This window comes from Lepidochelys olivacea, assembly GCF_965140295.1.
Source record: "Lepidochelys olivacea isolate rLepOli2 genome assembly, chromosome: 8".
NCBI lineage: Eukaryota > Metazoa > Chordata > Testudines > Cheloniidae > Lepidochelys > Lepidochelys olivacea.
In genome coordinates this window covers 2,637,216-3,134,498 of record NC_140418.1, presented here as the reverse complement: position 1 = coordinate 3,134,498, position 497,283 = coordinate 2,637,216, and the positions used below count along the sequence as shown (strand labels likewise).

The following is a 497,283-nucleotide window of genomic DNA, read 5'->3' as shown; positions in this document are numbered from 1 at the left end:
GTGCTACGTAATTATTACTGAGTCATTCCGAGGTCAGATCAGGTGTGTCCAATTAATTCCAGTGTGGAAGCATGTGGGTCTGGAGTGCCACACTTGAAGGCAGAGGGAAGCAGGGACAGAGGCCCTACAGGGAAATCTTCGAACTGCCAAACTCAAGGAAACTCACTTAAAGTGAGGTTCATGTTTCTTTTCGTTACCAAAAATGTCAAATCCCAGAGTGGGGTAAGTGTGGGCTTTGCGGGAGGGGGTGTGTGTTTGTGCTCTGTTCAGAATGGTTCGTTACAATGCTGTAATGAAAATGGTACTCAGACTGCTTCAGCCACTCTTTGTCTTGCCATCAAAGTAACATTACATCAGTGTGACATTCTGTCCATGAAGCCAGTGCTGCGTGTTGCATTCCTACAAAGTGGTCCTAAGATTAGACCCATCCTTGAAGTAAACACTTCTTCATAGGTCACAAGGTTGCATTTGTTCCCTTCTGTTGTAACTCTGTACCTCAAGAGGAAAATAGCATCAGCTGGCTGCAAGGAAAACTCTAGAAACTTACTTGGAATGAACAGGTGTCTTCAGAAAGTCTACGGCTGCCTGTGCCATATAGTGCTCATGGGAAAAGAGGCCTTTAAGTCATCAGTTGTCTTGTTGCTGAAATTGTGGAGTGAAGAATTTTTTTCAATCTAAGCACCCATTCTTTCTATAATCGATTATTGTCCATCAGACCAGATCCCCAACAGCATTCTGAGCAGGAAAATCTCAGGCCAACTATGAAAAGATTGGCAAGGGAGCCAACTGGTCCTCTATCCATATGGCTACTGCACAATTAATGCACACACTTTGATGACTGCTGCTGCTTTTGTTGGACAGGTGCTGCATGCAGTAATACGCTCTCCACCCACACCCCAAATTCTGCCGCTTCCCTTAACCTATCCTTTGGATTTTACCACTATTTAAAATCTCATACTAAGAAATGGTAAAGCCTGCTATGAGTACGGCGGAGAGACGTTTCCTTACCTGACAACAGGTTTTCTTCTCTTAACCTCCTCAGATTTTAATGTAATTTGGCCAACATTGGGTGGTTTATGCTCTGCAGACAACAGGGGAAGTGTTAAGGGAATGCGTTCTCAACTACAAGACATCCATGACATTAGTTCGCTGCGTATTTCACAGCACGTGAAACACACACTCTGGCAGTGATTCTAGGGGACACAGCCAAGCCCTATCTCTGCTAAACGACATGTTTGGTCCTACCTCCAAAATTTGCAGGGGAAACCCATTGGGAAAAGAAAAATCAAGTAAGCAAATTTGTCTTTTTTGCACTAGAGAGGCATCTTGGTGATTCTTGTTTGTTTCCTAGGGACAGAGGAGAAAGGACTAATTCAGTGGGGGAATATCAGAGATGGTTTGTCTCATGGTGTTTACAAGCCCTTTTAGATGTCATTATAAGTGCTCTTGCTCTCAGCTGACAGACCTGAAAGCCTGTCAAGGAAGGAGAAATAGCTATTTTATTAGCTTCTAGCTTCATAGCATACAGTAGGATGACTTAGCTGAAGAAAATTAGTACACGTGAGACTTTGTCAGCCTTGTATTCGTTGAGAATGAAAAGTAGTTTGATCAGTTTGTGTAAAAACATATCCATCCTCCTTTCCTCTCAGAAAATCGGAGCTCTCCCTCAGGAAAGAAATGAAAGCTGCTTCTGCTCCTTTAGCACTTGTTTCTGATTTTCACTGCTTCAGAGCAAAGTGCAGCTGTATCATTGTACCTTCCACTTGATAGATCACTTGAAGTTTAGAAACTGAGAGAAATGTTCCACTTATTTAAAACCTAAAATGGGCATTATTAGGGGAGGTGACAGGCTGACCTTGGTTCTGGTAGTGCTTGTATCCACTGTAGCTGCATGGGTTGGGACTTGCTTTATATATTAGTAACTGATTAGCTATATATGTGAAAAACAGAAGAACAGCATGATCTAATAGATTGAACTCAGGACTGAGAGTAAAGAGCTGCCTAGTTCTAATCCTGCTTCTGCTAACCTGCTGCATGGCAAGTTTACTTTCACTCTCTCACTTTCCACATCTGCTTATCTCAAGGGTGTGCACCGTATAAATGCCAAGTATTCTCAAAGCCATAATACATCAGGTGAAGCAGATATACAGGTCATCTGCCCTCTTCAGCCACTTGAAGGCACCTGACTTTTTAGCCTTGTGTCATGGCACAGTACAGATGTTCAGCTATCAACTGTAACACTTCAGTCTTGAAATGACTTGTCTACAAGGCTACACCTGGAGTGACTGCAAATTTCTATTTCACAACTGGAATACCAAGATCTGGTAAAATGGTTATAAACAAGTGTGTAACTTGCTCATAATTATCTTCCTCTGCCTTTTTAAACATTTAGTTTCTAGGAAGGAATTTGCTCTCCAGATACAAATATTTGTATAAAAGTACTGAAACTGCAAAGCAATAAATATCTGTGTAACACTGGTCGTTTCAAGGAGATTTTTTTTTGATGCTCTGTTTAATTTGTGTATCAATTAGCTCCTACTCTAGTGGTTAGAACAGAAGACTCCTAGTAGAGACCCCTGGCAGTTTGGGTTGTGTGTGTGTTTAAAAAATAAATAAATAAATAAATAGGGATTGCATCAATAAATAAAGACTCTTCCAAACTAGTTTCTATCATTTTATTAAAAGTGGAGCAATTTAGCTGTGGTACAGGGTACTCACCAAAGTGATATTCAACAGCTATTTTATTATTTAATTCCAGCTCATGCCCCTCAAAATAAAAAAGCTGTTTAGGCCCTGGCCACTGGATTCTATTCCCAGCGGTGTACGTGATCTGTCTAACCTGGGGCAAGACATTTAAGCTGGCTGTTGCAGTTACCCCCCTGTGCCATAGGGATAATGCCTGCACACCTCTGAGAGATGTTGAGACTTAAAGTTTGTAAAGCATTTGGAGACCCTTAGATGGGAGCTGCTCGTTACCTGAGGTAGCAGTATTATTAGGGTGGCACCTAAGCAGCCCAGTAGTGGACCAGGACCCTATGGAGCTAGGCACAGTGCAGACGCAACAAAAAGAGGGGCCCTGCCCCCAAAGAGCCTCTTAAAGGGAAAGTTCATGTGTCCAAGTTCCACCTGGCTAGCCACTGAAAATGAGGATTCCCATCCTTTGTGGAAGAGATTAGGCAAGAATCCCTCATCTGTGCCAGTTTTCCCTGCCAGTCACCTTGCTTATAAGGCTCAAGATAGTAGGCAAGAGCTATTGTTTAGCATGATCATGGTGTGCCATTTACCTAGCTAGGTCCTAATTTAGCAAAGTACTTAAGTACGTGGCCGACTTTAAGGATGTTAGTACCTTGCTGAATGGGGGCCATAGGCCACCATTAGCCTACTTTGCGAAGAGCTGTGGCAGTTCTATTTGCCATATAAATCCTGTGTGGATGGAATAGCTTGGTGTGTTTGTTTGGGTATCTGTGCTCTTAGGCTCTTTAATCCAGGCATATGTATAATTATTAAAAGACTTAATCTATTGTTGTAATCCAGGTCTGTTTAAAAAAAAAAAGCAGAAAACCTAATAAAAAGGCAATGAGTGACAGCGCTAAGATGTATATAGGAAGGGGGAAGAGGGGTCCTGCCTGGGCTTCACAAGGAAGGGTTATTACTCATTGACTTTCATTGGGAAACTAAAGCATTACCTAACTCCAAGAAACTCATTTTTTTGCTAGGAGTCAGCTCTTTCTTCCCTGTCCCTCTAACTTTTTCCTTCACTATAGATAATTTTATGAGATTTCAACAACTGATTTTTGCCCTGTGGAGACAGGGCTAGGCTTAGACTCCATCCAGATCTGCACAACACTTAAATCAGGTGCTTAACTTAAAGTACATGGGTAGTCTGCATTAACTTCAAATGAACTTCAAGTGCTTGAAATGAAGCATGTGCTTAAATACCTTCCTGATTTGGGGCTCCAAGGTGCTATACTGCTGCAAATACCTGCCACGAGCATCTCCTTGTTTTATTGCTCCCAAGTGCAGTTGAATTAAACTCACTGAATTCCTGTACTATTTTTAATGGAGAGGTGATGTGTATCTAATGCTAGTTAAGCAGATCCTAGCCAAAGCTCTTTAATTGCTTCAGATTAATCAAATGGGACGAGTGATGGTTCGGATGGTAAAACTACAGTTTTTGAGACAGGATTACAGGTTCATGCCCTAATGAGATTCTGCACAATGTCCCCAGAGCCCTACAAGCAGTGCCCTCTTGGTTGTGGTGTTGCTCTGTCCCTGTTTTGGGGAAGTAGTTGATATTGTAAAAACGAGGGGAAAAATATTGGTGTGGTTTGTTTTTTTACCGCTTTATAAGAAACAAAACCTCCTTGTTTTGGAATTTCTGGAAAAATAAGTCTCTGGGCTTTGTGGAAACACTTCTTTGGTGCTTCAAACATGCACTGAGTTTTCTCAGCCCTTGAAGGAGCAACTGACTCCCAAACAGACACGATTTCTTTTAAGAATCTGAGTTAAGCAGATGTCGAAGTTTTGACCAGTCTGAATAAGTCACTTCCCCTCTCCGTTCAGGTTTTGCTTCCAGGATCTCTGAGATGACATAAGAATAAAAACCTTTCAGGCCTTCTTTGCAACTCATGTGGGGGAAAAAAAAGAGCAGAACCCCAATTTTAGTTTCTTTGAAGGGCCTCTCTCAGGGCTTTTGGGAACTCCCTCAGAGAGACTTTCCCTCCAGAGAAGAAAAATCACATTGCTTTAGGGCAGCTGAAGCCTGAAAGGCAATAACTCTCCAGTCTTCAGCAAACTGTTGTGAGCATGCTGCCACTTGGAGGTGTCTATGGAGGGCTAAAACCTAATCTTACAAATGTGGAAAGCATGCCTTGCTGGAAGAAGGGTTATTTTCTGCCAAGACTGGGACCTGGTAAATCTGGGCTCTGTAGCTTTACAACAGATTTTGTGCATTACCTTGAGCATGTTATATGCACATTTGGGGCCTGGTTTTCAATGCTGAAGACCCTCTACTCCCAGTTAAAATCATTGAGAGTTGTGGGTGCATGCTCAGCGGCTCTGAAAACCAGCCAAGTGGCTCAAGTTGGCAAGACCAAAATTGAGGCCTAGCAGCTACTCTTGAAAACATTGGGCTGTGATCTCTGCATATCCATTTCTTATCTATAAAATTGGGACAATAATACTTCTGAATCTCTCAGGTGGCATGCTCAGAAGACTGATGGCTGTGAAGAGTCAGATACTATGCTGATGAGCATCTGCAAATAAATAGATGTCCCAGCCTCTAGCTGGTGTTCTGTGTTTTTCTCTCTTTGCCTAGCCTTGCCCCATCATTAATTTGTGGTGGTTGCTTCCAGTGGGGAGCGAGGCACTTTTCATGTCCAAACACTGCTTGAAAAACTTGTTCTGAATTCTGGGTGCTTCTCCTCAACTTCTGATATACTTTGTGTTTGTATATTATTTATTATCCCAAACACCTTATCCATTCCATTCTATTCAGCTTTTTACATGCCTCAGATCTCTCACCCTCTCTGGAATTTATTACTCAGAAGAGGAGGATGCTCGGTCTAGCTAAGTCTCCCTTCGTAACACAAGTGTAATGAATTACTAGTGAGTATTTGTTCTTCATGCCTTTTCAGTCCCTGAAATTTCTTTCCCCTGCTCAGAGATACACAGACTATGCCAGATGAGGTCTTTGAGGGGCATACACACCGCAGGCTGTCACTTAGGGCATGGCTACACTTGCAGATGTCGAGCACTTTGAGTTAAACCCACCTTCAGAGAGCGCAGTAGGGAAAGCGCTGCAATCTGTCCACACTGACAGCTGCAAGCGCACTGGCGTGGCCACATTTGCAGCGGCATTGGGAGCGGTGCATTATGGGCAGCTATCCCACAGAGCACCTCTTCCCATTCTGCCGCTGTGGCTTGTGGGAAGGGGGCAGGAGGTGCGGGCCATTCTGGGTCCTGTCCCAACACCCCGTGATGCATCGGTTCACATCCCAGCAATCCCTGTGCTTCCATCCACATTTGGCGCCATCTTTAAATGTTTTTGTACTGCGCGCTCTGTCTTCCCTTTCAGTCTGCGGGAATGGAGCCCGAACTGCTGGGGAGTATCTGACGAGCCTCACCAGCATGTCATGTTTGGCAGTTGAGTTATTCCTTAGGATCCAAAGTGACAGTGAGGGCTCTGACGATATCAACTTGAGTAACACATATGACACAAGTTTGCTTGTGGCATTCAGGGACATGCTCACCACCGTGGAATGCCGCTTCTGGGCTCGGGAAACAAGCACCGAGTGGTGGGATCACATCGTCATGCAAGTCTGGGATGACGAGCAGTGCCTGCAGAACTTTCGGATGAGAAAAGCCACTTTCATGGGACTGTGTGAGGAGCTCGCCCCCACCCTGCGGCGCAAGGACACGAGATTGAGAGCTGCCCTGACGGTGGAGAAATGGGTGACTATTGCAATCTGGAAGTTGGCAACTCCAGACAGCTACCGATGGGTCGCTAACCAGTTTGGAGTGGGAAAGTCGACTATTGGAATCATGTTGATGCAAGTTTGTAGGGCCATTAATCGCATCCTGCTCAGAAGAACCGTGACTCTGGGTAGCGTGCATGACATCGTGGATGGCTTTGCACAAACTGTTTGACACTAAACTGGGAGGAGAGGTAGATACGCTGGAGGGTAGGGATAGGATACAGAGGGCCCTAGACAAATTAGAGGATTGGGCCAAAAGAAATCTGATGAGGTTCAACAAGGACAAGTGTACTTAGGACAGAAGAATCCCATGCACCGCTACAGACTAGGGACCGAATGGCTCGGCAGCAGTTCTGCAGAAAAGGACCTAGGGGTTACAGTGGACGAGAAGCTGGATATGAGTCAACAGTGTGCCCTAGTTGCCAAGAAGGCCAATGGCATTTTGGGATGTATATGTAGGGGCATTGCCATCAGATCAAGGAACGTGATCGTTCCCCTCTATTCCACATTGGTGAGGCCTCATCTGGAGAACTGTGTCCAGTTTTGGGCCTCACACTACAAGAAGGATGTAGAAAAATTGGAAAGAGTCCAGCTGAGGGCAACAAAAATGATTAGGGGTCTGGAACACATGAGTTATGAGGAGAGGCTGAGGGAACTGGGATTGTTTAGTCTGTGGAAGAGAAGAATGAGGGGGGATTTGATAGCTGCTTTCAACTACCTGAAAGGGGGTTCCAAAGAGGATGGATCTAGACTGTTCGCAGTGGTAGCAGATGACAGAACGAGGAGTAATGGTCTCAAGTTGCAGTGGGGGATGTTTAGGTTGGATATTAGGAAAAACTTTTTCACTAGGAGGGTGGTGAAACACTGGAATGCGTTACCTAGGGAGGTGGTAGAATCTCCTTCCTGAGAAGTTTTTAAGGTCAGGCTTGACAAAGCCCTGGCTGGGATGATTTAGTTGGGGATTGGTCCTGCTTTGAGCAGGGGGTTGGACTAGATGACCTCCTGAGGTCCCTTCAAACCCTGATATTCTATGAAATGGGTTTCCCTGATTGCAGAGGGGTGATAGATGGCACTCATATTCCAATTCTGGCGCCAGCGCACCTAGCCTCCGAGTACATTAATCCGAAGGGGTATTTCTTTATGGTTCTCCAGGCACTTCTGGATCACTGTGGGTGTTTCATTGGCATTAACGCAGGCTGGCCCAGAAAGGTGCATGACGCACGCATCGTTCAGAACACTGGCCTGTTCAGGAAGCTGCAAGCCGGGACTTTTTTCCCGGATCAGAAGATCACCGAAGGGAAAGTCAAAATGCCCATTGTGACCCTTGGAGACCCCGCTTACCCTTTAATGCCGTGGCTCATGAAACCCTTGACAGCAGCAAGGAGCCTTGACAGCAGCAAGGAGCGGTTCAACAACAGGATGAGCCCGTACAGAATGACTGTGGAGTGTGCTTTTGGCCATTTAAAGGACCACTGACGCTCTCTGTTTGGGAAGCTGGACCTGGCCGATGACAGCATCCCCGCGGTTATATCCGTGTGCTGTACCCTCCATAACATTTGTGAAGGGAAGGGTGAAGCATTCACTCAGGCATGGAACTCGGAGGTTCAACACCTGGAGGCTGAATTTGAACAGCCAGAGAGCAGGGATATTAGAGGGGCCCAGCGCGGGGCTGCAAGGATTAGGGATGCCTTGAGGGAGCAATTTGAGGCTGAAAGCCACCAGTAATGTCTGGTGCCCTGCACGGGAGTGAAGTGCAGTGGTTCCAATGTTAGTAGGAATCTGTGTTTGCTACACTGACTTGCAGTGCCTGTTTCTTTCCAGGGCTAAGATATCTTTTACTTTATGTAATAATAAAGAATGTTTTCAAAGCCAAAAAATCCATTTATTGGAAAAAAACACAACTGCTTGGGAAACAGAAAGGGCAAGGGGGTGGGGTGGGGAACGGTACAATCACAGATTTGCTGTTCTCATACTCAGCCTTCCTGTCTGGAGTGCCGTACTTCAGGATGGCTCTACTGCATGGTGATGGGGGTTGAGCGCAGTGGGTCAGGGTCGTAATTTTCAGGGCTGGGGGGTGAAGCTACAGATGTTGAGGCAGCTGGTGGCGGTAAGAACCCAGATGTTGGGGAAAGTGGGTTGGAGGTGACATGGGGGCACAAAGGAAAGTTTTGAGACAAGGGCTGCAGGGGGGGGTCGGGCATGGTAGTGTTCTGCCTGCATGGCTACGAGCGCCTGGATCGAGTCCGCTTGGCGCTCCATGATGCTCATCAGCCGATCCGGGCTTTGCTGCCGCAGCACCGCACTTTTGGGCCGGCGCTCCTCATTCTGCCGGTGGATCTTCCTTTCACTCTCCCGCCACTCCTGCACTTTTCGATTTTCATTACTTGAATGCTGCATGACTTCATGCAACGTCTTCCTTCCTTCTACGTGGCCTCTTTCTGATTCTTTGAAGCCTTTTGGCCGGTAATAACACGGATGGCTGAAATCTCAACGTTGCATCCGTAAAGGCAAAATGCAACACTTACCAGAGGCAGCATTGTTCACACCAGACAGAGCAATGATTCCCCCGTACGTAAGGGCAAGCACAGTCACAATAGAATAATTGGCCCGTCCCAAAGCGAGCGCACGTAAACCATGGGATCCCAAAAATGGTGAGTAAGCACAGGGTCAAGCGTGACTGATTGTTTCACGGCTGTACTGTCCTCTGGGGTTCTGTGCCTTGGGGAGAGCCAACAATAGCAGGGGACCCCAATACTGAACACTGTCCCCACATTTCCACAGGAGTTCGTCCTGGAAGATACATCGCTGCTGAGGGTGACCTGGGAAGCAAGGGAGGATCTCCTACCGCAATGCGGATTCTCCCCTGGCCCATATGCAGCTTGCCCGTGAGCAGCAATGGTCCCCCCCGCCCCTCCCAGCACAGTGGCGTGGACAAATTAGCCTGACTGGGACAAGGAACACAGTGGCTCTCCCGAGAAACCTGCGCATTGCCCACGTTCTAGCTGAGACCTTTGAAGAGATCACTGAAGCCAATTACCGCGATGTGAGAGAGCACATCAGCGCCCTATTCCGCATCTAGGCAGGCATGCAGCCCTAATCCTCCTCATCCCAACAGCCTGCAACGAATAACTTTCTTCCCAAAATAAAAGCCACTTACCGGGAACCTCCTCTGGTGTTTGTCCTTCCCCAAGCACCGGCCGCCGCGACTGGCTATCTTCCTCCTGGCTTGAGAACAGCTCCTGGCTGTATGCATCTAGGGAGTCCGGGGTGTCTTCCTCCGCCTCAGCACCCTCGCTCCCGCTTTGCTCCTCCTCCTCCTCTTCCTCCTGCCTTGTTGCACTGGATCTCAAGTGTCCATGGTGGTCCTCGGAGTGGAGGCGGGGTCGACCCCAAGTATCACTTCCAGTTCTTTGTAGAAACGGCAGGTCTTGGGGGCAGCACCGGAGCAGCTGTTTGCCTCGCATGCTTTGTGATAAGCATTCCGCAGCTCCTTCACTTTAACCCTGCACTGCAGTGCATCCCAGTCATGGACCCCTTCCCTCATGCCCCTTGATATCTGCCCGAAGGTATCGTAATTCCTGCGGCTGGAGCGCAGCTGGGACTGGACAGCTTCCTCCCCACAAACACTGATGAGGTCCAGCACCTCGCCATTGCTCCATACCGGGGATCACCTGGCACGTGGAGGCATGGTCACCTGGAAAGATTCGCTGAGAGCACTCCACACCTGGTTGAGCAAACAGGAAGGGGATTTTCAAAATTCCCAGAGAATTTAAAGGGCAGGTCTGACGGTTGGTCACCTGAGGGCAGGGCAGTAGAGTTCAAAGCGATGACCAGAGTGGCTAGAACAGGCATCGTGGGACACGTCTGGAGGCCGATTAGGGCGCACTAACAGACCAGGGCATCCACACTGGCGCCGGGGCGCTCCAGTGGGGGCGCATGAAATGTTATTCCACCCACCGAGGTGCATCGCCAGGAGCGCTCTAGCCGCGGAGTCAGAGCGCTCTACGTGCCTTGCCCGTGTGGACGGGGAATGAGCTGGGGCGCCCGGGGCTCCTTTATTGCATTATAACTTGCAAGTGTAACCAAGCCCTTAGGGAGAGAAGGCTGGCTGGACCCAGGGTGCTGTGTTGGGCTGCTAGCAGACAGAGCCTCCCTCAAAGAAGGTAGACCTACAAGAGAGAGCCAAATGAAAGCTGGGGGAAAAGAGTCCACCCAGGGTTCTCTGTGCTGGCAGAGAGGCCTGCAGGGAGTAGGAAGATTCCTGCTGGATCAGAGACTGCCCTGCCAGGGGTGTAGAGAGAACTCTCCTGCAGGAGCACCAGCTGGATGGCAGGCAGTGCTAAGAAGCTCAGCAGTGAGCCTAGAGAAGAGGTCTAGAGAGAGATGCTGATACACAATGAGCCCGAGAAGAGGCTGGGGGAAAGGCCTAAAATAGGGAAAGGTAAGAACTGGGCCAGGTAGACAATCCTTGGCTACTTATTAAAGGGACCCTGGACTGGATCCCAGAAGAGAGTGAAGGCTAAAGTTCCCCAACCAGCCCACCGAGGAAGGTGGAGCACAAATCCCCCTGATATTAGGGGTAAGGACTAGTGAGTCTGGAGTTGGGCTGAAGCCCCAACTTGAGGTTGGCAGACAATTGTTTGTTGGACTACTAATTTACCCCAGAGGTGGTGGGATTATAGATTTCCCAGCTGGAGGGCCGGGTCAGAGTGGACGTCAGCAGGGGCTGCCAAAGCAGGAGACCCTGACATGCCATGCCTAGCCACAAGGGAGCATCCTAGCTGGTGAGTCACACTGCTAACAGATTTCAGAGTAACAGCCGTGTTAGTCTGTATTCACAAAAAGAAAAGGAGGACTTGTGGCACCTTAGAGACTAACCAATTTATTTGAGCATAAGCTTTCGTGAGCTACAGCTCACTTCATCAGATGCATATCGTGGAAACTGCAGCAGACTTTATATATACACAGAGAATATGAACCAATACCTCCTCCCACCCCACTGTCCTGCTGGTAATAGGAGAGTGAGTTTGTGTGTGTATGGGGGTGGGGGGGATGTGAGAAAACCTGGATTTGTGCAGGAAATAGCCCAACTTGATTGTCATGCACATTGTGTAAAGAGTTGTCACTTTGGATGGGCTATCACCAGCAGGAGAGTGAATTTGTGGGGGGGGGGGGGGGGGTGGAGGGTGAGAAAACCTGGATTTGTGCTGGAAATGGCCCACCTGATGATCACTTTAGATAAGCTATTACCAGCAGGACAGTGGGGTGGGAGGAGGTATTGGTTCATATTCTCTGTGTATATATAAAGTCTGCTGCAGTTTCCACGATATGCATCTGATGAAGTGAGCTGTAGCTCACGAAAGCTTATGCTCTAATAAATTGGTTAGTCTCTAAGGTGCCACAAGTACTCCTTTTCTTACTGCTAACAGAGTTACCAGAAAAGTACACTGTCAATTTTCAGCCCATGCTCATGAGTCAAACTGGGAAAAAGAGGTGATAGACAGAAACCGTTCTTAATCTCAGAATCTGCTAAAAGCAATCAGCGGCAAAATATTTAACAACATTGATATTTGAATGTGCTATCATTAGGTTTCAGAGTTAATACCCAGTGGATATGAACTGGATAGTTAATTAAAGCACTTGGGTGGGAACCTCTGTCAGTGACAATAGGTATAGATCCATTCTAGTGGGTGGAGGCCTTGTTTTTCTGGCTGTAGACTCAGTAAGACAACAGCGTATCAGGTCATGTTCAGAAGGTTTTCTTCATAACAAAGGCTGGAAACTTAAGCATTCATTAAAAAAAATAAAGCAATAAGTCTTTCGAAGCTGATGGGCACCCCTGGGAGGGGCTGCTTTGAGGAACTGGCTCTATCTGACCCTGTCCAGGCCTCAGGACCTTTATCGCCTTCCCTTTTGCTTTGTACAATATTTGGCAGATTTTATAACATATGGTTTTAATATAACTGCCCCAATCGCCCCTAAATCTCTTCCTCGGGCTAGTCCTCTCTGCTCGGCTCTGCTCTCTAGCTCCCAAGCTGAACGGATTGAGATCACATTTCATTTGCTTGCCTCTGTTTCACTCTAGCTGGTGCCCCAGCCGCAACTCTTCCCTTGTTTTATTGCGTCGTTAGAAGTGGCAGCTGTTTCGGGACACTTAATGCAGGTCAGCAGCAGAGCTGCTTCTCACAGATAAAGCTCGAGTCTGGGGCAGGGCTGGGCCTGCGTGTATCATCACAGTCCCATAGCTCACAGCACAGCTGACTCACAGGGCTCGCTGGAAAACAACTGCCCCTGCACATGGCTAGTGAGTCCCTTTGAAGGCAGACTGAGACCGGATGGCTCAGACGCAGGTTGTAGGTCAAACCCAGCCCTGGTTGATAGCAAGCAAACTCTGCGAGCTGTTCTGCCTGGCATCTTCTGTAGGTGCTGAATACCCAAAAGACAGGGTTTGAACCAAAGCCCCCTTGGAAATACAGACCCTTAGACTGCTCCTTCTTCACTTAAGAGTTCCTGGAGCACATTGCTCCTTCAGAGTTCAGCTAGCATGGGGATGAGAGTTTCGGAGACAGTGTCGGAGAGAATAGCATGGACTTTACGGGCACTGCAAACGTGGGCTGCTGGAGGAATAAATCCCTGACCAGGCCAGTCTCTGAAAGGGGGAGTTAACTGCACTCAAGGTGGTTGTAATATGGAGGGGAAAGGTTTGAGGAGGCTTTGCTTTCTCGCCTTTTCACACCAGTACAAGTCCTGACTTCAGCTGAACCTTAAATCGCCTTCTGCACTTAGCTTCAACTGCAAAATCCCAGTCCGCTTGTCTCCCTTCCCACCCACTCCTGGAGGAGAAAATCCTGAAATTTTGCTATAGTCTTATTACAAGAAATCCTTTTTTCAGCTTTTTCGTTCCACCACGAGGTGGCACTAGGTTAAAGAGAAACCCCTACACAAGGCTGGCTGGGGAGTTCTCCAGTCGCAATAACCGGTTAGTGCTGAATACTTACAAGTCCAGACTGAGGCCATGAAAGTTACACACGATGCAGCCGGCCCAAGTGGCAACACTGACCTTTCTTATCAACACTGAGTTTATTTAGTCCAAGGCACGGGGAAGCCAGCTGTGTAGAAGAGGCAGTACCGAGGACAGCGTGGGCTGGCAGCAGAAGGGGGTTACCTTGACAAACTGCACATACGTGAGTCTTGAACTGGAAAGAGCCGGGCTGGGCATTGTGCCCCATTCAGGGTGATTCTCAGTCTGCAGTTAAGTTAATCTAGCTGCTGACCTTTACTGTGTCCCCTACGAGCTCGGCACTCGTGCTAGTGGGAGTTGGAACTGGTCACAACCTGGGCCAGATCAAACCAGAGATCATTAATGAAGATGTTCATTTAGACTGCTCTGATGGCCAACCCGCAGTGGACACCACCCTTCAACTCGGCTGGGCAGAGCATCACATTCTCCACTGGGTACAATCTGCTTGGGAGCGTCAGGCTCTGCAATTCTATGACCACACCCTGGATGGCTCAGGAGCTTGGTAATGGGAATATAGAGCCTTTCACCTTCAGGTCACGGGGTCACATTCAATCCAGGTTGGTACTGACCAAAAATTGCTACTCAGCTGTTGAGTGGCCTGTGCAAATTGGGTGGGGGCTCAATTCCAGAGCTCAGTGCAAGGTGTCAATGCGAAGAAAATGTCACTGCAAGTGGCACTGGAAATCCCAAGACTGAATGGAGCTGAGGCTGAACCACCCCTCCCTCCTTGGAGGCAATTCCTGCACAGCAGAAAGCACACTGGCTGGAAGGGCAGGGGGGGAAGCCAGAAGTGCTACTGCCCTGTGCTGTACCTGTTCTGTAGATGAGGATCAGCCTTCAGCCTCCCAGCCCGTCAAGCTGGTTCCTTCCATGACACTGAATTGCACACAGATGTTTCTCTCCTGCACAGTCATAGCACGGAAAGCTGAGACTCATGGTCATACAACAATGACAAAAACAGCCAGGGAAAGTAAAATAGGTGGCCAAACAGCAGAAGGCAAAGGGTTTCAGATGCGATGTTATCGGAGAACATCGTGACAAGCAGTAGCTGTTCGGGAATGTCTTTCAACCTGGAAAGTAATTAGGAATTGGTTTACCTTAAGTGTCAGCTTCAGGGTCACTGGGTGTAGCATCTCATAACTGGGATAGGGTATGATCAACCTGTGTGTGTGTCCAGGTACTACGATGGCTGGAGGTAGAGCAAATAATGAGGAGCAATGCAATCGGGTACCAGAAAATTCACATCACTTTGATGGCTGGACAAGTAGACCTGCCTGTAAATAGAATAATTTAAGTAGGAACAAGCACACGATCTAACATGTCCTCTATTGGGAGACTGTTCTGCTTCTTCCAGGGAGGTAGCCTTTTCCCGTCATGGACTGTCAAGATCTGATCTGTTAAGTGGAACAATCCTCTGGCAGGCGGAGCAGGAAAAGTGTGTGGGGCTTTCTGTGGAAGAACTGAGAGCACCAGCCTAACAGCATAAAGCAACAGGAAAAATGGCAAAGCTGATACAAGGCAGCGTCAGCAAAGGGAGAATACCAAACCACAGGCCCCGCTGCTAGCTAAGGTGGCTGCTAGGCTGTCTGTGCAGCATTAGTCCTGGTGCCACAGGCTGGAAGACCATGGGACTGTACTCACTCCATAGCAGACCAGGTCCCCTTCCTGAAAGCATTCAAACCCACCCAGATCACCTCCTCCATCCTGGTGTGTCGTTAAGCCTAAAGGGGTTGGCTAAGAAGCACTCTTCCTTCCTCAGTCCAGACAGCATGGTGCACGACCCACCTCTCCCTAGAGCTCGGACAGGGTGCCCTCATGTATCAGTGAAGCCTGAAACAACCTTTGCAGAGACTCTCCAGACACTGGCTGAAGGTAGGAATAAGAGAAGATCATTTGGCCCAAGCAGTGTCTCCATTTTAATTAATCCCAAAGTGTTTATCCAGTCGCACCCTCCTCTGGCTCCAGACACACAACACAGTGTCCCCGAGACCCACCCATACTGCATTTTTTGAAGACTTTAGTCATTACCCAGCACGAACTTTCCATACAACTGTATTTATTCCCTTGAAAAGACCCATTTGTGTTTGAACAAAATAGTCAGACTGCTAAAAGGCCGAACAAATTCCAAAAACGGGCACCATGCGTTACAAAATCCACTTGATCCTGACCCTCCGGCTAACTGTTGTTTTATGCACTGGCAGGATTTCCCAGGCTTTAGTTCTCCAGGCTGCTAATGCTGGGGCGAGCTGTCCTTTCCCCAAAACCACCTACCTCACCAGGGGTTGCTCCTAGCAACTGTGCTATCAGTAGGTCCTTCTCTGAGTGACTAACCCCCCTTTGGATTATGATCTAATGGCATCACCCTGAGTTCGGTAGGCAGCCTTTCTTCAGTTCCGTTGAAAAGTCCACCCATCCGCACTAGTTGCCTGATTGGTACCCTCTACCGTACATGTACTGATTTTTGTTATCTTAGGTCCTTGATGGGATTTTAAAAAAGACTAGATGAGTATCAACTAATCGCTTCTCCTTCACTGCTTCCGGCACCTGTGCCTGCCACTGCATGACTATAGCCACACGACTACCCCACGCTCACCCAATGGACCAGCTCCCACAGTGTCAAAGGGAGCAGGCATGTGCACCTTCCTGGCCTGCTAAACAGACCTAGCATTTCCTGATGCTCTGCTGACTTGCAACATCAGGAGCACAGAAGGGCCAAGCTGCTTATTAGCTTTGAAATGCCCCATTTCTTTTAACCACAACCTAAACTTTCATTGCCTGGAAGATTAGGAAATGTATAGCAATCCCTCCAGGGCTCTCTTTGGGGTGAGTTTGTAATTAAACCCACCAGAACAACATGTTTGGATCAATGAATGCGTTTAGAAGCACATTCTCTCTGATCTCTTTTTTTGTGCCCACAATTGTCTGGACGTTCACTTTTTCCACTAATGTTATTACCTTTACACACACATTTGGATGGAAGGAGGCACACTGGCTCAGTGAACAGATTCTGGGCACCCGAGACAGCATTGCAATCTACTGCGTAAATCTCAGGTTCAGTATTTTAACAATGGATTTTTGACTATCAAACTGCAGGGGTGCCTTAGAAGTTGTCCTGGTCAGTTTGCTGTTGCAATGTTCTAGTGACTTTCCCTGGTGTTTAACGCATAGCTCACATGAAATACGTATATAGATATATTCTGCAGAGAAGGTAGTGTGGTGAGCGTTGTAGAAGCCGGTGTCCTGGTTCTATCCTTGATTCTGCATCACATGGTACAATGGTTGGCCCTGTGGAAGCACAGCGCGTGGGGCCTGGTACACTAGAAATAGATGTGTGTGTGTGTGTGTGTGTACACGTGCGCACATGTGCTACACAAAGACACACCCCTCCCTGGCAAAGATATTATACCTTCTTTAGTTTCATCTGTGTGTCAGGACTTGGAATATGCTTCCAAAAGGCAGTTCTAATGTTTGTGGTCTCACAGTGACTCCAGAGCAAAAATGCTGGACTTGCAAGTAAAATTATGTTTATTCTAAGTGCCAAACAACCTCAACCTGGGATCTGAACATTAAGCTGGGTTTATTCCACTGCCTGCATCCCCAGCTGTACTAGAGGCTCTGCAGGACAGGGGTACCCTCACCGCCCTTTGTAGAAGGAAGGGAGTGGCCCTCCCATTGAAAACTGGTAGAGAATTTTGTTGAAGATACACAAAAATGCAGTCCAACACACCCTCTCCTAGCTGGGTTGGCTCCTGCAACGCTAATAGCAGTAAAAGAATACTGAATGTACTGGATTATAAATTACTTTGAACACAGCAGGGCCTAGTCAATAGAGCTAAAGCTAGCAGAGGATCTGGCCCTAGATCCGTTGGGCCCACACCTAAACGTGCATTAGGAGGAGCTCCATTGCAGTCAGTGGAACTGCAGCAGTGTAAAAAGGTGTTTGGATGGTAACCCATTGTCAGCCAAAAATGCTGTTTGTGATGCAGTGAAATTCATACACACAGACAATGCTACTAGGAAACCACATCCTGACTGGCTTCAGAAATTCAAAGCAGAAACAGAAATTTCCTCTTTAAAATCTCTCGCCTTATTCCTAGCTGTGATTTCAAAGGGCAAGGTCCTCCTCTGTGGAAGGGGCTCAGAACAAAGGAGAGACTGTATACAGGCATGTGAAGGAACTGAAGTCTAGTTTCCTGGCCTCGTGGAGTTTAACCCCTTACGCTCTCACCATGAGTTGTGTGTGCAAATCAAAAATTAGTGAACGATTCTGGTAACCCCCTGGCATCACCAACATTTTGTAAAAAGACTAATTGCCAAGAAGCGTATGCATGTGGGACCATTAGTAATTCTGTAGCTATGCAAATTAAAACAGTGATGTATGATTTATAGCTTTAATAATGTTCTGAAGGCTCTTAAATTTTAATCACTTGCAACATCCTTTTTAATATTCAATTACTTTATTAACTAATTAGGTCACTTGCTGAAAAAGCACATGAGGCTGGTGCTATTTTAATAGCAGCTGTGCATCACAAAATCTTTGAAATGGTGTAAAGGGTTTATTTATTTTAAGCAGATCATTAAGATTCTGTCATTACTAAACCAATTATGAAAAAAGGCAAGAAACTGATAGGTGCCAAAAACGACACCAGCAACGTCCATAGGCTTATTCAGTTTCTGAACAGTCAGCGAGGTGCTGAAGTCAGATGGACCATGGCCACTGAAGTACTTTCCTCGGTGATTCATATTCCGCTGAGGAATTAGCTCCAAGGTACATCTGGTTCACTATAGTACACCTACACTAGTACTTTTTGTACTAATTTAGATTCAACTGCTGAAAGCACCACAGGTTACTGATTCTGCTGCATCTGAAACCTTGAAAAGTAAACCCTTTAGAAGGACCCCCTCACTGCGTTACAGCCCTTTTGTATCCTTTGGAAATAGCGAACACAGGGCATCTTACTTGCATGGTGCATCTTAGTTCTGTTGGTCTAAGGCTTTAAAATTCAAGTAAAAACATTCCAAAGGAACAAAGGGGACTTAAGCAGCACTTTTGAAACTAGGGCTTGGTCAAGATCGAAGCACCTAGGATCCTGTGTCATTAAAAGTCAACAGGATTTTGACTCCTTTAATGCCTAAGTCGCTTTTGAAAATTGGACTTGGGCTCCAGAGCCACATAGGTGCTTTTGAAAAGGTTACCTACAGCCTTTCATCAACGCTTGGCACACCCAACCCCAGGTCAGTCATGACCCCAAGTTGTCACCGTCTTAAGAGTTGTTTGGTGCTCTCAGTACAATCCTCAGTAGCAAAGTGTCTATTCAGCTCAAAGTTCTCCATTTGGCGTCTTTGCTGACGGTCTCAGCCGAAGAGAGACGGGCTCAATGGATGTGGTCCATAAACCACCTTCACCTTTAGAAGTGGTCCCTCGAGGTCAATTAAGACACACTCAGGTAAGGCAATGCACAATAGCTTACTCTGCCACGGGGGATGCTAAAACTATTCTGTAGCTAGAGAGGGGGCTTCAGGCTCCCAGGGGTTATCAGTCTGACCAGCAGGATTCACTCTTTGCAAAGTGTACATTTGCACATCTATGTGCCTTTTCCGGGGAAGTTTGGACTGGGCTTTCCCACAAAACACAATTAAATTCCCTGGGCTCCAGGGCTAAGATAAAATCAGTGTGTTCTTTACCTGCGGCATATTGCATTGACCCAATTTTCACTACAATCACAAATATTTGCTGCCAATGGAATTTACGCTCTGACTTCCTTTGACTCACGTGACCTCTGGCCCTAGCTGGTAAATCAATCCTCTTCAGTTGCTGATGAGCAAATAGCAAAATTTGCTTTCAGTCTGCATCACACCACTCACTACCGTCTAGCAATAGAATTGTGGGCCTGTCTCTAGCTGGCATGGCTCCTTGTACCCTGCCAGTGGAAAGTGACCTAATAAAAGGCAGTGATCCAATATTGGTTTTCAGAATGAGAGATAAATAAAAGTGGTGGGGAAAAATTGGAGTCATTCTAGCAGTAACTGTGGTTTAAATAATCTGTCAGTAATAACAGGGTTCCTTTCACCTATGGGCAGACTAGTGGAGTCTTTCAGGACTTATGTAGTCTGGGAAGCAGTCCCCATTGCCAAAGAAGCTTGAGGTGTATAATGAACACAGGATGCTATGGGATGGGAAAGGTGTATCAGCATTCATTGGGGATGACCTGCAACACTCACTTGTGACTTCCCAGCTGCTAAATATTGTGCCTCTTAATCAGGCCAGACCTCTACACCCCACAATTGTGTATGACATATGCGTGGACACAGTCCCAGAAAAAAAAAAATCTTAAGGATTAGGAAATTGTCATGACCCACAAGAAAACAAGAGACTGAATTGATAGCGAACAGCCCCCGAGCTCAAGTATTCACACTCCACCTAGTGGCAGAATTTAACTCTGCAAACAAGCTGACCATCAGTGTGGCCACTGTCGTCAGTCATTTGTTTCAAATCTTAGGACCAGTGAGAAAAAAAAATACTCTACTCCATTCCTGAAGTAATGTCTCTCTCCAACTAGCAGAGTTTCGCTTTAATTGTATGAGTGTCATGGTATGTGGGGAAAAGTAAAGTTATCAGAAGCAATATGCAGCAGATCTGTAGCAAATACATACTGCTTTGCTTCGGATTGAAACTTTTTCTTTTTTGTTTCTTGCTCACTAAATGCTACTGCTTATGAGGAAAGAGAGCAGCGCTGAGCTCAATGCCACTGCAATCATACTGACTTTAGTCACAGCAAAAATCCAGATTTTTCTATTTCACCCCAATCAGACAAGTTTCCCTACAATCTACTTTGTGAGCCAGAACTGGGAGTGACTTGGGGGCTAGAGATGTCTGTGTTCTAATCCCAGCCCCAGTGCAGACTCAGGCAAGCCACACACTGCCTCAGTTTCCCTCACCAGCAAAATATGAAAAATACACACCAATCTCACAGGGGGTACGTGAAGATTAGTTAGCACTTGAAGGAAACTGCTGATCAGTATCAACCATCTATCACTAATGGGAACCGGACTGTATCGCAGTGTTCCCCAGTACAGAACTGCACCTGTTTATCACTTTGCATCCAAAATCCCGAACAATCATCAGTACTTCTCGTATGGCTTATAGACTCATCTAGTCATGCACAGGAATTGGGCACTGGGTCACTCCGAGAGGATCTCTACAAGACAGAGCACTGGGTGTCTGAAACAATGCTAATCCTGTTTAGAATCCCACCAAGGCATGTTAGGATGCAAAGGTCAGGGACGACATCATAGGAGGACAGCCACCATTCACCTTCTCCTGCCATGGATTGGTACGACACATGCTGCTACATATGCTGGATTCAGCTCTTGAGGTCAGGGATTTTAGGAATATAGCCATTGACACCTCCCAGTTCCTGCAGCCTTCTTTTCACAGGAAAAGAGGTTTAGTCTCTGAAATCTGCTATGTTGATTTCACTCTATGAACACACTGGTGTGTCAGAACAGCTCCCGGAGTGTTATCATTCCACTTAGAAACCTGCAGTTCTCTGTCAAATAGATAGGTAGGTTTTATTGCAGTTCCTGTAATTCCTGCCCCGTCATTTATTCATATGCTGGATTCCTAGGTCTCCTAACTCATTTGTGCTGAAGAACAACTCCCAGCTTTGTAGAACACAGTCAGACAAAGCAGAGCGTGGCGTTTGAACTAAAAGGTCACCAGCGCCCAGCACACAACTGGCACCAGGAGAAATAAGGAAAACAACGTGCAATAGAAACCACCACCACCGCTTTGTGACTTCAACCACCATCCCCTGCCGTCTCATGAATGGCAGAAGCCCTGTTCTCCGGCACAAAGACACTGGTACCAAGGAGTTGATTCTTAGCCTCACCAATTCGATTCAATGTGACAGTGACACTTCACAGCACAGTGCACCCAATCTCATTTGACGCTGACAAAGATTGTTTCTGCTTTATATCTATTGGTTTATTAATGGACTACAGCCTCTTAAGCAGATGCATATTCATTAGATAGCCAGCTGTTAGGAGGTTCCCAGATGTCGAATGTAGCTCTGTCTTGGAATGTAATTTTCCCCCCCCTTATCATGAAGCAAAGCAATTGAAGCCCTATTAAAGAACCAGTTAATTACTAAACCAGTACCTTATGGCACAAGGTTTTTTTTAAAAAAATATAATTTAAAGCTGCAAACTCTTGGGGACTGCTAAAAATTGTTTTAAAAGAGCCAATAAATAGTCCTATACCTGTTTATGTATAGCATATACACAGAATAGGTAAAGAGTCCTACCAGCTGTAAGTATTTATTGCTACTATGAGTGTAAAAAATTCAGATTTACATTTATCAAGGAAGGCTCTCGAAACCTAGTTAAAGACTCCTTTCTAATAAACATTTCCATTCAGTATAGTTTCCTGTATGGTTTTCCTCCTATTATTGTGTACAGGAACAACATAAAAATGGAGACTTTTTTCCTTCTGCTTCCTTGAAGCTTTTAGATGTCTGAAGAGAAGAAAATCCCTTGCATCACATATGGGTAGCCACATCCCTGGTGAGCCAACAGGCTGTCTGTCCAAAATAACCTACAAACTCCTTAGGACAGGAAGTCTTATGTACATTAGCTGCACTCAATAAATGATTATCTCCATTACAGCCTTATTCTTCCCAATCCCTTTCAAGGCTTTTCACTTTAATATTTTTTTTTTAATGTTTGTAAAGCTCTATGAATGTCTGAAAACATCAGCTCCAAAATACAAGCTTTCAATTTGTTTTTGAAACGTTACAGGAAAACACACACACACCCCCATATTAATATGTTTGCTCAAAACATTAGGTGAGCTCTGACTCTAACAATGTTAAGGGAAAACTGTTCAGACTGATTCTGAATAATCTGGTGGAAACAGAATTGAAGTTTATAGACAGCTGGGCATCATACCATTCCGCAGCAGAAAAAGGAACCAGAGACTCCAATGAACATCTAGTACAGTGGTTCTCACCCTCTTGAATACAGGGACTGCTCTCCCATTTAGCAATAGGGAAAGCGTATGGTGGTCACATTCCCCTTATGACTGTTTGCAACCTCCAGGTGTAATAGATAGTTTCTAGCAATCTATACACATTGGACTTCCATTTCTTTATCTTGTGCTTTCATTTCTTATTCTTTTATAGTCAAAACACCAGAGCATTGGGAGACTTCTTCTCCTTCTTACTATTCCATCTGAAGTCAACCCTCAGACAAAGGAAACTAATTCATTGCTCAGCAATACAATACAAATATATCAGTAGTCCAAAAATATTCACATCTGGCCATCTCTCCCCATCAGTGCAAACTGACATTACTAGGTCTGTGATATCTAAAAGAGAAAAGCATTAACTTGATCATATTGTAAAGCAACTTTCTTTTCCTGTGGTCGTAACTCCTTAGTTTATTAGATTGGAGAAAATTTTTACTTTTATTTTTCACTGTTTTTGCAACAAAGTCCTGTTTGACTTTGGTTTATAGTTAGTTTCACTTCCAGATTCTCAGAATTGCAATGCTGAAGTTGCCAAAACTTTTAAGTAAGTGCTATTTAACAATTTTCCACTGGAACATTAAAAAAATGGAAACTAATATTGGCCTTTTGGTTTCACAGAGGTTTATTTTTGGACCAATTTTGAGAGAAGTGTCCCTTTAAAACATTTCAGCCTCCTCCACAAATACATTAAAACTATTAATCAACACCAGGTATGCAACTAGTGTAGGAGTTATTATAAATACTTATATCATATACACACACTCATAGAGGAAGGCAGAGCCTGCAGAAACAAGTTCTTGGAGTAAGTGCCTCCAGGAGCAAAGACCTAGGAGAATAAAAAAGTCTTCAGATGTTTGTTACGCTGTTATTGTTGGTATCACCTTGTGTATAGGATGCCTGCCTGCATTATGTAAACGCTTCATTGATAAATCCCTCCTCTACCTCCCTCAGCAAGCTGCCTCAGACAGTTCCTAGCTGAAACAGATGCTGCTATAAATACCCTTGTTTAGCAGTTTTGAATGTAATTTTTCTTTTGTAGAACATACTGAATGCTCTGGTTATCCCTGAACCTGCATCTGTGCTGCAGTTTTACTTTGCAAGACTCTGGGTGCACACAACAGGAAGACGCATGTGTTTTTAAACAATCTCCTACACACAGAGCCAGATGTACGGGGATAGAGTCTACTGCCCACCATCCTTTAAAATCGCAATGGAACTACCTGTAGATTGAGCAGCTATTCATTGTGAGGGTGGCAGAAGCTGGAGGTCACTGCGTGGTCAACAAAGCAGCAGGAAGAAGTTTGCTCAATTTGAAAACTCCATGCAGGGACACTTCTTTCCTACAAGATTGAAATTAAAATAATTATGCAGATGTATTGGCAGTGGTTGGGGCAGCCTAGGGAATGCTCCAGGGCTGTATTTATTTACTTGATTTTATTTTTTAGCACCCAACCTGCGAGCACTTTCATCATGATTAATAGGTCATACAAAAGTTGGGACTGAATGTAAGCAGGAAAAAAAGCCAGTCCCTCCCTTACCAGTAATAATTCATCAACAGACCCACCATCTCATCAGCATATATAACTGACTAGTTAGCCACATATATGGTTTGGTGATAAAATCCAAATCCAATTGCAAAGTTAATAAAAAGCTTTTGTAGAGGTTCTATAATGTGTCATGGTCATTTGGTTGCGTACTCAAAATCTTAGGTGACTGTACTAAGGAATAGGTGAATCAGATTTCATTTTTACAAGTTTCAGCTGTATTTATTTTAGATAGATTTAATCAGGATAGTTTCCTAGAATGTTTTCCTTATCTTTACTTGTGTGAGCAATATAAAGAGTATTAAATAATGGTCTTTTCATATCCTGAAAATTGGCTGGTGGGACTTCTTAAATATGTGGTCAATACCTTTTCTAAAAACTTACCAAGATGTGTTTGTGGATCTGAGATTTCAGTTTTTCATAATACAGATCCCTTTAAAGAGAAGTGGAAACACTAATTTCCCTGCCTAATACTTCTACATTCATCCTCCGTAGTCTCTCCAACACCAAGACAGTCTTTGTTGTGCATCCTTTATATTGACAAGGAAGTAAACCTCATTTTGTCAAGTTGTGTCAAAGCAGTACCTTTGACCACTGTCTGCATGTATTCCCTTAACCTTTGTCTCTACACTTTGCATGCCCCTTGGGCTGGGACCAAGTTGCCTTTGGAAAATCCTGGATTATTTTGGACGTTACCCAAACCAAGTAATCCCCTCCATCCACAGCTTTGGGTTAAATATGGGTCGCCTATGGATTATGCTCATTCTTAAAAGCAGTCAGATTTATATTTTTGCAGGATGGCAGGTGCTGCAACTCTGGGCCTGATCCCACTGAATGAAATGGAAAGATTCCCATCAACTTCAAAGAGCTTTGAACTAGGCCCTCATTTGGCAATTTATGGCAAATATATTGATTTGTTACACTTTTTTCTGTTAAAATGGCTTCGAAAGACTTTGGCTGGCATGAGGACTGCAGATGCGTGCGTAGGCCAGCTGCATTGGCTATCATGCTGCAAAGCACTGAGAAACAGCTCAGGAAAAAACGTTCAACAGAGCATATCAATAAGATTGAAAGATTCCCTCCTCTCCCAGCACTAGTGGGTATAACAACTGAGTAGCTTGAATGAAACTAAAAGCAGGCTGCAGAATTCTGCCCAGATTCCTCCATTTGCACATGTTCACTAGAGCTTCTTAGGCATGCTGTGCTGGGGTCATAAACCAACTCATGAAATGGAAAGAATTGCAGATTCCACGTAAACACGTGTATGGGAAAAAAAGGTTGAACTTTGGGCCTCCAGTCTTCAACCATGTCTCGAAGGTAAACATTTAGGCCCTTCATATTTTGTCAGTACTTCTGAGGTGGAGGAAGAGGAAAACCCAGGTACAAGCTACAACAAACCTATTTCAAGGGATTGATACAGTTCTTGAGTTTTGTTCCTATATTCTTGTAGGCTGTTGCCAGAACAGGAAGATCCTGGCCAGCAAAGCTGCTCCACACAGGACGATAGCTAACACAGTGGTCCTTCACAAGTTGTTTGCTCAGCCAGTCACAATGAAGGCTGAAGAACCAACTTCATTTTACCCCAGTGATCCTCAGACGGAGGCTTGGGAGCCACAAGTGGCTCTTTAATGCATCGCCTGCCATTCTTTGCAGCACATATTAAAACCACTGATTTAATTATTAACCAATCCAAAATATTAACCAATCAGGATGCTTTTACTATATTATCAACCAATTGTAGAATACTTGGTTAGTCATTTTAATACTGTGGCTCTTTTGGGTAATGTTGATTGCTAATTTGGCTCCTGAACCACTGAGGTCTGAGTATCATGGCTGTACAGTAACATTTTTATTGCTCTCCCTAGGTGAATATCACCAGCGGCGGTGCTAGACTATATTGGTCACAAGCATTTTTACTTGTTGACTAACCCTGCAGATCTAGAGGACATGGTGGCTAAATTGCTGGTGGTCAGCCCACATCAGTGCTCCCAACAGGGGACATGCACTGAGGAGAGATTGAGACAGACTAGTGTAGGACCTGAACAGGAAGTTTCTCCTATCCTTTCACATGTGCATGTGTCATTACAACATATTGCAAATGTTAAGGTAAGAAAAATTAGTCAACTTGGTCATGTAACTGTCCGCAAACCAGTCTTGCTATTTTTAAAAGAAATGAGCAGAGTGGAATTAGACTTATGGCAAAGTTGGGAAACTATTAAAAACACACACACACACACACCCCCCAAAAAACTCAACAACTAAGTAGTACTAAATACATCAACCCACTAGCTACTAGGCTGCAGGCTGGGCAAACTGCTGGATTATTCTTGTGTTTATTAATCCTGGGAGTGCAGTGTCCCTAGAATTGCTTTTTATTAAGGGGAAGCACCCCGGGTCACACCTCCCAGTATCTTCCTATATTTGCTCAGCATCTGCTTTGCACTATGAGCAGAACACTTTGTATGGTCCTATATGCATATATTGGGCTGAAGTTTGCAGAGAAGTGCCCAGCCATTAAAAATGGATTCACTTGCTCCTTGGGCAGAGCCTTTAAGGATGGAAGAACCTCTTTGAGGTGTTCCAATTAATGTCAGGGAGCCAGGATATTAGCCCATGCCTCACCTTTTTCATAATTCTTTATGGACCAATAGCCTACTGTTGTGTTGGTCTATGCAAAGACTCAGTTCAGTATTAAGATTATGGTGTAAGGACAGAGGTATTAGATCTATGAAATGAGTAGGGTGGCTTCATTTGGAGCCATTCCAATCCATTGGCTACAAAAAATATCTTAGAAAAAAGAGGATTTATAATAGGGACCAGAGTAACCCCAATGAGTTAACTTCTAAAAGTAACTGAGAAACCAAGGCAAGGCCATAGATTCTATGTTCAGTTAAAAGGCTGTCAGGCCCCATCCATAACAACCAGCCAAACTGAGTTTAAAGCATATCACTCTAAACAGCTGACTGTAGCTTCCAAATGTTTATACAGAGGACATTCATGTTGACTGTGTTTGACATTCTTAAGTTGTGCAACAATCTAACAGTTTGGCCTGTACGTTTGGCTTTCTGTGCTTCTCCACCATACTCTCCAAAAATAATCTGTTCCCTCCGCCTGGCAATTCTGTTTTCCAAACCAGCTTGAATCGTACCATCTGTCACAAGTTCTGAAGAGGATTATTCCAACAAAGTTTAAAGGTTTCAAAATGGCAACTGGAGAGAAGATCTCTCTTGCTCATCCACTAAAGTCTGCCTTGATTACTTTGATGTAACAACACTTGAAAGCTCCTATTCTTTGAAACTAATTTAAACACATTGAATTGTTGAAAGATTAAAAACCACAGTCAGCTAATTACACTCACTCTCATCTCTTATTCAGCAAATGAATCACTTTTCATTACCACTTAGCTGAAGTACATGAATTTCTGCCTAATTAGAAATGTTGTAGATGGAGCATTAGCAAGGCTGGAGTGGGTCAGGATATCTTGCCTGCTTCATTTTTAATTCCTAACAGTAGAGCCAGATAGGAAAGGCTGGAGATAAGAAGTCATTAAACAAATTTAAATTATTTATAAAAATTACTTTGCCCAAATTATAATTATTTTTTTTCCCAAACGCTCTTATAAACGTCAAATGGAATGAAAGGAAAAGCGGCCCAACACTGAGTTTAATGACCATTTTAATGTTATGTACAACAGAACATTGTGCATACAATGGAAACAAAGTTTTATCAATTTAATAATAAAAAAGAAATCCAACATAAGAAAGGGGAGGTAATAAATTTCATACCTATAATATAGTGCTTATTCTCAATAATACTCCCAGCTTGTGAGTATAACCATGTCTTTGTATTCCAGACTCTAGAATCATGATTCATGTGTGAACTTAAAATGCAGAATTACAGCAGGAAAACAAAACCTTAATTAATTTCCTTTATTTTCATTAAATCAATAAAATCTTTGACTGCTACAGGTTTCCTTTAATATATATGTATTATATATATTTAACTCCTTTCTATTGGATTCCACCACTGCTAATGCCATATTTACACCAAAAAGTCACCAAATGTTGTATAAAATCTAAAATGCAATGCTGTTGGATTGACAAGGTTTAGAGATTTATATTAACTTAAAAGTATGTAGTTACCTTGTTACTTTTCTTTTTGTAAAGAATTTTTTTTTTTGCCTTTTGACTGCTGCTGACACTGTAAACCAGTGGCTCCTAGGGTGTATGTGGCATGAAGTTGCCACTGAAATAGAACTGCAAAAAGTGTATATATGCTGGGAGTTTTCTGAAAGGAAACCATAAAGCAGCTCTGGATGAAATCTCTCCCAATTCAGCACTGGGTATTAATTATATCAGTAAAGGTGTGAAAAGCCCCTAAACCTATTAATGACCAAATTGCTTAAAGAGGTTTTTACAATAAAAATTTGAATATTATAGCAGTGTTGCTGGAACATCAGCAAAAGTGTGTGTGTGTGTCTATCTATATATATAGATAGACAGACACACACACACACACACACATTCCAGGTCCCTTTGAATTAGCCATAAGCACATATGTAAGCCTTTTTTTGGACAAAAATATATATTCTTATAAAAAACTGATCATTGTACTTGAGTGACTTCAAATATGGACTCAGAGTGGTAGTAAAAGGAATGGCTTCAATTATGACAAAGCGATTCAGGGAGAGAAAAATCAAGCTCCTCAAGAAAAAAAAGAAAAGTATAAAATTAGATTCAAACAGATTTACCCAACACCCATTCCAGTCTCCCCACAAGTTTCAATGTTAAAATTGGTTCTTCCATCTAGAAAGGCTTTTGATGGTCTTGCTACAAAACAATGGCCTCTTAATTGCAAAGTCATCCAATTGATTCATCAGAAGAACCTTTCGTCTCCCCAGAGCTTGAATGCTAGGTGTTTCAAGCTTTTACAAAATAGCCTTTTGGTTCTTTATGTAGGTTCATTTTAATTAACTGATAAAAGGAAAAAGGTATTGATCAGTGTTCTCCATCCCTCCCCCAGCTCTATTTGTGCAGCTAAAAATCCTTCATTCACTCTGACCAATTCTTTACAATCTTTATTTGCTAAAATTGGCAAAATTTGCAAAGGCATCTTGCTTGGGTTGCACAGTTCCAGGAGTCATAGCAGAGGTCATAGCTATATTGGGTACCCCCATGCCCATTGTGCCTGTCAAACCCATTCCAGCAGCTGGCATCCCCATGTTCACATTCATTCCCATTATTCCCTGGTTCATCATAGGTGTGTTTCCCAAGGAGGTCATACCCATTGTACCCGTCATAACACTGGGCATCCCCATTCCCACTGGAATGGGCCCTCCCATCAATGAACTTGTTGGGGGTCGAACAGGCATCACGTTGGACTGGGAGTTGAGGCTCACAGCTGCAAAATTTTGAGTCATCACATTCACAGGTTGTTGCATATCTGCAGAAAAATAAAATACAACAGCCTTTAATTTAATCAATATCCTAGGGTTGAACATGGTGAGTTACAATCTACTTTTAGAACTATATTGTGACTTCACAGTGAACAAAGACAAGGACAAAAGTTATATTTATGTTCTCTAGCCAGTTAGCCTACAAAAAATAATTAATTTCCACATCTCTTCCTTCTTCAGTTAAAGTTCAGAAAAGTCTAACAGTTTTACAATATGTCTTACACCCAGGTTAACTATTGCTAACAAATTGAGCTCTGAGGTCAGATAGTTGATACCATCCATAGGAAGAGCTTAAGAGATGAGGGAGACCTAATGTGAAGATTTGGGAATGAAGCAAGCCTCTGCAGTTAGAGGCTTGGCTTCACAGCCCTGAAACATTCCCAGGCTCATTCTTCTGGATCATGTTACGGTAACAGAGCTGCCAATGGTTAGAGGCAGTGTAACAGATGAAAAATGGGATTATGAATAAAATTAAGAGGAAAAGGTGATCTAGTAAAGGGGTCTTTTTTTTTTTTTAAAGACACATTGGGAACATCTGCATAGCAGGTCATGCCAGTGAAGTATTATTAAATCAATGGGATCACTTACTCTGTTGCTGAATCATTGTATTAAGCGATGGCTGCTGAGGTTTAGAAGGCTGCATACCAGGTACTAAATTGTCCAAACTGATATTTACACTGGGATCTGACCAAGTGGATGGTAGAGTTTTGCTGACATTTTTTTGGACCATCTCTGTACTCTGATTATAAAGAGGACTGGGCTTCTGCAGCATAGTGTTAACGTTCTGCAAAGGCTAGAAACAAAAGAAACATTTTTTTTAAAATGATACCATTCATTCCCTAACATTTACTACTGCTGTGTCTAAGAAATAAACAGTTCCATCACATCATCATAAAGTACAACAAATGGTTGTTTATGTTTGCATATGAGAAGTTAAAAAGCCGAAGAGAAATGTCATCAGTTTTTATGAGACAAAGAGTTCATCTCTTTCAAAGTAGTTTCCCCATCAGTTGGTATCTTGTTGGAAATGATCAGGATGGTATTTCATATGTTAGCACTAAGCATTTTGCATCAGTGCATTGTGTCACAAAATCAGAGTTGCCTGGTGTCTCCCAGACCAGGAGCCCATTCTATTCTGGGCTTTTTGAAATGCATTTGTAGGTTTTTTGCACAAGAGTCAATGTGCTTTGGTTTCAACAGCCAATTACTTTCCACTAGAGTAACCCCTCTGTGCGTCAGGGCAACACACAGAAGAGGGTGAGGACTGGTCCACCAGTTACCTGACAATGTAGGCTGTGCACATATGCTATTGGGTTTTTTCATGTTCGAACTTTAAAACCTTCCCTCCCCCAAAAAGGATAACAGAGCATCTCAGATAGAGTGACCGAGTGATAAAGAAAGCATCTGAGAGCTACAGGTAACAAGAAGGTTTAAGCTAAAATAAGACAAAAATATTCTAGAACCTTTTCTTCACAGAGGAACCAGTCATTAAGGGATTGAGTAACAACAGCATACCTGTGACCTTGACATGGGTAGACCGATGCCCACCGCACTAGAGCTCATCATAGCAAAATTCATGCTTTGCGAAGAAGCCATGGTTGCTTGAGAGGAACCCATCAAATCAAAGAGGTCAGTAGAATTTGAGGCAGCTGGAGGATGGCCAAGAGCTGGCTGTGAGCTACCAAAGAGCTCTACAGTTGGCTGGGCAGTGCCTCCGAAGAGCTCTCCTGCTGAAGCACTGGGACATGGAGAGGCTTGGTTGAAGGCACTCCAGTCTCCGAAGTCTCCGTTCCCACTTGCTGCTGTACCTGGGGGTGAGGGAAGGAAGGTAAAAGATTTTGAAAGGCACAGAAAAACATCACATTCTCTGAACTGAAACAAATGAGACCTGATTTGTGTCCGTCCAGATTAACATCTGCAGGTAGAATCTCCATCTGGACATCATTCCTTCTCATGAATATTCCAACAGTTTTAACAAGGTAGCAAAGGAAATATGAAACACCCATGCACAGACAAAAAATCACATCTGATAACGTGTCACCTATGGACCTGGGTGAGTGGGACACAGGTTTCCTTCAACTAAGTTTGCAGCATCCAAATACTTCTAAACAGACGCTGGAAAAGTAGATTTGAGGTTCTGTCAAAAGCAGAGCTAGAAGTTTAAGAATCAAAACTTGCCAGTACTTTAATCCAATGCTCTGATCTTCTCAATAGAGCCATGATCCCATCTAATGGGTATCATCCAGTCATTGCACATGAGAGGCACAATTCCACTGTCATAGTAAAGCATACAAGAAAACAGCCATTTGTTCAAAACTTTTTAATTACATATAATTAATAGTTTTTGCACAACATAGGAACATAGTGACACTAAGTGGGATACCAATAAAACCAAGAGCTTTCGAAACAGATTACCAGAGGGTCCTTATCTTACTCTGTTGCCTGCTAACATCGTAAGTAATATTTCCCCCGGGCTATGAGAATACATGATGCTTTCATATGTACCGGTTTCAGATCACATGCCCCAATGCCTACATACAGACCAGTGAGGCCAGGATATGACAGGATCATTACTTCCATTTCCTTACCTTTCTAAGGATCAGTCAAACCACTGACATCAAAATAAGTTTTCTTCACTTACAGGAAAAAAGTTACAAGAAACATCACGGGTAACATTTTATAGTGAAAGTTATTTAAAATATCCCAAAAGCTGTGGTGTTTTTTGTGGTTTTGTTTTTAAATGGCCACAATCTTCTAGAGGTTTTTTTTTTTTTTTTGGGGGGGGGGGGAGAAGCATTGCATAGGTCAGATTTTTGGTTATGTGGCTAATGTTTTACAGGTCTGGATGTAGTAGATGAATATCATTCTTCTGGCACATGAAATGCACAGGACTGCTTTATTTGCTACATGGATGCACAGCTTAGAGGGAACATTTCCACCATGCATAAGAATTATGATATTCCCCCGTAGGATTGTACCTCATGATGAAGTTCTCACTCCCAGCTAGGCCACAAGCAATATCCCTGCAGTAGGAAAAGAGCTCTGAACTCTAATGAATGATTAAATCAACTCCACTTCCCCTTGCAAGAGCAAAGGAAGAGGCTCTGATTGAGATTTCACGGATTTCAAAGTTACTAGACCTATGCACCTGGCTAGGTGTCCCACCCACACACCTGGCTATTTCCTAGAGCTGTATTTTGTCTAGTCAAAACCAAGGGCAATAATATTTTACACTCCATGTAAATGCTTCAACACCTGTGTGTTCAAACCTGGTTTTAATTACCTTTACCTTCACTCGTGTGTTAAATTTTAAGTAATGGAAAAGGGGGCAGGGGGAAAGAAGCGAGTTAGTTTACAAAATCCAAGCACTACCAGCAGCTTTAATGCAAGAAATGGACTAATTGTCATTAGCTCAGGGCCTTACTAGAACGTTTTGCTTTCATTTCCCTTACAAAAGGGACCATATTAGAGTATTTCAATTAGAACTGCATATTAAAGATTTAAACCCACTTTAAAGTACCCCTGATGGACAAGTAAACGCTGAATGTGCTGATTCTATGCGTACTGCATGCCCAGCTCTGAACACAAAATAAGAAAAAGTGGGGTAAGAGGAGAAGGTTTTGCCCCCCTTTTGGGGAACTTGATCAAAGATGATTAATCCGGGAAGAAAGGATTACTAGAGGGGCTTATATGGTTAGAGAATGATTAATTATTTCACAAGACTCCTGGCCCCTTGCATAATGGTGATCGGAATAGATTAATCATGTTAATGCAGATAAAGGATTGTGTCATTTAGGCTGTATTCATACACAAATTATTTGCATAGTAGGCAGCTTTATACTTGTAAAAAAGAACTTTATTTTGAATAAGTATCACAAGTAAGGAAGCCTGTACAATTAGGACAGTGCTTTTTTTTCCTGCCGGTTGAAATATTAAAGGTGTGTTAACCCACAGATGCCCAATACAGCTTTCCTAAATGTAGCAAATAATGCAAAAAGATTCCCAGGTGCTGATCTGCAGCCAATTTGCCAAGAGATTTACTAATCTGACACAGAAATGTCTTCATTCCTTCTGAATTTACTCCTATACCCGTAGCTGATGCACAACTCCCAACTGCATAAAAGTTGGGAGTTCATAATTCAATAAAAGAATTAAACCCTTTTTTATTGTAGCTCCATACTTTTTGGTCAACCGCAAATACATGTATTTAGCAACATTGTTAAGTTGGCTCCTGCAAGTGGCCGAGCACCCTCAACTCCTACTGGAAGGCTGAGCTCAGAAAAACAGAAGTTAAGAAAAAAGAGATTTTAAGTGGTCAGCTCCAACACACTTTGCTAGCATAAGACTGTTCACTCTGGTTTGCTTACTGCTACTTTGTTCAGAATAGTTTTAAGCACCACAAGCGACGTGGGCTCTATTTCCCTTGAGAAACCACTCCCCAGTGTGATATTTCATTATGGATACATTCTCCTTGTTAGAAGGAAGAGCTATTCTCTCTTACTCCTAGATATATTTCTTGTGCCCCTATAAACAGTTCCTTCCCCTCCTTGGTGTTCATATCTTTCCAATACTTGTTTACAAGTTGTCATTTAGCTAAGCTATGAAAGACCATCGATCGGTTTTAGCCCACGAATATGCATAAGCATCTTCCACTGAAGACAATGAAGTTATGCCAGAGTACTGAGGGCATAACTTGGCCTCATGTCAGTCCTTCCAGGTGTAACTCCTATTCCACCTGGAGATTTTGAAATCTTGATAGTATCCTCCTTGACATCCATCAAAGCCAATATACCTTTGTCTCTCCATTTATATTATACAAATGTTTTGTTAATCTTGGAAGACAAGTGGGATTTTGAGTATCTTTAGGGATTATCATTTGTCCTGCACAGGTGGACTATTATTCCTCATTGCATATGAGCTTAAATTTTTGGTTTTATTTGTTAGACTTTTATAGGTGAATTGTTTATGGGAGTGTCTGGGGAGGTGGGGTTATCCTGAGGTTAAATTCCAATTTGCCAATGTAGTACTCAGTCTGAGCTTTGGGCTATGTCAAATATTCTATTGTTATTTTCCCCCAGAATTTCCAACATACTAAAATCCCTTTGTATGTGTCCTCATGGACATTCACAAGCCTCCCAACTAAGTATTCTCTCATATTCCAGATTAATACAGTTGCTATGATACGCCAGTCCTAGAAAGGATCCCTGAAGCCAGTGTTCCCTCTAATTTTTCCCACACAGGTGTGGAATGAATTTTGTTATGTGCACCAATATGGAGGTGATGTGTGACACATTACCTCCACATTGGTGCACATAACAAAATTCATGTGGTGGGGGTGGGGCCAAGGGGTTTGGAGTGTGGGAGGGTGAGGGCTCTGGCTGGGATTACAGGCTCCTGGGAGGGGCCAGGGATGAGGGGCTCAGGGCTGGAGCAGAGGGTCAAGATGCAAGGGCAGGGGAGGGAGGGCTCCGGCATTCAGGGTGCAGGCTGCCCTGGAGCTATGGCAGGGAGAGAAGACTCCTCCTAGCTCTCTATCCCTGCAGCAGGTCTGGGGCCACAGGGGAGGTGCCTATGCCCCGGCAGGTCTGGCTGTGGGTGTGTGCGCGCCTCTCCCCCGGTCTGGGGCTGGAGGAGAGGCATCTCTCCCTGCCGTGGCCCAGAGCGGCTGCGTGGCCACGCAGCTTAGAGGGAACTTAGCCTGCAACACCGCTGAACAGTTTGATACATTGTTGTTTGTCATTACCATGTGTTTAGGGCCCTTCAATCACTTTTCAGTCCGTGGCTGTGCTCACAGTCAAGCAATAGAAATTTGTTTTTGAAGACAGACTATCAAATACTTTTCTGAAATACTGCTGTCCCACTCAAGCAATTTTTTTTAGAGTCCTTGCTTGTATCTGAAAAAAGTTTGTGAACTTTTGACTGGAAAGATCAGGAGAAAGTCTGCCTTTTCTCAGAGAAAAAAGTTTGTCAGATGATCTTACATAAGGCATTAAAACATTTTGATGAACAGTGATTAGCTGTATCAGTTAGCGATTCGTTCTATCAATAACAGCCAAGAAAGCATGAAGAGTTCTCCAATGATTTTGGAAACACAAATACGGTCAGTGGGAGCACTCAGTATACCACTAAGACTCCTATTAAAAAAGCTCCCCCCTCCCCATTTCCAATTATAATAAAAACCATGTTTTTACTGTGGATTTTTTTCTGATGTTTAATATGTGTTTTTCACTTGGCACGCTACACCCACAAAACTTGGAAGTGTTGAATACCTTAAGTTTTATTGTCTTGATTTTCCACCCTAAAAGCCACATCTTATTTTGTTATGGTTCTAGCGAGACCATAATTCCAAATGTCAATTTGTAAGGAATTCTACTTTCACTAAAACAAAGTTATGCCTGAAGTTCCCACTGGTACAGTGTTTTATGAAATAAGGCCCTCACAAATTTCAGAATCAACTATATCTGCTATTGCCAAGAAGTGGGGTTCTCGCTTTCTGTCTGCAACATACCACAGCTGTGTTTTCATGGACTATTTAAGTACTTAAACCTTATGCCAATACAAAGATGAAATTTAAATACTGATTTGTGACATCCACAAACTCTCCTCTAAGCCACCTGACATCCAGGATGGACAATGATATTAAAAGCAACTTGGGAATCTGAATCACTTTGAAATGAATGAAGAGGGAGGGTAAAGACTCATCTAAATTTCCGTTATTAGCCTCCATTTTTTCTGACTATTTATGTACTATTTCTCCTCACTCCCTGTCTCCTTCTGATGGAAGTGACTATGAAGTCTGCCAATTTCCTCTAAGATATCTTCTGAATTTATAGCAACATTGCTAAGGGATGCTTCTCAGCAATGCAGCGTGCATCAAATAAGGCAAAATAGTGTTCTAAACCATACCCATTAAAGGAGTACAGAAGAATCATTTATCAAAACCAGAAAGCTGTCCTTTATTTATCCTCAACTGTGTGAAAATACCCATAAGAGACCCTAAAAGCTATCAAGCACCACTGAGGTGAGGCATGTGGCTTTCTTGGTCAAACTATACAAACACAAACCAGCCCCAGTAAAGGGAACTGACTGCCAATAATGCCACAAAAAGGAAAATGGCTTCATTCCCTTCTCCTCATCCCTAATGGCAGCTTTTCAGTCAGTAAATTATCCTACCTTGTGGTGAGGGGAAACTTGCTGAGGCAGCAGCAGAGCCAAAGTCAGCGAATCCTCCAAACGGGTCAGTCGATCCACCTAGATATGAGAGGAATCACAGTGTTCTTACAGGATTGTGGAGAGAGACCCTGCTCAATGAACTTGACAAGGGCTTTCTGTAAGCTGCTTTCAGACGTTTCATTTTATTTTTAAACCTCTTGCATTTGGCAGTCAGAGCTTGTTGATTCTGTCGTATGTCTGTACCATTTTTTGTGGCTTTATTACCACCACCACTCTGTATTTATATGAACCTAGACAAATTGGATTCTTCTTGCCTATGCTGCAGATCTAGCTGATTGTGCTTTGCCATATAGGTGGTGGGGAAAACAAAGATGCAAGTTCTGTTTCACAATTCATTCTAAAATAGTAATTTATACACCGCAATGAAGCTTGAGAGATCAAACTGGCAGGAGATGGTGCTGGTATGGTATAAACAACTAAGTAATGGGAGGATTACAAAATTAAAACTTGAGAAGCAAAAAATATCAAAATAAATACTTTTTGTTACTGGAGGAATCCTTAATTTATTATGCTGCTTACCATGAAAAATTAAGTCGTCTTATATTTAGTTTTTATGTTTCTTAAAGCATGAATGATTCTGCAATGATCTTGGTATCAAGATTTCAAGGACAAAGCTTGCATTGGTGTTCATTTTTTATAAGTTTGCTTTCTCTCTAGAGCAACAACATGGAAGTCCCAGCCATGCATTTGTAAGCTACCAGATAAATTATTAACTTTTGAATACAGTATTGTAACTATTTTTCATTAAAGCATATTCAACCCAAACTAGAAAGAAAAGGAAAAAAGCTCTAATAATTATATTTGGGACAATAGAATAGGCAGAAGGCTAACTGCTTAGTCCAAAACACACTTTGCTTTACAGTGTAGTTTTGATCACTTCTTTCCCCTACAGCTTTTAAGTGGCTATTCTAATGGCCTAAAAGTACCAAAAAGTTGACCTTATTTTTGTTTGTCCTTAAAGATTTCACCTCTGAACAGTCACACCCTGAGAAGTAGCAGCAGCAGTTCAATTATTGTGCTTTTAGTGTTATGCGTACATTATATAGGTTACATCACAGCTGCTTAGCCTGCAGTGTTTAGAAACTAGCCAGGTGGGACTGGAACATCTGTGCTGCACTCAAACACCACCAGGGACAGCTTCCAACATCTGGTGCCACTTCTGAATTGTCTTATCGCTGCAAGACATTCTGCCCCATCTGCTACTCTCAACTGGGTTAATTAAACTAGAACTATCTCCTTTATAATAAACGGCTAGCAGTAATAAAAGGAACAATTCACTTTCTAATACATGTGTACTTGTATTTTTTTTTCAATTTTTTTTATTGTAGTCAATATCAGGAAGGCATGACTGTTTTTCAAAGGGGATATGGTCTCTACCTGCAGAATGTGTATGATTTGATATAAGGCAGCAAATAAAGAGAAAGGGAAGACCATGCGTCTCTGAATTCCCACAGAAGGTTAATTCCATTGTAATTCCTGTACCACTCTTTTTAGAAAAGAGACAGGAAATTTCAGTCGGATGATGATGCTGTCCGAACAAATGCAGTAGGATTTCTATTGAACGAATTTATATAAAACTATTTGTTTAGTCTGTTGTATTTTGATATAAAAACCTTGCATTGGATATAGTGTAAACGTGGGAGGGAGGCGGCATGAGCCAGTCAAATATCAGAGTCAGAAACTAAGTTAGAAGATCAAACTTAGTGGGTCTTCTGCAAAGGAAACACTTTAATAATACCACCTCATTTGCTTCCTGTTAAGGAAAGTGAAGATTTGACCTTTTTGTATACAGAACATACAATGCAAGTTCTGTATTCTCCCATGTCAAACCACCTCAAGATCAGCTGCTTTCCTGACAAGCGTAAAGACGTAACCCAGAGCCACAGCACTGACTAACCCCCTCACTTTGAACCCAAAAGATGTAAGGGATTTCTGAATATTCTTCAGGTCTTTTGTCTCAATGCTCACTCCTGCCAAGTTTCTCTCTCTCATGTGCCTGTTTCATTTTCAGATTGAACACGAAGCTCAAGAGGAAAGCAGCAGAACCTAGACAGATAGCAACAAAAGCTGCTCTCAATGGAGGAAGCCATTGGCCTAGAATTAAACCGAGTCTCCAATAATCCGGGCACTGTCTTGTTGGTGTGACTTCTCTATGCAAGTCTGTCTTTACACCGTCTGTAAACAGGATGTAACTTACTTGGGCAACTTTAGTAATTTGTAAATCTCAAATTTCACCATCCCTTTCCTGTACTGTAAAACTTGCTCAGTGTTCCCGCATCTCAGGAGAAACAATTACAGCACCTACTACACTGAAAAATACATATAGATGAAGAGTTGTTTAGCAAATGCCTCCACAGATCCTTGAACTCATAGTATTTCCCTGCCAATTTCTTTACAGGGGAGATCAAAGGCTGCTTTTGACCCCTCCACTATGTCTTGTGACCCAGGAAATGTTCCCACACCCTGTGCTGCAAGGAACATATTGGTCATCACAAGCGACCTGCATGTGAAGGACAGTGCTAATCTTCACAACATGAGCTATCCTCAAAGATTCCCACAGGAGATGTGTCGCTATAAATGAACTCTTTCCATCTGCCTTCACAGGGCAGCAAGGAGATTATTTACAATGACCAGCTGGTAATATGCCTCTTCTCAATACCACTCCTCAATGCTGCTGAAGAAGGGAAAAATTGGTGTATCACTGTAGAGCAACAAAAAGAATCAGAAGGTCAGATGTGCTCAAATGTGGAGAGCTCCATTTGTTTGAAAAGCAAGGAGTCAGTTTAAAAGTGAAAAATTCCTCAGTTCAGAATTTTTTAAAAACAACTCTCTCTATATATAAATAAATGTGAGATTATACATATACAGTGTGTGCTTGTGTATTTTTTATATATCTCCCATTAAAACTGGATTTAAAAGGGAAAGAATAAAGTGTTACAAAATAGGCTTTTTACAAAAAACCTGACAGAGGGTATTTCCAAGGATAAAGGGGCAAGGTGGAAGACAATGTGGATTCTGCATCTGGAACGTATCAGAATGGCCACAGATCTTAGCATTTCCAAAATGCATGCCTCACCTCATTTACCTTTCCCTCAATAAAGGCAAATAAAAGTTAATGTATGAAAACTTTAAAGATCTCTGGGAAGCGGCAAGGAAAGAAACTTAAGACAGATACTAATTTATTATTTATTTTAAACTAGGTTGTCTGGTGAGAACTATGGGTGCTGTTTCTACCCAGCATCACTGCTTTGTCACCCATACTATTTTCAAGATCACACCATTACTGCACAAGTAGTATCTCAGATATTTATCACATTTGACAGTTATTTCATGAATGCGTAACATGTCTAAACTAAACAAGTTTGCACTCTTTTGATAAGTGACATTGTGCAGTGCAGCAGCATTGAGGTTGTGCCACATTGTTCCTGGCTGCTAAAAGTGTAATCCTTTACTGAATTTTCATGGACTTATGGATTCATAAATAACCCACAAAGTTAGGAATTAAATACATTTTAAGTTTTATGTAAATCTTATACTATTGTATCTAGTTAATGATTATGCATCATCCACAAAGCTATTAGCCTTTGGTTTGGGGCAAAACTAGGAAGCATGGCCTTAAAAAAAAAAACCAAAACGTATCATATAAAAGAGTAACAAGTTATTTGAAAAATTGCAAATTTGTTTTGATCAATACAGCTGGAAAAGCTGCAATCAATTCACAGAATTTAAATATTATAACCCAACCTGCTATGGGGAGGACGAGGCTCATTCAGCACCACTATAAGCTACTACAAATACTACAAGGAAAGAAGCACTACCAAGGTGCCCCATGTTCCACAGAAACAGTAGCTTGTGTTAATTAGTAAAATTTCTGTTTGCAACTGAGAGAGAAACCTTCCCTCAAAGGTTTCTTGCCAACTAAAAGGGTCACACTGGTGCTTAATTCTCTGTTAAAATTGATCTTGATACAGAGGAAAAAATTACATCCAGCCATTTGACCACCTGAATCCTCCTCCAGTTAACTCTTCTTTGATTGTCCCATTAAAACACCCTAGATACATGACAAACTCCCTTTAATAGTTTATGATCCACTGTTTAAACTGTGGCTGGCATGAAGGCTGTAGCATAACATTTTTTTAAAAAAAATTATATTTGCTCTCTCACACCCAACCCAGTCTTGTACTTTTGTAGGCAAGTCACTGAAATCTAAAGCTTGTCTAAAAGAGTTACTGTGATTTCATAGTTTAGTGCTAGTGTGGACATCAGTGAACTTAAATTTCAATTTAGTATTTAGAGAATAATTCACCATAAATTAATTGAACAGAAATGCAACTTCAGAGTGAGTTTTTTGGCATTAGGGTTGGGGTTATCCAGGAGTCATGAGAAGATAAAAGAAATGAGTTTGCTTTTGCTGTATACATTAGATGTGGCTAGTGAATGGAGGTCATCCATTTCTATAGCTGCCTATCCCTTAACTTGTAACATGAGAAACTTAAAGCTGACTGGATTGTGCTTGCTTTTAGAATTAATTATAAATAACTCTGCATTATAATCCATGCAGTTTCTGACAGACTGATTTAGTGGCTAATCTTTATGATTTGCTAAGGTTATTAATCAATCCTATGTACAGTAAAAGCAGTGTTATCTAGCACTTTACCAACCGGACAGTTTTATAAACCAGCATTTCTGATCTTCATTGAAAGTCCGGTTTATAGTCCGGTTGGCACTGGGTCATCAGGCTCCCTACGTGGCTCAGCATGGCTCCCCAGAAGCGGCGACATGTCCCTGCTGCTCCCAGGCAGAGGCGCAGCTAAGCATCTCTGCACACTGCTCTGGCCCTGCCCCAAGCGCTGGCTCCGCAGCTCCTGTTGGCAGGGAACGGTGGCCAATGGGAGCTGAGGGGGTGGTGCTTGCGGGGGAGGCAGTCTGCAGAGCCATCTAGCTGTGTCTCTGCCTAGGAGCAGCAGGGACATGTTGCCACTTGAGGGGAGCTGCCCAAGGTGAGTGCCACCTGGATCCGGCACGCCAACTGCTGCCCCGAGCCCTCTCCCTCACCCAAAGTCCCTCCCAGAGCACATGCCCCATACCCCTTCCTGTGCCCCATACCTCCTCCTGTGCCCCAACACCCAGCCCCATGCCCCCTCCCACACCCAAACTCCCTCCCTCTTAGTTAACTGGATTTTTTCATTTACTGGCACCCCCCATTCTCCCAACATGCCAGATAAAGCTTTTACTGTAATATGGTAATTTGTGTGCAGTTATAAACTTATACACAGTAGTCCATTTTTTGAGTACTTGAAACATTTTGCTTTGCTTTTCACCATTTTTCCGTTTCCCTTTATCCTTACAATATTAAAACCCACAAGCTTGTGCACAGACAGTCACAATTAAACAGATCATAGATTAAGGATAAAGATATATACCTGTTGAGATTGGCTGGCCAGCACCATCAAACAGATCAAACAGATCATTAGACGACTTGCTGCCAGGGGGTACCGAAGCCTAAAGATGACAGAATTTACCAGCTTTTTAAAAAACATGATTGAAGCACTATTTACAGTTCAACTAGTCTGGCTTTTTAACGGTCTTATCACAAACTTCACGCATGAATTGAGCATTGTTCTCCTGATGAATTGGCCCCCCAAAATGGCCAGAATGTCTGCAGAGATGCAGATGGGTAGAGGGGAGCTTGTTTGAGTAACCTAATTAAGCAAAGACAGACTTCACTAGAATATATTTCAGAGAACCTGAAGTTAAAAAGTGCTGAAGGAACTAATTACCTAGTTATTTTTACTATCTGTAGCCATTTATGTCCATGGAAGATTTAAACCGGAGAAGCAAACATCAAAAGGAATGCATGTTTAAATTACTCTGGTTTTGGTTGAATGATGTAAACCTTAAGTAAAATACTAGTAAAGAAGGTCACCGTTAACAGGTGGTGAGTATGTTCCATTAGTACTCCAAGTAATGGATCTTAGGACTTGTCTACATAGGGAGATTTTCTTCTCACATACTTATAGAAGAATTATTAATTCATTAATACATAATTATTCCATACAGTTATACTGGTATAAGTCTCCATGCGGACACTATTCCAGAATTACATTGAGTTTATTCCAGAATAATGACTGTGCTTTGGAAAATTATAAAATCACTTATTTTGGAATTGTGTGTCCACAGGGGAATTTACACTAGTACAACTATTCTGGTATAGCTACGCAAGAAAATTTTGCCATGGAGACAAGCCCTTAGTTAATGGACAGAGCTATCTGGGAGAAAAAAAGTGTTTTGCAAGACATTATCTAAAATCTCAGATTAACTGATTTGTATTATCAAATATAATTCTAAAGTTACTGGGGGACCCTGACTTAGCTTGCAAGGTCACAAAGGAGACAGATGGAAAGCTGTATTGAAGCCTTCCTTTTATCAGTCATGTCACAAAGAAGAGAATGCATTTCCTGACAGTACCATGACCCATCAGAAGTCACTTCATTGGCATAGTCACTAATACTAGTATTGGTCATGAATTTCCAAGAGAATGTTTTTCATCAGAAAATGCTGATTTGGCCAAAGTATTTTCAGGAAAGGGTCAATTCTGACAAATTTTGAAAAAAAAATTGGAAGAGCGTTTTGAAATTTTCTAAACATCTCATTTTGGCACTACTGAAACAAAAATATTTTGTTTTTTGGTTTGAAACTAGTTAATTTATACTAAAAATACAAATTTTAAAAGGTCAGAATTGAAGGGAAACATTTCATTTAACCTGATCTGAAATTTTTGGATTATTGGTTTGTGAACGTTTTTGAAATTTCAACTACTTGTCTGATTCAGGATGAGAAGTTTTTTAAAAAGTCTTCATATTTGATGAGAAAACTGCTTCCCACCCAGCTCTAATACATGAGATCACCATCTGTTTGGTTAATCTGTCATACTCTGAATCCTATATTCTTGCAGGAAACATCACAAAGAATACAATGGCATTCTTAATGTTCTATGAACCTTGGCACTGCGGTCAAGTGCATCTATGGCAGACTGATGGATGGCCTGCTGAAAAGTGTTAAGTACAATTTTACTAAACGTCTGCCTGACTACTTGCCTGTGAGGAAATGTTTCTTCCTCAAACGCACTGGCACAGTTTGTGGATTCTCTTACTTTAGGTGGAAGTGGGAGACAGTCCAGACAATCAATCCTGGTCAACAACAAAAAGGAAGGTCTGCTGACCTCCAGAACTCTCCTAGTAGGCTTCCACATTTTAAGATGGTTTCTACCTACTAGAGGAACAATCATGGACTCAGACATTAGTCTGGGGGGTGGGGTGTGTGTGGGGGAGGGAGGAAGAGATCCCGAATGGCTGACATTAGCTTTATTCCTCCAATGAGAGTTTTGTACCCCTCTAACGCACTCATTAAATTAGTACTTGTGGGCTACAACCAGCAGTAAGAAAGAATCAGACACATAAGAGCATGATCATCTGGAGGGGAAAGCTTTACAATCCCACTCTCAAAAGAGTTTTAAAGAACTGCTTCAGAACCCTCTTCCCACAGGCAGCACTAAGGCTGTAGTCTAGTTTGTAGATCCTGGTGAAGATACGCATCAATGGCCAGTCAACTCTGAACATCTCTTCAGGTGAGGGCCTGTGTCAATAGAGAGCATTGCCCCTGTAGACTTTTGGGAACCGGTCTATCAATGTTGGGGTAGACTTTTCTAATATCACATCTTAGCCATTTGGAAATGGTTATTTTGAAGACTTTTTATTCCTGCATTTGGGGTGGAATCTCAGATTCACAGATCTCTAGTCAAGCTGATAACTCATCTGAGATCCAGTTTGTGCCTGAATTCCTCCTTATGCTTCAGATTCAGACAGAGGGAAAGATGATTTTCTTAACATCACAGAGGATTCACAACAGCAATTATTGAAAGCAAAGTTGACAGGATCACCTTGTCCTTGTGAAGTATACAGAATGCTTCTTTGTCTGGGTACTCTGAATACCTACAGAGGTAATGGAAACCAAGAAAGCTACTTCACTGGACCACAAGTACATGGATATGATAACATGGAGTTTGAGAGCTTAAGACCCAGATCAAGTTCCATATAGGTTGTTTGTATAAAGGCAGCTTTATTTGGACTCTGATAAAATCATGCTATGTGAGAAAGATAGTGGAGTCTTACTGCCTGCTCCTAGAATGCTGGGTATGTTAAAGATCTAAGTGATGGCTTGTCTATTGGATCAGATTATTTAGTAAGAATGGAGGAAGGTCTTTAGTTCTTCTTGGTGTCACACAGTCCATTAGCTCCAACCACCGAGTCTGAACCAGAAATAAGCAGAGGCCTTCTAAGACTGTGTTCCTTTTGAGACGATGGTATAACATAATAATTAGATAAAATCTCTTTAGTTATGCTACATTCAAGAGCCATACTTCAAAATTCAGAAAAGCAGGTTCCAGATGGAAGATCAGGGTAACCAATAGATGAAACGGACATATGGTTGTTATCTCCATTTGTTCAAAGTATCAGGGACTCATTAACCAACTGGTTATGAGCAGGACGACAAGTAATTTTTCTCTTTTTACCCTGTTCTGTTCAATAAAAGCATGGGGAGAGCAGAAGTAACTTGGAAGAGAGCTTCCATGCCTAGAACTATAGAACTATTGAGTGTGTCCTTCAAGACATTTGTTTTACTAGTGATTTGGCTGTGAAGCAAATAGGAACACTTAAGGCTGGCTGAATCTCAGATATGATATGGAAGTACTGGTTGCTCATTCTCCACTCTGATGACTGGACAACTTGACAATTCAGTCAGACTGGATTTTCAGGTATGTAGGGCTAAATGAAGGCTCTCTTCTCTCTTCCCATTCCATACTGTGAAATGTCTCAGCAGTCAAGAGCTTCTGATCCCTCCCGGCCAGCTGATGCAGACAAAGGTGGTCACTTATCTTAAAGTACTGACCCTTGGGGAGGTCTGAGAAGCTAGGAATGTGAACTTCACTGATCTCAGCCTGAAGAGACTTTTTTCATAGCTTTTTCCACACTGTGGATGACCAAATGCCCTGAGGGTTGTGTGGGAGCCCAAGGTGAACCCCCACGCCTGAAAACAACAAGAAGTCTATATTATTTTCTGACTTCTTGCAGATAGGACAGCAGCGAAGTGCCTGTCAGAGAGCGCTTGATGAAAGACCTCCACAGGAAACATTTGGAAGTCCAATGGGAAACATGCTCTTCCTTTTTATGGCAGAGAAGCGAGTAGCCTCAGCTTTGCAGCAGAAATCTCCGCAACAACCTCTTGTGGAGTCTAACCAAAGACACATCTTTGCTTGAGAACATTGTGTCTAGCAGCCTGAGGCAGTCTCAGTGACACTAATTTTTAGAACAAGAAAGTTTAATTTCAGAGGATTTACAATTTCAAATAAGGAACAAAGAGCAGGACAGGAATAAAGATTCACTTTGCATGTCAGTGTCAGATTAAAAATAGACACTATAAAAGATATACATATAGGCAAGATGTGCTCCTAAAAGTTTCTGCCATTTTCCAAGAGATGTCAATAGGCTCTTGAATTTTTCAATATTTTCCGATGTGTGTAAGCCAACCTTACAAAAAGGTTCATAAACTGTGGATTGACCATACATAATCGTTTGACAGAGTCTGGCATGCCCACAATTACAGGGAGACAAAAAACAGAAAGAAAACAGATGGGGTAGGAAAGGAAATACATTAGTAGAAACCCAAGGGAAGCTAGGAAGACTAGACACTTCACCTATACTACATAAGTAGATATGTTTAAACACTATTGTGAAACAGGCTTTCAACCCAGCCATGTTATAAAAGACTTTTCCTCTCTTTCCCTTTGCGTACAGAAAAAAAAAGGTGAGTTGTGTCTGGGCCACAAACTTGTTCCAACAATTATTTTGTAGCTTAGATTGGACTGTAATTAAAACACTGCCCCAGACACTGAGTTTTCTAGTCTAATAGCGATAGAGATTGATGACCCAGACCAATATTTGTGAACATACTATGGCTTCCCATGCAGGGGCAAGGGAAAAAAACTTGCCACAAGTATTTTTTCCCCCTTAGATATGTCCAAACAATTTAGGAGCTAATTCAGCCTAGTGATAAATCAAAATCATATTTCTGTATTTTAATTTGGGGCTTTTATTTTGAGAGCTTTGCTAATTATATATGGCTGAATGTTTCAAAGTAACAGCCGTGTTAGTCTGTATTCGCAAAAAGAAAAGGAGTACTTGTGGCACCTTAGAGACTAACCAATTTATTTGAGCATGAGCTTTCGTGAGCTACAGTTCACTTCATCGGATGCGTACCGTGGAAACTGCAGCAGACTTTATATACACACAGAGAATATGAAACAATACCTCCTCCCACCCCACTGTCCTGCTGGTAATAGCTTATCTAAAGTGATCATCAGGTTGGGCCATTTCCAGCACAAATCCAGGTTCTCACCCTCCACCCCCCCCACACAAATTCACTCTCCTGCTGGTGATAGCCCATCCAAAGTGACAACTCTTTACACAATGTGCATGATAATCAAGTTGGGCCATTTCCTGCACAAATCCAGGTTCTCTCACCCCCTCACCCCCCTCCCAAAAACCACACACACAAACTCACTATCCTGCTGGTAATAGCTCATCCAAAGTGACCACTCTCCCTACAATGTGCATGATAATCAAGGTGGGCCATTTCCAGCACAAATCCAGGTTTTCTCACACACCCCCCACCCCCATACACACACAAACTCACTCTCCTGCTGGCAATAGCTCATCCAAACTGATATATGCCATCATGTGCCAGCAATGCCCCTCTGCCATGTACATTGGTCAAACTGGACAGTCTCTACGTAAAAGAATAAATGGACACAAATCAGATGTCAAGAATTATAACATTCATAAACCAGTCGGAGAACACTTCAATCTCTCTGGGCACGCAATCACAGACATGAAGGTTGCTATCTTAAAACAAAAAAACTTCAAATCCAGACTCCAGCGAGAAACTGCTGAATTGGAACTCATTTGCAAATTGGATACTATTAATTTAGGCTTAAATAGAGACTGGGAGTGGCTAAGTCATTATGCAAGGTAACCTATTTCCCCTTGTTTTTTCCTACCCCCCCGATGTTCTGGTTTAACTTGGATTTAAACTTGGTGAGTGGTCAGTTTGGATGAGCTTTGGAAGAATGGAAGTTTACATCTTACCTTTACTGTAGATTGTGGGGTCTGAGCTGCATTCTGATCCGGACTGGTTTTGTCTCCCGTGTAATGTGCTGCTGCTCCCAGATCAATGGTTTTGGAAGGGTTTGCTGTGCGTTTGTGTCTGGTGGTGGTGGTGGTCTCTGTGGCCTGCGTTATATGAATGTGTTTGGTCGTCACAGTCTCTTCTTCATCTTTGAATTCACCTTTGGGGGATTTACCTCTTCTTGCTTTCTTTTCCTCATCACTGTCACTAGGAGAGCAATGAAGAATGAAACAAAAATGATGCTAGTAAGTACAAATATGATTGAGTTCCTCCTCACCAAGATCCAAAGCCCACTGACATCAATGGAGTCTTTTCATCTACTTCAATGGACACTGGATTCAGGCCTAAGAATTTTGCCTATCCCCCCCTTCACAGTGTTGACTGGTATTAACAAGAGACTATAGACAGCGACTTAGGGAAAGGAGTACAGCGCTTTAATATTTGAGAAATTAATACTTTGCACTTATGTGGCACTTTACAAAAGTGGGGGTAACATTATCCCAATTTTTCCAGAGACTTTTCTGTGTACGTGTGGGGTATAAAGGTATTTGGTAGATACAGCTGTCTAGCCTGTTATAATCAGGGATATTTAGAAAAAGAGTAAAAAGAAAAGGAGTACTTGTGGCACCTTAGAGACTAACCAATTTATAGGAGCATAAGCTTTCGTGAGCTACAGCTCACTTCATCACTCTCTAAGGTGCCACAAGTACTCCTTTTCTTTTTGCGAATACAGACTAACACGGCTGCTACTCTGAAACCTAGAAAAAGAGTGAAGTTGGTATGCCTGTTCAACACTTGCCCCAAGAGGTATTCACTGGTCCAAATGAAGCAGCGCACCAAGCAAGGATGCTGGCCTTAAGATGCCAAGCATACCAACTCCACTTCCAGCCCATTTCCCATTTGAGATATATGGGCTTTTATGTCTTTGAGGTATTTGTGAAAAAAAGGTTACCCAGCTTTAATAAGACTGGGTCACAGTATTATACAGAACTGTTCTAAATTTCCCAGCTCAGAAAACACATTTATTCTTACGCCTCAAAGCATGTGTCTGTTTTAGTTGAAATCTTTTTATGCACCACAGTAATGTATGTTTAATCTGATTATTAAATTCTCCATTCTTACTTTGCTTGTGACCAAAGGTGGTGTACAAGCTCATTCATTTTTGCAACAGGCATACTGCATGTTATCATTAGGGCAACAGAATTGTACACAACAATGAAAAATGCTAGAGAGAAAGCTTAAATATATTGAAAACTATTTTGAAATAGCAATTTCCTTCTGGGTACACAGTTAAAAGTGAAAGGTTTTTATATTTTAATAATGCAGAAGAGTACTAACATATGTAATTGAACAAAGATTGTCCTTTTGTCAGTGGAGATATGACAACCACAATATACTCTAGAGCAGTGCTTCCCAAACTTGTTCCGCCGCTTGTGCAGGGAAATCCCCTGCCGGGCCGGGCCGTTTACTTACCGCGTCTGCAGGTTTGGCTGATCGCGGCTCCCACTGGCTGCGGTTTGCTGCTCCAGGCCAATGGTAGCTGCTGGAAGTGGCGCGGGCCGACAGATGTACTGGCCACCGCTTCCAGCGGTTCCCAGTGGCCAGGAGCAGTGCCGCTTCCAGCAGCTCCCAGTGGCCAGGAGTGGCAAACTGCGGCCAGTGGGAGCCACGATTGGCCGAACCTGCGGACGCAGCAGGTAAACAAACCGGCCCAGCCGGGGCTTTACCTGCACAAGCGGCGGAACAAGTTTGGGAACCACTGATCTAGAGGGTAGCCTTTGTTCTCTGCTGAGAATAGGGGGGTGGATTGTCATACTTCATATACATAGAGGAAACAGGAGACATACAGTCTAGTTGCCACTGGAAGTGCTTTAATTCATGATCACTCAAAATAAACGTCCAGCATTCCACTTTGTATTCCAAAGACTAACAGCATTAGCTTTAGCCAGACATACAAGCAAGTATGGTGCAAGACTCTCACACAGCTCTGCCAGCGCACCTAACCCCTGACTTGTAGCAACTGTTCCAGCTCTTGGCCCTCTGAGCCTACAGTACTATTAGCACCATGCACAAATGAGGGAATAGAATGAGACCTCTACATTCATTTTCAGTTGTGATATCAGGATTTTAATCCAAGTCTCCAAAGATGACTGGCAAGCTCACTAATGCAATGCATCATTTAGCCACCACACCCCTGGCTTAGACTGTAAGCTCTTTTGGGGGCAGGGTCTTTCCATTGTGTGTTCATGCAGCGCTTAGCGCAATAGGTCTCCAACCCTGATTGGGACCTTTAGGTACTACTGAAATACAATTACTACTGTTAATTGTTAATCACATCAGTGCAGTCCCCGGTACCTAATGTGTGCATGTGTTGTGGGGAATTTGAGGGAGAGGAGATGTTAACAACTGCAGGTGCTGCCACATCCATGGATGAAATGTACGCTTCAGATGTACGCCCATATTACACTATAGCACAAGTTTCATCTTACTCGCTCAGGAGTAAGACAGAGATGACCCTTTAGTGATCTACACCATCTTAACTGCTGCACTACCAGAAATTCTAGCTCTACAAAAAATAAAAAGGGTTTGAGTGGTGAACTGATCTCCAAATCTACAGCATTAGAGAAGCGACGTTTAGGTGGATACATGTGTTATATTTGAAAGTTTTCCAGAGAGGTTAAATATATATTCTGAAATGTAGGACATAAAATATTACAGTGCCCAATTTTCTATAATAAACTGTACTGCTTCAAACTGAATGGCTCAGGAGATTTGTTTTGATTTTTCTTTGATGGTCACATTAACAGCAATGAAACATTATAGATTAATGTTCGCTTTAAGTGTGTTTACCATGTACAGAATAAATCCCTATAAAATCGCACCGCTTCATGTGAGAACTGCATAGTGAATGTTAAGAAGTTTCATCTAGTATTGTATTGAGTCTTAAATTCAATGTCCTATGAGCAGTACATGTTCACATAACAGCCAGGAGCTGAACTCTAGCCTGTGGTCTCTTTCTTTAGAGTTTCTCCCCTCCCCCTCCCCTGGGACTGAAAATGGTTTACTGTCCCTTAGATTCTGGGGGAGATGGTTTGAGGCAGAATGCCTAAACCTAGTCAGCCCACAAAGAAGGATTACCACTCTTTAAACCAAGGTCACCTTTAGCGAAGATGACACTTACGGTTTTATGGGAGACCAACACCACATTTTGTTTTCCTTTGCCATCTGCTGCCTACACTAGCTTCTTAAAATGTTCGAGAGAAAAATTTGGACAGAGTTCAAGAATTCCTGTTTGGTATTAAGAAATTGTTTTACAGATGCATGAAGGTACCTGGTGGAAAATACTGCTTCTGTACATAAGGATGGGATCAGCATTAATGGAGTGCAAAGCAATGAGGACACTGGGGTCAGGCTTGGATCATTAGTGTAAGATTAGGGGAAATCCCAACGAACAGAAAACCAGGGGCTTTTTTAGTGACTGCTTTCTGAATTGCCTTCTCTTCTACCATTTCAGTTCCAACGAGCCATCAATACTGGTAAGTTGGGAAAGGAACAATTCTGTGAGACAGGAATGTTTTCCTTCTAAGGTTCAAAAATAGCCATATCTCAAATTGTAGGCCCAGTTTCTCTGCAGACAAACAGCTGCACATACCTTAAGTGTAGCTCTGCTCTGAAAAATGGCATGATGGGGTTACATATTTCTCTCTCAATGACTTAGATCAAGTGTTCAGCATATAAGTAAAAAAGAACCTTTTTTCTAACTGGACCAGGAATCTGAAAGTCAAGCTGGGTTCTTCTAGTTCATGCATCAATAAAAATAAAGATTGTAATTGGAATTTTAAGCATTCTAATGACGAGATGAAAGGCAGACGGAGTCTGTTCTCATCCTTCCAGAGCAGTACTGACTGCAGTGCAAACAGGAGTTAAAAAAAAAATTTTAATCAGCAACGTCAACAGTTGAGACTGAACACAGAGAAGATCTGTGGATTGAGGCAGTACCCTTTACGTAGTCACTTTTCAGAGTAGAACAGCACATTAATTCTACAGTACTGCACCCTCACAGACTGCGAATAAACTGGGGAGGATGTTTGTTTTTAAGTGAATTCATTTAGGTGGTAGTACTGCTGAAAAGGATCTGGGGCTTACAGTGGCTCACAAACTGAATGAATCAACAACGTGATGCAGCTGCAACAAAGGGTGCTATTCTGGGATGTATTATGAGGAGTGGCATATGTAAAGACATGGGAGATAAAAGGCAGCTACCTTTTCAGTAACTGGTGTTCTTCGAGATGTGTTGCTCATGTCTATTCCACAATAGGTATGTGTGCTCGCCACGTGCACTGGTGCTAGAAGCTTTTCCCCTAGCAGTACCTGTAGGGGGGGAGTGCCCCCCCCCCCGGCCCCTGGAGTGGTGCCTGCCTGGCACGATATAAGGGGAGCTGTGCGCCCCCCCCCCCACCCTCAGTTCCTTCTCGCCAGACAACTCCAACAGAGAGGAAGGAGGGCAGGGTGTGGAATAGACATGAGCAACACATCTTGAAGAACACCAGTTACAGAAAAGGTAACTGTCTTTTTGTCTTCGAGTGATTGCTCATGTGTATTCCACAATAGGTGATTCCAATCTATATCTGTTGGAGGTGGGTAGGAGTTCACAAGTTCCCAGGATGGAGGACAGCCCTGCCGAACCTGGTGTCATCCCTGGTTTGGGGAACGATCGCATAGTGCAAGGTGAACGTGTGAACTGAAGACCACGTGGCGGCCCTACAAATGTCCTGGATGCGGACGTGGGCCATGAAGGCAGTCAATGAGGCCTGCGCCCAAGTCGAGTGTGCCCTCACAATGGGTGGCGGGGGGACATCCACCAACTCCTAACAGGAGTGGATGCGCGAAGTGATCCAATTGGAAAGCCGCAGAGTGGAAATCGGCTGGCCCCTCGCACGGTCAGCTGAGTCGATGAACAGTTGCAAGGACTTTCTGAACCGCTTGGTCCGCTCGAGGTAGAAAGCCAGAGCCCACCGCACATCAAGCGTGTGGAGACGGCGCTCTTCACTGGATGCATGAGGCTTGGGGCAGAGGACCAGTAGAAAAACGTCCTGACCCATGTGGTAGGCAGAGTCCGCCTTCGGGAGGAACGCGGGGTGTGGGCAGAGCTGGACCGTGTCCTTATGAAACGCAGCGTACGGTGGCTCGGAGCTGAGGGCCCTGAGCTCCGAGACTCGCCTGGCCGACGTGATTGCAACCAGGAAGACCACCTTCCACGAGAGGTGAGACCAGGAGTATGTGGCCAGTGGTTCAAATGGGGGCCCTGTGAGAGGAGCCAACACCAGGTTTAGATCCCACTGTGGGACCGGGACTCTAGAATATGGAAAAAGACCGTCCAAACCCTTAAGGAACTAGCCAATCATAGCATGGGAAAATACCGTGCCCCCTTGCACCGGCGGATGGAAGGCCAATATGGCTGCCAGGTGCACCTTGACTGACGAGGGCGCCAGGCCCTGGGCCCTCAGGTGGAGGAGGTAATCAAGGATGAGCTGGATCGGGGCAGCCACCAGGGAGACACCGTGGTCTGCCACCCACCTAGAGAAAAGGGACCACTTCACCAAATAAGCGCAGCGAGTGGAGGGCAGTCTACTTTTGAGGAGGACGCACTGAACCTGTTCTGAGCACGTCCTTTCCTCTCCACCTAGCCACTGAGCAGCTACACCGTGAGGTAAAGAGCTGCTAGGTTGGGATGGAGGTGGCAGCCCTGGTCCTGAGAGAGCAGGTCCAGGCAGAGCGGCAACGGCCACTGCGGAGCTACTGCCAGGCCCCGAGGGTCCTGTACCAACGCTGCCTGGGCCACGCCGGGGCAATCAGGACGACCCAGGCCTTGTCCATCTTCATCTTCTCCAGGACCCTGCTTATTAGAGGGAAAGGCATAGAGAAGTCGGCCTGACCAGGACAGGAGAAAGGCAGAGACAGCGCCCCTCCTCGGGTCCCTCCGGAGCAGAACCGGGGCATCGCTAGTTCTGCCAAATCGCGAATAGGTCCACCTGGGGAGTTCCCCACCTTCGGAAGAGCCGGTGGGCCACTTAACCTAAATCTCTCTTGCTTCAGATGAAACCCCATTGCTGGGGGTCCTGTCTTCAGTGGACATGGAAAACGTAATGTCCCTGGACATTGTCCAGAGCGCCACAGATGTCGGCCCCATGCTCCAGAGGCAAGCCGCCACTGGGATCTCTGCAGTCGCCTCCAGCCCGGTACCGGTACCAGTCGAGGGAACATTCCCGATGCTGTTCACCGCCGAGCGACCACTTGGGGCAGAGTCCATGTGGATCTCCCTCAGCGCCGACTAGATTGTCTGGGTTCCATCCGACTGGGACTCTCGGCACCGCTTGTCCTCAAGAAGCGAATATCGACGGGACCAATTAGCTATTATGAAAAACTTTTAACTATAAAGGTTATAAAGCTCTGGAATATGCTTCCAGGGTAGGTTGTAGAATTCCCATAGTTGGAGGTTTTAAAAAACAGGTTGGACAATCAGTCAAGTTTACTTGATCCTGCCACAGTGTAGGGGACTGGACTTGACAACTTCGACATACATTTGTATGATTTAGGACAGAGGATCTCAGCATTTCCAGACTACTGTACCCCTTTCAGGAGTCTGACTGGTGTTACGTATCCCTAAGTTTCACCTCACTTAAAACTACTTGCTTACAAAAATCATACACAAAAATACAAAAAAGTGTCACAGCCACACTATTACTGAAAAATTACTTGCTTTTTCATTTTTACCATGCAATTATAAAATTATTGGAATAGAACTATTGTACTTACATATCAGTGTATAGTGTATACAGCAGTATAAACAAATCATTGTATGAAATTTTAGTTTGTTCTGACTTTGCTAGTGCTTTTTATGCAGCCTGTTGTAAAACTATGCAAAATCTAGATGAGTTAATGCACCCCTGGAAGAGCTCTGCATACCCATGAGTATGTGTACGCCGGGTTGAGAACCACTGATTTAGGTTATTTCCATGAACCCAGAAGGACTGAAGGATACAAACTCCATATCTATTGCACACATTCTTCAAAGTACCATTCTGTGCAGTGTTGGATTTTTAATTTTTAAGCCACACACAATTACTAAAATCCAATTTCTTCCAATCACTGATGCTTAGACATTAAATATTTATGTAGAACTTGCACCTGCAGTATTCAATTAGTGGGTTATGGAACAGGAAACGATAAAAATAGGTACCACAGTTCTAAGAGCATAAATAGCTATCAATATGATTTTTATTGGGTTTTAATTACACATTACATCATGAGATTCCTATGACAATATGGACCCACCCTGAAGACTTTGCTCCTCCTGCGGACAAAACTTTCATTTGTTTCAATTCCCACTGCACAAGTAATGGCTTCCAGATTAGGCTCCACATGTATGCTGTTCAGGCAAAAAGATGCTTTTGGATTGCTTTTTGTGCAGTACTAGAGACACGGCATATTGGCATAAGTCTGGATTATTTTGCATTTTGGGACTTAGATGGCACCACCTCACCTTAACTACCACTTGGAAGAGCATTTTTGCTTGTGTATGCTGCATAATTTCCCATTTTTACTCCTTGTTTAAAAGCTGATTTAATAATACCAAATGCTTTTATGGCACTTTACAGAATCAAAGACATTGTCCCTGGGCTGACATTTCTGGTAAAAGATGAAAGGAAAGAGAAAGGATAACAACAAAGTATACAAGATGTAATAACTATGAGGTGTGAAAGAGCAAATGATTAAGTTAGAGAACTGGTTAGTGCAGAAGATTAAAAACACTGGAGTAGAGCAGAGATTAGCAGTTGAAAGCTAGCTGAAAGATGACTGTTTTGGGGTGGGATTAGAAGGTGGAGAGAGGCTTGCTTGGCACACTCGGAGATGGAGATACACCCAGGTGATGAGCAGTAGTGGGAGGAAGAACACAGTGGCACAAGACAACACGAGGGGAATATCAAGGTAAATATTTGTTCATTTTCTATTTGAAATATAGCTAAGGATCTTTAAGGATATTCTTGTGTGCAAAATTGCTTCTGAAGGATAAGGACATAAAGCTCAAATCAATGTACCATTATTGTTAAATCTGAAGTTGTTTAGGTTTCTTCTGATCCTTTCTCTTTGTAGTCTATTGATGATAAATTCTAAGAGGGAACGCTGATGTGTGCATAGAGTACTAGGTTTTGGTTTATTAATGTCCTAGGGGGAAGGCCATATTGCCCTGTTCTGAAAAGTGCAGCCATTAGTATTACTTTCACTTCCCTGATGGACCACTTGGTATTAAAAAAAATACTTATACATAGTGTTTTGAAAAACTACCAATACACATAAATGCACGATGTATTAGAATTCCTACAATTTTAGAATGTTTACCCAACAGGAAATTATTTAAATGAGCATTTTCTCTGTAGCAATTTCAGATTGTTAAGAATGATTTTGATCTCTCAATAATAAAATTTAACACACCTGTTAAACTGTGCTGCATTTAGAGTTCGTGCTGTAGGCAAACACACCTCAGTTTTATTTTCTTACTGCAGAGGATTTAGTGGCTAGGTGAACAAACATCTGTCATATTTTACAAAAAGGTTAGCTGAAAATGAAACTATTTGTTTCAAGTACAAGAGTAAGTGGGCCAAATCTGTTCTTCCTGAGATCTGCTCAATACAGAAACCCAGTGAAAAACAATGAAAATAGGAGATGGAGGGTGGGGCTAAAGTGGCTATGAGCAATTTCTGTGTCTCCTCCTATTCTTGGGTCATTTAGGAGTTTGCCTGGACTCTGCCATAAAATAGAGCAGCTTCAAGGCTGCTGCAGTGGGCCCAGGAGGCCAATAGCTGAGAATTACTAGAGCTCAGTGCACTTTGGCCAGACTCCCCCTGAACAAGCAGTTGCAGGGCCAGGGAAGTTATGCTGACTCTACACCACCCAAAGAGCCTTCTTATTCTCTGGGGTTAGGGAGGACAGCTACATAGCGCCCCCCCCCCCCCCCGGACCAACAGAGCAGGGTAAAGGGGGTGGGAGAGGGTCATACAACAAACTGGCCCCAAATTGTATTTTTATTAGGAGGGGAAAGCGTGGCAAAAAACTGCAGACACCTAATAAGCCTTACAATAACAGTGACTATTCAGAATAGATACAGCTATTTTAACACAGTAAAAGTACCTGCATCTTTCAGGAGAGTCCTCTCTATCTTTCCTCCGGAACTTGCTGATGGTATCATCAATTGTGCTTCCAATTTTGTCACTCAGTTCACCTAGTTTATCGCTGAATGGAAAAGCACCCTTGTTTTTATCCCACTCTTCATCCCATTTTGACTTGGGCTCAGAATCATACCTTTCACCTATATAATTTGTGAAGACATAATACTGATGGTAAACACACAAAAAAGCCTGTAGTCTTTTTGGAGTCGTCCCCCCTTACCCCACAAAAACTGTAATCTTATGAGTTTTCAAAGCAAACTGAAAGCTCCCACAGTGCTGAATCAACACTGCTACAGCAAGGCACGCCATGTAAGGCCAATGATTAAGTGGCAGGAATACAGATTCAAAAGCTTTTGTTTATGATAACTACACAACCTTAATGCACTGCACAGCATAGCACATCAGGATAGTGTTAAACCTTGCTGGAGGAGCAGCATAAGAGAATCAACTCAGGCTGTATAAGCAACTTATCAGAATTGGAACATGCCATTTTTATAATGGTCACTTAACGTGCAATACTGCATTCCAGGCCAAGCTGCTATGCTAAGTGGTAAATCTTTCAAAGATTTTATACATTTTAAAAGCTCATGAATACAGAGGCAGAGTACCAAACACCAAAACAGACTAGTGTGAAAACATATGGTAATATTTCTAGCATCTATTCCTGTTAAAAAACCCTCAAAAACAACAAGATTTAAAAACCATTAAGGAAAGTATAGCAACTTACTTTCTCAGCAGCCAGTCAGTGCTTTCACTTCTCAACACTACAGAGCCATCAAGAATTAGCAGCAAAATAAATCTGCTTCTGAATGTTGAGAAGCAAGAACTCCAACTAGCTGCTGGTTAGTTTAGAAAAAAGATTATAGCTGTGCTTGAATTACGTGCAAATAGTCCATGTACACATCTAAATGGAGATTTATTAAAGTAGATATTTTCACTAAAACTTCCCCTTGAATTGTTGGAATCTGAAACAATGACGATGACTGCACTACGGTTGAAAATTTTAGCCACCCAATCAGTGGCTTGGTTTTCATAGGGCAGGTATTTGGATTCTGGAAATATTAAGCCACTTATGGGGTACCTAAATTTGTATTCAAGTACTTACATTTAAGCACCAAACATTTGAACATGTTGGTTATAGGGCATAAAAATTAGAAAGGAAACATTGACCAGCCTGCTTTTAGTGCCTTACCTGAGTGAAAGGGAACTAGCAAGCACACAGCAAAAACAGTAAATTATTTGGGAACTCATAAGAAACTTGTAAGATACTCAAAAAAAAAAATACAAGGATCATGCTCAATTAAAGTTTTAAATCCACACACAATGAATAAGTGATAGGAATATGAAAAAGGTTCAACTGAATCCAAATTATGCCTCTCTCCAACCTGAATTACACATGCAAAAATAAAAATCTCAATCTCCGGAAAAGAAAATGTGAAGATCAAAGTGACTCACTTTGTTAGTTTTTTTTGGTATAACACAGAATCTGGACACGTACAGATATGCTTTCTGATCAAATGGCTCAATGTTAGTATCCAGCTGCCTATATCCTTTTCTCCATTTTATATGTACCAAGACTATATTAAAAGTGTCTACCAAACCAGATAATCAATAGTGCTCTCCATCACAAGAAGCAGAGAAAGTGCTAGACAGCACATCAATGTGCACTGAATGTGTTTTTTTGTTGTTGTTGTTGTTTCTGTATTTTAACTTCTATTGTGTTTCCTTGTGTGTTATAAACATTTAGAACGCTGACAAACAGCTTAAAAACCTGGCCTGATGTACTGAAATGTAGATTGAGACAACAAAAAGAAATATTGGTTGGGTGGGGTTGTGAAAAAAAAAACAAGTTTCCCTATGTAAAGTTTATTCACATGTTCCAGAACTTTGTTACACATTAGCCTGACACAGCATTGTTAAAAATCGTGGGCTAAAAATAGCCTGTTCACATTTTTTAAAACTCACAAAATAACCCAAATGGATATGTTTTTGGATACTTCAGAAAAAGCAAAAAGAATCTTAAAACTATTTCCCCCCATAAATCCTACTGGATCCCTCTGCAAAAAATCCATTTTCTGTATAAGAGACTATTCCTTTCCAGCTGAAAGAACTGACCTTGTATGTAAAATTTCAGCCTGAAGGGGGTTTTTTTGTGCTGGCATTTTAAGATGATGCAAATGGCTTGCAAACACTTCAATATAGTGATAAATGAAGCGATGCTAATTATAGATCCTTTAGTATAAAAACAAATAACATTTGAATGAGATGACAGGTTCAGATTCGGAAGTGTGGTGAAAAGAGCCGAAGAGAATACGGAAAAGGAATGAAGTTTTCCACTGATCAACATGGGGTGGGTAAGTTATCTTTGGACAGAGTAAAACAAGAGCCAACCCAGACAGAAAGATAGGAGACAACAATGAAGAAGGTACAGAGGCAGTGGCCCATGAGTGTTCTACAAGACAAGAGGATTACCAGAGCCCCCAGCAGGTAGCAAAAACCCAAAGAAATATATTGCAAGGAGGCACTTATCCTACAGCATAGTGGAACTGCCTGTCTATCTTATTTAGTGGGGGGGGGGGGGAGAGGGGGAAGGAAGGGAATCCTTCCCTATACCATGGAGACGGTTCAGCCCACTGGCACTTCCACCACAGAGAGGAGGAAGGGTACGTGTAAGGGTCCATAGTGCCACACAGTGGCTTGTTCAGAGTAAATCTCCAGATCACATAGAGGATGCATACTCCTGGCACACCTCCCTCACATACAGTCCATTCTCGCACAGAGAAGTCACACTGGTTTCACTGCACAGGAGCACTCAGAAGTTGTGAGCATGAGGGTTGGACTTTCCTCTTAGTGGAAAATATCCCGATCTCTAATAGTACCAGGGAGAATATGGACAGACTGATGGTTTAGATGCAACATGTTGGGCTACACTGAAGAGATGCAAATTTAGATGCACCGCTCAGAGCTTTGTTCCTCACTGTGGCAGGGCTGGGAGCATGCAGGAGGCCAAGGATGGAGTGGTGCACAAAGATGTGCCTTGCATTGCTCATGAGTGATCATTTAAGCAAAGCAGAGAGAGGTGGGGAAGCTTCAAAGCACGGCAAAAAAAGGCCTGATGTGAGATATCAATGCTTAAGTCATAGGAAAAAACCTATCAGTTCTATGAAGCTAGATTTTAGGCAATCACTCCTGCAGATGAAGGGCAACTTCCCCTGGACACATTAGGCTCTGGAGCACCTATTGTCAAGGAGAGATGCAGAGTTATGAATGGTCAAGTGACCTTAATGGCATTTACAGACTTATACATTTTTGCATTTTAACCCTAGAATATCCCTTTAAACTGATTTTTAAGACAAAGCTACTGCTTAGTTTTCCTCCCTTAAATTCAGTTCCCTAAGCTTCAATACCAGCTGTTGCTCAAATAAGGTTCCTTTAAGTTTCCCAAGCACCCACTGAAACACTGAATGGGTGACCTGCCTTCAGTTTTGCAAGGCAGAGTGGGCCTGGTGGGTGCAATAAAGCAGCACAGTACATATTCAGCTGCAAGTTTCCTAGCGTATCAAGGCAAAGTGGGTGTGGTGCTCGTGCTGGCACTGGGAAGCACGCTCCTTGAGGCGCGCATGGGAACTGCAGATTCAACGCATACAATAAAAAAAAAAAAAAAAATCACATAGACCAGATGCAGACCCCTGAATTCCATTAGAGATTGTAGATCAGCAAGCAGCACCACACGCACATTACCACCACCACACAGACCTGATGTGAATATCAAAATACATACATATGATGGCTTATATGCCAAGGGTCCATATAATGCTACCCGGGGAGTTTAAGATCTGCTTGCATATCTTAAGGTACACATTGTTTTACTTTAACACCATACACCCACCACCAAAACAAAATCAGAGGCACGCAGCGAGGTCAGTTCGCTAAGACAAGGGTAGAAAGTCTACATCAAGCCATTTTTCAGCTATGAAGCGGTGACAAGGTATTAGCAATTTAAAAAAAACAGAACAAAAAAACCCACAGAATTCTTCTGGAAGCCCTGTATTTTTAAAATGCCTTGTTTGATTTGCTTCAAACTTTCCATTCGAATTCTATTGTGGCAAAAGACCCTACATGCCAATTTTTAGGTAGATCAGTTAAGTTTTGGAAGTGTCAGTGCATCACCATCAGCCATATTAAAAAAAAAAAATCTCCATTTTAGTTCATTTAAGTGACTCTCTCCCCCTCCCGCCCAGGGACATTTGAAAATATTTAATTTCTATTCAGAGGTACCAGAAGGATGTGAAAAGTTATTAGCTTGATAAGAGTATTAAAATTGCCAGGTATATTTTAAAGAGTCCTTTAGAAAGGGACAATTTATCCAGGAAGGATTTGCTCAGTAAGTAGCTACTCTTTTAGTATTAATTAGCTTGGTTTCATGGATGTGCTGCACGGAGCAAAGTCACTGGGTGCAAATTGCTCTCCTCAACTAGTTGACCAACACAGCACTGAACTCACCATATCTGAACCCTCCGACACTGTCAGAAGAAACCCCAATGTATTTGTCTTTGTTCTTCTTTGCCTTTTTCCTCTCTTCACGAAGTCGATCATCATCCTGGGCAAACTCTACCATTTCTTTTACCTTTTGGCGTATGTTTATACCTTGGTCTTTGCCATTCTCATCTGTATATATTGGCAAAGGGGAAAACATTCAGAAATAGCAGTTAGAACTGAGCATTAGACAAGCTAACAAATTTAAAAAGTTACAAAATGAACAGTTATGAGAAAAATCCTAAAATGCACTGAACCTGTCTAAAATATGAGGTCAAACGTAACATTTTATTTCAATTGAAATTTCATCCTCAGCTAAATCATGTATTTTCATTAAGCACAATTTTTATTTAGAAAGGTCTAGCATTAATCTTTAACAGACCAACAACAGTAAGTTTTGGAGTAAAACAACCAAACTCAGATTTAAACTATTTTCTTCACTCATTTTATTCCGATTTTAACCCATTTTAAGAATCAGCACCAGTTTTTAGCTTTTTTAGTGCAGTTTTAGAAACACTAATTGCTAGAATTCTGTCACACTGCAAAACTGAATTTTTAAAGTGCTTTCAGCTAAAAACTAAAATTTGCTTTTCTCGCCAGCCTCTTTCACATTCAAAACACACATTGGCCTTGCTGCCTTTGCACTGTAAATATTATTTGGTGGGAGGAAAAAAACCCCCAGCTTCAAACAGATGTGTGTGTTTTGGAGCTCTAACCTTTTCTTCCCATATGATTAAAGCTATTCCTTTACGGACACCACAGGGGACCAGTCTCTAGTGCATATTTTAATATAAACCCGAACACTCATGTTGTGTTGGTTCTGTTGTTATTAGCCAGTCTTTTCTGCAAGTTCTTGTCTTCACTAATTAATACTCTAGGGTCCCACGTCTTGGATTCTGCACTCTTCACACAACCGGCAACAGTCACATTCTAATTAGAGCAGGGAAGCTTCTAAGCTGGTTCAGGTGACTGACAACTCCAACTCCTGTTTTAATTTGCTTATAAGATTTTTCTATTGCTCACCTACAAAGTGGTAATTTTCCAGGGAGCGCAAATCATAAATGTGTTCTCTGGCACTCGTAACAACACGCTCTGATCCATTCCTTATGAGGTAAGCTAGGAGCAGCAAAGACTATAAAAATACAAAGCACATTAAATGACTGCATGACCAAAAGCTCTATCAGAATTTGTTTTAAGTGCAATAAAAAACTAAATCCTAAAATCCAAAAAAGTCAATGTCAAGGTTTGTTCCCCTTTTAAATAAGTAACTATTACACTGATTTGCCTTATCAGGTTCTCTTTTTTCCTTCCCCTTTTTCATTTATAAGCATCGCAAGCAAATTTAGATTGCATTTGTTCAGTAAAAACAAAGTAGATTGTTATTAGATCATCACTAATTCTTGAAGCAAAATAACTTATCAGAAAAAGATGGTGATGGAAATTTAAAAAGCAAACCTAAACCTGTAAAACAAAACAGTTTTCCTGTATCCCCCCTGCCCCTTCAATTCCCCAAAGTTTTTCATTTAAAAGCAATTTTTATGGTGACTTATTTCTGTTGCTCTCTACAGGAATGTGTTCATGTATAAAACACAGTATTCTGGAGTAAGTTTAAAGGAAACGTCAAGAGAAAAATTTTAAGAAGTTGAAAAAGTATTTTTTAAAATTGTGAACTTCCTTGAACTTCAATAAGTTCCATCTAAAAAAAAGTCACATGAAACAGAGTATCAGCTACAATACGTACTCAAAATGCAATATATTCAAACCTGGTAGATAATTCCAACTTAATTTAGAAAATTAAGTAGTACGTATGATAGCATTAAATATTCATTTACATTATACTTCAGGGAAAACAATTACGAGTACAAAGCATTGGGCACCCCAAGAAAACAGAGTGTGCCTTACAATTATTTTTGTCTTGTTATATATAATCTAAGCCTCAAACAAGACACAGTAGGATCTAAACCTTAAATTTTAAAAATGATATGTGCTATACCAATCCCACCCCATCCCCGAAAAAAAAACAATATAATCGTACATATGTTGTTACATTGGAAGTACAGCATTACAATATTAAGGAAAAAGATCTACTTTACACAAATTATTCAAAGCCACGAAAACTTCAACTGGTGTTCAGTGCTTTCTCTACCACTAATAAGACAAAAGGCAAATGAAATACAATCTTCAAAATTAGTGGGAAAATTTGGATTCTTTTCAGGCAGAATACTTAATGTAAATTAAGTTTTAAGCTGTTTAATTTGGAAACAATTTTAATTTTTCTAGTTAGAAACAATATCCTTTAGAATGCTTAAAAAGAATTTGAAAATAATTTGAAAAAGAATTGTTTACCAACAGGGATAAACAAAAGAAATATAATTTGTATGTAAGTACAAAATGTAGATGTTATTCTGTTTGACACTCCTGCAACAGTAAAATAAGATTACTATGTTAATTAAAAAGCATTTTACACAAAACACTTGTTTTCAGAAAGCTCTATACTGCAGAACAAAAAACAAAACAGAAATTTGACTTTTATAACAGAGTTAATAGTAACAACTGACAGGAGAAAACTAAAGTTTATTCTAACTACAGTTTCTTGGTAATACAAACGTAACATAGTTGAATACGTACATGCACAACAGTGCATCAAGATATGAAACTGAAATTAATACCTTGTTTGTTCTTCAGTACACAGAGTAAGAGTAATCACACCCTAAAAATGTCTTATATGCACACACCTTATAAACTCTCCTCCAGTTCTTTTTATTATCTTTCAACATTCGAGTCCAAAGCATGTTCATAAGTTCTGGAAACTGCTCATACATAAATGTAGCTCTAGGAGAATTAAACAAAAGGAGCAAAGAAATTATTTTCATAAGTTTTCCCTAGTAGTTTGCTACAATTAAATGTTGACAGTAGATGGCAGACTTGGTCTAAAACTATTGTAATTCCATCACACTCCAAGTGAAGAGCTACCAAAATTTCTTATTTATACAGATGAATTTCACACACCACCATTCAAACAAAGCTGAGTATCTATCAATTTGAGGGACGCGGGGGGGGGAGGGGGAGGAGAGAAGAGGAATCTATTCTCTTCAAAGCAATGGTTTAATGTCTACAACATGACTGTGGTGGTGCCCCTCATAACTAGCTCATCACACACTATCCAAGCCCTTCTCTGAAAGATAAACTGATACATATGTTCAGGAGCAAAAATTTGGCTAAACTTACTGTTTAAACCCTTAAAAAGTATTGGAGCAACTGGCCCCAAATAGGATCTTTTTTATTCTGAAAACCCCACAAAATTATACATATTGTAAGACCAAGAATTAAAAAAAAAAAAAAAATACACTGCAAGTACACTGTGACATGTCTCTGATTTGGTGATTCTGATTTTTTTTTTTCCAGCATATAATCCTAAAATTTAATTTACAATTATTTGTCAGCTCCTCTCTATCAACCTGGCATCCTTGCTGGTTTGGCAGCAAATTTTACATTTCTGTATAAAGATGCATCTTTTTCATCACCGCTGAGTCAAATCATCACTTACTTGGCAATCTCTCCCATGAGCTGCCCTGAAGGTCCCCATGGATCATCATTGGTTGCTTCTCGAACCTTAGACTCGATGTCTGAATAATTCATAACCACGTTGGTGCTGCAAAGGAACAAAAAATTAACACACACATGAAGATTAGCATCAAACTGAGAAACACATGAAAACTTAATAATGACACTAGTGGGTACCTTAATGAGATTCCCACCCTGTAGAGGTAAGAAAACATCTTTAGTGAAGAAGCTACCCTGAGGACATTATACAACACATTTAAGTTATCTTTAAGAAGATTTTTACTTTCCATTAGTCTTCAAGAATACAGATGAGAGACTAGGGATTACACGAGAGTTGGAATCAGTCCAGTAAAAATGGCTTTTGGTCAACTTAAAACTGAAACAACCACTAGAGTCTAAATTGGTAGTTTCCCCAGCTAGATCTGGCTTGCTTGCAGGCTTACATGTTGCACAATTATTTGCCAGTACTTCTATAATTCAATGAACAGAAGTGGATGTGTATTTTTTCAAACCATGTGCATTATAATGAAATCCAAACAATGTCAGTATCCCAGCAGGTGCTAGCAAAATTACACAGATAGGAGAAGCTGGAAAGAAGGGAGATGAGAAATTCACAGGGAAGTATGTTTTTTAGCTTGAACAGTTTTAATTAAGGGAAAATGGGAAGGAGAAAGGGAGAGAAGCTACAGGGCTCCCTGTATGCCGATTATAGGAATGAAAACAATATCAAGAGTTCAAGGACCCTCTACGGGAGTTCTTGCAAAAATGCAATATAGAAAGAGGAAAAAAGATGTTGCAGTACTATCTTTAAGAGAGTCAAAGAATCTGCCTTCTTAATGAATAGCTGCTGTAGAAAATGTTTAATCACAACGTTTAATCACAAGTCTAATTTTTAATGCTTTCTTACGAAAAAGAAGTCCTAATATACTCTGGAAGCAAGATGATCTGCCTTAACCCGAACAAAAGAGGGGCTCAATGGATTTATTCCTTAACTGTATTCACATGAAAAGAGCTCTCGTATGGCAATATTTAAAGATGTATTTTTTTCAGATGATGTGTTAGTGGGAAAATGGAATAATTGTGCATATTCACATGTACATCAGAGAAACACTGCACAACTAAAACACACACCATTACATATACTCTGCCTACTTGTAGAATGTTCTCACACGCTCTAGTGTATTTAAAATAGATATGCAATGGCTATGTTTATACCCCTTATACGACAAAGTTTAGAAAAAAACCTGTTAAATACATTATACAACTGGTTTCAGAACCTGAAAGAAGTTGCTGCAACATGATTGTTTTCAACTTGGAGTCCATAGAACGTCTTGTAAACCAACTGGAATGAAATGCGGAACTGGTCCAGTGGCCTAGTAGTAATGCTATGGCGGGGCGGAGACTGGGTTCACCTTCCTTTGTTTTCTGAATCCAGAATGGCAACAAAAACACTGCTTTACAGTCACCCGTCTGGGTGTTTAGGGAGAAGCATGAATAGGTTTTAAAGTGACACCCATCTAACCCTCCGTGCAGAAGAATGATGGAACTGGGAGTGTAAAGCAAAAGAGAAAGGAGAAACAAAAAGTTTTTAAGAGCCAGAAAAGGACACAGAGGGTAATAAATCCAGAGGTAGAACTCCTAGACTTAATCAGGGATTCTCAGCATTAGAATTCTTGCGATCAGATTCTGAAAAATAATTTTATTTGACTGTGTCTGAAGAAAGCATACCCTACATGGCTGAGTAAGTAATCAGCAAGCCAATAGACTATGATCTGTTTAAGAAAGCATGTCCAAACTCAGCAATAGGTTTGAACAATAGCAATTAGGGTTGTATAAAGTCACCGTTAAAAACTATTTAAAAAAAAACCCTACAAACTTTTGTTTCTGCTGTTTTGTTTGCTGTAGACATCCAGATGTAAGCTAGTACCATTTTCAATTCTCATGCATATGGAACATTTTCATTTATTTGTTTAACTACAGGCTTCAGAAGCTTTGCAGCTTTCAGCACACTAGTTTTCTTGTCCTATGTAAGGAAAACTTGTGGGTCAAAAGGGAAAGGTTCTGTTTGTTTTTATAAAACCTCCCCAAGCTCTTGTTTGAGGGGATGGATGGGGAATATAAAAAAGAGTTTCCTATATTTCAAGTAACGTTTGAGATTGGGGGGAAAAAAATCACATAAAAAAGAAACTTGCAGGAAAAATACCAGCATCAACTAAATAGTTTCTCAAAGTACAGGGCTAACACAGTACTGGGAAGAAGTAAGCAATGGGGGGGGGGGGGGGAGAGTCCAGTTAAACCCCACTAAAATAGGAAGACATGCTCCATTTCTAAAACCATCCTACAGTAAAGTTATTGTTCTCAGCAAATTGTAGAAAGCTCTCAAATACCAAGATGAGATCTAATGGCACAAAACGTTCCAAAACAAAATATCTTTAAGCCACAGTTAATTCAGAAACAAATGTAAACTTAAAAACGTTGTATAGTTTGGCTTTGTTCCAGGTCTTTTAAAAATAGCTATTTTTAAAAAGGTGGAAATAGAGTTTTATTCTTCCTTTCCCATGTTTTCTATGGCCCTCATTCCATGCCCTACCCATGATTCCTGTGACCTTTGCAGCAAAAAATAATTTATGTCCAGATGTGAAGGGAAAAAGTGACTGGTTTGATTGCCAAGACTTCCTGTGATTGATATAAATTTAATATCCGAGGACACTTTCAGACGCCAGGGGGGGCTCTCTGATTAGTTTATACTGGGCAGCTTCCAGGGAATCGTGCTGGACTTCATGGACAGATTGCTTTGCAAACAAATGGTTATGCAATAGTTAAGACTAACAGAAGGAATCCTAGTACTGAACGCTTAAAGCACACTATAATCTCAAAGATTCCCTTTGGATTTACACCAACTCATTAATTTAAAGCCCTCACAATTGAAATCTTATAACAAGCCAGTTTTGACATGGATAGAGATGTTAAGTAAACGGAAGAAGTGGATTTAGCCATTAGGTTAAAAGTACGGCATATGGAAAAAGATAAATTAATGATTACAAAACCTTTGCCAAATTCCTTTCTGCTTACATGGTACAGGTTAGCTTTCTTATAATTGTCTTTTTAATCTTATAGATCAGTGTCAACTCCCACTGATACATTTTAATTTTCTTTTTCATTCACTGTTCCAGCACCTTTTTTCAAAGTCAGTGATGTCAGTATAGGTTTGGTTCTTATATTTCTAGCCAGAAAGAGGCACTAGCAACAAATAAATAAATAAATGGGTTCAGTAAAAAAAGCCGTGGTCCGTGGGGTGTTCTTTATTTTAAAATCTCAGCAACAGATGGGTTAAGTTTATAAATACAAAAAGCTACACATCTACAACAATTTTAAAAAGGTAGCTTAAGTGATGCTCTCAAATTCTTTGGCAGTGGGAATGCCAGTACATCTCATTATTTAAAAATATTTGGCTTGTCTCAGTGTGGATCAATTAACAAAGATTAAATATTCTTCACGTTTTTGAAAAAATGAATATTTATATTTAACACCTAATTCTACAATCAGATAAACTAAAAAAAAGAGATGCCTTTATTGTGATTAAACATACCCAGTTTACTTAAAGTGTTTTATGTGCTTCTGAAAAGGAAAGGATCTTTGAAAGAACTATACAGTAACCTCATAAATATTCCAAATTTCTTTTTGAGTTATGGTTTCCTGAGATCTAGAATATTTGCAATGCGGCTCTCATCAAGACCCAAGTGTCATGCCTTAAAATGAGTTAAAAACAGAAAATAGGGAAAACGGGTTGGAGAGAAATATTGTACATGCTTCATTATATTTCCTGCTGCTTGTCTTTTTTGTGGGGAAGAAGGGAGAAAGGAGGTGTGGGAGAAAAAAGTCAGTTCTGTAACCATTCCTACAAAGATAACAGAAAGCCAAAAAACAATAAGCTCCATCCAAAATTTGGTGTGCAGAATATTTACAAATTAGCTATCCGTTCCCACTCATATTATAGAACACTCAAATCACATCAGCTTTCAGGAATAAAATGAGGGAAGAAACCTGAAATGCTCTTCCGAAGACAAACAAACATATATGGATTTCTTAAAGCATACAAATGAAATAGTTCATTTGCAAGTAAAGATTTACATGTGTTACAATTTTCTGAAGGAGCGTACTTCACAAGACTAAATACAGAAAGCATGAAGATAATTTTTCACCATACAGATGGTACACACAACTCAGGAACAAAGTAGGCACAAGAAACACTGTGTACATAAGTAAGCGATAACTATGTTGTGCAGAGTTTTCTAAGTACTTGATTTCAATACATTCCGTGGCTGTGATAACAGTAATATTTTAGGCTACTATACTAGGGCTCTTCACAACACTGAACCCCATAATGAATCATCAGATCTCAATAATGCTCCTCAGCTCTGAAGAACAGCGTATTAAAGAGGGTGAAGTGTATTATGCTCTCCAGAAAGTATCAACGTCTCTTCAAAGTGTTTTACCATAAAACACCCATAAAATAAACACTGAAAAGGAAAGTACCCTTAGGCTAAAAAATCACTTTAGTGCCAGGAAAAATCTGTTCTATTTTGTGTTTTCAGCCAAAACATTAGGGATAACAGTTTTAAATAATACTTGCAATGTTGTGAGGTGAAACCTTGATCATCAATCATGTGGTTTTCATTATTCTGGATCACAGGACACCCTCCACAGATTCTTATGCTGTACTTGTACCCAAATTGGAACTCCTAAGGGAGGTTTACCATCCAACTCTATAGAATTTGGGAAGCAATGCTCTTTTGAAGTATTACAAATACCTGGCTCACTAGAAAATGACATTTCAGCCCTTCAATGTGCACAAGAATCCTCTAATGACAAGAAGTTTCTGGATTCAGAAATGTCCAAGTGATTCCCCCAACACCCAGATCCAGACCCAAACTGAAATATCCCGGAAGTATCAAGGAATATAGTACTGCTTTACAAGTATCAGTATACAAAATTTGAAGTGGATAAAAACTAACTATTGCAGCACACTTTAATCAGTATTTACTGGAGTTTGCAAATACAGTTCTTGCCACGGGGAGAATCACTGTGCTGAATAAAACTACGCTCCCATGTAAGCAACACTAGTAAAGTATTCCCTTAATTCAATCCCCACTGTAGCACTGGCTATTACTTCAAAGTAGCTAGAAGAGCTGATATTAGGTAAGGAAAGCAAATATGAGCCAATCAAAAGGGGTTGAGAAAAAAATTCACACACTAAGAAGTGTAATGGGAAAGTGTAAAACGTATCCACACACAGAACCCACTTAATGCTGGTTAAGGGACCAAGCAGCATAACAAAAGTTGTTTAAATTAGTATTTTGCACAACTAAAAAACCTCAAGTGCAGCCCGAGGTAAGAGTCAGGGCACTCCATTTAAAGAGCTATGAGCATTAGGACTCCTATTGATGTAGGTGGCATCAGCAAGTGCACAGGCTCTATTCTGGACAGGAGATCTGCACTAGCTTTGTTCAATGCTAAGCCAAAACTAGTGAGAACTAAAATTATCATACACATTGTAAGGAGAGTGGTCACTTTAGATAAGCTATTACCAGCAGGAGAGTGGGGTGGGGGGAGGTATTTTTTCATGCTTTGTGTGTATAAAAAGATCTTCTACACTTTCCACAGTATTCATCCGATGAAGTGAGCTGTAGCTCACGAAAGCTTATGCTCAAAAAAATTGGTTAGTCTCTAAGGTGCCACAAGTACTCCTTTTCTTTTTGCGAATACAGACTAACATGGCTGTTACTCTGAAACCTAAAATAAATTGAAATCATAGTGAAAGGGAATATTATAATAGTTTCTTTATAGTGATGGAAAAAGGTATTGGATTGGACAGGGCAAGACTAATTAGAAACATTTCTCAAACCTTTGGGAAGCTACCCACTGTGCTGAGGGAGCAAGCAGCGTGAAAAGGGAACCTGGCTACCCAGTTAAATTTTTTAAATGCATATTTCAAACCAATTATGATATCATATATACATGAACTCCTATGTGCATAATATTATACCTTTAACTATTACTCCAAGGACCTTACTGGATTATGCACCTTCTGTTTTTCCTTTTTAATTTTACAACTGGGAACACTAAAATACTAAAAGCTGAAACGAGAAACTCTTTTTTACCACCATTAACAATTTGCAATGAAAGATCATTCCTTAAATATCTCCATTTGAAGAGTAAAGCGGAGTAAAAAAAATGTTATATATTATAGAAAGCTTTAATACCAACACTACTGAATAAACACCAAATTTAAAAAGAAAAAGAAAAAAAAGAAAAACAGCAACCCACATTTGAAATCATTTTTTCCCAAGAATTACTCCTTTGATAAAGACTATTAGGTTAGGTACCGGGCAACAAAAGCTCTATTACTGTAAAACATTGCTTAGTATAGGGAGAAAATTTTGCAAGAGATAAGAAATCTTTTTTTTTTAAATAATTGAAGTTATTTCTATAAGAGCTATCACAGTATATGCCTAATAGTCCTATCCTCAATCTATAATTACCATCTGCTGAACAGTCGTACCTTTTAACAATTTTGAGATGTGAACACTTCAGTTTTCATCAAGTCTAATTTTGTTAGTTGCTTATTCCCTTTTTATGAAGCAGTTCCCACAATACCTTCTACCTGACCACTTCAAACAGTTTTCTTATTAAGCGGAGAATAAAATAAAATCTTATATTGGGGCCATGAAAATATGGTTATGTATTCAGAGTTGGTAACAATCTAGTGCTCTCCTCTTCTACATCAACAAATGGTGGTTTTCTGCAACCTCAAGCCCTGCACCCATGAAACCAAATAAAAATATGTTAACAAAGATCTGTTGTATTTTCAGACTGGCCATATCAATCTAGTTACTTGTCAACCATAAGAGGTCAATGGCTGACATCATCTGAAAATGGATATGCAAATAAATAAATAAATAAATCCATTTTACAACAGGAGTAAAGATCACATTGTATCTGGCTCAATAAGCAAGTAGTTCCTTGCACTCTCTCCCTCCTGCACAGCTCTCTCAACCAGAGTATCAAGACTCTTGAGGTGGGGTTCACACAAACACATAGGAATGTTTATCCATGTAATATCATGCTAGTAATTAACTCCTGAGGTAAACCTCTGAGCATGTCCAGTGTGGACTTGGGAGTTTCCAGGAACGTAAGTAGACTCAGACTGAGCTCTGTGTTCATTCTAGTAATACGAGTGCTGGAGACCATCTCTCCAACCAATTTAACTACTAACCACTTCAGTGCATGTTATTGGGATCTGCTCTAAACACCCAAACTGGAAGAGATAGGACTTTGCTTGTGGTAAGAGACAGAAACCCAGTTTAATAGTTCAGTCAGCTCATTGGTGCCTCTCTTATGAGCTTTGTTCAGACCTGTCCCCTGACTTCACACAAGCAGCACAGCTAGGGGCTAAAAATGGCATAATAGGTAAAATGAGGGGGTTTATTTCAACATGAGGTTATACTACACAACCTTTAGAAGTCAAAGATAGTAACATCCACACTTATAGAGTAAAATAACCTTTTACACATCATATCACCAGGGTGAACATTTATCACATCACCTTAACAGCAGAAAAAGCAGCTCATATTAATACTATATTTGCAATGAAGTGGCACTTATCCAGTAGAGCTTGTGTTTAGAAAGAAGTCAGAAATTTTCCTCTACCATTTAACAGGGTCGTCATCATCAAGAGATAGAACAAAAGTGCTATGTCCAAACGTCTGAGTGCATAAAGTATCTTTAGTACCTAGATTGCTAATTAAAGGATCCTCAGTCATGTACTGTAGGAGGAAAACAGATGCATTTTAAAAAGTTAAAGATTTTCCTTCAATATAAACAACGCAGTCTTAATATTGGGCTCAGAAGTTGGCCTCTACTGTTGATGTGTCATAACATACAAAATTTCCAACTGGCTCATATAGAAGACATTTCCCCACATTCCTACCTAAGCTGCTCTTAACCTGTTTAGTCCATCTATATACAGTTTACAATTAGTTTTCCAGAAGCATTACTTTGTTATTAAAATAATTTACCTAATACTTAGCCAGCTGTGCCTGAAATATTTCAATAGGGCATTTAAACTGTAACATGAGAAACCTGAGCTCCTGAACCCCAGCACTGCTCATCAGCCACTAGGGGCCAGCACAACATGTGAGGAACATTAGCATCCCAGAAGAGGAAAAGTTTGATCATACAGCTCTATTCATCTCCTTCTGTTAGGAGATTATCATGGCATCACTTGTTCCAGACTCTGAGGAAACAGAGTTGATCGCCCATCCAAAACAAGCTCCTGTTTCAGAAATATATTCTTTTTTCTTTAAGTCCTGTTCCTTGTATATCAGAGCTCAGAAGAAAAGGTATATTACAGTCTTAGGATTTCATTGGCTTAACCTGTTACAGTATGTGTCACTGCCTTAGAAAGCTTAATGCACCAAGTAGCTTGGTTTACAGTTGGGAGTGGGAGGTCACATGCTTATTTGCCCGTCTGCTCTCCCAACCACCCCCCCAGAAATTCAAGTATCAAAGTTCCTCAAGCTTATTGACTAGGTTTGCAGAGGAAGGGAAGTCAATTGTACCTGGAATAAATCTTAATAGTGCATTTAAAAAAAAACAAAGTCTTCATCAATCCAACACAGGTTAGTTACCATCTTACCAGCCAGCAATCCCCCACTTATTCTCAACTAGCCAGCTCGTGTCATTTTCATTTAGTTTGTGTCAGTTATGTCAGTATTGTTATGAAATGTGCAGTCTGGATTTAAGATCTTACAGATGGAACGTATGGATGCCAACTATGACTCCGGCAGTTCAAATTCAGCTGAGAAATAGATGGGCACCCTTATTCTAAAATGCCTTCGGTCAAGTGCTACCTGACCATTTGAAATTACCTACTTTTGAACAGCAGTTTAAAACACCACAAGAATGAAGACCAGTGGCACAATTACAAGGAGTTGGAGCAGGAGAGGGCACGAAGGGCTCCCTCTCCCACAAGGGTTTTGCACTTGCTCAAAGTTCCACAGGTGGAACTGGGGAGGGATATGGCCCGAACAGTTTTAAGCAGTGGTCCCGTACTAAATCAGTACAGCTGCTGTCAGAGTTGTCTGGAGCATTGCTCAGACTACATGGTTGCAGTGCACTGAAATCTGACCTACCTGCCCCTCCATAGAGAGGGGCTGCTGAGCCCAATTTTAGCAATGGTGTTGTGAGTTGGCACACAGGAAGTCTGTTAGCACATGGGGCAGCGTGGGGGAGTCCGGCAAATACTCAACTCCTTGTGACACCTGCTCATGCGCTGTGTGGGTAAGAGGGGAGACTTGCCAGCCAAGGGAGATCCCAGGTCCCTGCAGGAGGAGGGTGGATGAGTGGGGACCAGAACAGGTTCCAGGCTGAGGGGCGGAGGGAGAACCAGAATTTGCTCCCCCCCCCCCAAAGAAATATCTGAATTGGTGCCACTGATGACAACAGCAGGCAATGTTGTATATAAATACCGGATATGATAAGAATTCTCTCTCTGGAACTCTCAATCATTTGCGTTTCTTGACCAATGATACCATCTTCACTATAGCACAGTAAGAGTCTGAATATCGTCTTCGTTTTTTCAAGTTAGCAATTTCATTATTTATGTGGCAGATGTGCAAGGCAAATTGTACAGAAAGAGATAAGCCAAGAAAAACATCCTGGTGTCCACAACTGAATTATGACTTGGGGGAGGAAGGAACTATAAAGCTATTTCCTGTGCCTTACAACTTCTGTGGTTAAAACAGTACCAAGTAAATAAGATAACCCACTATGCAGCAACCCCTTTTTCAAACCTTTAAAAAGCATGCCAAATTAAAGAAATGAGGATTGCATGCTGCTATGAACACCTTAATACGCTGTACAGAATATACCCTCCTTTCCCTTCATGAACTACTTTTACTTCTCACTTAAAACAAACAGAATCATTCCATTTCCAGAGCTGCTACAACTTATACCAATGCTGTATTATAGCTAAAGTACATTTTTTTCCCTTTTCAAAATGTTTTAGAAAACATGAGACTATTGTTTTTAAGTAGTTATACAATGAAATCTGCATTAAAAGGTCAGTGTCCCGTGTCATAAGAGAGGCAGTCGCCCTCTTCTGGTGAAATTTTAAAAGTGCTTTGGGAGAAAAAAACCCCCACACTATCAACAGTTCAGTCTTTCCTGTCCACTGAAGTTTGTGTGTAATCAATTAGTACTTGTTCAAAAACAGAATGATAAATATATTTAAGTATTTTCCATAAGACATATAGGGTGGGAATTTCAAAAGCAAATCAAGTGACTCAGGAGCAAAAGCTCTATTGAAAACTCAATCTGACTTGTGCGCCTAGATCACATAGGTACTTTTGAAAAATCCCACCCATAATCTTCAAACCCATGGGCTCTCTTTCCCAGGTTACAGATCACTGTGGAAATATTTCACCAATATGCGCTAAGCTCATATTTTGTGAACTGCTTGTATTACAAACAGACCCACCCTCAGGACTTTTACAAACAGCAGTTTAAGCTAGCCAAGAAGCACAACAGCACAGGACAATGGGACACCTGGATTGGAAGATAACCTTAGAACTATCTAAACTTGTAGTGATCCAGTACCATACACTGAACAAAAAATATCTAGTCTGTGATGCTGTACCTAGGAATAAGAGAAAGTTTTCACGGAAGTACTTCAGATAGTTATATTCTTTGAAAGAATTCTTGATGCATCTGACGCTACAAACCTCTAGCCATTGGGGCCACAGGTAAGCTCTCTCACAGTGGTGAGCACTCAGGTCTGATAGTATTTAAGGGTTCAGGGCCCCAGTGACTGTTTTTTCCCCCTAGCATCTCGAAGTCCATTATCCTTTTCCAGTGACGAGTGTAATTTAGGGAAGAAGGCTGGCAAACTGAGAATCTGATTTAAGTTGAAGTCAGAGTCTACCGCAGGTAAGAATTTTGGTTGTGGACATAGGGTGAAATTCTCAGTTCCACTCAAGTCAAGGCAGAACTCCCACTGATTTCAGTGGACCTGGGATTCTACACGGTCTCCTAATCAAATAAAATAGCATAAGGAAGATCAGCCACCAGGGCCAATAGTTCACTAACTCTCCTTGATGTTGTTATTGGCAATAAGGAAGGCAATCTAAAGTGGTTAAAGGCTCAAAGGCTGCTTCCATCAGCTTTGTGAGCACTAGATTTACAATCACATTAAGGCATCTATTGGGATAAGAACAAGTTAGAGGATTGAAAAGGTGTGTCGGGAAGCTGATACAATGGCCACATTAAGACTTACCAAGTTCGGCAAGAAACCATTTCTTAATAAATTAAATTTTTATATTGTGGTTGCTCCTAATTCCAAGGATGGGCCCTACTGTGCTAGCTGCAATATAGACGACACCCCTTCTGCAAAGAACTTACAGTTTAAGAGCCATATGTAACATGGATGAGAGAAGCAAGTGGCATAATAGATAACAGAAATGTCACTCAAGTGTCTTCAAGTGTCAAACATTTGCTAATTCTTCAAGTAATTCCTTATATATAAAATCAGTAGACTTGAATTATATTACACACACAGTTACAGTGCGTATTTCCAGTTCTTCACCCATCAGAATGTTACAGAAAGTATTCATGTGAGAGTTTATGCAGACAGTCACAACAGTTTTAATACTAAGCAAAAGTGTCAACAATTGTAACATTCCTGGGTAACGTAATTAGTTACTTCAATCAAATGATACACTAATGGCTTACCATAAGTGATATTAGCACATTTAGTGTTGTCAACAGATAATCAGTACCACATCTAAAAGCATGCCTCTTCTCTTATCCAAGTCCTTCAACCCTGGTCTATTCCTTGGTTACCTCTTGCCTTCCTTCTCCAGCCCCAATCTTTCCCATTTTCAGTCTACCCAAAGTCCTGCAACTTATTTAAAAAAATAAATAAATAAATAAATAAATAATTGGATATGCTGTCAGTGGCTTCCTCTAATCATTACCATCTTCTCTCCAAATTCAAGCTGTTTGGCCCCATCTATGGCCATGTCTACGGTAGGATTAAAGTTATTAACATATGATCTCTCTCTTATACAAACTTCCTTCTTTAAAAAGGTTGTTTAACACACAAAGTACTTAGAAAGTTCTAAATTCAAGTACTTAAGAACCGCACTTCCTTTTAATGGGAGGGCTCGACAGCTACATGGTAAATATAGAGTAAGAATTTCATTTCATTATATTAGGTTTCTCAGTGGATTTACAATGTTTAGATTGCACAGTATTCACTGCTATAATGTTACAGTCACTGCACCTTTTTACAATGAAACATAGCCTAAGAATGGAATTAGTAAAAATGTAAACAAATTTCACAAAGATTTAATAGTTCCTTTTCAATTCACCCTCTTAGCTGAAGACAAGACTCAATACTTACATTGCTGAACACTGGAAAAGTAAGCTTGTGTTCAAACGAATAGAACAGAGAAAGTAGTCATGGAACTGCAAATTGGGCAAATTTCCCCATCTCTTCCTACACCAATATACACACACAAATCTGGCTTATTACAGCTGAAGTCACTGTTTAGCAGGATTAGTTCCTTTTGATTTGTATGCTCCCAAGGTTATGCAAATTACATTTAGACTATAATAAATATACAACCAAAAGATTTAAAAACATGTAGTTTGGGGATCCTAGTAATTTTTGACATATAGATTTCTGGTTCTTACAGTTTAGATACATTTCGTAGCCAGAATGATTACACTTACTTCTCTTTTTAACCAGTTCTCAGACTTTTAGATAATGAACAGGACAAGTGAATAAAACATTTTCTTTCGGGTAATGGGCAAACTAGCAATGAGATTAGTACTTTTAAAATTAACTGTGTTCGTGTACAGGATTTAGACATCTCGTTCCCTCCCTCAGGACAGAGTTAGCCACTACTTAAAAGAGGTAACACTAGGGATTGAGAGTGATTGCTTCCCTGGCCTGCCATCTGACTGCTGGTGGAGCTGCTCACCAACCACATCCAGGAGGGAAAAAAAGAGTGCTCTGGCCACAGCTACTGCTGACAGCTCCTTCTGCCCACACAGCCACCTCTTGGGGGATAGAGGGCTTCTAGGGAAGAGAGATGAAATGTTTAATTAAGAAGGAAGAAAGGATGGCAGCCAGAAGTTTGCCATAATGACGCTGATTTGCCAGAAGACCTACATAAGCTTTTTTGCTGGGCGCTTTGGCTCTTTCCCCTTTTGAAGAAGAGTCCTTACTTGATTTCTATAGTGGGGTTTGCTTGTTCTATCAATGACAAGTCCATGATGTACTAAAGGAAAAACAGACATCAAAGTCCTTTTGAGGTCTAGTATTTGCACCCCCAAGGGACAGGGCTACAGGTGAATGTTCTCCTTCTGCAGTTCCTCAATCCCCAGCACTAATCAGAAAGGGATGCTTTAGTAGTTCTTTTCTCTCAATGTACTAGTGTTTAAATTACTCAGAGAACGAAAGCTCATGCTCAGATAAATTGGTTAGTCTCTAAGGTGCCACAAGTCCTCCTTTTCTTTTTGCGAATACAGACTAACACGGCTGTTACTCTGAAACATGTATCTACAGTTGCACATAAAGTTTCAACGTCTAAAGCAGAACTGTAAACCAAGTAAAACATCTGTTTTAAATGAAGTTGAGGATATTAAACATGTTTTAAGAAATTAAATGCTGTTATTAATGGCACAAAAAAGGAAAACCATAGAGCAAGAATTTGAGGATACTTGAGATTAAAGTAGTTGAGAGCTACTTGAACTTTTAATCAAACTAAATTCAACCCACTCAGGAGGCTGCAGAATTTCTACCATATCCCTGGTGAAATTCTTGTAATCCGGAACGGAATGATTTGGGGGGCAGGGAGGGGGAAGAGGAGAAGGAAATAGTCCTGATGATCTCTTCAGTTCTTGTCTAAGTTGTGATTGTGTAAGAGCACCTGTTTTACTTTTACAGAAGGTAAAACAGGTGCTCTTATTTACCCTCTCATAATACAATAATAGGGCAAATTACACAGCAAAATTTCAAACTGATAAAAATATACTTTTACATAACAATTAACCTGTGAAACACACTGCCATAATTTATTGATAGCAAGAGCGTAGACATTTATCTAGATAATGAGAATATCCATAATTGTATTAGATAAGAAATTAAAAACAGTATGGATATATGCCTTTATTCTTCAGAGCATAGGTTTAATAATAACTACGCATATCCCATAAAATATTTATAGTCAGTAAAATATATATAGTCAGTATGATAATTCCTAGGCTTCTTAGAAGGAAGAACAGGAGACATGTGGGAGACGCAAGAGGTTTTAACCAGAAGTTAAAGCTAAAGTGGAAAGGAAAGAGTTACACTTAAAACATTTAACAGCATTGTTGCGTCAGTTAGCTGACAGAATACTAAACTGTTAATGGAAGATAATTTCCACAATTACATTTTACAATAAAATTACAAACATCTATTTTGATTTTTTAAAGAGCTTGTTACATGGGTGTAATTGAAAACAGCCACTGTTAGTGTCTTATATTCAGTTATGAAAGCCTGAGTCTCTTGCTTTAGATGCAAAGAAAAACATGAACTCAGTTGTTTGATACATAAGATGTCCTTTAACAGAACCAGCATATTATTTGAACATCTAAAACCCTGTATAGGGAGGCAGGGCTCCTATGTTAAGCCATGCTCGGTTTGTTTGAACCCTGCACTGGAGCACAGTACAGTTACTGCTAAGTTATACAAGCAGGTGGATTTTGTTGAAACTCTCTTGGCATGAGGAAACAAGGATATGGGTCAAAGAGCTCAAGCAGCAATAAACCTTGGAGAAAGCTTTGGCGTTGTTTGAGCGTTGTGTTACACAAAGTCAAATCTCAGAAAAGGGCTAATCTGGATTATACAAAATGTGCATGTGATTTATTCAGAGGAGGTTGGAAACCACACCTGTTTACAGAAGGGTCAGAGGCAGCAACAGTTAATTGATTGTGAGTAATACACAAACATTAATTTAGAAAATATTGATTGAATATTAGTATTTATCTACAGTTACAGATGGAATCACTAATTAAATTGGATTATTTATTCTGCAATCAGTTGCTGGAGACAACCGTTTTTAAAAAAGGAAAAAGCACTCAGTCTGTAAATTAGATGCTTAATGCAAAATCACCTCCCATCAAGTGAATGCACATCATAACTATTTTCTTTTAATAGTCAGACCCATCCTTATTTAAAAGGCAACACATTTTGCTCCTGAACATTGAGCCTAGTTCATCCCTAGTGCAGTTCAAATGAATATGATGGTGTTATACCAGAGATTAATTTGGGCCCATTACATGTAACAATACATGTGTATTACACGTAATGTTATAGACTTTCAGATATTTTGAGTGCAAAGGATACTAAATATGCAGAGCATTGCACCAATGCCGCCTTTTGTCTTTTGGGATGAATTTGGCAAATCTCTCAGTTATGTGTGTGACACACTGGCAGTGTCGGCTACACTAAAATGAGTGCAAGCTTCCCACCCAGAACTTCCACTGTCTTTCTTGACCAGCAAAACTCCTGCTACAAGACCTCTCAAGTGAAGGCTCCCGTTGTACCAAGGTTTGCTTTCCAGATGCTACCCATAGCAAACTTTTAATATTTTTATGACAGTAACTCTTAAAGGACTATACAAACACATAGGAGTATCAGTCTTGATGACCTTTCCAACTAAAAAGACATAACAGGTCACGATCCTTACATCATCCCCATTTTACAGATGGGGAATTAAAGCAGCGAGATTAAGTGATTTACCCAAAATTCAAACAGTAAGTCTGTGGCAGAGGCAGGAATGGAACCAGATCACTTGAGACCCAGTCCAAGGCCTCAGCCTGAAGGCCATCCTTCCACCTTAGCCAGTTCGGTTTACAATATAAAGTGTTGAACATACTTGCTTGTCTACACTAGAGAATTCTGTAGAAGTTATACTTCCCCTTGTTCCAACACAAGTTCAGATGAACCCGTGGGAACCATAGAGTAGATGATGTTCTTGAAGCTGTACTAGTTTACACCGGTATATTCACAAGGGTCACTGAAGCCTTGCCTAGACTATGAGCCCCACCAATTCAACTGAACCAATGCGAGAACTGATGAAGTTTTATTGTAAAATTCCATGATGTGAATACAGCTGTTGATTTGGTGTTTGAACTCTATGTGTAAACTAACTTATGTACATTTTTTTTATTTGGACAGGTTAAAGCACTTATTTTCTTTATAAGAATGGTCTGAACAAACTTCTAACATTTCCTTTATTCCTCTGACAAGTGTCTCAAAATGGGACACAGATAAGAACAAGTGAAATCTGATTATATTCTGTAAGAGTCAAAGTACTTTTGATATGAAAGGCCCAAGTCTCCAGTATCACATCTTTCACCCCTGAAGTTAATCAGCTAAAGAGTTATTTGAGCAAGGATGGATTTTGGAGGAGAAAAGGGAACACATCATTTCACTTCCATTGTTAGCCTATACCTTAGCCTACAAAACATTCAACAATGACTAGGCCAGCTGATGTGGTACGTCTGCTGCTTATTATACTAATCATAATAGTATTATTGAGCTCCTGTGCTCCCCCATCCATTTATTGCCTCTGTCATGTTCCTTACTTGGGGCAGAAACTCTTCCTTATGCTGCATGCAATGGCTCACACAAAACCACCTCAATCTTGATTGAGGTATCTAGGTACTACTGCAATACAAACGAAGAATCATCCCAAATTTTACTAATATAGTAACTATATTCAGTTTTTTCCTTTTACAAGATACCTAAGCATAGCATATCTTGCAACACTTCACTGTTTTTTACTCCCCTACTCAGCTCTTCACCCCTTGCTGTGTTTATATAATTTACGCAGTAATGTCCTTGTAGAAAAAAACTAGATGTGAAGTGCATTTATAAAATGCTGAATAGATGTAAGTCACTGTCTGAGAAACATTTCTGATGTCATTTTCCTCCAGCATAATTACATTTGATTAAATTATCACTTTAAGGCCCCAATCCCCCCACCCCCACAAGAGCCCTTGAAGCTTGCACAGAGCCCCACTGAAGACAAAGGGCCTTCCATGTACATCAGCTTGCAGGATCAGGCCCCAAAAGTCTTCAACTTCCTAAAAATCTCCACACAGCGAAGAGAATCAGGCTTTTGCCTCTAAAAAGACCATGAGGCACAAATGATAAAAATAATGGTTTCAAATGGACAATCAGGGTTCAACTCTTCAAATCAGGGTTCAACTTTTCTTTTGGTATAAAGGAGAGACAACAGCACTAGGGATTATAAGAAGCTGCATAAAAACAAGAAAGAATTAACTGAATGCCTTGAACCTTATGCTTCATATTACTAACAATACTAAGGAGAAAGGATTTGTGGAAATCAGTGCAGGATTATTCCATAATAACTAGCTGTGGGGCAACTTTTCTTTTTAAGTTTGTAAAATTAGGTGCAGAAACAGTCAACTACTCTTTGCATTGCAAACAATGATTTATCAACATGCTAATGCAGAGAATTTCTCTGTTAAAAAAATTACATTAAGATAATTCTTCTAGAAAACAAAAGCAGTTGTACCCCACGCAAGAATTCGATTGATTTAAAAAATAAAACTAACACTGAGGATATTGGTCTATTGATGACTGTTCATTTACTGGTCTCTTTTGATTGTGTTCCAGTAAGGCATAACACAGATCACACCATGGCTTTCTAAAGAGATCAAGAGCATGTGACAGGGTTATGCTGCCAACATACAAGTAACACAGCTTGCCAAAGAATGGTCTTGACACGATAAATGCTTGAAAAGTATTAGCTGAACCATTAGAAATTGAGTGCTTAGGCCACAAAATAGAAAGGAATTCTTAGAGAAAGACTTCAGCCACTGGTCCTAGCAAATACACTGTGTAGTGCAGTGATTCAAACTGGAATTCTAGATACATCCAAAACTATCCTTACATCGAGGAATCAAGATGGGATTTGAATACCCAGGAATTGGTGGTTGGAGGGGCTATGGTACACAAAGAGGAATGTACACACTTCACAATAAAGCACAGTTCTTACTTTGCAAAATAGCCACTGTAATGGACCAGGGTTATCAAACAAGACCCCATTCATTGGCTTTCCATCCCTGCATTGTTCGCTCAAGGTATACCTCTGCCATTGTCCCTAAATCAACTCCCGATTACACACAACACACACTCTGTCTGGAGGTAAGTGGTGCTTTAGCTAGCTGGCCTGTCAGGGAGCAAGGGTTAAAGCTCAAGTGCTAACGATGCTTGAACTAATAATACAGTGGGGTCTCCTCTACCCTGTGCAGCTAATACAATAGTCACTTTGGTGCTGATAATCCACATACAGTCATAAGAACATAGGAACGGCCAGACGGGGTCAGACCAGTGGTCCATCGAGCCCAGTGTCCCGTCTTCCGACAGTGGCCAATGCCAGGTGCCCCAGAGGGAATGAACAGGACAGGGAATCATCAAGTGATCCACTCCCTGTCGCCCATTCCCAGCTTCTGGCAAATAGAGGCTAGGGACACCATCCCTGTCCATCCTGGCTAATAGCCACTGATTAACCTATCCTCTATGAACTTATCTAGTTCTTTTTTGAACCCTGGTATAGTCTTGGCCTTTACAACATCCATTGCATTGGCAAGGAGTTCCACAAGTTGACTGTGCATTGTGTGAAAAAATACTTCCTTTTGTTTGTTTTAAACCTGCTGCCTATTCATTTCATTTGGTGATCCCTAGTTCTTGTGTTATGAGAAGTAGTAAACACTTCCTTATCTGCTTTCTCTACACCAGTCATGATTTTATAGACCTCTATCATATCCTCCCCTTAGTTATCTCTTTTCCAAGCTGAAAAGTCCCAGTCTTATTAATCTCTCCTCATACGGAAACCAATTCCATACTCCTAATCATTTTTGTTGCCCTTTTCTGAACCTTTTCCAATTCCAATATATCTTTTTTGAGATGGGGCAACCACATCTGCACACAGTATTCAAGATGAGGGCATACCATGGATTTATACAGAGGCAACATGGTATTTTCTGTCTTATTATCTATCCCTTTCTTAATGATTCCCAACCTTCTGTTCGCTTTGACTGCCGCTGCACATTGAGTGGATGTTTTCAGAGAACTATCCACAATGACTCCAAGATCTTTCTTGAGTGGTAACAGCCAATTTAGACCCATCATTTTATTTGCATAGTTGGGATTATGTTTTCCAATGTGCATTACTTTGCATTTATCAACACTGAATTTCATCTGCCATGCTGTTGCCCAGTTACCCCGTTTTGATAGATCCTTTTGTAGCTCTTCGCAGTCTGCCTGGGTCTTAACTATCTTGAGCAATTTTGTATCTGCAAATTTTGCCACATCACTGTTTACCCCTTTTACTAGATCATTTATGAATATGACTGGGTCAAGTACAGGCCCCTGGAGGACACCACTATTTACTTCTCTCCATTCTGAAAACTGACCATTTATTCCTACCCTTTGTTTCCTATCTTTTAATCAGTTACCAGTCCATGAGAGGACCTTTCCTCCTATCCTGTGGCAGCTTACTTTGCTTAAGAGCCTTTAGTGAGGGACCTTGTCAAAGGCTTTCTGAAAATTTAAGTACACTATAGCCACTGGATCCTACTTGTCCACATGCTTGTTGACCCCCTCAAAGAATTCTAGTAGATTGATGAGGCATTATTTCCCCTTAGAAATACCATGTGGACTCTTCCCCAGCAAATTATGTTTATCTATTTGTCTGACAATTTTGTTCTTTACTATAGTTTCAACCTGTCTGTCTCGTACTAAAGTCAGGCTTACCGGCCCAAACTCTGGAGCCCATTTTAAAAGCAGCTTCAGTGTTATTTTGCAGTGTGACTACTCTCACTCAAACTAGGCTAACTCAGGAGAAGTGAAGTCAAGCCAACACTGCAACTAAGACAAACCCTTAGTCATTTTTTTAAAACAAGTTTATAAAACCTGAATATTTTCACTATCCTGCAAGCACCATCTACAATTAGAGTGTGTGTTTATTTAGTGGGGTTTTTGTTTTTTTAAAAAAAACCACTGTTGAAAAAAAGCCACCCTCCATCCAAGTCCTCATCTTCTGAATTATTAATACTGCTTTTCAACCCACCCAAGCACATTAATTTCCTGGGAAACATTCTCAATCTACAGACTTCTACCGCTTCTACCACTGCAGCATCTGAGTACCTAACAAACATTGATAGTCTTACAATGCACCTTCTCAATACATTGCTCTTTAGTATTGTGTTTGCTTACAGGCTTTCAGTTCATGGGACCCTGATTATACCCAAACCACATATTATATCAAGGGCTTTACTCACATGTAGCTGTGATACATCTACTGCATTCCTTTCACAAGCAATACTGAAATCTGATAAAAAAGTTATCAAATTTATCTTGCAAATCATGCCAGATAAATACAGTGACCAAGTGACACTATTTTTGCCCTATATTGTGCTAAAGCAAGAATGCATTGGCTGTGACTAGATCAATGGAGCTCATTCCCAGACTCCATTGCATATAGCAAGAAGAGCACATTGCAAATGATAAACACAAATTTAAGACAGTTTCCAAAGTGGCTTCCCTTTTTCTGGAGATGCAAGAATTGCCAAAACTAAGGCTATCCCCCTCCATTCAACACTGATAATAAATGGGCGGGGGGAAACTCCTGAGCTCAAGTAATCTAGAGTTTTGAAGAAGCTGAAATACTAGTTCAGATAAAGCAATAGTCCGTGGTCTCACTTCGTGATCTAGTTAATTTTAGCCTGATTACACCCAATTTGCTGACATAAAGAGGTTTTTCAGCATAAATCTATTAAATGGGAGCTGAACAACTCAACAACTTGAAATTTTTCATTTCATACATCTTTTAATAACCCCTTATTACATTCAGGTCAATATGCTGGCTAGTTACGTGATGGAGATATCAACAGGTACTCTTCCAGTCTCAAACATCACTACTCATTTTTTAGAGTAACAGCCGTGTTAGTCTGTATCCGCAAAAAGAAAAGGAGTACTTGTGGCACCTTAGAGACTAACCAATTTATTTGAGCATAAGCTTCCGTGAGCTACAGCTCACTTCATCGGATGCATACTGTGGAAAGTGTAGAAGATCTTTTTATATACACACAAAGCATGAAAAAATACCTCCTCCCACCCCACTCTCCTCCTGGTAATAGCTTATCTAAAGTGATCACTCTCCTTACAATGTGTATGATAATCAAGGTGGGCCATTTCCAGCACAAATCCAGGGTTTAACAAGAACGTCTGGGGGGGGGGGGGGGGAGAGTAGGAAAAAACAAGGGGAAATAGGTTACCTTGCATAATGACTTAGCCACTCCCAGTCTCTATTCAAGCCTAAGGTAATTGTATCCAATTTGCAAATGAATTCCAATTCAACATTTTCTCGCTGGAGTCTGGATTTGAAGTTTTTTTGTTGTAATATAGCAACTTTCATGTCTGTAATCACGTGACCAGAAAGATTGAAGTGTTTTCCGACTGGTTTATGAATGTTATAATTCTTGACATCTGATTTGTGTCCATTTATTCTTTTACGTAGAGACTGTCCAGTTTGACCAATGTACATGGCAGAGGGGCATTGCTGGCACATGATGGCATATATCACATTGGTGGATGTGCAGGTGAACGAGCCTCTGATAGTGTGGCTGATGTTATTAGGCCCTGTGATGGTGTCCCCTGAATAGATATGTGGGCACAGTTGGCAACGGGCTTTGTTGCAAGGATAGGTTCCTGGGTTAGTGGTTCTGTTGTGTGGTATGTGGTTGCTGGTGAGTATTTGCTTCAGGCTGGGGGGCTGTCTGTAGGCAAGGACTGGCCTGTCTCCCAAGATTTGAAGGATGACCCAACACTCTCACAAATGGAAAACCTGGATCTGTGCTGGAAGTGGCCCAACTTGATCATCATACACATTGTAAGGAGAGTGATCACTTTAGATAAGCTATTACCAGCAGGAGAGTGGGGTGGGAGGAGGTATTTTTTCATGGTGTGTGTGTGTATATAAAAAGATCTTCTACACTTTCCACAGTATGCATCCGATGAAGTGAGCTATAGCTCACGGAAGCTTATGCTCAAATAAATTGGTTAGTCTCTAAGGTGCCACAAGTACTCCTTTTCTTTTTACTCATTTTTTAGTGCCCCGGCACTGGCTCAGACATTCTGCAGAGAGGCTATGCTGCAAAATACTAAGGTCTTGTCTACACTGCATGTTGATGTGCACCAGCTGGGATGTAAACTATAGTGCACACCAGTGTGCTGTGCACTAACTGGGCCCGTTGATGCACGCTGAAAGTTCCCTAGCATGCACTGATGTAGTTCTATTTCAAACAGTACTATGTCAACATACACTAGAAGACTTTTAGTATGCACCAATCATGTTCACACCACACTCGTGTATATTAGAATTTACACCCAAGCTGGTCTGCACTAACACTTAGGGCTTATGAACACAAAAACTCTGCCACCTTAGCTATGCCTGTATAGTTAAAAACAGTACAAACCCTGAGTGTTGACACAGTTAGGAGAATAACTTACACCTGCATAACTTACACCTTCCTACTGGTATAATCTAGTCCAATGTTGGGGGTATACTGCTTTAACTATTTAGGTCTGCAAACCCCAAACTTTTGAGGGTTGTCCCCCCCCCCACCGCTGTCCTTGCCTCACCTCCCCTCCTCCCCCGCCCCCCTGGAGTGGGACTGCAGCTGTGTGTGGGGGTGTAATATGAACTGGGGTAAGGGGGCCACAGCTAGGGATGGGTCTGGGAGCGGGGCCACGGCTTAGGGTGGGATCAGGGCTGCAGCCAGACCTGTGGCCAGCTGCAGGTCTGCTCCTGGCCTTGCCCCCAGGCCAGGAAAGGAGCTGCAGCACACTTTGGGGACCTCTGATTTAGGTTTAAAAAGTCACCCCCCCACAACCAAAATAGTTAAATCTGTACAAAAACTGTAGATCAAGCCAAGACAGCTGAAACTAAAATGAAACAAGTTTTCCGGAGAATGGAATATATTCCTTCTTCTCTAGAAGAGATATTATGTAATGAGTTATACTACAAACCTTTTCTTAAGTTAAAAAGAACTCCAGATATTTTATAAGGAGGCAGTATATTTTCTTGTCCTCTTCCCTCTGGATATTCTAGGAACACTCTACTCTAGTTTACTTTAAGTGTTGTATCTAGGCAGCCCCTAAGATTCCAGACGTTGTTTTCACTATAACCTTACTTTCAGAATCTATTCCTTGGCCATAACATTTTAATCCAGTCTGCCATAAATGGGTCTGTCTGAATCCAAGTTCTCCCTTAGAAAAATATAACAGAATTTTCACATTAAAAAAAAACCCTAAGCCTGAGTAATCTCTGCATGCAAAATTTTAGCTTCCTAAGTAAACATTATTGTTTCAAATGCATACTGGGAACAATATTCAGATACATCTTAAATATATTTGAACCCAATGGTCTGGAACATCCCAATGTACAATAGCACAATTTTTTTTAAATCTTCATCCTTTTATCAAAAGGAGCACCTTTAAAGAACAGCAGCAAAAAAACACTGCTGCCCAATCTTCTCCTGTTTCAGATTTTTCCTCTGTTCTCTGATGAATTTGGATTACTATAATTTTGCTTTCCCACTCCCTGAATAGCCAATTAAGGATAACAAAAGATGCAGTTACCAACTCTCAATATACTCAATTAGCTCAATACTTCTGTTTACCTTTAAGATTTCAGTAAAGCAGAGTCACAACCTACAAATCCTTTTATTTTATAGAGTTGGAGAAAGTTATTTCATAAGATGTAACAAACCAGAGGATCTTATATGAATGGCTACAGTCCACCTCCATTGGTTCACACTCAAATATGCCAGACAAATTGCATACAAATAAAATTGTGACAATGGAACATCCAGGATAAGAGATATCTATATACATCAGTTGCTCTTGAAACTTTTTTTTTTTTGGGGTGGGGGGAGGCAGTGGGGGAGAGAGAACTTAACTGAGACAGAGCTAAAAATACATTACAAATACCTTATGGTGATCACTGAAGATAAATATTCTTTTGTATTGCAAAGCTTGGCTGTCAATATTATATACACAAAATAGTTTTTTAAAATGCTCATATAGAAGGACAATGTGAAGTTTCCTCTCCTTTCAGAGGTATCATTTATTAAAATGGTTCCACTAGGAGAGCAAACAATTAAATCCTCAAAAGACAACATAAGGTGGTTTCATTTCCGTCATAGCCCCAGTTTCTAGTTTCTGCCTGCAAGTACAATGAAAAGAGGAAAATCTGAGATGAAGCAACAGACTTGAAAAATTATTTAAATGTTTTAACTATGATCAGATATAAAAACTTACAAATTAATGGGAAGATTTGCACATACAGTAAACCTCAGAGGAACGAATAACTTGGGAATGGAAGTGGTTTGTAACTCTGAAACGTTCGTAACACTAAACAAAACGTTATGGCTGTTCTTTCAAAAGTTTACAACTGAACATTAACTTAATGCAGCTTTGAAACTTTACTATGCTGAAGAAAAATATTGCTATTAACTATCTTAATTTAAATGAAAAGCATAGAAACCATCTCCTTATCTTGTCAAAAAAAATTTAAACTTTTCCTTTTTTTTTTTTTTTTAGTAGTTTATGTTTATAAACCCCCAGTATTACTGTTCAGTATTTGGTAGGTTTTTGTGTGTGTTTTTTGTTTGGTTTCTGCTGCTGCGCTGTCCAGTTTCAAATGAGGTGTGATTGACTGGTTTAACTCTGGTGTTCTACTGTTCTAAAATCTGATCATTGCAATTGTGCTAGGTAAATTGCTATAATATATTTATATTATTTTGCATAATTAACCAAACGAATTGTCATTTTGATGGAATATAATGATGGAAGTATAATGATGGAAAATAGGAATGAGAACCCAGTTTCCAATTAGAAAGTTTTGGATTTCTAAGTTTCCAAGTTACTGCAAGTAAAACTATATTATGATGTCACCAAAAAGATTATTAATTTACCATGCAACAGCCTGAATGTTTAGTATTTTAAAGGCTTAATTGAAAAGCAGATTCTTTCAGCCTTACTTCACATCATATGGTGACTAGAAAGCATCATGAAAAATTACAGCTTTCTTTCATGCTTCAGAGATGCACACGCAGCTACCGACTTCAGTGAGATCCCCATCTAAGGGGAGATTCTGACCGTATCAAATTCATTCCAAAATGAATTTGAATATTTTAAGAAGTTTTAGAACCTCAATAGAACACAACCCCCAAAATCACTTCCTGTCCCTTTCCAGTCTTCCACAGTGCTCCCCCCCCACCAAGTCCCACTTAAAAGACAAGTTTCAGACTAGCAGCTGTGTTAGTCTGTATCCGCAAAAAGAAAAGGAGGTCTTTAGAGACTAAAGTGCCACAAGTCCTCCTTTTCTTTTTAAAGACAAGAAATCCTACCTTGTGTGTGTGACGCTGCATGTCAGGTGGCACTCAAGTGATAAATGAGTTGAATATCAGTTGCTGTTTTGGGGGCAGGGATAGGGCAAACAAGGAGAGGAGCATGCTCCCTAATCCATATTAGGTCTTCTTATCATTGCTGCAGATTAATGAGGCTGGGCTGTGTATTTTAAGAAGTTTGAGAAATTCTAACTAATCCTGTCATTTTAACATTTCTAATTGTATCCTAGATGGGCCAGCTATTTTCTGCTACACAATAAATATGCAGTCTATATCAAACTGGTGAGGATGATAGGGAGGCAACCTAGTGACAGAGGATGTGGAAAAAGCTAATGTACTCAATGCTTTTTTTGCCTCTGTTTTCACTAACAAGGTCAGCTCCCAGACTGCTGCGCTGGGCATCACAAAATGGGGAAGAGATGGCCAGCCCTCTGTGGAGATAGAGGTGGTTAGGGACTATTTAGAAAAGCTGGACGTGCACAAATCCATGGGGCCGGACGAGTTGCATCCGAGAGTGCTGAAGGAATTGGCGGCTGTGATTGCAGAGCCATTGGCCATTATCTTTGAAAACTCGTGGCGAACCGGGGAAGTCCCGGATGACTGGAAAAAGGCTAATGCAGTGCCAATCTTTAAAAAAGGGAAGAAGGAGGATCCTGGGAACTACAGGCCAGTCAGCCTCACCTCAGTCCCTGGAAAAATCATGGAGCAGGTCCTCAAAGAATCAATCCTGAAGCACTTGCATGACAGGAAAGTGATCAGGAACAGCCAGCATGGATTCACCAAGGGAAGGTCATGCCTGACTAATCTAATCGCCTTTTATGATGAGATTACTGGTTCTGTGGATGAAGGGAAAGCAGTGGATGTATTGTTTCTTGACTTTAGCAAAGCTTTTGACATGGTCTCCCACAGTATTCTTGTCAGCAAGTTAAAGAAGTATGGGCTGGATGAATGCACTATAAGGTGGGTAGAAAGCTGGCTAGATTGTCGGGCTCAATGGGTAGTGATCAATGGCTCCATGTCTAGTTGGCAGCCGGTATCAAGTGGAGCGCCCCAAGGGTCGGTCCTGGGGCCGGTTTTGTTCAATATCTTCATAAATGATCTGGAGGATGGTGTGGATTGCACTCTCAGCAAATTTGCGGATGATACTAAACTGGGAGGAGTGGTAGATACGCTGGAGGGGAGGGATACAATACAGAAGGACCTAGACAAATTGGAGGATTGGGCCAAAAGAAATCTGATGAGGTTCAATAAGGATAAGTGCAGGGTCCTGCACTTAGGACGGAAGAACCCAATGCACAGCTACAGACTAGGGACCGAATGGCTAGGCAGCAGTTCTGCGGAAAAGGACCTAGGGGTGACAGTGGACGAGAAGCTGGATATGAGTCAGCAGTGTGCCCTTGTTGCCAAGAAGGCCAATGGCATTTTGGGATGTATAAGTAGGGGCATAGCGAGCAGATCGAGGGACGTGATTGTTCCCCTCTATTCAACATTGGTGAGGCCTCATCTGGAGTACTGTGTCCAGTTTTGGGCCCCACACTTCAAGAAGGATGTGGATAAGTTGGAGAGAGTCCAGCGAAGAGCAATAAAAATGATTAGGGGACTGGAACACATGAGTTATGAGGAGAGGCTGAGGGAGCTGGGATTGTTTAGCCTGCAGAAGAGAAGAATGAGGGGGGGATTTGATAGCTGCTTTCAACTACCTGAAAGGGGGTTCCAAAGAGGATGGCTCTAGACTGTTCTCAATGGTAGCAGATGACAGAACGAGGAGTAATGGTCTCAAGTTGCAGTGGGGGAGGTTTAGATTGGATATTAGGAAAAACTTTTTCACTAAGAGGGTGGTGAAACACTGGAATGCGTTACCTAGGGAGGTGGTAGAATCTCCTTCCTTAGAGGTTTTTAAGGTCAGGCTTGACAAAGCCCTGGCTGGGATGATTTAACTGGGAATTGGTCCTGCTTTGAGCAGGGGGTTGGACTAGATGACCTTCTGGGGTCCCTTCCAACCCTGATATTCTATGATTCTATGATATGGAATACACTTTAAGAGTATCATAGAAAGCTTCCTTAAAACACAGACACTCTACAGTGGCTTGGTATCACACTAGCTGGAACCTAATGACAATCTGATCCATGTCCAAAAAGATTTACTTATCTATTCAAAAATACTATTCTACACAAAGTACTGGTTTGTTAATGATTCATCAACCCTAAAACAAGAAAAATTAAAGTACATCCCTCCAGTGCTTCGAACACTATTTACGTTAGCTTAGAACTCGAGTTGAAAGTGTCTCATATGTGGCTATCTGCACAGCTGCTAAATCAAATTTTAGTCGCCAAATGTGTGATCATCTACTTCAGTTTGCTGCTGTTTTCACAAATTAGCAGAAGTGCCCAAGATAAACCAGAAATAATGGCGTGTTCAACCCAAAAGAGTGGCTGGGATGAGAATGCAACAAACATTGGGTAAACAAAGTCAGAAGTCTGAAGCAGTGATGTGTGATAAGGAGGATGCAGCCCTAAGAAAGTGTGGCCAAGTCTAAAGTTGTAATCATTGTGACATGCACAACTGTCCTAAAACATTACTAAGAGCAACTCTTCTAGAGACCAAAAACCACCTCGTCACAACCTAGACATTAAATATTTCTGCACTACCCCATCTTTATAATCCTTGCCCTTCGGGGACAGAGTAGGGGAGTCCCTTTTGAGGTTGCAAAATTCCTTAAAACTCTTAGGGCTTGTCTATACTTACATTTTATAGCGCTCTAACTTGCTGGCTCAGGAGTGTGAAAAATCACCCCCGAGTGCAGCAAGTCTGAGCTGCTAGTATAGACAAGCCATGCTCCCAGCGCTCAGAGCTAATCCCCTTGTGGAGGTGGAGTACCAGGAGCGTTCCCATGGGAGTGCTTTGAAGTTTCCAGTGTAGCCATGCCCTTAGTATGTGTTTTTACACTGGCTTCACTTAGGCCTATTGATGGAATTATTCAGTCATGAAAGTCTCCATTGTACTTACAGATCTCAAAGGTTATGTCTACACTGGGAAGCGATTCCTAGCTGACACTGATGGCCGTTTGGGCTAGCCACCTGAGTCCAAGCTTCCCCAACCCCTTGGTCTGAGTTCAGGTGGCTAGCCTATGGTGCAACATCCACAAGGTGATTTTTTGCATGTTAGCTCAAGCTGAGCTAATGAGAGTATCTGGACTGGGAATCACACCTCCCAGTTGCAGCACAGTCATACCCAAAGTGATTACCCAGTCTGGGAAATATCAAAATATGTTACTTAATCAGTTGAAACTAGATTAATTGAAACCTAGTTATTTGGATTGCTTTCTTTAAGCTTAGTACGGTCCCAACTGAGGACACTGAGGCAAAATTCCAAACTGACATTCTCTCTAAAAAGATACTCAATAGTTTGGCTCTACTCTTCAGAAACAGGGTATGAACAGGGAGAAATAAAATTAGTCTTTAAAGAAACTGTTGGACTTCTTTATGTGAGTGACCTTTGTAATCCCAGATGCACTACCATCTCTGTCTAAGGAGCACATTCTCAAGTGTGAAGGACTTTAGCTAAACAATATCCATTTATTCCAAGTCGAGCTGGGAAGTTAAAGCCCTCACACAACTCAAAATATACATCTCCTCCGTCTACCTTTATCGGTTTCCTGTGAATACAGACGACTGCGATGTCAGTAAGATGAGAGACATGCTGCAAGAAAGATAGAGGTAGACCAATGAGAGAGCTGAACACATTAGTATGCACATTGCGGAATAATGGCAGGCATTTGCCATACCATCTTAGTCAGGTCTAGGAGTGCCTCATTAACAGGTAGATTCACTCTGGAGGGTGTTGCCAACTGCAAGGTATCCAGCTGCTTGTTTTGAAGATCCTTGACCTCCTCCAGCAGGATCTGCAGAGTATCTGCTACCCTTCTAATGAGGTCCTGAAACTGCCTGAAGTCATCAGCCATGGAAGGTGGTGGAGGCATAACAGTCTCATCCGGTGATGATGAAATAGGAGTGTCAAGGGTGACAACTTCTTCTGCCCTAGCTTCCTGTTCTTTGAAAGTTTCCACCTGTTGTGGGGGGATGGGTGGGGAGGAGGATGTGAAACCTTGGTCTCCCTGGGGGATGACACATGTCTCTTAAATTGGTGCCGACAGGTAGCCCACAGGTCCCAATACAGCCATTATGGGTCTGCAAAGATGCGGAGCTGCATGCAAAGCTGGTTCTACCATCCTTGGTCACCTGCAAGCTCCTCCCTGTGGCTGGCTAAAAGCAAATTCCTAAAGCGTTACATAGGAGAACCCTCCCTGGAACCAAGGAGACCTACTGGGAATCATCTTCTTACACATCTTCCAATGGGGGAGGTCAGGAAGCAATTGAGGATGGAGGAGAACCCTGGGCCATGGGATGGCTGCTCAGTGACAGAGGCCTCTGTAACGAGAGACATTCAGTACCTGTCAACAGGACTCTGGTTCTTCCAACACTGAGAGGTACCTCAAGTATAGGAATTCCCAACAGCATTGAGGACGATGGGCATAGTACAGGCATTGTAGATATTAGATGCCATTGCTTGCTCAGTACCGATGGTACCACTTGCACAGGAACTCGCAGCTGAGCTGCCTGCATCAATATTGATGGCTGGATTGAGGCGTGTGTCAGCACCAATGGCTGATGCTTCAGGCCGAACTCAACGGTTCTCTGTGTTTGTTCTCCTTACTGGTGGAGAGCATTGGTGCCCTATTGGAGCCATGCATCCTCTCCTTGGAGCTGCAGGGCTCCACAGGCCTGCTGTACTAGAGGAAGAGTCCTCAGACTCAATGCTACCTTCAGAGACAGAGGACCTTACCAGTGATGTGGTCTTTTTTGGAGCAGGCTCCTTAGAGTGAGAGTCCACAGTCCTCTTTCTGGGAGTCTTCCCAGTGGGTTTCATAGACTTTCCTTTCTCAGAGGAACCATGCCCTGAGATTGATGGGGCACTGGATCTATCCGGGGACAGATGTATGGGGGGGGAGAGGGGCGGCAGGCTCCTGACCTGGCTTGGGGTGTATTCCATGGCTTGAAAGGTGTATTCCATGGCTAGCAGTTTGAGCTTTATCTCACTGTTCTTCCTTGCTCTGGACATAAGAGCCAAACAGAATTACTTCTGGGAGACATGGGAAGCCCCCAGGCAATGGACACACTTGGCGTACCTGTTGCTTACCCATAGAGCCTCCCGAGAAGAGAGGCAGTGTTTGAACTCTGGCAAGCCAGGCATGTCCTGCCAGGAGAAGACAATTCTCTTGGAGGGATTAGAGGGGGGGAAATCCTAAAAAACAAAAAACCAAAAAACCCACTATACTGAACACTAAGGACTTGTCTTCATTACCAGGGTAAGTCAACCTAAGTTATGCTACTCCAGCTACATCAATAACTTACCCCAGTATATTTGCTGCACTGCATTGACGGGAGACGCTCACTGGTCGACTTACCTTACTCTTCTCAGGGAGGTGGAGTACTGGAGTCGACCGGAGAGCACTCTGCTGTTGATTGAGCGAGTCTTCACTAGACCAACTAAATTGACACCACCTAAATTGACACCACCTACATCAACTGCAGCAGCATCGATCTTCACAGTAGTGAAGACGAGCCCTTCCTTACAACTACCTAACTGCAAGAAAAAACAGAAGGCCGAGTATGCTCTAGGTGGGTGTGGTAGGGTTCCCTCTCAGACCAACGCGGTAGAGAAGAAACTGAGGGCAGCTTTGTCACACACCTCTATATAGCCTCAGGGTCTGCCATGAGGAAGTACAGGGCACATGTGAAGGTCATCATATGGACGCTGCTAGCTCGAACTCTCCAATCAAGGGCTCAAGAGGTGCAATGTGCACCTGAAGTAGAGCACCCATAGGGACACTACTCGAAAAAGTAGTTTGAGTTCAAGACGCTCGCTATATACTACTGGTTTCTCTAGCAGTCCATAGTTGAAGTGCAGGTTCTTTTCTCCCACTGATACATGTACATAACTGTCACGAACAATTAGAGTTATGTATGTGCATCGAGGGAAAAATGGTGATCTGCTATTTATGTCTTCATTATTTGTAACTGGATTTTATATTACTTTGTTCAACAAGTTATGAGGTTTTGGAGGAAAGGGGTTGTTTGTTTTTTAGTAAAAGTGATTGATCAGATGCCTTTAACACGGTTGCTCAGAAAAAAGTAGAAGCTCTCTCTCTCTCGAAAACATCTCTATTTTCAAATTGTCACTTTACACACTGGAAGTTAGAGCTAATCAAGTATTTTTATTCTGTTTTTCTATTTTGTAAACCATTTTCCAATTTTGAAACAGGAGAACAATCAAAACTAATTAAAGTAAGTAGAAAGATTTAAATCTCAAGCATACAAAGGCTGCGTTTTAAAGTGGCACGTGAAAACAGAAATGCACATTGATATTTTTTGGCATGGAAAAGGGACAGCACTATCATTATGCTTTCAGTCACCACTAATTTACAGCTGAGCACTCCTCTCTTAATGGTCTTTCAGCCATTCAAGTATTCTTTTTATTTAAAGACGGACTGAGAAAACAAAAGCAGGCTCACACTCCCGATTTGTGGGGGTGGGAAAGCACCATTCCCTACAATCAAGGAAATCTCTTGTTTTTATTACTGAGTTCTGACATGGATCCATCACTAAATCCGATATCCCACTCACCTATCAGGGTACACACAATTTACTCACCTCAGAGGCCAAGAGGATCTCTTCTCTTTCCTAACGTTGCCATAAAGCCAATCTTACAACGAAGCAAAGCTATTCCAGTTAGGAGCAATTCAGAGGGATTCATAATTTTTTGCATCTGCCTCATTATTATGTTGCTTCCAGAAAATGAGGAAGAGAAATGGCCATCAGCCAGCTCTACCTCTAAACTCTGTAAATGTGCTCACTGTTCACCCAAGGGGAAGAGAAAGCCAGGCACCAATGGATCCTCACTTTAAGGTTTCCACTGAAACAGATCATGGCAGTCTATGCTGTCACACATGGGAAAAAAAATAAAGACAAAAAGCAGGTGCTGCATAGTTTAGTTAGAAGCTGAAATTAGAGGGTGCATACACAGCATCTGAGTGCAGGATTCTTCCTTTGGAATTCAAATGATTTAGTTACAGCTGCGATGTTTATGTATAGATTACTTGGAAAGGAGCAATCCTGATTAGAAATGTATACAATGGAAAGAAATTAGGCTTTTGGGAAGAAAGCATGTGTACAACACACTATTTATAACGCACTGTGGTAGGCAGCATATCTGGAGGAAATAGCACAGCACTGGGAGCAAAGCACATCTGAGTTTTAATCCTGGTTCTACTGCTCTCACACTGTGTAGTGCTGGGCAAGGCACTTCACCTCCGCCTGACTTCCCTTTGCCATAAAATGAAAGCAAGGCTTAGCTACTTGAGCGATGTCAAAGTTAGCTCATGTCTGAAGAGCACTCTAAAGATGCTTAGATCAGGCACTCGAACTAAGATTAGCATACAGTACATACAGTGCTTCTATTGGTTCTAAGTGTTGTATTTTTACACTCCATACAAGGGTAAGAGTTTCAACCAAATTGGGTCCTGTTCTATAACTAGGCTCTGAGGAACGATAGAAATACAAATAAATAATAATTAAGGAGCTCTAAGATCAAGCCATCACAGGAATAAAGCTTGAGTGGATGAGTTATGACACACAAGCTTCCTAAAGTCTTCCTGATCACAACTGCCTTTTTAAATTTAAAATTATGTGCCCAATTAGATCACTCCACTGGCTGAACATTCTAACACCACAGAATGCCGTTACCCATTAAATGCAATTACGTATGGCAGGTCTTAGTACAAGAGGTTACAAATCATCAGTGGTACAATGCCTACGAATGCACACAAGGTAGTATGTTAAGGGACAAAGGGGCACATTTTGGAAAGTAATTTCTTCAAGCCATCCTAACCATCCTTATAAATACCAGGCAATTAGAGCTACCTTCACTTGTCTGCATGAACCATAAGATTTCATTAATATTGAAGGTCAGGTATTTCAAGATCTTAAACCATAGAAATTGCCATACTGGATCCAATTGCGGTCCATCCAAGTCCAATACCCCATATGACAGGCAGAGGCTTCAAATAGAAGGTTTAAGAAACCCTGTAATAGGCAATTATGGAATAACTTGCCAGCAGACATGATTCTTCCTTACCCCAGCAGAGGTTGTAGGCCTTTGCCCAGAAGCATATGGTTTTATTTCCTTTCCAAGTTGGCAGAGGAAAGATTTCACTGATCCCTGGAAACTGAGGAATCAGAGTAATTTAGCAACACAGAACCACACCAAAAGGGTGAAATACAGCTTCATTGTAGAGGGGAAAAAATAATTAATGTTTTAATGATTACCACGATTTACTCAGTTTTTTGGGTATTCATGTAAACCAAGTGTTCTGCACTCAAACCTATTTTGTATAATACATGTATATATTTGTGTGTATATGACTACACCCACTTATCTTGCATTAAAAATATTGCTTCACTTTCTTTCATCTACCTCTTATTTTCTGGGCGATAATTTACTGGTACATTTTGGATAGAGAAAAAAAGCTTTGCCACAAAAACAGCGCATGGGCACAGAGGTGCAGAATGTGTGTTCTTTCAAAAATGAGTAATTTATAGTACAATATTAAATGACATGCACTAGTAACTAGAGGGATTCATTTAGAAAGGTAGACGAGTAGGTAGAGTGACTACTTGAAATTAAGCTGGAACTGTTCTCTTTGTTATTAAGCTGTTCATTCAGCCCTACAAGAAACAAAGGCTCTGGGAAAGATGCTGCCTGTGACAGCCGTGCTCAGCAAACACAGTTACACTCTGTGCTTGTATGTATCATATAGCTTCAGAATGATCTTTCTTCTCAATCCCAACACTACATTCCTTCTCTCTCTCAGAAGGACTGAAGAGCAGAGAAGAAAAGTACATTTAAGGATGGAGACAGTAACAATCACCTTGCTTGTAATAAGGATACAAAACGCTCACTGTTAAAGCAGTTATCACCAGGAGGTTTCATAAAGCAGCAATGGGAGGATAACTCATGCAGTGAGGGTTAACTATCCCTTACATACAGTGATCAATATGCTCCTTGCTCTAGAGATCATACTTATGCAGAACAAAATAAATCTTAAATATAAGGTAAAATGAAATGACCCTGGAGCTAGAGGGGAGTTTACAGGAAGGTCAGACAGCTGTAGATAAGTATTAGACAGTTATTTACCCTTCAGTTGGATATATCATGTGACAGACCATTTACCATAATACCTGCTATTACTAAGCCAATGAGCAATAACTCAGTCATGGAAGGGCTGAATACTCTGGGTGGACAAATCCATAAACCAAAAAGAAAACTGCCTGTTAACAAGCTCAACAATTACAGGCATAAGGAAAAACCTGCTGAAAGTAGTTAAATGAGGTGACTTAAATCACACAGTGGGGTAATGGTAAGGCCCTACTTACATCTTGGTCACACATCAGCAAAAAAATATAAGCAACAGGGAGTTGAAAGTGAAATATAAGCCATATAACTGTAGGGTAAACTACTGATAAGCAATACTATTTAATCACTAAACATGGTGCAGACTTAACACGGGCAGATATACAAGCACATGCGACTAGGTGCCAGGAACTCCAGAGTACTAGCGTTCATTACCATTGTCTCACTCTACAGAGCTGAGCACTTAATACTAGTGCAGACGTTACTACCCATTCTAAACAGGGACATACACACTTGCTCTGCATATCAAAACACAGAAGTTACCTAAATGCATATATTTGGCAGGACAGTAATAGAGAAATATGTTTCCATAAATATCCCACTTGAAGTAGGGCCTACAGTGATATGGAACTATACACTGTCACGTGGGAGTAGAGCTATATATATGCATTTACCTCTATAGCCAACAGCGAGGAGGCATGTTGAAGTGTTGTGTAGGTGACACTTTCACCCTGGGGAGGGGTATGGTCAAGTTTCAACTATCAAAGCTCCAAAGCAATTCTATGATGTCCTCCAAGACTGATTATGTAACTATGGGATCAGAACCCATCTACCGGGGGGGGGGGGGGGGGAGGGGAACTATATAAGGGCAGGGAATTTAGAATTCAAGATCTCCCTCACCCTTTTAATTAACCCCTATATCCAAGTATCTCCAAAACATGAGCAGAGTAGTGACCAATCTTCTAGCTACCAATCCTCTGTACCACTAACTCATACATCTAAACTGTAATCCAAATGAAAACAGTCTGAAAACATTTGGATCATCCTGTGCTCATTACATTCATATTTTTCAGTGTGACACCTACTTTGTCTAGGCCATTCCTGGTTTTAGATCTTCCAAACCTCTTATTTCACGATTACTTTCTCCTTATAGGAGAATGTTAATTTTTAAATTGATAAAATCAGATTGTCTAACATTTTGTACTATTATCAATTCATTTCTCACTCCAAAAGCCATGGGCATTCAGGAGATAACAGAAGCTCAGAGCAGTAAAATAATGAAATGCTGCAGAAAGTGAAACCCCTGGCTATAAAGTCAACAGATTGAGATCTGATTGTTGCTTGTCACAGTAGGTCCAAGGTTAAGTAGGATGGAGGGAACAAGTTATCAATGTGCTCTAAAAGCCTGTGATGGGAGCTTCTTAGACAACACACAAAGTTACAATGACATGTTATATTTATGCATCAGCTTTTATTCCCCCCACAGGATCCCAAACTGTTTTGCAAACTATAGAAACACAAACACATAGGAATCGTATCCAAACTACTTTAAATGCAGCCACTTCAGGGGAAGAACACATTTGTTGTTTAAACAGGGCAAAGCAACAATATGCAAACAGTTCATTCAGGACAGTAAATTAAGAATACTGTATCCAACTGAAAGCAGAAGAGGGATTTGGGAAGTCGAAACATATGTACAACTACCTAAATTAGAATTTGGCAAGGATACTAGAGCTAACATTTCCATTCCTTTGAAAAGTACACCAAGGGATCTTAAGAACATAACCATACTGGGTCAGACCAAAGGTCCATCTAGCCCAGTATCCTGTCTACCGACAGTGGCCAATGCCAGGTGCCCCAGAGTGAATGAACAGAACAGGGAATCAAGTGATCCATCCCATGTTGCCCATTCCCAGCTTCTCGCAAACAGAGGCTAGGGACACCATCCCTGCCCATCCTGGCTAATGGCCATTGATGGATTTATCCTCCATGAATTTATCTAGTTCTTTTTTGAACTCTGTTATAGTCTTGGTTTCACAACATCCTCTGGCAAAGAGTTCCACAGGTTGACTCTGCGTTGCATGAAGAAATACTTTCTGTTTGTTTTAAATCTGCTGCCTATTAATTTCACTTGGTGACCTCTAGTTTGTGTTTTACAGTAGCAGCTGTGTTAGTCTGTATCCGCAAAAAGAAAAGGAGGACTTGTGGCACCTTAGAGACTAAAACATTTATTTGAGCATGAGCTTTCGTGAGCTACAGTTAGTTGAATGACAGGGGTTTTTTTTGGACTGTGTCTTGTTTTAAACTTTCCTTTACAAGCTTCTCTGGAAAAACCTTTTATAGAATATGAAGCATTGCACACAACAAAACTGAAAAAAGGAAATTTCAAGATACATAATATTTACAAAATATTCAGTCCCCATAGTTAAAATTGGCTAACATCAAGGCCTAAAATGTATGTTTCACCCAAGAGACTAAGGCCAGGTTCCCACTACAAACTCTTGTCATGTGATGAGGTGTGACTTGACTGAAATAGCTATGCTGGCAAAAAAACCTACTGTAGACAATTATGCCAACAAAATTGTGCTTTTGATGGCATAGGTGATTTTAGTTGTAGGGGCTGGGCTTAAATAAACAAGACCAACAAAAGCACAGATTTGCTGGTATCAGCTGCCTCTACACTAGGATTGGCCAGTATAACAGCACAGCTATACTGGCAAAGCACTACTGAAGTAGACCTTAACCTAAGTTTCTGACGGCACAGCACTTCATAACATTCTGCCAGGGCACTGGTTCAGCAATGACTCAGAGGGGAGGGTGCCACCTGAATCACCAAGATCACATCATGCAATACCCTAGATTTTTCTTCGGCAGGAAGAAGAGAGCTCTGCAGACCAGAATCAACCCTGTTTGGTGGTAGGACAGTGAACAAGATGACAGCTCAATGCAGTAGGGCTGCAGTCAAAGAGTTTATTGTTTTGTTTCAAATATTAGTTTTTTAAAAAATAAAACTAACTTCCAAATGACACAAGCTCACAGAATCAAAAGGTTTCATCTTTTCCAATGTTAATTTACTTACAAGTTAACAACGACTCAAAAATAGCAATTTATTCCAAAAAAGATGAGAAAATTCAAGTCAGAAGCCTGCAAGCAGTAATAAGCTATGCAGACAGGTAGTTCCTCATACTAATATGACACATTTGAGGAATACTTGTACAGACTGTGATATTTAGTAGCCTATGTTTTAAAATACTTCTGAACATCTCTGTGAAAAATGTGGTAATTAGAGACAGCCGGGATAAAATTAAAGGTGCAAAATCCCCTCCATATATAGCAACAGAACTACATTAACCACTTGGTTTAGGCCCCAAACTATTTTCAACCGGCCAGTAAAGACATGGCATGAAATTATTGTTCATTTACCACTACTCAGTAAACCTATAAATTTAACAAGAAAAAAGTGTGAAGACTATTAAAAGGTTATATTGATAGCTAAAAATACTCAGGTCACACAGTGGAAACTGGAATAGTGTCTTCCCAAAACTTAAAGGGATACGATCAGGTAGTTAAAATAAAAAATCACAACTTTATTAAACAAAAATCTCACAAAACTTCAGTTAAAATAGAAATACTTTCATGAAATTGAAGTAATCAAGATAACTTCTTTTTTGGGGGATTTAAATATTCCTCTTTAGTGTTTGGTTTGCAACCACCACTGCCTGGGTCCCAACCTGCAATTTGCTATGCATGGGTCCCTGGACCAACATGGAGCCAAGTGAATGGGGTTCTGTGTGGGCACAAGGGTCTACCCACATTAAAATATTGCAGGATCAGTGCCTTGGAATGGGAGCTCTTTGAGGACAGGACCACATTTTTGTTATATGTATGAACAGTGCCTCACACAATGGGAAGTTAACCCCGTTTTGGACATCCAGGTACTACTGCAAAGTGATGCTAGTGCAGGTAAATCAAAAAGTAAAACTAGACAACTCAGTTTCTATCTAAACTGAGGGAAGCATACAAAGTAAATACCTTAAAAACGTTAATTATAAACTTGGATCTTTATTTGCACTTTTCATAATCTAAAGAACTATTCTGTCATCTCTTGTCATGCCCAGTCTATTTTCAGATTATAAACTCTCCAGGGCAGGGAATGTGTTTTATACCTCTTCTGGAATTTCATCTAGCACACGCAGATGTTAATAACAAAATAATAAAAAAATAAGTAGTAATAGTAGTAACTTAACAACAAATGATTACTGACTCCACAATGTCTTTTTTAGAGAACGAGAGCCTAGAAAGTCTAGAAGTGGTTCTCCAATTTGACATCTGAGATGACTGATCAAACAGAGCTCTAAGCCAGCAAAAGACAAAGTGAAGGACATAGGTCATTGTGGTGTGGATCACAAACAAAGAATAGAAATAAATGATTGAATGGAAGTCTTCTTTTGTTATCAAGATATTTCTAACAAACTTTTTGTATGAATTTATATAACAGATCAGTAAGTTACAATAGTAAGAAGGCCAAAATCAGCTTTATGTGGAACCAAGGTCTAGGAGATAAAATAAGCAAAAGACTTCATATTAAAGTTTTCAGAACTGTGTTTTCAAGTTACTTGCACACATTTCAAGCCACTTCCTTATTTAAATCCCATTCTCCCTCTTCAAAGGGAGAAAGTGTTACTCTTGTTAAAATTCGACACTGCAGAAATAGAGGATTTTTTGAATGACTGATTTTTAATAATAAACAGAGTGAAGAAGCTACTATAATGGTCAAAGCCAGTGGATATGGCATTAGACATGAATAAGGAGACTGAGTTCTATTCCTAGCTCTTTCACTGAATATCTCAGCTTCCTTCTATATTAATGTTTAGGAAAGTAAAATAAGTGTGTATGTATATTTGTTTATAACAAAACCTATGCAACAAAAACTAATCCCTGACAATGTCTTTTTAAAATCTGGAATTCAAGATCAGCACAGGAATACTAGAAACTGAAGGCCAACAAAACCTGACATACCACTTTTTCTATCTATTAAAACTAGTGTCCGCCATTGACAAGAATCAATTGCTGTCATAAAAAGGAGACTCAGCAGAGAAAAGGTAAACAACTTCCTGAGAAAAAGTCTTACACTCTGCATATTTTAAATGTCAACTTTGTTTCCTGTCCTAGAAAAGACTCAGTTGTGTACTGGGTCAGGGTGCACCAGGAAGCAAAATGAATACTTAACCAGTGTCAATAAGAAACCGCTGTTCCTCTTCAGCTGGTTGTTTCTAAAGCAGGCTGGTTAAAAACTGTTCAGACAAACTAGAGTAACTGAAGATTAAACAAATAGTGTCATGTTTTGAAAGACAGATTCTTAAATTTTAAGGTCAGAAGTGACTATTAGATCATGTAGTCTAACCACCTGAATAGTGCAGGCTATAGCATTTCATCCAGTTACTCCTGTACTGAAGCTGATAGCTCATGCAAAGTTGCAAAAAGTTTACCATTAAATAAAAACTGCATTCTCTGATACAGACAAATTTTGGGTGAAATTCTCAGTCTTTTCTCCACCACAACAAATAAGGAATGGCAGAGAAACACACTAAGTGATAACTCATGTCCTGCTACATTCTTCAAAATGAGACAAAGGTGATGGTCATGATGATAGTAACCAAGGCAGCCAGGCTAGTGATAGAATTTCTCATGTGCAGTACGTAACTATGCAAATAGCTGAGTCTACATATTAGGTTGCCCTAAGGCACCTTACATCAACCTAATTCTGTAAGCATCTACATGAAAATGTAGCTCCCACCAATGTAACTCGCCCACTACATTGACTTAATAATTCCACCTCCAGAAGAGAAGTAGCACTTAGGTCGATGTAATCAGGTCGACACAGCATCAGTGTAGACACTGCATTGCTTACATTGACTGTTGCTGCCTTTCAGAAGCCATCCCACAATGCCCCATACTGACAGTTAAATCACTGCAAGCACTCCTTGTGAGGACATGATACAAGGAGCATAGTGTGGATGTGCAAAACCAATTTAACTACTGTGGTGGCTGTCTGTTGATGTAACTTAAACCAGCTTCATTTTGTAGTGTAGACTTGCCCTAAACTATCTGGGGTTTTTTAAGGTCCTCACAAAAGGAGTGTTATTTCCTGGATTGCCTTTTCCCCACCCACTCCAGCTCTGGCCTAAAGGCTGTGAGTCAGTTATAGCCACAGTAGCAATAAGGTGCAGTATGTGAATTCGGGGGGGAGGGAGGGAGTGGCAGAAAACTTGAGAGAAGAGGAAATGAACCTTTGCAAGTATTCTGGGGATTTCTTCCAGTACAGGTCATTTTTAAGTGTATCACTTCCTCTCCCACCTGAGAGGCCTGGAGCCCATGACAGGGGCCAAATAAGCAAGGGTCAGCTGCAAAGACAGTGAACTTGGGAGCGGGGAAGACTAGCAGTTAGCCATGACAGAGGGCAGATCATCTAGAAGAGAGGTGGATAAGAGGGGCAGCAGCCATGATGTGGGGGCAAATCAGCATTCATAATGGGAGGGAGGGAGACAGATCAGCTAAAGGAGAGAGAGGCATTGAGGTTGTCAGAGGGGCATCAGCCATGATGGGATGGGGTGGAAGGGAAGGCTGAGAGAGGAGCAGCAGCCATGACGGGACACACACGGGGGGGAGGGGCAGATGAGGCTGTGAGGGGGCAGCAGCCATGACGGGACACACACGGGGGGGTGGGGGCAGACGAGGCTGTGAGGGGGCAGCAGCCATGACGGGACACACACGGGGGGGGGGGCGGGGGCAGATGAGGCTGTGAGGGGGCAGCAGCCATGACGGGACACACACGGGGGGGGGGGGGGCGGGGGCAGATGAGGCTGTGAGGGGACAGCAGCCATGACGGGACACACACGGGGGGGGGGGGGCGGGGGCAGATGAGGCTGTGAGGGGACAGCAGCCATGACGGGACACACGGGGGGGTGGGGGGGCGGGGGCAGATGAGGCTGTGAGGGGGCAGCAGCCATGACGGGACACACGGGGGGGTGGGGGGGCAGGGGCAGATGAGGCTGTGAGGGGGCAGCAGCCATGACGGGACACACACGGGGGGGGCAGATGAGGCTGTGAGGGGGCAGCAGCCATGACGGGACACACGGGGGGGGGGCAGACGAGGCTGTGAGGGGGCAGCAGCCATGACGGGACACACGGGGGGGGGGCAGGGGCAGACGAGGCTGTGAGGGGGCAGCAGCCATGACGGGACACACACGGGGGGGGCAGATGAGGCTGTGAGGGGGCAGCAGCCATGATGGGACACACGGGGGGGTGGGGGCAGATGAGGCTGTGAGGGGGCAGCAGCCATGACGGGACACACACGGGGGGGGGGGCGGGGGCAGATGAGGCTGTGAGGGGGCAGCAGCCATGACGGGACACACACGGGGGGGGGGGGCAGATGAGGCTGTGAGGGGGCAGCAGCCATGACGGGACACACGGGGGGGGGGGGCAGGGGCAGATGAGGCTGTGAGGGGGCAGCAGCCATGACGGGACACACGGGGGGGGGCAGGGGCAGACGAGGCTGTGAGGGGGCAGCAGCCATGACGGGACACACGGGGGGGGGCAGGGGCAGACGAGGCTGTGAGGGGGCAGCAGCCATGACGGGACACACACGGGGGGGGCAGATGAGGCTGTGAGGGGGCAGCAGCCATGACGGGACACACGGGGGGGTGGGGGCAGATGAGGCTGTGAGGGGGCAGCAGCCATGACGGGACACACGGGGGGGGGCAGGGGCAGACGAGGCTGTGAGGGGGCAGCAGCCATGACGGGACACACAGGGGGGGGGGGGCAGGGGCAGACGAGGCTGTGAGGGGGCAGCAGCCATGACGGGACACACGGGGGGGGGGGCAGGGGCAGACGAGGCTGTGAGGGGGCAGCAGCCATGACGGGACACACACGGGGGGGGGCAGATGAGGCTGTGAGGGGGCAGCAGCCATGACGGGACACACGGGGGGGGGGGCAGGGGCAGATGAGGCTGTGAGGGGGCAGCAGCCATGACGGGACACACACGGGGGGGCGGGGGCAGATGAGGCTGTGAGGGGGCAGCAGCCATGACGGGGCACACGGGGGATAGGGAGGTAGAAGGGGTAGTCACAGGGTATGGGGTCAGAAACCATAACGGGGAAGTCAGCTGAAGGGGCCGTGAGGGCAGCACGAGGAGACAGCTTGGCACGGGGGGGAGGCGCCCGCCAGCTCCACAGGGGGCGGGGCAGCGGCCACGTCGGAGGGCAAGAAGGGGGGGGGGGAGTAAGCGCGAGGCCGCAGGCCCAGACCCCGACACCCCATAATACTCACGCCTTGTCCACCAGCTCCCGGACTTTCCACATATTGAGCATGGCGGCGCAGAGCGCTCCCCGGCCTACGTCCCCTGCTCCGCCGCCCGGAGCCCCGCTCGCCGCTCCCTGGGCCCCCGCCGCCGAGGCACCGCCAGGCCAGACCCGCCTCGGCTCGCCGCCTCCTCACCCCACAGCTCAACGGCACCCACGGACGCGGCGCGGCGCGGCCCAGCCTCCGGAAGCCGCTACCGCATGCCCGCAAGGCCTGCTGGGACTTGTAGTCCGCTCCCAGGCGGGGAGCGGCGGTAGCCGCTCTCGGCCTTATCCCTCGCAAGGCATGCTGGGGGAGGGATTGCTCTTTTGCCCCGCTAAGCTTGCTGGGAGTTGTAGTCCTCGTGGGGTAATCGGAAGGACTGTGGGAGTTCCTCGCAAGGTGGTCTGGGAAGGGTAGCCTGTCTTCTTCGGGGGTATCGCTTCCTTCCACGGGCTGCCGTTGGGATTTATGGCACGTCTGCAGACGGACTGCAGCGTCGGGGCACCCCTTCCTCGGAGCACAGCCTCTCTCCCCAGTGCCCCGGAGTCCTCAGGCTGGGGTGTCCCGCCTCCCTCCCCGCTGGGCGAGACAGCCGCCCGCTCCTCTTTCGTCAGCCTTGGCGCAGTTCGGTTTTTTCATTTGTTTTAAAAAACGATTCTCACAGATAATATCGAAGTATTTTTCAACTTTTTTTTTAATCTATTTAATTTTTCACAGTTGTGGGAAATTGGGGGAGGGAGGGGTGTCCGACAATAACTATTTAATGCAAGCTTCACAAAGCCAAAAAACTTTTAGGAGCCAAATCAGCTGGGAGGAAGAATTGAATCAGAAAAATGTGAAGGATACGTGGAAATCATGTAAGAGCGGCTTTGCGAGATGCTCAAAAAAAAAAAAACCCCTCAATCAAAGAAGACCATGCAGGTAAACAACAACGACAACCTGGTTTAGAGGGGAAAGCAGCTATACAATTTATATATATATATATATACACAGTTGGAAGGGTGGGTAAAGATGACAAGAGTCAAGCCCCATTATCCTGGGGGCTCAACACACATAAATGAACATTGTCCCTGCCCCCAAAGTGCCTGCAATCTAATTTAAGTCAAGTTGTAACAAGTGATTGTAAAGCTGGGGTAGAGATGACAAGATCATGAGGTTCCATAGGCTGTCTACCTGCACTATTTGATGGCTCGTTTAACTGCACAAGAAGTTTTAAGGGCAGGAAGGAAAACAAAGTACCCTATTTTACTGAATATCCACCAACATTTGGAAGTGAATAAATGGGGACAAAATAAAATGGAGACACAGTTTTGAATAACAAGGAAATACACTGACGCAAGAGAGCATTTTTGGAGGAATGTCATGAGAAAATAAATATTTTGCTTCAATATTATGGTCTGAGTGTTTGCAGTAGGGACAATTGGTTAGTGTACAGTTGTTCTGATTAATTACCACAGCAGTCAAACTTAAAATGTTTATAACAGTTTATTACCACTCATTAACTTTCATTTGGCATTGCGGGTGCTCAGTATCTTTGAAAATCAAGTTGTAGGTGTATTAAGATAGGAACTGAAATATACTGAGGAACTCCAAATTAGTAGGCCCTTTTGAAAATGTTTGCTTACGGTCACACCACAAACCATTGTTATACATCAGATGAGTAACCAGGTAGTCTGCCGCCCCCTCTCATGCTCTAGTTACAACATGGCCTTTGCCTTTCATCCTACTTATGTGTATTTAATAGATTCTCTTGAAACACCAACACAGATTAATTTCTGGTTTTAGGGCCATGCAAGAAATGACAAGGACACAGGTCTATGCAGATAACTATTTAAACCACAAAACAATTATATAAGAATAACTTCTGATTAAAATATGTTTTTAGCCTCCAGGCTTATGCATTATATATATATATATAATGGTCCAATAAGAGGTATCACATTACCTCCTTTGGCCATTTTTTCCTTACAGAATACATGTGGAACTAGGTAGAAACATTTTCTTTAATAATGATTATTTTACTTAGATTAAAAGAAAATAGGAATCCAGAGTTAAGAATAAAATTCTGTCATCGTGATTTCTTTTTTGTTTATGATTTATACATCACCATGACTATGCCTTCCACTTTACAAATTATTTAATAGCATCCCTGCCCTCAAGGCATTGCTTAGGTATTGAGACATGTGTGCAAAATAGTCCACCGAATACTTGACCAGCATTCGGAAATAGGGACCACTACACAGTTAAGACTAGTTTGTGACATGTATATTGGAGAAGATGCAGTGCTTCGTCATCCTAGAGGCAATATCAGGAAGCACGAGAAAGGCAGGCTACTTCCCAGAGCTCTCTAATTGCACCGGGGTGGGGAAAGCCATCTGTCACGCACCTTTAGGGGATGCACTATACATGTCCTGTGTGGAACTGGGTGGGAGCCATGGTTCTGTCTACTTGCTATGGCTTTTCTAGTCAGTTGTTCCCATTGGTAACAACTAAACATCAACCCCTCAACTGTCCTGAGCCCAGGGGCTGCTTGTCTGACTGGCCTTTACTCTCTCCCCTGACAAAAAGAACAGGTGGCTGGGTAGGGGAATCATAATATAATTTCCAAAGGACTTGTGAATTTTTAAACGGCTGCATTAAAAGGTCAATGACATGTCATGGCACATTTTTAGAAAGATTCCATTTAGATACAAATCTGCTTATACAGCAGGTTTTCTATAATTCTCTTCTCTCTTCATTATTAAACATAATGTATTCCTGAGACACATTAGCAACTTCTCCCAGGTGGTTGAGATCATCTGGGTTGACCTAGCTCTCTGTTCCTAGGTTCCATCTTTTATCTGGATGAGTAAGGTGAGAACAAAGGATGTGCAAAGCAGACGGAGGCAGTCATCGTAGTGGGCAGGGAAGAGGATTTTCCTGGCTGCATTTTATATTAGATGAGTGAGGCAAGAAGCACGGAGATTGAAAAGGAGGAGGTTGCAGTAATCAAGGTGAGAAATGATCAGAGCTTGCACCAGTAGCTTAGCTTGAGAATGGGCAGATGCTGGCTATGTAGAGGAATAATTGGCAAGATTCAGCAATAGCAGCAAAGTGAGGAGGAGGAAAGAGAAGATGAAAATGATACATAGATTGTGGAACAGGAAAGGGAGTGGAATCACTGACAATGGAGAAGGAGTAAAGGAGAGGGGTTTGGGAGTTAAAATGGGGCATTGGTGGTTACCACGTTGAGTTTGTAGCAGGACAGATTGACATTTCAGAAAGGGGTCAGAAGAGCAAGACCGAAAGGAAAGGGAATGGCAAGGCGAAGCACGTGCACATTTGGAGCTAGTACAAGTTCATCTGCGTCTGGTACATGCAGAAGCCTTGTATCTGTTACTCACAAAAGAGCAAATCAATTAAAGGAAACTAAAGAAGGAGGAATCATACATTAAAGCTGCCCCAAGAGAATATTAACTTGCTGAAATTACTTGTCAACAAAGTGTTGCAAGATTTATCTTCAGATATTACTTGTCTGTGCAAGGGTATTGAGCAGTTATCATAACAACTCCCTTGCGATACAATGACAACTATGGGGCCAGGGCAGTGATTCCATAGATAAGATTATCAGGAAGTTCCCATTCTAAACTCAGTTTTGATATCTATCTATCTATCTATCTATCTATCTATCTATCTATCTATCTATCTATCTATCTATCTATCTATCTATCTATCCCCTTACACCCCTTCTATCTATCTATCTATCCATCCATCCATCCCCTTACACCCCTTCTATCTATCTATCTATCCATCCCCTTACACCCCTTCTATCTATCTATCTATCTATCTATCTATCTATCTATCTATCTATCTATCCCCTTACACCCCTTCTATCTATCTATCTATCCATCCATCCATCCCCTTACACCCCTTCTATCTATCTATCTATCCATCCCCTTACACCCCTTCTATCTATCTATCTATCTATCCATCCCCTTACACCCCTTCTATCTATCTATCTATCTATCTGTCCCCTTACACCCTATCTATCTATCTATCTATCTATCTATCTATCTATCTATCTATCTATCTATCTATCTATCTATCTATCTATCTATCCCCTTACACCCCTTCTATCTATCTATCTATCCATCCATCCATCCCCTTACACCCCTTCTATCTATCTATCTATCCATCCCCTTACACCCCTTCTATCTATCTATCTATCTATCCATCCCCTTACACCCCTTCTATCTATCTATCTGTCTATCTGTCCCCTTACACCCTATCTATCTATCTAATCTATCTATCTATCTGTCTATCTATCCCCTTACACCCTATCTATCTATCTAATCTATCTATCTATCCATCCCCTTACACCCCTTCTATCTATCTATCTATCTATCTATCTATCTATCTATCTATCTATCTATCCCCTTACACCACTTCTATCTATCTATCCATCCCCTTACACCCTATGTATCTATCTATCTATCTATCTATCCATCCACCCCCTTACACCCCTTCTATCTATCTATCTATCTATCTATCTATCTATCTATCTATCTATCTATCTATCTATCCCCTTATACCCCTTCTATCTATCTATCTATCTATCTATCTATCTATCTATCTATCTATCTATCTATCTATCTATCCCCTTATACCCCGTCTATCTATCTATCTATCTATCTATCTATCTATCTATCTATCTATCTATCTATCTATCTATCCATCCCCTTATACCCCTTCTATCTATCTATCTATCTATCTATCTATCTATCTATCTATCTATCTATCCATCCCCTTATACCCCTTCTATCTATCTATCTATCTATCTATCTATCTATCTATCTATCTATCTATCTATCCCCTTATACCCCTTCTATCTATCTATCTATCTATCTATCTATCTATCTATCTATCTATCTATCTATCTATCCCCTTATACCCCTTCTATCTATCTATCTATCTATCTATCTATCTATCTATCTATCTATCTATCTATCTATCTATCTATCCCCTTATACCCCTTCTATCTATCTATCTATCTATCTATCTATCTATCTATCTATCTATCTATCTATCCCCTTATACCCCTTCTATCTATCTATCTATCTATCTATCTATCTATCTATCTATCTATCTATCCCCTTACACCACTTCTATCTATCTATCCATCCCCTTACACCCTATGTATCTATCTATCTATCTATCTATCCATCCACCCCCTTACACCCCTTCTATCTATCTATCTATCTATCTATCTATCTATCTATCTATCTATCTATCCCCTTATACCCCGTCTATCTATCTATCTATCTATCTATCTATCCCCTTATACCCCGTCTATCTATCTATCTATCTATCTATCTATCTATCTATCTATCTATCTATCTATCCATCCCCTTATACCCCTTCTATCTATCTATCTATCTATCTATCTATCCATCCCCTTATACCCCTTCTATCTATCTATCTATCTATCTATCTATCTATCTATCTATCTATCTATCTATCTATCTATCTATCCCCTTATACCCCTTCTATCTATCTATCTATCTATCTATCTATCCCCTTATACCCCTTCTATCTATCTATCTATCTATCTATCTATCTATCTATCTATCTATCTATCTATCTATCTATCTATCCCCTTACACCCCTTCCATCTATCTATCCATCCCCTTACGCCTCTTCCATCTATCTATCCACCCCCTTACGCCCCTTCTATCTATCTATCTATCTATCTACCCATCTACCCCATACACCCTTATCATCCTTGATTGCTCCTTTAGCACCTCGATCATCCAGTGGCCCCACTGGTTGTTTAACAGGCTTCCTTCTTCTGATGTACTTAAAAAAAAATTGCTATTACTTTTTGAGTCTTTGGCTAACTGTTCCTCAAATTCTTTTTTGGCCTTCCTAATTGTATTTTTACACTTCATTTGTCGGTGTTTGTGCTCCTTTCTATTTTCCTCACTAGGATTTAACATCTACTTTTTAAAGGATGCCTTTTTGCCTCTCACTGCTTCTTTTGCTTTGTTGTTTTGCCATGGCGGCTCTTTTTTTCGTTCTCTTACTATGTTTTTTAATTTGGGGTATACATTCAAGTTGAGCCTCTATTATGGTGTCTTTAAAAAGTTTCCACGCAGCTTGCAGAGATTTCACTTTTGGCACTGTACCCTTTAATTTCTGTTTAATTAACCTCCTCATTTTTGTGTCATTCCCCTTTCTGAAATTAAATGCTACAGTGTTGGGCTGCTGTGGTGTTTTTCCTGCCACAGGGATATTAAATTTAGTTATATTATGGTCACTATTACCAAGCAGTCTAGCTATATTCACCTCTTGGACCAGATCCTGTGCTCCACATAGGACTAGATCAAGAATTGATCAAGATCTATCGAGTTATCTAATCATATGATATTTTGGCATGCTTAGTCTTATGCCAGAGGAGAATTTTTCTTTAGAAAGCTTGAGGTCAATTGGATGTTCCTTTTTCAAGCTATGGTACTGTATTTCATTCAAGAAAATTGCAGAAAATGTAAATGAACATTTGCCTCAACTATGCCCCACATACATCTCTGTACATCAGCCTTTTATTTTAATTGTCCCCACAAAGCAGACCAGACAGCACGTGAAAAATCTGTTGCAACCTAATGCTCAAGTAATGACTTGAAGAATGAAACTCTTAAAGCATAGTTGTTCTTGAATGGATCTATGAACAGAAACAGGTGTGGTAGCAAAAATGTGATGATATAGTTATACCTGTATTCAGCGTTTCCACTTTCTGAAGTCTTTCTGTGTATCTGTCTGTCTGTCCATCTGTCTAGGTGCTTATATGGCCCCCATCATCATAGCATCTAAGTGAATATGGCAATACAATTTTATGCAACATCCATTTCAATATCCCAAATGGGACCTGATAGCTTAAGATTGGTGATAGGATGCAGACTATCTTGACTGCTGGTTCAAATCTAGGCTGATTTAGAAATGACCAGAAGGTTTTAACTCCTAAAGTAGGACCAGGATCTGTGCATTTGTAGCCACAATTTCTGGAATGGTCCTTAACACAGCTTGTTTTTGGCAACGCTTGCAGTTAAGCTGTACTCAGCACCAATTCAGCTGCACCCATTGAAGATACCCATTGTCAGGTACTTACCTTTATCATTGTCAATGACATCTTGTAACAGTGAGTTCCACAGGTTAAGTATGTGCTGTAATGCCCAAGTGGCAAGCTGGGTGTGGAAGCTTGCTGTGTGATACCTGTGCTTGCTCTGTGCTACCATGTTCTGTGGATAAACAGAGGACTTTGGTCTCCAAGAGGATGAGTACAACAGTTTTCATTAGCACTACATAAAGAAGAAATAATGTAAACTATCACAACACACTTCAGAGAGAGATGGTGAATAGAGAGGGGAAGTTTCAGACACAGGCAGAGCGGGATAACAATGAATACCAGAGCTCGGGCAATCTAGCTTCTCCAGGACGTAGGGAGATTAACACTCTTGCTAATCTCACCTGTATTAGCACATACCACAGGCGTGTTCAAGTTAGTGGAGGATTTAAAAGTAAGAAAATGTTAGGAGGAATGTCAAGAAAAACGTAGTATGACTAGGCAATAGCGACTGCACAACTAATGTTGAGACAAGCTTTTCATTTAAAGTAGGAATGAAATCGTTGTTTTTAACCCACTGGTGATTTAATCTAGCCTCCAGATTTTACACATGAACTCTTCTGAGCCCCACTGAATTTTCTAAAAGACATTTGTTTTAAGAATTAGTTACTTTGGAATTTGATATGTCTCACTTTTTTTCTAGATCCCTCTAAACAACCACAGACCCTATAAACCCTGAACTTCTCTCTCTCACACACACACAAGTTGATCATATGTGCACTGCATCACAAGCTGCAGATTTTCTAGGTAACATTTTATCCGCCATAATATTTTCTGTCTCCGCCAAATGTGGGTGACAGCTCTCCAGCTACTGCCTGTTTCCAGCACTACCTGTCAGCCTCCTTGACTCACTAGCTGGGCTCAGTGTAGAGCCCTGTGGAGCTAGAGACAGAGAGGTGAGTTTCACAGCGGTCTGCAGGATAGTGGAACAGGCAGTTATGGGGGATATAGGGAGTGAATGCTCCATTTGGAAAGAGTGGAGAGGGGAGAATGGGTCGAGGAGAGATCTGGGAGAGATCAATGCCACCCTATCCATATCCCCCTTCAATATTGTCCTTTCTCCTGTAGTACCCTTGGAACAGGGGAAAATGCTTTCCTTTACCTCTAGCACTTCCAGTTTGAGGAACTGTCTGTGGTTCATCTTCATAGGACGTTCCTGTTGGCAAGCCCCAGTGCCTCGAAGTGTTCTGAGAAGTAGAAATGGTAGCTCTTACCCTTAGATCGCTGTAGGGCCTAAGCCCTACCTGCCCCCTTATTGTGTTGGCAGGAGACAGGAAACGTGTGAGTGCTGGATGAAAGTATCGGGTGGGCAGGATAACATCTCAGAAGTGGGGCTAGCAGCCCTGCCGCTCAGACAACTTCCCCTGCTGCCAAAACACCTGTAGTTTGTTCATGAAAGTCCCCCACAGGGAGGAACTATTGGCCATTAACCTTATTCTGCATGCAGTCTTAGCTCTGTTTTCTTTCCCCATGTCGGCAATCACCAGTGTGCTCAGTGTTTTCAGTTAAGAAGAAAAAGTGGAAGTGCTGGGGTTGCCAGCTAATGGCAGATGCTGAATGTTTTGAGCTTTTCCTACAAGCCAGTAAAAAGAAACTTTGTGCACTACTCTGCTACTTTCCTTGAGGCTTTCAGGCCAGATTTTCAAAGATAAGTGCCTATGTTGCACCGGTAAAACATGTACACGGGGGAAAACAGCTATTGGTATGTGTCACCGCTACCTATTTTGTGCCCACAAATACCTGTTTGTCCCTGGCTGTGCATACTGCATGGAATACATGTAGGTGCCTGTCTCTGAAAATGTGGTCTTTAATATATAATGTTGAGCCTTCAGAACAGCCATATGTGAGTATATTCCTTCTTTACTTCTGCAGCTCACCTACAGATTCTTTACTCTCTCACATACATCCTCGGCTCTGATATATTCTGGTTATCCAGAAGCTGGATGCTTGTTGGGCCTGTTGCTGCAATACAGCACTTGCTGAAAGTTCTTACATGCATTGCTGTCTCTCCACAGCAGCTCTTCCTGGTGTTTAGCTATTCAGTCCACGAAGGAGGTGAAACAAGGAAGAGGCTGCTGCCTGCTTTTTGTAACCTTCAGCCATCAGACAGGTTTTTCCTGGTTATCAGTCAACTCTTTGAGTTCTTCTACTCCAGTGACACTGGCCAGAGATGAAGAACTAGTAGCAACAACATGTTACAACACAGGGTTGAACCAGAAGCACGTACCAGACTTGAGGCTGGGATTCTTAGGATCGGCTGTGGGCGTAAATGTTCCCATTCGCTATTATGTCTTTATGTGTTTAGTCTGCATCACTGAACTTTGTTCCCGACTCCAAACCAGAAAAGTCTTTCCCCTCACTGCTTTCAAGTATATCGCAAAACAAACCATGACCCAGATTCTCTGCTATGTCCAGCCACAGCATGAGGGGAGAGAAGGCTGCAAGGTAGCTTGCTGTGTTTCTGTGATTCTCAAGCCAGCTCTGCTTTGACTCTTGCACTGCTTAGAGCAATTGAGGAGTTGCTGTAAATGCAGCAATTGGCCAGGCCATGATGAAGCATTCCACCAGCTGAGGATACTGGGAATACAGAGGGCTCCAGCCACACTCCCTCCTTGTCCCCAGCATGCTGCTTACACCAAAGGCTAAAGGGGGTGGTGTAGCGATGGGAACCAGCTATGATGGGTATACAACCTCACAATTTGGGAATCCCCAGCCAGAGAGGTACAGCCAATTTGCAACCAGAGAATCTGTCCCTCTCCAAGGTGGAGGCTCTGGGGGAAGAAATACCTAAAAGATCTGTTCAGATTTAGTTTTGATCTTCCCTCAATGGGCTTCAGTTAGATCATAGTTAAAATAAATCTCCAAAAAGGAAAAGAACAGGGAAAAGTACTGCTGTTTATGTAACTCTTAAAAATAAAATAAAATAATGTTTTGCTGAGTTTCTCTTCTATCCCTGACAAGTCTCTGTCAGGTCATCGAATATCTCCAAGAAAGCCACGCAGACCCACGTACTCCTTGGGGGAGGATCTCTCAGTGTATTGGATATCTTTGGAGGGGAAATGGTGTTTTGAGCAGCTTTCAATTCCATGTTCCTCTCACCCATCTTCTCTTCTGTTTCAATTGCTTGGAAGTGGTGGGGGTTTTTTGTTTGTTTTTTTTAAAGCAGCACTTTAAAGGCTGCTGTTGACTTTTAGTGCTTAGAAACGGGCTTTTACAAAAAAGCTCATGTGGAAAACAAAACAGTTTTCATGGATGAAAATAAAAATGTAAAGTCAAATTAAAATGAGGTGAAAGTGATGAGACTGTTTTCATTGTCATTTGAGGGGACTGTAAAATGGGAGCATACAGTATCAATTATTAGGGTTTAAACCCTCAAGCTTCACAGTATAAGACAACAGCTAGCTATTGGGGGCTACGAGTAGATTTTCCTGGAGTGCGATTTATCCCTTGTCAGGGTTTCTTCCTTTGAAACCTCTGGTACTGGCCACTGTCGAGTAAAGGATACTGGATGGGATGAACCAGAGGTTTGATCCAGTCTGCTAATTCCTGTGTTCTTGTATCAGATGCTTGACAGTCCTTCAATTTGAACGAATACTGAGTATATGCTGACAGCACCCCCCAAAATGCTTTTTCTGGCACTTAAATCACCTTCTATTCCTCTTTCTCTCATCCTCTACCATGATTTTTGGAGCAAAATGCTGCTCACATCATGTTCCCCTTCTCCTCCCTCTGATAGAATTCCCAGATTAACCTAAAGTTTTGCCTTGTGCGAAACACCCCATAAAACTCGTGTGCTGCACAGGATCTTAATGTGGTGACCTCATTACTTTTGTGCCAGCTGCTGACTTCTGTGCTTGCAATAGTTGTAGTTCCCCTGCTACCCTCAGTGGTGTGTTTTTATTCACTTGTTCACCCTTCAGCATGAGCTTAATGCAAACCTTCAAACTCACAGTGAAGAGGGAGTCCTACAGGGAAAATGTTAGTAACTCTTGCAGCTTAAACTGCGGAGCTTCATGGTGCTTGCTCACTAGTGTTCTTCAGCTGGAGACCTGTTTGTTGCAGATATACTTTGGAAGATTGGGGCGAAGAAAGGTATAAATGCTGCCATGCTGAATAACAGGGTCTGTTATTGGGAAGGGGAAAAAATGAAAGAGGAGCATCAAGGTAAGAGATCTGGAGAGGCAGGGGTTGTCAAAAAGCCTTTCCCATCAAGCAGGCTTCAGAGAACCATAACAGACGGATTTTCAGTAACAGTCAACTCTAAGAGTGTAGGAAGTTGACATGCTGCCCCTAGGAGAGCCGAGGTATTGACAAAAGACATGCAAACTTGAAAAACATACATTTGTGGAAATATCCATCATGACAAGTGACTGCACTTAAGTCACCAAATGGACCTCACCCCTGGGACAGAACTCACTTATAGTTGCACATCCAATGAAACCATCCATGGATAAAGCAAATGGCCAATAAAAGGGAAGCAATGGGTAATCAGATCTTTCAAAAACTATTTAGCTTTTTGGCAGTGAGTACTTGCTATAATTGACGTGTACTTCCCTGCAAAACTGCTGGGCTCCTCAACCCCACAGGCAGAAGTGCTGAGCCATTGTGAGCTGTTCTGAAGCACAAGCACATCTCTCCATAATCACTTAATGAAACATCTCAAACTATTCTAGATAGAAGTCTGACGTAGCTTTTCAGTCATTGTATTCATTGCACATGAAGGATGTCCCTATATTTTGGAATATTTTTATGGTACTATCAGCAGGAACTATTTAATGCTAAAGTGTGTTAAATGGTTTAGCACAGAGATTGCCACTTGAGGCCCCATAAAGTAGAAAGTTCTCAAGGTTGGAGTAGTTAGGACAGATTTTCATTTTTAGTCAGAAAGAATCTGATTGGCCACCGCTTCTCTGAGCTTACCTTTCCATTTCAGTGTTTCCTAAGGGCCATCACCCTCCACTGAAGATTACATTATCTTTTACACAACCTGTGAACATTTTTGTCACCCTTTTTATTTCAGTCCAAACAGAGTTAAGATCTTGGATATATCCCTCTTAGATGGTGAACACCTCTCTTGGGTAATTTTTATTTTCTGCCCGGTAAATGAAAGCCAGACCCACTAACAACACTCAGCTATTTACTTTAGGATGCACCTGCACATGTACTTGTTTTGCAACAAAAATATCTCTGAAACTGAAATGCTTTGTAGGAGAACTACAACTATAGATGCTAAAAGTGGTCAACAAGAGCTGGTAGATACTTTCTGTAGTGTGGAAACTAGGGGGAAGTGTAATCAGAAATAATCACAATGGGCTAAATGTGAGGTCCTTACTCATTTTTATCTATCTATCTATCTATCTATCTATCTATCTATCTATCTATCTATCTATCTATCTATCTATCATCTTCTACTTACATAACCATCAAATCTTAGGCAAACTTCCAAGACTTTTTCTCTCTCTCAAGGCTTTTGCTTGAATAAGTGATAGAGAAAACCTGAGTCAAGACTTCAAGATTTAGCCCAACCTGCTTTACTTCTCCATATGGAGTCCATTCTCTCTCCTACCATGTTAATATTTACTGTGTGATCACAGGAAGCAGAAGTGGCATGCCATTGTGGGTGTCTGTTGCTTTACATGCTTACTATGAGAGAAAGGATGGGGGAATCTCTGTGCCACTCCCTGTCCACAACTGTGGGCAGCCTTCGCGTATCTGATTTTTTGTTGCGATTTGGAATGAAAATATTTTCTGAAATGTGGATTTTTCTCCAAAACAGAAATTACAGTTTCCATGCCACTGTAAAATGTATAGAATTATGGATGTCTGTCTTAGGTAGATTATTACTGAAAGGTTTAAACTGGTTGGTTGACAGTCAAGAAATGCAGAGCATTCCACACACAAATGGGCAGTGTGGGAGGAGGTTCAAAGATGAGAAGCATGAAGGAAATGGTTAGGAGAGAGCCTCAGGTGGAACAAAGGGAGTGAGAGGGGAAGCGGAAGGAAGGGGGAGCAAAGTGCTGGGTTCACTGAAAAACCAAGGACATTTTCCTTTCGTGGTGGTGGGTTGATTAGCACCACACTATTCAGGAGAAGGCTTAGCCAGCTCACAGACAGGCTGCACTGTCATGGCTATGGAAATACCAAACACAAAACATGTTGAGAATCGTTGATTGCTTCTTCTGATAATGCAGACAGGAAGTTCCACACGCAATGAGAGGTGGATTGTTCTGATGCAGATTTATCCCCATTTCAATCTGCTTGGTTGCAAGATAGCTTTTGGACTTTGTAACTCTCCTTGGACAGGTAAGCACTCATCTGTATCTGTTTTTAAAAATATATATATTACTGCTTCTATAACAGCCTTGAAAGCCTTCCCACCCTTCCTTGCAATGCAAATTTTACATAATCTCGGATGACCACAATAATGGGATAATGACAAATTTAGCTTTATGAAAGCAAATAGCGGTGATGGGATGGTATTCACAAAAGTCCCCTTTTGTGTGGATACATTTGGCCAGTGCCAAGGAGTTAAGCTGTGAGTTAGTGTTGAGATGTTGTGCTCAGATTTTTTAAATGTAGACTTGGTCAAATAAATATTGCCGTCAACAGAGCTATGCCAATTTACATCAATTGAGGATCCTGCCTTAAAAATAGAAGAAAAATGAAACTGAGGGAATATGATATTTAATTCTCTACTTTTATTCAGTTTGGTGTTTTGTGTCATTTAAAATCTTTTCAATATTTAATAGATCTGTATCTCAATCAGGGCAGCTGCTTGTTCTGGGAGAAATTCTGTGGTCTGTAAGTGGGTGGGGGTGTGCGCAGGGGCGGTGTCAGATTGGATGGTTGTAGTGGTCTCTTCTGCACTTGGAATCTGTGTACCTGAGTCCTGTTTATCCCCTTCCTTCGTGGGCTGGGGGAGGACAGGCTTGCCTGCATAGCCCTCAACATACTCATAATGCTTGCAGCTCTGCATTAAGATAATGGCTATAATCAAATCTCATGCTTCAGAGCTTCAGCCGGTCACCTGCAGGGGTCAGAAAATCATTTTTCCCCTGCTGCACTACTGGCTAGATGTATTCTGAGGTGGCCTTTTTCCACATCTCCCTCTGAAGCATCGGATATTGGTCCCAGCTGGAGACAGGACAGTGGACGGGGTGTACCGGTGCTCTGAGGTGATGCAGAGAATCTTTCTTCTAGATGTTTGGTGGGTGTGTCTTGTTCAAATGCTCAGGGTCATACTGATTGCAAGGTTTGGGGCAGGAAAGAATTTATCCCCCAGGTTACATTAGCAGGGATCTTAGGGGTTTTTTTTTGCCTTCCTCTGCAGCTTGGGTCATGGTATGCCAGCTGGAATCATATGGGCATATCTCACCCAATCAGTTGCCTGCTATTGCAGGATTCGCAAGCATTGAGGGCACCTCGGTCTCTCACATTCTCTGCCCGTGGCACACAGTTTAGTTCCCTGAGGACTGAAATCCTTTAGTTTAACTAAAGTCTTTGGGATAATATGCGGTATCTGAGTGAAAATTAATGGCCTGTGAAATACAGGAGGTCTGACTGGATGATCTAAGGGGCCCTAGTCTGGCTCAAAACAAACTCTAAGAATCTATGAATTTTAATTGGGGAACTAGGTGGAAAACATCTCAGTTTAGAGGATTCTACTGCATTTTTTAAAATGCTAGACAGTAACATTATAAAATGGATCTTACTGTATAACATTAGACTTCCCTTCTGAGCACTGTAGAAATATTAATACAGCAGAAAAAAGTCAAAGCTAGCTGAAGGGTCTCCTTGGGGAGCTGAAGAATTATCCCACAGCTTCCTGTGTCCCACCAATGAGGTGTTTCACTTGCTATATTCCTGCTATCTTTCAGCCCACTCAAAGTGTAGCAATGTAGTAGAATCATAGAATATCAGGGTTGGAAGGGACCTCAGGAGGTCATCTAGTCCAACCCCCTGCTCAAAGCAGCACCAGTCCCCAATTAAATCATCCCAGCCAGGGCTTTGTCAAGCCTGACCTGAAAAACTTCAAAGGAAGGAGATTCTACCACCTCCCTAGGTAACGCATTCCAGTGTTTCACCACCCTCCTAGTGAAAAAGTTTTTCCTAATATCCAACCTAAACCTCCACCACTGCAACTTGAGACCATTACTCCTTTTCCTGTCCTCTTCTACCACTGAGAATAGTCTAGAACCATCCTCTCTGGAACCACCTCTCAGGTAATTGAAAGCAGCTATCAAATCCCCCCTCATTCTTCTCTTCTGCAGACTAAACAATCCCAGTTCCCTCAGCCTCTCCTCATAAGTCATGTGTTCCAGACCCCTAATCATTTTTGTTGCCCTTTGCTGGACTCTCTCCAATTTATCCACATCCTTCTTGTAGTGTGGGGCCCAAAACTGGACACAGTATTCCAGATGAGGCCTTACCAATGTCAAATAGAGGGGAATGATCACATCCCTCGATCTGCTCACTATGCCCCTACTTATACATCCCAAAATGCCATTGGCCTTCTTGGCAACAAGGGCACACTGCTGACTCATATCCAGCTTCTCGTCCACTGTCACCCCTAGGTCCTTTTCTGCAGAACTGCTGCCTAGCCATTCGGTCCCTAGTCTGTAGCGGTGCATTGGGTTCTTCTATCCGAAGTGCAGGACCCTGCACTTATCCTTATCTAGATCTTATCCTTATCTAGTATCTAGATCTAAGATCCCTTGTACATATTCCCTTCATAAATACAATGACTCAGCACACTATAGGCATACTGAGCCACCCCACCATTAAACAAATACTCTCCATAGTTTGCAAAATTCCCAGAATACCCATGGAGTAGCATGGCATTTGAGATCTGAAGCATCTGAATGTCATGTAAAGTTCAATTAATTATTTTCTAAATGGTCACCAGAGCTGCTCTAGCTTTGATTAGAGTTCAGCCAGTATTATTGTGATCACAGTGAAGCCTTTCAGAGGAGGGAATGTTTACATTTTTTTTGTTTACAGTACAACTTATGCTTAGAAAAATGTTCATTTTTAAAAAATGAAAACCATTTTTTGTGGGACAAAAACTGAAATTTGTTGTGAAAATTCCTGCGTAGTCAAAAAGCCATTTTCCATTAATCCTCCATCCTCCCCGCAACTTTTTAATGGAAAATTTCCAACGAGCTCCTGATAGAAATCCCTTCCAAATAGTTTGCTTTCTACATTCATTTTTCTCTTTTAGTGATGTGGAGCTCCACCCAGTCTCTGAAACCTGCACGTAGATGACATTATTTACCCTCTATAAATCTGATCCAAAGCCCCAGTCTTTCCTCTGGCCCCAGAATGTGGTTGATTGGTCCCTATGTACTTATGCTGGAATGCATCATTATATCTATATTAAACACTGATGATCATTTTGAGCAGAGGTGTGTGTGTCCCAGCTTAGATCTGTTTTCATTGTGATGTGCTTCTCTGATAAGGTATAGGAAAGAGGCCACTAGTTTGGCCTTGTCTGTCTATATAGGAGGACCCCCTCATTGAATAACCCTCACAGACGCATCCATGGTTTAACTGGCTTTTGCCTGAGTTGGTTGGCAGGGTAGAGCACTAAGCACCAGAGCCTCTTAAGGGGTTTATAACATTCCATCTGAAAATACCTCTTAAATACCCAATTTTGAATGTTTTGTAAATTCCTTTTCTTTCTCACCCCACACCCCCAGGCTTCTCAATTAATGATGGAATAAATTGACCAACAGGACAAACAATTAACAGCTGGGAAAATGTACCCAGGTAGATTTAGTTCTGCTTTTTCTGTCCTTAATTCAAGTTAATATTTTTTATCATTTTGTTTGGAAAATGTCCTTGAAAAGGAGCTTATTTTCCAGTCCAGTCACATCCTGGAATCCTTGTGTGTGTGTGTGTGTGTGTATAGAAGAAGTGTTTGGCATCTCAGTGAAATGAATCTCTCTCTCTCTCTCTTTCTCTCACTCTGAGCCCACCTGTTTGAACTGCACATCACAGCACACTGACTTACAACCATAAAGATGTTAGTTACTGAACATGGAGGGGGAAAATCCCATATTGATTTTACATGATCAATATTTTAAAAAGTTGTTTATGGGCAGCTGTAAAGAATAGCTTGCTTAGCCAGCTGTCTTAAAGGAGCCGTTGCTGGAAATGCTGAGAAAGGGTTTACTGACCTTTACTTGTTTATGCCATTAGAGTTTCCTTCTATCCTTAGGGGTCTGGTTTCCCCCAATCTGTGTGTGGGTGTCTCCTGTTATCAGCTGTACTCAACGCTTCTATAGCTCTTCATATATATAAAGCATGGCACAAATGTTAACTAGTTGTACTCACAATCTCCTCTCAAAGGTGTGGGAGTGTTAGCTCCATTTTACAGATGGTTTAAAGGGCCAGATTCTGCTACATGTACCTGCATCCAGCAGTACTTTACTTTTTGAGTTCTTCCATGGATTTGAGAGGTAATGTGGCTTAGTGGAGAGGGCACTGGACTGGAACTCGAGTCCTAGGATCTATTCCTGGCTCTGAGCTGCTGAGTAACCTTTGTAAGTCTCTTGACCTCTGTGTTTTCCCTTCCACCCTGCATCTGTCTTTTCTATTTAGTGTGTGAGATGTTCAGGGCAGGACTTGCCTCTCACTGTATGTATATATAGTGCCGAGCACAATGGAACTTTGATCTCAGTTGGGGCCTCGAGGTTCTACTGAAATATAAATGGTAAATAAATAATAACTCAGAGTGAATGAGGGTTCCAGAATCTGGATTTAACTAAGATCAAAGAGTGACAGGCAGGCCCAGGGTTAGAATTTGGGAGTTGTAGCTCTCAGCCTTATACTCAGTCCATTCTACACCCAGGGCATGGCTACACTTGCAGATGTAGAGCGCTGTGAGTTAAACCCGCCTTCGGAGAGCGCAGTAGGGAAAGCGCTGCAGTCTGTCCACACTGACAGCTGCAAGCGCACTGGTGTGACCACATTTGCAGCACTTGCAGCGGCATTGGGAGTGGTGCATTATGGGCAGCTATCCCACAGAGCACCTCTTCCCATTCTGCCGCTGTGGCTTGTGGGAAGGGGGCAGGGGCTGCGGGGCATTCTGGGTCCTGTCCCAACACACCATGATGCATCGGTTCGCATCCCGGCATTCCCTTTGCTTCCATCCACATTTGGCACCATCTTTCAATGTTTTTTGTACTGCGCGCTCTGTCTTCCCTTTTTGACTGCGGGAATGGAGCCCGAACTGCTGAGGAGTATGCTGACAAGTCTCGCCAGTACGTCACGTTTGGCAGTCGAGTTATTCCTTAGGATCCAAAGTGACAGTGGGGGCTCCGACGATGATATCGACTCGAGTAATGCATAGAACACGAGTTTGCTTATGGCATTCAGGGACATGCTCACCACCGTGGAATGCCGCTTTTGGGCTCGGGAAACAAGCACTGAGTGGTGGGATCACATTGTCATGCAAGTCTGGGATGACGAGCAGTGCCTGCAGAACTTTCGGATGAGAGAAGCCACTTTCATGGAACTGTGTGAGGAGCTCGCCCCCACCCTGCGGCGCAAGGACATGAGATTGAGAGCTGCCCTGACGGTGGAGAAGTGGGTGGCTATTGCAATCTGGAAGCTGGCAACTCCAGACAGCTACCGATGGGTCGCTAACCAGTTTGGAGTGGGAAAGTCGACTGTTGGAATCGGGTTGATGCAAGTTTGCAGGGCCATTAATCGCATCCTGCTCAGAAGAACCATGACTCTGGGTAACGTGCAGGACATTGTGGATTGCTTTGCACAAATGGGTTTCCCTAACTGTGGAGGGATGATAGATGGCATGCATATTCCAATTCTGGCACCAGCCCACCTAGCCTCCGAGTACGTTAATCGGAAGGGCTATTTCTCTATGGTTCTCCAGGCACTTCTGGATCACTGTGGGCATTTCACAGACATTAATGCAGGCTAACCTGGAAAGGTGCATGACGCACGCATCTTTTGGAACACTGGCCTGTTCAGGAAGCTGCAAGCCGGGACTTTTTTTCTCAGACCAGAAGATCATGGTAGGGGAAGTCAAAATGCCCATTTTGATCCTTGGAGACCCTGCTTACCTTTTAATGCCATGGCTAATGTAACCCTACACAGGGAGCCTTGACACCAGCAAGGGGCTGTTCAACAACAGGCTGAGCCAGTGCAGAATGACTGTGGAGTGTGCTTTTGGCCGTTTAAAGGGCCGGTGGCGCTCTCTGTATGGGAAGCTGAACCTGGCCGATGACAGCATCCCCACGGTTATATCTGTGTGCTGTACCCTCCATAACATTTGTGAAGGGAAGGGTGAAGGATTCACTCAGGCATGGAACTTGGAGGTTCAACACCTGGAGGCTGAATTTGAACAGCCAGAGAGCAGGGATATTAGAGAGGCCCAGCGCGGGGCTGCAAGAATTTAGGGATGCCTTGAGGGAACAATTTGAGGCTGAAAGCCACCAGTAATGTCTGGTGCCCTGCACGGGAGTGAAGTGCAGTGCTTCCAATGTTAGTAGGAATCTGTGTTTGCTACACTGACTTGCTGCGGTGGGTGGGCGCAGTAGGGTTCCACCTGCATGGCTACAAGCACCAGGATCGAGTCCGCTTGGCGCTCCATTATGCTTATCAGCCGATCCGGGCTTTGCTGCTGTAGCACCGCGCTTTTGGGCCAGCGCTCCTCGTTCTGCTGGCAAATCCTCATTTCACTCTCCCGCCACTCCTGCACTTTTCGATTTTCATTACTTGAATGCTGCATTACTTCATGCAACATGTCTGCCTTGCTTCTACGTGGCCTCTTTCTGATTCTTTGGAGTCTTTTGGCCGGTGATAACATGGACGGCTGAGATCTCAAGGTTGTATCTGTAAAGGCAAAATGCAACACTTACCAGAGGCAGCATTGTTCACACCAGACAGAGCAATGATTCCCCCGTACGTAAGGGCAAGCACAGTCTACACAATAGAATAATTGGCCCGTCCCAAAGCGAGCGCACGTAAACCATGGGAGCCCAAAAATGGTGAGTAAGCACAGGGTCAAGCGTAACTGATTGTTTCACAGCTGTACTGTCCTCTGGGGTTCTGTGCATTGGGGAGAGCCAACAGTGGCAGGGGGCACCTATACTGAACTGGATGAGACCTTTGAAGAGATCACTGAGGCCGATTACCGCAATGTGAGAGAGCACATCAGCGCCCTATTCCACATCTTGGCATGCATGCAGCCCTAATCCTCCTCGCCCCAAAAGCCCACACTGAATAACTTCCTTCCCAAAATAAAAGCTGCTTACTGGGAACCTCCTCTGGTGTTTGTCCATCCCCAAGCACCAGCCGCCGCGACTGACTATCTTCCTCCTGGCTTGAGAACAGCTCCTGGCTGCATGCATCTAGGGATTCCAGGGTGTCTTCCTCCGCCTCAGCACCCTCGCTCCTGCTTTGCTCCTCCTCCTCCTGCCTTGTTGCACTGGATCTCAAGTGTCCATGGTGGTTCTTGGAGTGGAGGTGGGGTCGACCCCAAGTTTCACTTCCAGTTCTTTGTAGAAACGGCAGGTCGTGGGGGCAGCACCGGAGCGGTTGTTTGCCTCGCGTGCTTTGTGATAAGCATTCCGCAGCTCCTTCACTTTAACCCTGCACTGCAGTGCATCCCAGTCATGGCCCCTTTCCCTCATGCCCCTTGATATCTGCCCGAAGGTATCGTAATTCCTGCGGCTGGAGCGCAGCTGGGACTGGACAGCTTCCTCCCCACAAACACTGATGAGGTCCAGCACCTCGCCATTGCTCCATACCGGGGATCACCTGGCACGTGGAGGCATGGTCACCTGGAAAGATTCTCTGAGAGAACTCCATGCCTGGCTGAGCAAACAGGAAGGGGATTTTCAAAATTCCCAGAGAATTTAAAGAGCGGGTCTGATGGTTGGTCACCTGAGGGCAGGGCAGTAGAGTTCAAAGTGATGACCAGAGTGGCTAGAACAGGCATTGTGGGACACTTCTGGAGGCCAATCAGAACACATTAACAGGACAGGTTGTCCATACTGGCGCTGCGGTGCTCCAGCGGGGGCGCCCGAAACATTATTCCACTCACCGAGGTGGATCGCCAGGAGCGCTCTAGCTGCAGAGTCAGAGCGCTGTACGTGCCTTGCCAGTGTGGACGGGGAGTGAGCTAGTGCCCGTGGGGCTCCTTTATTGTGCACTAATTTGCAAGTGTAGTTAAGCCCCCAGTCTCTCACCTCTTAAGCCATGTACCTCTTTTACCAAATGGTAAAAGTACATGTTGCTCTTCGCAGAGTGGGGTGTGTTAGAGGGATAATTAATGCTCATAGCAGTTGCATGATTGGAGAAGATTAAAAAGACAGGTCAGGGTTCAAATCGGCTAAAAACTTACAACAATGAAAAAGCCTCAGACAAATGTGTAAATGTGAAAAGCTGTGGTAGGAAGGGACAAGTCAATTGAAAACTCTGTGCAAGACTGGACCTTTGCCTAATCATTGTGGTATTTCCAACTCTGGAAGTTCTGGGAATCTGGTGAGGACCAAACTCATGACACGTACAGCCAGATTTGCAGAGCAAAGACATTGGAATCGCACCTTAACTTTGAATGCTTACCCAAAGTGAAGCTTTTTAGGCTCAGTCATTAACAGACACCTCTGGACTTTTGTGTCATAACTGTTGAGGCCCTGTCAGAGCTGTGCAAAGCCAAGAGGCTGCATGGCAGAGGTTAATGCCAGCCTTTCCCTCAGTCCCAATTAGTGCGAGTCTGAGTCACTGTCCTTGAGTTACTTGTATGTCAACCTGTCACAGAAACACACAGTGAAACTCAGTGGGAACCACCAATTTGAGTGCGGTTCGGAAACAAGACCAAAACCAGGCCCAACGTTGCTTGGAATGGAGTCAAGTGTCACTCAAAAGGATCACACCCATCAGTAAATTTTTTTCAGTAAGCTTGAGCAGAGTTTTGCATTTCTCACAAAAATCTCCAGGCCTGGGGAATTTCATGTTTCCTGGTGCTCTAGTTCTGTGCCAGCATTACTCTGAAGGAAGGGATACTAGGCTGATGGACCAAGGTTGCATATCCCAAGAACCATTACTGCTAATTAATATTCCTCATATATTTAAACATATTTGCTGAAAATTACCAGGTTCCCCCTTGCCATCACCTAGAGATCTTCAGGAATAAAAACCTCTGTCCTGCAAAACTCAGGGGCTTACTGTTATTATTATTATTATAGTAGCATCTAGAATAGAGCTGGATGGAAAATGACCCATCCTGTGAGAATTTTCAAGATTTTGAAATTTTTCCCATCCCAAATTGAGATGAAAAGTCAAAATCTTGAAATTTTTCAGTGAACTGAAGGTCTGAAAAAAAAATCCGATCAAGTCAATTGAAACATTTTGTTTTGATGATTTCAAAATGCTGTTTCCATTTGGACCTTGGACTTTTTCTTTTTACATAGTCTGTATTTAAATTTTGAAACACAGTCATTTCAACCCAAAATATGCAACTGTTGTGTTTCAGTTCAACGAGATGAGGGCGCAAACTACCTACCGCCCTCACCACAGACCCTGTTTGTCTGGTGGTGACTATTTATTTTTTATTTACTTACATTTCAAGTAGGATCAGTCTTCTGGCTGGTGATCTGACGAATGATTACACAAGAGTTGTCTCAGCTACCTTGATAAAATGTGAAGTAACTCCATTTATTCCCGTGGAGCTAGTCTCTGGATTTACATGGGTGTAAGTGAGAGCAGGGTCTGGCATTCTGAGTACACAGCACCTTCAGTAACTATGACCTTTATGAACTATACCATCACGATGAGGATCCTGAATCTTCAAACCCTCGATTAAACTTTGTAGATGAAGGTCTACCTTCCATTATAGCTGGGCATTTCCATTGCAGACGATAGGAAGCAAGCAAAAGCTGACCCTTGACTGTACTTTAAGACTAACCTGAAAGAGGGTTATTAATGCTGTGAGCCAAATTCTCTGATTTTATGCAGTTCTGCTGGATACTAGTGTGATCTTGGTTACATCAGTTTAAGTTCAGAGTGACACTGTTGACGTCAGTGGGATCACTTTGGATTTATACTGCTGCAACAGATCAGAATCTGGTTTACAGATTTCACTTGGGCTGTATGTAACTCAGTGGAGAATCTGTACATTGCCATGTCTGTCTGGTTTTAAAGGTGGAATCTAGTCTCTTTATATACCCAGCTTTCTGAATTTGTGGCTATTGCAAGCAGAGGCATGATAAATTCCTTTTTAAGAAAAAAGGACTTTAATTTCAGTCCCGTTGCATCATTTCCTCGGTTCTTTAAAGTGTTATTCTTCTCCGTGGAGAAGATAATTTAAAGTGATACTTGACTATATTCAAACACCTTTTCCCACCCGAGGAGAGCTGTAGCTGAATTGATTTGCATATGTATTGAATATGTATTCCTAGGATGGCCACACCGAGATGCCATATCTCATTTACAGCATGTTCCTGCTGGCTCCGAGGCTTGTTAAACGAAAGAGACTGTAAAAAAGAAAAAACGCATTACGTGTGGACTGCAAACATAAAAGTGACTGAAGTAGGAAGAGAGAGAAATAGACTGGCAGCCTGGAGACATAATAAGCCATTAAACCATTTAAGGGAGGCCTACCATGGCTTGCTGAGTTTGTTGTTCAATTACTATTACTGATGAAGTATGTCAATAATTATGATTTTCAGCCCGGCTTGATGTTTACATTTGTAAAAGTTTGAAAGTCCAACTGTACTAAAAATCAATGGAACAACAGTTGTATCTTCTCACAAAGAGGGCAGATTATGCCTCCTCCACATACTAAGAACTTTCAAACTGCAGGCTCATTAATGGACTGTGGCTACAACAGGCCATGCTGTGGAATATACCAGTGGATGGTAGGCACAGCTAGGCCCCCAGTGCAGTGGTGGATTAACACATGGGCCTGGCCAATTTGGGGGCCCCCAAGCGCCGGAACCTGGGTAGAAATGGGTGAACCACCAGCATGGGAACTGTGGCCATGCCCCCTGCTCCTCCTCTTCCCCTAGGGCCCTACCCCTGGTCAGGCCAGAAACCAGAGCCAGGCAATGATCAGAGCTGCCCAGGGAGCCTGGGCCACTATGGGAAGCCCCAGACCCTCCATCTGGCCTGGACGGGGGCTGAGGTACCTGAGAACAGCCCCCAGCCCATGTCCCCACCCCCCAGGTCATGCCGCTGCCCCCAGGATGTGCTCTGTGGGGAGAGGAGGCCCTACGCCGGCCTGGGAGGTGGCGGGGAGCCCCGGGAAGGTCACAGGAAGTGAGGAGTTGGGCAGGGACTCCCGCTGCTACTGGCCTGGACTCAGCAGCCACTGCACTCTGCCTGGGTTCGCTCAGTGCCTGCACCTGGCTCCCACTGCCAGGCTGCCCCTGCCAGGTCCCTTCTGCTCCCGGTAACAGGATGCCTCCACTGCTGCCTGTGCTTTGCACCTGAGGCAGCAACCACATGCGGCATCGCTCCTCCTTTTGCCTCTAGGCCTGAGGCTTGCAGTGTGCAGGGGCAGTGCCCCCCTGCCAGCCCAAGGAACGCCCACGCTGCCGCTGCACCACACCTACTTGAGGCTCCTACGCCCATGTTAAAAAGTGGATGGGCATTACCCTCCCATTTTTAAAAGTGTGCATGTGCGCATGGCCCCCCTGATCCCCAGGGCATGGGGGGCCCAAATGTTCTTTGTGCCCAGAGCCCCAATAAATCTTAATCCACCTCTGCCCCAGTGACTGAGATGAATAGATGAAGTGGGAGTCTTTGCATGATCTGGGTGGCTGTCAAGTTTGACCCAGGATGTAGAATTTAGTACAGTACAACAATGAAGCTTTTGCCCTGCAGTGGAACAATTAAAGTTGACTTCATATGTCATCATCACTATCACCACCATTTGCATTCTTTAAAGGGGACTTTATGTGTCCTTTGTATTTTAGGAAGGCACCAGAGTCCAAATCTCTAAACTAGTAAGTGCCGAAAATACCACAACCAAGCTCCTGTGGATGTCAGCAGAACACAGATTATAGACTGTCCTTTCTCAGCCTCTCCATTTCCAGTTCTGGCGGTGGTATGGTGCTTTCCAAGAATGATTGCCTTTGGCCTTTTTGACATTCATGTTTAATTTTCATTTCACAGCAATGTAGCCATGCCACAAAACCACTCACTTTACCATGTCCTACCCTGAAGCAATTTCATTGAGAAGACTGGTATCAACTGTATAACACAGACTGCAGTGTGTGTCTCCAGCACCATACAGAGTAACTCTCATTGGTAACTCATTGTAAATCTAGAATAGATGCTGTGAAATGACACCCCCCCAACAGGGTCCTCTTTTGGTTCTGTGCCTTCCACTTTGCTGGCTCTCAGGAAGGCTGCCCAGTAAACTGATGAAAACCCAAGTGTAGCTGAGTGGCCCAGAGATTTATGCAAGACTAAAAGCTCTCTAATGTAGTCAGTTAAGCACATTCGTTATTGAAAATGGTGTCAATGTATGAATAATATCTTTGCACTAGATCTTCAAGTCACTTGTAGGTACATCTTAGCTTTTCCCCGTAAAGCATGGTTAAATGGTGCACAGGATTCTGTGCAGGGCCACTGTACTGGGATACATTTCACCCTGATTATTCAGAGACCTTGGAGGAAGACAAAGAACAATTCAAAAGTCTGATGTCTTTAAAACTGTCCTTTGCCTTGATTCCTACAAAAAAGAACATTAATAAGGTTAAAAGAACATTATGTTAAAAGAACATTGTTAAGGTTGCAAAGCTAAATATTTAGCCAGTGCAACCTTAATTCAGCTCCCTTGTGTGTATACATTATGATACTGTCTTTAATTACATGATCACATACTATTTTTTCCACTTTTTTTTCCTGCTTCTGGTTTTAGAAGACTCATAGGTCAGAATACAGGGCAAAATTTTCATCTGACCCTCAAAATGCTGGTCATTTGGGAGTTTTGCTCACCCCTGAGCTATATCACGTCCACCCTTCATTGCAAGCATTTCCTCTTTAGTATAGTAGTAAAGTGGCCTGAATGTTTGTGCAAAGGGAGAATATGTGATAAGAAAAGGTAAAAGGATTAAGAAGAAGTTCTGAGTTATCAGAGGCTTCCCAGGATGGCATCATCAAATCCCTTAGATCAGCTTCTCTTCATCGCTCTTTAGTAGATGAAGATGACAAAACAATTTAAGATGACCCAAAAAAGAGAAATGAAGATAATCTAAAAATATAATATGATCACAATTTATCCGAAGTGCCTCATCATTCTGGATTCATTTAATATGAACAGTAATAGCACTGGTCCTTATAAGAGCGTTTGGTATTCAGATGGATATCACAGACGCCTTCTGTAAGTATTGTGTTATAATTTAACAAAAGTTATTGGAAACTATAAATAAGATCTCACTCTGACTGTCTATAATCTGCCTTTGATGCATAAAAAAGGCATTTGGAAAAAAAATCACAGGTTCAGACAAACTGTAACTTAGAAGCAAAAGAATTTTCTGTTCATTAAAATATTAATCTCACTTTCAGCAGTAGGAAAACCTTTACTGGTTTGCTTCACTTTCAGACACCCTTCCTGTAGTCTGTGAAGGAACAATGAACCTGATTCTTCTTTCACATCCACCGGTATAACTCTGCCAAATTAATGTTTCTCTTCCTGATTTACACTGCTGTAACTTGAGAGTACAATCTGGCCCCCATCTCTGAAAAGCCTTTCTTCAATAATCATCATCATTATTATTGTTGTGGTTTTGCTATAGTTGGTCAAAAACAAAAACCTGTTTTCATGAATTTCAATAAAAGGAAGTTGTCATTTCAGAATGTTGGAAACAGACCCATTTTTGTATTTTAAACCTCACTCCACAAAATTTTTCTTTTTCAAATTTTTATCAAGAACATTCACTTTTTTTGTTATTTTTGTTTACCATGCCACGTGGGTTTTGGTAAACAAAACACTTCTATTAGCTTTTTCATAAAAAATTTGAAAAAAATATTTTAAAAAGGCACAAGGTTTTTGGTGAAAAATAGCTGACATTTTTCATTTTTCACCTCAGAATTTGTTTTTGAATACAGCCATTTTTTGATTTAAAAAATTGTTTAAAAATTTCCAAGCTCTGATTAGTATCAATAATAATTCATGTGTCAGGTCAACTTCAGCATGCTGGTTCTGGGTTATGGAGTCTGTATTTGAATTGACAGAGATAAGACTTTCCTGTGGAGAGCCTTGGGCTTTGACTTTCATTATGACCCACCATCAAGCTGAGTCTTGCTTGCTTAATGGTTTAATGCAAGATCCATGTCTTCCAGCAAGTCTGCATCTTAGAACTGAGTTGTGACATGGCTCCCACTGTCCCCTCTGAGAAATGAACCATCTCAAGTAATTGGCTTTACATTTCCAGGACAGGGAAGGGACATTTGTTCTTCTTCCTGAGGGAGTGGAGTACTCCGAAACGACTTTCATTATATGCAATTCATGGCACAGTCCAAAGCCTGCAACAAGCTCCTTGTGGGTTCAGGGGTCTGCCTGTGCAGCGCTCACGGCAGGTTCAGAGCCTGTGCTTGTACAGCTCCTAGCACAATAGGGCCCATATCCTGACTGAGGCCTCTGGATACCACGATAATATAAATGATTCATACAGGTGCACTCAGACACTCCACAGATGAGTACTTCAGCAAAAGAGACAGGAACAGATTTTTTGAAGTGCTCAGGGCAGATTTCTAAGCACCCACAATGGGAGCCAGCTCTGTTCCCAACACGCTGGGCTCTTTTGAAAAGCTGGCCCATTATACCTAAAGCTGGCCTATTATACCTATAGCATCACAAACTAGCACAGTTCTTTATACATCCTTGAGTAGGAGTCGTCCCTGGCCCTGCAGGACTCCCATCTCTCCGTTTGTGCTGGAGCACAAACATTTTTTTTTTAAAAATCCTTCCTTTAGCTGGGATTCTCCTGCACCCTGGCCTCTAGCCGCCGACAGCACATTTCCTTCTGCTAAGAGCATGATCAGTGGCTCCAGTACCCAGGGCTGCTAATGGGATGTGGCATGGGGTGTTGGAGACACATTCACACCTGCTAAGGGATGATTTATCAAAGCAGGTCCTTGTGGGGATTGATTCCCCCTTGGAAATTTAAAGAGTTAATAAGTGTTTCCTTACATAGATTATAGCCTGGTGGAAGGGAGGTGGAAGAAGTTTCTTTTAGAAATACGTTCATTTTAGCAGCTCTTCCCTCTAAGAAATGTGTCTCTGCTGGCTTCTCTCTTTACAAGAATGTATACCCTACCAGCAGGTCTCTCTTGCAAGAATTACAGCTTGGTGAATAGGGGAGCTCCAGGACAAAATAACATCTCAAAGGCTTTCCCCACACAAGGGGGTGAGGCGGCTTCTCTATTGTAAGAATAATACCCCTGCAGGAAAGGCGGCTCCCCCGACTAGGAATTACAGCCGGGCCTTGAGCAAAGGGCTAATACAGATCAGCATGTTTTCCATGTCACTATGCTGTTCCCCTCTGTTTGAGCTGACAGCTAATGCTGGAAATCTGCTGCATGTCCCCCGTGTCTGGAGGAGTTTGGATGTCAGCTGCAGGGAAGATGGGGCAGACGTGGGCAGCCAGGCGTGAGCTGAGGGGAATGGTAAAGAGCAGCCAGAGAACAGGTCCCAAAGTGTCATTCTGGACCTGACCTTTAGAATGCAAAGCATTTGTCAGAAACCCAGAGGAAAGCCAGTCTCACCAGCCAAGTGACACTGAGAGGAAAGAAAGCGTCTCTGTCTTTCACACACCCATCCTCCCCCACATGCCACACGGCGCTGGTGTACGTTACAGAATTACTTCGGTATAACTACATTGCTCAGGGGTGTGAAAGTGCCTAGAGCAGGTCTACACTGTCAGTGCAGCTGTGCCAGTGCAGCGTTTTAAGTGTAAACCTGCCCTAGGCCTGATTCTCCTGCCTCTGGATACGAGTGCCTGTGCTGAAGCCAATGTGAGTCACACCAACCCATTGGCAAGAGAACGGGGCCCGATGACTGTAGTCTTGCTCAGTCCTAGATTCCAGGGGCTCTGTCCTCCCAACCCACCCCAAAGGTACAAGTAGCTTATCTAGTGAAATTATCTAGTTCTTTTTGAACCCTGTTATAGTCTTGGTCTTCACAACATCCTCTGGCAAGGAGTTCCAAAGGTTGACTGTGCGTTATGTGAAAAAATACTTCTTTTTGTTTGTTTTAAATGTGCTGCCTATTAATTTCATTTGGTGACCCCTAGTTCTTGTGTTATGAGAAGGAGTAAATAGCAATTCCTCATTTACTTTCTCCACACAAGTCATGGAGGATAGGTCCATCAATGGCTATTAGTCAGCATGGACAGGGATGGTGTCTCTAGCCTCTGTTTGCCAGAAGCTGGGAATGTGTGACAGGGGATGGATCACTTGATGTTTACCTGTTCTGTTCATTCCCTCTGGGGCACCTGGCATTGGCCACTGTCAGAAGACAGGACACTGGGCTAGATGGACCTTTGGTTTGACCCAGTATGGCCATTCTTATGTCCTTATGTTCTAAAATGCAAGTAGTGTGTATACTGTACTTTGTACCTGTCTAGTAAAACCAACCCCTATGTGTGAAACAACCGATATCAGTAAAAGCGCAGTTTTGCCCCTACAAATTGCATCTACACTTGGAGCTTCTGCAGGCACAGCTCTGTTGGTCAGGGATCACATCTCTTCACTCCCCTGAGTGACAGAGCTATGCTGTAGTGTAAACCTGGCTTCAGAGGAATACCAGAGGGCAGAGACTTGCTCAGGTGCCAGAGACCCAAGCTACGAAAGGGTTTGTGGGCTATCAGCAAGATATTGAACTAAACCCTTTGCTTCACCAGCAGCCAACGCAGATTGCAGAAATTAAAGATCATTTAACCTCTCTTCCCTCAGCGAAGCCAATCAAACATGCAAATCTCTTGTCTGGAGTAAGAAAGGCAGAGCACCCAATCAGAACGAGTCCCCTTTCATTCCCCAGGACACCTTTCTCCAGTGCCATGCAGCCGAAGTGTCATATAAGCTGAGGTTCAGTACTAAGTGTTGCAGATTCTAGGTGCTGTGAGTAGTTGAGAACAGCAGCTGCCTCACCGAAGTGCTGAGCATGTAGAGTTCCAGCCCTGCCTGGTCACTCTGTGCTCTGCTCTGACATCTAGTGGAACAATTGTACTAAAGCATCGGATAAGCGAAGCCTCTGAGACAATGGTTGGCTTCACTGGCTACAGCAGAACCATAGATTCCACCATGTACTCATTTGTTTTATTGCAGTTAATACAGCCAAAGCAATTGTGGCAGGAGAAAAGAAAAGCCCTCAGCCTGAACAAAGAGCAATCCTTAACTGATAGCACTTCAGTCCTCTTCCCTTGAAGAATGTACTTCCTTGTTGCCAGCTGAATGGTCTTCTAGCTGCAGTAGTTTTCGGCCGCAATTTCACAGTTACCTTGTGATTAACACCGTGAAATAAAATATAACTAGCCCACCATCCCAAGAGGTTTCAGGGTAAAATCTTGTGAGGCCTTGTGATAAGCCTTGTGATAAATGTGAAATCATGATGGGCTACATTTTCAAAGAGGTCTCTCAGAATGCATCCGCACAGTCCGGGAGCACAGCTCTTTGCATTAGAGCGAGATGAATAACTGATTTGTCAGTTTGGTGGCAGTTCCAGAAAAAAATGGTTTCAGATTGAAATGAATCTGAACATTTTGGGGAATTTTTGGGGAATTGCCCATTTCAGGTCTATTCCTGAGCCGGCATTTGAACCTGAGTCTTTCACATTCTAGGTGAATGCCCTAAGCATGTAGCTGAAGGTTATAACAGGGATGGAGGTGGCCGTGGTGACAGCTGCAGCACATCCACCTCCACCTTCTCCTCTTTTGGCCATTTTGTGAATGACCAAAGCTATTTATGTCGAATATGCCAATAGTAAACTTTCGGGTCAACTGAAACTTCATTTTTTGTCAAATAAACAATTTGTTGGAAAAATTTGACCCAACTCTAGTTTGCATACGCGAAGCCATCTCTTTTCATGCATGAGACAGGAGTTGTGCGTGCAAAGGAGCATTTTGTCTACACGGGGGAGATTTTCAAAGCTCCAAATGGGAGCAGGGCATCTGACTGCCCTTCGTGCCTTTGCAAATCTCACCCATAATGGGGCTGTGATGGGTTCCCCCTGGGGTGCCACTTGGAACTGGGGTACCACTGAGCCCACTTGACTCATCAGCCTGGACTGCCTTTCATGCTGTGGTGCTGTGATAAATTGTCAAGCTCTCCAAGCTTGCTCTTTCACCAGCTTACACACAGATGGGGACATACCCAGCTGCAGCTTCACACATAGATGCTGAGGTCAGCTCTGGATGGGAAGGCTCAGCTAAGGCACCTCCCAGTTGCTAAGGCATGCACCCCCCTCTGGAGTGTAAACCCAAAATTATACTGTCTTGCGTTGCACAGGGAACTGTACAGTGTAAGTTCATAAAAGTCGCCCCCTCCCTCAATGTGCCCCAAGTTATAATTTCTACACACTGGTTTTAGACAAAACAAAAACAAGTTTAGTAACTGCAAAAGATAGATTTTAAGGGATAGCAAACAGATCAAAGCAGATTTCCTTAGTAAATAAACAGAACCACAAACTGAGCTTAACACACTACATAGGTAGGATATGAGTTAGAAAATTCTCACCCTGAGTGATAAACAAGCTGGCAGAGTCTTAAGGCACAAGTTGCCTTGGCTTTCCCAGGTTTTCATACACAGGCTAAAAATTCCTCTAGCCTGGGACCATCACTTCCCACAGTTCAGTCCTTGCCCCTCAGGTGTTTCCAGGTGTGTTGTTGTAGGGAGAGTGAGGTCCCATCATGATATAATTATCCCCCTTTTATATCTTCTTCTCACTTGCTGGAAAGCTCTTTTGCTGTGACCTGGGTCAAACAGTCCCCATTGTGTAGTGCTATCTCTGAGAGTTTTCTGTTGTACACAGTTCCTGGATAATCCTTGTGCTTTTGTGCTTTTCCTCAATGAGCCATTCACATGTTTGGCCTTTTTACTGTTGTACCTGAAAGGCTGCTTGTGGGTGTTTTCAACCTCACAACAGGTTTCAGTAACACACACAGAGCCAAACTTCATAACTTCACACACGACGATAACACACACAATCCAACGAGATATTAATGTCTAGCAGATCGAGACTTTTAGAATGATACCTCACAAGGCATACTTTGTACAAAACATATCCTAATTACATGACAGTGGTGAATATTGGAGTGCCAGGGTGTCAAAGGGGCAATGCATGGATCTCTCACCTCTGCTGAGTAGACAAACGTGGGATTTGTTGCTCATGGAAGGGTATACTGGCAAATTTTATGGTTGTAGTTTTAGAGGTCCTGTTGCATATTTGGCTCTATCTGTGTGTTGCTGTGATATGAGCTAGTATGCTTAGATAATGCTGATAATGGTAGTGATCTTCCCGATTATATGTGGTCCCTTTAGACTACGCTAGTGATATTTATGGCAGACGAGTAAACCCTTCCAAGTTCTATTTGCAAAGGGATTTGCAAATTTGTGCATGTGATTGGTATAGTTGGCATGGACTGGCAGATCCTGAGCACTGAAGAGGACAAACCCAGTTTTCTTGTGGTCAGATTGGCACTGCCATGGTTTGGATCTGACAAGTTCATGTTTGTTCACACAAAGGTTAGCCCTGTTTGGTCGCTTCACCACAAGCAGGATCTCGTTGCTGTTCTGATGCAATTCTAGCTCTCTATTCCCAGGGAAACAGTCTGCAGAAATTGGATCAGGACTGTTATGTAAACCAAAATATAAAAGAGTAATAGTGAGCCAGTTCCCACTCCCTTGGTGGGGAATGACAGGAGTGAGTACAGGCTTCTGGCAGGGAGACATAGAGATGAGATCTCACTTCTGCTGCAAAAAAGAGAACTCTGATCTCAGGGAAGTTTCAGAAGCTGGGATACAGTTATGAAAGCCAGATGTAAAGCAGCCCATGAGTGGGGGACTTATAGAAGCTAATAATGTGCTAGGCCACAGTCTAAATAAGACAAGCCACTACAGGGGCATGTAGTCTCTCTTTGTGACTTTTCTAGTTGCATCAGAGAACTCAGCTAACACACAGCCTCTCGCACTGAGAAGGCAAGTGGCAGTGGATCCTGCTGAGCTGGGCTGGCCCTCCCAGGCACAAGGGACAAGCTCAACCAGTCAGAGGCCCCGGAGATAGACCACGTGATTCACCCCACCTGACCTCTTGTGACAAACAAGGTCCAGGCTCGAAATAATGGTGAAATGACAGCTTGAGGCCTTCCAGATGGAGGAAAAAAGCCCTATGGACACCAGGGAGAACGGAGCAAGCCATTGCTGTCCCAGAGATGCGCTGCTCACCCCAAGAAGGCTGATTTGGGGTGCTGCATTGTAGTCGGAGTCAAAGCGTTTGCACTGCTCGCCTCTCCCCTTCTTGGTTCTCTAACTAATAATAGTGGCAGTTTCACAGAGTAGCTGCTGTGCCATAAGCCAGACGCAGGCAGGCTGCCTGGTGCTTGGAGGAAGGAGCAGCGACAGTGAGCTCACATGGAACTAACACTATTGTAACGTCAGAGCGGAGGGCAAACGCAGACCCTCCACATCTTCTGGTGGGTTTTCTTGCGCCGTTTGGTGACAATACACATGGCTTAGACAAGGATTTAATTAAGATTTTAATAAGCCAGTCTCTGCATACTAATTAAGAACCTACTTGATTATTTCCACATATTTTGTGAAGTTCAAGAAATTGGTTACATTGCTATTAAATTAGCATATAATGTGTGCTGCAATTATCATCTGATGTAATGGCGCTGTTACTGTGTGTGAATAAAATAGCGATTGATGAATGAAATTTGCTCTCTGAGCCACAGCAATTATTTAAGCAGGGCAGGTATATTTTTTGACCAACCGAGCAGGTCACAGTGAAAGATCAGCCCAGATTGTGAAGTTTGGACTTTGGAATTAGTACTGGCTCCCAACCACCCCAGGACTCAGCTGTCTTTGCTTTTTGTGTCCCTCTTTGGCCCATCAAAGAGATCAGCGTGAGCTGAGATCTGGTTTGGGCCTGTCTCTATTTTTAATATTAACTTTATATTTGTTTAACACACAGGGCCAGATCCCAGCTGACCTGAAAAGATTACAGCTCTTAACATTCCCCTGTGTATTACTCTGATCCCGCTGCTGCTCTGGGCTGGCCGGCCCCTCTGTGCTGTGTTAGAGCAGCCTGAGGTGTTGTCTAACTTACACTGGCTGCGATAGTCATACAGACAAGTATCAGCATAATGCAGGGACATCCCAGCTATACCTCTTTCCTGTGGCCATAACTTCTATCCCCTATATTGGCAGTGGGAAGGGGGATATGAGCTCTGCATGGCCATCCGGAGGATCAGCTTTCCATTGCAGTCTGCTCTGAGACTACTAAATTGGTTTTGGGGCCAGATTGCCCTGCTGAAATAGAGCAAAACAGATTCACATGCATCACAGCCAACTCGGGCAGGGTGGCTGGGGTGAAGGGGGTGAGGGCAGGGATGTTGTTCTGCCCCAGCTAATTCTGGTCTCCAGAAGAGTCTCTTGGGTTCATAGGCAGCTGGTATAAAGTAGCACAGCCTGTGGCTGGGTACTGGTCTGGAACCAGGATGGTCCCAGGATTGGGGGAATACAAAGATAGCTTGAAGCCACTTTTGCACCATCCTTCCTGAGCTGTGTCGATTGCAGCTTAGCCACAGTGCAAGGAATGGGCCACTGAATCTTGCAGTCCAACTATACTGTAGCTATGAAGAAAGGTGTGGGTGGTCCAGGTTTCCGTTATGTAGTAGGAAAAGCCTTATGAACTACACTGATCAGGTGTTCTGGAGATGGCCAGTTGTCCTTTTGCTCACCTTCTGTTGACGATGCCTCATAATTTTTAACAGTACCTGCTTTGGAATAGTGTTGGCATGGGGCTGCCCCTCTGCGTCTCTGTTTCTGGTCCAGTTTTTAAGCAGCAAGAGCAGTCGCTAAATCCAAGAGAGCTAAGACAGTATCACATTGAGAAGAGTTGTCTTATCTTCCATCTACTGAAGATATCTAGTCCAGTGAGCAGTGCGCTCTCTCTGAATTAGGAACATATCATACTGAAGATGTGTGTCTGAGCATGTGACACATGTGAATGTCATGTGTTTTGTGTGTGGAGGGCCAGGGAGGAGAGACTTATGCATATGTCACGTGTGGCAAAAATGCATGTGCTCGCATAGGCGTCTTGTGGTCATGTTCAGCGGGGGTGGGAAAAAGGAAACTTAAAGAGACTGGGCAAGTTTGTTTTTTATGCAGTTCAGCTTCCATCCGATATTCCTCCGTTCTGTGTTCTGCAGTAGAATATGCAGGCTCCCGATGTCCCTGGGTGGGCAGATCTCCCAAGGCCCACAGCTGGCTTGGCAGTGTGTCTTGTGGACTGACTTTGAGAACTGTGGAGATAGAGGCGGTTAGGGACTATTTAGAAAAGCTGGACGTGCACAAGTCCATGGGGCCGGACGAGTTGCATCCGAGAGTGCTGAAGGAATTGGCGGCTGTGATTGCAGAGCCACTGGCCATTATCTTTGAAAACTCGTGGCGAACCGGGGAAGTCCCGGATGACTGGAAAAAGGCTAATGTAGTGCCAATCTTTAAAAAAGGGAAGAAGGAAGATCCTGGGAACTACAGGCCAGTCAGCCTCACCTCAGTCCCTGGAAAAATCATGGAGCAGGTCCTCAAAGAATCAATCCTGAAGCACTTGCATGAGAGGAAAGTGATCAGGAACAGCCAGCATGGATTCACCAAGGGAAGGTCATGCCTGACTAATCTAATCACCTTTTATGATGAGATTACTGGTTCTGTGGATGAAGGGAAAGCAGTGGATGTATTGTTTCTTGACTTTAGCAAAGCTTTTGACACGGTCTCCCATAGTATTCTTGTCAGCAAGTTAAGGAAGTATGGGCTGGATGAATGCACTATAAGGTGGGTAGAAAGCTGGCTAAATTGTCGGGCTCAACGGGTAGTGATCAATGGCTCCATGTCTAGTTGGCAGCCGGTATCAAGTGGAGTGCCCCAAGGGTCGGTCCTGGGGCCGGTTTTATTCAATATCTTCATAAATGATCTGGAGGATGGTGTGGATTGCACTCTCAGCAAATTTGCGGATGATACTAAACTGGGAGGAGTGGTAGATACGCTGGAGGGGAGGGATAGGATACAGAAGGACCTAGACCAATTGGAAGATTGGGCCAAAAGGAATCTGATGAGGTTCAATAAGGATAAGTGCAGGGTCCTGCACTTAGGACGGAAGAACCCAATGCACAGCTACAGACTAGGGACCGAATGGCTAGGCAGCAGTTCTGCGGAAAAGGACCTAGGGGTGACAGTGGACGAGAAGCTGGATATGAGTCAGCAGTGTGCCCTTGTTGCCAAGAAGGCCAATGGCATTTTGGGATGTATAAGTAGGGGCATAGCGAGCAGATCGAGGGACGTGATCGTTCCCCTCTATTCGACATTGGTGAGGCCTCATCTGGAGTACTGTGTCCAGTTTTGGGCCCCACACTTCAAGAAGGATGTGGATAAATTGGAGAGAGTCCAGCGAAGGGCAACAAAAATGATTAGGGGACTGGAACACATGAGTTATGAGGAGAGGCTGAGGGAGCTGGGATTGTTTAGCCTGCAGAAGAGAAGAATGAGGGGGGATTTGATAGCTGCTTTCAACTACCTGAAAGGGGGTTCCAAAGAGGATGGCTCTAGACTGTTCTCAATGGTAGCAGATGACAGAACGAGGAGTAATGGTCTCAAGTTGCAGTGGGGGAGGTTTAGATTGGATATTAGGAAAAACTTTTTCACTAAGAGGGTGGTGAAACACTGGAATGCGTTACCTAGGGAGGTGGTAGAATCTCCTTCCTTAGAGGTTTTTAAGGTCAGGCTTGACAAAGCCCTGGCTGGGATGATTTAACTGGGAATTGGTCCTGCTTTGAGCAGGGGGTTGGACTAGATGACCTTCTGGGGTCCCTTCCAACCCTGATATTCTATGATTCTATGATTCTATGAACTCTGATTTGTACCATCCCTCTAGAGGTTTGAGTTCTTGACAACTGACTAGGCTTTGCATGTTTACACTATGCCTATTTTTCTACCCCATGAAATCCCATTGTCTGAGCCAGGTGTCCTTACATGAGTGAGTGCTGGCCTACACAAAGCTTCCCAAACAGCTCTAGTTTGAAAATGCTTATTGAAATGATCAGTGACTGTCAGCGTCATTATTTATTTGTATGACATTAGACCCTCAAGGCCCCACGGTGCAAGCCACTGTTTAAATACATTGTAAGAGACAGTCCTTGCCCCAAAAAGCTACAATCTGTCTAGAAAAAACAGAGATGGGGAACGGAAGCAGAAGCACAGAGAGATGAAGTGACTTGCCTGAAGTCACAAAGCATGAGATTAGACTCCAAATCGCCTGCTCCTAATCCAGTGTTCTATCCACTGGTCATACTGCCCTTGCTCTGCTTTGATTGCTACAACCTATAATCAGTTATGACTATTACTGTTTATACCTCTGTTGAAAAGTGGGTTTCTGGCTTTCGCCCATGCTGCTCTATCCTCCTGGGAAGGAAAATGGAACTGCTATCATTTATAAAGATCTCATTCCCCTGATAAGGCACTGGACACATAGGCATCTAAGTTAGCTAACTATAGCAAAGCAGTTGATCAGCATGTCACCCATTGGTGCTGTAGGTGGAACTGTACTTGATAGGAATTACATTAAATGGATATAGGAGACCTGGGGATAATTGATCAAGCTAGTCTTAAATGTGTTTGTGGAAAGAAAAAGCCACATAACAGGCACCTTCCTCATTAGCCTCTCTGCAGAACTAAGCAGCAGGAAGGGGTGCTGTGGGTCAGATCCTCAGGTGGTGTGAATGGGCAGCGCCCTTTCTTCTTCAATGGAGCTATGCTGATCTACCCAAAATGGCATTCTGTATAATACAGGCAGGATCTGGCACGTGCTGTGGTGTTTGCACACGGAACTGTGCTTCTCTAGTTATATAAACAGACTCTTAGGGTGATTTTTAAAAAATGAAAAGCCCGACGCTTACAGAGAGGGGAGGAAAGACTCAGAATGTTGGGATAAACAGGTTTATTGTCATTAGCCTTTTTTCTGGGGTCTGCTGGCATTACGGACAATAATAAAACCTGGCTCCAATATAGTGCTTTCCATCTTTAGATCTCAATGCATGTTACAAAGGAAACCAGTATTGTTATCCCCATTTTACTGATGGGGAAACCGAGGCACAGGACAGTGAAGTGACTTGCCCAAGGTCACCCAGCAGGCCAGTGGCAGGGATGCAAACTGAATCCAAGTCTCCTGAGTCCCAGCCCAGAGCCTCTGCTAACATAAGTGGCTGCATCTCCATGAAATAAGCAAAGGGCTGCTATGCCATAGAGTTGTGTCAGTGATTAAATTAGCCCATATATTATCCACTCAGTGCAAAGTCGGGGGATTGTTTTCCAGAAAGAAATTTCTTTAGTGCTAGTGTGGCTGCAAAATAGACTTGTCTTTTGAGTCTTTTCTCTCCTTACACAAGTACGAGGCCTTTCACAATCAAAGGGAGCCTTAATGCACCATTTATAGCTCTGCATTTTGCTCTGTTATTTGCATTCAACATTGATTCCCTTTATTTCAAAGCGAATAGTGACAAGATTTGTGAATTATTCCCAGCCGCTATCTTCACGAGTCCAAACAGGAGAGTTCTTTCCCGGTCACCACTGGGGATTGTAACCTCCATGTAATGTGTCTGGTCTCTGACCCTACCTCCGCTGAAGTCCATTACAAACATTTCTTTATACCATAGCATTCATCTTCCTCTGACGGGTATATTTCACAAGTCTTGCAAAGAGCGTTGTTAAAGGAGAGATTGTATTGCAATAAACTGATGCAATGATTTAAGGTCTCAGTTCAGGAAAGCACATTTATTCAGGACAGCATTTAAGCATGTGTGTAAAGTTAAGCATGTACTTAAGAGCCATTGAAGTTAAGTTTTCATGTATAAAACAACTAAGTTTCTAGCCCTTATGATTGCAGAGAAAAAACAAGACAGAACCCAAAATGTGTGGGTTTTTTTTAATCCAATGATTTTTAAGCCAAGCTCATGGTTTTTGAATGTTTCACTGAAATCACTGGGATTTAAGCACATGGTTAAAATTAAGCATGTGTTTAAATGCTGTCTTGAGCATGGAATAGACTTAAGCATGTACTTAAATACTTTCCTAAACTGGGGCCTAATTAAGTTAACGATGATTGTTTTGTTTGTAGTGGCAATCCCTTCTTACAGTTATTGACAGCTAGCTCCTGCTACTGCATGGAATCCCTAGGAAAGAAAACAAACATTGCGACACAGGCACAGATAAAAATCAAGCCGTTTATTTTAAAGAGAAGTCGGATTTTCATCCTTTTCAATAAAAGAGGAAACTTGATTAAATTCTCTACACTTGTAAGCGCCATGCTTTCAAATCGGACCTGACACTAAGTAGGTTAGTGGGAGGGGAGCTTTAACAAATTTCCTTTAACAGAACTTGATGTGATCCTCTGACCTGAATTTTCAGTCTTAATCTGCTTTATAGAACATGCCCGATCCTCAAACAAATGTAAAAAGCTTAGCTGTTAATTTAGAACAACAACTCAACAACAAAACAAAGCAATTCTCTAAGAAACATAAATCCACAACCTAAGTATACAGGGAGTCAGCCAGTTACAGTAATATATTGTTTTTCAAAGGAAGAAAAGTTGTTATTGAAAGTGTTAAAGAAGCAAACCTGGGACTAAGCCCAAAGCTACTGAAAGGGGCTTTTCATGATACATCCCCCTGAAAAACTACAACCCTCCCATAAGTCATCAGATATGGTATTGCAAAGGCATTTAGATGTGAGGTCCTGTCAAGCAATGCAAAAGCCCAATGATGTATGGCCCAAAGGAGTTTATCTTGCTCTGGGAAAAAAAGAGCTTGGAACTGACACTTTATATTTCAAAGCCAATAAAAACATCTTAAAATAACGCCCCCTCCCTCCAAGAGCAGCTGACAGTGAGAGAGAGAGAGAGAGAGAGCAGGGGTGGGAGAGCAGCGATCACAAATGATTCAGTTTCTGGGTCTGAGAACTTTGTTGTGGGCAGTGCAATGTGAGTGATTTATAATTAACTCTAACATGAGGAATAAAATGCAATGCTTTCATAACTTTGTTACAAAAATAACCACATTCACAGTGTTTGCAAAATTGGAAACAAATGTCCCAAGGAAAACAAGAGCTCTTTGCAGCCTACCCATGCTTTAGAGAAAAGAATATACTGGAATTCAATCATTACCACAAATGATGAGCCAATATCATTTGTCATGGGAAAATCATCTGGGTAAAACAGGAATGCTCCATTACTCCTCCATGACTCTAACAAATAATTGTACTTAAATATCTTAAATTAAAAGCAGTTCAGTCTGTTTTTTTGTCTTTGGCAGCTAAGTTTTGTCTTCTTCTGTTTCTGGTCCTCAAGGACCTGAAAGCGAAAAGCAGTACATTTAAATACGTACTTTTGGCATAATCCAGCCAGTGTTTGAGAAAAGACTCTCGTGTCCTGGGTGGTCATCTGAGTGTTCTTGGACAATGGGCATGTAAAAACATCTGATGGTGCTAGTGACAGCAAAACTGAGCCCAATGAATTTTTGTTTAAGTGAGATATGATTTGCCAATTTGGTGGGTACTAATTGTAAGCACATGATTAGACCCTCTAAAATCAACCGGACTACTCAAAGTATATGCTTAAGCTAAGTATATGCTTAAGCACCTTGCAGAGTCAGGGCCTGAATTAGATAGATTAAAAGTTGAGAGGTTAGTTGGCCCATAACGCTGTGCTGTATAATGCCTTGGAAAATAACAGTGAGGATTCTATATTGGCTCATGAGAAAGTAAAAGTGAAAAGTTTCTCTAGGAAAGTATTGAACAAATCAAAACAGTGCTGCCACCCTGCATGATCTTATTATGAGTCTCATGGTATTGGACATTTTTCTTAAAGCCCCAGCTCTTGGAGTCATGGGATTATATGAAAATTTCAGTTTTTACTAAAAAAAAAATAAGCTTCTAGGTCTAAGGATTGCACATGAAAAGGAATCCCCATTTTTTTTTAAAGTCTCATCATTTTTAAACCAATCTTATGATGTTTTGGGGGCCTGATCCCTGAATTTTTTTGAATGCTGGAAGTTGGCAATGCTGTAGAAATGAAATGGAAGGGCATGACTCAGGAGAACAGCATATTGCAGCTTAAAATTCTTGTCTATTATTCATGGTTCCTTATCTCCTGGCTCCTGACTTGGTTAGCTATGTAAAAGCTATGATAAAGCCTTCCAGGGACAGACTGAGTTCTCCACAGTGGTATCCTCTCCAGGCTTCACCATAATTATTAATATGTCCTGTTACAAGGCAACCATAAATGTGCTAAGTGTTGTACAGAATGTAACTGTGCAAAGCAATTATTGGTGTCCCGACCCACATGTGTTTACAATATAAAAGGCACAAGTTGATACAAACCATAGCTACTTCACAGTAGAGCAAACACAATGCTACACAGAAAAGGGAAGACTGAAAGCAGATACTCAAGATAACGAATGCATCCTTGTGATCTATATTTATATATACAGGCCATTGGATGATGTAAGAATGCAGATCATAAAAATGCTTTTCAGATATAATATCAGGGATTGATCGATTGATCTATCTATCTAATTAATTTAATCTTTAAATGAAAGGTGCTAGGTAATGTTGTCAGTCATTATTTTGGTTCATTTTGTACATCTTCCTTCCTTCCTTTCCTTTCCTTCCTTCCCAGTTGCACAATAAGAACTCCAGTCAAATGCACCCCTTAGAAACAATAAGATAAACCACCTCTGTCATTTACTTCCATTGTAGGAAGTCTTAACAGTGCTGTCTATTCATTAACACCTCCGGCTTTGTGATCATTCATCCGCAGAACCACTGCAAGATTTGGTGATTTGAAGCCTGTGAAACCTAATTTTGATTCATGAGCTGGAATTTCCATAGCACAACCCTTGAAGAGCTTGAAATCTGGCTTCTGTTTTACCCAGCCTCATGGACATGCAATCAACCTGTCTGGAAGATTTTGATGACGCCATACAGAGCAAGCACAGAGATCTCTCCTTGATGGACAAACTCTTCAAAGTGGATTGACAACAAGTGAGCTTTACAAGATGGTCCTAAGCACACAGATACTGTTTAAAGGTCTCTGCTACATTTCTGCAAAATTCACTATTTTTGTTACATAGATTTTCACTTTACAGTTTTTTCTCTTTAATTCAATATGGTTTTGCAACTCTCAAATTTTGCTTTATTTGGAATATTAACAAAATGGCTGTTTCCCCCCCCAGATAAAAAACATACAAAGCTGCACTATTCCACCTATTTTTGATACAAAAGACATATTTGCATGGAAAATGGACTCAATTTTGATTGAAAAATGAATTACTTTTGTCAAAAGTCCATGAAAATTGCCCTATTTCTCAATTCATAACAGGTGAAAAATCTTGTTTTTCCATAATTTTGTACTTCATTACAAATATTTACACACACCTCATCGTTCTTTGGTTAAGAACATAAGAATGGCCATGCTAGGTCAGACCAGTGGTTCATCTAGCCCAGTATCCTGTCTTCCAACAGTGACTGATGCTAAATGCTTCAGAGGAAATGAACCGAACAGGGCCATTATTGAATGATCTGGTCCCCAGTCATTCAGTCCCAGCTTGTGGCAGTCAGAGGTTTAGAATAATAAAATCATAGAAGATTAGGGTTGGAAGAGACCTCAGGAGGTCATCTAGTCCAACCCCCTGCTCAAAGCAGGACCGACCCCTACTAAATCATCCCAACCAGGGCTTTGTCAAGCCAGCCTTAAAAACCTCTAAGGTTGGAGATTCCACCACCTCCCTAGGTAACCCATTCCAGTGCTCCACCATCCTCCGAGTGAAATAGTTTTTCCTAATACCCAACCTAGACATCCCCCACTGGAACTTGAGACCATTGCTTCTTGTTCTGTCATCTGCCACCACTGAGAACAGCCTCAGCCTCTCCTCATAAGCCATGTGGCCCAGCCCCCTAATCATTTTCATTGCCCTCCGCTGGTCTCTCTCCAATTTGTCCACATCCTTTCTGTAGTGGGGGGCCCAAAACTGGACGCAGTACTCCAGATGTGGCCTCACCAGTGCCAAATAGAGGGGAATAATCACTTCCCTCGATCTGCTGGCAGTGCTCCTACTAATGCAGCCCAATATGCCGTTAGCCTTCTTGGCAACGAGGGCACACTGTTGACTCATATCCAGCTTCTCATCCAGTGTAATCCCCAGGCCCTTTTCTGCAGAACTGCCGCTTAGCCAGTTGGTCTCCAGCCTGTCCTAAAGCTGCACTTGTCCTTGTTGAACCTCATCAGATTTCTTATGGCCTAATTCTCCAATTTGTCTAGTTCACTCTGGACCCTATCCCTACCATGCAACGTATCTACCTCTTGCCCCAGCTTAGTGTCATCCACAAACTTGCTGAGGGTGCGATCCATCCCATCGTCCAGATCATTAATGAGGTTGGCTGTGTGTTGTGTGAAGTACTACTTCCTTATGTTTGTTTTAAACCTGCTGCCTATTAACTTCATTGGGTGACCCCTGGTTCTTGTATTATGTGAAGGGGTAAATAACTCTCCCCTAGTCACTTCCTGTACACCATTCATGGTTTTACAGACCTGTATCATATCCCCCATTAGTCATCTCTTTTCCAAGCTGAAAAGTCCCAGTCTTTTTAATCTCGTCTCATCTGGAAGCTGTTCCAGACCCTTAATAATTTTTGTTGCCCTTCTCTATACTTTTTCCAATTCTAATAAATATATTTTTTGAGATGGGGCAACCAGAACTTCAGGCAATATTCAAACTGTGGGTGTACCATGGATTTCTATGTTGACATTGTGATATTTACTGTCTTACTATCTATCCCTTTCCTAATGGTTCCTAACATTCTGTTAGCTTTTTTGACTGCCGCTGTACATTGAGTGGATGTTTTCAGAGAACTCTCCACTATGACTCTAAGGTCTCTTTCTTGAGTGGTAACAACTAATTTAGACCCCATCATTTGGGAATATGTTTTCCAATGTGCATTACTTTGCATTTATCAACATTGAATTTCATCTGCTAGTTTGTTCATCTGCTAGTTTTGTGAGATCACGTTGTAACTCTTCACAGTCACCCGTGGCCTTAACTATCTTTAGTAATGTTGTAACATCTACAAATTTTGCCACCTCACTGTTCACCCCTTTTTTCCAGGTCATTTATGAATATGTTGAACAGCACCGGTCCCAGTATTCTTGGAGGACCCTGCTGTTTACCTCTGTCCATTGTGAAAACTGACCATTAATTCCTCTCCTTTGTTTTCTGTCTTTTAATGAATTGCTGATCCATGAGGGGACTTTCCCTCTTGTGCCATGATGGCTTATTTCCTTAAGAGCCTTTTGGTGAGGGACGATGTCAAAGGCTCTCTGAAAGTCCAAGGACATTATATCCACTGGTTCATCCTTGACCATATGCTTGTTTACACCCTCAAAGAATTCTAATAGATTGGTGAAGCATGATTTCTCTTTACACAAGCCATATTGACTCTTTCCCAACATATCATGTTTATCTAGGTGTCTGATAATTGTATTCTTTACTGTAGTTTCAATCAATTTGCCTGGTACTGATATTAGGCTTATAGGCCTGTAATTGCCAGGATCGCCTCTGAAGACTTTTTTAAAAATTGGCATTTACATTAGCTATCCACCAGCCATCTGGTAGAGAGGCTGATTTAAGTGATAGGTTACATACTTCAGTTAGTAGCTCTGCAATTTCATATGTGAGTTCTTTCAGAACTCTTGGGTGAATACCATTGGTCCTGGTGACCTATTACTGTTTAATTTATCAGTTAATTCAAAAACCTCCTCTATTGACCCCTAAGTCTGGGACAGTTCCTCAGATTTGTCACCTAAAAAGAATAGATCAGGTGTGGGATTCTCCCTCACATCCTGTACAGTGAAGACTAATGCAAAGAATTCATTTAGATTCTCTGCAATGGCCTTGTCTTCCTTGAGTGCTCCTTTAGCACCTCGATCATCCAGTGGCCCCACTGATTATTTGGCAGGCTTCCTGCATCTGATGTACTTAAATTTTTTTTTGCTTTTAGTTTTTGTGTCTTTTGCTAGTTGATCTTCAAGTTCTCTCTTGTCCTGCCTAATTATATTTTGACTTGACTTGCCAGTGTTTATATTCCTTTCTATTTTCTTCAGTAGGATTTGCCTTCAATTTTTAAAAGATGCCTTTTTGCCTCTAACCACCTCATTTATTCTGTTAGTTAACCATGATGGTATTTTGTTTGTCTTTTTACCATTTTTTTAAAATTTGGGGTATACATTTAGTTTGAGCTTCTATTATGGTGTTTTTATAAAGTTTCCATGCAGTTTCCATGCATTTCACTCTTGCGACTTTTCCTTTTGAAGTTCTGTTTAATAGCTGTCTCATTTTTTGCATTGTTCTTCTTTTAAAGTTAAATATTACTGGAGTGGGTTCCTTTGGTATTTCATTTCTACTAGGATGTTAAATTTAATTACATTAAGGTCACCGTTACTATATTCATCTGTTGGGCCAGATCCTGTAGTCCATTTAGGACTAAATCAAGAGTTGTCTCTGCTCTTGTGGGTTCCAGGACTTGCTGCTCCAAGAAGCAGTAATTAATGGTGTCTAGAATTTTATCTATGCATCCCATCCTGAGGTGACATGTACCCAATCAATATGAGGTTAGTTGAAATATCCCATTATTACTGGGTTTTCTCTTTTTGTGGCCTCTCCGATCTTCGTGAGCATTTCAGTTACCATCACCATCCTAATGAGGTGGTTGGTATTGTATTCCTACTGCTATTCTCTTATTAGTCAAGCATGGAATTTCTAGCCATAGAGAATTTGTGGTACAGTTTGATTCATTTAAGATTTTTACTCCATTTGACTCTATGCTTTCTTTCACAGATAGTGCCACTTCCCCATCAGCATGACCTACTCTGTCATTCCTAAATATTTTGTACCCTAGTATTACCATGTCCAATGATTATCAGCTTTCCACCAAGTTTCTGTGATACCTATTATATCAATAGTCTTGTTTAATACAAGGCACTTCTAGCATTTGTATACAGACACCTATAAAATTTGTCAGTTTTAATTCAGTTCCAGTTGTGATTAAACAAAAGGAGTACTTGTGGCACCTTAGAGACTAACCAATTTATTTGAGCATGAGCTCAAAGTTGTGATTAACTTTCTTTAAGTGATACCAAAACAGTTTTTAATTTGAAGAACCCATTCAAGTAATAAAGGTCCCTTCTTTGCCTTAAAATCTATGAGTCTGTGACTAAGCATTTTTATGGGTACAATGTTGCTGATTGCCAGCGGTTTGAAGTAGTTTTACATATGGCAAGCATACAGTATAGAACTCTAATAAAAGCCAACACAAGCATTAAAATTACTAAGATTATTTCTTAGCCTTCTTAGAAGGTGTGAGCTGGAGAATATACAGTTCTTTGTTTTTATATGATGTAACTTACTGCATATGATCTTTGCATATTATACTATAGTCCTGTTAGTAAAGAATTGATGATTATGTAGGCAATATGCCTTAGTTAAAACAACATAGGGCCAAATCCATCACTAGTGTAACACCACTGATTTCATTGGTGTTTGTTGGTTCATCTCTGTAGGGCGTGTTACTTGTTTGCTATTGTGTGTGCCTCTCACTGCCAGAGGAGTTTAGCTTGCTCTAAACAGTGCATCACACATGTGAGAAATAGTGTTGGTTTGTGCCAGAGAATGAGACATTTGTTCAACGTCTCTGACTTTTTAAGATAATTTCTTTGTTTCAATAATAGTTGAGTATTGTTGAGGAAATCCAAGTGGGTGCTTCATTACTCATCCAAACACAAAACAAATTTTCCTCCACAAATCAGTAAAGACCCTCTGAGTCACAGATGGGAAACCACCCACGGATGGTGGATTCATTTACATGAAGCTAAATGTCAGTTCTTGGAAATAAGTCCACTAATGCTGGTAGAAAATTGCCCAGTGGTACAGTTTTCCACTGGAAAATTCTAATTCAACAAACTTGAAACATTTTGCATATAAAACTGGAAATGATACGTTTGAAACAAATAATTTCTCTAAGGTCAAAGCAATTTTTTTTTAATATATTGTTACATGCACAATTTTGGGATTTTGATTTTTGTCTTGATTCTGGATGAAACCCAGTTTTGTCCTTTGGGACAGAAATGCCAAAGTTTGACCAGCTCTAATGTCCACCAGAAGTTGAAGGTCATGACTAAAATATTGACCCAATTGAAGTAAATGGAAGGTTTTCCATTGATTTCAGAGGGGCCAGGATGTCACTAAATGCATCTTCTCATATGATTCAGGCCAAATCGGTCATTAAAATAACATCTATTTTGCAGTTATTGGACCAGATGCAACACATGGAAGAAATTCCATTTAAACCAATTCTAACATATTTTCTGGGGATATTGAAGCACTTTGGTAAATTAAGAATCATACCATATCTGAGGCTTTATATCATCAATTTCATAGATGGGTAAACTGAGGCATACAGGAGTCAGATCACACATGAGTTCAATGGCTGGGCCAGCAACAGGCATCTAGACTCCCAGTCTCCTAGGAGGAAAAAAAGAGTTGATATTTTCCAATTAAACAATGAATGATTTAATCTATTTGTCTAATCAATCAGGCTCCAATTCACCCATCTCCAGAGGATCTGAACACCAGATAATAACACCTGTAATTTTCCTGATCTTTTTGAGGTTTTAAGTGAACTTAACTCTTGGGGGGAAAACTGACAGCCTTGGAGTCTGAAGTCTTTTATTTAGCCACATAACAAGCGCACGGACATTAGACAGCTGGGAGCGTTCCTCCACACTGCTCCAACAGTTTATGTCAGTGCTCTTTCGGATTCTCCTCTGGATGCTCTGCTGGATGTCTAGGATTGAGAGAATAGTCCTGTCCCTCTGACGTCAATGTCACCAGCCTGTCTGCTGAGACCCAACCAGGATGCTAATGTTGGTGTTGGTTTTTGCAGCAGGGATATATGACCACTAGGAACTGCTGGGTTTTAACTAAACTTGAAACCCTGAACAATCAGTTCTTGGCAAATTCATTCCTATTTGGCCGTCCACTGCTAAAATCAAGACTGGTGTAAGTGATTTCCCTGGAGTTTTGCCAGCTTAGCCCATGGCAAAATTAGTGCATATTGTATTCCCTTATGGAAAATGATTTCTTCTGATTTGGACCCCAAAGATGCGTGTTCTGAAGCCATCAAAGGAGGAGCTTGGCAGCGAAAGACCATCACAAATATGCCAAATAAAAATAACTTTTATTTTCTGTGCCAAAAAACTGCAGTGCCATTTCCAGAATCCACAATATTATAATAACAAACCCTAAAACATATGATGCTAATACCGTGCATCTTTTGATGATAAACATAAGTAATGATCCTTGTCAAAGAGACATAGGGATGAATAACACACAGCAATTGCCTTTCAAAGAAAAAGAAAGAACAAAGGGGGAAAAGAAAGTGAATTTTTCCTAAATTACTGTATACCAGTGGCCATAATACACTAAAATTCTGGGACAGTGTGAGCTTAGGGTAACAGAGGAATAAATGGGAAAAAATGTTTGTGCAGACGATGTGACATTGTCTCATAATTTGCAAAACTCTAATGATTTCCAAAGCTGGTATACAAGATTTACCCTCCTTTTTTGGCATTCAGATCGACACAGGGGCTTTTTCTTGCCAACTAGAACATTCTTGAGGTGTTTTTTTTCCTCACATGAAGTTCATTGTGATCCCATGCTTGCTATTATCCATAAATTAATTTCTGGCGCTATAATAAATTCTAGGAAAACCAATAAAACCACAAACTTAGAGCTAATTCTTCGTCATTTTTCTTTTCTTTTCTTTTTTCCCTTAAAACGTTCTGTGGGAAAGACGGGGTGGGGGGTGGGGGATTAAATGTTTGCCGAGGTGCTAGCTTGGATCCACAGCATGAATTTATGTTTCCAATTGGTCTTCCTTACTTGTCAAAGCACTGTAATTGCAGTCAACATTCTTTATTGGTTCTGTTGGGTAGGGCCAACTTTGGAATGTATCATAGTTTGAGTCTCTGTGTTTCACAGGAACACATTTGTGACGTCTATTAAAGTTGGACCAGACCCTGAAATCCTCACTCAGTTCCTACTTGATCTTTACTATGGTCTTCAATGGGAGTTTTGTATGGGTAAGGACTGACAGTGAAATTTACCCAATGGCTTGTTGTCCGGGTATTCAAGTCACACATTGCGGGCCCTGCATGCCCAACTAGCTGCGCATAGTCCAACTGGTGGCCCGTGAACCAGATCCAGCCCGTGGGATGATTCCATCTGGACCATGGAAGATGCCATTTTGTACTACAAAATGGTGTCCTTCGCACAGCATGACTGTACATGCAAGGTCACGCCGCATGGACGATGCCATTTCAAACTGCCTAAGGCACGCAAATGACTTGTTACATGCCTTACTAAAACTGTCATGGTATGCCATTGAATTTACCCCTCTGCATAGGCCTTGTGGGACTTATGTGGTACATTGGTCTTGTGTTGGTCCCCTGAACATGGGAAAATGACGTGGTTCAGCCTGCTGATCATCTTCTAATTTCAGAAGCAGGAGTCCTCAGTCAAAGAGTGATGTGTGCAAACACATAATGTGTCACACACATGCATGTACTTTGAGAATGGCTTTGGCCAGAGGGAAGCGGCTCCTTTTATAGTAGCCTCACACAGTAGGCGGTTATGGATCAGCCAATGGAAGATAACATCATTAACAAGCAGGGTATGGCCTGTCGCTTACAGCTCATTCCCCAAGTCAAAGGAAAATGTGTCTAGTCCATTAGGTAACTGAGATTTGAAAATAGCTCCATTTTTCTTGGTATGATAATACAGATTTAGAGCCTCATTTCCATTAAAATGACTGGGTTGAAATGTCCACACTGGAGCCTTATTATGATTGATCTATATACAGGCAGGTATGTATATACAGTATCTTTAACTCATCTATCTGTCTCTTTTCGGGGAGCTTGATTCAAGTTCTTCTTTGTGGATTTACTTTAGGAGATGGAAGGCTTTCACCATGGAGACTTTCATCTTATATACTGACATATTCTGAGCTGCAAGTAGTTGGCTGACCTTAGTTTGTGCCTAAATGGCCCAAAGTCTCTACAGCAGGGATTAGTGGGATTTTTGGCAAGGTCTGGAAGTCTGGAATGTGAATTCGTTCTCAGACAGGATTTTTTTCTTACAACAGTGAAGTGAATGGGAGGTTTAGCATGAACTTCAATAGGAGCAGGATCAAGCCCTTATCTCTGAAAAAGAAGGACTTCTTCTGGTCATGTTTGTTGCTGAGGTCAGGCTTGACAAAAAGAAGAGATAATGAAGCCACTTGCGGAGCTGGCTAATGGAGAACCAAAGTCTTTCCTAACTAGAAATAGGTATGTCCAATTAATATTGTGCTTTCCTATAAGAGATGACTTCTCTGAGTTTGTACATAGTGCAATTAAGGAAGCTCACATATCTTTAAAGAGGGAAGGATTAGCAGAAAGTTGAAAAGTCTGGTTTTTTTTGCTGATGACCTTTCTGTATTAGTCGTGTAGAGACAGACAGGCCTTGAGTACTATTGAAACACCAACATGCCATGTTGTGATGCGAATCCAGAGGTAAAACCTTTTGTAACTGGGGTTTTTCTTGGAGCTGCCCCACTTTGCAATCACAGGAGATGGATATTACGGGTCATGAGCACATGGTCCTAATGAATTATCCCCATGCAAATAATTGACATAAAACTTTGGGTTCCTTTGAGATGATAATATAATAAATAATAATAATTAATAATTAAGACTAGTCAGTTTTGGGAGGAAAAAGATGTGTGCACCTTGTTGGATTCCTTCCTTTCCTTTCTTTGGCCTCCTCCTGCTAGGGTAACCAGCTAGCAAGTGTGAAAAATCGGGATGGGGATGGGAGGTAGGGAATAGGCGCCTATATAAGACAAAACCCCAAATATCGGGACAGTCCATATAAACTCGGGACACCTGGTCACCCTACCTACTGCCCTTCTCCCAGAATATCTCTGTCTGAGCGATTCAAAGCTAGATGGCATCCACTTCAGGACTGTGAGTGGTCGACAATCAGCTGCGAAGAAGCAGGGAATGATGAATTTTTCCAGAACACTGCACCTGCTCTTTTATAAAACATATTAGCATTGTTATAAATCAATGAACATGGTTTATAATAGCAGTGATGCCCTTGAAATCTGTTAATACTGCAGTCAGCAACTGGTTTGTTAGAGCATTTACTGTCCTTGGTTTCACCTTGGGCTATTAACTAACAAATCAGTTATTAGCCAGTGGTGGTAATGACCAATTTTCTAGGGATGATTGCTTAAATATTGCCCACCTTGAAAAGAGAATTATTGCTCAACTGAAAACCGAACCCTTATTTTCAAGTCGACAGAGCTAATGATCTTATTTTTTTTTATATCTTCCCTCACCTACTCTAGGGGGCTCTGAGATCATATTACTAGAGAACTGTTTCCCTATCTGCCTTCTGTGACTTGAATCCAGGAAAAGTTCCATATTTAACATTTATTCTCTAAGCATCAGTGGATGAAGACAGATGGTAATGAAACCAGTGTTGCTGAAAGTGACCACAATGATAATAGATTCTTTATGATGTCCAGGAATTCTGGACTCTCAGTCTCAGCTTAAATGTACCACGGCGCCAAGTCTGTCGCCTTAAGCTTAGTATTCCTGCCATCTTCATGACCTGTCTTTAGCCCTGACGAGTACAGGCTGCACTAAAGATATCAATCTGTCTTTTTCCCCCCACATAAATGGTTTAAACACCCAAAGCCGGATGCCAGTAGGGGAATTTTCAGAGAGGGGAAAAAATATCCAGGAAAGAAAGAAAATAGTCACTTCAGAGTCCATTGGCTGTACGTGTTTGTTAAATATGTCATTATCTGCCTGCAGTTGATGCTTTCTGCCTGCTGTGATCTTTTCCCCAGAGCAATATACAGCTCCTAGCCAGAAGCTGAGCATTCTTGGCAGTTTTGCTATTCTATTCTGCTCTCTTCTTTCTTATGAAGGAAGCTGGCTTAGTGGTTAAAGCACTGGCCTTCAGGCAATCTGGGTTCAGGTCCTGGCTCCACTATGGGATCTTTGGTCAAGTTATTTAGTTTCCTGTGCTCCCATTCTCCATCTGTAAAACTTGGATATTGAGCATTCCTTTGTCTGTCTTGTCTGTTTTGATGGTAAGCTCCTGGGGACTAACTTACCATTTGTATGTATAGTGTCTAGCACAGTGGGTACATGCTCTCAACTGGGGCCTCTTGGCACTATCATAATGCCAATAATAAATACCACTGATGGTGGATATCAATGTACGCAACTAAAAAGGGGGAAAGGTGAGGTGGAGCTGGTCAGGAACTCCACTTCTCCTCTAGGCTTAGTGAGTTGGTACAATCAGAGGTGGGCGTGGATTGGCACCAAGAATCCAAGCACATCTTAACTTGTGAGTGTCCATTTGGGGGTGGGGGGATGGAGGGTTTTGGAATCTGGACTCAGATACAGAGTTTGGGCCTACTGTTGGTTTAAATGATTCCATGCAGGGATCATCCCTGAGTGCCCTGGCATGTCTGTGAGGCCACAGGCTGCCTGAAGTTCATATGTGGACAATTAGTGGCTTAGCAGAATGTTTTTGTCTACCTTTCTGTTGATGAGTCACTGTGTTTGCACCATCCTCAATTTTGCGTTTGTTTAATGAAGGGCAGGGCTCATCAGCTGCCTTGCAGCCTGTATGATTTATGTTGGTGTTTTTAAAAGCAGTCTATGAACTCAAATATACTGATCCCATTGAAGTTAATGGTAAAAACTCTTACAAAGTCCAGTGTGACTAAGATATGGCCTACATTTATACTGGGTTAATTTTAGAACAGAGATGACTAGATATCTAAAGGAGAGTAGAGTTTTGTATTTAAAGCAGGTAAGTCCTCTTTGGTATGTATGAAGGATACAGCAGATCCTCCCCCCAAATTACAGCATTTACACCCGTGCAGTGTGGGTGTAGAATGCCACCAGACCAGAATGCACTTTGCACTGGCGTAAAGCACCATCCGTCACGCAGGGGCAGTGGAGAATCAAAGTCTCCTGGTGTAGAGACGAAATTTTCTGAGGCTAATTTAAAATGGGTAAATAAACAGTCGCTTTTTGTTCTGTTGAAACACGAGCGACAAGCAGTGCTCTCCGCCTGGCTGAGCCTGGGTCTGAACAGTCGGCCGGGGGCTTTGGGGAGCATCTTTCCTGTCTCCGTGCGCTCGCCATACCTCCAGCGCAGGGTCAGTGGCACTGGGCCTTGCGGAGATTCCCAGTCCGATAGGAGTAAATAATGAATGTTGCACCAGCTGCCTGGGTAGCCTGTAACCTTCTGTCTCTAAACACAGGATAGAAGAAGGGAGAAATAAAAAAAGTGCTGCTCTGGTCTGTGCTCTTAATCGTTCTGGGCACAGCTTTACAAAACAAGATCTGAATACCCTGCAGGGAAAGTGTGTTCTAAAGGGACACTCAAGTTTTGTTAGCCAAAAATGCACCAGTCTGTATATAAAATCCATACAATTCTCTCTCCATATTGAAAACAAATGGGTCAGTGTTTTTTGAGTTCAGATGCCAAAAGCCTGGCATCCATTAATAACATTCTAATAATAAAAAGATCCTATAATAACAAACCAGCATGCATAGCCCAGTGATCATGGACTGCCCTATGTACAGTCCAACACCCACCAACATCAAACTGGTATGCACACCCCGCTCCCCTAAGTGACCCTATACTAACAAACCAGGGTGCATAGCCCAGAAGTCATCTGCAATAACAATCAATATGCACAGACCTGCAGTAACAAACTGTCAGTACAAGGAAGAAAACAAACTCAGTGAGGAAACAGTTTATAATTTTAAGCTGCCAAGAGGCAAAGTATTTTTTAAAATTTCTGAAAGTCAGGTCCCTTAAAGGTGACTTAATTTGGGATCCCAAACTTGATGCACTCAGAATTACCAGACGCTTTAAAAAAATACTGTATATGACAATGACTCAGTGAAACAAACCTTGGACAGGGAGCTAGATGCAGTTCAGAGCCCAGCAATATATATGCCTTCCTGCCAGGGACAACGCGTAAGGCCTCAGAAGCAGCAGCAGAGCGTGGGCTTATTGTCCTTAGGTAGCTGCTAGGAAACTAACTCCTGGCCATTCAGTCTAAGATTTTTCTATATAGCATTACACGATGCACAACGAAGCAGCAAAAAAAACCCCAAACAAACAAACCCCAAAACCAGCCCAAAAGCTGAAAAATATTTGGACACAAGAAATCCAGCTTCATGCTGCAGCTTTGTCCTTCCTACTTTCAGTGACTTCCCGGGAGTTTAAATGACACTACATGCTGTGCCACGCAACCAGAAAAAGAAAGTAGCTCATGGGAAGTGGCTGTATGGATCTAGCCAGCATGCAAAGGATTAACTCTATCTTTCTGGCTAGATGAAGAGCCACAGCTGACTGCCTAGAGGGCAGTGTAGCTAAGTGGGGCCAGCTGTGGGGAATTAACTCATCTGCCCCAGCTCACTATAAGAGGGAGCCGTGAGGCACTATCCCTTGGAAGCTGTTTGAGAGAGTGGGTGGTTTTTCCTGAGTCTGTGGAATAAGTGCATCATGTTTGATAGTGCTCCACTCAAGGAGGGTAATAGGAGCCTCTGGTGAAAATTTGCCAAGCTGTAGGGAGGATGAGGGTGACTTTCTCTGCCTCTGATTTTGCTTATCCCCTCCTAGGGTGTTGCTAGACCATCTGTTCCAGAGAGAATTTTTAACAGGGAGGGTAATTAACAATTAGAACAACTGATTAAGGGTTGTGGTGGATTGTCCATCACTGGGATTTTTTTAAATCAAGATTAGCTGTCTTTCTAAAAGATCTGCTGTAGCTGAAGCAGGAATTAATTCAGAGAAATCTTGTGGTCTGTGTTATACAGGAGGTCAGGCTAGATGATCATAATGCTCCCTTCCAGCCTTAAAAATCTATGAATCCCTGGAATCATGAAAGATTCTGAAGAGCCATTTTTTTGCTTTTCCAAAGGGTTGGCTTGTACTAAGTATCAGGTATTTTCCAAACCCTTCCCCAGGACCCCCTACAAGGAGCATAGACAACATTTCAAAAGCTACAAACTGGACACTGTGCTATATATGATCCATCTACGCTGTTATGAGTGCAGTATAACTTTCTAGAAAAGTGAATTTTGAAGAAGTCTATTTGCTAAGCTGGCTTCCTCCTTGATTATGATTGTAACAGTTTTTTTCTCTTTTGTTTAAAGAGAACCTTGGAGTAGACTATCCAGTCCTGATCTCTAAGTGCAGCACGCTCATCTCTCTGGTTTTCTCACAGTTTAAAGGAAAAAACTGAGGGATCCTGTTCTTCAAATCTTAGTAGCATGTTAGTGATGTTTTCTTAGACCTTGGCTGGCAGAAGCCACGTTGTATCTGTCTTTGGTGCTTAAAGGAATGGGATAGTCTTTATGTGGACTTGTCTTGCCACAAAGGCATTGACGTTCCATATGAAGGTGCCTTATCCTTTCCTGTTCCAATCAACCTAAATATACTTTATTGTCCAAAATAGCTTGGAACCACAGCTTGCTCTGCAAAGAAATTAGAGTGAAAGAAGCAAAACAGCTGATCCTCAAAACAGGTCTGTTCCGAATGCAATAGCATTACATGCCTGTATGTAGCTTGGAGTGATTCCTTATACAGCCATGCACAAGTTTTGGCCTGGTTACTTTCTTCGCTTAGCCTTGATTATATCCCACAAAAGGCCTGAGTTCCAGAGGGGCATTAACCACAAGCAGAATTGACTTGATAAGTGTACAAAGGTATGACAGCTCCTTGGGCAGAAGACTATTTACATGGGACCCCCCATACATCAGCACTAAACCACCCTCCTTCCAGCACTTACAAAGAATTGATGTTGAGCTGCTGGATGGAGCACACACAGGATCAGAGAAGTTAGAAATAGAACAACCTGTTAGATCTAACTCTCTTTCTTCCAGGGGTCAATGCAGGATTGCTCCCTCTAGTACACATTGCAGTGCTTTGTCCAGCCTAGGTTTAAAAGTCCCGGGAAATGGTCCTTCCACTACTTCCAGTGGGAGACAGTTCAGGTCCAAGTCACTTTGAGGAATGGTTCTCATACTTAGACAAATGTTTAAGAGAGTTAAAAAAGAAAATTGTATCAAATGTAGCTAAGCGCTGCTATGGTCTGCTGAGGAAGAAAACAAGCCTGCCTGTGTGAATGTGAGTTTGAGGGACTGGGCCAGTTCATTGTGCAGTGCATGTTGGTCTAGAAACTAGTCCTGTCATAGCCATTTGTACAACATTTCGCTTGGAGTGTGTGTTATGCCACAATAGTGATGCAGGGCATCTGACCGGAAAGACCAGACCCAGAATGACATAGACATCTGGAAATCGCATTAGAAATGCAAGTTCCCAGATGGCACTGGAAGGTGGGAAAATGGACTGTGGAAACCAGACACTTTAGCCTTGCTTTGCCTGCTTGAAGGAGATGGAGGGGTTGGTATCAATAGATAAACAATAACAAAAAACAGGTTTCAGAGTAACAGCCGTGTTAGTCTTTATTCGCAAAAAGAAAAGGAGTACTTGTGGCACCTTAGAGACTAACCAATTTATTTGAGCATGAGCTTTCGTGAGCTACAGCTCACTTCATCGGATGCATGCCGTGGAAACTGCAGCAGACTTTATTTATACACAGAGAATATGAAAAAATACCTCCTCCCACCCCACTGTCCTGCTGGTAATAGCTTATCTAAAGTGATCATCAGGTGGGCCATTTCCAGCACAAATCCAGGTTTTCTCACCCCCCCCCCACAAATTCACTCTCCTGCTGGTGATAGCCCATCCAAAGTGACAACTCTTTACACACTGTGCATGATAATAAAGTTGGGCCATTTCCTGCACAAATCCAGGTTCTCTCACCCCCTCACCCCCCTCCCAAAAACCACACACACAAACTCACTATCCTGCTGGTAATAGCTCATCCAAAGTGACCATTCTCCCTACAATGTGCATAATTAAGGTGGGCCATTTCCAGCACAAATCCAGGTTTTCTCACATCCCCCCCACCCCCATACACACACAAACTCACTCTCCTGCTGGTAATAGATCATCCAAACTGACCACTCTCCAAGTTTAAATCCAAGTTAAACCAGAACATCTGGGGGGGGGGGAGTAGGAAAAAACAAGAGGAAATAGGCTACCTTGCATAATGACTTAGCCACTCCCAGTCTCTATTTAAGCCTAAATTAATAGTATCCAATTTGCAAATGAATTCCAATTCAGCAGTTTCTCGCTGGAGTCTGGATTTGAAGTTTTTTTGTTTTAAGATAGCGACCTTCATGTCTGTGATTGCGTGACCAGAGAGATTGAAGTGTTCTCCGACTGGTTTATGAATGTTATAATTCTTGACATCTGATTTGTGTCCATTTATTCTTTTACGTAGAGACTGTCCAGTTTGACCAATGTACATGGCAGAGGGGCATTGCTGGCACATGATGGCATATATCACATTGGTGGATGTGCAGGTATACGAGCCTCTGATAGTGTGGCTGATGTTATTAGGCCCTGTGATGGTGTCCCCTGAATAGATATGTGGGCACAATTGGCAACGGGCTTTGTTGCAAGGATAAGTTCCTGGGTTAGTGGTTCTGTTGTGTGGTATGTGGTTGTTGGTGAGTATTTGCCTCAGGTTGCGGGGCTGTCTGTAGGCAAGGACTGGCCTGTCTCCCAAGATTTGTGAGAGTGTTGGGTCATCCTTTAGGATAGGTTGTAGATCCTTAATAATGCGTTGGAGGGGTTTTAGTTGGGGGCTGAAGGTGACGGCTAGTGGCGTTCTGTTATTATCATGCACATTGTGTAAAGAGTTGTCACTTTGGATGGGCTATCACCAGCAGGAGAGTGAATTTGTGTGGGGGGGTGGAGGGTGAGAAAATCTGGATTTGTGCTGGAAATGGCCCACCTGATGATCACTTTAGATAAGCTATTACCAGCAGGACAGTGGGGTGGGAGGAGGTATTTTTTCATATTCTCTGTGTATAAATAAAGTCTGCTGCAGTTTCCACGTCATGCATCCGATGAAGTGAGCTGTAGCTCACGAAAGCTCATGCTCAAATAAATTGGTTAGTCTCTAAGGTGCCACAAGTACTCCTTTTCTTTTCTTTTTTTAATAACAAAAAAAGATCTGCAGAAGCAGAGATCCATTTGTCTCCCCTTCTTGAGTCATTAGCTTTCTGCAGCTGATCCAGCTGCTTAATTCTACTACTCTTAGCTCTATGCTTTCCTCCTTGTAGCCCCACTGTGCTTGGTTCTCCCTCCCTGATGCAGCCTTCCATGGCCCCGAACTTCTCCTCCTTAAAATTCTACTACATCCAAGAGGCCATTCCACCTTAGACATTGTTAATGAACTGGACTAAAATTCTTTACCTTAACAATGAAAATTGTAGAACCAAACTGTGTGCTAAACCATCACTGCTTTCTCTCTTCATGTCCTGCCATCCTGTGTTTGTATGTTGTCCCTTTGTTGTTCATCTAACTGGTGAGAATTCCACGCAGGCTCCTTGGGAGGGATATTAAACCTCATACTTCAGGTCTGACAACAGTCTCTACCTAGGAGAGTTCAGGAAGAGACCTCATGCAGAGGGCAGGTTATCCCACATTTGCCTGGTGCAGGGTTCTTACACCTTCTTCTGAAGCGCCTGGCACGGCCACTGTTGGAGGCAGAATACTGAAGTAGGTGGGCCAGGGGTCTGATCTGAGATGGCATGACCTGTTCTTGTGAGGTTTCCAGCTCAGATGTGCAGACCTGACAGGTCTGATGAAAGTATGGAGAAGCAACCAAACCTTTATGTGAACATCCGAACCCTAGTCTAATGTTCATCAGTCACTACATTTCATTATTATTATTTGTCATCATCTAGCAAATGGTCCCAAAGTGGACAGAGTTGCAGCAGTTACTTTATTTCACCTCAAACAGATAAATCAACAAAACCAATGTGTAATTAAACAAGAATGTTCTGTTCTGCAATCTTTAGCAGTCAGTTAATAACTTCACAGTGCTGTTAAGGGTCCGGGGTAATTTTAAAGGAACTTCATATTGTTTGGTGACCCAGGGATACATTTTCAGAGTGGCTTGTGGTTGGTGTTAGCCACATGACAAAGAAGGCAGACCATTTAGAGGCAGATACTTGATAAAGACTGAAAGATGGGTTCTTAGTGCTATTATAAACCTCATGCTATACCCCCCCCACACACAATCTAAAAGTATGACATTACTTGACATTTCTTTGCAGTCAACTAGAAAGCTCCATTTTCCAGAATGCGATCATACAAATTTAGTCTAATGCAACAGTACAGTAAGTTACCCAGTGCCTTTCATGATTATGTCTCCAGCACTTTCCATCAGGTGACACATCAAACATGTTTAAAATCACTATACCAATGCAGATGCTGCTTTTTTTGTACCTACCAGATGGCCAAATTAAAAGAAATTTTGCAGATTAGGAGGGGAAAAGGAAAGCAAAAGAAAAGACAAAATGGACAGTTCTTTGAGCACCAGTACTTTCCAGTGGCAAAGACTATCAGAGTCAAGTTTTGTGTCTTCAGAAATAAACAGAATTACTAGTATAAAAACTGTCACCATCACTTTCTTTTTGTTGTCATGGTTGTAAGGAAAATGAAATGAGGCTGCACAGATATATTTCATGGCTTTAAGAGAAAGCAACCTCAGTGTGAAAATTAGAAATAGACCTAGATTTTTGTTGTAACTAAACAGCCTGTTAACCTATTTAAATAGAACATATTACATACTCTTGTACTATAATATATCAGAGTAATGCAATCCTGTCTGGTTTGATACTGCTAAATCTTGGTGCTACCTGGATGCTCTTACATGAATGGTACATGGAATTAGTTCCACATTTTTTCTGTTGCAATTAGCATATTAATGCACCAGAGAGATAGCGCTAAAAGCCTGGATGCTTGAGCACTCCCAGTCCCTTCTTCATTGAGCTCTGACATTCAGCCCCTGTTAGTCTGCAGAACTATCTCGTGGCCACATGTTTCGTCTGAAGAACAGCCCTGAACTATGTACTGCTGCTGAGGTGCTATACACACTGAGTTACTTTGGTGGCTTCAGAAATCATTCCATAAGAAAAAGGCATCATGTCAGGCTGCAGACATGTTAGGGTTTTAATTTGTTTTGTTTCAGAGTAGGTTTCAGAGTAGCAGCCGTGTTAGTCTGTATTCGCAAAAAGAAAAGGAGTACTTGTGGAACTTTAGAGACTAACCGTATGCATACAGAGAGGTACACAGACATATCTATGTATATGTACTTCAGCAGGTACACAGATGTATTCACACATTACTAATGGTATTTTCAAAGCTGCTCATTTGAGCGCCCAGCCCACATATAGATGTGCATGTATATATAGGTGTATATAGATGCATGTATGTATGGGTAATGTGTATATAATGATATGAAGGCTGTGTCTCAAATTAGAGATTCAGTGTGACTGGTGAAAGTTCTAATCTTCAGTCTATCTTGATGAAACATTAATGAACTTGTAAAAACAGGAAGCAGTGGAAAACAAATGAATTTCAGCTGGTGTTTGAAGAGCTGTCAGATCCTCTTGCTGAAATGTTTCAGAGGAACATCTTTCTGATAAAACCTCTGAGAAAAGTGGAGGAGTTTCAGAAGAGTGATTGGAAAAACAGGATGCCGACTTGCAGGCTTTGCTAATGCATTGCATCTGCAAAGACTCTGCCAACTGCACACAGCACTGGCTATGTGAGAGCCGCGGAACTAGGAAAAGTTATTACATCGGAGCGTGATGGGTGGAGGGGGAGGAAACAGGCTGTTCCCTTTATGCATCTTCAAGTTTTAAAAAAAAATGCAAGCCTTTTACATTTTTTCATTCCCTGTCTCCTCTGCTGTCAGCACACAGCCTTAATTCTGACAATAATGACCCCCTACTTTGCCACCCTAGACTATCTTTCATCCTGGAATCTCAATGCATTTTACAAACATTACGTAAACTCTCCCCTTCTCGGTGTTGGGAAGATAGGCCTCTTTGGCTTTGGGGAGGATGCTTAAGCTTTTTATGTCTTATTAGCCAACATTTTTCACATTTTTTAGATGGGAAAACCAAGGAATAGAAATGTGGCCATTTATTTTGAGCCCCTGAATTTCTGGGTGTCCATCTTGAGACACCTAGTATTTGGGCCCCTAACAATAATGGGCATGTTGCAAACGTGGGCCCAAGTGACTTGACTAATGTCATGCAGCAAATCAGCTGCAGAATTGGTAATAAGACAGGAGTCCTGCCTCTCGGTCTTCTGCTTCAACCTCTGGTTACATTCCTTTCCACCCTTGGAGTCTTCTGTTCCGCTTCTGGTAGATTTCTGCTCATGCACCATTAAAGTTTTTCCATTGACCTGAATGGGAGCAGGATCAAGTCCATAGCGAGTTCCTGGCCTTGTGAGACTTTGACTAAGAGCATGCATGGACCAAGCTCAGAACCCACTGGGGAGTTTTAATCTTTTTCTTTGGGGCAGTTGCTTCCTGTTACCTGCAAGAAAAACAACAGGAGTGTTTTAATGCAAAACTTGTTTCAGCAAAACACTTAAGTGCATACTTAACTTGAAGCATGAGAGAAATTTCATCCTTATTTATTAATACACTTGCGCACACACCTACGTCCCACTGACTTCAATAGGACTTGGGCACATGGTGCAAGAGGAGAACGTGCATGAATGCTTGGCTGGCTCCATATGGTCGTACTGTATGGGAGGGTAATTTAGAAGGTTGTTGCTTTTGTTTATCCCTGTGTGGATCATCGCGTCCAGGTCAAGACAATTCAAAACATCCTGGTCTAAATGAGAGAATCTAACTGTGGGCCCAGAAGAGCCAAGGACAAAGCAGCCAGTAGAACAATGTAAACAGGAATGCATCTTTAAAAACATTAAAAGGCTAGAAGCAAAGCTGCTGTCCATGAATTAATTTTTTTTATTTGACCGTTTTGCACCTGATTTCAATTGCCTAAAACTTCCCCTTTTGGGGAGGAGATGGGGGTCTAGTGGATAGGGATCCAGGAGATCTGATGCTCTTCCAAGCTTTGCCACTGATGGTGGGCAAGTTATTTTACCTTTTGGTGACAATTTCCCTTCTCCCCGTGGGCCTGTCATGTCAGTCCTTGCAGACCCTAACCTGCAAACACTTATGTACATGCTTAACTCGACATGCATGAGTACACCAACGGACAGCAATGGGACTATTTGCGCACATAAAGGTAGGGATGTGCGTCCATGCTGGCAGGATCAGTGCCTTTTATTGTAAACCCTTTGGGGCAGGGACAGTCTCTTGCTATTTGTGCCTGCAAAGTCTAACACAATGGGACTTTGATCTCAGTTGAGGCCTGTAAGCCTGACTATAAAGTAAATAACACTAACAACTGTTACTAATGAATAATTCTCCGCACCCATCAAGTGCTGGATATGCACAGTGTGCTTTGCAAATATTAACTTAATCTTTGTGCTGTGCAGTGAGAGAGGAGACTGTCAAGTAGTATGAGGCTCAGTGCGCAGATGGGGAAACTGAGGGATGAGATTGGCTCTCCCTGATGATAAATTGCTGAAAATCTGTTAGTATTTTTCTCAGGTCTCAATAAACTTGTCTGTTTTAAGTGCAATAAAAGTTTTTACAAGCTATATTTTTCCTACTGCTATCCTGGAAGCAAATACTAGATATATTTCACTCATTTAGTTATAACCATAATTAGTTTCTTCTTTAATTATAACCCAACACTGTCTCTATATCTCTGCCTGTCGTGTCTTTATTAGACTGTTAGCTCTTTGGTGAAGGGACCGTCTGCCAGCCTACAGCAGCTGGAAAACAGGCCTTAATCTTGGTTGGGGTCTTTAGCTGCCCGTAATGATTTTTATTCCTATTGAAGTGTGAGGAGTTTAATTATTGTAAAATTCATGTTGTCACTGGATTATTTGATTCGATCTGGGGTAATTGATGGGGGGGGTGTTATTTTTTAAAGATTGTCTAAGGGTGTTCACCGCCTTGGGTGGGGACTGTTTTATTACAGAGCAGTAACAATTTGAACAAATCAATGTATAACATTCTATGCTGTGTGTTAGAGCCATGTAAAATATGATGGCTGTGGCTGGCCATTTATACAGACAATAAGAATATCCACAGATGGTGAGCCCCTTGGGGAAGGTAGCATCTCTTTGCTCAGTGTGTGTATATACAGCGTCTAGCACAGTGGACTCTGAGGTGCTACCGTAATATAAATAATATAATAGTTAATGCTTAAAAAAAGTTTTGGAAGGGCCATAAAACCTCATGCTTCAGGGTTTAAACCAGTGTCAAAGTGTCAGAGATTAGGAGGAGACCTCAGGTAGGGAGCAGATTATCCTACATCTGCCCAATGTGAGGTTTCTTGTACCCTTCTCGGAAGCATCAAGCATTGGCCACTGTTGGAGGCAGGATACTGGGCTAGATGAATCATGGGTCTGATCCAGTCTGACCATCTCTATGTGTCTGTAATTCACAGCTGGTTGTGGAGGCATTTCTTTTGGTTTTGCATCCCCAAAATCCCCTTTAAATTCTGAGTTTGAGCAAACACGAATCCTGGTTTAATGGCTGAGTCACACCTGGCTTTGTAGCTGCACGAATCTGTGAGTTTCACACCATTTAGCTGTGAAACTCTCAGTTGTTCTAGGTTTGATCAAAATGAAAAAACATCTGTACAAGAGAAGAGAACCTGCCAGGTCTTTTAATAAACCATGTACATTGATGGGTCTGTATAAATAGGATGGGTTTGTTTTGTTTTTTTTAAAAAAAGGACATTTATTTTCATCCAGTGCTGTATTTTAATGATTTTCCTGCTCCTTACCTCCAAAATAACTGGAAACCCTATCCTCTTCCCATATTTTAAATCAGAGGGGTCTGAACCAAAGACCCCTGGCTGAACCCTGGATCCAGATTCAGATCTGAGTTTGCAGTTCATGCGTATGGATTGGATCCAGTCTGAACCTAACAAACTTTGGAGAAAGTCCCGATCCTGATGTAAAGCACTCAAGGTTCCAGTAATATTTGGGTCTGCTGTTTTGGTTCTGTACATGGCAGAGATATGGAGTTTGGGCTGGACTCATCTCTGAAATAAAATAAAATAAAGTGTGTGTGTGAGAGAGAGGGATGGGGTGGGGTAGGGAGAGGATTAGAACGTTAATGACTTGAGAATTCTCCAATTCTAATAAGGGAACCAGCTTTCTCATAGGTTCCCACATCATCAGTCAGCTCATCACAAGCATTTGGTTGCAAGATATTTTTTCTTGTAATGAATTGAATAATCACATCTGTTCCCTCAAAGCTTGAGAAAAGTTTAAAAAGTCGTTAGCGTTCTCCCATTTCCAGCATTGGCAGAACTTCCGTTTCTTTTTGTCAGCATAGAAGATTTGTGTGTGTGGAAACACAGCTACGTGTTTGTGTGTCTGCAGAGATCCTGCCCCACCCCCATATTCATATACCCATACACACAGGGAGAGAGAGAATTGATACATAGATAGATATAGGTTATACACACACCACACAGCTGTACTCTCTCTGTCTCTCCACACAGAGAGATCTGTAGATCTAGATCTCAATATATATACACACACAGATATGTACATTAGGCACCAGAGGGCAGGCTTTCCCAGTCATGTCTCACTCGGACTGGGATCACTGCTATTGTTATGTTTATGCAAACAGCCTTTGACATAATAGCTTTGAAACAGTTGAAAATTGGATTGTGCCTTGAGGCCAAACATTCAGACCACCACCTTGGCTATATTCATCTGCCACAGTAAATTGGGTTCAGTTTAGGCTCCGTGCGCTGTATTTCAGAGAAAGATTATAGAACGGCAATAACTTTTGTACAGGAAAGACAAATGCAACCACCTGGCAGAAACATTGGAGCTGTTTAGTTTTGCAGCCCTTATTTGGAGGAATATAGACTGTGCCAGGAATTTCTTTAGACGTACGAGGAACAAATAAAACAAATTCTCAGGCTGGAATCTCCATTTCTCTTTTCCAGCTTCTTAGCTCAATCTAATTATGGTTTAACCTTCTGAAATAAATACCTAATAAAGAATGAACCTATTAGAAGGGTAAATTTACTGCCCACTAGTTTGTACAAATCCTCAGCATGCTCGCTTTAAGCAATAATGTCAATGGATTGAACATGGTTTGACTGGTTAATGGTCTCTCTGCCACAAGACGGATTATATAGAAAATAAATGTTGAGGCAAAGCCAGTCAGGGTATTAACTTCCACGGATGTTATTGCTAATTCTATGAAATTACTCATTTAAAATAAATGAGATGGCAGCAGCGCCCCCAATAGCAAGTACCCAGGATGGGGTTTTAGAGGAGACACAATTTACCCTGGAATAATTTTAATCCATATCTGGCGTTGGTTATGTTGCAATTTTATTATGTATTTAACTGAGTTAAGATTTATTTGGGCCCAATCCCACATACAATAGCTGGATTCTGGTCTTCTCTGTTGCAGCCGTGTGTGTGTAACCCACTGGTCCCCCTTTGTGCCTGTGCACAGATGATATGAATTGTTTCAGCCCCCTGCTACAGAGACTTGGCTCTTTAGCTCAAGTTCTGGCTTGTATGCAAGCCGTGGCTTAATTGCTGCGAACAGGACCCCCAAGGCCCCATCCCCTGCCTTGCCTCTTCTCCCAAACCGTGCCCCTACTCCGCCTCTTTGCCCCAATGCCCCACCCCCATAGCTCATTCCTCTTCTCCTCTCCCCTGCCCTGTCTCTGGCTGGATCGACTTCACCTCCCCCCACCACCCGCAGCTGGGCTCCCACTGCTCTGGGGCTGGGACAGGAGCTACTGCAGCCTGACAGGAAGCCTGCCTGCAGTTAGGAGGCGGCCCCAGCTGAGCAGGGGGCTGGCGGGGTTAATGACCCGGTGCCTCCTCCAACCCTGCATTAACTGGACTTTCGGTGTCTGGTCAGTACATCTGACGACACTTTCAGGTCCCCTTTTTGGTCAGATTTTCTGGTGGAAAACCAGGCACCTGGCAACCCATTGGCACCTGGACACAGAAGCCAAAAACCGGACTGTCTGGGTAAAACCTGGACAGGTGGCAACTGATCCTTTTCGCTCTGGAGGTTCCTGGTTCAACCTGGTGTGTTGGACAAGAGGGCAGCTGTTACGCAAAGCGTCTAGATCTCACTTATCCAAGGGACATTGACATCTACTCGTCCGTCAGTCTCCACAGCGAGAGAGCCTGGGCTGCCAGCAGGTCTGAGCAGAGGTGAGGGAGGCGGAGGTGGGTAGTTCTCTGGCTATTGTCAGCTGGGCTCTGAAGATGAGGTGGGGTGGAGGCTTGGGATAGGAAGGGGGATGCTGGGGAATAGCAGCTCCCTCTACCATTGATCCCAAGCAAGTCTGCAGGGCACTGACTGACTTGAGTTAGAACATAAGAGAGCCATACTGGGTCAGAGCAAAGGTCCATCAAGCCCAGTATTGTGTCCAATTGCCAATGGCAGGTGCCCCAGAGGGAATGAACGGACAGGTTATCAAGTGATCCATCCCCTGTTGCTCATTCCCCGCTTCTGGCAAATGAGCTATGGACACCATTCTTGCCCATCCTGGCTAATAGCCATTGATGGACCTATCTTCCATGAATCTATCTAGCTCCCTTTTGAACCCCATTATAGTATTGGCCTTCACAACACCCTCTGGCAAGGAGTTCCAGAGGTTGACAGTGCATTGCGTGAAAAAATACTTTCTTGTGTTTGTTTTAAACCTGCTACCTATAAATTTCATTTGGTGGCCCCTTGTTCTTGTATTATGAGAAGGAGTAAATAACACTTCCTTATTTACTTTCTCTATACCACTCATGATTTTATAGACCTCTATCATATCACCTTAGTTGCCTCTTTTCCAAGTCCCAGTCTTATTAATCACTCCTCATACGGAAGCCGTTCTATACCCCTAATAATTTTTGTTGCCCTTTTCTGAACCTTTTCCAATTCCAATATATCTTTTTAGATATGGGGCGACCACATCTGCACGCAGTATTCAAGATGTGGGTGTACCATGGATTTATATAGAGGCAATATGATATTTTCTGTCTTATTATCAATCCCTTTCTTGATGATTCCCAACATTCTGTTCACTTTTTTGACTGCTGCTGCTACACATAACCCCCTCTGAAGGGGCAGTTTTAAGGAGATAGCCACCAGGCGGCTCCTCGACATCAGAGTGGCTGCAGGCACAGGGCCTCCACACTGATAAACTTATACCTCCATGGATTCCCCTGGGATCTGACCTACTGGCTTAGGGGGAATGAATCAAGAAGCTCAAGGAGCTTCTAGCCTACCATGTGGGATCGGCCCATTAATGAGTGATAAGCACCCTTAACCTCACTGGGGTTGCATTATGTAAATGAGAGCAAAATTTGCCCCATCCCATGCATAACTCTCACTGAACCCAAAGCCGCTGGGATGATAAAAATGTTCTTCATTGAAGGAAAGGCTTTAGCAGAGAGCCTTGGGTAGTAGCTGGGTAGTGGACACCTCCATTGCAACAAACTATTCTGCTGTTGCATTTTTGCAATATGCATATTTGGGCTTTCTGAATTTATGCTGTAATTGTGTATGTGCAGAAACTGATTCACCCACCACGGAAACGCAGCTACCTCCCGTGTGCAAATGAAACAGCCCCACTATTGGTAGAGGAAAATGAGGAATAACACAGCCAATTAACATTAGAGGGAAATTTGTCCAGATCCCACCACACTGCAGCCCTTGAGATCTCCCGTTAAAATATTACCCAGGCTTAACTCTTCTTTACTCATGAGATCTGTTGAGGTCTCATCCCTAGCTAATTGGACAACAGGATATGACAGCAAAGATCCAGAAACCATGAATGTTGCCTTTCTAATAAATTTGTTGTTCATGCATATGAATGATATAGTCCTTTTACTATTGGCCTTGGAAATAGCAGCCAGCATTTAAATAAGAAGGTAAGCAAATTAAAAATGAGAACTTATGCTGGCAATGCTGAATCCACCTTTCATCACCAAGGGGCAAATTTTGATCCAGAAAGTAGGTCAACATTTTTAATGTACAATCCATGACCATCTCTTTAATAATAAATAAGTTGCAATTCCAGGCATAGACAAGTGGCATTTGCCCATGATTTGTGTGGGGAAACTTTTGTCAGACTGAGTGCAGTAGAGAAGTCAGTGATGACTATGCTGCAATAGAAAAGCACCAGACTTAATCCATTTGACATATGCCTTTATTTTTCTAATCCACTCAATCAGACACCATTGTCTTAAGCAAACTGGTTTTGCCAGGGATTAAATATTTGGTGCTAACACTTGAGAGCACACTGAAGTCTCACATTGAAGTTGATAGGAAATAATACTTAATGGGAAAAATATATATTTGCATCATGATATGAGAAACTTTGTCACTTGAAAAATGCTGGTTTTATTACAAATAATTAATCTTTTTTTCACCAACTCCAGCTGTTTCACAAACATTTCTCTAGATGCCTTCAGTGTGATTTTTTTTTCACCTTTCAAACCACTCAGACTGAACTGAAGGCTGTTATTTTTCCAGGTGAGATTGAGTGTGCTAGCTGGATTTTGCTGTAACAGACTCTGATGTGGTGAGATTCTATATCATATATCACAGTCAGGAATCATTTAACCTCCTTGGTTTTGGGAAAGTGGAACTCCTTTGAAGAGGCTGTTAAGAACATAAGAGTAGCCAGACTGGATCAGACCAAAGGCCCATCTAGCCCAGTATCCTGTCTTCCGATAGTGGCCAATGCCAGGTGCCCCAGAGGGAATGAACAGAACCAGGTAATCATCAAGCGATCCATCCCCTGTCGCCCATTCCCAGCTTCTGGCAAACAGAGGCTAGAGACACCATCCCTGTCCATCCTGGGTCATAGCCATTGATTGACCTATCCTCCATGAACTTATCTAGTTCTTTTTTGAACCCTGGTGTAGTCTTGGCCTTCACAACATTCTCTGGCAAGGAATTCCACAGGTTGACTGTGCATTGTGTGAAGAAATACTTCCTTTTGTTTGTTTTAAATGTGCTGCCTCTTAATTTCATTGCGTGAGCCATAGTTCTTGTGTTATGAGAAGGAGTAAATAACATTTCCTTGTTTATTTTTTCCACACCAGTCATGATTTTACAGACCTCTATCATATCCCCTCTTAGTTGTCTTTTTTTCCAAGCTGAAAAGTCCCAGTCTTATTAATCTCTTCTCACATGGAAGCCGATCCATACCCCTAATAATTTTTGTTACCCTTTTCTGAATCTTTTCCAATTCCAATATACCTTTTTAGAGATGGGGTGACCACATCTGCACACAGTATTCAAGATGTGGGCGTACCATGGATTTATATAGAGGCAACATGGTATTTTCTGTCTTATTATCTATCCCTTTTTTAAATGATTCCCAACATTTTGTTCACTTTTTTTGACTGCCTCTGCACATTGAGTGGATGTTTTCAGAGAACTCTCCACAATGACTCCAAGATCTCTTTCTTGAGTGGTAACAGCTAATTTAGACCCCATCATTTTATATGTATATGTATGTTGTGCTGTTACAAAATATCCCGATGCGATCCTTCTCTTTCCTCAAGGGCCTACTGTGGGTTTATTATTATCACTTTATTGCTGGTACTACGGTAGCGCCTTGAAGCTCTTTTATGGTGAACAGTGGCAGAATTCCCATTCATTAGAGTCCAGAGAGATTGTTTTGCCTGGTTCCAAACACACTTGGACTTGGGCTTCAGAGGGCTTCAATCAAAATTTAATGCCAGTGTTGCCAACAATCTTGATTTTATCAAAGTCTCATGTGCTTTTCACAGAGTTGTACCTCCTGCAGTCCTGTCAGTCTGGGAGAACCTCCGCTTTCATCAAAAGAGAGACAGCACATTTTGAGCCCTTGTTGCAGTGAAAAGCTGGAAAATGTAACCCAGGTGCACCCTAAAGATTAAAAAACAGAAAGCAAATAAAACAAGCCCCAAATGTATTATTATTTTTGTAAGAAAACCTCACGATTTTTAAGTCAATTTTGTGTTTTTTGGAGGGTCTGGTACATGACTCCTGAACACTTGGGGTTGGCCGTACTGTGTAACTGGTCTCATATTCTACTTAGGAGAGGTTGAGAAATTAAGAGCAGAGGGTGTGTGGGGGAAGGACACCACTGACTCGTCCCCTTGTGCTCAGTGTCCTTTTGAATACAGCAGAATGTACATGACCCATATTAACTGTCTTTTTTACCTGCTGTTGTTCCTTGCCCTGCCCACTTCCTCGTCTGTTGGCTTTGCATCTTGCCAGCCATGCTCACGTGATCAGAATCCTTTGGTGCCCCCCTCCTGTCCCCACTGGCCACCTGCTTAGAATTTTTATTTCCCAAAAGCACCAATAAGACCCGGGGGAGGAAGAGTATGAACCTCTCCCTTCCTCACTAGCTGAGCCAGGAATCGCCAGTGGGAAATCCCTAGAAGTGCACTCTGGATCCTACTTAGTCACCATGTATCCACCATCCTTCAACACTTTGCACCCAAGCTCACATGCCATAACTGTGTAGCCCTACTCATGGAAGCAAGGCCTAGTTGGCTGAGTGAGGGTTTCAGGATTGGGCCCTTTCCCCTGCCGTTTCTCAAAGGCTGCATTAAGAACTTCTGGTCCTGTCCTTCCTGGGAAGGTATTTTCCTCCCTTCCCCTTACAATTAATTAGCTAATAATTTTGCTACTGATCCATTCCTCATTAAAAAGCTGAATCCCTTTTGTTAGATCTGGTCAGAACAAAGGTGGGAGAATTTATGTCTTAATTTTAGTTCATTATGGTGGAGAGCATCCTCTCCCATCACTCTGCTTCCCTGCACTCCCCCTGCCAACCCCTCCCTCTTCCTTTAGAGGATCAGTTATCACCGTGCCCCGAAACTCCTCACGCTCCGCGGAGGCAATGGAAGAGCCATCACTGCCCTTTATCTTCTGCTGCCTCATTAAGAGAAATGAACCTGAGTCTGAGAGAATGACACCAGGGAAATAAAAATGTAATCCCTTGGTGCCGCCTATAATGAATTGTTATGAAAACCATGAAAATATCTGTCTGCGGATATTGTTCTTTGATTTGAAGTCAATGTTATAAGCAGTAATTTTTGTCATTAAAGCTGTTAATCTGCTCGGTGTTCCCCATAAGCTTTATGAAGAAAAACAGCTCTGCTTGCCAACATGCTCATGCAGGGAGCTTCTGAGCAGGGCTACATGAGCCAAGCACCGTTGAATAATTAGCTTTAATTATGGTGGAGGTTGCTGATGGGGCTATGCCACTGCAGTGTGTTGTCCACCACAGCTACGTGTCAGGCCAGCTGGTCCATCCCAAGCCCGTCGGCCTGCTGTCCCTAACACCAGCCAACAGTGGGCTTCTGGGTGCGACACGAGGCACTGAGCCTCCCAAATGGGAAGAGCCACTGGAACTGTTCAAATCTCAGGGTTCCATATGGGATGAGCTTCCTGCTCGACTGCAGCATCCTGAGGGTAGATGAGCTCAGGCGATCCACAGAGACTGAGAGCAAACTGAGACCTGCTACAGCTGGGAAAATTGCCATTCACTGAACACTTTCTCCATTCTCCACAGCTACTGGCATTCTGTCCAAGGAGGAAAGAACAAGGCTCCCTTCAGAGTCTACCAAAGCCTCTCCTTAATCAGCCCAAAGGCTGTGCATGCTGCCTGCACAGGTTTCCCAAAGCCCTTCTAGCCCAGAGTGCTAGAGACCAGGCCCAGGAACCAATTGTGAGGCTTGCGCATGGCAGTGTAGAATACTAATCGCTAGGCCATCAGATAAGAGGCATTTTTAATTCCTCCTTCTATTCTTTGAACATCAGAGGAATGGAGAGAGCAAGAGAGGAGAAAGTCTCTATTGACTCTAATTAAGTCCTCCCTCACCTGGTGAGCTTCCGTACCAGCCTGCTTTTCCCAGGCTGTCGGGCTCAGCTCTTCGTCAGGGCACTTAGCTTGCTAGGATTACTGGTATTTTTCCCCATGATGTGCTCAGCACGGTCCCCACCCCGAGGAGCACACTCCTCACAATCAGAACAGTAACACTCCACTGCTAGAGGCAGGAGAAAGCACCGAGCAAATGAGCAGCACAGCCAAAGAGTGGCTATGCAGGGGAGCCAGTGGACACAGTGCCAGAGCCTCGTCTCTGTGCTGCTTCCATGGAAGTGGAGCCAAAAAACCTGGATGCAAGTATTTTCCCTTAATAATTTACAGCTTCATAGAAGATGCGTCTTGCACGGTTAGCTGCAATACAGTGGATGTGAGTGAGTCTTTTCCCAGGGAGGGAAATAGGCAGAGAAGGGAATCCACAGTACTTTTCAAACCACCACGTAGACTCACTCTTGGGTTCATAGGACAGTAGGACGTCTTCTGCGTCCACTAGTGATGGGGAGATCGCTTGCAGATTGTGTGGCTTCGCGAGGATGCAGTGCATGAGAAAAGCAAGGCCACTGCATTAGAGAGATGTAAAGCAAACCCTGAACTCGTCTGCATTGGGAGGAAAGCCCAAGCCTAGCGCAGGTGGCTGAGGTTTGCACAGTCGCATGTCCTAGTAGTAAGGTGGAGCAATAGCACCACTGGCCAATTATGAGTGCCCTAACTGCCTTTGGGCCACTGCTGAGAGGTCAGGTAGTGATGGCCCATGAGATCATGACATCACCCACACGGGCTCTGTCTCTAGCACCAGTCTCATCGGTCAGTGCTTGAGTAAACCGATTTAATTGCAGACTGGCAGATTTGCTGTTTCGCCCCGTGCGGTTCACTGGGTTCTGCGGTGGCTAAATGTGGGAAATGCTGGCCAGCTCACTTACACCTGGGAGGAGATGGGGAGATGTCATCCACTTTAGATCACCATCAGCAGGCTGGGTTGGTCCGGTTCCAGGCGAAGAAGAGCCCATCCTGTTAATGGAAGGGCCATGATCATGGTTGTAATGCTGCTGGCAGAAGCAGACGGCTTGGGATCTCTTAGCAGGAATGAGTGAGAGGAAACAGAGCAAATTCCTCTGTAATTCCACCATCTGTCACAACCTAGAGGTCCAATTCTGCTAACTCTCACTCCCAGGAGTAGTCCTTATTCATGCGGGTGATCACACTGAAGTCACTTGCAATACCTGCCTAAGGATCTACAGCAGAGGTGGGCAAAGTATGGCCGGCGGGCCATCCTGCCCGGCCCCTGAGCTCCTGGCCCGGGAGGATAGTCCCCAGCCCCTTCCCCGCTGTCCACCCTCCACCGCAGGCATGCTGCCACGAGCTCCTGCCGCTCTGAGCGGCATGGTAAGGGGGCGGCGGCGTGTGCACGCGTGGTGGTGGGGGAGTTGGGTAGGGAGTCCCGTGGGGCAATCAGGGGACAGGGAGCAGGGGAGGTTGGATGGGGTGGAGGTTCTGGGGCGGTCGGGGAACGGGGGGGTTGGATAGGGCGTGGGAGTCCCGGGGGGGTCTGTCAGGGGGCGGGGGTGTGGAAAGGTCAGGGCAGTCAGGGGACAGGGAGCCGGGGGGTTGGATAGGGGGTGGAGTCCCGGGGGGCGGTTTGGGGCGGGAGGTCCCAGGAGGGGGCAGTCAGGACAAGGAGCAGGTTGGGTGGATGGATTGGGGGTTCTGAGGGGGACAGTCATGGGGCGGGAAGTGGGAGGGGGCAGGGGCCAGGCTGTTTGGGGGGCACAGCATTATCTACCTGGCCCTCCATACAGTTTCGCACCCCAGTGTGGCCCTTGGGCTAAAATGTTTGCCCACCCCTGATCTACAGGATCAGGCCATAGGCCCAATGCTTGAAGGGCACCTGCTGGGTCAAACTCCCTTTGGTCACTAATTTAATCTCTCTTTCTCTACAAATAGAATGAGAATGATGAAGGGGTCTGGATAAACTCTGACATGGAGAGATGTCCTCAATGGTCTGCTTCAGGTAGAGGAGACCAAACTACGAGGCAGATTTCCCTTCTTATTCCTCAGCTTCTATGCAAAGTAGCAGCCAGGTACAGACTTTCCTCCCACTGCTTCTCACATCCCAGAGCCTTGTCAGTATTTTATAGCATTCCTTTGGATGTAGGAACAAGATGATCAGCAAAAGGGACTCTACAGATACCACTGACGCGGTATGCTGAGCCTGCTGACAAGAAGTCAATGATTCTCTCTGACATGACTCTAGGAGTAGCAAAAGGACGCCTGCAGGATGAGTCATGTTAATAGAAGGAAGGAATGTCTGACTTGAGATTTAGGACAGATCTCAGGTTCAGAGAAGTGTGGGGTAAGGAAGATAATTTTTATTGGCATAGTAGCAGGAGACAACGTGTCAGAGTGAGGTTGACTCCTCTCTCTTAATTTTTTGTATTGTTTTGGCAGGTCCCTTGCGGGAAGGAGGGAGGGAAGGGAAGAAAGATCCCATGCAACATGCCCAACCAAACGGAAAAGGCCACTTCCCCACACAGGAGTGACCCATACGAAATGCAGGTGATTCAGCAAATCCTTGCTGGCATAGGAGCAGCCTTTCAGAGCTTACGGGGATGGCTCCATCCGTCCTGCGAGTTCTAAGCATGGGTCCAAGGGGGAGCGGTTCTTTGCTCTTAGACTGGTGCAACCTCTGGGTTCAGACAAGCTCTAACTAAAATCCTTTTAAAAACCAGTTTAGTTCAACCAGCGTAACCGCCTGTGTGGCTATTGGTAAAGATGGTTCTATTGGCTTCCCTTGCCCTTGCACATTTCCTGACATAAGCCAGGTTTTAACCAGCGTTAGAATGTGCCCACAAGGGTTTGCACTGGTGTAAGTCACCCAGGCTCCCAAGGAGGCCGCAATGCAGATCCCTTCTCCTCACAGGTTTTAGCAGCTGCTTGCTTTTGCATTGGAAACGGCCTGAATTTCTCAGCTCAGTTCATTGCACAGGAGAGGGAAAGTGGGGACTCTCAGATGGAAATGTGACCCTCATCTCTACACTGTGCAGGAGGCTGGTGGGTGTTGCATCCCCATTGGTGACTGTAACGTGCTCCATAGTAATAAGTAAGGAGAGCTCGCAACCAGAGGCTGGAGCAGGATTCCCTGCCATCTCTCCACCCAGCTCCTGTTTGCTTATCCTTCCCCACCCCTGGGCCCCCATGCGAAGCAAAGCTACAAGGGAAGTTTTCACAGTTCTGCCACTATTCTGTGGAGTGGGGTTCACACCTCTCCCCGGGGCAGCACACCTCCACACAATCCTTTGCATTTAAAATGGCCCTCTGCTCGGCCTGGCCTCCAGTTTTGTTGGCACAGATTATGGGCACAGTCAGATGTCTGAATGCCAGCATGTCTGCAGCTGCAAAACTGGAGGCTGTTTTTAAAACTCAGAGTCACTTTTTTGTATTTACAGCACCTAGCACAACAGGACCCTGATTCAGGATTGGGCCCCCTACGTGCTACTGCAATATAGGTAAATAGCAACGATAGTCTTCCAAACACACTGCAGACTTTGGCTAGATAATAAACCCCCACCATGCTATGCTGCCGTAGACAGAGCCATATGATCCCTGATTTACAAATGGGAAAACCGAGGCAGAGAAGAGGAGTGAGTTGCTCAGCCTTACAGAGGGAGGGTAGGAACTCAGAAGCTCCTGGATCTCAGGACTATGCTCAGACCATCAGAGCACATCTTCTCTGTGTGTCTGCAAAATGTGTTGATTAGAACCCTGGGGGAAACACTGACTGCTCCACCATGTCATTAGCGATTCAGCAGCCGGTGTCAGCTGAACAAACAGATAACAGAGTATCATGTTTTTGCTTGCCTCATGTTACCACAGCAGAGCAATTCCAATTCCCATGCTTTATGAAATGTGAGCCTTTTCATTGAGTTGTGTCTGGTGGGTCAGGAGGTGGAAAGGAAGGAGAGAGATGATGAGGAGAGAGGAAGGATGTTCCAGTGTTTAGTGCACTAGCCTAGGATTAGGAGAGCTGGCTTCAAGTCCTTGTTCTGCCACAGACTTCCCATGAGACCTTTGGCCAATCACTTAGCCTTTCTGTGCCTCTATTCACCCATCTGTACAATGGGGGCAACAGTCCTGCCTTGCCTTACTGGGTTGTTATGAGGATAAATACATCAAGGACTGTGAGGTGCTCAGATACAAAGACGTACCTAAGATAGATGGGCTAAGTAATCCCCGTCTGACGTTCATGCCATCTCCGGCAGTTCAAATGTCAGAGGTCTGTAAGGTCTGTGGAGGTTCTCCTGAATTGGCCTCCAGCGCCTTCACAGCGAGAGTCAGGCTCAGAGCTGTGGCCAGCAAAGTCTGGCTTGGAAGCGTGGGAAACTGAACAGTGAGAGACAAAATCTCCTCTATCAAGGGCTGTTTTCCTGGGGCTGCATTTTCCGATGCATCCAGCACATTTTTTGGGTAATCTGTGATCCTGGAGCAACATTTGAAAGAGTGGAAAGAGAAGTATTTTATCTATAAAAAAACAATTCATCCAGCAAACTGGGAGGGTCAAGGCGGTCGGTAATAAAAGTAAATGAAACTCTTCTGGGTTCACGCTGCCACTTTCTGCTGAACCCATTAACCATTAGCTGTAAGTGCAGAAGGGCGAAATGAGTTTTCCTCTTGATTCTTTTCAATATAAGGCACATTTTAAAAAGGAAAGTCCATTCATATCAATGAATGGCAGGCACACTGCCAGCGTGTTTTCCATGTATTGTTGCTGTCCTTGGTCCATCCACTAGTAAGGAAAAGGTTAAAAGTGAACCTTAAAGGCCTTGTTGAAGTATGTTTCCTCCTCCTCTCCTCAAGACTGTGGCACCAGAAAGGTGGTTCAGTGGATAGGACCCTGTAGAGGGACACAGCAGATGGCTGTTCTATTCCTGATTCTGTCACTTACCTGCTGTGTGATCAGGGGGATGTCATTTACTGCCATTTCTCTATCTCGTTAAGCCATAAATTCCTTGGGACACAGGGATTTGACTCTCACTATGGGTTTTCACTGTGCTTAGCACACTGGGATCTACTCTTGGTTGTGCGCCATAGGTGCTACTGGAATAACAAAGAATCTCTTCTTTCAATTGTCTGCCCATTGCCTCCTGCTGCAGGTGTCCCAGAAGTGCAATTCTGAGATGTCCTAGCCTGAAGAAACAGGATCAGTACTGAAAAGACAACTGAGGCAGGCAGGATTGAACCTGCTCATTAGGGTCATACATTCATTTAGGATTGAGGCATGTACTGGGTCTCTGAGAAGCTCTCAATTAGGAGGTGGCAGTTTCCATCATGTAAGGCTGAGGGTACTTAGGACACTTCTCTTGGACTGCAAGATTTTTTTCCAAGAGGGAGATGTCTATTTATCTACCACTCTAATCTCTCTGGTACCTGAGGGCCACTAGATCAATGCATTTGTCGCGTAGGAGCAGGAGCATTTGGCATTCTCCAGTTGGAGGGAGATAATTCTTCTTAGATGGAGAGCTCAGCCACTCCCTGACCATAAATGAACAAAATTATTCAGTGTCTCTTTGCCGGTTGGTGATTCCTATTGGACGAGGCTAGCCGTATTCTCTTCCTAGCTGTTAACTAGAGCTGGCTGAAGAATGAGACACAATTTTCACAAACATGTGAAATATCGTCCCTTTTTTCTCTGACATATTTGAAAGGTTTGGACCATCTCTGTAAACTGGCTGAAAAAATGGAACAACATTTGCATGAAATATTGACTCCTTTTTTCATCAACATTTCAAATTTGTACCCAGTTCAAAGGTTAACCATGGAGCAAAGGCTTAATTTACACTTTTGCATGGCACGGCTCTAACTGATGTGGCCTGATGAAAGTAATGTTTGGGAGGAAATCCAGCAGCACTAATCCCAGCCTCCTGATTGGCTAAATGGATTCTACCAGTGAACGAACCAGTAGTGTGTGTGGCATTTCTTGTCCTCCCTTTCACACACAAGCCAGGGCTTTCATCAACATTTTTACTATTGAAACGCTGCTAGCTAACCAAGCCTCCCGTTACTAAGGGATCTGAGTGCCCCACAATCTTTGTAATGTATTTGTCCTCACAGCACCCCTGGAAGCTCATGGAATGCTCTTATCCTTGCCTTACAGATGGGGCCCTGAGTCAGAGAGAGAAAGCTAATGTGACTTGCCCAAGATCACTCAGGAAATGTTTGGCCAACCAGAGAATTGGACTTGGGTCTCCTGAGTCCTAAAATAGCACCCTAACGACCAGACCTTCCTCGGCTTCACCACTCAGGCCAGCAAAACACAATTAAGGGACTTGGGGATAGATACTCTTTATTCTTTGGTTGTGAATAGAGCTTGCAGCTTGTCAGACATTTTTCAAGCGTTCTTTTGCGCTGCTGCGAATATGAGAGCCACTTCTCATATTTATCTTCTGTCAGAAAACCAAGGAACATGGATTATTGGAATCAGTCCTGCTTATGCTTTACAGCAAGCCCTCTCTTGCCTATGATTCTACACTCGTGGGTTTTTTTGTTTTTTTTTAGGCTGTCTCCATTCAGTGACACCATGTCTAGGTCTCATCATAACAACTAATGAAAAAGCAAACCCAACAACCCATCATCAGGTTCACATGTCCTTTAGGATTCGCTAATATCACAGTGAGTCAAGCTGTAGCTCCATCACTTTGGCTGCAGTGTTTTATGGCTGCACTGACCTGCTGATGTCACACGGTCATGTGGAACAAGATGTGGGGTAGCAGCATGCTGTCGCCTAGGAAATGGAAAAGTCACAGGGGAGACGGGAGTGCAGGTCCCAGAAGCCAGCAGCGGGGAGCTGGGCGAAAGGAGCCAGAATTTCAGTGGCCCATAGAGGAAAATGTGGTTTTTAGCTCCGCTTGCCATGTTTTCATCCATTCCCTCAAATCCAATAGATCAACATGCTCCTTAGTAGGCAGGATGCTCCTGCTAATGAGCTATGACATTACAGCGAACCAAATCACATGCAGATATCAATAAATGAGCACAGAAAAAGCCACGGTCTGCACAATGAGCTGTCAACAATAGCACAGTGCAAACTGCATCTCTGAATGAATTACAGTTAAGATATCAACTTTTCCATCTAGGGACTTCTTTCAAAGGGATCCTGCTCCCTGTGGCACATATAATTAAAGACCCTATGTTTGCTGCTGTGGGGTTATCAACCTTAGCAGCATATTAATACCAATGCAGCGGGCTCACACCAACGATCAGCTTCTGAAGCCAAAAATTTTCCTTTCTAACATGACAACCCCTTAATAATCTGTGGAAAGAGTCTCTTTGCCTAGCTTGAAAATCATAATCCAAGTTGTCTCGGGCTCACTAGCTACACTGATGCTCTCTCTTGTTGTAATAATGACACCATTTAAGTATTTAACGTATTTATTTATTTATTAATATATTTCTATTACCACAGCACCTAGGAACCCCAGTCAAAATCAGCACCCCATTGTGCTGGTGCTGTACAGACATATATCAAAGATGACAGTCCCTGCCCCAGAGAGCTCACAATCTACATACCAGACAGGATGCAACAGATGGGAGTGAGCAGGTTGGGAGGATGTAGTTCCAATGAAATTAACAGAGTTTAGCAGAAAAGTCAAAACCCCAGTTCACCACTTGACTAACCGATGGTGATGGGAGTGACTCGTAAGCATCATGGCACAGGGGGTTGTAAGGAATGATTTACTAGAGAATAAGGTGCTGGCTTTGTGAATTTGGACAGGGAAACTTTTGCATGTGGGATGGGATGTAGGTTTGGCTTGAGGGAGAAGCAGACAGACAGCGTTTTCAGGTTTCATGTGCAGCGTTAAGGCAGGAAGTTCATAAGCTTCTCTGTGTATTGAAACACAGCCTTTTTCAAGCACCGAACATTAGAAATGGTCAAAAATAGCAATGATTTTTTTTCAGGAAATTTGGAAAAGTTTTGTTTTCTAAAAAAAAAAATTTCCCACGATTTTTTTCCACTTTTGTAATTTAAAAAAAAAAACCCAAACAAACAAACCAACCAACCCTCGAAATCAGAAAAAAATTTTGGTTCTCAGATTTTTTTGGTAGAAATTTTCAGTTTAGTTACAAAAAATCAGATTTTGAAAACTAAACACTGAAATTTTTAACTGAAAATTTCAACTAACAACTTTTGTTAACAAAATTTCAGTTTCTATTTTTCATTTTTTTAAAAACCCAAAGTTTCAACCAAACTGAACATTTTCTGCAAAAAAATTTGTGGTGGCCAAAAAATTGGCAAAAATTGTTCAACCAGCTGTACTGAAAATAAAGTGAAGATGTTAAAAATACACTTGCCAAAGGCTACTAAAAGGGAACACAGGTCCGTCCATGTGGGAACAATGAGAACTGAGCAGCTCCTGGCTAAAGGCCTTTTTCTCAAATCACCAAACAGTGTTTCCTCTACCTCACTGAGACATTTTTCTCTTGTGTTAGATCATTGATAAGAACATCTTGGAGATGGGAAAAATATTCCACAACCAAAGAGTGAAATAATTAAAGGTCAAAACTGCTTTCTCATCTCCAAATTGTCGCTTCAGGAGAGACTGCATATCAGTGGGCATTCTTCTTACTTATTTATATGACAGTAGTGTGCTATAGGCCTCAGTTCAGATCAGGGCTCTGCTTTGCTAGACACTATACAACATATAGCAAGGAATGATCCCTGCCGTGAAGAGCTTACAGTCTAAAGAGACAAGACAAAGGGTGGGAGGGGAAAGGGATCCAGAGAGACCTTCTCTTGCCCTTACTGGGTGTTCCATATAGAGATTAAATGCAGAATGTATGGTGCTGACTGGGGAGGAAAAGTTTGCCCTAGAAGACAGCACGGTTTCACGACAAGTGGTGATAAATAACTTTTTAAATATAGCTCCAGGGAAGACGTAGTTTACTGAAAAGGAAAAGCTGCAATGGCTAAGGAAGACTTGTGAAGAAAAATGATACTCTTTGTTCAGAGGAATTTTTGGCCTGGTGGAAAGCAACTCACTGAGCAAACTGTTCAGAAGGGCAGCACGAAAAGAGAAAGCTTTGGGGAGATTTCTGCTGGAAATGGTGAAATCTTTTTTCCCCTCCCAAATGCAATTAAACAATAATAGTAGCATGTAGCACAGTTTATGAAGCAATAATTCAGTGCCCAAATGGAGAAACCAGGATGCTGATGGCCAAGTCACTTATCCCGATGAGGGAAACAGATTATTGCTGAGGAAGCCAGCAGGATGGAATTGTTATAATTATTCCACTGTCTGGGTTTATCAGTTAAAGAATCTGCCTCCCTTACTTATGTTGAACAGTGCTTTGGGAGGAGACCTGTTAAAGTGATCAGGTCTACTTGTGGAGTAGAGTACTACTGATAGTGAATAAGGGTGGCAGGATCTGTAATGCAACATGGCAGCTAAGAAAGCCAGTGCAATTTTGGCCAGCGTATACAGAGACGTAACATTATGGAGCAGGAATGTAACAACACTCACGTGACTGCAGCTGGAATATCATACCTAGTTCTGAGCACCTCATTAACAGAAATATACTAACAAATTGGAACGGATCCATAGACGAGGCAGTCAGTCAGAGAAGCTGATTTACAAATCCAGATGGGCCTAAGGTGCCGATGTCCAATCTGAAACCATATTCAAACTCCCACAGGTTTTAGAGGTGGGTGCCTGGTTACCCAACTTCTGCTCACAGGAAAGGGATCGGAGAGTGTAAAATCAGTGCATTGCTCCTTTTTGCATGCAACTAGTCACAGTCTGGGTAGTCAAAACTTCAGGCCTGCTGGGAATTTGGCTTTTGCATCCTAACCCAATTCTCAGCCATTTCCCAGTAGGCTACTACTTCCTTGCATTGTCATACACTTTAACTAGCTGCCAGTGTGCAATTCCTTGTTTTACAGATAATCATTTTAACCCTTCTCAGTGAGCATCTCCACCCCAGTGCAGTTACAATGTAACACAAACCCCGAAGAAGAAACAAAAGGTCTTTATTTCAGTTTTCACTTTCTATTGGCTGGTTGCTTATGTCTCTTCTAATTGCTTCTTCTTGCAGGGATAATATTCATGGTGCTGGAGTATATTTTCAAAAAACAGCTCTTTTGTGGCTGTCTGACCCCTCTGGCTCCTTGCAGCATGGAATTGGCTCCCAGTGCCTGTTTGAACATAATATTCAGTTCTTGTATAGTGATATGCATTTCCAGTGTGCTTTACAGTCACTAACTAAAGAATTAGTCTCCACAACACCCTCTGGGGTATATAAGTGTTACTAGCCCCATTTTGCAGATAGGGAAATTGATACAAAGAGAGATTAAAATGACACACTGAGGCAGACGAGCTGGGATTAGAATTTAAAACAGCCCTGTTCCAATCCGCACTAGACTGTACTAAATGCTCTTTTGTATACACCAACACAACATGCCTTGAACATAATCCCTTGAATAACTGAGACAGCCTCCAGGAGGGCAAAGAGCTATAATTATGAATACACTTAAAGAAACAAGTTTGATTGCTGGATATATGTGCCATGATGTTTATTAAAGCGTTTTTATTATAATTGATTCAGTTTTAGGCCTTTTAACCAGTGAACCCCTCTGCCTGACTGCACAAAACTGATCCATCCTTTGATCATGAACACGTGCACCCCCATTGTATTAGTTAAGACATGATGAAACACCGAGGACAATGTGAAAATATATAACAGTGGAGGACCATGCAGATTATGTTTTGTATGACACTGCAAGAGTTAAGCACTCTAGCCCTTGAAGAAGGAAACCAGTTCTTGTAGAGAATGAACCACAAAAGCAATTAAAGCCCAAACCAATATCAGAATATTGCATAATGCCATTTAAGGGTCCCATTTGGAATTTAGATCCCCATTGTTCCCAAAGCACCAAAAAGTTAGCTGCAGTTTAGATTAACAAGCCTGTTGTTTCACAACCCACATGCATGCTGACTGCTTTGTTCCCTTTGCTTGGCTTTAAAGCAGTAAGATAACATGATGCTGATATCTTGAGTCTTGCTTATACATGCCCGCTAACATCTGTCTGTTTTATATTGCGAATTCTGTCTGCAGCATAAAATTATCCCCCAAACAAAGAATTCTCTCTTCAAATGAAGGAACAATAAATGCTCCAAAGGGCAAAACAAAAAAACATCAAATGATGTTGAACTCTGTGTAACTGATCCTGCCGCAAATGTCCATCGTAAGCCTGCCAGCTCCAAGCAAAGTGTGTTGTGATTGAATTTCTTAGTTCAGTGTAAACAATGGGATCAGAACAGGGGCTTTTCTGATTAGTATTTTTTAAAGTTTAAATGCGATGCTGGAAAGCCTCATCAGATGCTATTCTGCGCTGGTGACATAAGATGGGGCTAAAATCTCTCCAAATTTACTAGTGTAAGTACCTTAACTGATTTACAGAGATTACAGACTGGAATAGCAACATCATATCTGGAACATTATAAAATTGGCAGTGCTGAAAAGGCATTAGTAAACATTATTAAGAATTTCTTGCAGGCAATTAGACTCCAATAATATCTTTGGAGAGGGCATTTTTTGTGTGTGCATCTTTATTTCTATTCTGCTAATGAGAGACTAATGAGCCACAGACTTGTTACCTAGGAAGAATATCTCAGCAAAGCTCTAGTGAACTTAAAACCAGTATTTACAAACTGATTATTGTTTGCATTCATTATACTTTTTAAATGAGGAGGGACTGTGATTAAAAAAGAAAAGCCAGGAAACAAAATTGCTCCTTGCCAAGAGATCTCTGAAACTCTGAATGTTGAAAGGCTAGGTTTCCTAGTCCTGAGGCTAGGGTCTTGCGGGGTTCCTTCTACTTGTTTATTATCGTATAATTCCTGCCTTCTCTGAGCACTATAACACCAGTTTCATAAGGATTGGAGGGTTATCAGTTCTTTTACTTTTTCTAACACAGGACAGAGATGAATTATTTTGCTCACAGACAATGGCAACCCTTCTTGCTCTCAGTGAATGGGAAGAGAGCTCATTCATAAGCTACACTTGCACTTTCAGACTAGAATAGATAGTCCGTTCAAGGAAGGATAGCCTTGTGGTTACAGCATGGGGTTGGGACCGAAGAGATCTGGTCAAGTCTCAACTTTGCTACAGACTCCCTGTGTGACCTTAGATAACTCACTAGGGACAGTTTTTCACAAATGCTTATAATCCATTTAGGCACCCAACTAAGGTAGCCAGGTTTTCAGAAGATCACAGCATCCAATACGCTGATTTCTTTTGAAAATTTGGCCATAAATACCACTGTGGGAACCATTCCTCTGTGCTGAGCACTCAAATCTCTGCTCCCCTGAGCTCTTTTGAAAATTGGCCCTTTAATCTCTCTGTGGCTTTGTTCTCCCCTCTGTGAAATGGGAATAGTCAGTACTTATTTTCTCCAACCGTTGTGACTTGCCTGTTTAGATTGTAAGGCAGAGGTGGGCAAACTATGGCCCATGAGCCACATCCAGCCCGCGGGACTGTCGTGCCCGGCCCCTGAGCTCCTGGCCAGGGAGGCTCGCCCCTGGCCACTCCTCCACTGTCCCTGCTCCCCTGCAGCTATGTCGCTGTGCGGGCAGTGGCTGCGAGCTCCTGCCTCTCTGAGTGGCATGGTAAGGGGGTGGCGGTGGCGGGGTTGGATAGGAGGTCTCAGGGGGCAGTCAGGGAACAGGGGGCAGTTAGGGCCGGGAGGTCCTGGGGGCCAATCAGGGGACAGGGAGCAGGGGAGGTTGGATGGGGTGGAGGTTCTGGGGCAGTCAAGGGTCAGGGAAGGGGGGGTTGGATAGGGCGTGGGAGTCCTGGGGGGCCTGTCAAAGGGGGGGGGTGTGGATAGGTCGGGGCAGTCAGGGGACAGGGAGCTGGGGGTTGGATAGGGGGTGGGGCTCCAGGGGGCAGTTTGGGGCGGGAGGTCCCAGGAGGAGTGCAGCAGGAAGTATTTCTTCACACAGCGCACAGTCAACCTGTGGAACTCCTTGCCAGAGGATGTTGTGAAGGCAAAGACAGTAACAGGGTTCAAAACAGAACTAGATAAATTCATGGAGGATAGGTCCATCAATGGCTATTACCCAGGATGGACAGGGGTGGTGTCCCTAGCCTCTGTTTGCCAGAAGCTGGGAATGAGCAACTGGGGATGGATCACTTGATGATTTCCTGTTCTGTTCATACCCTCTGGGGCACCTGGCATTGGCCACTCTTGGAAGACAGGACACTGGGCTAGATGGACCTTTGGTCTGACCCAGTAGGGCTATTCTAATATTCTTGTTTTATTTTTCTCTAGGGATGTCAGGTTAACTTATTTAAATAGCACCTTCCTATAGTGCCCCACCACATCTTTCTCCTTGACCCCCTTTCCTTGCACTTTCCCCCACAGTCTGTGTTCCGCTCATTTGTTTTATTTTGTTCATGGCAAACATCAGTGTGTTCACGGGAGGCTGCAACCAATTCACATCCAGGACTTGGCATCCATTATAGGGTTAACAATAAACCATCATCCAGGTTTTTGACCGATTCTTCCCCACAACTCTGCATCAGCTGGGCTGGGCTGTAAACTTATGATTAGCAAGCACAGGGCAACCTGTTCCATCATTTCCCTACCTTATGTGCACTCACTATGAGGACTGTCAGCAATTATGCTGGTAGGTATTAAATACAATATACAGCACATGGCAGTGTAAAATTATGGAATTTGAGGTTTTTAATGAGCTCAGGTGCAATACAAAAGCACTTTTTTCTGTCCATAAAATTATATGGCTTGGAATCAGGGCTTTATACAGCCCAGATAAAGCCATTTTATTTAAAAGGAAAAAAAATACAACAACAACGCCTTGGCCCAGCACAATTATATGCAGATTTGTTCATAAATCTGAGGCTGGAGCAGATGTGCAGCACATGTTGAAAATCCAGAGCATGTCGCTGGAACTTGAAACATAAACATGAACCTGTTTCCAAAGAGGAAAATCTGTTCACAGCGAGGAGCTGACCCTGTGCTTTAAACAAAGATCAAGTCCCTTCTGCCTATTGTGCCTTTGCCATGTGTTTACTCTCTATGCGCAGTGCCTAGGGTAATTTAAGGAACAGCCAGCGGAAAAGAAGCAATTTACCGAGGTCACATAGAGCCAGTGGCACTCTGGGCATAAGAAAACATGAGGTAGAATGTGACCCAAACCCCCCAACTATCAAGGGTCCCATTAGACTGGGTCATTGGTATCATGCCAGATCTCTCAGCTATATTTTTAGATGCTCGAAGTCTTTTGCCCTGTAGCTAAATCTCGTAGAAAAACGTAACTGCACTTCCCAGTGGGTAGAGGCTCTAAGAACTAGCCTGCTTTACACACTAATGTGCACTGTGTGAATCGTGGGGAGTGAAATTCCCTTAACTTGCTGCATGATTATATTTCTTTGGAGCGTAGAAGGACAGCCCCTGGAACATTTGCACCCTGACAGAATGCTGCTCTTCTAATGGAGAACAATTGGAATTACAACAGCTGCTGCTCTCCAAGGTCTCAGATTTCCAGGTCTTGGTCTTTTGCACGTGTGCCATCTGTGATTCGGTGCGTGGCCATTCCTTTTCTCTCACTCATTATTTTATTTATCAAAAGAGGGGCGGGACACTCAGGGTGCAACAAGAATGCAAAGTGCTTTCCTCCTGATCCTTGAAAAAGCTTAGCCCTCCAGGTAAGGGCTAAGGTCATTTGCTGGTTAATATGGGGCTTCTTGCACTCCATCTGCTCCCACCAGGTCTACAGATGAATGGAGGAGTTAATTTACCCGTACTAATGATGTCACGACCTACAAGAACACCAATGTTCCAACCTCCTTTCTTCTTTCGGTGGATAGGTGGTGGCAGAGTGTGTGTGAGTGTGTTGTGAGAACTCTTGCTAGGAGCTGGGAGCTTCAGGTCTGATATTCATCCAAGTAGCGCCAGTGACTTCAGATGGGGCTGGTCGCAGCGATGAGGACAGCAGGACGGGGCTCTAACATTTCCCAAATACCTCCTTGTGTCAGTTATCACGTTCACAGCTCAGTAGAGTTATCCTGCCTAGAGTAGGAAGGATGGGCAAGTGGACTGGATGCTACACTGGGGTTCAGGATCAGCCTCAGGTTTAGACAGGCCATTCCTCTGATTTTAAGCCAGACAGGCCTCTTTTTCTATGGTTTGTCCCCTGTCCGGTAATGAGACAAAACTGGACGTGGCTTTGTCCGGTATCATGCACGGAGGATGCCATTTTGAAGCGTGCGCTGCTCCAACCTCCACCCAGGTGATCTCACACACATCTAAGTCCCACCAGTGAGGGCGGGGCAGTGTACTCTTCAAAATGGCACCCTGCCTGCAGCATGATCAGGAGCGCACGGTGCCTGCGAGGGTGTGCCAGCAGGGGCACGGTCACACTGGTTTGATGGGTCCCCGCTGTTCTCAGAAGTACCGTATATACTGTATTCTGGGGGTGGATCAATGGCCACCCTACACAGGCTTGTTGTGTGATCTTTGGCAAGTCACTTAAGCTACCCTGTGTCTCACTTTCCCATCTGGGGATAGTCTTTCCTCAGGGTGTTGTGAGGATAAAGATGCCCAGATCTGAGGTGGATCAGTGTCAAATAAATGCCTAGATAGATAACTGAAATGGGGTTTCATTTGAGAAATGGCCAGATATGCAAATCTGTTTCAGTTTCAGAGGAGATTTTACAACTTGGAAACCCAAACGACCCCGACACTGACCGTGCATAACCCAAACACCGAGCCACTGACACAGTTAAAAGGGCTGTCAGCGCTTACATGGTTGCCTGAAACTGGAAAAATTTAAATGTTCCCAGTGGCCCAGCTATTTGTCCTTCCACATGACTACCGCTCAATCCATCGCCCACAAGAGGCAAAGAGAGAGAGAAAAAGGGATGCATTATTATTAATAAATGAATGGAGCTATTTGTTATTTATTATTTAAGCTCTCAATACCAGCAGGCTTGAGTGATACATGAAATATAGGCAAGTAATTTATTTATTAGGAAAAATAATGATTTCCCCCCCCCACCCTGTACCGTAGCCTTCTATGACCCAGAACACTAGGGGGTTTATCAAATACAAATACGATGACTTATAATTTTAGAGTCTTTCACAGCATTGTAACTGACAACCTTTTTACCATAAGTACATTGAGCAAATAATTTATAGAAGTATTCTGGGAATATTTTAGGGTGTTTTATTACCACTTTTGAAAGCTATGGCATGTTATTGATTTTGGTGTATTAATATAACCTAAAAGTGAGGGTCCCTAAACCAAATCAGCTTTGATGACATTCCATATAGTTCAGAGAAGGGAGCCTTGCACTTAATGGCAGAGGTTCACAATTACACGTTATAGCCAAAAGTTTCAGATAATGAAATTTTGCTCACTAAAGAGCTCTAGTAACAGCAGACTTATTTTTTACAAACCAAATTCCTGTAGTAACTATTTGTCAGAATTTTTGAAGCCTTATTTCTTGCATTTGTATCATGCAATTTACACTGTGTTCATAAAGATTACATCCCCAGGATGAAGAAAAGGAGTACTTGTGGCACCTTAGAGACTAACCAATTTATTAGAGCATAAGCTTTCGTGAGCTACAGAAGTGAGCTGTAGCTCACGAAAGCTTATGCTCTAATAAATTGGTTAGTCTCTAAGGTGCCACAAGTACTCCTTTTCTTTTTGCGAATACAGACTAACACGGCTGTTACTCTGATCCCGAGGATGGGGGCAATCATCATGATCCCTTTGTGGTTGCCATAAAAATAGCATATTTCTCTTAAAAGGGGATTGCTTGTTTACTGGACTCTTAAAAATAGTTATGTGCCCATTTCTGTATTTATTTTCCCTTTCCTTTTATGTGAAATAAAATGTTGATTAGAGGCACCAGGTAGAGCTTCCCCCTTCCACAGCTGCCTTTTAAAATCTATATAAGGAGATCAAATTAGCCTCTGTGCTGAGTGTCAAGAAGAGCAGCAATGACTGGTGTTTTTGTGAACCGGACACCTGTCCACTGAGTACTGCAGTGAAACAGCACATCTGATTTCCTGAGGCCCCTTCCAGCCCTACATTTCTATGATCTTACCTTTGCCATAGACAGCTGTCAGATGGGATCCACAATCTTGCTTGGACTCCAAACAAATCTCCAGATTCTATTACCATTTCCATGTCCCCATTTGTTCTTCATTCCAAAGTCTGTTCAATAGCCCTCCTTTCCTTACCCAAACCTTCTCAACCCAGCTAATTAAATTCTTGAAGTTTGGGAACTTTTTAAAAAAATATACTTACTCCTTGCCTTGGAAATTGTCCACTGTAACTTCCTTTTTTTAAAAAAAAATTAAAAGTGCCCTGTATAATAGTCTTATAAACAGCGGTTTCCTTTTAGCTGCAGCCTCTCAGAAGCTTCCAAACAAATCTTATTGTCTTACCAGTTTTGTTCTTTTCCTTCTGGTGTTTCTGATTTTCCTCTTGTGTTTCTACTTTCTTGTTTGTGCACTTGCTGTATCAATGGTGTCTTCAGTAGGAGATTATTTTAGAGTGAACGTCTGGTAATGAATTAGTTGGTGGGGCAAGCATTGAGCACGTTTTTATAGGTCCTGCAAGATCTGTGACTTTTCAAAGAATTTTTTTAGTGAAACATGATGGATGGCAGGTTTCATGGGGAGCAGAAAAAAATGGGAAGGGAATTCTGGGAAAGAAAATCTCCCTACAGATCCCCCCATATCATCCAGGCTTGTGTCCTGCTATGGAAAATGGTTTGAGACCTGATGCCCAAATCTGACTACTGCAGGGATCCTGAAGTCCAGGATACGGACCCTGGACTTCAGGAAAGCAGACTTCGACTCCCTCAGGGAACGGATGGCCAGGATCCCCTGGGGGACTAACTTGAAGGGGAAAGGAGTCCAGGAGAGCTGGCTGTATTTCAAGGAATCCCTGTTGAGGTTACAGGGACAAACCATCCCAATGAGTCGAAAGAATAGTAAATATGACAGGCGACCAGCTTGGCTTAATGGTGAAATCCTAGCGGATCTTAAACATAAAAAAGAAGCTTACAAGAAGTGGAAGGTTGGACATATGACCAGGGAAGAGTATAAAAATATTGCTCGGGCATGTAGGAATGATATGAGGAGGGCCAAATCGCACCTGGAGCTGCAGCTAGCCAGAGATGTCAAGAGTAACAAGAAGGGTTTCTTCAGGTATGTTGGCAACAAGAAGAAAGCCAAGGAAAGTGTGGGCCCCTTACTGAATGAGGGAGGCAACCTAGTGACAGAGGATGTGGAAAAAGCTAATGTACTCAATGCTTTTTTTGCCTCTGTTTTCACTAACAAGGTCAGCTCCCAGACTGCTGCGCTGGGCATCACAAAATGGGGAAGAGATGGCCAGCCCTCTGTGGAGATAGAGGTGGTTAGGGACTATTTAGAAAAGCTGGACGTGCACAAATCCATGGGGCCGGACGAGTTGCATCCGAGAGTGCTGAAGGAATTGGCGGCTGTGATTGCAGAGCCATTGGCCATTATCTTTGAAAACTCGTGGCGAACCGGGGAAGTCCCGGATGACTGGAAAAAGGCTAATGTAGTGCCAATCTTTAAAAAAGGGAAGAAGGAGGATCCTGGGAACTACAGGCCAGTCAGCCTCACCTCAGTCCCTGGAAAAATCATGGAGCAGGTCCTCAAAGAATCAATCCTGAAGCACTTGCATGAGAGGAAAGTGATCAGGAACAGCCAGCATGGATTCACCAAGGGAAGGTCATGCCTGACTAATCTAATCGCCTTTTATGATGAGATTACTGGTTCTGTGGATGAAGGGAAAGCAGTGGATGTATTGTTTCTTGACTTTAGCAAGGCTTTTGACACGGTCTCCCACAGTATTCTTGTCAGCAAGTTAAGGAAGTATGGGCTGAATGAATGCACTATAAGGTGGGTAGAAAGCTGGCTAGATTGTCGGGCTCAACGGGTAGTGATCAATCGCTCCATGTCTAGTTGGCAGCCGGTATCAAGTGGAGTGCCCCAAGGGTCGGTCCTGGGGCCGGTTTTGTTCAATATCTTCATAAATGATCTGGAGGATGGTGTGGATTGCACTCTCAGCAAATTTGCGGATGATACTAAACTGGGAGGAGTGGTAGATACGCTGGAGGAGAGGGATACGATACAGAAGGACCTAGACAAATTGGAGGATTGGGCCAAAAGAAATCTGATGAGGTTCAATAAGGATAAGTGCAGAGTCCTGCACTTAGGACGGAAGAATCCCATGTACCACTACAGACTAGGGACCGAATGGCTAGGCAGCAGTTCTGCGGAAAAGGACCTAGGGGTGACAGTGGACGAGAAGCTGGATATGAGTCAGCAGTGTGCCCTTGTTGCCAAGAAGGCCAATGGCATTTTGGGATGTATAAGTAGGGGCATAGCGAGCAGATCGAGGGACGTGATCGTTCCCCTCTATTCGACATTGGTGAGGCCTCATCTGGAGTACTGTGTCCAGTTTTGGGCCCCACACTACAAGAAGGATGTGGATAAATTGGAGAGAGTCCAGCGAAGGGCAACAAAAAATGATTAGGGGTCTAGAACACATGAGTTATGAGGAGAGGCTGAGGGAGCTGGGATTGTTTAGCCTGCAGAAGAGAAGAATGAGGGGGGGATTTGATAGCTGCTTTCAACTACCTGAAAGGGGGTTCCAAAGACGATGGCTCTAGACTGTTCTCAATGGTAGCAGATGACAGAACGAGGAGTAATGGTCTCAAGTTGCAGTGGGGGAGGTTTAGATTGGATATTAGGAAAATATTTTTCACTAAGAGGGTGGTGAAACACTGGAATGCGTTACCTAGGGAGGTGGTAGAATCTCCTTCCTTAGAGGTTTTTAAGGTCAGGCTTGACAAAGCCCTGGCTGGGATGATTTAACTGGGAATTGGTCCTGCTTCGAGCAGGGGGTTGGACTAGATGACCTTCTGGGATCCCTTCCAACCCTGATTGATTCTGAGGAGTCCATGGGAGGCCAGGACCCTCCATTTATAATGAAGCCCTGTACCTCTGCACTGGCTCGGGTCCCTAGTATCTGTCAGGGACTAGGACATAAAGAGTCATGCCTCGTGGTTGGAGAAGGAGTCAGTAGCCAGGAACAGGAGCCCAGGGTCAGAGGCCAGATACCAGCGCCAAGGGTCGGAGCTGGGTTACTTGGTGTGAGACAAGGCAAGAGCAGGACTGAAAGAAGGCTGGAGCAAGTCTGAGAACAAGCAGGTGCAGGAGCTGTCGCAGCCGTGGGCAAATACTTTGAGTAGCCACTGAAATGGAGCTGCTGCTGGGCTTAAAAGCTGGTTTGCTGACTGTTCCCACCAGACAGGTGGTGTGACCAGTCAGGCAGCTGACTACAGGGCAGCTGTGCTTGCTAGGTTGCCCAGAGACTGGCTTTGCTGCAGGCCCTGATTCCTGGGCACTATTAATACCACGTTGTTATAAGTTAGCACTGGATAAAAAAAATTTCGGCAAAGAATGCAGATTTGGCAACACTGGAACATTTTGCAAAAGTGTCGGTTTCACCAAATTGTTCATTTTAAAACCAAAAAATAGGAAGAAAATGGAAGAGTTTCATTCTGACAGTTTTGAAATGAAACATTTTGATTTTTTCCATTTGAAACACCTTTTCCTTTAATTATTAAAAAACATTTTAAAATGGTAAAAATGGAAACCAAACAGTTTGTTCAACAGAAAGGGATTTTTTTCCTTTTTCTTTTCAAAATTACCAATGAACCCAAAAATGCTTAGTGACCCAGGTCTGCTATTGGCTCTCACCAACTTGGGAATTCTGGAATGAGTATGAGTGGGGGGGCTCATTGGAAAAGGTAATACAACCTTGGGTAGTGGTCACCACAGTGCTTGGAAGGGAGCCGTGTGATTTGTTCTTCCACTGTTGTACTGAATGGTGTGTATGTGTGTATGAATTGTATATTAAAATGATACTTATTTTTTATTTTTGGGGAAATAATTTAATAAAAATAATGTTTTTAGGGAAAACATACTAAATCTGAGGAGCAGGGAAAAGCCCATCTGGCTCAACCTTTAAAATGTATCTTAATCCGAGCTTCCTGCTCATTTGCCATGTGCTTGGCTGTGTGAAAGGCTAAAAAGCGGCACCCTTAAAAGGGAAGTTGTATTCCTGGTTATCTGAAAAGCAAGTTCTTCATTAAATTTGAAAGAGGCATTTTATATTCATCAGAATAGATTTTACCACATCTTTATTTCCCAGTAAAGCTCTTTTCTTCCTTCTGTAGTTGTGGCATGACTACGCCATATCTGACCCCGGGGTTAGAACTCTGGGAAGCTATTTTTCCACTTCTTTGGAGATTTTAAAATGTGTTTTACTTTATTTCAATAAACATAAATGCAGTGGACATAGGAGACTGTACAATTAACAGGCTCAGAGGTGGGAAGCACACATAGTAGTTGCATTAAAATACAAATTGTATACAGTTTGTTTTATTACACTTATATTTCCCTTGCAATGGACAATCGATGGTTTAGAAATAATAATAATATCCATACAAACTAAAGGAGTCCCTTAAGTGCACTGCTAAGAGGCAATATATGCAAATGTAAAATGATCTTAGGGAACAATCCATCCTGTGGTTGCAACATTAGACTGAGGGTTGTCTGTGGAGGTGGGTTTTTGCGGTCTATTTTGCTACAGATTTTGGAATCTGTTGGCTAAGGGCTTGATATTGCGCAGCCCTTCTGAACTGTACCTCATAGTGGACTTGAATGGGAGTTTGTTCAAGCTTTTAGAAAGCCTTGGTAATGTCAGGTCTTGTTTCTCATGCTGTCCCACAAACAGATGAAAGCAATGTAACTCCAATGGGTCATCTCCAAGAGCTGTTAAGCACCTAACCCCCATTGAAAGTGAATGGAAGTTGAGTGCCTTAGTATTATTTGTGCCCTGGAAAATCTCTTCTGGGAGCCCCACCATCCATATATTGCTTCCCTTATTCAGACCTTCTTTCCACTTTTCATAGCCATCTAGATGGAAGCAGAAGATCCCATGGCATTTCTTGCAAAGCCTCTGGAGATCTGGGGATTCATGATGAAGGCAGCCATGACACAAAATGCACTTTGGATTTTTGGGGGGGTTCAGTGGATTTTATTGGGTTACTTCCCCATATGATGAAGCAGAGGTACCAGCCAGGTGATAGCAACTGCTCCACTTAAAATATATATATATATTTTTTCAACTGCTTGCATTGAAAAGGAAAGGAAATGGTGGGAAGAGAAGAAATGCCAAGTAGTATTGTACATGTGCCATGGAATTCAAAACTTCTATGTATTTTTCTCTTTCAATAAATGTAAGCAAGAATAAAATGTAGTGAAAAAATGTACTGGATCAAAGCTAGCTGCTCTGTACCCCCTGTGACTTCAATGGGAATGTCTGGTGCTCAGCACCTCTGAAAATCTGGTCGTTTATTTAGGTGTCTGTCTTTATGCGTTTAGCTTTAGGCACCCACTCTGAGAATGTTTTGGCTGACACACAACTTACCTGATGTTCCAGCAGGCCGGTGGAAGAGCCAGCAGTAGAACTCAGGTCTTTTCATTTTCAGTTCTCTGCTTTTACTGTCAAATAGTCCTTTGTCTTGAAATCAAGTTCCATTTGGAATTGTGGTCAAGCCAAGTCTCGGATTTTAACCAAGTAAACGACGAGTGCTGATTACCTCTCTTCTGTCCCTGTCTCTTTGCAGAGTTCAGTTTGTGCTGAGTTGCTCTCTTGTGCCAGCCTCTGCCTTACACTGTCTGCAACCTTCACAGACTTCCATGACAACTAAGTGTTAGACTTTGAGCACCCGTCACATCCAGTTTATGCTCTTCAGTTGGTTTCTGCCATTTAGGCTTCATTTAGGTTTGATAATGAATGGAACAGTCAGGTGCAAGATTTTAAGTCTCAGTTTAGATGAATTGTGCACAATACACACCGAGCCGGCAGCATGTTTACAACACCCGGTGACACAATACGTTACTCATTGTTACTTGAGCTTGGAGGCATTGCCATAGAAATATGGTAGATTGCACATTGTTTGTTTTTGCAGCCAGCCTAAGGTAGTGTTCTTAGTGCTTGCTTTTGGATTAAACCCCTGACTTGTAATCCAATCGGATACCAGCGGTGAGTATTTATTATGGTCTGCAGCTTTCAGGCACATTGGAGCCTGTGATAAAATCAAACATTCTATGTATGCAGGCGCTTTGATTGACAGGTGGAGCAGCAAATCAATAGGAGCACTGTGATTCAGTTCCTGGGGTGCAGTACAACACCCGGAGTCCTTGGTAGCGTGCCTTGTGATATGAGGTGCACTGTCCCGTGCCCTGGATTGCAAAATGCCTCCTATGCTGTTATGTCTGTGAAATATTTCTTTAGCCGAATGGCATTTGGGGAGAAAACTTCTCGTCTCAGTTAGACCAACTGAAGATACTGGGGTGACTACGAATAACATTTGGTCTCATGGCCTTTGCTCTTTGCCTTAGGGTGTCTAGTCTTGTCTTGTGAACCCCTATTTCATAACTTTGTGAATAGTCAAATTCTTTGCCTTGCTACAGCCATGGCCAACCATAGTGCCATTTTGGCTCAACTCTGTTAGCGTTTTTAGTTTCCTTGTACTCTCCTTGTCCCATCTGTTGTGTCTTGTCTTCTACTCAGATAATAAGTTCCTTTGGGACCAGAACCATCTTTTTGTTCTGGGTTTGTACAGCTCCTAGCACCCGGGGGGTCCAGGGCCATGACTAGGGCTCCTAGATGCTACAATAATAGAAATAATAACTAATCATCATCACAATAATAGCTCTCCACTGGGAACTGGACTGAGATCACCACCTTATTTCAAATATAGGCCAATGAATTGCCAACAGAGGGCACTGACCTTTGTTCACGACTCACTGACCTTTACCAGTCTCACACCTGTGACCAGGAAGCTAAAAAGCTCGCTCTCTCCTTATCGACTAGAGCGGGTCGGGATTTTTTTACCCCTCTGTAAGCAAGTTAGATAAAAATCAATGTTTTCATTGTTTGACATTTTTTGGCGTTTTAATTGAACATTCTGCCCCCCTCCCCCCTGCAATTAATAAACAATCAACATTTCTTGTGGAAATATCCAGCCCCACAAGAAGCCACTTATAGCTATAAATATCTGACCAGCTATACTGCCAACTGGCTGGGTTAGCCACACCCCCATTACCATTGAACCTGGCAGTAATGACCAAGTTCCAGAGGAAAAGAACTAATGAGTTAATTACCATGTAATAACAGATTCATGACATGCACATGCATGCTCTATAGCTTCCATGTATTTAGAGTGCTATTACATGGTTATTTGTGATCTTTAAAATAAATAAGTGGGGGTAGAGGTGGGGATGGCTGTTGTTTTCCCTAAAGAGCATACATAATTTTGCTCCACTGAAGTGAGTACCATTGCACGTTTGACTAAGAGATGACTTTGGAGCTATATAATACACTTCGGAAGAAAACAGAGGATTACAATGTGTAATGCACAGTGACCCTGGCTAACTCAGATCTCTCCCAATAGGAACAAGAGAATGTTTTTTCAGAATCAGTCAGAGATAACCATGACTAAGGGGTCACAAAGAAAGAAAATGGTGCATTGTATAGCAAATTGCTGTATGTTGTTCTAGGACTTGATCTAGCAAAGAATTTAGGCCCCCATCAGCTCAGTACTTAAGCACATGCTTAACTTTGAACATTGACCTCCTGCAGTCTCTGCCAACCCTAATCTTCTATGATTCTGTGATATGCTTAAGGGCCATCAGAGACAATGGAACTACTCACATGCTTAAAATTAAGTACAAGCTTAATGCCTTTGCTGAATCAGGGCACTAGTATTTTTAAAATACTGCTTTTTCTAATCGAATAGACCATTTGCAGCTTTAATTCAATGAATAGAGGAATCTGCACTCACCTAAAATATACAGATAAGACTCAACCCTAATCTCCATCACTCCTTCCCCTCTAAACATTGTGGGGATCAGTAACTTTCTAATTAAGAGTGATTTTACTATTTTTTTTCAAATATAAGATTATTCTGTTCCTACAAATCTCCTTCTGCCATTACGTGGGCTTCTGAAAACTCCCCTCCCCCCAAATTGGTAATTTATTTTTTTTAAACAGTACACATACAAACATTGCTATTTTAATTAGGAAGAAGCAAACAGAAGGGAAAAGCTGTAAGGCAATGCAAGTATTCCTGCTACTCTTTACGTTTTAATTATTTATTGGAGTAAATAAAATTAAATATTTTCATAGCAATCCAGAACAGGATCTGAAGTAATTACTCTGTCAAATTCATCAAAAATTCTCTCATCAAAATAAAAACCTTGATGTCATTGAATAATTTATAGTACAAATACACAGAAATTGTAAAGTATTATAAATAGAAAACTGCAGGGTAAGTGAACATGAATTAGTTAGGGGTTATGTTTCTGAAAGAGGCTGTCATAAGCTGCATACATTTTTAATAAGCATTTTTGAGGCCTAATTTTAGTGCACCGTATAGATCAACAATTACAGGAAACAACCAAAAAATGGTGATTTAAAAGCACATCTGTGCAAGATACAAGCTGGATTGTGTGAGAAAGAAAAGCTCAGAAAGAGAAGTAAAAATTTGGACTAATGATGTGTGCTACTGAATGTTATGGTTTAATATGAATCATTTGCCTGACAGCAAATATATTAACTAACCCCATCCCTGTTATCAATTAATCCCAAATCCTGGGACAATAATGGGGTACTAAACACCCAACTGCTCTATGACCTCTAATGGCCATAATCCATAATGGGAGTGGGCTAGCTTAGTGGTTTGAGCATTGGCCTGCTAAACCCAAGGTTGTGAACTCAATCCGTGAGGGGGCCATTTAGGGATCTGGGGCAAAAATTGGGAGTTGGTCATGGTTTGAGCAGGGGGTTGGATTAGATGATCTCCTGAGGTCCCTTCTAACCCTGAGATTCTATGCATTCAATCTATGTTCAATTTTGTTCTCTCTGTGCCTCAACCAAATGGGGGTCTTTCTAGTGACTTTAGTGGGAGCTGGATTGGATTCTCTGTCTTTGCAATCCCACAAGCCGCTGAGCTCCCATTGACTTTAAAAGGAGACAGAGGATGCTCAGCACCTTGTGAGACTGTGTCTTTTGGGTTTGATCTTGCACCACTGAAGTAAATGAGAGTTTTGCTGTTGACTCCAATGGAAGCAGGCTCAAGTCCTTATGCTGTAATATGGGTCTTCAGAGGTTTTGGTTGAGCAATATACATTTATGTTGCTATATACTGTAATTTATAAACAAAGACCATGCTGAGTCAGAGGCTCTAATCTGAACAACCCTGACTTTGGTTATTTCTCTCTCTTTTTTTCTTCATCTTCAGAATCTACTTCTGGATCTAAATTCTGTGTCAAAAAGCTCATCTACTTGAGCAGCAATAAAACAATAATCAAGTTGCAAAAAAAATCAAGTTGCAGTGGGGGAGGTTTAGGTTGGATATTAGGAAAAACTTTTTCACTAGGAGGGTGGTGAAACCTGGAATGCGTTACCTAGGGAGGTGGTGGAATCCCCTTCCTTAGAAGTTTTTAAGGTCAGGCTTGACAAAGCCCTGGCTGGGATGATTTAGTTGGGATTTGTCCTGCTCTGGGCAGGGAGTTGGACTAGATGGTCCCTTCCAACCCTGATATTCTATGATTCTATGATTCTATGAATAATAAGGGCTCTGAGCCTTCGGTCACTGAAGTCAATGGCAATATTCCCATTGACATTAGTGGGTGCATGACTGATCCCAGTAACAGTAGCATTCCTTAAAAGAACATGTTACATAACAAAATTGAAGAAAGTCCTGATTCTATGGATCAAATTTTCAATCGGAAAAGAAATGCATATCTGATGTAACTCCATTGAAGACACTGACTTAATTCCAATGTAATTGAGTTCACACCCTAGCTTTGTGTCTCAGGATGTCTGTTCAGTTCCATGCTTTGAAATTTATAAACAATTCTGGTCCTTCCCTTAGAATTAATCCTGGGAGTGAAAACACAAACAGCTTATAAACTTTGTGCCATACAGTGTTTATTATGTTTTAAGCGGGATCGTTCGAGTGGATATTTTTCTTCGCCTTCTTGTAGCACTTCACTATTTTGTTAGACATGTCACTTCAGAACATATCTGGCCAAATCTTTATTTTGCAAGAGCCGGTAAGAGAAGCATGCACTTTTTTGATCAATATATGTTACTGAAATACGTAATGATTTTCAGACAGATAAGTCAAGGAAGCATTATCAGCTGTAGAATATGCTATCTTATTTCATGCAACTGACTTTGGGATGATCAAGGTTCTTTCTGTTTGTGGGACTAAAAGGAACCTATTCTCCTCTGCTTTTTCAGGGAGTTATGCATGTAAATCTCTGGCACATCAGAGAGGTCATTGTACAATGTGCAGAGCAGGTACAGAACCAATGGGAGTAGGAGCAAGGTTGGACCAAGTTAAAATGCCATAGCCCTTCTCTGCATTCATTGTAGATGATAAAACACCTAAATAATTCCTGAGAAGAGTGGGAGGGTACTCAGGAAGCTATGGAAATCTTTACATGGCGTAACTGGTGGGTACATAAATCTTGTGCTGGCCCTCCTCAAAGGGTAAACGACACCCTGCTCGAATGTAGTCCAAGACAAATCTATTGTCTACAGAATAGACACTGGAACTTATTACCATGCTATTTCCATTCCAGTTCAGTGGCCAGGACTTTTTCAAATGGCCGCATTAGCATTGTCACCAGTCATTTTCTACGGGGTTTACTATGACTCAGGGGGTTCCAGCCTCATGTTTAATTACTATCACACTAAGATGCTTCCAATTCACAAGGATGCAGGGAGGAAGCCTTAACTTGCTGCTTTAAATACCACCTTGCTATATGTCAGCCTTGCAGAAAACATGTTTTTAATGATGATTTGATAATGGATGAGCTATTGGATAGTTTTTCAGAGCTGGGTTTAGCTGTAATAATGCCTCTTTGTCTAAATCTTGCACGAGATCATTTGTGTGGCAGAGGCGGAGGCTGCTGTGAATTGTTGTTCACCTCTCAGGTCCTTCCTTTCTCACTGTTCAATATTTGATAGACATTCTTTCTCTTACTTCACTATAGCCAATAGGGTATCAACCTTGGCCATCCTCTGGGGACACCTACCTGGAATGCTCAATTTTAGGGTTTTTCTGCTTAGCTAACTCAGACCTTTGGATAGTAGAAGGAAATTTATACTTTATATGTTGATTGCTAATCATTAGCAACCTACTGTAAAACCAGATAGTAGCTCGTTTAGGGAATTGCTTAATTTCCCTCAGCGTGTCCCAGCCCCACTTGCTTTAAAGGACAGGCGCTTAGCTTGATTTTTCTCTTTGGGTTTGGAGTCTTTAAAATTTCATCTTCTGTTGCTTGTGGTTCCATTGTAACATTATTCTTACCACTTTTCCTCTGCCATCTATTTTGCTTTTTACTCCATGAGGATATTATATTTTTTAGACGTCAGATGGAACAACAAAGGGAAAAAAACCCCACAATTCTTTTTCAAACCATGAATAGTTTTCCCTTTATTTTTTTAAAGTTCTGGTTCATCTGCAGCCAAGTTTATTGGAAATGACAGCTCAAAAGTTCAGTGAGTGAGTGAAGTTCTTAGAGATCAGAGGCCCTCTGCTGTTTCTACTGTCTCCCCTGTTTTAAGCCCTCAATACAAGGGCATCTTTTGGAAATTTCAAGGTCAGCTGTAGGTCTATTATTATGGGAAAGGAATTATTTCGCACTGGTATCCAACTTTTTGTCATCTTTCTCCTTAACCTACTTGGGTTCTTTGTAGTATCTGGAGGCCTTGGCTCTATTTCTTCTGGCCATTGTAAATGGTCTGATTGGTGTTGGTCATGTTATCACTTCTATCTCTCTGGTTATAAAGAGCAGCGATCGTGCCCTGCTGAAGAAACCATCCTTTCCATCAAATAATTCCCCTTAATTTTCACCTTGTCTCAAATTTCCCATTTCTCATCAGTGTTTCAGGAAAAAGATAACTATTGCTTTTCAGTAGCCACCACATCATTTTCACTTTCAGGTTAGAATACCCACAGCACAGAGACTGCTTTGGATAAAAATGTGACAGCCTCTTCCTTTTGCCCCTTCCTTCTTGCGGATTCAGGCTCTGTTTGCAGCTTGCAGCACTAGGTCCAACCACATGTTGCATAGGCAGATGCAAGAATACACACCAAAGCTCTGATAACGGATTGCCGCTTCTCATGTAATATCAGAACATTGATCTCCGATTGGCCATAAGATTTTGTGCTCCACTCCCATATTCTTAGCTCTTTGTTTTCCAATGAACAGCAAACATGCCTGGTTGGACTCAAGTGTTTACACCTTTCCTACCCGTTCTTTTCAGAGCTCCAATTCTCTGCACCTTCTCCACCAAGCTGCCTCTATTCCAGTTCCCACAAGCTGACATATTGCTCCTTCTCCCTGCACAGCTGCTGCTCCCCCACTCCCAGGCCAGCTATAACTGCTAAACCTGTGTCAGACAAGTAAGCTGCTTCTCTGCCTACCTTTCTGCTTCTGCATGACTGGAGCAAATGCCAGCTTTGGATTTTAATGAGCCACTTATAGCTAAAAGTTATTTCCACTTTTAACCTCAGCAGGTTTGAACCCAGGCTCAGCAGGTTTGTACTGAAAAACAAGTACACTGACCCCACAGTGCTACCAAACACCTGGTTTCAGTAGTATGTGCAGAGTAGTTAGCGGCTTTTTCTGGTATCTCCATTAATTGATTTATTTTATATCTGGTTGCTGGGTTTCAGTGTGGGACCATTAATTTGGAATAATTGAGCCTTATTCTGATTTTACACCATGCAGCTCCACTGACTTTGTTGGAATTGCTCCTGATTTACACTCGTGTGAATGAGATAAGAACTGGGTGTACTGTTTCCCGCTGCCACATCTTATGGGTATAATCCCAATGGTGTCCTTTACAGTGAGTTTTCTTCTGTTGTGTTAAAAATGTCCATAGACAAAGATCAAAGCTGTACTTGAAGTCCGCAAGGCTGTTATTACAGATTAAAGGAAACAGTGAAGAAAGAAAGAACAACTAAGCAGAGAGAGCTTGATGTGGGGGACTCATTGGTCATCTTAAATCAACTCATTGGGCCTGTCCTGCAGCAACCTAGAATATCACCTAACACTTACAACTGCAATCTGAAGGAACAACCTTACAGTTACCAGTCCACCTCCTCAGTCCCCACTGTGTCTTTTGCACACTTTATCAGTTCTTTTCATTATCCAAGGAACACAGGCAGCCTTTGGCCATTGGATCACCAAATAATGCAGGGATTGCTATCCAAATAGTTTCTCGACCTTTCACTGGAAGGTGCTGTGATACTTTGCTTTATGACCTTCCTGGGGAAAAAAATGTCTCCCCTGTTCCTGACAGGTGGGCAAGGCTGTGGCTTGAGTCTGACATCCCAAAAGTGGGCTTGGTATGTATGAGGAAGTTCCATTAGTTGCCAATTACATGTCAAATTGATTCTAAAAGGGCATTGATGACTTAGAAAGCAATGTAGGGTTTAGGGCTTGAGTATTTATCTGAGCAGTTCTTTCCCTCTGCATGGGCCTAGTCACTGTTTGCCACCACCTAAAGCTCTTTTATCAGCCATTCCAAAACAAACAAAACCCAAATAGGCTTAACACCTTTGGAACACGAGTTTTTAGTTATTATGCAGAATTCATTTGAATCTGGAGATCTGTAAAGCTGAGTCAATACACTGGTTTCAATCTAAACTGAAATCTTACTTTTTAACCAAAACTTATTCTTCCCTCTGAAAGACTTCTTATCTGCATATGTATTGATTGTGCCTCTATTGCAAAATGCCCGAGAATGCCTTTACATGAAAAGTGCCATGGAGTCTTGTTTTGAATTAACACTATTAGAAACAATTGAAAGCAAAGTAGTGGTAGGGGAGGGGTGAAATGGCCTTTTCTGATGTTTAGGAAATAAGTATATATACGTGAATGGCTTGAACCAAGGCTCCAGATCTCAGTGCCTCCAAACTATGGCAGACTTTGGATCTGGCTCTGAATTTTGCAGCTGACCTTTTTCTCTTGTACCACCCTGCTATGACAAAGCCGGGGGAGGTAGGGATAGGGCATTTTTGAGAATGCTTTTGCTTTAACTGCTCCCTTGGTGCACTAGAACCCAGATTCAGTGAAATTCAGGGACTTGTCCGTTTCTCCAGGTTATCTCCAGCAGGGGTTGGTTGGTGTTAGAGGGGTGATATCAGAGGAAGGGTGATCTGGTGGTGAGGGAACAAGCTTCGGACTTGGGAGACTGGGATTTAATATTCTGTATTATCAAAGCCTGCTTGTATGACCTGGGGTAAGACACTTTGCCTCCCTGTAAGACCAGGATATTAGCACTTCTCTTTGTCACAGGGGTGCTGTGAGGATAAACACCTTAAAGATTGTGAGGCGCTTGGGTATTACTGTAATGGGGGGCCACGTTCCTTAGTGAGAGGAGTTTTTTTGTGTTGAGGTGGGTTTGCTGCTTGTGTTTTGGATTTTGTGTGCATCTGGAAGGCTACTAATACACACAGTGTGTAGAGCTAAATGAATAACAGTTACAACGGGCTGAACTGAAATCCTGGATCAGAACAACAACATTCTGGATCTGGGTCTGCACTCTGAAGTAATGGCTTTGTTTTAAACGTTGCCTCTGCATTGACAAAGTCCTGGGAGACTTATATTCTGAAGCTCTGATTAGATATGATAAATGAATGGTGATAAGGTGCTTTATGGGACTTTTCCATTGCCAGCTCCCATCTTTATTTTATTCTGTCTCTGAGTCAGTAGAAAACAGATTCTCCAGTGCATACACAACTTTGCAGCTCTATCACTCATGGGAAAGGTTTGGGTGGGTAGTGTCCAGATGTGCATTTCCTCTAAAATAGAGTGACTAGTCATTTTGGATGCCAGGCTTGAGACACCTTAAAGGGGCTAATTTTCAGAAAATATTGAGCACCCACCCTCTGAAAATCAGGCCCCTTTAAGGTGCATTCAACTGAGAAACCACAAATCCCTTGTCACTTTTGAAAATATTAGCTTTTTCACATTACGTAAGAACACAAGAATGGCAGTACTGGGTCAGGCCAATGCTCCATCTAGCTAAGTATCATATCTTCCAAGAGTGACCGGTGCCAGAGGTTTCAGAGGGAATGAGCAGAATAAGACAACTATCGAGCCATTCATGTGCTGTCATCCAGTCCCAGCTTCTGGCAGTCAGAGGTTTAAGGACACTCACAGCATGGGGTTGCACCCCTCATCAACTTGGCTAATAGCCATATATGGGCCTGTCCTCTAAGGACTTATCTAATTGTTTTTTGAACCCAAATTATACTTTTGGCCCTCCCAACATCCCCTGGCAATGAGTTCACAGGCTGACTGTATGTTGTGTGAAGAAGTACTCCGTTATGTTTGTTTTAAACCTGCTGCCTATTAACCAGAATGATCCCTGGTTCTTGTGTTATGGGAAGGGGTAAATAACATGTCCTTATTCACTTTCTCCACACCCGTCATGATTTATAGACCCCTATCATATCCCCCCTTAGTCGTCTCCTTTCTAAGATGAACAGTCCCAGTCTTTTTAATCTCTCCTAATTTGGCAGTTGTTTCATACCCCAAATTATTTTTGTTGGTCTTTGTACTTTTTCCAATTCCAATATATGTTTTTTCAGATTGGTTGACCAGAACTGCACACAGTATTCAAGGTGTGGGCATACCATGGATTTCTATAGTGGCATTATGATATTTACTGCTTTCTTATCTATCTCTTTTCTAATGGTTCCTAATATTTTGCTAGCTTTTTTGATTGGCACTGCACATTGAGCAGATGTTTTTAGAGAACTATCCATAATGACTCCAAGATCTCTTTCTTGAGTGGTAACAGCTAATTTAGACCCCACTGTTTTGTATTTATATTTGGGATTTTGTTTTCCAATGTGGATTACTTTGCACTTATCAATATTGAATTCCATCTGCCATTTTGTTGCCCAGTCACCCTGTTTTAGGAGATCCCTTTGTAATTCTCTGCTGTCATCTTTGGACTTAACTATTTTGAGTAATTTTTTATCAACTGCAAACTTTGCCACCTCACTGTTTATTTCCCTTTCCAGGTCATTTATGAATATGTTGAAGAGCACTGTCCCAGTACAGATCCTTGAGGGACCCTGTTATTTATCTTCCTCCGTTGTGTAAAAGGACCATTTATTCCTACGGTTTCTTTCCTTCCTTTTAACCAGTTACTGATCCATGAGAGAACCTTCCCTCTTATCTCATGAGTGCTCACTTTGCTTAGGAGTTTTTGATGTGGGACCTTGTGAAAGGCTTTCAGAAAGTCCAAGTACACTATATTCACCAGATCACCATGGTCCTCAGGCTTATTGACCCCCCTCAAAGAATTGTAAGAGATTGGTCAGGCAAGACTTCCCTTAACTAAAGCCATACTGAATTATGGTTATCTATATATCTGATAATTCTATCCTTTACTATAGTTTCTACCATTTTGCATGATACTGAGGTTAGGCTCACTGGCCTGTAATTGCCAGGATCACAGATTATCTATCTCTTTCTGGCCCGATTGCCACAGTTTCTGAGCGCCTCACGATCTTTAATATGTTTAAAGTGCATATAGCAGATTTACAGGACATAATGTAACTAATGTGACCCAAAAGGACATACTTTATTTCCTGAAAATTATAGGTTCATTTCTCAAAGGCTCCCTCAAAAGCTGCTTTAATTTGGGAGACTACAAAATACAACCAGAATGTCCAAAAAGTGCTACAGAAAAAAAAATCTATGCAGTAGATATCTGACTCCGCGGTGAAGACTTCCATTCCCACATGGCAACACTTAGCATTTCTGCCATTCCACCACACCACCCCACAATTAAGTATTGCTGTTACAAACCAGGTACCTTCTCCTGTTAATAACGACTGCTGTTAACAAACAAATTGCTCATTAACAGAGGATGGTGATGGATTTCACCAGGATTACAGCTCCGTGGGTCTTTTACAAAAGAACTACCCACAAAATGTTGCAGCGTCTTCTTTTAAGGATAAAGTTATTTTCTTTTGTTATTGAGGGTCCTAAAGGTGTCCAGAGGACATACACAGTGGTAAGGTACCATAGCACTATAGACAGTTACTTAAAGAGAATAGCTACCCTGCTATTTTATAACATAAAGAGTCCCTTCTAGATGTTATCTTTCAATAGGTGCACCTATTAAGACATTGCGACATATTAACAATGCACCAGAACTCAGCAATAAACACAACACTGTCATATGATAGACCTTATACTTTACAGTACCTACAGGGAATCACTTTTAAACATCTGTAACATATAGTAGTCTTTTTATATGAGTGTCTGAGTCATATAACAATAAAAATTGATAAAAAATAGTAATAAATCTGGATTTTACATCATGCACTGAGCAAAGTCTAAATTAAACCAATGTATTAAACCTTCAATGGCATAGACCAAATTAATTAAAAACACCAGGGTTAAGCAATTTAGCCATCAATCTTTTAGCTTAAGTGGGGTATGAGGTGCGTATGGTACCCTACTGAGGAAGACAAATGAAAGACCCACTGTACATAGGCTTACGTTGACCTGATGTAGGGGAGGTTAAATATGAGCCACTATTCCCAGGGAGATTTGCTATGGTTCCCTCAGCAAACTGTTTTTTTCAAGAGCCCTCTGCAAGCTGCAGTAAGCCACCTCTATTCTGCTTTTAGAACTCACGGTGGAACAAAGCAGGCCAACCATATGGTTCTGCAGGAGTCAAATGTGGGTTATGATGCTGGTGGTTCCAAGGAAGACGAGGAACTCTCCTAGAGATTTGGCGTGATCATTGCTTTGGTAATATAATGGACTACACCAGTGGTCCCCACAGAAAACGAAGACCCTTTTTTTTTATTCCCAAGGAGGATACAGAGAGAGGTTCTGCATGACAATACACAATGTCATTCTTGCATTTTGGCCATTGGACCTTCAGACTGCAATTCCAAACAGACCTAGAGGAGCAGAATGGTCAAACAATAGCTGGCACCCATTGCTAGTGAAGGGACCTCAACAGAAAGGCAAGGGAGTGATCAGTGGGAATGGTTAAAGTTTCCGAGTATGGTAATAGCTAGCTCTTATTTAGCACTTTTCATATGTTGATCTTAGTGTTCTTTAAAAGAGGTCAGTCTCATTATCCCTAATTTACCAATGGGGAAACAGAGGCACAGCAACTTGCCCAAGGTCACGCAGCAACAAAGCCAGGAATAGAACCCAGTTCAGTGGATTATTCACAATGTCACATGGCCTCCTTGGCTGCGTGGCATATTCTGGGGAAATGGGACCTCAACAACCATCAACATTATGTTCTAGAGCTGGTTGAATACTTTCCATATTTTCAAAAAAAAATTTGTTTTGGAAAAACAGAAAGCTTTGTGAAAAAACTCCTTTTTTGCTGAAAAACTTAAAGTTCAAAGAACTGCCTTTTTTCGTTTTCAGCAATCAAAATTTTTTTAAAAATCACTTTTTCATGAAAATACAAAATATGGTGAAGAAAATTTAGTTGAAAAAGGGAAAAAATCATTTTCATCAAAATTTTTCATGGGGAAAAGTTAATTTCCCAACCAGCTCCATTATTTTCTACAGTAACATTTAGTCCTTTGCTGTAGCAAAGGTGAATGTCCTGAAACAAGGACATTGTCATGAATATCATGAACTCCCCTCCCACATAGCTATAAAGAAAGAGAAGGATGTTGCCAACCCGCCTGCAGTCGTTCTGATCCCCAGGTTGAGAATCCAGGACCTAGAACTTTGCATGGGCTTACTGATAAGTTGACATAATATATACATTTGGCTACCAAAAAAGGTGAAAGATGATACCCAAGAGGTGTGAGTCACATGGCTCAGAACGCTACTGGAAGGCACTCAGATACCACAGTGATGGGCACTCTGTGAGAACAAGACTAGAATAGAACATCCACCATTTCACATCTCCAGAACAAATTAATCCTGGTGTAACTCCGTTGACTTTAGTATCTCTTGATTCCTTTGTGTCTTCCATAAAACCCTTACTTAAGTGTAACTATCTAATATTGGATGCGAGTTCAAGCCACACAAAAAACCCTCTAAGAAGCACTGAAGATTTAACACACCAAGCCACTGATGCTAAGCTTATTCACAAACTGTTGAGCCAACAAATAGATTGGCAGGCAGGGATTGGTGGGCAACACACTTAAAGGGTTCAAGTGGCATTTGAAGCATTCTGCAGAATGTGAAGTACACTTGAAACTAAGCTAGTGCATGCAGGCAGCAGCTGGGATTCATGTGATCCTTCCTCACAGATGAAGGCTCAAATCTTGTTGCTCTTCCTCCTTTTTTATTAATCCTTTATTCAGGCAACTACCCTAAGCACTCATGGGGAGTTTGCCTGTGTTAAAACTGAGTAAAGGACGTTGGAATTTGTTCTCGTATGAAAGAGTAACCACTTGTCACAGCTTTGGTGGATTCCCAGATGGTATTATATATGAAGTCTTCTTGGAGAAATTCTCAACTGATCTCCTCACCACAAGTATATCCTTTTACGTTGGGTTTGCCTTGTTCCTGGTCTCCTAAAATCAACATCTTTAAAGGGAACTTAGTACCGGGGCATAAGGAAGTCAGTTTATGATTGCACATATTAAAAGTAGAAAGATTGTATGATGTGGACCAATGTTAAAGTTAGTATAAATAGCATAAACTTTTAAAGTGAATTCAGCACAAAATACATTTCTTTTCAGTGGCTGGAAAAAGTGCGTGTAGCTTTGCTTTTAGTGGTACGTAACTTCATTGCTGGCAGACACTGGGAAATAAAGAATAAAAGTGTTACTACTGTGGCACTGGGTTTTGCCTTTATAAACAATGCTCTGGGAGCAATCTGCTTACTTGTGCAGGGTGGAAGGGCTGGTTTTAGGATTTAGAATCACTGATCCTCAACTACATGCAGCCTTGTAAATATTGTTATGCCATAGATTTCCCCATCAAATACCTTAAATAAGAATAACACAGTGCCCCTTTTGGTGCTGGCAATAACCCCATACGTCATAAGGGCTTGACATACAGGAGGATTGCTCTTTACGTCTAAGTCACCTGCCATGTTCAAGGGTTACAAAAGATTATACTCCCTGTCATTTGATCCACTGACTCCAGCCATATCTTTCCTTATGCAGAAAATATAAACACTCCAACAGAAGAGCCTAGGATGGAGGTCATGGCAGATGATGCGTAATTGTTGTGCCTCCAAATGTACATCTATCCATAACTTACTATCCCCAAGCCTCATGGCCTTTCTGACTGCATGGCCACTCCCTGTTCTCTGAACAATGTATCCACCCTCTGCAGCCTGAATAAAATGGCCGGCCATGTGCCTAACAGGCCGTTATTGCACATACATATCTTTTTTGCATGTACAACAAATGTGTTATTCGTACGCACAGTCGCATGAACCTATCTTTGTAAATCAGTCCCTAGTATCCCGGGCCCAGATCCTCAAAGATACTTAGGGTCCTAACTTCCATAAGGCGTCTAAATACCTTTTAGGATCTGGGCCCTGGGTTTAAAGTACCTTGAAAAGATGAAGATCTGATTCAGAGGTACTTGGACTCATGGAAGAAGGCCAGGTCCTCAGCTGATGTTAACCGGCACAGCTCCATTGACTTCAATGAATACCCCCTCCAGTCACCAACAAACTGAGCTGAATTTCAGCCCTTGAGATGATGAGCCTGGGTGACAGGGGTGCCTGTTTTTTCAGTTCTACTCTTTCACACACATCCAGTCCACAAAGGTCTGGTCTAGAGAGTTACCTAAGGTCAGATCAGTCCGAGGGAGCAAAATATCCAGCCAAGAAGCAGTGCATCCTGACTGCAACTGGGCAAAGGTTGAAAAAGCTGGGGCGCAGAACTGATCCCACACAGTCATGGTATGGGGGGGAGGCAGAGAAGTTGGTGTAACACTACCTTTGTGACACCCCCTACCCTCCGGGACACCAAGCTGAGCTGTTTTTCACCTGCAGTTTGGTTCCAATGGGCTTGATTTTCTTCCCACTCATACAAGTTTTACATCAGTCTAATTCCATTGGCTTCAGTGAAATTACTCTGGATGTAACAGCAGTGTGACTCCAAGAAGAATCAGTCCCATTGACTGCTAAGCCAGTGAATAGTTACAAAGCATGTGGGATGTAGCTAAATACCCTAACAGTTAATGGCCTGAGACTCCCAAACTCATTGCACTTGTGACTGAAGCAAGATTTGAAAGGATAACTCCAGAGGCTAGTTAACTGCCTAGCCCTGATTTTGACTCTTTTGGAAAAAGCCTTTGTCAATACAAGAAAATGAATGTCCACCAAAAGATGCAATAAACTCCAAAGAGAAAGCCCTAAACAGAAGTGAAGCAGCAATATTCCCTGTTCTTCTATCTTCTTGGTATTATTCTGTTCTTATTATAAGTATTTATTTACAGATTGTGAGAAAAATACATGACCTTGCATGGCCCACAGCAGGTGCCCTAGAAACTATGCTAATTCCTGGAACAACCACAATAATCTCTCCCTCCCTTATTATGGCCATTTCTTTAATGTGGGAACATAAGAGTTCAGACCAACTGAAATATTTGGTGGGGGTGGGGGTTGAAAGATATAAATAAGCTAGCTGGGGCTTCAACCACTGGCTCAGCAAGATTATATGGGGCTAGTCTTTGCTTGCACTGTATCACCTTCTATTTTGGAGGCCAGCGGAATAACTGAGTTGTAAACTGCACGCCTTACAAATCAGTCTATCCTGACCCTGCTGGAGCATTCATTGCAAGCTGTAAAAAAAATAAAACCACTAGCAAGAATAAGGTTTCAGTGCGACAGCCCCATTTTCCATTGCAACAACCCAATTAACTGGTGTGTGTTTGTTTTACAAAGCTCTAAGCTACAATAAACCATGCAGATACACAGGCTGCAGAAAGCTCCGTAATTAGGACAAGGTGTACAAATTAAACCACTCTTTTTAAACTTCAAACTAGCTAACTTCTGACATACTGTACTGCTGGGGCTTCTGGGACTAGACCCAATTAACATCTTAGTATTTTATAAGCATCGTTTTAATTGCATTTGTACGCTATCTTCTCTCCAAGAGCCTTTCAAGGTGCTAGCCCTTGTTCAGGTTTTATTACTTTAGTGATTTAAAGCGACTCTATCTGTTCTTCCCGTTAATAATGTCTGCTGCTACTTCAGCTGCTGGTCTGACATAAAACTGAGCTCTCCGAAGAATTATACTTTAAACCAGTTACATTTAACTTTATTATTACATTTTTAACCCCCCCCCCCCATTTGAACATTACACCTTGAAACGTTTTATCAAACTGTCAGCTTTATAAGTGCAGGAAGAGTGAATGTTTTACTTTTCAGCGTTTCATTATGGCTCAGCCTCTTGGCCTACATGTGACACATTTTGCACCATGTGACACTGTCTTGCAGAGAGGCCTTTAGCATAGCACAGAGTCCCAAGATGCAAAGGGGGGAAGGGTAAAGTTTAACTATTTCAGCGACGGCAAAAAAATCCCCCCACTGAAATTTTGAGTTTGGCCGAGATGAATGGGCAACCGTCCCATTTTGTTTGATCATAGCATAGGCTTGTAAATCATTACTTCTGTGAGTAGGTATATTGATTGCAATGGGATTGCTCATGTGTGGAAGAATTGGGCCTTAACTGGAACATTGGAAAATTCTATGGAAAATCTGATGCATTTGAAGGAATGTGAATTCCCATCACTTTAATTGCTTTCGCTGTAAAATTCTCCCAAGTGCTATAGTCTTCTGTAAGCATCTGTTTTTGGAAACTCATCCTGCATTGCAAAGACCAAGTGAGATTTTAAGAGAGATTTAAAGGTATTAAAAAGTATCATGGGAAACTCCCCCCCATCCAATTAATGAAATGACACATAAAGTGCATTATCAGCTCCCTTTCCCCAGTACAGTATTTATATTCTTTCTTCTGTTTTTTGTGGGAGAAAAAATATATAGGAATGTGTTGGATCTTATTGAAATGATAAAATGACTAAAATGTTTACTTTATAATGCTGTCAGCCAAGCTCAAAATATTTTTCTTCTTTGCAAAATGCAACTTAGGGTGAATATGTACTAATGTTACTCTCATTTAGGGTTTCTGTTTTCTGGATACAAATATTGGGTCTTAAAAATGCAGAAGGTTCCTCCTGGAATATTTTGAACCTTTTCGCTTGATTGAGTGTCTTGTCAAACCAAACTGGCAGCAGCTCTCCTGGAGCTGCCTGAATCTATGCAGATATGATTTCTATCGTGCCTTTATTATGTGTAGCCCATAATAAGGATGAGCATGTATAAATCATCTCTGGCTGGCACTTAGGATGCAATACTCAAAGGAGAAAGACATTTCTGTCTTCAAATGTCTAGCAATTTCAGATATTATACAGTAAGTCTCCCAAGAACCATACAATCCTCAATTCCATGCAGTCCTCCTGTGAAAGAATAGGGCTTTCATATCTTACTTGAAAGACTCACCAGTGAGATAAGAATTGGGCAGTTAAGATGTGTGCTGTGTATTGCCGGGGTAAGTATACTGAAGTTCGTTTGCAAAGCCCCTCTAAGAAATTTGCAAAGAGATGAAGATTTTTGCCTCTGCCAGTCCTCATATAGAATTATGTGAGTGTGTTTGCATAAATGTATACCCTCATGTTTTCCTCCCTTCCCTGCTCCCATGGTATGTTCATCTATGTTCTAAAACATACACAATAGGCACGACACTAGATAATGTATGTGTTTGTGTGTTTTCTGGACAATCGAGCCACATAGTAATATGTAAAATTAAATAACACGTGAGATGGGAGCTGATCTGAGAAATTCTTACAAACTGTGATGCTCCCAACTCTGCACTATCTCTAATGAGCTGGTCAAAAGTAGGTGCAAAATGTTTGGGAAACATTCAAAAGTATTAAAGTTGTTTCTGTTCTGCAGGGACCCATTCTTCATTTTTTTGTATAATTTTATGAATATAGGTTTACAGAAATATTTATAGAAATCACTTCCAAAATCATTTCTGATTTTTTTTTATTACTGAAAATCCCAGTTTTCAGTATTAAAATGTGGGGTTTGGTAAACAAATTTGATAATGATTAAAAAATGACAATGATAAAATGTTTGATTAAAAATTCAGTAAGCAGGGCACAGAAAAGGGAATATTTTGATAAAACCAGCAATTTTTCATGAAAAGCTGTGGTTTTTATTAAATGGCCATTTTTGATGAAAAATAAATTTGTGGAAAAAATTTCTCACCAGCTCTCTCTCTCTCTCTCTCTCACACACACACACACACACATGCCAATCAGAATTTGTCAAAAGATAGTGTTAACCTCTGCCTTTCAAATTCCACACAATCAGATGTCATTATGACAAGAATTTATGAAACTACCATCCTCGATACTCCAAAATGATATGTAAATCAGAGACACCTATAATCATGGAGGTGGTTATAAATGGGATGAATGCTTTTTGGAACTATGATACAGGGATCATGGAGGTAGAAAGCAAAATAATACCTTATACGAAGGAACCTTAAATTGAGGGTGGAGTACAAAATTCTGAGCCCTTTGTAAAATTCAGCAAGCCACAGTGAAGTATATTATTTTCCACTGTGTTAGAAGAAGGCAAACATGATAACAGGTGTCACTGAGAATGATCTCTAACGATGACCGCTAATGCCACTGTTTAGTGTACAATTGCCTGCCACATTGCACAGGCTGGACAATCACATATGTCATTGTTATTGTGACTATGTTTATACAGAATGTTCATCTGCCTTTACCTAGCAGAGGTGGCATGCTTGTAGTAAAAGCGCATTAATTGGGCTGAGGGAGGTTGTTAATAACTGTACTTTCTGCATATTTAAAATGATGGCACCACAAAGTGCAGATTTTGTTTGAAAAGTGACCTTATAACACCTTCTTAACAAATCTGCTCTCCAGGCATAATCAGTCTACTAGGAGCAGGAGAAGAGGTCAAGGCCCATTGAAGGCAGTGGAAAAATTCTCATTGACTTCAATGTGTTTTTCACCAGGTGCTAAGTTTTCATTACTGTCTCCTCCTTTACACTTTCAGCTGGCACTGAACTGCCCAGGAAGATAAACTGGATTTTCTTCTCTTATACACACACAATAATTATAATATAATAAGGATCCCACAGCAAGGCCTGTCTTTACTTGCATAGCTCCAAGTACAGTTTTGGTCCTTAAATCATAGATGAACAAGTAATGAGAAATAAATTAATCTATAAGCAACAGAACAATTAATGAATTTTCAGTTAATGCTGATGACTCATGAGCCAGAAAGAACCCAATCACCAGTTTAATTTGAAATTAGAGGGGCAATCTTTTTGTTTGTAAACAAAGACAATTTGCTCTGAAGTCATTAAGAGACAATAAATATGGAACCTTGAGATACCATCTCTAGAGTCCCTTTTCAGAGTAGAATAGCACTTTCATTATGGCAGGAAAGGCTGATAGGAGTTATTGATCAGGGATTAGAGAGAGGGTTCAGTGTTCTCAGGATAATATGGTCATACCAATAGTCCCTATAATCCAATATCCTGTTCCCATTGGTTGGCATTAAGGGTACGTGTACACTGCAGCTAACAGCATGCTTCCCATCTCGCGTACACAGACACACACTAACTCTGCTCGAGCTAGTGAGCTAAAAATAGCAGAGTAGCCGGGAGAGTATGGGTGCTAGCTGAGGCTAGCTGTCCGAGTGCAGACCCACCCAGACCACCAGGGTGAATACTTGGGTGGCTAGCCTGAGCCACTGTCCATGTTACCCCGGCTACACTGCTATTTGTAGCGCAGCAGTTTGAGCAGACCTAGTGAGTGTCTGTCTACTCACGCTGGGAAATGCCCTCCCAGCTGGCATGTAGACATGGTCTCAGAGGTTTCAGGCAATAGGATAAAATTCCAAAATGCACCTAATGATGCAATTGCAATAGTATCATCTGGGGATCAACTCATTAGACGCACAGATTTTAAGGTCAAATGGGATCATCATGATCCTCTAATCTGACCTCCGGCACATTGCAGGCCACAGAACCTCCTCCCTCCCCCACTCCTGCAGTAGACTCCTAACCACTGGCTGAGTTACTGTAGTCTTCAGATCTTCATCTGAAGACTTCAAGTTACAGAGAATCCACCAATTACACTAGTTTAAACCTTCAAGTTCCCGTGCCCCAGGCTGCAAAGGAAGGTGAAAAATCCCCAGGGTCTCTTACAATCTGACCTGGGGGAAAATTCCTTCCCGACCCCAGATACGGCGATCATTTAAAACCTGAGCATGTGGGCAAGATCATCCAGGCAAACACCTGGGAAAGAATTCTCTGTAGTAACTGAGAACATGCCCCATCGGGTGTCCCAGCACCAGCCATTGGGGATATTTGCTGCTACCAGTCGCAGATGGGCTACATGCCACTGTGGGCAGTCTCCTCATACCATCCCCTCCATAAACTTACCAAGCTCAGTCTTGAAGCCAGTTAGGTTTTTTGCCCCCACTGCTCCCCTTGGGAGGCTGTTCCAGAACGTCACTCCTCTGATGGTTAGAAACCTTTGTCTAACTTCAAGCCTAAACTGTTGATGGTCAGTTATATTAGAAAGGTGGCAGGTCATTGTGTGCATGCACGTGTGAATGCTTGCTGTCCTGGATTCTCTGACACAACTCTGGGGTTAGCCTAGCTGGAGTGCAGTCTGAAAGACATAACCGCCAGTTCCTAAGACCCAATGCTTTACTGACCCCCCCCTTAAAGAATATTCATCAAATGCTATGAACCCCAGGGACACTCTTCTCACTCTGTGTATCTAGCTACCATATTTATAAGACACCTATCACCTTGGCATCTAAGTGCCAGACAAAATTATGGAAAGTGTAAATCCAAAGCAACTGGTGTTTTCTCTTGTCTCCCCTGGAATTACGGCAGATGTCAATTTACAGGCCAGGTTTGTTTGTTTGTTTACTAGATGTAGTTTCTGGGGAAAGGCACTTTGATCTGAACACAGCCAGGCTTGGGATCAGTCTAGTTCTTCCCACCAAGGAGTTCCATGGGTTGGATCCTACTGCTGACAATGTTCTGCCTCCACACTCCATTGCCCTCCAAGGGTCCTCAGAGTCTGAGTCTCTCCAGCTTTCTCATCCCTGTGGACCTCAGCTCTCATGGAGATCACTGTGGACTCTGTAGTCCATGCACATATTATTATAAGTGAGATGAGGGCCACATTGTGCTAGGCGCTGCCCAGACACACAGTTAGAGACAGTTAGAGACAGTCCGTGCCCCAACGTGCTGATACTGTAACCAGAGAAGACAGTCAAAGGGTGGGAGGGCACACAGAGATGCAGAGAGAGGAAATGGCTTGCTCAAGATCACACAAAAGATCATGGAAAAAAACAGGAATTGGTCTTTGGAGTTCCAGTCCAGTGCCCTCTCCACTATCTGCTTTCAAGTAGCCCTGCCTTGTCCATTAAGGGCTTTGTAGCTTAGGACCAGGATTGTAAATTTGAAATGAATGAGGGGAGCCAGTGGAATCTGTGAAGCCCTAACTACAGATTGACAGACTGTGCTTACAGGGATATTGATGTCCTCAATGTGACATCCCTAACAGATTTGCCCACAGGTGCCCCTTTCACTGCAGGACTTTAAGAAGAAGTTTTGAAGTCTAGCTGTGTTCTAGTTTTCATCAAAATTGCAACTATTCCCTGAGAGATCACATCCCTGATACTTCCTGTCACCTCAGCACTAGCACGTGGGGGTTCAGTCTGGACAAACTTTAGCACAATATTAGTATTTTAATTTAGTATTAGTAATTTGGTATTCTTCCTCCCTATCTAGGTATTTTTATGGCCCCTATCGCTATGGTATTTGAGGGCCTAATTCTCATCACTGCCTCAGCAAGATCTGGTATTCCTCGGTCATCTGGTCAGCTGATGTATATGGTTGTTTGGCGCTGTTCAGCAACTGGTGCACTAGAAATGGAATCTGTTATTGCATTGTCCCTTGTATAATCCATACCTTTGTTACTGATATGGGATGAAAGATGCCTTTAGCTGTCAGAATGATAAATCTTTTCCCCAGTACCTGCCACCGCAACAAATCACGGTGACGTTCAAGCTTCAGCCCTGGCTCATTCATTCAGCTACAGGTTACCGAAAAGCTCTGAACAATGGCTATGAAGAGCACAGTGTATTTGTTAGCATAGGAACTTTGTCCTTTGTCCTTCTCGTATGCTCAAATTGGAGAAAATGCCAATGATTCAACCTGTTTTGGGCAGCGGAATCTCTGCTACCTGACGACTTGTCCGCAAAAGCCCCCGCTTCAATGATACCTTTGCGATACACAGGCCAGCTTCATAGGTTCATGATGGTATCTGCTATTTTGTGTTGTCCAGTAGTTACTCCTGAGAAGTGGATGTTTGGTCAGGCCAGGGCTGAGTTGTGGAATGTAAGTTCACACAGGAAAGACTTCATTTTACCCTGTGCTTTGGGACTGGTGAGCAGAATGCATCAAGCAGAACCACAGATGAAGAATGCCCTGCCCTCTAGATAACTGCTAATGGTCTAAACCCCATCCCATCACAAAGGCTGGGGAGAGCACTCCTTTAGGTTATCCTACTCGACAGCAGAGTCAAGTGGAGCAAATGTTCAGTCACAAAGGACCCGATCAGTGGGAATTAGCTGTCTAAATACCTTCAAGAATCGGGGCTAAGCCATCTCTACCAAGTCCCACATACTGTTGGCACCATCCAAAATGGATGATAACTACACCGGCTTTGCCAGAGTACCTGCAGCATTCTCTATCCGTAGAATGAAAAATATCACAAAAATGGCACCGTTGGCGGTAAGTGCCCATATTTTAAATAGCATCCGCTCTAAGGGTTTCTAAAGGAAATAGATACATTGCAATAGAGAGGCTAGAGCAGTTTTAGCTTGCAAATGTACTGCTACCTGAGGATGTTGCTGTCTTTAGCCAGCAAAGGTAGTGGACATAGTTTAGAGAATGTATCTACTATCTAAGGTTCTTATATGGCCTTTTTCAACATATCAGAGCATCTCATAGCCTTTAATGTAAATACATTATCAACTCACACATTTATCCCAGAACACCCCTGGGAGGGAGAGAAGGGCTATTCTTCCCAATTCCCAGATGTAGAACTAAGGCAGACAGAGATTAAACCATTTGCCAAAGGTCACACAGAGAGTCTGTGGTGGATCAGGGAACAGAACCTGCCTCTCCTCAGCACTCTAACCACAAGACTATCTTTCCTTTGTGTAAAGAATGCACGCGGGTTGGTTTCCAAGCGTTGCAAAAATAAAATGTGAAAATGGAATCATTTCGTGCGGAACTGTTCTGTTGTATTTTATTTTTTAAAATGCAGCTGTAATTTACCATAAAAATCTTGGATGCTGTGCAAATATTTATGAAATTGCAAGTTGACAATATTGATATCGGACAATAAGGGCATTCACGGCTCTTTTCTGGGATCACTGAGGCTGTGCAGTTTAGGGAGACCTCTGCTTTGCAGAGCCACAAGAATAATTCACAGTGAATATTTTATTCCATGAATTTTGCTCTCCCCCCACCCGCTTATCCTGCTAGCAAATTGTTTGCAAAAAGACTGTGAAATTCTCCAGTGAATTCATTGTGGCCTTAATCCACCACCCACTGAAGTCAATGGATAAACTCCGATTGACTTCAAAGGGAGATGGATCAGGCCTTATTTGAAATTATTCACAAATGTTTTCTTTTGACCCTTGATGGGTGATAGGAAAAAACTTTACAAAAGGGCAGGTTCTTTCATTCTCCTCCTTCCTCTGAAGCAACTGGTACTGTCCACAGCCAGAGACAGACCTTTGGTCTGAGCCAACCTGGTAATTCCTATGTTCCTAGATCTGCAGACCATTTATACTAGAAATGATGTATATGATAATCAAATATAAAATGCATCATTTGTGCCATCATTTATGTAATTAACATGTGCAACTATTGTAAGTCATGTAGCTAACCTGCTCAGTGCAAATTGCAAATGTTGTACACGAATATACACTCTGAAAACCCATTTTCAGAGTAGCAGCCATGTTAGTCTGTATCCGCAAAAAGAAAAGGAGTACTTGTGGTATTTTAGAGACTAACAAATTTATTTGAGCATAAGCTTTCGTGAGCATCCAATGAAGTGAGTTGTAGCTCACAAAAGCTTATGCTCAAATATATTTGTTAGTCTCTAAGGTGACACAAGTCCTCCTTTGCTTTCTGAAAACCTGCTTTCTGCAAATATTTGAGCACTCACAGTGGAAATGAGTTGTGGACAAGTATTCATATTAGCAAAGTTACATGAGGTTATTTTTATATTGACCCAGAATGCAGTAATTATAAGCAACCCTCCCCTGCAAGGATTCTGCATACAGGATGATTAAAACCTGCTTTTGAATTTGAACAAATGTTCTTAGAAAAAGCACTTTTCACCCATTTCTGGTGTTTTGTTACTCTGGGCAAGTATCTGTTCTTTTACCTGCTAGATGGCGCTGTCATCTAACAAAACCCAGACTTCAGACTACCTGGTGCGTACATGCCATGGTGCATGAGTACTTGCCATCGGAGAAATAGAAACAACTGAAGTTTATAACAGATTGCTAAATAAATAAATAAATAAATAAAACAATCCCCAACTCTTTCTCACACTCTTTTCAGGGTTATTTTCCTTCAATGTGCCCGTGAATTATATATAAATTTTAATAGATCGTGCCACACATTTAAAGTTATAGGGTTTTTTATATAAACCCAGCATGCAGTAATTATGAGTGTAAAATACATTTGGGGAAAAACATTTTGCAGCTTGCCAAGACTAACAGCTTACAAATAAGGACTCATTCCTGCTCTGGTCTAAATCCTTACTCGGGAGAATTTGCACATGCATTTGAAATTAAACAATCACCATGTTTACTGGAGAGGAAAAAAAAGCCCTGAATTCTATAGGTCCTTCTATAAATATTTTTGTGGCTCTTGCTCATTGGCCAGTGTGCAATCAGAGATGCGGTGTGGGGTGTTTAATGCAAAATAATACCTGGATTTTAAACAGAGAATTGGCTGCTGGGATTAATTGGTGCCTTATTTTCTCAGCTGGATCTTCTGTTTGCAAGTGAGGGCCACAAGAACAGTCCCACAGCCTGCATCACGAATTAGGGCTCCGAACTGCAGCTTCCACTGTATTACACCAACAAAGTGGGAAGAAAGCAGAGAGCAGAGAGAGGGATGAGAGTAAAGGGAGACAGAGGGAAGGAAACCAAGAGAGAGGACACCAAGGAGAAGGCTCTAAAATGAAAGAAAGCTAAGTGGAGAGGCGAGAGAGAACATGCAGAGAAGAGGAGATGAGTAAAGAGGGGATAGAGGGAGAGGAAATGGAGGAGAGATGAGAGGAGAAAGAACAGAAGGGGATGAGGGGAAAGAAGAGGGAGAGGAGGAGGTGGAAATCAGAGAACAGTGTGAGGAAGATGAGTGGGAAGAAATGAATCTAAGGGACGGGGTGCAGACAGGAACAGAGGAAGGCCACAGGAGCCAAGGGAGAATGAAGAAACACAGAGAGAAGCACTGAAGGAGAGATGAGTATGAAATGCAGAGCAGGGGAGAAGAGGCTAAGATGCAGTGGGAGGTTGACAAGACAAGGGGATGCTGAGCTAGCACAAAGGAATTCTGACCCTGGGGGTGCATCATTTTCTGGTGGTTGAAAGTACAGCGCACTTCCAGCCTGGGTGGGTGGTGGGTGGTGCTTCCCTGCCATAGCAGTCTGCTCTGAGCCGTGTTTAAATCCGGGCTGATCTATCGCTTGTTGGCGTTCCTGTCTTGGAAAGCTGTTGGCCCTCAGGTTCCGTGGGAGTCACTCTGGGCAGCTGCTGTGTTCAGAAAAAGAGGCCTTAGTTGGTGGGGCCTGACATCTCCCAGGCCAGATGACACAAATGGCTTTATTAAAGGAATCCATTTCTTATGATTTCCAAAGGACCCATTGCACATATAGGAGTACAAGATACATACAACGACACAAGAGGATTTAGGCCATTGCATTTAGACACTAGAAAACAACCATCTGATTAGGGTGCACAGTTCTCTGTGCTCTGACAGCAAGAAATGTGGAGGACTTTTCTTGCTTTTTAGCCTACACATAGTAACTCTAGTGAGAGGCAGCAGGTTCTTCACATGCCCTGCGGATTCCCCCACTGCTTCGCCCATCTTCCTGAAGGCCCTACCCATAGCAATCAATCATGTAGTCATATCTCATGATTCTTCGTAGCCCATCAACCACACTACTGCTGCATTATTATTACTTGGGGGTACAAGCACGCACTTATGGATGCAGAGTGAAATTCACTCCCCGTGCAGAGTGTGAGCCCAAGAACTTTGAACCATTTCAGTCCTACATAAACTTTATGTGCAGGGCTAAAGCAGGACTTAAGTGCTGCACAGAGGGGTGAATTTCACCTCAATGCATTCCTATCCCCATAAGGCATATGTAGCATCCCCACTTCTTAGTCCTGCATGCATCCAAAGGAGGCTGTGGTTACTTTAAAAGTTATCAGAGCTTTGTGGGTGGGTGTATCCCTGTGCCCTTAACAAAATGAACATATGTCCTGAAACATAAGGTTCGTAGCTCTTTGCAATACTAGCCAATCACCAGTTCCTGAGCCATTAATGCTTGGCTTCCAGATTAAATAAAATTGTGTTCCTTCTCAATAGGAAATGAAGGATTTCTAAAAGGATGGAGTGGATCCTAGAATCCCTAATCCTCCCTACCGCAGTTCCATTCCTTCCCACACTTTCTGCTGTTGGAAAAAATAAAAGAATGAGAGCAGAGTCCAAAGGGCTGAGCACAGAGCAGGAGCTGGGATTGTTTTTCCTGGCTGACACACTTAGTGTTGCTGGTGCGCTTGCTGCTTCCTTGAAAGGCTGAGGAGGGGTGGGGGCGGGGGTGGGGGTGGAGGTGGGGAAGAGATTAAGTCCAAGATAATGCAAAGGCTATCAAACTGGAAACAGAGGGGAAATATAGAAGGTCTGTTTTTTCCAATAGTAAGTAATCAGAATACAGGAGGATGTAATTTGCAGATTAGGAAAATGAACAAAGAGGATAAAATTAACTTTATCACAGAGAGGAGAACAGTCAGTTTGAAGGGGAAATTCGCCCCCCCAAACCTCCATAAAACTTTCTGGCTGATACAATCAGAAGATTGATTTAAACTACGTAGGAAATATCAGCAAATATGAAACAGTGAGGGCAGCTTTCTGTTCTTTGTTCTGTTATCTGGATTGTATGCAACACGCAACACAAGGCTTGGCATTCCCAGGGTAGTAAAATCTCAGCTGGTCCTCCATTCGGGCTGTGTGTGTGTGTTTTGGGGAATAGGACGTTGGGAGGGGAATGTCAAACCTTACCCAACACACTGCTGGTGGGTGTCAATCTCTTTGTGATGCTGGTAGACCAGGTGCCAGTTCATGCCAATGCCCCAGGCCTCACTGAACACTGACAATTATATAGCTGGAAACCAGTCTGCCTTAGCCAGGTGTTCATATTGTTAAGATAAATATGAGAATGAAAGAATGCATTTGGTGTCTAGACCTTATGAATAGTGTAGGATACTGAATGTATTGATCTCACTTATAACTTCTCTAGTCCATGGTATAAAGTTATATTGAGTGTTTGCATTGTAAACCTCTGTGACTGTGTAACTCACCAAACAGGAAAGAAGCATTAATTAGTGTAAAGTGCTGGTCCTGCAGACACGAGGGCTATTGAAAAACATCAAATGGACAAACACTTGTGAATTGCCTTCCCCACTCACATGAAGAGGAATCAGGTGCTGATGCTTGTTCTATGAGTTTGGACTCTGGGGAGAGGGGAGAAAAATCAGAGACAAGGAGAAACTGGGTCTTTATGCTGTCTGGACTCGGAGGAGCAAAGATTCCTAAACGTAAGCAAGAGATCCCCATGCTGCTTGGCATGGGTCAGCCCTAAAGGACCTACAGAGCCGCTTATTATAGAAGCTTATATTACCTTTTAAAATCTAAGACTATAACTGAGTTGTGTGTGGATATGTTTCCTGTTTTAACCTTAGCAATAACTCATTTCTTAGTTAATAAATCTTTAGTTAGTTTATTACAGGATTGGCTACAGCACTGTCTTTGGTTTGAGGTCTGAGTACAATTGACCTGGGGTACGTGACTGGTCCTTTGGTACTTGAAGCAACCTGAATATGGTTGTTTTTTGTGTAAAATGACCATCTATCATATAGTCCAGCTTGTTTGGGTGGCAACAGAGACTGGAATCATAGAATCATAGAAGATTAAGGTTGGAAGAGACCTCAGGAGGTCATCTAGTCCAACCCCCTGCTCAAAGCAGGACCAACACCAACTAAATCACCCAGCCAGGGCTTTGTCAAGCCGGGTCTTAAAAATCTCTAAGGATGGAGATTCCACCACCTCCCTAGGTAACCCATTCCAGTGCTTCACCACCCTCCTAGTGAAATAGTGTTTCCTAATATCCAACCTAGACCTCCCCCACTGCAACTTGAGACCATTGCTTCTTGTTCTGTCATCTGCCACCACGGAGAACAGCCGAGCTCCATCCTCTTTGGAACCCCCTTCACGTAGCTGAAGGCTGCTATCAAATCCCCCCCGCCCCCACTCTTCTCTTCTGCAGATTAAACAAGCCCAGTTCCCTCAGCGTCTACTTGGGAATGCCCAAGGAGACTCTGTGACTGAATAATAAGGCTGTTACAGTGCTTCAGGAGTTCACACTTGTTACTGGGCTGGTGAAATCTAATGATAGAACATGCAATCCGTTTGGGGATTCTGTCGGGCTTGTTTGACAGTCTGCCCCGAGGCTGGCACTCACAGTCGTGAACCACCCCAGACAGCAGGACGCATTTTTCCGCTCATCATCTGATGATTTCTCCCATTGAACGTCCGTGAAACAAACTACCAAATTTAAACTAGCCTAGAAAACTTCCTTAATATACAATATAAATAAAATTGTCTCTCACACTAAGCAGCCTTGGGGGAGCAGTTCAGTGGGTGTATTGGAAAGAAACGCTTTTAAAAAGCAAAAGGATTGTAAATTATGTACAGAACCGGTTGCTATAACGGGGGACCCTACTGAGTGGTGGCATGAACTGTCGGAAGGGGTTCTCCTCATGTTGATCATAGTATTACATGGCCAAAGAACAATATATTCTGACATGTTCAGTGTTAAAATACAGCTGCTGTTCTAGATGTAAAGGAAGACTGAGTGTTTCCACCATCCCCTGGCCTAGCACACTCTCCTTATCGAGATTAGGGGCAAGTGAAGTGGATTTGACAACATATAAATAGATTCATCCCCTTTCCCAAACAATATCTAAATCTGAAATACAACTACTTTGACTCACTGGAAAAGATCTCTTAATATCTCTTTTTTTATGTTGCTTTAAGTTTACAAACATTACCCCTAGAGTATTATGGATGTGCACTGGAAGCACAAGATGCTGGAAAATGTGTGTCAACTCCTGTTCTCTTGAAATTTTCATTTTGGGCTTTGCAAAATATTTGACTTCAGTTTTGGAAGCCAAAGAACTAGAGCAAATCAAAAGACAGTGACAATTTTTCAGCTGCAAATTTTCAAATTTTCTCTTGAAAAAATGTCATTGACACTTTGAATTTTGCCAGAAATTTCAACCAGCTCTGTAAGTTGATCAAAGCCCTGAAAACATTTATGGAAAAATTTCAACCTTGACTGTGAAATTGAAAAAAATGAAAAAATTCAACCTGCATTATTTGGGGTGTACCTCTTTTCTGGTGCCAGGATTTCACACAAGGATCTCACCTCTCAATCAGGATGCCCTTTCCAAGGGCTTCACAGAAAGGCTGTGACCCTGCAGGAAAGCAAATTTCCAAAAATGAGGCAGAAAAATCACCCAAAATGAAACAATAAAAATTTCTATTCAAATTTTCATGCAAAAATAATTCATAGCTCTATTTTCAGCCTGACCAAGAGGCTCATATACATTCAAATAAGCACCCTGCAATATCTCTGAGCCCAGAGTGAAGGTGCATTTATATAACACTACTGCTTCCCAAAACAGCTCATAAGAACATCCACGTCTAAGGGCATGACTAACCAATGAGAGTTGGTTCTGAAGATGGAATACTTGTAACCTGATATTCTGCATGAGAGTTTTGGTGGGTGGAGCTTGTATAGAACCGTACAGAACTATGTTACATCCTCTTGAGCTTAGTGATATTAACCATCCGTTACCCGCTGGGTGGGATTCTATGAACTGTGTTATACAGCAGGTCAGACTCGATGATCACAATTATTATTTATCATTTGTGTTACTGTCGCAGCTAGGAGCCCTAGTCATTGACCAGGACTCTCCCTATGGTGCTGGGTGCTGTACAAACACAGAACGAAAAGACAGTACCTGCCCTAAGGAGCTTACAAGCTAAGTTGGTCCCTTCTGGCCTTAAAAACTATAAATCTGTCCTAATTGTTGCTTTTTCTAACCCTACCTCAGATACTTTGTTAGTCTTACTTCAGACATGACATGTGACTTTTTGTGGAAATGTGTACAAACCTAACCCTCACTCCGCTGAAGTTTGCGCCTCAATCAAATGTGCTATGATGCTCATCTATTTTAAATGAATATCTTGACAAACTTCTTTTTCCCACTTGATTTAGTTCAACCTGCCTGTAGCGCAGGGGTGGGCAAACTATGGCCTGCGGGCCAGAGCTGGCCTGCCAGCCATTTTAAACCAGCCCTCGAGCTCCCGCTGGGGAGTGGGGTCTGGGACTTGCCCCCCTCCGGCGCTCCAGCCAGGGAGCAGGGTTGGGGGCCGCTCCACGTGGCTCCTGGAAGCCGTGGCATGGCCTCCCTCCGACTCATACGCTCCAATGGCCCCACTCCAATGGCCCCCTCTGGCATTCCAATGGACGGAACAGTGTGCAGAGCCGCCTGGCCACACCTCCGTGTAGGAGCTGGAGAAGGGATATGCCACCGCTTCCAGGAACTGCTTGAGGTAAGCGTCACTCGAAGCCTGCACCCCTGAGCCTTCCCCATGCCCCAGCCCCCTGTCCCAGCCCTCCAAACCCCTTGATCCCAGCCCAGAGCACCCTCTTACACCCCAAATCCCTCATCCTCATCCCTGAGCCTGCACCCCCAGCCGGAGCTCTCAACCCAGAGCCCTCTCCCACACCCATAACTCTTCATTTCTGACCCCACCCTGGAGCCCACACCCCCCAACCAGAGCCCTCACCCCCTCCCACACCCCAACCCCAATTTTGTGAGCATTCGTGGCCCGCCGTACAATTTCCATTCCCAGTTGCGACCCTCAGGCCCAAAAGTTTGCTCATCCCTGATGTAGTGGGGTGGCTCGACTGCATGAAACACTGGCTTCCATGATCAGTTTCCCTGCTGAAGAATTTTTTAAAAAATGAGTATGGTGAAGTTGCCTTTCCCATCCCTAGGGGCTTGCTCTTGAATACACATGGCAGAGCAGCGCCCCCAGGAGCCGAGTCAGCGTGGCTGGTGGCCTCAAGTCCATCTTCATTTTCTCTACCAGGGGTGACATTTCAGCTCTTTGTACCTTGTGGAGGTGACACCAGTGGTGTGTCCACTCTGAGGCACCTCTTGGCACCACGCTGGCCCAGAGTGCAGGAAAATAAGCAGGTGCTATGGTTTCCTGTGGGGTGCTAAGCGTCTCTCTTTGCTTTGTGGGTTGTTTTACTGTGGTCCGGGGCCAGGCTTCCCCCACTCCTCTGGTTTGCAGTTGCCGAGGGTAACAATGATGGCCTAACCCCTGCCTTTGCGTTTTGCGTTCACTGCGAACCTTACTTGTTCCTTACAGCGATGGGCTTGAGAATTAAGCAGCAGCAGTTGTTTTTGGGGGCTGCAGGAAGAACGCTCACGCGCAGAGGAGGAAAGCTGTGGTGTTTCTCTCTCGCTCTCTCTCCCCGAAGCCCGGCCAATCTCTGCTGACTGCAGCGTGAAATACAGCAATTCATAAAATGTGACATTCAGGGTGGTGGTACACTGCTGTGAGCCTATTTCACTCTGTGATCAAGGCTACATCTGTCAGGGTTCATCTCCGCCTGGTCAGGTCTGTTGGACAATTACCCAGTCCAGATTTGCTAGTCCCCTAGGCTGGAGATGGAATTGACCCTCTACTCCCCCTGCCCTCCAAGCTGATAGTAATGGAATAGTTTCTAGTGTAGTGATGCTCAGGAGTCTTTTTTATACAGTCAAGTTTACTTAGAGTCTTATCGTACAGGGATAAAGAATCACTCCGCACCATGCTGACCTCAGGCCTTGAGGGACAAATCCGTGTCGCCTTTGTGCATTTCCGCGCCAAAACTCTAGGAAGAAAAGTAAACCTTTAATTATATTGTTCACTGCGGAATGTGAAAGAATCGCCATGCGCCACTGAAGTGTTGATAAATAGCAGGCCAGTAAATAAGTTGAAAAGAATATACTTTGCGTACTTTGTTTTTTAAACTTTCACGAGCCCTGCTTTGTTTCAGTTAATCAAAATCTTCTATTGCAGCGCTGGGATTTTAAAGCATTTTCGTAACCTTCTGTCTCAGTCCCAAAGGTTTAAACATTATTTTATAATTAGCCTGCGCAACTATGTTATATGCTCGAAAAGAAAGAAAATGTTCCCACCCCCCATTTTTATATAGGAGGAATTACTGTTTCTATCTGGGGACTGGAAAAGAGAGTGGAGGTGAAGAGAGAGAGAGTGAGAGACTCAATATGTAGAAATTTCATCTCCTGCCACTTACACATGAAATCCTCACTTAGGAGAGAGGGTGGGAAATTACTGAATACACTGGAAAATTCCTACTTTTCTTAATGAAAATGCTCTAAAATAGTGTGGCAGACGGAGGACTCAGGGACAGCTGCATGTTCACCACGAAATGTGGGGAATTAACATTTCCTTTTCACCTGTCACTGTATAACTCGGCATCAATCACCTGCCGATATCAATGGGAACTTATTTGCCTTTTGTACCTACAAAATTCCTGCCATTCGGTAAGGAGCAATCTTACAGAGGCTAGACATCAGAATAGAGTTGCCAGCAAGTTAAACAGTTGTGCACGCATGTGCACACCCACTGAGAAATTAATTATATTTCCCTGTATTTTAGTGTAACAATAATAATAATAATTTATAGTTCTTTGCAGATACTAACTAATTAATCCTCACAAGAGTCCTAAAAAGTAAGTATCATTATCCCAGTTATACAGTTGTGGAAACAGAGCCACTGATGGTCTAACAGAATTGCCCAAGGTCATTCAGAGTTAGTGGCCGGGCTTATGCTAGAACTTGGGAACTCCAAGTTCTCAGCAATGTGCTCAGAGTACATGGACTCTCCCCTGGGCAACATTTATCTCAGAAATCATTGATCAGCAGGATGGATTTTTGAAGGTGCTTTTGCCAGCATTACTATTTTGTGCACGCATTTTTTTGCACCTGCAATTAGTGGCGGATAGTGGCTGCCATTTAATCAGCTGTACAACTAACTTTAGCAGCAAATTAGCTACTTAGGGTTTGATTCTAAACCCATTGAGGCTAATAAGAGGCTTTGCATTCACTGCAACAAGTTTTGGATCAAACCCCGATTGCAGGCATGATTTTTGTAGACAATATTGCCCGCACACAAAGGGAAGCTGCTTTTTGGAAACTCAGAGCGTAACCCAAAGCAAAAGTTTCACAAGGACAAAAATGTTCTGGGGGGGAGAGAGGGGAGGAAAGCAAATGTGGTTGTCTTATGGTCTTTGACATTGGAAATAAGAAAAGACTTGTGAGCAAGGAAAAATATTAGTCTATTGCTTTTGAAAACCTCCAGACAGATCTGTCTGAAGCGTGTATTTAAATGGGAAGCTTACAGGTGTTTTCAGAGCTGCTAGAGCCTGTGAGCAGGCCTAGGGCAAACCTGAGAAGACAGTATAATGTAACAAGAAACATTCCTCCACCACTCTGCATGCTTCAGTAGGAAAATGCAAATCAACTCATTTCCTCTTTTGAGGAGGACTTTAGATAAGGGGGTCCTGAAGCAAAGTAACCCGTTCTACAGTTCTCCTTCCTCAGCCTTTCTGCAGCCTTCCCTATAATGTGTGGGGGTGGGGGAGGGTAGCCACATGCATGGAGATGAGGGAGCAGATGCATAATGAGTCAGGGGTATAGAAAGAGCTGCGTGTGTATGTGTCTGTGTGTGAGAGAGAGAGACACTCTTTTCTTCTTGCCAATTCTCCACGCGTTCGGAGTCAGGTTGTCCAAATGATTTGTTAGGTGCCAATTCTGAGATGCACGCTTGCTCTCGGACAGAGTCCCCATGTGCATCGATTGAATTATTCTCAATTAAAAACTACTGAAACCTGAAAATAAGTTGTTTCAACGAGAAGCATGTCTATAGAGCCCTGTTTTTTTTTTTTTCATTGAATGAAGTAATAGTGCATCTCTCGCTCTCTCTTTTATTCCTTTCAGGGAAAGAGTCTGAGTAGGTTTTGACTTGATTTTGCAAGACTTTCTTCCATCCATTTATTACAAACCTTTCTATCTAGCCTGTTTGGTGAATTTATTTTCTTTACTAGTTTAGGCTTGAGAGAACTTTCCATGGATTATTTTTTTCACTTTGCCCATTAGGAGTCAGAGTTTCAAAAGCACAGTCAGCATCCTGTGGTGTCCGCTTCATTTAGGTCCCTAAATGGAAGCTGAGCTCCTTTGAAAAATCTGGCCCCAATTGTGGGTGATAAGCAATGCAGCCTTTAATTAATGAGTAATTAAAGTACTGAAATTCAGTAGGCATTGGGTGACTTAAATTCCCTTCACCCCTTTGTGAAACCTGGCCTTAAAGGAGAATATTTTAATCACAGTATTTTCCAGAGAGTTTAAAAGTGTCCCCCTCTGTCCTACTCCGTTTAATAGTTTTAACTTCCTTTGGAAATTTGCATTTGGAATTTCTGCCCCTGCAATCATTACTCAAACAAAATTCCCACTGCTCTCAACTCTTCTTCAGTACGTGTTTTGAGGGTCAATTCTTTGAACAAGAGATACATGCTCCTAAACCTCCATGAGGTAAACTGTTCTCAGTGTAACATCTTTCAGCCATTGCTTATTGAAACAAGGTAAAAAAGCAAAACAATCAGAAATGTCCTGATCAAAAGCCCATTGAAGTCAATCAGAGGATTAAAAAGCTCAGGTTTTCAACCGGGGTCTGTCTTTCTCTCTGGAAGTGGCCAGAGACTCTCCAATGCAGCTCCATATACTTTTGGTCTGGCCTCTGTGTTTCCCCCAAAATGTTCCCTTATAATAATTCATTGATATGTGCTCAATATCTGCCTGGATGGTGCAAGACAAAGAGGTGTGGGAAATGGCTAGTGACAATGATTTCTCCCCTCTCTTTCTCCCCCCCCCATAATTTAAATCAAAATATCTAAACCTGAGACCAGAACGCAACTTCAGCCTTACTTTGTATGTAAAAATATTCCATTTAAATCAGCAGTAAAGCTAACATGAAAATGCCAATAAATAATATATGCAAAGAGTTTTTTTATCAATATATAAAGAAATGCCGAGTTGTGAAGCAGTTGAAAACAAGCATTAGGAGATGTAATGAAGCAAGAATTAGAACAGCATAGTTCCTCTGGCCATTATAAATGAGAACGCCAGGTACCTGGAGAACAGGAAAACTGATGAGTACAGTCTGTTCAGGAGAGAAGGAGGAAAATTTCCCACAGGAACACATTTCAAATTACTTATTTATGAACTGATGAACTGGGAGACCACCTATAGAGAGACAGGAGCAAGCAGTCTGCTGCAGACAGCTACAGAACTCCAGCTAATTGTGCTGCTGTTTTCTGTTATAATTCCTGCTATCCAGCTGGGCTTCGGAGGCAGGAAATTTAGGCACTGACTAGAAGTTGCACTTTCCCTCCTTCTTGTCTGCATAAATATATACATGTATATTTTAATCTGCTGGAATCATTCGGCAAGTGCCTGGGAAAACAGCTGCTGCCTTTGTCTAGAGAAGCATTAGGGAGTGATAGCATGGTTTGCAGGATTGGTTCTTCCAGGGATGAGTCCCTTAGCACTAGTTCAGGATTCTGGCACATACTGCTGAAAAAGTCACTGCAGATTTTCACTGAAATGCTGGAGCATCTTGGCTTGAAATTGCAAGTGTTAAACATGTCTTTCAGTTTCCCCTCCCTCTTTTGTGCATGTGTGTATGCATGAGTGTGTGTGTATATATGTATATATATATAGAGAGAGAGTGTGTGTGTGTATATATATGTATATATCTATATATAGAGAGAGAGAGTGTGTGTGTGTGTGTGTGTATGTATTATGTATGCACACATAAAGTATATCTGGCCATATATGTATTCATATATGTATCTCCAAGGCAGATTTGTTTTTTGATCTCTGTGTCCACACATGCACACACAGGGCTGGATTCTGCTCTCATTTACACTCTCATAAATCTGAAGTGACTCCACTGAAATTAGTAACATTACTTGGGATCTACACTGGTGTAATGGAGATCAGAATGTGGCCCATGCTCTAAATATATATATATAACCATGTCAGTGGAGAGAAAACAGCTTTGGGTGCCAGTTAGCATACTATATAAGATATGGAAGAGAGAGTTAATTTACTGTAAATATACGGTAATGTGGAATCAATTTCAGTGGAGTCAAAGGACAGTCCTTTACATCAGATGGAGCTCATTACAATGCATTTATACTGAGAATTTAATTTATACATTTAGAAAATAGAAGTTGGAGTTTAGAATTTAGATAATCTGATACAGGTAGTTTATAATGTATTGCTATGTTGGCTTCAGATTTCAGTTGGTAGAGAGTAAAAACAAGGGAGAAGCACATGGATGGCTTGTGATAAACTCCTGAAGACTGGGAAAGTGATTCAGAGAGCATTGGTTTGAATACAGCCCATGTCTGTAGTAGCTTGGTATGGCCTCTATGGTCTACATCTAATAGCTTTAAGAATCCAATAACCTGTTCAATGACCTTTTGACAGTCCAGTTCCTTTCTGGACACGTGTCTATAACACAAAAAAACAAACACACGCTTCCCCAATTATTCCTTTATTTGCATGTATAAAGCACCGAGGCAGCGCTCCAGGCCCTTTACAGAAATGAAAAAACAAAGTTTTTGACCTCAATGAACAAAACCTGACAATGCCACAGCCTACAACAACCTGCTCCTCTTTCAGCGATCCTCAGACATCAATCAACCCTGGTCCAAGAAAAAGATTGGAAGCACACATGTGATCATTGCCTGTGCCTGGCTTCTGATACATCATGGGGGAAAAGTAAGTTCCAAAGTCTAGGACCTCCCATTGAAAAAGTCCTGCAGATGTCGTCCCTCCACTTCACACTGAAATCAGATTGAGCAGCTCAGTTGTTTGCAACTGTTGTACTGTCACATAAGAAGAACTTTGGTTTCTTAGGTAACCAGGAACCAAACCACTTAGGACTTTAGAAGTCAGCACCAATAACTTAAACTTTTCCTGGAACTCAGCCAGCAGCCAGTGCAGGTCCTGGAGCGTTGATGTAATGTCCTCTCTGCATGAGCCACCTCTTAATAAGCAGCTTGCTGCATTCTGCACAGGCTGGAGTTTCCAAATGCAGCCACATGCAGAGAGCACTGGAGCAATCTAACTGCAATGTCATGAAGGCAAGGATAATATTGGTGAGGTCCAGATCTCAAAGAAAAGGACACCACCTTCTTGCCAAGAACTAATGAATAAGGCAGGCTTGGCAAATGTTGCTACCTGGTATCCCAGGCAGTCTCAGTAGAGAAGTCAAGGACTAAGTGTTTGATCCTGCAGACTCAGTGCCTTGCAAGATTGGTATTGAAAAGAAAATAGTGATTGAACCTCTCTGCCATCCTTCTATGTATATTGGTAGGTCAATATAAAGGAAGCATGCAGTGCTGTTGCTTGCATTGCATCCGTTCCGTGGATGAATAGAGTGTTCAGTTTCCAGTGCTGTCATTTAATACAAAATGCTCATTGCAAGAAGAATATGATGACAATGGTGTGATGGATTAAACCCAACACAAGGAAGTATTTCTTCACACAACGCACAGTCAACCTGTGGAACTCATTGCGAGGTGATGTTGTGAAGGCCAAAATGATAACAGGGTTCAAAAAGAATTAGATAAATATGTGGAGAGTAGGTCCATCAATGGCTATTAGCCAAGATGGTCAGGGATGCAACCACATGCCCCATTTAGTTCATTCCCTCTGAGGCATCTGGTACTGGCCACTGTCAGAGACAGGATATTGGGTTAGATGGACCATTGATCTGACCCAGTATGTCTGTTCTTATCCATCCCTGTTGTTCATTGGTATAGACACGAGGAACATGGCAACTTTCCGCTGCTTAGATTTCCTCCAACTCTGCAGATTTCAATGTTTATGGCAGCTCCCTACCTTTCATTAAAAGTCATTGTCATCTTATGATGGAACAACTCCTCAAGTGCTTGGTATTGTCTCTGCAGAGTTGAACTTTCCCACCTGCAAGAAATGCATCATGGGAAACACTTTGTTAGGTAAGGCTAGGAAAGGAGACTGGAGTTAAATCTTTCACAATAGTCACTCTCCTGGCTACTGAGGTTGGTACAACAAATGCTGATCTACCCATACCTCAGTCAATTTATATCTCCCAGGCAAACTGTGCATAGTGGAGTGAGAGTGTTTGGAGATTTACTCGCTTGTATAACACCTTCTAGGCAACTTCCTCTACTTTTCACATGCCATGTTCTCATGTGACAACTTCTTCTGTTACAGCTGACCTGTCAGCCCAAGCTACTCCTAGTCTTTGTGGGTTGTCCTGTCTGTCACTATATGTATTTGAGACTAGAGGTGAGTATTATACAACAGGCAATAAATGCACAAAATATTTCTACTACCATGTTTAAAAAGAGACAAAGTGGGTGAGGTGTAATATCCTTTATTGGACCAGCTTCTGTTGGTGTGAGAGACAAGCGTTCAAGCTCTGGATAGCTTGAAAGCTTGTTTCTCTCACCAACAGAAGTTGGTCCAGTAAAAGATATTCCCTCCCCCACCTTGTCTCTCTAATACCCTGGGACCACGAGGGCTACAACTCCACTGCAAACAACAAAGTTTAAAAATAAAAAGAGCAGACAGCAGCAAGGTCTTTTTGGGTATCCATACAGGTAAATGTAATATGTGAGCTGGCCTAAGCGACTAAAAATAGTGTGACCAACACATTAATCTGGCTATAAATCATGAGGTCCTTTAAGATGGAGAGGTTCAGAAAGAACAGCTCTGGGTGCCTTCTTCCACTATTTCAACAATTTCCATCTCACCATCAACCTCAGCCTGGACCAGTCCACACAAGAGATCCACTTCCTGGACACTACAGTGCTAATAATCGATGGTCACATAAACACCACCCTATACCGGAAACCTACTGACCGCTATTCCTATCTACATGCCTCCAGCTTTCATCCAGACCACACCACACGATCCGTTGTCTACAGCCAAGCTCTATGATACAACCGCATTTGCTCCAACCCCTCAGACAGAGACAAACACCTACAAGATCTCTATCAAGCATTCTTACAACTACAATACCCACCTGCTGAAGTGAAGAAACAGATTGACAGAGCCAGAAGAGTACCCAGAAGTCACCTACTACAGGACAGGCTCAACAAAGTAAATAACCGAACACCACTATCCGCCACCTTCAGCCCCCAACTAAAACCTCTCCAGCGCATCATTAAGGATCTACAGCCTATCCTGAAGAATGATCCCTCACTCTCAGAGATTTTGGGAGACAGGCCAGTCCTTGCTTACAGACAGCCCTGCAACCTGAAGCAAATACTCACCAGCAACCACACACCACACAACAAAAACACTAACCCAGGAACCTATCCTTGCAACAAAGCCCGTTGCCAGCTGTGTCCACAGATCTATTCAGGGGACATCATCATAGGGCCTGATCACATCAGCCACACTATCAGAGGCTCGTTCCCCTGCACGTCTACCCATGTGATATATGCCATCATGTGCCAGCAATGCCCCTCTCCCATGTACATTGTCCAAACCAGACAGTCTCTACGTAAAAGAATAAATGGACACAAATCAGACGTCAAGAATTATAACATTCAAAAACCAGTTGGAGAACACTTCAATCTCTCTGGACACTCGATTACAGACCTAAAAGTAGCAATATTACAACAAAAAAACTTCAAAAACAGACTCCAACGAGAGACTGCTGAATTGGAATTAATTTGCAAACTGGACACCATTAAATTAGGCTTGAATAAAGACTGGGAGTGGATGGGTCATTACAAAAAGTAAAACTATTTCCCCATGTTTATTCTCCCCACACACACACACTGTTTCACCTTCTTGTCAACTGTTGGAAATGGGCCATCCTGATTATCACTACAAAAGGTTTTTTTCTCCTGCTGATAATAGCTCACCTCAATTGATCACTCTCGTTATAGCGTGTAAGGCAACCCCCATTGTTTCATGTTCTCTGTGTGTATATATGTATCGTCCTACTGTATTTTCCACTCCATGCAGCCGATGAAGTGGGTTTTAGCCCACGAAAGCTTATGCTCAAATAAATTTGTTAGTCTCTAAGGTGCCACAAGTCCTCCTCATTCTTTTGTCTTCATTTGTAAATCAGATGTGAAAGGGCTATTCTCTAGCTCCTCTTTTCCAGAAATCATGGTGACCAGCATAAGATTGTGTATAATGTATAGAGCGCACGTTCCTTTGTTATTGCAGAAGTGTCAATCCCTGGAAACAAAAGAATCGAGACCCATTTAGGAACAAGCTCCCCATTAGTTAGCAATTCAGACTGACTTCAAAAAGCAAGCCCTTAGTCTCCAATGATATCTGTCTGACAACTACTTAATCTTGGCAAGAGCTGCGTTAAACCAGCCTGTCATCTAGGCTGCCTCTCAGTGCTGCAGCTTGAAAATAGAGAGAGAAAGAGATCCATGAGCTTCAATCACTTAGAAGAAATTATAACTTTTTAGAAAACTGTCTGAAGATAGCATTTACCATATTGAACAGAAGATGACAGTTACTACATAGACAGAGTGGTACAATGCAAAACGCCAGCTTCCAGGTGATTCTATCCCATTTCTGAGGCTGTCGCAAGCCATCAAATTAATGTTAAAATAATTGTCACTTGTGAATACCTGCCAGTGCAACCAAGTTGGGTATTTAAAAAAAAGTTTCACTAAGGTGTGATCCCATTACATATTCATTTCAGCAGGGAGAAGTTTTCATAAGAACACAAAGATGTAGACATTTAAACCTACCCATTAAAGCAGTGTTAGCCTCACCACTGGCTCCTCAATTAATTGAAATTTACGAGTTTTTATTACAGAAGAGGCAAATGAATCTGATGCTTGCAACTCCATTGCAATTAGAGGGATTTGGAGTAAAACTCGATGTCCTTCTCTATCCTTTTAATTTCCATAAACATCTCCAATTTGGTGAAATTCCCTTTAGCTATGTATATTTTATTGGGGTTTCACATATAAGCAGATTTGCCAATTCCTGTAGCCCAGAATAAAGACATTTCCCGTAATCCAGAGAAAGCACCTTGAACCCGTGTAACCACCAGCGGGACTACGAATCTGTGTTTGGACAGTCTTGATTTAACAAAACTTTCAGTACTCTGGAAGCACAGTACCCTTACATGCAGATTCCTGATTATTGTTCTGCATTGATATTAATAGGATACCCTCCAAGATATAATTTATTGGTAAATAATGCACTGGAGGATAGGGATATAATAATAACTTAATGAGCCCTGCTGGATATTCTGTTGTGGTACTGAATTATTTAAAATATGTATAAATTTTTATTTTAAATGTACATTGTTGCAGTGTGTATGTATGTATGTGTGTGTTCAGTTACTTTAAATTAAATTTTTTTACCTCTATGAATTGTCTGTGGACACTTTGTTGTAAATATTGGAACTTCAAAAGCTGTACTGGGCTGGTTAGTTGTATAAATGTATGTGGTATTGTTTCTCTTCCCGGTATGGAAGATTTATTTATGTAATTAATTGATATGGTGCAAATTTTGAATGTTACAGTTGAATGTATAATTTTAAATTGCCTTTCAGAGACTTTTGAATATTTTGACTTGTAAACAAATATGAGAAAATATAAAGCATGGTATTGTAATTTAGGAAAGAAAGCTGTTAGGATCAATCCAAAAATCCAGCCAAATACCCTTGCATCCTCTGTATATTCAGCTATCACTAGAAGCTGCTTTTGCTAGTGGAACCCATCCGTTATTTTACCGATGCTATAACATCTCTGAAGTTTATAAGGGCCCTAATCTAACTCCCACTGATGTCAATGGAGATTGTTTCATTTAAATCAATGGGAATTAGACTGGGCCTAAAAGTGTAATAGAATTCACAAGAAACCTAATTTCCCATATAATTTCAAACCCTTTTAAATCTCCACAGTTCTCATCTAAGGGCTATTCTTTGTACAGCATTTAAGTATGTGCTTAATTTTGAGCACACATTAGTTTAAAATTACACCCTTCATTAAGTGCTTGCTGAATAAGGATGGGATATTTACATGCTTAAGTTTAAACACATGAATTGAAAATAAGTATTTACATATATTTTGTTTAGTCATCATCATCATCATCATCATCTTCTACAACAATTCCTTATTTAGAACATTTTATCCCTAATTCTCAAAGCATTTCATAAATGAAGATAAGTATAATACCTATTTTATAGGAGGGAAAACTGAGGTCCAGAGAGGGGATGTGACTTTCCCAATTCCTTTACAAGAAGGAGTTAAGTATCTATGGTTGGGGGGGAAGAAGACTCATTCAAAAAATAAATAATTTATTCTCATTTTTAAAACCAGAATTTGTATCAAATTTTTGAGATTTGAAAAATTTCATGAGCTCTACAGAGCAGGGAAAGTGGTTTGTGAAAAGTTTCTCAAAATGTTTCCCAATTGGAAATGTAGTCAAAATTTCACAATTCAAAAAAAAATTTCATCCAGATTTGGAGTTAAGGTTGAAAGTGTGTTTCGGTGGAGTCTGGCTACCAATGCCGGCACCCCTTCCCTCCCCCTTAAAATTAAATTAAACATTGTCTTGAGGGTAGGGATAGCTCAGTGGTTTGAGTATTGGCCTGCTAAACCCACGGTTGTAAATTCAATCCTTGAGAGGGCCATTTAGGGATCTGGGGCAAAAATTGGGGATTAGTCCTGCTTTGAGTAAGGGCTTGGACTCTAGATGACCTCCTGAGGTCCCTGATATTCTATGATTCTGTACAAAATGTTACAATTTAAAAAAAACCCAAACATTAAGATATCTCAAAATGAACAAGAAAGAAGGTTCAGCCAATCCCCCGCTACCATGAAATCTTCTCTCACCCCAGCGCACTTATATCACCCAACCAATCATAACAAAGTCACTAAGATATTTCAAAAATATCTGTAAAGGTCAAAAATGACAAATTACTCATATACCAAAGAACCCTATTTTCTATTGAAAGGATCTAGTTGCAGTACACTAAACCAATACCATTCTCTACACTACCCCACACTACAAAATAACCTGTCCGTGCCAGATGATACACACTAGAGTATATATAGTAATAAATACAAACAGCATACTCTGATATAAACCTACAATACCATAAAATCAACAAATTTAATAACACAAACATAACACATTCCAGTGATGTTCTTTTACTCCTCCACCATGAGAAAACTAATAGAACTCTGTACTATTAACTTAATCTTTCCTATGCATCTTCTGCATTGGCCTAAATTTTCTACCTACAATGGAGTTATGCTGATGGAGATTTTGCTCCAAAATATATGAAATTAAGAGTATGCACACCCCGGTCCCCCAAACAGCATAATTATATTCTAGAACAGAAGGGAACACATTTAATGTTGGTTGATTTGTTTAAAGTTTAGGGACTCTTTCCAGACAGTGCAAGTTAGAATAACCTTAAAGCCATTCTAACTTGTGCCAAAGATTGCACTGGCCTAAGAATTGGTGCGGGATGAGCATAACGGTGGCCCAAACCCACCTATGTTCCTGAATCAAGTACAGCTCAGCTCAGCCCAAGCCTCTATATTTAAAACCACTCTTCTGCTTCTATTCCAGGTTTCCCATAAAAATTCTAACCTGAGTTAAAATATTTCAAAGAGACTATGGGAGCGGGGGGGAGGGGGGAGATGGGAAGGCAAGATAGAGGGATCAGAACCTTATGTTCACTGATGAAAGAAGCTGAAATTCCCATGGCTTACACAGGTAGTTTTGCTCACCTCCACCAGGGCTGGACTTTTTAAAAGGGGGGTTACTTAGGATACAAAAGCATGTGGAGAGGGGAATGTGAGTTAAAAATAAGTTTGGAACAATAAGAATGTGGCCATTGTTTAGTGCATTACTGATAAAATATGTCTATTGTTCTTTCATTCTGCAAGTGAATAATATCTGGACCAGTTGCCTTAGAGACAATGTAGCAGCTATTAGTAATCAGTAAAAATTAATGTACCACAGGGAATTCCTAGGAGAAATGTGCTTAAGCGTGGAGGGGCACCTTATCCACCCTCCCAATACAAGTATATTATGGCACTCTCCGAGTTATTATTCTCATTGCCTGCCACGTTATATCATAAGGGACAGCGGATGCGTTCTTTAACAAAATTGAGAGAATTCTCTATGGTTAAGTATCAGGGGGTAGACATGTTAATCTGTATCCACAAAAAAAACAAGGAGTCCGGTGGCACCTTAAAGACTAACAGTTTTATTTGAGCATAAGCTTTCGTGGGTAAAAATCCCACTTCTTCAGATGCACCTGAATAAGTGGGTTTTTACCCACGAAAGCTTATGCTCAAATAAATCTGTTAGTCTTTAAGGTGCCACCGGACTCCTCGTTGTTCTCTCTGGATAGTTTTTCACCAACGGGGTCACCTGGCATTTTAAGACAGCTCCCGATTCAGTGGCATAACTATTTTTATGTACAGTGCCGTGATGCTGTACTGTATATTCACAGGGGGAAGGAAATCTGGAAAGGTTAACTGTCAGAAAATAGCAGATGCTCTGTATTTTCTCCGAGCAATCTGGATCTTCTTGTATGTGTCATAGCAGCTCCCGCCATACTAAACATTCACTCAGAATGGTTAGCCGTGTTTTTAAAAGTCCCTGAGTGCCTTTAAAGCTGTCAGCACCATTATTAATCATGATGCAACCCGGGTTTCTAGCCACGCTTCTGCTTTCTAGTGGGCAAGTAAGGTCCCCCTAGATAGTTACCTGGTTATGCAGTAGCCGTGCTGGTTAGCTCAGACCACTGTAGGCTTCTTTTGTGCTCCAGTGTTCAAAGAGGCTGTTAGCAGGACCTCTCTACATAGCACAATCGCAGGGCAGTAACATAGCTCTCCTGGTGTCGTTGATAGGTGTGCACACTCTGGTCCTGGCTTTGCAAACCCAGCCTCACTCCTAGGGTTTGGTCTGGAACTTAGAGACCTGCCACTCTGTAAATAATAAAAGGCAGGCAGCAAGCTAAGACTATTGCTGCTCATGCATTTCACAGTTGCCTCCTCCTCCCACCTACCTTTCCCATCTCTTTTGTCCGTTGCATTGCAGAGCGGGAGCTCCCGGCGGGGAGGGACTCTTGTCTTGATGTGCTTGTACAGCGCTTCTCCCAGCAGGGGCCTGATCCCTGATTGAGGCCTTTTGCCCTAGTGGAATACCAAGACAACTAATAATCACAACGAACACAGCAGCTGCAGGTCAGCAACAAACTCCTTTGCTAAATTGTTTTCAGGTCATGAGTGGGGATAGCTGTTGTACAGGTAGCAGGAGCCCCAATGCCACCTGCCTCCTGCATATCCCACACAAGGTCCATCACACTTGCAGTCCCTGCACTAGGGACCGGCCCACCAACCTGCTGCTGGAGTCGCACATCACCCCAAGAGGACAGGAAGATGCACAGGGGGCAGACAAGAATACGCACCCCTCTTTAAACAGGGTGTGAGTGGGATTTAAATAGTGCAAAAATCCTCCTGCTGGCTCTCTGCACAGGGAAGAAGCTCAACCCATGTGATTAGCCACACAAGATTCTAGCATATAACAAATATGATGTCCGGTTGCCCCATTTTGACACTCATAACAGCACTAAAATGGACACTTCCTCTCCTATGCGATGACTAGAGGGCCGAATTCAACCTTTCCTTACCTGTGTCCTATTCCTGCTGAGGCCAGCGGGAGTGGTGAATGTTTAAGCCAGGTTCACATTTGGCACCTTGGTGTCCGTATAACAAGTAGGATCTCTGAGACAAAGAATTCTCCAAAAGCTCATGGTTTTCCGGTGGAGAGCCCTTAACACAACAACCATTCTGAGATACCAAGAGGAGGTAGAAGTCGAGAAAGACCTCTCTACTGCCTGCTACAGGCAGACCCTGCCAGGTCCCTTGCTCTGAGCAAAGATGTTCTTGACCTCTCAGGAGTTTTACTAGCCTGCATCATGACAAAGTTTACCCGGTAATCATTGCATTGTTGGTGTCAGATGAGCTGGATGGGAGGTTTGAATTGATGATCTAGGGTTGAGGCAGGAATGCAGCATCTGGGGTTGATTAGCGTTTCTCAGAAACTGATCAGTCATTTGGTGGAGCTGATTGCTACCATCTCCCTCTTTTACTTTTGATTCATTTACAAACGGGGATGATGAAATCTTTGTCTTAAAGAGACAAAAGGCACTGAGATGCTCGGCAGCTTTATCAGCAGCGGGGTTATCTGAGTCACAGTGACTGACTCATTACATATGCCTCTTGTGGCGGTATCAAATGGAGCAAGGGTAAGACATATCTGTGCTAGTCAATATAAAATATGCTGGGTCATATGACTCAGCAGCAGTGATTTTGCAGCAGGATCAGTTTCGAGGCAGGACCTTTTCTCTTCAATAAGTCACTGTACGTGAGGCAGTAAGGAAGGACCAGGGTTATTTGAGGCTATGCTATGATCCATCTGCCCACCCAAATACATACACATGCCAGACCACACCATCCTCACTGCAAGCTAAAAAGGAATCACAAAATGCAGTAACAATTTTCCAGGCTGCTAAAATCCCAGTCTCTTCCTGACATTCATCTTTCAGAAAGACACAAAGTGACAAGACCGAGACAGTGTTTAAAATAGGCCCCATGTGTAATCCCCCATTCACATGTGTTTCAAATATCAGCACCCTTGGCAGGTGTTATGCAATCGGTTCTCAGGCTCTGAGATAAAAGATGCTCAGCTAAATTCTGCCCTCGGAACAACCCTACCACCCCCGTGAAGTCAACAGGTGTGTCTGAGGGCAGAATTTAGTTCAGTGTCCTTCGTTTGCCGCTGTATAATATAGCTAAACAAACCTATTGTTTTTCTGGCCTAGGGCTGATGCACATCTGGTTCCCCCGCATCGAATACATTCGTGGGTCAATACATGGCTTTAGAAAGTGAAGGACGCTCAGCACTAGCAAAAGACAGGCCCAATGTCCGCTGGTGGTCTGTAAGTTGATTTTCAGAATTCTGCCAGTGCTTTGGATTTCTCACCTGCGTAGCCCTGCAAGATTTTAGCCACTAAGCATGATTTTGTGGAGGTCCGAACAAGGCGTCTAATAGGAATTAGGATGTAACTAGAACTAGGCCAAATGTTGTCCATGAAAATGGAAAATTGTGTAAGATTCACCTGATTTCAGCTACTTTTGTGGTTTGTGACTCACTTGCTTTCACTTCTTGGTTTTGTTACAAATTTGAAACCCAGGCCAGTTTCACCAAAAAGTTCCCAGACACTGTTGGCCTGAGTCTTCTCTCCTTGTACTGCTGTGTAAACCATGACTAAACCCACTGAAGGCAGTAGAGTTTACTCTGGTGCAAGAGAGGGGAGAATCCCACTATGAGTGAATCTGAGCCAGGGTATGGTTTTGCCCTGAAAGGATGAACATGGGCTTGCCAGGTTTCAAAGCAAAGCACAGAGAAACTTGTGGGTTTCCACTGAGTTTCACTTTGAGATTTTGGGCTTATTCAAAACCCAGCAGACAAAGTGAAACAGGAGAGGTGTAGAAAAAAATAAACACCACCCTTCCCAAATCTGTTGTCTCATGAAACTGAAGACAACGTTCCCACGAACCCATGTGTAGCAAAGCATACAGCATCCTGCAGCTTTAGATAGATGTGGCCACCCAACTTGATAAGTGAGTCAGCATTTGAACACAGAGTTACAAGGATGAAAATAATGCACTGTAGAGCCACTGTTGACAATTTAGTATCATACATTTATTATTTGTGTTATACTAACACTTACAGCTCTCAACCAAGATCAAGGCCCCATTGTGGTAGGTGCTGTCCAGACACACAAATGCTCTACATACACCAAAGAGTTTATTGTCTAAAGGCCAGCTTGTTAGTTACTTGCCCCATCCGTGGGCAGTTACCTGAATGTTAAGTCCCCTTCAAATCAGTGCGATTACTTGTGCAAGTAATTGCTCACTGATGGGAGCAAAGGGTTCACTCAGTGATCCTAAACAAACAACACAGACAGACAAAGTGACTTAACCAAGGTCCCATGGGGAGTCTTCAGCAGAGCAAAGAATAGAACATGGATCTCTGAGTCGCAGTCTAATCACAAGCACATCCTTCCTGTTTTAATGCTAAACTTCTTCCTCATCCATTTTCAGATTTATAGGCATCCTTCTTTTTTTAACCTTTTATTTTAAAAAGCTCAATTTTTTTCAAATCATGTAATTTGATTGGAAAAAAATAGCCACCTTTAACACTATTTTAAACAAATAGTATTTACATACGCATAAGGTGCATGCAATTTCACACCACTGTGATGTGTCTGTGTTCTCCCACAGTCCATTTTAACACTTAGCATCTTACTTCGCTAGCTATTAAAGAGGGAGATAAATTAAAAACTTCAAGCCACAAGGAGGAATTTCCTAGAGAGAAGAAAACTGTTATAAATGATTTTCTCACTCCCAAAATCATTTTTGTTTCCTTATTGTTCTTCTAAAATATTTCACATACTTTTTAAAAAAATGTAGCAAAGTAACAGAATGGGTGCCCTAGTATGTTTGCAGATAACAAATGCTTCTTAACAAAAATGTTGTGTAGACAAAAAGGAGAGAAATTGGCTCAGTGACATCAGGTATTATTGGCAGCCTGCTTTTCAACAGAGCTCTGTGGCACAGTTCAGGGCAGCTGCACCTGTATTCCCCCTATGCAACCCCTCCAGGGCACACACTCTAGGCTCCAGGCTCCTCAGCCGTCACCTCTCTGGGGTAGAGACCTGCGTGTCTCTCCCTCCTGACTGGTGTTTATTGAGGCTGCACAATTCCCTTCTTAACTGTGGATTTCCCAGAAGCCAGACAGCCTAAATAGGGCAGCTTCTGTGCCTTGCTTTCTCTTCAAAGGCTATGAACAGCTGTAATAGCCAGCAGTTATAAGTTGCCACACAGCTCTTTATAAGCAAGCACATTTATTCTTAAGGTAAAAGCCTTACTGAGGAAACATATTTAATCAATAAAAGAACCTACGCACATGGTCAAAGCTTACCAGAGGTCACCCATCAGTCTTATGGGGCCTTACTAGGCCAAGTCCTTCCAATACTTCCTGAAAGGATTTGCCCTCCCCTTGGACAGAAGGTTCTGTCCGTTTTCTGGCGCAGAAAGAAGGCCCTGGGTCAGCTGAAACTCAGGCTACTTATCACAAAGTTGTTTCTTCATATGTTGTTCTCTGGAGAATCCAATCTGAACGAGGATATGCAAGCCTGCCCAGGAGGTGGTATCTCTCTGGGGGATTACAACCTGGCTGATTTGCCTAAATCACTGCCCACTGCTTTTAGTTCCTGGAGGTGCTGCGGTAGCCCTCTCCCCCAGAGTAGAACACAGTCATACATAAACCATTCATTTAAAACAATGGACCCCAAAGATACTGCATGGGGTTGCAATCTTTGTTACATCTCCCCCATAAAGAAGTCGCATACAATCCTAGCCCACAATAATACATAAAGTTAATACTATCGGGTCTTTCATGGATATTGCAGGAAATTGCCATCTTGGTCAGACTCTAATCCTATTTTTACTGGAATCAATGACTCCAGTGGCAGCAGGAGCCGGCCCTAGTTGTGTCAGACACAGGTGTCTGCCTTCATGGCCAATATCCTTGCCCTCCAATGAATTTCTTGGCAATGGACTCTCTTGTAGCATTCAACTGGGACTTCCTGTTTCCATCAGCCTCTGAATAAATATTCAGGACTGACATTTTGCACCTGGGTGCAAAACCACTGCTTCCCTGTTATGGGCCACTTTACAGATTATAGATATTGGAGTAGAAATGTCTTATGCTTGAATTTTGCAGTAGAAAAATGAGATACATGGCGAACGTAATCACTGACCAGCAGAAATGTCTATAGATAGACAGCTTACAAAGCACAACTCATGGGCTTCAAATATTCCTTGTTGTATTTTTTGTACCTGAAAGCACCTTCAGTACTTATTGTATTTGTGATCGTACTGTGTGTAAAAATTCATCTGAATCTTGTTTTGTTGGCCTAGGGAATATTTTCATGTACAAATTAGGCTGGCCAATGTTCCCTTTCTGCTAAAATTCCCCAGGGTGTAACTTAAATGTTATTAAAAAGCCTAATAAAAGAAGAGTGCACATTTAATAACGTGAGAAGAACATAGACTTTTCAGTACTGTGTGCCTGCAGGTCCATGCAGAGTAGGAGGAAGGAGTCACTAATGCACTTGTTTAGAAAAATCCTGTAATTATCAGCATTTAGAAAGGACCATTACTACCATATATATAGTATGCAAAAAGATTTGCAGAGTATTCAGTTCTGCAAACTGTACTCTTTACATCTTCTGTTGTTTTTGGGGAGTGGGTATAGGCTCCTGTACACCTTTAATTTCATTTAACTTTTTATCTACCAAATTGTAATATTTCTCAGCACATTTCCCCTTTACTTTATAACCTTAACTCTACCCTCAGTAACACTGAAATTTTCTACAGACATGCACACACACACACTGGAAAAGCATATAGTGTGTTATTCCTACCCAAAACTCTCTGACACATAAGAGACTTACTTTTCCTGGCTGAAGTGCACCCCGTACCGTGTTCAGTACAAGCGCAAAGTGTCTTTTAAGCCCACTAGTTAGAGAGATTAAGTAGTATTTAATAAATAGTAGCGTATCCCTGCAGTGTTGTGAGAATGTGGAGTTTTGGTGGCTACGGTGGTTTAGCTGGAGGAAGGTTGAGAGAGGGAGAGGAATATTTAATTGACCTCTAAGAGTATGTCTACACGGCAATAAAACACCCTGAGAAGGGGGAGGGTCTCAGAGCCCAGGCTCCAGCCTAAGCCTGAATGTCTACACCACAGTTCTTAGCTCTGCACTCCAAGCACCACAAGCCAAGGCAGCGGACCTGGGCTTTGAGACTCGGTGTTGTGGGGTTTTTATCGCAAGTGCCGATGTACCCCTAACAGACACCACCCCATCCTCCTCCAAGTCCCTCCTCAAAACCCACCTATTCCTGAATGCATAGGGAAACCTGCATCCTGCGAGCAGCTAGGCAGGGGGCGAGTCGTGACCATAGCTCCTGATCGGCTGAGAATCGCACACGCTCTGTTTTTGTTTCCCCATCACCCTTGACCCCGACCTCCCCTGTTTGTCTATTTCCAGCTCGAGCGGACGTACCTGCAGGAGCTTCAGTTGAGTTAGTGCACTAAAAATGGTGTAGCTGCAGCTGTGGGTGGCGGGACAGGTGAGTCACCCCGAGTACAGTCCCCTCTGAAACCCAAGGGACTAGGCTGACCAGATGTCCCGACTGTATAGGGACAGTCCCAATATTTGGGGTTTTGTCTTATCTAGGTGCCTATTACCCCTCACCCCGTCCCGATTTTTCAACGTTTCCGTGCAACGGTGGCTACGCAGCTATTTTTAGCGCTCTATCTCGGTCAACGTTAGCAGGGGTATGTCTGCCCAAGCGGGACATTACCTCTCCAGCTCCAGTGTAGGTAGCCTCTGTGTATATGTCTACACAGGGTGTGGGGGTGTTGATTCCTAGCTCATGTAGGCATGCTCACTCTAGCGCTCAACGAGCTAGTGCTCAGGAGCTGTAGAGGAGAAATTCACTTCACCTGCAGAAAGCTGATTCAGCTGGCTTTATGCCGGTGAAGTCCAGAATGGCAAATTTACCCCCTCAACCAGCAGCCCCGGCCCCTTCCCCATGGCCACTCCTCCAACTTATGCGCTGCCTCTCCTCACCCCATGTACGAGTTAGGGTTACCAGGTTCTGTGTAGCGGGTGGATCTCATGAACTCTTCTCCAATGCTGCTTTCCATGCCGGCTAATGTGAAGGGACAGTCCAAAGGCACCCGTTGGTGCACCAGCGGGCCCCCAAACACCATGCCAGAGATGTAGCTGAGCTGACATGGTGCATGGGGCCTTGTGCTGAAAGTGACAGTCAGATAGATTTATTGTGTATCTTGGAGGAGCATCTAGAGACTAACAGAGATCATGGCCCCACTGTGTGGGACCCTGTATAAAGTAGGGGTAGGCAATAATTTTCATGGGGGACCACTCCATGAATTTTCGTAAGTTGTCACGGGCTGCACATTTCTGCTATATTAATGGAGTGGGTGTGGGGTCTGGGAGGGAGTTTGGGTGCAGGAGGGGGCTCTGGGCTGGGGCAGGGGTTTGGGGTACAGGAGGGGGTGTGGGGTCTGGGAGGGAGCTTTGGTGCATGAGGGAGTTCTGGGCTGTGGCAGGGGATTGGGGTACAGGAGGGGGTGTGGGGTCTGGGAGGGAGCTTGGGTGCAGGAGGGGGTTCTGACCTGGGGCAGGGGGTTGGGGTGTGAGGTGCAGGCTCTGGCCAGGAGATGCCGATCACAGGTGGCTCCCGGAAGCGGCTGCAGCCAGCTGCTGCCGGCACATCTCTGTGCGTCTCTTGGGCGGAAGGGGGCAGCAGGTCTCCATGTGCTGCCCGCGCCCACAAGCACCGCCCCCGCAGCTCCCATTGGCCGGTTTCTGGGCAATGGGAGCTGTGAGGACGGTGCTAGGGGCGGGGGGGCAGCACATGGAGCTGCCTCCCCACTGCCAGGGGCATGCAGAGACATGCCAGCAGCAGCTGGCTGCTTCTGGGAGCGGGATAGGGCCACGGCAGGCAGGCAGCCTGCCTGAGGGCCTCCACTGTGCTGCGAGACTTTTAGTGGCCTGGAGATTGCGAGGGGGCAGCCAAAGACCCTGGCGGGCTGGTCAGAAATGTTAGACAGGCTGGCCCCGGCCCGCAGGCAGTATTTTGCCCACCCTGGTATAGAGAGACAGTCCCTGCCCCAAACAGCTTACACTCTAAACAAAGGGTGGACGGGGCAAAAAGAGGCAGCGAGAGGGAAAGACCTTCCCAGCGGTCACGCATTCCTCGAAACTGACCCTATTATGCGAAGAGTTTCAGTTTTGATGAATGGGTACGTTTCTATGAAAAAACATTCACTGAAAAATTCCCATCCAGCTTTACACAGCAGGTCACTGGCGGAGCCAAGAACACAAGCCAGGTCTTCCTGAGCCAGTCCAGCGCCTCTACCCACTAGACCACAGTGTTTCTCCTCAGCACGAACCATCACGCAGCGCGAGTCAGTGCATTTTGCAAGGTAAAGCGCAGTAAACCGCAAGTTAATACAGTGCAAATAAATACGGCACACAAGAAATAACCCTCAAGAAACTGGAACAGCAGGGCAGGATCTGCCTTTTGAATAGAAATGGATTTAATTTGGCTACAGCACAAGGGCAGCACGAACGTTCAAAGCACCGCAGCAGCGCAAGGGAACTCCAGTGGGGAAGTTTTCTTCCAGGCAGGAATTCTATTGCACGCAATGCTGTTGGTTTTGGTTAAGAAATTTTTTCCTCTTGGGGCGAGGGCTAGGAGAAGTTGTGATGGGTGGGTGTGGAGAGTTTCTCTTCAATGTGCTCGCATCAGCTGTGCTGTATGTTTGCTCAAAAAAACCCAAAACACGCAAACAAACCAACCCCCATGTGCTTCCTTTAGCATCGCTCTGGATTTACTTTCAGGTTAAGCTACTAAGAAAAAAGAAAATTCCAGCTTGGCTTGCTGTGGCTTTCCCTTCGCAAAGCGGCAGATCTTACAGGCCAAAGTTTCAGGCCCTCCGAAGTGTCCTTCGCCTTCAGGAAGTGAAGGGAAACTCAGCAAAACACGGGCACTTCATTCCTGCAAAGGAGAAAAAAAAAGGCGGGGGGGAGGGGGAACCAGAGGAAGGCGCTCACATTTTCTTTTTGATTATTTGTTCAACAAGAAGGAAAATACAGAACAGTCCTAGAGGGGAATGTCCTGGTTTAGTGGATGTTTCTTTCTAACAATTCCACATGGCTTTTTGCCCCAGAGGACAAAGGTCATGGCTCCATCGTTAAGCATGCAACTAGCTTCTTTGGCTTATACATTCTATTTTTCTCCTATGACTTGGTATAACTATTATAAACCTATAACTATAAAGAAATTTGTCTGACCTGAAAATTGCCAGATTTTCTCAAAAAGCCAAGGTAAATTTTTCTGCAAAATTTGAAGAAAGTTGTCTGAGCTATTTTTGAGTTACAGATCATTAAAAAATCACGTTCAGATGAAATTTTAACTAGTATGTAACAGCCAAAATGCCATTAAAATCTAGCCTGTAGGGCAAGTTTCTCTAAGATCCATAGGAAACTCAAGGATAGTAGATGTGTTAACAAGGCCCTAGCAGAGCTCCTAAACTTCATGGTAGCCCCATATTTTTTATTTATTAAAGAAAATTAACACGCAGAAAGCGTTGTTACCTTTAAGGTAACGTGCCTAATGAACACGAGAGCTGGAACATACTAGCTGTAGTTGTTTTAGATGTGCAGTGTGGCACTTGTGTGTATTGCTGTAAGAGATTGTCTGAACACCATCCGGGAGGATATATGAATATTGATCATGTCCATATTTTTGGTGGCTTTAGGGTTTTTTTCTGTAGCTATGTTTCAATTTTAATGTTAACTAAATTAAAGGTTATAACTTGGTTTTTTGATCTGGCTTTAACTAAATTTCGCAGCTAAAGCCCCTTTAATTCTTTGAAAAGGTTGCCCATAGTTTTATGTTAATATTCATTCGGGTTATTCAGAACATCTCAGGATTAGAATTATGTTTTCCTTCCAAGACTTGTTTGTGGAAAGGAAAGGGTTAAGCTTTATGTCTGTGGCTTATAAGTAAGTAAAATGACATTTTAACAGTCTCTGTAGTATAGCCTTGCTGTGCTGGGACCTCAGTGCCTGCTGTCTTACTTCTTGGCCTCTAAATAGAGAGTTATTTTCAATTTCTCCTGTTCCTAATGTTTTAAATGGAACTACTGTTCCCCTTAGAGCACCCAGTGGCTGGCTGGAGACCTTTATTGATATATATAAATTACTTCAATCCCCAGCGCTGGCTACAGATCCAATCATATTGAGCTAATGCGCATATAAATAAAAACCTGGAAGTATGGTTTATGGCAATAAGTAGTGCAGCAGAAGTTTATACCATCCTGCAAAGACACCTTGATACATTGCTGATAATCTCTATAATGTATTTAAAGAGGCAGTCTGTAGATTCAAGGCTGGAAATTTCAGTCATCGGAACTGTAAATCTCACTCAGTTTCTGCTGATTGGCTTGAAAAAGAAATTGTTCCAATCCAGCGAAGAAGCAAAAATACAGAATGTGGAACTTTCCGCTGGGGCCACTTCTCAGAAAACGTTGATGTAGCAGCTAAGCATTTTGTGCATGTTCCAGGGAAGCTGAGACTGGATTAAAGATTCTCGCTCAACATTCTTTAGATGGTCCAGCTGCTCCACATTTCTTCAAGCTGCCATCTCTTGTTGCTGGCAAATTTGTTTCACTTTCTAATGAAGGGACTCATGACCTTCTGAAAAAATAATCTGATGCCCCCCTGATAAAAAAATCAACAGTAACATTATTATCCTGGCAAGGAATCGTTTTTCCAGGTAGCTAAAAATAATTCTGAATGGCTTCCTTGTGCCTTCAGGCTCAGAGCAGAGTAAGGGTGGTGGGTAACTGTTCTGTACCAGGAACAGCCCAGGAAAAGAATTGGGATCCAGATAGTCACAATTCTTCCCTTGCTGGCCTCCTCCTGCATGGAGTAGAAGTAAGTTACTGTAGCCCTTGAAAGGGTGTAATTTACTTCTCCCATCATGCCCAGACAAAGATGCTGGCCTGTGAATAGCAGATGGAGCAAAGACTTCACCTACTCCCTTCTCCTCACTGTCTCTTCCCCACTGCTTGTTTGCAGGGTGGAGAACCTGAAGCAAAGCTGGTCAAAAAAGAAATGTGGGGGAGGGAATTTGCTCCCCCCCCCTTTAAATTTTCAGCTTCTGAAAATTTTCAACCAGCTCTAATCTGGAGAGTAAGGGCTACGTTCTGGGCCAGACCTGAACCCAGCATCTGGGTTGACTGAGCACAGTGGAGGTGGAAAAATCTTACTTCCCTCGTTCCCTTGCTCAGCATGTAAGACAAGGGCATATAATGCTAGCCCTAGCTGATTTATAATACACTCTGAGAGAGCAACATGGTTACCATGTTTACAGAGGGGATATAATATCGGCAGCAAGAGGACGAGAATCTCTCACCCTCTGCAGTTAATGTGCCTCAACACAGATCTTGATGGACCACAGGTTAATTCAGTCCCCAAGTTCATTCATTCCTTTGTCCCTTGGGAGATTGCTGGCAAGGGCACCAATTAACTCGGGTGGTGACTCCATATGGCCACATTTAAAAGAAAACTCATTGAGAGGGCCACCTCATTTCATATGGGTCACCCAATTGCCATTAAAATGGACATACCTTTTGGGCCAGATTCTAACATTTTTTACACTGGCAACACACAATCAAGTTACTCTGGTTTTACACTGGTGTAAAAAGTTCAGAATATGGCCCCTTGGACTCTACTATACATGCTCAAAAAGTGGGGAGTAACGGAAAACGTCTTTCTTTCTTTGCCATTTTTCACTGAAATTTCAGAATTATGTTTGAAAATTTCTATCCAGCTCTATATAATAGTGACCCGATCTGGAATCAAACCTGCGAGACAGCCCCCTCATACAGGGCAATGTAATATTAATTCTAATTGTGACCCACACACCGACCAGTGGGTTATAGAGGCACTAAACTCTGTCCATCAGGGAAACCAACATTGCCTTCTTGTGTGTCCCCGCCCTCACCCCCATGTGTCTGTCTGCCTGCATCCACCTGTTGTCTCTTGTCTTATGCTTAGATGGTCAGCTCCTTGGGCCAGGGTGTGATGGTTCTCAGCATGCCCAAGACTGAGAGTCATTTTGATACCTTTCTGCCTCCAGCAAGAGAGAGACTTGCTTGTGCGGGCTGTCAGTTCCCTGACACCTCCAATCTGTTAGCTATGCAAACAACCTCCTCGGGGCTAGGCCAGACATACTTTGCCACTCAGGTAACCATAGGTGCACCCACATTCCTTTAAAATTTCTCCTCTGTATGTTCTTGTGTTCTCATAAATTATGGAGGGTAGGTGCATCAGTGTCTGTTAGCCAAGATGGTCAGGGATGCAATCACATGCTCAGGGTGACCCCAAACTTCTGATTGCCAGAAACCAGGAATGGATCATTCCATAGTTGCCCTGCTCAGTACACTCCCCCTGAAGTTTTGGTACGGGCCACTGTCCAAGACAGGATATAGGGCAAGATGTATCATGGTCTGACCCAGTACAGCCGCTCTTATGTTCTTATGAGAGAGCACAGGATGTGTTCCTCCTGTGTACCAAGCAGCATCAATTCTGCTTCACTACATGGCCTACATTGCTGCAGTTAAGCAGACTCCTATTCGAAATTTAAAGGTGCACATGCAGAAAAGAAAGCCACTACTAGAGAAGTTCAGGATTTTCCAGCTAAACATTTTTTCACTGAAAAATGCCTATTTGCCAAAACCAAAATGTTAGAAAGCCAAGTGTGGTTGCGATGAATTTCCTGACTCAAAAATATGTTGGAAAAAAGTTTTGACATGGTTGAAATGTTTTGTTTTGACATTTTCAAAATGAAAACTTCTGTTTTTCCAATTTGAAACAACTTTTGATTTAGAAATTTATGGTTAAAGAAAAGAAAAGAAAAACGTTGGAATTGAAACAAAATGTTTTGATTGACTTGAACCAATTTTTCCCCCTATTTTGGTTCATGAATATTTTCAAGATTCTGACATTTCATCCAGTTTTGAGATGGTGAAAAATGTAGAACTCTCAAAAATATTTGAGGTCCCAGAAAAAATGTTCCCCACCCAGCTGTTGTCATAACATTTACATAGCTACCCAGCCCCGTTATACAAGAAATCTTTCTGCTAGTTTTGTTGTTGATTCCATAATGTTTTCTGATTGCCCAACCTTCTGCCCACCCACTGACCTGACCACTTACCTTGCGTCTCCTCACGCAAGTTCCCAAAATGCTGCCCCTGTTTTCAAGAAAAAGGTTTGCAACAAAGAAATAGGCAATCCCTTTTCTTCCCCACCTCCTCTGGAATTTAATAGCTACAGAAAGTACATACTCCAGTTAGCGCAACTGATCAGGCACTGATGGCTTAACCCACCCTGCTCTGTGCCAACCTACCAAGGCTTTTGTAGGCTGTGCCAGAAAAACAGGGGTTCTGGAAAGTTCAGGGGTTTAGCAATAGGTTATGGAGCCTTTTGCCTCTCGCTCATTGATGTTGAATCTGTCTCCGATATGTAGTGACCAAAAGTCGTTATGCTCTGCTGGGCTTTTTTGTGGCCTACTTGGAAGTTGTTGGCATTGGCAGCTCTTTTTCCCTAGCAGATGGGTGCATTACCAAAATGAGCATCCCAGCTGGGGTAGAGTGGATAGCATTGGTGGGAGTCTCCGTGTGGAGGGTAAGGCGTGAATAGGTCTGAACAACTGAGGTACCCTTATGGTCCGTTAGGTGGTCTTCCCAGGTCAGGCTTAAGGTAGGTCAAAGTGCATGGGGGAGAAATGGCAGGGCCAGGGCTCACTGCCCCTACCTGTATGCTTGTTCTGTGACTAGAAGGATCTGTGGGTGAAAACCCGGCCTCACTGAAGTCAAGGGCAAAACTCCCACTGACTTCAATGGTGGTCAGGATTTTACTCTACCTATTTGTCTGTCTAGGTTCCTATATGGCCTCCATTACCCGAGTATCTGAGAGCCTCCCACTGTTCTTCACCTGACATCTTTCACCAGTGTTAACCACCAGTTGGGAGGAGGGGAGGGAAATGAAAATTATATACTGTCTTGATTCCACAACACTGTACAGTAGATCTGTATGCTTTAAAATTTAAATCATCACCAGCAGACTACGAACAGTTTCCACAAGCAGTCACAGACCCAACCATTAACATAATTCTCCCTTTTATTCCTCATCACTCCAGGACTGTGTGCTGTATTCTAAAGCCTTATTTGTTTTATCCATTCTTCAGCATTTTAAGCTTGTACTTCTCTGGTTAAAAAAAAAAATAAAAAAAATCAATTTTTATCTCATCCAATTTGATATTCATCTGTCCCTCTCCAATTTTTCCCCCCTTTACCATAATTTTGGCTTTTTTTTTTACCTCAGAGAACATTGAGAACTCTGTCTTCAGGCTTCCGGATTAGACAGAAGACTGATAGGATAATGATGATAGTATGTTAAATGCTATCTATGTAAATCAGCTCCATCAATGGATACACGGTGCAGCTACATTAGATCCCTTTTTGACATACATTTTCATTTTTTAAGGAAGAGAATATTGGATTGTTATTAAGCTACTTTAGAAAAATCTTTGCATTACCAGGCACATTACTATTGTGCATAAAGTCATATTAAATTTTGGGATGATGTACAACATCATTTTCTTTTAAAGGCTGCTTTTAACCTCATGGTATCTTCTTTTTCACTTCTGCTGAGGGTTTTGTTTATGATAACCAGTGACTGGAGAGGGAAAGGGATATTCTTTATTATGCTTTATGCATCTTGGAGTAGATAGATCTGAATTTGCGCCTGTTGTAAGAAACAAGCCTTGGCAGAGGCAAAAAATTGCTGTTACAATGTGTCTGTTTCGATGCCTGGGAAAATAGTTAGCTTCCCAGCAGACACCCTGAAACTCAGACTCACACTCTGCTGGACCAAAGGGTGGGGGAAAGAAGTTGCAAGATCAACAACCCACTCACTGGAAATGTCCTGCCAGCAGACCCCTCCCACTCAGATTTTTTTGTTTTGTTACTGAAACAAGATACTTTAAAGTTCCCTTTTGCTGAACTCAGAAACAAAGGAACAAAATTTACTCCTAACGGATCAGAGCTTCAGCTGGTGAGTATCAGTGTAACTCCATTAAAATCAACTGATGTACACCAGCTCAGGATATGGCCCAATTAAAATATATATAATTAAAATGAATCTTTAGCCTGAGACCAAGTCAGGACATTTTCAACTCAAAAGAATGATATTTTTTTTGTAAAGGATGTAACAAGTGTCTGAAAAAAGGGGATTATAATGGAAATCACTGGAACTATAACTGGGAAGAAGGTAGAAAATAAAGGCATTACCATTTAGTACCTACATGCTCTAAAAGTAGATAAATAAAAATATCACCCCTTGGCATCGATGTTTCCATTGTGATTATATAGTCGTAGGTGACGTTTAATTACTTTGACACATGCATTCAATTGATCTAACAGCTAGTGAACTGAATGCTCAGATTAATACGATTTCCCAGTAGGAAATATTTGTTAGTAACAGTGTGTATGTGTTGGAACTGGGCCTCAACCAAAATCCCATTTCTGAATACCCAGATCTTTAGATTTGAATCCACACTTTGAAGCCCCAATCCATTAGACAGGTAGAAATACATGCATCAGGTATCCAGACTGCTTTATACCATGTGCCTATGGGCATGCATTCACACAGTTAAATTATTAGCCTGTTGATGCTGTTATGTCAGAAGGGATGAGAGTTTGAGTCACATTGAAGGAATACAGGGTTTTTTTTAAACATGAACTAGATGGCAAAGTTCACATTTAATAATTTTGGTAATAAATGGCAACCTAAATATGTCTGGAATGATTTAGTACCTATGAACCATGGAGCTACAAAATGTAGATGAGGCTCATTAACCAACTCCCCAACCCCACAGCACTCCCCAAATGTGCTCTTGTTTCTGCTGTTTGCATGCAAACACCATATGTTCTGAAGCTTTGGCATCACTTGGGTTATTCACTTCCATGTGTCACATCTTTAACACACTTTTTCATGCTCATGTTTCTAAAATGGAGGGAAAGGGGGTTGCTTTTTGTTTGTTTCCAAAGCCTGAAAGAAGGACACATTGTCAGTGATCTAAATCCACTTCTCTGGGTAAATTTTCCATTACTAACAATTCAGAGTGGGATTTCCAAAGGAGCCTATGGGAATTAGCTCCCTGATTTCCATTTAATTTCAATAGGATTTGGGTGTCTAAAGACCCTTGGCCCTGTTGAAAACCGCAATCTAAAAGCATCTGCAGTGGCTGCTTCTTAATCTACCAAGGGGGGATGGAATGGTATTAGTGTCACTTCTCCATCAAGATGTCCAATACCTGTAAGCCGTCAATTTACCATTTCTGGCTAATATCCTAAAAGTGTGATTCAAGCATCTGCTTACCTGGGTCAGACAAAGTATTATCTCATTAGCATTCAGCACCACTGCCAGAGAAGGGAGGCAAAGCAAACCCAACAGAACACACGAAGGAAAGGAGATAAAAGAACAGGGACAAGGGGGAGAAAAAGTTTCTCAACTCTGCTGTGCATTTTCTCCTTTGAAAGGATCCCCTGCCTGGTCCGAACCCCGGCTCAGCAAAGGTGAATGAGCAATGGCAGAGATACATCTGGCTCACAGATGTGTGGTAGACATTTGCCAGGTAGGCAGCAGCAGCCAAATTTGTTTATCACCCACAGTTGCAGAAAGCGAAAGGAGAGTATATTGACGTTAATTGGGACTTAACCCTCCGGACTGATGCGTGCACCCTTGAGCCAGAATGAGCCCCCGATTTCCCGCTCCCATTTTGCTACAGTGCAGACAGTGGCGCTGGAATATTTTTAGTAGTGGGGGTGCTGAAAACCAGCCCCCGACCCCTGTCCACCCCCCCCAAAGCTGGGAGCAGGGCTGTGTTTCTGGGAGGGGGGGACCTGGACAGGGGTAAGGGGGGTCAAGGCCACACCTGGGGGAGGACGTGAGGCCAGGAGTGGAGCCCGGGGCCAAGAGCGGGGTGGGGGCACGTGCGGGGCCCTGGGCACGGGGCCAATGGCCGGGACCCAAACTCCAGGTGAGGTGAGAGGTTGGGGAGCAGAGTGCTGGTGGAGGGCCAGGAGCAGGGCATAGGTGCGGAGAGCACCCCCAGGTTTTATGCGCAGAGCCAGCGGCTGGGGAGCAGGGCGCAGGGCCAGTGGACCCGCATAAAACCTGGGGGTGCTGCAGCACCCCCCGCACCCTTACTTCCCACGCCTATGAGTGCAGGAGGAGAAGATGACTGTGCTTGGTGAAATCTCTGTGGCTGCCAGAGATGTCATAATGGCCACTGCACTGTGCTCCTAATGCTAATGAGACGTGATAGTGAATGAAAAATGCAGAAACACTCCCACAAAGCAATGGGCTGGCAGAGAGAGCGGTGTCTATTGCTCTGAGAATTCTGTAACAAAAACACCCCCCTACGTTAGCTCAGTTGAGCTATCTGGCGAACTCCATGTCAGTCAATGGAAAAAGCCCAGTTCAGCTCAGCTCACCATGTCAGAACAATGCTGCCTGCCTTAGATGTAAATCTAAATCCTCTGTGGGCCCACTTAAAGGATGTGAGGCTGAGAAACACCAACTCTCAAAAGTGTTCCCTGCCCCAACGTGGGGCAATGGGTAGAATCTTTGGCTGGCAGAGAGGTCACGGTGGGATCCATGATGCTGAAGATAGCTTTGCTGGCTTTACACCAGCCAAGGACTTCATCTCCTGTGCTGGGAGTTAGATGCCTGTTTGAGGCACCAGTGCAAAAGGGACTTAGACTGGACCAAAAATCTGGCCCTGAAGTTCTAGCAAAATGTTGCGTCCTTCCTCTCCTTGACCAGTGCACTGGGTAAATGCAAAAATCATAGGTGGACATGCAAGTGCATCACCTAATCCTCCTCGGATTTGGGGGGCGGGGGGTTAGGTGGGGTCTCTACTTCAGTAGATTGTGTTTTCAAGTACAGCCTGTTTCTTTTAAAAAAATAAAATAAAATCCTAGCTGTAATAGCCTTAATTGTAAACCAGCTTCTGTGTTGTCAGATTGGAACCTAATTAATCATTGGCTGTAGCGGGGAATTGATGAATTGCTTTGCTGTTTTTTTGCTAGTCTAAATCTTTGATTTAGTGATTACTGCTCTTTGATTTATTGTTTACTATGCTAGTAATCAATATTTATGATGAATGGTTAATTTTAAGTACCACCCATTTTGCAATATTATATATATATTGAGGTATATATACTAATTGTATCTTTCTCCTCCCCCTTACACTGGTGTGAACCAGGAGTAACCCTATAGTAGCCAATGGAAGGATACCAATGGAAACCCAATATTAGAGAAGAATCTAGCCCTGAGGTTGGGTTGTTCATTTGTTTTTTACAGTAGGAAAAAATAACATGTGAAAAAGAAACTCACCGTTGAAAGGATTTCACTTTTAAATTAAAACCAGTAAGGGGACCGATCCTTCGCTGGTGTAAATCAGTGTTGCTCCATAGCCCAATTTTTTGTCCATTCCTTTTGCATCCCTCTCTCTTTCAAGCCCTTCAGTTCAATGTGAATCTGATCTAGGGATTATTACACAGGAGTCTGACTGTCTGCAGTCTTTCAGAATTAGAAACTAATTGTAGGAGAAGAGCTATCTATAATTTACTAGTTATGGATTTGTTTTCCTGCTTCCAGAAGTTTTTCCCCCTGCTGGCTGAGCATGGGTTATGGTGAAGATGGGGGTGAGGGGACAGTTGCCCTGTGATCGCCCAGCTAAGGTAGTAGCACCAGGTTGTTGGGGGCATGACTGGACCAGCGGCCTACTCTGGACTTGTACAAATTTAGAAGCCCTTTGACAAACAGCACCTGCTGAGTTTTTCCTTTAGCTAGAGGAAGAAGCTTGGAAACAAAGCTTTGCTTTGGTCCAGTGAAATCCCGAGTAAACCTGTGAATAGACAGAACTGCTCCCAGTCCTGGAGGCAAAACCATTTCTTGAAAGACCATAGAGCTATGATTCACCAAATGGGCCCAAAGAGGTCTATGTAGCATCTTCTCTCTGCCTTCCATGTGGGAAATAGGGCTGTCAATGGAAACCTCCCCCGTCCACCGCCACTGAAAATGGAAACAAAATGGAAAGACTTCAATAGGCTGCAGATTTCTGTTCATAAATACTTTCAAGAGTGAGCAAAAACCTTGCAACTCATCAGTCGATGTGCTCCACAACCACACAGGACCGGAGGAAGAATGAGATCTGGCACTCATTATGCAATACATTTTCATGCCCACTTCGGCTGAGCGTTGGTTCACAGTTTGGTTCGTGTGTGTATCCTCTGTTCATGCTCTCCGAGGCTAAACTAACACAGCTGCCTGCACAGTCAGGAATCCAGCAAGCCTCCTTCCCCATCTACAGCAGGCTCCAGGGCTCCAGTTACATCAGCAGATGCCCTCCCCTCCACTCAGGACACAGAGCCTCTCTCCCCTTTGGTTGCAGGCATTTGCAGGGGTTTGTTGTGAGTACTAAGGTGGGACATGCATCCAGACTTAGGGGGCATAAGAGAGGCTTGAGTATGTTGAGTTTACACCTCCCAGCAAACCAGAGTTAGTGGTTCAAGCCCAGACACAGCAAACTGTAGTGTTTACTTTGTTAAAACCTCCAGACACCTTGATAGGAAGGATGGTTTTGTGGTCATGGTGCTGAACTGGGACTCCAGAGCCTTGCTTTCAACTCCTAGTTCTTCCACAGGCCTGCTAGCTGACCGTAGACAAATCCCTGCCCCATCTCTAAAATGGGCACATTAATCATTTCTTTTCCCACTCTGTTTCTGTCTCATCGATTTAGATTATAAGCTCTTCAGGAGCGTCTTGTAGTAGGCATAGGTAGATGCACTTGTGTGTACATGCAGCACTTAGACCAATGGGGCACTGATCTCACATAAGGTGACCAGATGTCCCGATAAAATCGGGACTGTCCCAATATTTAACCCTTTGTCCCGTGTCCTGACCAGTGTACAATTGGGACGCCATTTGTCCCGATATTCAGGTGAGGAGGCGGGCGGTGGGGCGGGCAGGTGAGTGGGGAGAGGAGGCAAGCAGCGGGTGGGGAACTGAGAAGGGACGCAGCAAGCCAGCATTGGGCAGGGGGATGAGGAGCGGCATGGAGGCGGGGGAGGTCTGAGTGGGGAAGTGGTGGGACCTGGGGGGAGTGGAGACGGGGTCTGGGGATGGAGCAGAGTGTGGGCAGGGGCCGACGGCACCCCAATATGTCCCAATATTTTACTGTTGTGATCTGGTCACCCTAATCTCACATGAGGCCTCTAATCAGTACCGGAATTCACTTAATTAGAAGCCAAACCTTGCAAGGGGCAAACACCTCTCTGTGTTTGCCTTTAAACACTTCACCGAGTACAATATTACCTTTTCACCCCATGAGAGCTGGACCTTTGGCCACAACACACTGGGCCAAACCGTCTGATGGTGTAAATCAACACAGCTCCATTGGCTTTAACAGAGCTGTGTCGGTTTACACCAGAGGACTAGTTTGATTTCGTGCCATTTATTTGTACATTCCTAGGGCAATGAATTTTTAAAAAATAATCTACTAGTTTAAATTCTTTTTATATCTTCCCCCCACCCCCATGAAAAACTAAACCCTGTCTGGGAGCAGAATTAAGACAGAGGTTTCTTGATTGTTTCCTTCGTCAGTTTCAGCTTGTTGTCTCCAAACAGCTGAATAGCCCCCAAGTTCCATGTTGTTTATTTTGTTGCATAGATTTGTCCAAGAGTTATGACTGATGTTCTTCAGATATTGATATGCTAGTACTTAGAGAAAAGCCATTCATCTGCCCCTGTCTCTCCCCCAAAGCCCGGGTTTCCTTGATTGCAAAGCAAGATACCACTGCTATCTTGACTTTAAAGACTCTGGGAAGAAATGCATGCTCTCTCTCCAGCATGCTGCAGCTCCCCATGATGATGGACACTTAATTTTTTTCTCCTTCAGCTTCCTGTCGATGGGCTGGCAGACTCCATGCTCATCTAGATGCCTGGGAGTTTTACAGCTGAGGAATCAGGAGGCTCTGCACTCCCTTGGGGAATATCATTTCCGCCCCTTTGCTTTTGGGTCAGAAGTAGAGACTCACCTCCCTGCCGCATTTATTTCACTTCCTTTGATGTGTGCCCGATGCCCATTGATGAGCAATGTCAGGCCGAGCCTGGCTCACACACTGGCCAACTCTGGGAAAGCAGCTTGGAGAGCTGAGGCCTTTTGATTACATGTATTGTGCACTTGCATTGTGCATTGATTACATTTATTGCTGGGGGGAAGAAGAGGTGGGTACTGTACGGTGCTCCATCCAGTGGTGGAGGCAGACACAAATGGCTGAACACAGGCAGCCTTGTGTGCGGTAAGAGGTATGTGAGCCATTGTGCCTGACAGGACAGCTGCACAAGCCATGGGTACATAAAGTTGAAGGAGGGAAGAAAAAAATAGGAACAGAGTAAGAGAAGCTTTTGCAGTATGAAAAACATAATAAATCCACGAGCTACCCATAGCCCTGGGGTTTTATGACCACGAGCAGGCATGAGGGAATGACTCGAACTTAACCAAAGCCGTTAATTACCTGCCTGAGATCAAAAGCTTAAGTAAGGGAGTATATTTATGATGCACCTTACAGGATATGTTTCAACTTTCTGGGTCTTTTTTTTTTATTAATTGGTTTGATTAAATAGATTTAAAGAGCCTGGGCAGAGACTCCTAAATCATACTCCATATTGATCTAATGAAATACTCAATAAATTTGCTAATATGGCTCCTTTGCTTTGTGCAGTCTGGAGGGAAATGCCACTCTAAATGGTGATAACTCAATGTTGAGCCTCCGTAGTGACTCTGCAGAGCAAGGAGGATACTGGGGAAAGTCTCTCCTGTGATTTGCAGGAGCGCTCAGAATGTTTAACACCTGTTTTCAGTTCTGCCTGCTCAATATGTTTCATGCCAGGCTTTCATATCAATTTTCCATCATACTGACCAGCCCCTTTGGTGACTGCTGCATTTGATGGATTGTTCACCAGCTTGCAGAAGTAAGTGATAATTCATGAGACAGCTTGGAAGAGACCTTCCAGAATCCAGACCTGAACTGTATTTCAGAGGTCTCTGCTTTATAAATACACCGACACATGTGTGGTCTAAATAAAATATATCCAGCTCAACAGGACAAATATAGAGCATACAAAAATATTCCTTTCTGATGCAGTAAATTGAAGCTGATCAGCTGGAAAGTTTGCAGCTCCTCAGAATCTGTTCATTTTTGCTATGGTTTATCACACATCATAATGGAAATGAGGAGTTTGGGGAAAAAGGTAAACCCTCCTGCCTAAGTCAGCCTCCAAGTACGCGTCTAGAAAGCTTCCTCACCATCCTTCTTCAAATCCCTCCTTCAACCTTCATGCCCACAGCAAACTTGTTCCTCAGATGAAGGGAAGAGCCCCCACTGTGAGCGACAGGGAAGTCCCACTGTAGCATCCTACGGAGGACAATAGCCACCGAGACTGGCAGTCAGCAGTAGCGAGAGACAGCAGGTTGTGCTAGAGACTGTCCCTGAGTCGGGACAGTCTGAGATGCAGACGTTGTACAGTATTTCAAAGCCAATAAGACCCTAACACTTCGGGCAAACCCAGAACACTGGCCCCTCTTAGGTTTATTTTCCAAGGGCCCCCATAAGTCATATAGAAATGTGTGGCCTCTTTGCCTTCCACTGAACTATGATCCAGGATTCTAGACTTTGGAAATTAAATCACAATGGCACATTGTTGTTTCCTCCTGTTGAAAATTAGGGTTAGGCTCTGTAGTAAAAGAAAATGCAGAGGTTGGCAGAGGTTGAAGCAAGGAAGTGTTGGTGGGGCGTGTAAAATTCTCTTTCCTGTGCTCAGAACTCCGCATCCCCTAGACTGGGCAAGCGCACAGTTCTCCCCCGCAGCTCCCACTCCTCCTTAGCTAGCATGGTGAGAGCTTCCCCTCCTGTGTCAATGGCTTCCAAACCATGGTGGAGGCACAATGCAACATACAGTGGTTATCGCAATGCCTGCCTCAGCTAGAAGGCAGGTCTCTCCAGAGTGTCCGCAGATCCTGTACGAAGGGCTCCCTAGTATCCACTACTGACAGATGGGGTAGGCAGATGCTCTCCAGCTTCAATGTGGAGAGACAGTTCTTTGCATCTTCCTGAAACTCAGCTGTCCTTGTTGGGAACAGCTCAGAGGAGGACAGCAGAAAACCTATACGAAGCCTAGAGGTTCTCCAGCAGCACAGGTGTTGTGTTGGCCCCTCTTCCTATGGATGAATTTCATCTGGGGTGAATATCCTGTTGAGAAAACTCAGCCAGATTTCTCAGCACCACTTGAGCAAACCTCTGAGAAATGGGTGCATTTCTCTGACCTCTTAGTTTATTTTGTGACAGCCCCGTTCTCTCTGCCCCATTTGGATGCTGTTTAATAGGTACACTCCAACGGGATCACCTCACTACTCCTTTCAAATTATTCTTGCATGCATCATATTTTTATCTCCACTGTGTTCACCTCTCTAGCTCCCTTCAGAGGTCCGCAGGTGGTACATAGCTTTCCTGTTTTGCAGCAGGCATTGGGAGCAACTCCACCAAAGTCAGTGGAGTGTGAAATCCATGCAAGTGAGAGCAGAATAAGGCCCACAGCTCCTTATGTGTCTAATGCCATGTTCATTTTTTGAAAATCAAGCCTTTCAGTTCCCACAACTTCAAGTTAATTGATGCCCAGATACTCTGGTGATGGGCATATTAAAAATGTACAGGTAGACAGAAAAACACCCACTGATATTTTATCAAATACTGAGAAGTGTTTTAAAATATTTCTCCAAAAATGCACCGGTGGGGTCTTGAATTTCCAATATTCAGTACATTCAAATTAACATGGAAATGTGCAACATACAAAGAAAACTGAGAACATTATTTTTTAAACATGGGGCTGAGAAAGCCCCAGTGTGAAAAATCAGGGCTCTCCCTATAAATTACCCTGCAATCTGTCTGATCCCTTCCCTTTTTTACTATTCCCTTTATATTCCTTTCTCCTTTCCACTCTCACCTTTTCCTCCATCTGTCTTTGAGACAAAAGTGATTTTTAATCATAAGCATAATTCCTACAGAAGATAAGAGGCCACTGGTTGAGTATTTACTAATGACTGGGAAAATGAAAACCAGAGAGAGCCAGGAAAGAAGTAAGATGGCAAGACGGCTCTAGATCAGCACAGCACGGACAGAGATATTTTAATTTTTAATACTGTTTGAAACTACAAACCCTTCCCCCAAATAAAAAATAAAATTAAAAAAATTAAAAATGCCCCAGTGGGTAAAAACCTATATTACAGAACAGAATCCTACATCTTCACAGTCTCCCTTAATTGGATCTGCGCTCACATGCCTTCCTGAATCCTGCAAACAGCTTGACATTTTTTCCTGTTAGAAAACAAAAGCATCTAATAGTTTTGTTTGGATTTTTTAAACTTATAAGCCTTATTAGTTCACCAAGAGCACAAGAACACTTTGCCTGTGACCTGTGCTCTTACTGCAGACTTCCCATATAGCTGAGAAGCAACATGAAGCAAACTACAAAGGAATATCTCTGCTCTGCTGATAGAGTGAAAACAACAGATGATTTGCGAACCGTTTGCAATTAAGTGTTAGCAATATTTGCAAACGACAGTCTCACCACTTACTGACCCCCCAAAATGGGTGCATATTAGATACTGCCATAGTAAGGTTACCTTGTACCTGTAGTCTCAGCACGAGTGCCTCAGTCTGTCTTCCATCTCCCACCCGCATGCCAAGAGCAGATTATTCTTTCCAGGAGCACAATTAAACTACCTGGGGTCGGGTGGACTCTTCCTATTGCTGGGCCATGAGTGGACATGCACAAGAATATGGACTTTACAGGGAGCTTAAGACCGTGTTCTGCGGTGGTCAGTATGGGAGAAGCCCAGCCTAGGGTGATCTTTCTCATCATTGCTGCTGGAGGAAGTCTCTTTCCTTCTGGGTGGTGGCACCTGTATAACTGGTATCACCAATGTCATGCACATTGTGTAAAGAGTTGTCACTTTGGATGGGCTATCACCAGCAGGAGAGTGAATTTGTGGGGGGGGGGGTGGAGGGTGAGAAAACCTGGATTTGTGCTGGAAATCACTTTAGATAAGCTATTACCAGCAGGACAGTGGGGTGGGAATAGGTATTGTTTCATATTCTCTGTGTATATATAAAGCCTGCTGCAGTTTCCACGATATGCATCTGAGGAAGTGAGCTGTAGCTCACGAAAGCTTATGCTCTAATAAATTGGTTAGTCTCTAAGGTGCCACAAGTCCTCCTTTTCTTTTTGGTATCACCAATGTAACTCCATGGGGTCAAACCCCTTTAGTTCCAGGCAGAAGTCCAGAGCCTCCTCTGTTGATCTTGCTACGGAGGGACCTGCTGTGGAAAACTTCTGCCCTGTACTCTCCACCTGCCCGAGATTTTCTGCCTTTGAGAACCTAGTAGCTGGGATCTGGCCCACAGCGAAAACCCCATGCAGTGACCTGAGTTCTCTTGGCTAATCCTTGGCTACTCACTTACATGTGGAGATTCCTAGCACAGAGGAGAAGAGCAGGTGCTTAGCACATGCTTCGTGGGTTTCTAAGCAAAGGTCTTTCAAACATTTGCCAATGGTGTCAAGTGGAACAAATGTAAAACGTAGGGAATTGCTGTCAACCATTTAGCCTGGAGTGTAGAGTCCCTGCTTGGGTGGGATGTGGAAAGAGACAGAGGATGCTACATCACTCAGCATGTCCCTGATCTATTCCTGGTTCTGCTGCTCCTTCTCTTTTCCACTGCATTCCTCATAAGTGTACTGCATTCTGGGCAGATGTCCCCCCTATATTAACGCAGGCTTCTTCCAGCAGATGTTTCTGTGGTTAGCATCTTTCCCTCTACTGCCATTTCCTCACGACACAAGAAGCAAACTTCACAGCTCTCATCCTCTTGCTCTAGATAGCAATACCCCGCACTAATGATGATGTCTTTGCGTCTCTGCAGTTGGTGCATGGGAGCCTTTGCATCCCCTATTGCCTTCTGCCCTTTACCTCTCTAGAGGAGCCAGGGGCAACCAGGTCAAAAAGTTGTATCTGTGGTATATGCAGTAGGAGCAAAACAAAGGTATAACCCTGATGCTGATGGCAAAATTCCCATTGAGGTAAATGGCAGTAGGGTTGGACCCAAAGTGATGTCATCTTTGTCCTTGGGATCCATTCCAATGAGATGGAGAGATTATAGGTTAAGTTCTCTTCTTACTAATTTCACTGGCTTTAGCTGAGCTATTCCTTATTCACACTGGGGTAAGCAAGGGGAGAACTGGGCCCTACACTTTCATGAAGCACAAGCAAGAGGGCTTTTAAAAAATGCTATATTATTATTTTTCTGCCGGTGAAACTCAAGCTCCAGGAAAAAACCCAGAATATTGAGTTTACAAGGCAGTGTGCAACTTCTCAGCATGTAATAAAATGGGCTGCTTCTGACAGGTAAATATGGCAAAGGGTAGCCCAGAAAGAATCTGTAAAGTTATCTGCTTTCTGCACATAAAAGAAAATGGAACTGAGAAGCCCGAGCCAGGATCTCGAGGTGTTTGTATGCTGTGGGCTTTACCGAGGGATATAACACCTATGTGCAATTCAGTCTGGAGTAATTCCACGGCTTGTCTGTGATAGAAGCCAGGAACTGCAATCAACTGATCCACTTTGTATGCTCCTGCTGTTCACTAATGAGGGACGCAGAGCAAACAGCACACTTTGGACTTGATCTGAATGAGATATTTACCTGCAGAAAGCAAGTGGTGAGAGAAATTAAAACAAACCAGGAAACATTAGCTTGTTAGCATTTTTCTCTGTTAGCATGGGAGCAATGTCCCTTTTTGCCTAGGGCAGTTTTGGAAGCTTAGCCATGAGGGAAAAGCAATTGTTCCAGCCATTTCCCTAAACACCTTGCACTGGGCATTCAGACACAGCAGCTGTGAAGAGATACTGAAGTCTCCACTAATGAATGCAAACAAGGGAGCAGAGGAGGAGTTTCTCCATCCATGGGTGAGCTAGTCATTATTTGTCAACCCAACTAACGGACTATATAGGGGGGCAGTCAAACCCCGCTATTTCACTCTAATGGCTGGGGCGGTCCAGTGAAGAAGACTGATTAGTTACAAATTAGTGGGTAAGCAAAGAAACACAATGTTAAAAAGTCTATTGCACCCCAGTGCATGCCAGACCTGCTCCTCACATGTCATAAATCAGAACATGTCTATGCATTGAAGTCCATGGAACTGAGCCCATTTACACCAGCTGTGGATCTGGACCACTGGGTTCGTTTGTTATGCAGGTATCGTTTTAGTTTGAATTGTTTCGTATGATCCTTTACAGCATGCTTGTACTCTAGGGTGTTTTGCTTGAGTCTTGGTGGGAAGAGATCTCAGTTCAAGGAAGGATGGTTCAGTGGTTATGGTGCTTGGACTTGGGAGACAGGTTTCCTGGCTCTGACACAGACTTTGACCAAAGGCAAGTCACTTAGGCCCAGATCCAGAAAGGTCTTTAGGCTCCTAACTTCAATTGATTTAATAGGCTATTTAAGCTTAAATATCTCTGTGGATCTTAGTGTCTCTGTGCCTCAGTTTCCCATGTGTAACCTGAGAATAATGGCACTGACCCATCTCACAGGGGTACGTGAGGAGAACCCCATTTAAAGATGATGAGGTGCTCAGATCCTACAGTAACTACTTAAGATTGTTTCTGCCAGTGCTGTCTTTGTTGAGAAGAAGGGGGAAAGCTCCTGGTTTTCCTGAGAGGGTTTTTGAGTTTGCAGACTAGTGCACTGGGAATCAAGGAGTTTCTTACTGAACTTGACTCTGCCTTGGTTTTGACCTATACAGAGCTGTGCTTGGCATGGAAAATACAGAAATCCGTGTTAAAATAACAGGAAATAGCCCACCATAACCACAACATTCAGGGAATTCAGAACTGTCAGGAAGTCCCCTTCATTCTTTAATTCACAATCTTGTACCTAGAGCCTGTACAGCATTCACATGATCTATTGACAGCAAGGTCTGGAGTAGACCAAAGCCAATTGAATTGTTCATACCATTCATTATATGGGAGACTTCCCAGAGGGTTGTGCTTGGTCTGCATGTCCTTCATTCCCTGCACAATGTCAATGCACCCAGCCCATTAGCATTATAAGGTCAGTCCAGATCTGTTACTCACTTCTACAGACATCTTCTTGGCTCTGTAGGCATGAGTACAGAGTGAGCGGAATGGTTAACACTTCGTCATGCGTCCCGCTGCACTAGGGTCATGCCTTGCAAAAACATGAAAATTGGGCAGTGCTATCTGAAGCTGCCCTTTTCAAAGCATATCTATCCCTCCAGACTCATTCACGGGGAAGACTAGGTATAATCAAATTTATTCTCCCCCACCCCCATCCCAAATGAGGCCTTCTCTTCATGACTTTACTCAAAAATGTGGCCGGAATCAGCACATCCCCAAATGTTCACTACTTAATATAGCTTTAACTGGCTTAACTGATACAAGGCATTTTTAGAATAACATTAACATCTGGGCTGACCCCACCTCCCTCCCAAGCTTCAGGCTGTTGTTAATTAAAAGAGGCAAGTTATAAACCTCAGGAAATGGCAGCTGACCCTTAACTATGAATGTAATGCTATAATAATATGCAGTAAAAGGAAGGCATAGTCAAACTGCTGCCTAAACCACTCCTGGAATGATATTTTTTCTTACCACAATACAGTCTTGCTGAAGGAAGTGGGAATATAGCCTCCCCCTACCCCCTCACCTTCCTATCCGATTGCAGGAAGGCAGTTCAGTAGGTGACACTTTCCCCCACCAAGAAAAATACCCCGGCATGATGTCAGGACTGGAGTCCCTATACTGCTGGAGCGGCTGGCTGTCTTTTAGGTGAAATATCAACCCACAGTCTTGTCCACTTGCGGCTGTTTAAGATCCCCTCACACTCTTTGCCAGGATACATAGGGTTTAACCCTGGTGTCCTGGCAAAGTATAAAGGAATTTTGTTCGTCCAGCTTACTTTGCCCATGCAGTGTCACTGAGATTCTGGATTCTCCAGCCGTTAAGGTGATATTTTTTTCACCCACCCACAAATGGTACTTTCCATGTGTGAAACATGAAGGGGCTGGGGAAGCAAAATCGCTACCCTATAACTTGAGTGCAGGACCAGCCCGAAGCCCCTCCATGGAGGAGACTGCAACTGCTACTTACCTGTGGTGTCCAGGTCACCGGATCTGCTTCACAGTGTGTGCAGCAGGCTGCTGCTTGCTGTGCCCCTTAAACCCTCTGCACCAGCTGGTTGGGGGCCAGTATGATGCTTTCCCTCGATGGCTCGGGCATGTGGAGACGCTGTGTGTAGCAGCTTCTTTGAAACCACCCACCACAGAGGGCAAATGCAGGGCTGAAATGGCAAGAGCCTTATGGGAGGAAGAAAGACAGTACAGGGGCTAGGGGGCGGGACTCCGGATACCCAGGTTGACTTCTCTGTGCTGCCACAGACTCTGTGTGTGACCTGGTGCAAATAGCTTAGTATGTCAAGCCAGAGGCGAGGCAAGGCAGGCGTAGTATTCTGGGACTGACATGGCTATAACAACACTGTATTGTTATAACAGTATTGCATCTCTAAGCCATAGTATTAAAGTTATTTAGGTGCCTAAAGATGCAAATAGGCATCTAGTGGGACTTTTGAAATCACCCAGACCAGTGGTTTTCAACCTGTGGTCTGCAGACCCCAGGGGGTCCACAGACTATGTCTAAGATTTCCAAACAGGTCCGTATCTCCATTTGAAAGTTTTTAGGGGTTTGCAAATGAAAATAGGTTGAAAACCACTGGCCTAGACATCTAACGTCCATTGATTCCGATGGGAACTAGGGGTCTAGGCAATTTCCAGACCCAAATGTGTCAGCTTTTCCTTTTGAAATGACTTTTTGTTTCAATTGTTTAAATGTACTGTATGCTATATTACGAACTAGTGGACAATAAAAGAATCAACCCCCAAATGTTTGGATTAACCTGAAACAATTTTTTCCCCTTGTAATTTTCTTTTACTGAAAATATTGAAAGTTTCAGGTTTCTACTTGTAATCAGAGCAAAAAAAATCATAATTTTTGAATCCTCCGTGAAACAGAATGTCCATGCTCCACAGCACTCTGGTCTTCGGTGCCTCAGTTCTCTGTTTGTGAATAGTGGGGCATCGAGGATAAATACAGAGGTGTTCCTGAGATGACTACGCTGAAGGTTGTGAGGTAAATACACTAAAGATACAATGGTAGTGAGGGCCATTTAAGTAACTTAGATTGTGTAGTTCTTCATTTCTCTGACCCCTAGTTTCCTAAAAATGAGGCAGCAAGTAAGTTCCAGCAAGCTAACTCACTAATACAAGGCCAGCTTTGCAAAGTGAAATTAGTTTTGTGTGTCTAAATTCTCCCCACAAACACCAGCTTCTCAGTCAGATCAAACGCTTGTGCATGCACATATCAGTTACATGCCTCATTTGCACATCTGGTGCGCGTGTGCATAAATTAAGTGCTCGCAACTACCAGAATAAGTCCAGTTTTGCCAATCTGGCCCTTATAGATTACATAATGAGCGCCAGCCTCCTCTCGCTGTACGGAGTAGCCACACGACACAGGTTGTGTTTCAGTTGTGGATGCAGGACGTCTCTGTTAAGTCTGCATGTCAATTTATGTTTACAAACTTCTGTGGAGTCCTTCCTCCAGCTGGGCCCTCACACTCATCTCCCATTCCTATGACCAACTCAAGCTTTACCTTAGTTGCATGCAGAGTAGGCTGGTATTCCCTTCTGGTGCTGGGTGGTCACCCAGAGATGTCAGGAGAAACCAGGTGTCGCAGGAGAGGTCTATCTGTATATATGTGAGTAATAAGTTAATTGATAAGGTGCCAGTAGTTGGCAATCAAGAACATGTAGCATAGTTCCAGGGTTTTGCAGGACCAGTAAAACACATGCACTGCAAATGGCTTCTGTGGCTGCTCTTTATGTCAGCTTTCAACACGAGGTACCGGTACCCCCTCTGGGGTCTTTTTGGGAGGGCCTAATCAAGATCATTGCTTCCCGCAGTTCATTCAGGGGCTTTGGAAAAGGAATGTCCCCACCCCACGGTAGTCTGAGCTGCTAAGCGGTTAAGATTTATGCAGCTGTGCTGATTTGACTCAGGGATTGGGCTGCCCACAATTTGGGGGTGGGTCCCTTGAAAACATGAATGGAAAATGTGGCTGACGGCTGCATTAGAACCCAACCACATATCTGGTGGCGCAAATAGATCCTGGAGCCGGCTCACTGCATCAGGAGGAGTTGGGGCTGTTGAACTGCAAAATCATCTGAATAGAAACTACAGGGTTCATTTCCTGTGGCCCGTAAGAACCAAACCCAGCGGGGTTCATATGGCCCTAAGGAATATACCCCATAGTTTGTAAACAAACGAAACTAGCATTTGGACAGATACATTTTATGCTCTCTGTGAGCTGAAAGACCCAAGATATGAAACCATGAAAGGCTGGATTATGATGGATACACCCCCTGCCCCTTCTCTGTTTGAGGCCTGGGAAAGGTCAACTTTTGTCCTCTAAAATGTGTCTGTACTATAAATACGGCTGCATAATTTATTGCAATTCACTCAGCTAATTCATTGCAAACTATTAATAAACCCTCTTGAAATGCAGTACAATGCGCTTCTGTAACAAACAAGGAAAATATTTGCTTGATTCAAACCACACGGATGATATTAAATTAATTTTGGATAGATACATTTTTAAGGCTTACGGGGATAAACCGAACCAGCGACTGGATGTGACTCTGCTCGCCCAGAGCATACACGTAGGAAAATGTTGGGGAAGTGACCAAACCTTTGTGTCAATGGCTTAAAGCTGAGATAAGCTCCTCGTGTTTAAACTGGGAATCCTAATAGCTACCTGAATCCAATTCAATTCGCTGCAGCTTGACTCGGAAGGCAGTTGGTGATACAGCATCAGTGCCGACTAATCTGATAAAAATTGACACAGTGACAATGCGGAGCCATTAGTACCAGTGGATTTTTATATTAGTGCGAATCCATTGCGTTTTACAAGTTCTGGGTGTGCTGAGAGGTGGAAAAATCTTCCTTTGGAACAGGGGAGATGAAGTGGTGTAACTGGCGAGGAAAACACATCCTTTCACCGGCTTGTGCCAAACGTTGCCGCTGAGCCTGTGAGTGTTACATGGCAAAATTCATCACAGCTAATTTCTATTTGCCGTCTATTAGGCTACATTGTTTTGTCCTCAGTGTCAGGTTAAATAATGAACCTCTTGCAATAGAGTAAATTAACCTCCACTTTATGTTCATGTCATTGTCAAATGGAAACATCACTTGTACAAATGAAAAAGATTCATTAGTAAAGCTAATGCATAAGCTCCACTCCAGTAAAAGATAAGAGCGATTGAGGCCTTGTCATAATGCAGTGTCGAACCACCGGCTTGTTATTTATGATGCCTGCCATAATCTTTGGAGATTATTTTCAGCAATGGTAATTAGCACACAATGCATCAGGAACAATTATGGAACAAAGTCTTAGCTTGACAGGTACGGCACACTGCTGCAGGCGAGCTATGATCCATGAGAAATTCAATCAAATCTGCATGCTGCAGGGAGTTTATTAATATTTCTCCTTCTGAGGCAGTTTGAAAGACAGCTACGCTTGACCAGTCACCCAAAAATGCTTAGCAGCGTGACATGAGTGCTTTCCTTGTTAGCATGCACCTGTTTGCACAGAGACTTCCTCTGACTTGTGCCTGATTAAGATAGTATCAGTGTGTTGGCTGTTTACTACAGCAAGGAGCCAAGCAGCACTTCTACCATTTAGCTACTGTACTTAGTTCAGAGGGTGTTAATGTTGCTAAACAAATTTTGCAACCCAGGGGCCAGATCCTCAGTTCGTGTAAATCCCCATCGCTCTGCTGAGGTCTATGGAGCTGTTCTCTGTGGCTTAGGGGACCGCACTGTGCACAGTTGGGGGACGGTCCATTGTAAAACATGAATGGAAAAAGTGGCTGTCAGCTACACTCGTGCCCCAACCATGTACTCAGGTGCACAAATTAGATCCCGGAGCTGGCTCAATGCATAAGGAGGAGTGGGAGGCAGAAGAAAACTTCAACTGGGCAGCAGCTGTGGCCCAGTCCTGTGGCTCCCCAGATGGTGCTACGGGAATTACCAGCTCCTGCTCTGTAGTGGCACCTGCAAAGAGCTAGCAACGAGAGTGGGGACAGGGACATGGTCCCAATGTAGTTTCTGTGTCTCTCTATCTCCTTTCTTCACGCCTTGTCTGAGGCAGATGTGCGCAGGCCATCTAGCTACCTATTATTAATTTATAGATTGCATTGGGGTAGCATCTGGAGGCCCATGCCTATTGTGGATAGTAGGAGACAGCCCCTGCCCTGCAGAGCTTACAATATAGACAAGAAAGGCAATGGCTGGGAGGGGAGGAGGAAAGGATTATTATCCCAACTTTTACCAATGGGGAACTGAGGTACAGGGAGACCATGTGACACATGCAAGGTCACACAAGGAGTCCGCGGTAGAGCCAGGAACTAAATTCAGGTTTCTCAAGTCCTACTCTAGGGTCTTCACCACAAGCCTTTGTCTATCTACTAACAAAAGAAGATGGGAAGGCTCTATCATGTGACTTGTTTTCAGTCAAGTGTATGAATCAAGATTAGTAAATGAAACAGCAAAACACTATTGTGCAGAAATACAGAAAATGCCAGTGGCCTGAATTTCCATAAGAATATCTTGCCCTTCTCTTTGGACGTTCTGGCCCCTTTGGGTCACAAAGTGGGCTATAGGGAGAGGATGGGCTGACGGGCTCTGCGGTGCACTGTTTCTGAATTCTGTAGACGCAAGATGCCTGATATAAAAATTTAATGGTGCACGGACTAGCATGTCAAACATGCGCATTCCAAAATTAAGGGAACTCATCCGAAAGGAAGGTTCTCTGCACTCAACTGTTTGCTCAGGCTATTCATGACGGCAAGCTATTCTGGTCAATAAAAACTGCTGCTTACTATAGCAACCACCGCAACAGGTGGGATGGATAGGCAATGCCCCTGGCCTCTGGAATACAGAAAGAAACCCCGACCAGATTGTGCTCTCAGCGAAATCAGGATTGAGTCCATTGACTTCAGTGGAGTGATTTACACCAGTGCACGAGAGGATTAGCCCAATGGATGTAACAGGAAATTTAGTGCATCACACATCTGATTCTGCGCCACAGAAGTCAATGGGAATTTTTGCAGGACTATCGTCTGCCCCTGTTCTGATCAACACTGGCCCCTCCCTTTACGCATCACCTGGGCAGATTATTCATGTTTCATGTCCACCCCCAGGCCTTGTTGCAGCTGATGTTTTGGGTGTGTAGAGCAGCTTCTCTATCTGTTTGGAGACAAGGTAGAATTATGGTGGAAAACTTCCATCTCAGGTTACTCATGGGTTTTCTGACATAAGTCTGCCAGCACCTGTCAGCCAACGTCTGTATCGGTGTGTGCACTAAGGGAGTCGTCCTGCTTAGGGGTTGCAGAGAGTCCCAAAAGCAGACCCAGTGCTGTTCCACTGTGCAAGATGGGGGCAAAACTTGGGGTGAGGCACAAAAGAAGCACACGCCATGTATGGTCCAAACCCCATATCTACGGGGGTTCTTTGTACAGCAATACACAGAGGGTGCTTGAGGAGGGGTGGGTGGGGGGACTTGGAGAGAGAAGGATTGACTGCTATGTGGATCCCCTTTTCCTTCCCTTCCCCTCCGTGTGTGTGTGTGTGTGTGTGAGCACTAAAGACTAGATTCCTACCCCATCCATCTCTGTGGAGTATCTCAGGTAGGAGCTGGGAAAGTGGTTTGCCCCATATGCTCAGGGGTGCTATTTCAATTTACACACACATCTTATATTAATAGGAGGAGAGAAGCCTTTAGAACTTCGATACGGTTCTGGATGGATGGTGGGGGGAAGGGAGAACCACCAGTTGCATTTAGTGGCACCAACCCTATTATAAAAACATTAGTCAGAAAAGAATAGTTTCTTTGTGCTTATTTGAACATCATTTCCCATGGGAATTGGGGCTAGAGACTAAAAAGAATATCATAGTTTTTAAACACAAACATTATTTGGCATTTCCCTTGCACACAAGCTTTTCCCTTCCTCTCATTTGGTATTTAAATGTATGGATGGTTTGTGATGAGGGGTAGGGGAACAGAGAGAGCACGACAAAGTGGGTTTAAGTCTCTCTTTTTTTTGTGCTACCATCTCTTCTTTGGCTGTGGTGAAACTGAAGGTGCAAGAAAGTGGTTGGTGCCATAACTTGCCGAGAGAAAATGAGGATGATCTACAGAATGCCAAGGGAGATGGCTTTGGCAGGGGGTGTCTCCCCAGCCTGGGCTAAAGCTGGACAGAATTTTGGATGTATTTATTTTTTGCTTAGAAAGAGACAGTATTATCTGAACTGTGGTAGCACCTGGAGGCTCCAACCCCCCTGTGTTAGATACCCTACAAATGCTTAACAAAAGACAGTCCTTACTCTAAAGATCTTACAATCTAATTGTAATAAACCCAGGAGGATGTAACAAACAGCTGTAACAATGAGACAATTATGATCAGTTTAACTATTCAGGCCCGGAAGTGCAGTAGAAGCCTATACCCAATTGAAACAATAGCAGAATTTTAGGTGGGCAGAGGAGAGTGTAAATATTAGATTTCATATATGGCCAGGACACTGGATTTAATACCCCCAGTCTTATAGAAAGTGTCTTGGGATATTTAAAGACCATTGGTAATCAGAGCCTTAGTTTTATGTGTTATCCAAGCAAAACCAAGTTCAGCAGCGCTCTACCTCCTTGTTGATGTCCTTATTGACATTAATAACATATAATGCTTTTCATCAGTAGCTCTCAAAGCACTTTACAAAGAGTTATCCCCATTTGTAACTGGCACGGAACAACTAAATTAATTTAAACTCAATATTCTATAATAACATAAACAGTAACCAAAGCCTGGCGGTGACTGCAACCTGCAGATCCCTGCAGTCTAGTATCCCATTGTCCAACATGGAATTTGGTCTCTGTAGCCACACCTGCAAAACTAGCAGCCGCTCCACACTCCTAAGAGCTTTGAGCATCGTTTCAACGCTGGTTCAGAAAGTTACAGGAGCGATCTGTTTGTGGATATGTAAATAATCCTTAGATACGGTACCAGGAGGTAGCACTCAATAATATGTATCATCATTCCTGGGTTTAGTAGGACCAAGAAAACTGCTTATTGGACACTGCAAAAGGCTCCCCTGGTTGCTCTTTACACCAATTCTGAACACAAGGAGGAATGACACCTACAGAACCCTCAGGACACTGCTTCCTACAGCACACGTGGGGGTTGTTCCTTGGAGAGGTCTCATCCAAGTAGCAACCCAAACAACTGATAGGCACAGTGCTGCAATGAAGGCAGGGCAAAGCCACCTTCCCTGGGGTGTTGGGAGCACTCTGAGTCACAATCCCACCCAGAACCCAAACAAATGGGGCATGCACAGGAGTGAAAATCCGACCCACCCTTCTCTTTGTTATGAATGAGCGTGCGCTCGCCTCTCTCCAACACTCAGCCATGCACCTGCCGTAATCGATGGGCATAGGGCCTATGGCTAACCTGGACGATCAGTACCAGGAAGAGATGCTATATCGTTAGGGGATATTTTGGAAGGTATATTAAAGTGAGGCCCCTTCTGCCTGCCTCTGATGGCTACCCATGTAGAACTTACCAATCTTTATCCCAAAGAGCCAGGGATAGCAGCCAACATTCTGGACCTGCAATGAGGGCTCAGCCCTGCAAGGGCTGAATGCTTTCAGCTCCTGCTGATATCTGTTGGTGTTGACTGCTGAGGTGCACAGCTCCTTGTAGGTTCAAGCTCTGAAGCAGATTCTAGGCTGAGAGTTTTCCAAGCTGCCACAGGCAGCCAATAGGAGTTGGACTTCCAGAGCCCTTAGATGCTTTTGAAAAGCTGCTCTCATGTCCGGAGCTGAGTATGTGCTGTCAATCAGTGCAAATAGCTGTGGGTTACTGCATAGGCCTACACAGTCTCCTGCATTCCCTGGATTGAACCCAGCTCTGTGCAACACTTTGGGATACCTTGGGATGAGAGGCATGGTATAAAATCACGTTCTGTCCCAGTCTCTTGGCTTTCCCTGGATCAGGAATTCAGTGTTCGGTACATTGTACTTCACTACATGTAACCAGTCCCTGACAAAAAAACTGTTTAAAGCCTACACAAGTATTTTATTTTTAACAATTCAGCCCCTCGATTCAGATTTGAAGAACCAAAGTAATTTCATATGGTTCTCCAACACCCCGTTATGACATTTATGACATATTTTTCTGTTTAGAAGGAATGATTTTTTCCAGATGCCAGCAGATCTAAAACTACCTAATGAGATTTCCACAGCTGTAGAGTTTAAAACCATCTATGGTATTTTTTTTTATAAAAGATGATGCTTTCCAACTAAAATATTTCTCTTCTAAAAACATTGTAAATGTAATTGAATGTGTGCTGAATTAATGAATATCATGTTCTTGTTCACTGAAAGGCAAGTGCTGTGTTTAGTTCTTTGCTTTTATGGATTTACAACTTGAATTTGAAATCATATTTATGCTCTTTTGTGATGCTGATGGCAGATCATTTCTTAAATGTAACATTCAAGAGGCAGAGTTTGGGGTGCCCATGATGTGGCCAAAACTTGGCACAGGCCTTCGTTACAATAATACCTAGCTCTCATGGAGCACAGCTCACCTGTAGATCTCAAAGTGCATTACAAAAGAGATAAGTATTCCACATTACCCCTGTTTTCACATGGGAAAACTGAGCTACAGAAAGATGAAGTAACAGGTCCAAGGTCAGCCAGTAACAGAGCACTCATGTCTCCTAAGGGCTAGCCCATCACCTGGCAACTGGACTACATTACCTTCCTTACAAATGCTGCCCCTCAAATAGAACCCAACCCAACTACCATTAAAGTCACAGAGATGCTTTCCACTCACCTAAGTGGGGTTGGATTGGGTCCTTATGGCCCTAAAGGAAGTGAGCCAGAATTTCGGAAGTGCACAGCACTCAGTGGCTCCCGTTGTTCTCAATGGCTGGGTGAATTCTCCATTGTCATCTGCTCTCTTTTGAAAAATCGATCCCTTATTATTACTGCTATTTATTATTTGTGTAATGGTAGCATCCATGGCTCCAGCCATTCCCTGCACCTTGGGGAGGGAGTATTGCAACATGAGAAGGGTTAACATGGCTGAGCAGAGATGTAAGGGATTACTCCTTGGTGAGGTCACAATCTGACCACAATTGTTTATGAAGTGCTTTGAGATCCGCAAATGAGAGGTGCAAAGTGTTATTATTTTATTTGCACCGCAAACAAACTAATGCTGACAGCTGTGTTTACCCCGCACTCAGAAGGCAGGTAATTTCAATGTATTTCATAACGCTCACCTGCCTCTTTTGCAGTGCAGGTGATGAGCCCACCAGTTTGGGGGAATTTGCATTGGCTCAGGAGAGCATCTACTTGTATAAAGACATCTCAACCGTCTCTCCCCTCCAACTCCACTCCAATGGATGCTGTACACTGCACTGAAGCAACTCAATGCGATTCAGTGAATGGCACTGTAGTCTCTTAATTTCAGGTCTGTGTGTGACAGGAAGAAGAATAGATGAGGCACTACTCAATTTATTTAACCTGTTTGGATTGTCCTGAGTGTTGCTATATGTTACTGACCCAAGTTTCAGACCCAGAATGCTTGCTACAGCCTTCTAGTGCAAAGTGACAGCTATTACTCTGGCAATGAATTGCTGCATTGTCTGGAACTATTTAGGTTGCATCTTTTTCACCGTTATAAGAACGGAACACCCACAACCCAACCGAGTGAGGCCCGGGCTGTTCCAGCTCTGAACTCAGCCTCGCAGTTGTCTGTCACCTGTTTCTAAAGAAATGTGCAAGTGTTTGGGAAAGCGTAGAGCCTCGTTGTTATTGTGGGAATCTGAAACCACTCTGAACTTTGCCCTTCTATCCCCTTCACTCACTGGTTTGCATTAAGAGCTCTGTCCTGCAAAATGCCAAGAGCCCTCAACTCCCACCAGAGTAATTGGGAGCTGAGATTGCTTAGTACCTTGCAAGATGTGCTCAGCACCTGGCAGATTCAGGTCCTAAATTAGAAAGCCAGTCTCCTGCTTATGTTAACCAGTTTTCTCAAACAATACACCCACTGCTGGCTTGGAAAGGCTGTCATTCTGCATACACATGGCATTAATACACAAGAACATACTGTACCTATAACAGCTTTTCCATTCATGGGGCCCACGCCCCTTGTCTACTGGGCCATATGCTTTAGAGGAAAGAAATGTAACATGCGCCCCCTCAGGAAAAACACACAGGAGGTGCTATGCCAAACATTTTCTGATGCTCCGTGTAATGGGCCAAAGTCTGGGGTGGCTGTAGATAGATGGGGTTATGTAAAACAGAGACGTAGTCATGGGGATATACTCTGTGCTGCATTTCCTTTCCTGGCCAGAGGTAGAAAACCAGCATAGCGCAATGCACATGCTAGCCCATGCTACTGTAAAATGATCCTTGCACAAGACATAGCCAGGGGAAAAGGTCCCCAAGCCATACAGTGGACTTGAATCCTCAAGCTGAATATGGACACAAGTAAGTCAAGGTCAGGTCTTTCCCAGTCAGACCATTTCATCCACTGGCTGGAAGTAGGATTTTTCTCTGTTGCAAGACAAGAAGAAACCACCACCATGATCCATCCTTGAAAACTCTGGGAATCTTCGAAAATCCCAAACTGAAGAGCATAAGAATGACCTTGTTGGATTAGACCAATGGCCTGTTTAGCCCAGTAGCCTGTCTTCTGGCAGTGGCTGGTGCCAGAGGATGGACCTATCCTCCATGAACTTATCTAATTCTTTCTTCTGAGCGCAGTTATACTTTTGCCCTTCATCATATCCCCTGGCAATGAATTCCACAGGTTGACTGTACATTGTGTGAAGAAGTACTTCATTCTGTTTGTATAGAACCTGCTTCCTATTAATTTAATTGGATGACCCATGATTCTTGTATTATATGAAGAGGTAAATAACATGTCCTTATTAATTTTTCTCCACATCATTCATGAGTTTATAAACCTTTATAGTTGTCCCTTTTCTAAAATGAAAAGTCCCAGGCTTTTTAATCTCTCCTCATCCGAAGCTGTTCCAGACCCCTACTCATTTTTGTTGCCCTTCTCTGTACTTTTTCCAATTCTAATATATCTTTTTTGAGATGGGGCAACTACATCTGCACGCAGTATTCAAGATGTGGGCGTACCATGGATTTATAGAGTGGAATTATGATATTTCCGTCTTATTAGTTATCCCTTTTCTAATGGTTGCTAACATTCTGTTAGCTTTTTGACTGCCGCTGCACACTGAGTGGATGTTTTCAGAGAACTATCCACAATGACTCCAAGATCTCGTTCTTGAGTGATTACAGCTAATTTGTATGCATACTTGAGATTACATTTTCCAGTGTGCATTATATTGCATTTATCAACACTGACTTTCATCTGCCATTTTGTTGCCCACTCACCCAGTTGTGTGAGATCCCTTTGTAACTCTTTGCTTTGGACGTAACTATCTTGAGTAATTTTGTATCATCTGCAGACTTTGTCACCTCACTGTTCACCCCTTTTCCCAGATCATTTATGAATATGTTGAACAGCATTGGTTCCAGTACAGATCCTTCAGAGACCCCACTACTTATCGCTCGATGGTGAACATTGATCATTTATCCCTATACATTGTTTCTTATCTTTTAACGAGTTACTGATCCATGAGAGGACCTTCCCTCTTATCCCATGACTGCTTACTTTGCTTAAGAGCCTTTGGTGAAAGACCTTGTCAAAGGCTTTCTGAAAGTCCAATTACACTGTATCCACTGGAACCCCCTTGCCCATATGCTTGTTGACCCCCTCAAAGAATTCTAAATGATTGGTGCGGCATGGGTTCCTTTTGCAAAAGCTGTGTTATCTCTTCCCCAACATAACATTTATGTGTCCAATAATTCCGTTCTATACTATAGTTTCAACCAATTTGCCTGTAATTGCTAGGATCACCTCTGGAGCCTTAAAAAAATATCAGTGTTACAATAGTTATCCAGCAGCCATCTGGAACAGAGGCTGATTTACTTATAGAAATTCACTTATAGCAAATTCTAACCAACCATGAAGCCAGGGAATGGAAGAACTAATAAGGCACCACTTTCTGGACTCTGTCCCAGCACTGACATGCCCTCTCCCACCCTGCAACCCACAAAGGGCACCGTAGTTCTCAGAAGACTTATATCAGAAAAGCCGGGAAGGAAGAACACTCGAGCATCAGCATGGTGCATCAAACATGTGGACTCTGGCACAAGGTGTTTCTACAAACCCATGCTACTGCCATGAATGAAGCAAAGAGATTCTACTTCTCCCTTGCCATAGAATCAATAAAATAATATCCTGAAGAACTCTTCTGGATCTTAAATTGCTCTGTGAAGGCCAGATTGCCTCCCATCAGCCCCAGAAGAGAGCATCTTTCATTGCAAGGATTAATCTTATTTCACAGAAGAGATCACCTGTGCCTGGGATAGTCTCATGGACCACGGAGAACAATCAGCTGAAGTCAGGACCAAGACACTGGTCTCAGTGTTCTGCTGGGTGGGACTGCAAGCTGAGGTCATGGAGGATCAGGAGATCAAGTTTATGTCCCATGCGGGGGTAGAGGGGGAAGGGCTGGTTGGTGTTGAGTCAGTTTGAATGTCAGTCTACCACTTATCAATGGGCTATTTTGGTATTCAAAGCCACCTTGAAGAGTTTAGGGCTGTTGCACACCTTTGCAGTTTATATAATAAAACAGTTCCTGATGAGCTCTACTGTCAGTGAAGAATTATGTATGCATGGCCTTGTATTATTAATCAGATGTCTTGATGTACACGTTCCCTCGACATATCACTCGATGGTAAGCAGCAGTGCATTAACAAATGTAGAGAAAAAAGGAATAAGAGGAAAAAGAATTATTTTTATGTGTATTTGTCTTAAGACATATTTTTCCATTCAGTCATTTGAAAAACTAACCATCTGGAAAAAATCATATTACGGGTGAGGCGTGACATGACATTTACAGCAAATGTTTTGCTGTTATTATCAGTACCAACTCTTTGCTCCGTCAAAAGCTGTATATTCAGACACTTGTCCATTGTTCAGTAAATAAAAAGGCCCCTGAAGTAAATCAACATGGGGTGATAATATGCTTTAAACATTCACATATCCCTATGTTTATTCTTCTTTCAAACACGTATTTTTTTGCATCTAGCATTTGCCTGTGGTTCCTTGCCTTTTGCCCTTGCAGTCTCTGCAGAGTGACATTTAATGTCACTGTCACAGAGGGAGCCCAGATCTAAATAAACGTATGAGGAGGTCACAAGGTCAAGAGCATAAATGAGGCAAAGATCCCGAAGAAATCATTGACAAAATGAGTTATAAATCACGTGAAACTTTGTTCACCCATAAAGGAGAGATTATATTTATACATCATGGTCTTCAGAATGCTTTGGGTCCTGGTAGGCAAGCGGGTTAGAAATGAAACAGCTTATGTCATCCTCTTTGCTGGTTTGAAGCCTTGTAATTTACAATGTCATTGGCCATAGTACTCCAAATCAGTGCATAAATGTACATGCTGGAGCTTGAATTAAAAATCTCTCTCTCTCTCCTTCAGTTCGAGTGACATTCACCCTGGTGGAGGGGGCCAACACAAAGCACCATTTAAGTCCCAGGTTTTATGGGGATTTACGTGATGCACAGGCCAGCACTGGGTCTCTGCACAAAGGTGAATTTCCCCTTTGGGCCCAATCTAGTGCCTATTGCAGTCAGCAGAAAGACTCCTGTTGACCTCAAAGGATATTGTATCAGGCCCCCAGAGAAGACTCCAGAGTCACCTTAGACCCAGAAACCTGCTTCAGTTTAGTCGTAAGCCCATGGGGTGAGATAGGCTGTACACTGTTCATCAGCAGACCAAGGGAGCTTTAGGACAACAGCAATGAGGTTATGTTTTGTATAAGCTGTAAAGGGCAGATATATTGTGCAAGTGTGACTGGAACTGAATTGGTCTCCTGGATGCGGAAGGATGGAAACTGTGGCTTCATTCCCAAAGAAGTCAACAATTCTCGGTCACACTTTAGAATCCAAAAGAAACCAACAAAGAGTTGAAGTATCCATCACTCATGGATCACGGAAATTGGTTCTGCAGCATAAAATATATATAAAATATGAAAGTGCATCTGGGCTTGAACCATACAATTTGGACTCAGATCAGAAATTTCCACAGCCAGGGCTGACACACAGTTTTAGCAGTTCCCTGTAGAAAGACTGGGGCAGTGGTGAAGTTCAGAGGCAACTGTTCCCAAAGTCTGGGGGTGTTTGGAGGCGGGGGTTTGGTTGGGGTCTGCCTCTATATACATGTGTGAGAGGGAACATAAAGAAGAGCTCCCTCTGTAGGGCTCTGTGAATAATGCAAGCTGGATGTGTTACAAACCCCAAGTCTGCGCTGGGTTCACCAAAAAGATGTCATGATTTTTGACACTAAGTGCACCGTTCTGTGTAGCTTCTGCAATGCTGAGTAATGAATGGGGTAAAGAAACAATTGCATGGCCCAGATGATCAGCGCATAGCAACCGTGCTGAATGGAAATGCAGCAGCAAATGTGCAGCTGTGATGGCCATTCATCCAGCAAGACGAGCCCATAAGTGAACCAGACACATCACCAACTTCCTAAAAGCAGAGGTGGCCCAGCTAAGATAGTAATTATGAATCCTATCCTTCCCCCTGTGAAGTGAATGGGAAAACTCCACATACAAGCCTGATCACACCTTCCCCACAGAAGCTCCGAATATAATGCCATCTGTTGGAATGCGCTAGGGTTCTGGGTCACCAAAGCATGCTACTGACACTTTATCACAGCATCTCTTCTTCCAGAGGGGCTCACTGCCTCTCCAGAAGTGCCACATACAGAAATAGGAAGCCCCAGACCTGTACTTTTCAACAGATGGCGCCGGAAATCTGTGATAGTCCTCATAAAAAAGGCAACCAGCGAGAAGACCCAGAACCTGGCCTAAAGAAGTGATTAAGTGGAAGACACTGTACATATTTATAGCCAGTCCATTCATTGCATACTATTTTATAAAATATATTTTAAAATATACCCAGGCTAAAATTTACCTTTATTTTATAAATTATAAGCATAAAGCTTTCTGGAAATTCACCCATCTGTTTTGTATAGCATATGAACAAAACTTACACATAAACATCCACTAAAGAAAGTTTACCAGCATCCAAACTAATGTTAAACAGATAATTTTCTTTTGAAGCCCTTCTGTAAAGCTATTTGCTGAACTGCCTCTACAAAAAATTAGGGGTCGTGGACAAGCCTGGCTTCAGTTTTAGCACAGTTTTATGATGCCCCAATCCACTGAAATCACTTGCTTGAAATCGTAACTTGGGTAATTCCTAATTGCAGCATGTTACTACTTAGACATAAAAGGGAAAGCGTTTCTTTCTCTGGGAGGGAGGGTAGGTGGGAATGAATCTTCTTAATGAAAATCAATAGCCTAAAGTTTGAAATCAGTTGATGCAACTGTCTATGCAATTCAACTTCCTTATTAACAGTCACCCAATCAGCTTCATGTGCTCCCTGTTGCTATGTTGCCTCCATAAACAAATTGATTGATTGATTTTTTTCCAAGGCCTTTTAGTGTAAGCCGGTCAGGTAGCTATGGTTTCATGTTGCTGATCTACTTAGAGCTAGCGCTGCAATTCAGCTCAGAATTCCAGCTCCTTGTCTCAATGATTAGGGATTGCATCTTACATTCAGATGTGGATCCAAGCTGGGACTTCAAACCTCTTGGCAAATGGGGCAGAGAGATGATTGGGGATAGAATTTCCGTGTAGGGCGACGTAAAGTATCGATTTGGAACCCCTAGATCAGAACCCATCTGATTTAGGCCTAGGTTGGATTTAAAAATCAGAGAAGACCGATTTTTCTTTTGGGGCTTCATCCAAGCCAAATCTTTGTGGAAAACCTGTTAGAGCAGCTGATTTTATGATATTTCCACTGTTGGAGGCCAAACTCTAGCAAGAACAACTGTGTAGGTGATGTCAAATATGGCTCCTAGCCCTTATTTTGATCTTCAGTCTGAACCCCAGAGCCTAGTTTGATCTTTACCCAGATGTGAAGATTACCTCTTCAGCCCATCTGTAAAAGGGGTTTTGTCAGAATTAAAAGTAAACCCATACAAATATTCTACGTGTTTTCAGGCTCACCGCCTGATGTGCTGCAGCCCAGTTCAAAGAAACCTGCACCCTTTTTGCTTAGCACATTGCTGCTTGAAAGTTCATCATTGTGTTTGGGTCACTTTTTGCAACACAGGGTATAAACTCCTTCCAGTCCTGCTGCGCTCTTATTTTAAATGTGATGACGCAAAGACATCCCATAATGCACTGGGCTTAGCTAAACTCCCCAGTAAAGAGTTTCCCAGCTGTTACCCTTGAGGCTGTACCTTGAGTACAGCATGCTCTGGGAGATATTTGCCTCATACTGCTCAAAGAGATAGTCTAGCAGCACCAACGGGAGGATTTCCCAGTCCTGCTGGTCACTGGCTGCCTTTTCCCTGCAGACACTTTTCCTGGATTAGGGAGGAATGGACCTTCCCTCTGTCCCCTCCTCCCAAAGAAAGGAGGCAAGGGAAGCCCAGAGCCAGCTGTCCTAGAAGGCCAGGGAGAGGATATGGGATCTGGTACCTTCTTCAGGAGACACAACGGTAAAAGAAGGAGATCACAGGACTTGTTTGGGGGGATCAGGCAATAACACCTTTACTCACCTTGGAAGGAAGGAAGAGGTACCAATCCTTTACCTGGGAGCTAAGGTGTATCATATGCTGAGTCACAAGTGCATTCTGCGTCCAAGGACTTTAGAGCTGATTTGCATTGGCAACACATTGGAATAAAAAAGGATCATTACACAGAGTTGTTACAAATGCGATAACAAGTCTTCTTCTGCACCCCGCCCCCCAACCCCATTTCTCCTCCTCTGCAGCCACAGGGTACAGGCTGGTGAGAGATGTCAAGGGGGAAAATAAAAGCAACTTGCTGCCCTCAGTTGGCTGACTAAAGCGGTGTGTATGCCATCAGCAAAACGTTTAAATCCTTCCAGGTGAAAAATGTCAGACACGTTAAAACCGATGGATATTTGAGTGGCTATCGTATCGAACCAATATTAAAATGGGATAGAAAGTAGTTAAATTAACGTGCTCTGAATGCCCGTCAAACGCCGAATGTTTCTGGTGACAGAGGAGTGGGCTGAGGTTAAAACCAATGCAGGCGGATGCCTTAGCAGGGTGTTAATTGTGTGGCAGATGAACATAAAGAGAGGGCACCGGCGATAGCACTGGCTGGAGCAGAGGAAAGCGTAGTGTGAAGACCGAGTGGTCCAACAACAGAGATTGTGTAACGTTAGTTAGCCGTGCAGCCGCTTGTTGCTCACAGAGGCAGTGTAGCGGCGCCAGAATAAGGGTTTCCCTGTCCTGCCGGCTGCTGCCTTTCCCCAGAAGACACTTTGCTCAGCCCTGGTCTACACTACACAGTTAGGTCGACGTAAGGCAGCTTATAGTGACCAAACAATGTCAAAGTACACACTACAGCCTTGCTCCTGCCGATGTCAATGGCCTACTACATTGACATCATAACTCCACCTCCACGACTGGCGTAGGGCTTATGCCGGTGTCGTTAGGGCGACTCAGTGGCTGTGTAGACTTTGCATTACTTACATTGGCTGTTGGCTCTCTTTCTGGGGAGTTGGGGTCCAGGCGGGGAGCTTGTAAGCGGAGCTGAGCAAAACCCGGGTGCTCAGCTCCCCACACTGCCCCTTTTAGGTCAGTGGAAGCGTTTCTCGTGACCGAAAGAAGATAGTGTGCACCGCCACAGTGGCTGTAAGTCGACCTAATATAGGTCGACGAAAGTTTTTAGTGTAGACATAACCTAACAGGTTCAGAATCTGTCCTTTTAACTGCAAACTGGATTTTCAAATAGATTTCACAGTTTCTACCTGAGATGGGCTGAGCCGTCTGGTTTGGAATCCAGAATTAGGTTTGAGCCTGAAATCTCGTGAGGTTTTCTTCTAAAATTTGGTCTAAGAGCAGCAGAAATCTTGAGCGATTGGGTGTCTTGAGAGATTTCTGCTGTCTTGAAATACCAGGAAAGCACCTGTTCTAATGAGGCCTGGATCCTTCTCTGATTTTAGCATCAGTGTGGAATCAAACCATACTGGTGAATTCAGACCTTGGAATTCAAGCCTGAACCATCCTGAAGTTTGGAGGTGTTCATTTTAAGATTTTGTTTTTTATTTATCTCTAATCAAAACACAATGGCACGTTTGTTTCTCACCATGACAGTACTTAGGTCACTCCGCTACACAAACTGAAGGTAGCATTTTGTTAAACAGGAATGCTGATGCCCAGGGCCCTGCAGCAAGTCAGTGGTAAAGTGCAGAACAGAACCCAGGAATCCTGATTCTCATTCCTCTGAGCTAACCAAAGGGAAACACTGCATATCTTCATGAATCTAAAGATGGAATGGAATTGGACCCATCGTGCTACAGCTTATAAAATATAAACTTTATATTCATTACAAAATACAACAAATGGAAAAGCCAAATGGTAAAATTGGTGGGATTATAATTTCCTTTCTATGCCGCCTTCATTTATACACCAATTATGTGTTTTCCTATTGGAATTACCCTGCTGCCCAACAATAATATGAAGAATATTTTAAAATTAGTCAAACATAATACCTTGCATCCTTATGTTCTGATGCTATTCTTAATAAATAATACTAATAATTTGTGTTGTGATAGCGCCTGGGAACCCCCCTTATGGACCAGGGCCCCATTGTGTGAGGTGCTGTACAAACATAGAACAAACAGATGGTCCCAAAGCTCTTAGAGTGTAAGTGTCTGACAAGAGACAGCTGGTGAATACAGACAAGGAAACAACGAGACAATAATGTTCTAGTTTATCTAGTATCAGTACGTGCAGAACACAGAGGAAGGGTGATACTGAGTCCATGGACTTTTCAAGGAAAAAAGGATGAATCGCAAAGCATTTTGCATCTGCTTCCACTCCATCCCAGACTGTTGTTGACACCACTGATTACACCAGTAAGATACGCACTGAAACCTCTCTTCCTCTTGAGGCAGCCATACTCTTCCCCAGCCCTGCATTGCTTCCTTCTGTTACCACTGCAGCCCCTCTGTATATTTTCTCGTTGCAGTAAAACATCACTTTTATGAATCAAAGAAGAATCTGGCAAAGGGTCACTCCAAACACTGCAGCCAAAGAAAAAGGGAGAATGATTTTCAAGATCTCGCACTTTCTCCCGATGAATGTCTTTTCTCAGACTCTAGAGAAAAGAGGGACCTTTTACTGTGGGTCTTGGTGGGTGTTCCTTTTTCTTTCAGGAGGTAGAACACTGATTCTTTCTTCTCTAGAGGATCTGCCCCCATCCTCTCAAAAATAAGACAGGAAAAAGGCAGCAGCATCATTACTCTGAAACTTTATCTCCTATTAGTGTGTCAGTAAAACAATCTTTTCTTATGCCACCCTTTGATATGCTGGACATGTGTCAGAAAGACACAGGCCATCCATATCTTATCGTACATTAAGAGGAGTCATCCAGAAATGTACCTTCATTACTGCGACAGTCACGTCAAAAAGAATTGACTTATTGTCAACGCATCTAACCTAACAATGTTAATGGACCCTTCAGACATCTTCTCTTCCTCATTTGTTTCCTACATGCCGATCAAAGAGACAATGCTAGATAGTTACCAAGCTCTGGGGAGTGGTGTGTGTATGTGCTAAGAGAGTCCATGACAGCTCTCTGGGCTGTTTGTAATGAAGTGAGATGAGCAGATGGGAGGAGGGATTGGGGGAGTCTCTTCTTCAACACTACAAGAGATGCAACATGGAACTTTAGGCTTCTTTGCTGTTATATTTCCTCCTCCTCTCTCACTACTACTGGTTATCAGTTCATGATGAATTTCTGGTGCATCAGCATTCTTGTGTGTTACTCCATTGCTCAGCAATATATGGAAATGATTTATCTTGCATTTCACCCATGCACATCCACTTACATCTGTGATGATGCAGCCTGGGGAGTGTGGGGCTCAAGCCAACACTTGAAGGATAGACATCCTTTGGAGCTGTCAGAAGGTGAATGCTTGACATTGGGCAGAAATGCTTTCTATGTGTTACCTTTGCCAAGTCAGTCACTGCAAAACCTATTCTGAGAAAGGCCGTGCTTTTCTATTATGAATGAACTTGGTCTGTGCCAAACAGTGAGTGGATGTCTGGTGCGAATCAATGGTAACAAGACGACCTCTTCTTAATACTAGTGAATAGAGTAAGAAGCAGTTTGCCTTGTGGAAGTTCCACAATTGCTTTGTTTAATGAAACAACATGATTATAATTTTCCTGTTAAGGCAAACAATCTTTAAAGTAAATCTCCCTCACATGTAGCTAAGCATCTGTATAACTCATCCTTCTTTCTTGTTAAGTCATGTGTACAATACATTCCTGACTTACGGATTTTGGATCATAATCAATCAAACCTAGTAACCAAACTTGTTTTCTATAATATTGGATTAGTATGAGAAGTAAGTCAATGTACACTTATTTACAGACCCAGGGCTCTGTTTAAAGAGATTTCCACTTCTAGTATGCAGTACTTATGCAACCAGGGGAAATACAAAAACATTTGCCATTACTAAGAGTATATATGGTATTCACTCCATGTCTCCTCCATTGGTGATGGAGGCCCAGACTCACTAAGCCAGATCTGGGTTTGGGTTTGTTGCTCTAGAATTGCTCAGGAAAACTGGGTTATTGACACTTCCACTTTTTTCTTTTAAAATAAAAGCAAGCATAAAATTATTTGTTCTGAAAAACATACATTCCATAGTTCAAAGGGTTACAAGCACTTGCCAAGTCTACAAACCAAAGAAAATACATCAAGTTTGGCTCTCCTCCACCTTGACAATGTCCTGCTACGTCTAGGTTTGCTTCATTCCCATGTCATTTGAACAGAATGATCAAAATGCTTAAATAACCGTATGGTCTGAGTCTTGAGGGTTTTTTCCTCCCGCCCCCACAGCTTTATGTGAGAAAATCATAGCCCTTACCTGCAGTGTACAGGAAAAAATGTATTAATGTGCCAACTTCAAGTGAATTCTACAAGTCTTCTATTCATTAAGCCCCCAGTTCCGCCACACATAATTCATCTCTGCTCAGTTTTGCTCCTCGATGGTGTGCTACTAAAAGAAAAAAGAAACAGGTATTTAGCCAGAAAAAGGTGTTCCTGGCTCCAGAAATCAACTTGCACCTCCTGACAAGGGAAAAGCGGACATGCTTTGCCAAAAACCAAATACCCAGGCCTCTGTTAGTTATCGTGGGTTTTTTTTAAGCCTGCAGTTGGAAGATATGATATTTACATTGTTCTTTAAAAATTCCCTTTTGTAACACACTTTTGTCCATACTAAAGTATTTCTTTCCCCGATACTTTCCCAGTGTACTTCTATGGCCCTCACTACCATAGTTTCTAAACACCTGTATGATTATCATTGATTAGTGATGAACCTGAACCAAACTCTTGGGTCCAAACATAGCACTGCGGCTGGGAATGGATTGCTCTGGATCCAAATTTTGACTTGGGTTCACTGATAGTGACATTGGCTATTGGATCATTTCAGAGAGACTCAGTCCAAAGGGTCTTAGCCAAACACATTAAAGAGCCAAATTACATCTACCCAGGGATAGCCTTACGGTAGCACGAATACCTAGGCATTCCTTTCGCCACCTAGTGGCCACGTGCAAGAAGCTGCCAGAAGGTACCCTTGTACTCCCTGTGTATTCTAGTAGTGCTACACAGACTGATGTGGGGACACAGTGGGACTGTTGCCATGGCCCTGTCCCCATTCCAGGGTAGCATTGGAAGGGGAATGCAAGTGTGGCAAAGGTTGTCAGTAAATACGCATGACCCTGGAGGCATTATGCCTTACACAGATATAATCCTTTACTATACAGCTCCTGCCAAGTTCTCCACAGACTACGAAAGCCAGGACTGAGCCCAGTGTGTTTGCTCGGACAGCAACAAAAAGCTGGTGCCCTGTGAGATTAAGAAAGGAAAGTTTTGGAAACCAGTGGTGGTCCACAAGGGCAGATGGTCAAAGTAGCATGGATGAGACCAGTCAGCTCTCCTTTCCTAATGGATAAAAAATTCTTGACCCATTGCAACCCTGCTGAAGTATGAACAGAAGACAGACTTCCTGGGGACTTATGCAGGCAGGATCAGATTAATAAGTAGGTTTAGGGCCTGATCCAAAGCCCAGGGAAGTCAACAGAAATGAGTGATTTGGACTTTGGAGCATGGCCATAAAGCAGAAGGGAAAGCAAGAGGGTAAGCCTGGAAAGGTTGTCTGCTTTGTATCACACCCAGAGACAGCAGAAAATAGCCACAGGGGAGAGAGGAAAAACAACTTTGAAGTGTGTGAAGAAGCCTAAATCTCAATAGCACTAGCCAGGGAAGGAAGTGATGGAAGAAGGCCCCATGTGTGATAGGGCAGGGATGAGGGCTGCTTGCCACAAAGAAGAAGAGAAGGACTGCTAGCCTTTGTAAGGTTCCTGAGGCCGCACTTGGATTGAGACCTACACTCTTTTAGCGTGGCTTAAATTTAGTTGGGAAAAACTCCCATTGATTTCATTGGGAGTGAATCTAACTAAAGGCTATGCATACAACAAAAGACATTCAGGTCAAGATATTGAGACATATACTGCATATTCTTCAGGTTTAATGAGAAGAAAATTAATTTACAAAAGAGTCCAAGGCAGAGGGCCTGATTCTCCATTGCCTTGTATCATCACTTACACCAGAGCCGAGTGAGTGTAATGCTGTCATTTTGATCTGTAACTATTTACTTTCTTGAGTCGTAAGGTCTTTGGGGTTGGGGTTTTTGTTTTGTGTTTGTACAGCTCCTAGCACGATGTGGTGTTCCTAGGTGCTACTGTGATACAAATAATAATTTATGCTCATTGTGCACTGGCAGAAATGTCTATGCAAGGACCAGGCCAAAGGCGAATAAGGCCCATAATATGATTTATAAGACAAGCACAGTTAGTCTGTAATTATTATTGATATCTAGATAATTAAGACTGTACTGTACCTGGTAGCATTAATTAATGCATTTTTGAATGCCCCATTCACAAGTAGCAGTTAAGTATTATTCCATTAATACTTTGCAGCTGTACGGGAGTGAAAACTGCAGAAAACGATTTGCTGGAGATAAGTGACATTGGCAGCTCCTGCTATTGATCTACTGAAAACTACCCACCAGAGACAAGCTTGGGAGACTTTAAAGGAGCCCACCTAGGTCTCCATGAAAAATGGCTGGTCCTTCCATATGTGCCTGCTGTCACCACTCAGTCCCCCCCACCCAGCCCTAAGTCCCCACACCCCATCTGCCCCCAGAGCCTCATGTTTTTTTCCCGAAGGCCCAGGCTTTGGGAGGATTTATGCTGGCCAATTGACTAGGAGAGATCGGGTTGCACAGTGCCTTGTTTGCACCTCAAATTAATGGCGCTCTTTGGAACACTGAGTCACGTTAAAATATGTCGGCTCCCACTTTGACACAAAGCTGACACAGCATGGCAGCAAAAGCCTCTTGAAGCAGCAGCCATGTGGGATTGGGCGTGTTTTTTAAAGAGGCAGGCATCTTGGAGTTAGATAGCAGAGCTGATGTGAGTGGACTGAACCCGATTCTGGGGTCCTGGGCAGCAGCCATGTTTCTTTCTTCCATGAATTCTGCCAGGTTCCAAAGCCCCATTTCAGAAAGAGAGAGACAGGGAGATTCTGAAGACCACCTCTGAGTAGGCGGGAGGCTTGATTATTTGCAGTGTGGGACAGAGAGAGAGAGAGAGAGATTTTAAAGTGAGGGCAAGTAACTTCTATTGAAATAAAGTAATTCTGCTATCTGCTCTATTAATCTGGGGTCACTGGGTATTGGTAACAATGAAGTTGAGAGTAGAATTTGGCCCTTAGCATATAGAGAACAGGATACAGGGGGACAGTATCTTCCATTTGTTACACGTATTCCCTTCATAAACCCTGATGCAAATCTCCCACCTTGTATTGTACTTTGTGCAGGCCATTTCTGTCAGGTGTGTGTGTTTCCAGATGTATCCTCTTGTACCACAAATGCAAATAATCACTTAAAACTAAATCCATAAATCAAGGGACTCTTATGCTGTATTTACTCTTCTAGCATTTGCAGAAAGGACCTGAAAAATAACAAGGAGTGCAAATCACACAAAAATCATCTCCAAGATTAATTTCCTTCAGGGACAATAGCTATCTAAAAAACAATGTAAGAGAAACAACACACTGCAAGGGGAAGTGGATTTAATTTTCAATGTTTTTTTCTCCCAAATGTCCATTCTCAAAACAGCTATTAAAGGAAGAAAGAGAGTGAGAGGGAAAAAAAAAACCCTACTTACTACTACCAGTTGTGTCCATGGAAGTCCCATCTCTAATCTCTCATGGGAGGCACTAAGAAGTAGCTTTTTGTGATGTTTAGAGATTTATAGAGTTGGAGACGGTGAAAGCATTTATTGCTAATGGGTAGCATCATTTGCATCAATTGTCTGTACTTTGAGAAGTTATTTGGTGGGAACAACGTGTTACCAACTCCCATTGCATTCCAGCAGAAACAGTGATAAAGGCTGGTGAACCAAAAAGCTTTGGCAAATACATTTAAAAATGTTTTTTAATTTTCACAATCCTTAGCCACACATAATACTTGTGTAGTCTCAACAGTTGCGGAGACTTTTACAGTTTAAAACGGAACAAAATTTGTCAGTTCTTAGAACCTATGTTGCTTATTTTAATTAATTATCTTTTTGTAGCTCTTACATTTCCCCTAGTCTCTGATCCTGGCAAATAAGTAAAGAGAAGTAGATTTTCAAATATATATTTGATTAATCTCTAACTATGACCTCACCAGGGTTCCAGGTGCTGAGTAGTTTAACAGTTTAAATCATAATTATGTGTCATTTTTAACCCTGTGCCTACATTCCCTATCGCATCTGGCTTGGGATTCCAGACACTGTACAATAGATAAATGCTGTGTACAGGACACATCATGCTTCCCTAGATCTCTGGTAGATGAGCATATAAGAAACTTCATGCTAACCTACTGAGGCCCTAAGTGAGCTTGCTTGGGAATTTGACTACCTATATAGAATTGCTTTTCCTGCTAACTAACTCCACATTATCTGCTCAAATAGGGCCTGATCCAAAGCCCACTAACGTCAGTGGAAAGATTGTCACTGATTTTGATGATCATTGAATCAGGCCATGTGGCAAAACACATCACTTTAAAAGTGGTTCAGTTCACCTTTAAGCCCTATTTTTCACATATTTTATTTCCCATGGATAGTCAGTTATTTGATTCAGTGGCAGGGAACCCAGCAGAACAACATGGCAGCTAGTCACTGCATTCCGCAGGTTCACAATACCTAGAGTTGCCAATGTTCTAATCGCACAAACCCAAACACCCTTGCCCCGCCCCTTCTCCGAGACCCCAACCCCTCTCTCCATCATTCACTCTCCCCCACCCTCAGTCACTTTTATCAGGCTGGGGCAGGGGGTTGGGGTGCAGGAGAGAGGTGAAGGCTCTGGCTGGGGGTGTGGGCTCTGGGGTGGAGTCAGGAATGAGGAGTTTGGGGTGCAGGAGGTGACTCAGGGCTGGGGCAGAGGGTTGGGGTGCAGGAAGATATGTGGGGTGTGGGCTCTGTGAGGGAGTTTGGGTGAGGGAGCAGACTCCGGGCTGGGGAAGGGGGTTGGGGTGCAGGAGGAGGTGAGGGGTGTGAACTCCGGCCAGGCAGCGCTTACCTCGGGCAGCTCCGAGAACCAACTGACATGTCCGGCTCCTAGGCTAAGGGGCAGCCAGGCGGCTCCGCACACTGCCCCTGCCTGCAGGCACACCCCTGCAGCTCCCATTGCCTTTTAAATGGTTCCCAGCCTACAAGTCTACAAGAGAGATTCACCAAAGTCCTTAGATCATCCAGTGCTTTTAGCATTACATAATTCAAGCAATACTAGTCTGTACTGAAAGTGTACAAGACATGGACCTGATTCACCTATAGCTTGCAGTGGATTAAACCCATGAAGCATCAACAGTGCTTCTCCAGTCTTACATGGGAATAACAAAGAGGAGAATCAGGCACAACAAATGTCTACTTTATCTGAGGTCAGAGGTCATGTTTAAACTTGCTGATAGGGATGGATCCAGGTCCAGTAAATCAGCGCACTGCTGTGTTGGACTGAGGAAATGAGGGTGTGTGGTGGGGAAGTGCTACACAGTAAACTTAATTATAAGAGTAGCGATGTGATAAAAGGAAGCATCCTAATGGTGTTACAGCCGGTGCTCATTTCCCTGTGAAAGGCCAGAGAAGTATGGATGGCCGGAATTTCTAATTCTGTTAAGTGTCAAAATCAATGTCTGATGGGTTCTCTTAGAGCCAGCCAATGGGAAAGTGCAGGCTAAGGTGCCAATTTAAAATGGGAGGAAGGGGGTGGGGGAAACGCTTACCAGAATGAGGGAGTGAGATGGCTCTTGAAATTTAATTTGCTTAATAGGGTTTTAAAAGCGTTATTTAAAAATAATGGCATCACAGGGCCATTTCCAGCCTCCTTCTCAAATTGACGCTGAGCCCATTCTCAGCTTTCCACATGCAAGCAACACAAGTAAGCAAAGGCCCCATTCCTGCAACCCTGGAAAGCGCCCAGATGAATTATGCTTCCTTATTGAAAGCAAATGAAGAAAAAAGAGGATCTATCAATAAGCAGGAGCTGCGTAATTGGATTAAAAGCGATGTGCATGTACAGTACAGGGATCAGAGGAGCCCCACTGTCCTCTGGCTCCTGCAGCGACGGCAGGCAGAATGCAAGAACCTCATGGGGGGTGGGAAAGTGAGAGCTGGAGTCATCTAGTGCAACATGATCAGCCATCCAAAGCCTGGGGATTTAGCCAGCAGTGGGGTCCGTGGAGGGATTGCAGGCTCCTTTCAGTGGCTGGGGAATTGGTGCTGGTAAGAGTGTCTGGCAGTGCTCATTAAAGGCAGTATCTCTCCTGTGGCACTGAATGCAAATTAAGGAGCAATGTATGTGTTTGTGGTTCTTTAGCAGTCAAGTGGTTTGTCCAAAATACATTTCACTTTTTCTCTGAAGGGACAGCCTGTAGATTCAAGCCTGAGCGTCCTTATGCATTTCAAATGACTTATTCCAGCCCAGGCCTTTTATCCACTTGCTGTTATTTAAAAGAAGTTCTGGGTTCAGATTCCTCTTCATCCTTCCCACAAAGAAGTAAAGACTTTCTGACGAAAGGTGCAATTGAATTGTACAGCTAAATCGAGATGGAGGAACCTAAAAAATCCTAATCAAAGTCTGGATGAAGAGGCTCCTCCCACATTTGAGGAACTAGCCCAAAGCCAAACTCGAGTTGAGCCTGAAGCATGATGCAGAAGCCAAAACTGTTCGGAGCATCTGGCTTCCATGGCCAGAATTTTCAGATGGGTTCAGCACCCATAACTGGGGCCAGATGGTCCTAAGTGCTCAGCACGTTGGGTGCATATTTGGGGCTGAGCTCTGAAGCAAATCTGGACCCAGTCAAGGATGCTGAGTTAGAATAATAGAATCATAGAATATCAGGGTTGGAAGGGACCTCAGGAGGTCATCTAGTCCAACCCCCTGCTCAAAGCAGGACCAATCCCCTGGGGGACTAACTTGAAGGGGAAAGGAGTCCAGGAGAGCTGGCTGTATTTCAAGGAATCCCTGTTGAGGTTACAGGGACAAACCATCCCAATGAGTCGAAAGAATAGTAAATATGGCAGGCGACCAGCTTGGCTTAATGGTGAAATCCTAGCGGATCTTAAACATAAAAAAGAAGCTTACAAGAAGTGGAAGGTTGGACATATGACCAGGGAAGAGTATAAAAATATTGCTCGGGCATGTAGGAATGATATCAGGAGGGCCAAATCGCACCTGGAGCTGCAGCTAGCCAGAGATGTCAAGAGTAACAAGAAGGGTTTCTTCAGGTATGTTGGCAACAAGAAGAAAGCCAAGGAAAGTGTGGGCCCCTTACTGAATGAGGGAGGCAACCTAGTGACAGAGGATGTGGAAAAAGCTAATGTACTCAATGCTTTTTTTGCCTCTGTTTTCACTAACAAGGTCAGCTCCCAGACTGCTGCGCTGGGCATCACAAAATGGGGAAGAGATGGCCAGCCCTCTGTGGAGATAGAGGTGGTTAGGGACTATTTAGAAAAGCTGGACGTGCACAAGTCCATGGGGCCGGACGAGTTGCATCCGAGAGTGCTGAAGGAATTGGCGGCTGTGATTGCAGAGCCATTGGCCATTATCTTTGAAAACTCGTGGCGAACCGGGGAAGTCCCGGATGACTGGAAAAAGGCTAATGTAGTGCCAATCTTTAAAAAAGGGAAGAAGGAGGATCCTGGGAACTACAGGCCAGTCAGCCTCACCTCAGTCCCTGGAAAAATCATGGAGCAGGTCCTCAAAGAATCAATCCTGAAGCACTTGCATGAGAGGAAAGTGATCAGGAACAGCCAGCATGGATTCACCAAGGGAAGGTCATGCCTGACTAATCTAATCGCCTTTTATGATGAGATTACTGGTTCTGTGGATGAAGGGAAAGCAGTGGATGTATTGTTTCTTGACTTTAGCAAAGCTTTTGACACAGTCTCCCACAGTATTCTTGTCAGCAAGTTAAGGAAGTATGGGCTGGATGAATGCACTATAAGGTGGGTAGAAAGCTGGTTAGATTGTCGGGCTCAACGGGTAGTGATCAATGGCTCCATGTCTAGTTGGCAGCCGGTATCAAGTGGAGTGCCCCAAGGGTCGGTCCTGGGGCCGGTTTTGTTCAATATCTTCATAAATGATCTGGAGGATGGTGTGGATTGCACTCTCAGCAAATTTGCGGATGATACTAAACTGGGAGGAGTGGTAGATACGCTGGAGGGGAGGGATAGGATACAGAAGGACCTAGACAAATTGGAGGATTGGGCCAAAAGAAATCTGATGAGGTTCAATAAGGATAAGTGCAGGGTCCTGCACTTAGGACGGAAGAACCCAATGCACAGCTACAGACTAGGGACCGAATGGCTAGGCAGCAGTTCTGCGGAAAAGGACCTAGGGGTGACAGTGGACGAGAAGCTGGATATGAGTCAGCAGTGTGCCCTTGTTGCCAAGAAGGCCAATGGCATTTTGGGATGTATAAGTAGGGGCATAGCGAGCAGATCGAGGGACGTGATCGTTCCCCTCTATTCGACATTGGTGAGGCCTCATCTGGAGTACTGTGTCCAGTTTTGGGCCCCACACTTCAAGAAGGATGTGGATAAATTGGAGAGAGTCCAGCGAAGGGCAACAAAAATGATTAGGGGTCTGGAACACATGAGTTATGAGGAGAGGCTGAGGGAGCTGGGATTGTTTAGCCTGCAGAAGAGAAGAATGAGGGGGGATTTGATAGCTGCTTTCAACTACCTGAAAGGGGGTTCCAAAGAGGATGGCTCTAGACTGTTCTCAATGGTAGCAGATGACAGAACGAGGAGTAATGGTCTCAAGTTGCAGTGGGGGAGGTTTAGATTGGATATTAGGAAAAACTTTTTCACTAAGAGGGTGGTGAAACACTGGAATGCGTTACCTAGGGAGGTGGTAGAATCTCCTTCCTTAGAGGTTTTTAAGGTCAGGCTTGACAAAGCCCTGGCTGGGATGATTTAATTGGGGACTGGTCCTGCTTCGAGCAGGGGGTTGGACTAGATGACCTTCTGGGGTCCCTTCCAACCCTGATATTCTATGATTCTATGATTCTATGATTCAATCCCCAATTAAATCATCCCAGCCAGGGCTTTGTCAAGCCTGACCTTAAAAACTTCTAAGGAAGGAGATTCTACCACCTCCCTAGGTAACGCATTCCAGTGTTTCACCACCCTCCTAGTGAAAAAGTTTTTCCTAATATCCAACCTAAACCTCCCCCACTGCAACTTGAGACCATTACTCCTTGTCCTGTCCTCTTCTACCACTGAGAATAGTCTAGAACCATCCTCTCTGGAACCACCTCTCAGGTAGTTGAAAGCAGCTATCAAATCCCCCCTCATTCTTCTCTTCTGCAGGCTAAACAATCCCAGTTCCCTCAGCCTCTCCTCATAACTCATGTGTTCCAGACCCCTAATCATTTTTGTTGCTCTTCGCTGGACTCTCTCCAATTTATCCACATCCTTCTTGTAGAGTGGGGCCCAAAACTGGACACAGTACTCCAGATGAGGCCTCACCAATGTCGAATAGAGGGGGACGATCACGTCCCTCGATCTGCTGGCAATGCCCCTACTTATACATCCCAAAATGCTATTGGCCTTCTTGGCAACAAGGGCACACTGCTGACTCATATCCAGCTTCTCGTCCACTGTCACCCCTAGGTCCTTTTCCGCAGAACTGTTGCCTAGCCATTCGGTCCCTAGTCTGTAGCTGTGCATTGGGTTCTTCCGTCCTAAGTGCAGGACCCTGCACTTATCCTTATTGAACCTCATCAGATTTCTTTTGGCCCAATCCTCCAATTTGTCTAGGTCCCTCTGTATCCTATCCCTTAGAGTGCTTGAAACTCAGGCGCTGAGCTTCTTTGGAAAACATGTCTGTAAGTCCATGATAAGCCAAGCCTGGATCTGAACTGGGCCCTGAACTCTGAGGGTATTTGGATCTGCTCATGGCCCTATGGCTCTAATCCTGAAACCTGCTATTCTTCAAACTCCCACTGGAGCCAAGGAGTTTGGGGAGTGCTGAGAATATGATACCGGGCTCTTGGTTAGAGGAGAGAAAAGCCAAAGAAGTTTGGGGACAAAGTGGAGGAGGGGTCCTTAGTTTGAATACGAAGAAGCATTTGGAATCAAACCAGCAACAGATTGTGCCATCTTTTTATACCATGACCAAATGTGAATGCCTTTTTTGTCTGCCTTGTCCAGCCTGCAGTGGGGGTTCTCCCTCCTCAGCTACACACACTCACTGATAATCTACATGTGCTAAACAGGATTAACTCTCCATAGTCTGTGGGAGCTGCTTCTTTCCCTTCCCCGTCCCTCTTCTCACCCCTCCACATGCCCCTTGATCACCCCCCAGCACCTTCTGGAGCCCAACACAGGCCTGGTGTGGAGTCTAGCTTCCTCACTGCAGGGCAGCTGGTAATGTGAGCTGGGTTGAAAAGAAGGTTGTCAAGCTCATTGCTCAGGAAGAATAGGCGGTCAGCTGCTCTTCAGCTTTCTTTTTGATAGGAAGGGATAATCCCTGCCAGGAGGCGGCTGAGTCAAAATAGAAAAGGAGAGCGAGCCCCGGGCCCTGCCATGGTACTGAAGCAGCTCAAACTGAAAATCTTGGGATCTGGGGGAGATTCCACACCGTGCATGTCACCCTCTGAATGACCCAATTCTTTCTGATGTTTTTTGGGGGACTGCTAGGATAGGCCTCTTCTGAAGGGAAAAATACAGCAGCAAAGAGCCAAGTGATAAATAGGCACCATGACTCCCCCTTCTTACCTCAGGTGGTTAAGTCACATTGGGACTAGAGAAAATTGTGCTCTGTCCATTCCGCCCGGAAGGCGAAGTCAGCTATTTTTGCACTATTGCCCTTCCCCCATACACTTCTCAATATCCTTGGCAAACCACCTTGCTGGTCCGGACGGAGGAGTGGGGACTGGGCAAGCTGGGGGTGGGGAGAAGATGGCTCCACATTGGGTAGAGCATAATTTTCTCATGGAAAATTATGAATGAAATGAAAAAAAATTCCTCTGAAAACTTTCCAGTTTGCAACAAAATGAAAAAAAATCATATTGATTTTGTGGGTGGGGGGAAAGGTCTTTCATTGCAATTGAAACTGAATGGAGTTGAAACAAAATTGGGGGCAGGGGGGAAGAAGATAGAGAAGGGAGTTAAAACCCCCAATTTTTTTCCTTTTAGATGCTTTAGAATCCCTTTTTTCCACCATTTCCAATCGACTAGAGTTAGAATTTTTCATTTTGAATATGTGGAAAATGGGAAAATTTTGAGCAACACAGACATTTTCAAGCACTTCTAAAAATGGCATTTTGATCAGCAATATTTTCTGACAAAAAGTGTCAGAGAGCTGTAGAGAGTGCCATCTCCGCTCTCTGCCTTGCAGAACCTGCAGCCCTAGGGCATGTTATCTCTTCTACACAGCCCCATACAGGATGAGGGTCTCTCTCCCTTTCACAAGGGATGTGCGTCAGAAACCAAAATGTGGAGGGTCAGGCCTAGTGGTCAATATGGTGGCAGCGGGGCTGGGAACCTGTGCCTCGCTGTTTTAGAGAGCAGCCTGCTTTGTCTCTCTCTGGTTTGGGGTTCTTATGTGTTATGGTTCTGAATTCTAAGAAATAAAGTACTGTTACATTACAACCTTTCAACAAGAGTATTTTATGTTTTCTATCTAACTTCTTTGTGTGCGCTGTGAACGTAACAGGTACCAGGACTGCCAATGAGGTATCCCACCTCTGAAAATGACTCCAGTCTCCAGCTGATCCCCAGGGATCTGTGGGAGTGAAGAGTGAGTCCTTCAGTCTATTGTATGTGAGAATACACCCCACCTCCTCCAACTGAATAACATGGGCAAATTTCTACCACAAGAACCTCACAAAGATTTCCTTGGCATTGGTATTAAGGTGGGAGGGCTGAACTGTCCCCTTGACAGAATGGGGAAGCAGGTGTTTGTTGTATAAATATACAAAGGTCTTCACTTCCCAGGTTCAGCCTAGGTGCAAGAAACCCCATGTAAGGTAGCTATGGGATAATCTGACCCCACAAATAGTTAGAAATTGGTTTAATCCCTGCGGCATGTAGTTTTATATCCCTTCCAGCACTCGTACCATCATACTCTTTATTATCCATGTAATTTCTTAGTAGGCAGGAAAGAAACACTGGGTTGGCTTGTGTGGCTATCCTGCCATTTCTTTGGCAATCCAACAAAGACAACACACCGAATTCGACAATGAAATCACTTTAACAGGAAACTATTGCACAATCTTTCCATGGTTTGAAGAAATCTTTTCCTTTTCTCTGTGATGTTTAATAACCTCCTAGAAACTTGAAGCCAAAATCTTTTCTATCCTTCATAACACTCAGGTCTTTTACCACAGAGCAGCTGTGGAGGGCTTGGCTGCTGACGTTCCTGTTTTGTTTTCAAAGGAGCATTTGTGCTGTACAGGAAACCCTACACTTTCAAAGAATACACAGGCTTACAAGCAAACCAGAGACAATGTAACAATTGCAAACGAGATCATCCCTTAAGAAATGTGAACACAATGCACCCAATCCTCCCCTGGCGTAAACAGCAGTAGAAGTCCATGAAGCTGCACCGATTTGCTCTAGTTGCACAACTGGCCCAATTTTACAGTTTTTCCATTCAGGGAGGATGATCTATCTGGGCACCGTTTCTTTAGCTGTCCAGGTTCAATGGGTGATAGGGGAGGGAGAAAAAAGAATGAAACACCCGAGGATGAAGTAAGAATAATGTCAAGAAAATTGAAAACTTTTCATAGGCTGCTCGGAATATTCCTGGCAGATTTGACTACAGGGACAAAGTGAACTTCTTTGCCCATCTCTCTCTGCCTGGGGTGGACGTGGGTGATATAGCACACAGCAAACAGGACAGTACAGCAGAGCATTAATTGCACAGAGTCATCTGCAGTCTTTGCACCGTAACAGATGGGTTCCCCCCCCCGTATCTCATTTACAACTTGCTGTACGGACTGCACAAAAGCGGGATACAGCGTGAATGAATGCATGGAAAAGCAGGATGAGAAATCCAGGCGATTTTTCTTTTCTTTTTAAAATGAAAGCTCAGTCATGTGGCATAGAGCACAGAATGCGGAGTGAGGAGCTCAACACCAGACTGGTAATCAGCACATCCTGATTCTAGCCCTGATTTCCACCTACAGCCTTGGGAAAGTTACAACATCTCCACCTGCGGTTTCCAGGGGATGATAACACTTTAGTGGTGTGACGGTTTAAATAGACACTGATCATAAAGCCTGCATTCCTAAATCACATAGGTCATCCCACCGAGGTCACTGCAACTCTTCATGGGAGGAAGATGAGCAGGATTTGGTAGAATATTTGTGGAGCTTCTTAAACATAAATGCTAAGGAATAGTATTATTTCAAATCATGCACCATCACAAGCAGTAGTGAGTAGCAAGGGTCTCCTTAATAATCAGCTGGTGCCTGGTGGAAAACTGCAGCACTATCCATTTAGAAAGAGTTCCCTTCTCTGTGTATTGTGTATTTTATATATTTCTCTTTTCTCCTTTATTGGTCTTATTCCTTGATAATTGAACTTTCACGAAGATGGGATCTTTGTTTCTTACATTACCAGGTCCATCTTCCCTAGATGAAGGAAGTTAAAATGAATATTTTTCAATGCATAAGTTAATCCTCTGTTTGCTGCGCAGGACGAACACTGTGAGAAGTCTATTTGGGAGGTCAGTTTAAGATCCAGGTCCCATTTCACTACTGAGTGAAATCCTAGCCCCATTGAAGTCAACAGCAGTTTTGCCCACTGACTCCAGTAGCTGTTGGATTGTGCCTAAATTGGGCAGCGACTTCAATTCACAAAACAGGAATCTTCCGAACGGACTTTTCAGAAGTAAAGATGCTATTTATGTACAAAGGTTACAGCTAATATGAGTCAGCTTAAGTTGACGTGTCATGATGGTCCCTGAAACTTTTTTTTTTTTTTAAGTACAAAACCATTTTGGCCAGGCCTGCATTTACTTTCATTTTGGCAAACAAGTTTTCCAGGAATTAGAAGCAGAGCTGAAAGTAAGCAAGCTCAGTTTTTCTCTCATTGTCCGGTTGATGGGTGTTTGAGATCATGATATATGGGGTATGAATTATTTCCTTTCAAACTGAAAATACAATTCCAGCATATTTATATTTTGGTATAAAATTTGACATTGTTCTAGCTTTGCGCCCAAAAAAGGTGAATAGTTGTTTTGGTTTTGAGGGTGGGTTTTATTTTCTTTCCAAATAGGTCCATGTGACGGGGTTGAGACTCACCACCGCAGCGCCTCCTGCTGTTCAGTCCAGGAATTAGCTCAGTTCATGCAGAGCGCCCTCTGCCAGTGGTGTCTTGTCTGTCTCTTGTCCTCGGTTGGCGTTTTGACCCACGTTGCTCCCAGCTTCCTCCTCAGGACACTGCCCTCTGGCAGTGCCCCCAAGTCCATACTCACCCCCTTTCGGCAGAGGGGGTTAACAGCAGTCTTTCCAGTTCTCTCCTGCCACAGTGGCCAACCACAACCCCTCGAGTCTAGCCCCTCTGTTCAAGCTTGCAGTCTGTCACGGCCACCCTTCCACAGCCAGGTGCTGTACAAGGAGGAAGGGGAGGACCCAGGCCCACCCACTACTCTGGGTCCTGACCCAGGGACCCTCTAGTGGCAGCCTCCACGCCCTCCTTCTCTCCCCTTGTCTAACTGTCCCTGGGCCACTGCCCCTCTGGTCCTTCGCACCCTCTAAGCCCTTTCTATCAGGGCCCGCAGTCTGGCAGTTATTAGGCCAGAGCCCTTCTATGCTCCCCCAAGCCTGCCCAGCACTGCTCTGCCCGAGGTGCCTGTCTCCTGCTCAGGAGACAGACCTTCCCCCATGAAGGTCTGGGATAGACTGCCTGCTCTCTTCCTGGGCAGCCTTTATATAGGGCCTAGCCTAGCCCTGATTGGCTGGCTGTAATACTGGCCCTGATTGGCTCCCAGTAGGCCTTTTCCTGATTGGCTGCCCTTCTGCGCAGCCACTCTGGCTTACTCTAGCCCTATCCTTCATAGGGATGGTGCAGGTGCCCCACCACAGTCCAGAACAAAATTGTGGAGGTTTGCCAAGTAACCTGATTCACTGTTGTTTGCATAGGTCTGACGCTCTGGGCTTGAATCAAATATTGTCTCCGTGGTCTGTAGCACCATTGCTCCAGTGTGAAGGAGGAAATGATACAGAGCCAGAACAAGGAGAAAGAGAAATATAAACCACTGAGAAGAAAAAAAGGGCTGCTTCACTCTGCTGTGGATTTCTTTTGCTCGTTCTGTTGAATCCCCTCTACTGAAAACTTGGTGTGGTCACTTTTTTAAAGGTTTGGTGTTTGGGCCCACATGGACAAACTAAAAGGGTGCGTATGTACCCAAATTATCTGAACCTTTTTGATCTGCAAATCTGGGCTTAACATTTCCAAAAAGCCCGGCTTTCTTGCAAGCTTTTCTTTGTGTCTTGCTTCCTGCTGAGCTGGGAGTATGGTAATAAGAGCTAGTGTCATGGTATTTTGGGTTCTTCCTTCCCAGCTGGAAGCAGGATGTGCAGGGGTATCATAAGGAAAAGAAAAAATAGTGGTCCTGCGTCCACTGACTACTTCAGAATCTTGATTAAGTCTTTGTTTCAAATTCAGTTGTTGAAACAGGCGAAGGTCCAGGGACTTTCCTAAATTTTAACTCCAAACTATTTCCCCATCCCTACGCTAAACTCAGACAAGCAGCCCATGCTGAGCCCGGCAGATGGATTAGCAATCAAACATGCAGCTGTCCACATCTTGCACTCAAATATTTTAGGTCGCTGGGCTGTTAGAAGCTAATCTGATTTGCATTGTTTGGGCAGGGGAATGTGGGAATGTGCAGACGCAACAAGGAAGGAGACTCATCCACAGATGTTTTACAGGAAGGAAGTGAATCTGTTGCTCATGCCGGCCAATTTATTGGAACTTCAAGGTGCGGTTAAGTTCCAGTGGAATTTCTGGAGAAGGTTTGGGCCAGTCCTGATTCTAGCTGAACTAATTTTCACATTCCCGTTTCCAGAGCCTTCCTCTCATTTCAGTTGAGTCTATTTCAATCACTTGATTGAAAAGAAGAGTTGAACTGGTTTCACACATAGTCAGTAGGGTGCATATCACAGCTGGCCCAGCATAGGAAAGTGTCTATAATGCCAACAACAGCGTTATCTTTATCATCATGGCTCTTCCTTGGATTCTTTCCCATTATTTCTTTCAGAATTTGGATTTCCTGATTAGTAAGGACCTGGTTCTGCAAGCATCTGTCCATAGAATTCCCATGTATTACACTCAAGCCCCTAAATGACTGCTTTCTATATAGCCTGTGATTGCATATTCCAGTAGTACCGGCTTTGTGACATCTCTAGTTATCAAATGGAACAATTTGTTGCATTCAGTGGCAAAAAGCCATGTCGAAGGGGCAGAGGTACAAGTGTCCAGGATGTTCACACTGAAACCAGGTAGGACGTACGGGCTTGTTACAAAGACAAACCTCACCCCAGCGTCACTGAAAGGGTTGCAAATGAAACATAGCCAGTGTGTGGGTTTTGAGTGGAAACCATGCCAAGCCTATGGTTCTATCTGGTATGCCTGCCAGAGGGAGAAGACATCCCAATGTTCCCTGGCAGAGTTTCTCTGGCACAGTCCCTGTGGTAAGTGCCTGGTGGGTTGAAATTCAGGTGGCCTCCACTCCCCATCAATTCAGGTGTCCAGGATGTGAAGGGAGGGAACACTTTTCCAAGTGTAGACTGGAGCTATGTGGGTATATCCTGTGAGGAAGCCTGCTGGCTCCAATGTGCTTCACCCTCAGTAGAATTGTTCTGCCAGAAGCTGTGTTGCCATTCACTGTCTCCCCAGCAGCTGCGAGTTGGGAGAACCAGCACAATTACCTCCTACCTGGGTTTCCACACAGATGTCCAGCCCCTAACTGTCAGGTTTAGAGGCCCCAGGCCTGGGGGGTGAGTCAATCAAACAATGACCATGCGGTGCTGTGGGATTGGGGTCACAACTGGTCACAAGGCTGTCTTTGGGTGGGGAAAGGCCAAGAATCCCTCAATTTTGAATCCTAAATATGCACCGAGTGCTAACTTCTCATTGGCAAACTGCTCACATACATCTAGACCTGCAGCTTGGTCCACATGCCTTTCATGTAGGGTAGGCACGATGCTTATGGAAAGATGTTCCATTCCTGTATTAAATATGCATATGCCAATTTTTAAAATCTGTTTAAAGTAAAAGTCTTTTATAGCAAACTAATGGATATCCAGCAGGGTAATGCAAACCAGCCAATGTGCTATTTGCACTTGGAAAGGCTTGGAAACAGACGTGGGCAAGATCTGCGTTGGCAAAGGGAATATCTTGGATCCTCACAGCCAACAGTGCTGGCATCCGGAGATGATCATTGTCAGCAATGCCACAGAGAGGTTTCTTACTCCATTGTTGCGGTTCATTATTAAATTACGTAATTTTCATTTTTTCCATCCGTAAGCCTACCACTTAAAATGGTTTGTCCCATGCAATCAGATATGATCCTTGAGCTTCATTTTTTTAAAAAGCAACAGTAAAGTTCTCTAGAATGGAAAAAAGAAGAAAACAAAGGGGATGTGTAGTATTTCACTTAAATGTATCTGTAGAATCCAACGGAGAGGCAAACTGCAATCATGCTGAGGTAAAGTAAATCCCATACCTTCAACGCTGGTCTTTTTGGTTTTATTTTTTCTATGTGTTTTGTGCGTGGCAAGTTAATGCTCTTGATAGCACTGGGTACTGAACTCCTATATCTACTCACAGAAGAGGCACATCCCAGGCAGTGGTGCTGCAAGCTAGCCCAGAAATGGGTATAATCTCAGATAAGGGTCAGAAAAGTTACCTTAATGCCCTCTCTTGTTCCTGGCTCCCTGATGAGAATAAGTATCAGTTAGTGGCAGCTGTGATATGGATACCCATCAACTGGAAATTCACCAAGCTCACTTCATATTGGGCAGTAAACTGCCATCAGAGGGTAAAAATATTTGAACATTAATGACCAGGGCTGGATTTGAACCGGCAAACGAGAGGTAAATTTTTCTAAAACTGTCACTACTCCCCTGACGTATCAGGTTCCAAATCTGTTTCTAGAATATATTTTCTTTGTTAGTGCCATCTATATCACAGACATAAATGGGCTGGGGCAATTGTTTTAACATAGTTGTCCCTGCAATTGGTTACAACAGGATTCCAATTAATCAAACAGACACCTGGTAATTTAGGATACATCTCAACAGGATCCAGAAAACAGATCTTTGAGTTTTTGAATCCATCTCTGAATCAAAATCCCAGGGATATGTTTTAATCTGGGGATCTGAGTCCATCACCCTGTCTTTTGTCCCCCGCTGCCACTGAAATGTGTGATGGGTCTCCAGTCCAGTCCATTTTCTAGTTCTGGCAAAAATGTTTTGTATATTGGGGAATGCTAGGAATTGTACCATGGAATTGTAGAGCTGGAAGGGACCTTGGGAGGACGTCTAGTCCAGTCCCCTGCTCTCATGGCAGGACGCAGTATTATCTAGACCATTCCTGACAAGTGTTTGTCTAACCATATACAGGGGAAGGCTAGAAAGGTGGGCATGTGATGTTGATCCCCCCCCACGTCCCGCCGCTTTTAACCCCTGATTAATTATTCTTAACCAGAATGGAAGCCTTTCATACAAGTTTCTGTTGACAAGACCTGTTGCTTCTACTCTCTGTACATCCATTTATAAGCAGTGCAGAACAGATGACTCAGATACATGTGCGTGCATTCACACCCAGTTTGGAAATATCACACCCCTCTAATTTTAGGTGCTGCCCTCCATGTGGGTAGAATTCTGCCTCGTGCACTTCGCATGCAGGATTTTGAGAATGTGGCCTGCTATTTTCTGATTGCTTCACCTGACCCTGGTTGGTCTGTTCTGCGTATTTGAGGCACACTGCTGGCCTGATGAGAAGGGAAAGGAGAAGCTACTTGGTGATAACTAGCAGAGCTGTAAAAAAAAAAAAAATCTTTTCAGAACACTGAGCTTGGGTTTCAATAGAGTCACGAATGTCCAAGATACAGTGTCACGATAGCTGGAGACTGCTTTGTGTGTGTGTGTGTGTGTGGAGGGGAGGTGATGTGAAATCCATGGTTTTGACCCAAAGCTATGGAAATGTGGCCATTTTTGTTATATTTCACTGAGTGTTGAGTTTGATCCCAGCTACTCAAAATGAACTGGCGGGGGTGAGGGGGGTGGGCTGGAGTGAACCCTCCTGAAGTGATAGCAAAAATGGGGTTGCCAGGAGCTCTGCAAACCCAACCCCCACGTCTCACATGGTTTCACTAAGTAGCAATTTATGCAGGACAAGTTGTCCCACTGCTCCTGTCTCTTTATTTTCCCCCCTCCTTTGTTTTGTGTTTTCTTCCATTGCTCCTGGGACATTTGAGTGACAATAAGGCAATTGTTTCTTCGTGAACAGGGCTCAATGAAACAGCACCAACAAAGTGACACTGCAAGAAAATGTGACAAATATACTGTACTCCTGAGTGAATACCGCTGTTGCCTCAATGTGTAACTCCTAAGAGGAAAAATATCCATTGAGAAATTGAATAACCAGGGTATTACCACTGCAGCTTCCCCTCCATTTTTGAAAACAAAAGGTTTAGATTTCCCCTTCCACCCTCTTAAAATAAAATCAACCCAATTTTAATTACATTGCTTAATCTCAGTGCATTTCTATATATATTTTAAAAAATGATTTCCCTTTGTCTTCCAATCCAAAATGCAAAACCACCTCAGACCATATGATTTCTTCAGGTTTTTTCCAGGTTAGATGGTGGGAACAGGTAACATTATCTTAGGATGGCTCTGAAATTAGCATTACAGTGATTGAAAGGTGGGTAGTTTCCACAATAATTCTGAGAGCTAGAACCAGGCTGATATTAATGCAATAAGAAACAAGAGGTAGGGTGCATGGGGCATACTGGGTTAAAAGGAAACTGTGATTTTTATCACCCTGAAGAATACAGGCTATGCCATCGGAACAATGGAAGTGGCTTGTAGAGAATACATTAACTCTGGTGATTCTCTTAATTAGCTACATTAAGGAAGGCTGCCTTTCTGGTTGATAATCTTCAGAGAAAATTGCTAGCATGGAGTTTAAGGAGGGGGTGTCTTTTACCATCCCAAGTCCCATTTTTTAAAAGGTTTTTGTAACAGATTTCTAGACAAGCAAGGACAGGGTAAATGTCACCGAATGTATAACTGAGGACCAACACAGACACTTATGGTCTTGTATTAATTAATGAGATTTGTTGTTTATGGCTGTCATGTCAACTAATCAGTCAATTAATTACATCTTCAGTGGAGAGCTCTGGGGCTGGGTGGCTTGGCTTGGTGAACCAAAGCTCTGTGCTAACAGACTTATCTCTGAAATCAGGAGTTTGAGCTGGCTTTGATAGTCTCAGCTGAGAATGGCAGAGGTGATGCCTACAGAGGTAAGACCGGAGAAAATGCCCTCTCCCTTTTCCCAAAGTGAGTGCAACATTTGCTGTGGCTGATGGCATGTCTGCCCCAGATCAGTAGTGTGGTGCTCCGGGCCCATACTGATGCTGTGAGAAGGCTAATCTCTCTTGTTCCCAATTACCCTGTTTGGGGATAGGGCAAAGGGAGGAATTCTTTAGCCTGATGGTTCTTGTCATCTCTCCCTAGCTGAGCTGTATTTCAAAGCTGCTAGCCAGGGAGAAGGATTTAGGTTGCGTGGTGGCTTTAAGATTCAATCATCCCAAGAAGAACCTGCCACCTTCTAGGATGTTGGGGAAACACTAGGCATGCTCTGTGCATACCCCAACATAATTGCTGAGAGCCTATTGTCACAACAGGCAGTCAGGTAGGGTGGAGTCAGAGACTGACAAGTGATGCAAGGTGGGCATCCAAGTCAAGCTGAATTCAATGTATGTGGCCACCTTTGAAATCTGGATCTATAGCTAAATTTCTCAGTTTGACTTCAGACCTCCCTCCTTAGTATGCTGGCGGGTGCTTATCCAAACCAAACTGGACCTCATTTCATATGAGCTTCTCCCATCGCTGTTGATGACCCATGACGCTGCAGGCCGTGAGCACTGTATTATACCCCCTGATTGAAAGAAATGGAACTGTGGAAAGCGGGGGAGAAATGTGGGAAAAGATTCATTTCCACTTCTCTTTTCATTCAGTGTTTTCTGGCCCACTCTATGACATGATGGGCTGACCAGTTCTCACGCAGAGTTGGGCACTTTGAGACCTCCTGTTTAACATAACTTGATAGGGGCCATTGACTGGTCATTTGTGGCTAGTGGGCTGTGGGGGGCAGCTGGACTCTGGGGCTGTGCCAGTCCCTGTTTATCATGCATCACTCTAGGCCAGGCACAAGTTGGCACCAGTGTCTGGAGCTGCTGGGGACAGGGGAGGGATGGCACTTGAAAAGAACCAGCAATGATGATTAATTATTTCTCATGCAGGCAGTGGTTCTCTGAGGTCAGAAATGAGGCCGCAGGGCAGCTAACAGGGAGCTGCCTTTAATCTGTCTGACTTGTGTCACTGCTTAAAGGAAATCACTGTTATCAGCCTCTAGCAATTTGGCTGTAACTTGTGCGAAAGTAGGTTTCCGGAGACTCGACTGCTCGTGGAGAGATGCCCCTTTTCCCCTACAGGTTGTAACAGTGAAACGCCGTTTTCAAACCTGGGTGCCAAAAATTAGGTGCCCTTGTCTGTATGCAACTACGGCTCCAGTCTCCAGCCCCCGTCACCTTAGTGGGACTCAGTGTGGTTACAAGGGTCCGCCCGTTATATCTGACTGCATGACCGAGACCTAAATAAGTAGCTTGATTTTTCAGAGACACAGTGCACCTGCAGCTATAGTTATTCACAGTAGGGTCTACACAGACTGTGCTTGTGCTCAGGGCCCTTTTGTGTTAGGCATTGTACACAGACATATGTAGAAAGAGACAGTTAGTGCTCCAATAGCTTGCAGTCTAAATCAACAAGACCAAGGGTCAACAGAGAAGAAGTGACTTTCCCAGGGTCGTGCTGCATGTCAGTGGCAGAGGTGGGGATAGAACCCAGGTTTTCTGAGTCCTGATCCAGCACTGCCTCTCTCAGCTGCTTTGTCAACCTGGGATCTGGGCTCGGAAAATCAGGCTAATGATTGTGGTACCAAAATGTAGTTTAGATGCCTAACTTTATACACCTAAATTTGAAAAATGTGTCCTAAGTAGAGTTTGCTGCACGCCCAAAAATCCTAGAACCAGCTCAAAGATAGAACTCCTGGGAACACTTAGAGAGTGTTTCTGTGGTGCTTTAAAATGACCCCTTACTATTAAATTACATTATTTTTTGTCCCAAAACTTGGCTCTTTGGAAAAAAAATCCTATCTGTAACGAGTTCTTCATCCAAGCAGAAGATACTCCATACTGGAGGCCAGTTCTGTAAAGAAACACAAAAGGTCTATTTCTGAATAGGATGTGAGTATGAAAGGAAACATGCAATTGCTGAAATAGAATAATTTCCACACCGTTTTTTTTTAAAGGCCTTTCAGAGGAAGATCTGTGACTGCAGCTCTCCAGAACTGGTTAACCTGTTGGGGATATTTAGTAGATGAATTCTGACCCATGCTCTCCACTTTACTATACCCTGTGACAGACACAGCATCTGCCATTTGTGTTCCTCTCCAGACAGTGAAAGCCAGTCTTCCAGTGCCAGGGGAAAACAGGGGGGAAATTATGCAAATTTCTTTGAGAAGATTAATTTTACCAGCTGCGCTTCTTCCTCCCCAATCAAAGGTCTGACTGGGAAAGCCAATCTAGATTATATGTGTCAGCTACATATTCTGAGAGCAGTCCATAGTCTCTTGGAATTTTCCCTATTTGGGAAGAAGCCTGTGGCAATGCAAAATGTACTTCCATTCAGCTATCAATCACTGCAAAACTGGGCTCCTGGGGACAGGAATGTTGTTACTTTTTGAAGCAGTGGGGTGCTGGTCTTTTGGCGCTATCCCAAGAGCAAGGAGGTAAATGTCAGTGTTAGAAAGAAATCCTTATTCTTTGGTATGAAAAATGGCAGGGTGTATTCAAGTAAAAAAATATTTGCAGGCAGTACATTTACAGTACAGCCTTGGGTAGTGTTAAGCACACGAGGCCGAAAGCTGAGTGACTTGAACCACCTGAGAAATGCAATTATCATCCCTAACTGCTCAGCCTGGAGTGGTTTGTTGCACTTGGAAAGTGGAATTTACACACACAAAATCCAGGCCAGCGGAGCTGATGTATATTTACTGAGTCTGGTAGGCATGGCCGTGACATCACCGGTGGCCAATCGGAAAGCTCCATCTGTGTCCAGCTGTTCCATCTCCCACATGGCCCTTTCCTGCCACACGCTGTCTGCTCTGCGCCTTGAACGCCCCTCACAGTCCACACCAGATTCCACAGCTTTGTCAATGATTAATATGGGCTTTCTTTAAAAAAAATGCTGCTGAACTACAGAGCATCTAACCCTGGCAGAAAAAAATACAGCCCTGCCACAATCCTGTGGCAAGCCAGATTTCACAGCCTTAAATCACCATTAAGATTCTTCATAAGTTTGATGGAAGCTTCGTGTTTTTTATCCCATATACAAATCAAAGAAAGGCCCATGTTAGCCTGTGATAAAACACGCACACAAATATGAATGGGGAATGGTATTACGGATCTCCAAGGGGTGCAATTCCAAGGAGAGGGGTATTATTACGGTTTAGCAAGGTTGATAATTGTGTGCACGCTTATTATTTTATTGCTTTTATTATGTATCCTATCGTATAGATTTTCCCAATCGGTTTAAGGATTGCTGCGGATTTTGGCATTTCAATATATACCCTCTCCCCTGATTCAGCAAATGTCCTTCAGGTTAAGCACATGCTTCAGAGCCTTGTTGAATAAGGACAAACTGCTTAAAATGAAGCACTCGCTTAAGTCCATTGTTGAATTGGAGCGTGGGAGCCTATGGTTGGATACTTCATTTTGTTTTGGGGTTGTTGTTCTTTCGCATTACCTGGACCAGGGTTTTAAAACTGAACTCAAAAAATATTTGCAGTATGTACCAGACTAGTTGATCTGGGAAGAATTAATTTAGTGGAGCTAAAGATTTCCACAAAAATATGGACATGGGTGTGATACATGGGTTAAAAAGCAAAATGTGTCTGATTCTTTATTGCCATGCACAATCACTTTCAGAATTTTGCAATCACTTCCTCACGTGGTGGCATTTTTTACTTGCTCTGCACATATGTAAATGTTGACCCAAGGGGCAAGAGAGTGAAATCATTTCAGGAAATATCACTTCTTAATGCGGTCAAGGGAAAAAGGAGCAGCATTCCTATAGGCTAGCAAGAATGTTTGGACCCCCAACTCAGGGATGGTTTTAAGGGTGGGTGAGCAGAGAGGTCGCCCCCTTGGTGCCAGCTTCCTTGGGGCACCGAACCACTGGGCTCTTATTTTTTCACTCTGATTGGTCGGTCGTTTTTGCTCCCTCTGATTGGCTGGCCTATATTTTTTGATTTTGCTCTGCCCATTGGCCAGCTGTGGGTTTGGTTTAGTTTGGTTTTGCTCAGCTGCTGGGGAAGGATGCACCAAAAATGATTTTCACCCTGGTCACCAAAAAGTTTGCGTCTGAAGCTGAACTTCCTCAGAGTTCCGGGATGTTCAGATCCAGGGTGTTGATTCAGGCCCTGTTCAAGTTTTCATTGCAATGCTTGTCATACCAGTAGGATCTGGGTAAGCCCGAGAAGTATTTCAATTAGGGCTGGTTGAAACCTTTTTGCATGGTTATTTGAAGGATGCAAAAAAAAATTGCATGTGTAAGGTGTTCATATTCAAAACTTTGCAATTAAATGATTAAAAAGGAAAAAGTTTTGATTCTATTCGAAACTAAAAATGTTCATATCGAATTGAAATGATTTTTTCACAGTTTTGGGTCTGCTCCCATTCTTTCTCTTTTAGAGGGGGGAAAAGGGAGGGAGAGGGAAGGAGATCAAAAACCCACTATTATTTTTATTCCATTTGAGTCTAATCAAAACACTTTTAAAAAACGTTGAATCATTTCACTATAAAATCAGGATTTTGGGGGGAAATTTTGAATGAAGAATTCACATTTTTTCCCTATCAGCTCTAATCATTCTGTTGTAAGGGGCGCTCAATGCATCTTAAGTTTGCCAGGGTTTTCAAACTCTCTGGAGTGACTAGCTGATTTTGAGGTATTTGCTGAACTGGCATCACCAGCTAAGGTTATCATTCCAGTAAGTATTTCTGTGTGTTGACATTCTTGAAACTGTGTATGGTAAATGTGCATAAAATGGAGAATAAAATTAACACCCCCATCATCCCTGGATTCCCGGTGTCCCTTGACTGTATGGCACACACAACCTATGTTGACAATACAGGAATCTACCAGATTAGCTCCACAGTCCAATTTTTGTTTGCTATCAGATGAGTCTGAGAAGCACGTGTTTAGGGAGCGCTGCAATCCCAGTTGTGATCCTGACACCAAAGTTCACCTGCTTTTCGGGGGAAGTCTGCAAAGGTTTTGGAAATTAATGAGCTGCAGCTAAAGCAATGAACTCTTCAGTCTCTTCTTTAAGTGGGTTTTTACTTCATCTGTGCTATGTGGCCTTTAGCTTTCCGTTCTTGGTCTGGACTGTCCCACACCATGGAGATTTTCCTTTCATTTCGCCAAGCCCCATCCCTGTTCTGTTTTTATTATGACTATATTTTGCAAAGCACTGCTGCAGTTTATTGTTGGAATGGAAGCTACCAGTAGGAAAGCACCTGAGATGTGACAAAGTAGCTGCAATTTCAATAACAGAAAATATTGTTCTCTAGAATATGTCATTAAAACTGAACCCCTGGATAAATGGCACCTGCCCCACCCCTCTCACCCTCACCCTGCTGATGTGTACATCTCCAGGGTCTGGTTATAACTTCATCCCAGCTGAGCACAGCTTTATCCAAGAGGATGCCTTGTTGATTTAAAGGGGTGTCCTCAAGCTGAAATTTGAGTTTTAGGTGCTACACGAGTCCCACTGCTCAATTTTACAGTCAGATTTTTCTATTTTTAACCCCCCCCCCGTTCATCTGTGTATGACCCACTTGTTAAACTGAACACTGTGTAGAAGAAATGGTGAAATTGACTATACACTATGTAAACAAAATGAAAAAATAGAAATACTTTCCCCTTCTGCTGTAACTGAAAGAGATCAATCTTAAGGGTCACTTATAATAACAGGTTCAGAGTAGCAGCCGTGTTAGTCTGTATCCACAAAAAGAAAAGGAGGACTTGTGGCATCTTAGAGACTAACAAATTTATTTGAGCATAAGCTTTCGTGAGCTATAGCTCACTTCATCAGATGCATTTCCACTGAATGCATCCGATGAAGTGAGCTGTAGCTCACGAAAGCTTATGCTCAAATAAATTTGTTAATCTCTAAGGTGCCACAAGTCCTCCTTTTCTTTTTATAATAACAGGAAATCATGTTAGACAGACGTGTGTAGGGTTTTTGTTAAGCTGACTGCGTTACTATAAATGGAGAAGTCTGGCAGACTGGATAGCTCAAGAAGTTTAGTGACAGGTTAGGAAGCCTTTCCATTCAAGATGGGTGGCTTGAGTGTACCCCAGATTGGCAGTGATAACCAATTGTTACTATCCGAGGGCCGTCCAGTGGCCAGTGTGAAGTGTGACTGTGTGTCCAAACCAGTTATTAGTGAGCTGGTGTAAACACTTCACAAAAGTCACCAATCAAAGCAAGTACTAATTGGCAGTTTCAGCAGAGAGTTTAATGACTGTGTGTATGAAAGTACACTACTCTCTGACCTATAGAAAGAAGTCTCTCCAGAATAGCGTTGGGATAGACTGGACCTTTTCGGTGGCTAAATTGAGGGCTTCATTCTCCATGGCTGTTGAACTGGTGTTTTTCCACCAAAGCCACCAAAAAATCTGAACTCCATAAAGTACTGGATACTTCTATATTTGCTGAGTATCTGCAGGGAACCTTAATTACAGAGACCAAATGAGTCACCTACATTTGCACTTTCCTGATTTGCTGTTGCATCCATAGTGGTCTACATTTTCATTGTCTATAGTCCTATTGTCTTGGGCTGTGGCCTCAAGCAGGGATAGATCTTCTAGTCAGTCAGAGTTAGGCCTGGTCAACATATGATCAGGAAGTCTCAAGTGTTGGGTGACGTCATGTCGGTGGGATGCTTCTCTCTAAGTCAACAGTGAACCAAAGGGCATATTAGGGGGCACTGCCTGGCCAGATGTGCTGCATTTTGGATGAGGCAAAATTGGAATTTCTTTGTTAAGAGATGGGTTTTAATGTCATTGTCCAAGCTAAACACTAACTCTGGACATTCCATTCTAGCCTATGCAAAGTGCGCCTGTAATTTTAAATAGGTAAATTGCCCTTCTCTTCCTTGTGGTAATCTTATTGCTGCTCATATGTGTTCATTGCTCTCTACCCCAGAGTTGGCTGCACTGGACTGTGAAGAAACCCCTGAAGAAATCCGATCTTCAGATTGTCTTTGCCATGTGGTGCCCTCCAGACTATAAAGGGAGGGAGAGTAGGAGAGTAGACTCAGATTCCACATGCCATGGAAGAGCCCGACCACCACTCCTTCCCTAACAGGCACGTTTTCCAAAACCTTCGTCCTGATTCTCCATGATTGCACTGTGGGTAGCCGTTCACCCCGGCAGAAGTGTGAAGGTTGGAAGTGACGCAGAGATGAACATTTGCCCTGTATTTAAGGGGAAGCAGACAGTGGTAACAATCACAAGGATCGTATATAATGCTGGAAGGCTGTCTACCTAAAATATAAACAAAAGCCCTTTCCCAAGGTGACATGCAGTCATCAATCATATTGACCGGCTTCTCAACCCGGCACATCCAGCCAGGAGAGCTCATTCAGAAAGCATGGGGAAAGTCTAGGGCAGGGATGGGCAACTTTAAGGTAAGAGAGGGCCACAAAATCCGCTAAAAACCTTTGGTGGATAGGGGGTGGCTGGGTGCTGCCCTCAGGTGCGGTAGGGCCTTGGTGGGTGGGTTGGAGAGTGACCCTGTCCCACACTTGCACCACAGCGGCAGTTCCTGTCCCACAGGACTGGGCCTAGCTGGGCTGTTTGCTTTTGACACAATGTCTTGTGCACATCTATGTAAAGGTGGGGCCCTCCCCCTCACGCCTTACCCTGCACAGCCCCCTTCCTGGCTCTGGCACTGCCGGATTGCCTGTCCCAAGCTGGGCTGTGGTGGGCCAAATAAAATGATCTGGCAGGGCGGATAAAGACAGTTGTCCATCCCTGCTCCATTGCACTGCTTGATTCTTTCCTATAATCACCCAACAGTGTCCTTCCTTGCACTTGTATACAGCATCAGCAGTCCGCTGAGCTTTTCCAAGTACCTCACCAAGACACATTCCACGAGCCTCTGAGCACGCTTTCTGAGGCAGGTTCCTCAGCAGTACTGGACCCATTTTACAGGTGGGGAAGCAAAGAAAAACAGATGGGTCAAGGGCCCAATCCTGATCCCATTAATGTTAATGGAAATTTTCTCTTTGACTTGGATTGGAGCAGGATCTAGTCCTGAGTGACACTTGAATGAACTAGTCCTCAGGATCACACAATGAGTTAGCTGCAGATTTTGTAATGGAGCCCAGGGGGCGCCCAATAAAAACCTACTCCACTAAGCTGTAGACCACACCGGTTCCCAGGATATCTCACAAAGTCTGTTTCCAGGGCACTTTCTCTAAACAGACAAAGCAACAGTCAAATAAATATAATTCAGTCACGCATATCTCAGATCCGAAAAATGAATCCCCTTTCCACGCTCACACCCCCTCCCCCCCCACATGCCAATCCTTGTGGAATACTCTATGCATTAAATATCCTATCTTCCATAGTGAGAGGGGAGGAATTTACACAGGTGACTTCCATTAATGCTAATGGAGTTACTGGCATTAATCCTCATGCACTGATGGGGGAATGGAGCCCTTATTTGTATGAATTCTTCAGCTAACCCCCCAGGGGGCTTAGCATCATGGACAATAGAGAGAGAAAGACCTATTAGCAGCAGGGCATTCAGACCATCTCCCTAGCAATTCAGGATTGTCCCCCTCAGTATACTTGCTAATGCTTTGTCCTGTCTAGCTTTAAATGTCCCAAGAGAGTAGGCTTCTACATGTCTCTGGGAAGAATATTTGCAGTCAAATTGCTCTTTCCCATATTCAACAGAGAAGCTGAAATTTTAGCTGCATGGCAGCCTTTGACTAAAAGTGGGGGGTTCCCCCCACCAAATTAGTCACAATTTATTTTTTTTAAATGCAGCAATGCTATTGATTCAATTCAGGGGCCTTCCACTCTCAACAAGTTTCCCTTTAAAATGCAGAATGTATTTAGATTATTTGCTCATTTGCTGGGCCGGGGGGGGGGAGAGGGGGGATTCTGTCCTGCGACTGTAGCTAAACGAGACATTTCCCCCCCACAAATGGAAAGACTCTGCTTTGATTGTCAGAGTTTTACTAAAAGATTTCAAAGTATATTGTGCAATGTGCAAATGCATGAAGACACAGATGCACAATGAGTGCACAAAACCACATAATGAACCCAGTTATCTCTGGCTACACCCTATTAGCCCTGGAGGTAACATCATCCCACACCTCACTATGACTGATTCTGGCTTCACAAAATTGTTCTAGGCAAGCAACTTCCCTAAATTACTGACACATTAAAATTTAAAACGTTAATTAAGAAGGCCCTTGTCTTGAACAGTTGATTTGCCACCAGCTCCAAAACCGGATTAATGTGGACTAATCCCTTTCACCTCATTGTTTAATTAGTGCATTAGGTTTTTGTACCTGATCAGGCTTTAAAAGGGAACTTTTGTAACTTCTGGATTTATGCGCATTGAGTCTGTTGCAGCACAGGAGGGCAGCAGTCCCATCTGTGAACTGTACGGGCAGTGGGACCATCTCTGCCATTCAAATCCTACCCCATGGAGGTGGTTACATTTAGTTACATTGGGGCAATTTCAACAGGTTTTTCTGGGAGTAGATGAGAGCAGAATTTAGCCCACTGTGTCCTAATTTTGGTCTAATTTGCCAGAGCTCATTGGTGAGTTTCTGGAAGGAAGTAATTCATTTATATATTACTGGTTCAGAGACTCTTAAGAAATGGCAGAACTTGAAGAGTGGTTGAGGTGGGAAAAAGTCCAAACCTGATAAGAACTTCCAGCCTCCCCTGTTTTCCCTTTTCTGCCCCCTTTACAGAAATTCACCTGTGGGTTTCATGAGGTTCTACTTGGCTCTTCTGGTGACTTCAGGTTTCCCAAGCTCTTTATGGGACTGCTTTTGAAGGCAGAAAATATTCAAGGACACAGAACATTCTAGGACCTTTCTGACCAGCAGTGCATGTGTGCAGAAGACAATGACCCATAGTCTGCTGTGGGATATGCAGGTGTCTGTCAGAAGTAATTCCTTCAAAGTCATATGTTGAGGGGAAGAAGAGGCACAGAGGAACCTGGGCTCATGCCCTGACTCTGTTCACAGGAGAAAGGTTCTTGCTTGGTCTCTTACTGTTCCACATCTCAAAATTGGCAGACAGTTTGAAATGATGGGCAGTCTCTGGTCAAGACAGGCTCAGGGATGGAACAGCAGAGGGCGCTGTAGGTCGTAGCAATAGCAAAGTCTCCCAGCTCCTACCTTGCCCTTGTCTTGATGATTAGCCCCTCCCTTCTTACATATGAAATTCACTTGCTAATTGGAAGAGATCAATGTGCTGAGCTTTTGCCTAAGCATAATGTGGTAATAGCAGGTTTGTGGATTGGCAACTATCTCTCCCGAAAGCCCATGGAGCAAAATGTTCACGACTGCCAGCTCTTTACATCTTTTGATCAAGAGCCTTGCTACAGGAAAATCCTGTTTGGAGTTTTTCTACCTTGTAATTATTATCACATCCTCTACTCAGCAAAAGCCTGGGACAACCTTTCATTCTTACACAAACTCTTCCTTGTGGGACTCATTTAAAGTCTTCCCTTGTGCATAAATCGTCCTTTGTCAGTTACACACCTGAAGGGTGTGAGGCGGATGGAGCAGAGTCAGCTAAAAAGGAGCATTTAAAATGAATATTGACAAAAGGAAAATAAAGGGCGATGAGAGGGAATCAAAAGCGAGGAAACTGCGGACTAAGGCCAACTTTGCTGCATTAGGCTGACAACACAAAATGACATCATTAAGAGAGAGGCAAACAGTGCTGGAATTAAGTAACACCTGGCCAACGCCCTGTCATGCAATGACTCACAATAGCTCCCAGGAGAGTATCTCAGATGAGAGAAAAGTGGGTGCCCTTTAGTTCTGGCCTGTTGAATTTCAGGACTAGAGAAGCCATAGACTATAAAAACGGGCAGACTGGGTCAGATCCGTGGCCCATCCTGTGCCGTACCTTGTCTCTGACTGGGGCCCCTGTCAGTTGCTTCAGAGGACAATAAAAGAAACTGTGCTGTAAGCAGATTGGGCTAATCTGCCTCCTGGGGAGGTGGGCGGGAGGGTGAGGTGTCTCATCCTAACCCCTGGTGGGCCCACCACCCAGAGATGCCTTTCTGTGGCTCTCAGAGGTAACTCAGTGGAATCGTAGCTACCTATCTCTGATGCAACATTGTGAATCTGGCGTGACACCATAACCAGATCACATGATCTCTGGTTTGTACAGCATATGCAGCCTTGTGTTCAAAGGATCGCATTTCCCCCCTCAATGCCAAAGAAGTTGCTTATTGCCATTGTGGGAACAAAACGCCTGCATTGGTTGCTATGTTCCACACAGTTGAAGGCAAGGAGTGGATGCTTCAGAGAACAGGGAATGGAATACACAGTCTTTCATCTCCAGGTGCTAGGGATGAGTATGGCCAGAGTTGGCAGTGACTTTAAGACCTTGCCATAGGCTGCCAGGTAGGTGGCCTACAGTTAAGGAACTGGGGGGGTATCCCGATCATAAAGTAAAATCATCAATATTGGCATTAATTGGTCCTCACACCATGAAGCCAAAGAGACCAGCTGTCTTTCTCAAGCGGAGGGGGGGTTCTCTCCAAGTCAGGGTTGAGGCATATTGGTGAGAAAGGTTCCAGATCCACCTTTCATGGCTGCTTCTGTTCAGCGCTGAAATAGAGGCCTCAGGCCTCCCGGGCTGTGAATTTCATGAGCAATAAATTCACTCGAAAAATGTAAAGGGGGCAATAAAAAAAATAAAAAGGAGAGGGGGGAAAAAAAGCCAGTTCTTTCCTGCCATGAGCTCTCTTTGGAGTTATGCCATGACACATGAAGGTAAGATACGTCGTCACACAGGAGCTACACTTTATTCAGTGGAGGTGAGAATCATCTCATGATGGTTTGTGGTGGCCCACACTTCATAACAAGACTTGCCACTTATACAGTGACTTCCCCCAGGGGTCTCAAAGCTGGACACTGTGCGTAGTGTATTCCCACTTCACAGATGGGGAAGGAAGGCAGCAGACTGAAGTGGCTTTCCAAGATGAAAGTCAGTGTCAGAGCCTGAAACTTAACATCTTTCTTATTCCCAGGCCCTATTCTCTAACCAGTAGATCAAACTTCCTTTCTTGCTCAAAGGAGAGCACGCATCTGTCGCTCAGCCCATTGCTACGCTTCTTCCCACAGAAAACTATCTTAGTTTAACTCAAACCAACAGGTTTCTCTATGGGAAAAGCGGGACTCCACATTAACCGTTATAATCACATCTACTGTACTGCAGTTAGGTCCCCTGCGGATGGAAGCTTTAAAAGACCTGCTGGGCTGTGGCAAATTGCACTGCCTGGGAGACCCCCAAACTCCTGCAAGCCAAACACACCCCTTTCAGGATAGGGGCCCAGCAATCAGACACCCCTTCTTGCCATCAGCATTTTCTCTGCGCACTGTTTGTTTTGCCAGCATGCCACACTGATTTCAGAAAACCTCCTTTTCTGGTTTTAATGCAGTGGGGTTTCTTGTGCACAGTCTGTTGTTTCTGGTGTGCTTTAAACCTTCATGCATTTTTAATGATTTACAAGGGAAAGAATTCCCTCCCTCCCCCCTTTAAATAAATTTAATGACAATACACATCAAGTGGAGTTGTTGGTTTGTGGTGACGGTTTTATAATTCAAGGTCAAGTTTTTTCTATTTAATTATGCACAATAACTTTCATGAACTATAATGCAATAATGAAAGCATGCACCAGCATTGGCATGAATCTGTTCTTCATTAGTATGGGTACGGGTACGGTGCTTTATGTTTGAAATAAAATATTTGGAACTAATGCTGAGTTTGTTTCTTTAAAATTACACACAGAACTTCCTCCCTTAATATACAGCAAGCAGAAACCTTCTGCTTTATGCCTGGCCTGCTCCTTGCCTGATAAATGCAATTGTATTTGTTTGTGTGATGCACTGCTTGTTCACAGCTGCCATAATAAGAATAACAACTTGATTAAAATGAGGGCAGATATCCTGATCTGTAGTCCTCAATAGAATTTTAGTTTATCAAGGTTAAAAGCGACTACTTGATGAAAGGTTGTTCATTGTATTTATTGACCTCTTACTTGGATAGTACCCGTTACGTGCCAGATTTCTGATTGGCTTTTGAAGTTGTCTTTAATTTTTGTAACTGAACAAGGTCAGATTATCAGCAGTTTCTCAAGCTTGGATCTACAGCCCTACGGTATTAAAGCATCAGGAACTTTCTAGTTTCAAATATTGCCAACACCTCTAAGGCCCCATCCTGCAGACACCTATACATAAGCTTAACCTTGTGGCCATGAGTAGTTTCACTGGCTTCAGATGGAATTATGTATATCAAATTAGGCATGAGTGTAAATGTTGACAAGAACAGGGCTTAAATGTGTAAATATTGTTAATTTATTTCTCTCATAATGCCATCACTTTATTTTTCTTCAGTTTTCATCACAATATTTTTGAGTTTTTGCTGGAAAGGAAATAGCTGCTGAAGCAACAAAGCTGTTTCGTAGAACTTCAAATGGCTAAAAAACAAAGTACGCTGCTTCCACTGAAAGCTGCTGGGCTTGCTCGCTCCATTGTGAGCTTGTCCTGGGAAAACCTAGCAACATTTTTAGCCAGCATTTTGGTACACTCCAGATCCAGTCTGCTTTGGTGGTGGCTATTTCATGAATGTTCTTGCCGCCAAATTTTTCATCTGTTCACCAGAATGTTTGTAGTAAGTGGAAATCGCACGAGCACTTCTGCCCCATGAAGGGCCTCACCTTGCCTGGCCATCTTGAAATATCTGTCAGGAAAAAAACCAATACCAGGTGATTTAAAGGACCAGTCATGCAGCTTGTGGGTCAAATTCTAACTACCAAATACTTTAAGGACTCTTGGCAGTAAAGAGCTCACAGGCAACCCGGAGGCTTCGCAAAAAATCTTCCTCCTCCATTCTAAGGCTCATCTAGTCTGATCTCCTGCCTAACACAAACCATAGAAATTCACCCAGTAATTCCTGCCTTGAGCCCAATAACTTGTCATTGGACTAGAGCATCTCTCTTAGAAAGTCATTCCAGGCCAAATCCTCAGCTGGTTTACACTAGCTGAGAACCCAATCTCTGAGCTTGATCTAAAGACTCAGTGATGGAGAACCTATCCCATCCCCTGGTAATCTGTACCAATGGGTAATACGCCATGCCTGTTTAAAAAACAATGCATCTTATTTCCAGTTTAAAATTCAAGTTATTTTGAATAGCAAACAAATTCATAAAAAATCCTCCCTTTGTGGCAGGACCCAATTTGCATGGGGTCATTCACCCTTAGTTTTCTCCATCATCTCTCACTTCCAATTACCTTGGGATCTGTTTTATTTATATAGTCACAAAATACATATGGACATGACCTGTCATTCGTCTTCTGAGTTTAGAACAGTACTGGACCTCCTATAGAATTTCTGACCTTGTAATATATGCCTGACCGATCTTCATCAAACAACAGATTTAGCAAAGAGAAAACGTTAAGGATTATTAAACCCCAGTTTCTTAATTTCCATTTTGATTCAGAAATCACAGGCACCTGTGACTTTATGGTTTCTTTTCTCATGCCGTAGTAAGGGATAATCTGATATTTATTAGTGGCAGAAGGTTAGATATTTCTTTATAGCATTAAATATTCTTTTGCATGATGGTGTTTTACTTTGCAAACTGCAAATAGATTGTGATGTGCCATGCCTAAAGATGTTTTCTTTCACATTTGAGAATTCTGGAAGTCTTTCTTGTTTAGTTGCAGTTTTCATCTTTAGCCGTCATATGTGCCTTACTTTATACAGAAATAATATCCCTGAAGTTTCTTGCAAGAAAAGCAAATTTCAAATTGAAAGGGACTCACTGTTTTTTGCAAATGTTTCTGTGCCTGTGTTTATTTCTTTGTTACAGTTCTGGCCCTTTTCAAAGGGCTTAGGTTGCACTAGACTGAGGAATCAGTGCTGGGAGCATTGGTTACAGCATCCATAAGCTTTACTCTTTAAACCCAACCCATGCTGCAGATCAAATATTTTTAGTGAGTCCCAGAGTCATTATGAAAGAGTTGTGAGCAGAATGGTGTGACCATTTTTAGTGCAAAATCAGACTACCCAGGCTTGTTTTGTTACAAACCTAACAACTGGACCATTTCCACTGAGGTTTGTAAATCCTTCAGTGAACCAGAACCATAAAACATGGTTATGGATAGAACCAGGTGAAATTAGATGGTTCTGGCTGGTTTTGCTTTGTTTGGGGTTCACTGAGCCTATTCTTTTATCATTCTTCTCTGTCCTCCATCACCATGTTACCTCCCCACCAACTCCGGAATCTAGACACACTTAGCTTTTCTCCTACATGCTGTTTCTATTCAACCACAAAGCCTAAATTACTGGACACTTTCCATTCTGGAGTGTGGAAGTGGCAGAAGTATTAAATGACATTTTTGTTTCACTTTTCACCAAAAAGATTAGTAGAAACTGGATGTCTAACATAGTGAATGACAGTGAAAATGAGGTGGGATCAGAGGCTAAAATAGGGAACGAACAAGTTAAAAATGACTTAGACAAGTTAGATGTTTTGAAGTCACTAGGGCCTGATGAAATACATCCTAGAATACTCAAGTCGCTGACTAGGGAGCTGTCTGAGCCATTAGTGATTATCTTCGAAAAGTCATGGAAGATGGGAGAGATTCCAGAGGACTAGAAAAGGGCAAATATAGTGCCAATTTATAAAAAGGGAAATAAGGACAACCCAGGGAATTACAGACCAGTCAGCTTAACTTCAGTACCTGGAAAGATAATGGAACAAATAATTAAGCAATCAATTTGCAAACATCTAGAAGATAATAAGGTGATAAGTAACAGTCAGCATGGATTTGTCAAGAATAAATCATGTAAAACCAACCTAATAGCTTTCTCTGAAGGGTAGCAAGCCTTGTGGATGTGTGCCGGGGGGGAGGTTGTGGGGGGGAGGGAGGGAGGGAGGGAGAGAAGTGATAGACGTGGTATATCTTGAATTTAGTAAGGCTTTTGATACTGTCTCTCATGACCGTCTCATAAACAAATGAGGGAAATACAACCTAGATGGAGTTACTATAAGTTGGGTGCAAAACTGGTTGGAAAACTGTTCCCAGAAACTAGTTATCAGTGGTTCACAGTCGAGCTGGAAGGGCATATCAAGTGGGGTCCCGCAGGGATCAGTTCTGGGTCCAGATCTGTTCAATATCTTCATCAATGATTCAGATAATGGCAGAGAGAGTACACTTATAAAGTTTGCAGACGATACCAAGCTGGGAGGGGTTGCAAGTGCTTTGGAGGATAGGATTGTAATTCAAAATGATCTGAACAAACTGGAGAAATGGTCTGAAGTAAACAGGATGAAACTCAATAAGGACAAATGCAAAGTACTCCTCTTAGGAAGGAACAATCAGTTGCACACATACAAAATGGGAAATGACTGCCTAGGAAGGAGTAGGGCGGAAAGGGATCTGGGGGTCATTGTAGCCCACAAGCTAAATATGAGTCAACAGTGTAACACTGTTGCAGAAAAAGCGAACATCATTCTGGGATGTATTAGCAGGAGTGTTGCAAGCCAGACATGAGAAGTAATTCTTCCACTCTACTCTGCGCTGATTAGGCCTCAACTGAAGTAGTGCGTCCTGTTCTGGGTGCCACATTTCAGGAAGGATGTAGACAAATTGGAGAGAATCCAGAGGACAACAACAAAAATGATTAAAGATCTAGAAAACACGACCTGTGAGGGAAGATTGAAAAAACTGGGTTTGTTTAGTCTGCAAAAGAGAAAACTGAGGGGGGACATTATAACAGTTTTCAAGTACATAAAAGGTTGTTACAAGGAGGAGGGAGAAAAATTATTCACCTGAACCTCTGAGGGTAGGACAAGAAGCAATGGGCTTACATTGCAGCAAGGGCGGTTTAGGGTGGACATTAGGAAAAGCTTCCTAACTGTCAGAGTGGTTAAGCACTGGAATAAATTGCCTAGGGAGGTTCTGGAATCTCCATCCTTGGAGATTTTTAAGAGCAGGTTGGACAAACACCTGTCAGGGATGGTCTAGATCAGGGGTGGCCAACCTGTGGCTCTGGAGTAACACGCGGCTCTTCAGAAGTTAATCTGCGGCTCCTTGGCTACAGACGCCAACTTTCCCATGTGCCGGGGGCTGCTCACGGCTCAACCCCTGGCTCTGCCCCAGGCCCTGCCCCCCTCTCCACCCCTTCCTGCATCCTCCCCTGAGCCTGCCGTGCCCTCGCTCCTTCCCTCCTGAGCCTCCTGCATGCCACGGAACAGCTGATGGGGAGGAGCTGATTGGCGGGGCTGCCGGTGGGTGGGAGGCGCTAGGAGCGGGACGGGTGAAGCTGATGGGGGGCTGCTGACCTATGACTGTGGCTCTTTGACCATGTACATTGGTAAATTCTGGCTCCTTTCTCAGGCTCAGGTTGTCCACCCTGATCTAGATAATACTTAGTCCTGCCTTGAGTGCAGGGGACTGGACTAGATGACGTCTCACGGTCCCTTCCAGTCCTATGATTCTGTGAGAGAGACAAGCAGACAAGTGGTCAGCAGAATTCCTTCAGCCCACAGACCTTTTTGTGCCATTGTGGAATACAGCAGAAATCAAAGAGAGTTACTTTCCTTTTACATATAAACACCATTCATACTGGAGCAACATGGGCATTTGTTAAAATGCATTCAGGATGAATCACTCCTATGATACTAAAAGGAAAGTTGTGTCAGGGTTTTACTTTGCGATGCTCTCCCAGGAACGCACTCCAGACTTCGCTGATCCTTTACTTCTGTGAAGTGGGTTTTTTTTGTTTTGTTTGTTAAACTTTCTTCAGCCTCAGTTCCTATATATATTGTTGTGCTCAGTCTGCAAACAGAAGCCGGGGGCCCAATGGCCGCAGAGACTCAGTTCCCTGGTATGCCCTAGAACTGACCCTGCAGGGCATGATGGAAGCACGTTGGCGGGTTGTATTAGGGCCAGACTCACCCAGCAGCGCCCCCTACTGGTTGTCCTTGGGAATTAGCTCGTCAGCCTCTGGAGCGCCCTCTGCCATCTGGTGATCCGCCTTACCGCTGGCCCCAGTCCCTCCCAGGACCTGGTGCCTCCTCCCACTGGGGTGCTGCCCTCTGGCAGTAAAGCCCAACAATCCCTGAGGGTCTCCTCTCCCTGGGGAACCCCCACCCACTACCCCCACCTCGCCTCAGTCTTGGCTACTGCCAGTCATCACTTAGCCCCGCTCCCTGGGGCTGACTGCAGTGTATCAGCCACCCATCACACGCAAGGGGGTTTGGACCTGCTGCCTCTGTCTACCCCAGTACCTAATCTAGGCCCCACAGCCTGGGGGTTTCCAGGCTGGAGCACCCCTGGCCTTTCCCCCATCTAGGTATTCCCTCAGGTCCCTGCAGCCAGGCCCTTCCCCCTCTAAACACAGAGAGAGACTCTGGCTAAGCGTTAGCCTAGCAGCCCCTTTATAGGCCCAGCTGTGGCCTGATTGGGGTGTGGCCCAGCTGTGGCCATTTCCCCAATCAGCCTAGCTTCTCTTGCCCTCAGCCCCGGCTCTCTCCCAGGGCTGGCTTTTAAGCCCCACAGGGCAGGCACAGGTAACCACCCTGTTACACTGGGGCTGCTCTCAGCTTGCTTTCCTAATGCCTGCATCACACTTGTTCTGGGGACAAATCAAGGGTTTTGCAGGCATCAGCCTGGCAGTTCTCGCCAGGATTATGGCTGGATGTTTCAAAACCACGAGTTAGGCAGCCAGCTGTCGTTGGAAGTGAATGGTAACCTGTCCCCTTTGAAAACCCAGTTGATACTCACTGTGAAAAGGAAGTTTAACCCCTTCCCACCCCTTAAAAATCACTGCTGAAGACCTGGGCCGGATCCTGCAACCCTTCTATATGTGAATAGACCTCACTTGTGCAAATCATCCTACTGAGGCCTTCTCAGGTCAAGACCATTTGCACAAATAAGATCTGTAGCAGGAACTTGTCCTTTGCCTGGAAGACATTTGAAGTATATAATTTTAAATGTAGCCTAGACCTTAATTTAAAAAAGAAATCCAGTCAGGTGTAGCTAATAAGGTCTTCGATGTCAAGAAGGAGCCATTTAAATCTCTGTGCCCCTATCAGATTGAATCCATGTTCCTTCCTCGGATCTGAGGTTCTATTTCCTAATAATGCCTGGCACACGGCAGTTGCAATAGCCTCATCCAGTCTACAGTGGCTTGCAGCAGCATGTTGTACAATGCGACCTGATTCCATGAGGCCTGGCACAGTCTAACCTGACAGGCTGTATTATTGATGCCAAGGAAATATAAGTGTTACAAGGGATTTGTTCAGAGCTGCTTAACCTATGGAAGGACACAGGTGGCTAAAAGCAGGGAGGGGCTATACATTCACAAGCCCTCTTGTTAACCATTGATTTAAACTATTTGGCCCTAATTTCAGCTACCTAAACTTTCAATTTTATTGATTCATTGCTGGGAGCTGAGTTAGGAGATTGATTGACTGTAAACACCAGTCAGAAATTCTATGAGGAAAGCAAGTTCCAAAAAGGCAGCTCTCGGGGTGTTTTTTCCCTTACCCATGCATTGGAAGTGTGCGCGCGTGTGTTTTTCCTATTCACTGGGAGGAAAAACAACTGAAAAGCTAGAGCTGGAGAAATCTATAAGATTTCAGTGTCTGTTATAACTTGCTAAGCATGCATTGTGTAGCCTGGCATCAAAGTTTGGAGATATTCCCCAACGGAATAGCAAAAGTGCTTTAATACCCAGGCTGTTACCAGTACACACAGCCACTGTCTCTCTGCATACCTATCATCAAAGCCCACCAAGAAGGTGGGGGAAGGGTGGCGAGGAGTGGAGGTGGGGGCCGAGAAGATCTCCACTGCACTGTATACACTACTTACTGGAAAGATTATGAAAGTCATAAAAATGTCAACTTCTGTATTTCAATTCTGTAAATGACACATGCAGAATGCTCTCCACTCCGCTGTTACAGCGAGCAAGAGTTGCCGTCAGCTTTCTGATTGAATAACAAATAAAATGTCTCCCACCCTCCTGACAGGTGGGCTGCATATCACAAACATTTCCCCGGCATTACTGCTCTAATCAAGTCCTGAGCTGACTCAAGCTCAAATGAAACTTTTCCAGATTTCTCCAGGAAATGCCAGTGATCGACTTCTAACCTGGAACTGGATGGCATCTCCAGCTGTACGGTCGGTACCAGCTTGAATAGGTCTCGGTGGAAAATATCCAGCTGGAGGTTTGACTGATCCCATCACATCTCTAAGAAAGTCGCGACTCCATATATTGTTACTCATGTAAAATGAATCAGGAAAAGGGCAGATAAATTAAGAAAGTTAACCATAGGCGATGGGCTTGCTTTAGAATAATACCAGGATTATCATGTAGAAAGAGGGACACCCAAAGTGCCCCCTCTGGTCGCTTTCTCCTGGTCATATCAGGATGTGAGGATTTTCGTCAACCCTGAGCTCCAATCATTGAGCAGTTTCTCGCCCTCTACGGAGGAAGACCCAAGAACAAATTATTATTATGGACTACAGGTTGGGTGCTGATTCTGCCAAGCACTTAAGCTCATGCTTTCATTTAAGCACACATTAAAGTCCATCCCTATTCAGCAAAACACTTAAGCATGCACTGAAAGTTAAGTGCTTGCTTAACTCATATCTGAGTCGGGGACTTAAGCACATGCTTAAATGCAATGCTGAATCAGGGCTTGGGAGTCTGATCCAAAATCCATTGGACTCAATGGGCCTCTCAAGTGCTACCAGTGGGCTTTGTATCAGTCCCTTATTTGTGATTAAAATAGTTTACTTAAATGGACATGAAAATTAGATTTGAGTCTCACATTGCTGGCAAAATGTCAGCATGGCCTTGGTATCACGAGGGTTGGCTACCTCTGCTTTCACATGGCTTCTCCTGTTGTGAGAGTGGGGTCTTTCTGCTGTGGAAGACTTTTTTTTGCTACACGCAAAAGTGGCTGACTTTGCTGCACACATGGAAGTTTTAATAATTAGTCCCAAGCAGCCCTGAGAGTTTTAACATGGAAACAAGTTCTACATTACTCGTTAAATTGGTCAAATTTCAATAAAGCCGGAAAAACATCTTGAAAACAGCATGAATGTAATTTACAAAGAAAACAATCCAAGCATTACTGCCAAAGAGTTTTCCAACAGGAAGGAAGAAAGAATTTCATTCTCCCCCCCCCCACATAGAATGACTGTAGTGTATATTAAATTAGCAGTTTCTGGAGTGGAGGAAACCTCTGTTGGACCCCCAGCATTTATGGGAGTGAAGTCAGGGCATGATATAAGGAAAGGTCTTACCCTCGTTGTTATCTCTCAGACAGATCACACTGCGTATAGCTGCCTATAATTAGGTTTGTGTCAGTGTTTTCACTCTAGACAACCCCTTGTTTTCTGTCATTTTAAGCTTAGCTGTCAAACTCTGTGCAAGAGGTGAAGTTTGCCAAGGGGTGGGGGTCATCTCAGGTCAACAGCAAATACCAAATTGGATGGGACATTCTCTTTCTTTAAGACTGTCCTTTATTTAAGTTAAAAGTGAGAGAAAGGAGGCTTTGTGTGCGTCTGACACTTCTAATGTGTTCCAAAAACCTGAAATTGACATTGTATTATAATCTGAAAATCTGCATCCCAGTAGTCCACAGTGTGAACCAGTGTCTTGGGGTAGTTTGAAAGACAATTAACAAAGAAGACCCAGCATATATTGCAATAAGCAAGGCACTTAAGTGGATACTTAACTTCCAAACACATGATTAGTCCCAATGAAGTCATGTTAAAGTGCTTTGCTGAATAGAAATGGGATTGCTTGAAGTTAAGCACTTGCTTCAGCAGTTTTGTGAATGAAGGGCTAAATTATAGAATCTTAGAACAGTAGGACTGGAAGAGACTGTGATCGGTCATCTAGTCCAGTCCCCTGCACCAAGGCAGGACTAAATATTATGTGCTCACCTGCCCCTTGTACAATACCCGTTGAGCACCCAGAGATTACATTCAGTGAGGTTGCATAGGGCATGTGACAGCACAGAAGTTGGCTCATAGTATGTTAAAAGCCCTATATTGCATTTATATTTTAAAGTATTAACAACTTAATGAAGGGACTGTCTGTTGGGACTATTGTATCCAGAATTCTTAGTCAGAAGAAGGATGTATCTGGATTTGAAGGGAAAAACCCCCACATCATGGTGAATTGCTGCTAGCAAACCTCGAAGTCAATGTCCTTCTTCAGAAAAACAATCCCACGTGTGTACACTCTACCATATAAAGTACTTGTGCTGAGTGATACTGACCAGAGTCATTATTATTTATTGTTTGTATTGCAGCAGGACTGCAGGAAATGTTCACGTTGAAACACAAAGGCAGCACAAAAACTGGCTGGCGATACAGCTGGATAGAGCACAATTCTGTTTCGCGACAACTTTTGAGGTTTCAAGATTTGTTTATGTTCCACATTGGAATTGAAAACAAAACTTTTCAAACATTTTCGCAAGATGATATTGTGGCAAAAGGGTCAGGGTTCTGATTTTGTCTCTCGTTCTGTCTTTGAAATAAAATCTTCAAAACAAAAGCCAAACATGACAGTCACAATCAGAATGAATCACAGGTTCAAAAAGAAACCACCCAAATCCCTCCCATTCCAGATTTTCGCCTGAAAACTAGCAGGTCAGTCCAGTACGACAGGCCCCCATGCCAACCACTTTTCCACCAAACTCATTCATTTTTCCTCCACCATTCCAGTGTAACCCTTCTGCCCATCAGAGTTGGCAGCAACAAGGGCGGGGTTCAGTATCTAGGGGTTCCATTCCAATATGCAATGCAAAACCAGCTCGAGCCCCCACCCAGTGACCTGGGACAAATATATACCACCCCCGCTGGGCACCTCTAAGAGGCAGTACTTCCCCTCTTGCAAGCACGAAGTCTGAGTGTAGCAAAAGCCTTTCAATAACAGAGAGAAACAATGTGGCATTATGTTGGGGAAACACCACCAACATGATTCATAACACAACCATGAGCAAAAAAACCCACCCCAAGCAATTTGGGGCATGTCCTTTCCCTTTGGTTCTTGAGTCCAGCAACCCAAAAGTCCAACAACCCAAAAGTCTCTGTCCCTGGTCAGTGCAGCACAAGAGCTCAAAAGTTTATCTGCAGAGTTTTACTTCCCAACCTGGGTGGAGATGAGCGGGGGGGGGGGGGGTTAAGGGGCACTTTATATGGTCCAAAGCCAATTGCCCCACCACTCCATGGGGCGCCGCTCCGCTCCACCAGCCATCCCACGAATTGCTCCTCTCTGCCAGCTGTGCCCCATGAGCTGCTCCAACCATCCCACAAACTGTTCCCCTCTACCAGCTATCCTGCAAACTGCTCCCAATTGATCTTCAGGCTCCCCCACTACTTAACACAACACTCAGTGATTTCAACTCTTAGTAAATTTAGCTCTTTTTTTTATTTCAGCCTGTAGTAGGGGAACCTCAGTGCTGGTACACCATTGGCCCAAAGTGAAGTCAGCTCAGCAGTCTGTAACTAGACTCCTAATGGAATCAAAATTAGCTCTGATATTCTACAGGGAAAAGAGAAAGTGCAATTAGCATATAAGACCCTCACCAGAGGCCCCATACAACCAGATATTAATACCTATCCCCAATCTCTCTCAATTCACTGAGTTTTGGAACCCATGTCCCCTGCCTAGCGAGTGCTACTTAGATGATGGTGAGTCCCTCCATCATAACAAAAGGCCAAGTACAGTTCCACTGTCCTTGATTCACATAATCAGGATAATTACTATTTATTCTTCCTTCCCCAATAACAGAGAAACTGGGGATCCCACAGCAGCCAAAGTGACCATTTGGTCAGCTATGGCCTCATTCTAGGCAGGGTGGGTGTGCCTATGCAAATGAGATCAGCCCCTGAAGTTCTTTTCCACAACTTGCCACAATTCACCAACAGATGTCAGGGTGGAGCTCATCCTGACTCTGCTTACACCAGCTACTGAATAACTGCACAAATAGTTTTCAGAGTAGCAGCCGTGTTAGTCTGTATTCACAAAAAGAAAAGGAGGACTTGTGGCACCTTAGAGACTAACTAATTCATTTGAGCATAAATAGTGTGAACTAGAGTTTCAGGTGCATTGGTCTGTGCCTGAAGATAGACCAAACAGCAGTTCTGCCACTGGTAATATAAAACCAATGCCTTAACAATGGCCAGAGTCTCAAAAAAATGCACTGCAATTATTTGTCCTTTCTTGTCGAGGCAGATGCTGAGCCCTCTGGTGTCTGAAAAAGTCCCAAAGCCAATCGTCCATAAATTTGGCCAGGCAACAGCAAGACTTTCTGTTTTCAAGCCAGCAAATCCCAAATGTGGATGCTAAAGGAGCAGAATAATAAAAAGTACTCTATTGTCTCCTCTGATCCAAAGCAGGCTTCCCGAGGGCAGCCTGTATCTACTGTGTGTTTCCCTTGTAGGTTACAATACACCATGAAATACCCAGCACCGTCTATCCCTGTACTTGAAGGGAACTCTCTTATTTTGAAGACACAACAATGGCCCACTGAGACAATCTTCAGGCAACTCAGTATTGCCAAATGGGGTACTAACAAAAATATTCCGTCAGCACCCTATGGTACAGCGCTCTCCTGAACCAAGAGCCACCCTGTTGGAAGGCTGTTGCCTAAATGCGTCTTAGAGCAAGTTGTACATAAGAGGGAGCCTGCTGGACTGTTGCAGGGAAAAAATATCTTTTCAGGGGCTGCATCCCCTTTGCTCACTAGTTGCTCCATTTCTGCCCTGTGACATTTCCCAGTCACACTGGAAGAATGAGCGGCTATTCTCAGCCACATGAACCCTATGAACATTTCAAAAACTAAACCCAACACCACCAAGAAAGCTTTAGGGCATACCGTCCCCAAACCCCTTCTTCAGCTGATGGGTAGACTACATCTCTCTTCACTAGGCTACATTTATTTCCCCAGAGCATCTGAAAAAATAACCATGAACTGGATGAGTAATCTTCCAGGACGATACACATACGCCATGTAAATGTGAAGCGATAACAAGAACAGTTTGATGTACACATTACCCTTTACGCCAAAGCCAGGGTCCATCTCTTCCACCTCATCACCATAACCTACCAGGAGGCAAACCTCTTCTTCCAGTTCAACTCGGCTATTGAATCACCACCAAAGAGGCAGCTCAAAATATCTGTAACCCGAGGCTGGCTCCTCAGAGTCTGCAACTTCTCTGGAAGAGCAGAAGAGTACCTGACAGCCCCACCCACAAACCCTTGCTCTTCTTCATGTTAACCATTGCTCCGGCTGCAGCTGAATAATTATGTAACATGTAAAAAAATATGTCCCTCTTTCCTGTCCTGCCCACGAGCACTGTAATATCATCTGCATGGGAGAAAATTTTCACAGACAGAATAAAATGCTCCTCCCCTCTGACCCATGCATTTAAGCCTTGAAATCCCCCGTTGCTATACATTACTCAAAGTAAAGGGTCCAAAGAGAAACGATACAACAATAGACACAAGGGACAACCTTACCTTATCCCAGAATGTATCTGTATAGCCTCTCTCCTCCACCCCTTTACTAAAGGAATGTATAGTGCATGAACATACAAGAACTGCAACCAGTTAATAAACTGGGGGAGAATGCCGTACTCAGACAGAACCAACCATAAGCAAGGTAGGTTCACTCTGTCAAAAGCTTTGGTCTGATCCAAGGCGAAACCATAACCATGCAATTCTCCCCATTGCCAAATTTCAGATGCTTCCCACACACTACACAAACTGTTGGCTACTATGCAACTGTTAACTGCATTAGACTGCGTGGGGAGCAGTGATTTCCCTGCCTTTCCCCCCAACTCTTGACTATAATGTTCAAAAGCGCAACAAGGCCTCCAGTTCCTGATAGCTTCCAAATCTCCTTTCCTCCAATCAAAAGGCCTTCATAAAAGGAAGAGCCAAATATGCAAGGCATCACTGAAAATACATGAGAGCCCCATATAAAGGGGATCCACAAACCTCTGATAAAATTCCTGTCAAACCATCTGCCCCCAGGGAAGTTCCCTTCTTCAGTGTCAAAGCTCACTGCACAAACATCCATCTCCTCTACTGGCCACACAAGCGAGTCCCATTCCTCATCTGCCAATGTTGGAAAACCCGTGGTACTATCCAAAAACTGCAGCTGCTTGAAAGGAGGAATGGCTTGTCCCTGAAAGAGCTCAGTGTAATATTGCTGATCTATCCTCAACATGCTAGTAGGGTCCCTGTGGGCCTGTCCAGTGCTACGGTCCCATAACTCCACCATAGCCCACTGCAGTCTCTTTTCCTTACATCCTGCAAATACATCAGAGAAGGCTGCCCTATCCTTTGTCCTAAAGTCCTTTGCAAATTTAGCTGCTTCCAGCTTTGTCCTTTGGTACTGAACCTTTTCCTTCTTAACTTCCTCAATGACCTTTATTTCTACGCATTCCCTTGCTTGCAGTTGACTATGAAGATCTGTCAAACGACTCTGCGATGCTAAATAACGCTTGAAATGAGAGAAATACAGAGCTCCTGAAATGGAACATAGAGAGAACACCAGCCTCCTCTTTGTCAGTTCCCATCATTCCATCTGGGATGCATAAAACTCCCAAACTGTTTCTCATTCCAGAAAGATGTCTTCAGACTTTCTAATTGCCACTGCATTATGAAGTAAACCAGTGTTTAGTGTCCAATAACCTTGGCCGAATGTCACTGTTCCATTCTCCCTGAGTTCAACTCAGCCCAAACAGAGGTCAGAAAACTCTACAGGTTACACGAGTCCAATCACTGACGTAGCTTCACCATACACCCTGTCCAACTGACTACACAATTTCCCTCTAAAAATGTAAATGTCCACGCCTTCTTTAAATGAGTATACCCCAAAACGTCCTTTAACCCAGTGACATCATGCGCAGTTTGTAAGTTTCATGAGCATGTAACCCTTTACGCTGCTTTGCTCTGTCAGTCTCTGCAGGTAAACAATTAAAATCCCCCATTAAAAACAGCTGTTGAGATATCAGTAAAAAAGGAGCAACCTCTATAAAAAGATCTTTTCTCAACTTCTGATGCTGTGGGCTGCTGATGGTGACACTGATACCTCCAAGCCAAACAACAGAAATTGGCTAATAAACCCCTCCTGGCTGCTGTTCTAACACAATGAGTGACATTACTATATAAGCATAAAACAATACCCCTACTCCGTGTAAGTATCAGGCCCTGTGGCGCAAAAAGACGGGCCCCTTCTCCAATCCCTCTGAGCTCCCAAAACGTCATGCCTAGAACATTGTCTTGTTTCTTGGGTCCCCACTAGCTCCAAATCCTGCCCCTCCAAAAAAGGAACAATCATCTGCCTCCAGTGCACACTCAGGAGGGAGGGCGCATTCCATGTTGCAGTTTTAAGTACCATCTAGGTAAAGACTTAGGTCCAAGACCATGCAGGCGCGTGATCTCCTTCATCATCGCTTGTCTGCAACAGTGCCTCATTCAGAAAACCCGTCATCTGTTTGAACTGTGAAAATGCTGAGTGGTTGGACAGTGATCGGCCACCCTCAGTTACTGTAGCCCCAGCAAACTCCTTGGTTCCTCTCTTTCCCTGTCTGATTTCAAGAAACTCTTCTGTTCCTGAAGTTGAGCACGTCAAAACCTGGTCCCCAGCTACAGGATCTGCCATACCCTGAGCCTGCCAGTCCCTCCCTGGTGGTTGGGATTCCTGCATAACCAACTGCACTTGTGGATATTCCATCCCCAATTGCTCTTTTCCCCCCTCCCCGTCTCCAGTGGTCTTCCCCCACATTACTAGTGCTCATGTCCCCACTGTACTGTCCGGGCTCTCCGTGGTTCCTGCCCTGCTCCCTTCCCAATCCTGTATCCATAAAGAACAAGGTCAATCTTTCCCCCCAAAGTACAGTGCCCCAGCCCCTCAAAATGGGGCTTTCATTAATTCTTGCAGGGCCACTGAGAATCCTGGCTCAGGGAAGGAGGAAGGGTCCTGGGAAGGCAGAAAATGGCGTCTTTCCCTATTGTTCCAGGCCTCTGGGCACTGCCTATGAACATGTCCTCTTTCCCCACACATTGCATCTAACGGAGTCCCTGAAGTTTTTGGTCTTGTGTGCCTTCGAACCACAGCGTACATGTTTCCGCACACCACAACCCACACTAAAACGCCCTGTAGAGCTGCCGGTAAAACAAGTGCATGGCTGCCCAGGGTATCTACAGTAACCCCACTCAGAATAGACTGGGGAGATGTTGCACTGTATTTCTTACCTGAAAACATGCAATGGTGCCTTTAAATTCACCATTCCAAAATCTACATGGATCATAAACGTTAACATGAAACCCAGTGCAGAACATCTGCCTCAAGTATATTTCCATTGCAGAAGAAAATAATCACAGGCTTAACAGTGGGTTGGAATAGAGAAACAGCGACTGTATCATCCCATTCCTGAGTCCCCTTCTTATTCCAAACTACTCACAGAAAAATGTCATCTTATCGCAAGAGTAAAAGCTGATATCCAGGTCCCTGCTGGCTGACAGGTGTCTCACGGCTCTCAGTTGTGCAGGCGAGAATCCCCTAAAGGTTTGAACAATAGAGTGCCAATAGCAAAATCCCTAGTGGGTCATTGACCCGGCTCCTGGATAGCTGCCCCTCTTTGTGGAGGCTTCCTAGGGTACTGCTTCCATTGTGAGGAGTCTTGCCCAGAAGCCCGATCCTGAACAGCAGCGACAGCTGTGTAGGATTTCTCCCTAGGCAGCCTCTCAGGAGACCCATGGCTGGAAACGGACACCTCTAGCCCTTCCTGGTTGTCACTATTCCTTGGCTGTTCATTCACGACAGGCCTCAGTGCTCCCTCATCGGTTCTGGGGCTTCTCTTTGTGCTGCTGGGAACCTTGGGGGCAAGAGAAACAAAAGACCCCACTTCAGATTCTAAAGAATATCTCTTTGGGGTTACTTTTCCCTCAGATTGACTCAGACCTGCGTGGAGACCCTTAAAGTGAATGGAACCCCTGCTACAGAGGAGACCCCTGTACCGCCCCCCCCCCCAGCCCTCTCCACTTGCAGGGAAAAGGGAGATGACAGGTGTGGCTTCTGAACAACCCTTTACCTATAATAATCAACATTCCTGATACAACCCGAACGTGGCAAAGCTATGCTGTATTCCTGCCCCTCCTCCAGACCCCAAGCAGAGTTTGAACTGGAGAACATGCCCTACATCACTCAGAGTAAGGGCACCTAGTTCCACTGCCTCCATCCCAGTGGTTCCCTCTGGCAGCTCCTTCCCAATGGCAGGGAGCTGCAAAGCAAATTCTTTTTCTTTAGAACACATGCTCCTATTGCCCGTCCTTTCACCCCAAATTCTTCCCCACCCCACAGTACAGTTCCCAAGTCAGCTTCCCCACAGGTACCGTTGGCCTGGGGCCACAAACCTATTAGGAGAAAAGACATATTTAGGCCTGATAAGAAGTCTGTTCTGATAACGGTTAACAGCTTACACTTAAAGTAGAACTGTGCATGTGTAAGAAGTTGCAGTGTAATCATGTTTGTGAGTAAAATAAAAGTAGCCACAAAGCGAGGAGAAACTGGTTTGAACTAGCACTAAACCTGTACTGACATGGAAGGAGAGTTAACATGGAAATGAGGAACTAATACATATACATGAGGAAAGATAACAGAAGTTAGAAATAAGTCAACCTAAACAAAGGGAAACAGAAGCTGTGAGTAGACCAGTGCCGGAGACGACTGTGAGGTGTTGTCCTGATGTGCTTCCCACTTGTGAGTAACTGAGCATTATTTCCCAATGTTTTACCTTAATAAAGATTTGTTAGACCCATCTGCTCAGTATTGACTCTCTAGCCAACAGAACCACAGGTGCCACAAGAACAAGGCTCATGACATTGGCTGATAACGTCCCAGGATCCACCGGTCTGTGCACAGTAACTTCTGCTTCAGTCTCTAAAGACACCGAGTCTTTCACCATCACATCCAAAGAACTTACTGGACAGGGACAAAGCCACCTTCAACCCCACTCTTCTTAGCAGGAAGAGGAAATGAGAACAAACTCTCTCTCTCTCTCTCTCTCGGTGACTAGAGAGTTTACCCTCAGAAATCTTCCCATTATCAATGTCATCGAAATCTGTACATCTCTGCAAAACATTTCAGCACTGATGAAACAGCACTTTTTGGTGGAAAAACATTTAATCAAAAATGTTCTGACTGGCTCTTGCTGGTGATATATTTACTCTTTCCATGAGATTTAATTCTGTTGCGACTGATAACATATGTGGAGGAAAAACAAGTTGTTGAAAATCCGCAGCCACATTTCTGGAAGTATGTCTTTCAAAATGCCCTTTTCTGTCAGGGGGGCTGGAACAATTTGTATAGTGGGGGTGCCGAGAGCCATTGAACTAGACTGTAAACCCTGTGTGCGATGGAAACCACTTCAAGGCGGGGGATGCTACAGCACCCCGCCCCCGCATGCCTAGTTCCAGCACCTATGCCTTCTGGGTTGTTTGGCTTCCATACATCATGGGAGGAGTTGTGATATAAAGTGAAGCACTTTGATAGCCAGGGTTATGTGGAGCTCTATAAGGCCGAAGTAGCGTTATTGCTAGATGTTTTCAAGGACAATGTTTGGACAGGAGATGTGGAAACCTTAACCCAAGAATTTCACCAATAGCATCAGGGGAAGAATATGGAAAGTGTATTACTACTGATGCAATTCTTTCAGTTCTCTTTTCACTTTTGCTGCTCTTATAACAGCTGTGCTCCATCTCCGAAGCATATTTGTCTTTATCTTTGGCCACTTTGTCAGTGCTGGCAGAAGGCAGAAAGAATCTTAGGTGGGGTTGTTCTTTTAGCAAATTAAACAATGACCAAAACTTCGCTCATTTCTTCCATCACTATTTCAGAGTTCCATGGCTTCATTTTGATTTAGGAATATAGACAGCATGTCTCTGCTCTGAAACATTGAAACCAGAGGGCGGGGCACTCATACACTGTAAAGCTTGTGGCAAGCCATTTCCTCTTGCATGGGAGGACTCTCTGCTCTTCAGGGCCCCTATGCAGAGTCTAAGTTTAAGGGAGTCTAGCCCTTAAAATGTTTACATGCATAGCAAGGGCCCAATTCTGCAACCAGCGCTCATGAGGAGTAGCACTTTGGCAAATACACCCACTTACGTCAATAGGCCTATGAGAGAGGGTAAATGCTACTCATTGTGAATAAAGGCTGCAGAATAAGGCTTTAAATTACTATTCCTATTTGTAAGAGATTTCCATTGGCATCAGTGTTGCTGTCTCTATGTACACCAGCTCAGGATTTGGCTCAGAATAAGTATATCCTATTCACGGCATCCACTTGTGATTGTGGTCTTGGTGAAGGGAGTTCATTCTGAGTACAGAGTTGCCTTTCAGCTAGAAAACTTTTTAAAAAAAACGCAAAAGACTGAAATTGGTGAAAATATCCATTTAAATTACCTCTAAAGAATGGGTCATTTGAATACTGAGAAGCCCCCCAGAAATGTTGGCCATGATTTTCAAAATGCCCAGTGATTCTGGGAGCCTCAATTTTTGGTGTGTCTAATAGGAGACAACTTTAAGGGCTGGAAAGTAGTGAACACCCAGGCAGAAATCCTGGCCCCATTGAAGTCCATAGGGAATGGCCAATGACCTCGAAGGGGCCACAATTTGACTGCCAGTCTCTGAAAACCAGTACACTTCAGGATGTCTCCCATTGGGCCCCCAAAATGACAAGTCACTTATGAAAAACATTGGCCATTTTGTTGGTTTGCAAAAAATCTAGCTCTGTAAGATCCATCCATTCCTGGTTGGAAATACAGGGGTTTAGTGTCTTCACAGGACAAAAAAAGTCCCGAAATCTCTTCCAGCTTAAGGCTCCAATAGCTGGTGTCCCCTATCTCTGAGCACACTGATATGCCAAGTTAATGTTATGATGATCTTTTGGCAATCCTGGATGGAAGAAATAGAACACCAATTTAAATCACAAAGAGTGATGCAGTGCATCTATCATGATTAATCTGGCTGTCAGTTTTAATTTTGGGGACATTACCTCACTCAACACTTGCTGGAGAGAGCAGCCAAAAATGATGATGTCATCATTGCCAGGCACATCTGACCCTGGCTGCTGATTGCCAGAGCTGAGTGCAAGTTAATAAATCCCATGGTACCTAGATACACACTGGAGTTTTATTACAATGCAGGCATTCCAGGATACCGCTGGAATTAAATGATCTGGGGAGAAAAAAAAAGTAACCACTGCTTTTTCCTAGGTAGTAAAACTGTAAAATATAATTGTCCTGATACATTTCAGATCAGCTTCCTTCAGCTGTCATATAAAGTTGAGTTTATTCTACCGGAAAGTTAGGCAGAAATGCTCGTGTCTGAGTTAAGCATGCAATGGGCCTCAAATAAAAATTCTCGGTCTGAGGGCTGTCCACCACCCCCATTTCTCCCACAACTGGGCTGACCTGAACTGTGCTAATTGTCCCCTAACTTTGTGAGTCTGAGCCAACATCTCACATCCAAATGTAACCCGCTGATGAGAGTGTGCTACTGGTCTGTGTTGGTACCTGAGGAAATGAATCTGTTACCACCCTGCTTAGAGACTCTGGGCTCTTCAGCTCATGCTGTTAGCTGTGGAGGTCCCCGATTCAGTTGCTGGGGTGTCGGCTGTCGCAGAAGCACTCCCTGAAATGAGAAATGCTTGGAAATGCAGGTCCGGATCGGGCACTGGTCTGGCTGGACACCCCCTCTGGCTACTGTGTCTGCTAACTTACACAAAGACACCCATCTCTGCGCTGGGCATCACAAAATGCGGAAGAGATGGCCAGCCCTCTGTGGAGATAGAGGCGGTTAGGGACTATTTAGAAAAGCTGGACGTTCACAAGTCCATGGGGCCGGACGAGTTGCATCCGAGAGTGCTGAAGGAATTGGCGGCTGTGATTGCAGAGCCACTGGCCATTATCTTTGAAAACTCGTGGCGAACCGGGGAAGTCCCGGATGACTGGAAAAAGGCTAATGTAGTGCCAATCTTTAAAAAAGGGAAGAAGGAAGATCCTGGGAACTACAGGCCAGTCAGCCTCACCTCAGTCCCTGGAAAAATCATGGAGCAGGTCCTCAAAGAATCAATCCTGAAGCACTTGCATGAGAGGAAAGTGATCAGGAACAGCCAGCATGGATTCACCAAGGGAAGGTCATGCCTGACTAATCTAATCGCCTTTTATGATGAGATTACTGGTTCTGTGGATGAAGGGAAAGCAGTGGATGTATTGTTTCTTGACTTTAGCAAAGCTTTTGACACGGTCTCCCATAGTATTCTTGTCAGCAAGTTAAGGAAGTATGGGCTGGATGAATGCACTATAAGGTGGGTAGAAAGCTGGCTAGATTGTCGGGCTCAACGGGTAGTGATCAATGGCTCCATGTCTAGTTGGCAGCCGGTATCAAGTGGAGTACCCCAAGGGTCGGTCCTGGGGCCGGTTTTATTCAATATCTTCATAAATGATCTGGAGGATGGTGTGGATTGCACTCTCAGCAAATTTGCGGATGATACTAAACTGGGAGGAGTGGTAGATACGCTGGAGGGGAGGGATAGGATACAGAAGGACCTAGACCAATTGGAAGATTGGGCCAAAAGGAATCTGATGAGGTTCAATAAGGATAAGTGCAGGGTCCTGCACTTAGGACGGAAGAACCCAATGCACAGCTACAGACTAGGGACCGAATGGCTAGGCAGCAGTTCTGCGGAAAAGGACCTAGGGGTGACAGTGGACGAGAAGCTGGATATGAGTCAGCAGTGTGCCCTTGTTGCCAAGAAGGCCAATGGCATTTTGGGATGTATAAGTAGGGGCATAGCGAGCAGATCGAGGGACGTGATCGTTCCCCTCTATTCGACATTGGTGAGGCCTCATCTGGAGTACTGTGTCCAGTTTTGGGCCCCACACTTCAAGAAGGATGTGGATAAATTGGAGAGAGTCCAGCGAAGGGCAACAAAAATGATTAGGGGTCTGGAACACATGAGTTATGAGGAGAGGCTGAGGGAGCTGGGATTGTTTAGCCTGCAGAAGAGAAGAATGAGGGGGGATTTGATAGCTGCTTTCAACTACCTGAAAGGGGGTTCCAAAGAGGATGGCTCTAGACTGTTCTCAATGGTAGCAGATGACAGAACGAGGAGTAATGGTCTCAAGTTGCAGTGGGGGAGGTTTAGATTGGATATTAGGAAAAACTTTTTCACTAAGAGGGTGGTGAAACACTGGAATGCGTTACCTAGGGAGGTGGTAGAATCTCCTTCCTTAGAGGTTTTTAAGGTCAGGCTTGACAAAGCCCTGGCTGGGATGATTTAACTGGGAATTGGTCCTGCTTTGAGCAGGGGGTTGGACTAGATGACCTTCTGGGGTCCCTTCCAACCCTGATATTCTATGATTCTATGATTCTATGATTCTGCTGGTACCTTGTCCCAAGCAATGTGGGGCCCTCGCTGTATACCAGTAGCCCCTATCCCAGCAGAGGGTAGGTCAGTGGCCGTGGCCGCTTTCTCTACTCTGCAGTGACAGAACAGAGTCAGGGCTTTCCTTTCTCCACTCCCATCCCCAAGGCATAGTGGGATACCTCCTCCTCTCCCCCAGGGCATTGGCAGAGAGTCTGGTCATCTCTAGGGGCGGAGCCAAGTACCTACTGCTGTAGGCTGTCTGCAGATTCAGTCAGACTTCACTGCATCAGGCTACACCTAAGTCATGGGTTCAAGCTTTTTTTCGCAACTATGAGGTTTAGAAACTACTTTTCCCCTCCTAATGAAAATTGTGATTCTGCACCCTTGTGTGACTCTGGGAACGGGGGCTCTAGGTACAGGCCTAAAGTGCCTACCTATGACTTATTCATGCCCTGCTTGTCCTGTTGACCCCTTGTCTGTTCATTCACCTGTTTCACACTATGTAAATACTAGACTGTGAGCTCTCTGGGGCTGGGACTGTGTTTGTGCGGTTTGTTTGATCCCTGATCCCTATTTGGAGTCTGTAGGCACTACTGCAATAGAAATATCAGATAGTATTAATGAACAGTGTATCTGAATTTCGCTTCTTGGGCCCACCTCCAGACAGAGCCGTAAGACAAGACAGACAAAGTATTCATAGGGTTACCACATTCCTATGTCAGTAGCACCATAACTGCTCACAGGTTTATAGAGTGCTTTGCATAAAAGAGCAATTGAAGGAGGACTCATGTTGACTAACTAAAGCCTTTGAAAGTAGGAGCCTAGCTGGGGACTTTCACACTGGGGAAAACTTTCAAACAGAGCTTGTTTGGAACTTGGCTCCATTTACCTTTCAAGGATTTATAAATAATGTTGCTTGCTACTTTTGATCACTATTAGAGATGTTTGGTTTGGTGTTGTATCTTTTTCTCTCCCGGCCCCTCCCTCTTCTCTTCCGTCTGGATACCGCAGTGAAATTATCAGCCCGAGTGATTTGACAATATCATCATTATCAACACAACCATTTCTATGGCAACAGAAGATGATGCCATAAACACAGGACTCCACAATCTGTGCAGACTCAGATGGAAGGAGAGGCAGGACTGAGAGCTCTAATTTCAACATAAATGTCTCTAATAACAGCAAGATGAATACAGAAATTCGCTGGCAAAGGAAAAGACTTTTTGTATAAATATCCTTGTCTTCCAAGTTGTGCTCCAGTGGGAAATTCCCTCCTGAAAGTCCTCCTTTAAATATAGGTGAGTTCATGCAGTGATTATGACAATAAGAGAGTAAGCCAAGTATGATACAAGCAGGAGCTGCACAAGCTCCCCAGTGCAGCCAGATTTTACCAGCCATGAGTCCATCTTGAGCAACGAGGTGCTGCTGACCATGCCTAAATCTTGGTCTTGTAGTTTCACTAAGTGAGGACTAGTATGTTAGGTTGCACTAAACTCCTTCTTTCACTTCTTACCTAAGGGCACTGGAAGGCATTGAGCACTTTGGTGGAGGCCAGCAACAATTTCCTGGTTCAGATTCTGAGGCACCTTTGATCCCAGGATTCCAATGGAGAGAAGAAGGCTGGTCTTCTTGGTCTCAAGGCACTGGCCTGGGACTTTAGTAATCAGGGTTCAACTCTTCACTCTGACTTCCTCTGTGTCCTTGGGGAAATCACCTAATCCCTCTCTGTTCCCCTTAAAATGGGGCTAATACATCCTAACTCACAAGAGGGCTGTGAAGCTAATCCATGAATGTTTGAGAGTACTCAGATACCCCGGTAATAGGGGGCCATATAAGTACTGTAGAGCCTCACTCTTGCGTCTCTGAGCTGTGTCTATCTTAGTTTTACTTAAGAATATTGAATATCTGAATGCACACAACGCAGGACATGAGGTCAGAATCAATAACTGGGTCCTGTTCTCAGGTTTTCCATTTATGGAGCATTGTCCTGATAGGGCTGTAAAATCTCAATGAATATGGTTTTAATAACCAAATGGTATTTAACGTGCAATCACTGTCTTATTAAGTCTAAATTAAATCCTTACTTGAGACACTTAATTTAAAGTGTGACTGATCTTTTCCTGGCCTGGAAGGAGATACTTAAATGACACTTCTTTAAATTTGGCCTCATGGTTGGGCTGTGTAGGGGGGTGAGGGGCTGGGATTTAAATAATATATTTTGATGATACAACTCATCTGGTTAAAGCAGAATTTCATCATTTTATGAATATTTGGGGACAGGAACAAATGAAATCTAACTTTCCACTGAGCTAGGAGGAATGATATTATCCCATGATCTCCTGTTTTTCTACTTACAGTATCTTCTGGGGTATCTCTTAGGTCAATGACAAGGCTAATATTCTTGTAAGGGCACACTGAACAAATAGAGCCAGAGCATGCCAGAGCAATGCTACTAATTCTAAGTTCCGTGTGTAGCTAAAGTGTTACCTACAGATCTACTTAGGGTTAATGCCATATGGGGGGTGAACTCATTTACAGCTTCCCCCAATTTGCAGAGCATCGACATTTGTTGAATCAGTAGCATCATCAGCACTAATTGGGAGTTCCACGTGTAACGTCCCTGTGTAGAAAGTTGAAGAGTGGATACAGCTCACGGATGAATGGTATGCCTGCATGACTCATGCCAAGACCACAGCTAAAGAATGTCCAGTCTAAAAGGGTCTGAAAGAAAACTTTTAAAAAAATCCCACAGCAAGACGAGGCAAACCAACGAGTATATTACCCCTGTGCTTTGTGCTCCAGCTATCCGGTATGTTGCTGATTTACGGGAAGGGGGGTTAACACAACCGATGTAAATTAAGATGTAGATAATGAATGCCCTTTGCCCAGCACACCTAAAAACTTAGGGTGCCACCACCATTTCACTGACGGGCTCTGGACAGTTTTGCCACTAAAGCAGCTAGTACTTCCTGCTAAGTTTCTGATGAGCATTGTGGTGCTGCTAGCTCTTGCAGTAGAATCAGTGTCTTGGGTTTTCTTTCTTGAAGCTCCTTCTCCTGGAATCAGGTGATTATGTGAGATTCTCAGTTCTCACTTTAAAAAAAATAGTAAGTTTCTAGCCCTTGTGGTTGTGGAGAAGAGATTGAAAATGTGACCTGAGTACACCTTAAAGATACAAAGACAAATTTAAAAAAACCCATGTTGTCCCTTAAAAACTCACTCTTTTTAAGCCAGTCTAGTGAATTTTTTGGAGTCCTGTCTCATGATTTTTGCACACTTGGAATTGGTAATACTGCTGTTGCATGAAAGTAGACAGGCAAAGCCAACACCCTCCATATTGGGTTGATTTGATCTGATCATTAAAGCCAGGGTTCCACCTTCCAGAAGGCTCAGTAGGAGATACTTAGTTTGCTGCTGCTAGAAAACAAACTGGATTATCTCTCACACAGATCAGGGCAGGCAGTTCTGAATGAGGTGCTCTGAATGTACACAGGTGTGGAGTGAGTCCAGAAAATGCAAAATGCCAACACCATTTTATTGTATTCTGCAGAAGTTTGCAAACCCTGCCTGCACCTTCACCAAAGAGAATTTGCATTGCTTTCCCATTATTATTATTATTACTGTTATTTAGTATTAATAAGTAATTATAGTAACGATAAAGTGCACTGGAAGGCAATGTAACTGTTCACATAATAATACGTTGTCTTTCTATTGTGCCTTTCATCTGAGAATCTCACTATAATTTACAGACTAATTATTTCATTCTCCAAAATGCCTATGTAATACCAAGTCACAGAGAGACAAGATGAGCCAGTGGCATAATCCAGAATAAAACCTATTCTCACTAGACTACCACTCTGTCCAGCACAGAACCCCTTGATCCTACTCCCATTTCATAACTACTCAACTCACTCCCCAATTTATGCACCCTTTTATCACTGAATCACACTATTGCATGATTTTCAGACAATGAAGAATTTGGCAAAGTAGAAGATTTAAGTAATTTTATTCTTCTTGTTCCAAATCTGGCCCAAGAATTCCAATATTTAGGAAAAATAGGTCAGGTTGTTTTGTTCTTACTGATGTACCTCTTTAGTTATTTGTGTTTCTTCAGTTAATTTCCTGAAGCTTGGAAGTTTTGACAGCTTTTTCTTTTGAAAAAATAAAGTCAGCAAGAGAATTTGTTCACCTGGCTTGTTTTTCCAACTATCCTTTGTCTATCTTTAATTAGGAAGGGTTTCATGTGATGAGACTAGCCTGTTGTCATAAGTCATCCACATGGTAAATTAAAGCGGTCATACTGACATGGCAGTTAAGCCCTCAAAGCCTGAAGTCACTCAATAAAATCTATGGAAAATTACTCTGAGCATATTAAAATCTTTAATACACAAATGCAGATTTTGCATTTCTCAGCATAATATTTGTGCACAACCTTCCTGCTCACCCCCCTGCCCCGCCTCTCCAATCCCATGCAAGCTCTGATACATCACAGCATAACGCTACCTTTATACTAGTGTAACTTCATCGATTCTAAAGCCAGAAGGGACTATTGTGAATCATCTAGTCTGATCTCCTGAATAAGACAGGCCACAGAGCATCCTCCAAAAAATCAGTAGAGCAGATTTTTTTGAAAAACATCCAATCTTTTGATTTAAAAATAGTCAGTGATGAAGAATCCATCTTGACCCTTGGTAAGTTGTTCTAACAGTTAATTGCTCTCACTGTTAAAAATGTATGCCTTATTTCTAGTCTGAATTTGTTGTGCTTCAGCTCCAGCCTTTGGATCATGTTATACCCTTCTCAGTAAGATTGAAGAGCCTATTCCCAAATATTTGTTACCTATGTAGATACTTACAGACTCCAATCAAGTCACCCCTTAAACTTGTCTCTGTTAAATTAAAGAGATTGAGCTCCTTGTGTCTATCACTATAAGGCAGGTTTTCTAATCCTTTCGTCATTCTCATGGCTTTTCTGTGAACCCTCCCCAATTTATCAACATCCTTCTTGAATTGTGAGCACCAGAACCGGACACAGGATTCCAGCAGTGGTAGCACCTGTACTAAATACAGAGGTAAAATAACTTCTCCGTTTCTACTAGAGATTCCCCTGTTTGTGCATCCCAGGATCACATTAGCTCTTTTGGCTACAGCGTCACGGCTTTGTGAGCTCGTGTTCAGCTGATTATCCATCCCTACCCTCAAATCGTTTTCAGAGTCACTGCTTCCCAGGATAGAGTCCCCCATTCTGAAAGTAACAACTACATTCTTTGTTCACAGATGTGTACATTTACATTTAGCCATATTAAAATGCCTATTGTTTGCTTGCACCTAGCTTACCAAGTGGTCTGTATGATTCTGAATCAGTGTCCTGTCCTATTTATTATCTACCACATCCCCAATTTGTGTGTCATCTGCAAAGTTCATGAGTGATGATTTTATGTTATCTTCCAGGTCACGGATAAAAATGTTAAATAGTGAAGGGCCAGAACCAATCTCTACGGGACCCCATTGGAAACATATGCAGTCCATGATGATTCCCTGTTTCCAGTTACATTTTGAGACCTAGCATTTAGTCAGTTTTTAATCCATTTAATGTGGTCCATGTTAATTTTATATTGTACTCATTTTTTAATCAAAATGTTGTGTGGGACCAAGTCAAGTGCCTTACAGAAGTCTAAGTATATTACATCATACTATTACCTTTATCAACCAAACTTGTAATCTCATCAAAAAAAGATATCAAGTTAGTTTGACAAGATCTGTTTTCCATAAAGTGATGTTGATTTGCATTAACTATATTACACTCCTTTAGTTCTTTATTAATCAAATTCTGTATCAGCAGCTCTATTATCTAGCCTAGCATCAATGTCAGGCTGACAGGCTTATAATTACATGGGTCATCCTGTTTATCCTTTGTTAAAATTGGCCCGACATTAGCTTTCTTCCAGTCTTCTGGAACTTCCAAGTGTGCCAAGATTTATAGATAATCATCGTTAATAGTCTAGCGAGCTCCTCAGACAGCTCTTTTTAAAAACTCTTGAATGCAAGTTATCTGGACCTGTTGATTTCAAAAGGTCTAACTTTAATAGCTTCTGTTTAACATACTCAAGAGCTACCAGTGGAATGGAAAGACTGTTATCATTATAATTCAGTGATACTACATCATCTCTTTTTTTACCCAAATATAGAACAGAAATATTTATTGAACACTTCTACCTTGTCTGCATTATTATTGATAATTCTACCATTTCCATCTACTAATGGACCAACACCATTGTCAGGATTATTTTTTTCTCCTAATATATTTTTTAAATTCCGCCTTATTGTCCTTAGCTGTACTGGCCATAGATTTCACCTTTTGTCCCTTGGCTTCCCTGATCAATTTTCTACAATTCTAACTTCTGATTTATATTAATTACTATCAACTTCCTCTTTCTTCCATTTATTGTGTATGTGTGTGTGTGTATATATATATACATACAGCTGCCTTCACTCTAAGCCAGGTTGTTTTTTTAACCAGCATGGTCTTCTTCCTCAGCTGTGGAATTGTGGATTTTTTGGACATCTGGTATGGTCAGTTCTTAAATGAATCTCAATGATCATTTATGTTCTTCCTCCTGGCTTATTTGGCTCAGAATGGTTTTCAGTTTTGTGATCTTGGCCCTGTTAACGTGCCAAATGTATATATTACTGGTGTGGACTTTATTCTGCTTTCACATTATAAATGTGATTAAGTCATGATCACTTGTGCCTAAGCTACCATTAACTTTTAGTTCTGTGATCGGTTCCATTTTATGTGCCAGGGCAAGGTCTGATATAGAATTTCCCCATGTTGACTGCAACATAGGCATCAATGGAGTTACACTGGCATAAACCTGGAGTAGCCCACAGTGGCAGATCAGACCCCTCTGTTCCAAATAAGTGTCAGCTAATTTCCTACCCTATGGTCCCTTAATTCTATTTGGTGCCTTTTCCCTTCCCCCCTCACTAATATATCAAAAGGAGCAGTAGAATCAGGGGGAGGCACAGTTAATGCTACCCCTCCCCTCCCTAGTCTGACCTTAGATGATGAGGCAGAGCTGAGAAAAGAGGTGATCTCCCAGTTTCATGCCCTGTTACAACACAAGGAGGATGGACTAGCAGGGAGAGGGCAGCTTGTCACGGAGCCATTCAGGAAGGATCTCTCGGCAGATCTCTCTGTATTACATTAGGAAAATTCCCCTCACTGAAGTGAAGGCCTGGACTGTGGATGTTTCCTCTCCCTGGTTGTTTCCCTCCTCATCTAACATTTTTGATACTTTGCCCACATTCTATGGCTCAACCCTTCCCTCTCGCTCTTTTCCTTTCCCCTGGAATGCTTATGCAGATATTGAGCATGTGTTAGTCACTGGAAGAAAATCTGGATACAAGCAACTTTCGGGAAAGAGAAATAAATCAGGGAGTCTTGGAGGAAAAATTGGACTTATTACTGCTTTACGGGGCTAAAGGCACATACTAACAGACAGAGTTTATTTCCAAATAGATCATGCATAGATATGTCTATGATGTAGTATCTGAGTGCCTGTTACACATTAAAGAATTTATCCCCACAACATACATGGGAGGCAGAGGGTATTATTCCCATTTTAGAGGGGGGGTGGGTGGGAAGTGAGGCATGGAGAGATATGTTTTCTCCCCCTTCCCTGTAACTCCCTCCTATAGATGGAGATATTGGTCAAGCCCAAGGCTATAGAATATTTAGAATAGCCCATGAGTTTTAAATCTTCCATGTGCATTCCTGCTCCTGGCTCCTAGAACTTTATTTAATGCCATTGCTATGTGTATAACTGCCTTTCGGGTGGCTTGAACTGAAGTACACTTGGGTCCAAAGCAGACTGACAGCATGATGGGCCAACAGACTAGGTTTTTTTGGTTTTCAGTTTTACTGCAGCATAAAATGCCAACAGCTGAAGAAAGAAAAAGAAAGTCTAGCTGGAGAGATGTGAAACGAGGAGGTGAGGCTTGCCTCTAAAAATCAAGCTCCTGAAGAACCCTGTGGCGCAGCTAAGGGGACATTTATTTCTGAGCATAGCACAACCAATGGCTTAGCAGCTGCAGCTCCATCGAACAATCAATATTTGATTATTATTGGACACTGGGAGGAAATAAGAAGGGAAACCACAGGCCCCTTGTAAAAGCACGAGCAGGGAACAGAGTCATGGGAAACAGGTTGTTCAAGAGTTTACAGTGTTGCGTTGGACACAAGCATAGACCCAAGACAGCATAAGCTGACCCTCAGCCAAGCCTCGGTTTCTTTCCATATTGCTCCTTCACTGATATTCCTGCTAAATGTCTCCTGTCTGTTTCTAAAAAAGCGGCAAAGGGTCCTGTGGCACCTTATAGACTAACAGACGTATTGTAGCATTAGCTTTCGTGGGTGAATACCCACTTCGTTGGATGCATGTATTCACCCACAAAAGCTCATGCTCCAATACGTCTGTTAGTCTAGAAGGTGCCACAGGACTCTTTGCCGCTTTTACAGATCCAGACTAACACGGCTACCCCTCTGAAGCTGTCTGTTTCTAGTGGCCCCAGCAGGGCTGGCTTAAATAACCTTGGGTCAGTTTCAAGCAGGGAAAAGCATCATTGGTACACGTCATCAGCTTTCCTGTCTGTGGGTTTGCCCTTGGAACTGACTGTCCATTGCTGGAAAGGAGGCAAATCCTCACTAAAGACAAGGCCTTCAAATTGTTAAGGAAGGAAGTGGGTGATTGTGGTGACTGAATTGCAGAGCTAGGAAAACACTGAAGCAATCATTGATGGTTTATTCTAGTAACATTCCATCTCATTCAGAATTGTTCCATTGCATCTTCTTGGTGGGATGGGGGAAGGAAGAGAATCGGTTTGTATCTTACATTACTGCTACCAATCGAAGCTCTCAACTGGGGCTCCAAAGAGCAGGTATATGCTCCACTTTGCTCTTCCCTTTTGCCTGTCAGTGAACGGCCTCCATCTCTAATTTTCAGCCATTTGTCCCCTTGAGGAGAGCTTTGAAAGGGCCCCTTTGAGTGTCGTATATACTGGTCTGTTTTTGACAAAGTCTGAGTAAATGCTCCCCAGCAAGAAACACATCTAAGGGAGGGCGGATGAGCAGATGTTGATTGCCTCAAAATTATATAAACAATTATTTCTGCATTATCCTTATAATGAAAAATACCTAAAATTTCATCATTATGTAAAGAAATACCTTGTGCATCTGAGTTTTACAAACACTGTCTTAGGAAGAAAGTTTATTTATCAAAGATGTTCCGGCTGGTTTCCCTGTCACCAGAATTACTACATCTCCAAAAGTCAATTCCTGGAATTATTACTCATTCCTTGGTTGGGCCAAACTTCCATAAACTTCATAATTTCAAGCTGAAGCCAAGAGGAATTTGGCCTGCGAAAGAACTGAGCAGTGAATCTAGAATTTGGACCAGTGGCTCTTGTGGTTCATCTGTCACAGCAACGATAGATTTATTGTTTGCTTTGATATTGCATCATGTTGGCAAACTCCCACAAACTGCCAGGAGCCACTACACTCACCGCTATGTGTCCCTTCTGAACTAAAGAGCATGCACCTTAAACTCCGAATCTTGCCCTGAACCTTTGAAAAGGCCAGAGATTCTAGTCAACCATTCCTTTAAAGAAAAGAAAAAGAAAAACCTCACTAGATGGGTTTGTCTAAGTCCTTCACATTCTTTATGTGCAGCTCTGGGAGCGGTTCCACTTTGGTTCATTTGGAGGTGAAATAAACAAATAATTAACTCTGAGAGGGGAAAATTCACATGGTTAAGTGCATTATATTCAGAAAGCAACCATTTGCTGGCTGTGAGGATGATCCAATGGGATTAACCTCAGGAGTGGCCTACACTGTGAGTCAGAGTGGAGTCCCATGGGAATTACCACTGTTTCAGGGTCCCAGTGTTAGTGGATTTAGCTGGCCATGTCATTAGATTGATGACTGGTGTTTTTTTATTTTTTAATCTTCCTCATCAGTTGTTGATTACTGGGAGGTGGCTGTCTTTATCATCAGATTCCTGCCAAAAGCAGTAATACTGTGATTTAAGCTACAATGGAAATGGAGAAACAAATGTGACTGACACAATAATGCTGAGTTAAATCGTTAACTGTCCTTGCCTGGGTGGGTGGAGAGGGGTCATGCAGTGAGACTTCTTTGTGGCCTACACTAGGGCAGAGGACAACGTTAGAACCTGACTGCTCAGTCCTCACTTCCTTTGGGGAGCAAATTGCCTGGAAAAGGACAGAAGGAGCCAGGACCATGCTCCGCCCTCTCACCAGACTGCAAATTGGAGCTCATGCACTGTGAGGAGCCATTTGAACCATTCTAATAGATGTGCACACTCAGTAGACCTGGGAGAGACCGTGCCTCCTGGACAGCTTTGTGCTTGAACAAAGCTGACCTTCCCAAATGGTGTTCTTCTAGCCAGGAGGAGGGACCTACTGGAACCACCACAGCCCAGAGGTGTCATGGTCCCTTGACATCCTCGACACCCCCTCTCCAGGGACTGGAATTTAGCCCTTAAACTTCTCGGGTCTAGGTTTACCCATGTGTAAAGCTGAGGATAGTCGTACCCGACAGTAATGCAATTTGGAGTAGTGGGGTGAAGTTAAGGAAGGGAAATGTACGTTGAATTTCAGGAAAAGCTTCCTGACCGTGAGTTATATTGAGCGTGGAATTGTCATCTTACGCAGCGGGGCGGAATGGCAGAAGTGCTATCTCCTTAGACATTTAAAACCAGACCGGCCAATGTGCTGGGAGGCTTGTTGAGGCTCTGATCCAAGCCCACTGAAGTCAATGGGAATCGGTCCACTGTATGTATTGTATGGGCTTTGTATCAGGCACTTACTGCAGAGACTGGCCTTGCATTGGCAGGGGATGGAGTAGAGGACCTAATGGCCTTCTTCAAGTCAGATTTCTATGGTTCTATGATTGTCCGATAGCTACGGACTTCAAAGGGGTGTGTAAGGCTTTATTAACTAATTAACTGATGTTTACAAAGCACTTAGAGACCCATGGCTGAGAGGCACTGAGTGCACAATATTATTAATTATTAATCTTATTAATAATGATGATTTGTATGACCATAGTGCCTAGGAGCCGAAGTCATGTACCAGGACCCCAATGTGCTAGGTGCTGTACAAACACAGAACAAAAGGACAGTCCCTGCTCCAAAGGGTTTACAATCAAAGTATAAGAAGAGGCAACAGATGGATACAGACAGGCCAGTTGGGAACTACATGGAAAGAATGAGACAATGCTGGTCAGCATAATAGAGAGGGGTGTTGCTATTATTGAGAGACGGTTCGGAAATGGGAAATACTTTCCATGAAATTTTTTTTTTTGGTAAAAACTGAAAACCAAAGGACTTCACTAAAAACCCAAAAATGGTTTGGGGTTTTCGGTTTTTCATAAAAATATTCAAAACATTTTAACAAAATGTCTTTTTTTTCCACAGGAATTATTCAACCAACTCTACTATTATTATTCTCTCTTGACTGGAGACTTCAGGACACTTCATCCTAAAGCCAGGTTATCTTTGTCATTCATCCCTAGTAGCAGTGTAAATAGCAGGTTGTTTCATATCCATATTTATCTGTTATGTAAATCTGTCCACTCAGCAAATTATTGACCAAACTGTATGCAACAGATTCCCAGTTCAGTACAGATCTTAAGCATGTGCATAGTCCTACAGACTTCATATGCCTGGTGAACTAGGGTGAGGAAGCTCTGAATTCAGTGCAACTACTCATGTGCTTAAGGACCTTGCTGAATAGGGGCTCTACACCCTCTATTATTCCAGCCTGTGAATGTGTTGTCACATTACTATAACTATGCCATGAAAATGTCCTAAGCTAATAAAGACCTGAAGATGATGATGTGCTTTTAATGTTTCACATAAACATTTGGGATTTGAGGAACTTGCAGCTCTCCCAAGCAAGTCAGAATAAATGCTTACGTGGGGGATAGGGAGGAAAAAAACCCAACAACTCTGAATTAAATTTTTGAACTTGACACCCTCCACTTTCCTACATGTTGCTCAACTCTAAACAGGGAAAATAAAATCAGCTTTGTTCGTGAGCATACACTTTTGACATTTTTTCTTCTTGAAGTCTGTGAATTATTAATAAACTAATTTCTCTTTATAGTTCAATCTTTGGAGATTTAAAGTGCTCACTCAAATGCACTGAGCGGCAGGAATGCTTCAGCTCCAATCAGCTCCTGTCTTCTTTGGAAATGTTGGCCTTGAGGTATCTTTGCATCTTTGAAATCAATCTTTTATTCAACCGGGAATTTCTGATGGCTAGGAGGGCTAGTCTGTTAATTCTGCCTAATGCCCTGTTTAAGTTCAGGGCATTTCAGTCAGCTAAACTTTCTGCTTATGGTTTGCACATGAATGATTTTTTCCTTCTTTCTTTTTTCACCAGATGGAAGCTAAAATTCTTTGTCAAGCAGTATAAGCAGTGGGGTTTGGGATGACCTAGGAAGACCTCCGAGTTACAAAAAGAAAAGGAGGACTTGTGGCACCTTAGAGACTAACCAATTTATTTGAGCATGAGCTTTCGTGAGCTACAGCTCCTTTTCTTTTTGGAAATACAGACTAACACGGCTGTTACCCTGAAACCTCCGAGTTACAGTCAGTGTAAGATCTTTCTGTTTTTCTGCAGCCAAGTTACTAGAGTTTGGTCAGTGTGGTTGGGTTACTGTCTATTGACATAGAGCACATAAAATACAAATGAGCTAGTATGTGCCTGTCAGTAAAGCTATGCTTGGGAGCCCAAAGCTTTGGGTTATTAAAGCAAGGAACATTAACAAGAGCTTCAAATGGACAATAGTGAAAACAAGAAATCAGTGCACAGTAGCCATATGAGGACATGTTTGTGATTTCCAGGACCCCTAGTAATTGCATGGCCTCAATTTGCCTGAGGGTGTTCGTGGGTCAGATGATAAGTTTCTTTCCTCCCTGGTTCCCAGGGCTGAAAAATTGAAGGTGGTTAGTAGTGTTTGTTTCCCATCGGGTCCTGCTGCTGGAGAAGGAGCTGGGCCCAGCCCATTAACTACAGAAGTACGGGCATCTAAGCAATCAATTTATTTGCTAGTACTTTAGGCCCGGTGGTTTTGTATCATCATTCCCCACATCAAGAAATTTCTTCAGCCTGGGGCATTAATGGTCTGATACAACTAGCATGCCAGTGTCTGTGGAGGATAGGAAGGGGTGTGGTCAGAGCAATCTGACTCCAGCTATTCTGGATGGCAGAGCGGCCCATAGACAGCTGTGAGTAGCTGCCATAATTTAGAGCAGCCCTGAAGGCTCCTGGCCAAGCTCAGGTTTGAGGAGGTGCAAAGCTGGCACCTCTTGTGGTGGGTCTCCTGGGAGGGCTCCCTGAAGTATTTTGGAAATCAGGAGCATCACGTTGCCCCAGATGGGATTTACCTTAACATTGCTCTGCGTGTGAAGTAGCTGCCCTTGCTGTGTAAGGATGTGGAGCGGGGTGACAGAGACTGAAGGTCTTTCGCTCTCTCTAAAGGTGGAGCTGGGGACTGTGGGTAGGGTGGCTCCTGAGCGCATCCCCAGAATACTGAACACTCCGGTACGTCCAGGAACGTGATCCTGCCCTCGCTGGTGTGACCTCACACTCACTGTGTGTGCGAGGTCACGCTGCATGGAGGATGCCACGCTGCTTCCTCACCCGACTTCGCCACAACCTCACCTTTCCGCTTGGGGATGTGAGGAAGGGCTTAGTTTCCATGGCAGATGCTGCCACTGTCAGCTATGCTAAGTTGAAGGGTATAGAGGGTACTGGTTATGGGGGTCGAGGGCCCCATCTGGGCACGTGTCTACGGACTCAGTTTCCCCTTCGCAGCTACCCCAAAGAATGCACAAAAACTCATGGGGTTCAAGTACACCACCTCCTCGGAGTTTGGTTTGTGAATGAAATTGAGCAGTTCAACGCAGCTCAACACAGATCTTCCCACAACTTTGTGGTTCCTTCCCAAACTCAGGTTCTGCTGCCTGGATTCTCCAAAAGCCTCTCCCAGCTGAAGCTTTTGCTGCTGCTCCATGCAGATATCTTTCACCAGGCTTTCTGATCCGGGGCCTCCTATCTATGTGCAGGTCAGCTCCCTTCTAAACAAGCAGGAGCACTCTGAGTTACTGTGCAGTGATGTTTGGTTACTTGACCCAGCCACCAGCTGGAGCAGGGAAACCTGCATACACCTTAGGATCAGTTCACCATTACAGTGCTCTTTTCTTGATGCATGCAGTCAACTCTGGAGCCTGAAACGTGCATCACTTCTGCGTGGTGGATTCACTGAGGATTGGGCTGAGAGCCAAGAAAACTCATTTCACTGATGATTTCACACTGCATGTGAAACAAAAGCACTATGCAAGAAAGCAACACAGTTCTCTCCTTCTAGTCTCATGCTTATGTATATATATGTAAAAGGTCTTAATGAAATTTAAAACTAGGCTGAGTGAGTGCATTGCAAGTCACTGCGCTCCACACAGTCAAATAAAATATCAGTGCTCAATTAAGCTATACAACAGAATTTTATTTACCAGAAACACTTAACTAGGGAAAACCACATTAAACTGTGACTCATTAACAAAAATGTCCTCAGTGGAGCTGGGAATCCAGGTAACACCAAAGCAAAAAAAAAAAAAAAAAAATCTGACCCCGGGAACTAAATAAAAAGCATTAAGAAAGAATTCAGGGTTTGTGTCATATGATTGCTGTATTCCTCTGCACTATTCCTCATTACCAAGGTGATTTGCATGAAAACTGTGGGCCAGATTCTCGCTCTCCATTATGCTGGTATAAACCTGGTGTGACTCCAGTGTGTTGCATAGAGCTGCATCCAATTTACAGCAGGAGAACTGTGAGCAGAATCTGAACTCCAGTTATGCGAGTACCTGTAACATCAGCAGGGATTGCAATAATATGTAGAGAAGCAGAATTGTTTCTGCATAAGATTTCTCTTTCCACTCTCCGTAAGGCACCAACAACTCTTTAAAACAAAGGAAACATTTATGAGCATAAGAGAGGAGGGATTTTTAGTTATTCATTTATTTATTTTACATACAGCTGGGGATTTCCAAAGGAGCTGAAAGAAGCTTGGTGCCCAACTTCCATCTAAAGTCAATGGGATTTGTGCACCTAACTCCCTTAATCGAAGCCATAAGGATTAGCTATAGCGTCCAAGCTACAGCCTATAGTTAATCAACCTCTCATCTTAAAGGCGGAGTGGTCTGGCAGTTGGATGGCAAGACAGGGAGCCAGGAACGCTTGACTTGTGCTCCCTGCTCACTGTGTGGCCTTGGGAACTTAGCCACTTTGGGCAAACTCCAGAGATGGTGAAAGTGCAACACCCATGGAAGTCTCAGGGCCATTTCTTATGGTGGCGTCCATGGTGATGCCTGTTGGTCACACAACATGTTTAATCCATGGCAAAGTCATGTAACCAGCATTGATTTGGCAACCGGAGGGTCTGCACAATGAGTGTAAGTCCTTAATCTCTGTGCTGGTGCTACTGCCAGGGAAGGGACAAAGGGGGCATGTCATAAATATAAAGGGAAAGGTAAACACCTTTAAATCCCTCCTGGCCAGAGGAAAAACCCTTTCACCTGTAAAGGTTTAAGAAGCTAGGATAACCTCGCTGGCACCTGACCAAAATGACCAATGAGGAGACAAGATACTTTCAAAAGCTGGAGGGTGGGAGAAACAAAGCCTCTCTCTCTGTCTGTGTGATGCTTTTTCTGGGACCAGGGCAGGAATGCAGGTCAGAACTCCTGTAAAGGGCTAATAAGCAATCTAGATAGATATATATGCGTTAGATTCTGTTTTGTTTAAATGGCTGATAAAATAAGTTGTGCTGAATGGAATGGATATTCCTGTTTTTGTGTCTTTTTGTAACTTAAGGTTTTGCCTAGAGGGATTCTCTATGTTTTGAATCTGATTACCCGGTAAGGTATTTACCATCCTGATTTTCCAGAGGTGATTCTTTTACTTTTTCTTCAATTAAAATTCTTCTTTTAAGAACCTGATTGCTTTTTCATTGTTCTTAAGATCCAAGGATTTGGGTCTGTGTTCACCTATGCAAATTGGTGAGGATTTTTATCAAGCCTTCCCCAGGAAAGGGGGTGTAGGGTTTGGGAGGATTTTGGGGGGAAAGATGGTTCCAAGCGGGCTCTTTCCCTTTTATATATTTGTTAGATGCTTGGTGGTGACAGCAACAAAGTCCAGGGGCAAAAGGTAAAATAGTTTGTATCTTGGGGAAGTTTTAACCTAAGCTGGTAAAAATAAGCTTAGGGGGGTTTTCATGCAGGTCCCCACATCTGTACCCTAGAGTTCAGAGTGGGGAAGGAACCTTGATAGGGCAGCTTTTACCAATGTCAGCATTTATACCTCCAAAGGACTTGAACCATGATGCCTCAGTTTCCCCATTAGTGACTATGGGATAACATTTAACTATAGAGCTGGTTGAAATTTTTCTATCCAACACATTTTTTGGCCGAAAAGGGCCTTTTACCAAACACTGCCACTGAAAAATGGGGAAGGAGAGAGGTGGGACTCACAAAACAAATTTAGATTTCATAGGAGATTAAAAACCCTAATATAAGTCTATTGACAGGTTTCAGAGTAACAGCCGTGTTAGTCTGTATTCGCAAAAAGAAAAGGAGTACTTGTGGCACCTTAGAGACTAACCAATTTATTTGAGCATAAGCTTTTGTGAGATACAGCTCACTTCATCGGATGCACCCAGCAAGAAACTGCTGAATTTCTGAGTTTCTCGCTGGATGCATCCGATGAAGTGAGCTGTAGCTCACGAAAGCTTATGCTCAAATAAATTGGTTAGTCTCTAAGGTGCCACAAGTACTCCTTTTCTTTTTATAAGTCTATTGGTTTCAACTGACCAGTTAACTAATTGATGAATAATTAATGCTTTCAATATCCCTAGAGCAGGCATGAATTTGGCCCTATGTCTATAAAAGCACTTTGAAGACATAAGGTTAGTCAAAAGGTGAAATCCTTCCCCTATAGAAATCAATGGCAAATTACTGTTGACTTCAATGGAACCAAGAGTTCACCCTAAGTAATGTTATTAACAATATTTCAATACCTACTTCTATAACCTAATAAAACAAAATGGCAGCACTAAAGACAGCTGCCAGAAAAGAAGCCATTTTGCCTCCTTTTCTCCTTAGTTTCCTTTGGGTCCCCAAATTATAGAACAACAGTCTAGAACTGTGCAAAAGATTGCTTTTTTTTGGTTCACTGTCTGAACCAAGAAATCGAAAAATATTAATTCCAGGTCAAACAAGACATTTTGTTCAACCTAAATCAAAGCATTTTGTTCCATTTTCAGGGTTGTTTTTTTTTTTAAACCTTTAAAAATAAAATAGAGGTAAAATTTGATTTTAAAAAGTCTTTTCAAATTGAAAAATCAAAAAGTTTTCTTTTAAAAAAATCTCAGAATGAAATGTTTTTCATTCCAAAGAGGATGGCTCTAGACTGTTCTCAATGGTAGCAGATGACAGAACGAGGAGTAATGGTCTCAAGTTGCAGTGGGGGAGGTTTAGATTGGATATTAGGAAAAACTTTTTCACTAAGAGGGTGGTGAAACACTGGAATGCGTTACCTAGGGAGGTGGTAGAATCTCCTTCCTTAGAGGTTTTTAAGGTCAGGCTTGACAAAGCCCTGGCTGGGATGATTTAACTGGGAATTGGTCCTGCTTTGAGCAGGGGGTTGGACTAGATGACCTTCTGGGGTCCCTTCCAACCCTGATATTCTATGATTCTATGATTCTATGATTTTGGGGAGAGCTTTTTTGGTTTTTTGAAACCAAAACAATTGGGCCAATTACATGTGAATTCAAAAACTGTTTCAGTTGGCCCAAATCTGCATTTTTCAACAAAAAAGTTTTTTCCAAAATATTGTATCCATCCCTATTTCATTCTTCTTTTTCTTTTAACAAATGTATTCTTTGCATTTCCTTTTAAGGGAGAAACAGATAAAATAAGAGAAAATGAGTTGCTACAGAGCAAATAAAAACTGTTTTTAAAAATCACCAAAATGATGGAAAATATGTCTATGAAAAAGCAAATGATTACTCTTAAAACAATGTGAGGCCAACAGTAGAAAGTCCCATTACTGGATGATGTGTGTTCCTTTAAGTGGTTGTTTCGGGTCTCTGAGGTAACAAAGTTGTCATGTGATGCAGCTGTTGCCATGGCAATAATCTGTAATTGTGCAGAAAATGCAGCGAACGAGTGTGCAACTCCTTAGTGAATTGGATGGAGAGAAAAATCAAACCCATGGAAGCCTTGAATTGATGATGTTATGAAACTGCATTGGATAAGTCTGCCCAGTTTAACACACTGAATTTGCTGTATTTACCCACCCTGAACCTTGCATCTACCTTTAGCTCTCTTTAAAAAATATTCTGCTCACTTTTACGTTCACAACTGGTAAATGGTAAAAATCTTATCTAGTTCCACATACACTTCCACGCACCCTCCTCAGAATTCAGGGCTCTCCCTTTACAATAAAGGAGGTGGGAATTACTGAAATTACAAGACCCATGATTTTCCAGTCATTCTTTTTATGCACAGGGGAAACAACAGGTTTAAATGTTGTGGCTTATTAAAATTACAAAATGGATAGTTTTTCTTTTTCCTGAAGGGGCAACATACAGCCTCCACTCCGTTTCTTTCTCTGCACTGGGATGTGTTTTTCCACTGGTAACTTGGTAACAGCATACACACATGAAAACACCCATTTGACAGCAGCATCCCTTGGAACAGGCTAACTGAAAACAGGGATGTAGAGAGACCATAAGATCAAGTTTTTGAAGCTTTCTTCCCTGTGCATCACTTAGGAAATAAGCTGCCAGAATTTACAAAGAAAACCCTTCAGCATTTAGGGGCATCTATCCATGAGATTATTAGGCTAAAAGTTTCCTTCCACCATCCATCTCAGAATGCCAGAGGAATCCCATGAGAACTTGCCTTATGGGCAAATCCCAAGAGAAGAACATCTGGATTTAAGATGCAGTGCCCTGTACTTAACCCAGGGCCATTACGAAAAATGATCTTTCCTTCTTCTTAGTAAATATTTATATTATGGTAGTGCACAAAGGCTGCAATCAAACTTGGAGCTCCACTGTGCTAGGCACTGTACAGACATAGAAAAGAGACAATCTCTGCCAAAAAGAGCTTTTTTTTGTCATTTAGCAAGTGGAATGAACTTCTCTATCCTCCGGACGAGCCTGACACAGCAGTTGGTGCAGCTGAACTGATTCCAATCCCTAAGGTCTCCTCTAGACTAGGAAAAATCGGTGCTTTGTTCTCTCAAGTTAGCTCAGTCGAGCCATTTAAACTCAACTGGAAAACCTCACTCTACACCAGTGTGGGCACAGTTTAAAATCTTTAGCTTGACTTTAGCAGGTCCAGTTATAACCTAGATTTTAACTTAGGCTGTGTCTACACTAGAGAGCTTACAGCGGCAGAGCAGGACCGATGCAGCTGCACCCGAGAGAGCTCTCCGGTCGACATAATGAAACCACCCCCAGCGAGCAGTGGTAACTCTGTCGGTGGGAGAAGCTCTCCTGGCAACTGAGTGCTGTGCTCACTGCCACTTATGCTGGCGAAACGTATGTCACTCAGAGGTGTGGTTTTTTTCACACTCCTGAGTGACAAAAGTTTTGCTGACATACGTGCTAGTGTAGACATGGCCTCCGTCAGTTCAGCAGGTGCTAAAGTACATGTTTTGTCATAACTAAGGGTTTAGAAGGGGTTGATTAGATGGAGCTAGAGAACACAATGCAACATCACCCCTTTAAATGCTAGTCTAGCCATGGCCTAAGTGTAGAAAGCGGCAGGTCAGGATTTGCACGGATTGAGCTAATCGGGGTTTATCCCTCTAGCTGCTTGTCCTGGTTTGCATTTGGGGTCAGCACTGGTGCAGCTACACCGACTGCAGAATCGGGCTGTTACTGAGGGTGTTACTCCCATCCACTTGCAATCCCTGTGTTGAAGGGAGGTTGGGGGAGTGGGAGAAAGAGAAACTATAGCTGGCTAAGGATTTGCTACTTTGGGACAGATTTTAAAATAGGGCTCTGATGAATCAGCTACTGTCGCCTTATCAAACCATGACCCGAACCTCCTAAACACCAATTTGCTCTGCAAATTGCTTATCTGAAGAGGAAAAATACATCCAACATCAAACAGAAACAGGACTGAACCTCTCCAGGGATGTCTAGCTGGGAGCATTCCATGGGTTGGCAGACACACGCTAGTTGGGCTCAAGTGAACATCCTCAAAACAGCAGCATGAAAAATTGCAGCAGAGCTGATGGAATGAGCAAGGTGCCCAAGTATAAGCCTGCCCCACTCCCTGGGTCTGCAGTCGCGTGGCTAGCTCGTGCTGTTCCCCCTTCCCTCGCACGCTGTAATGCCCACATGGCTATTTTTAGTGCACTGGCTCAAGCAGATTTAGAGCATGCCTGTCTACCGGGGCAGGGAGGCTGGAAGGCTGGTTCCCAGATGCAGTATAGACGGACCCTAAGTGGATACAAGGTATGTGGTCCAGCTTTGGTAGGTAGCTTACTCTCCAATGGCCTTCCTCCAAGTTTTCTAGAGAGATGGAAATGCCCCGGTCTTGTGCCAGCAATGCTGATGGAACTGTCTGCCTGCTAGTCAAAACAGCCTGCTCATGCCCACTTCCCAAAATGTCTGACAAGGCTGAAGTTGGCCCATCAGGCGACAGCTCAATTCGAAGCCCATCTCCTCACCATGCCCCTGTTAATTAAAACAGGAAGTATCTCACAGCTCTCCCGCGCTGCCGAGCTCTGCCTCCGGAAAGCCAACTCAATGATAAAGTTTCACTGCCATCGGCTTACTTCAAACCTTCTTGCTGCTTCTCTCCCAGACATGGGTGACTTCGGAGCCCCGTTGGGATGGCTCATCCCTGTCCTCACACCCTGCACTGTGAGAAGGCAAAGCTGGTAGAACTGTTGTGGGAAACCAGGAAGTGGGCTCCGAAATGCAGAGATTCTGCAATTAAGCGCTTAGAAATGCTGTGACCGCCTGACTCCGTGCGGCACCATTTGTCAGAGAGCATCTCATGAGGGCTATTCACACATGTATTCAATCTACACACACACATAGACAAACACACACACAGAGAGGGATCACTAGCCTGCCAACTGAAGGCGTTCCCATCTCTAGACAGTTATGACAAACTGCAGCCTTTTTACTACCTTGATAAACATAATGGGCCACTTTTGTAATTTTAGCTATAAATGCACTTCTGCTAGATCTCAGGACAGCATTCCAGTGTGAGAGAAAGAGGAATAAAAGAAGTTCAGAAATAATGTGGTGACAGGCCAGAGAACAGAGCCCACAGTTGTAACTCACCCACAGAGTGTTTCTTGTGAAAACAATATCCTCCCAGCTCTGTCTGAAATGCTCGCTGGCTTCCCTGCTTAAAGGAGCAATTTTCCAGGGCTATATTTTAGATGTTCAGTTTACTTCTGTAAACTGCCCACAACTTAATTCGTCACTGCCCTACTCCTCTAATTCAGTGTCTCCGAAGTCACTCAGACGCACAGCCCACTGCCCTGAAAGTCATCGGCAATCATCAGTATTATTTATTTATGTTATGTTATGTATTGGTCAATAGGGTACAGCCTAGGAACCCCAGTCAATAATCAGGACCTCAGCGTGCTAGGAGCTGTACAGACAAGTGTAAAGGAAGACAGTCTGTGCACTCTCCGGTGCACGATCTGAATGGGAGACCAGACACAATGGCTGGATGAAACAGACAGCGCCGGCTCTAGGTTTTTTGCCGCCCCAAGCTGAGGTGGGGCTGGGGCTCACGGGCGGCACTGGAAGCGGGGGGAGCGATGTCCCCTTCTCCCAGCGCCTGCAGGGGCTGTCCCCCCGCCCGGCCGCGCAGAGAAGCCCCCAATATAAGGGGTGGCCCAAGGCCGCGCAGCAGCCAGGACACAGAGGAGGCGGCACAGCCCCGGCGCCCCGGCAGGACTCGCCCTCTCCTCCCCAGGGAGCGGCTGGTCCCCAGCCTTTCAGCATCCTGGGGCTGGGGCTTCCCCTTCCTGCTGCGGCCGGGGGCGCGGCGCCCTCGCCTCGTCTAAGTGGCGCAGCTCCGAGAGCGCCACTGCCCCGAAAAGAAAGGACGTCCGGAACGCCGCCCCTGGAAACGCACCGCCCCCAGCACGTGCCCGCTTTGCTGGTGCCCAGAGCCGGTCCTGGAAACGGACAAGGAAGTGAGAGCAGATTGTGCAGGTGAAGTGCAGAAAAGCAGAAGCCACAGTCACACCAGATGGGTGGGTCTAAAGAGAGAGACGAGTCACAGACACCTAGATGATGGGCCTGTGTGACTTGAGGGGGTGATGGTGGAGGGTGGACAGAGATACAGAAATGGGGGAAGGCTTGGTGAGGGGAAAGGATCATAAGCTCAATTGCGGCCATGTTGAGCTCAAGTTGCCAACTGGACATCCATGAAGAGATGCCAAAAAGACAGCAAGAGATGAGAAGAGAGAAGTTTCTAGAGAAAATCGTCTGCATAGCGTATTTGAAGCCAGACTTGTGTTTAAAAACAGCTGGACTTAAGAGGGTAGCATAAGGAGAACCTGGGGCCAAGACAGACCCTCTCATAGAGAGAGAAAGGGGAAGCAGAGGACTTATCAGATGAGACACTAAAGGAGCCATCGCAGAGCTAGGAGGAGTGGAGAGTTGGCTGAAATGTTTCTGTCTAACCTGTTCTTTGAAGGAATTTTTTTTGGACGGACAGGTTGGCAACCAAAACATTTCAGTTTTTAGTTGCTGAAACCTGATACATTTTCTTTTTTCTAACAAAACCTGAAAAACGTCAAAGAAAGATTTTGACAAAATGATACATGTGGTTGTGATGGGTGGCCCCCCTACTCCAGGGTGCCATCTGATGTACTGGAGTCCCACTGAGCCCGCCCGTTCCACCAGCCTGGGCTCCCTCACCCTGTCCTGCTGAGCCAGGTCCTCAAGCATCCTCCAGCACATACACATGTAGGGACACACCCAGCTGCAGAAAGACACAGACACTTTGAAATCAACTCTGCATGGGAAGAATCAGCTAGGGGATTGCCCAGCACACAAGTGCACACCCCCTCTGGGGTGAAAACCCAAAATTGTATTGCCTTGCGCTGCATAGAGAACTGTACAGCGTAAGCTCATAAAAATCGTCCCATCCCTCAATGTGCAGGAAGATCTGCACAGCTTTTCACCCACCAGTTATGAATTGCACAAACTGGTTTAGAGAAAACAAAATCTAGTTTATTTAACTACAAAGGATAGATTTTAAGTGATTATAAGGGATAGCAAACAGATCAGAGCAGATTACTGAACAAATAAAACAAACGTGCAAACTTAGCTTAATACACTAAAGAAACTGGCTACAAGTAGTAATCTCTCAACCTAAATGTTGTTTTAAGCAGGTTGCAGAGTTTATTGAAGACAAACTGCTCTTGCTTGTAGCTTAGAACTCCAGGTATTTCTTTCACAGGCCAGACACCTTCTCACTTGGGTCCAGTCCTTTCTTCCCCAGATCAGTCTTAGGTGTTTTCAGCAGACATTTTGGGTGGGGATTCAGTGAAGACCCAACCCTGATTAACTCACTTCCCAGCCTTAAATAGGATTTACACATGGCAGGAATGCTTTGTTTCCCAGTTTGATCCCCACCCCCTTTGTGGAAAAATACTAGGAATCCAAGATGGAGTCCAGTACCAGGTGGATCACATGACCCTGTAGTGTCAAAGCAGCCATAAATCCTCAGGAAGACTTCCCAGGAAGGTGGGAGATTAGCATCTTCAAAATCCTATTGTTCTCCCTAATGGCCCATTGACTAACCAGTCATTTTGTCTGGTGAGCGTTGCCCAGGTGCAAACCCATTTGTAATTGTTACATAGTCAATATTCCTAACGTCAGATACAGAAATCATACAGGCATACAAATAGGATAATCACATTCAGTATATCATCACCTTTCCACTGATACCTCACATGACCCATCTTGCGTAAAACACATTTTAGTTATGCCATATTCCTATCATAACAATATCTCTGCGAAGAATATGGGGTGTGGTGTCACAATGGTTTTGTTGGAATTTTTCTGGGGACCAATTCTAAGCACAGGTGTGTGCTCATGACAGGGTTACTAGCCAATCAGCGGGGTCACAGCTTAATTGCATACATTTTTTTTGAATTGACACAGGTTCCAAGAACAAACTCATCCTTAAGATGAGCAGGTTCAACTCCCATTGAAGTCTCTGTACCAAGATGTGTTCTAAATGGTGATAAATCTCCAGTAACTGGTCCTAATTCATCATTCCTTTTCGACCAACTTACACCTAGGTAACTTATATCACTGCTGAATTGGCTATTGGACTGGACTGGAATAATGGCAGGGCTGCTGACTGAAATGCTTTGAGAGAGCTGGGTGAGAAAACATTCAACAAGGCCAGGCCTGCACGGGTAGGCCTACCCAGGTCAGGGCTGCCTGACACATGCCTGCAGACTCAGTGTTTGGCTTCTTCTCAAGCTTGAGTCCAAGAAATAATCCACTCACCGGTATAAAAGAAATGTAGAATCTAGGGGAAAACACAGCGTTGTCTGTGGCTATTCCAAAAAATGGAGGCCCAGTCATAATGTTTTCATACTGTATAAGACATCGTTCTGTTCAGAAAATAAATAATGCAGCTATGTACTTCTGAATAGTGAAGTTTGCATGATCTGGTTGTACGATATGCTCCACTTTTCCGTAACATCTGGTTCTAGCCAGTTGCTATCAGACTCTTAGGTTTACAAGCACTAAATTCACTCAGTTTTTAATGCAGAGGAAAATACAACCCAAAAGGCATAATGTTTACAAGCATTTTTTTGTAGGAGTAGAGACACGAGGCCAACTTCTGTGTTCAGACAGAGCCCAGCCTTTGCATTTTTGGGTGAGCCTTCCAAACAGTTTTTGAGGCTACTCCCTTTCAAGCCAAACATAACTAATTCCTGTCAGCTATTATCACTCCAGTATGGACCAGCTTGGCCTAAAGATTTTAGGGAAGGTCAATGAGAGGATTCCTTGGAAATTCCCCAGATATAACTGATTTGTACATAAGATGTGTACACATATGTATGCACCCGCATGTGTATATGCTTTACTTTGTTTATTTATTTCATTGTCAACACATGCAAACACAAAATAAGGCCCTGACCCTGCAAAGACTCATGCTTGGTGTTGCAGTGCGTAAAGTTAAGCCCATGCATGCATCTTTGCAGAACTGCTGCCTGTCCAAAGGAGACAGGCCAGATGACAGATATCTGAAATCACAGTCCACAAAAGCACCACCCACAAGCCAGACTCACCCCTTCCAGTCACTCATAAAAGAACAAATAAAAAAACCTTCCAATTTCAAGTCTCCCAAAACCACCAACCCTTCAGAAACCCCAAAGCCCCACAAATTCCCCCCTCCTGATCCCTACAGCACATAATGTACACAGGCCCTTAGAGAAGAGATGGCCAGCTCTTGGCTTACACAACTGGTATGTTGCTGAAGCCAAAACATGATCATTTCACAGTTGCTTTGTCCTCCAATCCATTGCCCTGCTTGTTTTCGTCCACCCTGTTGTCACTCACCATGTGCTAAGATTGTAAGCTATTTGGGACTGGAACTGTCTTTTATTACATTTGGTCTTAAGCTGGATCCTGAACCAGGCATTACTGCAATGCTGCACCTAATACTGATCCAACTAATAATTAATATTGGATTCCTTTGCTCTGCAACCAGAACAGATATGCATCTTAACTAGAATTTAAAAAAAAAATCCTAATAAGGCCATTCTAGGACCAAAGGCGATGTTTCTGCACCTCAAGTGAAATTCAGCCCAAGGGTTACTTATTGGAGTCACACCTGGAATGAATCTGGACCATTGAATAATGTTTTTCTGCCTGTTTCCTTTGAAGAATGAACCTGTGTCATCTTTATATGTATATGTATTGGGTAAATAGCTGCACAAGCCAAAAATTCCTTATGAATGACAGCTGAAATTCTATAAGCAAAGCCTTTGTTTCTAGTAAGAATCAGAGGTAAAATAAATGTCCCATTGTAAAGATCTGGGCAGTCTACTCCCAGGCTGACCTGTAATGGCACGGCACCAGTTCAGACCCTGCATTACTACATAAGGTTGCCACAGTTATTTGTCTGTTGTTACCAAACATTACAACTAAATCTATTTTGTGGTCATATAGGCAGGAAAAGTGACATCATGCTCGAAACCACTAATCCAAAAAGCTTTGGAAGTCATAAGACAAACTGCATTCTAATTAGGAATAAGAAACAATGACATTTGAAATGAAGAAATGTCTTGGATTATTTTTTTCCCCTAATCCTCCTTTGGCTTCCCTTCAGGCCAAAGCCATGACAAGTGCATGAGGGCTGATAAAAACCACACACCTCTGAGGTCATTGCTAGGGGAGGTTAAAAACATTTTTTACGCGAAATAAGGGAAAAATCCTTGTGTTGAGTGTCATGTCTCCATAAATGCAGAGTTTGGGAATTTGCAGCACTGGGGCTGCAGCATAGAACCGCCGAGGGGGCTCTTCACAGATGATCACAGCTACTCTTTTCCAACTGAGAATTAAAAAAGACTCTATTTTAAATGCTACAGTTTAATAAATTGATTACTTGGTGACCTTGCGTGAATCTAGGCAGGTGGCAGTGACAGCAACTGAGTGACTCAGTGGTGGGAATATTCATTGTCTGGGAATAACCAAGATTACTCCCAAGAGATGCACCATTTCCAGAAGTCTGCAGATCTGTCCAGCTCACAATGGTGATGACTAGAGCTGATCAGAGAAACTGCAAAGGAATCATATTCCGAAGGAAAATATAGTTCCATCGAAATGGAAACACGTAGTGAAATCACTCCGTTTTTCTGGGATCTCATTTTAGAAGAGAACAAGAAAAAAAGGGCCCAGCCATGCAGAAATGTCCCATTTCAACATTTTCAGAATGAAACATTTTGATGTTTCATTTTGAAATGACTTTTTGTTTCATTTTTTACAATTTTTATCTATTAGAATATAATACAATCTTTTAAAAAAAATCAAACTCAAAATGAAACATTTTGATCCACCAACATAATTTTTTAAAAAAATATTCCTTCACCGAGAATTTCAAAATTTTTGGTTTTCACTCCTGATCAGATTGAAGCGAATTTCAGAATCTCAAAATCCTCTGCAAAATGGAACTTCCTTCCTCTACACAGCAATCCTGATGTCCTGCCTATACACGGTGTAATACTTGCTTTAAAGATGACTCCTAAGCACCACTGTAGTGCCCAAATGCAAAAAGTCTTCCAAATAAATTATTGCTTATCAGTGGCACTCCAAGTCTAACTTGCACTCCAAGTAGGCCTGGATTATGCAACTCACATGAGTAGCCCCACTGAAGTTAAAGGAGAAAAGTAGTCACTCACAGAGAGATCCAGCAACAGCAATATAAGACATCAAATCGCTCAAATATTTCCAATGTGTGTCCCGTTAGAGGATCCGTAACGTAACAAGTTCAGGCAAATGGGATCTCCAAAAGCTTCCTGCTGCCATCCATCTCCCAGCTGTCCCCGTCTGGAGGAAGAAATAATGAGAATAGTTACAGAGGATGCTGCAAAGAATCACCTACCAACACACACCTGCCGAAAGGTTGGATTAACTGTCTGGTCGTTTTAGGAACAGAATAAATCTTGACATGTGTTGAAAAGGCATCCTCACTCATTTCAGAGTTCCCATTCTGCTGGGTTTTGTCTCAGTCAAAGCTGGTTTTCTAAAAGCACCGTTATTAATATTGAATCTGCACCTTGCATGCACCTGCGGGCTTATCTATGGGCTATTCTTAATTCATTTGATTTTTGATAACCTTTTCGGGGGTGGACACCAGCTTTACGGGTGCTGGGGTGAGACCACTGATTTGTTCAACGTTGGCTCACTGAACAGGCATCAGATGGCAGCAAGAAACTATTGTTTTATTCCAGAAGAGAGAGAAAGAGAGAGAAGTAGCTTGACAACTTGATTGTATAATCCAACTCTCCACAAAATTAGAGAGATTCTGCCCTCAACTACATCTGGGCTGACCCACTGAAAACAGGGAAGGCAACAGCTGGATGAGTGTGTGTGTGTGTGTGTGTGTGTGTAATGTGCTGTGTAAGTTTGTGTCACTATTTACATATTAATTAAAATCTGAATTCTAACCATCATTTATAGGTCCTTCTGATTTACACTGCTACTTTTCTTTTTAATGGTCGCAACAGCAATAATGTCCTATGATAATCCGTCCTTCCTCTGCAGCGCCTGCCACTGGCCACTCTTGGGGAGTGGATACTGAACTACAATAACCAATGGCAATTTTTGATAATTCCTATATTTTTTGTTCCGTCATTGGCTAGTAGTCTGAAGTGCCCTGGACTCTGGCAATCTCCTATATGTAGTTGTGTATCCCAGATGTTAAGGGCCTGAGCCAAAGCCCATTGCAGTCCACAGGAGTCTTTCTGTGGATTTTAATCAGCTTTGGATCAGGCCCCAAAAGTGCCATGTTATTGATTCTTTTATTATTATTATTATTGATTATTTGTATTGCTCTAGCCCCTGGGAGCCCAAGTCACAGCCCAGGGGCCAGGTGCTGTACAAACAGAACAAACAGTTCCTGCCCCCAAAGAGCTCTCAGAATTTCATTGTATGATAGGCAAAATGTGAGATAGGATTAGATACAATGTGGGGGGAAACTGTAGCAGAATGTCCCTCTGCCAGCTCCCGAACTCAGTGAAATCTCATCTTCCCATTATAAACAGCACTTCAGATTTAAACAGCAGAATCCAGTCCTCTTAATTTCAGATAAACAATATGTCATCTCCAAAGTGGTTACGGCACCAGTTCTGAAGCAATTATTAACTTTTCTTTCTAACCTTGCCTAAAAAAGACTTTTAAAAAGTGAAAAACGTTTTTTTTTTCATTTATAAATAAGAGTCAAGTACTGAAATGATTTATTTCTAGATATTTATTTAGTGTAGTTACTGTTTTGGAAACTAACGTGTCATGAGAGTATTACATCTCCAGCCTGGACTGATGCAACAGTCCATCATTTCTGCAGGCTATTTAAGAAAATGAATGTTGGGATTTTATCAGTAGTTTATACTTGCTATCTGATAATTACAGTGGTGTTTGGTTATGGGAACAAAAGTCAGATGAAAGAGGACATCATCATAACAGCATATGCTATTCCTCATGGTGCTCCTGACAAACAAGAACAACAATAAAACAAAGTTAGGTGAAGGGCTTTTTTTCTCTGAATAAATTTCCTTCTGTTTGCGAGCTTCTCCCCATTTGCCATTTGTACAGAAAGGCCCCTGTTAGTCATTCCTTGTTATAGATATTGTACAGTAAGACTTGTCCAAAAATATGCCAAAGAGCTTTTGTAAGTGAGATGTCTTTATGCTGAGAACCAACATTTAGTGATCAGACTGTGGTTCTCCCTTAAAACTTTTCTGTGTTGCATTTGTAATTAGGTAAGTTGCCACAGTACTGAGAATAGAGCACAACAAGGGAATAATATGAATATTGCACTAACTGTTAGCTGTAGCTCACGAAAGCTCATAGCTCAAATAAATTGGTTAGTCTCTACACAAGTACTCCATTTCTTTTTGTATTTACTTAGAAAGGCAATTGAGAATGTTCTGAGTGCATCCTCTGTAGAGAATGGAAGTTCACTTTTCATAAGTTTGATTAATGTGATTTCAAGTGTTGCTGTATGTTGTCAGGTACTGTAGGGCATTTGTTTCAGTGAAGATAACATTGAAAATGGGAACTATCTGTGCTCGTCCAAGATTCCGACACAACAGAAAACAGATCCCTTCATCATTTCTGAGAGTTTGTCAGTGCAAGATTTTTTTCAGGTCTTGTATTCAAATTCCATTGTATATGTACTTGGGATTTATTAAATACACAAAGAATTCTGCAAGTGCAATCCCTTTTGCAAATGTTTGCCTGCAAATTTTGATTTCAATATTTTCTGATCTTGCCTATGAGAAAATTACACCCCACATTCCAGAGCAGCCAAAGTAGGCATGCCACCAAGCAGAGGGAAATCAGCAGATCCTGGCTTCTCACAGCTCAGAAGAAAAGGGGTTGTCTGCAGTCCTCAGTAAACCGAAGAGCTGTTGAGTAAGATCTCATTTTAGAGGTGTGAGAGGCAGTGTTAATTTGTAATGACAGAGGTGCCGGGGCTCAAGCAATTTTTTTACTTTCATAACTGATGCATCAAACCCAGAGGTGCCGGGGCTATGAACTGCCAAGCCTAGAGGTGCCAGGGCTCAACCTTGGCACAAATTAAGCACCAGTGAGAGGTCTACAGAACATCAAACCCCCCAAACTGGGAAGCAGCTCAGAAGCTGTCAGTTATCCTGAGCTTAGTTGTTCTGGAGACCTGCAATCAAGTGTTATCTTGTCCCAGTTTGGAAAATGGCTGCCTGAATGTGAAAAGCCTGAAGTGTGGCCTGTGCACATGGACTGAAGAGGCAGAAATATGAGAGTGCTGTCTGTGCTAAGAACAAAAAATAATCAGAACCAGGGTCCTAAATAAATAACATGATTTAAATTTTATTTTGAATATATTTGTATTCCAGTCGCACCTAGTGGCTTCAGCCGAGATCAACACCCCATCATGCTAGAAAAGCTTGCAATCTATGCTTATAAAGCGGGGAAGGGGGGAAGAAAGAAGTAGTATTTACCCCCCTTTTATAGATGGGAAACTGAGGCACAGAGAAGGTCGGTGACTTTAAGGGTTGTCTTTTTCTCCTAGAGGAACACAAGGGTAAATGCTGTGATGAAAAGTAATAAAAACAATTTTGAAAAAAAGGTAAAGCTAGGCCTCTCACTTGAGGAAACAGAATAGGTGGATCAGAATTAATACAAGCCCTTTAAATAGATGCCCTACCAGCGCCAGATGGGAGAGGTAAGAAACATTCTACTCTGACAATAAATGTCAGCTTCCCCATTGGATACAAAACAGTTACATTTTCAACCTCTAGTTGCCAGGGACTCTGATGAGCATTTTCCTACCACAGACGTTTTGCAGGCAATGAGGAAAAAATGCCACATGCCAAAGGCATTAAAAGAAGGGCCAAACATGAATAATTCATTTGGAATTCACTATGACAGTATTAGTCATAATGAAACCTAAGCTGGTATTAACATGTGGGTAATAGGTATGGTACTTCCTGAGGCATCACTATTAATAAAGAACAAGTATTAATAAGAGCCTAAAAAAGAGGGATAGTGTTTCTGATTCTGTCTTCATGGAGCCCTGTCTGGGGGCAGTGGTTTCTGATCATCTCTAATAAAATACACCAGGCCAAAACCTAACGTTTCCTTTAAAAAAAACCCACTCAACATTGTAACAGGGCAGGAGTCAGGCCTAGACCTGGGCAAAAGTCTGAAAAATGGTGTTCAGAAGTGTTAGTTCAAATTCCAGAGAGCTGGTTGCTTTGACCACATTTATGCTCTCTTCTGTTTGCATTTCCACGGCATTCGTGCAAATGGATTTGTTTCCCCAAATGTGTGGGGAACAGGAATACCTACTGTCACATGAGAGTGCTGGAGTTCACACACAGTGTGGGTCGGGCTGCATCATTGTTGTTGTACTCGATTCTCTAGACCCCAAACTGAGATCAGGGCTCCCTGGTGTACAAGTGCATCGTTAAGCAGTGACCCAATAGGTGAGCAGAAACAACACACAAACCAAGCGCACACCAGGCAGGCCTGATTCCATCCAGTGTTCAATAGCTGCTATTAAAGCCATCCCTGGTTCGTTATTTTTAGTCTTTGAAGTCACTGAGACCTAAGTGTATGTTTAAAGTTAAGCACGTGCTTATGTGCTTTGCTGAATTGGGGCCATACTGAATAACAAATAGTGAATAATCAAAGATACAGTCAAAGTTAAAAGGTTGCAGACCACTCATACATGCTTGCGTAAAGCTTTTATCAGAGAATATAGTTGTAAAACATCAAAGTCTGATCAGAGATGATTCACAAACAGACACAAGGGCTAAATTCATTGGATGAATTGTGAACTATAAATAATTCGCTCATCTCTACCTAGGTCTATGTTAAATCTTAGGTTTGGCTCAGTTACGAATCACTTTAGCCTCGTCCAAACCATCAGCTCATTCAGAAGACAGGCTCAGAGTACAGCTTCCATCCTCTGTTCCATCACCATAATCCTTAAACAATGAGCAAAGTGCACCTGCTCACATGGTTTGAGTTGAGAAAGCAATCTGACTGGCTAATGACGAACCTGCAATATGTAAGTATGGGATCCTAGCCACATGAGGTGAAACTAATTAACCAAAACATTAAAATCACAATAAAAGTTAACAATAGTTTAGTGCACTAATACCCGGCAAGGTGTGCGGCTATAATGCCATGGACATAATTCTGAGGTGCCGATTCACAAAGCTCTGCAGGCTTGCACGATATGAGATCAGAATGAAAGGCTGGACTCCACCCTGCTGTGCATTATTGCTTACACTTACTGTACACCAGACAAAGCAACTCAATTCCCTTCGGGTAGGTGCCTTCCTAATAAACAGGAATAAAAGTCATTCCACCGTCTTTTAGGCCTTGACACCAGTACTGCAGGTCTGCACAAATAAAGACCTGACATTTACCTTTCATAGGTTCTGCAGAAACCGAAGTTTGGGCTCTGAAGCTGTAGGAGCAAAAGAATATGAAGTTCAGCACCTCCCAGCAGTAATGTTGAAGGGAAAGAGTTAGAGATGAATCCTGACTGCGAGAGCTGAGTGCCCCAACAGGAGGGTCAGGCTGAGGATCTTTTTACCTGCTATTGTGAACCTGCACAAGTGCTGGGAACCAAACATATCTGGACACAAAAGGGAGCGAGTGTTTGGTTCATCCTTGAAGATGAGGACTCAGCACTGCATTGGTTGAGTGGTAACAGAGGGGCATATTCTGGCTGGTCTCTGCATAGCGCACAGCATTGAGTGAAGGTGCAAGGAGCTTCCTTTGCATCCTATATTGAATGGTTTTCCACCTGAAGTACCTGTCCTCAAAGGGATTTCAGAGACAGCTTCCTTCTGAGTGCCAGTCGGGATTCACAATTCCCCAAGAAGGCCAAGAAAGGAAGAGGTCTATGGCCTTGCACCCTGTGAAACAGACCAGGAAACCCCATATGCACGAGGGGACTCAAGGGCAGGTTTTACTGGGCTCTCCTGGGAACATGTATCTCTGCATTTCCCCTACTGCTGTGCCTTGGGGGTACAATCTACCCTTTAGAGGTTTCAACCCACCAAAGTCAGTAAATTCATGTCGCTTGCATGACAATATGAGCTCCATGCATTGTGAACATTGTCTGCATTACAGAGCAGCCTTGCATTACACGATTACATGACACTGGAGAGAAAGCATGCTTTGAAGATGTAGAACAGGTGTATGGTTTGTTATGACTCTTGCATGTGGACTTTGGGTTTCTTTTCTTCTATGTTCAAAATCTTTTTCATCTGTTTAAATAGGACTCTGCAAGTTTCACATTCCATATACATTCCCTTTGGTTTGACCAGCTCTGACTGAAACCATCCATGCTTTCCATTTCTTATATTACTTATACATGGCTCAGTAGTAATACTAATGATAATAAATAATTTGTGCTTATAAAGGCCTTCTATCCCTGAACCTCAACACACTTGAAAACATTTAATTAATGGATTAATTAAGGTTCACAACAGCTCTGTAAAATTGATAAGTATTCCCATTTTACAGATAGTAATCGGAGGTACACAGGTTGTGTGACTTGCCCAGTGTCATAATCAGACCTGTAGGATATCCAGAAAGACAGCCCGGGACTTGTGTGGAGCTGGTCAAAAAACTGTGACTGAAAAATTTTCGTGCCAAAGAATAGGTTAGTCAAAAACTAATTTTTTGGTGGGGAAAATGTTGTTTGATTAAACTTAGGATTTTTCTGGGAAATTTGGAGTAAACATAAAATGGAAATGTCTGTTTCGTGTTTCAAATTGAAATGTTTCATTTCAGTTTTGAAAACAAACAAACAAAATGAAAATGCCAGTTTCCTGACCCCTTTTTCTTTCTTTTTCAAAAAGATACCGTATTATTGGTCACCTCCTATCCTAAGTTGTTGTGTGGTGCTTTCTCTGTGCTATTTAATAGCTACAGTGCTCTATATTTCAGTGGTGAGTGCAGATATATACTATTCATAAAGTGCTTTTGGGATCCTTTGGGGATTCCTCTTCCTTCTTAATAAGCGGGAACTAGGTAAAGCTATGAGACAGTGCTAGGTCAGCTTCATAAGAAAATAATCAGAAGGCTGTCTCCTCCCTATAAAGCTGATATACTTCTCACTTGTTTGTGATGTATTACTGGTTTTTAGCAGAGATTTTAAATAAGATTTTATTATAATATGTGGCATATATGGCAGGAGATTTTCTGTGGAATGTTTTCATGCAATGGCATCTGTTAAACAGCAGTGCTTTGTAATATAAAATGGAGTATAAGTATGTATATATCTTTTTATTTATACATGCCCTTTGGACATTCTCTTTTTATTTATACATATCCTAAGAAAAATGACACTTACAGGACTGCCAGCTAAAAAAAATGTTGGATTCCCATGGTGAGATTTGAAGGAATGTATTAAATTACACAGACACTATGCTGAATGCCTACTAAAGCCAATGGTGAAATTCCTGCCATTTGAATGAGTGTGATTAATCTTTTACTTGATGACACTGTTTGTTATGCTTAGCGAGTCCACATGTGATTAGAATACAGCATATAGTCCACAAACAAACACAAATGTACATATGGTGGGACTGCATATGCCGTAGATTAAAAGCCTAGTTCCATAGTCTTCCTCATGTGGCATTTCCATTAAAGTTAATGGGTATTTCACTGGCAAATGCAAAAGTTTTTGCAAGATCAGGTCCTAAGCATGAACTGTGCAGGTAATTTGTGGGCTACGAGGCAATACATGGACATTAACAGTTTCGGATGACATCTTGAGAGCCAGTAAGTATGTGGCAAATCTGGATAGATCAGTTTGGAATATCACCAGAAACTGAGATATGTGTGTGTAGGGTTAGTCACATATTTCCTGTGCTGTGTATTTTATATTGAATGGACCACACAAGATTTTATAAGAAAATCCTATTTCAAAAAATGTTCTAAAGTCACAGACTTCTGATGCTGGTGTAGCCAGGAGGAATAACTTTTCATCATCCTCTGAGGAAGGAATTTTTGCTACCTTATATCATTTATATTAATTTGAAAAATGAAGAATTATATTCCAGACTGGACTACATAAGAAAGTTCAAACCTGAATCTGAACTACAAGGCCTGGACTGGAGGGCGGGGGTCAGTGTACAAGAGAATGTTTGAACCTTCTGAGATTCCATCACCACTATTATAACTGCTGTTTATGTAAATTTGATATAAGAAAAAATCCCAACCACGGTTCATGGGAAGTGGTAAACTACTGAGTCACGAGTAAGGCAAAGGATATTAGGCCCCTGCCAATATATTAACAATATTTTATAACATAAGTGTTTTATAACTTTTAGGGTTAGGGAAATATACTTTTATATGCTCTAAATATGATAGATCTGAAAATTTAACATCTCTGAAGTTTTACCCATGACACAATAATTTTCCTTAGGCCATAGTGTATCTCCTTGGAAAGGAAACCCAGATGATCATAGTTAAAAAGACAAACTTACAAACTTACAAAGTATCACTTGCCTGATGCATATTTGTAGTCACGGGCCATATACTCAACAGGTATAATTCCACTGAAATCAAAAGAGCTGTTTTTACAGTGCCAGCATTTGCACTAATTTCTCTCCAGTTCTTATGCAGATAAATTTCTGCAGAAGCCCACACAAAGGCAAATGATCACTAAATGTCAGTACAATTCCCAAGCTCTTCCTTGGGTAGCTAGCTCTTCTGGTAACATGCCATCCTGTCACAGACCTTTAGCCACACAGCATTTCGTCTGCGACATATGTCTGCAGTGAGATCTCTTGGCATGCCGTTTCACTTCCTGAACCGTGTCACTTAACATTTCGTGGGCAGTGTTTGGTCACAGATATTTTGTTGCACAACTTTTAGCCACCCTTTTTAAAACACCTTTCCCCTGTGTTATGGGCCCGTGCATGCAGATGTGCAAGTGCAGAGGGTGCGGAAACATTCACCCACTTGCATAGAAGCCAAGAACAACCACAATCCCTGAGCTCCCCTGAGCAAAATGACTACAACTTTCGAGCACCTGTATGGCACAAGCCACCCATCCTTGGGCAGCACCCAGTTAAGCTGGCTGCATGTAGAGAGGGCATCATGCTCCACTGTTTTAATGTGCGGCCCCCATAGGTGCACTCCAGCTGGGAGCTGGGGGGAGGGATTGTGACTCTGCAATTTCCCCAGTGCAGGGACGTGTCTATCAAGCACAACTGAGCCTTATGGCCTGATCCAAAGACCATTAAAAGACTTCCACGGACCTTACTGGGCAGGCTCTACATGCGAGATCTGGCATTAGGGGGGCTTATAAACCCATGCCGCCCCAATGTGTATGCTGAAGACACATGAAGTCTGTAACCAACTATGATGCCACTGATTAAAGAGCCTGTGGCAAGTTTGTCTCAGTGAAATGTCCAGCAGTGAACACAGAATCCTGCTACAGCAGACACAACCCTCAGATCTTCCAGTCTGGCAATGTGTCTCCAGCAGTGGGCACTTCCTGGAACTTTAAAGTGAGGCAGACACCCCCCCTTTCTCCAATGCAACTAGCCAATGGTGTGGGTTGTGCATGGGAACTATGGGCAGGAATTCCTTCCTGACCCCCACAGGCACGCAGTTTATGACCTGAAGCATGGTATTTCCTCACACTTCATAAATGTTCATCCCAGTAGCTACAGATGTTGTTAGTCTGTTAAGTAGATGTGCACAGAGAGCAGTGCATGGTGAAAGGTCTGCAAGTGAGAGGAAATGGAACCAATATAAGAATGGCCACACTTGCTAAGACTAATGGTCCATCCAGCCCAGTACCCTGTCTTCTGACAGTGGCCAATGCCAGGTGCCCCAGAGAGAATGAACAGAACAGGGAATCATCAAGTGATCCACTCCCTGTCACCATTTCCCAGCATCTGGCAAACAGAGGCTAGGGACACTTCAGAGCAGTGGTTCTCAACTGCTGCATATGCAGCTCTCTGTGTTATGTGGGCCACATCCACACAACATATATACTACCTGTATGGCCCTGAAAATGTCACATGGGCCGCAGCTGAGTGTGTTGATTGGGCCACAAGCAGCCCACAGGCCACGGGTTGAGAACCACTGCTTCAGAGCATGGTTTTGCATCCCTGCCCATCCTGGCTAATAGCCATTGATGGATTTATCCTCCATGAATATATCTAGTTCTTTCTTGAACCCTGTTATAGTCTTTACCTTCACAACATCCTCTGGCAAAGAGTTCCACAGGTGACTGTATGTTGTCTGAAGACATACTTCCTTTTGTTTGTTTTAAACCTGCTGCCTGTCAACACTTCTTGAGCAACGGACAAAAAAATAATTATCGGCCAATTTGAAAACATGACCTTGATTTTTCATTATAGCAGTTGCCTGAGTGATGGTTTAGCATCCATATGTGAACATGTTGAATTAGTACTCAGGAAAAAATAAAAGTAACAATCAACATTTGGGCCCTAATGTCTGTCACTGCACTCTCAGGTATTTAAGAGAATGAAGTAATGACTTCAATATCAAGGTCATTTTCATTTTCAGCTGCATCAATTATTGCACTTTCTCCTGGCCAAGGTATCTAGATACCTCTGCACAACACTAACTGACAGGCGAATGTAACACTGGAAAAACTTACGGAGTGCCTGTTTCATACATTAAATTGGTTTAATCATTTAAACTTTTACTATGCAGCTTGGCAAGCAGTATGAAGCAATATTGCATGTTACCAATTTAATGCATTTAGAACATATTTAAGTGGCTTCCAATGTTCTTAGTCAGTGCTATTCAAATGAAAGACCCATATTTCATGTAACAAGTCTTCAGCAGGGAGATGACATTAGTGGTGGATAATAATTTAAGCCATCTATCAAGACATCAAGTATGAAACAGATGGTGAGAAGAAGGGCCAGATCCATTTATGAGCCTCCTAACATGCTCACCAATTAAATTCACCCCAAAGATGCACCCACCGTGATATCTCAGGCTGGCCATCTCACAGCATTCTAGTTCACAACCAGCTAAAGTGGGGATTAATGAAGACAATTATAAAAGATTCCAAGGGGTTTTGCCAAGGTCACTGGGAGCAGAAATTGGCCCATTGTCTCTCTTGATAGATCCTTGCTTGCTAGCATTAAAATCTCAAATATAGTACATGGCTTGTTGAGCTCCATCATCTGGCTCCACTAGTGATTCATAAATAAGAAGTAATTTTGCTGTCATTGTCATTGCCAAAAAGTACATATATCTTTGTATAGCCAAAGACAACCCCTGCTACAAGAGGCTTTTCATTTTTGGTGTTTTCTTTAACCTTCTAGGTGTCTCTGTTCATAAAGAATCTGAAAATATTTTTGACTCAGCCAACCCTTATCTTCCTGAGCTGAAGTGTTCATGAACTGCCCTCTAATCAGGAAGTTCTTTTGTGTTTGTGGGGTTACCTCTGTTACACCCCATTCTTAGATTAAAAGGGAAAATGACCTGGGTTTTATACATGTTTTCTAAAGCCTAGATTAAAATGTTAAAGAACCCCCATTAAAAAGTCATATTTTTAGTTAAAGTCTTCATTCCAGTGGCTGGGGAATTAATGTCAGTTGGAAAAGATTTCCCAGTGGTTTGGTTCTGTAGCAAAAGTCTTCAACTTTTATGTATATAGTCTTTGAAGTTGGAAATTGTTGTTAGACTATCAAATATTGTTTGAGGTGTCACTCATTTTTCTTCTTTTTGTTATGGGAATGGGATCTTAGCAGAGCATTACTGAGGCAGAAAATGAGTGCGTGAGTGACACCGAAAAGAAAGGTGTTTATAGGGCATACACAAGGTGAATTGTTGTGGAACCTAAACCTGTCAATATAATCTCGGTTAATTATCTGAACGTCTGGTTTCTCATCGAAGGAAGGAGGGATTACATCTCTGAGGATGTAACACGTGTATGTGTCATCCACTGTGTGGAATATTTTCTAAAATAATCTTTCTGCTTGTTTCAGAGTAGCAGCCGTGTTAGTCTGTATCCGCAAAAAGAAAAGGAGGACTTGTGGCACCTTAGAGACTAACAAATTTATTTGAGCATAAGCTTTCGTGAGCTACAGCTCACTTCATCGGATGCATTGTATTTTCCACTGAATGCATCCGATGAAGTGAGCTGTAGCTCATGAAAGCTTATGCTCAAATAAATTGGTTAGTCTCTAAGGTGCCACAAGTCCTCCTTTTCTTTCTGCTTGTGTAACTTCAACTCTCTGGTTTTTTTTGAGTCACCCCCAGAACTCTAATGGCAGGACTATTGTTTGTGGCTTAGCTTGACTTGCTCAGAGAATGAGTTTATTGACTTTGTTAGCTGGGAAGGTGAACCGTGTGCAGGGTCTCTATTCCCAGGCTTCGTGTCTTCTGTCGTTACGCCATTTCTCAGCCACAAATGTTTTTTACCATGGAGAAGGCAGCAGGGACTAGACATAGCTGATAGGTGGAGTTTAGAGAGTCAGGATTGCCTATGATGGAGCTCTGCAGGTACGGCTCTTTGTGTGAGCAGTGTTCTCTTGTGGCTTCCACCTCACTTCCAGAGCAAGGTAAAAGGAAAAGTGAGAGACTCAGAAGATACATGGAATTAAAATATCATGGAAAAGCTTTATTCCTGGATTGCAAGCATCCCCCCACCACCCTATTAGCTTGCTTTTTCTCTTTTCCTTTGCTTTTGGAGCCTCAGTGTTTATCACTGGGTAGCCAGCACTTGCCTTGCCAATCCAGAAGAGTTGCCACTGTGGATATGACCATACGGCTTTAACAAACCCCCTAAATTCTGTCCTACCATGTACTAGAATGGATCCGGACACTGGGGTGTGTTCCATATAATTGTCAGTTATTCTGAAGTCCTGCTGGGGAAAATGGAGTGGATCTTACAGGGGCATTAAAATGTATTAGTTGTCTTCAACCTGCCTAAACAGAAGTGCAACTTAAAGTGGTACTTCCAGGAAAGACATCTTAGCATTTGACAGTCCTTGCTGAGTCCGGTGAAAGCTGCACAGTGGTATGAAAATGCATGAGCCATTCCATGGAAGACATTGAGTTCAGACAGGCTGGTTCCAGGGTGGAAATGCTAACTTTTAGGGTTTATTGCCACCATGCAAGAGATCCAGAGTCCGAACAATGCCATCCACTACAGAAAACAGAGCGAAAATCTTTGAGAGCAATGATGGAGTGGCATGGTTTTCATGCCGTCATTTTTAAGCCTCCTTGGGAAGAAATGCAGTCAGGTTTTCAGTATTTTCACATCTCTAAAGGCACGGGAGATGGCCAATAAAAAAAGGGATGGCTGTCTTGAGATTAGCCCCCCTCCTCCAAATTCTGAAGGCAACAGAATGGAGTGGTTAGTGAACAACCTGCTTGTCTTGGGTGCAGATGGCTTTAATTGTCATTCCCAGATGTTCTGCCTCTTGAAGGTCAAATTCACCTTGTATAAATCGGGCTGGAACCATCCGAGAGAAAAAGCAAGGGAACATAGACATTTTGTTTGAAGAAATGTAGTAAAAGAATGCCCTTCTTACTTGGTTTTTTCCTTATCTGTATATTTAAAGAGAATAGCTCAAGTGTGGGTCACTAGAGGGCAGAGGGCTTAGTGATGGGATATAGACCCTTTCACCTACAGGGCACCATCTCCAATCAGTATTGACTGAAAGATTTTACTCTCTGATTGCTGGGCAGTGACCTGTGTGCAGTGACGTAGTGGTGTCGGCCTTGCTGTCCACATCACAAAACCCACATTTTCCAGTCGTTAACGTCTCCTCTGGCTGTCGCAATAGAGAAGCCAAGAACTGAAAGGAAATGGAATCTGGCCTTCAGATCAGGTGTGGGACACAGCAGTGGGGCATTGTGTGAGGAAACTTGCGATGCCACTCTGCTTGTGCTATACCTGCGTTTAGCTGCACAGAGGACATCAGTCTCCCAGTGGGCTACTCAAGTAGCTTTCCAAGCAGTACACTCGCACCAACATTAACCTCACAACAAAAAGTAGCTCTGCTGAGAACCACCAGATTTCATTATTCCTTTAAAAAACTGCCCCCCAAATATTAAATTGAGCTGTTATATCTTTATGCATGCTGGTTTTTTCCAAAAATCTCAATCTCGGGGCGGGGGGGGGGGCATCTACCCCACCCAGATGAACAAAGGGTTAACCGGACTCTGAAGACCTAACTTAGCCCACCTTGCTGCACCTGGTGGGTGTGTTAGGCTTAATTTATTATCAGATCCAGCTGGGGAGGAAGGAAAGTGGAAACTCCTGGGAAGGTCTAGGAGAGAGGACAGAGAAACCCAGGAGGTAGGGAGTTCCCCGGTCTGGGAAGGTGAAATTAATCCCTGCTGTGGGTCCCAGACAGGCAACAAGGCACAGAGTCCTGAAGAGCTGATGTTCTGGCAGAGAAAGAAGTGGCAGGAGGACCTAGGGGAAAACCAGAGGCCTGGAGACCAGCAGAGAGGCTGTGCTGAGTACAAGCTGCAGGGAAACAGCCCAAGGGCCTTGGAGATAGCAAGTGGTCCAGGGAAACCGGTGCACCTATTAAGGAGCAGCCCTAGATGTTTAACACAGGGTGCCTGGGCCAGAAGCCAGAGTAGAGGATGGGTCTGGGTTCCTCTACCAGTCTCAAGGAAGGAGCATACAAGCCTAATGGAAGGACAATGGAGACCAGAGTGGGGCTGAAGATGGAGACACAAAATGAGGAAGAGCCCAAGATGGGGCAGAATGACCTTTTGCAGTGGGATGTTCTTTGACTTTTAGTTGTGCTTTTGTTACCCTGGAACTAACTTGTGAGCTGATAGGAGGGCTGTCGCAAGAAGAAGCAGACCTCCACCGCAGGCCTGAAGCAGCTGTCTGCAGGGGGTGCTGGAAAGTAGAGGATCCTGGAGGGGCGCGCCAACTGTGAGTCCACCCTTCTACATCAGATTTGGTTCTGATTTTATATAAGTATGATGGTGGTTCTACAGTTCGTCCTCTTTCAGGCAAGTAAGCTCACTGACTTCTCTGAGGCAACTTGCCTAAATAAATCCTTTCAGGATTGGGCCCTCACGCTTATATGGTGCCTTCCTTTTCCAAACATTTGTACAAACATTAATTAAACAAACCTGGGAGCACCCCTCTGAGTGAGGGATGTATCATTATCCTCCAATCCAGTTCCTTAGATCATCCCCTCTGTACAGGATCAGTAATATTAAAAAGTGCTCCATGAAAATAAATAGTTTAATGACAAAGTAAGGAAGACTGTTTTTAATTTTCTAAAAATGAAAATATCGTCTCCTGTGATCCTTTAATGAATCCAGCGCAGATTTTTATAGCAGATGTTTTAAATATCATGAAAGGCCATTTATGATCTATTTATAATGTGCGTGGTGGGGGCCTGTATGGGGCACACTCCCTGGAAGGTTGAATTAGGCCTGGGGGAGGGACAGGGGGTTCCAATCAGTCAATTAAGTTGCAAACAAGTGGGATTTTGGCTGTGGGGATGGAACTAATTAGAAGGAAGCTCACCTGTGAGGGAACAGGTGAGGCTTCTAGAAAGCCAGGAGGCTGCAGGGAGGTAGCTTGCAGCTTCTCTCTCTGGGGCAAGAAGGGGAAAAAGGACCCCTGAGACAGCTTACTGAGAGGGGTCTGAGCAGGAAGTCTGGAGACTGAAAAGCTTGGGGGAAGCACCATGGGAAGTAGTCCTGGGACAAGAGCAATAAGGCTGGTGTAACCACAGGCCTTAGCTGTTTGCTGTGGGGCACTGTATGAGAACCCAGAGTGGAGGGAGTATGTGGATTCCCCGATCATCCACTGCAGAGTGTCTATTGTGTGGGGGTAGGGAAGGGGAAGACTGCCTGAGTTGCGGCAGGAGTGACCTTGTCAGGGCAGCGGGTGTGAGGACTGCCTGATGCTGCTGGTACACTGGGACTTCGGGAGACACCCCCAGAAGGGGATCTTCGTGTGACCTGGCCAGAGGACCGAGTCACAAAGCAGTTGTGCTGCATCTCTGGGTGGAAGGAAAGCTGCACCCGTGACAAAGAAGGAAGGGGGCACTGAACTGGGCGGAGCTAATCCCTGGACTTGCCAGAAGGAGGCAGCATTCAGCTGTGAATAGAGCACCCTGCAACAATCCGTACTTAGAACAGAAGTGTATATTTAAGAAAGCGCACTGTAATTCTGTAGAAACGCACTGTTATGGCACAGATCACCAAGTGATGCTGTTACATGTAAGCTTCCAAAACCTTTCTCATAACAGTGCGAGCAAGTTTTGACTCCTGGGAAGACATGCTGCAGGAGTGGTGATTTATACAGGGGTAGTTTTAGGAGAAAGGGAGGTGTGGGAGCAGCTGGACAGTCTGCTCTTTGTCATGGTCTCAAATTAAAATTAATTCTTGAAACAGTTACTCCCTGGAAACCAGGTTTTGGTGTTGGGCTGAAATTCCTATGAGACAGGATTGTCTGTCTACAGACACAGACACACAGAGAGAGAGAGAGAGAGAGTCCTGAAGAATGCAAGTTCCGCTGCATCACTCTGTTCCACTGTTCCTGTCTGGCTAGCTGTGTAGGCACAAAATAGTGCCTTGCAGTGTTATGGGTCATCTCATGATGGCTCATAATAACTGGTCTCTAGGGCAGAACACAGTGCCCAGGTGTTGAGCCAAATCCTGCTTGCCTCACTGCTGTGAAAAGTCCCACTGAACTCAAAAGGGCTATTCACATGAAGGAAGTAAACAGTGTTCAACCAGCCAGGTGTGCTCTTAATTATGCACTTTCAGCAAGATTTTTCAGAAGTGACTAGCAATTTTGATTGCCTCCATTTCTGGTTGCTCAGCTGGAGACACCTCAAAGCTGGTTTTTGGACAGGGCTGAGCACCCATCCTCTGAAAATCAAGCCCCCCAAAGGTGCCTCAAGCTGAGTAGCCAGAAACTGAGGCAACCAAATGAGCTAGTCATCTTTTTGGAAATCTCGGCTTTCACCTTCTGTACTCCCAACACACGTGCACAAGTTCCCGTTTTTGGTCATTGATCAAAGATCCATTTTTAGATATATGGCTTCCATGTGCCACTTTGGAAGAAAAGTGTGGAAATTATACATGTGACAAATGTGGCTTTTTAATGGAGAAATGGCTCGAAATTCTGAAGTCATTAAGGGAAAATTAAGGTGCAATTAAGCAACTGTTTGGGGTAATTTCACAGTAGCACTTCATAAACAGAAGCCATAAAAGGGATAGAACATTCTGACATTTATTTCCCTGCCATTCTTGTAGATTGAAATATTTTGCCTCTTTGCTCTTAGACATTCAGGAACTCGGAGTACCTCTGATTCATGCTGTCACCACTGAGCCAGTGGGAAGAGACTTTTGGTGGGCAATTTAGGGTACTTTGAGGATACTTCAAGGAGCTATCTGGGTACACCAGGCACTGTGGTATAAGTGTGTGTGTGGGGGGGCTTAGAATTGTTATGGTCTCTTGTCTATGTAGATGCTGAAGGCCAGATATTTACAATTTGAAGGTGGTATAGGGTAGAAGGTAGGTAGGACATTTGACTGAGCTTTCATCCACTATAGAGAGAGAATTGATATGGTAAGAAGTGGAAGGAGGCTTGTGTGGGGAGGGGCTAGGTAGGTAGGTAGGTAGTTGACTTCAAACAGGGAAAACTAATCTGAAGAGAGGGAGGATTTAGTGTACAGAAGAATGAAAGACCGTGCCATGCACCTGTGTCCATCCGGAGCATAATTATAATTCCCCTTTCCTTTTGCTATCTCCCTTTTCAGTGTCGCCATCTCTTCCAATTATATAATGAGTCTTGTGCTCTTTGAGTCTTTAGTCTTTTTTTCTTAAAGCCCCAGCTCCTAGAGTCTTGTGAATGAGAATTTCAGCTTCCATTTAAAAACTAGGACTTTTTAGCTCTCATGGTTGTGGAGAAAAGCCAGAAAACACTCCCCTAAATGATTAAAAGACAACAGGACAAATAAAGATCCAACACTGAAACTGTGATGATTTGGGGGTTAAAAATCAATGATAGGTTTAAAAAAAATTGGGTCTCTTGATGGACCATTTTATTTCTGAATCTTTTAGGTATCACATGTTTTGGTTTTCTCTGTAAACACACTGGTTTAGAAACATACCTGTGGTTGGTTTGTTTTTTTTAAATGAAACTTGAAATTCTTGGATTCACAAGATTCCAGGATCTGGGGCTTTAAGAATAAGATTAAATGTTGCACAACTCACTGTAAAAGTTGGCAGCACTGTCTTTGCTTCACTCCCCATGTGCCCTTTGTCCATGTGCATCCACTGATATATAAGCCGGCAGCAGTGCTGTGACATGACTAGCCCTGCTCCCACTGCTGAGAACTGAGTGAGCAGACAGGACCATCTGACCTCTCTACCCTACCACCCTGGCTAGCTAGAGTGCTGTATGGGAAATTTCCACCTCTGACTTCCTGCTGCCAGCCTGTCTCTCATTGTGGGAGGGGAATGTCACTCCCGAAGGGGAGCTCAGTTGTGCTCAAGCAGGGACATAAGATTGGTGACAGGAGACCTGGTCAGCTCTGGGTCCGTTGGCTAGCTGGGAGGAAATGGCAGCGTCTGAGCTGCAGGAAGACACGCATATTGATACAGCAAATTGAGTACAGCCCAACACGAACATGAGCTCAGGACTGGGAGACTGGCTCAGGGAGAGTCCAGGTCCACATCTACAGCCAGCTGAGGAAGCTGTGAACAGCTCAAGGACCATAAAGACAGCAGCCTGCTGAGGTCAAGGTGTGCCTCTTCTGCTAGGGTGGAGGACGTACCTTTTCAGCATACTCTCTGAGCAGCGAAACCGGCTGGGTTTCAGGTGGCTCTGAGGAAGCACACCAAGAAGCCACCAGGCCATTCTGTCAATAGCCTGGTTGTTGCACATTATAATCCTTTCTCCTTGATTATCAAAGCAGTGACTTCTGAATGCATAGTGTTCTTGGGGGGGGGGGGGGCTGGTAGGTGAAGGAAGAGGGATGAGAGTGCCCAGATAACACCGTGCTGGAGTTGTACAAGAAACTAGATAAAGACATGGGTAGAGCATTTGGTGTCAAAAGCCATCACCTGAGTTTGATGATCCTGTCCATATAGGAGGTGAAGGGGCTGCTTTTTACATACCAAAGCTTTTTAAGGTTTGTCCTATGTACTTTAAGGTCTAACTCCTAAACCCAAAGTAGTCAGTGGGAATCTTTCCATAGACTTCAGTGAGCTTCGGAGTAGGGTCTCCAAGACTACCCTTCTGCTGTCGGCTTACCCAGACCATTGAAATTCACCACAATGTGGGGGGCTAAAGTCATTAGATGTGCCAGTCTGGCCTCCGGGAGCATTAGAGTGCCAGTCTGGCCTCCGGGACTTAGGCATTTACTCTTCTCCTTTGGTGCAACAGGACCTGAGTTTTCTGGTCTCTAGAGTAGCTTTGCAAAGCGGAATACCTTGAGTAAAAGTGAGCAGGCTGAAGGGGAAGGTTAAGGTGGCTACTGAAAGTCTTGTGTGCCTTTTAAAAACTGAAATGAATCTGCACTTGCAACCTTGCATAGGTACATTTAAACACAATCAAGCAGAGATAATAAGTACTGATGCCATCAGAAGAAAACTCACCATTTTAATGAGATTCCCAAGTTAGCGTAGCATGATCTTTAAAGCACCCTGCAACATCATGGCATATAAATGGTGAAGCCATTAGGTGGATACTTGAAAAGAATGAGGAAAAGCCAAGAAACAATGGAACTAGTAAGTATACAACACAACTCTTCAGCTCTGCAGTGTGTGTGGTTTTTTTTAAATATATTTTTTTAAAAATTGCAGAAGAAACAGATGTATCTGCCAGAAGTTAAATACACATCTGTTAAGGATGCTCTTCTCATATTCAGGGTCAGAAAAATATGTACAAATGTAGCACCTTGCTGATTGACAGAAAATCCTCAGTTCTGGCACTGGGAAACTTGTTTTCTTGACAGCACTTTGTTTTAAGGCTAGAGGCAGAAAAATGTCTTCTGCTTGTCCTTAAACTGGAAGGCCCTTTGTTCGAGATACTTATACCATTTGCAGATAATGATGTGCATTGCAGTTTCAGCTGTCTGCATATGCATTTTTATGTTTTTTTATGACAGCTCTGCGTACTGAACTAAAAGGCCATTTAGAGCTGTCAGGAACTGACAAGCATTACCCTTTACATTTACAATTCTGTTAGCATGCATTGTCAGGTGGGTTCACCATTCCACCGACATATGATTTGCTTTGAAACCTATGTATGACTTTAATTTAATACAGCAGTCTCCAAAAAAAAAGCCTTATTAAGATTTCCTTTTCCATTTATCTTTTACTTTTTTTTTCACTTTTTATGTGACTTTTTTTCTTTTTCTTTCCTCCTCTAACAGTTCTGTAAAGAGAAACAAGGAGAGAGAACTCTTCCCTGGAACATTGCAGTGTGTTCTGGCACGACTCTCATACCATCCTGTGAGGTGGTATGAAAAGGAGTTGATTTTTAGTCCATTTACTTAAAAAAAAAAAATTGCTACCAGTGTGTTACAAATATTGAACTAGCCTATGAAAGTAAAATGAGCAAAATACCTGCAATTTGCAATAGTGACATGAGCTTGTAATATTATAATCCTCAGCCTGATCCAGTACGATCTATTTCTATCCCTGTGAGCCAATTTGTGATACATTTGCTCCTGTTGAGTAGCCTTTTACTCCTCCAGCAACTCCACTGATTTCTTTTCTCTTAATTCAGGTTATTTTCTGGTCACTGCACCATTATTTACCTTCAAAGGTCCAGATTCAGCTGTGATGTACACTTCATGCAACCATATTTTGGCTTCAAAGAAGCAAAACTGAGAAGAATTTGACCCTAAGTGTGTAATGGAATATACTGATATTTATTAATTGTATAACAGTAGGACCCAAAGACCCCTGCTGACACTGTGGGTGGGGGAACCCTGTGCTAGGCACACACAGTAAGAGCCAGTCCCTGCTCTGAAGAGCTTACTGTCTAAATAAGCAAGACAAAGGTGCAGGAGGCACAGAATGAAGGAATTTGCCCAAGATCACACAACAAGCCGTTGCAGAACTAGGACTAGAATTCGGGTTGTCTTAACCAGTTATTCCCAGAGCTCTAGTCTTTTTCCCTTCAGTTTGCTCACTCAGCTGAAATGGAGGGCTAGGGGAAGAATTCATTTCAGGTCAGCCCAAAACAATTTAAAAAAAAATTTTTTTATGGTGCATTGAAAGAGTTGAAGAAAATTCACTTTGGGTCAAATGAAACATTTTGTTCAATTAAAAAAAATGAAAATTGAAAAATCCAATCATTTAATTTTTAAAATTTCAGTGAAACACAATTTCTTTTGGGGCTTTTTTGACTGAACCAATCTGGCAAATTTAACACAGATTCACAAAATGTTTTGGTTTCTCCAAATCCATTTGTGTGCACTTGCATGTGGGTGAAGGGGGCAGAGGGGGAATAAGTACGTTCTGGTAGAAAATTTGGTCAGGCCAATTCCTCACATCTAGTCCAGGCTGCTCCTCAGCTGGAGCATGGGAGAGGTAGGCCATTCCAGTGACAATTAAGGGAACAATGTCCATGTAATCTTTATTATATATTTAAGTGCTGATAGTATGTTCAGTATATCTCAGGACACAGCAGAAGACCCGTTCCCCAAAGTTTATCATCTAAATAGCCGCCTCCAGTCTAAACACACTTTCTGGAATGAATAGATTGAGAAGATTATTATTTAGGTCTATGTTAGACTGATTCACACTGCTTAAAAATCTAGTCCTCAGTACTGAGTGGCTGAAAGACGGGATAGTATTAAAAAGAACTGGAAGATTGTTTTCATCAGAGCTACAATTTTCTTTTTTGATTTCTCCTGTTTTATATACAGGCCACTTCAAAGTGAAGACTTATTAACTCAGCAAACCCATTTATTTGTAGTAGATCCTAAAGATAGATATGAGTGGATGCCTTTTAGTTCAAGAGGGCACCACAAGAATTAGAGATCTGAGTGGGGACCCCTTCAGAGTAAAATAAGATGTGGTATTCTATAAAAAGCCAATCTTAAGACTGATTTCTTTCTATCCATTGTGTGAATGCAAACCCTAAACATTATCTTAAAACAGCTGCTGTGCTCATATTAGTGATAAATTTGAATCTATTTCCTATGCCCCCTAAGCTCATCATCTATCTTTATACATTTGATATAAGCACAGGTTGCTTATACAAGTAGACACAAACTCACTGGGGTTATCTCTGTCTGCATGGCAACCATCCATTTGTAACTTTTTGGGACCTCCAGGCTCACCAATTACAGTTGATCTCCTAATATATCACTCTTTTATTCTGTAATTGTTTGTTTGTTTTACAGATTGTGTAGACTTCACATTTGTGAGGTCTTGAGGGCTGATCCTGCTTCAATTGATTTCCATGGTATAAATTTCAGTGGGAGAAGGATCAAGGCATAAACTAATAAAGATAAAATAAGTATCCTCCAACTTTATCCCAAAGGTGTAAATTGTCAGTGTAATATACAGAAGAATGCAGCTGTGCAGTTCCCATTAAAGTAACTTAGTTCCCACCACATTTTACTCTCAAGTATCTATTAGGCGGCACCGGAGCAAAGAAGATCCTTTTGAAAGGTCCTTCACGGAGGTTTGTTTATTCTCCGTGTGAGTGAGAAACTCCCTGCACCAGTCTCCCTCCCTACCGCCTGACCTGTGACTTATTCCTCGGAAACAAGAGGAAAAGATGCGCACAGTCGTTCCATCTCCTCCTCCTCCTCCTCTGTCACTAGTTAACATTTTGCCCTAACCTGGAATACCCTCCCAGGACCCATTATACTATTCTAATGCAGGCACTCACCAATAACTACCTTTAAAGGATTTGTTTATTCGCCTCATCTACACTTGGACCTCATATCAAATTTCTCTTCCTTGCAAATTAAGGAAGCTGCCTATTCGTGTGTGTTGATCCCTGTGTGATACAGTTGAGTGTAGACCAAATTCATCCCATGAGTAAATCCGTCCCGTTAGACTAGGATGTAGCTACTGAGGCTACTCCACCTTAAATTTTTGCTCTAATCCAGCCATTGAAATTCCACAGATCTTTCATTTTGTGCAAAGCTTTCTCCACCAAATTGTTGTGATCCTGAAAACTAGCAAGTTTCATCCATAAAAAAGCCTTTTTTTGCTGTGAATCCTTTCCCAGTTCTTGACTGAACTATTCAGAACACTGTAAACAGATGGCTGGATCTGCATTAGGGTCAGCCTGGGCTTCAGAGCTTGGTTTGAAAGACCAATCAGGACTGGAGCTCAGGTTTTGATTGCACCAAAATCTTGCAATTTGCTCTCAAAAGATCTCCAACTTCAGACTGCACATGACCTATGTCAGGGTTCCCTCCCCACTCTGAACTCTGGGGCACAGATGTGGGGACCCGCATGAAAGACCCCTGAAGCTTCTATTCCACCGGCTTAGGTTAAAAACTTCCCCAAGTCACAAATTCCTTTCCTTGTCTTTGGACGGTATTGCTGCCACCACCAAGTGATTTAAACAAACATGCAGGGAGGGGCCATGTGGAGCCCTATCTCCCCCACCAAAATATCCCCCCAAGCCCTTCACCCCCTTTCCTGGCAGGAGTGGGGGCTTGAGAATAATATACCAACCGATAGGTTAACAAAGTGATCACAGACCAAATCCCTGTTTTTTAGGACACTGAAAATCAATCAGGTTCTTAAAAGAAGAATTTTATTTTTTAAAAAAAGTAAAAGAATCACACCTGCAAAATCAGGATGGAAGATTAACTTTACAGGGTAAATAAAAAGATTTAAAACCAGAGGATTCCCCTCTTACTCTGCTTCCCAGTTACAAAACAGGAATACAATTACCTCTTAGCATAAGGAAAATTCACAAGCTAAAATAAAAGATAATCTAATGCATTTTCTTGCTATTACATCTAAAATTACAGAAATTGTAAGTATCATATCAGAATCTTTTTAGGAGATGTTTTTTCCTGTCCTTGTCCCTCTCTCTGTCCAAGAGGGTACCCACAAAGAGAGCACAAACAAAACCTTCCCCCACCCTTCCCCCAGATTTGAAAGTATCTTCTTTCCCTGTTGGTCCTTCTGGTCAGGTGCCAACCAGGTTAACTGAACTGATTAAGGGGATTCTGTACCTCTGGCTAGGAGGGAGGTTATGTTACTACATAAGAATGGCCATACTGGGTCAGACCAAAGGTCCATCCAGCCCAGTATCCTGTCTACTGTTGGTGACCAATGCCAAGTACCCCAGAGGGAGTGAACCTAACAGGTAATGATCAGTGATCTCTCTCCTGCCATCCATCTCCACCCTGTGACAAACGGAGGCTAGGGACACCATTCCTTACCCATCCTGGCTAATAGCCATTAGCCTTAACCTCCATGAATTTATCTAGTTCTCTTTTAAACCCTGTTATAGTCCTAGCCTTCACAACCTCCTCAGGCAAGGAGTTCCACAGGTTGACTGTGCGCTGTGTGAAGAAGAACTTCCTTTTATTTGTTTTAAACCTGCCTCCCATTAATTTCATTTGGTGACCCCTAGTTCTTGTGTTATGAGAAATAGTAAACAACACTTCCTTATCTGCTTTCTCTACACCAGTCATGATTTTATAGACCTCTATCATATCCCCCCTTAGTCACCTCTTTTCCAAGATGAAAAGTCCTAGCCTCTTTAATCTCTCCTCATATGGGACCCGTTCCAAACCCCTAATCATTTTAGTTGCCCTTTTCTGAACCTTTTCTAATGCCAGTATATCTTTTTTGAGATGAGGGGACCACATCTGTATGCAGTATTCAAGATGTGGGCATACCATGGATTTATATGAGGGCAATAAGATATTCTCTATCCCTTTTTTAATGATTCTAAACATCCCGTTTGCTTTTTTGACTGCTGCTGCACACTGCATGGACATCTTCAGAGAACTATCCACAATGACTCCAAGATCTTTCTCCTGATTAGTTGTAGCTAAATTATCCCCCATCACATTGTATGTATAGTTGGAGTTATTTTTTCCAATGTGCATTACTTTACATTTATCTACATTAAATTCATTTGCCATTTTGTTGCCCAATCACTTAGTTTTGTGAGATCTTTTTGAAGTTCTTCACAGTCTGCTTTGGTCTTAACTATCTTGAGCAGTTTAGTATCGTCTGCAAACTTTGCCACCTCACTGTTTACCCCTTTCTCTAGATCATTTATGAATAAATTGAATAGGATTAGTCCTAGGACTGACCCTTGGGGAACACCACTAGTTACCCCTCTCTGTTATGAAAATTTACCATTTATTCCTACCCTTTGTTCCCTGTCTTTTAACCAGTTCTCAATCCATGAAAGGATCTTCCCTCTTATCCCATGACAACTTAATTTACGGAAGAGCCTTTGGTGAGGGACCTTGTCAAAGGCTTCTGGAATTCTAAGTACACTATGTCCACTGCATCCACCTTGTCCATATGTTTGTTGACCCCTTCAAAGAACTTTAATAGATTAGTAAGACATGATCTCCCTTGACAGAAACCATGTAGAGTTTTGCAGAACAATTTATGTTCTTCTATGTGTCTGACAATTTTATTCTTTATTATTGTTTCAACTAATTTGCCCGGTACTGATGTTAGACTTACGGGTCTGTAATTGCCAGGATCACCTCTAGAGCCCCTTTTAAATATTGGCGTTACATTACCTATCTTCCAGTCACTGGGTACAGGAGCTGATTTAAAGGACAGGTTACAAACCATAGTTAATAATTCCGCAATTTCACATTTGAGTTCTTTCAGAACTCTTGGGTGAATGCCATCTGGTCCTAGTAACTTGTTACTGTTAAGTTTCTCAATTATGCATACATATGCATACATAAGGGTTGTTACCCTTCCCTTTATATTTATGGCAACCCAAGTTCAGCTAAGAGGGTCCTTTCAATATGGATCTGACTGAACAAAAAGTGTAGGATTACTCTGGATTCATACACTGGACTCTTGCCCCCTTCGCCCGAACGCCACCCCGGCAATATAGAGGTAGTATAGGGGTTGAGATTCCTCTTACAGTAATTAGTGAAGTGATGGATTCTATCAACAAAAGAGCCTGAAGATGAAGAGCAACTACCATGTGGTAGATCACAACACAGGGCGGACGGGAGATGTGCAAACTTCCTCATTACTTTAGCATATGCTGAGTTTCAAATGCATTATTTAAATAGTTACCAGGCATGATGTATATTGAAGATTGTTAAAACTGTGATCTTTACATTCTCAGGTGATTTCCTGGTCTTGCTTGTGGGCAGGAAACTCTGTAGGGAAGCATGACATCAGAAACTGTCTCAGCCTAGAATAAGATGGAGTCACTTGTGCATCTGTGTTTTAGGGAGCAGCCTACTTTGTCTAGCATTCGCGCTAAATTAAATAAACTTCAGGACAACTGGACACACATGCTTGTTTTTGCATGAATCGGAGAAGTCAATGGAGCTGAGGAAAGGGAAAGAGTTAACCCAGATTGACAGCAGCATAGAGTGTGCTCTTGCATTTCCCATCACCCACTGTCTAGCTTCCAAAGAGATAAGATGGTAAGCATGCTATCATTTTTTGCAGGGAGGGGCAGGCAGACTGCGCTGTTCTGGGATGCCTGCTCCTTTGTCTATGGCACTAAAGTGCCAGTTTCTGTCTGGAGAAGGAATGTTTGGGAATGGCTCCCCGTACCTGCCCAGTAGCTCTTTAAACACAGGATCTCATGATTATAAGAGCATGTGTCACCTACTGCCCAGTAAAGGCTCATATGACAGACAGGAAGGTAATCACCAGAGATTTTAAGGTGCAGCTGGATGGGGGATTGCCTGGAAGATTCAGTCTTTCGCTGCGGACGGACGGAATCTGCTCTGCAAAGGGAGAGAAATGGCTTTCAGGATTCAAAGTAAACTGTGTATAGCATTCGCGTAAAAATACTGCCCAAGTCTCTGAATATAAGTTGCAAGATTTTCCTCCTTTTCATTAAGTTGGAAATTGTTCATATTCTGCTACGTAGGCCATTTTTTTGTAACTTCATTAAATACCCCATCCTCATTGCCAGTTTTCTGTTATGTACCTGGCGTACACATACATTAAATAAAAACATAAATATTATTGCTGGAAGGTTGCAAGGCAACACTAATTTATTTCTTAATTCAGAACCGTAACACACGAGAAGCCTAAAACAGAGAGACAAGCAGACCTCTCCCTAAGGTAGAGAGGCACAACTCACCCCACCTTACTCTTGCCTGGCTCCATACAGGCTGACACCCTTTGCATGCATTGCATACCACCCAACCGAGCTTTTGCATGCAACCAGGAACAGGTAAAACCCTTGAGAATTTAAAGTGATAAATCACTATTTTAACCTCTTTCAACATACCACAAGGGGGAGAGAGGGTTGCACTAAGACAGAATAAAACAACTTAAAACTATTGTAGTTCTGCGCAGTGTTAAAATGTTCAGCGTACTTAAACCATGACTATGTCGTTGTGTGGAGTACGGGCTGCAGCAAAAGGCGTCAGCAGCATGACACCGCTGGAGTCTTCTCCCGCTTATGGGAGATATTTCTTCCCTGCCCAGGCAGTTAGTGGGGTTGCTTGTGTCCTGAAGCATGAAAGTTTATATCGTTATCATTTTTAATTGTATAATTTTTTCTGTATGGCAGTAGTGCCTAGAGGAGGTCTTCCAGGTCAAGGGGTCATGATTCTAAGCACTATACAACATATAGCAAATGACTGTCCCTGCATAATGAAACTAGATGTTCTCTGTATCCATACCATCATTGATACGTATTCATCATATTGCCTTCATCAGGAGTTGGCTTTCAGCAGGGTACTGCAATCCATCTTGTCCCTTCTCTAGAGCGTCCATGAGTTTGCCAGCAACTGCAAACCTGAAGTAGTGGATTAGCTAATCCCTTCTTGATTACAGACTTTCTTAACCCAGTTGCCTCTGCCCCACCACTCTGGAAAATACACATCTGAACAATTGCTTCAGCAGAGCAGTAATGGTGGGAAGTGCCTCAGTGTTTCTGAACATTTATGGATGGGCTCAAATTGGAAAAAATAACCATGCTGATGTTTGATCAGCGTGGGAGCCTGCTTTCTTCTGTACAATGTTGAGCTGAATAAAATGCTGAAGTGGTGATTTCCACTTGTTAATAAATAATTCTTACTTGAAGTTAGATGGTTTCTTTCTTTTTAAGGAGAAAGGATTGTCATCTCCACCCTTTTAGATCTATATGTTGCCAGCCTCTAAGAAGAGGCCTACTCCTTTTCACTGTTTGAGAACAGTCTTTTTGTTGGATTTGGTTTCTGCAGCCCCCCTGGAGCCTGTAACTATGTTTATATAATTACTGTTGCATAAGTCGGAATTTGACACTTTAATAACATATCATCACAGCTTAAGAAAAGACACCATACTTACCACTTTAGGTAAGCAGTGCTGTCCATGTTCCTTTAAATGAATTTTAATTACAGTTATGAAATATCATTAGAATGTTGGATACAAATGATTGGGTCCCAGTCTATTCCACTGCCATGGCCTTGTAAATGCACCAACCTGACCATCTTTCCCCCCTTTATTATTCCTATTTGGTAATCTTGCTTTTGGGAGAAGGAAGGGAATCCTCATCTAGAATTGTTTTTCTTTCTGTAAGTCACTCAAATACCTCTGTGATGAGTGCTATATGAATACTTAGATAATGTCTGCCCCATTTATGGACCTGATCCAAAGCACATTGGAGTCTTTCCATTGACTTCAATGGGCTTTGGATCCGGCTTTGTATTCTCATTTGGCTAAATCTCATGCATTTATTCAGTTTTCACTCTGTTCTTAAGATAAAACTTTTATTTGTGACACCAGAAATATGGCAATCAAGTGAAATAGCAGCAGTCTTAATTAATTTAATAAAGAAAACTTTCAAAGGATAATTGAAGCTTAGCTTTCATTCTCGTTATTATACTTATAACACAAAAGAAACAACAATGTAGTTTTTAATACTCTGTATTAGAGCTGGTTGAATAATACTTACTGAGCATGTTGTTCAAACAGTCAATAGGATTTTTTGTTGAATATATTATTCATTGATTTTTTTAAAAAAAAATTGGCCCTCTCTACAGATGATTTAAATGTTTCTTGAATTGACTATTAATGTAATCCAGTTCATATTGCCAGTATTAAATAATAAAATCTATTTTGTGGTACTTAACCAGTGCTATTAGATATGTACCCTATACCATTTGATTGGGAAAACACAATAAGGTAAATAAGAAAATCTTGAGGATACAGAAATAACAATGGGATAGTACAGAACATGTACGATGATAACACTGATAAATAAACAAGCATACTGAAGTGTACTTTCACAGAGAGCAGTTGTTCTTGGATTTACACCACCATCTCACCCCTCACAACATCCGCCTCCATCGGACAATATGTTTGAATACAGCCAGCGTACCAACACGTGTACTGGCAATTAAACTTTTATTGGCAGCCTAGCACTTGACAAATGAGATCTGTGTCCTGAGACCTCTGGCTGTGAGGGGACAGCAAATTCTGGTGGTAAACATGAATGACAGGGTACAAAATTAATTCCAAGCATTCATCGATAGAGTAGGGATTTTGCCATTGTAGGCTCAAATCCTGGAAACGGTTATGTACTCGCTTGGTTTTATGCACAGGAACCATCCCATTAAAATTAATAGCACTACTCGTGGGCATACAACTGAGTATGTGGCTAGCCACTTGCAGAATCAGGCCAATGGTGAGTAATTTGTAGCTTGTTCATGCATTTCCGAGAGTTGGAGCTGGTCAGAAAATGGGGTTTTTTCCCCCTGTGGAAAACTTTGATGAAAACAGAAAAATTCCTTCTTTGTCAATTTTTCAGCAGAAAATGTTGACTTTTTGTTGTGGGTGGAGTGGGGACCAAACTGAAAAATTTCAGCAGATAACTGCCTATAAAGGATACTTATTTTTGTTTTTTGGTGGGGAGGGGGGATTTTCAGCTTAACAATAAAATAAAAAAAAACTCAGAGGAAAAGCACTTCCTATTACAAATTTTCATTTTGTCAAAAACCCAATTTTGCATTGGGAGGGGGGAACGTTTTGACAGAATTTTTGACCACCCCTACTGTATATGGCTTCTTAGGTGAATTTTTTTTTCCAGAGGTTTGGGGTGGATGGCGGGGGGGATCAGTTCTTGGATGTTTTGTCACTGGGCCTTGGGGCAGGGTCTCATGATGATTATCTTCCTGCTCCCACTGAAGTCAATCTGCAGTTTATCAGACTGGGCATCTCAAGTGCAGAATGCAATATCTCATAGTCTATTGCTTAAATATTACTTTGTGTGGACAGATGGCAGAATAATCGTATCCTCACTCATTTATTCTCATTGTCATTATTTCACCAATATACGGGGACTGAGCATTCTCAACCACTGCTTCATGTCTTGAACTTGAATTTCGACCCCGTCAGGAAAAGGAAGGATTTGAATTCACAGCTTCGAAACACAACCAACACAAACAAGCTCCATAATATGTTACAGTCAGCCAATATCAGCAACACATACAGTTTTAGACGTGTGAAGTCTGATATGCATGAAGTCCTGCTGCATTTGTAAAAGCACCTAAGTTGCTCATTTCTCAAAAGCCAACTGAGTTGTTTTTTCTATGTGAAACTTCAACAGATCCTGGGCATCAAAAGCACAGACAGTGAATGATTATTTAATAGGGTTACACATTAAACCATGTGTACTTCCACAGTTTGTCAGAGCAATTAGAATCACAAGTGAGATGGCTGGAGACCCCTCCAGTCCTACAATGAAGTTGGCATGATGCTCAGGAGTGTGGAGGTAAGGCTCCTTGGGGAGTCTCTTTAGGAATGTAGATGGATGTTCAGAGTTGCAGTGGAGTTGCACACATTATTTATGCTGCTACCAGGGGAATAATACGGTCACTAATATGTGCTAGGGTAGAGTTAGTAACTTTTTAAAGGTTGTGTCTTCACTGCTAACAAAGGTGTTACCTCAGGATAACTAATCCACATGAGCTATCCTGAGGTAAAAACACAATGAAGGCAAGGGACTTCAGTTTTACTGTGAGGTAAACCAGATGAGGTCAGCTCTAAACTCTCACCTGAGTAAAGCCTCACAGTAAAACCAAAGTCCCGTGCTTTCACTGTGTTTTATCCCTCAGGATAGCGCAAGTACATTTGTTACTCTGAGGTAACGTACCCTCTTTAGCAGTGAAGAAAAAGCTTATGGTAATTAAACCACAGGCTCAAGGTAGGCCCAGCAGGAACTGAGGCCCCAGTTCAGGGAAGCGTTTCTATTCAGGAAGGGCGCTTAGCTTTAAGCTTTGCTTAGTCCCAGTGAATTCATGAGGGCAGTATAAGAATTTGAATAGACTTAACTAGACTACTCTCCTCTGCTTTGAGTCCGATATAGCAATAATCTTTACACGCAGCTGAAAACTGGCTTTCTATCCACTTGTGTGTGTCATTCTTGTGTACTCACTTTCAGGCACCTATCTCACTACTTTTCTCTTCCAAATTGGTTGGTCCTTGTAAGCCCATCAAATGCAGGCAACTCCCACTGCAGGCTCTAGGAGTTCTGTGCAGGGGAGTCTTTGTGGGGCCATTGAAAACACTGAAGGTCTGTTACAAACAGTGGCCAAACATGCGCTTTGAAACTTACCTTGTGACACTTTAACCAGGTTTTTCCTCAGTCTTCCAAGTTAACTGTCTAGAACAGGGAATGTATTAGTGTGGGCATTGTATGAGCATGCTGATTTATTACTTAGCTGATATTAGAACAAAGGTTCATAAATGGTGACCTATGGTTTTATTTATTTGTGTGACGGTAGCGAACCATATAATGTACATACACCTCACAGGGTTCCTATCCCATTACTTCGTAAAGTGGAAACTGAGTTAGAGAATGGAGAGGGTGGGCATAACTGAGAAACACTCTGAGCCAACATCACGGTGTGCCCTAATGGTACCAGATATAAAGAAGAATGGAAAAGTACGCATCTGTGCAGATCTTAACAGACTTAATGAAGGAGTTGTGAGAAAAATGTATCCTCCCAGCACTGGATGACTTCCTCCACAAAGTGAAAGGAGCTACAGTATTCTCCAAACTGGATGTCTCGAACAGATTCTGGCAATTCCTTTAGCCAAAGAAAACGTTAAATTGACTACATTTATCATACCTTTGGGGAGATTCTGCTTTGATGATTACCTTTTGGGATTACCAGTGCACCTGAAATTTTCCCCAAAAAGATGGCAGAATTGTTAAAGAACACAAATGGAGTTGTGGTTTTCATGGACAATATTCTGATATGTGGATATTTGATGGAAGAACATTACATGGTGTCAGAAGTAAACTAATAACAGAAGGGACAAAGCAACAAAGATTGCAAGATCTAATCAGGTTGACGCTCTTCAATGCCCCAGAGAATGTGAGCTTTGACAAACCTTTAGAATGGACAGACTGAAAATAGGATTTTGCAAGAGTTCACATTGCTACAAAGCTCCACAAAGAAACTGCAGATATACAGGTATCTTTAATTTACGCTATGGGAAAGCAGGCAGAGCATACCTTTAGAACATTTGACTGTACTGAAGACAGTCACAAAGATGACTGTGAAAGGGTTCTTGCTATGTTCGATGCATACTTTATAATGCAGAAGAATGTGGTTTATGGCAGAGGATGTTTCCACCAGAGACTTCAAGAACCAGGGGAAAATGTTGAATGTTTTATAAGAGTGCTGCATACATTGGCTGAAAACTGATTTGGGGGAATGCAACCTCCCCCAAAATATCAGACAGGCTGGTTCCTGGGGTTAACAGATAACCCCCTTTCATGGCAGCTATAATCGAAGAGAGACTTAACCCTGGCCACAGCTATCTGGAGAGCAAAGCAGTCTAAGCTGGTGAAACAGCAAAACCAAGAGCAACTTGACAGACTTGAAAAACCAGAAACTAGCTTAGAAACTGTAAATGGATACCTGAGGGTTAAAAGTCATTGCCATAAAACCCCAGAGGCAAGGAGAGAGAGCTCCTAGGCTAAAAGGGACAAAGTCCAGCCTACATGCACAAAGTATAGAAAAAAATCATATTGTAAGAGATGATGTATGTCTGGCTAGAGGCACACAGTGTAATAAATGCATGAACTATGGACACGGTGCAGCTCTTTGCTGCACCAAAGCATCCAGGGAGCTGCCTTGTATTACAGGCAATCAAGAGCCATTGTTTCTGGGGTCTATCATTTGTGATGACATAGAGCCTTCCTGGAGAGTGAAATTTAATATTCATGAAAAGACTACTGACTTTAAATGCTTGTTGACCCCCTCAAAGAATTCTAGTAGATTGGTGAAGCATGACTTCCCTTTACTAAAATCATGTTGACTCTTCCTCAACAAATTATATTCATCTATATGTCTGACAATATTGTTCTTTATTATAGTTTCAACCAGTTTGCCTGGTACTGAAGTCAGGTTTACAGGCCTGTAATTGCCAGGATCACCTCTGGATCACCCTTTTAAAAAATTGGCGTCACATTAGCTATCCTCCAGTCATCTGGTACAGAAGTTGATTTAACTCTCGGGTGAATCCCATCTGGTCCTGGTGACTTATTGCTGTTTAATTTATCAATTTGTTCCAGAACCACCTCTAATGATACCACAGTCTGGGACAGTTCCCCAGATCTGACACCTAAAAAGAGTGGCTCAGGTTTGGGAATCTCCCTCACGTCCTCAGCCATGAAGACCAATGCAAAGAATTCATTTAGTTTCTCCAGAATGGCCTTATCGTCCTTGAGTACTCCTTTAGCACCTTGATCGTCCAGTGGCCTCACTGGTTGTTTAGCAGGCTTCCTGCTTCTGATGTACTTAAAAAAAAATCGCTATTACTTGTTGAGTCTTTGGCTAACTTTTCCTCAAATTCTTTTTTGGCCTTCCTAATTGTATTTTTATACTTCATTTGCCAGTGTTTGTGCTCCTTTCTATTTTCCTCACTAGGATTTAACTTCCACTTTTTAAAGGATGCTTTTTTTCCTCTCACTGCTTCTTTTACTTCATTGTTTCACCACGGTGGCTCTTCTTTGGTTCTCTTACTATGTTTTTTAATTTGGGGCATACATTTAAGGTGAACCTCTATTATGGTGTCTTTAAAAAATTTCCACAACTTACAAACACAAAAGCTATGCATTCAGAGTGCATGTGATGAAAGGATCAAAGACCAACAACCTTCTCAGCACAGTGTGGCCACCATAATGGGCCTAGTGAGAAAGGTGGAAGAACCTTTGGAGGATTTGATGATACTGGACTTCTGAAAGGAGATCCAATACAAATCAACTTAAGAGACCATGCTGAACCATACAATACACACACCAGACAGACTTTGGAAGAGACTAGCTGCAGATTTATGCAAATTCAGAGGACATCATTACCTGGTTGTCGTGAACTATTTTTTCCAGGTATATAGAAATAGTGTACTTGAAAGACATAACATGTCATAGTGTTATTGAGGCACTGAAGTGCACTTTTGCTCACTTCCATATTCCAGAACAATTAGTGACTGACAACAACCCACAACTTATTGCAGCAAAATTTAAGTAATTCTGAATGAAATATGGTTTTGGTCATATTACTAGCAGCCCACATTACCCACAAGTGAATGGATAGGCAGAGAGAGCTGTATAGACAGCCAAGAAAATCCTGCAGGGGGAAGATCCATTCCTTGCTCTTCTGAGTTAGATCAACACCAGTAGCAGCTACTGGATATAGTCCAGCACAACTCCTGATGGGAAGACAACTCAGATGCTTTTCCAAAGTTGGAACAGTAGTTCCATCTCCAAAGTGGCCAGACATGAAGAGAGTAGCCAAATAACATACAAAGGCAAAAACAGGCTACAAACACTTTTGCAACAGAGGACATCCAGTTAGAAAACTGCTGGGTCTAGAACCTGGTGACCATGTTCGTATCCGACAGGATGGAAGAAAAAGGGTTGACAACTCCAGCAGTCATAAAGAAAAAGATCTCAGTGCGCAGATCATATGTGATAGAGACCAACAATGGAAAGCTCAACAGAAACCATCGACATCTACAGTTTGTTCCTCAGACAGAACAATCAACAGAGCATTAAAGGATCGTATGATGAACACATCTTGTGCGTATAGGCAAGCTCTGTGACCAGCCCACTTCTGGTACAGAAGAACATGACAAGTCGCACCTCGAGTGCCCAACCAACTAAGATCAAGGTCTCTTTGTGCTAAGTACTGCCTGGAAACATCATAAAAGCCAGTCCCTACCTGCCCCAAAGAACTTACCCTTTAAAAGACAAGACACGAGTGATGGAGAGAAAGGGTTGGCAGTGGACTACAGAGCACTTGCTGAGTTTCTCAAAGCTGGCTGGTCTCATGATGCTCGCTTTCCCTGTTTCCAATGGGTAAATTTCATTAAAAGGCAGCTGTAAATACATGAAATACTTTCCTAATACTACTATTCCATGTGATCAGCTTCCAGTGTTGCCACAAAGAAGCTGATCAAGAATGTGAGAGGAGATGATCTGTACAATTGTGAATAAGAGGGGAGGTATGCACTGGATTATCTCTCTATTAAGTGACCCACCCTATGAAACAGATTGAGGACCACTGTATTAGAAGTCTTTGCCCTGGAAAGTGTTAGATGGAGCATTTGTCTGTTGGTTACTACTCATTGATTACTTAAGAGCAAAAGCTTGGCTCTGGGTCTTTGCTGAGCAAATTATGTCATTCTTGTTCACAAAAAAGAAGAGCTTACAGTACAGCTTCTAAATTAAAGCTGGTGGTTCAAAATTAAAAGCAGACGGGGCAGATGTGCCTAAAAGAAATTTATATCCACATCTTTTGGGAATCAGCTAATAGTTCTGCCAGGACTTTAAATCAGCTTTTCCTGTGTAGGCCTTAGTTGCACCACACCTATCTAAGCCACACTGAATGATGTGGAATTGAAATGTTACCAGATATTTCCTTCACTTTGCCACGTGAAAAATGAAGGAAAATGTTGTTGAAGCCCAGAATTCCAGGGCTCCAACAACCATTTAATATTACTCAAGATTTTACAGGGAAGGAGTGGGTGGGGAGTCCAAGTGACCATCACCAGCTTAATATGCAGACATGTAAAATACTAACAATTTGATTAGAACCATATGAAGCTGTAACATCCACTGTTACTGGCCGTTATTGCACAGATATTGCAAGAGGATAACCATAGATTTTTGTATCCCCCTCAGCTACATTACAGTGCTTCTCTATTGTTTTGTACTAAATCTTTACGAGAGTGGGCCCCAAAAATGAAGGGAGCAGGGAAAAACTGTTTTCTGGGAAATTTTTTAATTTGCGTGTTTCCTTTTTTTAGGGTTCAAAATTGAGCCACTTTCTGTCTGACGCAAAAGGCTGTGACATTTTAATCAATATTTTAGTCAGTCATATTCAGTATTCAATAATTTGGAATATAACTTTGATTTTAAAATATTGATAATGTCATTGCAAAAATTGAAAATTTATGAGGTGAACAGTTTTTGCAAAAAGTTCCATTTTCCATAAGGCTTTTTTTTTTTTTTAAACTGTCTCTGAACTTTACTGGGAACCATGGGGTGGGGGAAGGGTCCAATGTGAAATAAACATTTATCTTATGACTTTAGCCATTTTACTCAGGACTGGTGAAGCCATGAATGGGATATTCAAAATGAGTGCAAATAAGAATTTTTATACCATCCTCCAGGTGAACATATTTTGTGCATCTATCCCATGTTACATAAAAATTGCCATGCAACTGGTTTTAGAGGGGTTTTCTAAATGTGTTTTTTGTTTTAAGTATCATTCCTATAAAGCCAGGTACATCACTTCACAAGTCAGGGCTCAGAAGGGGAAGAAAGTAAGAAATTTAAAACATATCTGAAAAATAGCATAAAATAGCTTCTTTATATAATACAAATATCACTCCTTTAAAGCCAGTTTGCTTGGAGCCAAACTGGCATTCTCCCTTTTCTAATAATATAAAGTTTGATAAAGTTTCTAGCCCTGCTGTTTCATGAGAATGTACATAATAAATCTGTTAGTGGTTCAGGAGGTTAACTAAATCCCATTGTGGGCATCTGAACAGTGCAATTTTGGGGACGGGATTTTTTTTAATTTTTTTTTTAGAATGGAAAAAATGAAATATTTCTCACTTTTTTTTTCATTTTTATTTTTTAAAAGGTAGCTGTTTGAATCAGCTAATGGACTTGTGATGTTGGAAATGGCCCTGGGAGAGTGGGATTTGTGGGCAGAATACAGGTGGAGTGGGAAGAAGTGCATGTTAAATACAATTATATCACAGGGTATTAGTTTCTCATATGGCTGTCACCATCACAGCTGTGGTATGCGTGTGTGTCTCTCCGCTATAACATCTCTCTCTATCTTTAGCTAGACTCTAGGCACAGGGAGCTCCTACCCCAACCCCTGGCACTATTCGTGACAGGGTGGGTCCTGGCCTCTGTCCTACCTTCTCTGCTTAACAGCTTGCTGCACGTGAGGGAGCACGGGCTGCAGGAGAGCATCTTTGTCTTTGAAGGCAATCTGTCTTCTCCTGGTCTCTACAGGCACAATGCCTCTAGCCAGCAGCGCTTGTGTGGTGTATCACCTCCCCCAACCCAGCTCAGCTTTGGTTCTAAGAGTCATAAAGGAGACCACAGCACCAGGCAGATTCTAGCCAATCTAGTAATGGGGCTAGAAGGAACAGTAAACGTGGATTTGTGCAGAACAGATCATGCCAAACCCACCCAGTTTCCTGCTTTGATAGGGTCACTGGCATTGTGGATAGGGAGGAAGCAGTAGACATGATATATCTTGATTTTTAGTAAGGGTTTTGATACAGTCCCACATGACATTCTCAGAAGCAAACTGGGGACATGTGTTCTAGATGAAATTACGATAAGATGGTTGTTCAGCGTGTTGAAAGACTGCATTCAAAGAAGAGTGTGCTGTCAAACTGGGCAAGTTTATCTAGTGGAGTCCCTCCGAGGTCTGTCCTGGGTTTGGTATGAGTTGATATTTTCATTAGTGACTTGAATAATGGAGTGGTGAATATGCTTAAAAAAATTGTGGATGACACTAAGCTGGGAGGGCTTGCAAATACGATCGAGAACAGGATTAGACTTCAAAATGACCACGACAAATTGGAGCATTGGACCTATTAATACTTATGACATCTCTCTGTTATTCTCCTTTGCATTTTGCCCAAGTGCACGTTCCGGAAAGCAGTGGAAGTAGCCTCAAAATAGACTTTTTAAGAAATTTCTGCTGAGGTGCCCCTGCCTTGTGCAAAGACTCACTTGGCCTAACTGGCAGTTATATTACTGCCTCATTGTGCCACTCTGGCAGCATAAAGTGGGGGAAATCAGCTTCCTGAGACTATCCCCAGTGCTGTGGGCCTCCCTAGCTGATGTGAACCTCGCATAAAGGCCTTACACAGGCCCTGCTCCCAGCCCCCAATATGTGGGGCATTCAGGGGCAAGCTATGGGTTGGGTCGGGGTCATGGCCAGAATTCACTACAGCAGTTGTCTATTTCCTAGGGGGCATGGGAAGCAGCGTATAAATCAGAGAAATCCTGAGGCTGCTCTAACTGACCCCTAGAGGCAGGCTGTCCCTTGCCAGGCCCCAGGATATATGGGGTTCAAATATGACTTAAAACCACCTTAACCCTCCCCTCCACATCCCTGCCCAAAGCACAGTACTGGGGTGTCTGAGAATTTAGTGTGGTATTTTCAGGAGTCAGGTGGAGCCAGTAGGTGGGAAGGTGATCTTAGCAGGGAAAGTTTCCTCTGAAAACACAGGACCCCATATCCCTCCTAGCAGCTTTAGCTGTTTTCTGATAATATTAGTCTCTTTGGTCTTCTGGGAGTGCCCCCACCATCATTAATCAAAGCCTCACGTTGCTTACTAGTCCTGAAGTATCCTTGCTGCATCATCAATCATAAAAGCAGCAAAGGGTGTGCTTTGGGTAGCTAAATAGAGCGAGAGACAGCACAAAAAAGAAAGAAAGAAAGAAAAGGGGCTTAATTATCATGGGGTCTTTGGTCTATCAGTCACATTGGAAACATCTCTACAGCTTTATTTTGGCTGCATCTCCTTTTAAATCCTTGTAAACAGCAGTTAAGCCAGCAACCTTCATTCTGCTGCTCAAGGTACCCCACTGCTTTTCAAGCTATTATTTTAATAAGGCTTATTTTACAATTAAGGCACCATGGGCTTTAAATTACATATAAAATAAAATGTGGAAATTGAAGCATTAAGTGTGTGGCTGCCTTCAGAGACTCAGCAGCTTTGTATTAAGCTGCTGCCTGCACTGACACGGGTAGCGACAGAAGGCTATGGTTTTGGGCCACTATGTAATACAAGCAATAACAACCCCATTCCCCTTTCTCCTGTGGGAATGCCCCACACTGTGTTTCTCTGAGGGATGACAACAGATGCTTCTAGGTTGCTGTCTGGCCACTGCAACCTGCCAGCACTGTGGTGAACCCTGGAATGCCCTAAAGCCCTCTGGCCTGGACAGTGGATGCAAGCTCAGGTTCCGTCTGTGGGCTCTGATTAGCCCTCTTCATAGCTCCTTAGTTGTGTCTTGGCACCAACTCCTCCTCAGCCTCATAAAGCTCAGTGGTTTAGGTTAAGCGCGTTGCCATTTCTGTGGTCTGCTGCGATATGGGGAATGACTCTCACTCCAGATGGTTGTAAAGGTTAACAAGGAATTTATGCAGAGCGATATACAAATCAGACTGTATCTTCTGGGTGGAAACAACAAACCACCGGCATAAATTCAGCTTTCAGAACATATGTAGCTTGGTTACTATGGGAAAACATCATCTCTGCCTCTTGCTGGGGGGAGCGTTTAGCACCTAACGTGGTGGGGGGGTTGATTTGGGAGGAGGTTGGGCTCTGCTGCAATACAAATAAATAGCAATAATTCCCTAACCTTAACATATTGCTTTCACCCCTAAGTGTGCCAGAGCCCCCTTCAATGTACTGGGATTGGGAGGGGGCAAATGTAGCATTATACCACCTTTCAGCCCCATGATCCAGGAGACAGTGTGGGGGAGTTCTCTCAAGGACACACACAGCACAAACTCTAGCAGCCACATAGAACCATCAAGTATCAGGGTTGGAAGGGACCTCAGGAGGTCATCTAGTCCAACCCCCTGCTCAAAGCAGGACCCATCCCCAACTAACAGGGCTGTTCCAACTTGCATTGTATTATAACGGTCTCCAAGGGGCCATTGTGCAAGGGTACCAGTTCCCAAATGTCCTTCTAGGACAGTTTTAAGTCCCTTTTCCACTACTAAAGCAGGCAAAGGGGACTTCTGGCAGAGGCAGGATGTGGCCCGCTGCATGTAGCCATCTATTATTCCAGAGGCACATTAATAGGAAAGGAACAAGTACGTCTATAAGGGTGCAGCCAGTTAAACAGAAACAGGTCTTTCCTTCTGAGCATCAGCACCCTCATTCCATCAGGAGATCCAGTGAAAAGATCTCCCTGGAAACAACAGCCACCTTTTGCTTTTCCAAAAGAAACTCTGGGTATAAACAGGTCCACTACAAAATTACAGCAGGCTGGAGGAAAAATCCCTACACCATCAAACAGCCAGCACGCCCCAAAAATGCCATCCTAGTGGTCAAGCCTGTGACAAGCCAGTAGGACCCTTCATGGCAATATGTCACTGATGGTCTACAGGGCCCTTATCTCACTCTTGTTTATATACAATGCACAGATCCATCCCCTGAAATGGAGTCTATGAAACCCTCACTCAGCTACCTCCATCAAGCCTCCCAGATGCCAAGAATCTGTTTTCATTATTCTTTATCTTCCCTTGACTAATATGTCAGCTCAAGGCATTCATCTACTTCCCCACTGAGTCAAAAGCTTGCCAATTCCTCCTAGGAACAGTGGTTCATGAAGGCATGGCACTTTTCTTCTTTTTAGTTATAAACAGATCAAAGGAAGATACAGTGCAGAGTTAAGAACTTCCTGTTACTGTTCTGCATGTTGCACTGACTATCTGCAAGGGAAGAGGGAAGCCGTTCAGTGTTCTCCGTTGGAGCTGGCCTCATGGCATGTTTCGCTGTGATTCTCTCTGGGGCATTACACACAAGAGGGTGGGGTCACCCTGAGAATTTAACCTCAGCTAAGGATTCTGTCTTCTCTGTAATGGTGGAGAAAGGAGCAGGATGGGTGTTGTTTTACTACCTTACCCTCACATGGGTAGTGAACCTGGCGGGAAACACTCATCCCACGGAAATATAAATGTATTTGTCAATGCACGTAGTGATATGCAGTAGGAGATGAATAATGCTGCATCTCATTATCCACCAGGCTGGCTCTGTCTTTGTGACTGTTTCTCGACTTTTGTGCAATGTTTGTTCTTAATTCTCCTGGATGCTTCAACTCCTAATCTCAAGTTGTTTATTGAAATATCTATCTGCTTATTCTGATTTAAGGATCTTTTATTTATGATTCTCCCCTTTGTTTGTTCATCATGCTGCAGAATGTAGCTGCTCAGACTTCTTGGTGAATTTTTTTTAAGCAGGGTACAGACTATTGACCTAAGGCTGTTGGATTTGTTGGCAGAGGAGCATGGGCTGTGAATAGGAGGTATTCAGTGCCAATGGCGATGTAGCTGGCAGCTCCACAAACAAATCAGAAGCGATAAAACAGTTCAATGCAAGATTTCCCCTCTCCATGTTTCCTCATGAGAAGATGAAAATAAACAGTGTAGGCAACAGGGAATACAGTGGACCCACTTCTCAGTAAATTACCACAGCTTCAATGACTTTGCCGATGTACACCACTGAGGATCTGGTCCAGTGACTACAAGTTCTGTGTTGACCCTTGGGACTTTTTCAACTCTTCTCCAACTAGCAGAGATCACATGCTGGAGTCTTCAAAAACGACCCCTCTTGACTTCCTTCCCAGTGTTTCTCCTCACCCAATGGGAAATGCAGCCACCACAGGGCCTAGTCCCCACTGAAATCAGAGGCTTAAGTGGGACTTAAATGATGCGTAGGCTTCATGCTGGCCATCAGCACAGGGGAGAATTTCACCTCCAGTCTCTGATCGGGCCACACATGCTGCTTATTATTGTACAGAGCAGGCTCACGAAAAGCCCAGCTGTGCCCTGTCTGGGCTCAAAACTTCCCAGTTTAGTGTGGGACTTGTCCCAGCTCAGAGATGACTCCCTGTTCAGTCCTATAAAAGGAACATCTCCGTTGGCAGTACTGTCCTGGAGGAGGCCAGACCAGAGGCCCCTGATCCCATGTTAAAGTCTTCATCTTTTTTCCTCTGAGGGAAAGCCACTAGAAATGACTCCATAAAATTACCCAACAGTACTGGCTCTCTCCCCTGGAGCTGTAAGCTGAGTCTGCTTTCTCAGTGGCTACCATTTGATTACATAATGCAGTTACCGGGCTTGGGGCCTGCTAGGCCCAGACAAGAGTTCGGCTTTCCCTCTGCAGCATTTAAAAAAAAATCATAAATCCCGCTGGCACTGTGACCTGTGCTGCTGAGCTGTTCCATGCCAGTCCTGTCGTTAAATCATAAGCAGCAGCTTCAATATGGTAATAAAACACTGCATTTGAAATTTTACATTTCCCCATTAGCCTCCTTTCTCTCCCCCACCCCCTCCTATTACGTCATTCCTTCTCTCGTCTCCCGCCTGACATTGCTCTAACAGAAAACTTGAATCTTTGCCACCTTCCAGTTTCCCACTCTTCATTTCTTTTTGAGCCCTTCGCTGTCAGTTGCACTGTACCATGGCTTGTGCCAAGGTAATGAAGCACTACATTCCGTCCCCTAACAGCTTGAGCAATTTTTAAACCACATATGCCAAACAACACCGCCCCCATCTCCCTGCCTTCTCCCCCCACCCCTGCATGCAATTGCTGACTAGATTTTTCTCTGCAGCTTGGTAGTTTGTGCACATAATGTAGATCAGAAGAGAATCCCACTTTGTATATGTTTAGCTTTCGAAAGATTCCAATTTTCAGGAGTCTACCTAAATCTTCAGATTTTTACCTGAGAGTAGTTGGCAGAATTGCTTCATCATGGGGGGTGGTCTGCAAAACGGCCTTTCAGGCAGTGGCAAAAAGGCTAACTTCATTGAAAAGCTCAGTAGGTCCTAGCTGAGGCCCTCTGCAGTTGCAAAGGAATGATAGGAGGGTGTATGTTGCCATGTCATGTATTGATTCCCTCTCCTTGCCAACCCACACATTCCTTTTCCTGAAAAACAGGGCCTGCTTCTCTACTGGTATAACTCCTCTGAAATCAGTGGAGTTGCACTCTCAGGGAATCTGGCCCCCAATATTTGATTGTTGTGAACTTTAGGGAAGGAAATGTATTCAGAAAAAAAATCTCATTTCATTGAGCAAAGGTAGCCCATCATGTAAAGTTTCCCATGCACACTGTGCAACATAGACATGGTGTGAAACTGAGCAAAGAATGCACAAGTCAGACAGCATCTAGCCCAGAAACACTAGGTCAGGAGAATCTTCTTCCAATCAAAGCTTAGCTTTAAACATTAAGAGCCTGATCCAAAGCTCACTGAAATCTGCATAAAGACTCCCGTTGACGTCAGAATAAATCACCATAGCTTCAATGACCTTGCTGAGCATCTGGTCCAGTGACCAGAAGAAGCAGGGTTCTAATCAATACTATAGGTTTTACGCTGACCCCTGGGACTTTTCAACTCTCTGCAACTAGCAGAGATCACATAGCAATGGGATTTGGATCAGGCCCTAGTTGATTTGGAAGTTTTTATGCATTTTTAGTAATAGGCTATAAAGACCAGAAACTCTTAATAATACTTAACATTTGTATAGTGTGTTTATGTTCAGAGCACCATATGGATATTAATTAATTAGTCCTAACAACATGCCTGGCAGTGAAATGGGTAACTTTTATTGTCCCTGACTTACATAAGGGAAACTGAGATAGAAAGGTGAAGTGACTCACTCAAGGCCGAACAGTGAGTTGATAGGGATTAGATCCCAGAATCTAAACCTGTGCACATTCCTCCAGACCAAACTGCCTGCTGTAGCAACCCTGCTTTCTCCAGTAAAAATGCCTGTCACCACTGTTCTGTGGAACAGCTAAAGGATTGCCACATGACCTTATTCTGTGCTCCAAAGTTAATGACAGAAAAACAGCATAGGAAGGTGTCAAAGTGGTTTCTCTTTCCTAGTTTATTTCTTTTCTTGTCTGCTCTTTAGGTTTTTACTTTTGGTGTCAAATAAGCAGAGCTTTTTAATTGCTTTAATTATTTGATTTTTGTTTTCCCTGCATAAAAAAGTGTGTTAGTGATGTTTGAACAGAGGTGCACTGAGCTGGGAATAAGACTAGGGAAAGGTATTGTGAGGTTTGCCTCCCTGCCCCTGTTCCTCCGTTACACACACACACACTCTGATCTGCCAGTGATCGCAAGTCTACCTAGACCCCACCACTCTCTCTAGGGATCCGTCTGCTGCAACCGCCTCAGGCCTTTCCTGAAGAGAGACTACTAATTGGGGAAAATGATGTTGTATTACGTGTGGTGATTTTGTGATGCAGACTGGTGTCTGCAGGGAGCTCAGCTGAGCCCTCCCTTCCCGCTCCCCAACTCACTACCAGCATACGATTCACTATGTGGTTTGCTGAACCTGTTTGCAAACTGCTAATACTGAGGCGGATGCTTGCAATTTGCATACGAGATGCAGAACTTTAAAGATTTGGGCTCATAGTTACAATTCTGCCTCACAATTGGTTAATGAATGAGCACATTAGTGGATATTAGATCTGGTGATGGAAATCCAGCCTTTTCAAATAACTGATGAGTTTACTTTTAAAGCCTCAAAGGCTTATTTATCCTTCAGTCCAGGCACTACTGTTATTTCAAGGGGAAAAATGCTTTGACATATAGAGCCAACTCTATTGCCTACATTTTAATCTTATATCAGCACTTTTTCCTCTATAGCAAAAGAGCATAACGAGCCACCTATGATCAGGTTAATTACAGATGTTTGGTTACCTGCACAGAATGGGTGGGCAGGGATGGGGAAGAAAATGAATAAAGTGTGAGCGCGTCCACTCTTTCCTTTAAACAAATGTATCAGTTACTGTCTGTTAGAGGGATGCTGAGTCAGATCCTCAGCTGGTAAAAATCAGCAGTGCGCCTTTAACTTCAACAGAGTGATGCTGACTTGCCTGAGCTGCCGTTCCAGCCCACTAATGCGTCATGAACGATACAAGTAATTAAAGGGAATAAGGAGAAAAATGTGTCCCCTGTCTTTGTGTGTGTGAGTGGGGTGTGTGTGTGTGGGGGGGAATGGTCTTAAAAATATGACTGATCTAAAAATAACAAAATAGAGGACATGATTCCTACCTCTTAGCCTCACCCCGCACACACCTTTCTCCGCACACTCACCGCTCGCCCCTTTCTGGATGGCCTAATGTGCCTAAGTGTTTGGGCAGCCATAACAAGGCATTTATTGTCTTTAGCTGATTTCAGCCAGAGCCTTGTGGCTCTGTTTAATGTAGCGTAGCAATGTAAAGATGGGGGAGCAGGGAGAATATGCCATCATATTAAAATAAATCCAGAAACAGAATCTAATAAATTTGGATTTTTCTCTTATTATTTATTGAAGAATACTGTTGGGTGCATAAATACAATATCCTTGTAAGCTGACACTGGGATTTATATCCAGGGAGTCTAACATATACTTCATGTACTAGCCACAACTATTATAAGTTGTTTCATGTACAACTAGAGACAAATGATCTCTCCCATGTTTGTCTTAACTTGAATTCAAGGAACCCAACTGAATTCTATTTCCAAACCTTTTATGTGGGGGAAGGGCACAGAAGATTTATCCCCCTTTAATATAATCAATTCTAAAGATATCTTTAGACACATCATTTACAAATCTATGCATCAAGAAACACCTCTATTAATTTCAGGCATGCAGGTTTCTGCAATTTTACATGCATTTTAAAAAAGACAAAAAACAAAAAAAGCCTTGGCTCTGTTCAGAAACAAATTCTACCGGGAACATTTTGAAAAGAAAAAAAATCCCAGAAGGCAACAATCCCTGAAACAATTAAACTGGGAGGACGCCCCTGAGGGCAGACCAACAAAATTTAGTAAAAAATAATTGCCTTGCAGGGTCCTTGCCCTATTTTGGCTGAGTATAAACAGACCCACAAAAATAACCTACTGAGAGCAAGAACATTCCGACGTGAAACCGGCGAACAACAGAGCCATGTAACTACCTGGCCACACTGCCTGGCTTTTGCTGGCACGCAACACAGCTTTTTATACCTTAGCCAATATAAAATAACAATCAAGCTATTTACAAGGCTCTGCCAAATATTAGTCTTATTTCTAATTTTCTTCAAACCTTTCAGTCTCTCTAATGTGAATCATACAAGTTCCTCATTACTTTATAATATTCTGAAATGGCAATGTTATGGTCTACTTATATTTTTAAAAAGTTTATGTGAAGATAATGACACAGTGCATTTTATTCTGAAAGATCTAACAATTAATTAATTTATAATCCCCCCATTCCCCCAAAAATCAAAATAAAATATTAATTTTCAGGAGAAAACAGGTTCATGTTTGCCCTTAAGATAGAGGGCAAAATTACTTTAGCAGGTGGGCCATGGTTATAAAAAGTTAGATGCTTATATGTTCATTGCCAGGTGATAACTATTAGTGAAGGGAATTGAGAGTGATGAAAACAGATGTTGTTAACTCATCAAAACTACTAAAAGATTAAAAAAAATAGATGTTAAGTGGTCGGGAGATGTCAGGGTTGTTAACTCTGTTACATCTCACAATTATCTTTGGCAAGGGCATACTGTTACAGAGAAGAGCAAATGTCTCTTTAACAAAAGGGTGTGTGGGAACCTTCCAATAAAGCCCTGATTTTTTGTGTCAGAGAGCGTCTTTCCCTTGTTTTATTTTCTCCCCCTAACATTTTGCTTCGTCCAGTTCCCAAAATTCACTTTCCTACCGGCCTTTGCATTCTTTAGTGTGACTGCTTGCTCATTTAGGAGCTGGACCAAAGCCTCTTGAGTTAATGGGAAAGCGCCTATTGACTTCAACAAGATTTGGATCAGACCCTTGGAAACAGGGTCTGTTTAAGAAAACTCGGAAGGCTAAATTCCACCCTTTGCTGTACACTGTTGTAAATTCAAAATAAATGCTTTGTCCTCAGTGCAGTTACTTGGGATTCATGCTGGTGTTAACAAGAGCAGAATTCAGCTCATTCCAAACTCTCTCAAACTGATCGTTTTGCACCATCACCCATTGTCTGAAACAGAAGGAAAGCTTTTTCTGACAGTTAAAATTAGACCTACTCTAATTAGGTGTCTTTTATTTTTAACCATCTGCGCATGTAGTTTTGGAAACACCTCACCTTGAAGGTTGGATTTCTTAGTTGAAAGTGAGCCCTGAAGTATATTTTTGAACAACAAGTGCTGTTATTTTAACAATAGGTTACCAGATCCATCACGCAGTCTGACTAAAAGCCCATATTTATTTCCCTAATTTTATAAACATTTAATAGGTCCTTATTAAACACATCAGCCAGCATGATTTAATAACACAATCAGTCTAGAAGTTTAAGAAAATTGAAAACAGGGTTTGAATGTAATACAGCCACAATTACCGGAGATTATAAGCAATCATTTCCATATGTCTGCAATGGGGAGCTGCTAATCTCTGTTTGCGTGGAGGTGATTTCCTCTGGAACACTTCCCAGCCTTCAACAGCACTAGTGCTGAACAAATTAGATTTGAAAGTCCCCAATTTTATGACTAAGGTAATATACTCTGTGTATTTAGAGAAACAACTGAGTTCCTATTTTAACTGGCTTCCAAACATTGGACAGAGACATCAGCTGCATTTAGTTTGGCTCCAGCAGGTAGATGGTAAGAGATTGTCTTTAAAGGGTAAGCATGTGGGTTTTTGGGGGGCGGGGGGCCATAAGCCCTCTCCATCCATAATGGCTAAAGAGTTCGCATCGCAGTCCAGTGATGACATGGCTTTGGAATGTGTAGCAATTAGCTCTGGAATGCTGCACGCTGTTTGTGGCCAGGGGACATGTTCCTCTCTCCTGCTAAACTTTTAGAGCCCTAACACCTTACTCTCTGACCGACTGCTTTTGAGACCCTGAATAGTGTCACTTGTGTTTTGTGAGAATTTTGTCTGGTAAATGAGACATTCTGTGCATGGCTTTGGTCCCGCTTTGGCAGTTGCTGTTGAAAATGGGACTGTTGCTGGGGGAAGGTTTCCTGTTCTAAGCAGCCAACGGGTTGGCTGATCTCACTTCAAGCCCCTGACTAGCAGGGATGGGTGAACCACATGGGGCATAATGATTACAAACCTGTCAACTTATTTGTGGGGATTGGAGGGCCCACAATGTAATTAAGTTCATGCTTTGTTTGAGGGAGGTTCATATTAGAGACCCTTAATCAAAGCATAAAAGGATTACGTATTAGGCACAGAAAAACAAGGGCATCAGTAGGTACCCTGTGTGTGTTGTGACAAAGTTCCTCCTCTACCTTGTTGGGTCTTGCGCTTATTGGCAGATTTGCTCACCTTGGAGGTTCACAGCAGCCCTCAGTTTGGCTGTTTTTGTGAACCCACTGTCCAGGTCAACTCCTCCTGTGTCTGACCAGGAGTTGGGAGGATCTGGGGGGAACCCAGGCCTGCCCTCTATTCCGGGTTCCAGCCCAGGGCCCTGTGGAATGCAGCTGTCTAGAGTGCCTCCTGGAACAGCTGGGCGACAGCTACAACTCCCTGGGCTACTTCCCCATGGCCTCCTCCCAACACCTTCTTTATCCTCACCACAGGACCTTCCTCCTGGTGTCTGATAATGCTTGTACACCTCAGTCCTCCAGCAGTCCGCGTTCTCACTCTCAGCTCCTAGTGCCTCTTGCTCCCAGCTCCTCACACGCACACCACAAACTGAAGTGAGCTCCTTTTTAAACCCAGGTGCCCTGATTAGCCTGCCTTAATTGATTCTAGCAGCTTCTTGATTGGCTGCAGGTGTTTTTATCAGCCTGTCGTCTTAATTGCCTCCAGAAGGTTCCTGATTGTTCTCGAACCTTCCTTGTTACCTTATCCAGGGAAAAGGGACCTACTTAACCCGAGGCTAATATGTCTGCCTTCTATTCCTCTTCTGTAGCCATCTGGCCCGACCCTGTCACAGTGTATTATTTATTTCCACTGGACTCCTGTCTTATTCGGTGCCCAAGGGGGCAGAATTAAGGTTGCACAGTCAGCTGTAAAACTGGTATTTCCTAACTTTCAAGTGCTTAACTTTGCAACATCAATAACATTAGTTTACCATTACAAATATAATTTCTTGATGGACAGATAAAGAATAGGAATAAATGGTCAGTGTTCACAGTGGAGAGAGATAAATAGGGACCAAAGGGACCAATGCTATTCAGCATATTCATAAGTGATCTGGGAAAAGGGGGCGAACAGTGAGGTGGCAACATTTACAGATAATACAAAATTATGCAAGATACTTGAGTCCAAAGCTGATAGCTCAGAGTTACAAAGGGATCTCACAAAACTAAGTGACTGGGCAACAAAATGGCAGATGAAATCAATGTTAAGTGCTAAGTAATGCACATTGGGGGGAAAATCCCAACTATACATACAAAATGATGGGGTCTAAATTAGCTGTTACCACTCAAGAAAAAGATCCTGGAGTCATTGTGGATAGTTGTCTGAAAACATCCACTCAATCTGAAATGGCAGACATAAAAGCTAACTGAATGTTGGGAACCATTAGGAAAGGGATGGATAATAAGACAGAAAATGTCACAATGCCACTATATAAATCCATGGACACCCACACCTGAGTGCAGTTCTGGTCACCCCATCTCAAAAACATATATTCTAAATTGGAAAAAAGTACAGAGAAGGGTACTGAAAATGATTAGGGGTATGGAATAGCTTCTATGTGAGAGAGATTAAAAAGACTGGAACTTGTCATCTTAGAAAAGAGACAACCAAGGGGGCATATGATAGAGGTCTATGAAATCCTGAATTATATGTAGAAAGTGAATAAGGAAGCATTATTTACACCTTCAAATAACATACAAACTCTAGGGGTCACCCAATAAAATTAATAGGTAGCAGGTTTAAAACAAAAAGTACCTCTTCAGACAACACATAGTCAACCTGTGGAACTCATTGCCAGGGGATGCTGTGAAGGCCAAATGTATAACTGTGTTCAAAACAGAAGTAGATAAGTGTGTGGCATGTGGGTCCATCAATGGCTGTTAGCCAAGATGGTCAGGGATGCAACTCCATGCTCTGGGTGTGCCTAAACCTCTAAACCCCAGAATCTGGGACTAGATGACAGGGAAGGATCACTTGAAATTGCCCTGTTCTGTTCATTCCTTTTGACTCATCTGGCACCAGCCACTGTAAGAGACCAGGACACTGGGTTAGATGGACCATTGGTCTGACCCAGTATGGCCAATCTTATGTTCTAATTCAATCCTGTGGACTGACAATGACCTCATGCTATGCCACCAGACCAGGAAACTGTTACTTAAATGCTGAACTAGGAAACTTTGGGGCAGAAGATCTCCCTTGTCACAAGAAGAGGCAAAAATGGTCATTAAGGCCCTGAGTCAGGAACGTACTTAAACACATGCTTAATTCCATCCCTGTTCAGGAAAGCTTGACTTAAAATGTTTGCTGAAGTCCCATCAACTTCAATTTATTTCAAAGTACAAAGCAGGGCACCTCAAGAAGTTAGGACACTGAATTCAATCAGAATTAAGCATATGCTTAAAGTCAAGCATGTGCTTAAGTGTTTCCTGAATCAAGGCTTTAATCTGGAACCAGAAATATGCAACCACTTCTTCCCACAAGTTAACCAAACTCTCCTAAACAAGTATCAGAGGGGTAGTGTTAGTCTGGATCTGTGAAAGTGGCAAAGAATCCGGTAGCACCTTATAGACTAACAGGCATATTGGAGCATGAGCTTTCGTGGGTGAATACCCACTTCTTCAGATGCGTGAAGTGGAAATTTCCAGAGGCAGGTATAAATACGCAGGCAAGAATCAGGCTAGGGATAACGAGGTTGGTTCAATCAGGGAGGATGAGGCCCTCTTCTAGCAGTTGAGGTGTGAACACCAAGGGAGTTCTGCTCCCTGCTTTTGTAGTTGGCGAGCCATTCACGGTCTTTCTTTAATCCTGAGTTGATGGTGTCCAATTTGCAAATGAACTGATGCTCAGCAGTTTCTCTTTGAAGTCTGGTCCTGAAGACATCACCTGTTCACACCTCAACTGCTAGAAGAGGGCCTCATCCTCCCTGATTGAACTAACCTCGTTATCCCTAGCCTGATTCTTGCCTGCGTATTTATACCTGCCTCTGAAAATTTACACTCCATGCATCTGAAGAAGTGGGTATTCACGCACGAAAGCTCATGCTCCAATACGTCTGTTAGTCTATAAGGTGCCACAGGACTCTTTGCCGCTCTCCTAAACAAACTACAGCATCCATTAGTGTCAGAAGGCATTTGGTTTGCTTGGCCTTGTCCCATAAGCCAGAGGTGCAGACCCATAGCACATGTGATTGGCACAACTTTTACAAGCTGGCTGGCCAGGCCTGACGTTCTCAGTTTGTTTGTTAATCAGCATTTTCCTTCTCCTAGGCAGGCTGCTTGCCATGGCTAATGAGCACCACCTGCCTCGTAGAGGTATGAGACTTATCCAAGTCACCTGCAAAGCCTGGAATAGAACCCAGGTTTCCCAAGTCTGAGTCCCACACTCTCTCTATTGTATCATTCTGCCTCCCTATCAGAAGATCATTGGCTCTCTAAAGGAAATACCGATCCAGAGACTTGACTTAACACTTCACCTGCAGAGCTGTACAAAGCAGAGAAGAAGGTAGCCCTCAAGTAAGACTTGGTATAAAAGCATAATGGAACTGCTTTTATTTCAAAGACACTTTTGATGAAGATCCAGCCTGTAGCAAGTGTGAAAGAATAGTTAGCCCCTAGGATGGCCACTTAAATCATTGACCAACAGCATTCACAAAGCTATGGAAGGGATCCAAAGGCGCTCGCTACCAACTGTGCAAATGAAGCTGTGAAAGAAAAGTTGTCGGCACTGAGATACCAGGAGGTTGGGTGCAGTTTAAACACCTGCTCAGGCTGAGATTGACCAGAACAGTTTTACCTAGAACCAAGGGATTCTACATAATGACGGCTGTTAGAATTAAATGTATATGCTAGATTGCTCCTGCTCACTACTAGGTAAGATAGCAAAGCTTTGCTGAACACACATCCGGAGTCACTCATTGTTAAAAAGTGCCTCTAAGATCCACTCAACTACCTTCTGCGTAGTTTCTCCAAAGAGGAAAGAAAACCTTGGTTCTTGTAATAAAACACACACACAGTACCAGCACATTACCGCCTTTGTAGCAGCTTTTATCCTTTGAAAAACAGCTGTAATGCATAATATATTTTTCATGATAAGCTTGCTCACGTATGCATTCCAGATGCTGCGAGGAAGGGGCTCAGGAACTCTAGTGGCAGTTGCTTGCAGTATGAAAATAAGGGTAGGGACCATTTTGGAATGTTGCTCTTAAGGAGTTTATAACTCCAACGTCTCCAGGCTGAAACTTGGAATGGGTCAAGTTATTAGATCAGTAGACCCTTTCACCCTCTCCAAACCAACAAAAATCTGTTTTTTTTTTCCTGAGGGAGATGAGTGTATATTTGTTTTAGAAAAAGTTGTGTGCGTTGTTTAGATGTTTCATCGCCGTCATTCTGTATAGAAAAATCTGATTAAAAGAAAATGGGCAAGACAATTATCCATAATATGTTCTAATCACTGTTCACATTTTGAAATAAAACATTCCTCAAAATTCCAAACACTAAGATAATTAACTTTGCAAAATGATTACGATAGACAAGAATGGAAACTACATAAGAACATAATGGCCAGACTGGGTCAGATCGAAGGCCCATCTAGCCCAGTATCCTCTCTTCTGACAATGGCCAATGCCAGGTGCATCAGAGGGCAAAAACATTTGATATGACATCTAAGCCATATTTTTGTATTTTAAAAGTCCTATTAATAAGTATTTCCATGATTTACATGAAAACACAAATATATAGTATTTAAAGATGCAGCTGCGGTCTATTAAGTCCAACTCTTGTGAGGAATTTTTCTTTTTCATTTCAGATTTCTCCCAACAATCTATAGGAGCTCAGGAAAAATATGCACAATTATATAGACGAGCAATAATTACAGCAGCATCAGTAATGAGTTTACTTAGTAAATTATTTCTTGTTGTTGGTTAAATAAATAACTTAATCTTAAAACTGGCCTCTGTCATAACCAATCTGCCCAGCCTGCAGAGCACCAGGGAAGATTTGTAGTGCTTCAATTCTTCCCTGGGTCCGACTAGCCCCATACGATCCCCAGTGCTGGGCTGTGGCTTAAAGGCACAATACAAGTATAGCCGCAGGATGAGCTAACGATGGTGCATCGCCTTTTCACGGAACTTCCTGGCTTGTACTGTTTGTCTGCTCCATGAATTCTAAAAGCTGTTACTTACCATTTATTTAACATCCATTGACAATAAACATGGTGTCCAGGAAGGAACTAGTTCCTGATAAGCTAGCGAACAAGGGCAAGCCCTGCAAACAAATGACAATGACCATAATATAGCTGTTAAGCATTGCACCCTAATATTTTTTTCTCTTGGGTTTCTGAATTCCTCGCTACTGTATATTGGTGGAAGCATGTGGGGCTATTGCTCCTGCAATAATTCTTCTTCATGCACAACAAACAGAAAGGATTTCAGGCATTTTATTTCCGTGTCAGCTTCAATAAATGAAAGCAGTTTACTGAAAAGAGCAAAATATCAGTGCCAAATGTTCCAAGGCTTTTTTGTTTTGTTTTGTGTTTTTGTTATCCAGAAAGCAAACTGTAACTTTATAAGCAAGCAAACAAAAAAGGCTTTTTATGCATATCTTATTAGTTCATTTCCTTTGATTCCTGCAAGTGATGTCACGGAGGCCAGCTGTTGTGTTTCTGCAGATGATTTCCCTTACTCATGTTTCACCAAGTAATTTCAGGCCCTAATGGAATTACTTTGACTGAAATCTAGCTTTTTCATGGTTCACCTCTCCTATCAGCTGATACCAAGAACTCTTCTGCAGGAAACGTGGAGAGCACACAAAAGCAATTAAATATATTTTAAAACATGTTTTTGTTTTATTTCCAGTCATTCCTGGCCCTCCCAGATCACTACAGTTCTGGGTATTAGCTCTCAAATCCAATCAGAATGTATTGACTGAAAGCACTCTTTGAGTTAAAAGGTAATAAAAAAAAGAAGCAAAATGAACTGAATGTCCTCAGCTATGGAATCATGGTAAATATTTTCGCCCTATAGTTCCCAAACCCTCCATTTTTGGATGGCAGGTAGGTTACTATTTAGAAACAATTTGTCCCAAGGTGACAGTAGAAAAAGACTGCCTTTTTATTTAATTTTGATCTAACATACTTATATGGCTCCTAATAGCATAGTAGCTGAGGGCCAGATCTTCAAAGATATGTAGGCTCTTAACTTTCATTGAAAACAATGAAAGTTGGAATCTTTGCAAATCTGGGCCTCAGTGGCTTTGTCTTTAGTGTGTTCATCCTCACAGCAACCCTTTGAAGCAGAGAAGTATTATTAGGATGGGGCACAGAGACCAAGCCCCAGATTCTCAAAGATGTTTAGGATTCCAGTGGGAGTTTAGGGGCCTACGTACCTTTCTGCATCGGTTTGCGGTGTTGTTGTAGCCATGTTGCTTCCAAGATATGAGAGAGACAAGGTAGGTGAGGTAATATCTGTGATTGGACCAATGGAAGGGACACCTTTCAAGCTTCACAGAGCTCTTCCGCTGGTCTGGAGAAGGCAACCAGCGTGTCCAAGCTAAATACAAGATGGAGGGGTTCACACATTTAGGAGTCTTGTGACTAAAGAGGTGCTAGTTGCTCACTGCCTTTCTAATAGTTTCCTACAGCACGTGAAAAATTTCAGCCAGCTGTGTTCGCCAGGCCATTTCAATACCTGGAAATTATGTTGGCATTGGGCCTGGTCCACTCTCATTAAAGTCAATGAGAGTCTATCGAGTAATTTTGATGGGAGCTGGATTGGGTCCATTGTAATCTCTCCATTCTACAGTGTATATCCCTTTAGTTACATTCTCGCACCCTTATGTTGCCCAAAGCGGAAACCTGGTGCCCTACCTTTCAGCGGTGCTTTCTCCTCTTCTCCCTCTTTCTTTTTCATTAAATGGAAGTTGACGTAACAGAAGAAAGGTGCCTGTTAGGAGGGCATCACAGTCAGCAACAGTCACAATCAGACATCACAATCAGATTGCTCTACCCACTCTTAGGAAGAAATGACCATGTGTTTCAACGCTTATTTTAAAAAAAGGTATATAGCCTTGGGATGGCTGCAGCCAGCATTTTGCCTTCTAAGCAATGTCTTGTCGCCTGTCAGGCAGCATTGGTATAGGATATAATAATGATGGAAAATCTGGACCCTTTGTATCACGGCAGAATGTGAAGCCTTCTGATAATGTGCAGTAGGATCAGGTCTGGTATGTGCCACCATTAAAATATTAGCATTTTACCTCTGGGACCTGAGTTGAATTGTAGCCTGGGGCAGGCTCAGCCTTTCTGGCTGATCGATTTCCACCACATCCTGTTTCCAGAATACATAGAAAAGCAGGTCACAGTAATTGGAAGCTGGTTGGTGTGCATGGGTAAACTAGAATCTATATTCCGCCCTCCTCTGCCATGCACATGCCCCGCTCCTCACAGGTGGCCGCTCTTCAGTGACTGTACTTTGGCTTGATGGTATAATGTCTTCAAAGCACGACAGCTACCCCAGACCATAGAGAACTAGAGTACATGGATACAAAAGCAAAATTCATTTGGTCATTCAGGTAGGTGATGGATAGTCTGTCACTGTTTATACAGTAGACACAAGCCTAATTTTAAGGTATTAGTTGATTAACACTTGAGTCATGGTGTGAGTCCTATGACCAGTAATGTGGAACGTCAAATGTGTGAAAGAGATTAATTGTGTGCACAGATGTTACGACTAGGATCAATTTGTCTAGGGGCTGAGGGGGCGGTTCCCTGCAGATCAATGGGAAAGGAGAAAATTGGAGTAATGTGCTGAAAGAAATCACAGTCTGGTCTATTCATGGCTGGTTTATCTGCTGCTGCTGCTGTTCTCATAAACAGTTTCCGTGACAGCAATGAAACACGGAGAGCGCATTTTCATTTTGAATTGTCATCTCTGATAGACTAGCAGCTTCCCAAAATAGCGAGCAAGAGATGCCCCTTTAAAAAGGGGAGCAAAGAATGCTCCTTGTGAACATTGAAGGTTTGCGCAACCCGTGAGAACTTTTCCTCAGCGTCTTGTGTGACAAATGTCTGTATGTATTTTGCAGTGTTGTTGCAGCCATGGTGGTCCTAGAAGATGAGACAGTCACGGTAGGTGAGGTGATATCTTTTACTGGACCAACCAGACCTGAAGAAGAGCTCTGTATAGCTCAAAAGCTTGTATCTTCCACCAACCGAAGTTGGTCTGATAAAAGATATTCCCTCACCGGCCTTGTCTCTCTGCCGTAGATATTTTATAAATAATGACTAGCATGAAGGCCACAGAAACAAATGTTGCAATAAGAAAGTCAAAGTTAAACCTTAGAAGCGGCCCTTTCTTGATGTGAGCTGTTGCTCTGAGGTATTAAAGGGGAAACAGTACGATACATTCTCCTCTGATATCTATAGCTAGCCATATACTGTTAAATCAGAATAGTGTAACAAGGGTATCCAAGGGAAGGAGGCAAGGCCATGTTATCTAACACAGCCAGAGCCCTCACACAGTAGCACGTACCCACCTAGAGCTGGCAACTGAGTACACCACCCACTGCAAGAATACTTCACTTCGATCTCCGTTCCCCTGTCCTCGCTCTCAAACTACACCCACCTGCGACCCAGCCTCTGGGCGCAGGGAAACTCATCGCATTATCTTTATATCTACTCTGGATTCTTCTTGCACAGTCACGTTCCTTCTAAAGTTAGAGTAAGCAAGATCGTCACGACGGAGGGCGGGAGTTCTCAGAAGCTGAGTTCGTTGGCAGTTTGTTACCCATTCAGAATGGCTGTCCATTTTTCAGAAGAGTTCCCCTATTTCGCAAATTTTTCACTTGAGAAGAAGATTCTTTTTTTAAACATCTGGCAGCTGCTTACAGACTGCAGCAGCAGCACCAGACAAATCGTGCGCTGGGATTTCATTTAGAGTGGAGCTGTAAAGGTATTTATTTAATTTATTAACAGTTGTTATTTATTTATTATGATTTATTTATTTTCTTTACATTGGAGATGTACGTGCATTTTATTTAACAGCCCGGTTTTCTGCACACGGGCCTATTTACGTGCTCGTTTAATAACATTGTCTATGTCTAACGCATTTAAATCAAAATGTGACCATCCCTGCGCAGGGAATGTGATAGGAAATTCTGCTGAGGGGAGAGCGAGGAAGTGTGTATTTTTAATGTTTCTTGTTCCACATTTTATCTCCAGTGCAACCGGATAGTAGGTGTTGGTAAGTGGCTGATCCTTCAAAACACTTACGATAGAGTGGGTTGCTCACAGCTCAAAGCCATCTCACTGAAATGAACGGGGGCAGCTCGCAGTAGTAAGCAATACATCTGACAGTACTTTGGCAGGACGAGAACCTAAGGGCACGTCTACACGGCAGTCAGAGGTGCGATTGCAGCAAGGGTAGACATACTCAAGCTGGCATGAGCATCAATTGCAGTGAAGCTACGGTAGCTCAGACTTCAGCGCAGGACATACAAGCTCAGTCAGGATCCTGGGGGCACTTGGGTGCTAGCCCACACTGAAGTCTGTGCCTCCGCAGCTTCTCCGCTCTTGGTACTCTTGCTAGTTTGATCAAAGCCCCAGGTATGTCTACATGTGCTGTGATCACACCTCAGATTTCACTGTAGACATGCCCTAAGGCAGTAATGGCCCATGCATGTCCCCTGCGTAGCAAAATGATCATTCCTTCCTTAAAAAGGGCTGAGCAACCCAATCATAACCAGCATGAAATTAGCACTTTCTCATTTTCTCAGCAGAACTAGGTATGGTAGGTCTTGGATGTCTCAGATCTGAACCTGGAGGCCAAACAGGGGATACCTTTCCTACACAAAAATCTCCATAAACAGATCTAGTCTTCAGGCAACATTTTCCTTCTAAACTGGTACCACATGCTACAACACATCTAGGCCCTCTTAAATCTATTTGTCGCTTCCTTACCCTTCATAGAGCCTCTAAGTTCTGAGCGAAATAATCAATTGCTCGACAGTTTGAAAGTTTTCAAATGTGAACTATTTTTAAAAAAGCCAAAACAATAAACCCTTCCACATTGGATTGTGGTCTTTATAAAAATATGTATAAATAGACTTGTACTGATTTTGTGTGGGGGTGTGTGTATTAGCAATAGAAATCTAAAACTATGCATGCAGGTGGTATACAATTGTACCAAAGAAATCTTTGAGCCCAGTCTTTGTTCAGCCAAAAAGAAGTGATTTTCCTCAATAAAGACCACAAAATGATCTTAAAAGGTTTCTTGGGTTTTGTTCTTAAAGGTTATATATATATATCTATATATATATAGATATATATATATATAATATATAAACAAACCCACACATTGTGCCATGTTATATATATATAATTGCTAGAATCCCCTTCACATTAATGATATTACAAACCATATTAGTTAGATAGAGAGATACATGCTATGTTATATGAAATTCTTTGTCATCCATATATATATTAACTATTTGTAATATCGTTAATGTGAACTGGACTCCAAGATTCAAAATACTGCTCAATAACTATCAAAGAGAAATATAGCAGAAAGCAAAACTCCTAAAGCAATTTACCCTCAAATCAGACCAACTTATCACCTTTGAGTTGGCTGTAATGTAGGTACAGGTCTGACTTTTGAAAGTTAAATTCTGGGGACTCAAAATTAAAACCCAAAAGGCTTAAGAGGAGATGGGTCAGTTCCCTGCTGCAGGATTTTTCCATCTCTTAAGTATTAAAGGAGAAACAGTATGATACATTCTCCACTGATATTGATAGCTGGATATACACAGTTAAATCAAAATAGTGTAATATGATGCAGGATGTTTTTACATCTAATTGAAATCAGATCCTTGTGCCATGTTAGCCCCTTTTTCTCAAAATTGGTCATGGCATTTCCTTACCGTTTTTCTCATCGTTGTTAGAACTAATCATTTGTCTTACAACTGCTAGCAACAAATATCTCCCATGGCTGATTATGGATTCTAGATGGGGAGGGCTCTCAGTTACTGCAGAGAATCCTTTCCCAGATATCTGGCTGGTGGGTCTTGGAGACATGCTCAGTGTCTATCTGATCACCATATCTGGGGTCAGGAAGGAATTTTCCCCTGGGTCACATTGGCAGAGACTCTGGGGGGTTTTGCCTTCCTCTGCAGCATGGGGCACAGGTCACTTGTAGGTTTAAACTAGAATAAATAGTGGACTCTTTGTAACTTAAAGGCTTAAACCATGATTTAAGGACATCAGTAACTCATCCAGAGGTTATGGGTCTATGACAGGAGTGGGTGGGCGAGGTTCTGCAGCCTGCAATGTGAAGGAGGTTAGACTAGATTATCACAATGGTCCTTTCTGGCCTTAAAGCCTAAGAGTCTGAGTCCATTGCAGCAAGGTACAGAGGGGGAAAGCAACCCAAAGTGAAATAGCTTGGAATAATTCAGAGGTTTTCATCAGAACTGTCATGTCTACAATGCTCAGGTGCAACAGAACCTTCAAAATCAACATACCAGGCGTGGGTTAGTGATACTAAGAGGCTAAAGCAATCAGGCTGGTTTGTAAATAGCACAACTGTTTAGGTTCCACAGTTAATGCATGAACAGATGTCTTTGCAGTGCTGCTTATTCTGTCTAACCTGAATGCGTGATCTGTACCACCCTGAGCCCTTTGTTGTAAGTGGAATCATTAGACTTTTAAAAATCTTTTCTTTTTTCCTGCAAGGATGGAGATTTAAAAAGTAATAATTAATTACATGAGAAAAATAGGTTTGGGTATATTATCAAAGAAGAATACTTCCACGCATGCTCACTACAATACCAAATATTAACGACATCCATAAATCCATCAATCAATATCTTCTGATAATTTTAACAAACTTATTTTGGCATTAGTCTGTAGCAATCATTGCATCTCAGTCTGTTCAAAACTAGTCTCTGTAGAACTAAAATAGGCTATAAATTATAATGCAGAAATTCCAAATTGCAATCTAATTTTTGAGAGACACAGCCAGTATTTCCAAACCTGGTTACTTAAAGTTAGGCTCCCAAATTCATATTTAGGCACCTAAATGTAAGTGATTTGATTTACAGAAGTGCTGAGCACTAGGACCAGTTCACAAAAAATGTACGTCCAATCTGCTTTTTGAGAGAAAATTTGTTATTGCGCTAAATGAAATGTTTCATTAAAAGCTTCCGGCTTTCTGAGGGAAAATTCAATTTTTTGTCAAAGAAAAGAAAAAAAATGAAAAGTTTTCAGGTTTTGGCCAAACATTTTGGAGTCTCATTTTTTCTGATGAAAAGTTGAAATTTTCTGTGGAAATTTTTACAAAAATGATTTTTTTTCCTTTTCCGTGGGATTTTTTTCTCACACCCCAGCTTTATTGAGCACCCACCAATCTCACTGAAGTTAGTGGGAGCTGCTGACACCCAGCACCTTTGCAATGAAGCACCGAATTTAAGGCACCCAGGTCTGAAATTTTTGGCTCAGGGTTTTTTTCTGCATGATGTTGACCACCTACCTCACCTATAGACTTCAGTGGGAATTCAAACTGCTTAGCAGCTACCAGAAGCCCCTCTCTCTGAATGCATATGCTGAAGGCAAACTTCAGCCTCAGCTTTTTCTTCCCTCTACATCATTGTCTAATCTTTTGCATGAAATAATTCACAGCAATTCACAATGAACACCCTCCTCAGCCCACAATTATCTTTGTCAATTTCACATGACGGTTAATCACATTTCTGCTATATCAGAGACGCTAGATTTCAGGTATTCATGAAAATTGAGAAGAATTTTGATGGTACCAAAATGTTTTTAAATGAAGCTATGTGGTATTTTTAACAGACATGTCACGAAAGCACATTATCTCCCTTTTTTTTTTTTTGTATTTCACATTATCAAACCACAAGAAAAGGCAGAAAGAAGGGCTGGGGGAAGCAATTTTCCTATAATTGTAGTTTGGTGACTGGATGTCCTTTGTGTATCTGCCCCAAATATTTTGTGGTCTGTATTTACGTCTACATTTATCCAATTTATAGCTTTAAAAAATGGATAGTAATGGAACAGTTTCATGGAACCAGCAATTCCTGCAGAGATTCCATGAGAATATTAATTTCCTCCAATGTGGGTAACACCCTTGGGCCCCAATCCTGCACACGCTTCCACACACATGAATATTCCCACTGGTGTCCAGACACTGGACTGGCACCTAGGACAGCTGGATTCAATTTCTAGCTCTGCGACAGACTCCCTGGGTGACCTGGAGCAAGTCAGTTAATTACTCTGAGCCTCAGTTTCCCTGTCTGTAAAAAATGGGGATAAGACCATTGATGTCCCTCCTGGGGTGATGTTTCGATAAACCTGTTAACATTTCTGAGGTGCTCATATACTCTGGTGATTAGTACCTTAAAAAAGCACAAAGCATACCAGACAGATATTTAATCTACAAAACCATATTCGGCAGCTGTGCTGGTCATAGGCTCCCCTGAAATCACAAAACTGTTCTGTAACAGAAGAAGCCCTATGGAGATTTCCTGTAACTCTCCCCTGCCTTTTTCTGCTGCTGCTTAGCATCCTATTGCTTCTACACCCTCTGCTTCTGGCACAGAGTAAATATGAGCATGTGGAAGCTCTTCTTTGTTCTGTGTTTGTACAGTGCCTGGCACAGTGGGGCCCTGATCCCTGACTGGAACTTGTGGAGGCTATCATAATATAAATAAATAATAATAATTAATAATAACAGTAATACATTCCACCATGGGGCAGCAGAGAAATAAACGTGTGTCACAGACAGAACTGTTGATGCAGAAGGTCACGAATACTATTGCCCAGTCTGGGGAGCAGGAGCATCTATATGTGTGGCAGAAGATCTTGGCTGCTGTCAGTTCGTGGGGCTGCAATTAGGGAATTAACACAGATTCTTGGAGAGCTCAGCAGGCTTTTGAAAGCAAGGACTGGAGAATGACAGGAATGGGAAAAGGGCTACCCACATGTCTCCTTGCATGCAGGGTGAAAAGTGAGCTCCCACGCTACACTAAAATAAGAGGCAGCAGTAGGTTCAACCGCTGGAAACTGGAAATGGCATTTTTATTATTAATCATGTTCATGACAGTAGCTCCTAAGGACCAGCTGAGAAGCAGGCCACCAACACAGAGTACGAGCCAGTCTCTGCCCGGAAGAGTTTACAATCTAATCAACAAAACAGACACCGGAGACAGGAAAGGCATGTAATACACAGCTCTTCCAGTGCTTAATTTGTAATGAAAGAGGTGCCAGGGCTCAAACAATTTTTAACATTCATAACCAATGCAGCAAGCCTGGAGGTACCAGGGCTCTGAACTGCCAGGCCCAGAGGCGCCTGCGTTCAGCCCTGGCAAGCCCTGGCTCAAATTAAGGACTGAGCTCTTCACTCTTCTCAGTTATGAAAACCTCAGTTAACTATGTGCGAAGTGTTCTGAGTTTCTAGGTTATCCTTGACTGTACAATGAGGCTACCATATTTCACACAGATGCAAGTGTAGAGTGTTATTACCCCGGTTGTGGGATCCTGCCAGGTGCTGAGCATTCCTGATTCCCACTTAAACCAGTGACAGTTTACGCTTGTGGGATTAAAGCCTGGGGCTTGGAAAGTGAATATGATTAAATAATATGCAAAATGGAGTCAATGAAGTTTAAAGGAAAACCTCCCCATTCCTTGAAAAGAGCTTCTATCATTGTTATTATGAGAGAGCACAGTATGGACTAAAGTATCACATGGGATATGCTGCATAGGGCACTGATGAAATATATGTATACTTCCCCTGCTATAATGCATCAGACCTATCCTATGTGTTGCCTGTTCTTTATATAAAACATTGTGCATCAGAAAGCTTTGGTTCTATTGATTAGGTTTCTCCTCTTCATCACAGAGAACCAGAGCAACCGCAAGTGGCATCATCCCCTTCAAGTCAGTTTATGCACGTTGTTTCCTCAAGAGCAAACTGGCTATTCCATGGCGTGTAAGGGAATTGATACAAAAAGCATCTGATAGGAGGTTAGAGTGGTTGTGGCTAAAAAGATCCATCGTGATTTATACAATGCACATTGGTAGACAGCTGATGTGAAGTCAACAGCTGAAGGGCAATGAATAATTCAGCACTTGAATCCATCACATCATCTCTCTTGCCATGTTATGGCTATTTTTACGTAATTGCAAAGTGAAAAATAAATTGATGTCATAAATAAACCTGTGTCATTTGTCTTGAAATGCATTTAAGAGTTATAGGTCCATTCCTCCTGTTTTGTGAGCCCGGTGCAATCTTTACTGTATGCAAAATTAAAAATGTGTCCTTATTAATATCTTACATAGGAATAGATCTGTGCCATCCGTGCTGCATGACACCTTTTACCTCCATGTTAGTAACCTGCATTGATGGAGGATGATGTTTCTAAATTGCTTCTTTAGAGCATTTGAATTGCCTTTGCCCTGGTGCTTCACTATGAAAGCCTTAATGCAGAGCTGGATCAGAGGTGTCAGAGAGCATCACAAGGGAGAATATTTTTATTACCTTGAATAGTCATGGATAAAATAATGTCAGCAGTAGGAGTTTAAATCCCTTTCAGTTCCCAGGTGTGAAGGAGCAGTTTGTTTTGGGATAGAATAATGTGAATCATTTGGCAGGTTGAGCGGGTACCGCTTAATTACTTATTTCTTTGCTATGAAAGATGGGCCCAACCTACAAAGTTTAAGCAGAATATATTTCACCTCTATGCAGTGCCCCAGCGTAAGGAGTACGGACTACTAAAGCCCATCAGGATTGACATGAGCTTTAAGTCTATACGCACTATTGCTTTTGGATGGGTTCTGTAGCTTCTTACACGTGGAGCATGGTGAGTGCTAGTAGAAGGCTCACAAACTATTTAAAGGGATTCTACCCGATTGCTACACACTTCACGTAGGTTTTACACTGGTTTTCTGCAGAAAGGTAAAATTCATCCCGAGTGAATTGGACCTGAACCTGAATTTCACCAGTGTTCTTGGAGGCCTGGATATGGGATGCCAGTTCAGCTCTTTTCAAGGTACATCTATGCTTCCTGATGGAGCTGTAAATTCCACCTCAAGTAGACATACCCACACTAGGTCTGATTGAGCTAGCTCACTAAAAATAGAAGTGTAGCCGTGATTATGTGAGTGGCAGGAGATACTAGATGCCATACCTACATGCCTAGTGCTCTGACTCAGGGCAGCTAGTCCTTTCTGCTTGTGTGGCAACACTTCTATTTTTAGCATGCTATCTTGATCAGTGCTAGCACAGGTATGTTTCCCAAGCTGGAATTTATCCCTCCCACTTAAAATATAGAGGTCTGGAAATTTGGATCCAGATCCCCAAAGTTCTGGAGGGAGGTGGAGGAAGAAGATTCAGCTCCATTCTTCTCATTCAGTCCCATCTCGGCTTTCTTCTTCATCCTCTCCCCACTCATTTTGGATCATCCCCCCTTGTCTTCTATGATGAGATTACTGGTTCTGTGGATGAAGGGAAAGCAGTGGATGTATTGTTTCTTGACTTTAGCAAAGCTTTTGACACGGTCTCCCACAGTATTCTTGTCAGCAAGTTAAAGAAGTATGGGCTGGATGAATGCACTATTAGGTGGGTAGAAAGTTGGCTAGATTGTCGGGCTCAACGGGTAGTGATCAATGGCTCCATGTCTAGTTGGCAGCCGGTGTCAAGTGGAGTGCCCCAGGGGTCAGTCCTTGGGCCGGTTTTGTTCAATATCTTCATAAATGATCTGGAGGATGGTGTGGATTGCACTCTCAGCAAATTTGCGGATGATACTAAACTGGGAGGAGTGGTAGATATGCTGGAGGGCAGGGATAGGATACAGAGGGACCTAGACAAATTGGAGGATTGGGCCAAAAGAAATCTGATGAGGTTCAATAAGGATAAGTGCAGGGTCCTGCACTTAGGATGGAAGAACCCAATGCACAGCTACAGACTAGGGACCGAATGGCTAGGCAGCAGTTCTGCGGAAAAGGACCTAGGGGTGACAGTGGACGAGAAGCTGGATATGGGTCAGCAGTGTGCCCTTGTTGCCAAGAAGGCCAATGGCATTTTGGGATGTATAAGTAGGGGCATAGCGAGCAGATCGAGGGACGTGATCGTTCCTCTCTATTCGACATTGGTGAGGCCTCATCTGGAGTACTGTGTCCAGTTTTGGGCCCCACACTACAAGAAGGATGTGGATAAATTGGAGAGAGTCCAGCGAAGAGCAACAAAAATGATTAGGGGTCTGGAACACATGACTTATGAGGAGAGGCTGAGGGAACTGGGATTGTTTAGTCTGCAGAAGAGAAGAATGAGGGGGGATTTGATAGCTGCTTTCAACTACCTGAGAGGTGGTTCCAGAGAGGATGGTTCTAGACTATTCTCAGTGGTAGAAGAGGACAGAACAAGAAGTAATGGTCTCAAGTTGCAGTGGGGGAGGTTTAGGTTGGATATTAGGAAAAACTTTTTCACTAGGAGGGTGGTGAAACACTGGAATGGGTTACCTAGGGAGGTGGTAGAATCTCCTTCCTTAGAAGTTTTTAAGGTCAGGCTTGACAAAGCCCTGGCTGGGATGATTTAGTTGGGGATTGGTCCTGCTTTGAGCAGGGGGTTGGACTAGATGACCTCCTGAGGTCCCTTCCAACCCTGATATTCTATGATTCTATGATTCTTTTCATGTAACTTTCAGGCAGATCAAAATGCCCTGGATGGTTAGGAGGATGGAATACCAGACTCGTGTGACTTAAATGAGGTCTATGCTTTGTACTTTTCTTACTTACTTTGTTCTGTGTTTGCAGAAGAAAATTTATCTTTAGTGTCTCTTTTAAAATCTGAAATAGCCTGAACGATGTAGTCATTGGTTTAGGCCTCTGATTTTCTAGTCATCCTAACAGGCCACAGTCACTCCTCTGTTCTTGACTTTGTCCTTCAGCTTGGCTGAACATGTTGCCAGTGTGAGCAAATGCTATTTCTTAGAAAAATTCCAACTCAACAGTGTAAGCCTTTCAAAGAAGAATGAATGCAATCTGTGAACTGGATTGGCAATGCAGACAGATTAGAAGAAATGTTATGCAATGCCTGGTACATGCCATTTTAATATCTAAAGATGATTGCTTTTAGAAAGGAGACAATAGATTTAGCGCAGAGGTGACAAAACATATTCTTTCCCCCTTTCCTCTTGGTAAACAAACTTCTTTCAGAAATTAAATGAAGCCCTATTATGCAACAGCGATGGGAAGGAGAAGACATGGTACTGTCCTCCAGCTAATAGGATAATAGGCATTTACCAACAGGAATGAGTCGGCTGCCAAGACCAGCCCTGCACTTTGTATTGACAAGCCTCACATTTTCAAAGACATGCTGCCAAAATTCAAGGGCTCAGCATTTTCATCTGTGCCATTTGCTTCTCTCTTCAGCCCAGGCCAGGTGGAGGATCTTCAGGTTGGGTCAGTGCTCCAAGGGGCACAGAGGTCCTGTAAGATGGGATAAGAGGAAGTGGGGGATCTAGGAGAGAAGCAGGGAGATACTGAAATCAGAGAGGATGAGAGGAGAGAACCTGGAATAAAGTGGTGAGGGGTTGTAAAGGGAAAAGGGGACTTAGAAGGGATCCTGGAAAGAGCCAGAAGGAAAGAAGGAGGTGCACATGGGCTAAGAACAGAGGAGAGGAGGCTGCAGAAGTGAGTAGGAGAGGCGGTTCATGGGGCATCAGCTAGAGGGTGGTGTTGGGGCTTCTTTGTTGATCGAGTCCTGATGCTCACAGTGGCCAAGACACAAACCACCTGCTCAAGACTTCGTCACAAGCCAAACCTAAAAGAATGGGAAGATTAACATAAAACTCCAGAGATTTTAAAAAAACAAAACAAAAAACCTAAATGTCTTTGTGCCTTCTCAGGTTTGAACCTTGGAGAGTCACATTTTCAAGCTTTTCTCCACAATCCTGTGGACTAGAAACTTACTCTTTTTCTCGAGCTTTACGAAAACCACCAGCTTTCAGAAGACTGGGAATTAAAATCTCAAGGGTTGAAAACGCTATACACATTTTGACCACCCCGATTTAAAACACAAGTTAAAACCGTGGGGGGCGGGGTGAGAATTTTGGGAACCTGGAAGCCCTTGTTCCACTGCAAACTCCTTTGCTTTATTTATTGTCACTACTGGGGTTTTCCCTCTGCAGCGCCTGTGCCTTGAAGACAGCTTGTTTTGCTCTCCCTACTCCTGTGACGATGCCTCCTTCCCTTTATGTGCCTCCTGGCAGCAGCTACTCTGCTTCTGCCCTGCAGCTCAGTTTCACCATAAGAACTCCTGGTCTTTTTTGAGCCATGGCCTTTTCTGGCCTCTCATTCTCTTAGTCCTTTCTGTGCAGCCCTGTCAGTAAAGTTTCTTCTGGGGCCTGCCCCAGTGCCTGGGGGTAAAGAAAGACGCCAGTCCCGTTGAGCTGTGGGGCGAGTGGGAACCAGCAAGCCCATACTGTTACCGGGGCTGGCCAGCTCCGAGCTCAGCCAATCCACAGCCCAAATAACCCACAGCCACCTTTACTTTTACTTGCATGACCTGCCCCACCACAGTGTGGGTCGTTGTTTTCTTAAATCCACCTATGAGGATAAGGCCCTACTACAGCTGCCAGCTGGTGGAGTTACTCCTTTAACTCAGGCAGAAGAGGCTTATGTTTCGTCCCTGACAGTCCTGGATTCAAACCCCACTGGCAGCCCAGACAAGGGGTTGTTGCTCCACACAGCTGGTGTTACAAGTGTGGCATTGCCTGTAATGGTCCCCACCCTGTAGAACCTCACTGATCTCGGGTCTGCAACCCCCAAACAGATAGATGCACTAGTCAGCTGCAGCCTTTCAGATCCACGTGGCTTTCAGTTTATTGTTTAAGGCTTTGCAGTTTGGATTAATGAGGTTCCTCTGTACTTGTTTTCAAAAGGCAATTCCATTCTTTGCATATTTTCCACCCAAAATAAATACTTCAATATTTATTTTTCTAAAGAATAAAATTTTAAAACTGGATACCAGCTGGCATGCGTAAGTAACCTTACAATAGCAAACCAGCATGCATGCAAATAGAATGGGGGAAATCTCTAAGGAAATAAAGTTTGTACCTGGCTTTTTAAGAATTAGATATGATCAAAAAGATCTTGATGGTGTCTGTCTAAAATATTTCTAAAAAAATAAAAATAAAGTCTGAGGCAGATAAACTCCGTCTGCTCACCCCCATACATCTGACTCAGGTTCTGTAATGCTTAGATGAAGATAAATGTTAAGGATTCAGTAATTTTCATGGAGTACAGTGTTGCTAATCTTGAAAGTACTTAATTATGGTTTTGGGTTTAAGGAGAAAATTTCCTCAATCCATTATTGCCGTGTTTTATAAGTGCCACGTTTCCAAGGATTTTCACAAGTATTTCCAAGTACATACATCAAGTTAAAGTGGTTTTTCTAATTTCTATCCATTAATGGATAAACTATGCTGGGCTTTTAAGGCAAAGAGGTGGGAAGAGGCAGGGAGGAAATACCTAGATAATTTGTTTAGTTTATATGCAAAGATTCCCTGAAATCCACTGTGTTCACTTTCTTATGGCTGGTCATACAAAAAGTAAACCAGAGCCGTCACCTGAACCTCATTTCAGTCCATGCAGCTTTATCACAAAGGAACTGTATAATCCAATATAGGGCTAGGTGAGAAGAAACTAATCCAAACCAGTAGTTGATCCTTGATTTTTTCCCCCTGATGCTTAATTTCATACAGTTCCATGGAAAGCTACATAGACACTTTCCCGATGTCTATAATAAGGTCATTTCAAGTGCACATTCACTGGACTCTGCTCCCTCTCAGCATCTCTTCAGGGCAGTAAACAAAAGTCAGCTCTATTTCATACCATAGTCATTTGCACAAATATTACGAGCAAAATCCAACCCAATATTTGGGCTCTTATTAGCATAATGGTGTGTGTTAATGTGGAGAACAAACATGTGTTTCCTATAAGAAAGTTGTTATAGGTTGGGGTTTTTTTAAAGTTGCTGTCAAACACTTCTTTTTAGCAGGATTGTATCGCTGAAACCAAAACATCAGTCAAATTGCCTGTCCTAATGTTTCCAATCTGGTGTGAGTCCCCTCTGTGAATGACAAACGTTTAAGTTGGCTATGCCAAGAAAAACACATCAGGTCTGCCGATCATAGAACCAGGGGCCGCATGAACATAACTATTGTGGCTCGATGCAAATCAGAATGAACAATGGGTTATTTTACTTAGCAGAGATTCAGCTTTTATTGCCATTAACGTGCAGTATTAACACAAATTGTACAGCCCAGGTTCCTAGCCCTCAGGCCTCAATCTTAGCCCCTATGTACAACATTTTCATTGATTCTTATCTTGAGAAGCAGCTTGTTTTGCTGCTAGGATTATAATCTTCTTTAAGAGAGTGATCAGTGTAACCTTTGTTCTTTCCTCAAGCACAAAGGATACACTAATTAAAAATGTTCTGAAGCTGCAAGTGCTCTTTCCTCATGTTATAAGCCGAAAAGACGTTCACCACTTCTGTGGAGAGGAAAGGAAATCCCAATAACACACGAGTTCATAGTCAATAATTTAGGTCAGCAGAAACATTGCAAGTTGGTTTTCTTTTTGTTCTTAGTGCTAACAAGCACAAAGGAAAAGATACTAGTAATATGATGCTTTCAAGCAAATTCCATTCCCAGGGGTGGGGGGGGGGGAGATGAAGCATTTAGTTCAAATCTATAATGCAGCACACAAATTAGTATGCAAAAATTAATTGGTTTATTGCAAAGAAAAATTCTTTGGTAGGATGGGATCAGTACCTATATACCTAAGGATAGTATGTATTTAGCCCTTTGATATGAATTTATGGAACAATAGCCCCAAACTTTATAAAACATTAATTATTAGAGCATTTTTATATAGCTCGCCATTTTTTATGCTTATAAGAACTTAAAATGATGCCTTTCCCAAGATCTAGGTATCTTGGCAAAGAGACAAATCCATCAACAAACTCCACTGTACACTGTCAATCATCAGCTAACACATCACAGCAGAAGAAGATAGAATACCCCACTGCACACAGATCTCTGAGGCGACTGCCTCCTTCTCAAAAGCCTCAGGGCATGTCTACATGACAAAACTAAGCTGACCAAAGTTACATCAACGTACAGCCACCATGGTAATTGAATCGCTTTTGCGTGCCAGGCTACGCTCCTTGTGTGTGCCTAGATACAGGAGGGCAGGTGTGTGAGGCCTATGTATAAAATGCATGCATCTTTTATTACAAAATTAGGATTCCCAAGAATTAATATTGACTTGGTAATGACTTTGGAGCTGCTCAGATATGAGAGTTCAATTTGCACTAAGGAATTCTCCTTCCGCTTCATTACAGTACTAGAGGATCTCTTTTTATAATGAGAGTTTTATTTGCCTGCCTTTGCTACAGTATAATTAGAGCCTATGACTCCTCACTTTCCAAACTGCAGTGTCAGAGTAGTGTGGGTCAGGATGTCAGATCTGAACGGCTGAGCTGAGCTTTTGACTTCCTAGCAGGAACTCAGTTCTGTAGTTCCAGGGCTTCCCCCTTCCGCCTGGCAAATAGACTATTCGACCTTCATCCACAATCTTTGGAGAAGGAGGCTTTTACCTCCTTGACGATATCTCCTGAGCTGTGCTGCAGCTGAGGATCTGGAAGAATTAAATTACATTGCTTTTGCTGCCATTAAAAAAAAAGTAAAGAGAAATTGTTACGTCTGGCTCCCTTTCTTTGCCAGATTCTTCATTTAATTGTTTTCTAATTTGAAGAAAACCACAAATGACAAGATGAAATTACTTGAAATATAAATCCAAGAGTTCAATTGCTCTTGTCAGATTTCTAGTTCACAAACCACAGTAATGTGATTCTGCATATCTGACCAATATACAAGGGGAGAATTGGATGGATGTTGATGATTTCTCTCTCCCACCACATCCACAGTCCCACATGCACACACTCATTTGTTTAAAAATACCCAGAAACCTTGAAAGATGCTGCCTTCGTGGACTAGGGTCTGACAGTTGCAGATATCTCAAGTATGTTCCAAGAGAGTGTTCCTCAAGATAAACAATCACAGCAGATGGAGAATCTAGTGCTGAGCTAGTTGAAGAGTTAAACAAAAACCCTGCTAGGTAAATATAGTGTAGGTTAAATCCATCAAGCTCATTTCACTACCAATTGTAAGGTGATATTTTTTGTCATTCACCAGTAGTTAGGTGATGGCCAAACGTGTGTGAATCCTGAAAGCTTCATGAGTTTTAGCAAGAATGGTTAATTCATCATCTGAAAACATATTATAAGGGGCCATTACTAGTCATTAGTTATTCCCCTGGCGGTTTTTTTAGAAAACTTTCATCCAATCAGTTAGCCAGAATAATAACACGTGACTTGGACAACCAATCACTCAACCTCAAACACTACCCAGTTGTGAAACCCTCATTAACATTTGGAGAGACACTTGCTCATGTGTATGCTCCCTTTGGCACTGGAACAGGCCAAGTGAGGAAGCCCTTGTGGGGTTAATTGGGGGAGGAACTGCTTGCTGTTGTGAGCAAGGCTTGCACAGTTGGACCCTATAATGCACAGTAAATATTCAAAGCAAACAGTTAATGAATAAAGAAAATAGCTTTGATGAATAAACTGTAGTCGTTGGTCAATATTTATGAATAATGAAATTGGGGTTAGTTTACAGATTATTTCCTAACCAAAAAGATAGTCTACATTCAGAACAAATAATATTTGTAACCAGCTCTACTCACGAATGAATCAACTTCTCCACACTCGTTTCTCCTCTTAAATTGTGGGAATTATGGGCACAATACCAAGCCTCGCTGGGCCCTTTTGCACTGTCCTAGCTCAAACAGCCAGCTGGGCATTCCCTCAGTATAGGGGGAAGGCCTGGATAATGTAAAGCTGGTGTAGCCAACAGTGCAACATCCTGCTCCCAGCCCCTACTCTAGGTAATGTGTTAGAGTGTGGCCACTGCATGCTGCACTCTGGCAACCCTTGCCTGGCAGATGGTCCCAGGGAGGCCTTTACTTCTGGGGATGTAGTTTAGAGCAGTCCCACGGCTGTTCTAAACAATGCTGGAGGTGTAACCAGCCCTCAGCTGTGCCAGGATTGTCGAACTGCAGCTCCCCCACCACCAGAGACTAGGTTGAGCCCCATCTCCCTTACTGTTGATTACCAGGTCATTTTTAAGGACAGTTCAGCGGGATGCTTGAGGGGGACTACAACGTCTAGAGTGGAGTGTTGTCAAAATGCTGATTGCTTTGTTTTTGGTTGCATTGCCATGGAGTTTTTTCAACCAAACCTCACATTGCACGTGATGTGACTTAAACACAGGACTGCAAGAAAGGACCAGAGCCCTGCAGGGGCAAAGAGCAGACCAGCCGATGAGCACTGATAGAAACCGCAGCTGTCACAGAGGAGATAGAAATTAAAAAACAAAAAGCCTGGCACGCCCTCAGGGATGAGGGCTGCTGTTGCTCCAAATGCCAACAGCTTTTCAAACCTAAACCACAGCTATAAAATATGAAATATAATGAACAAAAGTTGGCATCTGCCCATATGTAGCTGTCAGCCTAATAAAAACTAAACTAACTAGCAGCTGGCACTTAGGTGCTAGGAGATGCCAGCATGAGACTCTCACAGAGCAAAACTTTCCTTTGCCTTCCACTCATTGGGTTTTGCTTGACTTTTAAATGTTTGGTTGGATTTTGTCCTACCCACCAGCATGGAGGCCTAATGGGCAGTGGGATGTGCTGTCCCAACACAACCTTCACAGACCTGGTCCAGCTGCATTGTAGTAACCAAGCACTGTATACCAGCTACTACCTCCCACTTTGAGTAGGCAGGCAGGAAGTGGATGGAAAAAGGCAGGAAGTGGGTGGGCCCTTTGGCTCCACCCTACCCCCTACCCCACTCCCAATACACCAGCCCAAGCAGCTGAACTGGTGCAGTCTGGGGATATCAATTTGCTGCTGGTATAGACCAAGCGGGAGAACAAATTTGCTTCTCTGATGGAGCAAGTGAGAGAAGAGGGAGCCATGATTTCCGCTCTGTGCTGCTGGTGCGGGAAGAGCATCAATATGCCACCATCCTTTAACTGGGGTAGAGTGTAAAGGCAGAATCTGAGAGTGCAACACAAAGCACTTTTGTCAAGGGCACTGTATTTTATCACCTGCTCACCTGGGGGCCTGGTTCTACTACTCCAGATGAGTAGCCCTTTACTGTTCAAATAGTTCTGTGGAAACAAATGGAGCTGCTTGTCGAGTAAAGTACGTATGAGTGTATGGGTGTCAAAATCAGACCCTTAATTTCTACATTGTCTCAACCTACTGCACCTTCTGTAAGGCCCCCTGGCTGAAAAAATCCCCCCCCCCCCCGCCACTCCCCTCCAGGGGCAGTATTAAAAAGATTGCCTAAAAAAAATCACATGTATGTTGCTTTACATTTTCTTTTTCATTCCTGCTATTAGTCAGAAAGGAATCTGCCTCTTGCTCCTTCTAGCTTTAGGTCGTTGGGGAACCTCCTCTGGATTGCAGTCTTTAGGTTCAAAAGTATTTGTTCATTTTTATAAGGTCAGCCTCTTGATATTCCTGGTAAACAGGCCAGCTCTGTCTCCTGATGTTCATGGCAAACACACAAGTCTTTCAGTAAATGACAAGGGGCCTGGCAGAATGTGGAAGGCATTTGGTCGCAGTCTCCTCTTGGCCTGCCAGTAGACCCCAAATTACCATTCCGCATGTCGTAATTTTGGGGCTTGATCCTGCTCTGGTTCAACTAATTGGGCCAGAGTTTTAGCTGGCGTGAATTGGCGTTTCTCCAGTGACTGCAGTGGACATAGGCCGCTTCACACCAGCTGTGAGTCTGGCCCACTGACGTCAGACGGGAGCAGGACTGAGTCCTTGGATTGTAAGATTTTTGGATCAGGGCCTTGTTGTCTTGTACTGCACGCTCCAGGCCTGCAGAAAGAATTCATCATCACCATCATCATCATCGCATCACTTCTGCTTGCAGGCCCGTTCTCAGAAGGCTAACAGGAGAGAGCTTGTGTCCGTCAGGGGTGTTAGGAGAAGTCTGACAGCCATGCTAGGGGTTTTCAAGGAGGCCACAGAAGTGGTGAATAGCACCAACACAGATCTGGGAAGAAAACATCTTTGCACACATACCAGAGAAGGGTGGTGATTTGGCTCTTTGCTTCCTATTGATGAAAGTTTCATTCAGGCACATAGAAGATGGAATTCAATGCAGTCTGTGGAACGAAGATCAGTGAGTTGAAAACAGTGAGGTCTGTTTTGTATTTGCGCACATCACAAGAATGGACAAAGCATGCAATGGCCAAGATAGTCCGACATTCCTGGGTTCGCTTGTGAAATCGCAGAGTCTAGAGGAGTGTGCAAACCATGGCACGTGACCATACACCCCCATCTTGAATGGCACATTTTTACCCTCATCCAAGGTCCTAATGACATGATAGAGATAATGACAGAGGTTAACCACAACTTTGACAGCTTCTGCAACACTTAGGGTCCAATCCTGCGGATTGCTGAACACTTCCTATAAGAGCCTGGGCACTCCTAAATCCCATTGGGACTGACAGAGCTCAGTGCCTGTTGGAATTAGGCCCTGACATTTCAGTGAGGTGACTTTTTAAATCGGTATCCAGTACGTGGTGAGTCACTTGCCAATGGACATTAGTAAGTAGACAGGGAATCTGCTTAATGTTTAAGACCAAATAAGATAACATCCAGTGAGTGGCGATGTAGAATCAGTTCTCTCTTCTCTGACATATATGTCCATGCCAGATGTATATTTTCCATTGTACTGTAGAATTGATCAACAAATGTTGCCTGACCCTGAAGTCCTTTTGGGGGAAAGGAAAGTTTCACTAAAAACAAACTGTGTGTGGACTGACTTTGTCCTCTCCAGTCCTTTTAACATATTAATTGTGATATACGTGGTAGGTGTGTTTTGTACTGTGTGTTATCTAGATGTTGGATAGAAATAAGAGTGCAATGAGAAGATTTGCTTCCATTTCACTGTATTTTATTGCCTGTAGGCCCACTTAGTTCCTCCTTCGTTCCCTGTTTTGTGTCGCTAAGAGCAAAACTACAAAGGGTGCCCATATGTTTCCATGTGTTCCAGTGTCAAGATAATACAAGAGTGTGTAGTAAATGAAGGGGTTTGTGTGTAGAGATTGTTGATATGCAAGTGCTATTGCAAGGCTAGGGACAGTAGGATTAGACCTTGGGTTTTTTTTTCTTATTTGAGTTTATAATGCAGCAGTATGAATCCTTTCCTGTGATGCCAAAGGGATATTTAATCTTGCAGACAAAAGTTTTTACAAGATCCAGGGGCTGGAATTTGAATCCGGAAATAAGGGTGAATTTTTAACAGTGAGAATAATTGACCATTAGAACCAATTACCAAAGGATATAGTAAACTCTTCATCACTTGGCATCTTTCAATCAAGATTGGATGTCTTTCTAAAAGATACCCTAGTTCAACCATAGGTCGTTGGCAGGTTTGATACAAGAATCCTGGGTGAAGTCTATGGCTGTGTTATGCAGGAAGTCAAACTAGATGATCATAATGGTTCCTTCTGGCCTTAAATCTATGATATTGTGAAACTCTGTATGATAATTATCTTTTCTAGTTATTTAGTTATGATACAGAATTTCACAAAAGAAAAGATAGGATGTCCACCAACCCTGTTAAGTCTTGTATGTTCATTCCACAACAACATGAGAGCAACTGTCCAGTTTGACAGGTCCATTTTGGACAGCTTTGAGATGAAAAGTGGAGTGAAGCAAGGATGTGTTCTTGCCCCTATACTCTTTGTGATCTTCTTCTCAGTACTCTCGAACTGAGCATTTAAGGACATGAAAGATGGAGTGTATCTCCACACAACATCAGATGGGAAACTCTTCAACGTGTCCCGACTTAAGTCAAAGACCAAAGTCAAAAAGGTGCAGGGAATTTCTATTCACTGATGATGCTGTCCTCATAGCCCACAATGAAGATCTATTACAAGAATTCATGGACTGTCTTTCAAAACATTTTCAAATGTCAGGCATTTGCTCTCACCATCAGCATCAAGAAAGCGGTTTTATTAGGACAGGGGGTTCCTCAAGATCCTTCAAGTACCTTAAATGCAAACCAGCTAGTAGTCATCCAAAAGTTCAGCTACTTAGGTTCTACAGTGACCACCAACCTCTCACTGGATGAAGAACTAAATGCTCGCATTGGAAAGACTTCCACCACCTTTAGCAGACTAACTAAAAGAGCCTGGAACAACTCAAAGCTGCCCTTTAAGACCAAAATGCTAGTGTACCAAGCTTGTGTCCTCAGCACTGTCATGTATGGTGGGGAAACATGGACAACTTATGCTCATCAGGAGAAAAAGTTGAACAGTTTCCACCTATGTTGTTTACATCGTATACTCAACACCAAATGGCAGGACAAATTCACCAGTGCAAAGGTTCTTCAAAGGGCAAATTTACCAAGTTTGAGAGCCCTGCTCAAGCAAAGATGACTGCGCTGGCTGGGCCATCTGAATAGGTTGGAAGATGGATGCATACCCAAGGACATGCTATACGGGGAGCTATCAGAGGGAACATAAGAATGGCCATACTGGGTCAGACCAAAGGTCCATCCAGCCCAGTATCCTGTCTACTGACAGTGGCCAATTCCAGGTGCCCCAGAGGTAGTGAACCTAACAGGTAATGATCAGTGATCTCTCTCCTGCCATCCATCTCCACCCTCTAACAAACAGAGGCTAGGGACACTATTCCTTACCCATCCTGGCTAATAGCCATTAATGGACTTAACCTCCATGAATTTATCCAGCTCTCTTTTAAACCCTGTTATATTCTAGCCTTCACAACCTCCTCAGGCAAGGAGTTCCAAAGGTTGACTGTGCGCTGAGTGAAAAAGAACTTCCTTTTATTTGTTTTAAACCTGCTACCCATTAATTTCATTTGGTGGCCCCTAGTTCTTATATTATGGGAACAAGTAAACAACTTTTCCTTATTCACTTTCTCCACACCACTCATGATTTTATATACCTCTAACATATCCCCTCTTAGTCTCCTCTTTTCCAAGCTGAAAAGTCATAGAATCATAGAATATCAGGGTTGGAAGGGACCTCAGGAGGTCATCTAGTCCAGCCCACTGCTCAAAGCAGGACCAATCCCCAACTAAATCATCCCAGCCAGGGCTTTGTCAAGCCTCACCTTAAAAACCTCTAAGGAAGGAGATTCTACCACCTCCCTAGGTAACCCATTCCAGTGCTTCACCACCCTCCTAGTGAAAAAGTTTTTTTCTTATATCCAACCTAAACCTCCCCCACTGCAACTTGAGACCATTACTCCTTGTTCTGTCATCAGCTACCACTGAGAACAGTCTAGATCCATCCTCTTTGGAACCCCCTTTCAGGTAGTTGAAAGCAGCTATCAAATCCCCCTTCATTCTTCTCTTCTGCAGGCTAAACAATCCCAGTTCCCTCAGCCTCTCCTCATACGTCATGTTTTCCAGTCCCCTAATCATTTTTGTTGCCCTCTGCTGGACGTTTTCCAATTTATCCACATCCTTCTTGTAGTGTGGGGCCCAAAACTGGACACAGTACTCCAGATGACGCCTCACCAATGTCAGATAGAGTGGAACAATCACGTTCCTCTATCTGCTGGCAATGCCCCCACTTATACAGGCCAAAATGCCGTTAGCCTTCTTGGCAACAAGGGCACACTGTTGACTCATATCCAGTTTCTCATCCACTGTAACCCCTAGGTCCTTTTCTGCAGAACTGCTGCCAAGCCATTCGGTCCCTAGTCTATAGCAGTGCATGGGATTCTTCCGTCCTAAGTGCAGGACTCTGCTCTTGTCCTTCTTGAACCTCATCAGATGTCTTTTGGCCCAATCCTCTAATTTTTCTAAGCCCCTCTGTATCCTATCCCTACCCTCCAGCATATCTACCTCTCCTCCCAGTTTAGTGTCATCTGCAAACTTGCTGAGGGTGCCGTCCACGCCATCCTCCAGATCATTAATGAAGATATTGAACAAAAGCGGCCCCAGGACCAACCCTTGGGGCACTCCACTGGATACCAGCTGCCAACTAGACATGGAGCCATTGATCACTACCCATTGAGCCCGACGATTTAGCCAACTTCCTAGCCACCTTATAGTCCATTCATCCAGCCCATACTTCTTTAACTTGCTGGCAAGAATACTGTGGGAGACCGTATAAAAAGCTTTGCTAAAGTCAAGGAATAACACATCCACTGCTTTCCCCTCATCCACAGAGCCAGTTGTCTTGTCATAGAAGGCAATTAGATTAGTCAGGCATGACTTGCCCTTGGTGAATCCATGCTGACTGTTCCTGATCACTTTTCTTTCCTCTAAGTGCTTCAGAATTGATTCCTTGAGGACCTGCTCCATGATTTTTCCAGAGACTGAGGTGAGGCTGACTGGCCTGTAGTTCCTCGGATCCTCCTCCTTCCCTTTTTTAAAGATGGGCACTACATTAGCCCTTTTCCAGTCATCCGGGACCTCCCCCTAGACTCTTTAATCTCTCCTCATATGGGACCCGCTCCAAACCCCTAATCATTTTAGTTGCCCTTTTCTGAACCTTTTCTAATGCCAATATATGTTTTTTGAGATGAGGGGACCACATCTGTACTCACTATTCAAGATGTGGGCGTACCATGGATTTATATAAGGGCAATAAGATATTCTCCATCTGATTCTCTATCCCTTTTTTAATGATTCTAACATCCCATTTGCTTTTTTGACTGCTGCGCACACTGCGTGGATGTCTTCGGAGAACTATCAATGATGACTCCAAGATCTTTCGCCTGATTAGTTGTAGCTAAATTACATCATTACCCACCCCCTTCATATTGTGTGTATAGTTGGGGTTATTTTTTCCAATGTGCATTACTTTACATTTATCTACATTAAATTTCATTTGCCATTTTGTTGCCCAATCACTTAGTTTTGTGAGATCTTTTTGAAGTTCTTCACAGTCTGCTTTGGTCTTAACTATCTTGAGCAGTTTAGTATTATCTGCAAACTTTGCCACCTCACTGTTTACCCCTTTCTCCAGATCATTTATGAATAAGTTGAATAGGATTAGTCCTAGGACTGACCCTTGGGGAACACCACTAGTTACCCGTCTCCATTCTGAAAATTTACCATTTATTCCTACCCTTTGCTCCCTGTCTTTTAACCAGTTCTCAATCCATGAAAGGATTTTCCCTCTTATCCCATGACAACTTAATTTATGGAAGAGCCTTTGGTGAGGGACCTTGTCAAAGGCTTTCTGGAAATCTAAGTACACTATGTCCACTGGATCCCGCTTGTCCACATGTTTGCTGACCCCCTCAAAGAACTCTAATAGATCAGTAAGATATGATCTCCCTTGACAGAAACCATGTTGACTTTTGCACAACAATTTATGTTCTTCTATGTGTCTGACAATTTTATCCTTTACTATTGTTTCAATTAATTTGCCCGGTACTGACGTTAGATTTACCGGTCTGTAATTGCCAGGATCACCTCTAGAGCCCCTTTTAAATATTGGCGTTACATTAGCTATCTTCCAGTCACTGGGTACAGAAGCTGATTTAAAGGACAGGTTACAAACCATAGTTAATAGTTCCGCAATTTCACATTTGAGTTCTTTTAGAACTCTTGGGTGAATGCCAGCTGGTCCCGGTGACTCGTTACAAGAACAAGAACAATAAGAAGTCCCAAGCTTTGCTATAAAGACACATGCAAGCGAGATATGAACGAATTTGGAATTGATCCTGACCAATGGGAAATCTTGGCAAGTGATTGTAGCAAGTGGCGCCATCATCTCCATCCGGGTATCAAAGTCCATGACAGAAGCTGGCCCCCCAAAACTTGAAGAGAAAAGAGCCCCGAGGAAGCAAGCAGCTCCCAACCAAGACACAGACATTTGCAATAACTGCCAAAGATCATGCAAATCTCAGATTGGACTATTCAGTCACATGAGACACTGCAAACCATCTACAGCCTAGGCTGCAATTCCCACTGTCTCTCGCAGACGAAAGGATGCCAACAAAATGTATCATAACTGTCTATTCAGCTTGCACAATTTATTGAAATAACCTGCCTAAAATGATCCCCATTGTGTACTGTGAGAGACTGAACAGCTTCCAGGGAGTTACTTTGGCCCTGTGTAGACCAGTGGAAATGTTTCAGATAGGAAATCTGCATGTGAGTACGGTTTGAAACACTGAGCATTCAGGAGGATCTCTCCGGGATGGCCTAAGGAATGCTGTGGCATCAAAGGAATCTCCTTTGGAGAAGATATTCTTTCCCTGTTCATTAGGAACTTAGACCAGGCAATGTCACTAGACCAATATAGCAGAAAGACATTCTAGAGAGGTTGCATTTATTTGAAATGCTGGATGCCCAGATTTGTTTTTTTTAAATCACTGATGCATTCTTACAGGGGTCTGTTCTCTCCTCGCTGGGTGAATGAATACTGACACTAATGGGGGGTTCCACCCAGGGATCAAGAAGAGAGAAGCTCCCCCACATACACACCAGTGTCCCAAACTGAAAGCGGTGCCACGCAATTGTTGTGAGCATTCCCACCAGAAAACAAAATTCTCTGCTAGAAACAGTTCAGAGCACAGCACATGGGTAGCATTTGTATGCACCCAAATTGGTACCAGGTGTTCCATTCTATTGTCTCTTTTTTGTGGTGGATTAGAAGTGATGCCAGTTCAGTGGTAAAAGGGTTGAGTGTCCCATTCCTACTCCCCCATCACCGCATGCTCCTGAGCCACATCGGACTCTAGCTGGGCGCTCCCTGAGACCTCCTTGTCATCACAGCCATTAACAATGGTTTCCTCACTCAGGGTCTGAGCAGGCTTGTGCTCGGTGCCAGAATCCTCTGGAAGGAAATCGCTCTGCATCAGCCTAATGCCATAACAAGATCTGTAACAGCTGCAGCAGAGATAGGTTGGCCGTCCGTGCTGCGGTCTGCAAATGAATAAAGAATTACTGCTTGTAGCCTATGCACAGCTTGTACCCAACCCCAATGCCTCTGTCATTATCCAACCTACACAGGTCTCTAAATGAACAACATACCTGTTTGCACTTTTGATAGCAAGTTTCATCAAAGCCCATGAAATTAATTAGTTAAGCCTCTAAAGGCAGATAAGAATTATTAGCCCTATGTTACTGGGGGTAAACTGAGGCACGGAGAAGTCAAGTAATGTGCCAAAGGTCATGCAGCATGTTAGTAGAGGAGATGGGAACAGATCCCAGATGCCTAGTCCTGTACTGGACCACACTTCCCCCTGTGTAAACATGACTTACAGCATGCTTGTGTTTATACTTCAGCCATACACCCCTATATGACAGTAAGATACTACGCTTCCTACTATTGCATTGCAGTATACAATACCAAATTGCTCTGTACCATGCACAATTCATTTTATTGCATAACTAAATATGAAGTACAAAGGGGTTTGCTGATTAAGGAAATGGTGAAGGAAGGGAGAAATCTCAACCTGCGTAAATAATTCTTCACTGAGAATGGTAGAAAATAGAATGGCTGGACAGGAGCCTGGTGATCCTGGCGTGAATAAACATGCAGGCTGAATCACCCCCTAGACATGGCTCTTCTTGGGCTGGTTTGAGGTATGCTAGGGGGACCGTGGGGCAATGCCTACATGGGGGTGAGGATGTTACACCCACTGAATGGAGTAGCAACTTGTGCACTGTCCCTGTGCCTGGGGGAACTCTGGTGGGGATTGCACCTTAGGGCACAATGGATGCTCCTTGCCTCTTACTCATGGTACTCACGTGTACAGTTGAACCCTTGGAGATGTGCCCTCCACAGGTGCCAATCTGGCTCTATTTCATAGGGAGGCTCCGTTCCCTTTCACAGAGAATTTCAAAATGTTGGGGGTTTGCTCTGAATCAGACCAAAACCACATTTTGAAATATCAAACTCCTCTGTGAAATGAAATTATCTTTCTCCACCTGGCTCTAGTTATAGTGCTAGTGTGGGAGTTGGAAGTCTCAGGGTCCACTCCTTGCTACACCCCAGACTACTTGTGAGACGTGGGGCAAGTCATCGAGCTGCTCTTGCCTCAGTTTCCCATCTGTAACATGGGAATGACAGCCCTGCCCTACCTCACAGGGGCATTGTGAGGATAAATACACCACAGATTGTGAGGTCCTCAGGTCTGGTACTGGCGAGGGCATATAACTGTCATAGATATATGTATATCTTAGGTGCCTGCAGTGATGTAGGAGGATGCAGCCATCTGCTGACCCAATGCAGGAGACCCAAAGTGCCAGGAAAGAAAAGCATATTCACTAGCGTTGGTTGGAATTCTTTTTTTTACAGGAAACAAAGTTTTGAAATCATCCAGAAAATGTTATGGTTTTCTGGTTCCAAACAACTTTTCGTTTGGAAATTTAAGCTATTTACAGTAAAAAAAAAAAAAATCAAAAATTAACAATGGTCAAAATCAAAATGAAGTTTTGATCCTGTTGAAATGAAGCATTTCTATTGATCCAAACTGAAAATGTTCTGGGATTTTCAATTTGCAAAAATATTTGAGATTTTGACTTTTTCTTCTCATTTGGGATGGAAAACTTTTTCAAAATCTCATCGATTTTCATAGGACAAGAAAACCATTTCCTTCCTAGTTCTAATGTCCACCCAACAGCACAGGGATTAATCTCTCGAAGGCCAACCCTAGAGTCAGTGAATGATGGGAGTGGGGTTGCCTGTTAACGTCTCCATAGTTCTCTAGTAAAACTCATCTTTGCTACCTCACTTGGTACAAACAAACAAGCAGTGTGCCCTGGAGACATCATGGTCCATGTAAAATGGCATGTTGAAGCTCATCCAGATGTTTGTAAACCTTAACTTTGAAATGTGGCACAATACCACAAGCTGTCAACTTGTGTAAAAACTTTAGCAAAGACAAAAACAGAGTGTAATATTTACCAGATGAGATTTCTGTGTAATCTTGTTGGAATTTTGGGAGTATCCAACTCCCATGGATTTTGAAATGAGCTCTGTATCTTTTTTCCCCTCCCTTCTCCCCCTTCTTCTTTTTCCCTCATGAAGAGGGAAAGGGGAGAAAACACATTAATGACAGTGAAACATTTTGCATGCACAAACAATGGACACGGGATGGCCCTGGGCAATTTGAGATGTAGATACATTTCCGCACAGACTGGCTCCTATAAAAGATGCACACGCTTGGCATCTTGCTTAAAATATTGTCACGAAAATTCTATTTCTGCAACAATTCACTGAATTAGTGCTAAGTAGGACAATATCGCTATATTAACAGCATTTTTCATAATGTCTGAATGCTTCCAGTGACATATGTTAAATCAGAGTCTATCCAAAATATTTTGTAACTAAAATGAAGCCAAGATTGGGGGGGGAAGTGTTATTCATCCATATGACAATATGGATAAAATATTTAACTAGTTGAATTAAAAACATACTTAGGACTTATTTACAAATGAACAAAACCGAGGTGTTCAAGATGATCTCTTTGCTCTCAACTAGAAAGGTTCTTCTCTTATCCTTATCTACTCATGGCACTTCTAAGATACTGAGCTCCATGGCACTTGACTGGGATGCCATCACTGTGTCTGTGTATTAAAGTATAAGGCTAGTTTATCTCCCCTGAACTGCGTCTTTTGCACTGCTCAGGTGGCCCAAAGGAGTTGGAACCTGACCATCGCTAGTCAGCGGAGATTTCACACACAGGGGAAATTCTCAACTGGCACAAGGGGGCAGAGGAGGCTCCTGCATCACTGTTCCTACGTAGCATAGGGGAGGCTTCAGAGAGGGAGGAGTGTGAAGCAAAGCAGCTGCGCTGTGCCATTTCTCAGCTGGTATATGGTTCCTCAGAGACCATCCCCAGCTGGCATAATTTATAGCCACTCCTAGGCTGCTCCAATTCATGGGGATGTCATAGATTATTCCACTGAATCAGGGAACGGCAACTGCTCCCTGACATCCTGCCCGTGCACGCGCATTTGAGAATCTGGCTCATATGCTTTAAAGTGATTGAGAAACTGCTCATTAGCCGCCATTAAGGAGCATAAGCAGTTTTCAGAATATGTTCCTGGTAACATCAAGATCCAGATAAACAATGAATCTGAAAAGGGCCAGGAAATATTTTGAGCTTAATATTTTAATTATTTCACATCAGCAGCAAAACAGCCCTGGCACATTCTTGTGCATCACTACTGATGTCACTAACTGGAAAGATGTTTTGCCGACACTAGACTAGATGACCTTCTGAGGTCTCTTTCAACCCTAATATTCTATGATTCTATGATTCTAACACTTCAGACTCACAAGAATGGCAGGAAGCGTTAGGTTTGTTTTTTTTCTGTTCGTGTGAATAACAGTTGAGATTCAGAGCCATGTTTTCAAAGAGGCCTCAATCCAACCCCTGAATCTGTGTGCAGAGTGATTTGCGTGCTCAAACAATAGAATGTGCATGTGCAAAGAGGATTTGTGTGCACAAATCAGGTAGTTAGACCTCTAAGTACTTTGTATTGCAAATTAAGAGCCAACCTTCGAAAATCTGGCTTTCATATGTCTAGGCAGTTCCATGCACGGGAAGAGGGGAGAGAAATCTAGAAACCTTGAGACTTTTCTAAGCATAATAAAACATAGGCTATAAATATGTACCCATATGCACATTTAGATGCTAAGGAAATATAGTTATACTGAACCCTTCTTGGAGTAAATACTTAGCCACACTAACCCTTGCTAACTTTGCCAGTTTTTATCTGAGCTACTGTTTGTTGAATTGTAATGCTAATAAATGAAATAGGGATGGGCCTGAGCCAAATCTCTGTTTCCAAGCATCCCTGAACTATGAGCCTCAGCTCACCACTAATACGTCAAGCCAGAATAAGCAAACGCACCAGCATGTTCTAAGGTTTTGCAGCACAAGACCATGGAAAGGTGTAAAGATCTCCCTTATGCGGGGTACAAGGAAGCTTGCGTCTTTCACTGGCACCTGATGAAGAGTCAGTCTGAGATTGCAATGGAAGTGTCCACACTGGATTCCCAAGGTTTCTGCTGGGCTCAGTTCCTCCTAACTGAACATGCTTAGGCCTGCCATGAATGCAGGGGACTGAACTAGATGACCTCTCGAGGTCCCATTCCAGTCCTACGATTCCATGATTCTATGCTCTTAGGCTCCTCTATCTGAATATTCCTTGATTCCCTTCCTATAGACCTGATCCTGAAAGCTCTCCCCAAGGGATTTCTACATGCAGAAAGCTTGCAGGATGGATCTTATGTTCTTCCTGGAAAAATAAATATTTGCTAAATGACTGATAAGTCATATTTCCCCATGAAATGTTATCACAATCACCAGTTCTCAGCCACTATCATCACTAAAAGAGGACATCACTTCTGCTTCTGTGAGTGAAGAGGATGCTTCTTGGACAGGCAGCAGTTGCCAGACTGGAGTAAACCCAAGGACCACCTAGTCTAGTGTGCTGACTCCAGTAGGGGCCTGCACCAGATACTTCAGAGGAAGGTGTAGCCGGGCAGTTACCCCACTCCTGAGAGAAAAGCCTAGGCTGATTGGAGAATCAGCCACAGCTGGGGCCACGCTCCAATCAGACCACAGCTGGCCCTATAAAAGGGCTGTGAGCCAGGAGCTAAGTCAGTTTCTCTCTAGTGGTGGAGAGAGAAGAACCTGGGAGCAGGGTACCAGACGTAGAGAAGTGCTGGGGAAAGGCAAGAGGAGCTGGGGAGCTCCAGCCTGGCAACTCCTCAGGCTGCAGGCCTTGTTCAGGGCCCAAAGAGAGGTACTGGGCTGAAGGGAAAGACAGCAGGTCCAAACCTCCCTTGCCAGTAATGAGTGGTTTACAGACTGCAGTCTGCCCCAGTGAGTGGGGGCTAGATGATGACTGGCAGTAGCCACCGAGGCAAGGTGGGGATAGAGGGTTGGGGGTTCCCCTGGTAGGGGAGACCCAGAGTGTGGGGGCACTGCCAGTGGACAGCACCCCAAGGTAAAGGTGGCACTGGGGTCTGGGAGAGACATGGGGGCCAGCAGCAGAAGAGACACTGGCCAGGAGGAGGTGCTCCATACGCTGGAGAGCTAATTCCCGAGATGACAAGCAGGAGGGGCCACATCGGTGAGTCTCGCTTTGCTACAGAAGGTACACAAAACACTCCACTGGGAAGACATGGGTTAGTCTTCCCCACCCACACCCTCTCATCCTACTCCCTTGTCACTAGAGATGGGCTTAAACCCCTGAAGCCTGCGGTTTAATATCCCTTCCAAAACTTTAAAAAAGTATTAACTATTTAGCATTCTTGTTCTGGTGAGTAGAGATGGATCTATCTTCCCACTACAGACATGCCATAAGAGCCAGAGGTGAAGGTCAAAGCTGTATCCAGACTTTACCAGTGTTTGAGGAAATTCTGATGTGATGTGCCGGTTTGGAGCTATGTCAGAGGAGTTGTGAAGGCTTGATGCTGATGAAGATTTGGGTGTAAATTCTCCCTCAATGAAGGGTTCCTGTCTGGTGGCTATGGGATGAACTAGCATAGTTTTGGCTGCAAGATGGATCTGTAGTGGAAGCTACAGATGGAGCATCAGGTGTAAGGAATCCTGCAGTTACACTTTTTTTTAAATCATTTAATAGATTTTATGCTATTTTAATAAGAGGGAGACTGAAAACTCATGAGGTGTAATTACCAACCAAACCTCAGTTCACAAAAAGAAAAACAACAACCGCAAAACAGAAATAGAAGTTGCAATAAAGGAGAGGAGGGGAAAAAAAGAAAAATGAAATTAATCTAATCAGGAATGGTATTAAGGGAAAACCAAGGTTAAAAAGAAGGGGGGAAATAGGCACCTTTGCAAAACTCTAATAGATATGCCAGACCTTCTCTCTTGCTTTCAGCAGTTGTGGTGCATATTGCTGGCAATGGTTCAAAGCAGTGAAGTGTGCTTTCCTTGGGAATTGTCTTTCACACAAAGAAAGTAATTAGGGGAATAAAAGAATATGATGCATTAGAAAATGGGAGCTATAACAAACTACCAAGTAAGCTGCCATGGCTAATTCTTCTTAACACTCTTTCTAACCACTTTCAAAACATTTCCGAGTTTCCATCTATTTCAAAAATTCTGTCTGCTCCATATGATCTGGACCGGCATATCAAACATCTAAGTGCATATTGTGTGTCCTAATGACAAATATGTTACTCTAGCATAGGATAGGGCCAGAAGGTACAAAGGGAGAGAGAGTTATCTATTTATACATTTTACAATCCTCTGTAAGAGGAGCTCTTGGGAACTCTTTTCATGGGATGGCTGATTGTGCTGCCTCTGATGTGGACTCTGCTAAGTACGGGTAGGAATCCTATTACAGACCACTACAAAGAAGTGTGGAGTTTAGTTTAAAAAGAGAGAATTCATGTTATGAATGCTGTATGGGGGAGAAATATTAGCCCACTGAAGAAGAGGCAACTGTGTCATGAATAATGCAACAGTAGCTCTCTGTGAGTCGCACAAATGGTTTGGATTTAAGATTGCTTTCCTCTGTTAGAAGGTCAGTCGTAGTCATATTTTGGGTTCCTCCAGCACATACCATGCAAGGATCTCAAAGCTGAAGATCTGCTGTGCTGTAAGCAGTGGCCAATTAGCCACTGGGCCTATGGGGCCCCAGCCAACTGGGGGGCCCTGCAGTCCTGGGCAGGCATGGCGGGGGAAGCCCCCGTCTCCCCCAACCCTGCTCCCTGGCAGAAGCTGGGGGCAGGGGAAGCCCCCAGTGCCCTCTGTCCCTGGCAAAAGCAGCCCCCAGTGACCCCCCCCGACTGTGTCCCTGGTAGAAGCTGGGGGGTGGCAGGGGAAGCTCCCAGCACCCTGACCAGCATGGCGGGGGAATGGGGGAAGCCCCAGCGCTAGGACCTCCGCTGCAGCCCCAGGACTGGAGGAGTGCTCACTACCTGCCCCAGGCTGCAGCAAGGGGACAGGGTTTCTCCAGTCTTGGGGCTGCAGTTGTGGGGAGGGACAGAAAGTAGCAAACAGGTTGTGGGGCCACAGTGGTAGGGGGTGGGATGTGGGGGGCCCTGGGTGGAACAGGGGCGGGACCCCAGGGAAGGAGCAGAAAGGGATGTGGCTGTTAGTGGGGCACAGGTGGGGAGGTTGGAGGCGGGACCGCAAGTGGAAGAGGGGAGGGGGCCCCCCACTTGCTCTGGCCCAGGGCCCCAGGAAACCTTAATCTACCTCTGGCTGTAAGTAAGTATGAGTATCTCCTTTATAAGATGGCGGTGGGGGTGGGGACAGGAAAGAACAGAGAACTGGCCTGCCTGAGATGACACTAAGCCAGAATGCAACCCAGAGTTTCTGACTCCTGGTCTTGTGCTTACACCCTTAGGCAAAGCTCTCTCTCTTCCTCCATTAATGGCCCCATCCCTAGCTCGGAGGTGATGGCTCATTCTGTATACAGCTTCTAAGTGCTCGGTCTGCTCTGCATCTGAGGATTTCCCCTTAGGCATCGTCTAGTACATATGCTGCTGCTTACTACATTAAAATGCTCCCGTTTTTTACCTCAGGTATTTAGGCAGGTAAGTCTCAAGGACTGCTCTTAAATCTACGTTAACGGTGTATTTGTTTAGCTAGACCTTGTCTGACTGGTCTCTGGAGCTGAGCATATTGGGAAATTGATGGAAATGCCACTATCCCAATATAGGACATGCAGGCTGGGATTCTCAAAGGAGTCTTAACATAAGGACATAAGACCACAAGAATGGCCCTACTGGGGCAGACCAAGAGTCCATCTAGCCCAGTGTCCTGTCTTCCGACAGTGGCCAGTGCCAGGGGCCCCAGAGGGAATGAACAGAACAGGGAATCATCAAGTGATCCAGCCTCTGTCGCCCATTCCCAGCTTCTGGCAAACAGAGCTAGGGATACCATCCCTGCCCATCCTGGCTAACAACCGTTGATGGACCTATCCTCCATGAATTTTCTAGTTCTTTTTTGAACCCTGTTGTGGTCTTGGCCTTCACAACATCCTCTGGCAAAGAGTTCCACAGGTTGACTGTGCATTGTGTGAAGGAGAGTTAGGGGTTAGGGAGTCAGGAGCCCAAACCCGAGCCACAGGGCCTAATTCTGCTCTTCAGCTTTTTGTCATGTAAAGTCCTAATCCCAGATCTTTGTTTCACTACAAAATCATATGCATTAGTGAGTTCTAATGTTTTGAATGCTATCAAAGAGGCAAACAGCATAGAAGCCAGCATCACTACTGCAGATCTTCACTTCCCATGTGTCTTCAGCATGAACTTGGTGGTCAACATGGTGCTTCCTATAGCCCGTGCAATCGGACTGCCTTCCAGGGTGCTGTCTTCAATGGAGCTGCTAGAGTGCACTGAACTTGGCCCATGGCTTCAGCAGAGGGAGATGTCTGTCAGCAAAGTGGGAATAATTCACGTTCCTAAAGGGCCATGTTACCTTAGGGGAAGCTCTCCATTGACCATCAAGTTAACTGTGAATTCAGCTGGTGGGGATAATCTTATATCAGATAATAATAATATCACATGCAAGCTTACATGCTGCTTCTTTGGTATGCCAATGCTATTGTAACAGCCGTCATCTTGGCCATTTCTAAGGGTAGAACCTTGAATCCCTGGAACTAAGAGCACGAGCTACTACAGCTTGAGCTAATAGGTCAAGTCCATCGCACAGAAGACTCAGTCCCCTGTGAGCCAGGCACAGAGTAGGGGGATGTATAACACACACTGGACATCCTGAGTTACACTGCAAAATTGTATCCGAAGGTATCTGGGACTCTGTTTTCCTGGGCTCTCCATGTTGTGACTCATTGAAAGACAATTTCTTACTGCTTCAGAGTATTCCAAACCATTTTTGTCTTAGGTCGTATGAATCACTCCGGTAATAAAGCAACAATACATCTCAAGGTGAAAAATCAGCGCTTGTCGGGTTGGAACTTCCATCTGCGGCAGTTTATAACTTCATTATCCTCAGAGAAGGTTTAGTACACACAAGATACTAGAGACAACTTGCTTTCTCTTATGGAACTGAGCATATAGGAAACGAGACCATTTTACTAAGAATCAGCATTCCTTCCAAGAGAGAATTGTAAGTAAACAGTGGTAATACAGTGTACTTTAGAAAAGGCAGTATTTTTCTGCCCCTTGATCTCTAACAGTCTTAAGCCAATTTTGGCAGGTACTGCTGTATTAAGTGGTCAGTCTCCCATCATGGTCACATACTGTTTTATTGGAGGTCTGACAGCAGCAATAGGAGAGATAAAATTAACCCTTTGGTACCAAAGGCTGTGACAGATCCTATTGCCAGCAATGGGGAATGCATCAAGAATTTCCACCTCTCAGCCTCATGGGGTTAATGGCAATCTGTTGCTGAATTCCCCGGATAATCAGAGTAGCAAACACTGGGCTTTTTAATGAGCCCCTGAGGACAATGCTGGCACACAAGGCTGTGAAGATCTGGACGAACCAAGGAAACGTAAAATGAAAACAAACATGGACGTTTATTTTCCTAACTCACCAGTTGCAAACAAAATTTCATTTAATAAACCATGAAATGATTCACAGAGTTTCTGTATATTATTCTAAGTGCAGCTGGGCAATGTAAAAGTTACTTTCCCTTACTTTGTTATTCAGCCCCCATATCCAATTCTCATCCAAACAAAGCTGTATTTATTTATGTTTTTAATGTATTTATCATTTTACTCCTTTGCATGCGTTCCTGCAATCAGTTGGGTGGTGATTCAACTCAGAATAGTGCTGAATGGATCAAAATAGGGCTTAATAGGGAAAGTGTTTTGTTGATCATGTGAAGGGTCAGATTTTGTAGCAGAGCTGGGTGACTGACTCATGGTGAAAAATTAGATGAACTTCACCCTCTTACTGTGGGCAAATTATCTGGACTAGACGATGAGATTTACAAATCTGTTTGTTCAAGCTCTCATTGTAGGGCTATTTCAGGACAGAAGCCCCATTTCAGGAAATCCTCGCTACTCAGGAAAACACTTAAAGTGCTCGCTTTTAAGCATGTGCTTAAGCCCTTCTGAAGTCAAAGGGACTTAAGCATATGCTTAGTGTTAATCAGATGTTTAAGTGCTCTCCTGTGTCGCAATAAAATATTGGTTGTGAACTATTTGTGAATAAACACAGCCTTGCCCAAATCTGTGGCTATTCATTATTTGTGGTACATGATTGCTCACCCGAGGCAACAGTTATTCTCTCTGCTTCCTGACTGGATAACTGACACCTGTATAAACAGGAGCAGGAAAAATCAGAAGAGATTTCAAGATGGGCCAGACAACATTGTCGGGGTAAACCTACCACAAATATATACCAGACTTTTGCCTTCAGTGAACAAAAATTCAGTGTCGGCGTGAATTCATGGACTTCACTTGATCAAATGTTCACAGATACTTTTGGTCAGTGCAAGTCTGGAACACTATCTAGGGACCAACTAAACCTAGTGAAATTTAGCTTTGCGCTTTTAGATCTCACAATATTATGCTGAAGGATGGTAGAACAATTGCATTTTGATAAGAGCAGATTCTCCTGTCAGAAATGCACTCATCTCTGAGAGAGAAGAGGGGTGAGGAAATATCGTTCATTGGGCCTACGTCTGTTGGGGAAAGAGACAAGCTTTTGAACTTACACAGAGCTCTTCTTCAGGACCTGAAGAAAAGCTCTGTGGAAGCTTGAAAGCGTGTCTCTCTCACCAGCAGAAGTTGGTCCAATGAATGATATTTCCTTACCCATCTTGTCTCTCCAATATCCTGAGACGGACACAGCTACCACAACTCATCTCTGAGCACATATACTTAAAGAGCGATACAAAAAATGAATACAAATAAAGTAGATTATATTTCTAGATTCTTTAAACCAGTGTCTCCGGCACTATCAATTAGGAGTAGATAAATGGGTACATTTGTACCAGTTTTACATGTCTGTAAAGGTGAGGACACTGATCTAATTGTGTGATGTTACCAAATCACATTACAATTTCACATCCGAGGCATATGAGATAAAAATACAGAGCCCTATGCGCTCCTCTAAACATGTACTAATCATAAAACGGAGCTGGGAAACACAAATGGAAGGGAAAAGCAGGTAGGTGGCATGTTCAGCTACGTACCCCCTGGTTCCCTGTCTGTGGCAACAGTGCGTGTGTGCATTCATGGACATGGCCAGGTGAAAATGCAATTAGCAAGAGAGGCAGCTCTCCTTGGCATGCTGACCAGGTTTGCTAATGCATGTTGCAGCATTACATTTCCACTCAATGGCTTCTATTCCTTGGAGGAGAGCAGACTGCAGCAGAACGTACACCGCTAGTGTTGGGGTGCAGAGAGATATGAATCCCCTGGCTATATGCATGTCTTATACAGGGTAGGTTACAGAGCTACTACTAGCAGGTCAAGCTTCTGTATCAGATATGGCCTGGGCAAGGAGTTTCCTCCTTAGTGAGATACACACCAGATGTGCTCACCATAAGATCCGTCAAAGTTCTGCCAGGTGTGCCTGAGGTTAGCTTAAAGAAGGTATAAAGAACAGGAGTACTTGTGGCACCTTAGAGACTAACAAATTTATCTGAGCATAAGCTTTCGTGAGCTACAGCTCACTTCATCGGATGCATGCAGTAGAAAATACAGTGGAGAGATTTTATATACATAGAGAACATGAAACAATGGATGTTACCATACACACTGTAAAGAGAGCGATCAGGTAAGGTGAGCTATTACCAGCAAGACAGAAAAAAACACATTTTGTAGTGATAACCTACCAGTGTGATATATGCCATCAAGTGCCAGCAATGCCCCTCTGCCATGTACTTTGGCCAAACTGGACAGTCTCTACGTAAAAGAATAAATGGAAACAAATCACAAAACATTCAAAAACCAGTCAGAGAACACTTCAATCTCTCTGGTCACTTGATTACAGACCTAGCAAATTCTTCAACAAAAAAACTTCAAAAACAGACTTCAACGAGAGACTGCTGAATTGGAGTTAATTTGAAAACTGGACACAATTAACTTAGGCTTGAATAAAGACTGGGAGTGGATGTGCCATTACATAAAGTAAAACTATTTCCCCATGTTTATTCCTACTCCCCATTGTTCCTCACACATTCTTGTCAACTGCTGGCAATGGCCCACCTTGATTATCACTACAAAAGGTTTTTTTTTTCTCTCCTTATTTTTTCTCTTATTTTTTTCAAAATAAGGTATGTTACACACAGCGCCTCCTAGTGACTGTACAGGACAATACAGTTTAGCATTCCATTACATCTCCCCCTTTAAGTTCTACATTCCTGCCATTTACAAAATGTACACGATCACGCTACCTTTGAAGCTCAGTACGGATCAGCCTGTTAAGTGTCTCTGAATCGTGCTGGTTTTCTAATCACATGACCCAAACGCATGGTTTTCTAATCACATGACCCAAACTTGGTCATCTGGCTGTCCATTAGGTGCGACAACTGGCTGTGGTTGGTTTGGAATCTTTGAGTCCCTTATTCTGGCATCCACCATCTGTAGAGTTTGCTCTGTTGTTTGTTCTTTCTGAGGAGCAAACGGTAGACGTCGATGGTTGCTGTTGAACTCTACACTGTCGATCTCAATGACCCGGGCGATTCATTCTTTTTCTTTACAACAGCTGGAGTTATCCAGCCTTTTTCTCCATCCAATTTGACACAAACACCCTGAGCAGGTTCTAGACCCAGCAGTTCTCTAACGGCGCGCCATCTGTGGTAAAAGTGTTTGTAAGCTGAGAATAGCACGGTCACACTTCGGGTCAACGAGAAGATTCCTACTGGGCATTGGATCCAACCCTAAGTAACCGATGTAAAGGAAATCTAGTGCATATATCCAGCCCTTAGGGAGCTGGCAAAATGATTCCATGGCACCCCATTTAAAAAAAACGAGCATTTATAGGCAGGTGATGGTTAAAATAGACCAAAAGGAGCCACTGGGTGGTTTGTTATATTTCTGTATTTGTAGAATAAATGTAGCCCTCTTAATAAGAAGTTGATCATTTTTATACCTGGCAAGACACTGGCATCTCATTCTTCTTGTTTCTCTAAAACAAGGTAATCACATTGGGTCTTAAGATGAGACTTTCATAAAGCACAGATGACCCCACATGTGCCCTACTGTAATGGGGTTTCTTGAACCTCCTTCTGAAGTATCTGGCACTGGCTACTTTCCCAGACAAGGTACTGGACTAGATATACCTGAAGTCTCCTCTGGTCTTACAATTCCTATGCCTTTATGTACAAAGGGGCCCAATTCTGAACTCTTAACTTCATGAGCAGTCCCACTGAATTCAATGGGATGCTCTTGGAGACTGGTGCTATTCAACATCAGTATGATTAAAGATCTGGCACATAGCCTGAGATCAGGATCTGGTCCATAGATTGCTATCCATTGATATGATGGCAATTATGGAAAAATTCAAACTTTATTAAACAGCAGATGTAACCTCCATAGTTTTTGGCCTGCCCAAATGACAGATGGAAAACTTTTCAAGCTATCTATATTCATCTTTAATTTATTTTTTAAATGTGTAACAAACACAATTGTAGTGCTTCTCATTAACTGTGGAATCTTATAGTCATAATTTTTGATACACAACATTACTTACCAATTAGCTTGTCTTGTTCATTTAAATGTCTTCTCTCATATTTTAATGGGAGCTAATGATGCCTTTGTTGACTTATTTAATGTTATGTAAATGTGGCTATAAACTGTGAAGGGCTTAAACAGCAGCACTGTTTTTCCTTACTCATCAGTTTTTGAAGTGTGTGTGTGTGTGTGTGTAAGTGTTTCCCCCAAAGTGAATACATTGTCCTGAAAAATATAAGTAACTACGCAGAGAAATAATAATAATTCTGTACGATAAGCAGTAAAAATATTCAGTGTGAAATTTGATTTTTCCTCTTTACTAATATTGCTTTTGAAAATTTACTTTACTACATCCTAAGGGGACTTTCTGGCAGTTTGTCTAGTTAATCATGTAATTTAGGAACTGTTAAATATAGTTAGGTGTCCTTAATGCAACCACACTTAGGGCTCAATCTTGCAAACTTTCGGCATTTGCTTAATTTTGCAACACCTGAATAGTCCCATTGAAGTCAACAGGGCTATTGACACATATAAAGTTAAGCACATTATAAGTGTACCTGTGATTAAATATATAACTCATGTTAAACTGGGACTTATATAATACTGGTATTAAATTAACTCTATAGAAAATACATTCATACGAGTCTTTATCCTTAAATGTTCCTAGGCATATAGTAGGAACATTTAAGGATAAAGACTGGATATAGGAATACTTTGTTCAATTCCCCAGTCCTGGTTCCCCCTCTAAAACACAGTACTGCTTCCCTTTGTCCTCTTTTCACCATGTATTACTGGTTGCCACAGGACAGTTGAAGGGGAGCCTTGGAAACATTTTGAGGGTGTGAACCAGAGTAATTTTGTAGGGATGGTCACAATGACATTATGCACTTAAAACCAGCACTTATTGCTAATGAGTCGAAATGGGGAGAAGAGACATTTGCACAAATTTCCAGCAAGGAATCTGTAACCAATTGAGCACTGGTTTCTCACATCCAATTCTTTGAAAATGTATTTCAAACACATCATAGTCAATTTAAATATTTAAATATTCATTTATTCTAGTGTTTCCTTTGCTAGGTATCCACCACTCTCCATACATTTCAGCCACTACGAAGATCTACAGCACTCTGTCTATCAATGTTTTAGTTCAATTCACTGTGACTTAAAGAGCAGTTTTTAGCTTCTTATCTATGTTTTGGGCACTCCTTTGAGAAGTTCGATATTCAACAATCAGAACCGGTACAGGTCCCATTTTGAAGGTGTGTGAGTGCATGGTTGTCTCTCTATAGAATGCATTATTTTTTTCAGTGTAAGTTTATTTAGAGTGGGTTGGCACAGGTGTAAGTTTACAGGTATAAACTCTTAGAAATACTCTGTGGCTGTCATGGGTATTCATTCTATGCCACCTACTTAAAAAAAACATGTGGACCTGAAATTAGAAATGTCTATGCCTATCATTCTATCTATGCATATTAGATGTCAATGACATGTACACAATTAAATTATAGCACTTGTTTTTAGACAATGCCCTGTCGATGCCAATAGCTTCATAAATCTCTCACTTGGGCAGATACATCATGCTGAATATGATGTATCAGTATGATGCATGTATAATATATTTCTCTAGTATTACTCCAACTGTTCCTTGGGTTCCTCCATCCTTATTATTGTCGGTATTGCGGTTTCCCCCACTTTCAAACTCTCAAATTGCTTTTCTTCCAAAGATGTTACTATGATGAGTATTGGAAATGTACTTACAATTTTGATCTGGTAGAGAAAACAATGGATATCTACAGCTACCTCTATAGATATATTCTGCCTTTCCCTAATTGTGTGTAAGCTAGACAAGGTAAAAAAAAGGCCTGTCAAAGGCAAAAATTGTACCATTTCCTTAACTACGGAGCTGCTATGTAGATAGCAAATATGGAATGCATGATGTTAGCTTTTACCAGCATTAGTTTACAATGAACACAGTACTCATGGGTGGTGAGTTTTGCAGGTCACCCCAAATGAGTACTAATAAAAACTTTACACCACACCGCTGCTTGGTGTATACTGTATACGCCACATATGCCTAATATTGATTTTGCATAACAAATGAGGCATATGCAGAATGTGTGACACTGGGGTGTGGTAAGAAGGTTCATCAGAACTAGTTTGGGATGATCTGAAGTCACTCATGGCTTCACAGTCAATCATTACTGTATGCTGTTTGTCACTGAAACTACCAGGCATGGCTACCTTATAACCTTAGTCTGTCTTTATTTGTATGATATAGATACAGTGCAAATTGCTGTATTTTGATCTTTGGCATAATTCTGCTTTTGCACCCATACACGTCCATTGAAGTCACTGGTATTTCACAGCTGTGAACGTGGGGTTTGTTCTCTTGTGTTTAAATTGTCAGTGTAAAAGTCCTTGATGCATGTGAAAAGAACAACTAATAACTGACTGCAAAACATGAATGCATCTTAAAAAGGAACGTTATTACAGCAGACCATCTGTAACTGATTTTGAAAATTTATTTCTTTTCCCTTTTTTATGAACCAGGAGTTGTAGAGTGTGCAGGAAAGAGATTTTTCCACAATACGCCTTTTTCTTGTAATAAGGAGATGTTGCATTCTATGGCGATCGCTATTAAGATTTCTTGGTTCTTGATGTTATTGATGGAGGTGACACAATGAGGCTTAGATATGAGATCTCGAGGGCTTATTATTAATCTTTGTGTTGACTGGAAGCAGAAGTTAGAATTGGTGTTTCTCATTCTCAGTTTAAACCCAGTCTGCCAATTTCAGTCACTCCTGACTCACTGGGAAACGGTTACATATTTTGGGCAGAAAATGGAGCTGCAGCGCAGGGCAAAGAGGAAGTGCAGGTTATTTAGCCCACAGCTAAAAGAGAAATTGGTAGAGGTCTGTTTGACTCTAATGCACAGGCCTGATGAGGTCCCAAAAGTTCAGATACATTTTTAAAAGCCTCTAGGTCTTTTGGTTGCTTCTCTGAGCTTGATCAAAACTGTCTTAACCTCTTGGGACAGGAAATTCCATGGAAAACTGGAGAACATCCATACTTCTTGCAGTTCCTGCTCAGGCTGGAAAGTAGGGAGAGACAAACTCATTTGGAACCTAAATGGTAGTCAGGAAGCTCAGTGGGCACTTTAGCTTTACTGGCTCTGTGTTCCACTTGAGAGACAGAGCGATAAAAGAAACAGAAAAAAGAGAGGGGAGAAATCTAGTGACAAGACAGATACAGTATAAATATTAGAAAAAAACATTTTAACCATAAGGGGAATTAAGCCCTGAAATAAGCTTCCAAGGAATTCCCATCACTGGAGGTTTTCAAGAACAGGTTGGACAAACCCCTGTCAGGGATGGTCTGGGTTTACTTGGTCCCACCTTGGCACAAGGGGCTGGATTTGATGACCTCTTGAGGTTCCTTCCAGCCCGGCAGTTCTATGATCCTATAATGGATACAGGCTATATATCATATCTCTTGTTCCAGCCATGCCTTTGGTGCTCAAATACCCCATTGATGAATGTCCTGTAGGTATATAGGCAAGTGGATGGATGGAAAGCTAACTTTTTTCTGTCCCTAGCAGGAGGAAATGAGTGTAAGTTGTTGTAACTGGCACATTGAATGGTGGGAGGGTGGAGGTTGTAGCAGGGAAAGCAAATAAGAGGAGCATACATAATACAAAAATAAGATAAGGTGTATGGGCAGCGCCAAGCAAGATCATCTAACTGTTCCTGCTTCCTTGACTATTTCCTTTATATTTGTTCCTTAGTGTTTCTTTTCCGTTTGTCTTTCTATTGTCATGGAGCTCCTGTGTATAATGGTGGCTAATGGTTTGTGTAAGGACAAGTCTACACAACTGCTCTACACCAGTGCCGCTGTGCTGCTGTAGCACATCGGGTGAAGACGTGCCATGCCGATGGGAGAGCGCTCTCTCCCAGCATAACTACTCCACCTCAACGAGAGGTGGAAGCTATGTCTGCGGGAGAGCGTCTCTGCCAGCATAGTACGGTGTGGACACCGCTTTAAGTTGATGTAACTTATGTCCCTCAGGGGGTGGCCTTTTCACACCCCTGAGCAATGTAAATTACTTCGACTTAAACAGTAGTGTAGACAAGCCCATATATGAGAGTTTTTACACTAATTAAGTTATGGAAAGATTACACACACTTGTGTTTTATGCAAGCTGAAAAACCTGTGGTTCTAAAAACCGCTGTGTTCAGAATGCACAAAAAACCCACTATTTGATCCCACTTCCAATTCAGCACAGTGGAGCCGAGATATGCAGCAGGCCACTGTGTTTCAAACCCAGAGCTTAGTCCACTCCATTTAGTGTGACCAGACAGCAAGTGCGAAAAATCGGGATGGAGTGGGGGGTAATAGGAGCCTATATAAGAAAAAGACCCAAAAATAGGGATGGTCCCTATAAACTCAGGACATCTGGTCACCCTAACTCCAACTGCAGTTGCTGGCAGACAAAACCAGAGGCAATTAGGAAAGCTAATGCTTAGCCATTTCTGTGGATGGATTTAGCACTAAAACAATATTTTACAGGGAAGCTGGACAAAAATGCTGTCAGTTCTCATTAGAGATGGGAGAACTTTGTGAAGCTAGAGGTTTTGCAAATCAATCAAACTGCTTTTTAGGTTCACAAACTAGTCTGACTTCACAAACCATTTTTTTCTGCTATTTAAATCCCAGGAGGTTTCTCCCGCCCCACTCCAAGGATGATTAATTTTTTTTTAAAAAGCATGTTTTTTCTAGCTAAAGGGAAGCCTATGTCTTGTATTAGCAATAGCAGATCTTCTCCCCACTCAGTTCGACAGGCAAAAACAGGTGCCAATAGATTCATAGATACTAAGGTCAGAAGGGACCATTCTGATCGTCTAGTCCAACCTCCTGCACAACGCAGGCCACAGAATCTCACCCACCCACTCCTGCGAAAAACCTCTCAGCTGTGTCTGAGCTATTGAAGTCCTCAAATCGTGGTTTAAAGACTTCAAGGAGCAGAGAATCCTCCAGCAAGTGACCCGTGCCCCATGCTACAGAGGAAGGCGAAAAACCTCCAGGGCCTCTTCCAATCTGCCCTGGAGGAAAATTCCTTCCCGACCCCAAATATGGCGATCAGCTAAACCCTGAGCATATGGGCAAGATTCACCGGCCAGATACCCAGGAAAGAATTCTCTGTAGTAACTCAGGTCCCACCCCATCTAACATCCCATCACAGGCCATTGGACCTATTTACCATGAATATTTAAAGATCAATTAATTACCAAAATCATGTTCTCCCATCATACCATCTCCTCCATAAACTTATGGAGTTTAATCTTAAAGTCAGATAGGTCTTTTGCCTCCACTGCTTCCCTTGGAAGGCTATTTCAAAATTTCACTCCTCTGATGGTTAGAAACCTTTGTCTAATTTCAAGTCTAAACTTCCCAATAAATGATAAAGACTACTTTGCTGGATTTTTTTCACCTCTTTCTGATATTTTTTTGCTTGTTTTTCATTCTCTCTGTATTTGTTTCTTATTCTGACCACTGTCCATTTTTCACTCTTCCCCTCTGCTCCTTCCCATTTCCACCCGACATGAGTATCTCATTAAGGTTTGCATTTGAGACAAACTTCCAAGCCCTTTGTTTGAATGCAAAATGAGTTTGCCCCTTCCTAAATATAGTGGAGGCTTAAGGCCCCAGAGAAATGATGCCATACATGGTAATGTCCATATTCTGTAGGAGCCCAGGATGCCACCACTAAAGTCGAATGCAAAACCCCCAATGGGAGGATGATCAGATCTAAGCAGAGGGCATTGATAAATTTCATATAAATCCCTTTGAAATCCACTTCTGTACTAGTCAGTGACATGCGACCCTGCGCATCAGTGCAGTTCACATTATGCTCTATGATAGCACCAGGCGCAAATTGTTGACTGTCGGGTTGGAACATGCTTCAGCTTTGCAAAACATGCTGTTAAATATTTATTCTAAGTGTATCTGTGCCATTGTGTGATTAAACCCTCTCCATTATTCACAGCAATAGATCTGCTTCTCATAGCAACGGGCTTGAGTGTTAAATATCATCTCCAAGTTGTTGTTTGGGGTTTTTTCTTTTTTTTAAAGATACCAAGATGTAACAATCTGTTCCTTGTTGAATGAGTTGCAGCTCATAAGTGAGCAATCAGCATTATCTCAACAAATGAAATATTCTTTTGGGCTCAACAAAATGCTTGTTAGGTTGAGACTAATCAGTAGGAAATGAATGGTGTGTTAGTGTTTGAGAGCACAGAAGAGCTTCAATTTGCATTAGTGCTTCTGATAGTGCCAACATAAATGTAGGGGGCTGTAAGTTACAGAGCTCATTATTGTTATCAGACAAGAGGTGGAAGGGAATGCGGCATTGTGTAATTGACGCTTTTTATTTGGGAAGGAAATCGACAGGCTCCTTCATGTACTTGAAAAAATCTAGATCAAATGTACAATGAATGCTCTTTGGTGGCAGAAGAAACAAAAATATATATTAGAAGCCAGATTTTTCAGATGCAATGAGCACCCAGACTTTTACAGGAAAGTCAGTGGGAACTGCCACGGCTTGTTATCTCTAAAAATCTATCCCCAGATTGGGCCATTAGGTGGTGGTTCTATTTTGCATTGTGTGTCTTTCATGATTACTTTTGTGAGTGTGCAGCTGGCGGGAGACGCCCACCTGACTGTCATGGGAAGGGAAGTTCTCCATTAGCAAAACAGCTACAGCATGGGCAGTGAGAGTGCTAGATTTCCTCTCCTGCTTCCACTCCCCACTGTGTGCTGCTTCTATTCCAGAAACAACACAACTAGGAATGATAGGATAGCTCATTATTTATGGCCATTCAGCAATTGGTTTCTCTGCTGGAACTGCCAAGGAGAGAGGAAAGATGGTCCAATGGATATGCTGCCCGCCTATGACTCAGCAGACCCAGCTTCAATTCCTTGCTCTGACACAGCCTTCCCCTGTCACCTTGGGCAAGTCATTTAGTCACTCTCTGCCTCAGATTCCCATCTGTGACATGGTGATTGTATTGCTTCCCTACCTCACAGGGGTCTTGTGTGAGGATAAATACATTGAGGACTGTGATGGGGGCCATGCAAATACTTTAGAACAAGGATAACAAGATTAATGTCAATTGGGATGGTAGATGAGGAACTGGGCATTTCTACACATCTCTAAATGACCATCAAACAACAGTGACTTTTAGTGACTAGTGACTTGGGCTGAATTCGTACCAGAGATCAGAGGTGAAAAGATCCAGATCCTTTCCCCATCTTCTCTGCAGCTCTGAGTCACAACAACCCAGTCTGGTTTCCATAATAAACTTTTAAAGTGCAAGCAGTTGTAACTTAGGGGGAAAAACGGACATTTTAAAGGCAAGCTATGAAGTAAAAAAGAATGAAAGAATTAGTATGTGTGTATGAACTGTGAAGGCTAATTGGAATATTTGTAAGTGACATATGGATTGTTCATGGGAAAATGATTGCTGGGAGTAACAAGAAAATGTAAGCTGCGCAGTAGTTGGGCATGTCAATGCTTTTACATATATCATTACCATCATGGTGGTAACTGAGGACTCTCTTGGACTCTTTGGTTGACTCTGCTTTCACTGAGCCAGTGAGGTCACTATATTATGTTGGCTGACTGAATTCTAGATACAGTAATCACTGAACTGGCATTTGCTCATGAGGAGGGAAAAGCCCCAGAGGTCATAAGATTTCTATGATTTTAAAATCTCCACAATCAGTTGAAATCATGGCTGACAGAAATGGGCACCATGAGAATGCACAGCTTATCAGGTTTGCCCACTCCAGCCCTGATCCTACAAAGTATTCAAGCACATGCTGAAGTCCATTTATATTCAGTCAAGTACTTAAATTCCACTGAAGCCAAAGTTAAGCATATGGCTAAGAGCTTTGTTGCACAGAGATGGAGTGCTGAATCAGGGCCTGTAGAAGATGCCATCGGAGTTCAAAACGGTTACCTGGGTGATTCCCAGAATGTCCTGTTCTCCGATCTCAAAATCACCCTGAATGATAGGGGGTGTTGGAAACCGAAAAGGGGGGATGCTCGAAAAAGCAAAGTTAATAGGAGTTTGAAGTAAGAAAAAATATAGCCTCGTAGTTTCCAAGCAGCATATTTGCACTCAGAACTTGCAGCACTGCTTACTCTTGTTTTGCCATATGCCATTGACTGTCACATTTCACAAGTTAAGAAACATGTTATTTCTTTGTTTATTTTGTCAGTCTTAGATATTCTCTGGAGGGAAATTATATCAGTGTTTCAGTAGAATACGTTTAATTTGTTTGTGTCTTGTTGTCTGTAGAATCCATCTAACTACTTATCTCTTAAGTTACCTCTCAGTCAAAGGGTTTCCATTTTGTTAACAGTTTGACAGGGGAAATTCACACTTGATTGCTTTGAACTCTTGATAGGTTTGTCCAGCCATCTATGCGTTTTTTTTTTATTTGTACTAGTGAGAGAAAATGGGGATTTAAAATTTACAGAACTAGCAAAGGTTTAGCTGTGATTTGTTTCTAATGTAGAGGAGTAATTTTATCCTTTTCTCACAACTAATGGGGATATGAGACCCTGCTGCATTGAACAGTAACATCACAAAACATGCCTCCAAGAACCGTCATTTAAAGATTTCTTATTTTCCATCACAAAGCTCTAGCTTTTGCTGAACAAAGACCAGGTTCTACTCATATTGAATCCCACAAGAATCCAATTAGAGAGGGAGAAATCCCCAAGTGATCATAAAATATATATAATATTGATTATTCCTAATAAACTATATAGCTAGATGGTACCACTAGGAAACTAGAGGGAGAGATTTTTGAAAGTAGAAGGTTCTTTAATTTGGTAGATAAAGCAATAACATGATCCAATAGCTGGAAGATGAAGCTAGCCAAATTCATGCTGGGAATAAGGCAGTTTTTTTAACTGTGAGGGCAACTCATCAAAAGAACTTGCAAAGGAAAGTGGTACATTCTCCATCATGTGAAATCTTTAAGTCAAGATTTAGGTGGATTTCTAAAAGAGATGGTTTAGTTGAACTGGTAGTTATGGGCTTGATGCAGGAATCCCTGGCTGAAATACTATGGCCTGTGTAATGCATGGGGGTCAGACTAGATGCTCAGAATGGTCCCTCCTGGTCTTAAATTCCATGGATCATCTCATCCATCCCCTTCCTTGCCCCTAGCATGGTCTTTGTGCAAAGGTAGATTAAGACAAACTGTGGCCCAGGTTCACCAGCATTTCTTCCCCCTCAAGTCACTGGTGTATTTTTATAAGACACGTCAAGACACAAATATTTAACAAAAGCTCAACCCCCTAGGATTAAGATTGCACAAATACATTTGGAAACATGGAAAAAGCGAGCATCAACTGTGCAGTGATACATACAACAATATTTTAACCCCAAAGCAAATAAATTCCCCACTTCCATTACTAATGCAATTTCTCTTCTGCTTCATGCTTAAGTGTACTACCCTTCCATTTCCTTCTTTAATCTAAATCAATGGGAGCTACTTTTGCTTCTGCTTCTGCTTGGCTTGAATTTGGCTCTTTGCATCATTTTAGCAATCCTTTCTTAACATCCTTTTTTCAAACGTCCTTCCTGACACTGGCTATAAGTATAGCTCAGTTTACTCCAAGCATATTGGAAAATGATAGTTTAACCATTTCTTTTGCACGTGTTTCCATGATTTAGGCCTTCTACAATGGCATTGCACCATGAAGTCCTACTAAGTTTGTTAGTTGTGGTCTCCCATGTTTCATTCAGACACCATCCCCTCGCTTATATTATGGTATTCATCTCTAGTTGTACATCTCATCTCCTATTGGTCTGGCAAAATCCCTAAGTTTACCAGTTTCAACTCTATTGTTGATAGGTAATTTTCTCCCTTTGCCATCTCTTCCCCCTTCCTTTGCATCTTCCATAGAACTGATGATCATTGAATGAACATTCTCCTCTAGGCTGCTAATGAGTATATTGATTAATACTGGCCCCAGTATCAATTCCTGTGGGAGACCAATTGATACCTCCTTCTCTTCAGACATAAACTCATTGATGATAACTCATTGGTTCCTATCCATTGAATAGATTTTTTTTTATCTACCTTATTGTATTATTATCCAGGCAATAGAACTCAGGTTTGTTTATTGAACTTCCTGTGCAACACTGAGTTTGCTTAACACCAAAATACGTGATATGTGCCTTAATGGAACTAAATTCTCCTTATAACTGGGCGTGTTTCACAGATCCATGCCGGCTGCTACCACATACCACATAATCTTAGCAGTTTGTCTCAGATTTTCTTTCTCCTCTAGAAACTTGTAAGTAAAATTTACTTTTCATGGAAGTGAAGACTAAAGGTGTGAGCCAGGCACAATGGGAGCAAATCCTGTCTACCTGAGATTGGGGTATTAATGAGAGATCGCATCAAGTCAAATTCAAGATCTCTGTTCTTATCTGCCAGGTGGTCAGTGGCCTGGGCCCAGGATACCTATAAGAAAGGACTGACACACAGGGATGAGGCCGGTGACTGACAACTCTGCTCCTCAAGCACAATGGAGCTGTCCATGGCAGGGGGAGAGCTCATCTATGCAGGAGATTGAGCTGTCTCTGGGGCCGGGCCATGACTGTGGGATGAATTCCCATCGGATCTAAGAACCGCCTCATAGAGCCCCTCCCTCCATTCCAAGTGCAAGTCTTGCTTCTTTGATCTGCCCTCAGTCACCAAGACACACAGCACGGCCAGCATCACATAAACAAACAAAATATAGATTTAAAAGGCTCATCCCATTTGGAAGCTGCAGGTTTATTTCTCATCAGACTGTTTTTCTATTTGGTGTCAAAGGCTCCCAGGATCTGGCATTGATGCTTCTTTTATACTTATTTATTGCAACAAATATACACATCTAACCACCGGCCCAGATTCAGTAAGCATCCCTAGGCAGAAAGGGCACTTGAGCATGTGCTCAATTTAAGCATGCGCTTAAATCCCAGTAAAGTCAATGGGATTTAAGGATTTGCTTACCATTCAGCAGGTGCTTAAGTGCTTTTCTGAAGCAGGTCCTCAACGAGTGACTTTACTGCCCACACCCCACTTATCTCCTGTTTAATTACAGACGAAGGGCCAGATCCTCAGCTGAGGTAATTTGGCACAGCTTCCCTACAGTCAATGGAGATTTGCTGATTTGCACCAGCTGAGAATAGGATCCAAAGTATCCTATTAATTGCATAGTGTCCAAACCCTATTTTACTTTCAACTATATATATAATTATCATGTTTTTATATCACATATCCTAAATGACAAACTAGTCCAGGAGGAGTTGCTGTCAGAAATGGCCCAGAGGTAGATGGGTCTGGTTAGCTCTAAATGAAGTTCTGAGCCGCTGATAAATGAAATGAAACTTTTATTATTAGTATTATTTGAAGCGGGGCTGATGTAACCAGCTGTTTCTCTTTACGCCGGCAAGGATTTCTTTGGAAGTTTAATGCTTCCACTCCAGATAAAAGCAAGTCATTTGCTTCTTTCATGGTGTCGCTACTAATTTACAAACAGTCAAAGCTGCTGCTAATTTATTTACTGAACACTGAAGCCCTGTTAGCAGGGGCTGTTATTGAAACTGATTTCTGGCCTTCAGCTTTTGTTTGTTGACAGCTTGATTTCCCAGTAGGCCATTTCCACCTGTGTTTCTGTTGGTTTTAGTGCATATCTTTCTTTCTTCTTCCCAGTGACTGTCTCCCAAATGGCTCCTGAAGGCTTTTCTCATCTTCACACTCTCTCTCTCTCTCTCTCTCTCTCTCTGTCTCTCATCCCTCTCCTCCCTCCTGGCTGCAAGGACTCTTGGCTCTGCTTTCAGTCATTCTGCAGTTACTGGTTGTCTGCACTGCCGAGTTCCCATGGGGCACTAATTTTTGTTTCAAGGACAAGATTCAAAAGAGTTTGCTACACACAGGTTGCAGGGTGCGCCTTCAGATGTGCCTTCAAATAGGCTTTGGAGATTTGAATAGCTGAGCTCTTGGAAATCAGTTTTAAATTGCAAGGAAGGTCTATTAAGTACCGTAAAAAAAATTTTCTCTTCTTTTTAAAAGATGCATAAAAATACCCACATTTTTTTAAAAAATGTTTGCCTTCCCCTTTCCCCTGACATTAGATGGAAATAGAAATTAGGAAGACAGCCATTTCTCTTTAACTTCATGTGTATCAAGGGAAGAGAGCTGACAGGATGAGATGATTCGGGGAGTGGTCAGAATGGTCTGTATCTGCAGTAGCTAGAGAGGAAATACATTGAGATGTTGCAACAGCTTTTTTGCAGAGACTCATTGTACCTGGAGCTGTACATTTACCACAGAGGTTCTAAGATGGTATCCAGGAATTGAAATGTGCTGAAACAACACAGCTTCAACTATAGATTTTATTAAGATACTGTTTTAAATTAACTACTTAAAATAATCTAATCTTCTCTCTCAGTTGTGCGTACACATTTGTGTGCGCGCACATGTGTATACCGTAGTTATATACAACCTCTCGTTTCCTGTTGTCTTCTGTCTTCACCACTGACCTGCATATCAGCCAGTTCCACTTTGGATAGGGCCAGGATGGTAACTAGCACTGAGATGAACAGCTTTTGGTTTTGGTTTACTGGGCTTCGTGAAATCCTGTTTGTTGTTTTTTTCAAGTGGGTTTCCACCCCTTGAGTATCCCTATGAGTTTCTCTGTGAGTGAACAAACCCAGCAAAACTCAGTGAAATCACCCAGTTTTAGCTAGTCTAAACTAGAAACCTCACCATGTGTTTTTTCCTGGTTTCCACTAGGGATGGTCCCCAGTAGAAATGATACATCTAAATATTTCCCCCTTCCCAAATTTCAGTGTGGTTTTGATTTGAAACCTTGGCTAAGAACAGGTCTCTAGAGTGCTGAATCCAGATTGGGGGGTGGGGGGACATTGTTCCTGGAATTCATTCAGCTGTGGTCCACGAGGGTGGAAATCTCATGAAATCAGCAGATCCCATGAGATTTCTTCCAATTTGAGACAAAATATCAGCAAAACAGCCCACAAGAGTTCTGCACCATTGACTGTGAATCCAGCCCTCAGCCTTGGCATGGTCACAAAACCAAACTCCACAGCCTAATCTAGGTCCCAACATCAGGTTCTCTGATGAAAGCAGAAAGAGATGTAAATATGCCTGAAACTTGACCCCAGTTCCCTGAAAGCTTTGCAAACAACCGTCAACCTGAGTCAGACTTTGTAAACAAAGCCTGAAGCCAGATAAGTTTCCTCAGAGTTCATGATGACAGTATTTGACAGCTCTAATTTTAGTGAATATTTTTAGTGCTGGAACTGTACCTTATAAAATCTTCATTAAAATGACATTAGAACAAAAGAGGTCTGAATAAAACCCACAGAAGCCAGGAAATTTGGAATGAAGGTTGAAACACTACTTGATGAGTTTAAATATTGCCAACTTGGCATATTACACGCTGCTTACAGACTTTTGCTGCTTTTTTTTAGGTCTGGGAAAGGTAAGGATAAGACTTTTAGAGCTTTCTATTTAAATCAGGCCTGCTATTTTAAGGCTGCATGGAATTTTTTTTCGTTCCGATTACAGTAGGGCATAAGCAGGCCAAACACAATTCTTTATTCCACTTTGCCTACTCTCAGTTGGGTCCGAACCCTGAAGTGAAGAGATGTAGAGCAAAAAGTAGTAAACCAAACCTATTAAACCCTCACGAAGTTTCAGTTTGATTTTGGGATAAAGATTCCATTTATCTGCATTATATTTTATCTGAACTGATTCAGTTGTCCCTAGTGATGAGCAAGGAAAAAATCCATCTGGCCAGAAACTCCTTGCTAGTCATACGGGCTATATTTAGACTTTTTAGTCAGGGTGTAAAATGTGCTTTATTAACTGCAAATTAATGTGTGTTAACTAACACAATTGTAAGTGTAAATGAATGGCTGTTGGCCATGCCCAACGATGATGTCACGGTATCATGCACTCTCACGTGGCTGTATGGGCTGATTGGTAGGGAAAAGCTCATGAACCGGCATCACACAGTATATTCAGGCTCTCACCAAAGACTTGGCATGGCACTTGGCCCTTTTTTTTCAGTCAGTTTTTTGTATCTGTCTTCCTCAAAGTGTTTACAACTTTTATTGATCGTTGCTCTCCATTCAACTCTGTCTGTGGCTGTCTTCAAAGTTATCAATATTTATGCTGTATGAGGCGAGCTTCTGCTTAAGGGTGTCTTTGAAGTGTTTTTGTTGACAACCCTTCCTGTGCTTTCTGAGTTTCAATTCACTCTAGAAAACTTTTTTCAGGAGTCTAGCTTTGCCCATTCTGATAACATTCCCTGTCCATCTAAGCTGAGCATCACTGATCATTGCCTCGATGCTGGTTGTCTGTGCTCTTTCAAGGATGTGAAAGTTGGAGACTTTGTGTCCGCAGTGGACCTTCAGAGAGAGCAGAGACAGCACATGTGAAATTTTTCAGGTTGCTTCAAGCATCTGCAGCAAACTGTCCATGTTCCACATCCATATAAATGGGATGCTGTCACTGCTGCATTGTATATCACCAGTTTGGGGGACACTCTGCAAATGTAGACACTAGCAGACCCTTGTGCACATGTTTGTACTAGGTAGACACTCAGGCCGATCACAAAGCTTTTTAATCAAAACAGTGGCCTGTTTTCCAAAATGAATTTTTTTGCAAAACTTTGTTGACATTATTAAAAAAATTTTTTTTCCTAAATCAATGTTTAATTGAAATCCAATAGAAATTATTCATTTACCAAAAACCAAAAAAAAAAGTAGACAAAATATCTTGCTAAAAATGTCACAAATGGGGGGAAATGGGCCCATTTAGAACCCAGTGGGGGGAAAACGGCTTTGAAGTTTTTTATTTTTATTTATTTTTTCATTTCTCAGCCAGTCCTAGTTAAACATTTCACACACGTTTGTTTCTGGTCGTGGTTCAGCTGACGATAAACAAATGTCTGTGAATATCTTACAGTTGAGTTAACATAACCAATGTTAATTCGCAGTCAGTTAACACAAGCTACAAACAACCCAAAATTCCTGTCTAGACAAGACTGGGCCATCCAGGAAGCATGGCCTCTTGGAACTGGACCCAGCAACTATTGAAGTCAGATCCTTGAAGGTCTCAGAGCCCAGCCTGTGCTCAAACATCCACAGTGCAATTTTATAACCCTGCAGTCTGAGCCCCACAAGCTCAAGTCAGTTGGCACATGCCAGCTACGGCTGTTTTATTGCAGAGTCGACGTACTCTCACAGGCTTCATCCAACACCCGGGGGCGTCAGTCATTCAGGCCACGAGAAAGGAATAAGGAAGCCCGAACTAATGTAACCACAGGGAGGAAGAGAAGGAAAGTGGTCATTTTAATTTGAAGCATTAAAATGTTTCTGGACTGCATATATAGTGTGCAAATACTGGGGGCAAGTAGAGAGAAAAGAACCCCTGAAATTCTCTTCCAGCAAGATTTGAGATTAAAAACTTCCAGCAAATTCATCTTTTTATCTTGACATCTCTAATCTATCTTTCTCCTCCCCCAAATCTTCCCAAGTTCATCCCAGTAGTAGAAATGGTCTCTCTATATCCATCTGGGTTCCATTTCCATAGATTCATAGATTCCAAGGCTAAGAGGCCGAAAAAGGGTGCACAAGCAACCTTCATTCTGCCATTTTCTAACTTTTGGGTACTTGACTTTGGAGCGTTAATGGAACCTGGAACACTGAACTGGGTCTCTAGGGGTCCTACCCGCTGGACTACAACGATGGCTCTGGAGCCTCAGGACACCATTTCCCAGCCTGCTTAGAGTCTGGGTGGGGTGGGGGGACAGAATAAATAGGAAACTCCTATAAAAGCCAATGGGGACGTCACATGGAGTGATTTATGTGAACAGTTTGCTGGGCCACTGAGGAGCCATGACAGCTCAGTCTTTCAATGGGAGGGGACAGCCTGATGCAGACACAAAGGTACTAGGGTTAGTTTCATTTTTTGTGCTGTTTGGATTTGGAGCGGCGAGGGGAGTAACATGGCTTCTCAAGTTTTTACTCAACTCCCACACTCCACAATACAGAAGACTTAGACTATTGTGGGATTTAGTACATGACTGGGGAGTGTCAGCCCAGTGGAGACCAGTGGTCCGGGAGGCAGAGACCAACCCGGCACCACGTATCCAGAGTCAGCCAGGACCTCCATAGGACTCCAAGCCAGGAAGCCAGGAGAGGACCCTACCCTACTCAGTGGTGAAGACACAGTAAGGGAACCCCTTTCTTTTTGTGTCAGCCAGCCAGTTCCCAGTACTGCAGCACTTGTCTCAGGACTTATCCTCCATGTCCCATTTGCCCATAAAGATGCTAGGGAGGGAGATGAGGGTTGTGTGCTGTGGGGAAGTGGAGAATTTGTTATATTGTTAATCTCAATCCTTTCCTTCCTGCGAGCCTTTGTTTCCTGACCCAAGTAAAGTCCCCTGTGTTATAGTGAGTGAAACCTTTCATGGGTTGGGGCTTATATTAATGTGTTGTGTTGTATGTGGACAGGGGTCTATTCCTTGTGAACAGAGTAGGAGAGTTAGTTATTTTCCCAAGGGACAGCATCCCAGACACAGAGAGGAGTCACCTCAGGTGAAGGCACCAGGCGCTGAAATAAAGAACCCAGGCTCCAACCACTGGAAGAGTGGGGGAGAAGCCATTGCGATTAGCAAGCTTCAGGGAAGAGGCTTGAACCATGCCTTGGGGGAGGGGCTACAGTAATTTTGTGTGTGTGATTTCCTAGGTTTTTAAAAAACAAACTGAAAAAAAGAAAGTTTCTCATGTGGCATCATACTGACACCCACATGGGTCATCAGCAGAGTCAGAGCCCTCAGATCCACCACACAGTCCTCTCTCACTTGAACTAATACAATAACTACTAGCAGTAGTAGGTTGTCATCCTCTATGTGGACCAGCACTAGAGGGGGATGGGACACTTTGGCAGCAAGCTTCACAAATATTTGTTGACACACATATTTGGGGTCTATTCCAGGCTCCACAGGGGAGTGTGCACTCATGAGCAGAAAGCTTTTCTGCCTAGTTTCCTCCCCAAACTAGACCCCCTATTTCCAGATCCCATCCTGTCTCTCCGAGCGCCAGTCTCTTTGCCCAGCCAGTCCCAGTTTCTCCCCTCCCAGCTTCTCATTCAGTCTGTCTCTTTTCCTACTCCTGTCCCCACTGGCTCACAGTTTCCCTCCCTGGGCTTCTTAACCAATCTCCTTACCCCCTCCCCCTGCCCCCCCACCACCACCTCAGCTCTTTGTCAGGCCAGTCCCAATTCTCCCCTCATGTTAGAGCTGTTGGTAGAATGATGATTCCATTTCATTGCAACTTTTGACATTTTCTTTCCACAATGGAACAAAAATGAAACATTTTTGAATGTTTTACTGAAAAGAGAATGGTGTCAAAATGTCTTTTTTGGATTGAAACCTTAGCGCTCAGCAACTGAAAACAGGGCCCTATAATGGGGATGTGTCAGGCCGCCTGACTAATAGGCTAATAGCCCCACCTATAATAAACCACCAAGCTTTCTCTAAGGGATAAAAGATAAAACACCCTATCAGCTGTGGGCAAACACTTTTCAAAGAGGGATCATGCCATAGCTGACCTCTCACTATTCAGCCTCCAAGAAAACCTGCACAATACCTTCAAAAGAAGAGCCTAGGAACTCAAATTCATCACTCTGCTGAACCATGGACTTAGCAGAGACACTGGTTTTATGGCCCTTTTACAACCATTTGTAACGCACCCGGCTGCCTACTTTCCCTCCATTGTCCTATGCCTGCAAAGATGATAATTGCCCACTTCATGTTCATTTCCCACTTCTTTTTAAGTGGTCTCCTACATGTGTGAACCCCTTATGCTTAACAGTCTGTTCCACCTTGTATTTAGCTTGGAGACTCTGGTTACCTTCAGTAATGAGAAGGAACAGCATTGGGAGTTTAGCCCACAGGACTAGGAGCCAGACATTCTGACTCTGACACGAGTCATCCTGTAGCCTTGGATAAGTCTCTTAACTGCTCTGTGTCTGTTTCCCAGTTACATTCATAGAGGGATAATATTTACCTACATCACAGGCATGTGGTTAGGGCTTATAGAAAAGTCAATTACAGTATTTTTTATTTTTTTGTTGTCAATAAATACATATCAGTCTCATGTATGTGTACATTCATTCCTATCAATATATGCAATTTCTCATCTCAGTGCGTGGGAATTTGCACAGGCTGTAAGAACCAGCCTAACAGTGTTTTACAAATCTTGTCATTTTTGCTTTTAAATTAGTATATTCACTTTGAGAACAGGGCTTATCAAGTAGTCTGCAACTAAAGTTGATGTTCTGCCTTTTTACAGTTGCCATGATGCAAATGTCATTTGTTCTCTCTTTTATTAAAGTTAACTGTTTTTTAAGAGATCAAAGTTAATTATCACTAAGGAGATCGTTTTACCTATCAACCCACTTCAGTAACCCCACTATTACGAGTAGAAGCTTTATGCTAATCCGTTTTCTAATTTGCATAAATTACTGATTTTTTTTTTCAGCATGAAAGTAGATCTGTTGGCAACAGCTCTTGAGAGGTAAAGAGGGAGAGCGAGAGAGAGCGTAAGGTGAATTTCAAGGGTTCACCAACAGACCACGGTACCAAAAAAAAAATTCCCAAACCTTTAAATTCATCACACCATGAAACTTTTAGATAATGCAGCTTGGCTGCGCTGCAGAAGTCTGACGTGCGCAGCAGCTGGTTTCCATTTAATATGGTGACAGAAATGGACAGAACCTTGAGGGTTACCCATATGACCCATGTGACGTGTGTCTACCTAGCCCTGAAGAGACCACGCTGGAGGAGTTGTGATGGTGAAAACAGAGCGACTTTTTTTTCCAAAGCAGCTGTCAGCTCCTCTGCACTGCTCAGCCACATGTGCGCTGATGTAGTGGACAAGATTGTCTATCACAGGGGAAGGTGAGAGTAGAGAGGGAAACCCCCTTCTGCTCTCTCCCGCTGCTCTCCATGTCGTGAGCTTGCCAAATGGGAACCACTACTGGGTAGGCAACTACCATCATGATTGGCAGCTGCTGTAAATTAACTCCAGCAGTATGTCGGAAGAACAATAAAGAATCTGAATTAAATAAATACCCTGGTGATCTTGAAGCTCAGTAAAATCATTGTCCAGGAGCAAACAAACCGGTTGCTATGTTGGACATATGCTTAGATAAGTATTTTAAACTCTCTCACGCCCAGAGGATGTAGCTGAAGTTGTATCCGGTGTGTTCCTTGGATTCAGTTGTGGGTTCTGTAACTTTAGTCTGGCTTCATTGCCAGCCGTACAATTCTCTTTCCATAGGCTAGCAGTGTATTCTTTGTGTTACTCCATTCGCCGCTTAGGTGACCTCGGTTACAATCCTGGCTCCACTGACCTCAGCAGGAGTTTTGCCATTGATTGGAACAGAGCCAAGATTTCACCCCTAGAGGTTAGTTGGGATTTTGAAAAGTGCCTAAGGGAGTTAGGCACCTAAATCCCATCCTAAATATGAGAGGTGGTCCTTGAAGTCTCTCCGAGCCCAGACTCCAGCCCTATAGCACAAGGGTGACTCAGGCTGTGAGACTCACTGCCTGTGGGTTGGTTTTTTTAATGCATTGTAGATGTATCCTTAGAGTATGGCGACGCCGCACAGTAAGTGGGGCTTGGTGCCCTAATCCCACTTCTATTTACACACAGATCAGTCTGACCTGAGCCAGCAAGCACTCCGGACCCTGGTCCTAGGACCCTGCTTGGGGAGGA

The 497,283-nt window shown here is 42.9% G+C and overlaps 1 protein-coding gene and 1 long non-coding RNA gene across 2 annotated transcripts; one reads left to right on the top strand and one right to left on the bottom strand.

The window, feature by feature from the left end:
* Nucleotides 1-27,727: 27,727 nt before the first annotated feature.
* CLINT1 (clathrin interactor 1) lies at nucleotides 27,728-108,708 on the bottom strand. The gene is made up of 12 exons (XM_084637714.1): nucleotides 108,467-108,708; nucleotides 65,312-65,416; nucleotides 64,500-64,596; nucleotides 62,788-62,896; nucleotides 61,732-61,896; nucleotides 57,191-57,368; nucleotides 47,962-48,208; nucleotides 42,181-42,259; nucleotides 36,698-36,775; nucleotides 31,040-31,332; nucleotides 30,113-30,317; nucleotides 27,728-29,511 (listed from the first exon to the last, which is right to left on the bottom strand). The coding sequence occupies exons 1-12, from the start codon at nucleotides 108,505-108,507 to the stop codon at nucleotides 29,147-29,149; spliced, it is 1,962 nt and encodes a 653-aa protein (XP_084493840.1). The 5' UTR covers nucleotides 108,508-108,708; the 3' UTR covers nucleotides 27,728-29,146.
* A 585-nt stretch (nucleotides 108,709-109,293) lies between these two features.
* On the top strand, nucleotides 109,294-367,330 carry LOC311525627. Its single transcript, XR_014712830.1, has 5 exons — nucleotides 109,294-109,402; nucleotides 111,308-111,474; nucleotides 366,278-366,351; nucleotides 366,969-367,070; nucleotides 367,248-367,330. It is a non-coding gene; the product is annotated as an uncharacterized lncRNA (long non-coding RNA).
* The last annotated feature ends 129,953 nt before the right edge of the window (nucleotides 367,331-497,283 follow it).

Coding starts and splice junctions, on each gene's coding strand:
- CLINT1 (XM_084637714.1), bottom strand. CDS start 108,507: ATGCTCAATATGTGGAAAGTCCGGGAGCTGGTGGACAAGGC. Junction 42,260..47,961: donor CCCCACAATCTACAGTAAAG/GTAAGATGTAAA, acceptor TGTCATCTTTAG/GCTTCGGTACCCCCTGGCAG. Junction 30,318..31,039: donor TACCCATGTCAAGGTCACAG/GTATGCTGTTGT, acceptor TTTTGTTTCTAG/CCTTTGCAGAACGTTAACAC.